The sequence below is a fragment of the Heliconius melpomene genome, chromosome 9, assembly GCF_056956725.1.
Source record: "Heliconius melpomene rosina isolate 202511_hmr_F chromosome 9, ASM5695672v1, whole genome shotgun sequence".
Lineage (NCBI taxonomy): Eukaryota > Metazoa > Arthropoda > Insecta > Lepidoptera > Nymphalidae > Heliconius > Heliconius melpomene.
Genome location: NC_140397.1, coordinates 8,506,228 through 9,048,490, shown reverse-complemented (window position 1 = coordinate 9,048,490; position 542,263 = coordinate 8,506,228). Strand labels below are relative to the sequence as shown.

Below are 542,263 nucleotides of genomic sequence, written 5' to 3'. Positions count from 1 at the left end.
ATAAGACAGGGAGTTCAGGGTTGAGAGTTAAGAGAATCATCTTCCGACTGATTTGATCACTACCAGTAGCATCGGATTTAATGGCCAGCACATGCTTCTTTACGTCATCAGTAGAAACAGAGGAGAAATAAAAAGGAGAAGGGCAGGAGATATCGGAAATTGACTTAATAGTGTCGGCTTTAATTTCTTGGTTCAGTAAGTTAACATTTGAAAAGTGTTTGTTAATTTCATCAAGATTTATTTTATCGCTTATATTAATAGTTTTCCGTGTGCGTCCAATACCCATTGCATCTAGGAATTTCCACACTTTAGCAGGGCTGTTATTTTCAATAGTGGAATGGATAAATTTACGTTGTGCATCTCTGCAAGTCTTACTACATCGATTCCGTAGTGTTTTGAACCTAATAAGGTTTTCTTCAGTGCAATTTCTTTTGTATTTAGACTTAGCAGAGTTCCTCTTTGCCATGAGTTTCTTAATATCGTCTGTAAGCCACGGAGCGGGGAGATGTTTAAGTTTTACGGGTCTAAGAGGAGCATAAATATCTAAAAGTTCAATAAGGAGAGAGTTAAATATGTTAATTTTGTCATTGGTACTTGGAGCATTGAACACACTATCCCAATCGATCTGGCTTAAGCTTTTCATGAAACTCTCATTATTGAAATTCTTGAAGCTTCTACGCATGATAACCGTGGGCTTGATTTTTGGTGTGCGAATCTTATAGGTTAAGTATACGAGATCATGATAAGAAAAGGCTTCAGCACACAGTTGGCCGAAAGTGACGACACGTTCATGAGAAGACACGATCATTAAGTCCAGTTGTGAAGGAATAGTGTTTGGGAAAAAATGGGTAGCACTGGTAGGAAGAAGGTTGAGGTTTGCACTATTCACTATATTTTTAAGTCGTTTAGCACGCCAGTCATTTTTAATTATGCATGTATTAAAATCACCCATAATAATTGTGTGGTCGAAATTCGGTACATACTTGTCTAGCAAATTTTCAAAGTTATCAAAATAATTTATGTGAAGCGATGGGCTGTAGAATACTCCTAATAAAAGCTTTATGGTACCGAAAATGACTTCAATAAAAATATGTTCAGAAGTATTTGAGTACAATGTAGGGGATTTGTCAAGAATAGAAAAGGGTATGTGGCTACGTAGGTAAATGGCTACTCCACCTCCACCTTTCCCTGTTCGATCATTGCGGATTAAATGGAAGCCAGGTAGTGCGTAGGATGTTGAGGGTAAGCATGGTTTAAAGAACTTTTCAGAGACTAAGATTGCATGAACGTTTTTAACATCGAAGGAAGCCAAAAGATCGGAGTAGTGGGCGGGAATGCTTTGTGCATTTATGTGTATCACATTAAAGTGCTTGTTAGAATTAAGAAATGTCATGTCCATTTTAGTATTGAGTTGGGTGAAAGTGCTGTGAAAACTATTATTAGACGACGTAGATGAACATTGACAAAATATATCCTCATCGGAGCTGTTACCATTTAAATTTGCGTTATTGAGCATACCGTTGCATAAAACTATATAGATAAAATAATATAAAAATAAATATATACCTGGATAAAATAATATAAAAATAGATAAAAATAATATAAGAAGAAATATATTTCCTATATATAAATATATATAAGAAAGTAAATAGATAATATAAATTAAGAATTAATAATAAGTTTATGAGTAATATTAATTATAATAATTTGACAAAGTTATAGTAATAGAATTAATAAATTTGCATCACACCCATGCCAGCATTCACTTACAATTATAAAATAATAAACAAAACATATATACAGAGAAAAAAAAAGATAAACAAAATACAAGATAATCGATTCCATAATCTAAAATTTATCGTTGAATTTAACACTTAAGACAGCGTCATAGACACTGATCTGTGACAAAAACCACAGCCAATAATAGACTATTCTAGCCATTGACAAGTTAGACGTCAGTAAGCCGTCAAAACGTCAGCGAAAAACTATACATTATAATAATAGTAAATGTTAGGTTGAAAATAGTGGGTAAATGTCTATTTTGTGGAAATATTAGTAGTTTTAAACGATACTAGCACTTAAACTATTGTACATAAGAATTAAAACATTATTATAACAGTACTTGAGACAAAATAGGACCTACAAAACTGCTTTAGTTTACTTCTTAATGATTCTCTTCGCTCGCGAGGCCTATGCAATTGGCTTTGTCCTGGAATCACTAGCAATTGAGCTCGCAGCAGGTGCTGTAAGAGTAGGTTGAGCCTCAGCCGCGTCACGGATGTTATCCAACTCAGTGCATGTAGAAATAGTATGGCGCTTCCCATCAGGTCCAATAACAATGATATAGCCCTCCTTCGTCCAGCATTTGTTAATGCCAAGACGTTTCCGGGCTGCCATGAAGGTCTCATGCCTGGATTAGGTTAGGAATTCCGAAAGAGTAACACCTGTGTTTTTCAGGTTGGTTTTTGCATACCAAATTTGATACCAGGCGCTGACATCGGCTAATGTCACTAAGTTCCAGGTCAGGCATTTTAAGGTGATTGGATAGGACTTTCACTGCAGCGGCAGGATCACTCAAGTTTCTGTCCTCTGGCACACCATGCATCAACAGTATCTTTTTTCTGCTCCTCATGTCAAGAAGGTCATACTGTTTTGACAGAATATTTACCTGCAGTTGTAAACCCTCCAGTGCACTTAACACAAAAGACCGGAATGCACTGAACTGCGCAGCAATATGTGAAGTGGGGCTTGCCGCAGGGATAGCAGAACTTAAATTTTGTTGAAATTCAGCCATTTGTGATTGAAAGTGCTGTGATAATTCCTGTATGGACTGTTTAATAGCTTCCATAGTGATTCACTTGAGCTTGAAGGCACTACTAATTATGGAGAACTGTATATAGGTTTTAGAGTAGATATTATTGAACGAATATCTGCTGACAGGTTGGTGACTACTAATACATAACTTATTTGTATATACTTTCACTTAAACTTTGCATAAACTATTTTTAAAATAAATTTATTTAAGAGCAACTTAAAAAAACGTGTTTACTTTTTGGCACCTACCCTCCAAAAAAAAACTTTATATTTACGAGACTTTATATTCAACTCCTTTATTGTATTTTTAATTTAGTTATTTATACGCTACAAAACAATGGTGGAACATAATTTCATTATGTTACATTTCGAATAAATTCAGGGCGCTGATTTAGCGTGTTTATAAATAATATCATAATACTTGTGCAATACCCCTAAATAATAATAATAATAAAGCTTTATTTATTCCACACAAAAAATTACATACATTAAATTGTTTATGTAGTTAAAAGAAAAGAAAATTGTTTTGATTTACATACATACTTTTTTACATACATTTTTTTAAAAGAAAACTAAGTACTTATTAATTATATTTAACTAACTATTACTGTGTAGTTCAGTAGGTTATAACTTTTTTATTTTTTTAATGTACACATATGTTTTGTTATTTATTTTGTTTCTTTTAATTCCTTCTTCTACTTTTTTAAATTATGTGGACCCCCTCCGGGTAAAAGCCTCCTCCAAAGAATTCCATGTTTCTCTGTTGTTAGTAGTAAACATCCAATCTTTCCTGCATTTGCTACACCCTTAATTTGCCCTATACGACATTGACGACATTGACGACATACGTTACGTACTACACGTAATGTATGTCGTCTTCTTCTATTATATTTTCACCCAACCAACGTACCTCGCATAAGCCGAGAATATCGTGTTATAGGTTACGGAGCGCTGTTTTTAATTCTACTAGTTTTTCGGGTGTAGACAATGATCTCACATTTAGGGTAAAAATATATATTTTATTATTATTTCCTGCACGATTATACTTTGGGGGTTGTGGTCTGTAGCTCCCGTGGTGACCAGCCATGTTGGGAGAGTTAGTAGTAGGGGGTGGAGTGTTAGTTGCTATTTCGTTGTTGTCATACTTCTTGAGTCTTGAGGTGTTCCTGTTGTTTTTTCAGGAGCAAACTGCAGAGTGGGTCATCTTAATATATGTTTTTTTTAATTTTTGTAGGGTTACCTTTTCCCTTTTCTCCATCCGGTCTTGTTTCTTCTGGTGATACTGATAGAACTCTTTTCTTTTTGTCGTTATTTTGCATTTTGGAATTATAATTTTATCATATTTTATAATAGCCAATCTGCCCTGCTCTCTTTCTTTCTCCACTTCTCTTTGGGGCTCCCTACGCTTATTTAAAATTTCAAGTGGAAAGTATTCTTTAATTATAGAACGGTGTTGGTTCTAGTTTTTTCTTATTTTTCTGGATTTTTATTTTTAGCCCCATTGTGGTTAACGTTATAACAATAGGTCTCACCTTTTCACCCTTTTTACCAAGCCTTCTCGTGCTTCTGTCGCACTTGATGTATAATATGTTATTTATTATATCAAGAACTTTTTCCTCTAAGTCCAAATAGTTCTTTTCAATTTCAGCGACTCCAAATAGAACTAGAATTCTCTGGCTCTGATTCCTCTCTAATTCATTTATTTTCCTAGCCTGAATATCTATTTTTTGTTCTAATAGTGCATTTTTAGTTTCTAGATATGCAAATTTTTGGTTAATATTTTTGTCAATAGCCTCTTTGATGTTTTCTTGTATATTGTGCACGTCCGTTTTTTGCTGCGTCATTTCTTTTTGCATTTCTGTTAATATTTTTTGTGTCGAATAATAGCACTATTAAATGATTCTGTCCAGTCCTCAATAGATGGCGTTAGAAATATTGATTTGCTTAAATAGTAGGTACTTCTGTGATGACGTGCAATTTGTTCAAAAATAATTTAAACAAATATATTTCACTGGATTGCCACGTTGTTTTTATCACGTTACTTAATAGAATTGTCCACAATAGTTCTTTATATAAATTGAATTTCTTGAGCACTACGAAACAGCTTAAAATCGGTGACCGTTATGTTGTCATCCGTATTACACGTCTTTTTTACAAGTCTTTCACTGTTTTCTAGTGTAAACTTTATATGACTACGGTAATTTAAAGCACTTTTACTGTTTTTACGTAAGACCTGGCGATATTCACAGGAAAAAACTATTTTTTAGCACAACTAACGACGGAGCAGATGTTAACAGTAGCACTGTGGCGCCCCCACTCCATATATTATATGAAAAAAAAGATCAGGCAAACGAGCGTACGGGTTACCTGATGGTAAGTGATCACCACCGTCCACGAACTCGTGTAAAATCAGAGAAAACGTGAACGTTGCACAAATAACAGTTAACGAACGATCACATACTGTTGTTGTTGTTGGCGATATTAATATCTCTTCATTGAAATGGAGTTTTGCTGATCACACTTGTACTCGTATATTTACTCCAAGCAATAGCAGTTAGGCAGTATCCATCATCAGTGATTTCATGGCATTAACGAATCTGTCTCAATTTAATTGCGTCAGTAATGTATATGGTAAAACTAGCGACCCGGTCGCGGCTCCGCCCGCCTTAACTACTGAATTATTCATATAATGTATGTTTGCAAAGCACCTAAGATAGTGGTAAAATTAATTATTACTTAATGCAACCCGCATTTTCGTAATTCAAATAACAGAAAACTTAAACGAAAGAAATTATAAACAACAGACTACCTCCTATTCTCTTACCCAAAAATACTTAAACGAAAGATGTAACCAACTATGTCGCGTGGAAATACATTATAATTATTGGATAACTCCAAAATACGTGCAATCACTTCTAAATTTACTTTACCAGGCGTAGAATTGAAGCATTCTCTCGGCCATCTCCGTAGTAGCTCAGAACGACATCAGAGCGTTGGACCGACCGTGGTCCCAGGCAAAACCTGCTTTAGAGCAGACACATGGAAGGGGCAGTGGGAGGGGATTGGAATTGTACCCTCGGTTTCTTGAGGGAGGCTTAGATTAAGCGACCAAGGTGACTGCTCACAAGTCGGATTTGGAGGAGGATAGAAAGTCCCTCGGAAGAAGACGTCTGACCTCGGGCGGCCGGGTATGCGGAGTGCTGCTCCTTAGGTGCAGGTGACCCGATACACCGGCGCAACGGAATACGTTGGACGCGAGACTCTAGGGTTTCTAATTTTAGGTTGCGGTATGGTGCCTGCGTCACTCGCCGGAGGGTGAGGTTCCGTACTACCTACAGGATTCCTCGTTGAGTAATACTCGCTAGGGCATTGTGATGTCATTAGTGTATAGTGCGTAGAGAGCAGGTGGTCGCTGCTAGACCTCGCACCCTCAACTCTCACGCAAAATGATGGGACATTTTTTCACTTACAAAGCAGAGCGGCAAAGACATGCGGGACATGAGGGGGGGGGGGGGGGTGCCGGCTCTGAGCACTTAATGAAATAAGCCCGGTTGCCAGACGCGGTCGAATACGCGTGCTACGTCAAGGGAGACTGCTATTGCACACTCGCACTCACTCTCGGTTGATCACTTTTGCGTAGTTTACCCAGAGTGGTATACCCGCTCGCCAAAATGCTCGCTTTGTGGGTGGATGTGTGACTGAAGAAGTGAGAGGAATAACTTCTCGAACAGCTTTGCGACCGTACTAAGAAGGATTGTAGATCGCTATCCCTCAGCAGCATAATGAGCAGGCCTTCTTTCCATGGCCAGTGGAAAGAAGCCAGGCGGGTGCGGCGGATCCACTATTATAAGAAAAATGTTGCGGGGCACCGCGGACGCGTGGTGGGCGGCAAGCGAACCGTTAATCAGCAAGGATTTTTTAGTACTGTAATTTTAAATCTGTGCTACTAATCTTTTCAAGTACTTATTAAAATATATTTAAATGACTATTTTTAAACGGAAGAAATTATAAACAAAAACCTACCTACTAATAACTACTACAAAAATATGAAACCAATATCGCGCTGAGATAATACATTCAACTAGAATTATCCAATATTTGAAACACATCTAAATCTTCTTTGCTATAGAGGCATTCGGATTTTTTTTCGAGTTTGTGGTTAATGCTGTTAAAACAGCGACACCGTTGGGTAGGCACTACGTTGCTGCCTGTGAGGAAAATTAAATAGAATGCATCGGCCGGGAATCGAACCCGGGCCGCCCGCGTGGCAGGCGAGCATTCTACCACTGACCCACCGATGCGTGTAAGGCAGGCGGGCGCAGCGGACGCGCTTGTATAAGCAAAACGTCGCGGGGCGCGTTTCGTAACAGGGATTTTATGATATTGTAACAACTTCTAAAGTACTTATTAAAATGAAAAACAGTAATAGACAGTAATAGACAGTAATATCAACAGTAATATAATTATTTATATGCTGAGAGTAAGGGATAAATGAAACTTGACTCGATACAGCTGTGTGAACGGCGTGATGTGTTAACAATTAAATGCGTTTTTCTCTAAAACTATTCGCAATTTCGAAATAGTTTAAATAGCAAATTTTATCTTCGTTTAACGTACAAATTTTATAAAGTATTTTAAAGGATAAGGATAAAATATCCCTCACAATAAAAAATATATTGAAATTACAATTTTTAGACAGAAATATGATCACTACACGTTATTCTTAAAAGATACGAATATGCTGTCGCGGACTTTTTTGTAGATTTTATTAAGAGGAACTATACTCCAGTACATGATTTTCATGTAGTACTTACCGAACAATGAAACGTCAACTATATATATAATACGTAGTTAGCTTATATCAGTAGTTTATCTATAATACGTAGTCAGCTTGAATATTGTTCTGTTGCATGGAATCCTGATTATAAGTCACATGTAAACAGGTTAGAAAGAGTACAGAAGAGATTTTTACGTCAATTGGCTTACAAAGATAACTTGCTGAAACAAACTAAAAGCTATTCCGATCACTTAAGATTTTATAATGCCCTTTCTTTATCTAATCGTAGAGATTTACTTGATCTTTGCTTCTTAGATAAAATTATAAATGGGGGTATCGATTGTCCAAATTTGTTAAACAGAATAGGTTTAGTAATACCAAGGCGCAATTCAAGAAGCCACAATAAAAATAAGCACACTTTTAAAGTACGTTTCTGTAGGAGTAACATAGGCCAAGCAGCTCCATTAAATAGAACTCTAATCTATATTAGGTATATAAAATCGAAAGGTCACTCACTCATCACAAAATCTCAGAAACTACATGTGCTAGGAATCTTAAATTTTGCATAGGAGTTACTTAAAGGACGTAGGTGCTCGCTAAGACGGAAATTTGCGATATTCGACTTCTAAGGGGTTGTTTTTGGGGTTGAAAGTTTGTATGAAACTTTTTTACTACAAATGCTAGGAGTCTCAAATTTTGCATCGACGCCACTTAGAGGACGTAGGTACTCATGAAGACAAAAATTAATAATAACGTAGTTCACGCGGGCGAAGTCGCCGACGGGCCCGCTAGTATTATATAATAGCTTTTTCAAAAAAGCAGGTTTAGATATATTTAAGCAATCTATATCATCTTTCAAATTACAAACAAAAAAAAATTACCTTTCCTCTTAAATAATTATCGATAAATAAGAAATTATTATTTATGTTTTTAATAGTTAAAATCATTTTAAAATTTTGTGTTTGTTGTGTGTGTTTGTTGTGAATGTTTTCAGTGTCTGTTTCTTTTATAGTATAAGTTTTTTATAGTATTATTTTCTCTGATGTGTAAGTAATGTTAGTGTAGAAGGATTTGTATTGTGTTTGTTTTCATTTATTTTTAATTTATGCATGTCAAGTTAGCCTGTAAGTGCGGTATACAATTAATGTCGTTCTCACTTAAGATTGTTTTTTTAGCGTTTTGAATTATTATTGTATACAACGTTGGCTTCCTATTAAATAAATAAAACTGTCAATGTCAGCATAGGCTAGCTCGGCTCTATGGCGGGCATGACTGGCTGGCTGGCATGGCTTTGGCTGTTTGTGCTTAACGTTACAATATGATTGATTTTAATCGATTAACATCGTTTTTTTTTGTTTATTAGTAATTAATTGATATTTTATTTATTTATACTGTAATTATTACACTACACTACACTGATAAGTACGTTAAAATACATTTACTTAATTCAAATTTACAATAATTTTATTTCTATAATACTGTAGTCGATTATTTAGATCGATTGAGGTTTTAAAACTATTTTTCTCATTTATCTTCGCTTCCAGACTGTTTTTTAGTGAATAAGGCTAACAGCATTAACCTCATAACCCGTTTTTGGAAAAAAATGAACTTATATGTTTTTTATATGAAAGAAAATCGCATAAGGAATTGGAAAATTAGGGGTTACCAGCTCTCAGTCTGCCGCAAGTCCAAGGTAGTTTAAACAGACTCATTTAACTTTTTGTAACATTGTAAGTGATAAGCGTGCTTTGTGTCACTATTTAAGAAAATGTCAGTGCTTTTAAAATGATTTTTTTCTAAACAACAACATAATTTAACACTTTTCACATTTTCACTCCTGTCGCACAAAAAACACATCTTCAATTTTAAAAGAGAGTTTTTTAAAATCAATGTTAACTAAACACGTCTTCACTCCAAACGAAAGATAAATTACTAAGCAATATAAATTACTCAAAAATATCTCATTTGGCCATCTGCACTTTTATTGCATTTAGAAACAATACATCTTCAAAAATAATTTTATTGCATTTTGTTTGCTTTGTATCGCGCCGCAAAATGTTTTTCTATAGTAAACAATTGACAGTTAATTGATATTCGCCGACTCCAGGTCATAAACAGTAAATAGCGTTTATTAGTCGGCATTACTGTTCGTATTTCTTCGAATTTATGTTTGCTAAATTAGTTTTGTATATTATAATTCTATTACATACAGGAAGCGTCAGCGTTTCTTTTACGGGAAAAGCATATAGAGTTAAATATTTTAAACCTATACCTAAAGAAATAAATCAATATGCCAATAAAGTAAACACGCACAACTACAAAAATACCACTAAATGTTAAACAATTTAGAACTTTGCCAGCAATAACGTACGACTCGTAATGAGGCGAGTGCGGCGGTGTGATAGGTTTATGTGTGCGTGTTGCGTGTGCGTGACAATATGGTAATAGAGTACCAAAACTACGTCGCCGCAGGATTCGAATGTCTAATGTTAGACGCCAATATTGAATAGCGATTGCCGTCAAGAGTAAGGCCCCAGGGCTTGTTAACGATACCAACTCACATTTAAATTAACGTTAATTCCGTAGAGCGTAGAGATACCTTAGGTATCGATACAATTTGGTAGCGATACCTTTGGTAACTTAACGGAATAATAACGTTATAATAAGTGTAATTTTGCGTTAAATTTAGTGTTACTTCGAAAGTAGCGATATAACTCATCTTTTTATTTTGTTACCTTTATGCGACGTTGCCGTTAAATTTTATTTCGCTACAATTGCTCATTTTGTTAAAAATAAAGATGGGGGCGTCCGTATTATGGATTACACAAAAGACAAAAAAATGTAATTCTACAATAAATATTTTTTCATAAAAATAATTTACGTCAATATTGAAAATAGTAAGCGAATTATAGTTTAATGCGGCGGCTTAACGAATATAGAAAATTAGTTTCATGGCGCAGCGGCACAAGGGTGTAACTGTAACGCGACGGTTGTGGGTTCGACCCCATTGAAATATTTATTTATGCTTATATTTCTCTTTCTTCCCTCTGGTGTAGAGGCAAAGCGCGGCGTTGAGTTTTGCCACTCAATACGTATTCCCTCCAGAGTTCGCCAGAAAGTGGCGAACGGAGTGTCTTCCCACTAGGTTCCCTCTGCCTACCCTGCTGTGTGTGCGGTACAACGTGAAGCTAAAAGAAAAAGAAACAAAGAAAGTTTTATAAAATATTTTGTATAATGATAATAATTTTATTAAAATTAGCCATTTAAGTATTAAAAAATTACATGCTTAACGATTGTAAAACTAACGATGTACCTATATTCACAAAAACAAACAAAACTCGGAATTAGTCGAGAGCGACGGTAACAAAACTAGCTTATAATGATACCATTTTAACGTTACCAAATGATACCGTGGATTTCAAGTTAACGGTAAGTGTCTAAATATAAAGGTAAATATGGTAGCGCTACTTTTCAAGTATCGATACCCGGAGTAACGATACCAACTTTTTAACGGTATTTCAAGCCCTAGTACCATCTCCTTTGTGGGTTTTCCATTCAACGTGACATTAGCGAAGTGATTAGTGCTGAACTGACACGCTCAGAACGCCATAAATAAAGAACTACAACAACAAATTTTATTATTTATTTTGTTTGAAAAATCACTTTTTCATTTATGAGAAAAATAATATTTATAGAGTAGTTAATACTGTGGTTTAATTTAAAGTGGTGCTGACAAAAGCACTCTCACTCGTATATCAAATTAAAACTTTTTTTTTTAAAAAATCTCAATACTTATCAATATACAGGTACTCGATTCACAAAGGTATGCGATAAAAGGTAAGTATGTCAATAAAAGGATTCTTTACATGTCACGGTTGATATTGTATCTAACTATATTAATTTTTAAAAATATTTATCTATAGATTAATGGAAGTAATATACTAAATGAATGAAAGATAGCACAGTAAACAATATTATCTTATTATAGAAATAGAATACGGGGGGAATAAAAATATTAGCAAAATTGACAAAACTTTTTTTTACACTACAATATTAAATTATTTTCGTTAATAAATTCTGAAATACAGTTAAGGAAAGGAAAAAAATATGTTACGCTAGAATATCGTCGGTTGAATTGCATTAATTTGTACTACCTATTTCTATAGGTTAGTTAAGTTAAGTTAAGTTAAGGTCAGTGAAAAAAACAAATTTTATTATTCTGTCATTAATTAGCATCAAGTTATAAGTATTAATTATTAAAATTACAATTTAAATTTGTGAATATATCGATGAAATTAGAAAAAATATATATATATTATTTTTAAAATGTAATATATATTTCATTTTCCGTCAGATTATATTCGCCATTTTCAATGATTTTTTGTGATTCCGTTATAGATTTTATTAATAAAACAACAAAAGTAACAACAGTAGAAGCTTGGCAAAGGTGTATTGACCACGCGATAAAAGAAGAGCAAAAGATGTAAAAAATTGACCATAGGTATACATAATTGATAATACGGTGAACAGTTTCGTCATTAATGTAGGTCCTCAGAATCCTTCGAATTCAAATAAATAATTGAATTATGGATATATTTATGTTTATTATCCTCATAGTTAAGTACGTTTTAGTAAAACTCGTGCATAAATAAATTACATAGAAATAAAAAAATACGTAAAAGTTGGAGAAATAGATTTTTTGTTTACTTGATTTAGTTTTTTAATAGATTTTATTATTTTATCCCATGCTATAGTGAATAGGGTATAGTTATTTTTATGACAAACACCTAAAAGCCATTGTTTTGTTCTGCCAATGTGTTTCAAAGAACCGTACACAAACATTTGCGTCGGACATTTGCACACAAAATGGCCGACACGAATATTCAAATGATATTTTAGTCACGCCCACAACCAATTTGAAAAGTCAACAAACAAAAAAAAACCTCATAATGGGATATTTTTAAACGTATAATAACGCCTAGTATCATGACTTCAACTTTATCAAAGTCTATTATAGAAAATATACGCTATAACTAATAAAAACCAAAGTTATAGAGAAAATAAATACAGAACAACCGACCTACAAAAGTTTTATAAATTCTAAATTAAAAGTTTAAGTATTTAGGAAAGAGTAAGGTAACTTGTTAAATAATTTAAAATAGTGTAATATAAAATAGTGTAGTAATATTTAATAAGTAAGCACTAACACTAGTACCTGCGTAAATCTACATATTCAAAGAAACACATTTTTAAGAATCTGGTATTTATAAAAAAATATATTACTCACATAGCACTTCCATCTTGTCGTAGCAAACATTTCTAAGACCGCCTTCGCGAACTCTACATAATACACGTTCACTAGTTACACGGACAGCAAGACGGCGCAGACGACCGAGTTAGTGGCGAGCACTACGAGACCATGTCAGAGCGCTGCCCGACACTGAATGCAAGAGTGATGCTGGCCGACGAGAGCGAGGACGGAGACGGAGTGCACGTGTCGCCCCGCCCCGCCCCGCCCCTTGCGGCCGCCGCACAGGGATAGTGTCAACAATAATATTGTGCTTTTTGTTCAAAATTATCCACGAAAACAACAAATGTAAATAGCGAAAATAGTGCTTTCACGGATAATTGTTAATATTTATTAAAAAACATTGTCACGCTATATCCCGCACACAGCAGGGTAGGCAATGTTTTGACACTGGGTTCCCTAACCTAGTGCTAAAACTTCCGTTACGTTCCCACTTTATACCAATTTTTTTAAAGGCAGAGCGTGCGTGTTGAGTGACAGAGCTCAACGCCGGGTCTTGGTGCCAGAGGGAGAAAGTGAAAATATTCATAAATAATAATTCATTCCCTCGAGTAGAGATAAAACCCATAGCCTAATGGCCTAAGCCTCGACGGCTTCAAATATTTATTAAAGCTTATTAACACATAGAAAACTTATTCAGAGCTATTGAAGGCATCCATTAAAGCATATCCTGATTTATGGTTAAATCCTAAAAAATAAAGGCATTAAACAGCAAAAAACGCGTGTTTCGACACTATACAGGCAATCATTGAATGAATGATATAATAATTAAATAACAGACCTTGATTCAATAATATCACATCAGAATCGATATTGTACTAAAATCAGCTACACGCTGTATCCCGCACACAATCACCTCCCACCTCATAACCTACTCTTTTAACTTATACGTACGCAACAGTATCATCACTATACCTAACTCTGTCTTGCCGATCTAAAATAATCACAATAAAAATATTATTCAGATATACATATAGGTATAAAAATATTAAAAATCTACAGTTAAAAAAAATAGTACATCTGCTTATCTAGTAACTTACTGTATGTATCTAGTTATATTATTATTATATTACTAGTGGACCCGGACGCGGCTACGCCTGCTTGAACTATAACAATAATTATTAAATATATTATTTTCAGTTTTCAATAGAATAAGTAAGTAATATAAGCTTAAATAATCAAAAATAACAATAAGTAGAGACATATTATTAGAAAAAATATGTGAGAAATTGAAATGAACCAACATAAGAAGTAAAACTAACTAAAAGATATTCTTAATATTAGATTATTATACTTAATATAATATTATTATTGCCAGCAATCTATACTAATATAATAAAGCGGAAGAGTTTGTTTGTTTGTTTGTTTGTTTGTTTGTTTGTTTGTTTGAACGCTAAGATCTCTAGATCTACTGGTCCGATTTTCATTGTTTTTGTTTTGTATGAAAGCTGCATTCTTCCGAAGTGCTATAGGCTATATAACATTACATTACACATATAAACTAATATATTTTAAAATACTTTCTAATTTGACATGCAATTTATTCTGCCATGTTAATAACAACCGTCGCGTCGCTACGCAACCGTTACCGCTACATTTTGATATTCATCCTTATGAAAATAAATATAATAGTCACTCTTAACATTTTATCTAGATTGAAATTGTAGTTTACTGTATAACATACTAATAAATAATTGAGGAGATGTCACTGATTCCAAATGACCTAGCCTACGGGCGGCACAGTGTGAGTGTGACCGACGCGAACGGGCAGATGACGTTGACGGTTTTATAAATTTTCATACATTTTCGAACTACTGTAAATGTTTATGTAATTATTTGCTGTTTATAATTAATTTAAACTACACTTTGGTTCTCTTCTTATTTTATTTGATATTGCCCGCTAAAATTATCCTACTTAATAGAGAGAAATGTTTAGTTATTTCGTAGAGTCGATATCTATGTACGCACGCACGGAAAACTTTAGGTACTTTTTCTAATATTGAGAATACCTATCCTTTAGTTACTTTTAATCCTTTTGTTGGTTCATTTCAATAACTCAGATATTTTTTTCTAATAATGTGTATCTACTTATTATTCTTTTGATTATTTAAGCTTATATTTTCTTACTAATACTATTGAAAATTGAAAATAATTTAATGAATATATTTAATAAATATTCTTATAGTTGAAGCAGGCGTAGCCGCGTCCGGGTCCACTAGTATCAAATAAAATAAGAACAGAACCAAAGTGTATTTTAAATTAATTATAAACAGCAAATAAAGTTCGAAATTGTATGAAAATTTATAAAACTGTAGGCTAGGTCATTTCGAATCAGTCTTAATTATTTATTAGAATGTTATACAGTAAACTATAATTTCCATCTAGATGAAATGCTAAAAGTGACTCTTATATTTACTTTCGTAAGGATGAATGTCAAAATGTCACGGTAGCGGTCGCGTAGCGACGCGACGGTTGTTACTAACATGGCAGAATAAATTGCATGTCAAATTAGAAACTATTTTAATATATAAGTATATATGTGTAATGTAATGTTATGTAGCCTATAGCACTTCTCAAGAATGCAGCTTTCATACAAAACAAAAACATAGTAAACCAGTAAGACCAGTAGATCCAGAGATCTTAGCGTTCAAACAAACAAACAAACAAACAAACAAACAAACTCTACCGCTTTATTATATTACTAGTGGACCCGGACGCGGCTACGCCTGCTTCAACTATAAGAATATTTATTAAATATATTCATGAAATTATTTTCAATTCTCAATAGAATTAGTAAGAAAATATAAGCTCAAATAATCAAAAAGAATAATAAGTAGATACACATTATTAGAAAAAATTATCTGAGTTATTGAAATGAACTAACAAAAGGATTAAAAGTAACTAAAGGATAGGTATTCTTAATATTAGAAAAAGTACCTAAAGTTTTCCGTACGTGCGTACATAGATATCGACTCTACGAAATAACTAAACATTTCTCTCTATTAAGTAGGATAATTTTAGCGGGCAATATCAAATAAAATAAGACGAGAATCAAAGTGTATTTTAAATTAATTATAAACAACAAATAAAGTTCGAAAATGTATGAAAATTTATAAAACCGTCAACGTCATCTGTCCGTTCGCGTCGTTCATACTGTGCCGCCCGCTAGGTGGCTAGGTCATTTGGAATCAGTGACATCTCCTTAATTATTTAATAGTATGTTACACAGTAAACTATAATTTCAATCTAGATAAAATGCTAAAAGTGACTATTATATTTATTTTCATAAGGATGAATATCAAAACGTCGCGGTAGCGGTCGCGTAGCAACGACGGTTGTTATTAACATGGCAGAATAAATTGCATGTCAAATTAGAATGTACTTTAAAATATATTAGTATATATGTGTAATGTAATGTTATATAGCCTATAGCACTTCTGAAGAATGCAGCTTTCATACAAAACAAAAACAATGAAAATCGGACCAGTAGATCCAGAGATCTTAGCGTTCAAACAAACAAACAAACAAACTCTTCCGCTTTATTATATTAGTATAGATTAGTTTAGTATATTAGTATAGATTATACTAGCCGACGAGTGCAGCTTCGCCTGCTTATTTGCACCCTTAGGGGTGAATTATAATAAACCTTGAAACACTTGTTCAATAAAATATTTTTAAGAGTCACCAATTTCAAATTTTATAAAAATTTGCGGCGATTTAAAGATTTTTCCATACAAGCTTTCAACTCCTTATTGTCACCCTTAGGGGGTAAATTCTAAAAAATCGTAAAACACGTGTTCAACTAAATATTTTTAAGAGTCTGAATTTACAATTTTATAAAAATCAGTGTCGATTTACATTTTTTTCCATACAAACTTTCAACCCCTATTTCACCTTTTAGGGTTAAAATTTTTCAAAATCCCTTAGTGGACGTCCAGATTACGAAAGTAAACATCTGTCCAAGATTCACGTTTCTACGCACAGCGGTAACGGCTGTGCGTCTTTAGTCCTTTTTATTTATATATTAGATTTAAAAATTTGAATATAGATTATATTCACTTATAAAACAATTTTACTACTTTGAACTTGAATAAAAGATTTGGTACTTTTAACGCAAATAGCGTTACCTACAATATGTAACTAACTAGTTAGGTTAGGTTACATTACAGTTTTAAATAAGTAATTTTAAATAGAATAACATAAGATAGTTATTATCTATCCCTACCCCAAATTGACATAATATTACTCATTAGACAACAAAACTTATCTTTCGTATCGCATTTTTACTCCTTGCATTTCTGCGGCGATGAAATCACTATTTTTCGATAAATAATCGGCTTATAATTCGATTTCGAATCCCTCATGCATTTTAATTAATTAGATTAACACTTTAGGTCATGCAAGTAACGCTGGCGACTAGCGAGTTGTCTGACCAGTGACGTCACCGCCGGCCGCGGGACTGTTAGCGGCATTTGAAATATTTGCAAACTTCAAATGCCTACCTATTACCATTCCTCATTGACTACGGGATACCTTTGTATGCAAAGTTGAAGGCTATTTATTATGACACAATTTACTATAGTATATTCTATAGAGGAATTACACACTCTGTTTATTCTTTCACAATAATAAGTACATAGTGTAGAAATGTCAGGTGGTAAGTATAAGAAAATACTTAAATAACCATAATTTACTGTTCCTCTTTTACATATACACACTTCCAACACTGTTTCTTTATAACACTTTACACTTATACACGTTTTAAAATACATAGTTCCAACAATGACACTGATTTTAAATACTTGAACACTGTCACAATTTTACACCTTACGACAGGCAGAATAACGACGTACTGACTCAATCCTTCAAAAACGTCCCTTTTTATAGCCGTTCCCTTCCTCTTTTATAAATAATTATGTGGGTATTATTATTTTATTTTCTGTAAAATACCCTCACACTGACAATTGTCTTACAGTTCGGCCGTCCTGCACCGAAACACGACCTCGTGTTTCCAAAAAAACAAAACAGAAAGAGAATAACTATGGTTCATAACTCTTACATAATTGACTGTAACAATGTCTCTTACAAAAATAATTTACAGCTTTCACAAACAATATTCAAAAGCAATCTGCCATGTTAAACTAGGGCCAATTTTTACCTACGTAACCTGGGTCAATCTGCCCACCTAAATCTAGAGCAATCTGCTAACCTTAACCTGCGGCAATATGCCCATATTAAACTGCGACAATATGCCCGTTTTAAGCTGTGACAATCTGCCCATTTTAAGCTGCGGCAATCTGCCCATTTTAAGCTGTGGCAATCTGCCCATTTTAAGCTGCGGCAATCTGCCCATTTTAAACTGCGGCAATCTGACCATTTTAAGTTGCGGCAATCTGCCATTTTAAGCTGCGGCAATCTGCCCATTTTAATCAGTGGCAATCTGCCCAACTAAACCTGCAAAATCTACTCACCTATTTTAAGCTGCAGCAATCTGCCCATTTTAATCTGTGGCAATCTGCTCACCTAAACCTGCAAAAATCTACTAACCTTAACCTGCGGAAATCTGTTCACCTTAACCTGCGGCAATTTGCCAACCTGAACCTGCGGCAATATGTCCCTCCTCACAGTGCTCCTCCTCGACTCCCACTGGCTGCGAGCCAGCGAAGATTAGAATCCTCCGTGAAACGTGGCGGCAGAAGCCTGCTAGGCACCTTACGGAGTCAAAGATGATGTTGTCACCGTTGATGGTCTGCTCGAGGTAGCTCGCAGCAGCTACCTGCGCGTCTACTTGGCCCAAGTTGGTAGGTGATCAGCTTTGCGGCAATCTGTCCCTCCTCACAGTGCTCCTCCTCGACTCCCACTGGCTGCGAGCCAGCGAAGATTAGAATCCTCCGTGAAACGTGGCGGCAGAAGCCTGCTAGGCACCTCACGGGGTCAAAGGTGATGCTGTCATCAGGTGATGATGGTCTGCTTAAGGTAGCACGCGGCAGCTACCTGCGCGTCTACTTGGCCCAAGTTGGTAGATGATCAGCTTTGCGGCAATTTGTTAACCTGGAACTGAGGCAATCTGCCCACATGAACTAGGGCAATCTGCCCACATGAAGCTGGGGCAATCTGCCCACATGAAACTGGGACAACCTGTCCACATGAAACTGGGACAATCTGTCCACATGAACCTGGTACAATCTACCTAACCGAAACTAGGGACAACCTGTCCACATGAAACTGGGACAATCTGTCTACATGAAACTGAAACTAGGGCAATCTGCCCAACTGAAACTGGGGCAATCTGCCCAACTGAAACTGGGGCAATCAGCCCAACTGAAACTGGGGCAATCTGCCCAACTGAAACTGGGGCAATCAGCCCAACTGAAACTGGTGCAATCTGCCCATCTTCTACTGGGACAATCTGCCCATCTTTTACTGGGGCAATCTGCCCATCTTTTACTGGGGCAATCTGCCCATCTTTTAATGGGGCAATCTGCCCATCTTTTACTGGGGCAATCTGCCCATCTTGAACTGGGGCAATCTGCCACTCTTGAGCTGGGGCAATCTGCCACTCTTGAGCTGGGGCAATCTGCCACTCTTGAGCTGGGGCAATCTGCCACTCTTGAGCTGGGGCAATCTGCCACTCTTGAACTGGGGCAATTGCTCTAAAGCTAAATCTAAAACTATACATTAAACATAACAATTCACTTAGAAGTAAATAAATCCATATACATGTATACTTTATCTACGTGACATAAGTATACACTGTACACTATATTTTTAACTTCACTTAACGCCACGCTTTATTCTTAGCGGGGCAGTCAAGAGAGAAAGGAGCGCCAAACGCCACGGGCCCCTACATACCTCCCTAGCATATATCTGTCTATCTATCCATAATAGTACTAAAATATTATCTAGACTATTTATCAACTTATACAAGACTTCATTAAATTAAATAATTCGAGACTGACATTCGTTATCATCATGACTACCCGATTTGGCTTGAGAATCACTATCGTCTGAAAGATGGTCAACACTACCCACGCTCTAACTTTATCTATGGTCATTATTGCTTTATAAACACCAGTACACTTTTTGTAATTGGAAGAAGATCTTAAATGTCATTTGTTTTTTTTGTTACAAACTTGTAACCTTTTTATTACGAAAAACTCTAACGACAAATTCATTTTGGTACTTACACGGCGGTTCTTTTATGCTATTATATATTTGACCCCTTTTTTTTTAAATACTTCATTTATAATTTTATTACGAATTGTTTCTCTATTTTATTCTTTACATCTACGCTTAATGACTTTAATATAAGACTCTCAAAGTTGCTACTCATTTTTTAAACCTCAGTCGGCGTTCAACCGATTCCTTTATTATGAATATTATTTAACAACACAATTATTGTCTGCAATTGCTAACGATTGAATTAAAGTACGTATTAAACAGCACTAGCAATACTAAATAGAATATTTCTATTTATTATCTTTTTTATACATCAAAAGGGTTTGTTATTATAATAGTAATGGCACTAACTTGTAACTAGCACCAGCAACACTGTATTCTATTTCCTATTGTATAACTTTTATTCTAAAACCTCTAACCAGTCTGTTATACTCATTTCAATTATAACTAATAATTAATGACATTCTGACATAATACTCAGTAAATAATACTGTGACAAATATATTTACTTTCTATATTGTACAAATTTAATATATAAAAGTAGCTCATTTGACAATAAGCTCGAAAATATACAAATAAACAATTTGTTTAGCCATGAGAGTCCAACAGAACATGACGCTGCTCGTCTTACTATTCCTATATTCAAGCCACTACTGGAACATACGATTATCCTCTCCACCTGCTCATTAGATCGTGGAGTAGAGATAACGGTAACAATAGGCTTAACACGTAATTCGTGTTTTTAAATGTCTGTCTTATAAGTTAACTATCTGGTCAGTCTAACTGAAGTAGTGAATATAAAATATAACATTTTATATTGTATTTACATAATTAGCATCTGTTCCTCTAACTGGTTGTATTATTTCATAGTTTAGGAAAATATATCAATGATTCACAACAATTAACTATTTTTATTACTAATCTTTTAGGTTTTGCATCAGTTTTGTGATAAACACAATATAAACATAACCGTACGTATTTTTTTGCACTTTGTTGAATTTACTTGAAACATAAATGACTACATCAGTGTTCTGTTCATCATTTAAAACTGGATTAAGACTTAAAACATCTGCGTGGTTAATTTTACTAGCCATACTATTCAATGTGCCAATTACATTATGGAATCTGGCGCTACCAGCGAGAAACACCCTCGAGTTTTTTAATTAACATCACGTTTTTCAAAATTTGCCCGCAATGAATACAATATGTCACCATTTTAACCTTTAGACCAGTGAATAAAATCTAAAGCACTGTAACGCAGAAACTACCGCACTAATATCAATTAATTTAATTTGCTAGATCACCGCCTAATTCTCTTGAATTACAAGCAAAACAATTTCAATATGTATTCCTTTAATTAAACATCTATATTAACGCTTATTATTTTTTTCCTTTTCTATTTCTTAGTTACTTTAAGTTTTGGTCTGCTTATTTAAATTACTATTATTACTTTTATAATTTTTGAAACACATTATAACTATCTTTTAACTATATTTTGAAAGCTTATTTCTTTTTGTCTTCAACAAGTTATTTTAGAATAAGTTTACCATTTTTATCGTTAAATTCATTTAATTCTTATAAAACAAAATATTCTTTACACGTCTATAAGTTTATTACATCTACCATTGCTATACACTAACCATTGATAAACCGTTGTTTGATGCTTTGACTTAATAAGACTTTTTTTTTGTTCAATTCTACTAAATGATAATACTGCGGGTATTATAATTTTATTTAGTTATTATTTTAAAAGTATCGTAAGTCATAAACATTATAAATGTTTGTTCTGTAACAGCATAACCTAAGTAAATATTCATTAGACACTAAGCACTTCCGTTATTGCAAAAATGCTATTAATAATAATTTAAATATCATAACTATCTACGAGTGTAACTGTCGAGTTATCAAAACCTATCGAAGGCTCCGTTTTATCCTTATTTCACTTAATATACTACTGACCTTTTATTTCACTTAAAGTTCTTCCTAGTTTAATGAAAGAATTTAAAACAATGCCGTTTACTGAGACCACGTCACTGTTAATTGTAATGCTTTTTTTTTTGATTACATTTTCACTTCATTTACGCGATTCACTTTTCTACAGACTTTAACCAAGTAAACTAAAAGATGACATTTAGCACACTATTAGATTTGTTATAAAAGAGACTAATTATAGCGACTACTTTGACTTTGAATCTTAATATCTTATTAGAATTTTGTTACCATATTGTGCGGCTTCTGCACTTCTACTTGATGATTAATATTACTGTTACTATTAATAAAATGCTCGTACCTTCATAACGATGCTTACTTCAAGGAAGACGATTTTCATTGTCTTCTTTAGAAGAGTCATCTGCACGGCTGTCACGCTAGCGGCAAACATACTGTTCACGCTTCGGCTTATAAACATGGTCGCTGTTGCTTTGTTGAACACTACTACGGCCACGCCTGCTTCCACGCACCTACGCCTGCTGAGACGTCCCTGTTCCTCACGTTCACGTCTTCTGCGATTTCGACTGTACCTTCTACTTGAACGGCGACCATAACTATGATTTTGACTACAACTTTGGTTATTCCGGTTGCTGTGATCGCTTCCGCTTATTATCTCCGCGTCTATTCTGTCTACGATCACCGTCGCAGACGTACCGTGTTGGTCGTCGTGCGCCGGTTGGTCTGCTTTGGGCGTAGTAACAACACCAGTTATCTTTAGGTGTTGGATCCCACTTCTGACATTTGTAGAAATGTCAGGTGGTAAGTATAAGAAAATACTTAAATAACCATAATTTACTGTTCCTCTTTTACATATACACACTTCCAACACTGTTTCTTTATAACACTTTACACTTATACACGTTTTAAAATACATAGTTCCAACAATGACACTGATTTTAAATACTTGAACACTGTCACAATTTTACACCTTACGACAGGCAGAATAACGACGTACTGACTCAATCCTTCAAAAACGTCCCTTTTTATAGCCGTTCCCTTCCTCTTTTATAAATAATTATGTGGGTATTATTATTTTATTTTCTGTAAAATACCCTCACACTGACAATTGTCTTACAATAGTATATTTTTCAGATGGCGACTCCGTTAAGTCCGACATAAGTAACTCTAACAGTTATTGGAATTGAGAAGTTATTGATATATATATATATTGATGTCTTCTATTAAACTGTAGTAGATACCTACTCACTTTGCTCTATTGTCAATCATTTCCACAGTGTATGCAATATAATGATTTTGTTATATTTGTTACAAGTAGGTACCTACTACATAATCAGCACAAGAATATGGTCAACTGCGAAAACTGTATAATACTTATTATTCTACAATGCGTAAATTTCTACATGTACGTATCTAGTGTAATTGGCATATGAAACTTACATTTTATATCTATCCTTTTGAAATTAATATATATACATACAAATTTAATGGTACAAATAAAATGTGAAAATAATAATTAGGACATTTGTGTCGGCCATATGCATACAAAATGACCGACTGCTATTATATCATAGGGACAAGCGTCTCTATTACATTTTTGTTTAAAGGTTTCGTATTGGTATATTTATGCTTTTCTTTAATATGGAGGACTTTAACTCCTCCATTATTATGCAAGTTCAAAGACATCGATAGATTTTGATTCGCGTACTAAAACTTGTACAAATTAGGTTTTGATTAATATTTGTTGTCGCAATTTATTATGAAATATTATTTTGCAAATATTATAACAACTTTTCCTAAACTTTATACTCGGTCGTACTATGTAAATGAAGTTTTTTGGAAATCCAAGAATGTCAATATTTTTTATGTTTTATTTTCCATAGAAACGAATATTTCAGTTCCAGTATGTACACGTGCTTCTAATATGTATGTAAAACGCGTACAGGTACTTGAAATACGCAATAGGAACACAATAACATAAATGCATTTTTTCTCACGAATATTATAATTGTATTCGAAATTAAAATATATGGCTTTTTTTATTCTGAAGAATTATGTTATTCCGCTTGTACACAAAAATGAGTAATGTTTGTAGAGTCGCGCGGTCTCAGAGCGTTGTTATTGGGTAGAGGCGACTACTGAGCTAACCAATGATAATGCACTACGACTGCTATTATATTGGAATAGGTTCTTAAAGAGTCCCGCGAGTTCACAAATTGTTTGTTTCAACAATTGCTCAATTATATTTTATTTTTACTGTAAGTAGTTAAGATTTTACAGAAATGTAAGTAGAATAATAATTTTGTTTAGAAACACCTAAAAGCCATTATTTTGTTCTACCAATGTGTCCAAATGACATATTTCATCGCTGCGTTGGTTCGAATTTCATTTTGATTTTAAACAAAAGAAATTTTTAACAAAAGATTTTAAAGTTCTGTTCACAAACATTTGCGTCGGCCATTTGCACACAAAAATCGTTTTTCGATTGAGCAGTATGTTGTAGGCCATATTGGCCTCTACAGCGTCACCGGGCTTGGACCGCACACAAAATGGCCGACACGAATATTAAAATGAGATTTTAGTCACGCCCACAAACAATTTGAAAAGGCAACAAACCATAAAACCTCTTAATGGGATATATTTTTTAATGAAATGACTGATTTGAAATACGTAAGATAAGTAAGTATCATGGCTTCATCTTTATCAAAAGTCTATTGTAGGAAATATACACAATGTGTATTATTTTAATATAGAAAGTTGTTTTCAAAGGAGACTGAAACGATTCCATACATTTTTGGGCCCAGAATGTAAAGAGATAAAAATGGTATGATTTAATACATTTAGGTACATCATTCCCTATATAAATATTGGCAATCTGAGAGCTGAGTTATTAGAGATCCGATAAAAGTGAGGTTAAGTTCGCAGCAGAACTTCTTGAACATTATTATTATATTATTAATACTCATAACACGAGCACAGCAGCCTACCATTCTTCTTCCTAAATAACTGGAGATAGGAGATACATTATTAATATTGGGCGTTACTCGATCACAATTGTAACGAATGGAAAAGTAAAATATTAACGCCCGGTGTAATGTACGCCCGATTCGTTTGTAATTGCCAGATATTTTGTAGGTAAACCAATAAAAATACACCGATTCTATTTATAAGGGTAAGATGACATAGTATGCCATACTCACGTTTTGTATGTCATCTTACCCAATAGATATATGAATTTAATTTTAACCGTTGTGACAAAAGTTTATAGGTTAGGATGCGCTTTTAGCGTTAGTTGTGTCATATAATAATCCTATTTTACATTTAAAATAAGTTCAAATGGAAAATCCTTATCTTACATATCTTTTCAACATCAAGCAAAATCGAAAGAAAATTTTTTGCAATTGAAAATAACGAAAACACGAACTACTTTAGTTTAGAATGGCTGTTAACTGTTATCTTATTTTAAAGCAAAAATTTTAGAATTAGTTAGTTCAGGTTTGGACGGTATTCTGCGATCACAGACCTCACCAGTGACTTCCCGCCACTTAAACCAGGCAACGCTTATCCGACCATGGAGATCGTGATCAATACTCACCTCCAGACTCGTGCGTGACCGATCTAAGATACCTGAACTTTTCCGACTTATTAGGGGCTGACCCAGGACCTATAAGGATAGTACTCGAGTCCGGGCTCTCGAAGGCCATGTACTCGGTCTTTGACACATTGCCAATATGCATTTCATTCATGGAGAATGGTTATGTAACGCTAATGCTGCAGCTAGAATGTATCGGAAGAGATACCAAAACGTTGAACGTCATCCCGATTATCGTGTATTTCGATTTTTATCTCTTCAATAAAGAAGTAATCCAGCAAGTATCGTACCATTTCGGAATCCAGACTAAATGCGCAAACTTTAAAAGTTACTGGCAAAAACAGTGTAGTACATTTTTTTTATAGTATAGTCGGTTAAAGTTGGGTGTAGTAAATATTTTGAATTTAATGTTTGGCAAAAACACTACATTTTATTGAAAACTGATGCAGGTATGTTTAAATTTTAAACTGTAATTCACAGAAGGGTTACTCATGATTACATTACAGAAAAAAAATTAGGAAAGAGTAATTTGTAGTCTTAGGACTTGAAAAATCATCACAGGGTGTCGGTTTTTCCGATATTTTTTAAAATCAATATAATATGAAAAATACATGACAAAGATTTTTTTTTATATTTTTCTCATAACTGTCACGACTTGGTCTATCACCAGTTTTCGTCTTATCGTTGACTCCTGGGACACTCTGTATATGCCAAGGAGGCCAGCTCTGACGGAAATGTAATAAATGTGTTACCCTTCTATACAGACTATCTTTATTTTATAAAAGAAAAAGTAGACAAAATTGGAAAGAGTACTTTAATAAAAGATCTTAAGAAAAAGGTATATGGTATAGAACAATTCAACCACAGCCCTGTTATCATTCTTGGATAGATATATGTAAATTATCGGGATGACATTGTAACGGCATTTAGGCTTCGCTCCGGCAACATTCCATTAAATAAATTTGGATTTTTAATGAAGAAAGTTATCTCTCCTAATAATTGTCCCGATTGTGGAGTTGTAGAGAATGTGCACCATATTTTAATGGAATGTACCCGCGAGTGGCAGATAGAACAATTGGAAGTTGTAATTTGTATCTTGCAAAGCCTACTTCAGGTTTGGTTAAATTGTTATATGGTATAGTTAAACTTAATGTAAGTAAACGTAATTAATACTAAATTGTCAATCTAACATAATTTTAATAAATATTTGTAGTATTAACCAAAGCAACATAGTCACCTTAATGACTCAGCTCTTAAAATGAGAATAAAAAAAAAGTTATGCCTAGTAATTGAAAGAAATAGAAAATGGGTTAGGAATAAAGTATCTTAAAACTAACAATTCATTATTATATTATAAAAACATATGCTTCAAAATGACATATTCGAGTACCATTGTACGCATCTACGCATATTGCATTAAGTTTTAAAAGAGTTTTAATATTATTAATTGTTATTCTTTTTTAATATTTTGGGACTTAAAGTTTTATTATTTTATTAAAAATAGTTTTTAAAGGACTTTTGTAAGTAATAATAATTAATTTAAAATTTAATTTAGCATAGGTACATATTAAGTGGCGGAACTCAACGCTACACTTTGTCTTGTTACTAAAACGAAGAAATGAAAATATTAAATATATATTTCATTTTCTCAAGTGAGAATCGAACACACAATCTATCGCATAATAAGGTATAACCGGAATGGGTACAGCATGAAGCTGAAAGAAATTAAAGTAGATAAAAAACTAACAATGCAAAATTAAATGTTATCAATGTATTTTATCTGTGTTTAGCAAATATTTTAAATATTATACGACATGCACATGAAAAAAGTCTTTAAATTTTACTATATAGTTCCAACTTACAAGTCGATTTAATAAAATGTTAATAACAATTAACTTCATTATTGGCAATGGCTGCGACTCCCGACTGCGCCGTGCGCTTGCATTGGTTAGTTCCGCAATGTCTGTATCCAATGAGAGCTTGGGGAGATGACGCTACATACAACTGTCAAGATTTACGAGACCGACACCTTACGCATTATGTCATATATGCGCATCATTCATTAAAAATAAAAGATTAAAGTATTTCTAAATATCTTTACAGAAGTCCCTTAAAAACAGTTATGACATTTATACTCGATTCATTATGGCAAGAGACAAAAGGCAAAAAAAATATTCACCTACTTCGATCAATTATACTCTAGATGAAGGATTACAGTGCCAAAATGCGTCAGTATGCTTTATAAAATCAGTATTAAACAATTAAATAGAAATATTTCATTATTAGGCCAATATTTGCCACGAATATTGGTGGACTAAAACACGCATGAAGTAGATATATTAATTTTGATAGTTGTTTTAATCTTTTTTTCTGATAGGTTTCCTACTGACCTATTTTTCTATGCACAATGGATATCCATTGTCGCCCAAGGAATGACTATTTAGAATATTATAAGACTAAATATATTTATAGCAGTGGCAGAGGGAACCTAGGACACTTGTGTTAAGACACTTCGTTCTCGATCAAGACATTTTAGTTACCCATTTTCCGCCAAATTAGTTAGGTTTAGTGTGTTGAGTGGCAGAACTAAACGCTTTTCTCATTAGTTGTTACAGTCATTACCAGAACGAGGGAGTAAAAATATTAAATCGTTGATTTTCGCATAGTTATTTTTAGTCTACTTCTACAATATGGATATCTATTGAAATGGCTCGTTGAGAGTAACTCGAAAAATGTGACGTTTTTCTAAATCCAATATGGCGGAACATCTAAGATGGCGGAATAGTTATTATTTATGCACATCTGCAATACGGGTATCATATGAAAGGGCTTGCCAAGAATAATTAGAAAAATAATGTAACATCTAGTCTGAGAAACCTAGCCAGTGGTAATTAAAAAGTAAAAAATAAATTAAAAGCAAAAAATCATTTTTAGAAAAACCATTTATTTAAACGCTCTAAAAAGGAGAAAATAAAATTTGTCTTTTAAATTTTAACTGTCAACTCATAACCTCATTGTGCACAATTTAAATGATCATAAAAGCTTGTCGCGTTAATCAATATTTAATTAAATTGAAACTTAAAAAATTTGACATAATTAAATTAGTACTAGTTTATTTACACAAGTTAATCGCGTGACAGGCTTAATTTTTACAATTATACTAACGCGGTATCGTTTTAAATTTTTCGATTATGATGAGAAGAAAAAATCTTTGTTAGGTTTTGTCTATTCTTTAAAAGCAAATTTTTTAAATTTTTAAGCATAAATATATATATATATTCCTTCTACACACACACACACACACACATATATATATATATATATATATATATATATATATATATATATATATATATATATATATATATATATATATATATATATATATATATATATATATATATATATAAATAGAAGGAAGAGATTAGAACAGATATTATATTATCTTAGATGTTTAATGATTAGCTTTAATATTATTATCTGTAGCAATTGTTTATAATATTACTGGCTATGTTCATGTAAAAAAGACAATGTGTCAACACCTTTGTATAGCTTCGGAGGAAATGATCGAAAAGACACTAATTGTTGATTATTGTAGTACTACGATTGGCTGATTATGTTTAAATGAGTCCAACTTGACTTTTATTAGACCAGTGAAGTAATTTGACCAATTATGCCTTATATTATGCCTTGAGTAGAGTCGTGACGTGTGAGGATGAAGTTCGATTTTAAAATAAGGAGGAAATTGAAGATCGTGGAATGATTTTAGTCTTCTGATGTTTTTTGACGATTGTGAAATGGTTTAGTCTTCTGATGTTTTGGAGAAAGGAAGGACGAGTGACGAGTGTCACGAATCTGCTGCGTTATTCCTGCTTGCATTAATCCACAATGGAGCCAACAGGTCCAATAAGAGTCATTTGCGAGGAATATCCTATATATATATATATTTGCACCAAATGGTGCAAATTCCTTTGATCAAATCCTAAATAAGCCTTTGAAAAACCGCATAGTATCTACTTAAGAGGAAGTTTGAGGTTGGAAGAGGCCTCCAATAAACAAATAAACAAATAAGTAGGTACAGGGATTAGTGCAGCCTGTACCGGTAGTTTACATTATATTAATAAAAATTACTTTTATCTTTCTATTGTTCATTTAGTTTGCACGCGGTTCCAGTTTCGTAGTTTTTTACTTCAAGTTACTAGGGCCTCCAGACCGACGTCATTTTATAAATAAAAGTTTGCGTACTCACTAACCTGAAAGTGGGGCCCTTCCAGAAGTAGCGCAAAATAAAAGTACATCTCTCTCTGGGAGGATGATTGAGCCATCAGATCGGTTTGGGTGCTTATAAGGGGTCTTAAAATAGCCCGTAAAATTATAGCGTACAAAAGTACGCTAAATCAAAAATTTGGAAAAATCCAAAGTGGTTTTGGATGTCAAATGGCAGTTGCTCCATTTAAAAACAGCCATCCGCCGCTAATATAGAACGCCGCCTTTAAAAGTAGCCGAAAAACGTAAGCCTCGGATCAAGTGGTGGTGGCCCAATTGTACCGATGCAGACTGACTTCCTAGCAGAGGGTCACCTCTGCTGATAAACAAGAGCATACCTGTTATTTTATATGACAGTGAATGCTGGCCAGCACTATCTCGGCACATTCAGGAGCTTCAGGAGGATGTACGGCGTAACACGGTATGACCGTGTTAGAATATATTTATTTCTATAATAAAAATATATCAATAATAATATAAAATATATAATATTTATAAAAATATATAATATTTAAGTATTTAATAATTTATATTGTATAAAAATTATCTATTACTAAAAGTTGTTTAAATTCTTATAACTGCTTTATATGGACTGGATAAGAGAAACAAATAATAAATTCAAAATAATATTTATTCAAATGGACTATTATTATAAGCACTTTGAATTGTCGAATGAACATATGAACAAAAAGCTACCACCGGTTCGGAAAGCAGTTCTGCCGAGAAGAACCGGCAAGAAACTCAACAGTTGCTCTTTTCAAAGTCAATGGTACAATTTATTATATTAGCTGATAGCTATCGTCTATTACATTTAATAGACATTAATTCCATACACATTTGTCCTCTAAATATTCTTGAATATATACCAATTTAATAATTCATTAACTAATTTATTATATTTCCCCTATTTAATAATACACTTACTAATTTGAGTAAGTAATTGGTATAAGCTAAATGCTATGGTGTCGAATGTTAAAAAATCTTTTCATGTTACGTTTACGAGGAAGAAACTTAATATGGTTCCCCTGTCAGTACAGGGGAATTAGGGACTTAGGTGTTATATTCGACAAAGAGCTGACATTTGTACCGCACCTAGAAAATATCGCTGCTAGAGGGAGCAAAATGCTGGGATTTGTAATACGAAACTCAAAATTGTTTAAGAAAAGTCGTACGAAGATAATCTTATACAAAAGCTTAGTGAGGAGCGTATTGGAGTACGCCAGTGTTGTTTGGAGGCCCCATTACGCTTCTCACTGTCTCAGAATCGAAAGGCTGCAAAAGCGCTTTTTATACGACTTCACCTTTTCATGTGGAAAATTGAGTTTACTTAAAACCTATGCGGATAGGCTTGCGTACTTTAAGTTAAGTAGCTTGGAAAATAGAAGAAAAATTATTGATTCGCTTTTCTTATATAAAACTATCAACAGCATGTACGACAACCCGTGTCTAGTACAAAATTTCTATTATAAAGTTCCTAGGAATTCCCGCAAAAAAACTAATCTTCTCGAAGTTCCTTGTCGGAGGTCTGTTTTGGGCAATAATTCCCCTATGTCTCGATTTTGCACTATTGTTAACGAAAGGACCGCTTTGGATCCTTTCGTTTACTCTTTCTTTAAATATCGCCGAAACGTGACACACTGTAGTATTTAATATTGTATTTACTGATGTTTAGTTAACTTAACTTTGATTTTAATTTTTTGTTTATATTATTGTGTAAAATAATTGGCTACATGGCTTTGTAGTTATATTAATACATGTGGTATTCACCTTAAAAGGTAATGCATTTTAGCTGTAATAATTTAAATGTAAGAAACTTACTGTATGATTAATTTAATGTTATTACCTACCACTGGTGGATCTTAATAAATAAATAAATAAAAAAAATAATCAGTAAATACATCTTTATATATTTGATAATTAATTAAATAATAGAAATCTATACTAATATAATAAAGCGGAAGAGTTTGTTTGTTTGTTTGTTTGAACGCTAAGATCTCTGGATCTACTGGTCCGATTTTCATTGTTTTTGTTTTGTATGAAAGCTACATTCTTCAGAAGTGCTATAGGCTATATAACATTACATTACACATATATACTAATATATTTTAAAGTATATTCTAATTTGACATGCAATTTATTCTGCCATGTTAATAACAACCGTCGTTGCTACGCGACCGCTACCGCGTTTTGATATTCATCCTTATGAAAATAAATATAATAGTCACTTTTAGCTAGATTGAAATTATAGTTTACTGTATAACATACTAATAAATAATTAAGGAGATGTCACTGATTCCAAATGACCTAGCCACCTAGCGGGCGGCACAGTATGACCGACGCGAACGGGCAGATGACGTTGACGGTTTTATAAATTTTCATACATTTTCGAACTTTATTTGTTGTTTATAATTAATTTAAAATATACTTTGATTCTCTTATTTTATTTGATATTGCCCGCTAAAATTATCCTACTTAATAGAGAGAAATGTTTAGTTATTTCGTAGAGTCGATATCTATGTACGCACGTACGGAAAACTTTAGGTACTTTTTCTAATTTAAAACGCGCAGAGCGCGTGGCCAAGTTTTTTTACGAACAGAACTGGCGAGCAGCACCGTGTGTTATTTTACACGAACCATTTGAAGCCACTTTTTACCTATTCGTAACTCAAAAACTATTCCACCTAAACCTATCATATTTGGCTTAAATATTTAGACCCCCTACCTGTATACGTGCATTAAATTTCATAAACACAGCTCAAACAGTTATTTAGATAATGACGTCCAAAAATCGTAAATTTTTAGGGGGGTGACTGACCTATAGACCTTAATGTTAACCAAGTTCCAGATGACCTGGAATGGTGAAATTTAGCATCCGGTTAAGTAATTGAGTGGAAAAATGTAAAGGAAAAAATCTATACTAATATAATAAAGCGGAAGAGTTTGTTTGTTTGTTTGTTTGAACGCTAAGATCTCTGGATCTACTGGTCCGATTTTCATTGTTTTTGTTTTGTATGAAAGCTACATTCTTCAGAAGTGCTATAGGCTATATAACATTACATTACACATATATACTAATATATTTTAAAGTATATTCTAATTTGACATGCAATTTATTCTGCCATGTTAATAACAACCGTCGTTGCTACGCGACCGCTACCGCGTTTTGATATTCATCCTTATGAAAATAAATATAATAGTCACTTTTAGCTAGATTGAAATTATAGTTTACTGTATAACATACTAATAAATAATTAAGGAGATGTCACTGATTCCAAATGACCTAGCCACCTAGCGGGCGGCACAGTATGACCGACGCGAACGGGCAGATGACGTTGACGGTTTTATAAATTTTCATACATTTTCGAACTTTATTTGTTGTTTATAATTAATTTAAAATATACTTTGATTCTCTTATTTTATTTGATATTGCCCGCTAAAATTATCCTACTTAATAGAGAGAAATGTTTAGTTATTTCGTAGAGTCGATATCTATGTACGCACGTACGGAAAACTTTTGGTACTTTTTCTAATTTAAAACGCGCGGAGCGCGTGGCCAAGTTTTTTTACGAACAGAACTGGCGAGCAGCACCGTGTGTTATTTTACACGAACCATTTGAAGCCACTTTTTACCTATTCGTAACTCAAAAACTATTCCACCTAAACCTATCATATTTGGCTTAAATATTTAGACCCCCTACCTGTATACGTGCATTAAATTTCATAAACACAGCTCAAACAGTTATTTAGATAATGACGTCCAAAAATCGTAAATTTTTAGGGGGGTGACTGACCTATAGACCTTAATGTTAACCAAGTTCCAGATGACCTGGAATGGTGAAATTTAGCATCCGGTTAAGTAATTGAGTGGAAAAATGTAAAGGAAAAAATCCGAAACTAGTATTTTTTTAACATTTTCTTATAATTTTTCGATAAATAGATTCAATTAGGAACATTTACTTATAGTGTAGCGCCTGGCATAATATAAGAGCAATGCATTATTTATATATTGTAGCTTTTATTTATGTCACACGTTAGTAAATATTTTATTTGTTTTGTAGACTAACTTCACTATTACTTACGTAAGCCATCTACAACAACATGATGCTTTCAAGTATATTTTAAGATAAGATATGTCTCCATTTGTAGCTGAAAATGACTCTAATTTATGTCCTGAGAAAGCCTGTCATCATGTGGACTTCAAGGGCTTCACGTAAAAATATAAAAATATAATAAATGGATTAACATCCTTCATTATTATTTATTCCTAGCGGACGCGCGCAGCTTCGCTTGCGTATTTAGGGGTGAATATATAAACTTTCAACCCCTTATTTGCACCCTTAGCGGGAGAATTCTAGAAAACTATGAAACATGTATTCAATTAAATACTTTTAAAAATCTAAATTTCAAATTTTATAAAAATCGGTGCCGATTTAAAAAGAAATCCATACAAACTTTCAACCCCTATTTCACCCCTTTAGAGTAAAAATTTTTCAAAATCCCTTCTTAGTGGATGTCCAGATTACGAAAGTAAACGTCTGTCCAAACTTTACGTTTCTACCATCAGCGGTTACGGCTGTGCGTGCGTCTTACCTCAGTCAGCGAGGCCAAGTCCTTTTATATATGTAAATAATAAATGGATTAACATCCTTCATTATTATTTATTATAATTTAGACATATGTTTTAGTACTTATTATACTAAGAGTATTTGCATAGTCGATTAACGTATTTGATATTAAATTATTATTACAATATTTAAGTACTAAGTCTTATATAAGATCCTATAAGGGTTCTGTTTTATTGCTTTCGAGGTACAGAACCCTAAGACAGAAAAAAAATACACAAAAAAATAAATATGAAAAATATATATATATTGATAAAAATATATATAAAATTTAATAATAATATACGATAGTATATTATCTGTAAGGCCAGTCGTGGCACCGGGGCACAAAGTGTGTCTGTAAAACGGACTGGTTGTGAGTTCGATTCCCACTCGAGGAATTGAAATATTTATTTAAAATTATATTTCCACCAAGGCAAAGCGCGGCGTAGAGTTCCGCCACTCAACACGCAATGCCTCCAGAATTCGATGGAAAGTGGAGTTACTGAGTGTCTTAACACTAGATTCTCTCTGTCTACTCTGCTGTGTGCGGGATACAGCGTGAAGCTGGTTTGATTTTTAATTTGATATATGCAGCCTACCAGCTATCTTAACAGAAGTAATTATAAAGTAATTATTAACAGTAAAAGTTTAAGTAATTGTTAATAAAAAAAATAAGAGAAAAAAAGAGAAAATTAAAAATTACTTAAACAAAATAATAAAAAGTAAATAAATCTGCTTTACGATGTATCCCACACATAGCGGGGTAGACAGAGGGAACCTAGTGTTAAGACACTCAGTTCCCCTCTTTCCATCGAACTCTGGAGGCATTGCGTGTTGAGTTATTCCAACAAAATAATAAAATTAGAAAAAAATAATAATTATTATTTCAGATTTCTAAACGCAGCATACATTAATTACTTTCTAATCTGACAACTGTCATTTAATCAACAAAATAAAAACTATAGTCGAGATTCATAGATAAATATAATAAATTTTCATATATAGCGGAATTGTGCTCAAGATGGCATACTATGATAAGATGACACACTACCAATATTGATGAAACTATTAGCGTTAAGTGCGATCTTGTGACGTTTTAGAGAGTGTCTGTAGATGCAGCTAGTGCTTAAATTCAGTATGGGTGCAAATGAATGCAGATGGGCAAATAATTCATGTTTTCGTTTTTTTCTATTGCAACAAATTTTTCTTTCGCTTTTGTTTGATGGTGAAAAGATATGTAAGATAAAGATTTTCTATTTGAACTTATTATAAATGTAAAATAGGATTATTATATGACACAACTAACGCTAAAAGCGCATCCTAACCTATAAACTTTTGTCACAACGGTTAAAATTAAATTCATATATCTATTGGGTAAGATGACATACAAAACGTGAGTATAAGATGGCATACTATCTTACCCTTATAAATAGAATCGATATATTTTTTTTGCTTTACGTACAAAATGCCTGGCAATTACAAACGAATATATATTGGTCACAAGAAGACATGGATAAGGCTGCTAGAGCAAAGGCATTCAATAACCGCAGGTGACGAAGTTTATTTCCCTTTTGGAAAAGGAAGTGACTGATAACGGAATCCAACCTCATAAAATTTGCAACATGTATGAATCTGGCGTTAATACTGTTTAAAAGCCCCTCAGCAAAGAAGAAACTATTTATTCGTGAACTATGCTCGACATATAATGATGGCGTTTTTATGCCACATACTAAGTGGCATACTAAAAAAAAAAAAAGTATGTCATTTTACCCTGTAGATATGTCGTCTTACACTGGTCGACCTAAGTGCGATTTTTGTTTGTTTTTATGATGTTTGAAAGATGATTGTTCTGAAACTAAAATAATTTCGTTGATTATGAAATATATAATAATACGCAATATGCTGTTCTCAGATGACTTTATTTATTTGAAATATTTGTCTTCAAACAAAAAGTATGTCATCTTAAGCACAATTCCCCTAATTAAATATCGTCTTAAGAGTAATAAAACATAATATTATTGACCATAATAAAAAAGTAAATACCTAATTATATTAGATATATTTTATTGTACGATGGCGCTCATATTTTAATGGTTTTTTTGGCCTGGGTTTCATGATTTTACTGGTTTTAGGAACACTTGTGAAAACGGCAGAGAACGAAGTCGACCTTGGGATCATATCAATTCAGATTGGTACCGTCAGCACTTAATAAACTTATTGTTTATATTTTTTCCAAGACATGTTGAACAATGAGTCGTTCAATAGAAATGCTTGTGGTTGAAACAAGAACTTACACCGAATTGTTCCAATGCCTCCCGATGGGAGCTGTCTCTTCCATGCTATTGCATATTCTTTGTTTGAGCGTATTCATATACAACAAACTAATAAATTGCGCAAGACTATAGTAGAGTACGTATGGCGTAACTGGAATGATTTAAGTATCTACACTAGCGCTCGAAACGGGAATCCTTACTCTGCTAAAGAAGACATGCTTTGCTTAACTACGTACGGAGCTACTTCCGAAATAAAGGCTGCAGTAGATTTGTACAATATTAAGATAGAAGTGTATTATCACAATGGTGTCCTACTTGGTTTATTCGGCGAAGAGAAATGTCCTATGAAGCGCTTACTCTAAACTATGTTTTAAAAAGAGCAACTCTTGAGTTTCTTGCCGTAGTAGCTTCCTATAGGAAAAGTACTTGTAATCTTCCTACTTATAATTTCTGAACAAAAAGTAATGATATCCCATCAAAAACATAAATGTAAAATGAAAGCCAAGTTTTGTAATAAAACGTATCCTTTCAGCGATAAAAGAAGTGAGATGTAAATGTATGCCAAGTTCAATGGTCAGTCCTGAAATTTATTTTTAACAATATAAAATATTTTATAACAACTGAAAATGCCCATTCTTCTTACAACTTGGAGACTTTATTTATGTGTAATATCTGACTTGGCTAGTTTTCAAATTAATTTACATCGATATAAATGAATGTATTCAAATTCTATTCTACTCAGATTCTACTGTAATTTATTTTGTTCCTTTTACAAGGGAACAAGCTTGGTGTGCGCAAACGCAACGCAAGCGTAAGTAAGGACAGGTCTAATACAAGTTTTGTATAGTGTCAGCTTATTTCTAAGTGACATTTTACTTTTCTTGTTTATGAGATAGTATAGTCTATGAATAATGAATTTTGCTTTATTGCAGACATTTTTAATGTGGAGTTTGAAAGTGAATCTAGAGTCTAGAGTGACACCTAGATATTTGACCTGTTTTTCCCAGGGAATGGGTTTATCTAAGAGATGGATGGTAGAGACTCTTATATTTTTATTGAGAGGGAAGAGTATTGCTTTACTCTTCTCGGGATTGACTTCGATTCTCCATAGGCGGAACCACTCACCGAGTGCGCGGGCCGCTTCCTGAAGTCGATCTTTTAATAAGATAGTACAACGCGAAGTTGTGAAGAGGGCTGTATCGTCGGCGTACATAGCCATATGAACACCCGGAGTGAGCGGCATGTCACTGGAGTACAACGAGTACAGGATAGGATTTTTGATGATGGCTTTGATCTCGACTTCCGAGGTCGGGCGGAGCGGTTCCCCTTGCGGGGGTGTTTACAAAGCACTGCAATTCGATTTATAAACTACCGACCTATTTCCCCACCATCATAAATTTACTCAAATTGTATTATTTTAAGATACTGTCAAATTCATATTATTTTATTTTAGTATTATAATATTCATAACGATTAAATTTTGAATAATTTAATAAATGTATAATTTTAAGATACTATCAACCGCAATCGTAACATATTCATTCGAGGTAGTGTTGGAGTGCACGACGTAGCGGATAAACTCCAAGAGCATCGTCGGAGATGGTTTGGCCACGTTACGCGGATGCAAGTGCCATGCCACATCAGCCCCTGGAGTGAGACCTATTGAACGCCGAATGATGCGCTGGTTGGATGTTGTGACGCAGGATATGAGAGCCAATGGACTCACCACCGAGGCACTTAAGACCGTTCAAAATGGAGTAGGTTGAGTAGGAAGGCAGACCCTGGAAATAGCCGGGATTAATGCCAAGAAGAAGAAGTATAGCGAATTTTGTCCCAATTTTAAACAATCTTTAGGACGTGTGGCAAGACTAAAGCCTACGTAAAGAGTTTGGTTATATTATTTTTCTCAAAAACATACTTAAATACGAGCGTTTTTACTTTTACGTAGGTGTGTACCTTAAATTGGTGCTATCTTTGAAAGGGCCTCACTTTCAAGTTAGTAAGTACGCATACACTGTTACCTACTTATTAGACTATTAATCTTCAAAATTTCATCTTTATCAAAATAAAATGACGTAGGTCTGCGGGTCCTGGGATCTCAGTCTATTTTATTTTATACGCGGAACTAATATTACTATAGCGTGTGAACTAGCTCATGATGATAAATTATTATCTATATTGAAACTGAGCTTATGATGGAAGCTTCAGATGACGCTCTGGTTGTAGTACTAGATAATCTGGTAGAAATTTACAATGAATTTGAGAATGATCAGGTTTTACATCTAGAGCAGATGATCTGCCTCCACCTGTACCTATCTATGTATCAAATGGTAGTAATAGAGAATATCAGTGCTAGTACCATTCTTATTTCTTCCTTCCTCTTCTTCTCTCTTAATTCCTCTTTTCTTCCAAACGTTATTTAGACGGATCATAGCTTCTTTTATTGTCCCAATTCGTCTTTTTACCAGGAGAATTTTTTTTGTTCTACTACATGTACTTTTGTTATTTAGTATTTTATTTTTCTATGTTTATGCAAATGTAATTTAAAAGTCAATAAATAAAAAGATGTAAAACAAATAAACATACACACTAATTTGTACATGAAATGTAAAGCTTCTGGGGGTGTTCTGGTCTGGGCGGACCTCATTCAACTACACCGCCCCGGGCTTCTGACGGGGTTAGTCCACCCCTGCCTGCGACCACTTGTCAAAGCCGCGGTGCTTAATTCATAAGATTGGCAAGCATTCCATAAGATAAAATATTATGAAAATTGCTATAGTAAACTAGTCGGGCATTTTGCGGTGGTCTGGAGTTTGGAATAGGGTAAAACCGGGATAGATGCCGCAGCGGGATAGATGCCCCATATTCAAAATACCTAACTTCCCGAACTCCCGACAAAAAAATAATTGTACAAGCAGGAGCCACAGTCTCCCCACACCAAAGTTATCCACGGACATTCTTGCAATGAGGACGCGTTTAGCACATTTGAGTAAATATCTCCGCGGCGAAATTCGTGAACGCGTCAAAGATTTAAAGGTTAATATTTTGCGTTGTATAACTTTATAAAAAATTTGTAATAAATTACGCTATATAATTTATTACGTCGATGTACTGGTTCATTAAGACTGTATCTAGGTGCTTCTAGATTCTATTTTGTTTATAATTTACTAAAAAAACTCCTTTGCATCTATCCCTATCACAAAGGATAGTTGCCCTGATTTTTCGAGGTATAGGTGCCCTTAGTGGCATCTATCCCTTTATACTCAGTATGTGGAGTTAGGTATATATTTTTAAAATATTTTTTAAAGTATTTATTAAATTAGCATTTTTTAAACAGAAGAAAGATATAGCTAAGAGAAAGCAAAAACAATTGATAGCTAAGTTAGACTGTTTCATTAGAATCTTTAGAATGTTTCGAAAACTATAAACATACGAAGTCGCAATCCGACTGGATTCAATGTGTACATTACACATTGAACCATCAGAACTGGCTACATGAAATCTGTATACTTTTCAGAAATTATTGCGCAAGATGTGGAAAAATAAACACCCTATCTGGCTAAATTTTAATTAAATTGGAATAACGAATAATTATTATTTGAGATAATTAGAGAATTAGAATAGATGTTTAGAATATATAACTAAAAATTATATTTTGTTCTTTTTAATATAAAAATGTATAATTGTGCAATGTGGATGTTAGTATTTATGATATTATAATATTTTAATTTATAATATTAGTGTTTTACAACAAAAAATATTAAGAATTGTAATTTTGTTGTAAAATTTAACTTAAAAAATATGATAATGGATGTTGAAACTTAAGAATTTATATTTTAGTTAAACAAATGTTTTAAAATTTTAATAATGGTTACCTATTTTTGTGATATTACAATTTAATAGCAATTATAAGATTTTAAAAAACACTATATACTTTTCATTATTATGATTATGTTTGTTGGAAACAAAATTGCTTTTTTAAAATTAGAATTATTTAACAATTGGTTTGGTTTTTTCATTTAATCGGTATAAAGTGCACCTACCTTCCTCTGCAGGCATCTATCCTCCCCTGCATTTTCATAGTGGGGCAACTATCCATATATGTCTATCTATATTTTTATCTTTTATCTATCTATATTTTTGCAAAATCTATATTTGATTTGTTAAAAAACAATATAAGTAATTCATCACAAAGGATTGAGCTAGCTAAATAAATAAAAATTATTCCTATAGAAAATATATCTTATCTAATTAGGTGGATATTTCAAAAAGTGACATCTATCCCGGTTTTACCCTATATAGTTACACCTAGGAAAATAGCTGATTCCGACAAATTGAGAGCTTCTCCACATTAAATTTGAAGAGCAGTGATAATAAGCCGAACTTTATATTTCGCGTTGTTGTAATTGATTACGTTACATTATGTAAATTAAGAGTACTTTTAAACTAAAATCTAAAATAAAGATAATTAAATACTCAAAATCATATTTAAGAATTTGTAATCAATTAATACCTACTTATATACTGCAGCTTAAAAGTAATATGAATTTTAAAAGCTTTTTTAATAAATATAATCACGATGATATCACTGCCAAAACGAATAGTTTAAGCGATAATCACCTCTCTCTATTGGATTTAGAGATGAAAATAGCATGAATATTTCCACTTTTGTCAAAGTTATATATAGCAACAATGGCGGCGTCATAGGCAGTGCTACTAATCATTGCAACTGTTTTTGCCTTAGTTGTTTCTGTTTTCTGTTTTAGTTCGTATATCTACTTTACTTTACTTTACTTGTCAGAATTTTTTGTACTGATATTTTAAATTTTGGAAGCTGCAAACCTAGAATACACTGCGGAATTTTATTATAAACACGTATGCTCAGACCCATAAAAGATTTATTAACTTTTTGGAGGCGAAAACTTGGAGTAACAATCTTATCTTTATTTCTCGATCCTCTCGTATGATTGTCACATTGTTTACTATCGCCCAATGTTAATAATCAATCCTAATCCATAAATTGCAACCATAGATTGAAATAGACAGAGATGGAAGACGGCATGCAGGTTAGTGATTGGATAGACATGTCGGACAATACAAGATTGACGTTAACTGGAGATAGGAGATACATTATTAATATTGGGCGTATGACAATGTATATTTTGTCGGACAAAGAGAATATTATAGTATATAAATTGGGAAGCAACTGTAAGAATACCTGCATCTTTGAAAACATCTCGCAGAGAATATCGCGTTCTTAGTTTATAAATATATCTTACGGCTCTTTTTTGGAGGATAAACATTGACTTTATGTCTGAAGCACTGCCCCATAGCAGCATTCCATAAGATAAAATACTATGGAAATAGCTATAGTAGACTAGTCGGGCAGTGCCAACGTCCGTCATTTGTCTTACTTTTTTAATTGCGAACGCGGCAGAGCTGAGTTTATCTGCAAGTGCTTCCAGATGAGCGTTCCACTGGAGTTTGGAATCTATAGTAACGCCTAAGAAAATAGCTGATTCCGGCACATTAAGAGGTTCTCCTTTAATTATTAGATTAAAATTATGTTTTCTAACATTTGGTAAAGAAAACTGCAAGTACATTTCATAACATTAGATTATTAACATCAAACCGACGAAGAATATGCGATAATGCACTATTCACATCGTCATAGTTTATTTTGTTTCTGTCAAACTTAAATATTAAAGAGGTATCATCCGCGAGAAGTACAATATCACATAGGTTCTCCACATAAAAAGGTAGATCGTTAATATAAAGAAGAAATAAAAGGGGACCAAGAATAGATCCTTGTGGAACGCCCATCTTTAGAGGAGATCCAGATGATTTTACATTATTTATATTAACCTTCTGGATTCTTTGGTTTAAATATGAGGCAATAATGTGAAGGGCAGTATCCTGTATACCATAATGTTTCAGTTTTAACAACAGAGTTACATGGTTTACGCAACCAAAGGCTTTGGATAAGTCACAAAACACTCTAATTGCATTTTGTGACCTCTCCCATGCGTCGTAAATGTGCTTTAGGAGTGCAGCACCCGCATCCGTAGTGGACTTGCTTTGGTGTTTGGTGAAACCATATTGCCCACTATGGAAACAATTGTTAATATTTAAGAAAATTGTGAGCTGGTTGAACATTATTTTTTCAAATATTTTACTTAAGGGTGGCAAAACAGAAATCGGTCTGTAATTTTCAGGCTCAGATCTATCTCCACTTTTGTAAAGCGGTACTATTTTGCTATATTTCATCAGGAAAAGTACCGGATTCTACACAATTGTTAAAAATTAAAGCAAGGTAAGGAGCAATGTTAGGTATAATTGAATTAAAAAAGTTTTGACAATTTCATCTGGTGACACATTCTTAAACACAAAATTTTGTCTACAACTATTTACATGGGTTTTTAGTATTAATTCTGCTTCCGAAGGAAATGATGACAGTGAACGTGTTACTTCAGTAGATATATCAGAAAAAAAAATGAAAAGTATTTGCCACTTCTAAATCTGAATTTAAGCTTATATTATTAACTTTTAATTTAATAGGTTCACTGACACCTCTAGATCTCCCAGTTACAGTAGTAACAGCATCCCATGTAACTTTAATTTTATTATTAGAGTTCAAAATTTTTGCTCTTATATGCATAGACTTAGCCTGGACACATACCTTTTTAAATATTGTTGTAAAATTTCTAACTTTCAACAAGAACTCCGGATCTTGATTCCATTGCCTCATATTATATAATTCGTATAGTTTGTTTCTGCTTCGGTATATACCAACAGTTGCCCAGTCGCTAAAAGTTAACTTCAAGTTTTTATATATTTGTTTAACTTTAAAAATGTTATCAAACTCTGTAGAGAGTAAAATAAAAACTTTACAATATACCTGATTCGGATTTACTCCGGTTATTTCTATGTTTGCTATTTTTTCACGCACTTTATTATTAAAAAGATTAATTTTATTTTCAGTAATTGGTCTTATTGATATTTGTTTACGTTCTGCGACTGTTTTATCTATTACCGAAAACATTTGACCACAATGATCCGAGCTTAGATTAGTAATAATTTGTTTTTCTACAGTCTCACAATGACAAAAAACATTATCTATACAAGTAGCGGACGTATTCGTTATACGAGTTGATTTAGATAATCTTTTTTATTTATTTGTAATAGGATAATTACTAACGTTGTTGAAATGTTCGGGAGCGTATCCTAAGCGAGTTAACGAATAACAATGGATATATCTGTGTGAGTTTCTTTTAGCTTCTTTTGACAATTGCAAGCGAATACTCGGAAGAATTAGACACAAGGATTCGAAGACAATTTCGCCTCCTGGCAGGAAAACTGTTTCAAAAATGTGTCTCAATCCTGGAGGAGAGAGGATAAAGGAATTGTGGATTTCCTGCTTTTTCGTGGTTACTGCCATCGCTATGAACGTCATAACATTTAGCAGTGGGCGTCATAGTATTTGGCAATCACGGGATCTTCTGTATGGCCTCTTCGGCAAAGATTCTAGCCAGTCACCTTATCTTAGTTGCTTTAAGAGGGACTCGGACTATTACTTGACATAAGGTATGTCCAATTATTTAAAGTGCATTTATCCGTACATTAGAATTTAAAAAATCGCGGTACTATTTTAATTAGGAATGCTCTCAATTGTACGGGAGGGGGGCAGTTATAAGGAGGCTGCCTCTGAGCGTATCGGAGGCAGTGGCTGATGGTTTGGGCTCCGTAGGCCCTTCCCGGTTTAATCGCGGGAATGCATCTAGCCATCTACCTCCATGCCACCAATAATCCTTTTCCAAGATTATTTGAAGCAGTTAGACCTTCGTCAACCGTACATGCATCAAAATTGAGAAGCATGCGTTGAGTATAAAACTCTAGCACATTTAATTATACATTAGCAATTTTCAGGTATCGGTGCATACCGGATATCGGTAGTTTGGAGTGAGAACCCGCCGTCTGGTAACACAAGCCCAGAACTTAGTACAAGGGTATTGCATGATTGTTAATAACTTTATTATCTTTCTGTATACATTGTGTTGAGAAATACGGAGGCTGCCTCTGGATATATCGGAGACGGGTGTAGATGGTTTGGGGCTCTGAAAACTCTTTTTGACTTAATAAGGAGCATTCTCCATATTATCTCTGGCTTTATCCAATAAGAATTTTCAAGCGGTTCGAGAAAGCAAGAATAGAAAATAGTTCGACTCACGTTCGACAACTGATAAAGCAAACCAATAGGAAATTTTGTAATAGATAACGAAAGGTTTATCAAAAAAGAATAAAAAGTTCGATATATGGATCGTTAAGTAATGGATAAAAAGAAACAATGTGTCTAAAACTAAATTAAAGTCCACATAAGTATTATAAAAAGTCACCGAAGGTTTCTTCGGCTAATTTGGCATTATCCTCGTGCCAGTGAGTGCACATCCCCATGAGTACCTCGGCAAAAGTATTTAATACCTGACGTACTAATATATTAGACAACTGTCTCTACCTGTTGTGTATCGCAGTAACCATCAGAATTGAAGCTGATGTAGTGTAAGAAATCTGTAATCCAGCAGAAAATGCGGAGGCAATACATAGGTTAATATTTGGAAGAAGTGAAAATTTGCATCTAAATAGAAGGAAATGTTGGTAAGAAGCAGGAGAAAGTGGAAAAGAAAGCAGTTAAATAATTCAGAAGGCAAATCAAGATGAAATTAGTCTCCAAGAATTACAGACGACAACCTTTTATTACTAAGTTGTTGGATACCATAAAGTATGATACACAATAATAATGCAAAAAGACTATCAATAAGTTTCATTCATTTTTTGTAACTTTGATTCCAGAGCTGGGAAAAGTTAATGAAAATAATATCTTCATGGAACATGAGGGCTGTGTGAAGGTAGTTGTCCTAATTATTACTGTCAACAGTCTTGTTATATGATGTCTGCATATAGACCTTGGGCGATATCCACGTGCGCAACGTAGGTATTCCGCTGCTTATTGCCTTGAGTTTTGCATAATCTGAACCTGGCTAGCGAGGTAGTACACGTAGTCGCAACTCCAATATGGCGGAGAGCATGTTGGATGTCTACGACATCATTAAGTCCGGGGGAATCGGACGTTTGAATTGAGTACATCTGTATTTAAATCGTATAAATTTTGACACTGTAAAGTTACTTCTAAAGGCGAATTTCAGAGAGTGAACTATTGTAGTTCTAAAATACAGCTAAGAAGCGATAATTGAAATATTATAATAACTTTATATGTCAAGGTATAGTAGTATCAATTACTTATAACTTTATTACACTTCGAAGAATGATATAAGCATTAGTCGGCCTAAATTTTGGTTGAAAAACTAATGAGCTTATAAACTCGCATTTTCTAACGCGTCGTATGTCAAGTCCAGTTTTCTTCAAAACTGTACCTAAGTAGCAGATAGGACATTCACATCATGAATTGTCGGTCGGGTCGTGGTTCTGGTGAGTATTCATTGATGCTTTTATGAAGTTATAATACTCAAAGTGTGTGATGATGGACTCAAGTCTTAAATTTTCCAAAGGTGTTCAAAGGTTTGACCAGTTCTCTAAAGAACCAGAACTCTAAATTGGAAAAATTGGAACATATTATTGGGCTGAGTACATAGTATTTTGTAAAGCATTCTATTAAATGCTCTAGTGTTACTAATATGTTGTACTAATGGCATCAATTACAATGTAAAAATTAACTCGGGTAGCTACTTCATCATCATCATCACCATCAGTCTGTCCTCGTCCACTGCTGGACGTGGGCCTCTTCAATGGCGCTCCGCTGGGCTCGATCTTCGGCTCTCTGCATCCGGACGTTGCCGCCACTTTGCGGACATCGTCACCCCATCTAGCGGGAAGACGTCCTACATTACGCTTGCCAAGGCGTGGTATCCACTCTAGAACGCGTCTGCTTACTATAAATTTATTATAGTTGTTAAAAAAAAAAAAAAAGGTATGGAGTTGGCCGGTTCTATCTAGGACCTGCTGTCTGAGCCGGATTTAATTTTCAATAGACCGGACGACATTTTCATGGGCATTTTGATCCTGCTCGTACTTCTAATATCATATTTCGTTTAGAAATATTTCGGTGAAACAGGTGAGACCTGTTGAAAATTACGCTCTAGAGACGGTGGTGTCATCCTAAGAAAAATGTTTTTCTAGGTTCTACATTAAGAATCTAGCTAGACCACCGGAAACAGGCTACAAAAGGGCTTCATGAATAATAATCGATACTTATATAAACAGGTTGTAATGATTTTATATAAATAGTTTTTATATTTACGATAATTTGTTATAGAAAAATGTAAATCAACCTCTTTGTTTAATAAAAAGATATATTTGAAAATTTATACATAGAACTAGCGCGACGCTTGATGTGTTAAAAATTCTGATGCGCATTATTAGATTTGGAGCTGAAGAGGAAAGTGGTCCTCTAGAATAAAATATTGTATTATAATTTAAGATATACATTGTACAAGCCTAATGGTATCTAGCCCTGGAAGAAGTATAAGTTCTGTAAAGGTCCTGTGATATAAATTGTACAAGCCTAATTGTATCTAGCCCTGGAAGAAGTATAAGTTCTGTAAAAGTCCTGTGATATAAATTGTACAAGTCTAATGGTATTTAGCCCAGGAAGAAATATAAGTTCTGTAAAAGCCTCGAGGTGTTTGATTTCTTTACAGTCAGAAGTGGTCCAGATTCCGCCCCAAAGTGAGGTACGTACAACAAAAACATGGAAATCAAGTTTTCCACTGCTAGCTTTTGTAGATATTATTGATCGGAGAGCTTTTGATTGAAAATTTAGTCACTTTAAGAGTTATTATGCATTTTATTAGAATAGTATGAAGATAAAGTATATCTTATAGAATAGTGTGATGATGAAGTATATTTTATTAGAATAGTGTGATGATGAAGTATATTTTATAGAATAGTATAAAGATTGATACACGGCTAAGGATGCCGTAGATGAATTAGTGGTCAGCGTGCCACAGAAGAATGGTTAGAATACCATAGATGAATTAGTGGTCAGCGTGCCACAGAAGAATGGTTAGAATACCATAGATGAATTAACGGTCAGCGTACCGTAGATGAATTATCGGTCAGCGTGCCGAAGATTGATGATTGATATTATGTATTTAGAGTAAGAGCCTGCTTGCTCGAGGCTGGTGGTGGCCTCGGTATGTCGGGCGTAGTATGTAAAGTAAAAAATTAAGTAAGCGCCTGCTCGTGACTGATGATTGCGGCAGTCAGGCATAGTGTGTAGTAGTCTTTGTAAGTAATGTAAGCTTAAATTATTATGTTTGTTTATTAATATTGATTATTTTAGTATTTTTTTTTCTTCTGATTGATTCTGATTTATTTATTGACATTTTGACGATCCATTTTAAATATTTTTTTTGAATGACATTTAAAAGAGAGTGCTTTTGAATTGATAATTTATAAATACATCAATTAATTTATTAAGATTATTAGTTTTTAATGACATTTGTTGCATTAATTTGAGGGAAATGGAGTCGGATGCTGAGACGCACCCTAGAGGATCCACCCAGTGGAATGATGGCAATGACAAACAAAAAAAAAGGGAATTTATCGAAAATGCAAAACTTCGAGATCTTCGCGGCCGTAGGAGTGATTTACATCTTCTGGTGAGCGGTTCATTTGATGTGATAAAGCGCTTCGGTGACATAAAGACAAGCAAAGGAACTTTTTACTAGGATACAAATGCAATGTTTAGATTTATAAATTTCTGTATAATAGATAAGAATTAAAGTTAAACTTTAGTTACTGGTATTATAAAAGTTAATAGATCACATTTAAATGTAATTCCGCAGTTTGTGTGACATATAGAAAATTGGCTTACATAAGTAAATGAGTGTATAAATTTTGCTCGTTTGTTTATAATGGGTCTTGTGAGGAAATAATTCGTATCTACAAAAAGTTTAATAAAGTGCTTTGAGCGAAATTATGATCAGTTTCTCAAAGAAATGAAAGCTAATACTAGACAATAAAAAAATATACATCAATATTTCTGTAATAAATTACCCTTAGCTTTACTTTTAGATCTGGTTAAAACGAAAGAAAAAAGCTATTTTCTATATTAGGATACTCGATAAACCTATTAGAAATGTAAAAAAACCAGAAGATTTATTGATTTATCTCAGATATCATGCATTAAAAGTAGAAAGTTAGTCTCACTCGGGTATCGGGTCAGGATTAGGATCAGGATCAGGATCAGGTACCGTCAGTGTCATAAATATCATAGGTCATAACAGTGTTAGTTTGGTCTGCTAGTTCAAAATTTTATATATTGAAATATATATATATTTATGTATCAATTATTGATAAAATTGATAGAAACACGATAACAAAGTCACAGCATTAGGTTCTGCCGCGAGTGTAGTACCACCTACAAGTTTCGACATTTTTTTTATTTCCAGTAGAATTCATATATGTGATTTATATCGGGTTGGGGTGATTTGAATAAATTAATTAAATTTGTTTCTATGTACATAAGAGTTTATTAGCGTACACACGTTACAATTTTATTATTAGCATAATTACAATATGTACAGACGTTGCAAGTTATGTGTAAATTAGAGAAACGACAGTCACAATTAATTATTCATCTCACTTTGTTGTCTTTTATCCAGTCTGCTTTGATTTATAGCAATTATTATTTTCTTACGTTGGTTTTGTATTCACACGTATTCACTATTTTATTCTTTGTACGAGGCTGTCAATTAATTATAGACATCTGTCGGGTGTCATAAAAATGAAACGCTATGTTTAAAAAGATAGTATATTGTCTTTATATATATTTTTCTCCAGTTCCAAAACATATTATTTAGTACAAAATGTATATTTATGTATTCTGCCATTTTCTTTATGGTAGCGAATTGAAACGCACATAGAGCGAGTGTCAATATCTGCATTTCTTAAGCTCATAAATTTAATAAACATGTAAACTAAGACTAGTAGACTTGTTAGTTTCTCTTCACCTCTCTTGGACCTCTGTCCAGGGGTTTACTTACCTTTTGAAAATTCATCTGATGACTAGGCAGGCGTTATTGCTCTAGTTGTAGATGAGATTTTACTGTCTGTACCTTGTCTTAGTCAAATTTGTCACGAAGATAGATGTTTACTCTCTTACGAACTGGAAACTTTAACAATTGGTAGCTCGTGAAAGATCGCAATTTGTTTGCTGGTAACTGTAAATAATAATAACTGCTACGTACGTAGTTATTTAAACGCGATTTTGTTCCCCTTATGACAACATGGTGGTCACAATTTAGTGTATTTTCGTTCTGGGACCGCATCGTCAACGTAGACTTAGAAACAATGTTTATACGTTGAAAATTATATTTTTAGTCGATTCAATAAGTTGTTTTGCAGCAATTTTGTCTTACAAACGTGCTTCACATTAACATAACGTTTTTATTCATAAACCAATTCTAGTCATTAAGCGTAAATGGGCAATAAAGATTTCTAAATTTATTTATAAAAATTAAAGTATCTCAAAAGAAATATTTTTTAGGATATTACTAGGGAAGTTACATAGGACTAAAAAAATCATAGTTAAATCATAGTTTTTAAAATTCGATTTAGCCTTCGAAATTACTCGTCCTTGATATATATATATATATATATATATATATATATATATATATATTTTACCTAAATTCAGTAAATTTCAATTGCAAAAATTTGAGGAATTTTCGGAATCGGTTCTTTAACGAGTAAATTTTACAACGCAAAGAATATTTGATGGTTTAAATGACTTTTATGTAAATATAGTTCAACAGATGATCGTTTCGAATATTTCAGCCACAGCCAACTCTCCTTGCATGTCGTTCCGTGGCATGGTTGGATTGCTGTGTTTAGGTCGGTCTTGAATAGTTCAGGGAACATGTTGTTCTACTTAATTAAAATTGGAATTCTCATATTGGATGTGTTTCTCATGAGGTTATTCTTTACATTACATAAGAATTTATTTACTACTAGTGGGCCCGTTCGGGGCTACGCCCGCCTGAAATAGAAATATTAATAAAGGAATTGAAAACTAAAGATTCAGTCAGTTCAGTAAAACAGTTGTATAAAATAACTGTTAAGGCAATTAGCAAATTTGTCGAACTAAATACTTTAAATTGGCATAACTTTTCTTTTATTTGTTTATGAACCGATTGTAATAAAATAAACCCTATATGTTTTCGGGAGCTTGCCAGAACCCAATAGTGAAAACCACATTTAAATCGGTTAAGTCGATTCTGAGATAACAAACGCACATACAAACGGACAAATAAACAAAAATTTAAAAATAATTGTTTTGGGTTCTATTAGGTTAATAACATTTTTTTAAAAAAAATATTTTTCAAGTAAAGACCGAACCTCTTACGATTTTATTATGAGTATGTATGTGAAGTAATTGCTATAACTCAACTGCAAAATTGTTATTATATATATTTATTTTTGATGATGCCAATAGCTCGACGCTGTATTCCTATCGAATGTAACGTTCTCAATCCAAACATTATAAGCCCAGCTAGATGCACACTACTTGGCTCTGTAATATCGTTGATCCTTTTACTTTTCTGAACGTACTGTTATGGATTTTTTTTACATACTTATCAACATACATCTATTGTGTTAATTAAAATTGCTTAGTAATATTTCCTAGGTATCCTTAGACCTAGACCTAGACGTATTTAAGTTTTTGTATCCTTTTCTTTACAAATTAACGTGACCGTATTTATATATATTTGTTGACATTAGAAATTATATTTTATTATAATTAATAATTCTATACAATATAATAGGATATATTACGTATGTGTATAAGGATATAAAGCAGCGGTAGGCTACCGATTGACATATACTTCCGAGTGCACCTTAAGGTAGCCTGGCAGAGATCGCTTACAGCGATAAGGCCGCCTGCTGTGCATTTTCTTATGTGAAGCATTTTCTTTTACTACTCTTTATTTGATGATGGACAATAAAGTATTTCGTAGGATATTTGTAATTTTAGCGGAATTTCAAATATAAATACGCTATCCTTATTATTTTATATATTTAAGAGTGAAATTAAAGTTCAATAACGGAACTGACAGATAATAATAGGTAACAGCAAGAAATAAACTTTAAATAGTATGTACGTAAAGAGTGCAATATACGTAGAGATAAACAAACATGTAGCCAGTGGACATTAGAATATAATATTTATATTTGTGTGTATGATTATTGATGTTACTTTAAGTTGAAACTAAACTTTATACTACATATTTCTTTACTTGCTCAACTTTTATTACTAAAAATGTTTAAAGTGTTCATAATCTCAGGATATGCGTACAGACAAACGCAGGGACACATAAACCGACAAAACCGACAGACAACATTTTAACAAAACATGTTTTATTTATTGATAAATTTTCTCGTATTTCTTCCACGCAGCGATAAGTTACAATTTCGTTATATGTACATAATATGGTTAAACTTCTGAGAGAACTCCAAAAGTCTTCTGGTCTCAAAAGTAATTATTTTTTGTAAATTATATGTTAAGTCTAGTATCTATTGCGCATTTTGTTATAATATGATTGTACTAGCTCAAGACGCAATGATTCAATTAGTTGTATATTTGTTGAAACTAGTGATGTCAAGTAGGCTGCGGCAATATGAATACATATATTATTTGTAATCGACCGAATGTAATGAGTTTATAATAATATATTGTTGATTTGTACTGTTTTTGTGAGTAGTCGTGCATCGGGAGATTGCACGAAGTCGGATGGCCGAATGTAATGATTTTATATAAATAGTTTTTATATTTACGATAATTTGTTATAGAAAAATGTAAATCAACCTCTTTGTTTAATAAAAAGATATATTTGAAAATTTATACATAGAACTAGCGCGACGCTTGATGTGTTGAAAATTCTGATGCGCATTATTAGATTTGGAGCTGAAGAGGAAAGTGGTCCTCTAGAATAAAATATTGTATTATAATTTAAGATATACATTGTACAAGCCTAATGGTATCTAGCCCTGGAAGAAGTATAAGTTCTGTAAAAGTCCTGAGATATAAATTGTACAAGCCTAATGGTATCTAGCCCTGGAAGAAGTATAAGTTCTGTAAAAGTCCTGTGATATAAATTGTACAAGCCTAATTGTATCTAGCCCTGGAAGAAGTATAAGTTCTGTAAAAGTCCTGTGATATAAATTGTACAAGTCTAATGGTATTTAGCCCTGGAAGAAATATAAGTTCTGTAAAAGCCTCGAGGTGTTTGATTTCTTTACAGTAAATTATTATCAAAAGAAGTGAGCACATCTAGCCTTATTATTTAGACGGTTATGAGAGCTTCCTTTCCCACTCATGCTTATCAGCGAGTTGCGAAACATCTTCTAAAATTTGTTTGTAAGCAGATTATAAGTAAATCTAATAATTGAAGTTAGATTGTTTTGGCTCAGCTTCCGACAGAGCGATTATTAATTGAATTAAAAAATTAAGCAATTTATAATTCTTTGTTTGCTTATAAATAAAACAATGTTACTCATGTTTTTTGTGGTTTTACAGATCAATTTATCTGAATGTATCAGAATCAATTTATACAATCATTCTGATTTAGATCACATAGCGTCGTACGTGGTCACCAGGAGTTATAAACACGTCTCTCACAGATGCTGTGCATCGTCACATCCCAAATAATAGTACAAGTTTTACATAACAATAAAACTTGTATTATTGTGGAGAGACGATGCACAGCATCATTTTAAGGCTCCTGGTGAGAATCTGCTATGAGGTAAGAAGCGTAGTGTCGCCTTTTATACGTTCCGGCGCCCTACCACCTGAGATCACGTGACTTCCGGCGAATCGCTGATTGGTCCAAAACAGCAACCGGAAGTGAACATCATTGGATAATCAAAGGGAAGTATACAGCGCCCTCTCACAGATGCTGTGCATCGTCTCTCCACAATAATACAAGTTTTATTGTTATGTAAAACTTGTACTATTATGCATGGACGAGTCACTCACAACCTCAGAATTGTTTATCTTTTGCGAGGGAATTGATTCAGTGGAACCTACAACTGATCAACCACAACTATGTTTATTTGTTAGTAATTCAAATCTTTCCATGTTGTAATTGCAAAGGTCAACCAAATCGCCTGCAGCTAAAATATGTTCTTTAATTTGATTTTGTGAGGATTCATTTTTCTCACTTAGTGCTTTGAAGGAGCTATTTAGGTTATTTATTTCATCTTGCAGCTGGAATGTGCCTCGGTCATACATAAACCTGCTTTGAATCAATCTATTATTATAAGATTTAAGTTTATTTATTAATTTTAATTTACTTTTATTTAATATGTTTATTTGCCTAGCCGGTAATTTTAATTTAAGAAGTTTACTAGTTTTTTTAATAAATTAATTTAATTTAATATATTTCTTGAATTTATTTTTTGATGAAAACTTAATATTTTGCTCAACATGTGAATCATCTTTTGTTAAATCAATCAAAAAAACTGGTTTTAAGCAGGAACTCAGTTTAGGGTTACATCCCACCAGCTCATCATATAAACATGAGGTATTTTCAAAATCTTTTTTTGCCTCATGACTATTTTTTTCAGAATTGAGTCATTGGCCTCCCCTAATTGAATTTCCAACTCTTTAATTCTGTCCAGAGCCCTCTCATGTTCACTGCTGCACTGCTCAAATGTACCCAAGATACTATGTAGTTGATCCCGCTTTGCCACTACTTCTAAATTTTTTGCATGCAATTCAGCGAGTTCATTTTTCAATTCTTTATTTTTTTTAATGATAATGGCTATTTCCTCCTCACTATCCTCACGTTCCTGAAGAAGCTGCTTACAGAGGTCTTGGGAAAATTTAAGTTCTTGTCTCGCTTCAGTTTGCCTTCTAGGTCCTTCGCAGAGGCTTTGCGGGTTATGATTTGCTTATCCATTGTTAATATGCTGAAAAATGGAAAGCAGTAGGCTATGAGGAAATAAAGAAGAGGATTTTTTTATATATATGTAGAAGCATCAGAAGGGGCCTCAAAGCGGTCTTGGCTATTACTATTCATTTGTGGGCGTTGTAGCAACAGAGATGTTTAAATAAAAGTCACTTATATTCTACAATGTCTTATTACTCGTTTACATAACAGTTTTTACAATAAATCTCACAAGATTAACAAAATTACAATAGATTAGGAGCCAATAGGTTAATTGGTGAACATCTCACGCCATAGCTGTCAACCAATGACGTCTGCTAAAAACTCGTGGCTACACCTACTACCCTATTCGGGGTTACCCGCTCCATTTTAAATATTCTTCTAATATAATCCATTACATAAATCAATTAAAATCAAAATGCAATAATTGCGAAATTATAATTAAAACTAATACATAGCAGCGCGCCGTCACGGCCGTCCTGCATCGTCACACGTCCTCGTGTGCATAGGTTCAATCTGTGAACAATAAACATAGTGCTTTGCAATACGTCCCGTTCGGTCTTCCTGACCACACAATATGTTCCCTTAGTGGATGTAACAGTGAACTCAACAAAACTCATAGTGATTACAATTTTCATAAGTGTATTACAAATACTACGAAATGTTTCGTATAAGGCACACATAACAATCTTACAAATGTCACACCCGTTACTCAATATCACATAGGCTAACAGTCACACAGACAACAAGTCATTGCCACAACGGTTAGTAATTGCCACACAGGCCAGTCATTGCCACACAGGCCAGTCATTGCCACACGGGCTACTTTTTGCCACACAGGCCAGCCATTGCCACACAGGCTAGTACTTGCCACATAGGCTAGTCATTGCCACACAGGCCAGCTGCTGCCACACAGGCCAGCTGCTACCACACAGGCTACTCGTCGCCACACAGGCTACTCGTCGCCACACAGGCTACTCGTTGCCACACAGGCCACTCGTCGCCACACAGGCCACTCGTCGCCACACAGGCCACTCGTCGCCACACAGGCCACTCGTCGTCACACAGGCCACTCGTCGCCACACAGGCTAGTCGTCGCCGCAAAGGCTAGTCGTCGCCGCAAAGGCTAGTCGTTGCCACAAAGGCTAGTCGTTGCCACAAAAGCTAGATTTTTTTGGTTTTTTTTTTGTTTTGTTTGTCTTAGCTTTGTTTGTTTGTCTTAGCCACACAGGCTACTACAGGGTAAGAGAGGTATGTAACTATTTAACATGGCCGTCATCGGCACATTCTGACTTTATTTTGTTGCTTGCAATCTCCGGCACTACTACGTGCTACTAGAATTGAAAACCAATTACTACGGGCTTACGGGCTTTTTTAAGAGTCTTTAAAATTTTGGGTCAAGCTTGGTTTGGTTACAGCACATAATCACTTACTTAATTCTTTAACTTTGCTTTACGTTTATCAAACTAAACCTACTCAGAAGAAGCATTAGCTTCTTTCACTCGTGTCGATTGCTCGATAATAAGATTGAAATCAAATTCATCCGTTGCTAATTACATTAAGTTTAGAGGCATAGAAACCTTTACTACTAACAATTCTAAAGGACTCGCCCTGGTTATCCTACTCATAATAGCTGTGCTAATGGCTAGCTTATTGTCAGGTAGTGCATCTTGCCATGACTTATTATTATCTATCTCGACAGAGCTGACTTTATTAAAGAGCATTCGGCAACAGAGCCGAAACAAAATGAAAACTTCTCACCAGATTCATCTAAGAACTGATCCATAGCTGGTTGAATGGAGCAAACATTCACCCATCGTTCAACCCGTTCATCGCTTGCCTTGGTATCCATACTGGTGCAGCGCAGTGCAATGTGGCCGCATTCACCACACGTGAAGCAAGTTGGGGTAATTACCTTCATATGCACACCAACTTCCTTAGACTGTAGAGATGAGGTAGTATCTGAAATCTCACAACGTAAATAAGAAATTGCTATTACAACTACTATTGCCACAATAATCACTGGATTCGTGACCCGCCTTGCCACAGTTATAGCATCGCTGTGATATTTCTATTAGTGGCTTTTTCACTCCCATAGTCGGAGTAGTCTTCTCACCAATCGGATGTCCTCTTTTTCTATATTTAAATTCAAAATATTCTTTATTCAAATAGACTATTATAAGTACTTTTGAATAGTCAGGTAGACATATCAACAAAAAGCTATAACCAGTTCGGAAGGCAGTTCTGCTGAAAAGAGCCAGCAAGAAACTCAACAGTTTCTCCTTTCAAAGTCAATGGTATAATATATTTATTACATTAGCTGGCAGCTATCCTGCATGACATCCGATAGACATTATTTCCATACATGTTTATCCTCTAAATATTCTTGAACAGTGTAATAAGCAGCGCCCGGCATACGCAGATAAACACTCGTCTTCTCTTGGACCACTATTGAGTAATCGCCATAAATTGCAGCTGGAGTCTCAACAGTATCAAATCTAGCTAAGAACAGATCCTTTAATTGTGGCCATTTAATTCCGGGAAAAACTAGATTGAGCAAGATGACGCCGATCCCTTGAGGGCCTGAGCATTATAAAAGGCTTGTTCCCGGGTTTATCCTTTTACCAGTAAAACGGTGTCATCAGCAAAACACACAAATTTTCCAAAGTTTATAGGTAAGTTCAATATTAAAAAGCATTGGTCCCAATATACCTGTGGAATGCCATATTTGATAGGAAGGTTTATGCTGGTATATCTTCTATTTTAGTGCATTGCATTCTATCCGTGAGATAGCTTTCGAATAGTTTGTGTTCGTTACCCCTTACACCAATTTCACAGTCAGTTTTTCTTAACGAATTTATAACTCTTGCAACTTCAATTTCATCAGTATCAAGTAAAAGGAACGACGATTTGACATTATCTATTTGTGGTTTTCCACTGACATTGGGAAACCTTTTTTTTAAGATCGGCAAGATTTCCACCAATGCTAACGAAATATTCATTAACTATATCAACATAATCCTGCGGGGAATTTGAATTCCGTATTAAATCAGAAGCGATATTCTTAACGTCAAGAATACTTAACTTATTTTTAATACTTTCCATAATTTCTTATTATTTGATTTTGCTCTCACAATCTCGTTTTTGTCAAATTCTATTTTATCTCTTTTTGTGCCTTGTTCATTGTGATTATCAAATCACTGCCAAAATAAGTTTTTCTTGTAAACATATGTCACACCAAGTGCTAGCGTCGTGGTTTGCAATATCAGAATTAAACTTTCGTAACATTATTTTTCTTAATGTCAGATACCAATGGCTCCCGTAAAATTTTGTTTCGACATGTCAAAAATAAATTTTTAACTTCACATTTTTTTTACAATTTTCACATCTTGTCAAATTTTAATACTCTGTTCTGTATTTTGTTCCTTATTCGTTCCTGGTAATCCCACTTCTGATGTAGAAGCATCAGAAGGGGCCTCAAAGCGGTCTTGGCTATTACTATTCATTTGTGGGCGTTGTAGCAACAGAGATGTTTAAATAAAAGTCACTTATATTCTACAATGTCTTATTACTCGTTTACATAACAGTTTTTACAATAAATCTCACAAGATTAACAAAATTACAATAGATTAGGAGCCAATAGGTTAATTGGTGAACATCTCACGCCATAGCTGTCAACCAATGACGTCTGCTAAAAACTCGTGGCTACACCTACTACCCTATTCGGGGTTACCCGCTCCATTTTAAATATTCTTCTAATATAATCCATTACATAAATCAATTAAAATCAAAATGCAATAATTGCGAAATTATAATTAAAACTAATACATAGCAGCGCGCCGTCATATATATATATAAAAAGTAAAAAGAAAATAAATTGATATAAATAAAATACTTTTTAAAAAAAATAGTTAGAAAAAATTAAAATTAAGTATTAAAATCAGTAAATATGGGATGGGAGCAATTATTAGCCCACTTTAGAAATTATTGATAAATTATATTACTGGTAGGTAGGCAAATAATAAATTAATACAGTAAAATTTTGATGCCAATTTACATGTTAATTATAGTTTAGTATTATTTAAAATTGATATAAACTTATAGTAATGTGTATATATAATTGAGTACTGTATAGTTTTTGTATTGTTGTATTTGTCTGAGGCAAATATGTATGTCTGCAGCTAAGCTTCCAACTTGTCAAGCAAAGTGAGACAATAACGGTGCCAAAATGTGAGAAGGGACGTAGCTCACTATAAAAATGAGTTTTGTGTAATAAGATATTTGTGGGAATATAAAAAATTAAGAAACAAATACTCCCCGCGTTTTAGAAATTTTAAAAATCATTCCGTTAGCACACTGACAGACGATAGCTCACGGAGGTTACACAGTTTAACGTTCGTATTCTTCTTCGTTCGTTTGTTCTTCTTATTATTTTATATACAAATGACACTTAATTGGTTTATTTCACAAATTTATACACTAAATTATATATTTTAATACTAATTAATACAAATTTTATAATTAAAGTCAAGGAGCTATTCATTTGACATGTTGCCTAGGCCAGTGTTTGGAATCTATAGTAACACCTAAGAAAATAGCTGATTCCGACACATTAAGAGGTTCTCCTTTAATTATTAGATTAAAATTATGTTTTCTAACATTTGGTAAAGAAAACTGCAGGTGCATTTCGGTTTTTTTAGCATTTAACATTAGATTATTAACATCAAACCGACGAAGAATATGCGATAATGCACTATTCACATCGTCATAGTTTATTTTGTTTCTGTCAACCTTAAATATTAAAGAGGTATCATCCGCGAAAAGTACAATATCACATAGGTTCTCCACATAAAAAGGTAGATCGTTAATATAAAGAAGAAATAAAAGGGGACCAAGAATAGATCCTTGTGGAACGCCCATCTTTAGAGGAGATCCAGATGATTTTACATTATTTATACTAACCTTCTGGATTCTTTGGTTTAAATATGAGGCAATAAGGTCAAGGGCAGTATCCTGTATACCATAATATTTTAGTTTTAACAACAGAGTTACATGGTCTACGCAATCAGAGGCTTTGGATAAGTCACAAAACACTCCAATTGCATTTTGTGACCTCTCCCATGCGTCATAAATGTGCTTTAGGAGTGCGGATGTGCGGCACCCGCATCCGTAGTGGACTTGCCTTTGGTGAAACCATATTGCTCACTATGGAAACAATTGTTAATATTTAAGAAAATTGTGAGCTGGTTGAACATTATTTTTTCAAATATTTTACTTAGAGACGGCAAAATAGAGATCGGTCTGTAATTTCCAGGCTCAGATCTATCTCCACTTTTGTAAAGTGGTACTATTTTGCTATATTTCATCAGGAAAAGTACCGGATTCTACACAATTGTTAAAAATTAAAGCAAGGTAAGGAGCAATATTAGGTATAATTGAATTAAAAACTAATTACTTAAACGAATTACTAACTAACAGACATGCCCCATAAGTCACCAGTTTTCTTTATATTAAGGCTTTTAAAAGTTTTGACAATTTCATCTGGTGACACATTCTTAAACACAAAATTTTGTCTACAACTATTTACATGGGTTTTTAGTATTAATTCTGCTTCCGGAGGAAATGATGGCAGTGAACGTGTTACTTCAGTAGATATATCAGAAAAAAAATTGAAAAGTATTTGCCACTTCTAAATCTGAATTTAAGCTTATATTATTAACTATTAATTTAATAGGTTCACTGACAGCTCTAGATCTCCCAGTTACAGTAGTAATAGCATCCCATGTAGCTTTAATTTTATTATTAGAGTTCAAAATTTTTGCTCTTATATGCATAGACTTAGCCTGGACACATACCTTTTTAAATATTTTTGAAAAATTTCTAACTTTTAACAAGAACTCCGGATCTTGATTCCATTGCCTCATATTATATAATTCGTATAGTTTGTTTCTGCTTCGGTATATACCAACAGTTGCCCAGTCGCTAAAAGTTAACTTCAAGTTTTTATATATTTGTTTAACTTTAAAAATGTTATCAAACTCTGTAGAGAGTAAATTAAAAACTTTACAATATAGCTGATTCGGATTTAATCCGGTTATTTCTAAGTTTGCAATTTTTTCACTCACTCTATTATTAAAAAGATTAATTTTATTTTCAATAATTGGTCTAATTGATATTTGTTTACGTTCTGCGACTGTTTTATCTATTACCGAAAACATTTGACCACAATGATCCGAGCTTAGATTAGTAATAATTTGTTTTTCTACAGTCTCACAATGACAAAAAACATTATCTATACAAGTAGCGGACGTATTCGTTATACGAGTTGATTCAGAGAACATATTAAACAAATTAAAAGATTTAAATAAGTTTAGAAGAAGGAGGCTTAATGATGTCACCTGTATTATATCTATATTAAAACTACTATGTCTATTGAATTCAACGTAGGACAATTCAATGGAGCGTTCGTCGGAGAGAGCTACTAAGTATATCTGGTCGCGATTTACAACGTATATCATTTCTCACTAATATAAGCGAACCGCCGCGGATGGCCTTCTCTCTAACGAACGAACTTGACAATGTATAGTTTTCTATTTATTGTATTGTTACATCTCGAGATCCAGTGCTCAGTTATACACATTATATGTATATTAAATTTTTTTAGGAACAATTCTAGTTTCAGTCCTTTGCCTCCTAAGCCTTGTATATTTTGGTGTACAATATTCAATGTAAGTGGCCTAGGTGTTGTTTTGTTATCTAGTTTAAACTGGAACTTATTATGTCACTAGCGGACGCGCGCAGCTTCGCTTGCGTAATTAGGGGTGAATTCTAATAAACCACGAAACATGTGTTCAATGAAATATTTTTAAGAGTCTAAATTTCAAATTTTATAAAAATCGGTGGCGATTTAAAGATTTTTCCATACAAACTTTCAACCCCTTATATGCACTCTTAGGGGAAGAATTCTAAAAAACCATGAAACATGTGTTCAATTAAATACTTTTAAGAGTCTGAATTTCAAATGTTATAAAAATTGGTGCCGATTTAAAATAAAATCTATACAAACTTTCAACCCCTTATTTGCACCCTTAGGGGGAGAATTATAGAAAACGATGAAACACGTGTTCAATTAAACACTTTTAAAAATCTAAATTTCAAATTTTATAAAAATCAGTGCGATTTAATTTTTTTTCCATACAAACTTTGAACCCCTATTTCACCCCTTTAGGGTAAAAATTTTTCAAAATCCCTTCTTAGTGGATGTCCAGATTACGAAAGTAAACATCTGACCAAATTCCACGTTTCTACCATCAGCCGTTACTGCTGTGCGTGCGTCTTACCTCAGTCAGTGAGGACAAGTCCTTTTATATATATAGATTATTATTTTTTATGAAAAATTATAACTACAAACTATTTCCTTTGTTATACAATGTATAACAGGGTTTTGTATATTATATGCTACTAAAGTAGCAATTTGTTTTTTAAAATATAAAGGTAGATACAATGTATCTTCTGTCAAGTTACAACTATTATAAATAAACTTATTTAAATCTAAATAAAAAAACGCGTCACTATGACGTTGAGTCGCATAATACAAGGTCATATTTAAATTATAAATATACCTTTGTCTATCTATAAGGCAAGAAAAATATGGAAAAGCATATAACAAATTTACATTTACCTGTACTACGTAATTTAAGCAAGTTTTCTGTACCCTTTACTACATCTTGTCTCCTCACAAGACAAACTATTTCCATATATCAATATAAACTTTGAATTAAAAATATGATGTAGAACATAAGTAACAGCAATTGGGTCGCACTCCCTCCACGATTCCGGCGGATTGTCTCCAAATTTTCAGACTGCGTTAACTTTTCATTTTATGATCTCCAAGAGATCGTAAATCTGATTATTTCATATTTACTAAGCTTAACATATCCACGTGATCTTGAGATAAGTAAACAGTCTTGACAGACATAGAAGCAGATGAACAACGAAGTGATTTTATAAGTTACGTTTTTTTTCTGTACGTAACTCGAAAAAAATTCCTACGTAAATGTCCAAAGGCCGTGAAATTGGATTTTTTTTGGAATAATCATTTTAATAAAATTAATAATATTTTGGTTAGATCTGTTTTTTGCTCTCCTGAGGTTGGCAACATTGGTCATAGGTAGCAAAACACTGTCGTCATGTCGTGTCGTTGCGTTGCTAGGGATGCCCGATGTTAGAAAAAAATCGAAGTTGTAAATCGAAGGTGTTCGATAAAATTCGAAAGAACAACATCGATGTTTTTTTTTTTCTTTCTTTTCTTTTCCCCCAGTGGCGTAGCTAGGGTATTTGCTGCCCGGTGCGGCTTAGGAGACTTGATGCCCTTTAAAATGGTATAAGATCTAAAAAAAAAAGAAACAAAGTGATCGTCGACTTTGATGCCCCTTTCCTTTTGATGCCCGGTGCGACCGCACCGCTCGCACCCCCCTAGCTACGCCACTGTTTTCCCCACAGCTTCGCGCTGTATCCATCCCGCTTCAGCTATATATTTAAATAAATATTTCATTTACTCGAGTGGGGATCGAACCCACTACCAGTAGATTGTGCAGCACATTTTTGTGCCCCTGTGCTAGGAGTGGCTAACAATTATTATATTATAAGACATTTTTAATTAAAACAAGGGGGCTTAGCAAGGTCACATTTCTATCTTTCTACACGATTTGACAATACCAACATAATTGGTGAATACGATAATTTGGTAGCCAATGTCACATACGTAGAAGACATTCGGTTTTTGTTATCTATAATTATAGAATTTTTATATGTCAATTGAAGGATTTTAAGTGTCAATTGTGACAATTTTCATTGGATAAAACATGAAACAACACACACTTCACTCATAAACAATTAGCAAATAGCAACTTTGAACTAGCAAGTCGAAACTCGAGAACGAACAACGAAGTACGATTTACGAACTACGAAGTGAACGCCAGAACTTGGCAACCAAGTTGCCAATTCGGATTTTGAAAAAAACGAAGGCCAGATAAAAAAATACAGCGAATTAGAATAAATAATTTCCATATGAAAAATATGTAGGATATATAAAAGTTAATAAAGCGACAATTAATAAGACTAAAAGTAGTAATGTTTTTTTTTTGCTTACGATATTTCTTTAAATTACAATAAACTCGTTGTATTATGACGTGTACTCGACCAAATTTCGATAATGTGTTCCTACTGATATGTTTTATTTAATGCAACATCGATATTACGATGTTTTCATTATTGCAACATCAATGTTAAAACATCGATGTTTTGCCTGCTAACATCGATGACCATCGAAAATCGATGATCATCGGTCATCCCTCAGCGTTGCTCGTTAATTATTATTGATTCGGTTCGTTTTGTTTTATTTAGCATTTACCGCCGGGCTGCCTTCTAGAGTGGGCGTGATTTTAGTAAAACAGATAAATCTGAAGAAGAGTTAGCCGTTGTTTCTTATTTAATTGCTAATATTTTAATAGTTTTCATTTTACAATGAAAAGTGTATATTATTTCAAGATTGCAGGTGCTGTGTAAGTACGATTATATATTTTTATTTCTTTTACACGATATTTTAAATGTGACTTCAAATATCGCTTTTATTAACATCTTATTAAATAATTCTTCTCCCTTGATTATGCATAATGTTTAAACTTATATTAATGTAATTTAGCAATCTTATTAATAGCAATCTTATTTTTTTTTACTTAACACGTGAATTAATATTTACATGTCCGCCATGTTGCTTTTAATCTTATCTCAATATTTGTACTTTATATTCAATTTTAGTACATAAATACTGTGCATTAATGTTTTCCTTTACACAAATTTTTATTTTGCTTATTACTATGCGTGCACTAGGCATTTTATTTTTTATTTTGTGACTTAAATATTTTAGTAGATATAAAAAAGAACGTTGTAGTTTTAAATACTTATTTTTAAACGGTTTTATATTGCTCATTTCTGATAATTTATGTATTACTGAAACTTACATATTTATTATATTTCTTAATTAAATATTTCATTTAAATTTAATTTTTTTTAACAGTAAATCATATTTCGTCGGCCATTTTGTGTAACCAAAAATCCAGTGTCCATTACTAACTTTGTTTCAAAATTTGCAATATTTTGCTATTTGCAAAGAATTTTCATACATTTACACAACTTAATATAATATATATTTTTAAACTAACATAAATATGATTATTTATTGTTATTATCTATTATATGATTATTTAATATCTAATTTCGAATCTATATAATGTACCAACAAAACAAAGATATAATAAATAATGCTGTGCTACATATCTTATGGAGGCCAGTCGTGGCAGAGGGGCACAAATTGTGCCTGTAAAAACGGCTGGTTTTGAAGTCAGTCACTCGATGAAATGATATATTTATGTAATATGTTGGATGATACCGGAGTAAATAACACACTTACACGTATTTATCTAAAATAAAAAAAATTATGTTATTATTAAATTAAACATATTAATGAACAACAATCTAATATTTACAATTAATATCTACAAATCTAAAATAGAAAAATCGACAATTAAAAGTTTTTACTTCCAAAAATAAAACTAAATAACTTGACAAGCAGGCTTTATCTAATTCTTTTTAAGCTCATTCTTTTTAAGTGCCACATTATATGTGTTAGACAGAGCACACATACTTGTACATTAGTCCATGTACATAACATAACAATTAGCTGGGGTTAATTTGAGTAATCAAACTGGGGAATGAGCTTTGTCATATGATATAATCCCAAGGACTTTTTATTTTTCCAGTGTTGATTTTGTATAAAGAATCTGATATCATTTTTTCTATCTCAAAAGGACTAATTCTAATTTCATCCATTTTAGATCTATTTGACTTATTACAGTCCATTATGTAAACCATATCACCTTTTTGAAACTTGTAATATATTCTATTTTTGTCAAAAATGGCCTTATTCAATTCATGTGATTTTTTTGATCTGAGAAATGCTGTATGTCGGTCTTTTTCCAGTTTTTCAGGTTCCATTTGTTTTTTTTTTTAGGTCCATTGGTAATACATTGGTTGATTCTCCACTTAACAGATATAGAGGTCAATAACTTGTGTGGTTAGTTGAATTATAAGCTTTCACACAATCCATTGCAATGGTTGTCCAAGCTGTTTTCTTTTCTTTGCTATTCAAGAAACATCTAATTCTATTTACTAGTGTCCGGTTCAACCTTTCATTGTGACCATTAGAAAAAGGAACATCCACTGCTGTAAAAATTAGATTAATAAAGTGGTCCTTTAAATATTTTTTAAATTCTTTTGAATTCAGTGCTGGATATTGATCGGAGAGCAATATCTCAACATCATTGTCCTTGATCAACTGATCTACCAGTTTTGTAAAGTCCTTAGCCAGTTGTGTCTTTGATCATGAAATTTAAGCATTATGTGTGAAATGATCAATAAAAAATGTAAATACTTTTTGACAACCTGTTTCCTCCAAATCCCCCTACTGTATCTATCGACATAATTTGGAAAGGTTTTGGTGCCGGTCCTAATTCTGACATGAGTGTATAATTTCTATTCAATCGTGATTTGTTTTTTATACAAACTTCACATTGACGGCAAATCAGTTTTATATTATCCAGTAAGTTTGGTGATGTGTAAAAAAGGCTTATTTTTGACTCGATCTGACTTATTCCTATATGACAGAAATGCTCATGCACCTTTTTCTTACTGTAGTTTTCGAACAAAACGATTTTCTTTTCTCTTTTTGTTCCATTTGTAGTATATACCATTTTCTCTAATTAAATTATATTGGTTCTTTATGTTTGGATTTTTATTCTGGTCATCCAATATTTCCTCAATCTTTACAATATATCCTGTCTTCAATTTATCTTCTTGGTTTTTGTGGCTTTCATACACAGGATTCCTGCTTAAGCAGTCTGCTTCTGTATTGTTTTTACCTGGGTTGTATTTTATTACAAAGTTATATTGCAATAGGTAGTGAGTCATGTCTCCCAATTCTTCATCTGTTCTATTTTTTATGTTTAAATTTTCTAATGGCTTGTGGTCCGTATAAATTGTAAATACGTTTCCTTTTAGCCAGTGTGGCAAATTTTAAACTCTCTTTTATGTCTAAGCATTCTAAAAATATGGCTTTCTTCTTTTTTGTTTTTTCTTATTTTTTTTGATATACAGTAGACACTCCAGTAACTGGACTAATCATTGTCGTTAGTCATTCGGATAATTGATAATCGGGATAACAGAATTAATAAACAAAAGCTGATTTTGTGCATATCTATACGATTTATACACATATAAATTACGTACGCATTTACGTACATACAAATTTTCTTAGGTTTCATTGCACTTAGTAGGTTGTATAAAATAATAATCGTGGTTGATAGTCCGGATAATCGCGAATCCGTATAACTGAGAGCCTACTTTACTCACTTTATTGTCGTCTAAATTACAGAAACAAGACACGGCAAAAGAGCTACCGGGTCGCCTGTCGCTGCCCTGTGATCCTGTGCAGCATCAGAGGCGCTACTGGTGCGTTGCCGGCCTCTTGAAGGTACCAATGTCGTATCGACCTGGAAACACTGCCGCAGGTCTGTCATCTTTTTATAGAAATCTAATTTATACTTAAATCTTCCTAACATTAAACTAAGATTAACATATAAAAGAAAACAAACATGCAATAAAGTCACCTTTGAATTAATACATCATTAAACTTTTAATATGACCAATTTAATAATTTTACTCTAATAATATTTTATAAATTAATAATTAAATTACTAAATAAGCAGTTAATATATTATTGTAATTCTTATCCAATAGAGATAGAGCATAATTTAAAATACGAAAATAATGCCTGATTACCATTTACGATCCTTGCATACAAGTGTACACTCATACTGTACATCACTACGTTAGGTAAACGCTACGTTATATGTACATACTATGATTATGTGCCCATCAATTTGTCTATCATCTATACTTATAATAAATCTGTAGAAACGTAGTCATTTCTGTACATTTAAAAATTTGTTAAAGGATAACTAACAGAATCCCTTTCCATTACATAATAACAGAATACATTTTTGGAATTTTTGTCTGTTTATGTGAACATTAGAGATGGACGTTATCGTTTTTTTCCGCTAACGGTTATGAAACGTTTTTGATTATTTATATTGAGAAAACGGTATATTTTAACTATGACCTAAGCATCCTTTTCTGAATCGGGCTGGTAAGATTTTTGACTAAAGAATAATTTTGGAAATGTCTTGGATAATTAACTGTTGATAAAAATGTTATTTTAAACAAATTTATTCATAGTATAAACTACAAAATCAATAAAATTGAATAGTTTGTAAAGGTTAACACTGAAGTAGAAACAGATACACAACAATATCTATTGACCACATATTATAGTAATGTTGATTATGCATAAAACATATTATTGAGTTACACATATGTTATACATTAGTTGCGTTGAAAAGGAGTATTAATGATCTTATGAAGGATATTTAAGTCTAATGTCATTTTCGATTAATATAGTTTTATGTTAACCTTTAACTATGGACGTGATTTTTTTATAACACACATGGACGTCGGGTCTGTCAGACCAGTGTATTTATTGGTTATATTCCGTTTGTTTTTTTATGAAAGAAGACAATTTTATGTTTTAGTTTACATGAATAGCCTCAAATCAAACAAAATCAATATAAATAAAATCGCATTTTATAAAACTTTACGCATCACAACGATTTAAGTAACTTAAAGTCACAATTTCAGTCCTTGGACACATGGGATGACTCTTCAGAAAATAATACTATAAAAAAAGACTGATAATAAATTAAATATTTTTTTAACAAGATATAAAGTCTAACAATTAAAAAAAATTAAGAAATTACATCTTATGTTATAAAATAAACATTTTGGTACTTAGGGTACTATTGAACATTGACACACAATGGCTTTCAACATTGTAGGCTAACAGGACGATTGCAGTCAACATAAGTATGTGTTGTCTTTCTATATATCTTTTGGGGGCAAAGTATACATGTTTTTCAAGAACCCAAAACAATTTTGTTAGCTTCATGGTTAATAAATGATAGATCAGATCGCGAAACGCGAGTCAAAGTCATTCTCAATTTTTAGAGTAGTTTAGTATACGAAACGCGTCTTTTTATTTGATAAAGGGCTATTTTCTTTATAAAATGTCGTCGTCCAAATCTTTTGTTTGATGTTGTTAATAAAGTACCGATATATTTGTCCCTGACGTGCTGGGTCGCTCATTTTTTTCCATTTTATCATAAAAAGTAAAAAAAAAAATATTTTTTAGGTAAATAATATTTATATTACTAAAATATATAACAAATAATGCAAAATAATATATGATATATAATAATTAACACATTTGAGTACAAATAATACAATTAAAATATTAAAATATATTTTGTAATATTACAAAAATGGGAAACATGGACGTCGGGTCTGACAGACCCAGGCCCCGTTTAGAAAGTTAAATACTCACGTGTTTGAACCCAGAGACACAACCACTGCTATCTACATTCATTTTGTCATTAATACGAAAGGTACTGAGAGACTCAGTGGCGGAGGTCACCGAGAAGTGGCCGATTTGTAGAATTCGTAGAACTAGATTGGTCTGTGAGACCCGACGTCCATACTAAAAGGTTAAGTGTAATCTATACTAATAAATTTAACATAAAACAGTAGTATTTTTTAACATGTTTGAATGGTTACAGTTCAACTGTAAGTAATAGATGGCGCTGTGCATAAGACGTCATTTTCTGAATCGCGCTGGTAAGAAGCTTGGCAAAAGAATGACTTTAAAAACGAATTGATTATACGACTGTTGATCAATGTATTTTTAAAGTACGATTGTTCGAAGTTCTAACTATAAAGTTTTTTTTGGTTTTTAGTATTTAAATCTGCAATCAGCCGCAAGACTAAGCAAGTGGCATGAGTGTAAAAAGACCTTACTAACTATAAAGCAAAACAAAACTTAATTGTTGGTGAAAGTTACCTTCTTAACAGTTAAGTTTAAGTCCTAATTGCTTCAACACATTCGGTTCGTTCGCTTCTTCGTTTATGTTATTAATATTATTTTAGAAAACGTAAAAATTTGAACATAGGAGGATTTGAACTCGCACTTCTGGGAGTAGCGTCTAAAAAATTGTGTATCAAGAAAGAAAATGTTCTACCATTATAAATAAAACTATCCTGCAGTATTATTACTATTTCTTGAATTAATAATCATGTAGTTCAAGCGATGTTGTAATTTCATCAAAAGCTAGCAAGCAACATTAAACAAATACAATTTGTGCATAAAATACTAAGATAATATGTTTGACAATATGTTATTTAATATACGCAATAGAACCTGAATCTGAATTTCTCATATAAGGAAACTGAATTTCTCATATAAGGGAAGAACTACATATTAATTACATATTATAAGTATAAGAACTACATATTTATTGGACTAATAATTTGAGCTTTGCTAGAATTATGTACATCTGAGAGCCCTGGGATCTTAAGCTGTAATGTTGAATTCTTGCTGCCACATTGCTATGTTTCCCCAATCGATGTGTAGAACGTTATTGTTTAAGGTTTAATATATTTAGTAAATGTGCCATTTCAACGCAATTTTTACGAAAAAAATAACAGGTTAATTTCTAAAAAGTTAGATACTTCACTAGATTCCTAATTCCACTATAAATTTTGCCGTCATTTTAGCTGTCAAAAATGTGTCAAGAGTACCAAATAATACTTACAACATTGTTTTGTTAACACAATCGTGAACTAGTGGGCGGTAGGCATATTAATTTATTATAACAAACAATTTTCCGTTGTTAGTTATAAAAAGGAGGCCATCGTGCCGCAGGGGCACACGAGTGTGACTGTAACGCGACAGTTGTGGGTTCGACTCCCACTTCTCATTACTTCGCTCTGGTAAAAGCCCTGCGTTGAGAAGGTAGAGTTGAAACTGAGTGAAGGAAGAAAAACTAGGTTCCCTCTGCCTAGCCTCCTGATCATCTCTATATACATATAATAAAACAGTAAAAATATTTTGTCTGTACACTTAGTTCGACTAAAATGGATAGAGGGACACTTAAAATTTTTTTTTTAATTTCCCGTTTGTATGTATGATCACGCTAATCTCCGAAAGCACTGAACCGGATTTACTTAAAACTTTCACCAATTGCTTTGTTTTAACTCAACTTAACATCTAAAGTTTATTTCATCAAATAAAAAAAGTTAGTCATTTGAATGAACTCAAGGCATGAGCTAGCCTGCAAATAAATTTCAAACCATATCTATACTATACTTATAACATATATGTGTTTGTTTGTAATTAATCTTTATTTAAAACTGACTTACAAAACAAGGAAGAGGCTCTCAATTATTTTCGATTCGATATTCGATTAATTATTTTGGATTCGATTTCGATATTGGATTATTCGATTCGATTTGGGTATGTTTTGTAATATGCAATCATTACAGTTATTTTACAAAGAATGTTATAAATCCTTACTCAAATCAATAATTTAACATTTAAGGCTGTTTCTGAACGAGTAAATTAAATTATTCATAGACATCAACACGTATGACTGTCAGTGAATTCTGTTTATTAAACAAATAATCATATAGTACAAGCGGGCAAAGCCGCTGGCAGGCCACTAGTTACATATAAGTAATAATTAAGAAAACAAGCATTTTCATAGGAACAAACATATCGGGTCGCTATGGTATGTACATATAATTTAATTATTAACTTTATTTACACCTAACTAAAGCATTTCTCCAACTTTTGAGCTCGTTGAACATCTACTAAGAAGGAATTTTGAAAAATTTTTCACAAAAATTTTCAACCGATTTTTATAAAATTTGAAATTTAGACTTAAAAATATTTAATTGAACATGTATGTCATGGTTTTCTAGAATTCACCCCTTAAGGGTGCAAATAAGGGGTTGAAAATTTGTATGGAAAAATCTTAAAATCGCCACCGATTATTATAAAATTTGAAATTTACACTCTTAAAAATATTTCATTGGACACGTGTTTCGTGGTTTATTAGAATTCACCCCTAAATAAGCTAAGCTGCGCGTGTCCGCTTGTATATTATATTTGGTTATTTATACGCTACAAAACAATATTGGAAAATATTTTCACAATTGCATTTGTAGCGTATAAATTCAGGGCGCAGATTTAGCGTGTTTATAATTGTAATTTAGAAAGAATATAATAAGACTTGTGCAATACCCCTTTGGGAAGAAATTGTGTAAAACAGTATATCAAATAAACCAAATAAAATATTATGCCTATAAACTAAATTGATCCACAAGTTGTTTTCTTCGCCCGGACCTCGTAACTCGATGCGGAGTCTCGGTCGGATGTCGGAGAGATGATGTCGCCGGCTGCTGCGCTTGCGCATTGTTTCTGTATTGTTGACGTTCTGCTGATGGTGAATTTTTGAATTCGTCGACTTTGTTTGCGATGAAGGCTGGCGTAAGTAGGCCGATATCCGTAATTATGTATCGATTAGTACTACGTACAGGTAGAGTGCACACGAAAGTTTTTAACCCGTTCGAATTCGGGGAAAAGCATAAGTGACGAATTGTTGTCGCGTGAGATTTCCGCCTTTTAACACGATAAATTCAAATGAAAAATATTCTTTATTCATCTAGACTATTATTTATAATCACTTATGAATCGTCGAATGAACATATGAACAAAAAGCTACCACCGGTTCGGGAGGCAGTTCTGCTGAGAAGAGCCGGCAAGAAACTCAGCAGTTGCTCTTTTCAAAGACAATGGTACAATTTATTACATTAGCGCCAGTTGCCAAACTATCCTGCATTACATTCAATAGACATTAATTCCATACATGTTTATCCTCTTAATATTCTTGAACAGTGAAGTAAAAGCTTATTATACTATAAGCTTTACTTGTTAGATTTTTTTTTTTTCATATATTTTAAATTTTTGTAGTGGCAAACTAAGAATACACTGCGGAATTTTATTATATACACGTATACTCAGACCCATAAAAGATTTAGTAACTTTTTGGAGGCGAAAACTTGGTGTAACAATCTTATCTTTCTCAAATAGCAAGATAGCTTTGTTTTGTCCACGCACTTGAGTATTCCATACCAGGTCAGAAATAATGACTTGTTAGCACTATCCTTGTTAACATTATCCTTGTTGTTTTGAACCCTGGATGCGCTGCGTCGTATAATACTCGTATACTGTATATTCTTTTTCGAAATATGCGCAGTATATACGGTTGACTTGCACTTGTGGGGCTTCAGGTTGAGCCTTGGAAAGAAAATTACAATTTTCCATTCTTTGTTTAATTGTCGCTGTGGAAGGCTTCGACCATGCTTGGGATGCCTCAGTAATTATAGATGGCGGTGCGTGCGGAGAGAGTGCAGTCAGTGTCATGATTCTCTACTGACTGAGAAGTATCCCTAGTTTCTTCGTTCATACATCATTCATATACCATACTTGTGTTTATTTAAAGCGCTTAAACATTGACAATCGTAATTACAGTGTGTCAGAATTATTTATCCTTTTTGGATGTTATAATCCTGTAATGCTGTCGACTAATCTGTTATCGCGCATATCCACTAATAAAATATTTTTTTTTAAATTAAAAATCGACGCCTTCATGAATATTTGTATTTTCCATTATTTTAATGTGGCACCACGGGAGTTGTATAGATCATTGCCTCTGTCTCGTCGATAGCTTCGAGCTGAGGCCTAGAGGATCGCCAATGTGGACTGTCACGTCAGGCTGCAGCTAGCAGTGTACCCCCGACAGGGTACCTCAGGTCGGGGTTACCAATGTAGGCTACGGGTATCGTAGACTTCACATTCAATTCTTTTATTATATATTATATTTGGTTATTTATACGCTACAAGACAAGACAATATTGGAAAATAATTTCAAAATTGCATTTGTAGCGAATAAATTCAGTGCGCTGATATAGTGTGTTTATAATTGATATTTATTCAAATTCAAAATGTTCTTTATTTAAATAAACTTATTATAAGCACTTTTGAACCGTCGAATGTACATGAACAAAACATGTATGAACAAAAAGCTACCACCGGTTCGGGAGGCAGTTCTGCTGAGAAGAGCCGGCAAGAAACTCAGCAGTTGCTCTTTTCAAAGACAATGGTACAATTTATTACATTAGCGCCAGTTGCCAAACTATCCTGCATTTCATTCAATAGACATTAATTCCATACATGTTTATCCTCTAAATATTCTTGAACAGTGTAATAAGCTTTACTTGTTAGAATTTGTTTTACTGATATTTTAAATTTTGGAAGTGGCAAACCTAGAATACACTGCGAAATTTTATTATATACACGTATGCTCAGACCCATTAAAGATTTATTAACTTATTGGAGGCGAAAACTTGGAGTAACAATCTTATCTTTATTTCTCGTTCCTATCGTATAACTGTCACTATGTTTACTATGACAATGTATATTTTGTCGGACAAAGAGAATATTATCTATATATATAAAAGGACTTGTCCTCACTGACTGAGGTAAGACGTACGCACAGCCGTAACCGCTGATGGTAGAAACCTTAAATTTGGACAAAAGTTTACTTTCGTAATCTGGACATCCACTAAGAAGGGATTTTGAAAAATTTTAACCCTAAAGGGGTGAAATAGGGGTTCAAAGTTTGTATGGAAAAAAATTTAAATCGGCACCGATTTTTATAAAATTTGAAATTTAGATTTTTAAAAGTATTTAATTGAACACGTGTTTCATCGTTTTCTAGAATTCACCCCTTAAGGGTGCAAATAAGGGGTTGAAAGTTTGTTTAGAAAAATCTTTAAATCGCCACCGATTTTTATAAAATTCGAAATTTAGACTCTTAAAAATATTTCATTGAACACATGTTTCATGGGTTATTAGAATTCACCCTTAAATACGCAAGCGAAGCTGCGCGCGTCCGCTAGTAGTATATAAATTGGGAAACAACTGTAAGAATACCTGCATCTTTGAAAACATCTCACAGAGAATCTCGCGCTCTTAGTTTACAAATATATCTCACGGCTCTTTTTTGGAGGATAAATATTGAATTTATGTCTGAAGCACTGCCCCATATCAGCATTCCATAAGATTATTAAGAATATAATAAGACTTGTGCAATACCCCTACAATACTATATCAATATCATCTATCAGGATCGCTTCAAAACATATAGGACGAAGTATTAACTATTTACGATAATCTAAAAAAGATAATAAATAAAAGAAGTTTTTACTGCTCAAGCCACAAAAATATAATTTAATAGAGCAAAAAAATTAATAATCTTCCATTTGAACTTAAATATCTAAGCTCGGCTTTTTTGCTACACTGATAAACTAACTAAAATATCTCAGCATCTAGAGCAGAACATTGTTCTTTAAATACTTATTAAGAAAATTTCCTGAGTGTGGAACAACACTTTAAAAATATTAAAATATTGTTCTCTAAATCCGATTTTATACTATTAACCGGCTTTAAAGCCAATACTGTTTCAACGTGATAAATGACCGTCTTAAACAGCTCTTTTCAGAACTATTTATTGTTTCATATATATATATATATATATATATATATATCGGAAGCCTCTGGTGTATCAATAGTGAAAATAACACGAAAACAAAAAATAATCATCGGGACATCGGAATTCCAGTACGTAATTATTCACCTCTCGGATCGTTATTTTTGTCGGGGAAAAGGGTAAACTAACAGCTCTTTTTAGAGCTAATCTTTGTTTCTTTTGATAAAAACGTATAAAAAAGCTCTTTTCAGGGCTATTGTCAACAGTTACTTAGAGTTGATCTCCATTTCTCACGGCAAAAAACGAACCAAACAGCTCTTTTCAGGGCTATTGTCGACAACTCTTAGGGCTAATCTTGGTTTCTCGTGGTAAAGAACTTATCCAACAGCACTTTTCAGAGCTTTTATTAACAGTTCTATTAAGGGCTGCTTTTTGTTTCTCATGGCAAAGAAAGTATCAAACAGCTCTTTTCAGAGCTATTGTCGACTACTCTTTTAGGGCTAATCTTGGTTTCTCGTAACAAAGAACTTATCCAACAGCACTTTTCAGAGCTTTTATTAACAGTTCTATTAAGGGCTGATTTTAGTTTCTCATGGCAAAGAACGTATCAAACAGCTCTTTTCAGAGCTTGTCAACAATTTTTTTTATGGCTATCGCCGAAGAATCTAAGAATTTCTCACTGAAACATGATAAAATCCTGTACTATGCTGAAGAAGACTAAGAATTGAATTAAGAATATTATCAAAAAATGTGCTACTTGTTAATAGTTCTTATCAGAACTAGTTTCTATTCCGGAGGACAAAAATGACGTAAAGTGAAAGTTCTTATCAGAACTACTTCCTGTTTTGTTGGACAAGTGTCGTAAAACTAAAGTTCTTGTCAGAACTATTTCCTGTTTTGATATACAAAAGTGTCGTAAAACTAAAGTTCTTGTCAGAACTATTTGGTCTTTGTTTCATAAAGATAGAGACGTCTAAATAGGTTCTTTTCAGAGCCACCCAAATAAATGGTTTTATGTTTCACGTGACGTGACGTTTTAGTATATAAATGCTAGTAACAAGTTTAAATTCATACATAAATGTTTTTATACATTATTTACTTTAATAAACACTCAATAGAGAAAGAATACAGAAAATCCAAAGCTGAGAGAAAGAATACAGAATTTGCATAGGTAAGTACACGTTGAGACAAGTAAAACTTGTATCATCGCACAGCAAAATTTAAATAGCAGTCGGGGGACATTCGACCTACTACACCGGCAATCAAAATCTCGGAGCCGCAGCCGGTTTTTGAAAAGAAATCCAAGATCGGGGATGTGTTTGGTATCATGACAATTTGGGGAAAAAAGTCCCATAAATGTCGTCAGCCCTGCAATTTTAATTCTTTAAATGGCCAAGGCAATCTTAGCTTGCCCGCATATTATTTATTATAAACAAGAAATCTAAAATTCATTTTCTAGTTGATACAGGATCTGATATCTGCGCGCTGCCACTGTCATACCTTCGAGAGCGTCCAATATCGACTACTTACACCCATTACTGCTGGATACTTCTGGATCTAATATATAAGTATCCAAGGGAGCTGCTAACACCCAGGCAAAGTTTCAATCCATGGTAAATGAAAATTGACCAAACCATGTCCTCATCTTTACAGATGCATTTAAGCTTTCAAAGGAAAGTTGTGTTGGTGCAGCTTGCTAGATACCAAAATTCACAATTATATTACAATTTAAATGTCTTCCCGAATAATTTGTGTTTACAGGAGAGCCTGTTGCTTTGTTGGAAGCAATTCTGTTCACACACTCCCACGGCTGTTATCTGTACTGACTCATTAAGCTGCCTATTGGCTATAAAGGCCATTTCATAGTAAATTAAGATCTTCCATAATTTTAAGGATTCGTGAAGAACTGTACTCATGTTATCTAAAAGGTTTAGATGTTACTTTGGCATGGATTCCAGGGCATTCTGGAATCGGTAGGAATCAATCTGCAGACTTGTGCTAAATTAGCCATCCAGTGTGGCACTTTAGATCACTCTTCTATTTCGGCTCAGGATCTGCTGGCACATACTCATTTGGATTTGTCATGGACTAAATTCTGGGAATTGTCAAAATCTTAGAAAGGTAAGTATTATGCCACTATTCAACCAAGGCGATATCTCAAGGCGACCTTGGTTTTTTTTCTCAAAAAATTACTGAACGGAGGGTTTTATCACTTATTTGTCGTTTGAGCCTTGGGCATGCATGTACGCCTGTGCACCTAGCCAAGATCAGGGTTAGGGACCACTCACTGTGTGAATGTGGCCTGGACGACGGTTCCCCTTCCCACGTCTTTTTCCTGTCCTAAATATTAATTTACCATTTAATTTTGATCACCATCCCTTATAATATGATGTCCTTTCATATAAAGTTCCCCGTCCTCTTAGTGTTCAATGTTTGTTAATGTTTGAGTTTAGTCCTCTATGTAAATTTGTATGTAAATATAATTATTAGATATAACAATATTAACCTATAAATTATCATATTTGTAAAGTACTATTTATTACTAACCCATGTCCATGATTTTTTTTTTATTTTATAGGTGAAGGCAGTATGTGACTGGACCTCTTTTTGACATGCATTCTCCTATTGTGTAATATTATCTTTTTTTTTCGTACAATCTCCTTCATGTGTTCTCCATACAACGTGACATTGGCGAAGTGATTAGTGCTCAACTGGCACGCTCGAAACCTTGAGAATTTAGTCAATATCTAAAGTGTAACTTGTTACAAATTAATTTCTTAGTTTAAAAAAAAATGTAGTGTGTTTTGGAGGAAAATATATAAATTAGACCTTAAAACACAAAGAAATACGCGTCGATTCGCGAAGTTTATAGGAAAGTGAAAACTATTGAATGTCTAAGAATGTTATTATAGAAGTTAAGTATTAATCTAAGGATATACAAATATAACAGTAACTGCTAATTAAAGTGCTAAGCAAAATCACTGAGTATTTATTTTTCGAATGTGTAATACAGATTTAAATATATTTTCAGTTTACTCATCTTTTGAAAGAGTTTCAATTAGAATGAGCATCCAATTAAATATTATTTGCCTCATTGAAATACTATCACAGAAAAAATATATTTGCAGTGTAATAATACATATCCTATCCTATCCTATATCTTATAAAACAAAGTCGTTTTTCGTGTCTGTCTGAACTTTCTAACTCTTCTTCTAAACCACCCAACGGATTTTGATGCGGTTTTCATCATTAGGTCGAGTATTTCTCAGGGAAGGTTTATATATAGTTTATTATTTGTATATTCTTATGTAAATTAACATAAATACGATAAAAGTGTATAAAGTCCTACCCGTTGAGACACTTTCGCGCATGCGCTGCTTTAATGGTAAGTACTACATGAAAATAATGTACTGGAGTATTGTTCCTCTTAATAAGATCTACAAAAAAGTCCGCGACGGCATATTCGTATCTTTTAAGAATAACGTGTAGTGATCATATTGCTGACTAAAAATTGTTATTTCAATATATTTTTTATTGTGAGGGATACTTTTCCATAATGGTATTAATCCTTATCCTTTTAAAATTTCCTTTTAATTTTCTACGTTAAACGAAGATAAAATTTTCTCTTTACACTATTTCGAAATTGCGAATAGTTTTAGAGAAAAATGGATTTAATTGTTGACACATCACGCCGTTGACACATCAGCTATGTTTCACTTATCCCTTACTCTCAGCATATAAATAAGTATATTAGTTACGTTGGCCATTTAATGTAGATCAAAACTGTCTTTTACTGTTTTTCATTTTAATAAATACTTTAGAAGTTGTTACAATATCAAAAAATCCTTGCTGCGAAACGCGTCCCGTGACGTTTTGCTTATACAAGCGCGTCCGCCGCGCCCGCCTGCCTTACACGGATCGGTGGTTCAGTGGTAGAATGCTCGCTTGCCACGTGGCCGGGTTCGATTCCCGGCCGATGCATTCTAATTAATTTTCCTCACAGGCAGCCACGTAGTGCCTACCCTAACGGTGTCGCTGTTTTAACAGCATTAACCACAATCTCGACAAAAACCCGCCTGTCTCTATAGCAAAGAAGATTTAGATGCGTTTCACATATTGGATAATTTCAGTTGAATGTATTATTTCAGCGCGATATATTTGGTTTCATATTTTTTGGAGTAGTTATTAGTAGGTAGGTTTTTGTTTATAATTTCTTCCGTTTAAAAATACTTAGTCATTTAAATATCTAAAAATTGTCATTTAAATATATTTTAATAAGTACTTGAAAAGATTAGTAGCACAGATTTAAAATTACGGTACCTACTAAAAAATCTTTGCTGTGTAAAACAATTCGAAAATCCTTATTGACACTACGAAAATGCGGGTTGCATTAGGGTTTAATTAATTTTCACATTATCTTAAGTGCTTTGCAAACATACATTATATGAATAATCCAGTAGTAAAAGCGGGCGAAGCCGCAAGAGGGTCGCTAGTTTATTTAATAAGTACTAATATATCATCGGTACTTAAATAGTTTGTCAACTACCATAGTAAATATAACAAGTGTAATCATTGTAATTATCATTTTATAGGTGACTATATATGTGCCCAAAAGTGGATATTTGATGACCTCTAGATGTAGATGCTTGCAGGAACTTTACAAGAATATTTCACTAAAATTCACATTTTTGCTCAATCTAAATAATAAAAATATTGACAAATGGGCAAGTGACAGCATATGTGATAAAGTATTTATTACCTAGAAATGGGTTGGAAGACTTGGAGGTAGAAGTAGAAGCCTTCAAACATTACAACAACTAAATGTAGTAAAAACATATAATAGCTACAAAATGAAGGAAAGGAACAGAAAACAGGTTTATTTTCATCCAGGAGGTATACAAATCTTTTTATAAATAAATTTGTATTTTATTATTAAGACTAGTGGACCCGGACGCGGCTACGCCTGCTTCAACTATAAGAATATTTATTAAATACATTCATGAAATTATTTTCAATTCTCAATAGAATTAGTAAGAAAATATAAGCTCAAATAATCTAAAAAAATAATAAGTAGATACACATTATTAGAAAAAATTATCTGAGTTATTGAAATGAACTAACAAAAGGATTAAAAGTAACTAAAGGATAGGTATTCTTAATATTAGAAAAAGTACCTAAAGTTTTCCGTACGTGCGTACATAAGTAGATATCGACTACGAAATAACTAAACATTTCTCTCTATTAAGTAGGATAATTTTAGCGGGCAATCTCTAATAAAATAAGAAGAGAATCAAAGTGTATTTTAAATTAATTATAAACAACAAATAAAGTTCGAAAATGTATGAAAATTTATAAAACCGTCAACGTCATCTGCCCGTTCGCGTCGGTCATACTATGCCGCCCGCTAGGTGGCTAGGTCATTTGGAATCAGTGACATCTTAGTTAGATCTCTTAGTTATTTATTAGTATGTTATACAGTAAACTATAATTTCAATCTAGATAAAATGCTAAAAGTGACTATTATATTTATTTTCATAAGGATGAATATCAAAATGACGCGGTAACGAACGCGGTTGCGTAGCGACGACGGTTGTTATTAACATGGCAGAATAAATTGCATGTCAAATTAGAATGTACTTTAAAATATATTAGTATATATATGTAATGTAATGTTATATACCCTATAGCACTTCTGAAGAATGCAGCTTTCATACAAAACAAAAACAATGAAAATCGGACCAGTAGATCCAGAGATCTTAGCGTACAAACAAACAAACAAACTCTTCCGCTTTATTATATTAGTATAGATATTGTCTAACTATAATTGTCTAACTTTGTTGTAAAATGAACACTACTCTTAAAATAAAATATAGCCGAGTGATCCTGTAAGAAATTGAATTTTAAACTTATATAAAATACCATTGATATTTAATTATTATTGATTGAATTACCGAGTAAAAATGTACTTGTGTATTACAAAATTATATTCTACTGTACTATATATATTTTATTTAATGAAACAAATTAAATAATAAGTAAATTGTATTAGTTCTTCAAAAGAATTATTTTGAATTTATCAAAATTTAACAAAAATAGTCAAACTATGAGTTGGTCAGTGTTTAATAGATTTCCTGGATATCTTAATATTTTTTAAGTACTCGAGTATTTATATATGTGTCTATATTTGTATATATGTCTATAATTGTATCTCTAAGTATATGTGTATTTATGCATGAATAGTGTATGTAAATAACAAAAATATCTTTATGAGAAATTATCCGCCAACAATGTTCTCTTACTATTAGTTTTTATTAAAAAAAGTTGCCCGAGATCACTTATATAATAAGGCTGCCTTTGCACTGTACTAAATGTAACAAATTCACCAAATACATGTGTTATCTTTGTGCAGTAAAGTGTTTTTAAAATTTGATTTGTAAATAGATATATGAAATGTTTCAGATATAACAATTGTTAGTTTGTAAGTACATTTATATTTACTGTTTTGGCATTGCCTCCTATTTTATGTTTAGTTCAGTGGCAACATTAAGTTGTCAGTTTTTATTCCTACAATGGCTGTTCTATGTATTATGTAAAAATGTGATTGTTCTAAATAAATATGTCGGAGTTGGGTGGATTTCCCTCGCACATAGTTTTTGAGTACCCGGTCTACTGTGGGCCTCCGTGGATAATGTTGGCACGAGTAAACACAATTTGTGATATTACGAATTAATTACAACACCGTAACCAATTCACAAGAAAGCAGCTACCGCTATCCCAGTAGGTAGATACACAGCACGGAACGCGGGACAGTTTTAGTGTCGTCTGCACCGGCCGACCGCCAAACACAAAGTGAGTCGATGTCTGTCGGCCACGCCTCGACTCGCCCCTTCCATAACGATGCAAAACACTAACTCTGTCGAACGCCAACAGATGGCGCTGGCGTTCCGGAACCACCTTAATACTACAATTTCCAACAAATATATATAAAAAGACAATTATTAGTCAAGATAATTATTCATCATTCATCCAGTATCTTAACAACAATATGTAAATTATCTTATTAAATTTAATTTAAAAAGAATGATTTAGGAGGAGGATATTGAGGAAAGTATCCACGAGACTGCCACGTCAACGTTAAGATACTAGACTACCATCTCAGTAAAATGGTATTATATTTTCTCTATTTTAGATAATGTGTGTTTTTGTATTATTTCCCGTTATTTTAGAATTTAATTAAATTTACATATATATATTTATACTAATATTAAAAATAAAAATATAAAATTTTGCTTTTAAAGAATAGACAAAACCTAACTAAGACTTTTTGTTCTCATCATAATCGAAAAATTTAAAACGATACCGCGTTAGTATAATTGTAAAAATTAAGCCTGTCACGCGATTTACTTGTGTAAATAAACTAGTACTAATTTAATTATGTCAAATCTGGTAAGTTTAAAATTTTTAAAGTTTCAATTTAATTAAATATTGATTAACGCGACTATAAATTGTACACGTATATAAATTGTACACAATGAGGTTATGAGTTGATAGTTAAAATTTAAAAGACAAATTTTATTTTCTCCTTTTTAGAGCGTTTAAATAAAAGGTTTTTCTAAAAATGATTTATTGCTTTTAATTTATTTTTTACTCTTTAGTTACCACTGGCTAGGTTTCTCACACTAGATGTCACATTATTTGTCTAATTATTCTCGGCAAGCCCTTTCCGTATTGCAGGTGCGCATAAATAATAACTATTTCGCCATCTTAGATGTTCCGCCATATTGGATTTAGAATAACGTCACATTATTTTTCGAGTTATGGTCAACGACCCATTTCATTTAATATCTATATTATAGAAGTAGACTAAATAGATACTCGGCTATCTTCGATATCCTCCTTATGGGATTTAGAGTGACATCACATTATTTTTCCAGTTGCTCTCATCGAGCCCTTTCATTTGATACCCATATTGTAGAAGTACATTAAAAATAAAAATTCCGCCATCTTGTATGCCCGCCATATTAGAATTAGAATGACGTCACATATTTTATCGTGCATTGTCATCCAAACTAAACATGTATACAAAATTTCAGTTCAATCGGTTGAAGATATCTACTTCAAAATAGAGAGCTCAAAGATTTCACCCGAAACCACATACACTACCGTTCATAAGTATTTGCCCAGTGTTGTTTTAGAGAATTAAAGTATTATGAGCGAATATATGATCGACATAACTATCTATTTTAGCTTTGACACTACACGATAAACGACTGAATCTGTTAAATTAACACTCATACTGATATTTAATTGAATAAAGTTGATTTTATTCAAATTTGAAAACAGTCGCATTGCGTAGCCTGATGGTATATTTGTTATATTAGGAAACTTAATGTAATTTTCACTTATTGATTATTATTTATAGTATAAAGAGAACTATATTTTTGTACATAAAAGACTAAATATTAATAAATTAGTTTTTTAACACCCTTCATAAGCGGTTCTACTCAAAACTATTAGTATTAAATTTGTTGTCGAGAAAAAATTGCCGCAATATTAAAAATATCTCGAAGAACAATAGACTACAACGTGAACAAATATCTAGACACTAACAGTTATATGAACAAAACACGGTCTGGACGTCCCCGTAAGACTACTTACAGTGAAGATCAATTCATAGCATTGACCAGCCGACGCAACCGAAAACTAACTGCACCAGAAATTGCAGCACAATTTGACAAATCCAGACAAGATTCCGTTAGTAGTTCCACTGCCAAAAGGCGGCTCATAGAAGCAGGTCTTTCAGGAAGTGTAGCGGTAAAGAAACTACTTCTTAGGCGTCAAAATAAGGTAAAAAGACTTCAATGGGCTCGTGAACACCAAAATTGGACACATGACGAGTGGAAACGTGTATTGTGGAGTGATGAATCAAAATTTGAAGTTTTTGGTTCGGAGAGACGAGTATTTGTACGCCGAAATTTAAAGGAACGGATGATAGGTGCTTGTATAATGCCTACAGTAAAACATGGAGGAGGCTCTGTGATGGTTGGGAGCTGTTTTGCTGGAAATACAACTGGTGATCTAATAAAAATTACGGGAATTCTCAAAAAAGATGGATACAAAAAAATACTCCAAGACAATATGACGTTTTCTGGTGTTCGATTAATCGGTAAGAACTTCATGTTTCAGCATGACAATGACCCTAAATATTCTTCTAATCTATGCAAGAACTATTTGAAAGACTTAGAGCAGAAAAGAGTACTAAAGTTTATGGTATGGCCATCGCAATCCCCTGATCCCAATCCTATAGAATTATTATGGGATAAATTAGACAGAGGTGCGAAAAGAATGCCCCACTTCCACCACACATCTCTGGGATATAGTGCAGAAGGAGTGGAATGCAATTGATCCTTGCTACCTGATAAAATTAATTGATAGAATGCCTAAACTCTGCGCAGCGGTAATAAAGGCAAAAGGCGGATATATTGATGAATGCAAAATTTAATAATTAATCTAGCTAAAACTTAAAAATTTTTTGTATAACAAAAGTAAATTTATTATAAGGAATAAAATCTTAATAATACAAAATTGGTTAGGTTGTTTTTTTGTCTAAAACTCATTTATTTCTTAGTGCAAAATGCAAAGCAAATACTTTTGAACGGTAGTAAGTATATATACATTGCAAGTTAAATAAAAGCTTTTAAAAATTAAGCCACATCAGTCGCAGAGTGTTAAATTCCTTGACATAAAATAGAACATAAAAGTCAAGGAGTCGCTTTATTGACATTATGTTGGCAAGTTTAGTAAATTGACAAAAAAAACAACATATATTCTTAAAAAAAAATTACCTATCATACAATTTAATATTAATGGGATGCGCCTTAGTCACATACGGTCGTTTTACCCCGATGCGAGGAGGCTATCGTTGCGGATAAGCGTGCAACTGTAAATGGTTGTGGCTTCGTTTTTTACTGGGGAACTCAACGATTGAATATATTTACTCCCTTGTTCTGGCAATGAACGAAGTGTCTTAACAAACGTGTCCTAGGTTCCCTCTGCCACTGCTATAAATATATTTAGTCTTATAATATTCTAAATAGTCATTCCTTGGGCTACAATGTATATCCATTGTGCATAGAAAAATAGGTCAGACCTAACCTAACCTATCAGAAAAAAATGATGAAAACAACTATCAAAATTATTATATCCACTTCATGCGTGTTCTAGTCCAGACCAACCAATATTCGTGGCAAATATTGGCCTAATGATGAAATATTGGTATTTAATTGTTTAATACTGATTTTATAAAGCATACTGACACTTTTTGGCACTGTTGTAGTCCTTCATCTAGAGTATAATTGATCGAAGCGAACCAGGCATAGTTCGTTTGAGTACCGGAGTCTGACCGTTCGTTTGAAGTAAATTGTCGTTACTTTAGAAAATTTTAACGCTAGACTCTTGGTCGGTTTGCAAGAGGTGTGGGTAGTATTTAATATGTATCTTCTATTATTAGTAAAGGCAATTATGTCATTGAATGTAAATATAATCACGCTTTATTCCACACATAGCAGGGTATGAAGAGGAAACCTAGTGTTGACTTGCTGACTCTCAGAAACGGGGTCTTTCCGAATTTCGGAGGTAATACACGTTAAGTTTTTAAGTTAACATGTTAAGTTTGAGTATAAATAATTTATTTCTTAATGGGAATCGAACTCAAGCCGTCGAGTTTACCGTTGCATGCTTGTGCCGCTGCGCCACGAGTGGCCTCATCTTGTTATTTTTAACAATCTGGAACTTCATCTTACCATTATATTAATAAAAGTATTTCTTCGGGATTAAATAAAACAAATGAAAATAAAATCAACATATGTATGTATCGTTTACTGGCAGACGTTTGACCCACTTTGACTGAATGCATACGTTAACATATAACGTTACATCATATTGTATATTGTAATAAATAAATTGTATAATGTTATATTAACCATGATTTACTCTAACATACTGCACTGGAAAGGTAACAGACACATGTGCCGCGCATACACTTCTTACACGCGACTTTACTTTTATATTATATATTAGTAAGTTGAGTGCAGAACTCAACGACGCACTTTGTTTAATTACCAGAGTGAAGAAATGTAATACCAACGTTACTTGAACGCCCTCTAGGATGGTACAATATTATTCAGCCTTAAAATAAAGTAACGTGTAAAAAGGTTTTATTATTATTTTTTAATAAGTTGCTACTTTATTGCTTCTTGGCGGCCTCCTCGGCTGCGAGGCGTTTCTTCATTGAATCCGGCATTTCTGGTGGTGGAGGTCGGGGCATTCTCAGCGATACCTTGAAAAATAAAAGAATATATATTAAAAAATATTCACTTTTGCTATTATAGTAACATAATAATTAAATTATTATCATGTATATAAAACATTGTCTACAAGTATATTCAGTAGGAACAATTGGTTAAATTAATAATCATTTAGCAACCACATTTATATCAAATGCTGACGCATACAGAGGTCAAAGCTGAGCTTTACATTTGTGTGAATGTGTGTACTATCACGTCACTTAACAACCAGCCTACACTTCTTATTGGTAACAACGTCATAGTTATATGAATAGAAGCAATAAACAAAAAGGAAGGAAAAAAATACTGGACACAACGTCGTTCTTGATGAGGACACATCAGACAGAGTAAACATTATGAGAATGCAACGTGTGGCGTGAGAAAATTAATATATTATTATTTTTATTAGATTTTTTTTAATAATCTCTAATAGTAAAAAAGTTTTTCAAAGTAGTTTTATAATAACTCAAAACTCAGCTCAAGCCTTGCAAATTGAACATTATTGTTAAGCTTAGTGAAAAACATTTATATTGATTTTTTTTTAATAATTACCTTAACAGCGTCATAGATGACCATTGCAGGGCGGTGGCTGACTTTAGTGATAAATATAAAATTAGGTAGGTTCATTATAACAAAGGAGTATGTGTTATATAGTGACCTTTCATTATAAAATAACACACACGGTTAATTTGTACGCAGAATAGGAATGAGGTAGACCTCTCTTATAACAGCGACACCTTTTTGTAGCTCTAAGGCTGGCTAAAACCAGTTCATTTCTACAAAATATTCTCAAGTAGATAAATTCTTTTCTTGTTTATTGCCGAATGCTAAGAAAGAGTTATGTTTTAGTGCATATCTTGTATGTATGTATGTAATATCCTTTATTACCTCATGCCTCCAGAACTGCTAAACTGATTTACATAGAGTATCATTAGATTCAGTTTAGCAGCCCAAGTGTGAGCTCAAATAAGTGACGTTAAAAAAAATCATGGCGGCTGTGGGACACCATTGGACTTAGTGAAAAAAAAAAAATTGGTTTTAAATACCACAATATGGGTATCAAATTCAAGAGCTCCGTATGAGAATTTCAAAAAAGTATATCACGATTATCATTATCATAATGAATCCTAACAAAAAAGTGAAAATCAAAAGATATTTAAAAAAACAAACTGCAACTGCATAAAACTAAAAAGACAATAAACAAGTCCAATAGTTTATTATGAGGATTAACAGTCCGGACCTATAAGTATTTCTTCAGTCAATAAAATGTTTACCAGGAACTGCATAACTTAAAGAGGTCCCGCCTGTTACTCTTGATCCATTTTAATTTTTTAAATATCTTTTTATTAGATCATTTTTTTACATGCAATCTTATTGAATATTTGCTGTTATGGTCATGAATAATCTCTTTAATTTTAATGTTTCCTCAGTACAGTATATGGCATTGAGGTTATTGAAGAACTGAACCGAGTTTTGTTTTTTAATGTTACATACCATAACAGTCAGGATATCCATTCTCCATTTTCTGCTGATTTCGGGATGCGTTGCATGTTGAGCAACACCATGGGGTTGTGGATTTGAACCTTATTCTTGAATGGGGTTCCAATCCTCAACCAGCCGTATTTATTGTCACATACTTGTGTTCCCTCGGGGCATGACTGGCCTCGAGTGTCATACTATTATTTAAAATTATTAACCATAAAAAAATTGTCTTTTTAGACTAAGTTCAGCCGGTCTTGTCTACACATACTATGGAGAAGATATTATTAAACTATTAGCTAAAGACAAACAATTGTCTTTAATTAATTTTTAACAATTGTGTAGTCCGGTACTTTTCCTGATTTAATGAAATATGGTAAAATAGGGCCGCTTTACAAAAGTGGAGATAGAACTGACCCCGGAAATTACAGACCGATCTCTATTTTGCCGTCTCTAAATAAAATATTTGAAAAAATAATATTTGACCAGCTCACAATTTTCTTAAATATTAATAACAATTGTTTCCATAGTGAGCAATATGGTTTCACCAAAGGTAGGTCCACTACGGATGCGGGTGCTGCACTCCTAAAGCACATTTATGACGCATGGGAGAAGTCACAGAATGCTATTGGAGTGTTTTGTGATTTATCCAAAGCCTTTGATTGTGTAGACCATGAAACTCTGTTATTAAAACTATATCATTATGGTATACAGGATACTGCTCTTGATCCTTATTGCCTCATATCTAAACCGAAGAATCCAGAAGGTTAGTATAAATAATGTAAAATCATCTGGATCTCCTCTAAAGATGGGCGTTCCACAAGGATCTATACTTGGTCCCCTTTTATTTCTTCTTTATATTAACGATCTGCCTTTTTATGTTTAGAACATATGTGATATTGTACTTTTCGCGGATGATACCTCTTTAATATTTAAAGTTGACAGAAATAAAATAAACTATGACGAAGTGAATAGTGCATTATCGCATATTCTTCGTTGGTTTGATGTTAATAATCTAATGTTAAATGCAAAAAAAACGAAATGCATCGAGTTTGTTTTACCAAATGTTAAAAAACATAATTTTAATCTAATAATTAAAGGAGAACCTCTTAATGTGTCGGAATCAGCTATTTTCTTAGGTGTTACTATAGATTCCAAACTCCAGTGGAACGCTCATCTGAAGCACTTGCAGATAAACTCAGCTCTGCCGCGTTCGCAATTAAGAAAGTAAGACAAATGACGGACTAGTCTACTTAAGCTACTTTCATAGTATTTTATATTATGGAATGCTGCTATGGGGCAGTGCTTCAGATATCAATTCAATATTTATTCTCCAAAAAAGAGCCGTGAGATATATTTATAATCTAAGAGCTCGAGATTCTCTGCGAGATGTTTTCAAAGATGCAGGTATTATTACAGTTGCTTCCCAATTTATATACTATAATATTCTCTTTGTCCGACAAAATATACATTGTCATAGAAAAAATAGCGACAGTCATAAGATAGGAACGAGAAATAAAGATAAGATTGTTACTCCAAGTTTTCGCCTCCAAAAAGTTAATAAATCTTTTATGGGGCTGAGTATACGTGTATATAATAAAATTCCGCAGTGTATTCTTAGTTTGCCACTACCAAAATATAAATATCTGTAAAAAAATTCTAACAAGTAAAGCTTATTACACTGTTCAAGAATATTTAGAGGATAAGCATGTATGGAATTAATGTCTATTGAATGTCAAGCAGGACAGCTGCCAGTTAATGTAATAGTAAAATATACCATTTACTTTGAAAAGAGCAACTGTTGAATTTCTTGTCGGCTCTTCTCAGCAGAACTGCCTTCCGAACCGGTGGTAGCTTTTTGTTAACATGTACATTCGACGATTCAAAAGTGCTTTTATAGTTTATTTGGATAAAGAATATTTTGAATTTTGAATTTGAATAAAGGAATTTAAATGTTTTAATTAATAAATATTGTTGGTTGGTTAAAAGAGCTGCTGTAATTAACACTGAGTAAATACCTATATATGTTTTCGAATATTGTTGGTGTGTTATATAAGTTTCTAGTTATTTAAACTTAGTTGATAGTTATTTTGATTTTTAATATATAAGATTGTATTTGTTACATTAGTGTTGTATAGTTTTATTTTCATATTTCACTTCTGAAACCTAACTATATATTAATTAGCGGGTGGTATAATGCTAGGTATTATATTATCTGTTACATTACTGTTATCACATTAGCAAGCCGTCCAAGTCCTTTGGGTACTAAGTTGCTCCACACCCCAGCCGTGATGCGCCTAAAGCGATGACATTAAGTGAGGCTAAGTACCGTTGGTGTAGTTGAGGCGATGGCCTCCAAAACCCAATCGCCATTAATAATGCAGCTTAGCTGATTGTATATATTATCGAATGCAGAAACAGACAAAAAAAAACACAAAATAAATTTGGTGACACAAATAAATACATATTTAAATAGTACATTTATTAAGCGAGTAAGCTCTGCACTGCCATGTCCCGAGCCCCCTCGTAGGAGCTGTTCCCTCCTATGAAGCCGGTGCTGTGACAAAAAACGCAGCCGTCGATCCCCGACACCTTACTCAGCTGTTCATCACGCAGACCACACCACTCACTTTTTAGAGGTGTCCTGCAAAATTATTTTTTGATTAAATATAAATACATCTATCACCCTATCTTCAAGATATTACCAGTTGAGTGCCGGAGCTCAGCGCCGCGCTTTGTCTTGTCAACAAGGCGAGGCGTTACACTCATATTAAAACTAGTACTAGAGCTAAAGTTAATTAAATTATAATTCTTACCGTAAAACAAAACTGGTAGGACTAATGGGAACACCTTGAACCCTCCATGATTTATCTTCAAACAATATGTATTTAATTTCATTTTGTATTCCTAGAACTTCCTCAATATCAAACAAATGCTCCTTCCACGGCAGTCCTCCACATTCAAACTTTAAAATTTTACCAGATTCATGAATAGAAAATCTTTTTTCTACAGCCGATTGCACATGGTTCCGGGCCGGCAACCAGACTGATATAAAGTAGTCTACAGTATGAAGAAATTCTTCGCTAACTACTGACATAGCTTTTTGAAAAAGAACATCAATGTCTATAGTCTTTTTAGAGTTCCAAGTGGGATTTAACCTCTGTACTCTAGAACTGAGGTGTGTGCGGATCTTGTATTTTGGTTCTTCATCAGTCATGGGGACTCCATTATCAATAGCATCTATCTCTTCAACTAAGTGTTCATAAACTTTTTTGTAAACTATGTTTAAGTGTTGAGAAGACAATTGTTTGTCTTTAGCTAATAGTTTAATAATATCTTCTCCATAGTATGTGTAGACAAGACCGGCTGAACTTAGTCTAAAAAGATAATTTTTTTATGGTTAATAATTTTAAATAATAGTATGACACTCGAGGCCAGTCATGCCCCGAGGGAACACAAGTATGTGACAATAAATACGGCTGGTTGAGGATTCGAACCCCATTCAAGAATAAGGTTCAAATCCACAACCCCATGGTGTTGCTCAACATGCAACGCATCCCGAAATCAGCAGAAAATGGAGAATGGATATCCTGACTGTTATGGTATGTAGCATTAAAAAACAAAACTCGGTTCAGTTCTTCAATAACCTCAATGTCATATACTGTACTGAGGAAACATTAAAATTAAAGAGATTATTCATTACCATAACAGCAAATATTCAATAAGATTGCATGTAAAAAAATGATCTAATAAAAAGATATTTAAAAAATCAAAATGGATCAGGAGTAACAGACGGGACCTCTTTAAATTATGCAGTTCCTGGTAAACATTTTATTGACTAAAGAAATACTTATAGGTCCGGACTGTTAATCCTCATAATAAACTATTGGACTTGTTTATTGTCTTTTTAGTTTTATGCAGTTGCAGTTTGTTTTTTTAAATATCTTTTGATTTTCACTTTTTTGTTAGGATTCATTATGATAATGATAATCGTGATATACTTTTTTGAAATTCTCATACTGAGCTCTTGAATTTGATACCCATATTGTGGTATTTAAAACCAAATTTTTTTTTTCACTAAGTCCAATGGTGTCCCACAGCTGCCATGATTTTTTTTAACATCACTTATTTGAGCTCACACTTGGGCTGCTAAACTGAATCTAATGATACTCTATGTAAATCAGTTTAGCAGTTCTGGAGGCATGAGGTAATAAAGGATATTACATACATACATACAAGATATGCACTAAAACATAACTCTTTCTTAGCATTCGGCAATAAACAAGAAAAGAATTTATCTACTTGAGAATATTTTGTAGAAATGAACTGGTTTTAGCCAGCCTTAGAGCTACAAAAAGGTGTCGCTGTTATAGGAGAGGTCTACCTCATTCCTATTCTGCGTACAAATTAACCGTGTGTGTTATTTTATAATGAAAGGTCACTATATAACACATACTCCTTTGTTATAATGAACCTACCTAATTTTATATTTATCACCAAAGTCAGGGCGCAGTGAGCTCAAAGTTTCAGTGAAACTTCGCTGATGGTGATCATAAAGTTTCTTCTCATGATTAAAATCACCTCCTACATCGACGACTATGTCGCACTCATTGAGTTTATCCATATTCCTTGTTCTAATAATCTCGGCATCTCTGTACTGTGGCAGGAGTTTGAGCATAAAACAAGCAAGCACCTCATCACAGTGAAATGTGCCATCGTGTGTTCCGATCTGAAAAGAGAAACGAGATATTCTTGATTATCAATTGAGATTTCATATACAATTAGTCTATTCATGTTGTAGATTTAACCTCAAATAAACCTTAATATCTTACGACTGCAATTGCACTAGTAGCTTACGTTTTTATAATCGTTTCAGTTTTGATATAATATATTTGATATTACACTAACCTTCATAATTTTATATATGGTAGATATAGGTCGACTAAATAGATTAAATTTATTATGACGAGAAATGCTATGACTAACTGTATATATATGAAAAATTTTACTAAGCATTACCTAAAATATTTGAACAATAAGTAATCTTCTTCCCACACACGTTTTAAGTAACAAGGTTATAATTTTGTGGTAGGATTTTAAGTAATCTTTTTTAGCATTATTTATTTTTTCGTTTATAAGTTTTTAATGGCGCCCTCACTGCGCGAACTGCCGAGTGCCGACCACAGAATACATTTACTCAACCACAGAATATGCTCAACTACCAACTACCAGTCACTTTAACAGATAAAAAATAGTTACATGAATGCACCTACTTCTTTGTAAATTGCTAAAATGTACTTAGCGATTATTATGTTAAGATAATAATATAAAAAAATAGTTATTAATAGTTTTATTCAATGGAAATAAATTAAATAAATGGATATAAAATCAATATATTCAGGAGTTTCTGTCAAAATAAAAAAAAATATTGAATAGTTAAAATAATTCAATATTTTTACTTCCACTAGCTAACAGTTATAAAAGAAAAAAATAATATTTTGTTGAGAATCGATTTTAAATACATAATATGCTATTTAAATATCAATTCATCATATCATTTCTTTAAAAACGTGTTAAGAGGGCGCCGCTAGCAACGATCTCTACAAATTTAAAATACCATAATATCATATTACTATATTCAAACTGAAGTTCGCCTGTCTTATTCGTTTATGTTAATTTAAATTAAGTGCAATGTATATTTATATTTGTTTAATACGATACGACGATACGACGTTAGATAAAATATTATTAGAATAGTTTTGTTTTTCCCATAGATGGCACTACATACCTGATATTCTTATCTTATCCTTATGCTTATAAAATATAATTGAACACTTGTTGTCGTTTGTCTTATTTTTTTTCTTCAATTATATTTTATAATTACATAATTTACATAATTACAAACGACGGGCGTCGATACTGCGCGACTAGTTATTTTAGCTATTATATATTACCATAGCATTCTTCTTGCATTTTATGGATTGCTACTATGAGGCAGTGTCGTTGATATAAATACAATATTTGTTCTTTAATAAAGGATCTTGAGTTCTTTTTATAATTCCTAAATTGGAGATTCTCTGCGAGCTGTTTTTAAAGATGTATGTGAGGTATACTTATAACGTCTATACGTATATTTATGTGCTATTATGGTTCAATTTTAAGATATTCATTTGCTATGTACACCCCTTCCCATTTCATTATTCATTATATTCTCTCCTCTACCCAAAAGTTGCTGCCTCGTTCATTTAACGATAAGGCCGCCTTTTGTATATAGTAAAATACTCTTTATTGTATACCAGAAATAACATCACAAAATTGGAAGAAACATAAAATTAGTACAAAAGGCGGCCTTATCGCTAAATGAATTATATATAAAGTAAAGTAAGTATATATATATAAATTAATATCATATATATATAATATCAATATTCTGTTTGTCCGTCAGCAAATTCAATTCAGCAAATTATATTACAAACAAACTTACGATATGAACGAAAACAAACTTGAACGCCTAGTTGGCGCCCCGAAAAAGTTAATACTTTAAGCTGTGACACAAGCCGACCGCAAACCGAGGTTCGAGTCCCGCAGAGGACGCCCCTACAGTCGTCGAGACTACCTACTCCTACCTACTTCCTCACAGGCAGCGCCACTTAGTTCTTGCATTTCTTCAGGGACCGAGTATCCTCTTAAATCAAATCTTTGGGTTTATCAAATCTTATGCACAGTGTGCTCACACACAGCTGACTTCGATACATGCCCATTCTTGATATCGGAGATGTGTTCCTTCACCGTAACATCGATGCTTCTCTTTGTTTGACCGACGTATGATAAGCCACCAGCACATTGTAAAGGGGTCCCTTGTCGTATCGACCCGGAAACACTTCCGCAAGTAGGCCATCTTAATATAGGTACATTTCCTCTTGCAATTGGAATATTTCCACTGTATTCAAAATGTTGTTGCGATTTAAATATCTAATACATACTCACCGCGTTCATCGAATTGTGCCCTATTCCTATCCGGGCATCACTTGCTTACAAGGATGTCACACGACACACCGGCGGAGACAGAGGCGATAACTGTAAATACACACTCGTAACGAAGTGCGTGTAAGTTTAAGTTAAAACCGAAAACGGACTCGAAAATGACTTTCTCACAGGTATGTTATAACAAGGCGATCGCTAATTGATTTGCGATGGACAGCATTCTGTTCCGTATAGGGCAAGGCGGTCCACGGTCCTCTCGCTGTATGACCTCAGGTATACACCGCGAGTTGGGTTCCAGCTTCTTGTGAACCGATTTTGGGAATCATTACATATAAAGTCTTGAGAACATTCAGTACTCTTAGGATTTATCTAGGTTATCCTTTACATAAATATCTGTAAGCGCATTAATAAGAAAATTCAATGATATTGCGTTTTTATGTCCCTACATTTGATTAGATATAAAAAAAAGATAATTCATCAATTACCTAAACCAAGTTTTATTTTACTTAAATAATTAGGTCATGTATTTAGTATAATATCTTCTCATACCGTTCGGGGCTTTCAGCAGACAAGACGGAACGGACACCGCTCGTCCTGGTCGCTATTACAATAGCTTTACAACACTGTCACGTCAGATTTATACGTGATGTTAGAGTTGGTTGTGTGCGGATAGTGTACGAGTATACGTGTCATATTATAAGGTAAATAGGAATACGTAGATTTTTCATTCCAAATTCCTACTCCTACACACCAAATTCACTTTTTGCATTTCTTTTACACATCAAATTAACATACTTACTTCAAATTATTCATATTTCACTCCGAATCCGCCGTTTTACAGTTCAAATTCGTACATTTTTCACCTCAAATTGATCACCATGTACTGTTCAAAAAAATACGAATTTAAATAATATAGGCAAAAAGTGCGATTGCGAAATCGACTGGTTATGGCTTCGATGCCCACTCGAGGGCGTTATCGTAAGAGCGGGTTGTAAGTTCGATCGCTACTCGGGGAAATTAATTTTTTTTTTAAATAAACGTTTATTTCTTCGTTTCTCTGGTGTCGTCTCTTGATTAATTTCTTTACGTATGGGTTTGAAATATTTTACCTTATCTGCTGTTTCTGTAAAATGAGCGCCGACGCTTCCAGCCTGTATATTAAGTAATAGGCCCACTCGTAGCGCAGGGGCACAAAGTGTGACCGTAAAATCGACTGGTTGCGGATTTCATCCCCACTCGAGGACATGAAATATTTATTTAAATTTATATTTATATAAATTCATTTAGCGATATATTTCAAATAGCGATAGTCATACGATAGAAACGAGAAATAAAGATAAGCTTGTTACACCAAGTTTTCGCCTCCAGAAAGTTAATAAATCCTTTATGGGTCTGAGTATACGTGTATATAATAAAATTCCGCAGTGTATTCTTAATTTGCCACTTTCAAAATTTAAAATATCTGTAAAAAAATTCTAACAAGTAAAGCTTATTACACTGTTCAAGAATATTTAGAGGATAAGCATGTATGGAATTAATGTCTATTGAATGTCAGGCAGGATAGCTGCCAACAAATGTAATAGTAAAATATACCATTGACTTTGAAAAGAGCAACTGTTGAGTTTCTTGCCGGCTCTTCTCAGCAGAACTGCCTTCCGAACCGGTGGTAGCTTTTTGTTGACATGTACATTCGACGATTCAAAAGTGCTTATAAAGTTTATTTAAATAAAGAATATTTTGAATTTGAATTTGAATTTGAATTTATTTCTTCGCTCTGCAAATTCAATTCATTTCAAAGCGTAGTGTTGAGTCCCCCCACTCAACATGCAATGCCTGCAGAAATCGGCGGAACACGGGGAATAGAATGTCTAGATAGACACTCTGTTCCCCGTGTCGATTCGCTCTATCTACCTTGCCGCATGCGGTATATTAGAGAGTGCTAAGTTGTTAGAACTAAAGTAAACAGTGCTATAAAAATTGGTAAATAGATTAGAATGAAAACTTTTAGCCTAACAGGAAATAAGTAGAATATTTGCAAACTTGTACTATAAATATAGAAATTAGGTTTTAAATACATTAAGTATTCAATTAGTAAGTATAACGTTTACAGGAAATAAGTAGGCAATCCAAAAACAGAAAAAAATAAATTTAATATCTTTTAAGTTTCCATATTCTTCGATTAGAATTTAGTTTTGATTGCATTACCATATTGTCTTTACTTATACTTTTAAGAACCTTTAGAAAACTGTTAAATTGACTTTCATCTCAGCCGCCGTCTCCGTCACCACGACGTGTCCTGGTGCAGTGCACACCGGTGTCGGTGTCGGTGTCGAGGTCGGTGTCGGGGGCTGCTCTACAGTGTCGGGCCGCGCGGCCGGCGCCGGCCGTCAGCGCCGTCAGTACCGCGCGAGCACCGGCCCGGGACGGTCACGTAATGTCTCTCTCGCATACGCACGTCGCTATCGGGAAAAGTGTAACGCACCACTAAATATTATACCACTGTAATCATTACATTATTTGTCAACTTTATATATTTGCTTGTAAGCGGACGGAGTCCCCCTTCCGTCGGTGACCTCGTCGGGGAAAAGTGCATGAAAATCTGGCTCTTACTTAAGATTTCAGAGCACGCGGTCGAAAAGTTCGCCAAAAAAGTTTTGCACGGCGACATGTCACATGGCGACAGTACTCTCACGGTACTCTCAGGGTCCTCTCAGGGTACTCTCAGGGCTCCCCGAATGCAGCTCGAGACTCTACTTTCCGATTGATCGCTAATTAAGCTGATTGTGCATTTTATCTCGTTACAAATGATTTAGTAATATAATTAGAATTATATAATAGTTGGTGGTGCGGCGTGAGTGAGTGTGTGTGAGTTTCAGATCAGGGAAATGTTATTAATATGAATGTGCCGAGATAGAGTGGTGGGTTAGAGTTACGAACCGCAGTGATCCGATACAAGAAAGTGAGACCGTGCGAGCTCGTGGTCGCGGTCAGCCAGCGCGGCCGGGAACAGCTCCTCGCCACCTCCACGGACTGCGGCAGCCCCCAGCGGACGCTCGGACATACAAGTTAGTTTGTTAGAGGCATTCCGTTATAATATATCCGCGAATGCTAATTTACGTCATTAAATATAGTATTATGTCGTTAGACACGCGCGTCGAAATTCGAATTATTTTGAAGATATTTTCGATTTAAAATTAGTATCTAAATGATATCGACGTTTAGCGGCAAGCGCGGCGAGCGAAGTGAGAGTCGTGAATTGAGAACTTAATAACATTTGCCTCGTTGAGTTGTTGTCACCGAGGTGCACGAGAGCACTCGCTACCTTGCCCGACTTGACGTTCAAACAATCGGTAGTTCTGAGTCAAACAGGTGACGTGACAATTAACTTTTAGAGAATAATATTTTTACTACATTCAATACGTTAGTAGACTAAAAAATGTAAGCATTTAAATAATTTAATACATAAATATGTTATAAATGAAATCAGCTTCACGCCGTATTCCGCACACAGGAGGATAGGCAGAGGGAATCTAGTGTTAAGACACTCCGTTCCCCACTTTCTGTCTAATTCTGGAGGCATTACGTGTTGAGTGGCAAAATTCAACGCCGCGTTTTGCCTCGATACCAGAGCGAAGAAATGGAAATGTAAACGTAAATAAATATTAACTTTCCTCGAGTGGGGATCGAACCCACAACCGTCGCGTTACAGTCACACCCACGTGCCGTTGCCGTTACCTACATAAGTGATATTTGCGATGTTCGAGCGTGGCGGGTCACCGATGTGGAGTGACCTCCGCGCCAGTGCGAAGTGCACCTCGTCACCTCGTCACCTCGTCACCTCGTCACCTCGTCACCTCGTCACATCGTCACCTCGTCACCTGCGTACACGTGAGTGGCGAGATAAGTTGTCGTATCTGTTGTTGTAGCGTTATCTCGTATCAGTAGTGCTAGTTTTTTAATCCTAAATATTGAATATAATTGTGAATGAGTCAATTCTTTCTGTCAAATATATATTTTTCATTATTAAGTGTTGACAAATAAATAATTTCAATAGTAAAAATAGTAAGTATACATTAGGCTCGTGGAGTATTGTAGCAGAGCAGCTACGACCGCAACGTGCTATCAAACGAGGGTCGTGACTGATGATGATCATACTTGGACATTAATCGTTTGAGCTTGGTGATTTTATTTTTTTTTGTTATTTTATTGAAGCCAGCCAAAAAGGTTTGACTTTGCAACATTTCCGAGTTACTAAACATTTACGTATTTTATTAGAAGTGAGATTATAATATAAGACTTATTCAATTGAGGGTGGACAAAGGTAGTACGCGAGACTGGCGCGGGCGTCTGTCAGTTCATTGTCAACAGTTGATTGTTAAAGTGGGTGACACCCGTCAGTGAGGTGTCTATTGAACACGTACGTACTACGTGTCGCGCAGGACGTCGACGTCCACAGCCTCAGTTGACAACATTCATCTGCTAACGCATACTCTAAATTATATTTACAGCGCATAAGTTGTTCCTTCAGACAGCAGGCCACGCCAGGGTGCGCGTGCGCGTGCGCACTGGTACGGCGAAAATGTTTCATTAACAGTGCCTTTTTAGGAGCTTCCAAGTTCGAGTTCTTGTCGAAACAACTTGATAATATTTGGAATTGATTGAGATTTTTCACTTTTTATTCGCAAACGACAAAAAAATACTAGCTCGTCTACCTGTCGTCGTCTGTATAATAATGCATCTCTCATGCATTCTTGTCACTTGTACTATATATGTCTGTAGTATAATATTATATAATTATTAAATAAGTACCTGTTCATTAAGGGGGGTGGGGCATGAACTCTGGGGCACAGAAACAAGAGCTCATACGTGCGTGACCCACGGGTGGGTTTTCATTCGCCGAACTAATATTATTTATTTTATATTATTTCTATACGTAATGTAACAAATTACCCTAATTTTGCATTTGCACGTACACAGTGAACGTGTCCAATAAGAATATCGACGAATCGAATAAGAATTCTTTCAAAAAGTAAATAATACTACAATAAAATTATTATTAATTAAATAAACTGTATGTACTAATTAGTTAAAATGAACTAATTAGTTAAATATGTACTAATTAGTCAAAATTAACAAATAAAGTAAAGTAGAGTAAAATTTTGGCCCCGCATTAGTTTTGGGAAGCGAATACTGAAAATATGAAACTGAAACGTTTTCTAGGCTGAGGTGACTAGCTCCGGTAAGTAGGTCTCTTTTTAAAGTGAAACGTCCCCGTCGTGTGGCGTGACAAACACAAACACACTGCACAATACTCGACGCCGCACTATACTGTAACTCGTCCGACACCAATCTCCAGTGACGTGACTACAGTGACGTCTTAAGCAACGTCTATATAAACAACTAACGGCAAGGTTATTACGGGCCGCGTGCTGCCGCATATTCACCTGGAATGTTATATGAAATACGTATTAGTACGTAATGAGTGTTTTCTTTAATTAATTCTCGATATTGCATATTTATTGTGTGGCGCGAGCAGAACCTTCAGCGACTTCAGCGAATCGAGTTACAAAAAGTTATTTTGAACGTTTATTAGGAAATTACAAGTATGTCAATATTTCCTCGTAGCTTCGCGCGCCTGGTTCCTGCGTGGATTGAGTCTGCTGAACTTGATTCTCTAATACTAATTCGAACACTTCTATATTTTTAACTTAACTTAAGAAACAATAATGGAAATGGTGGTCCGCTTGCCGCGGACGGGCCGTCGCCACTGACGCAAGGTCAACGGCGAAACGGACTCTGTGATATATATTAAGGAAGGAAAGACAATTAGTTATATTCAATGTAATACATTAATGTCTCTCTAGCACTGCCTCTGGTGTGTTCGATCCCCACTCTCGACTAATTATTATATTTCAATTATTTTCGTTTCACCCTGAATTGCGGCCCTCACTTCCTTTAACGCAAAATGTCTCAAAACGTCGGCGGCAAGTGTAGAATGGCACTAGGTTCGTTCTGACTGTGTAAACGTGATGAGTGCAAATCCTCCCAATACTAGTGTCGCTCGGCGTGGTCGCTCGTCGGTGCTCGTTTGAATAACAAAACTGGTTACTCGCGTCTATTCGTGCCTATTTTTTCCGGTCAGATAAATTAGTCGAGCGCAGAGCCTAGTTTTTTGCGTAGGCCACTTCAAGTTTAGATGAAACTTACCTTTGTAGCGTGACTGTGCTCGCGAGCTGTGACTAATACTTAATAGAGTTCATTTCTTTAATACTAACATATTGTCTGTCACGTGCGCTGCGAGATCTCTTCATTTTTGGATTTATACTCATTCTGTAAAGAAAACATTTTTGTCAACATTATTAATGAATAGAATGAAGTCCTATAGTCAGTGTGAAAGGACAAAAATGTACTGTGCACTCGTATTGTGCACTCGTACTGTGCACTCGTACTGTGCACTCGTACTGTGCACACGTACTGTGCACACGTACTGTGCACCGTGGACTGTGATTACGGAAGTTTATATGACATACAATCATATTTGAGTAGGTACGTACCGAGAATCATTTTTTTATTTGTAAACGTGTTAATTTGTATTTATATAAGAATACTCATTCACAAGTACGTCGCACTCTCGCAACCGTGCATCATGAATATGAAAAAGTATTTTTATTATGTCAGTGTTTATTACGTGAAGACCACGCCTGCCACTGACGCCGGTGACGCCAGTGACGCCGGTGACGCCAGTGACGCCAGTGACGCCGGTGTCCGTCTGCATAATGCAGTGCAGTGTGTAATAGCGTGTAACACAATATAAGCGAGGCGCGCGTCTCCTGAAGCGCGTGAAACAATGACCTCGGCGAAAATTTTCGTAAACTTATAAATAAACCTGACGACGAGACTACACTCCCACGAGCGCGGCGCAGCGCTCGAACGACGATGTTCAGGTGGTATCTCAGCTCGAGGTCTCTACCTCAACCTACTTGTATGAGATGTGAAGAGGAATTAAAACATCAACTTTGGTTGATCGACTCTTGGTTGTTTACTATCGACGTAGCTGTGCTTTCAACTGCCGAGTAATTAGCATGTAATGCTATAAGTCACCTCCGTCTTCCGTAATCGACATCAGTTACGATGTGAACAAAGACGAACAGTTCGGGTTCATTGACCTGCCAATGGAAATTTGAAAGGTTTAATTCCGCAAAAAAATACAAACAGGTGGAACACCTGTCATTAGTTAGTGCTAAATCACGATGAAACGTACTCTACTTTAATTGCATATCGTTGAGAATACTGGCTCTTAGACGAACTGCCTGTGAGCCTACATTAGCCATTCTAAGAACAGCAGAGAATCGCTTATGTTAAAGAATAATTGGTGAAATAATATGACTTAAAAATAAAAATAAATAAAAAGAGCCTTTATTTTCTCTGATCTGTTTACAAAATTTTTGTTTTACTTATAACTAAAAAATTTTACATTTTAAATATTAAATATTTTTTTCTATAAGATTAACTAAAATTGCACAATATGTTTTTTTAAATTTTATTTTAGTGTTTTCCTTACCTCAACTAGTATTAGCTACCAGGTCAGGCTGTCCTCAAGTTCCCTCCTCTTGTGCCGGTCTAGTGCTGTCAGTCCCCACCCCTTTGACAGGTCGTCTTCCCACCTCTTAATCTGCTTCCCTTCTCCATCTTTTTCCATCTCTTGGATACCATTCTAAGATTTCTTTGTCCACTTCCCTGCTTGTGATCTCATCACGTGGCCAGTCCATTTCCATTTCAGAGTTCGTGTTTTTGCTTTGACATCTGATACTTTGGTAATGCTCCTGATTATTATTGCTTTGCATTTATCTTTCAATCTCAGGCCCATCATACTTCTTTCCAGGAATGGGAATACTCCTAGCATACATAGGTATTATATTGTTTACGCTGTTTGCTCACCGCTGTAGTTTTATGTTTATTGAGAGTCCAGTAGTAGAGTACCACCGCGGGGCCCTCACTTCATCACTTCAGAGTACCCTCGACTAACTAAGCTATAAGATCGTTGTTGTATTTTAGTCTCCCGTGACCATTAAAGTTTCGGTAAATGTCAACGTTATCGTCAATTACAGAATATGTCATATACAAGTATTTTAAGAGTTGCAAACAAACACCCGTCGGTCAGGCGCAGTCATTAAAGGCCACACGCGTCATCCGTCGTCCTCCGTCCCGCAACTGATGTACCGTGTGTTTCCGTGACGGCAGGCATTTAGGCATTTGTCGAATTGTTCCGCGAACCGATTGAGCGTCTTTGCAGCAAGTACCGGCCTCCTCTTCTTCCTCCTCCTCCTCCTCCTCGCGGCGAGCTCCGACCGTCACTTATGTTGGTTAACATTAAATCCTAATGACCATAAAACTTTTTATAAGTATAAAATTTAATAATTTACAAAAAAATAATAAAAATAATATTTCTGTTGACTTACTATGTATAATGAAAACCAAGAATAGTAGGTACTGTTTCAGTCATTAGAAAAAAAATAAGTTTGCGTTTTACAACACTGATAATAGCGAAGCGTCAGGGGGCGCGGGGCGAGGCGGGAGGGATCACTGCACGTTATCACTCACTTCGCTTCTTTTAATTACCGATCGGCAGATCAAAGGTTTGGCATAAATTGAATGTGCATAGTATTTATTTATAAAACATAAATAAAGTGAACGAGCTGCAGTTTGTCTTGTCAGTATGTCTATATCTATCAACCCTCCTAAGCAGCCACGCAGTGCTGGCACTTTCTTACAATTTGCATAATTATGCAAAATGATTGTATGTATAAATTATGTCATCAATCTATTGGCAAATGCAGCATAATAAAAGAATTATAAGTGGTATGCGGGCGAAGCCGCGAGTGGCCCGCTAGTTATTTATAAAAGGTCACATTTACAATCTGAAATTGATATAGTTAACGTGATAATATACAGCTAATGTAATAATTAAAGTATACATTGACTTTGAAAAAAGCAACTGTTGAGTTTCTTGCCGGCTCTTCTCAGCAGAACTGCCTTCCGAACCGGTGGTAGCTTTTTGTTGACATGTACATTCGACGATTCAAAAGTGCTCGTTAATAGTCTAATTGAATAAAGTTAAAGAATATTTTGAATTTGAATTTATAAATAAGAATTGTGAAACCTACTTCGTAACGAGGATGCAGGGAAACCCAAACAATGGCCCGATCGTAGTGTAAGTAATTTTGACAAGCAAATTTGTTAAGAAATAAAGTAAAAAATTAGAAGAGGTGAAATTTTGCTCAGTTTTATAATAAAAATGTACATGTTACGTAGCTATCAATAAATGTATCCATTAAGTGACCAACTTATCAAAAAGTAACTGTCTATAACAAATTTAAACTTCTCTAAAACGCAAAGCAGGGCGGAGAGGCGCCGGCCGGTCTGCTTTCTTGGGAAGTTTTATAACATCAACGAAGTAATAAACAAGCAGCTTTCAACATCTTAAAAGCCCTTTACATAAATTATAGGGACATTTTCCGATAAAAATCAGTTATCTGTTCAAGTTATAAAAGGCGGAGTGTTCAATCTATTCAAATTTCGCGGTTAACATTGGTTTAAATTAGTTCCATTAGCATACATACCTGCGTCGGCGCCGCTCTCCGCTTCTGCTACAACTGCGGCTCAGCTACATGCTACTGTTTTGCATTTAAGTACTTGTTGTTTCGAATGAAAGTATTTCTACAGCAGACTTTAAGTTGATGGCTTCATTAAATAATTCAGTATTTATAATAGAGAATATAATGTATGACGTCCGCAAGTCATTTCCGATCACATACGATATCGCCCGGTGTCAGCTCTCTCCACAGCCCACACTAATAAACTACTACTGGTATTGATTGACGCACTCTTTTTCAACCAGAACTATTACGGTGTTAAAGTATGTAATATTTACACCTGGTTCGCTTGCGGTCAGTAGGTTCTAATTACGAAGGCAGTAGCGGGTGCAGGCGGTGATGGTGACGGACAGATGTCGGCGGGTGTGGACGACCGCCGTCAGTGCGCTTTGGGTCCGCAATGAGGCTAATTGATTATGCTATCGCAGGTGAACACTTCTTAAAGAAAAATATAACATGACATGGTCTTACAAATGTAATATCTGTTAACGAATTACTTCGAAGCAACTTTCCCAGTCGACATTCCCAATAATTACACGTGGTTATAGCAAGAAATACGATTAAATATATCCAATTAGTGGCCAAGTACAAGTCCAGCTAGGGCTCGCCACTCGGCGTCACATCATTTTGAAATAAATCCTGAGGAATGTCGGCACCTGAACTATTCGTATATTATGTACAAGTAATTATTATAAGTTCAAAATTAATTACTTAATTATATTATCATCCGACTGCGTCGTGTCAAATAAACATAAATATCTCTATCGCTTGCATTTTTTCAGTTCTCGATAAAGTGATAATATTACTTCTACAAATTTCTTCGCAATTTATAATATTTGAGGAATAACAATAACAAATATTATTTTTGTGCTCTCTATCTCAGAGGCTAGGTACGATTGGGTCGCTTTGTTGTCCGTCTGTCTGTCAAGGCCACTTATCTTGAGATCTCGCGAAGTCAACGCAACAAAATAATACGAGCACTCATACATCTTTTTTTAGTTCATTTCATACAAAATGAATGCTTACACTAAAAGTTGGTACAGAATCCTCGTTGGGCGAATCCGACTCGCACTTGGTTGATCTTTTGTTTTATTATAAACCGGCCGTATGGCGCATTTACCTACTAATGAATAATTTCCATACGTAATGAAGTTTTTAACAATTGTTACTTAGAAGTCAAACACCTGTTGCTTAATTAATACATCTAACCCAAATTACAAATAACATTTATGTTGTCGGCTAGTACAGTATTAGTAGTTACATAAATGAAAGATTAAAATATTTACAAGTTTTAAATTTTATTGTAATATTAGTCTATTATTTATAATTGTTTAAGTTTTGTTTCCGTATGTACCTACTTATATACCAAATGGGGCCTATTGTTGTAATAAATAAATAGAATGTAATGATTACGAGGAAGATAGAGCTCCGATATCAGTGAAAGTACTCGGTAAGATTAGCACACTAGCAACATTGTTTAATTGTGTGTGTGTGTGTGTGTGTGTGTGTGTGTGTGTGAATGTGTGTAATATATTGTTCTTTCGCTCTCTTACTTCTTTTTCGTTGTTCTTTTTCTCGTAGACTGTCACATCCAATATTCCATCCATATCAGTGTATTGATTGATATAACCAGATACTGGACCGGCACGGAGCTCTGCGCCGCGCTGGAGGCGGCAGTCACAGTGTCGCATCATTAAACCGCCATTATTATATTTTGAATGTTAAGTTGGATAACAAGTCATATAGTTTTGGCAACATATTTTATCGCACCTAGTGTCCAAATAGAGTCCGTAGATAGCTATTATTTACGTTATCTCCGCGCACCGCGCACTCTTAGCGCATGTGGCACTGATTTGTCGGTGATAAGATAGTGATGGCGGATTACTTATCTACTCCCGTCTGTCATCTACTCCATCTGGGGGGACGTAGGCATAGAGCCGAGCGACCACCACAGTGACCGCCGCCAGGTGGAGAACAGAGAGATGTAGTGATATAACACGTGGAGCGTGGAGCGTACTGCGTACGAGGTGAGCAGCAGCGTGAAAGGGGGACGCCGGAAACGAAAATTGAATTGAATGATTATGTGGGTTAACTAAACGACGCTATTCGGTTACGGGATGGCGAAATTTAGCACTATTTAGTGCGTCGACCTTCCGACTGCCGTAACTAACACTCGCAGCTCTCGTGACACTGAGGGTCTCGGGACACTCCCACGCATTCTAGTGTCATTAATGTGAACAATATTTACAATACCTGTTTGATCTTTTATTATATTCTTAATTATGAGACTGACCTACGGCAAGAAGTGTACAATTATTATCTGTAAATAAGAAACTGGTGTTTACACTTAAGCTCTTCATAACGAAGCTTTTGTTCCGCTGCATTGCGTCACCGCCGTGCTGTGTGTGCTGTGTGTGCTGTGCGGAGTGCGGAGTGCTGGGGGAGGGCGCGAGGAGGCAGGTCCGCGATATCGATGTCGTAAGATGACTTCACATGGACATAAGTTTATCATTACCCTCTGACCTGCGGAGATAGTCATCGCCCTCACATTGTGCGCTATCTGCTGGAACATCTCCTGCAATTGTGTACTTGCTTGTGTAGTACCGACGTCGCCCCCCGCCTCACTCCCCCCGGAGCGCCCTGTAAGGCGTGCATTAGTTGTGATAAGGGACAGCATTGTTTATGTTTCGCAACGACAGCTCTCTTGTAATGTCGAGATTACATCTCTTAAACGACTTTGATTTTAAGAATATTTCTATAGTCCCGTACAATCGTAAGTATTACTTATTTTGCTAAGCAAACTTTAGTTAAGGGGTACTGCGCAGGTGTCCGACGCACATGTACTAAAATAATGTAACAATGAGCAGGTCTAGTTTTGATCATTTAACGGTCACCTGCAGCGAGCACGTGCCCTGACCGGCCTCGTCGGTACACTACGTGCGAGTATATATGCGAGATAGAAGTAAGTGCAATGATGTGCAGGCGGGGTCGCAGTGGGCTGTGCGGTCCCGGTCGGCGCCGCCTGTGCTGCCTGCAGACTCTGATCTTTGCTCATTACTTTACACTCTGTAACGAGCACAAAATATCTTCAAAGTGAAACATTGCGTCGGTCTTCAACTCACAGATATTTTGAAATCTTATTAAAATCTATAATTTTGAAATATAAATGATAATAAAAAAAATTGAATTCGGTATTCTTGATTAATTTAAATTTCATCTTTTGAAATAGATCGAAATTGAATTTGAAATTAGTTATTATTTATACACGAGGTTAAAAAAATATACGTTCGTAAGTAATATTATAAGCGACATAATTTTGTCCAAAACTAGTTCTTATTTTTTAGTCTCTTATTTTTTGCACAAGCATTTTAGATAAAACCTCAAAAAATAATTTTAAGACACAAAATCGATTTCTAATTAAATTAAAGTGCTTAAGTCATACGAGCTGAACTCTACAGAGCTCGACTGCGGCGTGGTTCGCTTGCACTTTCATTATACCACACATGTGCTCGGACATGTATGTATGTCGTCGCTACAAAAGGCACTAACGTGAGTTACTTACAATTGTTATGCGTTTGCTCCTGTCTGTTGTTACGTCATTTCATTTAGAGCCAGTTTCCCGAAAACGTGCACCGACACCGACACCGACACCGACACTGACACCGACACCGACACCGACACCGACACCGACACCGACACCGACACTGACACCGACACGACACTTATGTGCGACAAGACTCGTTTCTTCTGATATTGCAAGCTCTATTAATAGATTTAAATTGTAATGTTAATTTGAATAAAAATAAATGTTTAACTTATTTTTGGTTGATTTCATACAGTCGTTTTAGGTTGAGTTCAAACTGTCCACTCTCTCCTAGTCGCAGTAAGTTTTAGCAACAGACCTATGGGTGAAATGTATTTAGTAAATACTTTATTTAAATATGTATTTAAAACACGATATTTAGTCACCTGTAATTATATATTATGAACATGTTCTGAGTGTAGCAGGCAATATGTCAAACACCTTGCTCTTAGCGTGGCCTACTAAATTGACCTCTTCGTAGCCAAAGCCTCTTTGGCTAAGAGGCTCAGGAAGTCTAGTGTTTCCTTATCCATTAATAGACTTATATCGTCTGTGTATTGCTACTACCTACACAATGCAATACTATATACGAGTAAATTCGTTATTATTTAGTTATTGATACACTTGACAACACTTATATAAAGCTACATAATGTTAGGTAAGAGGTGAAGAAGCTAAAAGCGTCACGTTAAAATGTAGTGGTTAAGTGTAAGTGTAAGTTAAGTCACTTTTCTTAGTCTAGTCTTGACCTTCTGTAGCCTCCGTTACAGCGAGCAGTTTTGTACATAATTCCGCCTTATTCATTATATATGTCTGAATACATACAAAAATGAAAGCTGAATAAATTGACGTTTTAAATGGACATTAATATTTTTTAGTACAAAAATGAGTGAGTATGTACTTCATCACACAATTGTATCTCGCCGATAACAGCAACGTATAATATTCACTAAAAACAAGCTAACAATAGTATCTTTCCACTTACTCCATTAAACCAGCGCTGCTCGATTGCCTACTGCTGCCATCAAAGCGTGATCCGCTCGGAGTATGACCACAATCATTATAAATCGTATAAGCCTATTGAATGTATTAAAAACTAATCTCTCTGGGAAAGACGGGGTTTCATCATTTGGTTACATTGCTAAGTTGTTAGGTACTTGTATCATCGACACCGCGACACCGCGACACCGCTCTACGCAGACGCGGGTACACTCCGGGCGTGGCGTGAGATAAGGTGTCGCTGTTTTATTTTTGCCAGGTTGTAAATAGCGCGTGCAATTGTTGCCCCACTGAACGACCGCGACCGCCCGGCGACCGGCGACCGGCGACCGCGTACAGGCGCGTACAGGCGGACTCGGCGATAGACGTTACTACACTATGGCTCAGATAGTTATCCAGTAGCTTATCTAAGAATAATGCCTCGTCAGATGTTATCCGAAAGGGCGCGAGTTCAAACCTATGCATTTAAAATTTTTGAATTTATTTACATCAGTGATGTTTCTTAATATATTGGTATTTAGTAACCGATGAATAAACTACGACCGGGAGCCATAAGGAATAGTTGTACCGTTATAGTACGTGTTGAATGAGCCAAGTCCGATTAGCAAGTAGCTAGATGACGTATCGCAGTAGATGCAAGTGCCGCTCGGAGACCGGAGATTACCCTCGTCCGCTGTCACCCAAATTTCTTCGCGAATTATGATGAAGCGACCCTGGGGCCGGCGCTCCTGCGTCCTGCGTCCTAGACGAGACAGTAGGTGCTGTACTCGTACTGTGTCGCTCGTCTTTCTGTATGCGATAGATTATTAGGCATAATTCTTATTTTTGCCAAAAAGTATTGTTGAAATAAATCTTGAAGAATACAGTAAATAAATCAATATTGTTTGGACACGTAGCAGGGAAGGCAGAAAGGACCTGAGAACCTTGTATTAAGACACTCCGCCAGCAACGGAAGTGTCCCCATTGAGACACTTCCGTTCCCCATACTCCACCAAATTCTGGAAGCATTGCGTGTTGAGTGGCGGAACTGGTCGCATCGATTCGCCTAGATTTAAGACCAAGGATTAAAAAATACTCTTCAAAGTTTATCTTCTATATATATAAAATCGAAAGGTCACTCACTCATCACGAAATCTCAGAAACTACCAGAGCTACGAATCTCAAATTTTGCATAGCAGTTATTTATAGGACGTAGGTGCTCGCTAAGAGGGGAATTTGCAATATTCGACTTCTAAGGGGTTGTTTTAGTTACAACAAATGCTAGAAGTGTCAAATTTTGCATAGACGTCACTAGGACGTAGTCATGGAGACAGAAATTAATAATAACATAGTTCACGCGGGTGAAACCGCGAGCGGTCCGCTAGTAATATATAAAGTTATGACGCTGTTTTTGAATGTTGAGATGTTTAAGATTCGACGATTCAAAAGTGCTTGTCATCGTTTATTTGAATTAAGAATATTTTGAATTTGAATTTGTTGGACTACGACAAATGTACAAATACAAGCAAGTACTTAAGTAGGTCTTACTATACGCTTTCCTAAACGCGGCCCGTGGTCTCCACTCTACTAAGTCCTGATCCAGAGTGACATGTCACTACGTTGTTATCAGACATCATTCAAAATATTTTTATAATTATTAACAATAAATAATAATATACATTACAGTTACCAACAAACCGCCACACTGTTCTACTTACATACATCTAATAAACTTACGCTAAGATTAATAAGCTCGAACGACAAACCGTTGCTTGTAGAGGTCGACACTAAATAGAATACGACCGTATGTGACAAGCAACGTATCGTCCACGCGGATACTTTCACTTCACTTATTAGTAACGTCTAAGTAATATTATCTTTATTATGTGCTTCAAGTTCTGAGACAGTAATGAAAACATCTAAAGATAAGTTTGTGAAATAAAACCAATCAAACTTATGGGGTAATTAAGTTCGGCGATTATTATTAAACATTTGTTTTAAAACTTTCACCGTATAATAACGAATGCCGCTTTCTTTTCGTACTATACGAGTATTTCTCCAAGATCTGAATCCGCCCCGCCCCCTGACTGCTCACGTCGGGGGTCGGGGCGGACTGAACGAGTTAATCCGACAGTTACGTATTAATTAAAGTATCAAATACTGTTATGAATGTACATCCTCTACATTCCTTTTAGATGCCATTTCCGTAATAATCACCGATATCTTCTAAGGTTCCGAATCTCGGTTAAATTACGCGATGTAACATCTATTATTTACCTGTTCAGTCACATCAGATGTCAGTAAGTCAGTCGGAGGGGTCAGTGCGGTGAGTGCGGTCAGTGCGAGCTGCCCGAAGGAGGAAGCGGATCGATTATAGCGTCATTAATTAACTTTTATCGGCAACTCGGACCGCCTGAGCTACACTTCCGACGAGGACGTTTACGAGGCTCGCGCTGTCGATCGGAATATCAATTGGGATTTATTTCATTCTATACTTTATGTTTCCGATCGATATCTTTATACCGTCAATTATGAGGAAATATAAATAATGTGCTCTTTTTTTCAGTTCATCATTATTTTATGATAATTAAGTTCACGCTTTTTTCCCGGCTGGGTACAGAAGAAGATAACGGAACACCCCGGAGAACACTCCGTTTAACATTTACGATGTTGAATGGCGAGACCCAATTCTGCATTTTGAGAAGAGCAAATATGTTTTCCCCGAGTGGAGATTGAACCCACGATCGTCACGTTCAGAATGAGGCGCCGGCCACCTCGCACGCCACCGCGACGGCCTTCTTTATAAGGATATGAAGGAGCCCTGGATGTGTTCGGTTTGCTCCACAAAGTCATTTCATGTTAGAGAACTTTACAGCTTGCACCAATCATCTATTTAGATAATAAGTGTACTCGTAGTGGCCTTGACTGTGTTGCGAAAACTTCTAATAATAACATTATGAGTATGTTTGTTTACTCTGAATGTAGGCACAAAACATATATTTGACAATCTATGGGGACTGAAAGACACACCCCACCATCAGCCGTGCAATGGCAAGGCGGTATATACGAAGTATTGTGTCATATTTTAAAAACATATAAATAATGTTCTAAATTCAGTAACTACTCTGGAACAACAAAAACTATATAATTAATCAACGAAGACTATATAATTAATAAATATATATAAAGCGTCCGAGGACAGCATCTAAGTAATTTGAAGTGATATATTTGTACCAGTTCTTACTTATTATATATTGTGTGCGTCATTTAGCAAATAAAACACGCACACGTGTCATACGATATAGCTTCAAAACTTATATTTTATCAATATATTTTTTAACGAAATCGGTCTCTCTGCCTCTTACTTCTCCTCTGCTCTCTCACAATAAAGCTTGGTACTTAACAGACCGCCTCCCAGCCGAGCGAGACGGAGACGCGCGAGAGGTTCTCACGCGCGTCTCTAACCGCTCTAACTTCATATTTCAACAAACAGTACAACTCGAATGGGAAGCTTTTAATCTGAAGTTTCGTAAACTATAACGGAAGGTTCCTCGTGTTCCCCCACCGTCGCGCGCGTGTTTACCGCGTCGATAATTGACTTCATCGGAACTTCAATTGATTTTATAAGAAGCTCTCATTAAAACTGAACATAATATTGCCGCAATAAACTTACTGTAAAATGTTTCAGAGTCGATGCATCACAGTGGTGGGATTTAGTAACTAGATGATTCTTCCATTTCGATTTTGCTTTAATTGTTAATCGAAGTACAATGAACTAAGATTAAGTTCTTTAATAGTAATATTAAATAATTTATTTGACCGACATCAAGCAAGGTCGACTTTGCTATGGGCCCAGGTGTTGTAGGATTAGTACCCCCTACTAATGAAGAAGGTACTCATTTACATGAACATTAAACATAAAATGTTTTAATTTAATATTTTTGTATTTATAGTTTGTCTTAGACGGTGCGCGGTGCAGAGCGCGTGTCGGCCGCCGTCTGAGCGCATGTCATTATCCAATTGTTACGTAACGCGGCGACGACCTACTGCCTGCTGCCTGAGCCGAGTGCACTACGAGACACTATCGATATACGCGAAACGTATTCGTTTGTTAGTTTACAGCGCTTGTAAGTTAGATCAATTATTGAATAACGTACGAGCGCCCGTTCTAATCAACACAAGCAACATGTATACAAACTAATAAACTCTAGCATGCACACAAAACTGATTTTATGGTAAATGTATAAGTACATACACTTATATATTGTACAACTCTCCACATTTGAAACGACTTAGCTATAGGACACAAGGGCTTGAGGTGAGGGCTTGTAATGTCCAAATACTGGTCTAATTTTTGATATAGAAACATGAAATCTTTATCGTCACTAAACTTAACGGCCACACGCAAAAATCGTTTAAATATGGAATATTGCTATCTATTCTATTATCGTATATTTCCATTTACTGTTAACATATATTTGAAAACGAAATGATACTAGTGAAGGCGGTAGCCTGTAGAGCGGTGGTGGCGACAGGTGAAGCACGGCGGCAAGTCGTTCATTCTAATTACAAATACAATTACAATTAAATATTAACTAACTACTTGTGCTTTCAACAAACTCGTAGATTACTTATCAATAAACGCAAGTTCACATCCAGGATCTCGTGGCACTACTCGTAGTATGTAGTATACCACAGGGTTAACTTCAAGGCTTGAATACCGAAAACGATAAATAAATATATTGTATACTCCATTTGGTTCTGAAATTAACTTGGCGCATACACTATAGTGCCGGCGCGCGGCGTTGCACACATTCACAACAAGTGCCGTATCTGTCTGTGTATTCCTAGTCGAGAGTTGGTAAACAAAACATAAAATGTGGCCTACTTCGGCCTGGCACTTCGGTCGTAAGCGCTCTAACCAAGAACTGCAGATTACCATTTCTATTTTATATGTTTTCAAACAATGACCTATGAAACAGCGTCTCTGCCAACTTAGTTGCGGATATCGCAGTTTCCAGAAGAGGTGCGGTACTACAATGTACTCTGGCATGCACGGCTGTCCATAGCAGACTCTAGGGAAGCCTCGACTCGTCTGTCGTCGTCGACCGTACTGTATATGAAGGTACTTAACTAATAGCTAACGACGCCTCATTACTCCTAACGGTCCATCTGTAGTGGCCTAATAACATTAGTGAAAGTGCGTTACTCTGTCTGTTTGTCTGTTTGTCTGGTGGTCGTGTTTTCACTCTTGCTGTAATCGTGAGGTATACCTATACCTCTAATAATTACTCATTTTATATATAAATATTTATAGTTATAATAAATACATTCAAGAAGAACACAATTAACTTATTTATTATATTTTTAATAAAAATGGGTACTTATATACGCAATTATTAAATACGCAAGTGTGCGCACCAAATTTAGTTTTTCCTTAAAGATCACTATGAATAAAAAGATTTGATAAACATAAGTAAAATAAAAATAAAATCATCCGCAGGTGGTTCTAATTACATCACGTGACAGTCGGTCTGTCAGTCAGTCAGTAAGCCGCGGCCACCCTCGACTCCCTCGAGCCTCGGGCCGCGGCGGGATAATGGCCCCTATCAGGAAGATGGGAGTGAGCAATATTGTAAAAGATAAAGAGCAGTTAGTAACATAGTAGGCAGAGGAGACCCCCCGACCCAGTGTAAAGCAGTGTTAAAAGTAACACTCCGTTCTCCGCGCACCACTAGCTAACGAGACATTGCGCAATGTGTTGCGATAAAAAAAATAAATCAAAATGAAATTTGTGTCAATTAGTACAGGATTTATTTAATGCAATTTTAATAGCAAATATAATATTCTACAAGCGAGTGTTCGGTAGTAACATACGTTGTTGTGGACAATTTGTTTAGCCTTCGAGTGTCGTAAGCAGTAATGGCTGGGAACAGCCTGCTATTTTATAACGTAATAATAATAATATAAAATTGTCAATTATCTGTGAGTGTTTCTGTATACGTGGAATGTCTGTTATAATAATGTAAAACCGTGTCTTCATTTTGATAAGTACAACAACGACAAATCTGATCCGACGACCATCGCGCAAGTATTCAACTACGGGTATAAACTTAGGTCGTATACGTACAGAGCGAACATAAAGCAATAAATAATCTGATAGTTAAAAGATGAAATAATGAGAGTCATTAAACGCCGAATGGAACTTGGCAAACGAGTGCTGTGGAAGTGGAGAGGCTTATCGACCACGTGGTACAGCAGAGCATCACGTGCAGGTGCGCATGCAGGAAATTTGGCAGTTAAAAAATATAAAACTTAAAGCTTAGTAACTCGCTCCATTAACGAGGCAAAGCGCGGCGTTGAGTTTCGTCACTCAACATGCCCATAATAGGAGGAAAGTAGAGTAGTCTTTAATAGGGGACGGAGTGTCTTAACACTAGGTTGCCAGTTTGCCTCTGCCGTCCCTGCTATAACCTTATCCTTCTTTCAACTGGACCGTCGCTGTCGCAGCACTTAAAGTTTGAGGGAGACTCTCATTAAAGTAACTGAACAGAGACTTCCAAAGAAAACTGCTGATGATGCAAGTTACCAAAGACTACAAGTACCTACGTCCGCCGCCCCGCCGCCCCGCCGCCCGCCCGCCTCTGCGACGCGAACTGAGATGACAATTGTACCCTGTACAGATGTAACAGAGATTTACGATCAAATAAAAACTTAAAATTCAATGTCGTTTACAGAAACACATAAATCTTTTCACATCTTTAAACTCGAAGCATTTTAGTTGTGTCGTCAATTTTCAATTATTTTTAAGTATTTTGAAATTAGTAATTCCTAAAGCACTCGTTTCTATTATACGCCATTACAACGAATAGAGGTGCTACTTTGTGGAAGTTAAAATTGTTTTCCTCGTCAGCTTCACGCATGTAGCAGGAAAGGCAGAGGGATTGTTGAGACACTCCGTTGTCCACGTTCCGCCGAATTCTGGAGGCATTCCGTGTTGGCGAAACTCAACCCTTTGCATCGACACCAGAGAACGAACACCTGCCCTCGAGTAGGAATAGAACCCATAACATGTCGCATTTAGAGTCACGCGCTTGTGCCCCTGTGGCTTGCGCCATGACTGGAAATTTATTTATTAAATATTATTTGATTTTATAAAAATATAGTAGAACAGCATTCAAGTCTCGCAATATTATTGGGAACTAATGTTGTTTGTCATCGCGATGGTTACGCTACATGCATTTATCATATATCATTATTAATGAAGACGACGGAGGAGAGGATCGGTCGGCGGCGTCGCCTCAGTCCTATCTGATGCCTGTTAGGAGCCAGTTCCACTTCTGTCAATGACACCGCAGATATTGTAAGTGTTAGTTAGCTGGTAGCTCAGCTCCGCGCATCTGTCACCGCCGCCACACGCCACACGCCACACGCCACACGCCACACGCCACACGCCACACGCCACACGCCACACCTGCCGGGTAGTACAGTGTAACAAGTATCTTTTGGGCGGATAGTGGAGAACTGATTGTCTTAACACTCTGCTCACTCTACATGTATATGCGAAATACAGCTGAAAAAGAAATGATAATAAAAAAATATTTTTAGTTTATATATAGACTAGCGGATGCGCGCAGCCTCGCCTGAGCCAATCAGTGGTGATTTAAAGATTTTTTCATACAAACTTTCAACCGCTTATTTGCACCCTTAGGGGGAGAATTCTACAAAACGATGACACACGTGTCCAATTAAATACTTTTAAAAATCTAAATTTCAAATTTTATAAAGATCGGTGCCGATTTAATATTTTTTCAATACAAACTTTAAACCCCTACTTCACCCCTTTAGGGTTAATTTTTCAAAATCTCTTCTTAGTGGATGTCCAGATAACGAAAGCAAGCATCTGTCCAAATTTCACGTTTCTACCATCAGTGGTTATGGCTGTGCGTGCCGTGAGGACAAGTCCTTTTGTATATATAGATAAAACTCTTAACTGTTTAATTTATATAATTTAAAATAATATGCGAGACATTTTGTATAAAAATAGTTAATTTTATGGCGCTTAGTTAAAGACCATATGACACGAATCGGGAATAAAATGTCCATTTGTTAATTCATACTGTCATAGTGGCCTACGCCTGGAGCCTAGAGCCTGGAGGCTGGAGCCTGAATGTGACAAACACATATTTATTCACTCACTATATAACGACTCGTGTATTGACGGCTGCCTCCTTCCTATTTCCTACTTTATAAATAATTCAGAATTTCGCTACAAACGAAACGACCAGAATATATTATGTACATAGATAAAAGTATAATTTTTCCTTTTTAGATAATAATTACAAGTGACTTTAGTTTATGTTATTTACAAAAAAAGCTTTAAGAGGAAGCGTTGGACGGAAACGGAAGTGGGTAATGAACTGTAGTTATTTAACCATCATTATTCACGATTCTTAACATTAGGCTGTATTCTTAATTATTGTCTCATAATTTAAACAAATTAATTACCTATTTCAATGTTTTTGTAGGATTTAATTTATGTCATATGCAATATATACTTTTATTACCTAAAAGAAATAAATTTAATATAAATTTAAAAAAAAATACATTTAAAAATATAAAAACATGTTCCGACAGTGGGACAAGGGTCCAGGCCATCGGTGGCTAGGGCTCCAGAGAGAGGAGCCCCTTTACAACACGCGCCGTCTCAAGTACTCCTGCCTTCTGCGTCCAGTTCTTAATCCAACAGTTGAGCGATAACCTCTGAACCGTCAACTGAAACCGCTATCGACACAGTGACCGCCACGTCGACTCCCACAGGCACAGGCAGGCAGCACTGTCATGGGCTAAGTCATTACTATTGTTGTATTTCAATGTATTGAAACTGGATGTAAAGTGATTGCAGTGAAGCAGCAGGAAGCAGCAATTTTCCAGCAGCAGTTTATATGCTTAGATTACACTAGATAAGCTATTTAACAGTTATTTTTTTTACTTTATATAAATAACTAGCGACCCTCTTGCGGCTTCGCCCGCTTTAACTACTGGATTATTTATGTAATGTATGTTTGCAAAGCACTTAAGATAATGTGAAAATTTATTAAACCCTAATGCAACCCGCATTTTTGTAGTTTCAATAAGGGTTTTCCAATTGTTTTCCACAGCAAGGATTTTTTAGTAGGTACCGTAATTTTAAATCTGTGCTACTAATCTTTTCAAGTACTTATTAAAATATATTTAAATGACTATTTTTAGATATTTAAATGACTATTTTTAAACGGAAGAAATTATAAACAAAAACCTACCTACTACTAACTACTACAAAAAATGTGAAACCAAATATATCACGCTTAAATAATACATTCAACTCCGATTATCCAATACGTGCAAACGCTTCTAACTAAATCTTCGTTGCTATAGAGGGAGGCGGGTTTTTTTTTTCGAGCTTGTGGTTAATGCTGAAGGGGGTATTCTGTCCCTGATGAAAAGCAAGCACGACGTGGCTGCCTGTGAGGAAAATTAAATAGAATGTATGGGCCGGGAATCGAACCCGGGCCGCCCGCGTGGCAGGCGAGCATTCTACCACTGAACCACCGATGCGTGTAAGGCAAGCGGGCACGGCGGACGCATGGCGAGTGGCGAGCCGTTTCACAACTTCTAAAGTACTTATTAAAATGAAAAACAGTAAAAGACAGTTTTGGTCTACATTAAATGGCCAACGTAACTAATGTACTTATTTATATGCTGAGAGTAAGGGATAAGTGAAACTTAAGTAACATACAGCTGATGTATCAACGGCGGGATGTGTCAACAATTAAATGCGTTTTTCTGTAAAACTATTCGCAATTTCGAAATTGTGTAAAAAGCAAATTTTATCTTCGTTTAACGTAGAAAATTAATAAAGTATTTTAAAGGATATGGATTAATACCATTATGGAAAAATATCCCTCACAATAAAAAATATATTGAAATTATTATTTTTAGACAGAAAAATGATCACTACACGTTATTCTTAAAAGATACGAATATGCTCTCGAGGACTTTTTTGTAGATCTTATTAAGAGGAACAATACTCCAGTACATTTTTTTCATGTAGTACTTACCATTAGAGCAGCGCATGCGCGAAAGTGTCTCAACGGGTAGGACTTTATACACATTTATCGTATTTATGTTAATTTATATAAAAGTGTACAAATAATAAACTATATATAAACCTTCTACGAAAAACACTCGACTTAATGGTGAAGACCGCATCAAAATCCGTTGGGTGATTTAGAAGAAGAAGAGTTAGAAACAACAGACAGACACGAAAAGCGACTTTGTTTTATAAGATATAGGATAGGATAGTAGGTATAACATAAAATTTTATTTAAAAACTACTCAGTTTAAAAACAAAACTAAGTATTACATACGTTTTATAGACATGGCTTATTGGATCATGGAAACCCCATTCCACCTAATTAAGTAGGAAAATGAATTATTTATAAAACTATCAAGCTCGACATCATTATTTCACACTTTTATTTTAAATTAATGAAGCAATAACTTAATATGGTTTTTTATTTTAATTTAAAAATATAGAATTTAATTTAAAAAATTAAATTTCCTATTAAATCATACTAAATAGATTATTTATACAATTAATTTGTAAGTTATTACCCAGGATGTAAGTGATAGTTAATATAAAATACGTACTAATTAATAATCCGCTTTATTGCGAGCGCCGACCACGGCCGGTGCGAGTGGTGGGCAATTAGTTAAGGTACCGTTAGATGTGGAGTGCAGTACTACTGACTCTACCGACTCTACTTCATAGAGGCATCAACACTATCACAAAAAATAGACGTAACGTTTGATACATAATGATGTCACAGTTATCGAACAGTTATAAATTAACATGTAAACTAGTGATGGATGAAATGTGAAGAGACGCCGCGAACTAATATTGACAGAATTAACCGCGCGCTGGTTACGTGACCGTTAGTCAGCTGGCGCGTGGCGAGTGGGGACTATTTATAAGTGCTGTAAACACCGATACCTACGCGTGGACCCAACCGGGGCCGCCGCGCGCCGCCGGGAGGAATGCCGTGTCAACTATTGACTATCAAATAATTACAACTAACGTCATAGGCAGCAAAGCAAGTTAGGTAGAAGGAAACTAGGTAGTACAGAACTCTGTTCCCATTAAGACACTTTCGCGTGTGCCACTGCGCCACGACTGTCCATTCAGTTTCTATAACGTAATGAGTGACGGATACGACACTGCAAGTGCGCACCAATACCCCTTGGAGAGTTCTGAGATGTATAGCGCCTCTCCACCACCACCAGCTCCGTGAGCGCCGCGAGCGCCGCGAACGCCGCGAACGCCGCGAACGACTCCTGTTATCTAACCACGTCGGCTATTAAAACATTGTTTTAGTAATACGAGTACACCTCAACTTTACATTTCTTATAAGATTCTAACAACATGTCAATAAATGGCGAGACCTTCGAGCATCTACATATACTTCTGACTGTTTATAATGTACTGAATAAATAATATACAAACTTAAATACCGTGAGTTCAGTTTGTCTACAAAACAAATTATATTTGTTGAAGTCGATGAGATATTCGACACAGAACCAGTAGCACCTGTCCGAGCCCCAGCTGACTGCTGGCTGCTGACTGCTGACGGGCGCTCGCGCCGGGCACTTGCTTGATTAATTTGCTTAGTTTTTAATCACTAAAATTTAAACTTAAACAAACGACTGAACTCTTTTGAAAAAATATATGTGAATATTAATTATTAATATTTGATTGTTGTTGTCTTGTTAATAATAACTATTTGGTCTCTATGGCAGTCACGGGCAGGGCGCACCTCCGCGGTGACAGTAGTGTCAGTAGTGTCAGTAGTGTCAGCTCGGTGTTCGTCGTCTCGCGCTCGCCCTTGACTCGCGATTAATACAATGTTGTTTAACGATCGACTAGTTAGTTAGTTTTATACGAATGAAAGCGCAAGTAAACAATTAGTTCCAAGTCCATGATTTGGTGTCCAAACTTATTGCAAATTGTAAATTAATGATTCTTTTTATGTTTTAAAAGACCACATGGAATTTTTACTATTTTAATCCGATTTAATTATAATCAAACCAAACATCATTTGTACTCGTCATTGCATGACTTTCAAATGGAATAAACATTTTTAATGTTATAGTATTTATTTACACGAAGGGCACAGACGTTCGTCGTCCGCTATGTTGTCTTATCAGTTACCATCTTATCTTATCTCTAATAATAATTACCTGTAAGTTTTGAACGTGAATCGATTTCCTTTTGGCCCATTTACAGTGTTTGACAGGGTGTGTGCTGTGTGCTGTGCGCAATAACAATTGTACAAAAATTATAAATAGGTCATTACGATATTAAAGAGGAGAAAATTATTTTTATATCAAATTATACTTTTAGTTTAATAAAATTTAAGACAACATAATACAGTTTTTTTATTATATTAAATGAAATTTTACAGTAAGTAATTATTTTCAGTAATTTTATATATTATACAATATTGTAATATTACATCAGCCTGTACACTTACTGCGCGTGTCCCGCAGCTTAATTCATTGCATTCAGAGATAAACTGTAAATTTCCGTGGAAATACAATTGCACAAGTCAGTGTGGAGTGTGGACCTGTTGCTGCCTGGTCTCGCTCACTTCTCTTTGCTTCATTCATTCAAAATAAAGACTGAGTTATACACAATATAGCGTGAAAATCAAACTCGCTATATCTAACAAGTTTGAACTAATGAAGTGTCCGTCCGGCGGCGCACCGCGGACCGCGCACCGTGGACCGCGATAAACACGAGAATGCGAGAGTGTTATCTCTCAATATAAATCAGCGACGATTCGACGTGCGTTGACCTACATACATACCGCATGCTTTATATATGTATAGTCGTATGTATGTACGTCGGTGTGTACGCTGACAGAGGTACCGCGAGGTATCGCGGGTGCTGTCGACAATATTCTTACAATTGAAATCTTTTAAGCGATTACATAATATATTGAACAACTACTATCAAACTACATCACTACATTAAAATATAATATTGGAAAAATGTCGTGTGGTGACAGGTAAGTGGGGAACGGAGAGTCTCGTCACTCACACTCACAGGTCCCCTCGAGCAACAGGTCGAGCCTGCTGTGTGCACGATACAGCGTCAAGCTTATAACACTAGAATGTAATAAAGAATGAAGAAGCTGGAGATGTACAGAATATGATAAATTTTGTATTTGGTGCTTCCAAACCTAAATTAAACTATTAAATCACGAAATTATATAAAAACTAAAAACTTAGAATATTGAATATAATACGACGTTTAAAGTAGGCAATACACGTACAAGTCCCGGTCTCTGCGCGTCCCCTCGCATGTCTCATCTAATATAGAATCAATTTATACAAGTTTCTTTCAATCGATTGCATTTAGATGCTAATATCCGACAGACATTGAATAGTAACTAAAGTAAAGGCCAATAAAAGTGAGCTTTGAAAACACTTGAGGTGCTTTTTGTTTTTTAATCTACTTATTTTATATATATCGTGTTCTTCTCTAATTTATGAGTAAAATTTATTGTTGCAAGATTTGATTGCAAATATATAGTTGGACATAATTGAGAACTAAGCTATTAGTAGAAAATTACTTTGGTCATTTTTGGATAAAACATAATTATCTGTTATCTATATTTATTTTATCTTAAAAAAGAACATTTGTGAACACATGTCCAGAGTGTACAAACCATCAATAACGTGAAAACGATTACTAAAGTGCAGTGCACACTGGAACTTGATTATTTACTTCTTAACCAGTTTGAGTTGATGTTATGAAACGCTGCCTAATATAATTGGATGGCCGTAGTCGCGGATCTCGTGGGAATACAGTGTTATTAAGAAAATGTTTCTAACTCTAGTAATTTTTTTTTAAAAACCTTCGGCCGGATATGTCACTACCTCATTTTGGCAAAGTGTTTGTAGCTATTAAATTATCTCTAATAAATTTTAAATCTTAAATTATTACAAATAAAAATCGCGCTCAAATCGGTTCATTAATACAGGAGCTACAGTGCCACAGACAGACACAGACACATACAAGGACACGTCAAACTGACATGTAACACCCCTCTTTTTGCGTCGGGAGATAAAAAGTGTTAGTAACAGGATGAGTTGACACGGGACTTCTCTTTCTATGTACTTACGTCCTCTAACAACAGGGAAAATCTTTGCTCTAACTTATTTTTATAGACGATCGATCACGATTTGTCTCCTTCGAGGATCCTAATGTTGAGACATGTCGTTCGGTTGCGTGTTGAATGGTGGAAGTGGTCTCAATACCACAGAAAGGGAAAGATAATATTAAATAATAAACTCCTCCGAGTGGAAGTCGAACCCGTAACCGTCACGTGACAGTCAGACACTGCTCTACTGCGCCGTGACTTAATTAATTACATAAAATATATTTGGCGCGGCCTCGATCTGATTGTAACTGTGTGATAAGAGATATCGTAAAGACTACAATATCACCTCATTTGTCGACTTCATCGTTACATTTGTAGATACTTCAGGTGACCCTTAACTTCGGCAAATTACATTCTGTAATGTTTATGAGTGTTAAAAATAATAGGTAATTGTAATACTACGTCACTTGTAGTCACGTTAATATAGTTGTACCATAGATGTTTGCCGATAACGACATTACTCGCACTGAAACGTATCTATCACTCGGCTTATTGCCGTCGGTATACTCGTAGACAGAGGTTACTTTCCGCTCCACAGTTTGTTTCAAGAGACAGCGAGTTGAATAGCTTAGCTTACTGCGACGACGAGACCTACAAATTAAAATATTTTATAAGTATGTGCAATTGTAGTGGAAATGGAACGCAGACTAACGAAAACTGTACGACGATGTTCAGAAATTATCAATTGACAATTACTGAGTAAGTATATTATATAGCATTAATTGTCTCAAAATGTCATTAGCCTAAGGCCTGAGCACTCGTATGTGTCAGACCACACAGCATGTCACTAGACACCAATAACGGAGTCGGGAGTTCGTTAGAAATAATCAATCTAAATTTCCGCATATTCGCATACAGCACCAGTGTCACCAGTAATTGCGGCTCCTTTCAGCCAGTTAGTGGGGCGACACCCTTGTAAATAACGTAACGCTACAATACGACACGCGGACACCTCGTAAAGCGTACTATTTATTAGACGCACAGTTCGCTTCTTAAAACAAACCCATTAACGTCGATCTCGATGCGCGTTAAACTCCAAATGCCGCACTCGTCAGACCGCTGGCTATATTATAGAATATAATAATTATTTAATGCATTGTATTGTTATATACAGACAGGGGCAGGCATTCATTGTCTTCTATTTGACAACGCGGGGGAAGCCGTATGTAGAACTAGTCGTCAGTGCCGTCGACTACCGCAGGTGATACCTGCGCAAACCAACATTGTTGAATATTAGTAGATTGTTGCCAAAAACTAAATAGCTATCTCCATGCATGGCCCCATGCTCCCAGGCGCTACTCACACAGCTATACTACGACGAACTTATGAATCATTCATGTCCGTGTTTTAGCATTTATTTTAATTATCTAAAACGACACCAGTGAGAGACAGTTTTGTTTTTTAAAAAAATAGAGAAGCGAATAGTGAGACTAGTCTAGATATTATATAACTTAACGCCAAATTTTCTATCCGGAACGGAAAAGTATCGATATTTATTCTTATTCGTTATACGAACCCAGTCCCATCACGTTTGATCAATGACGTCGCAACGATAACATTTCAGCACGCAGTCGCGGGGAGATGCGGGGAGATGCAGGGAGCTGCGGGGAGCAGTGCATATGTAGTTCGTTATTAGAACTATCGGAGCACACTCCATTGAGTAAATCAGTCAAATTAATCCGCGTTTCCTTATAGCTGTCGACGTGACTTTGCTATGAATAATAATTAGATAATTATTAATTCTCATTGATTTTATGATAATGTCAAATATATTACTTACATATATGGCATGATTATATTTACATAAAGAATCAATCACACGGGGCATGCCGGCAGGGGACTACTCTATTCCCCACTTGACGCCCAATTTTCGTGACATTGTTTGCCGTGACGTAGGTCGCGATGTTTTTTCCCGATAGATAACTCATAGATTACTAGTATACTTAGTAATATTTTAGTTATCAACAGACGCACAGCCGTTACGCTACATATAGTATCGCCGTCGTCGCAAATATCGAATCTAAATCCGTCCGTGTCGTATTGTGGACAGCGCCACCGCGAGCGCGGCTTCCTGCTACGACGTGGTACCTACATGCTGTACCCCACTCACAGCAGGGTAGGTAGGTGACACGTGACACGCGCGGCAGTGATGCTCTCGTTGTAATATATGAGATACATGCAAATGTAAATAAATCCAAGTATTATTAAATAGACACGTCAGAGTAAGCGAATATCGTCAATGACACCAGGTTCGGGGCTCCCGAGCATTAGCATAGCCGGTTCGCCGACAGCGTACGGACATAATATATTCTACCTTTAATTATGTTTGCTTAAAAGCACACACGTCTATTTACTTTATTTATAAATTAATTTGAATAGAAATAAAAAGCTGCAGGAACAAATTTTAACGTCAATTGATAAAACCTAAATTTCTGCATTAGTAAATAAGGATAATATAAAAAATATCGTGCACTTAGTAGTGCTTTTCTTTTCTATATTCTAATGAAATTCATCATAAACTAATAAAAATGTTATGTAAATGGCAGTTTCAGAACAGCTACTAGGATTGAATCCCCGATGATCCCCTTGATTTTTCCTCAGTTGATAGAAGTTATGAAACACGAATATAGGTCAGTATCAAGCGTAGTTACAGCCGGCGACGTCGGTGCTCGCAGGTTCACAAACCTATGTTTAGATGCTATGTAACGGCAACGAGTTCCACGTGAGCGGCGCTGATGTCTACGGGCTGTGAGTTATGACTTCGTGGTTTATAAAAGTGTGAACAGATTGCTACTTTGTTACAAAATATATCGTTAGATTTCCACGCCCACTATCGTCTGGTAACAAAACAAACCGCGGCGTTGTGTTCCGCCACTCAAAATGTAATGCCTCAAAAATGGGATGCTGAGTGGAAAACGGAGTGTTTTAACTCTAAGTTCCCTCAGCCTTCTCTACAATAACCGAGATACAGTGTGAAGCTCAAAATATCTTTAGACAATTAATATGTAATTAAAAGAATAAGCACACCGCAGCGGGCGCTCACGCACACCTCTCATTTATCATTTATTTGGAGGAAAAATGCTTATGCATATTTATGTATGCAAATAATCGATTAAACGCAAAAATGCAGAAGGCGTGTCATTAAATTTTATTCTAAAGCCATAATTTACAAAAAATATTAGTGTTTTAATTTTAATAGTTGACAATGAATTAGTTTCGGGTTGCCATCTTATTAACATTTCCACGCATTGTAACATACCAGTACTACCGTGCAGAGGATGAGCTCCTCAGTAAATGACACGTCCTCAGACTACACTATACAAACTAAGGATTTGATTATTCGCTCTGTTTCTTAAGATGAGGTTAGGTCTCTGCTGAAAGCGTTTGCTGAATGAAGCTTCATTTTATATAGTTTAAATATTCTATTGAACCTGTGAGTCATCACGTTGACAAAAATATCATTTAAGAAAACACTTACAAACACCTTTAAGAACTATTCTACAATATACAATTTATCTGTTGTTGTTAAATTTTTTTTCAATTCAGCTTCATTTGACATATTTGTTTGCTTTCGTGATATGTAATTATATTGAAAATCTAAATAGGTACAGAATCCAAGCCTGTATTAATGATATAATAATAGTAATAATCGCTTTACTTTGGACATCCATAATCCATATAAAATTTTGTTAGTATACATTTGCTTAACCTACGTTAGAAATTGATATAATTTATTATTTATTGGTATTAACATGGATATTATTCCAGTGCCTCCATAGTGGACCTTCCATCTTATATGCCAATGTGCTGAGGAGAGTGTTAGTGTTGCTCGTGACTCCACCTATTACAGAAGCGACCCGCTTCCGAATGATTGCTTAAAAATCATCAACTCCTGCCTCTGCAAACATCGTTGACCGCCCTCACCGCCCCAATTGTTGTACTGGACACGCAGGGCTGCAGGCAGTAGCTGCGCCGCGTAAAGTAACGTACAATGTGCGAATCCACGAGCTCTAACTGACAACGCCCTGCGCTCCCGCTCCATGTCACCAAATACCTCATTTGTACTCAGGTACTTGCTTAAGCGGAACACCATTTAATTCCAAGTTTGACTAATATTTCCTCCAAACAAAATAAAAACGCTCTTTTTACTATTGTATTAATATTTAACTTATAACGATATATAGTAATAGGTAATATATCGAATTTTCAAAAATGACTTTTTCCGCATATTATAATACAAAACAAAAGTCGGTGTATCTGTAAGCGAAACGTCGAGGGCCTCGTCTTACGGGAAGCGAGATCAAAGCTGTCTAAATACGGACCTGTCGAAGCTGCCAAAACTTTGCCGAAAAAAATCTCCCAACAAATACCTCTTCCTAATTGCCGGCTAATTCTGTTATCAACGTCACGAGGTCGTCGACATCTCTTATCTTTACTTCAGTTCTTCAGATGTGCCCACTTCCTCGACGGTCGTACATTTGTCATATTGTGTGCAATATTTGTTGACTTGGTGATGCTGAGTGTCTTCTGCCGGAGTATACTTGCTACTATGGATACTTGAGGACTCTACTCAACTTGAGCAAGTGACCTATTCTTCATTTCTTCGTGAAAGTCTTTAAATATAAGTCATTATTTAGAGACAAGTTTTGAATCACTGCCAGTACCTGGTTACATTACTACATAATGAAAAACCAAACCTAAGAGAAATACCCTAAAATTCGTTTAGAACATTTCTACTCGTACTCGTATTAAGCGATGCCGATGTTACATCACAACGTAAAGCATTACTTTGATGTAATATACGCACTATAGTGCGGAATAAAATATTCAAGAGATAATGAATGTCAGTTCCTTCAAGTTTGTTTGAATATGAATACATGTAAATATCTCAGAGCCGGTAGCGCCGGAGCCGGATCATTTCTTTTGGAGATTTGGCTCTTCTAATCTGTGCATTGTTAGACCAAACACGACGAACTCATCAAAGCAAGCACCAGCTTCAAAACGAGCTAAATGTAAAGGACAAAATGATTTATAACCAACTAGTTCCGCGTATCTCGTAAAACCTAAGGCATATACATATATGTAGAGCTAAAAATTAGAAATTTAAATTGAATTTTTTGATAGCGCTGCACGCTGCCTGCTCGTAAACCAGATATAGATGTATATCTGTGCGTCATTAGCGCTACTTAGCACATTTGTCGCAGTAATTAGACGAAAGTTGAGTCGTTCATTTTATATCACCGACAGATAGTGCTTCATTAACAAGCCAGTTTTAGAAGTATTTATACCTACGAGTACTCGCCTGACGGATGGTGTCTACTATTTTTGGGTTATGGGTTCAAGTCCGTGTTGAGTTAAACACAAATAATCGTTTGGAATTGACTCTACATCTCAAATTTGCACATAAAGAGTCGAAATTTGAATTTGGACTATCTTTTGTTATTATAATTATAATATTTGAAATTATTTAAAAATAAGTCCTCGACAGTTAAGATAACATAACAGTAATCACAATTGCGAATCAATTTCAGTCGACGGCTGTATTAAGCGACGTATCACAAATCGTTACAAGCAGACATCTCTATACACGTAGTCACAGTTACGACTAAATTGTGGGTAACCGCGGCGTTGAGTTACGTAACTCAACATGCAAAAGTTCGAATTCGGCCGGAAATTATGTTAAATATTCCTTATCTTAAAAAACATTAAGTTACTTGAAGTAACAGAATTATAAGCAGCAGTAGCAGCAGTATAGAGCTTCCAAAGTTCATTCCCCTACATATCTCAGAAACGCGAAATTGCTGCACATAAAACATTCGTGAAAGATTTACGATTATAAAATATCCCCATAATTACATACTATTGATTTATAATTAATACACTATGAAACTAGTAGTTTAAATTAATCAAATGATGAATAACTAATATTAATTTCTGGCGGATTTGCTTATTATTTTCTCCTACCTGGTATATTTCTGCTTTCTTGATTTTCCAGCCGGCCTCTCAAATATTCTCTAGTAGCATAAACCTACAATCATCGTTAATTGTTAAATACAGGGTGGGCCAGAAAGGCGTGCGAATTTCAAAATCAGATTGATCGTGAGAGCGTGTACCAAGCTTGGTTATCGGAAATTTAGTCGCCATGGAGCGTGTTCTGGTTAGAAGTGAAATGCGGCGTTGAGCGCTGTAACGTAATGTCTTAACCTGGTGCTCTCTATCAGAGAGAAATCAATATATGATATATACAAGTACATATGAACACAACACTAGGTGTGGTCCAGAGACGAGCGCATCTCTTAATAAATAAAGCACTCACCTTGGCACGTTGTAATTAAAACAAAACGATATCGAGATAAATATTATTAAATTAAACTCGCACATTACAATTAAGTGCACATCTACTCGTACACGTACAAGTGCCTAATGTTAGTAGCTTTCAGCAGCTTCTCTCGATGCGTCTGAAAAAAAAAAATGTAATTATTGTTAAAACATTTTACAGCTTAAGTTAAAATTGCACCATTTAGTATAACGCTTATATACCTTGTGTCAAAACGAAACGACGTGGTTAAATTAAAGTAAATAATAACTATAACATATAGAACCTACGATCAAAGATCGATGTCCTACGATCTATCACAACGTAGATATCACATGCCCACGACCACACAGGCCTCCAAAAACACCAATGACTTAAGACAATGCTTGCGAACTTCACTCATCAGATCCCAGTTCATTAACAGTGATAATAGAGTGCACTAAAAGTAAACAACAATCAATATTTAGCGTGCAATGTAGTTCTCTTATTTGTAAGTAAACGAGTTCCCCAGCAGGTCCCGCAGGTCCAGCAGGTGAGGCCGCGTGCGGTTTCGACTGTCAATAACAATCCATTCGACAATTCCTCGCTAATTCACCCGGTATCGGGTGTCTGATTGATGTCCGAGTTAACACGCGAGGGCGCACCCAATTATATTCTTAATTAATGTTGTGGTTTCGGGGTTGGGTTACGTGAGCTTCGGTGTTAACGCGCTATTAGCGTCACCTCGTCGCGGCCTGCGGGCTGTCGGCGGCCGGCCTTGGCAGACTGCTCCATTGTTTGAAGTTCACAGAGTAAACGCATTGATGATGACTTCTTTCTTTACCTTTTGATTAACTTTTGATATTATTCAAAAGATCATATTATAAAAAAAACCGTTGTAAGATTGTTATTAAGTCACGATTTGACCCGAATATATTGAAGCGGAACTGTTACCAATGGTATAATTAAGTTCCACTTAAATAACAAAACATCGGGCGATCTCTTCTAATTGCTTAAATATATGCAACTTCTGTCCGTCATCGAGTCGTACTGCTGGATTACCACCTAATTCACTGAACAAAATATTCGTTAAGTTAAGTCGAAACGAAATGTACCTGTCTTATTTACTTGGATGTTGGCATTCATTACACGCTCGCACAATTTCACACAACGTACAAAAGAGTCATCTTATAGGTTTTTAGTAATCGTTACTTATTATAAATAAATTTTCTTGAAATGTGTCTTTATAAAGTTGCGAAAAATAAGTAAATCGACCGCATACTCGCTGCACGGTACCGCCTATAGAGAGTCGACTGGTTTGTCGGTATTTCACAGTTTCAATAGAGGGAATCCTTTGAAATCCTCTTATCTAAGATTGCACCACGTTATCAGAAGCATCGTGGTTTATGCGACACTGAGACACGTCGTTGCCACTCGAGTGGCTCCTACCTCCTACTGCTCATATTTATATGTTTTTATTGTAGTAAGAAACTTTAAAAGGTCCTTAAAAATATATCTAATAACTGAGGCCGTAGTGGCGCAGGGGCAAAAGAATATGACTGTAAACGCGACGGTAGTGGGTTCTATTCCCTATATTTTCACTTCTTCGCTCTGATACCAAGGCGAAAATTGGGAACGGAGTGTCTTAACTCTAGGTTCCCTTCGTCTGCTATATGCGGGAAACAGTGTAAAACTAAAAAAAACGAATAAAAAAAGTTTTTGTACTGTTTTTTACTGATGTAAAACATCTTGCGATAACCAGAAAACCATAACGTCTCAGTGCATTGAGTGTAGATGTCAAATAAGGACTCTTCGTATGACCAATTCAGGAAATCAATTAATTGTAACATTTACGTATATATTTGTACGTACACAGATGTTACCTTCACGACGTACACGTTACACTTAGTGACTAATAAACAAAGAATTATTTTTTTTCGATACAAATTTCAATTTATCGGATTCGAGGAAATGTTTCAGTTTGAAACCCATGAAATAATTCCACAAAAAAACATCGGCTCAAATAATTATTAAGCATTTCGGCGGGAAATCGATTAGTTGTTTTAGTTTCGGCGAACATCGGACTGAGACAGGAGCTAACGGTGCTTTGTGATCGGACGCGTCTTCTGCTTTTTATGATCTACTGACTAGGACTAGACAGGCACAGGTATTGCCGGGGCGAACTAAAATCATGAGTTAGTTAATAAAATCAGTCTCTGCAGCAACACTCTTTATATTTGAGGTGTACCGCCTGTTGGCACAGACGGCCGACAGCAGACGCGGTCTGACCACTGTCCTCTGGAACTATTTTTTGCTGAACTAAATCTTGATATCGCCGTCTAAATTAAATATACATTTTGACAGTTGACGTTCTGATTGTTTTTGTGTTAATTTCTCAATCGAGTGAACACGTAAATGTTAGTACACTCGCTACGAGTCCTCTGTGTTGTTGCTTAATAAAGCTATTGTAATCTTTCCAGTTGACATCACACTCGTGCTCCAATAGCAAAAGTACTCTTAATTCTATGACATTTTTCTTCAATTTTGAATGCTCCGTGCATATAATATACTAAATTTTTTTATACAACGTTTTTTTTTTTCAATTATTTATGTTGTTTGTGTGTTTTCATCAATTTCGAGGGTTCCGTAGCTCAAATGGAAGAAATAGAACCGTTAATGATCACTTTGTTGGCTGTCTGCCTGTCTGCCAACATCTCAGGACCACGTGGTAACTCCAAGCTAAAATTATTATCGCATACTCAAATCCCTTACAGCAAAGCGAATTTAGGTAAAAATTAAACAAATATCTAAGGCATAAGGTGATACAAATATCTTAAGTAAATGCACACCAATATGAATGTAATAAAATGTTATTTACTAAAGTTAATTAGAAAGAAGCTAAGAAGCGGCCCTCGAGAGCTGCTCCCGAGACCGCGCGAGTACCTCGTACTCGTACAGATGTGCTCGTTTACGTTAACTGCCATGATGCAGTGCTTAATTAAATAAAACTATTTCAATAATTAACACCATGTGCTTTCTACTTATAAATTACTGTCGTTTTGACTCTACATTATTCTAATTCTGAAGGAAAAAACATAATAATTTAAAATTAAATATTGTAAAGGTACACTTATTAATTACTCTCTTATTTTTTTATAACTATTCGTTTAAAACTATTTAGTCGGTAGCGTAAAACAAGTAATATTAAACTTATGCAATCCTAATATAATGATCCTAAGAATTGACCCTGATTGAGTAAGATAACTTTAAAAATGTTAGGTTCTGTTTCTGTGGGAACAAACCTATCGTTTCGTACAATAATTGTTTCTGACCCCACTTCGTCGGTAGTGGTAGTGACTCATCTACAGCGATCGTTATTTGCCTTCTGAAACCACTTATCTAGGAGTCGCCGCATCACTTACCCTCTCGAAGTGCTAACGATTACCATCAGATGTTTAGTTTGATAATTGGTTGACATTTGATTTGCTTTTGTACTAGTATCAGATGTGGGGTTGTGCTGAAATATTGATGATGAGAACCAGCACATGTCTCGCGGACTTGTAGACCGTACGAGTTTATGATGCTCAGCTTATTCGGTGACTTCTACAAACCTTTGATTGTGTACAGCGCTCTAAAATGGTCATGAACCACTTATTTTTACCTACCATACTCTTTTAGTAATATATAAAGTTCAGAAAATTTATGTCAGCTTCACGCTGTATCCCGCACAGGCAGCTGGGTAGGCAGAGACACTCCGTGGGGAACGAGGATTATTTATGTATGTCACAAGAATTTATTTGTGTCTATAAGACTTCCGCATTTTAATTGAATATCTATACAGTGATATCTTTGAGAGTAATATAAAAAGAAAAAAAAATCATTTGTCAAATATTAATGAAACATAACAGAACAAAAAGGATTTTGACGTAGTAATGAATACGTCGGTAATCCAGGCGCAGTGTTTTAAAATAACCGTCCGGATTTAGAGCGCCGTACAAAATGGACTTCAGTTTACAGTTCATGTTATTTTATTACGCAATCGCATCTGAGCGAATTCCAAAACAATCTAAGTTTCTCGTCGCTCCACAGTTTATGAGAAGCTTCCTGGAGCGCCGCGCAGAGATCCATGCATGCACTCAGTAACAGGTGTTTGTTTGTCTGTTGCAGCTCGGGCATGCGCGCGCAGTAGGGCGCTGCAGGGCGCAGCGTGACGGCGGGGCGGCGGCCCCCGGCGCGGCGCTCGCGGCCGCTGCGGCTGCTGCTGGCGGCGCTGGCGCTGGCGACGTGCGCCGCCGCGCCCCCCGAGCCGCGGGCGCAGCGCTCCGCCAACTTGTCGCACATCACCGGCACCGGCCGCACCATCCAGATGTTCCTCAAGAACCGCTACCTGCAGCTGCTGCCCGACGGCACCGTCAACGGCACCACCGACGCCGCCAGCGTTTACAGTGAGTACACCACATTGTAATCAGGAAACAAATTGATCGCTCTCAATATAATTGTAACAAACAAACAGCTGCCAGTAACATTGTAGATACCGTGAAGATATCCATTACGCACGGTGTCAATAATCTCGCAACGGTCGTTGCGGCTCTCGTTGCTCTCATTGTTCTCACTGCGCTTACTGCACGCTTCCGGAGACATTGTGGCGACCGCGGGAGCAACCATAATATATGAAGTGAAGTGAGCCGCCAGCAACCACCGATATTTAGTTTGGCAGCCTCTTCTTGTTTATGCAAAAAGCGGTCGTTAAATACACTGTTCCTTAATTAGCTTACGGCTTTAGTGGTTTGGGACATTAAAACTTTAATAGCTTATTATGAATAATTTAATTTCGTATAAAATATAGCAGCGACCGACGCGCGTGACAGGCTTTTGTCTATTTTAATATTTATATAAGAACATAAAACATGAGTCGCGGGAACGTCTACGTGGGAACGCGATTAACATAATTAACATATAAAAAATAGCAAATTCGAACATATGTAAGCTGGAACTAGTTTTTTGCAAATGAGTTCGTTATCTAAAGTGCGAGCAGACGGCGCGCAGACGCGAGGCGCCTTGCTGGTCCTGACAGGGGCCTCTGCAACAACATCGAACTGTAGGTAACAATATGTTCTTATATCAGCATATATTGAATATTTGCAAGACCTCGTCTACGCTAATGCAGTGACACACGCCGCCGACACGACTGATAACGATCACGTCTGATATGACGCCTGGTTCACTGTACGGGATCTGAAATTATAATCTTCATAATTACACGTTAGTTGTTTAACTGTCAAATCGTAATAATGAGTCAATTACGATGTGTATCTCATCGCGCGTCGGGCCTCTGGCCTCGGGCTTCGGGCCTCGCGCTGGAGCCTCGGTGGTCTGATGCGGAGATACCACGACGCTCTTACGAATTCCTGTTGTTGTACTGGTATTGTCTGTTGATGGACACAAAACTTACATTCAAATCAATAAATATAATTAAATCAATGAATGTGTCCAGAGAAATTGTAGTGATAGCGTAAATCATGGCACCATTTTCTGTTAATATACTACATAGTTAGTGGTGAGTTCCTTCGAATTGATGCAAAAAAAAAACAATTTGAAATAATCAAAACTATTTATATATCTGAGGTTCGAAACAAACATTTATATCATTAATTAAAAGATAATAATTATATTCGGAATAGATAAATTTTTAAATGTCAAATTCGGCTAATTTTCTAAGCAAATCGCTCGAGATATGCAAAACGAGGCTGTTGTCCGGTCCGCGTGTTCTACGTCTGCTCCCCGGCTCTACCTCCCGCCACTTTAATAGACGACAACGTTTAAGTAAATAACGACATTAAGATAATATTTCAATTTATCTTAAACTTCTTGGTATTTATTGCAAAATATTATTAAAAACGATGTAAGATAGTATCGAAAATATAGATGTCAACAAGGTGACAGTGAATTAAGGTGGGAATATTGATTTTTCTACGTTTTCATCCAACAAACTTGGAAATTTTATAGAATCCTATTATTCTATATATGAATTTATTTAAGTATTTTAGCTTGCTACTGTATCCTAGATATATTAGGATAGGCTAGAACTGCTCCCTATTCACCGGTGGTGGATCTCAACGCCGCGTTTCATGTTGTTTTTAGGGCAAGGAAATAGCTTATTCCCCCAAATGGAATCGAACCTACAACCGTCGCGCTTACCGATACTGCGACGCGAAGTAATTAAAAAAAATGCATTTAGGAAATACCAAAACAATAAGTGAGATAACCGCGGCGCGGGGGGCGGCGGCGGGGGCGGTGTGGGGGACGGTAGGGGGGGTTATATCAACGACAAAACGTATAAACTCATAAAAACATAATTTTATCGAATGACGTAAAAAACAACGTAAGTGAGTAATTTTTAATTTGAAATGCGTAAAATAAATATTTGACTGGTTCTCGGCCGCTGGTGGTCGCAATATTTGGACCGTTTATTTTGAAAGTGGTGTAAGTCCATTTTTGAGAAAAATGAGCTATCACGTAATTCATGCTTAATTTAATGTAATTTTTTTATATATAACTAGTCCGTGTTTAATTTCTCAAAAAAAAAACCCATATTTTGAACAACTTAAAATCGGTCGGTAAATGAAATTGCATAATCATCGACATACTAACCTTTCATTTTCTCGAAACAAAAGAAAATGGACTTACACCACTTTCAAAATAAACGGTCCATTTATGCGTTTCTTATAATTTATGTATCTCAATTAGGAATCTGGCATTTTCATACACAAATATGCAATAATATAAATATATCTGGTTATAGCATGTTTACTAAGTACCGACGTTGGTTCATAAAAAAAAGTCCTATATATTATTTTAATTAAATAGTATCTATGATTTATGGGCTATGGCTGGCTTTTGTAAGGACCCCCAAAAATACACAGGATAGAGGATAGACAAATAGTAGAGTTGAAATATGTACAGTACATAAAAATATATTATAATAAAGTGTAGAGCTGAGCACAACTGGCAAAAACGGGAAAATATTAAAATTCTTAAATTAAAACTCGCTCCATTTTTTCTCGGAAGTAATTTGATCGATTGAAAAAAGAATGTAATATATAATAGTACATTTATTTTGAACTTTAGTACGAGCGCCGTAGGACGTAGCGGAGTGTTCGTGACGGGCGAGTGCGGGGTGGAGGTGAGTGGAGGAGAGTGGAGTGGAGGGCGGAGGTACGTTTGAGCTGAAGTGAACGCCGCAACGAATTACAATAATTATTAAATTTTCAATTACTCGTTATTTTGCGTATAATACTCATTTGTTTGGGCCCTGACGGCTTTGCGATTTTACGTTTAGTTTGTTCTGGAAAGTAAATACAATAACCCCGATACGATAAAAAGCGACGCAACGTTTGAGGATTCAATTTACACTCGGAGAAATGAATTGTTTATATTTTCTAGCTCTGGAATACGATACAGCGTGGCGTTAAATTCTACCTCTGACCATGCAGTGTCTCTAAATCTAGGGGAAACTGAATGCTATGTGGAGTGTATCCTAAACCAAGCGGCGCCCATAAATCACGTTACGCGCCGTTCTTTTAACAACCGATCGGTTTTTATCTTGGGTTCTTCTAAACAATAAATTAGGGTGACGTTTTCAGTTTCATAATATCAGAACGAGCTCTTATTAAATTTGTCAGTAAATCGAATACAATTACATTCTTAAAAACGCATAAAAATAATAAGATTGCAGCGGGATTTGCCCCTCCCACCTCCTAGGTTTTCAAGTTGGTATAAGCCCACTGACCACAATTTTTTATTTATTTTCAAAATGTATTTTATTGCCTAAGTTTGGAATAACACTTACTGCCCTCCATGTTTACGACCGTCGTACTACATAAATCCCCCGCGACTCGTATCCTCGCGTAATCGTACATCAGCAGCGCGGAGGGCGGAGAGCAGTGGGCAGAACAATACGAGCGCAATATTTTGTTGTTTTCAATATTTTTGGCCTCTACTCCTCGATATATTGACGCATTGTCTCAGATTGCATCTCCAACTAGAAATAGAAAGCTGAGATAGTCGACTTACTCAAACTTATATTTTAAACTTTACCAATCATTTTACAATACCAGCTCTCCGTACATTAACTTTGTGAGACACGCAGATAAATAATGTTTTTAAAGTTTCTTAATCTTAAAAAATCGCTTGCACATTAACATCATAATATTACACGTAACTTTGAAACTAGCGAGTATCTCGTCGAAGGTGCTCCGTCTCACTAGTAGGTAAATTATTCTATAATTGTTTTTATTCAATAATTAATTTAAATTGTTACTTCTTTTTTCAAAATATTTATGTAATGTGTGTATGTGCTTTATGCGCTTGAGAGGAGACCTCTGCCACAATGTTTGTTGTGTCAAATCTGTTTTAGTGATAAAGCACTTACGAGAGCACTTACACTTACGCGTGCACGAGACCGTCCTTGAGGCTCACGTAATAAAATAATTAAATATAGTTCTAACACTTCGAAGACATTCCAAATGATGACCATCAATTTAATAAAAACTTGGGACAACGGTTAATATGATTTGAAAAGTATTTTATGAACAAATGTTTTTTTTTCGGTTGGTTAGATTGGTTAGTCAGAGTGTGGCGTTAGAGAGGGACCTAGTGACTTACCACCGTAAGTAACGGTCACTTAACCCCCAATGACATTCTTTACGTAGATATGTCTACCGCATTTATCACGGGAAGTCTTCTGGGGAACTTAAATACCATCCACACCATCTGCATGCATGGCACCACCACCACCAGGTCGATATGATATGGGTACCTTCAAAAAGGGCGTCTATCTCGACCTTGGCGGCAGACAAGGCACCTGTAGCTCCTCTGGTGTTGCACACGACCCTGTGCAACGGGTGGCGGTGATCACTTACCATCAGGTGGCCCGTGCGGTCGCTTGCTTTCGCTTCACAGAGAATGAGTGAAACAAATGCATTACCTTAAGATTTTGTCTGATTTTGTACAAGTATTCTATACTTATTGAGTAAAGAGTGCAAAGCGATGACAATAGTCAAGTTAGATTTCCGTTGTCCTACTTTTGGCTACTCTGACAAAAACGAAAATGGCGGTTTCTACGAGGAATAGTACGAAAATATATGAAGAATGCCAGCGGCCGTAGCGAGTGCTGAGTGCTGAGACGGAAATATACGCGACCGCCTTGTGTCTAGACTAGAACATTTGCAAATTGTAAATTAGTGTTACTATTGTAATATACAGGTCATTCTCCTGGTAATGTCATTATTCTGGTTTCCTACAGTTTTAACTTTATTTTTCAAATTTTAAATTATAAAATTGCGTGCAGCGTTGGTCCAATTATTTCGCTAAATTGACAATTTTTTATACGCTTAGTGGCAACACTAAAAGCTTAAAAAAGTCTTAGATATTTAGATCATCATAAGTGTGGGACGAACGCAACGATCATTATGAATGATATTTATGGCACTCCATAAAAGAAAATTTAGAAAATTGTTTTCGTGATCTTTTATACTATCTATCTACTATCTTTTGTACTTTTACCATTAGAACATTAATAGACTAGCAACTGAAATATAATAATCACATACATACGTATGATACACACATCGCATCACGGCGTAGTCGGAGAGAACGGAGCGCCAAACGCTACGATAATTAATTTACTATAAAATTTATTTATTCGCTTTTTATATATTACTTTCTTATTTACCTTAACTAATTTATATGTATAAAATATTACTAATAATAAAGTAAATCAGTACCATTTATGATTTATACACACATTTCTATATTTTTTCAAATATGTATTTACAAAATAGTAGTACTATTATCTATACTATTTCATTTAATGATCACACGCCAACCAGCACTAGCATGTCGTAGTTTACTTAAACTTAAGAAAAGTAAATAAATTTTTCTGTTTATTTCAAGACGAGTAGATTTAACTGTACGATACTTCAATTACAATATTTGAATTCATATTACCAGACACAACGACAACCCATCCAACAGTTTAAAATAATTGACTAATATTAAAATTTCTGTTAGGTTATTAATATCTAAATTATCTATGTAAAAGCTTTGGTGTGATGTAGCACTCATTACTCACATTGGGGTTATGTACTGAAAAAGAAAAAATGGATCATTTATAAGATAACCTTATTGTCATCCTCCGCCTGTCAAGACTATTTGTCCCGAGGCTCCTAGAGATGTCAAGAAAATAGAAATTAATATCAAATATTAGATCATAGAAATTTTAGATCTACAGAATTTAAAATACAAACGGTCCGAAGAAAAACCGAAAACTGAGTTTAGTGTAACGAAAGAAACATTATAAACTTATAATTCTAGTTTATTTCTTACAAAACGAGAGCATACGCCCCGGAAAGTTAAATTTATCAACATTTGTAAGTTTTGCTTTCCACTGCCTTACAACAATAAAATTGGTACGGAACCCCCGGTGGGCGTGTCCGACTCGCGCTTGACCGGTTGTGAAAATGAACTTATTAATTTCCACAATAATTAGACAAGTACGTCAGGGACGACGCGCGGACGAGGCGTGGACGAGGCGTGGGCTCGTCCAAGAAGTTGTGACTGTAAAATATATCCTAATTTAATATTAGATACTGGAGCTATAAATTATTTACACTTAGGAACTTAGGGAATACTTAACGTGTGTCGAGTGCTTTATATTGCATCAACAACAAGACAAGCTTCATCACTTCCTTAATTAGAACGAAACTTGTGTGATTCAACCTAATGAACATTGAAGCATAGACCTGCGCGAGGATGTGGCGAGACAGAGGCTATTTGTGATAGACAGAGGAACACACAGGCGTTTGTTTTTTGCGTAAGTTAATTGATTTTCTTCTTCTCATTACAATATCCTATTAAAGATATTTTAAGCTTCTAGATAAATTAGTTGAAATATCAACTGATTAGTTAAACCATATTTATGTAACTATAATATCAATGAGTTAAAATTGCATTCAAGAAATTTTATAAAATTGACTAGACAGCTAAAATGATCAAATTATACTTAGAGCAAGTGTTGTTGTTGTCAATAAGAGGCCCTAATGGTAAGCAGATTTGAGCAGTTTATGTCTCTTTATGATAGTTTAGGGTTTGATCCCTTAAGCAGGAACAGAGCTAGACGTGTTCAGGAAGTTGTCACCTACATACATACAATATAAAAGATTTTTAAAAGTTCGCAAATTAAGAAGCAAACTGATATTTCGCAAAATGTCCTTTCCTACCCTACATGATGTAAGACATTCATAATACTCGCAACAAGATAAGAAAAAAAGAGAGATAACATTCAGCGAGGCGTCCGCACCAAGTGACGATCGATGCACGAAAATAAAACAAGCCCCTAAGCCTGTGATCTCCGCTGGAGTGATGGAAGGACCGCAAAAAACCTAATTAGACAATGATGGCGAGTGAGGAAAACAATAAATTTCCTCGTCGGATTCATCGCGCCCGCTTTATATAGACATTAGCTCTGGCGTGGACCTGCGAGCGGCGGGCTGCGGGCTGCGGGCGGCGGGCGGCGGACTGCCTCCATTGATGAAACGTTTATTGATGGCTTTTGGACTTAAATCTATCGATCGACTTGTATATTTTAACTCACTGAGTTTTAATTGAGGTTGACTTTGACAATTATATGTAATTTTTTTAACCAACTTGGATTTGATTCCATTCTTCTAGACTTCTAAAGCATCATCTATTAAAAAGTATAAAATCATTTTTCTATAAAGAAGAATATTTTTTTATTTTAGTTTCAAGCTGTATCCCGTATATACTCGTATAGCAAGGTAGGCAGAAGAAGCCTAGTGTTAAGAAATTCCGTTTCCAATTTTCAGTTCAATTTTCAGACTGCCGCCGAATGACAATCGAATTGAACGATTGAAACGATTGAATTGTAGTTTTTCTACACACAATTAGGTCGAAGGAAATGTCACAGCGTCTCGCGCTCGTCACCGTCACCACAGCGCACCAGTCCGCACCAGCGCGGCGAGTGTCGCAGACGAACAGAGAGACAGTTTCGTCGTGACCAGTGTATAAATACTCCTCGAGAGTAGTTTGCGAGAGTGAAAAAAGAACAATTCATTATGTAATAGCCAGCTAAGATCTATATTTGGAGGACTGAGGCAGCTTCAACAACACTGAGATTAGGGATAAAGAAGTAATTGTATTGTAGGTAGGTTATTTTAGTTTGTAAATACATAATGATGTGCCTACATGAACTTAGGAAAATTTCCAAAGTTTCTAAAATAAAATAAAAACTGAAAATCTGTACACTATCTTTACACAAAATATTAACCGCTCGTTAACGACTTGCGCTAAACTAAATATAAATAAACCGACAAATTAATTCCACGTGTCCGAACAGAACGTTAACCGCGAGGAGGCCGGGGGAGGTTGAGGGAGGCTGAGGGAGGGAACCTCTCGATCGCAATTAGTCGTAACTGGTAAGTACGTCGAGTGTAAGAATGCTGTAATTGTTTAAAAATGCCTAAACGACTCGCGCCGAATGTGGTCACCGCGCGTCCTGCCCGCCTGCCTGCGTCGCCCGTGGCCCGCACTGACACTACTGACGGTACTGACGGTACTGACGGACGACGGTAAAGAACAGACTGGAGATGTGGTACTTTATTGATGTATATGTATAAAGATAAAAAATACTTTAGATTTTTATCAATATCATTGATAAACTTACGATAGTGAAACTCTTTATAAATAAAGCAAACAATTAAATGTAAAATTAATTGAACAGAAATTCCCAGATAAAAATAAAAAAAGATTTAAAAATAAACTACGTAGGTACCTTCATTATTTAAAGTGCTTGGATATTTTCATTAGTACGAATTTCATAATGCAACAAAATAATATATAAATCAAATTACGAAAGAGGCCATTACAACTATAAGAAATTCAATTTATGAATAAATAGGTAATTTTGACATTGACGTGATAGCGGGCCCCCTGACGTGATAGGGGGTGACAGACAAGTAATGAAGTAAATGAAATGCAGGAACTATTTATCAGCAGTGACATATTGCAACGTGTCGAGCGCGCGACGTGCCCCACATACGATTGTTTACAGCGCGGACACTACGTACGAGTATTAGTACCTAATTGACATTTAATATTATCTGAATTTAGGTCCTTATTTATAACACAGTTGAATATGGAATTAATTTTAATAGGAATATTTTCATTTTAGTATATTCTTCAAAACAACTAATTAAAATCGCTGGAATTTCTACAAAGTTTTTATAGAATGGAGAATAAGATTATAATAAATCTTACACAAACAAATTCAAGAGCATGAAGTGGACGTCTCCGCCAACTCAAGAGTGGACGAGTGTTTGCCGAGTATCAAATACCATGACACGTACGGTAAATTACACTTATAAATAATATAAGTATTCTTAATGGACTCTTACAAGGTTTTAATTTTTCTCTTTTCTTTTGGAATATTACTATTTCCTGTTAGTTTCCTTTAACAATAAGTGTAGTAGATTTATCAGAAAGGTTTATTTGCCAAGTTCGCGACATCCTGCTGCCCCGACATCGTTGACCCAGTACTGATGCAGTATCGGGTTCGAGTAATTATTGGCAGTCGCTGGATATCAGATGTAACGACACACGAGCACGTCTGCTCTGATTGGATCCCTCCTTTGGCGCACTTTCATTATTTTTAATTTAGTTTTGATGAACTGTAGCTCAGATTACGGTCGTTAAACGATAACTTACGAAGTTACTCGTACGACGATTACTTTCCATACGATGGAAACGGCAGTAGAAATAATGTATTTTCATTGCAGATCATATTTTAATTGTTAAAAGTACTAGATTTTCCAAAAAAAAACATTTAAATCTTACCTCAAAATATCTGATACGCCTATCAGATATATTTAGGCTTTTATAATTTTCGTATCCATAAAACATATATTAACGACGCGATGGGTAAACTGCAACTATATGTAAATAAATAAAATTTGCAGATACGATAGCTTGTGAGTAAAAATATATCAATTGCATTTATTTGCATCTTTACCGCTGCCTGTTCAGTTCTGAATCGTTCGTAAGTGTGGAGGGTGTCGAGGGTCACCTTGAGCTGCTTAGTGCGAAGTGCCACATCACGCTTCCTTATTACCAGACATAAGTTACACCGCTAAGGGTTTGCTGGCCGATCTTGTGAGGTGGCTTTTCAATTATTAGTTGATCTATTGTTATGTTTTATATAAAGTGCAAAAGTACTTACATAATTATATGTTCACATTCTAAAATTTAGCTAATTCATATCAGAAACATAATAAACTGAATTTGTAAAGAAACAAACTGATGTAATATTTAAAACTTTGAAGAAATTAGATCTCAATATATTGGCCACATTACCTGACGGCGGCACTTTTGGCGACATCCTACATCTTTACGTCGAACATAAAGATGCACTTTGTTATCTAATTTCAAATACATATTTATATTCTCTAAAACAATTATTGCTCATAAATACAAAACAATTATTATTTTTTTTTTTTAACTTTTTTTAATGATTATTTTATATGGTTAAAAAGGAACAGGTTGACTTAATATTAGGCTAACTCATCCTGTTCCTTCATATCCTATATCTGTATTTAATATAAATAATAAAAAGCAAAATAAAAGGCGTAGCTCATATTGTATCAAACGAACTCTCAATTTAACTCAATCTATTAAACAACAATTAATACAATATGTGGTATACGAGCGTCCGTCCGTCCGTCCGCGCCGGAGTACGGGCCGGAGGTCACATATTTTCGCTTATTTTTAAAACTTCTGTTTTCAACTCATTGCGGGTAAATTCCTAATGAAATGAATGAAATAATCCTGATCGATTTATAGATGTTGCCATTTTACTTTGTTACGTAGAACTGCCGTCGTGTTCATAAGACAACTTGGCAATTGGCTCTCATATACGTTTTCAGTTCTTTTGGCAGATACTTTTATTTAAAATTTTATAATTACTGGGATCCTCACGTGAACTACACAACTATTTATTTCCTAATTTGAACTACTGCCGTCCTAATAACGATTCTGACATTCTAGTGAAGGCATTCAGTCCACACTTGATCTGAATTCTGTGCGGGCATGTATTGAATATTTCGGGTATCACAACATCATGATAACATTTTTTTTATTTTTATGAATATTTAGCTCATCTAAAAGATTTGATTGTTGGATTAAAATGTTTAGTTCAGTCTAGCTTTCTGAAGAAGGCGTTCTGAGGATATCAAAGGTTTAAATTATTTAAGAGTTGACGCAACATGCCAAAAACATAAAAAATTGCAATCGTATTAAAAAAATATATGTAATTAATTAAGTTAAATTATTCTTTTGCAAATTTTCGGTTCTACTTATAAGTTAATCTTTGCAGCTTTTTACCACAGGTACAGTGCAGCAGCAGGTGTGCCTGCACTGATCACACACTGGTTAGTGTTCACTCCTGGACATCCTGTACCAGATTGCTTCACGAGTAATCGAACCCATTACTACTGACATGTTTATGATATCAGACTCGTGAAGACAAGTTTTAAAGAAATGTAACGCAAACTATACAGAGATTCCGCTTGTTTCTGGTTAGTTTGATTGCAAGATCTATAATGAACATAAATAATTTTGTCGGACGCAATCTGTAACCTATTAAGCCTCATATGAAATATAGGAGCAGTTCAAATTGTACACCACGAGGCATTGCCATGTCGAATGTAAGGCGAAGGCTGAGAGACAGGTAAAAAGGAGCTCCACAATCAGGATCTATTTTTACGTCAAAGTCCTACTATATACGGTATAGTCACATACATCACGGTAACGAATGCGACGTGGGTGGGTTAGGGAATGCACATTAAACTATAATATGATTAATATCACTTAATATTTCGTTTTGTATTTTCGTACTTATACTAAACTTTATGCATCTCTCACATAGTAAGCAATCTAGTGTTAAGGCACTCCGGTCTCCGCCTACTTCTTTAATCTTACCTTATATATGACACTGATGTTCTTTAAAGACCTAAATAGAATTAAACTCCGACAAATTTATGCTACTTTAAATATATTTAAAATTTCAACGACTTCGTCCCCACATAGTGTTGAGAGTGTTGACGTTGACGCATCGCTCCTTCAGTTCCAACAAATTATTCTAAATTTGGTGTTTTAATCGCGTCAATATTCCCACGACCGCTGTAACGTGATCGCGGCCGCTCCGGCTGGCACATAAATAGTGAAACTCTTCGCTTCATTAATATCTTTGATGATAATCAGGACAGTCAATAGCTTACAGATAAACTTAGTTTTATAAGCTCTATAGTTTATGAAAACGTTTCATTTTGTCACTATTTTTGTTTAAAGTCTAGTAACTGTTTTTAACTGTTGTGAAGGCAAGACGATCTTCTATTATTTGAGTGAATGTAAAGAAAATTTAAATGTGATTTTAATATTTAGTTAGCCGCTGTCTGTAGCCGCCCTGCTGCGTGCTGCGTGCGGGATACAGCGGGAAGCTGATTGTTTTTATAACTATAACTTTATTGAATTCATTGAATTCATTGAAAATGTAACGTCACACCATTCTCATCTTGTCTTCTCATCTTTAAATCTAAAACTCACTAAACATCAACACGCTAAGCAATAAAATAAGCACACAAATATGTAACTAGAGTAGACCTTACATTAATGACCTTCCATGAAGACAGATTATGCTTTTAAATATAATAATGAGGCTATCAAAGCTCAATTACAGAGAAAGCTCAAACCCCAAGTCTGTGAAATATTCAGGAACATAATACTAACGATCGATGTGAAAGGAGCTTTATAGTCAATAAATAAACTTAGTTTCTCAATCGAGCCTCTTTGTAGCCTTCATCGAGTCCATGAAGTACGGGCGCTGCTATCCGATTTGCAGCGCAGAGGCGTCTCCTCCGAGATATGATTTACGTTGGCTTTGATTATCCTTGTATATTATTAATATCAAATGCTTCTGTAATATTTTATTTTTAGACATTTATATAAAGTCATTTAATTTTATATATTTCCTACGCATAATATTATTTTTTATATGTATTCCACATAGCAGGGTAGCCCCGCCAAGCCGCCGAACTCGCTTTGGGTTAAGCTGCTTACAGGCGTTTAAAATTAATGAAAAAATGTTCTATATATTTCTACAACTGAATTTTTAATCGAAGACCGTCGTAAAGCCTTGTCAAGGAATTTATTAAGTAAATATGCTCTATATACATAGTCATTGTAATAAAGATCTACTACACGACCAAAACATCGCTCAAAGAGGTTTAACATTCAAATAGGCTACAATGACAATAAAGTAAACATAGTTCCTTCAATAAATCATGAGGCTCCTTAAATGGGGATATTTATTTTATTTATGGAGGTTATAAAAAAACTAATTGAATCGTCCGTCGGTGCGCGTGCGCAGCGTCTGCCTCGGTGCGTGACAGTTGACGACTTCATCTCCATCTTCTGAACAAATGTACACTACAATGCTATTTTGGTTTGAAGCCAATTATACTGATATTGCTTGCTTTTGAAACTTTATATATTTTTTTTAAGAACTGAGTAAAATATTATTGTTCTAATTTAATGAATTTCATTTTATGTCAAACGAAGCGGCCGACACATGAATTGTTTTTATTAGTGTTTAAGTGTGTGTTTATGTATATTTTATAAAGAGAAGAAAAAGATCTAGAGAGAGAGATGATATTTCGTTTACTTTAAACAATAAAATATTTTGTCGAACAGCCGAATAGGAAGCCGCGCCGCATCAACGGGACTGGCCTGTAGAGCAGCGAGCAGCGCGGGTGACAGTGACAGTGGCTAGGTATTGTTTCGGTGAAAGCGCTTCTTTGTTATATTTTTCCAATCGATTTCCTGTTTCAATCGAAACTCGACGAATGATGTCCTTCTTTTTACATTCCTGCCTACGTCCAGTAGGGTGTCTCATATACCACTGTCCACGTGATACTAAGTACGTATCTAAGAAATATTTGACATTCGGTTAAATTCAATTCGTTATATTCATAAATTGAGGAATCGGACACCCTAGTGACGTATCCCGTAGGTTTTTGGACCTTTTTCTTACAATGTGAGAGACGCAAGAATATCGAAAAGAAATGTGTTATTTGACAAGCGCTGTTTGTGGACAATCAACAGACGATTCAATAAACCAGTCAATAATAAATAAAAGATAATTCATATATAATTTTCGCAGTTCTCCGTTATCAAAGACGACGAATATTTATCCGTGTGTCACGAAAACGCAAAGTTTAATAATTTTAAATCCACCAAAGATGTATCTCACGTGAACTTCTACTTAGGATATTGTCATTTGCATAAGCTGCAATATTACAGATTATTTTGGATCTTAGTCGTGAATGAAATCATTCAAATCTCCAAACTAAATTGTCTGTCTGTTTGCGAATAATTTTGGCAGATTTACATACAGCACGGGCACGGTGGCGGGCGTATGGTAATTTTATCAAGATGATGATGTCAGAACAAGTTCGAGAGCCTCAAGAGTTACTCCTCATTTTAAATACAAGAAGATGAAGATAGTTTTGTTCTCTTTATTACAGGTTGGATTATTTTTCAAGCGAATAATATCGCCAATTTATTACCCAAATGGGATATTGTAATAGGGCTGTTACTCTTGGTTTTTTCTAACATAATAAGATTGCCTCTTACATAACCACTCTCTGTCATCCACCCTTCCGCTATAATAAAAACTAATTATCACAAACTAAAATCACGTTTTATCAAAATGAGTTTTTGTGCCGTTAGATTACATCGTCATCGTCGTCGCAATTTTGTCGAAAATGACAAAAAGTGCACCATCACGACTTATTTCCCCTATCTTACGAGTGTTACCTCAACAGGATCTGATACCCGTCGTCCTTATCTGATGGTTATTTAATAGCAAACAGGAAGTGACAAACTATAACCCTGACTCGCGACTTCGATTATTGCAAGTCATCAATCATTTATATATTTATTGAATAGGCGTAGAGTAATTTACTTTGTTGTAATTTGTATAGTTAAAACTAATTTACAACGCGCAAATCTCTCAATTAGTTCTCTTTGTTTACCTAACTAATCTCTATTACTACTACTAATCTCTATTTTAAATTTTATTATCACGTACTAAGGAAATAAAAAGGAAAGATAATTATGTTCCTTAATCTACATTATTAATATTTTAATTCCTACTTAGCATTATAAGCTGTTAAAACAGGAATAACATTATTAATTTCTGTATATTCAAAGTAAAGTCGGGGCTGACAATGTAGAGTTGTTTTTGTTAGATAATATGTTCTGTTTGGTGTCAAGGCAGCCTCTCTCCTCACTCCTCACTCCTCAGTGCTGTTTATCTCATTATACTATACTCGTACTGCAGTAGGACATTTTCTTTAGTTTATGGTATAATAATAAGTAATTAGCCTCACTTTGAAATTAAGTAATGCTTACTTGAGACTTTATTGTAAATTAACTTATCGACGTCACCGTGATATTATTAAGTAATTATTTTTATAAAATGTTTAAATGTAGCTAATATGTTTTTATTATATTTAACAGGCACAAAAAGTAGACTTTAAGATGTTGCTAACGTTCAAACACTAAGAAAGCTGAAGCAAGCCGGGCGGCGCGACACGTATTCGCTGTAAAAAGTAAATTAGTCGATAGAAATCGCCGCAACCGGTCGCGCATTCGTTAGTTCGTTAGCAGATCATTAGTTGTTGTTTAAAATTTCAAATTGTTGGAAATCTCTTGCAATTAGAGACAGGAAAAAATGCACTTATTTCATTAAATTGCATCTTAAGTCTAACGTCTATGCTTCACTGCGTATCCTTCTCTTCCTGCTTCGAGTGACCTGAATAGCACATTACATGAACATGATAAACAACTAATTATTTATATCTAAAGTAGTTTTTACCAGCGGCTTCGCCTGCGCAGGAGCTGCCGGTGTGTGTTTCAGTTCGAACTCGTCTTTCGACAAGCTCACTACGCTAACATCTAAACTTTGAAATCACACGTTACAGTGTTCTGTCGAAGTTAAGTTACACCTATTATAGATGAAGATTATTTGAACTTCAACTTATATTTGTTTTCCTATATACTAGTATGGTAATATGTGAAGTAATAAACTAGCGACTACCTCATATAGTGTGGGTTCGTCTATTATGTCATCAGTACTAATATAAACCGGAACCGCTAATGAGAGTCCATCAGCTATTATTTCACATTCGACGTTTTTATCGACCAATTATATTTGTATGAGCCATACATTTGTAAAGGCATTTAAATACGTGTCTAATTATTAATGATTTATATTTCACTGATAAGGACTGTATGGTCACCGTCATTTGTACGATATCGTACTTTACTGATTTAAGCGATGTGGTTTTATTGTTTTAAGCTGTTATCAAATATTAAAGATTTATGTGATTTGCGAATCGCATTTAATAAATGCTATGACGTGATGAGGAGTGTTGGACATAAATCCGTTTGAGAGAAATAAGCTAAAATGAAATATGTATATTCTCCTATTTTCCTTAATCTTTCGTTGCGCTACGACGATCTCTTGAAGCCCTAAAGGCCTCTTAAATTTCATAAAAATGACAGGATTCGTGGCAACGAAACTTAGTTCTTTACACGCGCCATACAAACTACGTTATAATTACACTGAAGGGACTTTATTAATTTCCTTACGTTGTTGGAATTAATATAAAGTAAGTATCATGTTGCCATACCGCATTACATACTCGTATGTGAAAGTCCGTCTGTTTGTTCCGCTTTCCCGTGAGGTCGATAGTGCCTCACCCGTCATGTGTCATGTTGACAGGATAGGGGATACGTTTCCAGGGCCGGTAGCGGTTTGTTCCTTAGGTTGTAGTGTTTGTGTACACATCAATAATTTAGTCCAGTGTAATTCACCTCCATGTTGAGGAAGTAATGTGATGCTTGCAGATCAGCGTCGACGCGGTATTTAGAACATTTTAATTGTTTCAACTACAACGCTGGCTCTTAACAAATTCCTAGAAGTTCTCAAACACTAGTAAAAGAGAAGAGTATTACATTTCGAGTGACATCATGTTCATTATGTCAGCTATTAAGGTTGTTTACTTGTACTTAGCCAATGTTAATGTTGCTTCTGGTTTGACTTCGACTCCAAAATCATTATAGCAAAGACTATGAAAATGTATTACAAGGAATTTAAGCAAAAACTTATTTACAACATTCTAATTGCTATGACGTAAGTTTCACTAGAATGTGTACATAAACGGAAAATTAATAACTCGACTTCTGAAATGTATTATTTTATAAACTACGAGGTCCATATTGCCACACTATTATACCATACTTGCAGACAAAAAACATGTTTATACGTTTCTTTTAAATTATTACGCAAGTCAAAGATCATTTGGGACGCATCTAGCCAAGTCCAAACACATGTTGAGACCACGTGGTGTGCGAAATCCGCCAAAACTGTGTTACTGATATCCGTTATCAGTCTACTGTTATCAGTCGACGCTTGGGTGGTCACGGGACACGTGCCAAAATCAATCTTATTAGAAAGAAATAAAACATAAAATTCATTAAATCATTTCACTTAAGGAGACCGGTGCAAAAGGTGTGAATGACTTGGTGTGAAATGTCAATTGTTTTATCATTTTTAACGTTAACGTCACTTACGTTTCATTGTAAGTGATACTGAAATATTGGACAATATCTAATTTGTATATTTTGTTTTTAAATAACAGTATTTTTTAAAATTTCTTTACCAACGACGTTTAAGGACATGTATCTAACTAATAATCGAATAAACGATTGTGATTACCTTTTAGTTCTCCTCAAGGAAATTCCGGATATTGATTGTCGATTGTTACCTTAATTACTTACTTAAATATATGAACTTTTTAAAATTTAGTAGGTACGCATTCTGTCATCATAGCGTCAATATTACCTATAGTGCCAAATATGGCGTCAACACTTCTCTTGTACATTTGTAGTTGTACGAGCAACTTGTACCTCTTTGTAGTTCTGTTCGGTAATATTTATGATGGTGGCCCGCTTTGGACTGTTACTTATGCCTGTTTTGAAATATTACATAGTTTACCGCTATGAGTAGTTTGTCAAGTTTGAAATGGAATCCTCGTTGTACCTTTACGCTGTATCCGGCTCGTAGCAGTGTAGGCAGAGACTACCTGGGAACCTATTAAGATACTCCGTTCCCCTCAACACTGTGCTTGCCTCGCACTTGTGCACTTTGCCTCGTTGCCGGAGCCCCACGTAGCGCCACGATAGGCTTCAATTTAATTGTTATTTTAATAGAATTGCTAAGAAAATAGGTAATAAGATCCAATTTCAAGTTAGGACACATTGGATACACTTTGGTAAATAATACCAATTCGTACTTAGTTATGTTACGTTAGTTACGTTACTTAAGAAGCAAATAAGAGATAAGCAAAATATAAGAAGTAACTTAAACTTAAACTTTCCTTCCATTTTCATTGAACATATAATCACTTAACGTATTATATATAATGTATTGGAAACCCTTTCAACCGCGTTACGTGGTTTTAGCTAGAAACGTTTTTATGTCAATTATAACAAAATTCAAGTAAGTCACAATCTTTCACTTCTTTAAGAAGTGACCAGATAAGTCTGGTCTTACCTGGTTGCAACTAACTGTTACTTAATCAAGATTTCGGGGAAATTGACTTTCTTTCGTAAATTTAATAACTTGGCCGGCGCGGGCCTCGCACCTCGCACCTCGCATCGATCACGGCGACGCGCATCCATCACGCTATCTCGGTAGATTATATCTGCTGACGTCTTAACCTATTTTCACTTTTATATTTTTGATACACATTTTAATTTTAGTTTGAAATATTATGACTACAATGGAATTTTAAATTAACGTTTTCGTTTTTTCGTTTTTCGATTGAGCAGTATGCTGTTGGCCATATCGGCCTCTACAGCGTCACCGGACTTGGGGAGGCCGAGCTAGACGAGCTCTGACCTTGGCATGGCTACCGTGGAAGGTACCAACAAAAGAGAACACAGTGGCGCAAGGGCGTCTCCTTTGAGACTCGGACCGCGACTTGCGAACACCGTTCGTAGTGGGGGGCTTTGCATTTTAAATTAAATACTCGTAGTTTATTTAAATCGATATATTGATCGTTGCATCAGTATCGTTGTTACTGAGGTTCCCATCATCCAAGTAATGTAAAGTAATCTCCACAAACACCTAAGTGCCAGCAGGGACTACGTGTCCGCGTGTCAGTTGTGGCTTGAATAGGACCTCCGGGACGCGCATCCTGGTACTGTCGAGCAAGTTCCATGTTCCTATTATATATTTTACTTCACAGTTTAGCTGGAATACTAAGATGGTTTTCCGAGTTAGGAGAGTAGTCGCATTTGAGACGTGTCAATGAGATAGTTGATCTTTTGTATATAATACACTACTACTATAATACACAATATAAGCTCAGGCGGAATATGGACTTAAAGAGTTTAGCGTTCTCTGCTTCTCTACCATATGCGTGATAAAGCGCGAACTTACAAAACAAGACAACGTTTTCAACAAGACAATAAAATCTTGGCCTAACTTCATAGATAATTCAATTTAAATTTATCTAAAACAATTGTTAAGAGCTAAGATTATTTATCTCGATTAAACAAGTTATTACTTTGCAGATAAAGTTCCTAAGTACTCTAAGCTAAGCCAATTAAACTTTTCAATACCGGGATTTAGAGGCAAAGGCTAATATTTCTGAAACAAAATTGTTACGTAAAAATATGTATAGGTACCTATAAGTTTTAATTAAGACATTTTAAGAAGTTACAAAATATGCAAAATTAAACAAAAAATTATAAATAATACCATCAGTCCACCAGAAATATGCTGCTATGACACACATGGAGATCAACCGAGATTTTTAGCATATATAAAGTTCTGTTTTAATACTTTTGTTGTTGTTAAGTAGAATTTCCAAATAAGTTCATATCAACTTATCAAATACGACGCCATCCTACAAATATCCATCTAGTATTAATGGAAACTTTTCAAATAGTATTTACTTAAATAGTACTTAAGTAAGTGAGAACCGCAGTCAGTGACGCAACACTACGTGGGCGCCGCGCGTTCCTTCGTCTATGAATGAACGCAACAAGTGGACAGAAAGTGATCTAAGCTTATATTTCAATTCTGCCCACACGGCGTCGTTCTCTGTAATAATCCCGATAACTTTAGCGGTAATTGCTGATAAACGCCGGTACTGAAGTAATCGTATATCAATTGTGCCAATTAATTAATTTGGAGTCGGACTTGTCGGACCTGGAAGGGCGCTGTTCGCGTTATCGTGTCTGAAATCAGAAATTACAAGCTTTAGCATTTTAGAAAGTCGTTAATTGATTCGGAATTACTTAACTCTGTTTACATTTGCTTAAATTAATTGAGAAAAGTTTTTAAGCAACAAATGTATTAATTTTGAATAATAATATCCAAATTTGTGCTTGGATGTGCTTTATGACCTAAAATATTTCAAAAGTAGTTTAAAGAGATCCTTAAAAAAAGTTATTGTAAGAAAAAAGGAGCTTGATTTGTACATGAATAGTTGTTAACCAAAGACAATAGGATAGTAAATCAAATCTTTTAATGCGAGCGTATTGTCGCTCTTTCATCGTTGACTGGTGAAACCTTAAATAATGAACTCAACTAACAAAATAAAAGTAAAAGCTCAAATTATTAAGTGTAAAGCTCGAGCGCCTCTGACTTGTGTGTAGCGCGAGCGTGGGCGTGGGCGTGGGCGCGACGCTGACAGCCGGTAGCGGGTACATTACAAACGAGCTGTAACGCCATCACATCTAAATTAATATCATTATTTATCATTTGCATCTTTCTATTAAATAAACTGTCATCAATATTATTTAAGATATGAGCAATCAATTTCTTTGGTAGAGTTGTGATGAATTATTTTATAGGAAGCTTTCATTGGTCATCAACTTCGTTATTATATTATGAAAGTGCGTCGTCACCGTAGTAGTACAGCCGCATGGGCAATGTCAAGCACTTGTCTATAAACAGGATGGTTGTGAGTTCGATTTCCGTGCGGAGGAATTAATTATAAACGTTTCTCCGTATTGGTAACAAGATAGAGATAGGCGTTGAGTCTTGTTAATCAAATCGCAATATGCTGGTGTGGGAGCGGAGTGTGTTAATACTAGTTTTCTTCTGCCTCCCCTATATGTTTATTACGGACTTTTGTTAAAACATATTTTTTAGCTCCACCACCGGGCATAAGTTCTCTTAGAGATGATTTTTTATGAATATTCGGTATTTCTTATAATTTGTAAAGAACACATACAAATTACGTAGAAATGACAAATATTAGGACTCCATTGACTTCCTAGGATTCCTAAGTTCTACAATCACAGGCTCATATAGAGCAATGAAATTATAAATCAACTAATGTGGACAATATTGAATTGAGTTTCTTCGAAATCTGTATCGGTACGGAGCCAGCGGTATGGGGCCAGCTCCTGCTATACTACATCGTTGTAAGGAAGTAATTAAACAATCTGAATTGTTATACCGTTAAGTGTAATAAACTGTTCACTACCTATTTTATATTGAATCCGAATCCTGAATGTCTTGCGTTGTATTATTGATATTAAAAACGTTTAATTTAACAATGAACACTCTCCGCGAACAGAACTCGACACAATCATTTGCACAAGTGTTTTCCAGCAAATAGCGGCCACTCTCCTCAAATAGCGAATAATTACTCTATCATTGTGTTTAACCAAACACTCGACACCCATTGTCTGTGCGTCTGTGCCCTGTGTGTCTGCGTAGAGCGTCACGTGTTTCTGTAATGCGATTTCTGTCAAACTTGGGTTCAAGGTTGCGCCGCGATATGGTATAATTGTTTCAAATGTAATACATGAACCACTTATGTAAGCATCGCTTACTAATATTACTAATATACCCGACGGTCTGGAGTTCAAACTCCTTTCGGGAGTTGTTTTTGTGTCCTCCCTCTGTTCTACACGGAGCTGAGTTACGCCACTCAACATGCAATGTCTCTAGTCCGACTGGTCATCGAGGAACAGTTTCGACATTAAATTCTCTCTACCTACTGTGGTCTGCCAGTGAGAGCGTAGAACTGTTAATTACGTTGCAGGATTGTTAAAATTACTGCTGAAACGGAGGATTATAGTACAGTCTAATATATAATTATTGTAAATTGAAACTGTTTATATTTATTAATAAGTAAATTTAAATTTGTTCTATAACTTTCAATGTAATACGGACGCAGTGACATGATCCTTTCAACTTCAACAATCCACTACAATAGAAGCAGATGTAGATAGTGTTAGCTCGTTGTACCAACAGTGAACACCTGTATAACGTAGTAGTCACTGGTAATGTCAGGAGGTACGAGCACGTGGTAGGGCTGCCGACTTCAAATATATTGTTGATGTGTTTTTAGCTTTTGAACTGTTGTTATTTTATAGTTATTGTAAGTTTTTTGGTATTGTAATTACTGAGCACTCTGGAAGCTTATTTATTTTTATTATGCTTAAGTTTATTATAAAGTGACGTATATTAATTTACTAGTATAGAACTTAAAAATTCGCTTCAGCTTACTTATATATGAAACACTAAAAATAGGTTGGAATTAGTTTGGAAACACTTATGGGGCTTTCCTGGCCGTAACCTAATAACCCTGACCTCAGCGGCCTGTCGCCCGTCACCCGTCACCCGTCATCCGCCGCCCGTCGAATGAAATACGTGATAATATAAAGTGATGCGATATGATAACGCGTCTACAAAATATACTTTTTTTCACGCTGTATCCCGCTTATAAAAGTTTCCATTAAAACACTTCCATTTCGCACTTTCCGCCGAATTCTGGATTCATTGATTGTGTGTTTCATTTCAATTTACATTTAAATTTTCATATTAAAAGTTAAATTTTCATGTTTCTTTTATAAAAAACTGGTCGCCAATATAGGAAGATTATAAATAATAATAAATAAATAATTTTCCATCACAATTTTCTGCATAAGAATACAATATTTCATATAAGTAGATACAACTAGAGTGCATTCTACAAACACTCGCCCAAAATGACCACCTGACCACGACCACTACTATTTATGAATGAATCATACATGTTTTATTATATTTGATGTTCCAGTGGTCCCGGCAGTATCACGTACCTCGTAAGGGCTTCCTCGAATCTAAGACGGTGTGGTGTCGGCGTCTCCTTCTCTCTAGCAAACAGAACTGTCTGACGCGCAAGTCAACAATGATTCACAATGGAGATAGCTTCCTGGTGTACTGACATTACTGACATACTTATGGTACATTTATTATATGATCAGTAGACTTTCCTGCGATCCTTTCAATGCATTTTTGATTATTTTTTAAATATTTTCGTTTTTTACTTTTGGACCTAGTTTAACATTGTTTCGTTCTCTATTTCCCGCTATCGTATGAGCATAGCCGTCTGAGCACTAGCTTACACTGAGGCTTATCAGGTGAAGGGAATCAAAACATCTAATATAACACAACATTTTTCCTTTCATACGAAAATTAAAGCTTTGACGGGAAATGTTATGCAACAGAACTCCGCCACCACGGACGGGCGTTACATTTTTTTTGGAAAAGATAACATGAATTAAAAAGCGTAGAAATGAGTCACTAGCATGCTAGTTTATTATAACAACAGTAACAGTTTTAAAATTGTACAAACAAATGAAAGTAAGAATTCAGAGACTCACTTGATCCGACGACGATGCGGACAAACTGTATAAACACTCGTACGTTACGTTATTTCCAATTGGGACGTATTATAATAACAATAAAATAAATAAAACATTCTTTTTACCATAAACACAGACGTCTTCTACGAGAACACAGAGAGGGAGCCCTCGGTTATATGTCAATAAACAACAAAAACAACTCTTACCCCAAGATGGATGTACAAAAGCAAGCATTTACAAAAATAATAGTATTCATATCGCATTCAATAAGAATTTACATATCAAGTTATTTCACAGAAGATCTCTAGACAACGTTACGATTGTGTTGCCAGATCTATAAAAAACTCACTCACTATTTATTGTTTTTACTTTCGTTCGGTGTCCGCACAGACGTCCCACAGACGCTGTCGCTGAATGTATAGAGATGTTTCCTTATTCGCATGCTTGTTCATTTATAGCAATCCGCGAGTTCTGCAGTTTGTTATCACTGGGAAGGTTGCAGGTTCGTTAATAATCCTACAACTATATTTAAGATATTCTAAAAAAAATGTAATGTAGCCGGGCGCGAACCCACGGAGATTGGAAGCTGTTCTTGCGTTCTTATCAAGCTTTGTCGAAGTTCTAATACGCTCGTTGCAATAAGTAAATAGTAAGTTAGAGATTTGAGAAAATGTAGCAGCAGCAAATAGCAGCGTTGAGTTGCGTCGCTCTTCACGCACTGCCTTGATAATTTGACATTGGGTTCCTGCATGCTCTGTTATGCAGGAAAAAACGTGAAGCTGAATAAAAGTATAATTTATACTTGAGAATATCACAACAGGACAAACCCCCGCAGTACACTTCAAGTACCTACTCCTGACAGTAAGACATCACATACATATCTTGGTCTGTTCCCATCTTCATTGTACGTCCAACCGTCTCAACAGCTGGCTCACGAAATGGAAACAGCTGGAAATACGAATTATTCTTATACAATACAATAAAAAACCAATACGAGCTAGCTCCAGAGATTAGCGTGCTCGACCAAACAAACACCTCCGATTTATATTATGAAATATGGTTTTTATATCATCTTTTAAATTAATATGTAAGAAAGATTTTGTTTAATTCTTAGCAAGGACCACCGACTGCGCCGTATCGCGGGTTCGATCTCCCGCGAGGCAAAAATTTTATATTGCCCATATAATTTTTTACTGGCTCTGACGAAATGTTGGCGACGCGGCGCCGCGCGGTGAGAGCTGAGAGCACGCAGGTTTGAGGAGGTACTGTCAAATATAACATTAGTTAGAACTGCAATATATATTATAATTTATTTCCAATTACCACCAGCTCGTTAAGTTCATGGTATAGTGGATATTACTTGTTGTACAATGGATATTATGATCAAATAATTAATTATTGAACAATGTTATTGTGGCAATAAATCAATGAATATTATCTGAAGAGAGAATTAGCTCGATAAAACGTATGGCTTAGTGGTTAATATCCAAGAGGTGGGGAGATGTGTGTTCTAGTCACACTATGGTTTTATACGTTTTTTAGAAATATTAGATGCCAATTTTCCAAATATGGCTATTTTTCATGCTTATAATTATATTCAAAATATTTTTTTATAACTTTACGCTGTATCCCGCACTTAGCAGAGGCAGAGAGAGCCTGGTAACCTAATGTTAAGTTCACTTTAAGTTCCCATTAAGACAGTTCCGCCAAATTCTGCAGCTGTATAGTACAATTATCTAAACAAGTAATATACTCGTACCATTACATATTACAAGACACAGTTACTTTAACGTTCGTGTAATGATATAGGTATATATATGGAAAATATTAGGCAATTAACTATCTCACATTAACGCACCGAGTACACAGCTAATTGCCGATTTACTGACTGACTGACTGACTGATAGATCATCAGTGGTGCGTATTGCATTACAACTAATAGCTGGTGTTCACATTCACGTTAGGAAAGAATGTGGTGTTCAATTATTATTGTAATAGAAGGTTACGGTACCTAGTAGGGTATAGTGTCTACCTACTGTAGGAATGCGTAGACTAACGCCGCTGGTTCCGGGTTCGTCTGTTAATGTATCTCTTTAAATATACATATTACTAAGCGAACGTTTTGCTATGTATGAATATGAGATAATATGTTTTTATCAAATTCTACTTACATATTCTTAAATGTTAATCAAACTAGAAAAAATCGATTCGTTCCACGGGAATTACCTATAAGTTTTAATTTCGCGGACAGTTTTTATACAAAATGCAGCAAAAGTGATGCTTAAATACGTCGTCGTCATCTTGCGATTGCAATGACCTAGAAGTTTAATTTTTTTGTACTCTAAGGTTCCATAGACCTAGATGTTTGTGCCTGGAACCCAGTGCCCCGTGACGAACGTAAATATTTACAATTAGCGTCAACTCGGAACTGCGCGGTGCACTTTTTTGTAAACCTATTAGAAGAAGTTGATTATAGTATTACCTAATACTTATGTTTGATAGTGTATACAGGTCGTGGGTACTATACCTACTTAATTTGAATTCGATCTGTACGGTCACTTGAGCGGTGCACTGACTGGCTCGGTTTCAATCACCTCATTTTTTTCAGCTTCATGTTATATTTCGTATATAGCAGAATAGGCAGAGAGAACTTAGTGTTAAGACACTCCGTTGCCCACAAGTTATTAAGTTGCTAAAATTAGATTCCATAGATAGCATGGCGAAGAGAGAACATAGTATTAAAACACTCCGTTCTCTATTTTCTCCCAAACAGCAACTAATGTCCATAACACACATAAGAATCAGATAAAGATAAGATTTAAAACGAGCCCGTTACCTTTGTAATAACAAAGAGAACCATTTACCAATACACCAACAAGGTCATTCAAAGCTGTAAAGTTGAATATACACAACGCCAGATCAAGGGCCCATTCATTAAAAAACAGTTAAAACTAAAGTATTCATAAGATATTTGTTTTCATTACAATAGCTATTGAAAGTTAGAGCTCCAAATGTTTAAGATAAATCTCCAACGCAGCTTCCGCGGCCGTAAATCATCTCCCAATGAGCTCCTAGACGACGATGCTAACCAAATATCATTTATTATTTTAATTTGAATAACGTAACGACACGCGATTGTTGTTTATTATGATTATAAAATGGTGCATCTGGTGAAGTACTGGTAGGGGTAGGTGTAGAAACAGGTAGTTTTATCAAATAAATCACATTTAAATTTCGTTTCATTCATTAAAAGTAAATACAATGTTTAAAGGAAGTGTCGGATTGTAAAAATTACGGATGCAGGTTCTATCTCCAATTGAAAGATTTACCTGTTTTATTTGTCTATTTATCTAAGAAACCGACAACCGTACACTACGAATGTATCGTTTGACCGGGAGCGAAGTAAAAGTACGTAAAAGTTAGAGTTAGTTAATAGGTATTTTCATTAGGTTTGCCAAATGTGTGTGTAAATAAAAGTGAAATAATTATAATAATGTTACTTGTATTTCATGTTACATTAATACAAATACTTTTGTATAACAACACTGAGTTGCTGATTCCACGAACTTGAACCCGCGACCCACGGCCCACACGCAAGTGTTGCGTCTCCCTCAGCCAGCACAGTATATAAATAGCGTATTAAAGTAAATATCCGATCAATCAAAGCTCTCCCCCGCCTGTTGTATTTAATGCGGCGTTTGTTTACGCCAACGCGCTCAACTGCGGCTAACGACTAGAAACTGCTAAAATTAAAATATTACGAGAAATAAACAATCCTTCTTTAATATTAACATATAACGTTGTTTTGAGGATCGTCTGATGTAATTGCTGAAAGGGACACAGACACGTACAGTTATGTAGTATATTTATATATTTATTTCACTTCACGGTGTATCGCGCAAATAGCAGGATATTCAGAGGGAACCTAGTGTTAAAACACTCCGTTTCTCACGCGATTACCAATTTATAATTATAAACGATTTATTTTATTTCGATTCTTCATATATATAGATAGATACATCATTAGAATCTAAGGGATGTAAATTTTTTCACAAATTTATTTATCATTTCAAATTTATCATTAAAAACTATTCAAGACGACAATGGCAAAAGCAGAAATTAACTATTCCACTCTTTTTTATCTACATTTTATGAGGAATTTTTAATGTTTTTCAATAGGATATCAACAAGTAGTCGTTGATGGGAACTGCTTGATAACTGCTGCCCTGGACCTGTCCCTCACTCGAGCTCGTAAAATATTTTATGCCTTTGTCTGTCAAGCACCCTTGTGAAGAGAACGACACTGATCTTAAAATAGTTTTGATTACTTAAAATTATATTTTAGGCCCCTAAACAATACTGTATTTTTAATACTGTAATTTTATATGAATTTATATTTTTAATTATTTTAAGAAATATAGAGTGCAAAAAAGAGAAAATGACCTACTAAAGTAAGATTATTTTTATATGGTAAAGGACAGGAACATTCAGTAAACTCTATTCTAACTCCCTAAAGGATGCGACAAATCAGTTAAAACAATAAAGATGAATAAGTTTTATGGATGCCATTATGTGACCTGTCTGTAGTCTGTGAGGTCCCTCCAGCGAAACCGAGCGAAATTTGAGATTAGGCGGCAGTAAACATTTAACGTCCTCCTTGATAGCCCATCGCCGTGTTTGGGAACTAAATAACTAATAAAAGTTATCAGTCTGTCTGTCCGTCGGGGGCTTTAATGTCGATATGAGTTTATGTGTAATTAATAGTGTTTTTACGACCCTACTAATGTTGTGATACCAACTCTGCTACTCACCTAAAACGTATCATATATGTAGTTACAGAAATACATGTAGTATATGCTCCCGCTGTATCCCGCTGTATCCCGCGTAGCAGTGTAGGCATTAGGAACCTAGTCAAGATACGCCGTTACTTACGCATCGAATAATTTCCAAGACAACGTGCTAAGAAGCGTGTTACCAGAACCAGTAAAAGAAAATAAAGCATGTCTCCGAGTAGAAATTGAACTTACAACTGCCACATTTATGAATGAATACTGTTCACAATACCACAATCCCCACAGTCAGTTCACATTCGCTATCACGCTGTTACGAGTGGAGTCGGAGCGGGCAATTTAGCACAATTTCGGATGTTGTCGGACCACTCTTGATTTTCCGAACCGGTCGTAAGTGGTCACTTGTTCCTTTCCAGTTCTCTTCTGGAGAGAGATGATTAAAGGCACTAAACGCCTGTAATGTGACGGCCGACATGTTAAATGTAAGTAACTTTTGCTTTTAAACGTACATAATAAAATGCATATATATTAGAGATCTTCAATGTCTTTCACACGAACGTAGGGTGATAAGAGAGATGATAAGGTTAGCGGGATTTTTTTTACTGAATTCTGGTAAATGTTATGATGTGATTTAAAGCAATCATTATTTTTATCACGTATTTGTAATATTGTTCTGTGAAGTAAATTATTATTCTAAGTAGTAGGTATTATAAATTAAAAGGCAAAATGTTCCGCGAAATATTAGAGTTTAAAAAAACTATACAATAGTTTGCTTTTTTTCTTATTTATCTATCGTATAGATATACTTTCTTGTATGTAATGTTTGTTTGTAGAAGTCGTGAGAGTCCGCTATCTCTGATCCAGCTCTGAGCCTTATCAGGTGTACTGAGTCTAAAACGCGGGGTCGTCACGCGTCTCGTCCTCAAACTGTTCCTGGAAAGCTGGTACATTAAATGCACAGTTTTCCATGGTTCACATATTCTGGGTTAGGTACGGACGGTACGGTACGGTACGGACGGACATGCAAAGTTTTATTATACATATTTTTATTTATTATAAGAACATCGCCCCCGGTCATAATTTATAAACGATTTATTAACGAGATGCTCCTCATATTTCAACGTTCGCGTGCTTATTTGGACCCTTAGGGGTGAATTCTAATAAATCATGAAACACGTGTTTAATTAAATACTTTTAACTTATAAAATTTGAAACTTAGAGTTTTATAAAAATCGGTTGCCATTTAAAGATTTTTCCCTTTCAACCCCTTATTTGCATCCTTAGGGTGAGAATTCTAGAAAACGATGAAACACGTGTTCAATTAAATATTATTAAAAATATAAATTTCAAATTTTATAAAAATCGGTGCCGATTTAAATTTTGTTCCATACAAACTTTCAACCCCTATTTCACCCCTTTAGGGTAAAAAATTTTCAAAATCCCTTCTTAGTGGATGTCCAGATTACGAAAGTAAACATCTGTCCAAATTTTACGTTTCTACGCACAGCGGTTACGGCTGTGCGTGCGTCTTACCTCAGTCAGTGAGGACAAGTCCTTTTATATACCTATATAGATTAATGATTTTTTTTAATATTTATTTTAATGTTTATAAGGTATCGTGTCGTACAAATTGAAAAAAAAAAACATAAAATAAAGTAATTCAAGCTAAAGATTACTTCACTAAGAAATTTGAAAGATTTCATGAAGCTATTGGCCAAAGTATAACTTGATTTTTTGCAAACAGCAGTTTCACGTTTGTTCCCGAATACCCGGGAACTGCAGAAGGAATCTTGTAAAACACTCTGTTCCCCACGCGTCACTCAACATTCGGGATATTGCGTATTGACTGGCGGAACTCAACGCTACGTTTTTTTACCAGACCGAAAAAATTATACTAATTAGTTATATATCATTGTAATTGAATATTAAAAATATATAAAAAGAACTACTACATTCTGTTACACAATCTATTAATACATGATTTAAGCTGAAGGAGAAATGACATAATTCAGGATACCCTGGAGCCCTGGTCTAGGAGGGATATAAAAAAGGATAATACAATATTATAATTACCCAGGAGTGTCCTCCCACGGCGCTATAACTCAGTACCCCGGGCAGGCGGCGGGCAGGGCTCGCGGGTGGCCGCAGGGACTACGCCATTGTAAACGTGAATAGTTCTTATATCGAGATTTAAGGTACCCACTTCCGTTTAATTATTGTTGTGGATGCGCCGTTATTGTAATTAGAAGGCATTCTTCTTCTCTTAGTTTCACGGGGTATCCCTCACATAGCAGGGTAGGGTAGATCCCTCTGATCTAACCTACTCACGGAAAAGCTACCTAGTGTTGAGACACTCCGTCATTATTAAGAGACTTCCGCTCTCTTCTTTTCGCCGATTTCACATTGTGTATTGGCTGACAGAACTCCACGTCGAACTTTACCTTGTTAGATTCAAAGCTGTTATAAAAATAACGTAAGTATATCATTAAATGTAGTGAAGCTCTATGAGAGAGAATTGAAATTCCTGCAAACGAACAAACTTTTCAACTTAATTTTCCATTTTACGTGAGTAAGTCCACATGTGTACGGCATACGGCATGTCCACTCGCTACTAGCCACTAGTTACCAGAGATCAGTTAAGTTGGTTTACGACGCGGCCGCTACTTGCCGCTACTTGCCGCTCTACTTAAATACCGATTAATCGATATTTAGGATACACGGTGCATTACACGCTCTACCAGAGTTAAAACTGTGAAATTATTAAATAAATTAAAAAAAAGAAAACTTCGTTTATATTGATTTTACATTATAGCTTATAGCTATGTTTGATTGACCCCTTCTGTGCATATATTTTTGTATAGCAGATAATTGATATAAATAAATCAATTACATTTTAACAAATTAAATTAACATGATATAAAAATACGAGCTTTTTTAAAAGCGACAGATATGCGATTTCCACTTGAGAGAACTAAATATTTCATATTGTCATTTTCTCGCTCTAGTAACCAACCAAAAGGTGAGTTCCGTAGGTCAACACGCAGTACCTCCAGAATTCAGCTGAAAGTGGAAAACGGAAGTGTCTTTAAGGGAATGGATTGTGTTTAAAATAGAAAAGAGATGATCTGGGAAGAATTCCTCTGCCTGCCCTGCTATGTGCGGGATACAGCGTGAAAACTTTTAACTTTTATATTTTGCTTATGTCAAAAATCAAGGAGATTAGGGATTAAACCTTTGTATTATAATATTTCACAAAATAAGCAATACTACACAAGGCGGCGGTAGAGCGGCGGACATGAAACGATCCTTGCATACCGCATACCGCGCTGCAACAGGACTTAGTATTTAACGTCCTTTAATCAAAGCTATAAATATCAACATCTAAATTATTCATTAAACTTTTGAAGTATGTTCGGATTTAAAGTCACGATATCTTGGACGCTCTAAAGAAAAAAACGGAATATAATACATTTTTTTCATCCCGCTTCAAGATGAAGATAGAAACTGCTAAGACATTCCGCTCCCCATTTTCTGCTGAATTCTAGAGGGATTGCGTGTTGAGTTCCGCTACTCAACACGAACCTAGAATTCGGCAGAAAATATAGAAGTATCTTAATAGGAACGGAGTGCTTTAACATTAGGTACCCAGATTCCCTCTGTTTACCCTGCTATGTCCAGGAAAAAAAAGAATTTCATACAAAAAACTGTTTAACTTTTTTGATAAAACAAATTAGTCAATGTAAGCTCCTCAGCAAACATCATTATGTAAATTCGCTTCGATCCCCGCCTGATACAGCTCTGCAAGTTAACAGCGGTGCAGGTTAACTTTGTTTGCTTACTTTTATTATACTACATTATATTTTAGGACCCTGGGGCGGTACCCAAAAAGTAGCGATATTAAACTCTTGGAATTTGAAAATTGTTTACTTTTTATAAATTGATATTAGTCCAGGGTCAAATTGTCTATTAACAAATAAAATAATAAGTATTATATGTTCATATTCTTAACAAATTTTAGATTTATCTCAATAAAAAGGAACTTAAACATACGCATCGCCGAGTGTAAACAAGGCGACGGCGAAAGTGGACTAACCGATAATTTGAGTCGAAAATTTGATAACTTCATCTCGAATAATGACAGCGTGCAGCATCAGGCGGCGGTCATTTTGATGTAAATACACGTTTGGATATCATCCTGGACACGTTACAGGGAACTTTGCGAAATCGATCGTGATCAAAGTTGGTAACTGCCGACACGCTGATCACGCTACTTTGCAACTTGACACGCTAACTGCGTTAGAAGAAATGCATTAATTGAGATGTCAGCAAATTTTAACTCGCAATGATGATATTAATTCTAAAAATGAAGGCTGACCATTTGAAATACACACGTAAAAAGATATACCTATTTAACAATAAATGTTAGGCAGAGGTTACTTTGTATTTAGGACACTTCTTCCTTGATATATCCAAGAAAAATATTTCATTTCACCAAGTAAGAATCGAACCCACAATGCAGCTGCGCCACGACTACCTCAACAACCTAGGTGTATTACACACCTGGGTTAAAAGAATATCAGCGATATATGATTACTTAATTTTTATATTTTTGTCCTTATTTCATATAATTGACTCTTCATGGCTTAAAATTAATTATCGAGAGCACTCCGCGCACCTCACGTCCCTCGCGACCCTACGGTGATAACTGTTAAATGAGGTGAATGTCAGTGAACCCTCCACTTGCTGTTGAGGTACCCCTTGCTGTTGAGCATAGAGTACTTGAAATGTAGAGCTTTTAGGATTATTCGAGTATTAGAGCGTTATTGAAACCATTATCACCATACATATCTGATTTACAGAAGTAGGTAAAAGTTTGAGACGCTCAAGAATATTTTAATCGAAAATATACTTTTTTAGCCTTTATCTCACTAATAACCTAAATATAATATTTTATATACGCCTCATTTTCACTAATAACCTAAATATAATAACCCTAATGAACCCCAGAACAGGTAAATAAAATACTTATGTGAGAATTGTGACGGGCGACAGCTACTACAGCTACTCTACGTTAATGAACACCTCATATACGATTCATTACCGCGGCGCTTACATAAGTAAAAGATAAACAGTGACATTTTGTAGAAACTTCAGCAAACTGTATGAAAACACGCGCACTTCAGGTTGGCAGGTGTCCTCGAGGGCTCTCGCTGTGCTAGAGGAGTGAGCGACCTCATAATGACTGTGAAGGTGTTTTACTTTTACTGCAAATATGTGTGGGAATGGGTGATAATGTTGAATCTTCTATGAAATTGGCTTATTTTGCTGAAAATTAGATTTACTACTGTAAAATATTTTTAATTTCACCTGCATCCCGTGTGTTGAAGGGTTGGAACCCACAACGCTCTGTGTGCTATCACGCTGTGTCCCCGCCCTATCACGCAATATCACAAAAATTACCTCCTTTGCGGGAAAAGCGTGAAACTGAATAATATAATAAAATAGTATTTACTTAAAACGTGTATTACATTCGTCCGCAGCTCGCAGCTCTCGTCCGACCGTAACCTATTTGTTGCTAACATTTGCAATGATGGATTTGAACGTCCACTTATAATTTATGAGCAGTCTAAGTGATAACTGGAGACAGCGTGACAGCGTGACTGACTACACTAGCGCCTCTCTCCACGTTCAATGCGGCTTATACTATATTTAAATTGCAAGTTTAATTATGCTTTAGTTTCTAAGCAAGTAATGACTGTAGAAGTTGATTGGATTTCGGTGTAGATATTTGTTGGTTAGAGATTTTTGACACTAATATAAGTTTCTTGTCAAATTATTAAACTTTAAAAGTAAAATTTTAATACATAATGTGTACTCTTTTCCTTTTTTATATCTTACTTTTTTTATAAATAATAACTTATGTAATGGTACGTCACTACGTATTCTTCGTTTATCCAGATAGATTGTAATGTTACATTACATTAAACCGCTAAAAGATGAAATCAAAACGCGATTAAAATATATAGTAAAATAAAAAAAAGGATACATTTCTTATTTTCTTACATATATACTCTATATATTTACGAAGCCAGCAATGTATACCGCACAGTTCACAAACCCCGAGAGCCCCGCGACTGTCCCTCCCCGAGTGAGGGCCGCGTTAATTGCAGTCAGAGGGCAGGCGGCGTGTCAGCGCGATACCGCCGGCCGCCTCACATCATTGATACTGTTCTATTCTACACTTCAAGTAAATACAACACTTCTATACATGTACTGTAGAAGTAAGTTTTGGCGCAAATAACTCATTTGTTTCAAGTCCAATGTGCTTATTTGTAAAGTAGGTTAGTAATTACTTACGTTATCAGTTATAATGTGAAGGGGTTTCTCAAAGCTGAATTTTAACTCGCCGCTTATCTTAATCTTTTAAATAATACTCGTAGATTAAGCTTTAAGTTTAGATTCGCATGGTCATTGTGAGATTTTGAAATTCTGTTGTACCTACTTGATGAATTTATTACACTTAAATGCATAAAAAAATTAGTTAGAGAACCGTTAGTTCAATTGCAGAAGCCAGTCATGGCGCAGGTGCACAAATGTATTACTGTAAACTCGACAGATTGTGAGTTCGATTCCCATATAAGGAAATTAAATATTTAAAATTTTCGTTTCCAATGCGCGGCGCTGAGTTTTAGAATTTAATGGAAAGTGGAGAACAATGGAAACGAAATGTCTTTACACTAGGTTCCCAAGTTCCCGACGTGCGCGATACAAAAAAATTGAATTCCCAAATTCGTCCACTTGTACAGACGTAGTAAAAATAACCTTTAAGAAACATGCGAATAGCAAAACGTGATAACTCTCAAGTCGAACAATGACTCGAGTAACGTGACACTTCGCTAAAAATAGCACTACGCGATAAAAACTCGACTAGATCCTATCACGCGTCACCTGTCTCCTGTCTCCCGTCTCCCGTCGCGAGCCCGCGGTTCACGCGTTTCACTTCACTCGGTGTTGGGTTTCCAAAGGACCATGGCTGTAGAGCATAGGCGCAAGACAGCTATTAGCATTCTAAAGTAGAGGACACCTAGACTATCTATTCTCCACTTGCTATACTAGTTCTGGGCATTGGATGTGGCGTAACTCAACGCCGCGTTTCGTAATACCAAACCGAAATAATGAAAATAATTACATTTCAACATACGAAATTCTTCTTCGCTTCGTATATATATTATCTCTACGTTTTCTTCATAAATTGCTTCTGAGTATGGGAAATGAAAACATTTAAATAATACATATTTTTAGCGATGTCGAGATGTCAATCAGGTGCCCCAAATCTATTTGACAAACAATGATATCGAAAATAATAGATAAGGATTAAAATATATGTTCAATAGTATACAGTTTGTTTTTAACAGGTACTTGATAACATACATAGATATTTGTTTGTACTCGTCGAAATTACTGAACCGATCATCGTGAAACTTTATACATATATTCTTAAAGGAATTAGAAATGACATAGAATTTTTTCTTTATTAAAAAAATCATTTAAAGGAATTTATATTATTCTTGGGGCATAATATGAAAGAAAGTTTAAGCCGGCGAAGTCGCATTTTAGTTTCTAGTAATAATTAGTTTTAATACTAAATGTTTAAACGTCAACCGCTACAGCTCGTGGCGTGGCCTCTCTCCGTCTCTACACGGAGTGTAACACTAACCCCTCGATCCATCAAAGACTACTTTCTTCCCTTAAACTTGTCTCTTCAAGTAAAAGTAACAAAAACATAACAAACAATGAGCACTCTGTTATGTATAGAATGATGTTACTGCTTTTAAACAATTAACCATTTTAGTTTAGCATTTATTATAAAATTTATTTTGGTTTCTTTAACGGTTGGTTGGTTTCTGCACTCTCTGACCAATTTTCGGAGCATTGCGTGTAGACTAGCGTAACTCAACGTCACGGTTTGTACGACGGAGTATCACAGTAAGAAAATGGAAATAATTCACTCTTCCAAGGAGGAACCGACCCTGAACCGACAGCGCCCGAACAGAGGAATGCTGCATTATAAACAAGTAGTACGTACAATAGCGTATTGTTGTCCCCGTCGTCCCTCTTAAATAATGTAAACAACTACAAGTAAATACCGTGGCTGCGGCCGCCCCTGCGCTACGTAATACTTATAGCAACAGTAAAGCACAAAATCTTACGGAAGATTATCGTATATTCTTAATATGTGCTATTAATATTATATAGGTGACGATGTGTTTCGGGGACTAATTGAAAATGATTTGTTCTGGATAGTCCGTTTATCGAGGAGGCCTATTTTTCAGTTATTTCCTAACTTCATAGATTAATTATTTAAATGACAATAACATAACGCCCCTAAAACACTATATATTTTTGCGCACTATCTTCCTGCATCGTGATTTTGGCGCCGGCTGCGGGGTCAACGGCCTCTTATCACTGGTTACGCAAGCGATTCGATGATAATGCATTTACGTCGGTCTGTTTGTTATCTGTGAGAAACTCTGATTTCAGTTTCTATAGCTAGTTTTACATTACGAACATGTAGTACTGTTATCTCGATTTAAGGCAAACATCAATAAACATTATGAAATGTGGGCTTTTTTGTTAGTTGCCATTTTCTTAAATAATATTTTAAAATTCGCTTAAACCCCTCTCCCTCTAAAATCTTGCTACGGGAGCGGGAAAATGAAACGCTGCTGCGCTGCTCCACTCTGCGACGGTCTCTAGAAACAATATATATTTTTAAAATATTAAAAAGTAAGAATATCGACCAAACAAACTCAGGTGCAAGAGTTAGGTCTACATTTTTATCAATGCAGTTATTTAATCTTTATACAAACGTAAAAATGGAAACGAGGTTATCGTTCGGAAAATGCGGAATCGATACGAGAGCGTCGTGACCAGATAAGATAACGCGAAAACTGTTCATTGTAAGCAGTTATCTACATTTACGTATTGTTATATGTCAATTATTATTTGTAAGCAGGTACACTCGTCATTAAAATATGTATATTTTTTATATTTCATTTAATGTTTCTCTAGCACTGTACCCTGTACCCTCCGTATAGCAGGATAGCCAGAGAGAATCTAGTGTTAAGATCGACGACAACAGTGTCTCAACAGTAGCTAGCCGTGTGATGCAGGTACCTAGAAGGTCGCCCACTCGCAACATATTCATCAATATGCGAGCGCTGAGCGCGCGTTACGTAAACGTAAAAATAAACGTAACTCTGAGAGCGGCAGAGCGCGTTGTTATTGTTTCAGATATTTTTACGAACAATTTACCGGTTGTTCACCCGCAACCCGCAACCCGCAACCCGCAAGGCCACCGCAAATGTTGTGTGTGTTTAACTGAGACACTAAATTTACAAATGTTTCAGCTCCACATTTTTCTTAATAACAGGCAGAGAGTTCTCTGGATAGTGTCGACAGTCAACACTGTATGATACACACAACATATAGTATGTTAGGAAGCGGAACTCAACAACGCTTTGTGTATCCAGAGAAAATAATATAAGAAAGTTACATTACAACTAAATAATGTAAAGTTAAAAAGCTAAAGCTAAAGCTTACAAATGTAACAAGTAAGTGTGTGTCATCACACCAATATATATCACGTTCTAACGTTATGTATCCAAACGAATGTTAATGAAGTCTTTCTGATATATAGGCACCTGTAATATACACAACCAGCGCACCACCCGTTATTGGAAGCCTTGCGTGTTGAGTGACGGTTCACAACGCCTCCATTTGTCTTACACCAAGACGAGCAAGTGAAAATGTTTGATCTCTCGACTAGGAATCGAACTCACAACCACTACGTTTCCGAGACGCTGAGACGCAACACCTTAAAAATATTGATAAAATTATTAGATTTTTTTTAATGACTCAGTCCTCAAAGTACCTACATACCATTTAAATTTAAAGTAGATCTATAATCGCTATCGATTCACTTTATTACCAACAGGTGTAGAGCACAGGTACATGCACGGAGAGCTGGCGTCGAATGAACATAAAGTATAGACTATATAGAGGTGGACTATATGAAATAAACACAATACATTATTTCCAAGCATTTTATTTAGAGAGATCATAATTTTCATTTTAAACGCGAACGTATTAAGTTCCTACGCAGTATCTTAAAACTAGGTGCTACATGCGAAATATACGTAACATATATAGAAGGGTAGGTAGCGAAACCGAGTGTTAAGATATAGCATATTTTTTTTTCGGTGAGACGAAAAGCGGTGTTGAGTTCAGCCACTCGTCGCACAATGTCTCGCGGAGGAGCCGATTGAGTGCCTCTCCTGCACAAATGATGATAAATACGGATGAAAGCGTGGAAAATGATCATGTTTTCTTACATTACTACAAATGTAGATATTTATTTTAGTTTGTGTATTTATGTATGTACAGGGGTTGACGTTCGATCCCCACTCGAGGAAATGAAATATTTATGTAAGTTTTATATTTTCATTTCTTCTTTCTAGTGTCGAGGCAAAGCGCGGCGTTGAGTTCCGCCACTCAACACGCAATGCCTCCAGATTTCGAAAAATGGGGAACGGAGTGTTAACATGTGTTATTGTCGAAATTGTTGTCCCGGCCGATGCATTCTATTTAATTTTTCTCACAGGCAGCCACGTAGTGCTTGCTTTTCATCAGGAACAGAATACCCTCTTCAGCATTAACCACAAGCTCGAAAAAAAAACCCGCCCGCTATAGAGGCATAGCAACGAAGATTTAGATGCGTTTGCACGTATTGGATAATTGGAGTTGAATGTATTGTTTCAGCTCGATATATTTGGTTTCATATTTTTTGTAGTAGTTATTAGTAGGTAGGCTTTTGTTTATAATTTCTTCCGTTTAAAAATAGTCATTGAAATATATTTTAATAAGTACTTGAATTAGTAGCACAGATTTAAAATTATGGTACCTACTAAAAAATCCTTGCTGTGTAAAACAATTGGAAAATCCTTATTGAATTAGGGTTTAATTAATTTTCACATTATCTTAAGTGCTTTGCAAACGTACATTATATGAATAATCCAGTAGTAAAAGCGGGCGAAGCCGCAAGAGGGTCGATAGTTAAATATATTTAGTAGTTTTGTCTGTATGTGTACTAATTTAATATATTTTTCATTTTCAGGTAAGTTCGTAAGCTGAAATAAACTAATGCCATTGTAAGTGAAGATCTAATTATAGCTTAAAATTTATAATTTATTATAAACACCACTAAACATTTTTCTATTAAATATTAGAATGAAGTAGGAAATGTCTATGTCCTCCCAATAAGGGACTCTACGTTGAATGTACATCGTATGTGTCTAGCAAATAGCAATAATAATCACTCTGTATAGATATATATCCCGTCCGTGTATCCCGCATATTACATAGTACGTAGACAGAACCTACAGCTACATTTTAAAACAATGCGTGAATGGCGAAACGCAACGTCAATGAAAATAATGAATTACCCGGAGCTTGAATCGAACTTATTACCGATGTGTGTACCTACAGCCACGCCACGGCGGCCTCGATCTTATTTAATAATATTACATTGATAAATTTAAAATGATTATAGTCTCCCAGTTTTATTTCTTAACATGAAATGTTTATAAGTTAATATAAAGCATAGCGCATAACTGTGGTAGTTATTATGGAAATTTAAATAGCTAGGGTTCATTTAGGAGTATGGAATTATATGTGTAAGCTGTCTCGTGGACAGAGAGAGTGAACGAGCAGAGGGAAATGAACCGAGGAAATACAAATTATGATTAAATGGGAATTCTACAAATCAAATATTTTTAATTAATTGAGGCAAGTCGAAGCGCAGGGGCACCTACTAGCGCGCGACCGCGACCCTACACGCGACAGGTTCTGGGTTTGATTCCTACTCGAGATACGCACTGCCTCCAGAACTTGACGAAAAAGTCGGGAATGGGAGAGTATTAATGGGAACAAATTAACCAGATTTTCTCTGATTGCCCTGCTATGTGCAATCATGGAATGATACGAGTTAAAAAATACCTCCTACTATGAACCCTGAAATAAAACTGTACACTCAAACGTCTCTTGAAAGAAACTGAAACTATTATACGTCGCTAAGGAAACAGAGTTTTATATTATTTCACGGAATATTTAATTCTAAGCGCTTTGAAGATTATTTTCTATTAATATAATAGTTTTAGTTTAGACGTTTGAGCGAAAGTTGTGACGGAAATGGTTTACGACGTCGTGTTTCAGGGAATGAATGTGCTAATTTTGTAACAAAAAGTTATCAATTAAATTTATGTGTCTTTTTATTTTCACGAGTTGAGCACGGAGAAAATAATTATGAGGTTCTCTAAGGTAAGGTAATTTTCTTAAATTCCTTTTTTATTTATTTTTCTTACTCGTATAGTTATTTGTTTTTTTAAACATCAAACATTCACATGCCCCGATACGTATCTGATCGGACGACCATACTCATTCCACACTAAACAATACCAACATATAAACATTACTTATTTAAATAACCATTAAACGATTAATTAAAGTTAATTATATAAATACAATGAATCAGATGCGTTAGATACGCGCGTCGTTATCGCGCCCGAGTCACGCTCGCGCCTGCAAATAGATTTGCATACGTGAGTTGAATCACATAGAGAGACTCTCATAGAGAGACTAACTATAACTAATAAATTGTGGAGCAAACGTGAGTGGTGAGAGAGCCGGGGGGAACGGTAGGAAGGAGGTCCCTCACAGTGGACGAGGCTATTGAGGTATACAGAGACGTAGCGTTTGGTACTCTGTTCTCTCTGTTTACCGCGCTAAAGATTATGTTTTTAACAGTTCGCAAGCCCGCATCGCCATGCGCAGTGGGAGCTTTGTGTTAAAACACTCCGTTTCTCGACCCTATCTAAAAATCGTGTTAAATGGTGGAAATCAACGTTATGTAATATTTACCAAAACGAAAAAAATAAAATTACCCACTCCCCCGAGTGAGGATGAAACCGACGACCACCGCCTTTATATTTAAACCCAATCACAACGGGCCACGTGGGCATCGTGAATGTTATCTAGGTACTTATATAAATTATCAGTATTTGTCAAAGTTTCCAATAACATCTACAAATGTATGCAAACCCGCTCCATCACGCCTCTTACGCGAAACAAGTCACGCACGCTGAAGGTTAGAGTTTAAATTGATATTGCTGTTATAAAGGGAAATACTACTAACTTATAATTTGAAAAATATAATATAACTAGTGCCCGCCCTCAACTTTGTTTACGTCAACTATAAAATGTAAAATCCTGGTTTGATCGATCCTGTTGGAATTTAGAGAAATTGTTTGAGAAAATAATATAAGACATATGGTTTAAAAAATATTCAATAATATTAAATCGATGTATCGTGTGCATTAAATTGTCTAAGTAGGACTTTACCTAAGGTACTCCTGCTCAGCTCATGAACTACTATCAAATAAAAAAATGACATATCTATTCAAAATACTAATTTTGTACTTAGTACCTTATACCAAATTTTGAAAAGAAAACTTTTTTAAAACAAAAGCTAGCGCTTGCCGTCTGCCTCCGCGCGCGTACTACATTCGTAAATGATTACTATTGTAACATATCGTATTGAAATAGACGTTGTACATTGTATATCTCGCCCGCACATAATACAGATTTAAACAAACATATATAACACTAATATTGGACCACGCGCAGACCACGCAGACCACGCGCACCACGCGCAGGGGCCTTCGTTAAGGAGAAACAAAGATGTGTGTGCGCGGGAAATGTTCACAATTTTATATTTTTCTAAATATTTTAAATGTTTGATTGATGATCTTTCTTAAATATTTTACTCATTAGTTATTTAATGTATTTATGGATCTAAACCGAAGAGAACCCGAGGAACGTCACTACCTCCGACATATCTTATATACTAGATACTTATCGTCATCCACAAATATGTGAACTTTAAGACGTGAAATGGAAAATCCCATTTTTCCCGTTCCCCGCGAAACCCCTTATTAGCTAGTAGTGGCTCCTTATAACATGCCAAATTGTAAACTATCTACATGCAAAATAAAAAGAAATGAAAGATACATGGAATAAAGCGGAAAAACTCCAAACAAACCAAATTGACCGAATGCCCCCGGAGACGTTACGTCTAGTGTGAATATAAAAAGGCCGTCATTGGTATTTACACGTGAATGAGAAATAACAAATCGACGAGATTCCCCTTAAGCAACTGGCGGTGCGCCAGCAGCTAGCGTAGCACCATTGCGGACTCTTACCCACCACCCACCACGTCACGCCAAGGCCTGTCTTTGAACCCGTGACGTCATCCGTCCACTTGTTGCCAGCAGCGTGCCGATAGTGTGAATCATTTTTTATTCTCCAAATTATAATTTTTGTTTGAATAATCATTAGTTCTGATCCGTTAAGTATGCATCATTTCATACTTTTTTGTACTAGAAATAAACTGTGACTTAACTAGCTCTAAATTAGATGATTACTTTTTTAATATTATAATGTCTCTGTTCACTTTAATATATGTATATTATAAAGATGATTTTTTTTGTTGAAAATATTAATCTCAGGTTCCACAAGTTTAAATTAAAAAATCCTTTATATATCGAGTAGCCTATTCATAGAGAGTCTTAAAGACTACATTACATTGTATTACTCTATTCGCTGTAAAAGTTAGTGTAAAAGTAGACACCACAATGAGGCAACACTTCGGTCATGAGTGGTCATCGTTGCGTCAGCTCACAGTAATGTTAACTAAATTGCACAATATTAGTACCACTAATATTGTACAATATCTATTTGACCCTTGACTCGCAGCGCCAGTTGCCACCATGACCACCACGACCACCACCACCGCCACCAGCGCGCCGGCGCCGGCGACACCACAATCATGTCAACTAATTGATACTCGAATAGAGCTGTCGTAGAGTTGCTTGTATTATTATTATTTTTTCTTTTAATATTTTGTTTCTATATTCATTGTTAGAATCAAGCTTACTAACTTTATTGAATTTAAAATTATGTAAATTAGCAAGTTGAAGGAGTTTTTAAGTTTTCTTTTATACTGTATGTTCCATATGAAAGATGAAGCGTATTACTTTTAATTTCCTATGATATTCCACAAGAAATAGACCGACGTCGACTCTACAAACGTCCGTACGTCGTGTACTCGTACGTATCAATTACAAGTTCACAGTGCGCACTGCACAGTCCTAGCGCGTTGTAATAAATCATTTCTAACAACTTTGTTGATCAAATTATGTCAAATATATATAAAATTGCATAAAAATAATTTTTTTGGTATAGATCTATAGCACAGAACTCTACAATTAAGTGTGCTGAGTTCCGCTACTCAACACGCAATGTATCTAAAATTAGGGCAATATGTGGGAAGCGAAGTGTTTAACACTAGGTTCCTCTTGCCTACTCCTCCGCTTTTATCGGAGACCACAGCGCGAAGCTATAAAAGTTTTCACTAGATGAGACCCTAATCTCCAAACAGAGACACATCGTTCTCTCGAGTGGGGCTCGAACCCACACCCCGGCACTTACGGTCAGACGTTTTTAATAAATATTCTCCATAAATCATGAACAATGCGGAAATTATTAGAACACGTCATTTAAAACTAAATAAATCTTTATATAATAAATTAACAACAACAACACGCTTATGTTTTGCTCAATTAGTATTGAATTACAATTAACTTTAACGTAAATTAAGTTAAATTAATTATCACTTATGGGCAGTTAGTATGTATTCATGCAGATAATTAACAAGATAATAGCCTCGCTAAGTGACAACTCTGAGTAATAATCTGGCCGGCGCCTGCGCCTGCGCACCCATTACGCTAATTAAACCATAATTACATGTTATGAAATTATTATATGTTATTCTCTTCCGGTACAGTGGTAAACGATAGAAAATGTGCCAGTCACTACTTGTAAGGATGGTCGTCGCGGGTTCTCGTTTCAATATTAAAATTGAAGCAATTTTGTTTAATTTAAATTTTGGGTATTTAATTTTCATCTTAGACTGTCGAGCCGCAGAGGCGCTGTTTCTGACATTAAGCAGAAAGTGAGGAACTGGGTATCTTAAAAATAGATTCCTAGATACAGAGGAAGTTTAAAGAGAAATAATTTTGATTCAAACTATATTTAACAACCAAATTTAATAAAAAAAATACCGTTTGATAATGTGGTGCAGAAATACAGTCTGTCATGCCTTCTTTTCGCTGAAGAAATTAATATATTATCATATCGACAAGTCTGTATTAAAAACGTAGAACAGTTCATATACAAATTTACAGAAAAAATATATATTAAAAGTTAATTAATAAATTTTACATGTAATTCTGACGTTATCTTATGTGTATATATTAAAGTTTATGGCAATTGAAACATCTAGGAACGTCAATTACAAGTCGCGTTAAGACGACGCTGAGCCGGACTTGAACCTGCTGCGTCCATCCTGCCTCCCCTGCCTCCCCTGCCTCCTCTGCCTCCTCTGCAAATATTCCAGTGTTTAATGCTAAATTACAATAATATTACATATGTAACGAGTAATTAAGCGTAAAGTGTAAGCTCACTGCTTACCTACATACTGTATGAAGGAGCTTTCAGACGTTGTGACATGTTGTGTGAGCTTTGCCGAAGCTTATACTGAGCTGGTACTGGTTGACAGCCGCTTAATAATTTAATTATTTTTTTCTTAATTAAATAAGAAAATAAAATTAAAAAAAGTGGATCAATTTAGTAAATAATACTTTTTCCTAAATAAAATTATAAATTAACTCGCATTGGTGTACCATTGCGAGTTAAGTTGCGAGTCTGACTGTTAACGTGTAGTCGTGGGTTCGATCCCCGCTCGGGGGAAAGAATCATTTGTCCGACCTGGTAAGGACCAAACGTGTCGGGGAGTTCCTCTATTGTTTTTGTATTTGTATATGTAGGTATGCAGTATGTTAAATATCGTTATATTTCTGATTCACTCAAATACTTCAGATGTGTGTAATCCACACACCACACATAAATTATATATTTAATGTAATCTCCATTCACAACGGCGCCCGCTAGCGACGTATTTACGGCAACAGAGCTACAGCACTTGTGTTACTTTACATATTTAGAGCAAATTTAAAGAAAAATAACAAAAAATCACTCAAATCCACTTTTTACAATGACATTTATGTACATCTTATATTGTTGACTAAGTGTTAGCTTCTTAAGTAGGTTCAAGGAGTTCACTACTACCACATTCCTCAACGTTACCGAGACCGCACGTGTTGAGTGTTGTTACTGGAACTAGAAAATAAAAATAATTAATTCCTCCGAGCGAGAATCGAACCTATGACAGTCGCAATCTATCGCTGCGGGCGACGTGCTCTACTATTATTACCTGTAAGTTGCTGTTGGTACAAACCAAACCAAAGTTGAAACAAACCTATATAATTTAACTTTTATTGTTATCAAACAATTCTATGAAGAAATATTGTCTTATATTTAATTAATCAAAAATACTTAGTAACTATACACATATTCCCACAGTCATACAACAGTAATAGCTATAGCAATGCTCGTGGTGGACTACTTGTAAACCCGAAACGTTATTCAAAGTGAGCCGTAAATGACCCATTCTCTAACTAACACGTAAAAAAGTTAATTTGCTCGCGGATCACGCTAATTGGATAGAGCATTAGTCGACGCAATACCGACAGACGTGTAATGTCTGATTTAAATTATATTATATATTGATATTGTATAACACTATAGGCTTCTCTGATAATTATATGTCCATCATTTTTTTTTTATAAGGAAATGTTTAAGCTATTTCAAATATATTACAAGTAATTTATTTAAGCATTATCTTTTTGTTATTTATATAATATTTGTTAAAAATACTTGTATAAACCATAGTAAAGTACTACTTTCTATTGGATATTATTGAACTGTTATTTGGAATTTCTGAGAAACCTAAACCTAAAAAAAAAAGATGTTTGTCTTTAAACATAATTAGCTAAATACTTATAATTACTTACTAATAACACATTTATCTTTTAATGATATTCGATAATCCGTTCTTATCAACAAATTAATCATTTTGTGTCATACAAATGGTTTCATAGATCCCTTACATTATTTGAATGGCGCATTCTTGGATAAGTATTTCTTTTAGGTTTTTGAATATCATTGAATTAGATAATTATGCACATTAAGATACATTGTAGGTATACCTACAGGTGTACTGGAAGCTGGAACCCAACGCCGTGCTTCATTTAAGCAGACATAGAAAACAAAAGTTTTTCTTCCATAAAATGTCGCACTACAACTAAATTTACATAACTTCGTCCTTTATCGGTTCAAATTATGCTTTTCTCTTTTCAGCATTAATTTTTATTTTTCAAAACATTTACACAAAAATATAAAATAGGAAGTATTCATGATTTGAATGAAATAATCAAATCTTAAGGCATCTTTTGCTGCTGTACTGATGAAGACGCGGCGGCCTCACCGGCTGAGTGTCGGCCGCGATTATACGAGTTTTTGCTGGCCCTTTGAATGGACACAAGTTGTAGGCGAAAGCGGACTTCATCTTTGGTCGCTCTTTTTATAAAAAAATTAAAATGCCTAAATATTCTTTTCTTCACATTTTTTTAGATTAGTAGTGTAGGCAAACATAATCTAGTGTGAACACCCTCTTTTTTACCCAATTTTTGACATTACGTGTTCTGTTTATAATAACACACATTACGTGTTCTCTTCATATATACATGAAAATAATTCTTTCTACAAGTAGGAATCGAATCCGCAACGTTGCTGTTGCGTCGGCGTCTACGGTCATGGTGACTAACTACAAGTTTATTTTTATCTCCATCATGTAAAACGTCCGTAGAAATGAAAAAATAGAATATAACCTTAGCCCTATATCTCCAAGAAATCGATTAAAGCCTGGCCTGTTCAACTTATTCATCTCTTATATCACGTTTATTAGAAGACGAAAATATATCAATTTAGTACCACCAAAATATGTTTGCGGCATATTATAATTTATTTATCATTTGTATATGTATAATACAAGCGGATTAAAGAGGTAGCTTGTATTACGAAGGTACCTCATTAAAACCTCGACGTATTGTGACTTAAGCCGACACCGCGGCGGACTTTTTATTCCCACAGGTTATTAGTACGCAAATATACGCGTGTTCTTGTTAATAAATATATTGAGTTAGAAGTAAAAAATGATTGTTGAGTTTTACAAATGATGGTTTGTTTGTTAGTTACGTAAAAACTCGTGAACTTAATTTTATGATAGATATGATATGGTCGTTATTTATGGTTCTGTAGACTGTACCTTTTAAGGACACTTTTTTGTCTGTCTGTCTGTCAAGAGCCTTTATCTCAGGAACGTTTGGAGATATCGAGTTGAAAATCAAACCATACACTCAGATCTACGGTCACTTGATTTCCTGGAAAAATCGTATTTCTACATTTACTTTAAAAAAGATATGATCGTTTGTATCGCAAAAAACGCTTATTTCGACACTATAAAGGTAATAAAAATTCATAGGGAAGGTACTTCCGGTTGACCTAGAATTATGAGACTTGGCAGCTATCAGATAGTAGGTACATGTTTAGGAAACTATATATTTTGTGGTTAAATCCTAAAAGATAAATAGCCTTATACAAAACTTAAACAACATTTGGTAGTAAAGCCGCTAGTTCAAGTAAGGTATCAGACGAAAGGTCTCTGGCTAAGCTAAGCTTGAATTTCAGAAAAGGCTCAAGACCTCCAATTTTTGTACGGAACTTTCGGTGGGGGAGCCCGACTCATGCGTTGCTCCGGTTTTTTGTCATGATATGAAACATTAGTATTTTGTATGTAAATTTATATTGTGATAGCCTTTCTTTGCCTTGTTTAATTTGAAAACTGACCACTTGATGAGAATAGCTTACCACTTTTTCTTTTCTTCCCTTAGAAATATTTTTATTCTTCCCTTTTTATTTATTAAGGACAGGTAACAGAACATATACTTAGTCGTATATTTACTGCTTAAAAATATCCGTTTATACGTATAAACGAATATTTTTTCAGCCTTACCCTATCTTCCGCATTAGGGTAGGCAAGATAGTGTCTTAACAATGAAGTTCTCACCTTCTGCCGAATCTTCGAGCCTATTGCGCCTTGAGTGGTGGAATTTAATGCCGCGTTTTTGCCTCATTTCCTCGAGTGGGAGTCGAACTCACAACTCGTCACATTTACAGCCCACACGCTGGTGCCCCTGCTCCAAAACTAAAACTAACAAATTTCTTCAAAAATTCAGCGTTCTACGTCGCGTATTTTTTACAGTGCGTTATTATTCACTCAGGCACGACATACATACATACGTACATACAAGTACTCTACTTGTTCTGATAAATGTATAAAACGTGTGAAAATCAAAACACCTATAAATAGTGTCGATGCAAACTAGATACAGCCGGAGGTATCATTTATGGTGGATTTATGTTCGCTGAGAGGTAGGTCTGAGAGATGTGAGAGGTGTGAGAGGCCTGAGGCGCGGTAATGATACTATAATTGAGTGTCATCATGTACCTACTAGGTGCCCGACAGGCCACTTCTATGTACTTACCTACAGTATAGTAGTTACGTGACGATCACTTTATAATGACTTCATTTTTAATCGAACTGGTTATCAATGGTTATTGCTAGTTGTTGTCGGTGGCGTTGCTTGGCTAATTGTTTCCTATTTGTAATAATGAATAATAAGTACATACGTACTAAAACTTACAGTTATTATACATTTTAAGCTCATTTTAAAACTGTCTGAATTAAAAAAAATAATGAATATAGCATTACCTTTAACTTTATTCGAAGCCCTAATTAAATAGAGTCTACAATTAAACTTAAATAGACAAATATTTGAATGTGCTAATTTCACAAGTAGTTTTCATATTCGTACAAGCGAGTTGAAGGCGCATGTCGTCGCGGAAACTGACGTCCGCACTTTGTTAATATTCACAAACGCTCTGGAAACTGAACAGGTTATTACCATTATGTTGTTGCTGATACCGTCGTACCATTGAAGGAAAGCTCGTGGGTTCGATGTCCGCTCAGAGGAATGTTCGCCAGTGAACGCGCAAAAAAATGTTTCTAAAATGTACTGTGTGTAGTGCGTGGAGTGTCCAAGCATTAGAGTCTCTCTACCTACCCTGCTATTTGTGGAAAATACTCTTTTTTAGCTGTAAGTTGTGTCTCGCATATAGCAGAATACGCAGAAGGAATCTAGTGTTAAAACAGTTAGTGACCCACTTTCTCTCTAATTTTCAAGACATTTCATGATGAGTTCGGATCTCAACGCCGCGCTTTATCTTCTTACCAGTGCCAAGAATTGGAGATATATCATCGGGAGAAACTTGCATAAAACAAATGTAGTTTCTAACCAAATACTAATTAACACAGCAATACTTGTGTGACAGACGGTTACAGTTCATCTACAAAATAAATAGCGCAACTCCAAAACGAAGGCTTACTAATATGGTCATAAATCTTAGCGACGTGACTAATATTTTAATTAAAATATTATTGGTTTTCCAAATGTAACGTGATTTAACAACTTTGTAATATTTATTTTTAACTTTAATACCTACCTACCTACTTCCGTTGCATCAACGGTTTTGTTTGCTTTACCTACAATATATATTTTTGGTTCATATAGCAGAGTAGACAAACTTAATGTTGAGACACTTCGTCCTCCTCTTTCCGCATGCCTTCCCTTGCCTTGTTTCTCCCATAAAAGAAACACTTTATTAACATTATAGTAAGCAAATGTAATATATATTTTTAAAAAACAATTACTTAAAGATACAATTAAGTAAGATAGCGTGTCAGCGAGACACTCGCCTCTCGTAAGTCAATCCATCAGTTACACTTCCTAGATACTTGCAATGCACGTGGAGCATTCCTGCTCCTAGCCTACCTACCTACCTAATCGATACAGTTTCCATCGATTATACGGCGCCACTTTGATTATTCTATTTTTTAAACCAATTAAATATTGATATAAGGTTTAAAGAGTAATCTATACTAGTACCATAGAGCTGGTGTGTTTGTTTGGTTGTGCGTGTTCATCTCTGGAATTAGGCATCATATGAGGCTAATCGTTTCGATGTAACCTAGCCTTAGACCCTACTGAAAAGAATTGACATTTCACTTCCTGACACAATTTGAATATCAACATGAACAACAACTTTAGCTAAACCTTTTTTACACTATATACTGTATACAGCAGAATAGACACAGAGAACCCAGTGTTAAAACTCTCTTCTCGTTCCTTCCACTTCCTCCGACGCCGCCAACGCTGCGAGCGGATGTTTGTGTGGAAGTGAATATCGAATCCCGCTTACTGTCACATGCTTGTGGGGGCTACTGAGCATATTGTTTACATTCCATTCCAACGCGGCGCCAGAACGCAAGTCTACGTAAATACATATTAATATATACAACATAGATTGAATTGAAACACTTATAAAAACATAATATCAAAGCAATTACTTGCATTTTTGTATTGAACTGAGGAAATCAATAAGCAGTTAGCACGTGTCGCACGGTGTCGCGCGGCTGTAAGTAACTAAGAATGCAATTATGTTTATTGCAATACAATAATATATTGTTACTGGATTGTTATATTCTATAATTGTTCGTATTGTTATGTAATTGTGGGTTAATATGGCAGGAAGATTATGGACGAAACGCGGCGCTGAATTACGATATGTAGAGAACGGAGTGAAAGATAATGTTTAAATTACGACGAATAAATGTTTTTCCTCCTCTAGTAATAAGACTGGCGTTGAGTTCCATCATTAAAAGAAATGGAGAACGGAGTGTCTTAACACTAGATTGCCTCTGCTTACGTTGCTATATAAGCGATACAATTACGTTTTAAGATGGAAAGATAAATGGTGATGAGTACTTTTTGCGTAAACTTTTTGTAATGATTCTGTCACGTCGCGTATCAGCGTCCCAGAGGTCCAGGCAGCACTGGCTGTGTAATTGCTTGTGAGTGACACTTGGAAACATACGTGTCTGCTCCTAATGAAGTGACTCTACATGTTACATGACATTTATTACAAAAAAAACTTTGCTTTTTAATTTTTTTGAATAGGCGTTGTCGTATATTGATAATTGTTTTTCGATTTTTTTCACATTCTAGGAAGGAAACCTAGTGCTTAGACACACCGTCTCCACTTTCCGGCAAAATTCGTGACATTGAATGTTGAGCGGCGGAAGTTAACCTCGCTCTTACGGTACCAGAGCAGAGAGAAATGAAAATTAATAAAATATAATTACTACCCTAAATAGTAGTCGAACCTATAACTTCCACGTGTATTTCACACCGTATAAAATAACAACTAAAATAGACAAAAACATATCTAAACGCAAGATGTAACATTAGAACATCGATCTCAAAACGTATTTATTAAACGTATTTATTTACGTATACAAAACACAATCACTAACTGATAACAATGTTAGATCTGCCGAGATCTAGATCTCAAGACGTGCCTGGATTTATGTCTGGGAAGCATGCGAGCAGATTTACGGGCGAGGCAGGAAACATATACATATGTAGATACTTGCTTAAGTAATTCGAAGGGAGATTTACGAGTGTATTTTAGATTAGACTAGGCACTAAGCGTGGCTTCAGCCGCTTTAACTTATTATTATATTATAGCTCAACCACTTAAATCTTTAGGTAGATACATAAATTGTTATCGATGGTACATTTCATCAAAAACATAAATGTGAAATGAGAGCCAAGTTAAATGCAAAACAATGCGTCGTTGTCAACTTCACCGACAAAAGAATGGAAGATCTACGAGTGTATGGGTGCCGGGTTCTGTGTTCCCTCGGGATTAAATGAAGCTGCAAATGTCACTTGACAATTTATTAAGTACGGGCGCTGTTACATTTGCAAATGAGGATACTTTCAGTTTGCTATTAGGTTGATATTTGGCGCCGTTTGGTAAAATTCTATCCCCCCACCGGCAAGACCGGTAAACAGTGGAGCTGAAACACAAAGGTTACGCAACGGATGGCAACTTCCAAGGTTGTGGCGCAACATCAGTTAGTGGTCATAAACTCTGACCTCAAATCAAAATGTTCATTGACTTTCAAATTAGTAGGATTTATTTGAGCATTATATTGTAATTACGTGAACGACGCTACATCACAGAGCAGAGACGCCGCCGTCGATATAGTACGTATTCAGAGAGACCGAATATCTTATATCATTATTTATATTTTATTATTTATACACGAGTATGAGGCCGTCGAGACTTAGTTTATACGCAACGTTTCAAAAATTGGGCGGTGCGTAGGTAACAGTGTGTTAACACTACTCCCTCTCGCCATAGCTATATCTCGTACTATATGTAAAATACAACTTACAAAAAATTTTAAACCTGTATATAACCTATTAGTTAAATACTAGAAAAATCAGAGTGTACTGAACAAATTCTAAATGATTTTAAAATATTTTTGAGTTCAGTTGAATATATTTGAGTTGAACCATCAAGATAATTATGTCGCCTGACATTAAAAGTAATTTCTTTTGCCTCATTTTATATTTCGCATGGGATGGTAGACACTTCGTCCACCAAATTCCGCGCATTTATATATTTGAAGCCTATATTAAACAAAAAAATGGTATATATATATCAATGATAAGCTAGATTAGGAACATTTAAAAATCAATTCAAAGTGAAATTCGAACCTATAACTATTGCATTAACAAATACATATATTTTTTCGAGGGTAGGCGTCAAAATACTTACACGCGAATTTTGTTGCTCTTGGTTTTATTTCATTTTTATATTAATTACTTATGTATATTAGTGTTGTAATGCAATAAAAATCATCCCACCTACCAGCATACATATTATCCTTTGTTAGTAGCACAATTTATTCACTAACAAAATATTGAAGTGTCAAATTTTATTTATTATACAATTTCACTGTGACATATAAATAACTATGGAGTCAATGAAGCTTACAATTGATGAATTGAGTGAAGTTTTTAATAAAAGAATGGCTGAGTTCCAGCAAAATCTTCAAAGTTCATCCATTCCTGCGGTGAGTCCTACAACATCAAATATTGCAGCTGAGTTTAATGCGTTCAGAACTTTTGTTTTAACTGCCCTGGATAGCCTCCACAAACAGCTCAAGCTCCTTACTAGTAAATGTGATGCCTTGGAGATGAGGTCAAGGAGGAAAATCATCTTGATGCATGGTATTCCGGAGAGCAAAAATGAGCATGTTGGCTTAGTTGCTGCTAAGGTATTTTCTGACCATATTGGAATGCCTGATATCAATGCAAATCATTTTAGTCGCTGTCATCGTTTGGGTCGCAGCAATAACAATAAGCCTAGGCCTGTACTGATTAAATTCAAAGATGCTACATCCAAAAATAAGATTTGGTTTGCTAAAACTGCCCTCAAGAAAACTGGCATCACTATGTCAGAGTTTTTAACAAAGGACAGGCATAAGGCATTTATGTTGGCTCGCCAACATTATGGTATTAATAAATGCTGGACCAAAGATGGTAATATATATGTCATTGGAGAGGATGGATCCCGAAGATGTATTACTTCTGTGACTGCAGTGGATGCTGTACCACCGTCATGCTCTGATGGCCCTCCCTTAGGCACAAGCCCTCCCTCTACTACTATTCTGCCAAATCCCAGCCATAAGGATAGCAAGGTCTCTCATATTAGGCCCAAGAGGGTGGTGAAAAAGTAGATAGTGTTCACTATTTGTGAGTATGCACTTTTCTTAAATAGTGTTCAGTGTTACTTTATTTCCTATATACATATCATTATAAATGTTTAACTACTTATCTAGCTTATAATTATATTTCGGTATGTGATATATCTTAATTTAAATAATGTAGCTTTTTCTGTCTGATTGTGGTAGTTTGTTTTTCACTTCTCATTAATTATGTTGTTTGTTGATTTATTTTCTATATACATATTATTTTACTTATATTTTGGTATATAATATATCTTAATTTTAATAATGTAGCTTTTTCTGTCTGATTGTGGTAGTTTGTTTTCACTTCTCATAAATCATGTTGTTGAATTGTTTTCTGTACACATATTATTATAAATGTTTTATTACCTATTTTGTTCATAATTATATTTTTGATATCAAATCTATCTTAGTTTAAATAATGTAGCTTCTTCTATTTATGTCTAATTGTGGTAGTTTGTGATAAATCTTCATTTATTTAAATAAATTTACTATTTATTAATTATTCAACTTAGAATCTTAATTGACAGACACAGTTTATTGTTTTTGTTATTTTTATTTTTTACTCATATAATATTGACAGTTGACTGTTGGTGTCGGTTACAGATGACATATTAATTTAATTACATAGACACTATTGTTTTTATGTTATCATAATTGTTGATTTTTTTTTTCTCTCCTAGTGTATATAATATAGTATGTAAATTTCAGTTATAATATATATATATATATTTTTATCGATGACCATATGTAGTTTTGGTGTACTTATTCTTCAGTTGTTATGTTTCATTTTTTACCACAGTCAATATGTATATATATATATTTTAACTTTCTAGTGATTTTTGTTATAAAGTATAGAGTGTAGATACAAAGTACCTTTATTAGTTTTGTCTTTTTTTTTTTTTTTATTATAGTTTTCTTTCTTTTTCTGTTTGTGTAAGTAGTCTGTGATTGTAAGGTTTTTTATCATTACTGGTGTCTCTTGTAAGGTATATTGTATGTAATCTCCTACCGCTTTAATTTTTTTTTTTTTTGTTACTGCTGGTGGTGAAGGGTGAATAATGTGATCTTTGCACATTTTATTTTATATATATATTTTTTTTTATTTGGTACATTTATTATATTATATAAATTAGTACTTATATTTATTTTACATATATATATATATATATATATATTTATTATTTATTTTATTTAATTGTTTATGTAATATGTTTGTTTATAATGCTTCATCTAACTCAAACGACGATTCATTTTGTTCTTTATCATCTTCATCTGTAAGTAGTTTTCATAGTACGTCCGTTCCTCTTTCCAATCTACTTGTCGACACATTTTCCAATTTTCCCAAGAATTTCAATGTCCTACATATTAATGCCCAATCCGTTCCTGCACATTATCCTGACTTATTAGCCTCCTTTGATTGCGCCAACGTGCACGCGATTTTAATTTCTGAAACATTCCTTAAACCCTGCCTTCCTTCCTCCTCCTTCTCTTTACCTAACTTCCATCTCATACGTAATGACCGTACAGGTAAAGGTGGTGGTGGTGTAGCCATCTATATTCGCAACCACTTACCTTTCACAATTGTTAGTAAGTCTCCATCGCTATACTCTGAAACTGCTGAACATATTTTTATAGAAATTTTACTTGGTCGATTAAAGCTATTACTTGGGGTTTTTTACAGCCCTTCGCTACATATTGATTATTTTCACACTTTGGAGACCTTATTGGAGAAACATGTGCCAAGCGTTGATCACACCATAATTCTTGGAGACTTCAATACCTGTATTATTAAAAATGATTCACGAGCAAAACAACTCCTTAACATCATTAATAGCTCAAATTTAAAATTACTTCCTTCGAATCCTACACATTTTTTTCCGAACTGTGCCCCATCCCAACTCGATCTTATGATTGTTTCCTCCGTTGACCATGTTATGATCCATGGTCAACTTCCTGCTGACGCCTTTTCCTACCATGATTTAATGTATTTGTCTTATAATGTTCGTCCCCCTAAGCCCAAGCCATCTGTCGTCATGCGACGCAGTTTTAAAAAATTTAATAATGACGAGTTCTTGGTTGATCTCAATGACATCGACTGGAACGTCATTTTTAATACAACAACTATCGATGACAAGTTGGAGATATTTAATTCTATTTTAACTGAGCTCTATGACAAGCACGCTCCTTTTTGGCCAATTAAATTAAAACACTTACCCGCTCCATGGCTTACGCCAGATATTAAGTCACTGATGACTAAAAGAAATGTGGCGAAATCCAAATATAAACATAATCCCACCGATCAGAATCTTTTAAGGTATAAGAGCTTGCGTAACCGATGTAGCAGAGTTTGCAGGGACGCGCAACGTAACTATATTGACTTGAGCTTACAAAACTTAAGCCCACGTAAGTTGTGGAAATTTCTGGAATCGCTAGGCATTGGCCGGCAACGTAAGGATTTGAATTGCAATCTAGACGTTGATGCCTTGAATAAACACTTTGTCTCGATAACACCTATGGACAACACAATTAAAGCAAATACATTGAATTATATCAACTCCTTGCCGTCTCCCACAATCGTTCCTTTTAACTTTGCTCCTATAACCCCATCCCAGGTAAGAAACAGTATCCTAGCCATCAAATCTGATGCTTCTGGTTATGATGGCATCAACCGCAAAATGATTATTTTGCCCTTGGAAGTCTTAGTTCCAGTCATTACCCATATTTTAAATTTTTCTATTTCCCATAACACTTTTCCCAGTTTGTGGCGCATTGCCCGCGTTATCCCCATACCCAAAACCAAAGATCCTAAATCCTTCTCTCAATACCGTCCTATCTCCATCCTTCCTTTCTTGTCAAAGGTCTTGGAACGTATTGTTTTTCAGCAACTAAATCAATATCTATTTGATAACCATATATTATCCGAGTTCCAGTCTGGATTCCGTAACGGGCATAGCACAGTCACTACTTTGATTAAAGTTTGTGACGATATCAGACTTAGCATGGACAAACAAAATCTTACAGTCATTGCTTTGCTGGACTTTAGCAACGCCTTTAATTCTGTTGATACTGATCTCTTGGTTGCTGTTCTGCGTTCAATAAATATCTCTCCTGAAGCCACTGAGTGGTTCAGAAGCTATTTATGTGATCGGCAACAGTACGTTCAAGCCAATGACAAGTCATCTTCCCTTTGCTCTCTTTCTGCCGGTGTTCCCCAAGGTGGTGTCCTCTCTCCTCTCCTTTTCTCCATTTTTATTAATTCAGTTTCCCAAAATCTATGCTCTTCCTTTCATCTATATGCTGACGACCTTCAAATTTACTTAGCCGCCCCGTTTGATGATGTTAGTGACGCTATTCATAAGCTTAACGAAGATTTGCGGAATGTTAGTAGGTGGAGCAAATCTTTTGGCTTAACTGTCAATCCTGCCAAGTCACAGGTCAGTATTATTGGTGGCTCTAAGCAACTAAAAAAACTTGACCAGAATAGCCTCCCTGCTATACAGTTTGGCGGCGTCGATTTGAGCCTGAGTCCATCTATTAAGAACCTTGGTATTATTATAGACAATTCCCTATCTTGGTCAGTACAGATAGCTGAGGTTAGCCGTAAATTATTTGCCACTATCGGATCGCTCAAACGATGGAAATATTTCCTACCTATAAAGACCAAAACTGCTCTAGCTCATTCACTACTGTTACCGATTTTAGACTATGCTGATTCGTGTTACCCAGACTTATCTGAGGAACAACTAAATAAACTAGAGCGGTTACAAAATCTATGTATTAGATTTATCTTCGGTTTACGTAAATTTGATCATGTTTCTGATCATCGTCGTCAGCTTGGATGGCTTCCTATCCGACATCGCCGAAATTTCCGCATGCTGACTCTTCTCTATTCTATCCTGTACAACTCTCTCTCTCCCTCCTACTTAAAAGATCGATTTTGTTTCCTAGGTGCCGATTCACTTCTTCACCTCCACCTTAGATCCCGTTGTGATAATCTCCTTAAATTACCAACTTCCCATACCCTATTTTATTCTAAGTCTTTTACTATGAAATCTGCAATTCTTTGGAATGAACTTCCTACAGAAGTTCGACATTCCAAATCTCTATACAGCTTTAAAAATCGTCTGAAAGAGTACTTATTTAATTTAGTATAATAGTTTATCTTTATTTTTATTTTTTTTTAATATTATGTATATATTTTTGAACACGTTTTATGTATGTATATGTTTATATGTGTAAGTATATATTGTTTTTTTCAATATTTGTATGTATGTATGTATGTATGTATGTGTAAAGTATATAAACATTAAACACATTTTATGTAAGTTTATTTTATATTATTGACTTAGTTTATTATATATTATATAATATTTAATTATATTTCATAAAGTTTGCACTGAGACGTTGTCCCCTTTCTCCTCATTACAATTTATCCGTTATGTTTCAAAGGTTGTCTGGTGGAGATTGCTTAAAGCAATAAGACCGCCTTTGCATACGTGTTTTTCTTTAAATTTTATTTGTGTTGTTCTTCCTATATATTTCTTTTATGTGTGCAATAAAGTATTCTATTCTATGTTTCTAAAACTGTTCCCTCATAACGCACAAACTTATTTCCATACAAAACGAACAATCGGCATATCTAAGGCATGTCCAACGCGGAGACCAGTAATTAGACATTAGACACTCGTATAAACGAGGCTCGTTATCGCGTCTATTGTCATCGACACGTGCTTTAATTGTTAGCTTGGAGCCCGCGGCGTCGCTCTGTTGGCGGTGGAGTTAAAAGTGCTAGATAATTTCTAATTATTCTTTAAATGAAAATAATTAAATTATTTTACAATCATTTCGCTTTAATTATGTTGCTTAAGTGTTTAGTATCGCTTAAAAAAAATACATACACAAATACACAAAAAAAACGAATAAAATAATAAATTTCAATTAGGGCCAGTAGTTCTCCAGATGAGCGCATTCGACCAAACCAACTGTGAAGTACAAGTGTACAAGTTCAATATATACCTGGGGGACGCGAGTGATAACGGCGCACTGCGAGAGGTCTTTAATCAGACCTCTTAGAACTCATTATGCGATAGTAATCTGGCAATTTGTCGCCTTCATGACGCTACTTACTATTAATAACACGATACTAGGTACTTACTATTAATTATCTATTGATATAACTGTTATAGATTAGGTTAGGTTAGTTAACGCCATCCTGGTGTAGTTAATAACAGTTTATTGGCAACCAGGCGTTGTGGGCTCTAGTTCCATGTTTCATTTTGGAGAAATAATTGTTAGGTTTTTTTATGCTACCAGTTAAGCTAAGTCTCTTAAAATAGGGAAGCTTCAGAACATAGTAAATCCATCACTAGGTTTCGTTTCCTACTTTCAATACCAAATAAGAGAAAACTCATGAAAACAGTGACTAATCACTACATTTCTCCATCGTTTCTACCTAACTAATACATAACCACAAAACATCACCAAGTCGTGTCAACAACAAGGTCAAACCCCGCACCCTCGCGCTCGACATACTCGTACATACAGTATAATTCTAACGGTATCCGAGCCTGAGACTCCGACGACGATAAATCCCAGCCCCGGACACGTATCGAATGCACTGTAAATTAAATTTCTAAGGTTATCTAGAACATTCATTAAGCAGTATTAAATGAGCTAGACCGAGCTAGGCTTTCCAATCTGGCTGAACTGAGCGCTGCTAATATAGGGTCGCTTTGGAAAAATATGTGTTTTAATTATCGAAGGGCGGTCCCCAATGTCACTGATTTTCTAATAGCCTACTAATGTTGTTGAGAGCTTGTTTATTTATTCTTGTGAGTTTCTAATTATTTGTATTACAAATTGAATATACAATTAACCTTAACGTAGTTTTTTTTTTATTTTGACAAAAACCACGCATAATTTAAAAATATAAATAATATAAAATAATAACTATTGCTCGATCATTCTCTTGCAAGACTGCGATAGAGACCTTTATTTCATAGATAACCCAACGTTCTTTAGCAATAGAAAATACAATTAAACTATAGTTACAAATTAATATCGTGGCTTATCGAAGTTCGCTTTAATAAATGATCTGAGCTTGTAATGAGGAAATTAGTTCCTCTCTTATCTCACGAAGAAAGCTCATTGTAGCAGAGATAAGGCTTAATTACTTTAGAGAGCCGTTTACAAGAAAACTGCACGTTAAGTATATCTATTAAATATTAAAGTGTTTTAGTTTAATTAATAATAAAAAATAACGATATGTGTACGGCGCAGTACTAAATTAAATTTGTTATTTATAGTGTTTATTATTGTAATTTATTATAGTTTAATATTAAGATGTTTCATATTGTGTGGTAATCCAACGCTGCTGTTTCACCAGAATAGGTGAATGAAATGTGTCCCACAATGAAGACCTCACGGTCCCCGACGACTACAACCATCGCGACCTATGGTCAAGCACTAAATAATTCACAGACAAATTCACTTATTCCAAACAAATTCTTAAAAGTCTCTATACTCAGTAAGATAATATAAAAGTGCGATTAAAAAAAGGAAGCTATAATCAGCAATAATACTAGTATTACAAACGGTAATCGAATCTAGATCTCCCAGCAGTAGAAGTGGCCATAACAACTAACAAATACACCACTTAATTATTATTTCCACTAAGTTTAATCGTGGTCGTAAGGTCGTAATGTAAACGTGCGTTCATTGCTGATCGCTTCGATAGCGGGCTAGTAGAGACTTGTATGGGCATATCTTTATTCTAAAATCGCTAACAGCCGAGATGTACCGATTTTGATTGTGCTCGAGTTACGACACGTGTTGCTTCTGAGTAAACACTTTATTTTATTTTAATTGCTAATTTTATTGAGTTTTATGTTATCAGAATTGTGGCTAGTGTAATAGTATAGTGTAGTGTAGTAATTGAAGGTTAAAATTTCAATTTAAACATTTAAATGCTACTAATTAGTTACTTAATAAACCCTTATTAAATCAAATATTTGTTCTTATTTTTATAGAAGATATCTTTTTATTGGAAAGTAAAACTTTCATTATTTTATAAAAAGTTTAAAAGTGAGAGTCCCCGAATGAGATTCGATTCCCACTTGGGGTAGCGAATAATTATCGTTTCATCGATACTAATCGACAATTGGGTGGTGCCAGGGTAACGGCGTATTTTAACACTAGGTACCTCAGGGTAGGCTCAGGCCTACCTAGAAAGAAATCATATAAAAATATTACAAAATCTTAAAGGATATATAAATGTAGTTAGTTAAATAAGTAATCGCATGTCACTCAGTCGTCTAAGGCAATACAAATAATTAAATAATAGCATCCTCGTGTATCTTCTAACAATTCCCTTTCAATTGGCTAAACTGATGTTAGGAGATAACAGCCACACCCACGTGTACTCCACACCAGAGACCCTTCCTTATTGACGCCCTACTATACTACTACACGACTAAAATAAGAAAAAAAACTAAAGAATTAGTTTGGTTTACAAGAACTACCCTTACTAAATGAAAAAAAAAATTGTGGTAAGTTATCCAATTATTCGAGAACAAATTAAATATATTGCCACGAATTACGTCGTATACTTATAAACAGTAGACCAGCTTGTTGGCTAGGTTGTGCGGCGTTGAGTTACGCCACTGAATACTTTTATTTCCCAATCGTGACACAAATATTTGTTCTACAAACATTTAGATCGCAAACCTGCACCTATACCGCCACCGCTATAACTCAATCAACAGTGCATTATAATTATTCTATTTATAGTGTAAGTGGGTCGACACTATTGTGATGCAGGGCCGAAATATACGACTGAAATAACTTATGGGTTCGAATCCAATTTGGGTACATATTTAATTACTATAATTGTATTAGTGACTCTTTTATCTTCTTGTAACATATGTATATAAGTTATACAGTTTTACGCCGTATCCCGCATGTAGCCTATTAGACAGACAGACATCCTTGTGTCAAAGGACGCCATAGCGAAAAAAAGGAAATTCACTGCCCCGAGCAGGAACTGAACCCACAACTAACGCGTTTACAGTCAGACGCTGTGCTTGACGAAGTGGTCAAGACGACCTTTTACAACCGGCTAGTAGGTATATGAGTTGTGCAAACATAAAACACAGTCTGTCTAATTAGCCTCATTACCTCACTTTAATCAAAACTACAAATTATTATCGATAAAGGAGATAAAAGGTAGTAATCAATTTATAATTCAATTAAATGTGATCACGTCGATAAGGACCTGTACAGTAGTAGTGGTCTCGCTTGCCTCGTCTGCCTCGTCTGCCTCGTCTGCCTCGTCTGAGATCGCATTCATAGATTGCATGCAAGTCGTAATTGAATACCAACTAGTTCTGCTTCACACGCTAAATTAGTTATCTTATTTAAACTAATATCTTCCTTCTCAGCTAATGGTTTTACTGTTAAACACTTTTCAATTTTATTATTTTTGCTATTTGTTATTATTTTACTTTGTTAAAGTTGTAATGTATACAGAGATAATTAGTGATTAACTAGTTTTCTTTTATCGGTGGATAAGTGCTGGATAGTGATCAAAAGAAAAAAAATCCTCGTACTCACGGTGCCCACGAAAATAATTTGAACCTACAACATCGGCTTCAGCCAGGTACGTCTAACTTCACAGTTTGAAATGACTGACTTCAAAAAGCAAAAAGAGGAGTGTACGTAAGCTTTTATCGCGGCTTTAATAAAATTTCTAAGAATTTTTATTCTAAGAATTAATAAATTTAAAACTTCTTCATATGTTGTTAGCAAAATCCGTCGTTTAGTGCCGTCACACAACACGCAATGACATCTCTCAACACTCGGTCCCTTCTGCCTACATTACTGTACGCGGAATACTGCGAGAAGTTAAAGAAAAATTCTTAAGAAGTAGGTAACTATTAGCTGATTTACCTACTTACATTATTCTCATATAGTGCCACAGAAATAGTCGCTACGAGCGTGTCAATTTATTTTACTAATTCATTTAAATTGACAATATTTTTATCGTAATATATGAAAATGGTTCCCGTCGAGGTATTTATAGAGCTCAGTGGAACCTCGCAGCTTTGCGTCCGCCTCGACGCGACTAATGTCGATAGTTTAGTTGGGAGCGTTTGAATTACTTGGAGATGTTTATTCGACATAACCAATAGTAAAACATATTAAATCAAACCCGATAATTTTTATTTTTACTTTATATTGTAATGGATATGGAAATTTGGACGCAGCGGCATTTGGAACCCTCCTTGCACTTTGGCCACTAAGTTCTTATCAAATTTATTTGAAAATCTTACGCCTGTTACAGCATATTTAAGACTATGATTCGTTTTTTTAAATGATTGCCGAGCTCTTTACCCATTTTCCGCCGATTTTTTGAGGCATTGCATGTTTAACGGCCTAACTCAACGCAAAATATAAAATATTGTTACAAAATTAGTTCAAATATGAATAATAAATAATATATTTTACCAAATCTTTTTTTCGCAAAACCACTTCTTCTACTACAGTCGACATCGAATGAGTTACGCACCAATCGTTTAAGTAAGTACGTAAGTGCATTACTCAGACTTAGAGATCACTGCGCCTAAGTACTACACATTTATTATAAGATTTTTATTAATTCGTGTATTACGAGTGAGCATGTTATGTAGCTTCACGCTATATCCCGCATGTAGCGGGGTAGGCAGAGTGGACCTGTAATCCACTTTCCGCCAAATACTGCAGGCATTGGGTGTTAAGCAGCGAAACTCAACCGCGCTTTGCCTTGTTACTGGAGCCAGTTAAAAAAATATTAAATATTTCATTTAATCGAATAGGAATCGAATCTACAACCTGTCGCGTTTAGAGTCGCACGCTTGTGCTCTTGCTCCATGTCTTGCTTCAACAAATAGTAGAATTATTATACATGAACACAAAAATAGTTTTTTCTTCAATTATATAAATATTGTTTGGGGTTTTATTCCATACTAGGGACAGCAAACGTCGCAGAACTCGAACCCGCGCCTTTCTTAAACCGTAAGTTTTTTAAAATATTTAATTAGGTAGGTACATGTATAAAATATTTTGGTTAGAGCAGTATATTATTATTTATACTCTAAAATATTTTAATTTTATATTTGTAGAAGTCGTATTTTGTAGGGAGCGCCGTCTGGTATTGATACTTGTTAATCATTTAGATAAATATTAAATCGTTATTTTGGCTTTATTATGTTTGCTGTTTAAAGAATACTGTATCTTTTTATATTTTTTAACATCTGTCAAATAAAAATGCTTCAGTAAAAAAAAATATTTAGTGATAAATCACTCCACTCGCCACTTTATGCCAAAAATATATTTAACTGTAAATCCTGTTCGAATTGAAAAAAGTATCCCTGTAGTTCCACCACACAACAGGTAATGCCTCAAAAATTGAGCGGAAAGAAATGAATTTGGAGATGGAGTGCCTGAATACTCCCTTATTTTAGATTCGCTATGCCTATCAATAATCCTATGCGTAAAATTTAACATGAACTAATTAAATAAATAATAACAATGACCGTGACCTGGCTCTGTACCACTGCGCCAGGATGGTCCCTATCCACTCGTAACAAGGTGGGATCTCAAGAGGCAAATATTCAAATATTGTAACAAGTAGCGCCTAGCGGCAACAAGTGTTTACACAAGCTTAAAGCTCTACGACACTTCTGATAACACTGTTCAAATATTTTACTATATCATAATTATGAGGTCGTCGCGGAGCCGTGTGCCCACAGCGACCTGAAAAAAATATTAAGAGAGAAACCTACCGGAAGCTGTAAAATAAATATTAAATAACATTTCGGCCAAAAAAATAAACAAAACGGAGTCTTACAACCACTAGAACCGGATATACGCCGTTATTTCATATCACTACATATAAATGAGACGACAAATTGAAACCGAAATAGAAAATAGTTTGTAACTAAAAATATAGATCAGTTAAATATAATGTCCACTCTCCGTGAATCGTGAATTAGTGTCGGCTCTAATTCGACGATGAGATTAAGTGGCTCATTAGCGCCGCCACCATATGTTCCGTTATTATTATATATTTTCTACTATTATATCTAAAAGCAGAGAACGGAGACTATTATCTCTAAGTATTCTATATCTTTAACAAAATTCAAATAAAGATAAGCATCAAAGTAAACTATGCCATTCTATTAATACTGAACACGTCGCTCGGAGCGTGAAATAGCTTTCAGCTTTTAAGCGTATCGCCTTATAAAGCCGACACTTTACTCGCAGATAGCCATAATGCGGATTTTGGATTTATTCCACATTATTTATAAGGCTGAGGGCACTGTAGCTCGGCGCGGTTGTGGGTTCTTGTTCTCGCCCTGCTAACAATGCAAAGAGCGGCGTTGAGTTCCGCCACTCCACACGCATATAATTACTTTAATATAAGTAGTAACATAGTGCGTTGTAAATAGCTCTCGTTGCCAATACAATATCCGCCGGTCGCGCCGGTCCCGCTGGTGCGGCGCTATTTACAATTGGGCTAACAATAACATCGATTGTAAGCTTTTCCTATAAGTGTACTAGTGCTGTAACAACGGTATATCGATACTTTTACTGCTTTTGATTTACGTATACTTTAAGACCCTTGCATAGAGGAATGAAAATAAATTACGAGAACCCAACTCTGTGTGTTATCTAACCAGACCGAGCAACCGTAAATATAACATGTGATTAACGATTTTTAAATATGTTATGGTAACACTTAGAAGTGTCTCACTCGGAACCAGCGAACCCTATTGGGAGAATGTTCGCATTAAACGAATAATGTCTCAAAAGTGCATTCTTTCGTAAAGAAATCAAACTTTGGACTATCGTGCACACTGAGGCACGAGTGCTACCTTAATGATTCACGACGACATTACGTTTAACGATACTTTAATTCCTCTAAATTATAATCATTATCGACAGTTAGATGTAGATACTACAATTTCGCCATAAATAATGTTTCCCTTCGGAAGGTGTGAACAGTTCGGTTTTAAATGGTGTTATTGTAAAGATATGGGGCTCCGGTTGACGGTTATATACATAAATTATCGGTGCATTATCTGTTATATACAATGAATATAAATTTTAATAATGTTCAACTGTCAACTTGTAATTTAGATAGTACTAGTGGACCCGGACGCGGCTACGCCTGCTTGAACTATAAGAATATTTATTATATAATATATTTATTTTTATAAGGATGAATATCGAAATATAAGTTCATTTTGGGTGACGTTTTCTTAAAACAACAAACAAACTTTGCAAACCGGTGCTTAGCAACGACGGTTGTTATTAACATGGCAGAATAAATTGCATGTCAAATTAGAAAGTACTTTAATATATTAGTACATATGTGCAATGTAATATTATATAGCCTATAGCACTTCTGAAGAATGCAGCTTTCATACAAAACAAAAACAATGTAAATCGGACCAGTAGATCCAAAGATCTTAGCGTTCAAACAAACAAACAAACTCTTCCGCTTTATTATATTAGTATAGACTAGTGGACCCGGACGCGGCTACGCCTGCTTCAACTATAAGAATATTTATTAAATATATTCATGAAATTAATTCAATTCAAAAAAATTAATTAATTCAATTTTCATTAGAATTAGTAAGGAAATATAGGCCTAAATAATTAAAAAGAATAATAAGTAGATATATATTATTAGAAAAAAATATCTGAGTTATTGAAATGAACCAACAAAAGGATTAAAAGTAACTAAAGGATAGGTATTTCTTAATATTAGGAAAAGTACCTAAAGTATTCCGTGCGTGCGTACATAGATATCGACTCTACGAAATAATTAAACATTTCTCTCTATTAAATAGGATAATTTTAGCGGGCTATATCATTTAAAATAAGAAGGGAACCAAAGTGTAGTTTAAATTAATTATAAACAGCAAATAATTACATAAAAATTAACAATAGTTCGAAAATGTATGAAAATTTTTAAAACTGTCAACGTCATCTGCCCGTTCGCGTCGGTCATACTATGTCGCCCGTAGGCTAGGTCATTTGGAATCAGTGACATCTCCTCAATTATTTATTAGAATGTTATACAGTAAACTATAATTTCAATCTAGATAAAATGCTAAAAGTGACTATTATATTTATTTTCATAAGGATCAATATCAAAATGTCGCGGTAACGGTTGCGTAGCGACGCGACGGTTGTTATTAACATGGCAGAATAAATTGCATGTCAAATTAGAAAGTACTTTAAAATATATTAGTTTATATGTATAATGTAATGTTATATAGCCTATAGCACTTCTGAAGAATGCAGCTTTCATACAAAACAAAAACAATGTAAATCGGACCAGTAGATCCAGAGATCTTAGCGTTCAAACAAACAAACAAACAAACAAACAAACAAACTCTTCCGCTTTATTATATTAGTATAGACTATAGATTGTATCCGCAGCTGATATTTTACTAAGGACGATGGTTTTAGATTCATATTTGAAAAATATATTTTTTTAATATAGACATTTCAGCGTGCTTAAGAAAAGGCATTAACAGTCATTTTTAAACGGTTTTATTTAGTTCACCCCGTTTGTTTATTTATTTAATTATTTTTTAAGCTTCGTTCTACATCTACTCCGCATCCTCATAGGAGGGTAGGTGAAGACTCCGTTTCACTCGTACTGCATAATTCTTGAAATATTGCTTCTTGATTTACGTCACCGCCACGGTTCATCTTCTTACCAAAGATGCTGTCGAGCTGCGCCACCACGGCCTCAACGGTCATCTGATATGATTGTAAATTGTAAATGTATGTATGTTTTTATAAACCATACGGAAAGTGCACGTGTCCTACTAGTTCATCTTTTCTATCGATATGAAGAATACATCACTCGTGTTTTCATACAAATTTCGCAAATTGAGTATTTATTGTAAAGTAATTTCCATACATTCGGAACCAGCACTGGAGTTAAGTCGATGTTTACTTCAATAATATAAACACGGCGGTCAGCGCGAGTGAACTGTTTGCTAATGTTCCTTGTTTAATTGTTATTAGTACACCTCACACCTCACACCTCCACTCGATAGTTTTATATTGGCTTCGATTACTGACTGGCAGAGCTAGTGGGTCTGTCGTGGTGTCTGCTCAACATTTGTTAATATGTGCGATTCCCCTGTTCCATTAGGTCTTTATGTCGTCTCCATTAGAGATCTACACGACAAAGAGCTGCAAGCTGCGTAGTATCATTGTCGTATACTTAAAAGAGTCGTTATCGTACTAGATTGAGAGTGAAAAAAAATATTATAAGGGAATACTAAAAAATATATGTAAATTCATAGAACATTTGTAATTTTTTTATATAATTAAGTAGCTTTAACACAGAAAATAGGAGTCGTCACCAAAAAACAACAAGGTCAATGTCCTACATTAGTGTCGCCGCCCATTACCCTCCTAACAGCGGTGAGATATTTCATAAATCGACACTATCGAACGTAACATCTCTATAGCATCTGTACAGGGTCTGTCTGTGCGGAGGTCCAGGAAGGGAGGCTGTAATTTTTGTGTTATTTATGTGTTTTCTCTCTTTGTAGCGCCGAACTTATCTGATAATGTAAGGATATAATTTAGACGGTGAACTTGTCACCGATTAACGTCTTGTTTTGCTTAGGGTTGCATTGCCTTACAATTATTTGGTTTGTTTTTTATTTTTACTTATGCGTTATAGTGTAACTACAGTTAAATATTTTTAAAAAATATTTAAGGTCATTAACTAATCCACGTAAAATTAAAATACTCGTTTCTTTTCTCTACTTTTCTTTCCAAGTTCAATAGCTGCGTGCGTGTTGTCTGTGTCTGTATGTCAATCACTCAGTGATAGCCGAGTTTTATGTAAATGAATGTTCACAAATAATTTTATTCGTGAGTTTAGAGAGCATAACTTGAATTCGAAGTCTATTTCTAAAACTCCCAACGCTTATATAATTTCCCAGGTAAAACCGTGTAACAAAATGAGTATCTAATAAAAGGATATTCCAACAGACAACCCTAACTAACCTGCGCGGTGATGAGTGCCGGCGCTCTCGCGGTGTGAGCCAGGCTCAGGAGTCAGGAGTCAGGAGTGGGGACGCAATCAAGGCGCTAGTTTATTGTATTCGTAGAAGTAAACATATAATGTCATTTAATTTTACTTCAACTAAACTATATTGTACTATATTTTAATTAAAATATGTTAATGTAATCGTAGAGTTGCATTTGTTTTTCTTTTTCTTTTATTCTAATTAAATAATTGTCACTTGTCACTACTTAAGATAATTATCGTTTTTGTCTTTTATTTTGAGGCATCAAGTTAAATTAAAATATGTAGGTAAACAATTATATCGTGGCTATTCATTTCATAACCAGTTACTTATTCAGTTTAATGAGGGAGGAGAGGAGGACGTACAATTGACAAATACTAAAATATGATGAATAATAAACTGTTGCAAGCACTTTTGAATCATCCAATGAAAATACCTATCACAACCGGCTCGGAAGGCAGTTCTACGACTAGGTATTACCATTTCCGTTACCCACTACTCGCTTACACCGCTTATCTTTGCACCGTGTACATTTGGTAATTCAATACAAATTAGCAATTGTATAAAAGTTAAATAGATAATTAGTAAGTTTGACAAAGCAAGCGACTGGTTGCAGGTTCAATAGCTTGTAATTAGTGCCATTTAATACCGATTGTATGTAGGTACTTGCATCGCCGCCGGTATTTCATTCTGCTGAATAGTAATCGAACACGCGACCATCGTGCTCACAGACCCTGAGCTGAGCCACGGCGGTCTCAATAATATGAATCAGATGTATAATTTACATTTCCCAGCACAATACGGTAAGAAAGTCTAAACGTAAAGTCCAAGCATTTCGCAGCGCTAGTTAGCACTTTAGTGTTGCTATAAGTTGGGTCTGAGACGTTTATTACTCCTAAACTAAGGCTCCGTGCTCATAACTTGAGGCGGAGGTGTCCCTGGTTCCGTATACAGATAAGGGTACAGTGTTCGAGTCGGACTGAATAAGAAATTATCTAAATGGTAAGGTTGTTATGTTATTACATTTATATTATGATGTTTCCTGTGAAATTTAAGTCAACTTTGTAAGGAACATATGTTAATTTAAACCAATTACAAGTTATTTTTATATTTCTAAATATTTTTGCTATTTCACATTTAGGAAGGAAAATTACTTTTTTGTAAAACGAATCCTCTTGTATCAAAACGTACGCACAGAGACTTGGTATTACGAGACATTGTATGCTTGGAGGTGGAACTCAACGTCGCGCTTATCTTCTCAAAAAAAGAAAAAAAATAGTAACATTAAAATGAAATTAAATCAGCTTCACGCTGTATTCCGCACACAGCAGGGCAGACAGAGGAAACCTAGTGTTAAGACACTTCGTTTCCCACTTTGGAGGCATTGCGTGTTGAGTGGCAGAACTCAACGCCGCACTTTGCCTCAACACGTGAGCGAAGAAATGGAGATATAAATTTAAGTAAATCTTTTAACCCCTTATATAAAAAACAATATATATACAGGTTGTCCCAGGAGTCAACGATAAAACGAAAACAGGTGATAGACCAAGTCGTGACAGTTATGGGAAAAATATGAAAAAAAATCTTTGTCATACATTTTTCATATTATATTGATTTTAAAAAATGTCGGAAAAACCGACACCCTGTGATGATTTTTAAGGTCCTAAGACTACAAATATTACTCTTTCTTAATTTTTTTTCTGTAATGTAATAATGAGTAACCCTTCTGTGAATTACAGTGTAAGATTGAAACGCATCTGCATCAGTTTTAAATAAAATGTCGTGTTTTTGCCAAACATTAAAATCAAAATAATTACTACACCCAACTTTAACCGACCGTACTGTAAAAAAAATTTACTACACTGTTTTTGCAAGTAATCTCAAAAGTTGGCGCATTTAATCTGGATTCCGAAATGGTACAATACTTGCTGGATTACTTCTTAGTTGAAGAGAGAAAAATCGAAATACACGGTAATCGGGATGACGTTCAGCATTTTGGTATCTTTGCCGATACATTCTAGCTGCAGTATTAGCATTACATAACCATTCTCCATGAATGAAATGCATATTGGCAATGTGTCAAAGACCGAGTATATGGCCTGGGAGAGCCCGGACTTGAGCACTATCCTTACAAGTCCTGGGCCAGCCTCTAAGTCGGAAAAGTTCAGATAGCGTTTGGACGGTATCCTGCGATCACAGACCACACCAGTGACCTCCCGCCATTTAGCCCAGGCAACGCTTATCCGGCCAAGGAGGTCGTGATCAATGCCTCCAGACTCGTGCATGACGGATCCAAGGGACCTGAACTTTTCCGACTTAGGGGCTGGCCCAGGACTTGTAAGGATAGTGCTCAAGTCCGGGCTCTCCCAGGCCATATACTCGGTCTTTGACACATTGCCAATATGCATTTCATTCATGGAGAATGGTTATGTAATGCTAATACTGCAGCTAGAATGTATCGGCAAAGATACCAAAATGCTGAACGTCATCCCGATTACCGTGTATTTCGATTTTTCTCTCTTCAACTAAGAAGTAATCCAGCAAGTATTGTACCATTTCGGAATCCAGATTAAATGCGCCAACTTTTGAGATTACTTGCAAAAACAGTGTAGTAAATTTTTTTTACAGTACGGTCGGTTAAAGTTGGGTGTAGTAATTATTTTGATTTTAATGTTTGGCAAAAACACGACATTTTATTTAAAACTGATGCAGATGCGTTTCAATCTTACACTGTAATTCACAGAAGGGTTACTCATTATTACATTACAGAAAAAAATTAAGAAAGAGTAATATTTGTAGTCTTAGGACCTTAAAAATCATCACAGGGTGTCGGTTTTTCCGACATTTTTTAAAATCAATATAATATGAAAAATGTATGACAAAGATTTTTTTTCATATTTTTCCCATAACTGTCACGACTTGGTCTATCACCTGTTTTCGTTTTATCGTTGACTCCTGGGATACCCTGTATATAAAAAAGGAAGTTGTAGAGTCTACAGGCAAAGAGAACCTAGTGTAGACACTATTATTTTTTTATGTTGAGTGGCAGAGGTTTGTGTTAAATTTTCTTTTAATTTTGAGCTTCTAGCAGAGTGGGAACCTAGTTCCCTGGTCGGTCTATTATCTACTCACTACGTAATCACCATTACGTATATTCGAACCTGTGAGTTCCAGGTAGCCAGGTACTGTTACACGTTATCAGTCTGTAGGAACAGCTCAGTATTATATTTCACATTTCCCATAAAGAGAGCTCCAAGGGAGGCACAATCTCACAATCAAAGGTTTACATTCCGTTATAAATTTTAACTAGAGTACAAGTTAAGTTAAAATATTTAATAGAACTAGCTTTTACATGCTACTTCCCTCGCGTGGTCAAATTAATTAACTGTATTCATACGTATGTATGACATATGACGCAAGTCTAAGTACTCCAGGTGACCAGCAGGTGGTGCAGGGGCACTAGCGGGAGAGTAAATACGACAGGCTGTGGGTTCGATTCCCACTTCAGGAAATGAAATATTTATCTAAATGTATATTTTCATTTCTTCGCTTTGACATCTGTAGAATTTGGCGCAAATTTGGAGCATTTGGAGTGGAATGTTTTAACACTTGGCTCTCTCTGCCTGTCCTGATGAATGGGGGATACAGAGTGAAGCTTAAAGCATGAAGCTAAAAGCCTTAAATATTTAAAGTTTAAATATATTTTATGTAATACTGTCAGTAATTTGAGTTAAAGTTCTACCGGTACGCGGCAGTGCGTGAGAGGCGGCCGCCATTGCTGCTGTATTGAGTCGAGCCGACAGTCGCCAGTTATGTCTTTATATTCAATATTTATTGACTATTAAACAAATAATTCATTTAAATGTATAAATGCAATAATATCGGTCCATAGCTTTATGAGCAATAATCATATAATATTTGTATTGTATTCAACTGTGTAGATGTCGCTGTAATGAGCCCGAGAATATAACGTAGTATTAGGACACTCCTTAGTTTTATACGGCGGGCGGATACAGTACTATGTTATGTTTCTTCTAACTAGAGTAGAGTAGAGAGTATATATTAACATGAGGAGAGATATCTATCTCATCTCATTGTAATAAATCTAATTACAATGCTTGAAGCATGCAGTTCCAGGCGTATCACGTACGTGTATTCATATATACCGATCTGATAATCACCCTTTTAATGAAAGTTGTTCAAAATAAAATAATTCATAGAACTTCAATAGAAAATGCACCTAAATCTTGATATAATAGGAAATATGTAAATGTAGTTATACTTACGCTGGGTCAGTGGCCGTTGAAGATAATAGATGTTATCTTAGTATAGCGGAATATTGAAATTTAATATTAGCAAGCAAAGTAGGGTTATAGGTACAGTACTGGCGGAACTCAAGAGAGAGGAAGCAAACCCACGACCGTCGCCGTTACAGTCAGCAAAGCCAGTGCGTCACGGGCTCACGGCGCGGCGGCGGACTCGTATTAAATTATACATATAAAAGATAAACTAAAAAGCGTAGCGACTTTTATAATCGCGGCAGTGACCCCGGCACCCCGTGACCCTGACCTCGTGCTATTAACATACATATCTTTCAATAAATAATTATCTAATATCTGAATGAATTATCAAAACCCGAGAAATGACCAAAAATTATTTTTAGTGTTGTGCTAAATATTTATCGATAATATTTGAGTTACTTAACTATTCGTATGATCGTGATAATAAAAGATGCTTCTGTGAGTTTTATAGTTTAAAAAGAAGCAGGATTTGAATCCACGCCTCTTGGAAAACGTCCAAGCTGTCCGATAAGAACGTGTGTTATAACTCTGTGATAGATTATATGTATTTATAATATTGCTTTTTTACCAATTATTTTACGGTTTACGTTTCGCCAGCGAACAAGGTCTTCCGATGGATTTCTAATATAACCACCTACCACCTACCTAGGAACAATACAGGAAATGCGCAACCTCGTTTACGGCCACAGCAAATTGAAGTGTCGATTCGAATTCCGTAGAATGTACCTAATATTTGTATTTTCCCAAGAAATCGCGATTCGTGACGAAATTCGTTGCAGAGCGAAGCGCTGACGGGAAAAGTTAGTTTTTGTGAAATGATCTGTTTCTAGCCGGACTTTGTTTTATGTCTCCATTAGTTCTGTTGCTAACTAACTCTCAGGTCGGGAACTAATTTCGTACATTTTATTCTTCTATTTTAGTTACTTACTGTCGTTATGCGGACGCGCTCGCGGATCGGCGCTATCTATTTATATATCTACTTAGAAAGTCGTTTGAAGCAAAAAATAGAGATCTCAGAGTTCTTATAAAATGTCCTAGTTTAAGGTTTTATTGTTTTGTTTATAGCATTCTTTCATCTCGCGGTTTGGCGATCTTCCACCACGCCACCACACCACCACGCCACCGTGGCTGTCTCGAATAGACAGAGTCACGTGCTTTCCGGCTATTACCGCGTGTCGGCCCGCACTCACACCGTAAATATAGACTATAGAACTATTTATACTATTGTCCTAAAATAAAAATATTATTTTGAAGAGTTATAGAGAGAAAGAGAGAGAGAGAGGGGCGGTGAACGACCGCGTTTTAGCGTATTTTAACATTTTATGAACTATTTTTTGATCTTTTGGTTTTAAAAGTGTTCTGCGCGGAACAGTGTTCAGTCTCTCATACTTATCGGTCGTATAGTTTTTATAGTTTCGATTTTATAGAGCGATTTGAAAAGGTGTTTATTGGTTTCTATGTGTTTTATGTTAGTTTTATGTAGATATAGCGTTACACATGTAAATTAAGTGAAGGCGAAGTGGAAAATCTTCAGATTTATTGACGGAAGGCGGAGAAATATTCCACTCGGAATGCTGTTTGATGGCGTTCTTGTCGGCTTCTACAGATTTAATAATATATTTATTTAGTTTTTCAATTTAAATAATAGAGATGTCTGTTACTGGTTTGTTAAGTGAAATAATTTTAATTTCACTGCTGCATAGTTAGTAGTACATAGTAATTTCTATATTTATTATACTTTACTGATTTTGAAATAAGTTACGTAATATTTTTAAAGTGAAAAATTATAAACGTGGCGGCGTTAGAACCCGCGGCTTTTCGACAGTTCTGTCCTAGTTCACAAAATAAATATATCACAGTTTGGTAAGAAATTGTGTCTTAGTGATATGAAATATTTTAAAATATTTCCATTGGCTGTGGCTCCCAGTGGCTGAACTCAATGCCGCGCTATGCCTCCTTACCAGAGCGAGGAAGTGAAAATATTAAATATTTAATTTCGTCGAGTTTTAATCGAACCCACCATCTGTCGTGTTTACAGTTGCACACCTATGTCCCTGCGCCACTATGTTTCTTGTCTATATTACTAATATTTTCTTACATAATATGTAAGGAAATATTAGTAATATATATTTAGTATTCAGAAATAGACACGAACTATACAGCAACAAGTTTCCTGATTAAAGGAAACTATAACACCACTGTAGCTAATCGTCGGCACGTGATGGTTGTGGTTGGGTTCAAATACCTATTATACCTATATTTTTTTTTCCTAACTTAACACTATAGGCCGCCTACAGCAGGGTAAGAAGATGAGACCTTGTGTTAAGACACTCCGTTCACAACCACCGCCCAAGTTTCGAGAAATAGCGTGTTGAGTTGCTGAACTCAATGCAAGTTGAGTGATGTTATATTTAATCCTACTGCTAAAATTTCAACATTTTTAATAGGAAATAGAACCCGCAATCAAAGTGTCCAATACGAAAAGAGTTCTAAAACTCCTAAAGAAACGAGAAAAAAAATTGCAAACTATAACTTGTTTATATTTCAATTATTATAGGTAACTACTGAGTTGTACAGATAATGTAAAAGTGACCGGAACTACCGCGTTACAGGTGAAAGGTCGCTCTGCTGCGTCTTACTACTGACTATTACGTTAACTATTAACAGTTACGATATTAAACTTATCGGTGCTTGTTTTTTTATTTATAAACACGTATTTTTATTCCTCGCTCTGGTAAGAAAACGAAGTGCGCCGTTAAATTTTGACACGTTTAAGAATTGAGCGATGTGAAGTGAAGCTAAGAAATATCTTCGTGAAAACACATGTTACTTAAATTTAATTATTCATTAGCGGTAGCTATGTAATTTGATTCTACGATTAATTTAGAAATAACAACTAAATACACTCCATATTAGATTTAGATATCTAATCACATATAACAACAGTGACCTTTTGAAAATGTTAAGGAATTTCACAAATTCTGGCTACATCACTTCTTTAGAAGAAATTAAACTTGGACTGACCATACTATATTAAAAAGGAAAACGACAGAAGCTAGACATAGTCAGTTGCCGTCATCGCCATCAATCAGGTACCAATCAGCTCTATAACGAATAGGCGCAGTAATTCATACAATTATAATAATGAATCATTATCACACTCCACATCGTCAGCTTTGTGAGCCGACCTTGCTGGCGGTCGGGCGACGTTATCTGACGGCCATATATCGTCGTTTTATATCCGAGCAATGAACTTAGGTGTTCTAACCTATCTGGAACATCTATTCTCCCACAATCCCTACTATTCTCGCATCTCCTGCTATTCTTTGCCGGATAGCCAAAGGAAAACTCGAGGACAAAGTTTATTCTATCCACTGTCAACAAATTAAAGATATGTATATCGCGAGTACAATACGACCTATTTAAAGAGTGTTCCTTGATGTTAGGTTTTCTGAACTTTTGGGCACTGGACAAACATTTAACAAGAAAATGATCATTATTAAGAAAAAACATTTAAAAACATATATTTAGACACCGGCAGCTCATTTCGTTGTTTCGACGACTCATCGGCCGTACTGTATGTATGGTGGTATAATTACAGATTGCTCGACCATGGCGTGATCTAACATGGACTAGACACCTACATCAATGAGGCTACGGCTTCTACGAAAGTGTGTAATTAACGAGTGTCCCGCTATCGACACTGGCGCGTCACTACGCGGTGCGGTACGTGCGCGGGCGCACGTCGCCGCGACGTCACGCGCGGACCGCGCGAAATCTGCGAACAAGGCCGAGCGACGACCTCACGGTGCAGTGCTGTCGGAGACACGTGCTGACTTACTAGGCTTCAGGTGGTTTCATATGGATGTAGGGGATTTACCATATATAGATAGTAATGAATTTTTTTGAGCCCGTAACCAGGGTGAACCTATTCAGCATAGGTATTTATCACTCCGCTTCAGGCACAGGCACAGTCTATTTTATTGTCTGTAAATGAAAATCAAACCCTCACAACCGATCTCATAAAAGTAAAGGTAAACTGAAAATAAAACGATAGTTTACTAAAAAAAAATTATTATTAAAATAATCTTTCGATGTACGCCATATATGTATACATTCTTGAAGTATAATACCACTTGAATATTTATATAGGACCATAATAGCATTATGAAGTAAACTCTTAACACAAGTATAATTACCGTTTACAATTAACCTTAAAGTTGTATGTACGTACAGAAATAACTATTGCAATGACCGTCCCAAATCCCAATAGTATAGTTTTATAGCATCGCGTGCAACTAAACGCCGCGTTTGGTCTTGTTACCGGAGCGAGGAAATGAAAATGAAGTATTCATTGACGTCTTAGCGCCGCGCTGGAGAGTTTTACTGAAACACCAGTGTTGATCCAAATATTATCACTAAACATCCGGCGTGTACCTGAATACTCGTTACATTATACTCGCATTTTGTAAACAAGCGACAGTGAGCTCAATTTTTTATTAAAACTTCAATGTGCATCAAACATTGTCTTGCACGACGGTATACCTCACTCATTCTCATTTCCTCGTTCTTAAGAAGACAGACAGAATGGCGTTGAGTTTCGCCACTCAAGACGCTCGTTTCGAAAATTGGGCAATGCTTGGAAAAGGAAGTGTCTCAATATTATATTCCCTCTGTTTACGGCATACAGGATGAAGCTGCGTAAAGATCCTTCAGAAGTGTGAAGTTATAAATATTGATATATCGTCAACTATCAATAAAGACAATCTGTAATTCTCTAAGTAACGACGTGATCACATTTGCATATTAAGTAGTATTCATCAGATTATTTATGCTTTAAACAATTTTAAGTCCACATTTTATGATATTTCATAATTTAAGAGTTACCTGTCGGGTCTTGTCATAATATAATATTAAAAATAGAAAAAAAACTCGATACGAAACAAGAAATATCTTATTTCGACTAATAATTTTAAATAAACACTAAAATATTAGTGTTTATTTGATGTTCACTCATATTATATAATTTATACGGACTGAATGAGAGAACAGAACAATATGTGAGGTGCTTCACTCTCTGTCAACTCTCTGTGTCGCATGTATAACGCCGACCATACCTTCCGGAGGAGACATATTATGAATACAAACATTCTTTTATATAAATATCAATCTTACAAAGCGAACATTAGCTATGGTAATTGGTAATACTTTGTTCTCGTTCTAACGTAATATTTATTAGATAACAATCAAAGAATGGCATTTTCGGCGGCTTCCAGAACATATTGTATATACGAGTATATATACAGGGTGGAATTGTCAGCGCCACTTTAAATGAAACCACAGTTTTAACTACTCTATAAAAGCCTAATATAATTCGGAAAAAAAATAATTCTCATAAATCAAAATTTTTTTTTTTCAAACAAAATAAATAATAAAATTATCGTTTTAAAATAAAACGCCATTTGTAAAGTATAACATAGGCACGCACACACTTACCTGTCAAAGCGGCAATGTCGCTTACGTATGTGTGCGTGACACGAAATACAGGTATGGATAAAAATCGTGAAATGTAAAAAAAATCCTACGTCCAAACCGTTGAGGTACCTTGATTATTTTTTTAAATTCTGGGTTTGAAATATTTTACCCTATATGCAGTTTCAGTAAAAGAAGAGCTGCCTCTTCCACCCTGTATAACATGTTATAATAAACAAACGTTCATCCGTTTGTCATTTGCGAGGTATTTCTGTGGGACACTGAGCACGAGGCACGCCGTCCCCGCACTGACACTACGATTTCTTCCACGGTATCAGTTCTGTACGCTCGGACGCCCGCGGCCTGCAATACCTGCGCCTGTGTCCAACGTTTCCTGGCAATTAAAAACCACTTGTTTAATTATGAAACAAAATATGGCGATGTTTATGCATTCATTATTAATTACTACTTTATACCTCTATTAATAATACTCTATTGATATGCAAACACAGCATAAACATCAGTCATTCCAATTTATTATATAAAAAGTGATTATATAAGGGTTCCGTTTTTATTCGTTTCGCAATACGGAACCCTAAAAACATAAGCATCCTAACGTAAGCACCACCAACACCAACCACTTGACACTATTTTTTTTAAATAATAAATCAAATAGTAGTTAGTATAATAATATTATGAATTGATTTAATAGAATCAAGCCACTCCATTGCACTAAGCAGATTACAGGAAAAGCCAAAGAGAATGTTCAACATTCATTCTGTATAACAGTCAGTTTATAATATTAACAGGATGTGATATTTTATATCGACACTAATATAAAATTTAATTTTTAAAACAATAAAATGAATTGTCGGTAGAAACTTTTTTAAAAAATTAGTTTTAACGACGGCGCTTAAATAAAGCGGAAGGCATTACAGGGATAGTTCCAATGACTCCGAAATAATGCCACTAAGAGCCTACTTTCCACTTAATCATCTTTAATGTGGCGTGAAGGTGATAATACATTAAATCCCCTCTGACGGGCGTCGCCTGTCACAGTGTTGGGACACTGCAGCGTCGCAGGAGACGCGGCTGACCAAATGTTACCAGATATCTAATCGTGCTTGACGGTGGCCTAAACCGGACCCAAGTTTGACAGCTACCAACTTTCACCATAATTATTATTTATACACTTGCCCCGATCCCGCTCCTTATCTTCCACTTCATAATTTTCGTTACGGATCCCTCATCTGACGTAGATTGCGTCTGGCTTCCGGACACCGCTATACATGACTGTATTCAATTAAATATTTAAATATCTCGTGACAAATCATCTCTTCCGACGCGTAATTGGAAACTGTACTGGTTCTGGTCGAGCTGGTCGAGCTGGGTGTACGCACTACTCTGTGGGCAAGGTCGACTGAATTGTAAACCCGAATTCGAATACACATATTTATTGATATCTTATAAGATGCTCCTAAAGTATCGCGTTACATGTGGCGCTAATTGACACCTGAGACTGTATTCTTTCCTACATAAAGTAAAGCACGATCGAGCCGCTTCAAGTGATATAAATAGAAAATTGAAATAGATAATTTGTTGTTAGAGGGGAAGTGGCACGTCTCTCGTTGCGGGAGTATTTCTGATGTTTATTAATCTAATAACAACAATTAGCGGGACGTCCGCGTCCGTGTGTGGTCGTCGCGTGACTAACGACCATTACGACCGCCACTAGCGCCATCTACGCCATTTCTGCGCGTGCTTCATTTTTCATAATTAAATAGCAAATTTTTATGAGATTGCATGTTATTTTTCGTCATTATCACATTATACATCGCTTTAATGATATAAGTTAAGCTTGTTATTATACCAAGAATTCATTTCATTGAAATATGCCATTAGCTGTCGCAGTGGTGGTCTATAGCCATGCTCTGGTAAAACAGAATGTCTTACCCTACTTCATCCAACAAGATGAAGCATGACGCTTTATTTGCCGCATATATTAAGATAGACAGCTCTCTGTATTGTTATGACACTCCCTTATCCACTTTCAAATAATATACTAGCACTATGTAGAAGCTCATAGCTGCTAGGGCCGGTCGCGCCCGCGGCACGCAGACCAGCAACACCACCATATATCAGTGTAACTCGTAATGGAAATCAATTTATTCATAGCCATCATCAGACCGCTCTGCGATGATACAGTTATTTTATTAATATTAAATGAGAAAATTATATATTGTGTGTATTTGTGTGTTACTTCTGGACGTTACGGCGCAGCGGCACAGAGCCGGAGTGTAAACGCCGTTGTAGTAGGTTCGATTCTATTCGAGTCAAAGATTTTTTTCTCGCTTTGGTATAAACATAAAATTCTACCACTTAATACACAATGTCTCGATAATTGGACGAAAAGTGGGAAACGGAGTGCATTTACACTAGGTTTCCTTTACGCGGTGAAAAGATTTTTTTAACTATATAAGAGTTCCCCTGCATGTGCTCGAATTCGCATCCATCCAGCCAGATATTTTCCACTTTAAACTACCAGTACAATACGTGTTAATCAAATGTCATAAATCATACTTGTTCATTAAAATTAAGAAGAGTACATTAACTTTGTAATTTCTTATATTCAAAAATAAAAAAACTTTGATTTATAATAGTTCAGTTCCCGCAGCCTCCCGCGATCTCTGATAAGGTAACGTCTTCATCTCGAGGGCGTGTTTATTGCTGTATACACATCTTCGCGGAAGAGATAACTCGACACAATTTAGATTGTTACATAGATTATGTAATTTTTGTGCCAAATTTAACACTTTATTGATAGTGAATTGATGGGTTCTAAATTTTGACTTGCCGACACTTATAATTGAGTAGTTTGTACCCGCGACTTCGCCCCGTATGTGAAATAACTGAGTGGGCTATATCGAAAGGATTAGAATTTAATTAATGGCCTTCAATTATTCAAATCAAAGCCGGTCAAAAGAAGTTTTCTATTCGTACCAATACAAATTCAGCTGTATAATATTAGTATAGCTGTACAAGCCTACCTGTACAAACCGAGTATATTAACAAATTTTCTTCATTTTAATAAATTATCTATATATAAAGCAGTATTGAAATGAAATATTTAATTTCCTCGAATGGGAATAGAACTCACAACCTGTCACGTTTACAGTTACTAATTTCCTTACAATTCGCTTAAGAAGCTATGCAATAACATAATCTATGTCCATTCATTCAGTTCATACCACACGCCTGCACATCCTCGTAAGTTGCCCTAAGTATCGCTATTTACGTCGGCAGTTAGCGCGACCGCCATCTAGGGAACCTATTAACTGAGCCGGAGCTGGCTGGAGTCAGGTTGTGACACGCCAGCGTTTGTGTAACAGCTTAAAATAAACTGATATAGTTATTTTTGTGGTTAAATCTTTAAGTTCGGATCAAAAAGTTATCGTTCATTATAAATAAAGTAAATCTGTTGATCAATAATATCAAGACCTCACGCATCACACAACTATCGAGACGTTGCGAATTGAACACCGCGCTTCGCCTCATTGCCAGAGTGATTCACTGCTCAGATATGCAATCGAACCCAACATCTCCACATTGGCAGTCAACCAGACCCGTGCTCACCTACATCGTTCCAAGTTTACTACCGACCGTATGTTATCGGGCCGTCCTTCAATTATATCTCAATTAAGCAAGAACTGATCATTATAATTAAAAGATAATTCAAATTAAGGCAAATGAATATTCACAGCTAATAAGAATTAAATTACAATTAATTATTAAAATCACGTTTATAGGTGTACAATTAGTGATATTTACAAGTGTTTACATTAATATGTGTGGAGGGAAACAAACCAGTTCTCACGCCGATATGTCGATACGCGCCAGATGTAACACCTCTACGACTACGTGGTACATAGCTACCTATGACCAATAAAAAGTTTTTTTTTCAAGATGTAATATATTTTGTTTCTATAATAAAAAATACTATCCTATACTGTAATAATAATCGTTAGATATGTGCAGTAGTGCAGTTTGATCTCACTAGTACCATACCCCCAGTATGGTAATTAAGTCAAATCCGACCGTGAAAACTACAATATTTTTATTTTTCTTCATTTTAGTTAGAAATATTATTTTGGTACAAAAAGATTATCATATCGGCAAACTCTATTGAACATATTCTATACAACATCTAAGCAACTATTAATAAGTAATAAACCATTAAAAATATTACAATATTCAAAAGAAAACACTCTGTACATAAAATAGAAACATACCTCCAGAACAAAAGTCCATTCGCCATATAATTTCATGGCGTCCTTTATTCAGTAAAAGCTTATTTGCCTTAAAATAAGCTTTAGAATTTAAGAAGATTGTAATGTAAATACAAACACCATAAGAACCTCTAAACTCTCGGAACTCATTATGGGGTATTCTCCGCCACGTTTGATGCCTCCTTTCATTGCCTCTAAGTGCACAGTATGTTTGGTGGAATAAGTCATTTCACAAATTTAATAAGTATAACGTTACTTTAATGAAAACTGCGCTAATAGGATGTTTATTTTAAGTGGGAATTATTTTGCTTACAGTTTTTAGTTAGGCTTTAAAGGTGTCGTAATTATATATGTATGTACATGGTGTTTGAATAAGTGTAGTAATAAGTAATGTTATTGTGCAATATTGCATGCATTAGTTAACATTACGGTAAGTACGTACGAGTAGACTCTGCAGGAAGTAGTACAAACCACATTTGTGGTGGAATTGAAACTCAAATATTTTGTTTGAAAATATAGTCTACGCTATTCTAGAATGGACATACCCGTATGTATGTTGTTTGTGTCTGCGGTCAGTAGTGCATTTCGTATTCGTTGTACTGCCTCCATCCAGACAAAACATTGTCATTAGAATTTAGTTTATGAAAATTTATAAAAACCAAAACAAAAAGTTTTTTTGATATTCCGTATAGCGGGGAAGGTAGTAACAGATAAGACAATCTGTTCTCTACATTATGTGTTGAATGGAGGAACTCAACGCCGCGCTTTGAGCGCCAAAGGCAGAACCAGAGTGGGGAAATTTAATTAAAATAAATTAAATATAATCATTTCCTCGAGTGGTGATCAAACCCAGAACAGCCACGCTTACAGACAGATGCCGTCCCACTGCGCTACCACGACCACTACAAAGAAAGAGTTATAATGTTATAAACCATAATTTTTGTTTTCATTCTGAAATATACAAATGCAACAATAATATATTAGTGGACCCGAACGCGGCTACGCCCGCTTGAACTATACGAATATTTATTAAATATATTTATGAAATTATTTTCAGTTTTCAGTAGAGAGATGCGTTAAGCAAACTCATTTTGGGTGATGTTTTTTAACAACAAACTTTGCAAATCGTTGCTTAGCAACGACAGTTGTTATTACCGTGGCGGAATAAATTGCATGTCAAATTAATAAGTATTTTAATATATTGCTATATTTCGAAAATATTACAAATATGACAAAAAAAAGTATCCCATGTTCATCCCGAGACCCTCAAGTATCTCTATATGAGTATTTTATCACAATTAAATTAGCGGTTTGGCCCTGATTGCGTAAAAGACAGACAGACAGACAGACAGAGTTACTTTCGAATTTATAATATAGGTATGGATTGTATATTAATATAAGTTATATGACGTTGTTACAGCGATACTCCAGCGCGCGACGTACAAGGTGGGGCTGCTGACCATCCAGGGGGTGTCCACCTGCCTCTACCTCTGCATGGACGCGTGCGGGTTCCACTATGCTAATGTGAGTTATCCTACCTACGAGTATGTTACCGGTACTATCACTATCTACACCTTACATATTACAAGTAATATGCCTACATATGTATGTTAATCCTTGTATACACGGTGATCATAAAACAGCATAAAATATTGTTTAATAATGTAACATAAAGTATAAATAAAATAAAAATATTACTAGGTACATTAATTTAATAATTTTAGAGGCAAAGCGCGCATTGAGTTCCGCCGCTCGACATGCAATGCTTTAAATCCGGCGGGAAAGGGAAATGTCTTAATGGGAACGGAGTGTCTTAACACTAGGTTCCCAGATTAACTCTGGCTATGAACGGGATATAGCGTAAAGTTAAAAAAAATTACATAGTGGAATTGGAACCCGCGCCTCTTGGAACCTGTCCATGCGCTCTGACCACTTATCCATACGTTAGGTTCTTAGCAGGCCATACGTTACGTCATAATTCTGACATGCTTGTCATAACATATTTAAATGTTCTACTAATAACATAAATGAGTTAGTAAACGTACTGAGAGATTTTTACAAATTTCCGCTACGCAAAGATTTTTGATAGGAAATAATACCTAAATTATAAACTTTATTTGACTACATTTGAATAAATAAATAATATCACAAAGAACGACATATTACAAAATTTTCTTTTTCGGCACCAGTAAAGGATCTATAAACCTAAGTTTAACTAACTCATTATCCTCTCGGCATCCTAGGCCCACTTTACATTCGCTATTTGCTGAAACAATCACGTCTTTATTCACAGCCGTCTCTGTACCGCTAAACGCCTTATTGAGAAAACTTTCACATAAAAGAAATAAAACTTTATGATGTGATTGCATCTATAAACTTTCCTATTTTTTTTATATTTGTCTAGAATTAAAGTGCAACCCAATACCGTTTTATTTCACCCAACTGGGCAATTATTAAAATAATTACAATAATTCTTCCAAGAACATATTTATAGGAACTTTGTTCTTACTGTATATGTATACAACAAGGTAGACAGAAGGAACCTAGTACCGTACCTAGTAGTTCTACCGAGTAGGATTCGAACACGTTTGCAGTCAACCACGCCACGACGAGCTCATGGCGTATAATAAAGAATACTTAACTTTTTATCTCCTATAGATTTTTATCATACAAAATATGCACATTTAGTAAGATCTTACATTTAATGAACCCGTGTAATTGTTGTAACGACTAACGACTAACGACTAACGACGCTCGATTCTCACGAAAACGTCCATTTCTCTAATTAACACGTTTAGTGGGAAATTAAAATATAAGTATATAGTTATCGAATACCCATCGCGGCCGTAAAGCAGGCCGGTAGCGTGCATCTGGATATTTAGTTTGTTAATGTATTATAATATAAGAGCTAATTGCCTCTTAGCTGTGTTTACTGCTTAGAGATCTTTGATTTTGGAAGAACCCACGTCTTGTGAAGTGGGATATAAACATGCAACGTGTTCAAAGTAGTAACAAAAACATGCCACAATGAAACTTTCACCGCGAGGATCATCGATCATAGATCGATCTATAGATCACTAGATCACTCGATAAAACATAATAACCGAAAACGATACTCATTGTAAGGGATCCAAATGGATTCAAGTTTTCTTTCAACTTGAACAAAACGTGTCAGTAAACAATATTTAATGAAACTACTTGAGTAAGTAATGGATTCTATGTCGCTTTCAACTCTACAATGTGTATATAAAACTCTTCCGTTACCGAGTGACCTACACACAACGCACACCCGGAGCCATACGGCGCAGAACGCAGTGGCACGGCGTCTTTGAATGTAATGATAGTGAGCTCAATTTCCACTCGAAAATGAATTATTTTCATTTCTTCGCTCTGTAAAGAAGACTGAGATCCTCCAATCCACACGCAAGAATACAGGACACGCGAGGCCTTTAAAAAATAGTTGGGGACAGTTTGGTATTCGCTATTGACAGACAGTTAAATCTACAAACTGCCCAAGATGTGAGTTCAGGTTCACGTTAAGTAAGTAGTGCTGGTGCTGGTGGTCCACTGTACTGACGTAATTAAGACTGTAGCACCAATGAGCGAATGAAGTCATTTGAAGGCCGGCAACGCACTTGTAGCTCCTCTGGTGCTGCACGGGGTCGTGGGCGGCGGTGATCACCACCAGGTGACCCGAGCGCTCGGTTGCTTTGTCCTTTTTCCATAAAAAAAAAATTAAACTGTAGCACGGCACGTCATATTTCAAATGCTATGAACCTGTATGCAATTCTAGTTACTAAAAATAATATTTTTAAAATCTAATTCTACGCGCAGAGACGAGAAATACAATCATATCCTGCAAATTATAACGTTACAACGTAAAAAATATCGCTTACTTTAATTGCAATTATAAAAAGCCTATATTTATGTATGTATGTGCATTACGCCTAAACTACTGCTAATTAACTATTTTCCAAATTATTTTTCTCGAAGCATAACTCAAATTGGATTAACACCTGTTACACCACGTATGTCGATACGCCCAGAAGCAGTCGCCAGCTATTTATATAACTGTTCGTCAATTCCCATAGATGATCGATGTATTGTTGATTGAACGGTTTGACGCGATTTAACAATTGGTTCTAGCTCGTGGGTGGTGGTGGGTGTTGGTGGGTGGTGGGTCTTGGCGCCGCGTCACGCGTGTCAACTTGTCACGTCCACTTTGTGGTATAATAAATAATAATTATGGGATTGTATTTCTTATTTGTTTTGTTGTGTGACGCGTTTTGTTAATAGTATTGGGGAGCGTATCAAATTTTCATTGCAAATTATTTAGATTTTTTTAGTTACAATAAAAAATCTGAATATATGTATATTTCCATACATGAAAGAAAAAAATATTTATAATTAATACTTTTACATCATAGCATAGTATCCGACCGTTAACATGTTGTTATAGGTTCGATTTCCACTCGAAAGTATTAATAATTTTTATATCCACGCTCTATTAACAAGACAAACCGCGATGTTGAATTTTGCCACTGAAACATTATATTTGGAAAATCGAGTACAGGTTGAAGAATACTAGTGTCCTTTTTCTTTTATTTTAATATTAATGTAGACTTTTGAACTTTAAAATATAAAAAAATCAATAAAACATTTAGAATTTGTTTTCACCATTAATTTATCTAACGTAAAGCACCAACTGTTAGTCAGCATCAGGTGCGAGGGTAGGTCGGGTAGGGAGTAGAGCCAAGCAAAAAATCACACATAGAGACATAAATCCCGGTCGTTAACTTTATTTATGTTTTGTTTAACTAATTGTTGGGGATTATACCTCCCCCCCACCGGCGCCATTGTCGTAGATCACGGTGCTCTGCTCCGTGATCTATGGTGTTACAAATCATATTATAGGTTTCACACTTCGTGGGGGGTTGTGCCTTTTGTGGTTTTTTATTTTCTATGGTTTCACGATGTATTCCGGTAATAATATGAAAGAACCTAGTGTGAATACTTTACGCCGCGGTTTGTCTTTTTACTGAGAGAGGAAAGAAAAAATAATATTTCGAGTGGGGATCGAACTCCCAACCGACGCGACGGGCTTACAGTCAGGCGCTGTGCTGGCGACCTCGTGGATATTATTTTTAGACTTTGATAGAGTTTTTTAATTATGGTTAGTATCTGCGGTTGCTTAATCGTAGTTCATGAATTAAATTAATTAAAATCTGTCCTTCAAATATTTATGAATATTAAACTGTAACATTATTTATTTATTTACTTTTTTTTCTCTAGCCTGGCGTGCTACGTTTAGAAATGATTAGACTGTTAGAGCCAAGTTGATGAATTTTAGGAATAAATTTTATAATCTTTTTCAAACCAAAACAATTACTCCATTAAACGTTTAATTCGTCAAATTCTTTGCCACCTGGAAAGTATATATAGATTATCGGTCGGCGTTCGTGGTGTATAGTCAAACAGACAAATAAACATCTCCTTATAGAAACCACCCACGTGTTTCAGTTATCAGGACGCGGTGTTAATGCTTTATATATAGCGGGCATTACGTGTAACGACCGGTAACGGCCGGTAACGACCGGTAACGGACGAAGTAACAACTTCGACTGTTGCTGTTGTGATGTGCGTTTACTTTATGATGATGTAGATGTTGTTAAGTACGTTAAATCATTATTATTCTCCTTTTCTTTTTGTCTTCGCATCAGTCTCGTATCGAGCGGAATATATAAAACAAAATTATTAGAGACGATGTCTTACCATTCAGGCTTCAGCACATTTTATCGTTGTGGTTTGGGTCCCTACTCGAGATATTTAATTTCATTTCGCCGCTCTGTAAGACTTAGTGCGGTGTTAAGTACCGCAAGCCAACACGAACTGATCTCTAATTTGAGGAACACTAGATTCTCTCTGCTTATCTGTGCTGTCCTGCTAAATGCAAATGTAAACCTAAAAAAACCAACTTAAGCGTCGAAATATGATAGAAGAATAAATTATACTCACTTACGGGTCATAATCAGAAAAGTGGACATTTTCGAATTCGTAACGTAACTGATAAGTAACAACACTGATAATGTTTGTTACGAAACTGATGTCATAAGGTATTATACACAACAAAATAAGGATATTATATGAATAAAATATTATTTTTTTTATTTAATGAGACACAGATTAAAATTTTAAAGATTCAATCGTGGAATTAACAGATTATAAATGTAAGAAGAAAACATAACAAACTGACAATATGAACAATATAATAATGCTAGTTAGTAACGTAATAAACTTATATTTCTAGTTAGAGATCACAAAGTTAATGATAAAATTAAATCCACTTTAAAATATATCAAAATTTGAGTTGTTATCACTGGAATTAAGTTTAATTCTTTGTGTTTATTCCGCATATCTTCATATTTAATAGGATTGGTGTTTTTAAGACGTTCTCTATATCTTTTATGTATTTCAGCACTTGACATAGGAGCCATGACGCTTACTGAAAACACAAAAATATTTATCAAAAAATAATAATCACAAAATCACAACTAATTTCAGGCAGAATAAAAAATATTTTTAACTAAATCGGTTCAGCTGTTTCTGAGATTAGCGTGCACAAACACAGACAAACAAGCAAACAAGCAAAAAACTTAAAAATCATTATTTTTGGTTACTTTACTTTATGAAAAGTCACTAATAGTTTTTTTCATATGCCAGCAATTTTTTTTTCTTATATATATATCTTCCATATACAAGCACCGGTTCGATACAATTTTATTATAAACATATATAAGAAAACATTGGTACCGTAATTGTAGTAGGCTTCATATTTTCTCAATTTCGTTACGTAACGAAATATAACGAAATTGAGAATGAAATCTGAGAAATTCTAACCCTTTTAAATATTTGCTCATAAGCCACGTGTTGCATCTGCAAGCACTGAAGTTCTTTTTTGAGATTTTGTAAAAAGAAGCAAATAACATAAACAAGAAAACGAAATTATAGAATACTTACCAAAATAAAAGCCGTTTATAACCCTGAGATGTAATTTCACGCATTCCCTCTAAAACATTTGAACCCCTCAACTGCTGCGAGAACACTACTTGTCGTACCTACGACAGCATTGACTTTTTGAATTATGGTGCCACAACAAAAAACAATATTAAACACCATCCAAAATAATTGCGTTCATCATTTAATTGTACGTTACTAGCCCTGAGTAACAAAAAGACAATATTTTGGGACAAATTTACTTAACTAATATATATTGTTTATTAAATAATGTATCAATAAAAGTAGTTCTATTTAATATTATGCATAAAGTAAAGTAATATAAACATATCTGAAATCAAATAAAACCATAAACATTCGTAACAAATCAATTCTTAAAAAGTAAAGTGGTGAATGGGACACGAAAAATTGTATGGAAGCATTTTGAAAGGTTTTTTGCAACTAACAACAAATACTATTATTTACCATAATACATTTAAAATATTACAAAAATCTTTAAGTTAATAAATAAATTTATCGTAAATGGCAAAATATTTAAATTATCTTTAAAATTGTATTTTTAAAACGCATTCAAAGTAGCGGGACAAGAAAAGACACAAAAAGGACACTTTTTCTGATTATGACCCTTACATATTACTAGAAAGACAGACATGTAGTGCACTGGAGCAGTGCAGTGGCTGGAGGATGCTGAAGGCAGTAACAGTTTAACACATCATTCATCTTAGTTACCTTCCTCTCATGTACAATTATTAATAATATAAAGTACAGTTTCCTTTAGTTCTTTTTTGGCAAATATATGATATGTGTTAATTCCTTCACTGCAAGGCAGGATAGGCAGAGGGAACCTAGAGTTAAGACACTCAGTTCCCATGCACCACCTTTACCTTGATACCGCAGCTAGGAGTGGAGGTGGAAAGATAACCCTCGCATTGCCGCTGCGTTAAACACACAACACAACTAACACAGTTAGATAGGGAAGGGGAACCCTCTTCTAAACGCCCAACATTCCCACATATCGAGCTAATCCCATCAGGTGCTACACTAACCCGAGATAAGGGAGCACCATTAATCAGAAGCCGATTCATTAGGAGTCGACGAGCGACGATTTGTCAAACCCGGATAAGTGCTCCTACAATCGGGGCATCCTTTGTTCCTGGAGCCTCCTCTTCGCTGACCTTATCTGTGCATTACAGCATCCTGGATGTCTCGAGATGATATGTTTAAGAGTATTTCTCACAAACCCATCTAAGATGACACTATCTATTGTTTTATATTCACGTTAAGGGAACTTAGGGAAACTTAGTGTTAAGACACTCCATTGAAACATTTCTGTTGTTACTTTCTGTTTGTTTTGTTACTTTCCGACAAATTCTGGAAACATTACGTGTTGAGTGGCGGAACTCAACGTCACGCTTTACCTCATTACCAAAGCGAGGGATTGAAAATTTTAAAATTTCATTCTATTTCCTCGAGTAAAAATCGAACCCAAAACCTGACTCCATTTACAATCGCACGCTTGTGTCGCTGCGCGATGACGACGGCCTCTTGTATTTTTATTTTTATTTATGTACATGAGTGAGGTATTTGATTCTTAAGTAATCCTTTTATCGATTTCTTCGTATAAGACAACTCTACGGTTTATCACGATTAAACAATTCATCCGAACTGTCTTCAATTTAAACAATAACAAAATAAAGGCAAAAAGACATTAATATTTGTATTATAATCAATTTCCCACGCCACCACCACCTCTCTCCTCTCTCTCTCACTCGGTGCTCGATGAAACAAAATAAAAGTAAACTTAAAGGAGAACAATCGCGTCCCGTTAGACGACCAGCTCTGAATCCTGACTGACCGATTGTTTTTATTGAATAGATAATGTTGTTACGAGATATGTATGTTTGTACGTCTGTCCGCCCATAGCGTACTCGTACACATACATGACTAAGTAAGAAATTATAAATGTGAACGTGAAGCTAACTTCACAATGAATCCCGCATCCTATAACAAGATTGGCAGAGAGAATTAAGTGTCAAGACACTTCGTTTCAAAATCTTTGCCCAATTTTCGTTATACATTGGTCCATAAAATGATAAAAGATCAAAATTATAATAAAATCCGTACTTCATAATCTCAAACCATTTTAGTAACCTACACTTTATGCAAAAGTAATTAGTCAATTAAGCAATTAATTGGAAAATTGTAAAACATGTGCTAGAGCGTTATTTAAATAACGCGTGGATTTGGCATAAAGAATGTTGTGTATGTTGATGTACGCATAGCAGCGTACGCCTATAACTACCTTCAGCTTATTCAACTTTTAAAAGTTTCACAAAAACCCGATTTTTAGGTTATTTTTTACAGATCAGTTAAAAATATATATTTTCAAATTGTTACTGATCAAATCATTAAAAAATATTTATATATAAAAGGAAATTTTCCGTTACTGAGGGATTGACAACATTCAGTGGAAATTACTGGGCTTAGGGAGTTTATATTTGCCATGTGGGGAAGATAGAGAGAGTAGAGTAACAATAAAAGAGATTTTTTTAGAAATTCTTTCAGGTATATAATAACGGGAATCTCCACTTTACGTCTTAAAGTCTTCGCAAATAAAACTGCGGGCGAAAAATAGTGTAAAATAAGTATTATACATAATTTTAATTAATGTTGACATTTTTCATATAAAAATATTAATTAAAGTTTTATAAATTTAATAAATTATCCAGCATTGAGCGTAGTTCATAAAATAAGTACATTTTATCAGAAAATTCATCATCAAATATTACCCAAGACGACGTTAAGTAAGACAGGCGACTAGCGTTCCTCACATTCCCCGAGCTTGGGGCACACCGGGCTCTACAATTAGATAATTTTATTAGATTTTTATGCCCCCGCCTTGACATGATAAATCTCGGCGTTGAAGTCTGCCACTCAGCACGTCGTTTCGGGTGGAAATCGGAGAACGCATTGTCTTGATACTAGATTTTCCCTTTTTATACTAAAAGAATGGCAGTGGCTGAAAACACAGAAAAAAATGTTATATTTGTTTTATGGGTAGCTTATATCGTACCTTTTATTATCTTGAAAAAACTAATAATACTTGTATAATAAGAATAGCAAAAATATATAATCGCTAAATAAGTACGCTTCAAAGCTTAAGCTTAATATTAACAGAACCTTTACGTCCAGTGTACCACAACCTAAGAACATCAAAGAGCAAGTCAATTAAAAAGAAGTAAGTGTGCTCACCTTGTAGGGTATCGGTGGTATCGGTAGCCATTATAAATAATAAGCTGTCAGATACGTGAATGTATTAAGCGACTGACGAGCTATTAGCCCGACTTCACATTAAATACGTTAAATATTGCCTCTAATGAACCCGCGACTACCGTCCTTACGGCCCGGCTTAGTGTTTCAATTTTAAACTTATTTGAAATGATTATAAGGGAAAATGTTGGTTCAAATACATATTTATTTAGAATTGTAGTTGACAGCTCTGTCATATCATGTCGACAGCTGCACGAGTGGTGCTTGTGGGTTCGATTCAACACAGGGGACTGCTGGACAGTAGAAACGGAGGAATATACTACTATCTCTGAATATTCATCTGATCAAACATCTGTTGAGTTATCAGTTTAAAAAAAATAGTAAAGCTCTCCGTCTACTTCTTTCTGATGCTACAATCTGTTTCTTCGCTTTGACATATAGGTCAGGTACATTAGTTACAAATTTACACTACAGTAATATAATTTCATTAAATATAACATAATCTATACTAATATAATAAAGCGGAAGAGTTTGTTTGTTTGTTTGTTTGAACGCTAAGATCTCTGGATCTACTGGATCGATTTACTTTGTTTTTGTTTTGTATGAAAGCTGCATTCTTCAGAAGTGCTATAGGCTATATAATATTACATTACACATATATACTAATAAATTAAAATACTTTCTAATTTGACATGCAATTTATTCTGCCATGTTAATAACAACCGTCGCGTCGCTACGCAACCGCGTTCGTTACCGCGTCATTTTGATATTCATCCTTATGAAAATAAATATAATAGTCACTTTTAGCATTTTATCTAGATTGAAATTATATTTGTATAGAAATTATATTCTTATATTTCAAGCAGGCGTAGCCGCGTCCGGGTCCGCTAGTAAAATAATAAAAATGTTATGTAATACATAACCTACATAAAATTTCGAATCTTTTATCATCACTAATCACACGATCACATCGCATCTGGTCCCTAGAACATAGAATAGATGTAACTGGAAGTTAAGAGGAGTTACAGCATTAATTAGAGGTAAAGTAACTTTTAACTACACTTTCCCCGGCCGTGGTGGCGGAGGTGGCGCGGCGGGTGTCGCAACCACCATCGATCATCTCTTATCTGGTGTGTAATACCGCTGAGGACTTCCTTCTGTCGTGGGATGTCATTTATTTTGTTTGTGTATAAAATGTTTATGAATATGGGAGTCTATGGTGTTAAACATTTTTAATCTCCTTTCGTTGAGAATGATAGTATAAAATCGTATTTGAAGTCTAATAAGCAATATGTTCTCATAATATGAGACTTTCTGGGTTTGATCAGCTTCACGCTATCTCGCACACAGCAGGGTAGGCTGAGGCACCCCAGTGTTCCTCGTTCACTCGGTTCCCCAATTTCCGCCGATTTTTTCGCCGCGTTTGGTGGTGGAACTCAACGTACTCAACTCAACTCAGGGCGAAGAAATTAATATCTTAAAAAATAATAATTAATTCCTCCAGTAAGGGTGGACCTCACAATCGTAGCGACACAGTCACACCTTTGTGCCCCTACGCCACAACAGCCTCACAAATTAATTTTATTTTCCTCGCTTTGGTAGCAAAACTGGCGCGACGTTAAAATTGGATGGTACATGAAGTATGGACGGAGCTTCTTAACTCTAAGTTGACTCTGTTTAATCTCCTATTACTATATGCGAGATAGAACGTGAAGTTAGAATAAAAGATGAAGCTACAAAAAATAAGCGTTAACGAGTACCAGTTAATCCCGAGAGAAGTATTAGGTTCAATCTTGTTTAAAACAAAACGTGTTAAACATTCGCCCTCAAAAAGAAACGAAAAACGAAGCTTTTAACCATCGAATAGCGTTAAAATAAAAAAGTGGGTCGACAAAGTTTGTTTTAGTTAACTGGAGCAGCCGTTATCAGTTATAAAGCGTTTATAGATAACAGGTGGAAGAGTATTAATAACCTGCATTCTGACATGATGCAGGAGTGAAGGGTGAGCTTAGAGAAATAAACTAGCCATTTCAGTATAAATGAAGTCACTTAGGTTACTTATTCTAAAGAAACTTAAGGATATTCTTTTTATATGATTGTGTTGCAGTGGTATAGTGATCGATTGTAAACCAATTATTCAAGAAAAAACATCGGACAGACAGCGCAGTGGGCAGCTCTACGCTATACTGCAGTAGTGCAGTATAGCGCAGTGGAGTAAAACGGCCTCAATTGAAATATTGCGATATTTAAATATAAATTTAACATTGTGTCGTAACTTTTGTTTTTTACTAAATAAACTTTTATTTTAATGTTGTTTTTTACGAGAAATGAAATATGTTTATAAATATTGGTATTGATTGTTACGAAACTTTTAAAGTTCAAACGCTATTGAGCTTTGCTAGTGATGTGCCAACACTACATAAATAATATTTTGTAATATACGAGTATGTAGTACGTACTAGGTCCCCTTCCGCAACTTTGTTTATGACAAATATAAAACGTGAAATTCCGTTTTTGATGTTTCCATAGGGATTTGGCGAAATCCTTTCTTAGTTCTCTACACTTGGAAGACTCTAATATAAGTACCTAATGCGAATACAATTACAATTTAAATTAGATTTTATTTCTGAGATTATGTGTGAGAATTTTGATATATAATTTTAAAGGTTGTGTTTAACATAACTTACGCAAAATACAGCAACGGATAGAGCTTGACCGCAAAATTTGCAAAAAGGCAAAAGCCTCGCAAAAGTTTACAAGGCCAGTTGTGGCGCAGGGGCACAAGTTAGGGCGCGACTGGTTGGGGGTTAGATCCCAACTCGAGTTCTGACAATCAACACGCAATGCATACTTCCAGAATTCGGCGGTAAATGGGAAACGTGCAGTGTGCAGCACAGCAACAGTGTCTTAGCATTAGGTTCCCTCTACCTCCCTGGGCTGGGTTGAAAGCTGATAAATGAACCCCGCAAAATAATTTTAGAAAAAAAATACCATAAACGTACCTAATAGTTAGGTCGTGCACGCTTCCTAAACTGTCACATTAATACCCACATACCCACCCACCGGCACCTGGGAGGGGGGACGCGCCGCGGGCGCCGCTACAAAAAATATCACAAAAAAGTGTAACAAACACACAAAACACGCATAATTTATACACAAATTAACGACCGCATAGTGTCTCTACTCTCTTGTATTTTTATTTACGATTGTTTAACCTATTTTATGTTTTAATATCAACATATTTATGGCCACATTTTTGTTTGAATCCGAATATTTCTATGGGGTTGCCATTATTTATTACTTTTAATCGACACTTTGATAATGGTCACCGAAGGGTTTTATAATCGTATATTTACATTGATTTATGGATTTTTTTACTCGCAACTTACCTGTATGTTGTCTGTTTTTTTTATATATATATATATAATGAAATATTTAATTTATATGTACGTAGATAATTTAAAACTTTATCAAATGAATAAAGCTCCAGGATCACACTAACGCCTTTAACTTGCAATAAGATAAAAAAATAAAGTCAATTTAAAACGAATGTAATACCTCTGGCGCGACCCGTCCTCGTCCTCGTCCTCGTCCTCGTCTAATAGTTTACGTTTATACCGTCGTAAAGTAAACCGAAAATATCATTTTACATAAAAATCCTACTTCAGTGTCTTTATAAGTTAACTTTTTGTATTATCGATCTCATATTTTATAGGTTTTTTATTGTTGTTGAAAGAATTTCGTCAGGACGAAAGGAGCCGAACCAGATTAGAGATTGTAACGCCGTATACATTTGTTAATGATTAATGATAATATCGAATTTGTGACCACAGATACGGTCGGGAGGCGCAGTGTACCAGCGCACTGCAGTGGCCTGTATTGTCCTACGAGCGAACATACGAGTTGTTCGTGTGGAATGTATATAAAATATATACGACATTTACTAAATATCTATTTTATCTGGCTGAGTGAGAGCATGTGAGCGTTGTACCCACGAGGTACAATTCCAAACACATGAAAAAAAAAAGATGTTTCACTCCCTAAGGACCTGAACACCCTGCCAGAGTTTAGAAGAGCCGAGTTCTTAGAGAAGATTTATTAAAATTCCTACAAAAAACGAAAAAGCAACGAGTATTCTCATTTGTCACGCTTATGCAACGGAAATGTGGAAGGATCCTAGTATAGCGTAAACTAAGTATAGATACACCCACAGACCTCAATTAAAACATAGAAACTACGACCGTCGCGTCGCCTAGCAACCAGCTGCACCTGCGCGTACGCATTGCGCATTTAATATGCACAATGTCGCCGCGATAATGATTTATCGTCCGCCGACGTTTATTATGATAAATGCGGGATTCGCGGGAAAATTGACTTACTAACATATCCTGCACTTTATGGACGACGTTTTCTCTTTATCTCGTAGAAAATGTTTATTTGCATTCATGTTTCGCTTTAGCCATGTTATTTATTTATTTTAACGGTAGATAATAACTGTGAAATACATTAATAATTGTAAATAATAGTGTCATTTTAAAGCTTAAGGTTTTGTACTTAAATTCTCCAACATAACCGTGAAAAATATATAATCATTATTCACTTATAATGTAATTACTTCTAATTCAAATTATAATTAAAATATTTTTTTACGTTTACGTAAATTATTATATCAGATAATAAATAACATCCTCACTGACCTAGGACATATAACTAATGTAGATATTTTATTTAAACTGAAATCTTTAAAGTTATTAGAGTTCGATGAATAGTTTAAAGTGTCCTAATAGGCCTTTAATGGCAGTTGCGATACAGACGGCCATCACGAATGTTGCATTTAGTATTGACTGAAGTCACAACAGTTTAAGTTACTGTTTATTATTTTAACCATTATTTTATTAATTGTAACTAAGGATAACTATAAACACTTTATGGCTAGTTGTGGCGCAGGGCGCAAGGGTGCAATTGTAAACGCGACAGGTTATGGGTTCGATTAATACACGAGAAAATGAAATATTTAATATTTTTATTTTTCTGGCTTTGGTAACGTAGTGACGTGTAAGAAAAAGATGTGTTTTAATAGGGACGGAGTGTCTTAACACTAAGTTCACTAGGTTCTCCCTGTCCATTCTGCTATGTGCGGAATAAGCTAAAACTAATTTTTAGTGAACAAATTTTACAACCAATATGCGTTTAAAATGAAATAGGTAGGTATATAATAATGTACTTAAGTATTGAAAAGACGTTATCAATCTATGTTTAATAGTTCACCAACTTGTACGAGCAACACAACACCCATGGTTTAGGTTCCCATAACCCCGCCAGCAGCGACAGTGACGCCATATCAGATCGTAAAATTTTATCGCTTTATTCACATTTTTTTATTTCATTTTACACCTTTGTCCTAACATTAGTTAACATACAAAAACTCTTCCGATCCTTTACACTCACACGCTGAAGTGTTGTGGCGGAGAGAAAAAAAATTAAGTGGTCATAAAGTTATCCTTTGTTTATTCTACAAAAGTTGGCGCTTTATTCCGCCGCATCGACCCGCCGCGCCGGGTGAGTAACGCAGAGGGAACCTAATGTTGAGACACTCCGTTGCCTGCGTTCCCGCTGAATGCTGAGACTCAACGCCGTGCTTTATAAGAAAACAAAAGTTAAGTCAATAAGTAAAAATACCAGAGGGATGAAATGAAAATAATTCATTCACACGCTGCGCTACAACGATCAGTCAGTAAAAAAAATAAATACATTTAAACAACAGTTTAAAAAAAACAAACGCTATTTAAATTGAACCAAATTATAAGGCGGAATATATAAAGCCTTTGCCTCATAAAAAATACTAAAATAAAAAATATATTAATATATAATGGCGTGGCGTGGCTTGCTAAAATAGAGTTATTATACTCAAAATGGATATGTATCTTGGACCCTCTAATTACTTCAAAGGCCATATCGTTAAGGCACATGTGGCATATTAATCATAGTTTAAAAGTGCCAAACTTCACAGCCTTAACATATAATACCTGTAAGTTAAAAGGTCAAAGTTGTATCTTACTATATTTATGACGACCTAATAATCCAGTCGACGAGGTAGGCGGGCGTCAACCTGTCTTATCTTAGATTAAGATAGGTCTAGATTTAAATTAGTATTTGTATAAAAAACCAGGCATAATATTAGGTGCATATATCAGTGTGTTTTTTACCAGCTGTCGCTTCAGGTTCTGTCCGTGTGGTCCAGATGACTGGCGGTATCTTTTTTGTTGTTTTTTGTAATTGATGTAATAAATTAATAATAGTCTCATTACGACATTTTGATTTTTGTTAGTTTAATACGTGAAAATAATACTTATATCTTAAATAAAAATTTTAAAATATTAGGGACTTATCGTACGCTTTGCTTTGTCGCCTCAATTGTAACATAAGACAAATTATATATTATTATTTTTTTAGTTTCATATTTTATCCAGGATATAGTAGAGTAACCGGAAAGAACCTAGTGTAAAGACACTCTGTTCCCCAATCACCGCCTAATTTAATAAACATTGCGTGACGAACGGCAGAATTCTAACACGATATGAACAATTTACATTAAATACTCATAATTAAAATATAACAATTCCTCCAGATTCGAATTGAACCCATAACCATCGCGCTTACAGTCAGACGCTGTCGCATCGTTACATACAATTTGAAATTCAATAGACAGTTTTTACCTCATTAAAGGGAACTCTAAACCGACTTAAAAAACACAAGAACATATTCGGGCCTTTATATGAATGATGCAACAGATGAGACGCGCAAAAACTACACCTATCGTTGGGACGAGCCTGGTTATTATTGGTTTAGTAAATTATTGGTATTAGCTTGTTTACGATCAGGAAACACCGCATGCCTACACTCTGGTGTCTAGCCTACAATTATGTACGGCGCGCCACGCAGCGGTCTATAACGAGGCCTTTAAATACTATACGAGTATCGAGGCTGTTGTGGAGCAGGTGGGGCAGTTATCACTCTTGCTTTCCACCTCTGCTGGTAGATGAAGCGACAGTTCTGTGAAGAACAGAGTGTCTTAACACTAATCTACCTAACCCTCTGGCTACCCTGTCTTTAAGCTATCGTTGTCATAAAGCCGCGTCGCCCTGTATACAAGTGCGATTAATATTATTATAACCAACATTCAGTGGAATGATATAAATGCGTTCCACGCGCTAACACCATCTTGTTATTATCTGATAGTGTAATTTGTCTCTATCATAATATTAAATTATCCATTTAATATACAGTAAATGATTTATTTATTATAATACAATAATTATAATGCTGTTTCATTTTCGTAAGGCAAAGAAAATTTGAGACATTATGAGTTAAGTGGCGGAAATCAACGCCGCGCTTGGTCTTTGTCAAAATAAATAGCCGCTGGTGGAGTCGAACCCACACTGGTTCCGTCTAAAGTCAGGCACTGCTACTGCGCGACGGCTACCTTGGAGAAATTTATTCTGTCCTCCAAGTTTCTTAGCAATATAAAATTGTTATGGTTAGATATTCAGTATTCAATTAGAGATACATACTTTTGCTTCTCGCCGTCTCCCGCACTTAGCAGAGTTACTTAGGGCCTGCCCCCTGCGCCACTGCCGCCTCGTATTCATAAGTTATAAATCATTCCGTCAAACGACATGGTTTAACGACTACTATTAATTGCATTCTGCTAAAGTCAATTTTGAAACGTACATAGACGAAGTAGTGAGCACTAACTAGTTATTTACAAGAGAAAGCTTATGTTTATTGATCTGAATGAGAAGTAAGTTCTATATCGCGCTGACTTTAGGGTCTAAATAAATACATATAAGGATTAGTCTTAACTTAAAAAAGACTATTAAATATAAATTTGTCTGTCGTGTCGAAACAAAGGGAACCACGTGACAACGCAAATGATCTATCATTAGATATGCTGCAATATGCAACTCCAGAAATAAAAATCCGCAATTAATAATGTCTTCTTCTGTCTTCAATGCTATGTCATTAAATAAAAACAAAAATACCTAGACAATTTTAATTGCGTACGAATATACCTATGTACATATATCGTACCTAACATTATTCAGACAAAGCAAGCGACAGCGCCTTAGAAGCCAACAAGCATACACTTGTTGCTATATTAATTTACAATCAACCAAAATTAGTAGAGTAAGGGCGCAGTTAAATTAAAGAAGACCTAATTTACGCGCGTCGCGAGTTATTTATTTGGTAATAAATAAGTCAATTACGCGACTCCACTTCTAATAGCCCCTGATTTACCGTACGAGTATGTGCATGTCAACTAAACGACATTTTGTTTATTATCTGTATAAATATATTGGATACTCTACATCTAACTCGTGCCGCCGCGCTTGTCAATGTCAAGCTGACATAATTGACGTTTATTTCTTTTTATTGTTTGTCAAAGTAGCGTTTTGCTCTTTTTAATAACGCCGAATGGAGAACGAAAATTATTTGTTTTTTGTATTTATTTTTGTTTTGATATGTATTGTGTATAATAAAGCCATATTTAGATGATTTTCGTTTTTTGTTGTTGTAAAATTTGCATGTTCACAATTTAACCGTAGGTATGTTAACTTAACCATTTTTAAAGACAAGATATTTAGAACTCAATTTAATATTAACAATAATATATCTACACAAATTGGTTTATTTGGCACAAAATATACAAAAATTAGCGGTCGGTAGATCATTCCCGGATAAGAGCACTTCATAATAAACAGAATTGAAGTTTCGAATCGAATGGCTTTGACTTCACCCGTTTTTTGTGTTAACAAAAGAGGTCGGGATACAAAAACCCCATAAACGAGAACATGTAACGCGGAATAATTCAACGAGGACGACGAGCGGCGCCGCAGTGGAGCAGCTAACGAGGGCGCGGCCGCGGTGCGCGCCGGTTCCCAGAAGCGGCGGCTCTGACGTCGCCGGGTTGCACCGTTTCCAAGTATTTTGAGAAATTTTGAGGCTTTTTAGTTTATTGAGCAAATACCCGCGGGCGGGGAGCGGGGCGGCCGGGGGAGGGCGGACCTGTCGTCTGCGAATCTAGTGTTAATTTATTCGGACCTTCATGATAGATCTCCAAACTCAACCTGGTGGAATCTCATTTTTTGTCTCGATTCATATTCAGCGGCAGCTATATCGAGATTTATAGGTTTCCCGCTGGAATTACTCGGTCTGCGCCGACGCTTGTTGCTTTTACGACCGACACGAGTGTCTAAAAAACATTAAAACACGCCCGCTACAACCTGGTGTCGAAATTATTGACTTAAGTAGAACGATTGTTGGATAATGTGAACGGATAACAAGGATACAGATCGCGAGGATAAAAACGCCGATGTGTTTCTTTGATGAATAAATTTCTTTAACGATCGCTTTGTTATTGACACGTGACAGCCGGTGATGTCGAGACGGAGTCGGAAATTACATTTGTATGTAGTCCTGTTCGAGGACTCGCTTTGGAGCTGCTCGATTGTTTCTAACATAAAGATCGGCAACGATAACCCTTGCACTAGTGCTGCCCTGCGTCCCCCGCTATCGACAGCCCATCTACGTCGATGCTCGATAATACGCTTGACCCGAGAGGTTGTCTCGATTTATCGCCATCTCTGCATTAGCTTGATGGCGAATTAGAATATTCTCGTTAGAAAATACACGTTCTTATGGGACCAGTCGCGATTTACATTTCATATGCTGACATTTATCGCATGCTCGTACTTGCTAAAATCAACATATTTATAAGGTGTTCGCAATCGCGTCCTATCACTTGGCATTAAGATTAATCCTTAATGCAGAAAGTCTCTATTAAGTATAATTTTACGATAAATATATTTAGAGTAAACGCTTACATTAATTTATGTGTTCTCAGTTAAGCCATAAAAATAAAAATAAGTTATACAAAACTTATTTTTAGTATAAATAATAAATGAAACGTTAATTAACTGATGAGTGACTAAAAGTGTTAATTAACCAAAAGTAATTTATTATGTGAAACAATTACAACTTCTTACCAATCATAAAAGTGAAATAAGAAATGTTTATTACGCACAATTACGCGGTAATTACAGAATTTTCAAGACCCTGAGATAATTTATGGCGCCCATAAAACGTTCATAATTACCGCCTCAAATAATCCAACCGACAAAAGCTTACAACCATCAAGGATTCCTTAAAAGAAGAAGATTGAAATATAATATACACCATGTGTATCGATATATTTGACTTCCCCCACTTCATACGCTTTATGATCTAATTGTCCCGAACGGTGTGTCGGGTGTTATTGGGTCTGCTGATAAGATAACAGTTCTGAACAATATTCGATTCGAGCTTGATTAAGTGCTTGTGAAATACCTCTAGTCGTGTGTTGATAGAAAAACAACATCTATATTATGAATATTTAAAAAATGTTCTGTGATTTAAATCTTAGTAATAAATAGAAAATTGACATTACAAAGCTGTACTTCACATTAAAAGTAGATACGTGTGCACACGTACAAACTCTGACACGACGCTTGTAGGTTCGATTTCCGCTCGGAGGAATTATGAATAATTTCATTTCTTCGCTCTGGTACCGAGGCAAAAGCGCGGTGTTAAGTTCCGCCTCTCGACACGTAATGCCCAGAAAATTCATCGTTTCGAACGTAGTGTCTGAACACAAGGTTCCCTCTGCCTCCCTGCTATATGCGGCATATATTGTGAAGCTGGAAAAAATATATAAAACGTCATTAAATCTATCAAGGCGCTTTTCACTGGGAGCTTCCGTTGTAAAAGCTTATCACAACGTCGTGTGCACAGTCGGGGACGTGACGTGGTGTTGGTCGGGCTCGTGTCCACCACATGCCAGCAATGTCTGAAATATTCCTCCATAAATACTCTCCTGCAGCTACTTTAGAACCGTTTAATAAAGCACGGCTACCACATTGCAAACGTGATCAACAAAGGGACTGACAAACGACAGAATTACCATACACATTGCAGGACTAAGCTCTGCGGCATAGTCAGCTCTATTTGAGAAAGAGGAAAGTTAAAATTGTTCCTTCATTTGTAGGAATAGCTCGATGTTAATCGTGTATTTACTGGTGAGATAACATTTCGCTAGCGACCGCGACGCTGCAAATGTAAATACGAAGTGATATAAATGGTATTTCATAGAGCCTCGAGGAGTCGAGGTTTCCACCCCCCTGCGAGGCGCCGCGGGACGACGCCGGGCGCTCTCTCCGCACTTCCCACGTAACTTCACTGTGTCCCAACAAATGCACTGTCACAAATACATAATGTGCACACTGTGTACCGTGTGCACAGGTACCTACTAAGTTGATAAACAATAAGAGTAAACACTATTTTATAGCGTTTAAATTATGCATTTTAATGGCGAAACATGTGTTCGAATAATATAAATGTATTTAGTTTTAAATCTATATCTATATATATAAAATCGATCTGCTCACTCACTCATCAAGAAATCTGAGAAACTACATGTGCTAGGAATCTGAAATTTTGCATAGGAGATACTTATAGGACGTAGGTGCTCACTAAGACGGGAATTTGCAATATTCGACTTCTAAGGGGTTGTTTTTGAGGTCGAAAGTTTGTATGAAACTTCGTTACTACAAATGCTAGGAGTCTCAAATTTTGCATAGACGTCACTAGGACGTAGCCATAGAGACAGAAATTAATAATAACATAGTTCACGCGGGTGAAACCGCGAGCAGGCCGCTAGTTTATAATAAAATCGTAAGAGGGTCGGTGTCTGTACTTGGAAGATATTTCAAAAAAATGTTGTTGGGAACCTTTATTAATCTTTGAACCCAAAACAACGATTTTTCAATTTTTTGTGTGTTTGCCGTTTTTCTGTTTGTCTATTTGTTTGTGCGTTTGTTATTGTTAATCTCAGAATCGACTAAACTGATTTAGATGCGGTTTTCACTATTAGATTCTGGCAAACTTCCAAAAATATATAGGGTTTATTTTATTACATTCGGTTCATAAATAAAAAAGTTATGTCAATTTAAAGTATTTAGTTCGACAAATTTGCTAATTGCCGTAACAGTTATTTTATAGTGAATTGACTGAATATTTAGTTTTCAATTTGTTTATTAATATTTCTATTTGAAGCGGGCGTAGCCCCGCGCGGGCCCACTAGTTATAAATATGTTTCTGACTTTCTATAGTTTTATGATCCATACAAACAAGTCTATTCAAATTTGCTAATATAAATTTAACTACCAATGTTAGGACTGACTGCTTCAAACATACTATTTATTATTTCAATCAGTTTTACTACTTATTCTAACCATTATATTCATTGAAATGAAAGATTTTTTAAAGTTAAATCACTCCGTTCCAAACCTTTCGCCCAATATTGAAGCCGCTTTGTCGTGTTACCAGAGAGTGGGAATCAAACACACAACCGTCATGTTTACAGTCGGTTTACTCGTGCCGCCTACATCTAACGACAGTTGATACTTTAGAAACAGCAAATTGCTATCTGGTAAGACCGGGCAGCGCTCACTTCCAATCCACGTCAAAGTTTGTTATCCAGTGCGGTAGCGGCTTACGCTTTCAATTTTACTTTGATATTGTAGTGACATTTTCTTTAATTAATCATGTTATTTTATATTGATAACAATTTAGGGATCTAGGGACATCCCACTGGAAATGCGCTATTTCCTTTTCTTTGCTCTGGTAAAATAATAAAACGCGGCGTTAGAGTCCACCACTCGACATACAAAGTTTTAAAAATTCGGCGGACGGTGAGGGACGGATTTTTTTAGCACAACATAAATTAATAAAAAAAATGTTATTTAAAATTTTGAGATTTTATCTTTTTCCTTATATGAGAGATTTTATCTTTTTCCTTATGCCTTATACCTATGTGTAAAAAAATAGACATCTAACAATCATACAATATTTGCTAATTTGGGAACAATTTCTTCAAAATCGCAAGTTTGTTGAGTTCGAAGTAATTGAAAAATTATGCATTTAAAACATTGTTATTAACGTTTATCTTATCTACTAACTAGAGAAACCTTCATACTTATGATAATCCATACCTATATTATAAATTCGAAAGTAACTCTGTCTGTCTGTCTGTCTGTCTGTCTGTCTGTCTGTCTGTCTTTTACGCAATCAGGGCCGAACCGCTAATTTAATTGTGATAAAATACTCATATGATGAACTCAAATGAGGAACATAGGATACTTTTTTTTTCTCATATTTGTAATATTTTCGATATATACCAATATATTAAAATAATTAATTTGACAAGCAATTTATTCCGCCATGTTAATAACAATCGTCGCTACGCGTTGCTAAGCAACGGCTTGCAAAGTTTGTTGTTTTAAGAAAACGTCACCCGAAGTGAGTTTGCTTAACGCGTACATGGCGCGCCGATATAGATTTGTATACATTAACAAAAATTAAATGATTTCTATAATTTGATATTCATCCTTATGAAAATAAATATAATAGTCACTTTTAGCATTTTATCTAGATTGAAATTATAGTTTACTGTATAACATTCTAATAAATAATTAAGGAGATGTCACTGATTCCAAATGACCTAGCCTACGGGCGGCACAGTATGACCTACGCGAACGGGTAGATGACTTTGGTGATTTTGTAAATTTATATTATTTTCGAATTATTATTATTTTTATGTAATTATTTGCTACTTATAATTAATTTATCTCAGTTCGGTTAGCTATACCGATGTTATACACTTAAAATATCGTAATTTTAATAATTTGGGATTTTATTTAATATTGTTCGCAACAATTTATAATTATTTAATATAGAAAAATATTTAGTACGCGCGCCGGCAACTTTTACTAATATTAAGAACGGCACGGGTACTTTTTCTAATATTAAGAATTTCCTTTAGTTACTTTTACTTCTTTTGTTTGTTCATTTCGGTTACTCGGATATTTTTTCTAATAATAAATCTCCACTTACATTATTTTTTAACTTATTTTAATTATTTATTCTTATATTTTCGCGGGCGTAGCCGCGTCCGGGCCCACTAGTATTTAAATAAAATACAAACATTATCCCTTCATCAACATTGTTTATAGTTTTAAAAAATTAAAAGAGTTTGTAGATGGTGGCGTTAAAACATAAATCTTGATATATGCAGTAGACCGCCTCCTCGAAAGAACATTCCAGAATAACGCTAGCAACAATATGCGAGAGTGTCGAACGACAATTTAAGAGGCATTATTCCCCGCGGCAGTGGCGGCGCTACTCACCTCACTTATACATATTTATGAATAAAATAGCCAATTTGTTGAATCCCAATAATACGTAATGTAGCGCGTACGTGAGCGCCTTGTACAGGTGACGTGTGCGCGAGACCAGACCGGCCGACCGACGGTTTGACAGTTTTATCGACGGACAACTCCAGTTGGTAACCTATAATAGGCTCTCGAGTCGGCACTAACAGTTCTCTGGCACGCTTTCTCATCTCGTTATACCCACGTCTCGCTAAATGTTACTCATTTCAACGTACTTCAGAACCACATTGATCGCACGACAGTGTCTATCTTTAGATATAACCCACCCAACCTAATCTTCAATTGGTTTGTTTCAGAAGGATCTCTCGGACGACTGCGTGTTCGAGGAGCACATAGAGGAGAACAACTACAACACGTACTCTCGCATCCGCGCCGGCAAGAAAACGTTCCTGGCGCTGGACAACCGCGGGCGTGCGCGGCGTACGCAGATACCCGCGCGGCGCCCGCTCGGCAACCTGTCAGGCTACGCGCTGTCGCTCACGCGGCGTTGGGACGGGCCGCGCCCTGCGCAGTGCCCTCCACGCCGGCATCGCGGCAAGCTGAAGCGACCGCCGCCCTTCCACCGCAACTGCCAGCGCCGCGTGCAGAAGCAGAATTTGCGCAAGCGTAAGCACAAGAAGGGCGCCGACGCCAAGAAGAAGCGGCATCCTAAGGCGCGCAGAAAACATGACCACGACGGCACCACGTCCACCACCGAAGTGAGCTGGGACGAGTCCACCATGTCCACCATGTCCACCACCGACGCGGAGTTTTTTCGGTCGGCGAGCGCGCAGGAGGCGCAGGAAGCGCACGAGGCCTGAGCCTGCTCGCGCTGGCCGCCGCCGCGCTCGCGCATTAAGCCCGCCCGCCGGCCGCGACCGCCTCTGGGACGCTAATAAACGATATTATTCTACCAAAGCTGAAATTATCTATCTCAATTTGTATTCCTAGTTCGCTTTAAAACGTAGGTTTATCGGCAAGATTCCAAGTATCTTAGTGCTCGTGAAACTGTAGTAGGACCGACGCAGGCTGCCACTGCTCGCGAGGCGGAGGGACCCACTCGCAGCTATTTCCATCTCGCAGCGTCGAGCCGCCGTCTGTTTGATATTATATCGCGCCCGATTCCACTTCCTAGCCTTTAAATTTCCCATAATTAACCTAAAGCGCTGCGTTAACGGATGCGACGCGGCCGGCGGGTGCCGCTAACGACGATAAGCATATATCGTCACTGCAAATGGTAAATAGTCGTCATTTTCACTCGGCTTGAAGCTGATCCCGGACGATTGCTTTGAGAAATTACCCTTTATTTACTTGGGAGTCAGGCGAGCCAGCACGCGCTGACGCGACGTGTGCCGCGAGGTCCCGAAACGAACGAATCGACACGAGCAGGAAGTAGGGTTTTGTACTTATAGGAATGTTGAGGTGTAATTTCATAAGAAATTGACTGAGAAATATGACTGAGTAATGTAGGTAGTGCCGGTCTCAGAGTAGGCTATGATAGGGCAGAGTGCGGCGGCGGCACGGCGACGGGACTCTGTGGCGGGACGAACGTAACTATTAGTAGTTAGTTATAAAACGTGTATCTATAATTATAATAATTTGTAAATTATTTATTTTATTTTCCATAGAGAAAGTCGTATTTTGTTAACGTTTTAGTTGATTTTAATCTCTTGTCCCCTAGTTCCATCCGATGTAGGAGAGTAGGATGTCATACGCTTGTATTTTTAGTCAGCCTTATGTGTATTATTTAACTGTGCATTGGTGAGTGGTGAGCGGTGTGGGCGATGTCAACAGTGTCTCTTGCTTCTCTCGCAGTCTCGATGTATAATTAACATTTAAATAAGTTAACTATAACTGTGACGTTGTGACACCGCGACACCGACATTACGACACCGCGTCAGCGAACTTCCCCATACTACCTACCGTCGCTTATTCTCTATAATCTTTTACTTGCTAAGTACGCTCATTGTAAATTGAAGCAACAATTACAACGATATATGGACGCACAGTTCTGTCGTTAAAGCCGAACACACTGCCAGTAATTTACAGGGTTACCGAATAATCGACTACAAGTATCGAATATAGTTCGCTGATTCGGTGAGTGAAGGACATTGTGACTCTAGTGCGCGCGTAGAGCAGCTTCACGTCGCGGCGAGGAGAGAGTGAATGTATCTAATTAATTTATGATATACTCTATTGTGAACTGTCGACAGAAAACGACGAATCGATACTGGATTTGAGCATTTAATCAAATTTATAACTGAACGTACCGACTTCGTCGTTTTCTATTAAATTATTCGGGTTTGTTATCGATTATACCTGTCGTTATCGATATTGTAGATAAATTAAATGAATCGATCTTTAGATGTAGAAACAGTATTTTGGTATTGTGAAAATCTCCGTTACAGTACCTAGTTTTATAGTTTTTATATTGTATAGACGTCGTAAGGAAATTGTGTACTTTACTATCTGTAACGTGGTCATTCGATACCTAATTACTTACAGGCTCGCCTCCCGTTGACTTGCTTGCTTGAATGTAACTGTCAACACGAGAGACGTGTATCGAGGATCGTGTACCTACTTGTCGTTTTGTAAAAATATCATTTAATTTTATGTTATTTATACGTATGTGCCATAACCTACTTGTAATAGATGTACCGGACGTATTCTGTTTCGCACAATGTAAATCCTTTCGAACGAAGGGGAAGGGACGGGATGTGGCAGGAGTCATTTGTCAATTTTAATACTCTTACATTTATTAGCCCATTTATGAAACGGCTCGTGGTAACTAGAATAATAAAATGTAATTATTATTAAATTAATGAACTGAACAAAGGTAATTCGAAATGTACATATACTCCTAGATGCGCCGAGTGCTAGAGGAATGCTTTATAATCTGTTCCCACCAAACATGGCTCCTAGCGCCCCACCGGTCCCCTGCGAGTGAGGGGAGCGTTGAGGGGGTCTAACAGTATTACTTAATTAACTTCGATACCTTTACATTTTTACAATAATTATTATAATGTATTCGCTAGTACACTATACGAAGTCGAATGCTCGCCTTTAAATTCAAAAATCATTTAAATATACTCGACACAGAGTCGATGTTAACCCTGACGTAGTTTTACCAAAAGAAGATTGATCGAAACTTTTAGACAATAACTTTTTACAGTCTCTTATACCGAAAAATAAATAAAATGATTCTTAAAATATTTATGTTGTTTTATTTCAACAAAAAAATATTATGTAAAATAATAATAATAAAAATGTTTATTTTGTAAATTATTTAAACCCTAATTAACCTTCCTTGCACTTTCAAGTAATTAAAACGTATCTATAGATTTAAATTACCTTTAATATCAATATAAAAAACTTGTACCTGAACCGAACTGAATTACATTTTAATGAAATTACTTTTTTGTGACAGCATAAAAATCTATTGAAAAACTATATTTTTCTAAAATATCAAATAGAACAAACAATCTATGGCGTTAAGAACCTACTCCATCAGAGAAAAGGCACGAGTGCACAATGGTAAAAAAAGTATGATGCTAAATTATTAAACTACAGTACCAGTTACATTTTGAAATCCATTCTAAAAAGACGTACCTAATTTAAAACTTACATATTAAACATATTAATTATTCATTTGCGAACAGAAATTCTGAAACAAATATGATTTTTTTAATATAAATCTAATGGACGATAGCGTGCAAGCAAAGATGCAAGCAGCGCATCATGTTGCTTAAAATTAATAAATACGTATTAATAAGTAACTAAACAATACACTAACATGGTGTATAAATAATAATTAGAGTAAGTTCATCCCCACTCTGTAGAAAAAATATTTTTAAAATTATTTTTATTTCCTCGATCGGTTAGACAAAGTGTTGTTTTCCTCCACTTAACACGCAACATCTTGGAAATTGCAAAAACATTACATACCATTTTATAATATATAAAAGATACACTAGCTAAACTTTTAATATTTAGTGCTATATGTAAAAGCGCAAATTAAAACTATTCTATAAATAAATATTTTTAAGTATACATAAATAAAGTTTGATTTTGTTTACATAGGACCACCTCAATCACAATTGACGTAATGTTCCCAGAACAAACCGAAATTAAGAATTTCCTTCTTTTTTAAAAAATAAACATCTGTACATTATATTATCACAAATGTGACCAGACTACCATAAATGCACTACACGAGGTTAGGATTAATAAAACTGTAGTACACTTTTAAAGAGAATATCTATAATAGTTTTATTCATCTCCTTAAAATGAAAATTTGATATAGTAAATTATAAAATTACAAAAAAATATTTGTTTTAATTCTTGTAGCTGATGTAAAAATAAAATTTTGTTTTTTATTTTTGAACATGAAAAATAATAAATTAAAAAATTGCGTTCTGTTATTTGAATTTTACATTTCTTGAATCTTTTTAACAAAAAATGGAAGGCGCTACAAAATGTAAATATTTTTCCTTGCTCAAATAAAATAACATTGATATTGAAGTAAATTTATCAAACACGCATCGATTTAGTGTTATTTTATTATTGAAAATAAATATCTGCCACAGAACGACGTACCACAGACAACACAGAACTCGATTACCGAGTGACGCGCGCCGCCATATCGCATCGAGTGAAGGCCGCCTCACGCCCGCCGAGTGTCGCTAGTCGCTACAATCGCGTTCGCCATCTTGTCTGCAGTGCGCTATCAAAAATCGATGCGTTTTTTATTCGAGTACAATTGAATAATCATCGCCGTGAACCCGACCAATTGATCAATCACTAATCGTTAATCGATATGAAGAAAACATCATCGCTGGTTTGGCGTTTCTTCGACCGGCTTCAAGAGGACAAGCGCTGCGTGGCCGTGCTATGCAAGCTGTGCGACACTCAGTACAAGTACTTCGGGAACACCACCAACCTGCGCACCCACCTCGTCAACAAACACCCGATCCAATGGGACCTGCTGCACACCGGTAGCCTCGACGAGACCGCGTTCAGGTCGTTCGACGACGGCGACACCAACCAGTCGCTCTCCACCAAACGGAAGAAGTACATAAAGCCCTACAAAGACAGCAACGTACGTTATTCCGTTTCCGTTGATCTTAATAACAGACGAGATAGCCGAAATGTGTCCACAGAGAACTCGATGCCAGTTATCGAAATACAACGGGTATTTATATTCTTAAATGCATAGGTTATTTGTTATCAGTGATTACACTGCCCGCCGGCATCGAATAAGAGCCCCGTATTGCTTCCTTGGATCGATTTGATACAGTCGATATTTGATTATTTATATACATTTTATCACTATTATATATGTAACGTAAATAAAACACTCGAGTTCATAATAAGTATTGTATTGGCTAGGTAGCCTGACACGAACTAAACTTGTCATATATAATTCCAACTTACCCACTTGAATTTACTTTATTATTCAACAAAGCAAATAAGTACCTACATTTAAATCTACATGACAATCTTTGACAATTCCTTACTTTATATATGACAATCACTGTGTTGCATTGCGTAATATTTAGGTATTTACTTTTTATATATATTTACTTCAATGTATGTACTTTACATTTCATTTGATCTTAATACTAAACCCAATTCAAAACTACAAATTATGTATCTTTCTAGTGAGTTATAGTAATAAGATACTAATGGACATCATTTATTTTATAGGTAGATGTGTTGGAAAACTCAGAGACAGACAATGAGATGCACAATGATGTAATCACAGGTGATAATGAACCAATTAGCATAGTGCGGCAGATGCATGGCAACCGAGGATCTGATGAAGAGTGGCTCAATGATGATTTATATGAATCTGTCGAAACATATGAACCACAACGCAAAAGAATGAAATATAGAAAAATCAAACGCGAAGTACAATCACCACCTGCCAAACCAAAATTTGTGGTGAGACACAACAATACAAATTACCAAAGGCCTGAGAGAATTATAATAGATGGGAGTGAAAGGAAAGATGAATATTCTGTTTTCGGAGAATATGTAGGTAATAAGTTACGGAAGATGAATAATGTTCATGCAAGAGGGAATGTGCAGCAGTTGATAACTACCATTCTGTGGCAGGCAGAGTATGGTCTATATGACAACATGGAGACTGTCAAACGAGTACTGCTACATTCCGTACAAGAAATGGAAGTTGTCCATCCCACTATGGAAACAATTATTGTTCAAGCCCCTCAAGAGGAGATTGATACCAAAGAAGGTTAAATTGTAATTTTTAGACATTTATTTTCACTATAAGGGGTTAAATTGTTGGTTATGATATCAATAAAAAAATCAATATTATGTTCTGTGATTCATTTTCTTTACCTATTCACTATGCCTATATAACACTAACATTACCATTTATTAAAGTTTATAACTGAAGATGTATATGATTTAATATAAGAAATAGCTTTTTGAATTATGCATAAAATTAAAATTCACAAATTCAATCTATAGTAGTAGTATTGCAGATATACAAATAAGCGAAAGCTGCCCAACTGTATACTACAAATTATTTAGTAAATAAAATCAAAATAAGCACTTCAATTTGAATTGTTTGTACAGTAGTTGTCTAATAATTATCTTATAATATCTTAATAATGTAAATGTATTCATAACCTACATACATTCTTGCAAATATTATAGATTTGCGTTCTCTTTCGCACAAACTAAACGTCAACCACCCGTTCTGCCAACATGGCGACGTTAAGCCGCACGTCGGGGAAATTATTGCAAAAATTACAATTTTCATCGAATTTAACGCGTAATTTACATAATTTTAAGTGTAATAAGACTTATAAATATGTGTGGAAGACATGTGCCTGTGTTATCGGTGGCGGAATTTTAGTTTACACAGCAAATTTCAATCGTGGAGGTGTCGTCTACGCGCTAAAAACTAAGGTGGGTATTTTATATTTAGATTGTAATGTAGCTATTTATAAATGTTTTGAACGTCGCTGTGACCAAAACTAAAAAAGTACTTAAAGACTACAATATATGAATAATAATGATAAGAAACGTCACTCTCATGTTGGTATTGATTAAAATGTAAACAAACGCACCCGATGATGATTTAATGATAAGTGATAACAACGTTTTATGCATTGTTTTTCTATTATATATCCGCCGATTTTTTTATATATACGAACAACCTTATTATGACTAGCTTTAATCTTCAGGAAAAAATAAACAATTATATTTTGTTTATCTATCTTTTATACTTTTATCTATCTATGTTAAGGAATATAATGTAACTTGTTGGAGTTGATATTTTTATATTGCATAATTTTAACTATACAATAAAACTTATAAAATGTTTCCTTTCTATTTTTAAATATTTTGGTAATTGTACTTTTTTATTAGTATTAGGATAAGAATGCTTGATTTTTTTTTATTTATAAAAAGTTTTCTGAAATTCTCAGTGGAGTAGTGCCCGGGGCAAGATGGCAAGAGGGAGCAAGGAGGAGCCTCCTTGCCGAACTCACCACGCCTATGGAAATTCTTATATGCGTTCTAAACTATTAACATTTGGATAAACAATCAAAAAGATAAACCAGTTACTAACTGCAACATTTTTTATGAGTTTCTATATTACCAAACTGCCCTTGCAACTAGCATACTTATTTGGTATGTCAAATAATTTAATGAAAAAGAAATAAATATTTTTATCTTTATGTAACTACATTTAAATCATTAAATATTATCAATGGTTTACTTAAACATGCAAGCAAAAAGGATGCGTATTGAAGTCCCACAACTTTAGACTATTTAAATTCCAATTCAAGGCCTTTGTTGCTCAGTAGGACTGCGATGACTAAAAATACAACACTTATTTCTTTCAATTTCTTACTGGAAATAAATTATTTTTGCAGTGTTGAAGTGTTGAATACCATTTAATATGAAATTTTATAAAGTTGCGCAGAAAATGGGAACTGGGTTAATAGGCAGGGGCCTACTATTTCAAAATTACTTATGGTATATGGAGCCACATTTCTTATACACTGATTACAATTTTGATGTCATAGCTAGATATATGTATTTTTCATAGAGTGATAAAATTTTAAGTATCAATTCTAATATAACATAAAAAAAAATACAGACAAATTGATAACCTCCTTTTCTTACAGAAGTTGGTTAAGAAAAGACTATACGTTTTAATAATAATAATTTAAATGCATTTTCGTCATAATCTTAATAAATACCCACCTTATATATCTCAAAGAATTTGGAACATAAATTATTATTTCTTTTACATCAACTCCACGCTGTATCCAGCACACAGCAGGGTAGGCAAAAGAAACCTAGTATTCAGATACTCTGTTCCCCACTTTCTGCCGAATTCTGGACGCATTGCGTGTTGAGTGGCGACTGGTGGCGACACCAGAGCAAAGAATTGGAAATATAGATTCCTCTTCTCTCCTGCCTATTCTACTGTGTGCAGGATACAGCACTTAGCTGATTTTTTGAAAGTATTATCTACTCTTTTATCCACAGACACAAAGAAATGCCAACTATAAAATAAAACCATAATAATAATTTTCTTGTTTTAGAAATTATTTTGTAATACTAACAATTAAATTTAATGGAATATAGTCAAACGATAAAATTTGGTCACAACGACAAAATGAAATATGTATATAACTTCACCTCGCGTAATTGCAATCCTCTTTAAGTCATGAATTTCTATACTCCATAAATAGTAGTATAAGATAATTATTTACTAAGTTGTCTTTACAAGATAAAAATATAAGCCATATTTTTTTTTTTTGTTTCATGCTTTTGTTACATGCATAAGAGGGGAGGCAGAGCAACCTAGGAACTTAGTATTACTACACTCCGTTCCCATTGAGACCGTTCCCCATCTTCCGCCGAATTTTTGATGCATTGTGTGTCGAGTGGCGTAACTGACACGCTTGCCTCGTTACCAGAGCGAGGAAATTAACATATTAAATTTCCTCGAGTACGAATCGAACCCATAACCTGTCTCATTTACAGTCGCACGCTTGTACCTTGCGCCCACATGCGTAACAATAAGAAAAACTAGCCAATTAATTATCTGTCCTAGAATTTTTATAAAGCCACCAGAGGATATATATTAAAACTATTTTAAGCCATTCTCTTTTTATTTCTCGCCACCCGGCTATTAAATCCTGTCCAATATTAATGTTAGCGATTAATAATCACGGATCTACGTGAGACTCCTGCGACTCCTGGGTCTTGGAGTCCTGTGACCTGTCCGCGTCAGTGCCGGTACACGTGTTAATCACTTAATGGTTTCCCGCGGAGTGGAGTTAATGAGGCGGTGGAGTAATGATGACTTTTGATTCCTTTTTTTTGGGGTTCCCCTTTTTCTTATTTGTTGAACGTGTGAGGCAGATCTCGTAGATAAGAGTGGTTTCGGGTTGTATGTCTGAAGTAAGTAATGATTCCTCTGAATGAAGTGTAAAGGATGCTTGTGTTTTTTTTTACAAAATTGAACTATTAATATATTTTTATAACCTATATGTAATATAATTTGGCTAGGTTTTAATTATAGTATACGTAGTTAATTCTGACGTTAATTGTAATGGTTGTGGGTTCCATATCCACTTGAGGGAATGTTTATTTACAATTTTTTTTAATTCTTTGCTCTAGAAAACAAAACGTGGCGTTAAGTTGCGCCACTCAACACACAGTGTGTCGAAATTTCAAATTAGGGAAAAGGCTTTAGGATAACAATTTATAATGCGATTATCAGGCAAGTAGCTGATAATAAATTATGTTTTATACGGAAGTTGTTAGTTTCATTATTAAGCATTTCCTAGACGCATAGTCCATCAATATCTCTTAAGCTTTTCGATCACTGTTGTTTATCCAAAAGGCCGTACGCATCTATTTTTAGACACACACTGTGTGACCTTCTAGCCACGGAATTGTTTTTTCTTGCAAAAATCTTTATTTTAATCGATAATTAAAACAGATTTGGTATCTGCCGATCGCATCTCGGTGTTCCGCCCGAGCGGCTCGAGTGACGCTATCTACGAGTATGTATGAAACGTCATGTTCGTGATTGAACGATTTGCTTGTCCAGATATTATAAGTTTAGTGTCTTAAATATAGGAAGGCCAACCAGGTAATAAGACAAAGCCCGGGGTCGGATTCCGAGACACAAAATGTCTCTGTTTACCCTGCTTTATACGGAATACAGTGGGAAGTAACAAAAATATACGTATAGAGAGAACAAATATTGTTATGAACCTGTCAATAAAACAAGCGGAGACGTGTGACGTGTGCACATAGGCATAAAAGGGTAAAGAGAAATATGAGAATATATGAGATCAGTGTATTGTTGTTCTTATACCTAATTAAAATAGTGCTCAAATTTTGTTTTCGTTACGGAGTTATCGGTGATGTGGTGAAGTTAGGAAGTATGAATCATTTCTATGTATCTTTTTCAATTTTGAACAAAGAGCAAAAATCTTGTAAGTACTTAATATGCTTACCTATAGCTAAATAGTATAATAGTTTTCTTAATAAATATTTTTAAGAACAGGGTAGATGCGTGAAAATAAATAATGGTTCTTTTACTACTTTTAAAGTTTCGTTTGAATTGTATACTTTCACTTATGAGTATCTACTAGAAAACGATATGCGAAACCCAATATCTCACATTCGCACAATAACATCGATTTGTGTAACACGTAGTGCGGTGCGTCACTCGCGCTCTTATTTATCGATAATGTTCATATTAATCTCGATTTGCTGTCGATGCGGTCGCTTTGCGGCGCCCGCCACTTTGTAAGTCCTGTCATTAGCCTCGCGCCCTAGGACACTAGTGATGCTATCTGGTCAACTATCGATACATTTTCATAGTAATATAGTGGTACGTTTAATTTAAAATATTTGTATATTCATCTGTTGTTTTATTTAACTTTCCATGTGTCTCAGGCCTTGTTATTAGTATTACTCAATTATTTTATTATTAGTGATAATATTTCCAATTAAAATATTCTTATAATATATGAAAGTTTCTTCAGGTTAATAATAGAAACAACCATTCGGTTCCAACACTTTATTGATTGATACCACTGTGCCGTAAAGTAAGTGTACTTGACGAGGCTCAGGCAAGGAATGAATCCCGACTACTAATTCCATGCCTTTTATTAGTCAAATCAACAACTATCTTGACAAATACAATTATAATAAAATTGTGTCATTTGACTCCACAAAATATTACTTAAAAATTTAAGCCAAAGAAAATAACAACTTTATTTTTTTATTACATTATAATAAATTCACAACGCTAACATATATTAGTAGTAGGAGTTTTTATGCTGTGAATTGCTGTGTATTATAAATAGTAAGAATATTATACATACATATGTATAAAAATGCCTATAATATATTATACTGTTTCTTTTTTTTTTTTTTTTTTCGGACTTGAAGTTAATGCTGTTAGCCCTATTGGCCTTTACAGCGACACCGGGTGGGTAGGGAAGAGAGTACTCATTCCCTGAAAAATTGCAGGCACTATGTGGCTGCCTGTGGGGGAAAATATACTGTTTCACTAATGCCACCTTTATATATATGTATGTACGTTGTAGCTCGAAACGACAGTTCCCCGAAAATTTCTGCATCAAATTCTTACGACTACATGACACTTCCTCACAACGACTAAGTCTAGATTCATCCAATCTCAAATTCACTACTGAAATAAGTAAACAAAATTGCTTGATATTAAAAAAATATGTATATCGACAACGTATCAGGCGTTCACATGTATCTTAGTGTCTGAACGGTTGTCTTAACTCGTAAGCTGCACTTTATGGATTCCTCCATTATTATTATTCTAGGCAAGATGAAGTGGATGCTGTCATTTATTTCCTTTAAAATCTTAGGATTGTACTCGTTATTATACTTCAGCGTCACGCTTTATCCCGCAGTATAGTCAGAGGAAATCTAGAGTTAAGACCCCCCCATATCTTACTTTCAACAACTCGCAATATCACGAAAATTGAGCGGAAAGGAAGGAAGCAGGTACAGGCAGTAGCAGGCAGGTAGGTCGTGGTTTCGATTCCCACTCGATGAAATTAAATATTTAATATTTTCAATTCCTCGCAAGTTACTACGCAAAATGCGGCGTTACCATTAATACTCAACATAATGCCTCGAGAAAGAGGGGAACGGAAGTGTTTATGAAAAACATATACGTTTTTCGAAGTGACAAGGTTAGTCAACGTTGATGCTAATAATCAATAAATAATTTAGACGAACCCCAGCCTACCCAGAAAGTGTTGATGACGACCGACATGTATCCTTAAGGAAATTCCTCAAATATTCCAAACACTGAGTCACAATCTATTGTTTAAACGATTTGCACTTTGATCTAGTGCTAGGCCGAAATGCCGCAGGAATATTCGACTAGAATAATACATGAAGCTACTGCGTGATACAGCCGGGTATTAAATCATACGAATCCAGGATGTGGTTAGGTTTAGGGTCTCTTAGTGCCTCCTAAAGTACTTAAGTGTGATTCTGATTGTTAGAACACCAGCAATCCAAATCCAACCAATGTAGGTTATGACTTACGACTTATGCGTAGGCAGTTGTGCAGTACGAGGAGCGAGTGAGTTAATAATTGTACTATAATATGCTAAGATGAAATAGTGTTAAAACATTTATTTTTCCTTGTACCTACGAGTATATAACTTTTTAGCCTATGCCGTATGCCGAAGATGCGGGCAAATCAGATCAGGGACCTGAGAACCTAATGCTAAGGCACTCCATTTCCTTTAAGTCTCTTATTGTTGATTGGCAGAATTCAACATCGGCGTTTCCCTCGACACCAGAACGAACACACAACCTGTCGCGTCTACATCTTATAAATGCGGAAGTTATATCTATTACAACTAAAACTATTCTTTTACTAGCAAACCAGTAGCTAAAACGCTACTGCTAGTAGTGGTTAATTATAAATATGTAGTGTTACCGACCGATGTAAATGCAATAGATTAACCATATTATTGACGGCAATATTTAGTAAAACATGATAATAATTAGAAAATGTTTCTTGCCCATATCCATTTTATCAACAAAAAATAGTTATATCAACATTAAGTTCAAGTCCGTGGAGGCGGAATGGGATAGCGTCGGACTGTGAACGTGGCGGTTAAAAAAGAGAGAAATCTCTTGTTGCAGGGGCGAGGGAAACGAAAACAATTCATTCCCCCGAGTAGGAATCGAAGCCACAGACGATGTCCCTGGCCATTACTGTCTTTCTATAATGAATCATCAAATAGTAAACCTCCAAATAAGTATACCTGTGTAGAATTAAATGACACATGCCTTAGTTATTCATTCCTTTCAGGCCATCCTAGGATACTACCACACCATACCACCAAATAGGTGGTGGAAACCAACGTCACTACATGTGTCACGTGCCTCACAAGTCATTGATAACGGATATAAATATTATTCTTTAAATACAGTATGTTATTAAAAATATAAAAGATTTTTGTGTACGAGAATTTTATTTACTGAGCTTAAAGCTTAAAACAGTTTTATAATAAAAAGTATATATTTTGCAGTTTTATGAATTTTCAAATTCAATTTACAAAGAGCCAGTATAGAGATATCCTAATTAAATGACAAAGTCCCAAGGCTGCCCTTTGTGTACCAGACATAATATTTATACCAGATGGAATAGCGAAAATTTTCGAATCTAAACCAAATGTATGATTATAAACAATTAGACATTTGTCAGTTTTATCGTCCTTCGAAGTAACTCATATGAGGCCCCAGATTAGTCCATTGAGTACGTCCGTAGGCACTGCTATCACCATCTATCACGACTAACTACAAGCCCCAACTGGGCGTCACCTGACCTAGATCTTTGATCATCAAAGGGCAGAAAGCTAATTAAGGCAACCAAATGTACGGTGTGTTCGCGATTACTGCATTACATAGACGTTAACGAATCCTTTATGTCCTTTAGTTCCAGTAACTGTAGCAGGTACGTAGTGAGTATTTGTCAATATTAAGCATATATATATTTATCGCAGATTAATATGATCTACTGGGGTTGGAACTCGCTATACAACTTTTAAGGCGGCATGTTTAAAATTATGAATTAAAAATATAGGGAAAGATTAAAAGAATAAAGGGATATCCCATCATAGTCACCCTGCTTGACTTACAAAATATGCTAGAAAATGCTATAAAAGCTATAATATTTTTTTCACATAATTAATATTTTAATAGAAAATAATAAAACTTTGACACAATAAAGAACGTGTATGCAAAACGATCCCAACCCCCACAGCACACGCCTGTTCCACTTCGGCGATGAAGTGGGGCATCAATCGTTTTGTTAGTCTCGTCTGGTCTGGTCTGGTCGTGGTGTCTTGTCCCTTTGTTGACTGCTTTTTTTTTACGCCCAAGAAACATAATCCCACATGGCGCTCCATTCTCAGAACATTACTGGAGATTATCGATTATAATACCTTTAACAAGGCGTGTGTCGACTGATATTATTAAATATATTTAAATTTCAACATTTTGTATGAAGTAGTTTTCTAGAAATATACTAAAAACAAGCGGCGTTACATGTGTCTATTTCTACTATCTCAAATATGAACTTCTTAAAAACTTAAATACTTATATCTTTTGATAGAGTGAAGAGATTACAATGAAATAAAAATTAAAACTTTCTCTAATTTTTATGTATAAAAGTTGCTTAAATTTGTTGTGTACTTTTTACGTGATACGTGTTCACATAAACAGATAAACAGACAAACCGACAAACAAAAATTCCAAAAATGTTGGAAATGGATTCTGTTATGCAGTTCTGCAATGTATAGAAACGACTTTTCTACAGATTTATTATAAGTATAGATATAAATTGTAAAATATTTTTTTACTTTAGATGTTTTATTTTAATCATGTCTTAAGTATTTAGACAGAATGTGTAGTGGTTATTAAAATTCAAACTGAAATTTGTATATCAATTTTAATGATGAAAATAATAATGAAATAGTACCAATTTCAGAATTGTAGGTCAACAGGAAATACAACTTATAAAAATTAAATTTAATTGATTGAAATACCTACAATATATGACTTTTCGTTTTCTTCCCTTAATTTTATTGTATTTTCTTGTATTGTAAGTCTACTATAGTAGGTACTCTGTAGGTTTCACGGACAACAAAGTGATCCTATAAGGATTCTGTTTTTCGGAGTCCTAAAATTCACAAGTCTACATCACATTCTATTCTCTTCACATAAACCAACCAGTTTACATAAATAAAAAAAATAAACCCTTAACATTAGTCTTAATTAAACTATGAAACGTCAAAAATGTCAAACGAAAAAACAATTTAATTTATATACACAATAAAATGTGTATTTAATCACTCGTTTCTCCTAAACGCAACCTTCGAACCTTATTGGTACAATAACGAGTCAAAGTGCGCAGAAAAAAACGACAACTGCGGCGCTGGCACGCTCGTAACAAAACACTGAACTGCTGATAAGTATCTGGCTCACGATTAAGTAAATCAGTGGAGGCTATTCACTTACGACTGTACGCCTCTGCAGGCCTGCCTCGCCAGCTCACCCCCGATTCTTCGAAACACCCCTTGTGTTTCGAAGAATGGACCACCAACGACGCCATTGATCTAATTCTTTAACGGTCAGTCATAGGTTTTTTGTCATTTTTCTCTTTTTTTTACGATCGTGGTTTAAAATTATGTATAATGATATAATTTGTTGCCGATTGTTTCTTTTTATGATAGGAGTGATTAAAGAAGTTACTTTATTTTGCGTGAACGCGTTAATATCAACAACGAAGAGTTAAGATATTACATCACGTTAATCATTTCGATGCAATTCACTGTACCTGAAGTTACTTATTAGCTATTTCCATTTCCTCTATGCGGGTGAAACAACAGGTAAAGCTGCAACCTGACGGTTACCCTCTGCTTATCTGCTGCTGTCGTAATGTATCACAACGGCGCAATATATAGCAGGAATAAACGTACTATTAAACGCAATTATTATTGAAATATTGTGAGATGTAAAACTAGGTCTCAACGAAGTGCGTCGCGTCGTTACAGTGTACAGTGCGACCGACGAGTAGTGGCCGCACTGTAACTGACTAACTTTCTAGGCCATCACTGGAATCCCGGAGCGTCCGCCGAATAAGGTATTCCAGCTCTCCTCCTCCAACTATGAAAATGGTTAAGAAATTCTTATTGAATGCTGTTGTATTGTGCTGTAAGTGCGCGCGATAACGTCGATGCATCGCTCGCTTTCGGAGGCATTTCTTCTGTAATAGGAGTCGGAAAATTGCGTTTTGGTATTTATGAAGTAAATCTGTATGGAATCGATGGTATGCTCATAGAAACCTAGGGCCAAGGTTACCTAGGTTCCAATTTCGTACTGCGAAACTGTTTATATATACATTATTTATTTCATTAAAATGTATAATAGGTAATGAAAAACAAAAGAGTTTCACATTTTTTCACACTGTATCACTAGTAACAGGGTTACCTCCATTGTTATGCTCTAAATCGATCTGACATTAACAAATCATATGAAACTTAATACTGTTCACAGTATTTCCAATCTATTTCAATTATTATTAATTAGTCTCACTTATGGTTACAATTTAGGTGATAGAATAACTCAGTGATTTATAGCTATTTGTTGACTTTGCGCAGATTTCAAAGGACCGAGGGGAAATGCTTGTTTGTTTTTAAAACAGTTTTCCTAGCACTCAATTGAATTAGGTATAGCAGCTTTTGGTGAACAAATACCAACATATACCATAAAGTCTTAGTAAAACAGGTTGTAGGTACGATTCCCACTCAAGAAATGTATTATTGAAATATTTAATATATCCATTTTTTCGTTCAGGCAGCAAAGCGCAGCGCTTAGTTCAACTCAACAAGCAATGCCTCCAGAATTCGATGTTATTCGGGAACAGAATTTATTAAAATTAGGTTCCCAGGTTCCCTCTAACTACCCTTCTATACGCGGAATGCGGTAGGCCGGATGGCCGTAAACTCGAAGGTTGTGGGTTTGATCTAAACGGGGGGATTAAATATTTTTACAAACAAGACAAAACATTTACGCTACATTTTATATTGAATAAACAAACATAACATGAACTTTATTTAAATCAACGAGCATGTCGTGAAAGTTCATAGGAGTGCTATTTGATGGACACTTATCTAAGACTTCATCAACATCTAACTCTCTTGTACTGTATCGCCCGAGGCTAAGACCTGAGATTAAACAAACGTATCTACATGTTATATAACATCTGAAAGTACGTATTTACATGGAAATTATGCACTCTCACTTAGCATTTAGGCATTTAGGTAGTCGGTTGAACGTTCTGCCCAACTCGAAGGCAAAAACATATTTAAAATTATTTTTAATTCGCCACGGAACTGCACATACATGCAATATGTCTTGAATCATTCTCCGGTTTTAATCAGTAAACAGGAGATTATACAATTTTTAGTCGTATAAATAAATATTAGGCAGTGGTAGCGCAGCAGCACAAGCTTGTGACTTTAAACGCGAGAGCTTAGGTTCAATTTTCACTCGGGGAATAGCATATTTAATATCTTAATTTTCCTTGCTCTGATAACGGGGCAAAACGCGGCGTTGAGTTCCGCTACTCAACAGGCAATGCCTCCAGCATTTGGCAGAAAGGGGGCAACGGAAGTGTCTTAACAGGAACAGAGTGTTTTCACTAGGTTTCCAACTTCTCTCTGCTTACTACACTGCGCTTACAGCGTAAAGCAAAAAAGAATGTAATTTTTATGATTCAGTCAGACTTTCTAATTCCGGTATCCAAAGATTATTTTAAAGAATTAATAGAATCTGGAGGAACAGAATGCCACGTTATTAGGACAATATTTAAGAAATCATGAATTGGATCATAGTAATGAATTAGACTGGACCAAACCTTTTAATAACATTTCATCAGCGATCCTTACATGCTTCCCCGTGTCAATCAATTACCGCCAAGCGTGAGCGCTAATCCGGTGCGGTTTCACAGACGATTGGGGTGCAGTGTCTCGGCGGTAATTGATTACTGCGTCTGCTATTTAGGGCTCTAATTAAGTTACTGAACAGCTTTGGGGGATGGCCTCCTAATGTATCCTTGTTATTGCAGTAATACTGCGCGACCCGCTACGGCTTCGCCCGTTTCCAATATGAAACTAATAAAATAAAGTTAAAATTAATTTCTGTTCTGTTCTTATTAGTCATTAAAAATGTTGACAGTTATACAAAAAGTGCAAAAGCTGTCAAAAATTACCATTTTTGCGTGAGTTTCCTAATATAAAAAAATCCACGACATTCTAATAAATATTACAGTTACGTTACTATAAATATTTTTGTTTAAATGTATGAATAGGGAAATAAAATGAATAGGGAATCAAAGCAGACAGGCTTACTGTGATAAGTCAATCACTTGTTCTAATATGAACAAACATGTTTCAAATTATAGTCTTCTACAAAATCAAACGTCTATAATATTTTTAACATTTACTCATAATAATACAAACAATATTTATTCTGCAATAAACAGAAATAGTGAACCCTCACGTCAACCCCACAAATGTCACAAACAAAACATTCAACTTAATCTCCTTGGAATTTTTCAATCAACTGCATACACTTCATAATTCCTTAACAGTCGTCCATGAGAACCCTGGCGATAACAATCAAATTAAAGGAATTTATACTTTATTTTCCTTTCGATTAGGTTGATTCTTACTTGTTGATGTGAAAACCGAAAACAAAGTGAAATAGCGCATACAATAGGTTAGACCAGCTCATTGAAACAAATCTGTTGGGGGCAGGGGGCGCGCAAACATCCGTATTACGTGAAATGCTTTGAACAGTTCATTTAAAGATCTATATCTAAAGGGGGCTTCCCTAATAATGTATTTACAGACAGATTTACATACCAAATAAAGTGTAAATGTCTGGAATTGGTTTGATACTTGTCAGTTTATATCGTCCATCGATAGCTCAAACTCAAATGCGTAGACCTGCGCAGGCGCAGCCACACGCATTGTGTACAGATAAACATCTTGTTCGTCAATCACTACTAGGACCCACCCTTATAAAGGACCCTTAACACTTTAAGCGAATTGCAAACGTTAATCTATAAACATAAGGTTTATATTTATATTACAAATAATATTAATTTATGGCCGTTAATAGAAAAATAGAACATCAGGTGGCGTTTGTTCGGACTTAAACATTATTACTGACTTTAAAGGCGTTATATTTGAACCTGTCAAATTATTCTTGATCGATTATAATGGATTCAAATACACACTGCATTGTATACAAGTAGGGTGTGTGAGTGTGTATTGTTTGCTTTAAGTTTTATAATGTAGATCAATATTATTTTGTTTACTTTGTTATGAGGTATACAAACATTAGGGAACCTACATAAATCCAAATATATAAATATATATATTTTTATTTAAAACCGCATAAAGCAGTCAAAGTCAGCACATTGTCGAAATAACCCGAAAGGCAAATTGCTCATTTAAAAATCATTTCGAAAGATTTAGTACCGCTGAACAAATATTTCCAAATATCCGCTTCATGAGCGCCAAGGAGCTAACGAGCGGTCAAAACAAATCAACAGGCAATTCGCTTCGTAAGCGGAAAGACCTCGTCCATAACCAATTTGCCGACAAACAATTTTTATATCACTAAACAACATCCGCCGCACTCTCGACCGTATCTGAAGGACATAAAGAACTCTCGTCGTTTTTGGAAGTCCTCAGGCGGTAAGATGATGGGTGTAAAATCACAGAAGACTGATTTATATAGAGCGGGCTGGCTCGGGCGATGTGTCCAATAAATCTCAATCAAGATCTCGGAGCCGATATGAAGGTCCTCTGTCGGCGCCGCGGCCAAACATAGTCACGTTACATAACTAGATTTGCGTAGTAATGAACTGCCCTTTTTTTAGTCGCCGTCTGATGCTTTGTTCATTTCCATATAAAATCCACAAGCAGGACCGTGATTAATGATATTGATAGCTTGTCGTTCATCACCAGCGTCGCCGTCTGCCGTCTTAATCCTCCCTACGAAACCATCAGAAACGTATGCGCCAAATAAATATTAATATACAGGATTATAGCAAGGGAGCGAATTGAATGTTTGTACTTTTATAGTTATCGAGTGAAGGGGAAAAGTTAATTCATAAGCGATTGAACCGATTTTTTTTAGTAAAAAAGGAGGAAGATATTTTCCCAGACAAAGATAAGATTGAGAAGGAAGGGTGAGGTTCAACAACACAATGAATACCAACAATGATGCATTAGACGATGGGATCGACAGTTGTGGAATAAATCACCGAGCTGCAGCTCCGCTAGATACTGCCTTATCCACGCGGCGCGCGCGTGTCTCCCGTTCATAATTTATAGGACAGCGAGATGAACGATTTTTTAACAATAAATCTTATAACATGATACAATTTAAGTCTCTGATAGGAAATAAGTTAATTTTGGTTTTATTTATAGCTTTTTTCGATAGCTATAGAAAGTCGATTACGTTAAAAGGTCTTAAACTGTTATTTCATACAAATACAATTTATTTTCAGTTCTTATCGATATGTCGTAATTACTGAGGTTTTGAGATTATTTTGTATATAATAGTTGAGTATACATACATATAGGCAAGTTCTGCGAGCAACTTCGGTCGTGTAGTCAAAAAGAAGTAACTAAGAGTGTGAGGGACACCTGTGTAAATTTTGTGGGTTGCATTGAAACGATTCTTCAAAATACCCAGCAGAAACTGAATGCTTCAATTTTAAAAATTAGTTCCTGATATTAGCACTATCTATTGACATTTATAATATTTAATTATTTATTATAGATAATTTTCCTCAATAATATTATTTGTTACAGAACCGTCTTTAAAAGACACCATTTCTTTTTTAACATTTCTAAATATTTCCAAGGCGCGAGAGATTTAGTAGGCATCTCCAAATGGCGTTAAAATGGAAGCTTTGTGGTTATATTATAAGCTTTCTCTCTTATAAAAATGCCAGTTGCATTCCTTCTCTGATTTACAATAAATGTTCCGCGTTTCAAGAATTGGGGCAATTTGGCTGTTTGTGTCGCGTGGCGTTTCATATGGTTTGTTTTTGTGAGTTGGTACAGGAGGAGGTGAAAAGTGGACTTAATATAATACTTGTATAAAATCATTAATCATAACCAAAAAATATCAACCTACGAGTATGATAGAAAAACTCTATTTTTTACAAACCAATGAGATTTATTAACGGACGTCCAAATACGATTCATTCAAATTAAAGTCAATCTTCCGGGAGGCTATGAACATACAACCACCCAGTTCATATAATTATTTAAAATAAAAAAGATATTGAAATAAAACGCTAAGTTGCTAATAAAGCATTACTTTTACGATATGATAGTTGATATCTCGCAGGTCGTGAGTGGTCACGGGGGTCCTCGTGCGGGTTCATGTCAGACCGCCGCGCCGCGCCGCCTGGTTGCTGTTGTAAATATTGCGGTTAAATTATATGCTGTTTAGCGCTTCATTATTCTATTAACGTTCTTTTAATAATAACACCCTGTATCCCGCATACAGCAGGGTGGGCAGAGAAAACCTAATCTCAAGACACTTCGTTTTCCAATTTTAAGATTTAAAGTTTGTTTAAACGTTTAAAGTATTTTAGTTTAGGCATCGGTAGTTTTCTCATGAAAGTTTGTAGGAATCTCACGAAATATATTTTTTGTCTCGTTATCAGAAATATCCGAAATTTACGAAAAAAAGAATTTTATTTATAATTCCATGTCATCAAGTTTACCATAATCAGAGCCACGAATTTTATTGTCATTTCATACCTCGATGTCGCGGCAAAGTAACAATGCAATTATTATATAAAAGTTTTTCATTTGCGCCTCGTTATTAATATAATAGTGAAAAAAACACATGTTTGCGGCGTCCCGCGTCAGGATATGACAGCCAGGTATCTTTGATCGATGGAAGTTGGAGTGTCTCCCGAGGACAATGAGAGCTTATCGCTTTGGATCTTTACCGACTGTTAAGGCTGTATGTACACGTACACGTACACACATACACGTACGGTAAAGAAATTAATTTAATCGAAATATGCCGTGGCGCAGTGGCACAAGGGGTAACTTCCACCACTCGAGGAAGTGAAATATTTATTTACGTTTATATTTCTTCGCTCTGGTGTCGAGGCAAAGGTCTGCCACTCAACACACAATGCCTCCAGAATTCGGCAGAAAGTGGGGAACGGAGTACTACTAACACTAGGTTCCCTCTGCCTAGTGTACGGGATACAGAGGGTAGATGTTAGGTTAGGTTAATTAGTTATTATTAGCAAAACTATTTAATAGTTAACTTAAAATTTTGCAAGACAAGTTTTAGGAAAAAAAACTATATACTCGTATAACTTGAGAAATACAGAAAAGTCATTGTTTCTTTGTGAATATTCGCAAAATACGATAGCTATCACGTAAAAGTAAAAAAGTGCTCTGACCACTAAGCCATACCTTGCTATAAGCTAACTGATTATATGGTAATTTTTATACACCTATTTATGTTGTTAGCATCGACTAGCTTCCTTTTTTACGAGTACACCAAAATAAAAATCAATTTAGGTAGAAGCGAAGACAAGAAGAGCTCTCAGTGTGACACAAGCTTTTATCGACATTGAGATAACTTCTTCCAATTAAACCATTCTCATATCACATTCGCGACACAAAGGGATGCTTTGGAAGCTGTCAAAGCAGATTGCGGGTGGAAATGGGGTGAATATTTAGTGTTATATTCAGTCTGAACTGATTTTAATAAAAAGTAAAAAAAGTTAGTTTATCGGTCGATTTAGGTATTTTATATTTGTTATTTTCCATGTATAATATACATAGAACAATTTCCGAACAATTATAATGATTTTATATAAATGACACGGTGACATATCTAGAATGGAAATCGAACCGACGACCATTGCCTTCCGCCTATAGGTTCCTCAACGATGTACACTGGAGGGAATTATTATTTATGTTTATAGTTTATTTAATATGTGTCAGTTATATATTTCAATATTGTACTTTATTTATTTATCACTTATATATAATCTTATAATTATTTGTATTTAGTACATTTATAAGAAAGCCGCCGCAGCCGTCGACAGGACCGGTAATGAGTTGTAATATGTACTGCTACCCTCTTGTCGGCATATTTGCCTTGCCACTGTGTGCTGTGCCGCGTTCTTGTTGCAAGTGTAGTTTTGGTAAGTACACTTTTATTATTCATACAATAATACGAGTGTATAAATTGTACAGACGGACAGTTAATAGGGCCTTCTATATATATATATATAAATATATTTAAAAGGTACCTGGCCCTTTTTGTAGTGCAAAAAATATGTTGACCACAATTATTAGTTTATTTATTGATTACAATATAACTAAATAAATAAAATATTTGTCCGCAAATTATTGAATTGAATGTTATACAAATGTTTCTATATTTAAATTAGAATAGGTGACCGAGTTTTAAGCTAATCTGGTGTTTATTCTCTGTCCCTTTTTTTAGAGATATTGTCGGTAAGTTTTATACCATAAATCGCGGGGTAGGCAGAGAGAAGCTAGTGTTAAGATACTCTATTCCTCCTTTTTTGCCCCAATTTTCAGCACGTTGCTTGTTGTTACATTACGACTGTCTCGATTCTAGAATGAGAAAATGACAATAATCAATTAATTTACAACCAAATCCACAACTGTCGCGCTTATAGCCTGAGAGCCACAACTACTTTTCTATGTCAAATGGTTGTATATCTCAGGTTTTTATTTCAATATTTCCACAAGTGAGAATCGAATCCACAACACATATTTTATAAAATATTCCTCAAAAACGCCAAGATGACGAAATTATTAACTTCTTTCCATATATTTGTGCAGCATTTATGACTGCTATCTGGTTATCATATATCCACAGCGGTCCATGTGACCGGTTTTTGGAACAACTACTTAAAAGCTTCTCATTGTAGTTCAATTACGACGTGTCGTAGATGCGCTCGTATTGTCACTGGCCGCCTTTGAGAGATTGCTTAATGTTAACATTCCTATTAGATTATTATATGTTGAGAAATGGCCTTTATGCTGTATCCCGTATATAGCGGACAGAGGAAAGTGTTAAGGCAGGCAGGCAGAACCAACGCAGCTATGACGTGTTACCAGAGTGAGGGAATAAAAATAATTGAATCCATCGAGTGGGAATCGAACCTATAGCAGTCGTGTTCACAGCCGCATCGCGCCATACACTGTTTGTTGTAAAACAATCCTTTCTTTCAAAATTTAAAATATTCTTTATTCAAATAGACTGTTATAAGCACTTTCAAAATATAGGACATATTTAATTAAAGTACAATGATTAAGGTAGGTATAGTTTTCTTCTATTGTTTTTAACCGACTTCTGTAAAAGGAGGCGGTTCTCAATTGGACTATAAAATATAGATAAATAAATAAATTATATTATAATTGGAAGGTGGCGATGGCGGGACGGGTACGATACGGCAGTGTTTCATAAAAAATATCGCAACTCCTTAGCATTAAGTACCAACAAAGAGACTCTTATAGCGTTGCTTTTTAGGGCAATAAGCCTTTTATTCTATACGATTTGGATTTTAAATAATAATTAGGTTAATTTTGGTTCGAAAATAATATTATTAAATTTTAACTTAAGATATTGTTTATAATTAAGTTGAAGACTATGTTCAATAATAAATAATTCAATTTAAAATTATTATAATTATAATAATACAAATGATTGTTATACATTTATTGTAAATTTTGTTTTAAAACAGCAATTTTCTCGCCGGCTGGCTGACGTTTCTGATATTTTTGTGTAACTTAATTTAAAAGCTTGTGAGGGCTAGTTTAAGAAAAAGCCTTAAAGCTTTAGATTTTTATTTCACTTAAGTTTTGTTTATTCACTGCACTACAATTTTTTTATGTAGAATACTTATAGGTACTTATAGCTGTGCTAGTACGTTTAAAGGACGTTGATTCAAAGATTATATTTAAATTTAAATCAAATTAATAATATATTTTCTAATTAATTATTATAGAAACTCAATCCCATTTGTTTTGCAAACAATCAAATATTTATGACATATGCATCGTACGTACAAGGGCGGCCGGCGGTTTCAACCGGACGCTAGTAACGAATTAAATCCGATTCATCTGTTGTGTCATGAAACGTAAACAATCATAGAATATCTGCATCACGTATCTCGTGGGTTTTCCTAAATGAATCAGTGGTACTCGAGACCCAGCACGTATTTGTTCTAGAAAGGAAAATGGACAGGAAAAATATGAGGATAGATTAATCAAGAAGGAAGTATATGATTAATAGTTATCCGTTTATACCACTTAATATAATTTATCGGTGTATAAATATTAAGGCCGTAGTGGCACAGTGAATAGTGTGTGACTATAAGACGCGGTGGTTTTTGGTTCGATCGCCACTTGACGAATTATTATATTTAAATTATTTTTATTTTCCGCTGTGTTTGGATAGCATTAGAATGGATAGACCGTTCTTGTTTCTGTTACTAGTACACTTTATTCCTATTTCTTTCCCCTATTCCTTTTTTATCTTCTCTTTGTAAAAAACCACATGTGCTCTAATTTCGATTTTTCGCTTACCAAAAAATAAAACATATATTTTATGATCACGCATATATCATTAAAGCACAACAGTTTGCTTCTAAAATCTTTTCATGTTAAATAAACATCCAGAAGTAATCTAGAACACGCATACGTCACGCATCGTGTCGGCGGCGACAACTTGCCGAAATGAATTAGTAAATCGGCGTTGACATTCCGACGTCTGAGTCCCTCTGAGAGGACAGGGAGGACAGAGGGGAGGGGGTGCGGAGGGGGGAGGGGGGAGGTCGTGGGTAAAAAGAGCGACAATGCCTAATTTATTTATGAGAATCGGGGCTTAGTCGCCGCGTGCTGTCTAAACAAACAGATAACTTCGAATACAGTGCGCTCGTCGAGTTGTGGCCACCCTGAAGTTAGCTGTAGATGGCTGCGCAGATTTAATTTTATGTTATATGTTATATGTCTCTCGGATTTACAATGCGTAAAAGTTAAAAAAGCCTAATTTCATAGTGGCCACGACACATCGGCCGCACTATACTTTAAGGCTTAGAAGTACTTGTAGCTTATTGTATAATTTAAGGATCGCTCGCGTCTTATCGACAAATTGAAGAAAAATATTTCACAAAATTGGTTTTTTATTATCAGTTTTTGTTATTAGATGTTTAGTGAGGGACGAGGGGTTGTTAGGCGATGTATTTTTGTATATCCTTAGTTCGTGTGTTTTATAGTTGAATTACTGTAACACCTCACAATAATCTCAATTGCTTACAGCCTAAAACAATAATTTATAATAGACGAGGCTAATAGAAATCATACTTTTGACTTATGCCAAGATGTTCAACGTATTTCCACGTCAGAATCGTCAGAATGCCATCACAAACCATGGTGGAGTACAATAGGAAATATATTTTATTATTTTACAAACAGCGTGTCTACTCAGACGGCTTAATTATTCTGCAATGAGCTTTGTTATGATGGAAAGGAGAAAGTCCCTATTTTGCTATTCAGACTGTTGTTTTGTATATTGTACGTGCCTATCTGAACATATGTATATTTCAATTCCAATTGTTATATAAAAATGGGAGGCAGTGGTGGCACAGGGGCACAAGCGTGTGTTCAAGGAGACAAGCACGGCCAGTTCCTCCACTTAACTGAAAAAGAGGAAAAGACACATATTGAAGATATGTACAAACATTTTTGTTTTAACAGTTCTCCCTAAAATCTCAAGTTACTAATATAGCAACAATTATAACAATAAAATATTACATAACATAATGCAACCGACAATTATATAATTAAAGTAACTGAGGTTTTTGTACTTCCCAACTGAATATGTAAATAACGACCAAAACCACAGTTTTATATATGTATTAGATATATAACGACACACGTCGATATTGTTATACGATCACATTGTTTCATATAAAGACAACATGACTAACATAATCTCATTCAATTTGTTTCCATTTAAAGTCCAGTTTACGTACGAATATTTTAATATGTATATAACTTTGCATTAAGATCTTTACTTCCTTGACTTACTAAATATGATTTGAATTTCATCATTAATTGTTAAGTCAGTTTTTAATTACGACAAGATGCGGTTTAGTTTTGGTAATAAGGTAATACACGTCGATTATAAGTTTCCATTCGAATATTTACTTATAGATAGGTAAGTATATATAATAGATTATAGACACTAGCATCTACCTGCAGCTTCACCCTCGTGGGTAAATGGAAATAACTCAGAGTTATATATATAACAGATGACACACACTAGGCGTCTGAGGTGACCAATTGAAAAAAAAATCAAACCTGAGACTATAGAGTCCAACCAAACAAACTCTTTAGCTTTGTAAAATTAGAAATGTTTATCTTTAAAGTTGTCATTTCTCTAACTATCGATGTGAAGTGGAAGTCGTACATAAAATATTTAAAGATTAAAAAAATAATTTATGTAATGTTTAAATTACAATTATATACAAGCCTTAATTAATTTATAATGTCAGTGTTCACTTCCTTTGACTGGGCTGTGGTTAGACGATGAGAAACAACCTGCCTATGTCACGAGCTCGTTGCGTTGTCTTTAGATATTTATGAAATATTCAAATTAGTTTCACCACTGTGTTAATTTAAAAAACACTTTCACGCTTTTTCCCGCATAACAATGTAAGACATTTCATACCCAACTCTCCAATTTTCGAGACATGTTGAACGACGTGCTTTATCTACTAGAGTGATAAAATGAAAATAATTTAAATATGTAGATATTTTAATGTTAAATATTTATAAGGAGTACTGAAAATTAAGCATATTTCATTAAAAAAAACATCTAAATTATAACTACATTTTCCTACAATATATTTTCCAAATAAATATTTAATTGTTAATATTCCTATATTTTTTTCAGGTGGGTGATCCTCGTGACTCGTGTTACTAGGAAGATACATAAGTTAAGCACCGAAAGAACAATGCTGTAAAGTATAATTGTTGATTTTTTTTATTTCATTTATTTTTTTATATTTGTATGTCCGTCTTTTTTATTTTAGGATGAGAAATTCCTATATAATTTAGTTAATTGACATTTAAATGTGTTTTAAAAAATTAAAATCTCCACTTATACATATTTAAACTAAACGACATTTGAAGCGAAAGTACCTTGTCTGTTAATTGAATTAATACGTCGATAGAAATGAAAACGAGTCGTCTAGCATTAAACTGACGTTTAATAATCTGACGGCTTAGTGAAAGCTTAGTGTTACGATTGATACTAGAAATGAGAAGTAAACTAGTCTTATCCTATCAATATCCCTGTGGTCAGCAGAACTAGGTCCCTCTAGGAAATAGTATGCAAACTTATATAATTAAAATCAAATATACCAGAGCAAACGACAGCTTCAAAGTTCTCTTTTAGATATCATTTGAATATAACTGAAATAGGTACAAATAGAAATAAACTGTCATCAATATATTTAGCGATTACAAAAACAAATATATACAAATTAACATATAATTATAAGCTGAGATGCTGAGAGCCAACGAATGCAACATTATCTTAAGAAGATGCTGTTTAATATTCATCACATGAAAATGTATGAGGTCTCAAGACAAGCAACACGACGGAACTGGTACGATGTCATAAAATATACCATTGACCAATATATCGAATCTCGTTTCGATTGACCTGGCGGTTTAGTGGTTAGTGTTTCCGATAGATAAGCCACACTCTGTTCTTAACGCCGGAAAATTTTTGAGACTTATCGTGTGGTGGAACTGAACGCCACGCTTTCATTATTAGAGCGAGAAAATGAAAATAAATATAATCATTTCCCTCAGTGAGGCTCGAGCCCTCGACCGTCGCTTTTACTATTACATGTGTGCCCACTGAGCTACGACGGCCTCATACGCGAGTTGTGAAACAAATTAAAGAAAAACAAAAAAAACCTACACTATAAATTAAAATCGAATACCTAATTGATGTTAGTAGATATTAATCGCTGGTTTATCTCCACCTGTTGACGTGTATACAGATATGTAGATTTCGAGATAGTCGCATCTGCGTGTTGGGCAATACTCGCTTGCGGACCAGTTAGAACCCTGCCGCACTCGCGCCACACTGCATATATAATACATCAATATTTGACAGTTAATATCGATACGAACTGTTGCTTCACTTCGTTGAGCATTTCCGCCTTTTTGTTGTTTTTTTTATTAAAAGCTTAATTGAAAGTTAATTTTATAAGTAATCATTTTCTTATCATTCGTCGTGGTACAGCGTCATATTGTATACGCGCTTTTTAGCTTCTCGTTTAATTCTATATAATTACGTAGTCCGAGGTAACTCAGTTTTAGACACTGTGTTCTTCACTTTCCGCCCACTTTTCGAGATATTCCGATGGTCATCAAATCGATTCCGATGGTCATTTTATGAATAAATTCTAGTGGTCGAGTAGATTAATTTATTATAATTTGCAATGTTGTCTCCATATATCGTACAGAATATTGGACGAGTGAATTCCCATAATAGGATTTGTACCGGCGGATATCGATTGGGTGACGCGAAACCATGCAAGCGGTCGCGACATTTGTGTAGTTGCGGTTTTATTTTATTGTAAGGTACTTAACTCTGTCAGCTAACCTTATTTTTTATAATTTGTCATATGACACCCCTTCCCTACTTTGCGTCGAGCACTTGAGGCACTTTAAATATGATATTTTACTTATAAATTTACAACTGCTTTCTCAAATTGATTTTAATTTTTAATAAATAATCATTTAGTATATATAATAGCAAAAACTACCTAAAATTAGGGATCTTTAATATAGAGTTCAGCTATTATAATAATTCGGCCATCAAGGAGGCTTCAATAGAATTATACCAAACGTGTCATTACATAGTTTTTGTTGCATCAACGAAATTTGTTTGTTTTCTGCGAATGTAGGGATCCGTACATTAAAAACATTTAAAATAACTTTAACTTATTAAAGTACACAGTTTTAGCATATGTCGCTGCTGCGCGTGACTGTAAGACGACGGTCGTGGATTCAATTTCTATTCAGGGCAATGAATTATTTTCATTTCTTCGTTCTAGTAACAAGACGTTCCGCCACTCAACACACATATAAATTTAATGGAATAGGAAGTGTCTTACAGTCATTTCCTGTCTATCCTGCTATACCATGCGGGACACTGCCTGAAGCTAAAAAAAAACAATAAAAATCAAAATTTTGACAAACCTACGGAATCCACAGTATTCAAGCTATATATTTTACTTGACTTTTATGCTAATTTCGTTGATGACTCTATCACCCAAACACAGGCTGATTGTGGACCATTTATATTATTTATTCATATCGTGCGATGCCTAGAATTAATTTTAGCGATCTCACAATTAGCTCGGTGGGTGGCTGCGGTGGTTACCTATTCATATATCTACTGACTAAGTATTCTATTGACGTGCAAATAAAAGGTTGCTTAAAAACTATTTTGCATAAATTTAATCTATATATTAACTTTGTATATCCTTTTTACGAAAATTGTGTGAACGAAGGAACATGAACTTAGGCACATATTTTTTTTATTATGCATAAAAATATTACAGTCAAACGTTGTGCCGGTGCGCCTTGACGGCCTTTATGAAAATAGTTTCGTTATTCAACAAATCTGTTTTAATCGCCAAATATTAAACAAAAATATTTAATTTAAGTCGTTAGCTTCGTTATTTGCAGCTTCATTCCCACTTCTAGGCATTAGGTTCGAATCAATACGTCCGTGAACTGCTCTTTTACGACGTCGTAAATCTATATGAATATAAATTTGATTTTTAATAAGCAGCCATTTTACGGCAAATTGTTTATGAGTTATGGGCGTTAGAACGTTCTATCATTGTTTGTTTGTATGGAAATATGGGCGTGATGAGTTACACTTGTCCATCATTTTACAACTTTAAATATTATTAAAGCTATTTTTTTAAATTATCTTAAGGGGTAATAAAAATGTCCATTACCTATTCCCTTCCTACTTGTGAGTAGTTCTGTATGTACCGTTTATGTATGAATGTTGCGGCCAGTCGGCCAGTCTAGTTGTGAGTTCAATCCCCATTCGACGAAATGAAATATTAATTTCAATTTATATTTTTATTTCTTCGCTCGTGTGTCGAAGCAAAGCGCGGCGGTTAGGTCCGCCACTCAACACGCAATGTTCTTCACAATTGTGTAGAAAAAGGAAAAAGCTGTGTCTTTGCACAAGGTTCCTTCTGCCTACCCTAATTTATGCGGGATACAGCGTGAAACTAGAGAGAGGGATAATATATGGGGGAAAAATATATCATGACAAATTCATCACGTTTCAATCGCATTAGTCGCACACACTTCCATATCCATCAAAACGTCATTCAACAACGACAAATCTAACAATCTAACATAATATAATAAAAATAAATGACATTCTACGTAAGAAACGAACAAGTGACAGATCAATTGAAACCGATCGCCCCACAAATTGGCACTGACTTATAATTTATAATAAAATTACTTAGATATTGGATATGTAGGAATAGCGGAGGGATGGAGAGAGGGTATCACGAGGTGATCCATCTCGATGCCGTCGGAACTAATGGGCAGTTCGGAACACTTGTCATTTATCAGTAGTTCTGACACACGATTTGTTTGCACTCCGCTATCACCAGAATGTGGAGCAAAGACATGCTTAAGTGATGATATCGGTTGTTGCCTATTGATGTCTAATGTCGCGTTGCGATGTCAATTAATTATTTATTCAGTTTGTGTTTTAAGTCAATTTATAAATATACATATACATTTCTTTCAGGGTATACAGAGGAGACCTAGTGAATCTTTATTTGAGACCCAAGCGTGGGACTATAACCTAACCGGTTATCATTCTTTGATATTATCATTTCCTCGCAACGAGAGAAAGAATTCGGTGAAAAGTGGATAACGGAAGTATCTTAACACTAGGTTTCAGCTTTGTATATCAAACATAAAATGAAAACAAATAAAAATAATCGTTTCCAAAACAAAATGTGATACCATCATAAATGTCCAATGTTACGAGCTATCAGGAGCCAATAGGGAACATTGTCCTATTTGACTTCACGAACTTTTATATTCGCGATGACATCTACTGAAGAGTAAGAAGCCCGTCGCTCAGATGACGACTGTTGATTCAAATTTATATCCAATAGTGTCCTAGTCATGATGCTCGCGCTCGTAAATGTATCATTGTATTCATTTGTTTCTTTTATTGTGTTGTTATTGGTTTGTGTCGAAGTGTGATCTAATTCCTCATTACATTTAATTTAGGTTATGCTTTTTAGTTTGGTCCACGTGCTTCACGCGTGTTATATGAAAGTGACTTCTACTCACTGGGTAGATCAATTATAAACCTTCACTCTTTAAATCGCTTTATTATGAACACTTTCTACTTAGCACTGACACTTAAACACTTAGCACTTAAACTATCACTTAATAACGTTTGCTTAGAGCTTGCTGGCAGTATTACAACGTCGGGAAGACTGTGCTCATTTCTGTTTTTGGGGTGTTTTTATAGGTTACAATTTCCCTCCAAAACTAAGCTTACCGGATGTATCTCATATTCACAATTCACAATAAAGATAGTTTCAGCGCTGCCATCATTTATAACATATCATAGTAACTTCCTATAGTTTTAACAATATAATGTACAATCACTATCACAAAATATTTAATTGAAGTCATATTACTAAATCATATTGACAATATTTATTTTAAAATTATATATTAATAAAAGTACTTCATTTATATTTTTATCTTCAGTCATAATAACATCATAACAACTTCTCTTTATTTAAATACACAACTTACATATTTCGTTTCATTCTAATTAATCATATTCACATTTTTACTATAAACTCATAATTAATACTACCGCTAACATATAGGATAAGCTGAGAGAAACTTATGCTTAAACATCCCGTTGTTTAAGTTTTTCTATTGAAGCAAAGCTGCAATACTGGGCCTGCAAGCTGCAAAAAGACGCCCTCACAATAAATTTAAAAAAATCATATGTTCAATAACTTTTAAATGTAGTCCCCAAACAGTTTCGTAACAATTATTCATATAATAGTTAGGAGCCCTCGCTCTTCGCCTTTTGCTCTTTGCTTTTGCCTTTTCTTTCTTGTTTGTCAGTAGACTCTCATTGCTTATTCGCTATGATGCAAATGTGTAAGTATATAAATTCTACTTCACAGAAAGTAGTAAAAAACAAGCTAGATTTGTCTTTCAAAATGTCATAGTTCCTATATTGTTACATAAAACTTATCGAAGATAAATAGTAGGACTGTGCGGAAATATTGTATATGTTTGGCAATATTAATTGCTTGGCATATGATTGTAAAATGAGATAACAATGTCATACTAGGCCAGCCAAGATGGTTGCTATTAGCAATAACAAATAATATTTCAATATGACTAACCTTTCCCAATCGAAGCTAAATGTTCGATTATTTTAGCTGAAACTTATAAATTTATTATAAACGTTTATCACAAAACATAAATCAAAAGTTAAGTAAAGTTAATTTACATAATAACTTGGACGTTCTTAAACAAGATTAGATATTATTATAAAAAATAAATAAAAGTGTAACATGTTTAAATTTTATGTATTAACTTGAACATAGAAAAAGATAATTGTTTGCCTTTTATATTTAGCTTAATCATCCAACAATTTACGGAACTTTTTACATTTTCTAACAATATTTAATTTTTCATTCCTGCATTCTATATTCATTTATGTATATAACTCTTCTGTTACTAATAGTGACTGACAGATAACGCAGTAGGTATACGAAACTGCTGGATTAAAAAAATTCCGAAATTCTTACGGAAACCGGAAATAAATAATTTTCCCATTTTATTTCTGAAATTCCAGACAAACAAATACACACGCAAATACTAGGGCTGTAAAACGAAACAATAAATATAAAACAATTTGTAAACTAAACTGTGCAAGTACCGTAACAGTCCAAGTTAATTACGAGCACAGCGCCGTATTTGTCAAATGACAGAACTCTTGTTCTCGTTGAACTGGAAACCAGCGCGGCGCGGGCATTTAGATAATACCAGGATTTATTAATCAGGATGCGATAGACACATCATGAGCGAAACCAAACGGTTTCTGGAAGTGATTGTCTTAACTGCTTTTGCTTTAAACCAATAAAGTATTTAATTTTGTTGCGCAACTTTCCATGAGTCATTTTTGGGCTTATTATTTATTACTAAAGTTCCTGAAAATGGGGCGAGATGTCTAATTGTAAACGCGGTGATTGTGAGTTTGATCATCTGAAATAATTAATTATATTGATTCCAACGAGCCAACAACATGTTATCTTTAACTGAACCTTCGCGGAGTAAAACACTGAGGTTTGGCATACATGTAGGTTTTTTGGGGAGTATAAAGGGAGTATAGAAAAATATTCATAGTGCAATGCACTCATTGAGTTGCAATTTTTTCTATCACTTTACTACACATCACACTATACTACAATATCTAAATCCATACCTATATTATAAATTCGAAAGTAACTCTGTCTGTCTGTCTGTCTGTCTGTCTGTCTGTCCTTTACGCAATCAGGGCCAAACCGCTAATTTAATTGTAATAAAATACTCATATAGAGATACTTGAGGGTCCCGGGATGAACATAGGATACTTTTTTTTTCTCATATTTGTAATATTTTCGATATATATCAATATATTAAAATAATTAATTTGACAAGCAATTTATTCCGCCATGTTAATAACAATCGTCGCTACGCGTTGCTAAGCAACGGCTTGCAAAGTTTGTTGTTTTAAGAAAACGTCACCAAAAGTGAGTTTGCTTAATGCATACATGGCGCCCGCCGATATAGATTTGTATACATTAACAAACATTAGATGATTTCTATAATTTGATATTCATCCTTATGGAAATAAATATAATAGTCACTTTTAGCATTTCATCTAGATTGAAATTATAGTTTACTGTATAACATTCTAATAATTAAGATGTCACTGATTCCAAATGACCTAGCCTACGAGTGGTATAGTATGACCGACGCGAACGGGCAGATGACTTTGATGATTTTGTAAATTTTTATATATTTTCGAATTACTATTATTTTTGATGTAATTATTTGTTGCTTATAATTAATTTATCTCAGTTCGGTTATCTATACCGATGTTATACACTTAAAATATTGTAATTTTAATCATTTGGGATTTTATTTAATGTTGTTCGCAAAAATTAATAATTATTTAATATAGAAAAATGTTTAGTACGCGCGCACGGCAAACTTTAGGTACTTCTTCTAATATTAAGAATTTCCTTTAGTTACTTTTACTTCTTTTGTTTGTTCATTTCGGTTACTCAGATATTTTTTCTAATAATAAATCTCCACTTATTATTATTTTTTAACTTATTTTAATTATTTAGGCTTATATTTTCGCGGCTGTAGCCGCGTCCGGGCCCACTAGTACACTTATATAATTGTAATGGTAGTTAAGTGGTACCCTTGTAAGAACAAATCGCGGCGTCCAAGGGGCCTGGATTAATCGTGACTGATTGCAGTAATTGACGCTTCTCTCACAGCCTACTAACGAGATAAATTTGGATTGTATTTTTACACTACCTTCTTATCTGTTATACTTTTGTTTTACTTTGTATGCGATTGTTTAAAACTTGGAAGGTGCATTGACTTTTTTTACTAGTTTGTAATTAAAAGTGACTATTTACAGCTTCACGCTCTATATCCCACATCTAGCAGGATAGGCATAGATAAGTTTCTGTTAAAACACGCGGTTCATTACGCACGCACGTAACATTCCGTGTTGAGTGACGACTTAGGGGGAATAGAATCCGCAACCGTCCTATTTTCCTAGAATACAAGATTCAAGTTCTCATAGACAATTTAGACTAATCAACAAATTAATTTAAAAAAAATAAAAGATTAAATTAAATATAATGGATTTTACCTTTTTTGCAAAACAACAGTTAACGAAACTATTTCTTAATTGTATATAATTTGAAAATTAAAATATTTTAACATATTATTGATATCAATTTTAACAAAACACATAAATGTTCTGAACTTGGACAGCATTTAGATCGATTTTAGATCTCAGTGTGGGGTCCGACACGAGGTGTCATAAATCTCTAACGGGCAGTTCGCGCGGACTCTTAAACTGTTAATCAGAAGATTAATAGCTTAGAAATCTAGGCGTTTCCAGAAATCTGTGATCTCTTCTCGTCATCCTCGCTGATGCTGTGTGGTCGGCAACCCCGCCCACTGTCCGGGTGATGTATAGGCGCTGAGATATCTAATTAGTTAGTTGTTAGTTAAGGCTGTAACTGACTATGAACATGACAATGCTTTAGCGTTACAAATCGCCATGTTAATGCTAGCTTTTGGATTATAACTCTATGTTAATTGATTGTTAGTTCTTGTTTCCTTGTAAAAAATATATATTTGATCATAGTTTTTTCGTTTTTCGATTGAGCAGTATGCTGTTGGCCATATCGGCCTCTACAGCGTCACCGGACTTGGGGAGGCCGAGCTAGACGAGCTCTGACCTTGGCATGGCTACCGTGGAAGGTACCAACAAAAGAGAACACAGTGGCGCAAGGGCGTCTCCTTTGAGACTCGGACCGCGACTTGCGAACACCGTTCGTAGTGGGGGGCTTTGCTTCGATCGGTTCGACCAAAGCCTACTGGGGAGGGCTCTTGATGCCCTATTGGATTAATGAGTGCGGGCTCCTCTCGCGCCGAGGCGCGATTGGGCCACAGTAAAGCTGGGACCTCGTCTCCACCGGCGGGGACGGTGTGCGTAGCGTGTATGTGTGCGATTGTGTGTGGCCCTACCTACAAATTTAGGGTCGTTCGCTTTAGTGATGGGGTCAGCATCATCGGTTAAGATATCCCGGGGTCGACGGCGATCCCACGGGCGACGTTTGGCGTAATTACACGAGTTTACCACCAGCGGATTCGGATGCGATTCGGCTTTAGTGAAATAACTACTAGAGAGCTTCCGACAGTGCTCTTTTACTGAGTCTAATTTGACGTCTCTATGGAGATCGGTATTACGCATGTACCACGGGGCACCGGTAGTATTACGCAAGAAACGGTTTTGGATTACTTGTAATCGGCTAAGGTCTGTCTGTGCGAACACAACACAGGCGTAGGCGAAAATGGGTCTGACGCATGCTTTATAGAGTCGGATTTTATTTCTAAGTGAGAGTTTACTTTTAGCACAAATGAGTGGATACAAACAACTTAGGACGTAGGCCGCTTTGCGGCGAACATAAGTAATGTGGGCTTTAAAGGACAGTTGACTGTCGAGAATGACACCTAAGTATTTGGCCTGTTTGGCCTCGGGAATTATTTTGCCTAAAAGGCGGACATGTGGCAGGTAGTCTGTCCTACGAAGGGGGAAGTAAATGATGTTACTTTTATCGGGATTGACCTCTATGCGCCATTGAAATAGCCACTGACCTATGCGGTCCATGGACTTTTGGAGTCTTTTAGCTATGCAGACTGATACACGGCCGGACGTATAGACGGCGGTGTCGTCTGCGAAAAGGGCTAGGTTTGTACCTGGGGTTTTGGGGATGTCGTGAGTGTACAAATTGTACAGAAGCGGGGATAGTATGGAGCCCTGAGGGACTCCAGCTCTAACTGGCCTACTGGAGGAAAGGGTGCCTTCTACCCTGTATCTAAATGAGCGGTTTGATAAGTAGTCTCGAATGATGTGCACGAGTCTGTCAGGTACGTTAGTCTTTTGTAACTTGTAAATCAAGCCATTGTGCCAGACTTTATCAAACGCTTTTGCAATGTCTAAGAAGATTGCCGCTGATGGCATTTGTTTGGCTCGGGATAACAGGAATTCCGTGAGGCGGTGTACCTGGTGTATGCTGGAGTGTTTGGCTCTGAAGCCGAATTGTTCGGGGGGGATTATGTCATTGGCCACGACTGCGGCTTGGAGACGAGTGAGGAGGATACGTTCGTATATTTTGCCCATTGAACTGAGAAGGCTTATGGGGCGATAACTGGACGGGGATGTGCGAGGTTTCTTAGGCTTGTGAATACCTATGACTATTGCCTCTTTCCATTGGTCTGGGAATGAGCACTCTTTTAAAAGAGTGTTGAAAATGGCAACGAGAAGCGTTAGAATGTGAATAGGAAGAATTTTAAGGATCTTATTCGAGATGCGATCGGATCCTGGGGCTTTCTTTGGCTTAAGGCGCTTTATAATGTCTTGTACCTCTTCGACAGAGGTCGGTCTTATAGGTTCGCCCGCTGGTGGCAACGGTGCCCACGTTTCGACCTGTGTGTCCACCGCGGCGACGTGAATTGGATCACACGGTTTTTCCGAGGGGGAGCATTGACTTTCTAGGTTATCCGCTAGGCATTCGGCCTTTTCGAGATCGTCTGAGGCTAGTGTTCCGTCCGGACGGATTAACGGCGGTAATTCGACTACGGTGTCGTTTTTGAATGATTTAGTTAATTGCCAGAACGCTACGTGCGATGGCGTAAGCTCTGATAACCTATGATCCCAAGATTCGTCTCTGAGGTCCTCGAACCGGGCTCGAACCTGTCTTTGGAGCCTCCAGAGTTTAGCGCGGTTTGCTGGCGACGGAAATGAATCGTGCGCCCTATTGGCGATGTTTTTACGTCTCATAAGCTTTCTGAGATCTCGCGGGATCTTAAAATGTCCTTCTGGATTACTTGGAATTTCCCTAGAACACTCGTCGAGAGTGCTACCCAGTCTGTCAGTAAGTTGGTTAATTTCCGCCTCGACTACTTCCACCGAGTCGAATCTGTCAGGTATGTCGTCTGTCGGTTCCGTGTCGGGATTGCCTAGGCGCTCCGCGAACTTAGACCAGTCGGTGATGGTGGTTTTAGGAAGAACTGGAGGACAATCGGGTCCTAATTTAACTATTACAGGTCTATGGTCTGAGTCTAACTCTGGTATTACCTCGATAGAGCGCAGCCTGAGAGAGACGCCCTGCAGGATGGCTATGTCGAGAATTGAAGGTCGGCCCCGGGGCCCAAATCTAGTGGGAGTGAGGGGGGCTATTATCTCAAAGCGAGAGGTGGTCAGGTCATAGATATTTTCGAGTTCGATTCCTCCTCTATTTGTGGAGTTGCAATTCCACCTGGTACTTTTACAGTTAAGGTCCCCGGCTATGATAACCGAGTCCCCCATGTCTAGTAGTGTCTGTAGGTCGCTTCTAAGTAAACTCTTTGATGGAGAGAGATAGGCGGAAGCTATAATAGTGGGTGGATGTCCAGTCATGTGAACCTTACAGACCGAAACTTCGATGTTAGTGAGCGTCGGCGGCGGATCGAGCGGTATGACGTGAAGCGTCTTTTTGTAAAATATGACGGTGCCGCCTTTGGCGCCGTCTCTGTCGTTACGAATAGTGCGGTAATTGGCTATCTTGGGATCCCTATTGCAATTTCTAAGGAACGTTTCCTGAACTAGAAATAAGTCGAGTTGTCGGTTTGTAACAAAATCGCGGACTAGCCCCATTTGCGTATTGAGACCGTTAGCGTTAAAATAACCTATGTTGAGAGAACGCGGCTTGACTCGCGCGAGTCTTAAATCGGGCGGGTTGATTCTAAAATTATTATTGACCGCCATTGGAAGTTTGAGCATTGACAAGTAGTAATTTGGCTATAAGCTTTCTGTTGAGCTTAATTACTTGAAGTCGACTTTTAGGATCGCCGTTTGAGTCTACTAAGCCTTTCGCGAAGGCCAATAATTCGTCTTTATCTAGTATATCTAGAAAGCTGGTCGCAATGTCGATCGCGTCTTCGATCCTATCCTGTTCTGTTACCTCCCCACGGGGCTGTCGGGCAGAGGAAGTGGCCCTGGAGGGCTTGGGTTTGGGATTGGAGGCCTTGGCGGCTTGAGTCTCTGGTAGAGGTTTTTTCCACGCATTGGTGGAAGGAAGAGGGGCTGGTTGGAGTAGTGGCTGAGGGCCGGACGGGTTTTGCGCTGGACGGGAAGGCATCGAAGCCTTATGCGTCCTGCCGCCCTTTCCGCCGGACCTGCGTGGGGCCCTAGGGCATCCGCGGTAATTTGCGGGGTGCCCTTGGGTCTCACACAAGACACAGCTGGGAGGTACGGCCGGGTCTGGGACCTTGCGCGGACAGTCAGCAGTAGCGTGACTTTCTAAGCACTTCACGCACCTGGGTTTTGCGTGACAGTTTTTGGCGGAATGCCCATAGAGCTGGCAGCGGTGACACTGCCCGGGGATGCCACGAGACCATGGCTTATCTATAGTAATGCCCGTGAGTGAGCAGATGGATTTTATATTGAAAATTTGTTTGCCCTCAGGGCTACGGTCTAGGACAGCTAGGACCATGTCGTAGCTTTTCTTAGTGTACTGATTGTACATACGGTGGACTGCTCTAACTGGAAGATTTTGGGATTTTAAGTCCCGGAAAACTGATTCGGTCTCTAACTCGGATGGGATACCCTTGAGGACTACACGTAATTGACGCTCGTCCTCCAGAGCGTAAGAATGGAACCCTATCTTTGAATTCCTAAGGTGGGTCGTAAGGACCCTGTGATCTTTAGGTGTTAACACCTGAATTCTAACTCCCTGCGCTGTGGATCTGGCAGAATTGAACTGCACTTTAGCGGACAACATCCATAGTTGTAAATTGTCCCACGCTTTCTTTTCCTGAACTATTATCGGGGGAGGTAACCTGTCCCTACGAACGCCGGCCGGTAGCGGTACCGAACCGTCGCCAGAGTTGGACGCGGGGATCGAACTATTATTATTGCTTGTCTTGGTTGTATTGTCAGTCTTGTCGGTAGAGTCTACCTGCGCACCCTTTTTGACTACCTGCGCGTTGTCCCTAGACCTACGCGGGGGTGAGGACCGCGGGGAGGGGGTTTTTTCTGCGCGCGCGGCGCGTTTGGCTGGGGTTGTTGGCGGAGAACCTAGCGATCTACGGGCCTTCCGTTTGGCCGATTTTGATTTGACGGTCTCGAAACCGTCATTATCCTCCACACCGGGAGTTTCTTCCTCGTCGGCTGAGGCCTCAGAGGATGATGAAGACGACGAGGAAGCCTCCGCGGCCTCAGACTCAGACTCGGACTCCGCGTCATTTGCGGAAGCCTCGTCCTCATCCGAGCCGGCGTCGGCCTCCTCAGGTTCGTCCTCCATCTGCTCTATTAACTCGGGCGATTGAGCGATCGCCTCATTATCGACGTACGTTTTTAGGCCTTCTAAGGCGTCGGGGAAGTGTTGCGCGACGTAGTTTAGCAGGTTAACCGCATCTACTCGGATCATTTTGGGGACAATTGACCCCCCGCCGTGGCGAGGGGTGTGTGCCTACTTTGACCTAATGTCTCGGCCTGGTGGGGCCGGGGTGAGTACCTAGCTTAAGCTAACACTGTGTAAAAGTACTCACGTGGGTATGGAATCCAGGTGAAATCCTATGGACATTAACACACTACACTGCACTACACAAAACAACGGAGATCGCCGCTCGCCGAACAAAACGACGCCGATTGGTCCTCTTCGTCTTCTTGGTGTTGCAGGATGGCGTGGCCGAGAGTGCGCGCGTGCGTGGATTGGTTTTTGGTTTTTGGGTTTTTTTGATTTTGGTGATTGCGAAAGCGATGCCAAGCGGACATTGAGACGTCCTGGCGGTACCGCGGTCGGAATGGAACTCTATTTGATCATAATAATTATTACCTATTTATAAACGCAATGGGGAACGGTCTCTACTGCTATATGTGGAATTCAGCGTTAAGCTAAAACAGTTTAATGCGTTTTCTTCTTTAATATCAGAGGTTTGCCTCTATCGTACATATATTTTTTGTTTCATTGTTCGTGTAAGCATATAGGTACATATATTAAGTGATTGTACATTTTAGAAAGAAGTAACATTTTTCATATAATTTTTCACGCGTACGGTGTATGTAGTAAAAATGACAAATGACTTCCATCACCTACAAGAAAGTGCAAGTATTATTTGTTCGAGGACACCCCTTCCCGTGTTGTTGTTGATGCATCACTTGGTTTATGCTTCCTGAATAGGGCTTTTACTTCAAATGGAGTAAAGGGAAGAAAAATATTTTGTCTCAAAAAAGTTAAGCCGTGGCTTGCTTGCTTTTTTTACCTTTTTACTTAGCTTCCTGTTCCGGACTTTCCACTGAAGTGTCACGTGGTCAATGGCGAAACTCAACGCTGGACTTTGCCCCGAATAGGATTGAAACCCACGACCGTCACGTTTACAGTGGCACGCTTGTGCACCTGCGCTAGTATGGTCTCAGCTAGCTTTAAACCTATGCAGGTACACAGATTATATTGTTGCGCCAGCGCTTGATGGTCATGGTTATCTTTATTTGATAACTAGCGGCCCACTCGCGGTTTCACCCGCGTGAACTATGTTATTAATAATTTCTGTCTCCATGACTACGTCCTAGTGACGTTTATGCAAAATTTGAGACTCTTAGCATTTGTAGTAACGAAGTTTCATACAAACTTTCGACCCCAAAAAAACAATCCCTTAGAAGTCGAATATTTTAAATTCTCGTCTTAGCGAGCACCTACGGCCTATAAATAACTCCTATGCAAAATTTGAGATTCCTAGCACATGCAGTTTCTGAGATTTCGTGATGAGTGAGTGACCTTTCGATTTTATATATATAGATAATGATATAAAATTTAAAGCAATCATGTTGTTGTGGAACAGCGTCAGGCTGTAGACGCGATAGTCGTGGGTTCAATCCTTGGGGAATTAATTATTTTCATTTCCCGTCGTGTTACGCAAATTTGTAACACGACAATATCTCGAATGCCGTCGAAAAGCGGAGAATAGAGTGATTTAAGACTACATTCCGTGAGTGATTTAACACTCCTAATCTACGTGAGATAAAGTACGATGCTACAAATAGTAAAAATAATCTTGAAAATTCTTAGCACCTATAATGTGTTCATAGAATAAACTGGCAAGACTATTGAAATAACTCATCCGTGTCTTAATTGAGCTCAGCGTGTCATACAAAGTAAATTCCCTACGATGGAGTAATAAAAGGTTTTCCTTTTAACCAAATTACCATAATAATGTAACAATAAGCTTGGCGTTTCCCTTCTACGGGGGTGTTCACGGTGTTCAACGCCGCGGGGGTTACATTGACATCACTGTTATAACCATTTGTGACACATTTCATTCGAATAGATGGAACACTCGATGTGCTCTAAACTAATCGTATCTAGTAGGTAATACATTTTTTGTTAATATTTGTCTCCGTAAAAGCTTCAATTGTTGATATATAAATAAATATAATCTGTTCATGGATGAAGGCCTTATAAGTATGAGGAATCTAAGGATAAAATTATAATTTCGTTCAAAATGACAAATTCAATTCATCTCAAAAATATCTCGTCTCGTAAGCAAAAATAACCTTATGAAATATCACTCTGTTTTGCACATTCCTCTCGGTTGCAGAAATATTAAGCAGAGTAGATACTAGGCAAGTAGGCACTATGACATCCTGACATTAAAAATTAGAAGATAACCAGAGCCAAGCCAGACTAATGTCACCACAGTCTACCCGTGATCACGAACGAGTCTGAAGAATCTTGCTCTGGTAAGAAAAGAAAGCGCGGCGTTGAGTTCCGCCACTCAACACGCATTATCTCGTAAATTTGGACGGTGTGTAAGGTACTCGCGGCCAAGCGTGGTAATCGATTAACAGTATCAAGTATTTGCTTTACTTAGCCGTACTTGAGCTCGCGTCGTGACTGCGATACCACTTAATAGTTAATACCTGTATTAATAGATATTCACTTGATTTATGTTTAAGTTATTTATTAGCGCACGCTAGGGCTTATTTTAATTATCTTGTATATTCTTTTTTAGAAGCTTCATGTTATTTCCATATAGCAAGATAGATCGAGGGAGCCTAGTGTTAGAACTCACAGTCACGCTATCTTGGTACCAGGAAGAGTAAACGAAAATAAAAATCATTTGTGGGGAATCAAGTTTTCTGCGTGATAATCAAACCCATAGTTATTGATTTTACAGTGATACGCTGCGCCGTTGCGTCACTGAGGCTATTAGAGTACTTATCGAGCGGTCTCGTAATATGGTTTATTACGAGTATTACAAAGTAATCTAGTGAGATAAAATGCAACGATAAGTCGATACTCGTATATAATACCAATACTAACTAACATAAACAAACACGCATACGTAAGTGCATCCTAATAAAAATATCGATAATAACTTAATACTTCAGCATCATAATCATTATAATACACCGTCATCAAGATTGTGCAAGTTAATTTACATTCCCCGTATAAATAATTCCATAGATAACTGAGATGCGTGGGCGCAGCTCGCGCTGGACTCGGCTCGTTATGCAACTAAGCACGAGGTATTACGGGTGCGTTAGCGGGTGTTGTCGTTATGTCCGATTGTGTTCTGATTCAAATTGTATTATTGTATTTGGACATCTTTTTATGCTAATTTTTAAAAATCTATAGACTCGTATTTGGAAAATTTCATTAATGATATTAACGGTACTTTGTTGCCCTGAAAAACAAGCTTATATAAACAAAATAAAGCAAATATAGTTACGTGCATTCTCTGTTCTGTGCTATTTCCTGCGAGTTTTCTGGCATAAAATTTGAACTAGAAGCAACGATTACAGTCTTACTTAACTGTTTGAAATTTGATGCCAATGAACTTTTTAATATTAAATGTTATAATACAGTAAGTGCGCGTTGTAACTTGCCCGACGCAAGCATCGTGTTGAGATGTTACCGTACAGACGCGACGGCCACCGTAAATGCCTGTAATTGAACATAAAAAACTAATCACGTAATTCTTTTCTTTTTCATTTATAAGAGATTTATCGTTTTATTTATGTAGATCGCCCTGAGGTGCTAATATAAGGTGTTAGCGATGATAGCTTTTTTTATATTAGAGGTAGATTCCGCATTTTTGCATAGAAGTAGAACTTTGAAGATAAGTTATTCATTGAATATAATATAGTTAGTGGAACTGAAGAATGTCACTCGTTTAACCAGATCAAGACATTAGATTTTACGCTGTACCCCGCATATAGCAGATTAGACAGAGAACCTAGTGTTGTGAGCAGCGGAACGTAACGGCTTGTTTCGTCTTGTTACCAAAGCGACGAAATAAAAATTAATTCTCTTCTCCATATTATCATGCCTAACGAGTACTATTCAACGAAGCTCAGATTCAAATTCTAAAATTATACATTTTTCTAGAAGTATATACGCTAGTCAATATATCTTGTAAAATAAAAAAAATATATAATAAACATTTTTATGAAAAACAACGTAAAATTGAACCGACAACTATTAGATTAGTTTATAAAAAGCCTAAGAACTTTTCCTATATGGTTAATTTCAAACTGTCGCGTCGTTCTGAGTGAAAGTATAATCCCCCATTGTATGTAGAGTCTTGTTGAAGTTGCTTTTTAAAAACACATTTAAATACCTATATCTAAACACACGACTGTGAGACGAATTTGAATTGTCCATCAATTGACTTGAACAAGTAATACCTACCCTTTTATGAAGATAGTCTTTGAAAACCTTTATATCTGATAAACTGTAAAAGAAAGTAATCCTAGCTTTAATATCTATATATATAAAAGGACTTGTCCTCACTGACTGAGGTAAGACGCGCGCACAGCCGTAACCGCTAATAGTAGAAATATGAAATTTGGACAGATGTTTACTTTCGTAATCTGGACATCCACTAAGAAGGAATTTTGAAAAACTTTAACCCTGAAGGGGTGAAATAGGGGTTCAAAGTTTATTTATTTATTTATTTATTTATTTAAAGTTTGTATGGAAAAAAAATTAAATCGGCACCGATTTTTATAAAATTTGAAATTTAGATTTTTAAAGGTATTTAATTGAACACGTGTTTCATCGTTTTCTAGAATTCTCCCCCTAAGGGTGAAAATAAGGGGTTGAAAGTTTGTATGGAAAATTCTTAAATCGCCACCGATTTTTATAAAATTTGATATTTAGACTCTTAAAAATATTTAATTGAACATGTGTTTCATGGTTTTCTAGAATTCACCCCCTAAGGGTGCAAATAAGGGGTTGAAAGTTTGTATGGAAAAAATCTTTAAATCGCCACCGATTTTTATAAAATTTGAAATTTAGACTCTTAAAAATATTTCATTCAACACATGTTTCATGGGTTATTAGAATTCACCCCTAAATACGCAAGCGAAGCTGCGCGCGTCCGCTAGTCTACAGATATTAACATACCTACATAGTATTACAAGACACGCCATTCTCTTTCCCTTTGCCTACTCTGCTATATGCGGGATACAACTTGAAGTTAAATAATATCCGTAAAATGGGTTATTTAACTGGGCTCAGATTCAAATCATAAAATTTTACAGTTTTCTCTTAAACTTGAGCCAAGAACTATATTCGCTGATCAATATATTTCTACTTCTAGGCTATCTTAGACAAGTCAACAATGGCCGGTACTTAAGGAACCAATAGCATTAAAACAATAGAGCAATGAGAATATAGTTATGAAAATGCACTTAACAAATGCAGTTGAACGCGTTGCAAATATAGTTAAAGCTTGCGCCGCCACGACCGCTCACTTCTATACATTCAATTAAATGAATACACACTTCACACGTGTTCCTGACGGGTGTCGTACTCATAAAAAAGGAACGCTATATTTAAAGAGAGTGTGTTCCCTTTACATACATTTATATAAGTATAAAATCATCATCATAGTCATCAAGTATTCACAAAGGTCGTCCGCCCGCATATCGCCCCGCCGCTAGTTTTCTACAAACAAATAAAACAATCATAATCATAAACTCCACAGCTATAATGTTTGGGGCGGGGATTTGAAATTCAAATTTGATCGCGTTTTTATTGTCAACGAAGTGGGCTGGAGTGTGCGGTGGACGAGATAGGGCATGTTGCCTGACGTGACTGACGAAGCTGACGCCCTACAGCTGTTGGTACACTCGTAAACTGACCTTTGACCGTATTAATATGTAATTGGGCACGCGACATGGTATTGTGGGATCGTGTCCACTCGAGGAAATAAATTATTTCATTTCCAGCTCTGGTAAGGACACCTATCCCGCCACACAACACAACACAACACGCATTGTCTTGAAACTTAAGAGGAAACGGAGAACGGAGTGTCTTAACAATAAATTCCCTCGATTTTTTTAAAAAACATACAATGTGCTATTTAACAATAATATATTCACATTTCTGGACTTAATAATATCGGAGGTGGATCTAATAAACATATGCACATACAACTTCACCTTTAATTAAACATTATCGAACTGAACATGACCGAGGTGGATCTTTACATCTTTATAAACTAGGTACTACAATTACTTAGGAAGCATTATTATTTCTTTGAATAATATTCATAAAGATATTTATACAGTGTACTCGTGTACACGAAAGGTATTTTTTTTAAAGAAACAAACAACAAATTAACAATATATTTTTTTTGTTCTGTAAAATGATAGTAAGTATATGGATATAGGTTGTTCAATTGAGAGTACGTAAACTTGCTATTCCAGAATAGAATCTTTTATGTGGATATTAAAGTCACGTCAACCAAAATTTCATCAATTAGGTGTGCAGTTTTGTAGGAACTTCTTATCATGCGCCACGCAATTGTAGAACCACCACCTGCTCCAGCTCGATACGACATGAGTAACTTCAACAAGCGCGTCCACTTCCAACTTAAAGGTCGGCAACACACCTGCAGCTCCTCTGGTGTTGTCACTCACCATCAGGTGACTCGCACGCTAGTTTGCCTTGTCTTTTCCTTAAGAGAAATTAATATTTAATTAAATTGAGCAAATTTTGTCGAGGCTTACAAAAGATAAGGGAACAAGGAAATACGCAACGAAAAACCATATTGTTTATTTTACATAGAATCTACTTTGAAAAGAAAACAAATCGACATATAATCCTTACCGACAAAGACACATCCCTACTTTTGTCCTACAACAATACAATTGCAACTCCACGACAAATCTACTAAAGAAGCTGACGCGGAAACGTAAAAAAGATAACATATAAATAATGCGAGCGTAATTTTAATATTAAATAGCATATTGTGGGTCCTGGAGGATGCTGAGGGCACGACGTTGGCTATCTCTCTCCAGGAATGGACGCCATTCTTTAAGTATAAAGGGGCGAGTGATAACCCCCCCTATCGTTCTCGAGAATGTAAATACAGCCAAGTTCCGTGTGGCACGGCTACAGATAGATTAGCTTTATCCCAATCTTACAAGACCTCTAACGCCATCGCCCGTTGCCTGCAGGAAGTGAGTTCAAGTTCATAAATCTGTGCCTGCGTCAGATTTGTGCATCAGTTCTGATATAATTTATAATTATTTATAATGCAATGACGCCGTCGCGGGGACAGGCTCTGAATGTGAACGCGACGGTAGTGAAATCGATCTGTACACGTGGCATTATATTCAATTTATTTTCATTTCCGTGCTCTTGTTGAATCGAAACGTGGCGTTAAGTTCCACCACACATCACGCAATGCCTTGAAAATTCAATGCATAGTCTTGGAAGGTGGAGAACGTCTTGACACAAGGTTTCCTTTACCTATCGTGCTGTGTGGGAAAAAGCGTAGAAACAAAAGAAGCAATGTTACACACAGTTGCAATGTTAAAATTAAACACGACGGTGATTCGACCCTCATTTTGGGAAAAAATCTTGTTCAAGCCATCCCCCCTCCCAACTAACTACAATTTTAGTTTGAGACATAACTATACAAATTTATAGGTTTTTATAATTTACATCCTCGATATCACCTTTATAGATTAGACTAATCTAAAACTATGTAATATAGAGCACAATGTTTATTTTACATTCGTTTTTATCATATCGTAATATCAGGATAGGAGTTGATTCATGTTATGTCCTGGCCCAGTTCCGTCCGTCTGTCCTATGCCAGTGCCACCCACTGAACGTAACCTTACATGAACAACCAGGATATGACGAGTTAACTCTATCTAGAGTATATCTCAATGATGTTGCTATACATAAAGACGCTACTTTGCTTGTATTTATTTTGGTATATTATGAATTTAACATAACGTTATGTTTATGCTAATAAATAAAAAATGCTGAGAACGGTAAATATGTCATGATATTTAGAATTAAATTAAAAGTAAAGAAATGACCTAAATTTAAGATTCTTCTTTTCCTTAAGACAACTAGGCTAGATAGGCTAGCAAGCAAACATTGAACTTAAATGTTGGATTACTGTTATTTAATACAGTTACTAAAAAATAAAGGATATACGTTAGTTATGGCACCACTCACTTCTCCAAATGTAATATTAAGTATATTATGCTTCTCTTGTATTCACATATTAATATTATATTTGAACATATATTTGTTTCCTGTTCCGTCTGTCCACGGCTCAATCCTCGCCGCCCACGCCCCTTATCTGGTCTCCAGAGTTACGAGCTCGGGGCACCATGCGCCGTGTTGACTACACGCTGTATGGGGACCATTGAGCTCAGTAATGCATTATGATGTTAGATGTTCTATAGGCTTTGCTTTGTTTGCCCTGATCACGTATCAAATCAAAATATATTAAAACGACTTATATTAATATTCTGTCGAAATGATGTTTAATGTAGGCGAAGATAGAATGCAATGTAAATGCGAGCCGTTTAGTACCGTGTCGTACAAGCGCGTCTGTTAGCAAACGACAACCGATTCGTTTTGTCATTTACTGTACTTGTTATTGAAATTCAATTCCGTCCTAGAAGAGTCTAAAAACAAATTGAATTAGCTTCATTCTCTGTAGGCAGGGTAGGCAGAGGAAACATAGCGTTAAGATACTCCGTTCCCCATTTTTCCATTGAATTCTGGTGGCGGAACTCCAAGCCGCGCTTTGCAGAGATAACTTTGCCATTGCCTATAGCCTTACTCCATAAGCGGTAACAAGTAGTTTATAAGATTACCGCGTAAATTTCTTATTATAAATAGTTGTACAGATATACATATTTATATAGTGCAATAAGAGAACAGCGTTAAGTTCCGCAATGCAATATGCAATATTATTAAAGTTTACCACTTCCACTTTACGCATAACTTGACTCACTGTCCTCGAGGACGATGCGAGTATGTTAGGAGTTAGGACCTCTTTATTTAGTTAAAGTTAATCGTGAGATGTTCAGATTAGATCGTGTTTGTAACTTGTAGCCTATTTTTAACTTTTTACGAAGTTTTTTGAAATAAGCACAGCGACTTATAAAGTTAGCTTGAAGCACAGGCTCCGATATAGGCCTTGACTGGTTTGTTGTGGTGTTTTGATGAATTGAAATGGATCAGAGTTCAAGTTAGATCGAAATTAAATTTATTATATTTCGGTCAAATTAATTAAAAATAATTAAATAATAACGTAAAATTTCATTACCAGAGCGAAAAAAGCAAATTATTAACTTCATTTCCCGAGTGGGAATCAAACCCACACACCATCGTCGCGATTCCAGTCGCATGTGCACGCACTTGTAGCTCTTCACCGCGAGGTAGTATTTATTACTTATTCCATATATTTTTATAACAAAAGCCTCCTAAAAGGCGTTAATTGTAATTTTATGCTTTAATCGTATTATATCAATATTTAATGTGAAATTATACAAGGTTTTTACCTTAAGATATTTAATAGCCATTCAGTTAATCTGTTTACGACAGTTTATTGCGTCTGTTCACACTTCGTAGCTATCGATTAAGTTCCAACAGTATTATTTATTACTAATACACTAACTAACGCCCACGGCGTTGCTTAGCTTTTGTGTGAGAAATCAATATATGTTTAGGTAAATGGATAAAAATGTTCATTAAATTATTATACTTATATTATAATCTTCTTTCTTAAATTTTATTGCATTATGCGGAATGTGTTCAGTAAAACGGTAGATACAGCGATAAATCACTCTGTTTTATAATTATCATACATTTGGAGTTTCTTTGTTGGGTTTGTGATCCTAATATCGTATTTTTTTTGTATAATCTTTTAAAAGAATCTAAACTATGTATAATGTGGCTTTGCGAGAAACTTCATACATAAGTCTCAAAATATTGTTATCGTGTAAAATATTACCATGGCCAAAACGAATATACGTTTTCTAAATAACAAAGTAGATAGAACGGAGCGAGGAAATGGCAATGATTTAAATATAATCATTCCCTTGACTAGGGATTGAACCCACAATCACCCAGGTAAAATGTAACATTTATATGTTTTATTATTTATTATTTGTTTTTTTTTATTTTTATTTTATTTTTTATTATAGATAAATATGTTGTTTATCAAATTGCAAAGCAACAGCATAATATGTACATCAAGTGCATACAGCTAATGTAGGCACTTACCTTGGTATATTGACGGTCTCCCAAGTGCCAACAACCATAAATATTGATGAACAATTACATAAATGACCAGAGCCCGATGCCCCACTTGCAGAGTGCGAGTGAGACAGTAATAACGGCGCCTGCGCATCTTTCTAATTTGCTTATTTATTATTAGAATAGTTATTCACAAAAAAAAACAATTGCTTGTATCGTTGCTTTGGTGGTGAAGATAGTCACACCACAATTTAATTATATTATATAACTCACATTGACCGAACTTGTAGCTGACTTTCCACCTTCCTCCTTCCTTCCGTCCTATGACAACATAGACGAATCCACACATTTTTCTCTATTTATGTGTTATTCTTGTTTTAGAGACATTTTACATGGGGAGACATTTCTCCCTTTACCGCGCCAAACCGCTTTTTACCTACCAAACCAAAAACAAAATGCATCGATTAAACAAAAAATGGTTCCGAAGAAATGTATACTTCTAAATACAACTACATGAAAGAAACATCTATTCACTGGGTAGATCAATTATAAACCTTCACTTTTTAAATCGCTTTATTATGAACACTTTCTACTTAGGACTGACACTTAAACACTCAGCACTTAAACTATCACTTAATAACGTTTGCTTACAGCTTGCTGGCAGTATTACAACGTCGGGAAGACTGTCCTCATTTCTGTTTTTGGGGTGTTTTTATAGGTTACAATTTCCCTCCAAAACTAAGCTTACCGGATGTATCTCATATTCATAATTCACAATAAAGATAGTTTCAGTGCTGCCATCATTTATAACATAACATAACATAGTAACTTCCTATAGTTAATATAATGTACAATCACTATCAAAATATATTTAATTGAAGTCAAATTACTAAATCATTTTGACAATACTTATTTTAAAATTATATATTAATAAAAGTACTTCATTTATATTTTTATCTTCAGTCATAATAATATCATAACAACTTCTCTTTATTTAAATACACAAATTACACATTTCGTTTCATTCTAATTAATCATTTTCACATTTTTACTATAAACTCAATGAATTCTACCGCTAACATTATTATATATTAATAAAAGTACTTCATTTATATTTTTATCTTCAGTCATAATAACATCATAACAACTTCTCTTTATTTAAATACACAACTTACACATTTCGTTTCATTCTAATTAATCATATTCACATTTTTACTATAAACTCATAATGAATTCTACCGCTAACATTATTATATATTAATAAAAGTACTTCATTTATATTTTTATCTTCAGTCATAATAACATCATAACAACTTCTCTTTATTTAAATACACAACTTACACATTTCGTTTCATTCTAATTAATCATATTCACATTTTTACTATAAACTCATAATGAATACTACCGCTAACATTCGGCCAATCCTGACGTAAACGCGCCCTCGCGTTTAGTAGCGATTAAACAAAACTAATAATTAATACATAATACATAATTTAAACATAAAATAATATAAACACTAGAGTTTTTAAGTTTTATAGTCAAATCACTAGTTTTCATCACTTTTACTATTTTTATTACTATTTTTAACCGCCATACGTACCTACTAACACTGACTCTTTACTAACACTGACTCTTTACTAACAATGACTCTTTACTAACACTGACTCTTCACTAACACTGACTCTACTAACACTGACTACTAACACTGACTCTTCACTAACACTGACTCTTCTCCGACTTGAAGCCTTCTGCAAGGCTTTCACTTTTCCCTGGTTTTGATGAATGTACGCCGATTGCATGCTTTGCAATCAACGCACTAATATCGATTGCAGATCACTGCAACCGACCCACTCGGCCGGCACCGACCATCGAATGTAACCCTGAAAAAGACTCATTATTCACTTATATCGAGTGCAACTTTGCACACGACTCTCTTATTCACTTATATCGAATGCAACTCTGCAAACGACTCACTTATCGAATGCAACCCTGCAAACGACTCACTTATCGAATGCAACCCTGCAAACGACTCACTATTCACTTATATCGAGTGCAACTCTGCACGCGACTCTCTTATTCACTTATATCGAATGCAACTCTGCAAACGACTCACTATTCACTTATATCGGATGCAACTCTGCAAACGACTCACTATTCACTTATATCGAGTGCAACTCTGCACACGACTCTCTTATTCACTTATATCGAATGCAACTCTGCAAACGACTCACTATTCACTTATATCGAGTGCAACTTCTGCAAACGACTCGCTTTTTACTCACTATTCAATACAATTGACTGTACAAAATTCACTTGACACATTACATTCATATTACACTACATAAATATAACATTAACACCATAATACATTATTATTTTCTCTATTTTTATAAATCACTAAAAGTATATTTCATACGAGTACAATTAATCAAATACATGTTTATACATTTCAACATCACTATATAGAACCTAATGTAATATTATATTATATTTACTTTCAATAAATCATTAAAAATATGTAAATTTGATCACTAAAAACAATATCTGATGAACATTTCGATATCCTAAGTACAACATCAAGTATAATATTTTAAATGAATTAGAAAAACATTATTATTTTCTCTATTTTTATAAATCACTAAAAGTATATTTCATACGAGTACAATTAATCAAATACATGTTTATACATTTCAACATCACTATATAGAACCTAATGTAATATTATATTATATTTACTTTTATAATCATTAAAAATATGTAAATTTGACAACTAATAAAATATCTGATGAACATTTCGATATCATAAATACAATATCAAGTATGAATTAGAAAAAAGCACCATTTTATACACCTATGAATTTTATTATTATCCGAATCACTAAATATTACATCGTTATTAAAAACTAACCAAGGGTGGAATTTATCCACTTATATATTATCCCTTTGTAAGAAGAACTCCCTTCTTTTAATGGCGATCACCCTATGTACCCTAGTCGCACGAAAGAAAGGTCTACACTACATTTAGGCACAACCTTCCTACTTTGACCTGGTTCTGATCGAACAACTTCTTCCACACGAACTAAATCTCTGGGTTCATTTTTGTTTATAATTCTATATAATTTACCATTCTTTTCTAAATCATTTTTATAACCTTTTGTAATATCTTTCGTTTTTAAATCTTTACCTTGTATTTCAGAATCTTGACTATGTAACGACTTTAACCACGTGTTTTCGTCTAATAACAATCTATACTAATATAATAAAGCGAAGAGTTTGTTTGTTTGTTTGAACGCTAAGATCTCTGGATCTACTGGTCCGATTTACTTTGTTTTTGTATGAAAGCTGCGAAAACATTCTTCAAAGTGCTATAGGCTACATTACATTACACATATATACTAATATATTAAAATATTTTATAATTTGACATGTAAGTTATTCCTCCATGTTAATAATTATATAATAATTTTTTTTTAAAAAAACTCCGCGATGTTAAATGTTTATCTCTGAAGGTTGAGCAAAAATAACTATTTTGATTAATTTACTTTAAAATTGGATTTTTGTTAATGTATAGTTTTTTATATTTTGATATTCATCCTTATGATAATAAATATAATAGTCACTTTTTGCATTTTATCTAAATCGAGATTATAGTTTACTGTATAACATTCTAATAAATAATTAAGGAGATGTCACTGATTAAAAATTACCTTCTGGCGGCACATTAGGTATGACCGACGCAAACGGGCAGACGATGTTGACGGTTTTATAAATTTTCATACATTTTCGAACTATTGTTAACTTGTATGTAATTATTCGCTGTTTATAATTAATCTAATCTACATTTTGGTTCTCTTATTTTATCTGATATTGCTCACAAAAATTATCCTATTTAATATAGAAAAATGTTTAGTTATTTCATAGAATCGATATATATGTACGCACGCACGGAATTTAGGTACTTTATCCAATACTAAGAATATCCTTTAGTTATTTCTACTTCTAACCAATAATTTCAAGATTTTTTATTCTAATAATAAATTCAAAATATTCTTTATTCAAATTTACTATCACAAGCACTTTTGAATCTTCGACTGAACATATAGACACAAAGCTACCACCGGTTCGGAAGGCAGTTCTGCTAAGCAGAGCCGGCAAGAATCTCAATAGTTGCTCTTTTCAAAGTCAATGATATAGTTTACTGTTACATTAGCTGACATCTATCCTGCCTGACATTTAATAGACATTAATTCCATACATGCTTATCCTCTAAATATTCTTGTACAGTGTAATAAGCTTTACTTATTAGACCTTTTTTTTTTTTACAATTACTTAAAATTTGGGTAGTGGCAAAGTTAGAATACACTGAGGAATTTTATTATATACACGTATACTCAGACCCAGAAAAGATTTATTAATTTTTTGGAGGCGAAAACTTGGCGTAACAAGCTTATCTTTATTTCTCGTTCCCGTCACTATTTTTACTATGACAGTGTTTATTTTGTAGGACAAAGAGAATATTATAATATAATATAATATACAAATATGTCTCCATTTATTCTCTTGATTATTTATATTTTCTCACTATGTCTATCGTTAACTGAAAATAATTTCATAAATATATTTACTAAATATTCGTATAGTTCAAGCAGGCGAAACCGCGTCCGAGTCCGCTAGGAATATATCTCTAATTTAACTACACTTCTCTTCTGAAATAGAACTTCGTGATAAAGCATCAACATGCATCATCCGCTCGGCTATTACGGTGTTCAACAATAAGACGACATTCTTGCATTATAATATACCACCGGGCACTTGTAGGTAATAAGTCCCATAACGCTACGAATTGCAAAGTAATCAGTGATCACTTTTACCTAACACTAACAACTACAGTAACCAATAACAACAACGTCTACAGGTTTAGTGCTTCGCGGTTCAATAATTCGATATTTTACCGTATGAAGTTTAAATTTGTCACTGTCCACAATTTATATTAGGGACTTCAACGAATATAAAATTTTTATTTGTTTTGTAAATCATTATATACATTTTTACAGAAAGTATGTCCAATTAAGGTAGGTACTTTTAAATAGAAAACACCAACTACTAACAAATTTACGTCCGCACTTATTTACTTGCAATCTTGCAACAAAATTACCTAACGGCCAATCACATCGTCAATGTCACGTATGGAGAACACACGAAGGAGATTGTATAGTAAAAAAAAGACTATATTACACATTAAGAGAATACATGTCAAAAAGTAGTCTAGTCACAGTACCGCCTTCACCTATAAAATTAAAACATTTAGTTCTAAGTCAACGTAGGTTGTTGTATTGACACCATTATCGTGACGTAACGTTTGTAATATTTATCATAAGTATCATTATTAATACTACTATTGGAATCATATACTAAATTTCGTTTATAGCAATCTTGTTTCATGGCCTAATTTAAAATAATAGTTACTTGTTTGAATTAGTCGATTACATTTGATACTGATATAGCATTTGATAATGAAAATGTTATTACAATTAAAACACCTTAATCCTTGAAAATTTCCCCATATTACTACAATTTGAAGCTCTGTTACTTGTATTGTTATCAATATTTTTCAACCGGTTATACTATATAAAGTCATTGAGATAAAGTACTTAAATAATTTAAAACTTGTTCAGGTTCTTCAAATGTGCAAGTTCCCGCTCCCATTCTTATAAATTTATCATGGCATGTATTAACATCCTACCGCCTTAATATCCTTAATTACACTTTTTTTTTTTTTATTAAAATCATTTTATTATAATAATAATTCTCTAAAGATTGACCAATTTTACACCTAATTTTTAGCATATCCGTTAAAAGATCACCGTAATTTCATTTAATAAAAACACTAATTTTAATGTTTGTGTCAATTCTTCCCAAGAAAATAACAATGTGGGTAATCCTTTGAACCACTTGTCGTTCATTTTTTTGCCTTAATGATATTTAGGATTAAAACACTACATAAAGCAGGAAAATTATTGTGAGGGTAAATATCTCGCACATGATTATTACTAGTAGGTAACGGTACAACTTCGCTTACGTTTCCCCATTTTAAGTATAAGCAAATCCTATAGTTTTTACAAATGTAGTATTATAGTGATTCAAACCAGCATATAAATTTAAATATAACAAATACCCTAATAAGAAACAATTACTTAATAAAAGTAACCACAAAAGTAAAAATAATAAGAAGAACAATAGTCACTTGTGAACAACAAAATTCAATAGAAAAAAAAATAATAATATTATACAATATATAACACTTCTAACCTTCAGTCTTTAATGGGCGTTATTTAGTCCTGCGTCCCGCTTCTGAAGTGAAAGAAACATCTATTCACTGGGTAGATCAATTATAAACCTTCACTTTTTAAATCGCTTTATTATGAACACTTTCTACTTAGGACTGACACTTAAACACTCAGCACTTAAACTATCACTTAATAACGTTTGCTTACAGCTTGCTGGCAGTATTACAACGTCGGGAAGACTGTCCTCATTTCTGTTTTTGGGGTGTTTTTATAGGTTACAATTTCCCTCCAAAACTAAGCTTACCGGATGTATCTCATATTCATAATTCACAATAAAGATAGTTTCAGTGCTGCCATCATTTATAACATAACATAACATAGTAACTTCCTATAGTTAATATAATGTACAATCACTATCAAAATATATTTAATTGAAGTCAAATTACTAAATCATTTTGACAATACTTATTTTAAAATTATATATTAATAAAAGTACTTCATTTATATTTTTATCTTCAGTCATAATAATATCATAACAACTTCTCTTTATTTAAATACACAAATTACACATTTCGTTTCATTCTAATTAATCATTTTCACATTTTTACTATAAACTCAATGAATTCTACCGCTAACATTATTATATATTAATAAAAGTACTTCATTTATATTTTTATCTTCAGTCATAATAACATCATAACAACTTCTCTTTATTTAAATACACAACTTACACATTTCGTTTCATTCTAATTAATCATATTCACATTTTTACTATAAACTCATAATGAATTCTACCGCTAACATTATTATATATTAATAAAAGTACTTCATTTATATTTTTATCTTCAGTCATAATAACATCATAACAACTTCTCTTTATTTAAATACACAACTTACACATTTCGTTTCATTCTAATTAATCATATTCACATTTTTACTATAAACTCATAATGAATACTACCGCTAACATACAGCTTTTCTGATATCGTACGTGTTATTTGCAGAGAAACAATATATTAAAGCATAGTTGCCGGAAGTAGGAAGACGCGGCCGGAATCGTGATTGCACAAACATATGCATATCTGCCTTTATCCTTTATAGCTAGTGAGAGATGCACGCTCTGCACAGGCTGGATGCTGTACACATCTCATGGATAACATTGTAGCTATAAATATACTATTCTGTAAATATTTAAGCATGGTTTCGCAAGATTAAAGCTGTAAATGCTTCATTATTATTTAACTTGGTGATAGGAGGCTTACGGGGGACATTAATTATTTACATGTTTTCGCTTTGGTAACGAGACAAGAAGCGGTTCCTACTTTAGTATATGCTGGGTACCTACAGCGTGAATTACAAAAAACATCCTTAGCTTGCCGCTTGCCGCTTGACACTTTAATCTCATCCATAATTAACAATATGATCTTCATTTGAAGTGAAATAGCTATTAGCTAGTAAGTACTTGCACCATGGAAACATTAGCATTGACATTTTCACTTTTTCGATATTCAAATTTTCCCATTAAACAAGTAATTTACATGTAAAGTTTCCTAAAAAATAAAGAAATCTTATAAGACCATATAATATATGTTCAGGAAATGACGCTGTTATCACAGAACAGCATTTTTATCAGCCGCAAGCAGGTAGCGGTACCACAAAGTATTTTTCCTTTCATCACAAGAGTTTAACATAACCTGTCGCCTCTGCTGAGCTATTTGGCCTTGTTTTATCTGAAAGTGATAATTTAGTTACGATAGATGATTGAGGTTACTTCGTAAGTAAGCTCGATTTTTCCACGAAGCGCGTCCGACCGGCCTTACACCTAGTTAAGTAAGTTTTCAATGATATTTTGTACAGTGCTGCTCTCAAGTTATGGCCTTATAGTAATTATTACTAAATTTAATTTGAAACCAAACATAATGGAATTGGTATAGAATATAGATGATTTGTATACTTAAGCGATAGGTAAGTATTTGTTGCATCAACGACAATAATGGTTGTTACGGCAAGTTTATTGTAGAGAATGCTTAAATATACTTATCTACCTATTTGCAAGTCGCTGGTGTTAACACGTCGGGTCTCACTTTCCGTCTTATTTTAAAGACATTAAATTAAAATAAGACAGAAACGTTAAACTATAAACGCGACGGTTGTCAATTATATTCTCCATAAGGTATTTTCATTTCCTTGCTTTTATTAACTTTGATTCCCATCCACACAATACGCAATGTCTGAAAATTTGGACCGTGCGTGAGGGTACGAATAGATTCTCTCCTTGCACCCTTCTATATGGGATATACAGGTGGTAAAAATAAATAAATAATTATTAAATTATATTAAAAATTACCTTAAACATTAGCGCTTAGGTCGTCTCGTGTACAGCCCAGCTCAGCTTTCACTTGCCCATTGAATACCCCGTATGTAAATACCCTGATTACCATGCAAGCGCGACGCGAGTACAATGGCTCCACGCTATCAGCCACTGATAAGAGTGATAAGAGATTGTTTTGGAACCACCTTATCTGTTATCACTTGATATTTTTCACAATTAAGATATGTCACAACTTATTTCATATCCGATGTGTGTTGGTACGTAATCTTAAGCTCTTTTATAAACAATTGAGGCTGGTTGAGCTTTTCTGGTTAATAATGTTATTTCAAGTCTTTTTTTAGTATATTTTGGTGTCAGACAAGTGGTTTGATTTAAGCTTCATTTAAAATTGTTTTAGTTCGGTTTGTAGCGTGTTTTTATAGTAGTTGTTACATTTAAATATAAAATTACATTTACTTCGTTTTGCATGTCAAACAAACAATCTGTAGTGTTGTCCCTGCCACGAGTACTTCTATGCTTATTATATAAAGCTTTATTCGATTAAACACGCTAACCTATAGAAATACTAATTCGAATAAAAAAAATATTTTTTGTGTTAGTCTCTTATCACGCAAGAGAGCATCCTAGACTAGCTTGTAATATAGCCGTTAAGAGTTAAGGCTATGTAATCAGTTGTCAATTTGATGTCGTTCGATGGACGGACGGACGGTTCGTGTGTTCGTGTCTGACTCGAGAAGATCCAATATTTACTATTTTTGGTAATCTAAAGGGAGAAGCGCGGCTTTGAGTTCCCTCTCTCAATACGTTATGCCTCCAGAATTCAGCGAAAAGAGGGGAACGGAAGTGAAGAATGGGAATGAAATGTGCTAACACTAGGTTCTCAGATTCCCTCTGCCTACCCTGCAACCATTGTATTGGCGGACAAAGGTATACCCTGTACTTAGAATGTGACCATGAGCGAAGCCGCAGACAAAGCTAGTATTTTAGAAAGAGTAACTTCTAAAAACATTCCTCGCGCGCGTCCACGTCGCATGTAGTCCACACTCCGCAAGTATTGTTTAATTACGAGCGGACAGTGAGGGATGGCCGTATTTGGTCATGTAAATCAGTCATGCGTCGCGACTGGCGACGTCTCTGCTCCTGCAGTATGCAAATATGTGGAAATATGGTAAATTAAACTATTTTTGTGTCGGAGTCTGGTTTTACATGCGATGATTGTGGATTCCTCTTTGTAGATTTTATATAACCTTTACCTCGCATTAATAAGACGAAATGGGGTGGATGGATACACAGCCACAGCTTATCACGTAATCAACAAAGTGAATGCAGGATATATTGGAAGTACAAGAAATACTTAGAAAGTTTTTTTCAGTATAACGTTATAATAATTTATCACATTACATGTCCTAAATAAGATCAAAATCACGATCTTTTACCTCTCAGTTAGTTCAATTTTTGTCAAAACGGCGTAAGGCCGATTTGAATGTAAATATTTCACTTTCTCTTTACGATTAGTTGTTTGGTTTAGCGTGAACAGACATACATACATGTCCAGTGTTGCACCAGCCGGGGACCTCAGCACCTGAGGTGTCGGGGCCTGTGGGCGGTGACAATAAATAACACTAAACGTATACTAATTTAATATAATGTGATATAATTCTTATAAATCACTACTAGCTATTATAAAATTGTAGGGTGTGTTTGGTATAAGGATAATAACGTACTACTCTCAGGAGCTTGACCACGCAGGCGGGGCCGCAAAGAAACGCTAAATGTATTGTGGAAAATATTTAAAAAAAACTAAAGGCACCTCGACAACCCTGCACGGATGTAACAATTTCGATTGAGTTTGAGTCAGAGAGTTGGGAGCGAGAAGAATTATCGATCCTCGTGTGACGTGACTATCCTAACTGAGGTGACTGAGGCCACTTTGGTTACACCTTGTATTCCGCATATCGCAGAGTAGACGAATGAACCAATTTCCTCCCATTGCGATTTCAAAAGACGGCGTGTTGACTGTCGGAGCTTAACGCCGCGCTTTATATTGTTACGAGTAGCGAGAAAATGAAAATATGTTTTCCACCCCGGTTGGGGAACTCATAACCAGTACCTCTGCGCCACGAGGACTTACAAAGTATAATATTATTGCACAAATTGAATTAAATATATAACTTTTAAATGTTGTTACTCAAAGGAATTAAAACTATGTCGGTGTGTGTGAAGTAAAGAAAAGAAACAAAACAGCTCCTTTTCTTGCCGCATAGCAGAATAGGCAGATGGAACCTAAAAGTGGAAACAGTAAATTATTTTAGTATTTTTTTTGTCCATGTCCTAGAGTTTTTTATAATTAAACAACAAACATCTACATATTGAAACATATATAAATTATTTATTAAATAAATTAATATTTATAATATATTTTTAAGTATCCTGTAAAAGCCCAAGGTCTGTCCGCGTGGGTATTTCTGCTCACTCTGCGTAGACCTACTTTAGTTAATTATATTATAGATATGACAAAGTTGCGTATATCGTTTACATTTCATTAAATTGTGTCATTTCTCTGTTAAAATGTACCAACTCGATTTTTGAATAAAATAAATCTCATTTATATTTCAGACATTTGTTCCAAAAATTAGGTAGAAACTGGGGAACGGGGTGTTTTATCTTTAAGTTTCGCTCTGCCTACCTCACTATGTACGTGAAACAAAAAATACTACAATTTTGTTCGATAAAGTATATTTGTATTTTTTTCATCACGGTACTGTACTGCATTTTATGAGTAAGTTGTGTGAAGAATGATATTTACTATCAGGACTTTAGGAGACGCTACTGAATGTGTAATATCTGTAAATCAATTTGCTTATCACTGGATTCTTTTTGCTCAGAAACTTTAATAAATGAAATAAATAACAACGGCCATATTAATTGCTTCTATATAAAAATTTCCATGATCCAATAAAATAAATTCTAACCTCAAGTAGCCATGTTTGCTGTCACTTAATTAATTTACATTCTAAATACCAAAGAGGTTTCTTTTAGTTCAAAAATTTGAACCATTTCCCATCACTTAGAGAAAGTAGGCATCCATTTCTAATGAGCGTAACATTGTAAGTATTAATACTATATTATATAAGTATCTATACTTATTTATAATGCTAAAGAATTTGTTCGTTTGAAACTGCTAACCTCAGTAGCTTTTAATTTGTCGAATTACTTCGAATTAAAAGAATTGTATCATTCATTTATTGAGGAAGTGTATAAGAAGCTATATTAATTCATGCCAGTCGTTTCGTTGTAACCAAGTATTCCTACTTGCAGTCGGAGATATCAGGGCATTTAGTTCCATATTTATAAACCTTCTTCTTGAAATTGATCTTGAGATGCCGCTTTAGTAATCTATGATTGAAAACTCAGAAGCGATTGACAATGCAGACGAATCCGCAAGTTAAAGCTAGTAAGTATGAAACAGAAATACAACAATATATCTAAATATGGGTTAGTACTGTTTACCAGCTCCACATTCACGTGTCAATCGAAACGTCGTTAAGCCGCTTATCTAAATTTGTAGTGGCTACTTGTCGTTTATTTGGGTTTTTTTATATACTCGTATGTATCCATATAACATTGTAATATGTAATATTTATTAATAAACACTAATTATACATATTTATAAAAAGTTACCTTGAAAGCTATTTGTCGAATCAAGCAATCACTATATCTATATATTTAGGTATCATTAATTTTCCTATTGCATACTTACATAATATGTAGGTATGTATAATATAGAACAGTATTTATTGCTCAGTTGTTCTGACAAAAAAAGGACAAAACAGAGTCAAAAAGAGGACAAAGCCGAAAAGTAGAGGCTTATCCTGCTATGCTGGGGATTAGGTTTTACTGAAATATAAACGAAAATTTTGGAAAATATTATTTTGATTCTTATATTTTAAATGAATTTAATTTATCGACCAATGAATGAACATATTTTCAACATAAACACGTCAGCGGGCTGATGTCACGTCGTCTGTTGTTTACACAAACACGCTACGTCTCCAAGGAGATCGTAATTGAAATGTTATGATGTCGCTCTATCAAGGAAGGAGGGTATAATAAACTGAATTCCAAAAGTAAAAGGACTTCCCAGGTTCGTATGTAGAACATTTGCAACATGCATGCAAGCATTTGAAACATAAACGCCACAGTTGTGTGTTCAATTCCCACTCGTGGAAATACATTTAAAAATGATTTTCGATATCGCCGCTGCAGCCCCACTCAACACTAAGAATCTTAAAAATTGGGCGAGAAAGTTAAATATAATTCCCTGAGTGGGGATTGAACCCTGGACTATCTCCATCCCCCATGTCCCACTGCACCTCGATGCGACGGCTCAACTTTTGTCAGGAAATTAAAACAACCTTTATCTCTGTAATATTTGTAATATTTTTAGTAATTACGCAATAAATCATCATCCCAGGCCCCATCTATTAATAATCATACTAACGAATTCGTCATATTATGCTAACAAGTTGTCAAACATTGCGTGACTGTGTGACGGTGGAGCAGGGTTCAATGCTCAGTCGGGCCTTGTACGAGATAATCCACAGTAAGGCATTGTTTTACGAGTAATATCATATTTGCTCATACATTTTGTTCTTAAACCGCTAATTGGTTAAAAGGATCACAAACAATCTGACATTTGAGTCATTTGCTTGTGAAATGAGTTAATTATTTTTTTTACTTTTTTAGCTTGTTTCTTGCTCTGTTTTCCGCATATAGTCAGGTAAGCAGGGGAACCTAGTGTTGAGACACTCCGTTATACGGATACCTACCACCGAATACGTGGAGAAATGAAAATAATAATAAATAATAATTAATTTTTTGAGTGGGGATTGAACGCACAACCATCCTGTTACAGTAACATGCTTGTGCCTATGGGTACTCGAGGATATGAAGTATTTAATGTTTTCTTTTATTCGCTCTGGTATCGAGGCAAAGAGGCCGAGGAGTCGCCGCGCATTAGGTACACAAATCCAGAATTCGCCGGAAAAGGTAACGGAGTGTTTTAACATTAAGTTCCCAGGTTCCCTCTGCCTACTATGTGCGGGAAACAGCGTGAAGCTAAAAAAGAGATAAACAAACAAATGAAGTGGCACAATAAAACTCATTAGAGTAATAGTTATGAAGCCGTAAATAACTCGGGGCGAGTAGGTTTATTATTTTGATGTACGACACACTGTGTAAATGTAAATTTGAACGTCCCCTTATCTCGACTACAATTTGTTGGGAGCGACAACTGCGGTTACTTAAATTCTGTTTAAAACTTATTACCGCTGCGTTCAAAGGTTAAATATATTACTGGAAATGCTGTTGGAGGTATTTCAGATATTTAAGTATGTGGATTTCTTTCATTTCCTCCCCAAAATCTGGCGGGATCCCACGGGATGAGCCGGGATTAGTATCGCTAAAAGTTTTGTGACTTCTCCTGTCAAAGTGCTGTCAATAAAGTGTGACAGTTTAGTGAGTGGGTAGATTTAACGCGATAAGTGCCCGCGTCTGACTTTTTGACAGTACTTAGCTTGTTTGGGTAAAGTTAAGCTTTTATATATATGGTCTAGATATTCTTTCATATTATATAGAACATATTATAAAAATATTTGATATGATTTCTTATTTATGGCTACTCAGAGACGTTCCATAAAAATATAGTAAAGGATGCAATCTTAATCAAATGTCAATTATTTTAAAATGAGGTTAAATTTATTATCTACCTAGCTACCTCTGATAACCTTTAAGTTACACAATCCCAGCATGAACAAGGTATAAAACAGTAAATTCTCCAATGACACCGAGGCGGCCGCCATTCGCAACAACTCACTGTGACACTAAACATGAAACTACGCTACTAGAGTTACAGAGAAAGTGTACACTGTGTCTTTATGTCTGTACTGTACCTACCTACTGTGAATACACGTTCCGCTCTATGATAGTCGGTAGGCGTGTTAATTGGATTAGAGAATACTATTTATTGAAAGGATGGTGTAGTAGGTACGTATAGTAGTGTAGTAGGTACGTATAGTATAGTGGCGCAGTGGTAAGTAAATAATAATGAAACAAAATATTAATTTATATATAGCTCGCTTCAGTGACACACAGACACACTGACAGTACGGAGCGCGAGTGTCTGGTTACAGCGCGCAAGGTGTGCGCTAAAATATTACTTATATTGTTGTTTGACAGCCTTAGTGCCAATCCAGCCCGCTCGACGACCGCAAGCCGAGGTTCGAGCCCCGCAGGGGGCGCCCTTGCGTCGTCGGCACTCCCCACAGGCAGCCACACAGTGCCTGCATATTTTCAGGGACAGAGTACCCTCTTCCCTACCCACCCGGTGTCGCTGTAAAGGCCAGTAAGGCTAACAGCATTAAAGTCAAGTCCGAATAATAATTAGTGCCAATTTAGCAGTACCAGAGCTTTGTTCATGTTTTTGCAGTGTATCTTTACGTTGTATAAGTATATGTTCGTGGGTTCGGTTCCCACTTGAGGAACGTTGATATTTATAATAAAGACTGATTTGAGTGTCGCCACTCATCACGCAATGCCTCTAGAAGTTGGTGGAAAGTTGGGGACGGAAATGTCTTAATATTAGTTTCTCAGGTTCCCTCTACTTACCATACATTATTTCTGAGTCAGAATAATATTCTCTAGAGGTACGCCGTGCTCATATATAGGTTTTTTCAGCAGCGCCACATTCAATGGTAAATGGTTATTAACATCTTATACAGAGAACTAAGTAGGTTCGCAATATTTCTCAGCACTAGACTTCCTAATTCCTTGCAAAGTATATATATTACCGACAAATTTGTTTGTTATCTCACACACGACAGATGGGGCCCTTGACCCTGCCCTCAAGAATTCCCGCCGTTAACGGTGCTTACCACTAATCGGTGCCCTGTTCTTTAAGTAACGTGAAGCAATCGAGCCAAAACGACTTTTTAATTGGATGTCACTTAAAATGCTAACACAAATACCTGATGGTAAACATCAAAGTTCAAACATATGTCATGTAGGGATGAGTTCGATATAACAAAACGTAACTTATAACCGATACGATGCGGAAACCATACCATATCGATATCTGTTTCTAAAAAACCGTTATCATAGAAACTTGTCTACTATCAGATGCGTATTAAAACTTAAAATCACACACAGCAGCTATCGCAACGAAAACGTAAAAACGAAAACTTCGCATAACACGAACTAAGTAACTACCTCTCTTTCTAACTATATGTTTCTCACGAGTGTAAAAGAAATGAAGCGAATATCCGATAACTTGCATCTATAAGATATTATTACTTTACGTTACAAAAAAGAACTTCTATATAATGGGAATAAGGTTGAAATTTGGTTAAAATATTCATATTATTTTCACACTTGAGTGGATTCGACTTTTAAATTCTAAACGTTTGTTTTTTAGTGACAAATTCTTATTTGAAATTTATTTTCAAATTTTTAATATTTTAGAAATAGCTTAGTATTGTATTTAGTCCTTTGCGATACATATTGCGGACGAGATTTCCTTAAAAATTGTGCATTTCAGTGTGTGTATATACTTCTTTTTAACAACAATTTCTATATAGTTTAAAGTTAATTAGTGTTAGGGTATAGCTTAAATATATTAGTGTATATAGACATAATTTTTTTCTTAAAAATGTCGCGTAAAGTGCGTGAGATATGGACCCATTTTGATAAAAAAGACAATGCTGATAACCTGGCTGTATGTAAATCAACATATATTCATAATACTTTTAAAAAACGCAACCAGCGTTTAATGTCAATTTGCCTTCATTTTATATCGTTAAAAATGATTTAACGTTTGTAAACTGTATTATCAATATCGATAACTGAAAACCGTTTTTGATATCGTTATGAAAACCATATATCGGTTTCATAACCGTTATCGAAAAAAAACGATAACGCCCATGCCTAATGTCATGCAATCGCCGTCATTGAAGGACAAAAATAAAGTATTATTTATTGGTTTTGGTTGGATTTGGTTTATAGTTCAAACTCCAGAAAAGGATGTTGGCAGTGGAACCTCTGACATTATCTGTGATCTAGTTTAGTAAAATTCACTTCCACCATTCGTATTGTATAAATATTTCTCCCTGGTTCCTCCCAACATTATCTCACAAAAGCCAATAATGAGATAAAGATGCGATCACGTCACACATTCTAATGAGAATCTTTCATTTAGAATTCCTCAAATTACAATGACATTGTCATTTAGTTGCTAATCAGTATGAGACTATGATAAGAGTTATCAGAGCGCTATACATCTATGTAAATGCGTACGGTGCACGGCGGCGAGGTCCGCTATATCGTATATTACACCTTGTTAGCTTCCTCCTGACCGAGATATCCCGATGACGACTATTATCTTAACGATGATTAGACCGACTGTTGCAACTTGCTATGCATTTACTATTTCAAATGAATAGATATGTGTATGTTCATTTTTGCTACAGTACTTATTTTGAAAGGTAATTAAAATTTTCATTTTCTTTGAATTTATCTGTGAGATTGTTATCAAGAAATAGCATTCCGATTCAGCGCAGATAACTTTATATTTAAACCACGTGTAGGTACCGTTAATTGAAGCAGTCTAGATAATTTCTAATTTTAAGAGATTTATTTGGTGTTACGTGAAAGTAAATAAATATTGTCATTAAGTTGTCGCAGCATTAGCATATTATCGAAGTGGAATAGTATCCGATGGCCTAGAAAAGTCCGGTGCATCTGAAATATCGGGGCTGGCGCGCGGCCAGTGGCGAACAACCTGGCCAAGAATTTCCAATTCATTGTTCGAGTGGAAATACTCAGTTACAAGGAGTCTTTATGGGCTTACACAACATAAATGATGCTGGAACTATAAATATTAACCTTTTGCTGTGGGCCACAGCTTCAAATTTAGTGTGAAATTTTATTTATATTCAATTTGTATAACAAAAAATATATTTTGTATACAATTATACAAATAGAAATGTAATAAGGTGTTGTATTGTATGTGTAATAAAGTTTGATCTGGAAAATCTCAAAAGTTATATGTTTATATTACCCATTTTAATATTATTAGATGCCCCAGTGGCACAGTGGCCCAAGCGTGCTACTGTAAACGCGACGGTTGTGGGTTCGATTGTCACTCGGGGGATAAAATATTTAATATGTTAATTTTCTAGCTCTGGTAACGAGGGAAAGCGCATTGAGTTTCGCCAATCAACCCGCAATGCTTGACTTTGCGAGAATTTGGTGGTAAGAAGGCAAAGTTAGAGTCATAATGGGAACCGAGTGTCTCAGCACTGAGTTACCGAATCTCTCTGCATATCATGCTATGTGCGGGACAAAGCGTAGGTGTACGCTCTAGATTTAAATATTTTGCAAAAAAAAATCAGCTTCACGCTGTATCCCGCACACAGCAGAGTAGGCAGAGGGAACCTAGTGTTAAGATACTCCGTTCCCCACTTTCTGCCGAATTCTGAAGGCATTGCGTGTTGAGTGGCAGAACTCAACGTCTCGCTTTGCCTCGACACCAGAGCGAAAGCGAAGAAATGGAAATATATACATAAATAAATATTTCACTTCCTCGAGTGGAGATCGAACCCACAAAAAAAAATCTATATTGTAAAACAAAATTTCTTGACGCCACCAAACACTCAGTAATAGTTTATTCACAGAAGACAAACCCCTCCTCAATCAATCAATAGTGACACTTGCCCCGCGGTCTGTAGTAGTGGCACCGCCTCATACCTGTAAACGCGAGCTATGCGCAAATAATACACTTGGACCCAGCATTTACCTCCAATGTAATAGCTGGTTCGAATCACTTTGTGATCATTCAACGGTCTGTCCGATAGAGCGATGTGGGCAGGAGTTGATGTGGACCCTTATTGTCAATAATGTCTGGGAGATTGATCGTTTTGTAATATTGTATGGCTTTGAGTCTATTGATGTTTGAATAATATTGTATTGCAACTGTTGGACTTTAACGAAATATTTGCGTTTTTTTTTCTCATCCGCAGATAGCAGGACAGGCAGAGGAAAATTAATATTATGACACTTCGTGCCCCATTTTCAAAATCACCAACGTCAAAATTTACATCTATAATAATATAATAAGATTAAACTACAAGTATTAGTTATTTCGAATTCCGCTATTCTCTTCTCGCAAGTGCCGACCGACCTCAAGACCACTGATAAATAACATCCTCAACAGCCTAGCAGTTAGCGTCGCCTGCTAATATGGACATTTGCCTGGTCTCGTTCGCACTTTAAACACTGAGCTCTGATTGCCTCTGATTTGTCTTGATAACGGCGTTAGACCGCGATTACGTTAACTACTAACGAGGCGCTGTAATTGATAGCATCTGGGTCACGTCTAACTTGTTACAGATATATAGTACGTACACGCGGGAGTCTCGGGGGAACAAGTGTAATGTGATAAAATATTGGCGTTACTAATTTGAGGTGCACTTTTTAACTGACTTGACGCAAGAGAAGATAGTTATCAATGCGACTGTATTTTTTATATTTGTTACCTTAGAACTTTTGACTGGGTGAACTAATTTTGATAATTCTAATGATAAAAGTTAAAAGTTTGGTTGGTGGAAATTGAAGAAATGGTTTTTTTTGTTAAAAAATATTAGAGGTAAGATTGTGATTAGTTGTGATGCTGCTATTGCAAAATCGTCCAAAAGAAACAAGTAAGAGAATATTCAGGAAATCATTGTGGCCTTCGTAGAGCAGTTTCACAGTGAATTCTGGCTGGAAACATTACATTTTCCTCGCTTTATCGGACCCCAACGCGGCGTTGAGTTTGGAAAATAGCCGGAAATTCACGATCACATCTTGTCACATGGATCCCTCCCCTACACTGCTGTTTGAGAGATACAAACGACGTAAGCGGTCTTCTCACTCTTAAAAGTATAATAATACCTTTATTCTCACCTATTACGAATCCAGACGGTCTAGTAAATCTTATTTGTATGTGTTATAAATTGTAGCGAAAGGCAAGGCGTATAATCTCTCACCATAATTTTGTCAATTGCTAACGATTAAATGTGGGTTCGAGTTCCTGTTTTGGTAAATACTAAATTGTAGGCGCTTTCAAATAGTTAGCTTTCACTTCTAAAAGGCCTTTAAGAATTTCTGGTAGGTACCATTCTCCATAAAATTAAGAGACGTAGGAGGAGAAGGTTATCAATAATACTGGAGGAAAGTTACGTAAAAAGCATGAGCCCCTGAAGGATATGAAGAAATTGTTAACGGTGGACTAAGTGGAAGAGGTATACAGAGACTGCACAGCTAGGGATGATAAAAAGAGTGAAGGTAAAAAAATCGGAATCTTGAAATTATCACTAAATTGTTTTGCTTAACTTCGCACTGTTTCCTATAATGTGCATATAAGTCGGAGTGTTTAAACACTTGAGTACTTCGACTTTATTTTCCACCCAATTTTCACGTCCTGTTACCAGAACGAGGAAGTGAAACCAATTCATTCCCGAAGTGGGAAACTCATAACTGCAGCCAGATGCTGTGCCACTGCACCACGACGAAATAAAGAAAATAAAGATAAAGGAAATCTAATAAAACAGTTTCTTATATAATACTGCCATAACTAACTTACGACAATACGTGACTACAACTTGGCAAAGCTCAGTTTGTTTCTCCCAAATGGGACCTTACAGTTGACCTTCGTGCAGGAATTACACCTACGACCTATTACCTAGTAAGCAATGCTCTCTAGGAATAGGAATTATATTATAACTTGCGTTCACCTGCCGCTTCGCGTTCGTGTACAGAGAAAATAACGAAAAGTTGTGTGTTATAAGTGTCCGAGGACTATAATTATAGTAATATAGGCTTCCTAGATAAAAAGACTAAGGCGAACATAATAGTTTTTTCAAGCAGTAGTTGTTTAGATTAGCGCGGTCATATTACTATAGACTACAGATTTATACAATCTCGAAAGCATTCCGAGGCAGCCGGAGCCAGCACGTAACAATTATAACGTCTGTATTACATTTCCTCGTTCTGACAGTTTACGAGCCTATACATATTATGACAATTGTTTAACGCATTCAAATTTTGGTTCCAAAAATAGAAAAAATCTTTAAGCTATAAGTGATTTTATAGCTATACCATAAAAGACCAAAATTCTGTAGCAATTTTGATTTTAGTCTGTATTTTGGTGTGCTGTAAGTAAAGATATATGGGGATGCATGTCTGTCTGGAACAAGTTATCTCACGCCGTCGCATTGTATTCAGAGTATCTTCATGTACTCGAGTCAATTAAGTCGATGTGTTTCCTGTATTTTGGTGTAAGGGCGCTTTGATATCTGTATTGCTTATAAAATTCAATAGCTGTAGGATTTGGGTATGCGTGGATGTCTCGAAAAGTTGGTTTGTATGTGAGGAATGTGGGAATGATAATACAATTCAATAATTTTAAACGTATTCAAATGATAGGAACTAACATAAATCAGTTATTTGGCTGGTCTTTCTTTCAGTTTTTACAACTAAATAATTTCTATATTGCTATATAGAAATAAATCCAATCAGTCCTTGTAAGCATCTGTCCTAAAATATGAACCATCTTTAACTAGATAATATATAATTTTTTAAACCATAAAATCCCATATTTAAGTGGCCAAGTATCTCAGGCAAGTCAGCCAAGTCAGCCAAGTACAATATTGTGACACCCCCGTCCGTCATGCACACCCATCCCATTCATAACCGTCATTAGTCGCGCTTAACCGCTACCGGTTGAAACACTACACAAACGAGCGAGTAATATACGTGAGAAGTTTTTAATGCTATAAAAATGTGGTAAATATATATTATAATACGTGGATTTAGAGATCCTTGGCAAAAAGCTAATTTTTAATCTCGATGCTCCGTAACGACAAATTTAGTATTTTCGGAATGTAGTGTTGAGACACTCTGTCGAACACAACGGTTATGGATTCAGTTACCACTACTATTACCATTTTCTCGCTCTGGTAGCAACACACGGCGCAGGGTTGAGCTCCGCCACTCAACACGTAATGACTCGATAATTGAACAATGTAATGGAAACGGAGTTTTGTTGTTTTGTTCACAGCTTAATAAATAAGGAAACTTATATACAGAACCATTATTATCCCACAAACATCACAGTGGTAATGGTGTTTCTAACATAAATGACTTAACGCGCCGAGGACCCTATAAATATAGGTAATATTGAATTCCGATGGCTTAACGACCAATTAGAAGGGACATTTAATAATTTTTCGCCTCAACTTATTACATTGCCGTCTCTACAATTTATTATTTCTGCTGCTTTAAAATATGTCTTTCACATTCCATTTTGTTTAATAAAAATATTATAACTGAAGCGCAGTTACATATTAAGAGGTACAAGTCCTATTGGAAGTAATATTTATTAACTATGAGGAACCCGCTACTCCGCTTGTGTAGACATTATTACCTAATTAATACCTTAGCAGGCATAATTAATGTCGAATATTAATCAATATCATTTGTCTCCGTCTTGAAAATCTTAAAAAAAGTTATGCAGCTATACAATAATATATATATATATATATATATATATATATATATATGCCTACCCTGCTGTGTGCGGGACACAGCGTGAAGCTGTATCCCGCACACAGCAGGGTAGGCAGAGGGAACCTAGTATTAAGACACTCCTTTCCCCACTTTTCGCCGAATTCTGGAGAACCTAATGAACCAGTGAACCAGAGGGAACCTAGTGGTAAGTAACTCCTTGCCCTTTAAGTAACAAATATTGCTGAGATTAGTGCGTAATAATATTATTGTAGATGTATCGATATAATTTTTTCATTGCCTTAAAATATTTGTTAAATATTCCAATTCCACAAAGAACCCTAAGCCTTGTCAACCTTTACAAGGGAAGTTAACTAAAACTAAAACCAAACAGTAAATTAAAAAGTATATAAAAGTAAAAATGTCCATTCTCATTGAGGCACTATTAAAGCAACCCCATTGTAAATCACCGGAGAGTCCTCGTTATCGTAAATCAAGTTGTAAAATCGCATCCAACTTTGCCTAATAGTCATTTTGTCACAATATACAGATAAATTACTTGAGGGGATATAAATCTGGTACGATCGAGCCTCGGGTGATAGTCTACTGCGCTGTCGGTGCCTTTGTCGGTACTCTATTTGTCTTTTTGAAAGCAGTAATGTGACCGTGATCATCATAACCCTACAGGTTATGGATGGTAAATGTGATTTTAGTAAGAGTAATTAATAAAATGAACGCTCAATAAATAAGAGATTTAAATTATTATCCTATAGGCTCTGTAGATAACCTAGTAATAAATAAATTTGTTCTTCAGTTTCTCCATATATGGTTGCAATCATGGGAGTAGGAATGGGGGCCAGGGTGGTTCGTTCCTATCTCAGAATAGTCTAGTGTCCACCTGTGAGCAATGCGGAAATTCCGCCCGCGAGTTTTCCGCCACCAAAATATTATCGGAAGGAAGATAATCACTTTAAAGCTATATACAATTCCACCGGCAATTTAGTTATGATCTTTGACTTCTCTGTCCCTACCCTACTGATGTTATAAATGCGAAAGTAACTATGCAATAACTAAAAACTTGGTCAAGTAAGGTCACACAGAAGGGTCGGTAAACGGAACCTAGGAAGTATTAAAACACTCCATGCCTCACTTGCCATCGTATTCAGGAGGCATTGCATTTGAGTGGCAGAACTTATGTTACTAGAGCGAGAAAATGAAAATATTAAATATTTCATTAAAAGTGTTGTTATAAAATATATTAATATTAACTAATAATTTAATATTGCTCAAAACGTACATTATTTATGTCATTATTTATTTCCAAAACATTCATAAATGTCTATTGAAATTAAAATAACTTAATCCCTTTATTCATTTATTAAAAAAGTAATATTAGAAGTCACACTATAAGAACACAAACGCAATTCAGCTTTGTGTAGTTCAAGCGATCGAAACCACGGGCGGTCATTAGTAAATAATAATTTATAAATTTATTCAGATATGTAATAGTAAATGGAATAATTTCCAGCAACCCGACGAGCTGGTGAAGTCAGTGAAGCTGACATCACGGGAGCGGCGCTTCATCAAGTTCGCCAGCGTGGAGTACGGCGGCCAGCTCTACATGACGCCGCAGGACTTTCTGGAGTCGGTCGTGGAGCAGGAGCCGAGACGTCAGTATTGTAGAATGTTAATGTGATGCAGTGGCGTAACGAGCTTAACTCGCGCTCGGGGCAAAATACTTCTTCAGCGCCCCCCAGGCAAACATAATAAAAAAACACTTAAAAATGTCGGATATGAAAATATTTAAAATGGCTCTATGTTTTTCATACTATTCAAGCGTTCAAGATTCACAAATCTCATCTAGTTACATTGAACATTAGTGAAATGCATAGGTACTGAGACTGAGGTCCCCCGCTCATAGACCACCGATCGCATTACACCACGCATACTTACCAATTCCCTCGAGAGGAGATCGAACCGACAACTATGAAAAGACTGTAAGATATTTGACATTATTATTGGACATTATCTTCCAGCTCGTCTCAAACGGCGGGTGCTTACAGCCAAGGAGATAGAGCAGCTGCGCGACCACGTGCCGCCGCTCAGGAAGGGCTCCTCACAGATGTTCCGCAACATGAGGGACAAAGGTGGGAGACACTATAGTTAACAATCTTGATTGATCAACTGTGTAACAATAATAGCAAAATGTTATATTTCAGGAATCATTTCTTACACGGAATATCTCTTCCTGCTGTCCATTTTGACAAGTACGTATATTAGTATTTTTACTTAACTAACAAAGCATAAAAATGTTCTTATACTTAACTCTGTTTATTATCTAAAGCCACTTTTTTTTGGATTTCCAGAGCCGGCGTCAGGTTTTCATATAGCATTCAACATGTTCGACACTGACGGCAACCAGCGCGTCGACAAAAACGAATTTCTAGTCGTAAGTCAACTTACAACAATATGATGATATATAAAGTATGTTATAAATTTTAAGGTTTTGTTACATTTATGATACTAAATAGCTAGATAAAAAAATGGTTGCTGTATTTTTTTTTTTTTCATTTAATTGCTATTTTAAATTCGTAGGCGTTTCTAAGTAAGTAATACCCATAAAAGGAAGAGCAGGTAGTTTTTTAAATAAATAATAACATTAAATAAACTTTTGTTGTGTAAAATAGCACATTTTGCTTGTCCACGCACTTATAATAACCCTCCCTTCAAATCTGGGAAGGCTATTCTAAAATGATAGATTATTATTATATTTTTATTTGCACAGATTAGACATTAGTAATATACAGCACAATATTTAGTAATAATATAATATTAGAGCATTTAATTAAAGTATTTGTAAGTAGTATATTATTATATTTATTTTTATTATATATGTTTATGTTTAATTTTAAGTTATTTTCATAAGTATAACATGCACGATTAGATCCAGCGGCTCCTAGGAGGCTCTATGAAACAACGCAAGGACCTCGACGCGAACAGCGAGAGAGCCGTGAGTGGCCGGAATCAGTTAACTTCACGCTTTATTCTGTATACATTTATAAACATTGTTATTATCTGTGAGAATTCTTGTTTGAGCTGGGAGAAGGTCTAATTATATATTATATATTGACACATGTATTTGACACTTCTTCATAGTAACAAACGAGGGAAACGCTAAAATTGAAACTGTTAACATTTTAAATACTTTCCCAAATGGACTCTTTATTCACAACCATTACATATAATCAGATATTTTTAATATTATTCAGGTTCAGTTTTAATTAAATAAACAATTTTACATTTCATAGAGCAAGCGGGTTCATGTATTTACATACATATCATAAAATGGCGTTTTATCCTATCATCTACCACAGATAACACAAATTTTAAAACCTGACATAAATGACACTTAAAATATTTTTTATTATTAAATTTATTATATTTTTCTTGCTTTTCGATTTGTATTACTATTTATAATAGTATCTACACAATGTGTACATTGTAGTTGCTAGCTCTTGTGTCGACGAATACGCTGAAAGAGAAGATGGCTCAAGCCGAAACCAAACCTGCACCACGGTCATTTGTAAGTGCTATAATAAATGTGCAGGGCTTCGTTGAATATTTTCTAACTCCTTCTTTATGCTTCCTGCCTCTTTTAAGCGCTTATTTTTATTACATTAAACAAAACCTAGTGATAAGCCACTACGTTTTTCACTTACTCTTATCCATAAATATTTTGTGGGTAAAGCTGCACTTCCGCTAATTCAACTGAGAAAACGTAAATATTATTTTCTCAAAGAGAGATATTATAAAAATCATGTGTCCTATTTGACATTTAAATACTGCACTACTTGTCTTTCTTTAACTAATTTCTAAATAAACTGCAATTTAAAAGTTTTGACTCACACGTTACTAATAAATGTGTACTAAAACGTATTTATAAACTATAATATTAAGAATATCACCTTCGCTCACTCTCATTTTACAAATTAACTTGGGTGTCAGAATTCTTTCAAATATTGATCTAGTAATATTCCTTTACCGGACTTTTTTAGGATATAAGTAGGTGAAAAAATTTGAAGACTATAATTTCATAAAAAACTTAAGATAGTACTTAACACTTTATATTTATTAAACATTGCGTCGAACATTAAATAACCATTTCCACAAACAACACCCTAAACAACCCTAATAGGAGTTATGGAACTCTATTTAAATAATATTAGATGGAGAAGATCTTCAGTTTCGCGTGGCAGGACAAGCGGCGCGGCGGCGTAGCGGAGGATGGGGACGACCAGGGGCTGCAGCGACGGCACGATGTTGATACCTTATTACAGGTACTGAAGTCTAAATTATAATATGAATCTGTTATATATATATTTGTAGTTTCTGTTTTGAAACTTAACTAAGATCTAATTAAACTAAGATCTTTAAGCTGACTGATGAGAACGCCCTGCCTGCGCGGGCCCTAGTTAGAGTTTATGTTAGTAGATGTCTAAATTTATTTTTTAGAAAAAGTGAGTGAAGTGGTGTATTTGGGGAGTTTTTTCAGTAGAGACGGAAGATACGAGATGGATGGGGAAAGGCGTATTGCTGCCGGTAACAGGATTAAGGGAGCTTTAGCTGCAATGATGAGACGGCGAAACGTCAGCACGTTTGACCGTACACAATGTAGTGTTGATACCGACTGAGCTCGAGAAGAGTGAAAGAAAGATGAATGCTGTGTAGATGTGATCTCTTCGTAGGTTATGCGGAGTCAGCTTAGCTGAATCGTTAAATTATATAATTAAACTAATCGAATCCGCAATGAAGAATGAAGATGAATGAAGCATAGAATGGCATGTACTAGCGAGGTTGTCACGCTGAGAATGAAGAAGAACTTGCTCAGCCGGTTTAAGCACGTTGAACGAATGAGTGATTTTTTTTTGACTGGACTTTATTGCTGTTGACCTGGACCGGCCTTGACAGCGTCACCGGGCGGGACAAATGAGTGATGAAAGAATGGCAAAAATGATTTATAATGGAAAAGTGAGCTGTAAGATAGAAATTTGTAAACCACATGATGATTGTTTTAAATTTTGTTCTATTCCTTTACCCATTTTTTCAAAAATAATCTCTTATTATTTGACATATTGAAATCAAAACTTTAAAGTAACATACTCAAAATATCTATTCGTAGGTACACTTCTTCGGTAAGAAAGGCACCAACGAGTTGAAGTTTGAGGGTTTTCGCCAGTTTATGGAGAACTTACAGACTGAGGTCCTGGAGTTAGAGTTCCATGAATTTTCTAAAGGTATTTGTAGCTTTGGAACATAATACCTACATACATAAATAAATTCAATTTCTGTCTAGTCTATCTGTATTTTTTTTTATTGTTTTTCTTTTTAATGGCTAGTCCTGGGTTTGTAAGCCCACTATTAACATTTCATATACGTTATTCTATTCATGCCGAGATAATAAAATCTGTCTTTAAACTATTTGAACTTAATTTTACTCTTTTCGATAGTGTTCATAGATTATTTTTGAATGAAGTGGAAGATACATATATAAAATTAAAGTTTTTACACCTACAGGCCACGAAACAATATCCGAAGTGGATTTCGCGAAGATCCTCCTCCGCTATACGTATCTAGACACGGACGAATACGACATGTACCTGGACCGGCTGCTGGAACGTGTGCGGGACGCCCCGAGAGGGATCTCCTTCGAGGAGTTCAAGACCTTCTGCCAGTTCCTCAACAACCTGGAGGACTTTACCATCGCCATGCGCATGTACACGCTCGCCGACCATCCGATATCGAAAGACGAGTTCTCGCGCGCGGTGCGCATCTGCACGGGCGCGGCGCAGTCAGCTCGGCTCGTGGACACCGTGTTCGCCATCTTCGATGCGGACGGGGACGGCCTGCTCAGCTACAAGGAGTTCATCGCCATCATGAAGGACCGCCTGCATCGCGGGTTCAAGGTAAGGCTGTATGACTTAGATACACATGTGTGGATATGAGATCTATATGTGGGCGTGTGATCACATACGTGGATGTGATAACAAATGTGTGGTGCGAGGATTAAATAAAATTAAAATTACAAATATCATACACATACTACTACTAGTGGGTGGGCAGTTGGCTGCCCCCTGACCAGTAGCACAACTGACTAAAAAGTAGATATTAGTATGAGGGAAAAATATTTTCGGCTATATCACTCTTTTTTCACTGCCCAAATATATAAGCAGAGTCCAAGCACTAATTGAAGGCGGCAAACTGTCTCTTTAACTGTTATCATAAAGCTCATCTTGTTGCCAGAGCGAGAAAGTGAAAATATGACATTTTTTTATTTTCTTTTCTGCATATAGAGGGAATATTCACAACCATCGAGTAAGTTTTATTATACATAAACAACTGTTAGTAATATTTATTTAATTACAATTACAGTCGTACGCCAAGAACGAGGGGTGGGAGGCGTTCAAGACCTGCGTGAAACAAGAGATGAAAAGCTCCGTCTAGGTCTTCAGACATATTGCATATTGTATCACATTACTATTTGTTCGGTTGAACCCGCTAACCTAAGAACTACTGGCTCATATTGGATTTTTTTTATTTGGATTTATTGCGAAAGGCTTTAGGCTAAATCATATCAGGTTAATAATTTCGATGTAGCTTAGTTATTTCAATTTGATGTGAAACTAGCAGCAACTAGCAAGTAGCAACTAGCTAATTATATTCGTTTTAGTAGAAAAGACGAAGAAAATGAATTGATTTTATTTAACTAACTCAATTAACTTTTATCTAAAGCACTTGTTAATTGACATATAATGGTCTAATTTTATGAAGCTTATTTCGCTTTATTTAGTTTTATGTTGTTAAAATTATTGCGAGTTACAATAATTGCTTAAGAAAAAAAAATACTAGCAAGAAAATTATTATTTTTAATGGATTTAGTAAGGAGTTTTTTGTCTTGTCATTAGTGATTATGTCACCAGCGGTCTTGTGAAAGTGATATTATTGAGATTATTTAATTTATTATAATAATTCTTTTTAATTTTCAAGTTGCGTTTTATACTTATTTTGTACCAAATATTATGATATTTAATGAATGCCTATATATTGCCATTTACTTGAAATACCTAAACATATTTTATAATATAATACAAATTTTATATTGATATTTGATTTTTTTTATCAAAATTACGCTTATCAAATAACTTGAAACATATAATCGTTATAATTTTAAAAAACTTTCAATTAAAAATAATAACTTTTATTTAATAATAAGATTTAAAAATATATATTTATTTAAAAAGGGTATGTTTAGTAAGTGTAGGATAAGTTTAATAAATATATCACTCCTTATTTATTATTACCACTAAATTACTATCCCCCATTTGAAAAAAAAAACAAACATAAAGCAAAGGTACTATATATAACTTACACAACTTTTTTTCAATTTGTTTTTTTTTCTTTATTAATATTAGGGAATAGATAGATCTAATAGAGAATATTAAAATCAAAAGACATTTGAGACTTGCTTCTTCCGTATACAGTCACCGGTAGTCACATAGGCTGGCCAGCCTAGCCTTCTAGTAAAGTTGAGAAAGCAGATTCAGAGAGCGCTACATCATACGCCATGCTTCGCGCTTCACTCATTGGAAAGAATCTAGAGGACGAACTTAATTGCCACACCATCATTATAATATAAATAGTGGGCGTGGGCACCTTCTATGGACGCAGAAGAAAAAGAGAACAAAAACTAAATTGACAAGACGCAGCGACGCTTTCGACGGTAGTCTAATTTCATAATTAGACTACCTTTAGTTACTGTATTTTGTCTTTTCTAAATAAAGCATAAAGTTACCTATTCTGTGAATAATTCAATAAATTTTTATTTAATATTTTTTTTATGAAATATACTCAGACCCATAAAAGATTTATTAACTTTTTGGACGCGAAAACTTGGCGTAACAAGCTTATCTTTGTTTCTCGTTCCTATCGTATGTCTATCACTATTTTTTACTATGACATTGTACATTTTGTCGGACAAAGAGAATACTATAATATACAAGTTGAGAAGCAACTGTAATAATATCTGTATCTTTGAAAATATCTCGCTGAGAGTCTCGCGCTTTTATAAAAACTATATTATAAAACCTACATAAGAAACTGCTGCTAAAGTTAAAAATAAAAATGAGACAGAAGCTATAATCAAAGAAGAGAGTGAAGTTAAATGTAATTCTATAAACGCACCTGTAAAACAATAAGAGAGAAACTTAAGAAGTAGGCCTGATATAACAAATAATACTAGGAGCAAAATAAAAGGCGTTAGTCCCCTAACGTATTGAAGAATACTTTTGGGGACGGGAAGAGTCTCATCGACTAATGTCATCTCTGGTGCTAAATCTCCCATAGTTAAAAAAGCACCAAGAAAGTCCATAGGAAAACAAAAATGGTTACTCCGAAAAATCCTGTACCAAAAAGTGGGTCACGTTCAGAAGAATAGTTTCGGCCTCCGAAATCTATAGAACTATCCATGACACCTGAAGAGATTGCGGAGGAAGCTAAAAGAATTGGTCCTTGTGTAACTCTGTCATATGGCAAAGATAAGGCAAGAAATAAAAAAGAAAATAGAAGAAGACCTCTAAAGCGACGATATATGTGAAATGGATAGCGTTGAGCGTTTCCGAAGACAGATGGACTGTGAAGTAAAAAGAATGGCTCAGATGTGTGACACTTTGGAGAAAATTTCCGAACAGATGCAGCTACCGGATGCTGTGCAAGAAGCAATCTGATAAGCAACAGGGCAAGGAAGGCTTGTAATGTCAGAAATTACGTCAGTTTGCCCCCATCCTCATCAAATGCGGATAGTGTCCGGAGCCTGGCCAAGCCTTGGTTACACCCGGAGATCTCCATGGCTTCTGGGATATGGTATTTGCAGGTAGAAAATGTTGATATGAGATTGAAGAAATTAGAAGAGATGAGAGCTCGTGAATGGGCGGAGGAGAAACCGGTGGAGGTTAAAAAGAAACCAGTGGCTAAATCTGCAGTTAACAAAGTAAACCGGTGGCGACCAGCCGCTTGAGGAATATTATTGCTGTGGCAAGAAAAGCAAAGAAACAACAGTCAGACCAAACACCAAACAACGAACGAGAAGAATAAAAAGATCAAAAACATCAAAAACATGGCGTATCATCATCACAACAGCGCTCTTTGAAGCTGATGCCTTCTCAGCTTTAATAGAAAGAACGGTTCCAAAATACTCTGCTTTACCCTGAGAGTGACCAGCCTATGCGACTTCACCGGTGACTGTATAGGGAAGAAACCAGCTTCAAATGTCATTTGATATTTTTCTTCTTCTTCTTGTTTGTCGTTTGGTGTCGCTTAAGAGGCCTTCTTATAATTTCTTTATCATTTCTGGCCTCGCATAATCTTTGTCATATGACAGAGTTACGCAAGGACTAATTCTTTTACCTTCCTCCGCAATCTCTTCAGGTGTCATGGATAGTTCTATAGATTTCGGAGGCCGAAGCTGTTCTTCTGAACGTGACCCACTTTTTGGTACAGGATTTTTCGGAGTAACCATTTTTGATTTCCTATGGACTTTCTTGGTGCTTTTTAACTATGGGAGATTTAGCACCAGAGTTGATATTAGTCAATGAGACTCTTCCCGTCCCCAAAAGTATTCTTCAATACTTTAGGGGACTAACACCTTTTATTTGCTCCTAGTATTATTTGTTTAATCAGGCCTACTTCTTAAGTTTCTCTCTTATTGTTTTACAGGTGCGTTTTTAGAATTACATTTGACTTCACTCTCTTCTTTGATTATTACTTCTGTCTTATTTTTATTTTTAACTTTAGCAGCAGTTTCTAATGTAGGTTTTATAATAGATTTTTTATAATAGCGCGATACTCTCCGCGAGATGTTTTCAAAGATGCAGGTATTATTACAGTTGCTTTTCTATTTGTATATTATAATATTCTCTTTGTCCGACAAAATATACAATTGTAACAGATAATATAATACCTAGCATTATACCACCCGCTAAATAGTATATATTCTGTTTTGTACTTCAATAATAAACAATAATAATATGATTTAATAATTAACAATAATAAACAGTAGTTAGAAAAGAGCAACTGTTGAGTTTCTTGCCGGCTCTTCTCAGCAGAACTGCCTTCCGAACCGGTGGTAGCTTTTTGTATATATGTTCATTCGACGATTCAAAAATGCTCGTAATAGTATACTTACTTGAATAAAGAATAATTTGAATTTCAAAATTAGATTAAAACTTTCATTTTTAGGGCCAAAGGAGTATGGGTGATTTTTAGAATGCTTAATTTCTTTGGAGAGCTTTTGTAAAGATAGAGTATTAGAATTTATAGAATTTTGAGATCTAGTAACACATCGAAAATTACTTGGCATAGCTTTTGATGGTGGTGGTGGAGGTACAAACGTTAGGGTATTATGTACTACACCAACTATGTAGGGCTTTTTTTTCGTGTTCAACTTTTGATTGTACTTCTTTGACAGGTTTTGGACTTTCAGCACTTGGGATATTTCTGTATTGGTCATAACTGGAATATGAAGTTTGTATAGTAAATTACTTTAAATAGTACAAAATACAATGTGATTTAGGTTGTTATCTTAATTTATTACTGCACTGTGCCTTGTAACCACACTCAGATATGTTAATTAGAGTTTGATACACATTAAAGTATTACATTGTCATTTCATCGATCTGAATGCATCATGTTTGTATAATTCCATATCCATTTACGTACCTAATATGAGATTTACTACTTAACTTGAAAAGAAAGAAATCAAATATCAAATAATCTTACATATTCTTACATATGCTTATAAGAATGCAATGCAATTGCAAAATTTGTTTACAGTTGCAAATGAATCTCGCATGAAATACGTATAATAAAATATGAAATATGTATAATCACTATTTATTTTATTTTATTCAACAATTAAAAAAATCAAGAAAATAATAAAAAACAGACATTCAGTTTAGTCGGAGGTTAAAGATAAACTCAATATATCAATCGAGTGATGGCATGTTCTAGTCGTTTATAATATTTAAGTGCTTATTTATTTGAAACTTCTTGTTTAAAATTTGCTTGATGAAAGTTGTTTAAAAATTGTACACTTTTTACTGGAATAAAATGTTGAACAATTATACATTTTGTTTTATTTATTAAATCTTAAATTCTTAATTGAGGCCATCATGTCACCGTGGGGCAGTATCGGCCTGCAAGTGCGATGGTTGTGAATTCAATCTTCGTAGAATGGAAGATTAATTTTAGTTCCACCACATTCCATTCCCTTGGTGGTTCAAGGTCTAAAACCAATTAGGGCATTATTTTTTTGTAATAAATAGTCTCTAATACATGTTTTTGTCCTGTTAGACTAAATATATGACGATGATATTTAAAATGTAACGTATTTTAATAATACGGAATCGATAGGCTATTCCACTGTGATACGACGCGATATGAAATATTTATCAGAACGGCAAATAAAACATTAATTGCAATTACTTTAAACCACTTTATTACTTACTGTGTAATAAACTAAGAAAAAAATGTGACATATTGATGTCACATTTCTCCTATTGAGAGAGGAATGAACTGTTACTAACAAATCAATAATAGTCATATTTAATAATTAAACATTTTAAAAATACAAAGTAATTTTGTTTTTTTTTTCGAGATAACGTTTTAACTGAAAATAATGGACGGAAAATTAAATCGATTTTTAAATTCGAATCAACAGTAATTAAATATTTTATGAAATATCTATCTTTATATAAACTAATATTTAATATTTAATTCTTTATAAATATCAATATGCATACCAAAGGTATTTATTTTTCATACTTTATAAAGATTTAGCTTTCCAAAACCTTATTGAAGACATCTATGAAAAGCATTTATTTATATTAATAGAAAAACACTATGAACATTATTATACTACTTTAAGTACAGAAATATATCTTTACATGTACATATATAGATTTAAAAAATACACAGAACAAGAAATATTTTGATGGGAACAGAGTGACCTAACACTAGGTCCCCAGGCTCCCTCTGCCTACCCTGCTATGTCTGCCGGTAGCGGGCAACGTGAAGTTCAAAAAGCAGCTTATATAAATTACAACCATTTAAATAACTATGATAACATAAGATATATTGAGATTAATGGAGTACAAATAATAATTATACTTATTTATTAGAATCGAATCTACACTTCAATAAATATACATATAGTTCAAAATAGTAAGAAACAAGTTTGGAACTTATATTACTACAACCTATTATCTAAATAAAATAATATAATTTTTTTTGAGTCTTTAAATAATGTAATGTAATGTAGAAATATTTTTTTTACTCTTCCCTTCCGATATCATGGCATAGATACTAACAAGATTGCTTTGTTTTCTTTTCATATATATTTCTGAAATATCAAATTAATTTGCATCTACAGAAATATGAAATCAAAAAAATATACTTCTTGATAAATATACTTATTAAGCATAATCAGTTTAAATTGCTGACATTTAAAAACAATAATCACTTTTTCACTTAAGTCATATGAAAACAACCGCTTGCAGCGAATTTCAAAAATAAACAAAATATCATAAATAATGAAATAATTTATTAAGCTGTAAATAAAATATATGTTAATATTTTACATACGTACATACATACATTTATATATAAACTTATTTACGAAGCATCGAATCTATTATACGTTATATGGAATTTCAAATGAATCCTTTTCATACTTTAAAAAAAGGAATAACTCAAAATTCAAAACGCTCATATTGTTCCCTAGTTATGTATATATGTATGTATGCAAGTTCGTGTTTAAATTACAGATAATGGTGGAGGTGGTCGGTGAGGTCGTGGTCCTCGTCGGTGGCCATCGTGAGTCGGTGTCGGAGCGCGAACGATGCTAATACACGCGCCACCTGCGGAAATTCGAATACACTTATTAAAAATTAAATGCATACAGACATGAGGCTATGAATGAGATTGAGAGGGGAAGGGGTGGTCATATGCGCCGTCCCACCCGCTTACCAACAAAAATTAAGACAAAAAACTTTACATAAAAAGATCAATTCAAAACAAAAGTCAAGACAGACAGCGTGTGATGGGTGACGGCAACGCCGCGTTTAACATATATCAAAGATCATTACCTCAGCGGGCGTGTCCTCGTGCACGGCGTGACCGCAGCGAGTTAACACTTGCATTTGAAATTTACCTGGAATTTTATATAATTGTTAACAAACTCGGGCTCGTGTAGATATAGGTGACAAATACTATAAAAGCAGTGGAATTGTGTCAATTGGGAGCAGTTGCTTGTAGGCAACGGCCCTGATTGGAAGGAAACTCGTGTGAAGTATTGTTATTGGGTGATACAATCAAACCAACTAACCGGTATATCATAAAAAGTATAAATAAATAAAAGGTCCTTCGAGCCAAATTCAATTTATCATTTGCTAATTAATTTATTATTTGAATAAAAAATTGCAATTTTTTTAAATCAGACTTAGATTATTATTTTTATAATAATTACTTGCCTTGCATTTGCCCCACAGTGAGTTCTCGGTCCAATCCGTCTAACGACGCCAAAAGTAACAGTCTTGGAGCTCTAACGGATAAGAACGCTGAGGACAGTCCACGGAACCACCCCGCCCAGTGCGACTCCGAACGGGACAACGGGACACGCCATGCATATCTATACATATAATCAAATTATAACATGGCTAAATCATTCAACATAGTGTTTAAAAAATTGGGCAGAAAATGGTAAAAGGAGTGTCTTTGCGCTAAATTCTCTTTGATTATTTTTAAGTTTACGTTGTATCCCCTGTTAAATGCAGTGTACACCTAAAAAATCTTTCAATTTAAAGTGTGGTGTAGTTTCGCTACTCAAACAAGTCTTCCTGTACTAATTCACACAAACACATTTTTTAATTTGGAAAATAATAGTTAAGGTGGTCTAGCCTACATAAAATATTTTCAAATTTTTATTACTTTTACACTTTTTTTTTATTTTATTTGAACATAAATTTTAAAATAATCTCTTAATAAAGAAATACCCTCCCTTCCACCACCGAGGGCTTTAGAAATGGGGTGTTGTTCTTGATTTTCCTATTGCGCTACTGAAGTGCGCGTAAAGCTTTCACCTCGTCGAATATGGCATCTGGGCAAAGACCCCAAGTAAGAATTTACTAAATTCTAAATAGTAAAATAATAGAACACTTACTTCAGATTCCCCCCACCCACAACCGAGGGCTTTACAAACGGAGCATCACCCTCACCCTCTCCATTTGCCTCGCTCTCCCCGTTACCCTCCTGTAGCGCGGATGAGGTTTCTTCCTCCTCAGATATGGCATCAGGTCGATAGCCCCTTGTAGCGGGTTCAAGGGGCAGGCCCTCACTTTGGTAATCTTCTACTTCATTGATAGCCAGTTGGTCGGTGGAACAGCTAAAAAGGAGACAAACTTCAAATGTCACATAATAATTATTGTATTTTTTTATATTCCCTTTCTATTAGTGCCTGCTTTTTATCCCATTAACTTAAATCGCAATATTTCATAGGGGCGAAGAATTGTTAAGGATACTGGCAACACTTGACACAACAAAAAACAAATTTACAAATGAAACTTTCCAGACATGAGAGAACGCAGGAATCTTTTAAAAGAACCTCTCATACAATAAAACATCAAAAATAGCGTTCATTAAATCTATAGACAACTACAAAAACTTAACTAAAGTATTCATTTCCTTTTTTATAATCCTACCTATCCTCCTACTAGCGACCCTCTTGCGGCTTCGCCCGCTTTAACTACTGGATTATTCATGTAATGTATGTTTGCAAAGCACTTAAGATAATGTGAAAATTAATTAAACCCTAATGCAACCCGCATTTTTGTAGTTTCAATAAGGATTTTCCAATTGTTTTACACAGCAAGGATTTTTTAGTAGGTACCGTAATTTTAAATCTGTGCTACTAATCTTTTCAAGTACTTATTAAAATATATTTAAATGACTATTTTTAAATAGTTAAATGACTATTTTTAAACGGAAGAAATTATAAACAAAAACCTACCTACTAATAACTACTACAAAAAATGTGAAACCAAATATATCGCGCTTAAATAATACATTCAACTCCAATTATCCAATACGTGCAAACGCATCTAACTAAATCTTCGTTGCTATAAAGGCAGCCGGGTTTTTTTTTCGAGCTTGTGGTTAATGCTGAAGGGGGTATTCTGTCCCTGATGAAAAGCAAGCACGACGTGGGTGCCTGTGAGGAAAATTAAATAGAATGCATGGGCCGGGAATCGAACCCGGGCCGCCCGCGTGGCAGGCGAGCATTCTACCACTGAACCACCGATGCGTGTAAGGCAGGTGGGCGCGGCGGACGCATGGCGAGTGGCGAGCCGTTTCGCAGCAAGGATTTTTTTGATATTGTAACAACTTCTAAAGTACTTATTAAAATGAAAAACAGTAAAAGACAGTTTTGGTCGACATTAAATGGCCAACGTAACTAATATACTTATTTATATGCTGAGAGTAAGGGATAAGTGAAACTTGAGTAACATACAGCTGATGTGTCAATGGCGGGATGTGTCAACAATTAAATGCGTTTTTCTCTAAAACTATTCGCAATTTCGAAATATTGTAAAAAGCAAATTTTATCTTCGTGTAACGTAGAAAATTAATAAAGTATTTTAAAGGATAAGGATTAATACCATTAAGGAAAAATATCCCTCACAATAAAAAATATATTGAAATTATTATTTTTAGATAGAAATATGATCACTACACGTTATTCTTAAAAGATACGAATATGCTCTCGCGGACTTTTTTGTAGATCTTATTAAGAGGAACAATACTCCAGTACATTTTTTTCATGTAGTACTTACCATTAGAGCAGCGCATGCGCGAAAGTGTCTCAACGGGTAGGACTTTATACACATTTATCGTATTTATGTTAATTTACATAAGAATGTACAAATAATAAACTATATATAAACCTTCTACGAAAAACACTCGACTTAATGGTGAAGACCGCATCAAAATCCATTGGGTGGTTTAGAAGAAGAAGAGTTAGAAACAACAGATAGACACGAAAAGCGACTTTGTTTTATAAGATATAGGATAGGATACCAAATAAAAATTATTAAGAAAATGAAAATAATATACAAATATAATATATTTATAATAATAAGCACCGTCAATAAACTGCTTACTAAATTATATGACAAACGTCATATTAGTCAACACAAGTAGTTTAAGTCATTTATAAAATAAAGGGCAGGCAGAGAGAAACTAATGATAAGATGAGGTAACTTAAACATTAAATAAGTTTTCATTCTTATTACATTTCAGTTTACAGCCGCACGCTTGTGCTCTTGAATCACGCCCTGAACCTTTATTCTCCAAAGTCCATAGCTCTTATATCACATGTGTACTAATATTGTTTTATAAGTATTAATTAACTTCAACACTCACTTGACAATCTGGCTGGGCATGGACACGCGTGCCGACTCTACGTTACGAACCTGCCCACTGCGTACACTGGGAACAAATAAATGAGAACAATACAATAATACATTTTACGTAAGATATAAAAGTAGTAAAATATAATGACCTGTATATGTATATGTGCATGCTGTAAAAATTGCAAGTAAACAGTAAAATAATACAAACAAGGAATAATCCTTGATTTATTCATAACTTCAAATGTTTAAATTGCGTATTAAGCTGCAGAAATTAAAGCCGCGCTTAGTCTTGCCAGAGCGAAATAATCAATATATTTAATACCCCAGAATAGGATTCGTACTCACAACCACTACAATAACGTCGCCTTATCGCCTGGGCAGTAATGAGTCTCACCCACATTTGCTGCTTTATTTATTTTTATATATAAAAGAAGATCTGAAGAAAAGAATCTGATAGACGGAGAATGCCACTAAATCAAGATAATAAACAAACGCACCACCACTCTATAGCATGCTCAATGCTCTTGAAGTGTGTGGGTCTGCTGCGGAGGAAACTCTGCATACTTGCTAAAGCCTCCATTGCTGTGCCTGAAATATTGAAAAAATATGTTTCAAAATTCAACATAATGTATGTTGTCCAATAAATAGAATCAGATTTGCTTGTTGCATTATCTTGCACTGTGACGGTTGGCAGCTGTTGGTATCTATTAAGTTTGCTGTCCAATAAGCTTCCCGTTAATAGCCCGATTGCTTTTTTATACTCTTTAATGGTTGACGTTTCTTTTAGCAAATGACAATGCCAAGTAATTAGAACTGCCATGTTCAATTGGTTTTTCTCAGTTATAGATAAAATAACGACTTTTAGTATCAGCAAGATGACATGTCTGTGATTGTTCTGTTGAATGTAAATATTTCTCAAACAACAAAGAAAAATTCAAAGGGTTATTATTAGCATACCGCCAAATATGGACAAATCATCGAAAATTTATTTAAGCTCATTGCTCATTGCTCATTTATTTTATTGCGATTTCCAACGCCTCAAGGTTACTTGGAAGAAATCGCTATTTCAGCGATAAGGTCGCCTATTGTACCATATTCTTTTACTTGTATTCTTCTATTTCTTTTTTGGGTGTACGTACAATAAAGAGTTTTATTATTATTATTATTATTGGCGCTCGCATTTAGGTCGTCCTATGGAGGATATTTTTCAATATTTTTAGAAATGCTTCATTGGTTTCTGGACATACATGATGGTTTACAACTTGGACTGTGGAGGCGAGTGGTAATTTTAAAAAGGGTTTTAGAGTTACATTTGGGTTGCAAGACCTAGACATTGCTCTGAGCTGCTCACTGCTCCATTTGTGATAAATGCTAAATATTTAATTCAAGAAAATTCCTTTAGTAAACATCAAATTAAATGTTACCTCAAAAAATTGTATTATGCAATCCATTTATAAAGATAAGTAAAAAAGTGATTGAGCTCCTTTTACAGATGCAAAATTAGGCTTTTATAGAGTAGTTCAAACTCTACTTTTACTTAAAGCTAGTCAAGATAAAAAAAACCTTGTAGAATATATGTAAATGTCATGTTTCCGGTATAGATGTGTGAATACCCATATCTTAAAAACAGACAAGACAAGATATACTGAAAATCACTATAAAACAAACCCACACCCACCTTCAACCACATCTATAACAGCAACCCCCTGAACACACGGCTCTAATGCGGGCGAGTGTGCCGCCCGCACCGCGATAGCGCCTCCCATCGAGTGCCCGAGGAGGATGATAGGGGGTATCTCTTGAGGGTACAACTTGTGCAGGATCTGTTCTACATCCCTGGAAGATAATGATGGAATAAAAAAATTTCTTCACACTGTATCAAGCATTTAGCAGGGGAGCAGAAGGAGCTTAGTGTTATGACATTCCGTTCCTCTCGCACTAACTGAATTCTCAAGACAGTACAATGTACATATTGATTGATGGAACTAGCAGCAATAAATACACCCTTGGTGAAATTAATAATTTCTTCTTTCACATCTTCTTCTTCTTAGATTCACACTGTATCCTGCACATTTGAGGGTATGCAGAAAGAACATGGGAACCAAGTGTTAAAACACTTCTGTCCTCCACTTTCCTCTGAATTCTGAAGGCTTTGCTTATTGAATGGTGGACCTCAAAGTCCCACTTAGCCTCATTAAACCCAAACCTACCTATAAATAGCATCAGCCTCATTAAACCCAAATCTACCTACAACCAAACCTACATCTTATGGCATTTACAGTTGTGCCCTTGAACCACAACTGGCCTCAGTGTGATTACAAGGCAGAGAGGCATTGAGCTAATATGCAGTTTCTCAAAAAGCAGGTATTGTATGGTACTTTCTCTGCTTATGTTATGTGTAGTGTAAACAAAAATTAAAAAGTTAACTTACTTAACAAGAGTTTCAATGCTGAGATCGTCTGAATCTTTAGCTTTTGTCTCTCCATGCCCCCTCACATCTATGGCTACCACTTGACAGTGTATCATATTGGTTATTTCTTCCTGTAAATAATAAAATGTATATTAAAATTAAAATGTATTTTAATATTTAAGTGATTATAGATATAGCATATTTACAATACAATGATTAAAAAAATAAAGTTCTTTTTAGAGAAACATTTTTATTTAAAATATTTACTTGAGACAAAGTGTGTCACTGTTGGACGTACCAACGAATCAGACACAAAATCCAGCTTTTACAATGACTTTATTTACTCTTGTTCTACACAATTCAATTCTATATACACTCATAGTTACAATATTTAAATATTAATTCTAATAACAAGTTGTCTTGATAAAATCTTAGAACGTAATGAACACAAGTGCCTTGGTGTTTATGCTTTTATTGGAAATCCACTAGAAAAGACGCAGCACACTATCGCCACTTAATACAATCAATAATGGAAACAATATCAAATGATGTCGTCGTTATTACAGTGACACCTATTAATGTATATTATGCTAACAGTCACTAAGTATTGCTATTCAGCTATATAGAGCAGGCAATGATTCTTAAAGAATAAGAAATAAAATAGAAATTATTAATTGTTATAGAAAGTGAAAGAGGTTAGTCATGGTGCAGAGGCACAAAGTGTGCTACAAAATCGACTAGTTGTGGGTTCGATCCCCACTTGAGGAAATGAAATATTTATTTAAATTTGTTTTTTTAATTTCGTTGCCACTCACACACCATGCCTCCAGATTGCGATAGAAAGATGGGGAATGGAGTGTCTTAACACTAGGTTTCTTTTGCCAACCCTGCTGTGTACAGGATACAGCATGAAACTGATATATTTATATTTTGATCGTAAAACAGCTGTACCTACTGTGAATAGAGACCAACTTAATGCGGAGTATCCTCCTCCATGCAATGCCACAATCCTTGGTCTTTGAGGGTGGTCAGGTTCCGGAGATAAATAAACTCTGAAGACTCCTTCCTCAGTATCAATGTCAACATATTTTTCATAGTAATTCTTCCATGATATCGGCGTGTAGTCCTTGCGACGTCCTCCACTAAAAGGTGCAAGTCTGTAAGTGCAATATTTATATAAATTTAAGTTTCCAACACTAATATCTTATACATTATACACATATATCATGTTTTTTTTAACGCATTATGTTAAAATTTAATATAAACTTTCTAAAAACACTAAATTGATTTTATTTTGTCTATATTCTTACTTTGATACACCTGATGTCCGCGGTATTCGAGGAGGAAGTTTATTCTTCATAATACTCTTTTGTAAAGCAGACATCTTTTACTATATACTATATACAATGTCCGTTTAATAAGTAAAGTCGTGTTAAAGAAAACAATAATATCAAATTCAGTGAGCCGACATTTTATATTTGTTTGTTACTGTCAAGATACATTACAAATGTCAATTCGATAATCGATTGTCAATAATGCCTAAATTTAAAATGTAAGTCAATATTATTATTTAATTATAAATGTTATTCATATATTCATTTCTTTTATATGTACAATTGATATTTGTAAATTCACATAATACATTCCATTATTTGTTTACCTTTATTTTAAATACTTATTTTTTTACTTTTTAGCAGCTTTACGCTTTTTTCCACATTGCAGGGTTAAGCACTGAGCAAAGGGTACCTTATGTTAGAATATTCTTTTTCCTACTTATTACCTCTTTCATACTTTGCCTTGCAATAAAATTAGAAAATAAAAATAATCAATCCTATGAGCATGGGCGTATCTATAAATATTTTCTGGAAGGAGGCCTGGACTTTCGCTTTGCACAAATATTTTCATCTAAATGGGTGAAAATGGAACTTGCGACCGTCGCGTTAACAATCAGATGCTGTGCCACTGCGGTACGACAGTCTGTGATGAAATATGGAAAATACAAAATTATATTAATTTTACTATTTTAGCAGTACCATTTTAAATAATTAGTAATTACTTTTACATGAATTTTATGACAATCGGTATTAATCGATATGTACTCGATTTTCCAAAATCCTTGTCCCTTTTATGTTGAGGGCTCAAGGGCAACTGTCAATATGTCACAATAATAAACGTCAAACAATTACAAATGTCAGTTTATTTTACTCAAAACAAGTATCTCATTTCAACAAAATATTACCTAAAATTTATTTATATTAAATGATAAAGATAAATAAATTAGTTCTTTATTAAGTAAATCCTATAAAATAATTAAAACTTAAACCATTTATATTTTCAATGAAGTCAATGGATTTCAAAAGCATATGTCGTATTTGTCTGGAATCTAATAAACAAACGTTCGATATTTTCACTTGTTATTATGCTAAAAGAAATATATTATACTGTGAAATGCTATCGAACTGTACAAAAGTAAAGGTAGGCTTGAATTACTGATACCATTATTATGTTTTTCTTATTTGATAATTATCCTTAATTGATTATTGTATTAACTAGCCCTTAGTAGATGATGGTCTTCCCCGTCTTATATGTAAAGAATGCAGTCGTCAATTGAAACGAACCTACGCTTTTAATATACAATGTGAGGAAAGTGAGAAAACACTGAAGTCTTATTCAGAGAAAATATTTTTTGACAATCCAATTACCAATGATGTTAAACAATTTGATGTAATCAAATGTGAAACTACTTATGTGAAAGAAGAAAGCAATGATTTAATCAGTAAAGAAAACAAACCTTTTGAAGTTAAACATGGTATGTCTTATCATATGATAATTGAATTATTAATATTCTTTTTATTTGTATTATTGCATTGAATAATTTTACTCATCTAGAGACACTGATAGATTGAAATGTCATATCCAGCTCCCTCTGAATATAACTATTAGAAACATATAAGATAAAAAATAAAAAATGCACAAGCCTGGCTTTCAGTTCTGCCACTCAAATAATTTGGCAGAAAGTGGCAGTTCTGCTGCTATTTTTTATAATATCATCCTTTAAATTTCATAATAAATACTTAGGTAGTCTTTGTGATGCAGCACTCAAGCATACAACTGTAAATGGGATAGGCTGTGAGAAAATTAAATTATTTTCATCTTTCTCCCTCTGGTAACATAGCAAAGCGTGACATTGAGTTCTGCCACTCAACACACATTGCCTCCAGACAACATACTTAGATTTGTTACAGTTTTTTAAACTATATGGTTGACAGAACTAATTAATAAAAACAGTTCTTTCCTTTTATGAAATATCAGTCCAAATATTTCAAATTATCTTACACATTGGACTTTAATAGCTTCATATTAATATTCTTGTATAATTCAATTTATACTATTTTATTATAGAACCCATTATAGACAATGAGGGCAACAACAGCTGTTGGGATGCAGATGATGATAATATGGTGCTTGGTGAAATAAAATTGAAGAAAACACAACAAGGTATATCAATATCACTTTGAATTTTATTGACTTGACTGATAATACCAGAAAGTGGTAAATTTTATTTTAAATGCAACAAATTTATTTTATTTTAAATTATGAATAGATTGGCTGGGTAGGTACAAAGTACTAAGGCACTCAACACTTATTGCCTTCTTCTCAATCTAGTTCCAAGATATTACATGTTTAAATGTGAAAATTTAATTTAATTCCCCTGAGTTGGAATAAAACCTACAACCATTGCTTTTACAATCTGATTCTATCACCATACAACTACTACAAATAAAACACTCAATTTACAATATTTGTACAAGAATTCTTATTACAGAAACGACACATACTGCCGAAAATAATGACAAGAACAATTGGGAGAGCTATAACAGTACCAAATTATTGTTCAGTGATAATGATACAAATGCTATGGTCAAAGGTACTGTTAGCTTAGATCTTAATAAATAATTTAATTATATTTATCTCTAAGGCTACTATGGTGCAATGGGAGAACATCCCAATAATTGTGATAGTTAAGAGTTCAATCTGCACTAGGGGGTATGAACTATTAATTTATGTTTATATATATCTAATATTATTTATGTTTCTTCACTCTGGCATGATAGAGTGCAGTGTTGAGTTCTACCACACAACACACAATGTCTCGAATTCTGGTGAAACCTGATAGCATTATCTAACTGTTGCAACATGGTAGGTAGAATAATGTTGTGTTACAGATTATTTTATTTTAATGTTTATTTTTTTACAGAATTAATATGTGAAGAGGAAAAAGTTAAGAAGAAAAGGGGGAGAAAGAAAAGAGGTATGGTTTTCATAAAGCTATAATAAATTTTGTAAATATATTTAATGGAGAATGGAGTGTCATTATCAGTCATGTCATACTACATTCCCTTAGTCTACCCTGCTCTGTGCAGGATACAGTGTGAATCATATGATATTTAAAAAAACTAAGCATATTCACTTCTAACTAATGTAAACCCTCATAATGTTGAACTTCCTTTTTTATCTTTATTTTTATGAAGTTTTAATTTTTTGATTTCCTCAGTTCTAGTAACAAGATAAAGTTTAGTTCCACCACTCACAACTACAGTGTTGTGTGGGAAGTGGTACTCCATTTGCTGTACTTGTATTATAATTAGTTTTCTTCTACCTACCTCTCATCTATTGCTGAAGCTAAAAAAAATCAAACCTGCACAGACCTCAGCTAATTTCAGGGCGGCCACAACTCACTAAGCGTACAGTAAACACATATATATATATATATTTTTTCTCTCAGTTGTTTCTGCGATCAGTATTATCACTTTAAGCAGAAGTGTTGGGAGATAAGACATTTAAAGTGTGCAGTTCAGTGATTGCATCTACTTATACTGTGCGCCAGAGTGACTGTCATGGAGTAATTGACAGAATGTCCTTTCTTTTAAGTCGCTTCCTGTAGGATCTTATAGTTAACCCAGAAGCAAGTTTATTGGGATGCTCTTTCAGTCTCCCTCTGTATCTGATAACGTTCTTGTGAATTTCCTCCCTAACAGTAGAGATTCCAAGGTGTTCATGAATTTCACCATTGGTGATAAACCATGGTGTGTTAGAGATATTACGTAGGATAATATTTTGCATCCTCTGTAGGATATTGATATTGGAGATGCTAGAGCTACCCCAGAGTTGTATCCCATATGTTCAAACGGGTCTGAGAATGGACTTATAAATGAGTAATTTATTATCGGTGGACAATTTGCTGTTTCGGCCCAGCAGCCAATGTAAGCCTTTGTAACGGATGTTGAGTTCTTCCCTTTTTTTACTTATGTGGTATTGCCAAGTTAGCCGACGATCCAGGTGCATCCCCAAATATTTGACACATTCTTTATGGGGCAGTACAATGTTATCCAGTGATACAGATGGACAATTGCCTCTCCTTAGGGTGAACGTTACCTGTGCTGACTTATGCACACTGGCCTTTATCCTCCGAGCCATGCTGATATAAGGTCAAGGCCTGCTTGGAGCTGTAATGATGCTGTGTCTGGATTTTCATGGCTTGCAAGTATGGCTGTATCATCAGCAAATGTTGCAGTAGTGCATTCGTTCCCAGTACAGAGCCCTGCGGAACTCCAGCCCTGATATCATACAGCTTGGAGATGGTGTCATCCTGTTTCACTTGGAACAATCTTTCTGTCAGGTAAGATTTTAGTATCATGTAGTAGTTGTGGGGCAGACAATTTTTAATTTTGACCAAGAGACCATCATGCCAGGCACGGTCGAATGCCTGCTGTACATCCAAGAACACTGCGGCACAGTATTTCTTTTCTTCTAGAGTTCTCCTGATTTTGTCACAAACTCTGTGGACCTGCTCTACTGTGGAATGCTGTTGTCTAAACCCAAACTGGTGGTCAGGTATGGCCTTATTCTCCACTATATGTACCTGCATTCTAAAGAGCAATAGTTTCTCAAAGACTTTAGAGAGTACCGGCAGTAGGCTGATAGGTCTATATGACGTCATTTCAGTTGGTGGTTTACCAGGTTTGTGTGTCATAAGGACTTGAGAGACCTTCCATAACTGTGGGAAATACTGCACTCTCATGATGCCGTTGTATAAGACAGTGAGGAATACAATAGCTTTTCTAGGTAACTGCTTTAGAACTTCTTTAGTTATGAGATCATAGCCAGGAGCCTTTTTATCTTTGAGGTTAGAGATAGTTTTCCATACTTCTCGCACCGTTACTCTGCTGGGGGGAAGAGACATCTGGCAGCACTGGTCCAAACTGGCCTCGACCTCTTCTATGAAGTTTTTGTTGATTGTTTCATTTGGCTTGAACACTTCCGCTAGATGTTTGGCAAAACTATCAATCTTTTCTTGGGGGGTTCTGGCCCATCCCTGGTTCGTTCTTAAAGGTGGTATTGAAGTTTGGGATCTGTTGTAGTATTTTGTAAATTTCCACAGGGAGTAATTGGTTGCTGCAGTAGGTATCAGAGATAAGAGTTGCGTTTCCAGGGTATTGTCATGCCATACTTGGAGTTTATCTTTCAGGGCTAGGGCAGATTCATAGAACACTTTCTTGTCCACTTCCATGCGGCTTGTATGCCAAACTCTGCGTAGCCTTCGTTTTTCAAGGACTGCTTCTTTTATTGCCAGTGGCAGATTCAGATACCTAACGTTATGTCTTATTTTAGGTGTGTTGAGCCAGCACGCTTCCTGGATGAGAGTCGTAATATATTGGCTGGCATCATCTATATCATCATGTGTTTTCAGTCTTATTTCCAGGTTTAGATTTTGATTGATGTGTTCTCTAAAGGATTCCCAGTCTGTGAATTTATTGTATAACAGCTCTGGACTTGGTTTTTCCCTTATTTGGGAACTTATAGTAAGCAAAACTGGTGAATGATCAGAGTTGCCATCGTAACAAGACTCTATTTTGAAGTAGTGGTTACAAAGTGATTTCACTACAAAGAAGTCCAACAAATCAGGGACCTTGTTGGGGTCACTAGGCCAGTATGTTGGCTCTGCAGTGGATGATGTGAAGAGGTTGTTGGAGTCTATGCTCACCCTCAGCTGTCTACCTCTAGTGGTCGTTAGTCTAGAACCCCAGTTCACATGTTTCGAGTTCCAATCACCACCCGCCACAAAACGATTGCCAAGGGACTTAAAGAAGTTCTAGAAGAAACACATATATAAAGTGGGCCCTTTACTGTCTTCTATCTTCCTTTTAGAGTACATCCTCGGAGAAGTCCCCCCGGTGCCGGACAGCAAGACTCCTCACCAGTGCGATGTGTGTGGGAAAATATTATCAACTAAAAGTAATTTGAAGGCACATAAGATATGCCACACTGAACTCAGGCCTTACAAGTGCAAGGAATGTCCGGCTGCTTTCAGGTTTGTATGGTATTTGACATTTTTTTAGGTCAACGCCGTAACCCGTTTACAGCGGGGTAGAGTGCGCGGGGGTAGCGGTATATAGTTTTAAAACACTACTATTTTCTATCCTTCGCCCTTTTTCAAGACGTTGCATGTTGAGTAGCGGAACCCAATGCTTTTTTTGTCTTGTTACCACAGAGGGATAGTGAAAATAATTTATTCCTCTTAGTGAAAATCGGAGTCACTAAGTGTTTCCTTGTTCACAATTTACGAATTTTAATTTCATTATGTATAATTAAGATAGGGAAAATATGTTTGGTGGTAGAGAGCAGTAAAGTTTATTGTAATTAACATTATTATATATGAATTGGAAGTGAATAAGTGTTTGAATATCTACTTTTTCGTCATAATATTTTGAATTTGAATATTAATATGTGGTGTGGGGGTGTCAGGGGCCATAGCGCGCTGTTCCAGCACCGCAAGACGCACAGCGGCGAGACGCCGTACAGCTGCGAGTACTGCTCCAAGCCCTTCCGGAGGCGCACTGGCTTGGTCAACCACATACGAGTGCACACTGGTACGTTGAAAATAATAATCGAAAATAGCAAAATTGGATTTCTACCTGAACCTTTTTGAAATTGGAAATACTCGTTTATTCAAATATTTTTTAATGTAATCCCTCATTGCGTGTTGAGTGATGGAAATTAACGTCGCATTTTACCTCGTTACCAGTGCGAGGAAATTAAAAAATTAAATATTTCACTTCCTCGAGTGGGAATCGAACCAACAACCTATAGTATTTACAGTCACACGCTTATTGGTCTGAGATCCCACCGCTTAAATCTGCACGGATCTGTGTGCACTCGACCCTTGCACAACAACTGGCCTTCCAACTGGACTTTTCAAATCTTATATGAAATCTTAGATTTTAATAAAAATGATATAATTCCAGGTGAGAAACTCTACAGCTGTACAATATGCTTCAAGAACTTTGTTCAAAGTGCACAGCTCTCCATACATATGAAACGACACAAGGGGGACAAGACCTTCCTCTGTCAGGAATGTGGGAAAGGTGAGTGAGTGGAACAGTTGTAGGTTCAAATTTTGTTTGGGGGTAACTTCTATTTTGTATAGATAGTTTGACAAAGTGTTATATTTGTTTAAGAAAGTGCTTGTAAGATGGTTAAAAATGGAAACTTCGTAATAAAATATTTTAAATTTATTAAAGAAATGTGAAATATTAGTACAATTATGTAACAGATAATTAAGTCATATAAAAGCAAAAGCAGCAACATCCATTTTTTTCTGAAAATGTACCTATAAGTGTAGCGGCTACACTAACAGATTACATTTATAGTTAATTTAAAAAAAAAATAGATGTTGCTGCTTTTACTTTTATATGACACAATTGCTTAGTTAAATAAATTAATTTCATGTAAAGATAAAAGGAAATGTTTGAGAATTTGGTACACTAAATGTACTAAAACATATTTATGTTTTGTTTATGGGATTATACACATAGTCCTATAAAACAACAAAAATTTTATTACCTTGAGTAGATTTAATCCCAAGATTTTACAAAAAGATGTAGGTACAAAGTCTTAAATAAAAGTATAATTTTACAATTTATACTCCGTACACAATAAATCATGTATATAATTTACCAGGATTCCCCATCAAAGCGGATTTGAATGTGCACCAACGTACCCACAATGGCGAGAAGCCCTACTCCTGCCACCTCTGTGATAAAACATTTGCAACTTCGGGGAACCTGTCCATACACGTGAGGATACATAATAAGGAAGTTAGGTACGTTAACTTTGCTTATGATTTACTTTTTTTGTATTTGTTTGAGCACAGCATATAGCACAGCAGGCAGAGGGAACCTAATGTTAAGACACTCTGCATGCATCACTCGAGAGATATTTTCGGGATATTGCTCGTTAAGTGGCAGAACTCAACGCCGCGCTTTTTTAAAGCTTTTATTTAACTTGCAATGTATGTATGTTCGGGTGAAATCTTTGTAGTAGATATCTTCAACCGATTGAGCTGAAATTTTGTATACACGTTTAATTTGGATGACAATGCTCGATAATATGTGACGTCATTCTAAATCTAATATGGCTCGCGTTAATCAATATTTAATTAAATTGAAAACTTAGCAGATTTTACATAATTAAATTAGTACTAGTTTATTTACACAAGTAAATCACCCGACAAGCTTTTATGATCATATAAATTGTGTACAATGTGGTTATGAGTTGATAGTTAAAATTTAAAAGACAATTTTTATTTTCTCCTCTTTAGAGCGTTTAAATAAAAGCTTTATCTAAAAATGATTTTTTACTTTTAATTTATTCTTGTTAGTAGGACGAGAAAATGAAAATAAACAATTAATTTATTATAGAATTGAGTTTCGCGCGGAATCGTTGTTAAATGTCGAAATTGTGACTAAACAATGTAATTGTGATGTGGTCATGTCGAAGCTCCTATTTATAATAAATAAAATAACAAAGATTTGTACCAAATGTTTTAATATTCCAAATTGGTTAATTTTTATATTTTTTAGGTACAAATGCAAAGAATGCCACCGCGGCTTCGTAACCTGCAGCTCCTACAACGTCCACGTGAAACGTCACAAAGGGCAACGGGACTACCGTTGTGAGTGCGGTAAGACATTTTATACGTCCTCCGCCTTAAAACAACACCGTGTTGTCCACACTGGCCTGAAAAAATACCAGTGTAAAGTTTGTGAAAGGAAATTCTCGCAAACCAGCCATCTTACAAGGCACTTCCGGCGGGATCACGCGAAACCGGACGCGCCTTTACCGCCCTCTACTCACTATAGGGTAGTGTTGCCCGAACCGGAAAGAGAAACACGAGTGTTAGATTTAAAGTGTGAATCCTAATGAAAATTTATATTTGAATGTCGATTTTTTATCTTTGTCAAATTATGTTATTAGAATTTAGTTTCGTGTTTTTGGAAAATAGTGTTGTTGTAGGTATTTTATTGAATTATTCGCTTATTCATTTTGAATCTCAATGTCTTAATTTTTGATAATGTAATAATACAATTCTTAATTTGTGTTTTTAATGAGTATTGCTAGCAATAAACATAGAAATTATCTCTTATTTCAACGTTTTTAAATAATGTCATCATATTTTAATTTAGAAATATATGGAAATTTAACGTAGCAAGCCTCAATGTCGCCCAGCAGTTAGTACTTGGATGATTCTGCGACATGCGGGAAAAAATCCTGCGTGACGTATTTTTTTTTGTTTCTAAATATTATTGAACGATGTTTTTAATACCTTATAGTAATACGAAAATGAAATTGTAAACTACCTCAGCATTTAAACCACCATTTATTAATTGGAATAAATCATTGAAATTTTATATTTTTACTTTTTTTGGTAGGTATATATTAAATACAATTAGTCAAATTATTTATTTAATGTGTAAAAATTAGGATATGTTACCAATTAAAGAATATAAATAAATGTATATTATAGAAAAATATTGTATTTGCAAATAAATTTTTACAGAACTTGTACTTGAATTTTATTTGATACTAGCGGCCCACTCGCGGCTTCACCAGCGCTCGAGAGGAGGACGCCCCCCGTGGGACTAGAACCCAGACTTGCGGCTGTAAAAGACGTTGATTTATTTTAATTTTAGATTTTCTCAAAAGTTACATACTATAAAAGCCGAAGCTTATGTTCATTAAATTTCTTTGATGATGAAATAACTTTCACTCGTAAGTTTCGACATACATGTGAAATAAAAAACGTGAAACGTTACGGTGAAATAACACCTTGCAATTTTCGAATTTTATTGAGACTTGAGAATTTATAAGAGATAGATATAGGGCGTCGCTGTAAATTGATGATATTTCGTTATTTTAGGGTAAGTAAGACTTAAAAAAATTTAATTAGCTTCACGTGTATCCCGCACACAGCAGGGTAGGAGCAAGGGAACCTAGTGTTAAGACACTCCGTTGCCCACTTTCCCCAAGATTTCTGAGGCATTGCGTGTGGCAAGTGGCAGAATTCAACGCCTTGCTTTGCCTCGTCACCAGAGCGAAGAAATGAAAATATAAATGAAGATAAATATTTCACTTCCTCGGAACGTGATAGTTACTTCTGCTTTTTCGTGCGTTCATTGATTTATGAGACGTTATATTGTCAAAAAAATTGATTCTATAATTTTTATAAATAAATTCTTACTTTTCACATTAGGTCAGAGTGAATGGTAAGATATTAGAACAAGTGAATGAAGTGGTATACTTGGGAAGTAAGTTCAATAGAGATGGACATATGATTGGATGTGGAAAAGCGTATTGCTGTCGGTAACAGTGCTAACGGAGCCGTAGCTGCATTGATAAGACGGCGAAACGTCAGCACAGCTGCGCGTTTGAACGTACACAACTCAGTGTTAGTACCGACGTTGTTATATGGCAGCGAAACGTGGATGTTACAGACGAAGAATGAAAGAAACATCAGTACAGTGGAGATGCGATCTTTTCGTAGGATATTCTTCTTGAGAGTTCTTAGCTGATCGAATCCACAATGAAGACATACATAGGATGGCAGGTACTAGCGAGAACGTTACAGTGAGAAGGAAGAAGAGCGTGTTCAGATGGTTTGGGCACGTCGAACGAATGAGTGATGCAAGAATGGCAAAAAAGATTAATGACGGAAAAGTGAGTGGTAAGAGAGGAAGGTGGAGGCCTCGGTTTACCTTCAAAACCACAGTATCAAAGATACTGGAGGAAGGTCACGTAAAAAGCAAACTCCTCGGAGGGCATATATGAAGAGGTTGATGACGAGGTGAAAGAGGTATGTTCTTTCTGACTACCCCGCTAAGGATAAAACGTGAAGCTAAGTTAAGTTATATGTATAAGTAAGCCACATTAGAAAGTGTCTCGATTAATGATCGATAAGAAAATCGATTTACGAACGATTACATTTACTTAAAAAATATATAATAATATTGTAATTCAAGGATATATTTAGATTTTTTTTTAAATGACGTTTATGGTACATAACAAATAAAGTACTTATAAGTTTTTTATTTGTATTATATTTTATATGTATATATTATTATATTTTATATATATCTTTTTTGAAGTGTAAGTAATGTTAGTGTAGAATGATTTGTATTGTATTTGTTTTCTGTTGTTTTCTTTTTTATTTCATACATGTCCAGTTAGCCTGTAAGTGGGGTATACAATTAGTATTGTACTCGCTTAAGATTGTTTTTGTTTTTAGCGTTTGAATCAGTTTGAGTAAATGTGTTCTGTGGTTTGAATTATTATTGTATACAACGTTGGCTTCCTATAAAATAAAATAAAATAAAAAAAAATATATATATTATACTGAATGCTACCATTATAGATAATAATAATCTTTTTATAATCTACATTACATTGTGCATATTAATAGTGAAATGTCAGATGTCAGTATCGAATTGAGTTTGGTGACTGTAAATTTCTCTCAAGTTTGTGTTCGTATTTTCTTTTGTTTTCCATTAATTTTATTTGCAATTCATGGTTGAGGTAACGTCGTTATTCTAGAATGACAATGGAAAGGAGGATAAAGTTAAAGACACTAAACAGCCACATAACTTGCAAGATTTGCCGCGGATACTTCATAGACGCGACCACCGTCACCGAGTGCCTTCATACGTGTTAGTATATTTGTTTGTATACACATAAACGATATATATCTGATTGTCGAAGATAAATAGTATATAAAATTTACTAAAAGTTTTATAGTGAAATTCTAGAATTTGTGACATTTGTATAACCCCACTTAAAGACTTCTATTATTTTAAATATTGTAAAGTTGAAGAGTTCAAATGGTTAACCAATTAATCTGAAAAACTCCTGGTTCGATTTGAAAAATACTTTGTGTTAGTCCACTTATGAATGAAAGAAGGAATTGATTGAACTCTCTGTACCTGAGGTCACAGTGGCCTCAGGCACTAAGATTCTCATATAATTCTTATTTGTTTCTGTTTGAAACGAACGGTACTGTAAGTTTAAGCTAGTGATTTATAATTACAGTATGCTGAACTAATTAATTTGCAAAAAATGATAAAAAATAAATTTCATATTTAGAAACTAAATTCTTCATATATTAATTACCTAAAATTTGTATGGTAATTACATTTCTATTTGTGACATTTGGACACCTCATTAAAGATGTATTTTTATAATATTTTCTTAAGTATGAGATAACACAAAAAAAAGTTTAAAACATGATTTTTGATAATTACAGTTTGCAAAAGCTGTCTAGTGAAGCATTTAGAAGAAAACAACACATGCCCGACATGCAACATAGTGATCCATCAATCACACCCATTGCAATACATAAGCTTCGACAGAACAATGCAGGATATTGTATACAAATTGGTGCCAGACCTACAAGATAGTCAGTATTTTTTCTATTTTTAGTCATATTCCTCACTTAGAAAAGAAAAATACTTATTTAGAAAACATGTACACATTTAAATATAGCAATAATATACTAATATAATAAAGCGGAAGTGTTTGTTTGTTTGTTTGTTTGAACGCTAAGATCTCTGGATCTACTGGTCCGATTTACTTTGTTTTTGTTTTGTATGAAAGCTGCATTCTTCAGAAGTGCTATAGGCTATATAACATTATATTACACATATGTACTAATATATTTTAAAGTATTTTCTAATTTGACATGCAATTTATTCTGCCATGTTAATAACAACCATCGCGTCGCTACGCGACCGTTTGACCGCGACATTTTGATATTCATCCTTATGAAAATAAATATTATAGTCACTTTTAGCATTTTATCTAGATTGAAATTATAGTTACTGTATAACATTCTAATAAATAATTAAGGAGATGTCACTGATTCGAAATGACCTAGCCTTCGGGCGGCATAGTATGAGTATGACCGACGCTAAAATATTCTTATAGTTCAAGCAGGCGTAGCCGCGTCCGGATCCACTAGTCCAAAATAAAAAGAGATATGGAATGGCTTCACAATTATTTTGTTATCAATGAAATAATAATCATTGTACAGTACAAACCACCCTAAAACTAGGCTTTCTGAATTTTTGTGCATCATTCACTTGCAAAGAAAATTATCAAAAATAAAAATATAACCAAAATATACAGGATGGAAGCGTCAGCGTTCCTTTTGACGTGAACAACATATAGGGTAAAATATTTTAAACCCACACCTAAAGAAATTAATCAAGATACCTCAACAGTTTAGATTAGACATAGGATTTTTTTTAATTTCGCGATGTTTATCCATCTGTATTTCGTGTAATGCAGTTACGCATAGATACCTATAACGTAACGTAACGTAACGTACGTAACACGTACTACTACAAAAATACTAGTAAAGTGAAGTATTGTTGTAAACAACTTTGAACTTTGCCGCCAATACCTATAATTCGATGTCGGAATAAGATGGGTGTGGCGGTTGGTGTTTTATTTTACAACGATAATTTTATTATTTATTTTATTTGAAAAAATCGCTTTTTCATTTTTAAAAAAAATATATTTTAAATTGTATTAGACCATTATAGAGTAGTCATTTAAAGTAGTGCGGACAACTCTCTGTATATACAATATTATGCTGTATATACTAAATAAAGGCTTAATTAAAGTTATATATTAAGATACCTATTTCAGATGAACTCAAAAGGGAAAGAGATTTCTACCGAGCCCGAGGCCTACCGTGTCCTAAAGACGCTGCGCTAGCCGGTGACAAGCCAGGTGGTGGCGAAGACCAGGAACAACCTGATAATACTGATTGTCATAGAAAAGATGAACAGGTTGGTTGTTATTAAGTTTTTGCATTGGTTTGATATTAGAAAACATAAGAAAAAAATTAAACATAAAAATAAGTCCAAGCTTTAATTTCTACCTCATACTCACAAGCGTGCGATTGTAAACACAACGAATGTAGGCTCGATTTGTATTCAGAAGAATGAAATATTAAATGTTTTCATTTCAAATGGCGGCTTTGAGTTCCGCCACTCCAGAGACGCAATGTTTATAGAATTTGGCGGCAGAACTCCGATGGGCAACGGAGTATCCCTGCCTAGATGTAGTAAAGCGTAAAAAAACAAAAAATAACTTTGAGTTTATGACTAAACCAAAACTCAAATGTACTTTCATCAATTTTCAGGTGAATGTCTGCTTAGAGTGTATATCAACGTCTCTAAGAACATTGAAACGTAGCTTCATCAGGTGTTCCGCACAAGCAACCATCACACACTTGAAAAAATTTATTGCAAAAAAAGTCTTAAATGGCATGGAGAAGTATAAAGAAGTGAGTTTTATATAATATAATATATTATTTATTGTTAGTTGCATGTAAATATTAATAAAAAGAAGAGGATATGAAAAATTGTTATTTTTAATTTTTTTAAATGTTATGCCACACATAAGAAAGAATAATACTTATTTAGAAAACGTAAAAATTTAAAAAAATATATATATATTATTTATTTTCATTATCATTTCTTTCAAAAATGTAATACATATAACAGTCACTGTTTATAATTTGACGAAGAAATATTTTCTCACCCTAAGTGCGGATTGCAACACGACAACCACCAAAAGCGCGGAATCTTGCTTCGCCGCTCCAAACTTAAAACTTCGTCTCGAAAACTTTTACGGTTCTGCCTTCCCCGCTATATGAGGGATACAGCATGAAGCTAAAAAAAAGATAAAAATACAAATAATTATATTATATATGTAATGGTACTTTTTCAACTACTATAATAATTTAACTTTTATTACAGATTGACATATTATGCAATGATGAGTTACTAGGCAAGGATCATACATTAAAATTTGTATATGTAACCCGCTGGAGGTTCCGCGACCCACCGCTCAGGTTACAGTATAGACCTAAGATTGATTTGTAGATTTAGATTAATAATTATTATTTTGAAATTCATTATAGATGTGTATGTCTGTGTTTCCAAATTTTTTTAAAGACAGAATAGAACGACAACTATTTATCTTATATAATTTGTTTTATCAGTTTTTGCTTAAGATCTTAATGTTAAATAAACATAATCTTAAACAAAACTGAAAATAATAATTAAACATTTAAATAAAAACAAAAAAAAAAATTTTTGTGTTTGTGAATGTTCAAGAAATTACATTTGTTACAGCACTATTAAACACTAACAAATAAAATATTTGTAAAGAAATTGTTGGAAACATGGAATTCACAAGTGAGCGCTTAGTTTGCTATTGTTCTATTAACAATATCACAAAACTGTGAATTTTAATATTTTATTTAATTGAATTGAATTCTTGATATATGGCGTTTCGAAATATTTTATTTATGATTTCTTTATAAGTAACGTCAATTATAAGTCACCAATTAAAACTTTTAGTATAGTTTTCTCCTAAAATGTTAACAACTTGACTTGCTGAACTCAACGCTGCCTCCTTGTCTTCTCTTCAGAGTGAGGAAATGAAAGTGATTCTCCCGAGTGGAAATCGAACCCACAACTGTCATATTGAGTCAGTCGCTTTCGCCGAAGCACGACGGCCTCGTAATTTAAATATTATTTTAAGGTTTTTTTCATGTATATACTTAATGATAAAAAGCTATACTAAATGTATGTATGTTGATTTGAAAATAAATAAATCGTGACATAATGTCATATTGTAAATATTAGACAAGTTGAAATCTATGTATCAACCAGTGTTGACGACTATTAGAAAATAAATAAATAATTTTATATGTACCTTAAGATCTGCATACTTTATGCATATTAGATTTTATATAAAATGCAATTTTAATATTAAATTGTATTCGCTCCCTAACAAAGGTTGGGGGTTAGCTAGCAAATAATATAATTTGTGATAATATCATTGAATGTACGTCATTAATTATTAAAAACTAATATCTTGTGACATTGATATTGATGTATCGAATGATCCAATCAATCGATTTTGGGAGCAACTCGTTAATGAGTTTCGAACTTATGAATAATTAACAACATTTACAACATGATCTTCTTGGTTTACCTTTTTATATCTTGCACATTGTTATATCAAAATTTAAATATCTTTTCTTATATTGCATATAAATGTATAACTTCATATTTTTCTAAAGCTCACAACTCGCAAGACGTCCATTATATTATCTGTTAATCATTTGGACCACTAATTATTTATAGTTTAAATAAAAATAACTAGATTGTGCAACAGGTCCCTATTGGTATTGTGTAAATGTATGTAAACAATATAAAAATTTGTAGAATTTTATAAATAGTTAAGAGAAATTAACAATATCCTTTAAATTCATTATTTACTTTATTTTCTTAATTATTTTAGAGTATGTTTAGTTTATTGTAAAAAGAGGTATTTTAGTTCATTTTGTTATTTTGTTTAGTTACTTTTTTTGTTATTCACAAGTGAAAATACCTATATGGTGTTATAGTTCAGTTAGACAATTTTAAATGAATGTTAGTCAAATACAAATTATTTGATTTAAATATTTGAAATATATTATTTGAAAACTCGTTTATTTTTAATTATACTTTAGTTTAAATATTATAAACAGTGTAATAAAATTCATCATCATCATCAGCCTGTCCTCGTCCACTGCTGGACATAGGCCTCTCCAAAAAAATTGATTATTCCTTATTCAATGAGAAAGAATTCTTATTCACAGAAAAGTCTTAATACTCGATTCACATTTTAAACGCATATTCTACAAGATTTTGCATGATTTATAAATAAAAAATTAGATATTTGTGACAAAAAAAAGCTTCACACTGTACACAGCAGGGTAGGCAGAGGGAACTTAGTGTTAAGACTTTCCGTCGTTCGTGTGAGTGGCGGACGCCGGACATTTGCCTTGGTGCCAGAGCGAAGAAATGAAAATATTAATAAATAACAATCATTACTTATTCAAAATGTAATAGTCACTAGCAAACCAAATCAAATAAACAAATCATTCATTTCGAGTGGGATGGGACCCACAACCGTCGCGTTACAGTCACATCTCTCTACTTCTGCGTAACGACGGATTAATAATATATCTTATATCTGAGGATAAGATGAGATATTATATTATTATAATATTAGTCAAGATAATTCTATTTCAATCTTGAATATTTTGGTAATTTTTGCAGACAAGTATTTTTTTGTAAATAGACATGAAAGTGAATAGTATTATATTCTCTTACTATGAAAATGAAAGAAATTAATACTTTGTCTGTATTTAAAATTGACAGTTCTTACTATTTGTTTGCTTCAGTCTCGTCCATTTTCAGGAAATGTTATATTACAATATATCTTTGCATCGGTTTTACAAATCGATTTGATTATTTTTTTACTATATCTGTACAAAATTTCACATTGAACGTCTGTGCTATCTTTGTTTGTGTGAAACAAACCAAACGTCAGACTGCACTTGTGTCGCACCTGTCAAAGTTATAAGCGATGAAAAACTGAAAAATGGACGACCGATAGATTTTCCTTCGCACGTGAACTTCATAGTTAGTTTTTATTTGTTTATGAAGAACGGTTTGCCGTCAAGCTGGGTGCCAAAACAGTGGAGCGCTTCTTGAACCTCGCCGACGACAACTTCGTCGAGGATGTCAACGACGACTTAAAATGTTTTCTAGCCGAAAAAAATGTTGACAGGTAAACATTTATAATTATTAGTTTATTACACCTATCCCCGGTAAATTACTGTATTATAGAAAATTCTTGTTAATTAATCTCAATGTCAGCTTATTGTGTGAATTTTCTGTTGTGCTGTTCATTTATTGAAGAGAATTGTATTTAATTTTCAAGGTTATGCGCCGATTCGTTCGGTCGTTTCGTAGGACGCGATCATCGCTCTTTTGAGATGACACTGTACACTAATATAACTGTAAACCACACAAAAAAAACCGCAGCTGTTTCCTAAACTCGCATACCTGCTTCGTTATTTTTTTTTCTCTTTATTATTAAACGTGTAAGTGTAAATTTGGATGAATTTCTCAAACAAATAAGAATGAAAACAATGTCTATTGTTGGGAATCTTGTTGTGAAAATCTTCAATGTATATTGGAGAAAGAAATATTTTTTGAAGTGTCAGTATTCATTAATATGGAGATATAATTTTGAAATAATTTACTCATTTACTGTATTGTAATTTATTGTACATAAATATACTTGGTTACTGTACAAACAGTGCATTTATAATTTTGTAAAATTAATTAAGAATGAACTAATAATATTATTATTTATAATCAAGCATAAAAGAAAGATTTTGCAAAAGAATGTTATAAAGTTATTAAATAATCATTTTAAGAGTACATTATTGTCTAAAACAATTCTATATACAAACGACAATAAATTTGAAATAGTAAATAATTAAAATAAGTATTTAAATGAGTTAATGTATCTTTTAATCATTTTTATACTAATATAAAGCTTAAAAGCATTTGTTTGGTTGAATACTCTCATCTTTGTGACTACTGGTTCAAATTAAAATGTTCTTTTAGTGTTGTATAATGAAACCTATAGGCTATATTAAATAATATTAATGATTTTGATGTAATACCTCCTAGTATGTTCCTCTTGTGAATATTACCTCAAGATATTTAGAATATACAACTATTAGTTAAAGCTGCCAATAAAATTTGGCTAGAAATATAATTCTCACATTGCTTAAAGTTTTCATAATAGAATCAATATTTACAAAAACCTTTCCAGTTGAGCCCTTACGATGTAATTTATTACTATTGTTCAATATAACACCTATTTTATGACTTAGAAATTGATTTGTTTATTCTATTTTTGTAGTGAACATTGTATTTGTTTATTTCATTACGATGCATCATTTAAAGTTTTATGAACATTATAATGTAATTGGAGTATTTCTAGGTGCTAATCTAGAGGCTAGAATGTAAATGTGACAAGTGTGGGTTTGATTCCCACTGGAGGAAATGAAATATTTAATATTTTCATTTCTTTGCTCTGGTGTTAAGGCAAATTGAGGCTTTGAGTTTCAGCACTCAACATGAAAAGCGGAATTTGGCGAAAGTGGGGAGCAGAGCATCTTTACTGTAGGTGTCCCTTGCCTACCCTGCTACATGGGGGATACTTACACTCAAGAACTGTTAAACATGTGGAAAGTAAAGAATGGAGTGCCATAAGACTAGATTCTCCAGGGTGATGGCTTATTTTATTTTACATTTACATGAAAATAATCATGAAATTAGAATTAGAAACAATTTCTGCAAGTTACAGTACAGTCAATGAGTAGTGGCATCTTTGCAGTTAGCTACAGATGACTGTATAAATTTGTTTGATTACTTTCCTTCTGAGTAAGCTAAGTAATTCAGAAAATCTAAAAGGAAGGCCACTACTCATCAACCATACTATAACTGATTCAATTGTCGTTTAGTGTCCTGATTTTCCCCCCCGTGAGCAACTACCGTCGTTTTCTTATCCACCGCTGCGTGGAGCAGCTGTGTCGGCCGGAGCTGACCACCTTCTCTATAGGGCTGAGCGACGAGAGGCGCACCGTCGTGTGCTATAGAGATAAATTGTTGAGGTGAGAGATATTGTGTGCTATTTTTCTTTTATCTTCTCTCTATTATTATTTCGACTTATTTAAGAAGTTTTATCGCTCGACTTATCGTGGCGCGTCTATGAGAAGTGTGAATATTTAAAATTATTTTTATTTTTCCGCTCTGGTAAATAAAGTGCGGCGTTTAGCTCTGCACACATTGTCTCGATAATTAGGCGGAAAATGAGGAACATGAATGGGGAGTGTCTTAACACTGGGTTTTCGCTGTCTACCCAGTTTTAGGGAAAGAAAGTTGCAATATTATATCTCCACTTTGTGCGTAACACTAAGCGTGTTATTAGATTTTACAACTCAAGATAGAATCCTATCTCATTCTGCGGAAAAAGCGTAAAGATAAAAAATATGATTAATAAATAGGATGTGTAGCAGGGTAGGCAGAAGGAGCCAGGTGTCTCCGCTCCTAACTTTCCACCTCAACTCAATGTTGTCGGAAATTGCACTTCACGCTTTGACTCGACACCAGAGCGAAAAAATGAAAATATTAAATATGTAATTTCCTCGAGTGGTAATCGATCCCACAACCTATTGCGCTTACAGTCACATGCTTGGCTTGGCTTCTCATTTATAGTGTAATTTGTCATAGTGATGAGGCTTGCGCACGACCAGCCATGGGCCTGACTCAGGAGAGGAACGATGAAGCTTGTGCTGAGAATGGTAAGTGTTTTTTTTTTATGTATTTATAATAATTAAATTATAAATTAATATATAACTAGTCAAATATATAAGTGCCTTTATTGATATCCGACTTGAAGGACCAATTTTGTATTACCATGTTATATTATTTCTACTTGTTAATACTTGGGAAACGGAAGTGAGTTAATGGGAATGAACTGTCTTGACAGTAAGTTCTCAGGTTCCCTCTGCGAGAAGTGCGAGATACAGCGTGAAGTCTAAAAAATGTGAGTCAAATGCTTAGTAGTAATTTGTTTAGTTAGATTGAAAAAGCGATATTTTTTAAAAATACCGAACTCATAACCACTCACAAACCACGAACACATCTATAATCAAAGATACAATGTGGTCGACCGATACAATAACGACTGGGTTTTCTTTGTTCCACGCTAGTTGTGAGTTTTGTCCGGAGTAATTTGTTATTATCATCTAGTGTAATTTTTGAGTTCTTAAATAGTAAACTGTTTTTGTTTTTTTTTTCTTTTATAATGAATAGTTCTTAGGTTTTTGCCCTAGAGAATTCTCACCTTTCTTGTAGGTTTCTGTTATGCAAGCTTAGGAGGATATTTTTACCAGTGCCAGGCGGCCAGTAGAGGCCAGTCGTATTAATGGTGCACAGACATCGCGACTGTAAACCTGGCAGGTTGTGGGTTCGATTCTTATTGGATAAAATGATATATTTCACATTTTTGTTACCTCGCCCTGGTAATGAGCCAAATGAACACGCCAGGCTTCCAGAATTCGGCGAAAAACGGAGAATGGCATGTCTTAATGGAAACGGAGTATCTTAACATTGGGTTCCTAGGTTCCCTCTGCCTCCTCTGCTATGCGCGAAATACAGCGTGAAGCCAAAAAAAATTGGAAGTTAAATAAATTATTAATAGCACCTAGGGTTACTTTGTTCTTTTCTTTCAGCCTAGTTTAGATATAAATACGAACAATGATAAACATGAACGATATATCTATTAGGAACATGACGCCGCGACTTGTCTAACAATAACAGTCAAATAAATCTATTTTTAATATAAGCTTTACCTCAAAATGATATCGAACCCACACAACCCTTATACACACAGACGGACAGGCAGATAGATATAGCTAGTACTTTTAGAGTAGATAATATATTTATAATCTATAGAATTAATAAATTCTCTCAAGCGTTCGTTGCTCAACAGTCCGTTCGTTTTCTAACTAAATGTGTCGGTAAAGTATTTAGTAATAAAGAGCAATGAGGTCAAGTTTTGCTCTTTTGAATATAAAATTTAAGTAATGACATCAGCAGCGCAATTTGCAATTGTCGCAGCTTGTTTACGAAGTGGTCACCCGTTCGAATTCGTGTATAGAAAGAAGGTAGGTATCTTATAATACTTTTTTCGTTTTTGAAAAGTGAAACATTTCGGTGGGGAAACGGAGTGTTCCCTCTGCCTACATTGCCGTGCGCGGAATGTAATGTATGTGATTGCTTAAGTCATTTTGTCAGGCTATAGGAAATATTCCAGATGTCTAGATTTAATTGACAAGACTTTATGGTCAAAAAGCCATTCTCGAATGGGAATCGAACCCACAAACGTCGCATATACAGTAAGTCGCCGTGCCCTGCGCCACGTGGACCTCTGGTATGTAGTATATTTTCGTGCTATAGTTTAAAATATGTACTAAAAATACAGAATTATGGAACACACAGAAGTAAAAATATATTTTAATTGTGTTGATCTTAAAAGATCGAGAGTAACGTAAGATTGCGTATTAAAATGCTTCGGACTTAACCCATATTCATTATTATGTATATAAAAACAATAATTATATTCAATTAATTTAACGAAGGCCAAAAGTACCAGGGTCACCAGGTATTTGTGCTTTCTCCGCAAAATAGAATATAAAAGATTGGAATTTAGGTCAAGTAAAAAAACAATTTGAAATTGAACTGTTGATTTTCAGTAGTTTTAGATAATATATTCTATGTACATATTATATCGATGTTACGCTTTTTCCCGCAAAGCATATTAGATGGAAGACACCAGTGTTAGGAATGCAGTAGTACTAGCAGGTAACAGTAACACTTCGTCCTTCTCAATGCCGTTGCAGTGACATAATACGCTCACGCTGTGTTGTAATATCGGTGACCGGCGCGCGCGCAACTAGGCCGCGCCGGTGAAAGTGACGCGGCGCGCCGGCGGTAAACACGGGGTGGGTGCCCTAGCTTTGTTTTGTTTTATGTTGTTTAATACTTATTTATGGGGTTATGCGTTTAAATAACATAGCTAAATATCGGGAACGTGTTGAATTGCATAACTCAGTATTATAAAGCTGAAGAATTCGTTTGGTTGAATGCGCTTGTTAAATAGTATAGTTGTTGATGTAAAGCGCGACGTTGACTGAGCCACTCAACACGCAATGTCTCCGTCTGCCTCACGAGGTGATGGGCGGCGGTGATCACTTCCCATCAGGTGACTAGTGAGACTACTTGATTCGGTGATTTCACCGATATATTGGCAAACTAAAGCATATACAAATAATTAAGACCTAATTATACTCAGCAATCGAAGCTTGATAAAAGCATATACCAATATCGATATCATGGAAGCATCGAGACATCGAGCACTCGACCGGTCAATCAACGTCTTCCTCCTGCTCTCTTCCTCGTGCCGACCATAGACTATGCCATAAAGTTCATGTTCTAATTTGTCGTTTTACAGGCTTGCTCGTTGCGTAACGTCACTTGGTACTTTGTATCCACACGGATGATATATGGGAACTTGTTTTCCGGTTTGCGCTATAAAATGTTTACTTTTACTCGCAGCTTCGCTCCCGTGGTTACATATAAAATTGTAAATACACAGGTTGTCTTCCTTGATAAATGGACTATCCTATCTGAGATTAGCCAGTGCTGCTAAACCAACCTCAACAATCTTCCCTTAATACTGAGTAGTGTTAAAGCATTCCGTTTTCCATTTTCCGCTCATTCTAAAGTGATTACAACCACCTGTCGTAACTTCTCGGAACGCGGCGTGATTGTACAACGCGACGAATGTGTGACGGACATTTGACGGGTCTCGATCTCCGCAATGAGTGTCTTAACACTAGGTTCCTACCTACCCTGCTGTATTCGGGATACAATGTGAAGCAAAAAAGTCAACTATCGTATTGCCTGATATGAAACTGAGCACATTCCAAGTGCCCCAGAAAACCAACCGCAGGCGCAATGAGTCGATGTAATCGAAACTATTAACCTTTATTTGAGGAAGGTTTATATTACATGGCTTTTTTTTAGCTTTACGTTCTATGCTGATTACCGCCCATGGGAGGATTGGCATAGGGAACCTGGAAACCTAATGTTAGAATACTCTGTTCTCATTAAGACACTTTCGTTCCCCATTTTCGCTGAATTCTGGAGGCATTGTATTGCTTGTCGTTTGGCGGAGCTCAACGCTCGTTACCAGAGCTAGGAAAAAAATATTTGTTTGAGTGAGAGTTGAGCCCACAATCTGTGTTTAAGTCGCACGCTTATGTGCCCATAGGCCACGACTGGCTTTAATGTCAATTTTTTTTTAAACATTTTAACTCAAATACTATACTTTATACTTCTATTAAATTAATAGAAGTAAGATTATATGCAATTACTAAAGAATAAACTTGTTTTATAATTTTATGTAGGTACCTACTACAAAATTGGTTCTTCTTGTCTGTTTCTTTAGATTGGAGAAATAAACATTTTTAATTTATTGTTTAGCACTCCTCCAAACTTTATGTGGAACTGACTGTGGAAAAATAACAGTTATCAAAAATAATAGCACTAACACCGCATCAAAAGACAAAAGCAGCTTCATGTGTTTTACTGCATACCATGATAGATAGATGGAACCCGATTCTTGAGACATTACGTGTTGAGTGGCGGAATTCAACTTCGTTTTGTCTATTACTGCTGAAAAATGAAAATAAATTATGCAGTCTAGTTATTTCCCAGAGTGGCGAACCCACAACCATCACGTTCATAGTCAGACGACGTCCCACTGCACCACGACCGCCTCAATGGCGTCAATATTTAAGATTATTTTGTACAGTTCAGTAAAGCCCTAAGATTTTGATCCCATAGTAAATAGTATGATGTAATGCGCAGGCGCAGACGCAAGTTGCAGGGCGGCGCGCGCGCAGGAACAGATCAGGTGAGTACAAAACATTTCCTATAGTCACACCATTTGTTGACCGACCGCCGCGACGGGTGGACGTGTATACTACGCATTATTTTTTAATATTTTTTATTGAATTTTTATGTGATTTTTGTATTATCACCATATTGAGTTTAGATAACAAGTGCTTGGAACAACTGATATTTGGATTGTATGTCGGCCTTGATCGATAATATAGAGTGAGTGGGATTTTTTTTAAAATTTTTATTGTTGTTTCATTGTTGAATTATAGTATTTTTAGTACATACATATTATACAGTAATTTGAACACGGATAAAGATTTACGTAAAAGGAAGCAATTTGTGAAGGTTGTTTTGTAGTTTTTGATTCTTTGTAATTTCTCACTGGAGTTTTTTAGACTTTCATATGAAAACTATTTTTAGTATGTAAAAATATATTGTAAATATTTAGGCATATGTATGTTATATATAATCAAAAGAATATTTAAACATACATGTACATACAAATTCAGAGTTCATAGACTTTAAAATAAGGATAATCCAATAGGCAACGGTTAGCGATACATCACTTTACACAATACTTATCACTCGTGTGTACATTGACATTGAAAGATAAACATTATATATACATCAAAGAGTCTAGACATGGCATAATTTTATTAATACCGGAAAACCCCTGTTTTAATCAGTTAAAACAGGGGTTTTCCGGGTTTGAAGGGATTGAAGCTGACTTCAAAAGAAAGAGATAACTCTAAATCTAAAGTAATTGAAATGGCAATTACGCTATATATCGCAATTACGCTACATCTTCATATATAGTCTATATTGTAAAAATTAAATACTAATTAATATATTCTAATAATATAAACAGTGTGTAATGTCGATGATGTCATGGACACAATTAGAGTTTGTTAGTACTGTTTATCATTAGTCATTTTCAGTCAATGATAGTAATTGCTATAAATATGTATAATGAAACGCTAATGCGTACTGTCTGTAGATACGTACGTAATAAACCCATCATTGCCCAATTACTAAGAATTTTATATGTTTTGTGTTTATCTTTAAAAATAAGGAAATAAATAGGTAAATTACATCTGTCTCTACTTTTATGTAAAGACGCTACATCTTGAGTGGTTGGTTAGTTAGGTAGTATTCTCAGCTACATGCATCGTCCCACTAATGATATAAGTGTACTTTAATACTAATCAGATAAAGATATTAAAACGTCAATGTGAAGTCAACATGATTAGTTATTGCTTGGATCATGGTATAAGGCTGGAGATGCCAATTTTGCAAGCTTCATTTGTATGTTATCGAACTAAACAGAGCTTTCAAATTACAAAAAAAAATAAGATCTAAATTGTTTAAATTTTTTGTCAGATAATTAATATAAGAATAGTTATTACTTTATATATTTTAAACGCAATTTTGGTTATTTATCTCTGAACCCTTTTGAAGATCACGTGACTTGACTTATATTCCTATGTCCCCGAGTTGGGGCAGAGGGCATCCACAGAGTTTCGCCATTTTGCACGATCTTGAGCTTCTCGTTTAATTTCGCTCCAAGTCTTGCCACTCTTTTCCGCCTCGTCTAAAACTGAACGTCTCCAGGTTTGCTTGAGACGGCCACGTTTGCGCTTTCCTTGAGGGTTCCAATCCATTGCTTGCTTCGGAATATGGCCGGGACCTCGGCGCAGCGTGTGCCCAATCCAGTTCCACTTGCGACGTTTGAAGATCACGTAATAAACCTAAAAAAATCAGGAGCAAAATAGCAACATATTCTTTACGGAAAAGATAAAATGCATATAAAACTGGGGTAATATACAGTAATGATCAACAAATTATCTATTATTTCTGTTCAAGTATTGTATAATCTGTGAAATGAGGTGCTCGTTTCGATATAAGTAAATATTGTGATGAAACACTTTGATTTGTTGTTATATAATATATTTGTTTGTTTCTCACGCAAATAATAGTCAATCAATAGTCATATATAAAAAATATGTATGTTAACATTTACCTTGTTTGTTTGAAAAGACTTCCCAGAGAAAGGTTCCCGGAGGTGACATTTTTAAATTACCAAATAGGTGCCCTTTCGTCATGGTCAATTGCAGTATATAAAAAATTAGATAGTATAAACTAAAAATATATTCGATATGTAAATGTATTCAATTGCATCATTAAAAACATTTTTACAACATTTGAACTCACTACTATTTCTTGCTGTAAAATCTTATTTACCTATAACAGGGTAGACAGTAAAAACCTAGTGTTGAAACAGTCTGTTCCTTCGTTCATTTTTAGCCCAGTTTTCCCAGACATCTGACATCATTATCTCGTTGATTAAATGAAGACAATTCATTTCCCAAAACCGGGAATCGAACTGACAACCGCCGCGTTTGTGTGGTATCAAAAATGAACGGTACTTAGTAATAGCTAAAGTGGACTAATATAAATACACTAACAGAATTAGTGCTGTCAGTTTGTTTGTATTCCACAAAGTGAATGTCAAATAACCTCTCAACTTTAACAAAATGGTGAATGGAGGTCACAGATACAATGACATGACTGACCTCGCAACGTCTCGTTACAGAGAGCGTCGTAACACGTTACAGTAACACTGTGGGGCATCGTCGTGACTGACATAACTGACGCTATGGTTTAGTTGGAGAGGACTTCATATAGACAAATGTTGGTACGGTACAGTAGGTACGGTACGGTGTTTAACTCCGCTATCTAATTTAGAAACAAATTCAAATGAGAGTAAAGAACCTAGAATCAAATGTATAAAATTAATACTGATTGATAAATATTTCTGAATACTCCTTATAAGATTAACGGCTTTATGATAAATTTTTTGTACAAGTTTCCCTGTGTGTATATTTTTTTATTTGTAAATAATTAGACAAGTTGATATGTTCCCTAATTAAAATAATAAGTCTTAATTAAAACAATACGGTACTATTAATTTGTAAATACAAACAATATGAGGCCACCGTGGCTGTTAACAGTCACACGCCTGTGGCCCTGCGTTGTGGGTTCGATTCTCGGATTGATTTTCATATCATTAATTAATTATAGATTAAATATTATGTATTATTTATTTTCATATCTTAGCTCCGATAATAAGGCGGACGGGATAGCAAGGAGCGGCGTTGAGTTCTGCTACTCAACATGCTCCTGCCTACCCTGATATATGCGGGGTATTGCGTGAACCTAAGAAAAAAAATAAAAAAAAATAAAGCGAACAATAATAAATGAAGTATACGAGGTGTGTTCAAAAAGTAAGGTGACTTTGTATTTTTAAGAAAAAATATTTATTTATTTATCAATATTTATGTTGTCCCCTTCAAAGTAATCCCCCTCAGATACAATACACTTATGCCAACGGTTTTTCCAATCGTCAAAGCACTTCTCATAAGCACTTTTCGGTATAGCCTTGAGCTCTTCCAGCGATGCAGTCTTTATCTCTTCAATCGTTGCAAATCTCCGTCCTTTCATAGGTCTCTTTAGTTTTGGGAACAAGAAAAAGTCACATGGGGCCAAATCCGGTGAATATGGTGGCTGAGGCATGATTGTGGTGTTGTTTTTGGCCAAAAAATCTCTCACCAGCAAAGATGAGTGAGCAGGGGCATTTTAGCAATTTCGGAACAAACTTCGCTGACACACGTCTCAGGCCCAAAACGTTAGAAAAAATTTCATGGCACGAGCCAAGCGATATACCAACATCCTCAGCAACTTCTCTGATAGTGATTCGACGATTTTCCAGAACAATTGCCCGCCAAATTTGAAAAGTCACCTTACTTTTTGAACACACCTCGTATGTTTAGATGTAACATGCTATCGGAATGTAAGCAATAAAGACGTCACAGCAGTGTTCCGGTCGTTTACTCCAGTCAATCTGTAATAATCATATTTTTTTTATTTATTATTATTATTTTTAATTTCATGCTGTCTCCTGCATATCATCAGGCATTGATAGGGAATCTAGGCTTAAGACATTTCCATCCCCCTCTTTCCCTGAAAAGGCGGCAGAGACGGAACTCAACGCCGCGCCTTGTATAATTTAAAATTTGGTCAACAAGTGTGATATTCATACATATAAATGTATAACGGAAGTAAATCTAAACAAGTTTTGTAAGCGAGTTGATGAACTGCAAAATTTTGGGCAGATGGTCGACCCGTCGGAACTGGATCAGTAGAGTCGTTGTCTTACTTCCTAATGTGAATTTGATCCAAAATAAGATTATTTGTTGATTGCTAGCTCTATTAGGAATTATTTATTATTTGGGGTCGGTGGTGGCACAGGGGCAAATGCGTGCGACTTTAAATATGACTAGTTGTCGGTTCGATTCCTACTTTAGGAAATGAAATATTGGATTGGAATGTAGGGAACAGACTGTCTATTAAACTTCCCCTCTTTATCCTGCTATATGTGAAAAAAAAACCGTCAACCTAAAACGAAAACACTTTTTTGATTACCCTAAAATATTTAAATCTAAGGTTTAAGGTGTCTCTAAGGTGTCTCTCTCTTCATCTAAAAGTTCAAAATGAAACATTAAAACGTTGGTCGCGTCGAAAGTATGCCAAGTGAGAGGGTATTATGAGTTTTGGCGACCTTGCCCCCCTTAACGGTTACAGTCGCCCGCCGTCGCTATCGCAATCGTGAGATAATCGATGTTTGCTCACACTCGGACGTTGCTACAGTTGGCTTGTTTTGAAATCAATTATTTTTTTATCGATTATTTTATTGGTTAATTTAATGATCGTTAAATTTGATGGTTATATTTTTAGCGTTGGTATTTTTTTAGGGAATAGGTTGTTTTTTTTTTTGTTTCAATATTAAGTATAATTAAAGCAAGTTTTAACATGTAGACTATAAAGGTAGTAAACGCAATTAATGTATTAAATAATATAATAACTTAATCATTATTTAATTATAAAATACATCTTCATTTAACCGTGTAAATACCGTAACCGTTTGTCAATCATTATGGAATAGGTAGGTACTTATAAATATACCAAAAAATAGGGATCGGAGATCGGCCGAATGTGCATCAAACATTTGTTTAGAATTCCTTTTCATAAAGTAGAAGTATCCCCACTAATTTTACATTAAAAATATCTTTTCTTTCTAGTTATTATTTTCATATATGATATTCTGAATCGTGCTGTCTACAGTTTTTGTAAAAGATATTTTTAAAGTTTTGTAGGTGACATTATGTCATCAAGTATTAATAGCGTAATAACTTTTATGATATTAGTGACTTTGAATATTTTATATGAAACTTAATATTTAACTTACAGTAGTACGCAAGCTCGAACTGATATATTACTATAAAAAACATGATTACCGTATGAAGGTAAGAGTCATTATGAGAACGCGACTACTCATATGATCTGGTTTTTTATTTATGTTTTATAAGAATCTTTCTTTATAAAATTGACGCCGTCGTGGTACAATGGTATAATGGCTGACAGTAAACGTTATAGTGGAAGGTTCGATTCTCACTCCGGGAAATGATTATATTTACCTAATATACTTTCCGAAATAGTGTGAAGCTGTTTTATAAAATCTACATGCAATGTTATACGTATTTATAAAACCAGAACGTAAAAGTTAAACGAGTGTATTCAACTTTATTTACATAATCTTGCCTTTACTTCACTTGCCTGAACTCGTTGCCCAAAAATCTCGTTATCCATTGTACTGCAATAATAACAAAATTCACTCGACGCTAGACGATAAAACGATGTTCTGCTTACGCAAGGCAGTTAAGTGAGAGTCGGCTCGAAGCCATTCGTTTATTGAATATTTTTGTATCTCTGTTGCAGATCCGGGTCCGCTAAACCTCGGCGGCCAGACCGCGCCGTTTACGTACCGCGAGCTCTACGGTCGAACGAGAGCGCGGAAGAAAACAAAACTGGAGATAATAAAAAGACTAATTCTGATGCAAAATGCCCCAAGTCTCCAGCATCCAAAGATAAATCAGCTCACGGCACCCCCAGGCGCTCCCTAGACAAGCACTTCTGCAACGTGTACACGCCGCCGCACCTGCGCGGACGAGCGCCGCCCGGCGACCAGCCTGTGCCTCCCGTGCCAAATGGTGATAGTGCAATATCTTATAGTGATAGTAGTTATAACGACGTAGAAGTAACCGACAATTTTTATATAGGAGATTATTTTGCTAACGGCCAACTAGGGTTCTACAGCCCCGCGTACTACGACGAATGCTGGAGGAATGAATCTGGCGACATGAACATGGCGCAAGAAACTCAAAGCAATATTATTGATAATGATTATTTATATAATAAGGACGAGGATGTCGAACAGAACGAGCTGAAGCGAGCTTCGCAAGAGATTAATAGGAGTAGTAAGAGAATTATAAAACAGAGTTTCGATTCTGATGTATTAGTCATCTCCGATCCGATCGAGGAAGAAAGGAGCTCTAGTCCTAAGAAAATAAGCCAAAATGAAGTAACAGTAGTCGAGGAAAAGGAGACAGAAGTCAAAAAGACGAAACCCAAATTAGAAGCAAAGGTTTCGTTGAAACGAGAAGAGAACGATTGGGACGCCGTGTTCGATGAGAGTGGAGAATGTTTGGACCCGTCTCTTTTAGAAGAGTTAACTTCGACCGTCGGCAAAGTGCATATAAGTAAAACGAAGAATAACTACGACCAATACCAGACGAGAGGTCAGGCTTTGTTCAACGGTCCCTACGACGAAACTTTCGGCCATGTGGTGGAAGTGTACGATTTCCCGAGTGAATTTAAGACGAACGATCTTCTGTCGTTGTTCAGTGAATACAAGGACACCGGTTTCGAGATCAAGTGGGTGGACGACACGCACGCACTCATCGTGTTCAGCAGCGCTAAAATTGGTAAGTGTCATTTTTTTATAGAGAGATTATGAGAGATTATTATCGGTATTTCGAATATAGACGTTTCTTTTATTTTGGACCTTTTTTTGTGGGGTTATTTCATATTAATATAATATTTATCGCCAATCAGGTCATAAAATGATTAAATGAGGCTCTTATTATTTAGTAGTATTATGCGTTTGTTTTTCACACAAACTGGGAACTAGATGTAACTCAAGAACTTATAGTCTTATTATACTAAAAATTAATTTCACATTTCCCTGTATTCTTTATACGTGCAAACATTCACTACATACACATGTACTTCTGCGTAAATTTTAATTTTTATATACAAATGGTGTTAAGTACATACATGTTAATACGACGCGTAGAGAAGTACTTAATTGTGTCTCGGTCGTAATATTTAAATTATCACACGCAATCGATATTCGCTTTACACAACGAAATTTAATAAAATTAAAATTTTCATTTTCACAAATGGAGATCGAACCCACAACCTTCACGCTTATAATTAGATGGTGTGCCGAAATAAAATAATATACTGAAATATTGTGCAATCTGTTTATATCTAGTAGGTGATACGTATTATATAGGGTTCTATAGAAAAACTTGTATCATGCTTTTATATCCTTATACGAATGAACCAATACCTTTTACTTCCTAGAGTCTCAGTAATGTTCCTACGTTTATATAAAACCGACTGCCTTATACTGTCAATTTGAAACCTATGTAGGTACTTGTGTATGTTGTATTGACAGCAGTGGCGTAGCTAGGGTATTTGCTGCCCGGTGCGGCTTAGGGGACATGATGCCCCTTAAAATGGTCTAAGGTCTAAAAAAAAAACCAGTGTCTTCTACTCTCACGTAGATCAAGTGTCAGACACTAAAATGTGACATTGGCTACCTTTAAAAAAAATAATCGTCGACTTTGATGCCCCTTTCTTTTTGATGCCCGGTGTGACCGCACCGCTCGCACCCCCCTAGCTACGCCACTGATTGACAGTGATCAGTCATGTGCTCTCTCTCTCTCTAACCCACTACTCGACGGTTGTGGGTTCAATTTTTGTGAAGAATAATGAATATTTTTATATTTCCAAATGAAAAATATTCATTCTTCTTCACACATTTCCATCCGCTCTGGTAACGAGTGACTTGAGTTCCGCCTCTCAAGACGCAATGCCTTGAGAATTGTAACTTATATTATCTTAACACCTGGTTCCTAGGTTCGGGGGGAACCTGGGAACCCTGATATAACGAGAACTTTACGATTTATCAACGTTCAACAACACTGGATTACTCAATATACACGTAGTACGCATCGCATCACGGCGCTTGCGTGAGGGCAATTAAATCAACACCCTGTATAACGTAATGTTTGTAATCTGTGAACGATAACGTAACACTGATGTAGTAAGTACTCACTATTATATGCTGATAGTGGTTTTGCTAACCACTACCACTAGTGCCAAGGCCCAACATGGATTTCCTTTTAATGACGCGACATCGATTTTTTTTTGATTAACAATTTTATTTATTTCTAAAGTACTGTACTAAACAGTAACATTTAGCTGTTCTTTGTTTTTTTTTGTAACATACGTTGATGATTATTTAATGACCCCAACTCCAAGAATAACACTAGGACAATTATTTTTATTTGTAGAAGAAATGTTTTATTGTGTTGTACTTAATTCTGGAAGGAGTTGTGTATTGAGTGTGATACGAATATATGAATATTTATTTTTTTCGAGTGGGAATCGAACCAATAATCCCCAGTCGCCAGTGACGACTATCATATTCCTCTGATATTATATTTTTATTGCCTAAATTAAAGATACGAAATCCTGAGATAATCTACGGCATAATTTAGTAGATAGGCATTTCCATGAACAGTATGATACTTTAATAATAGGGTATCGATCGTATTTTCTGTATAAAATGGATGTTTCTCATGCGAATGTTCACATGCGATACCACTGTCGCCTATTGTTCTCTTTACTAGCTTTTTCTTGCAGCTTTGCCCGCGATAAAATGAAATTAACTAAGAACCATGTATGACATATGTATAATGACATATCTTAAGTTCCCAAACAGATAACAGGTACAGCGGGTTCACGATAAATTGACTATCGAAAACAAAAATATTTTTTCAATTCGATCCAGTCATTCCTGAGATTAGTGCACTCAAATAAACAAACACTTTAGCATTAAAATATAAATATAGAAAGTACTAAACTTTATTGTAAATTTAAAATGAATATTTGAGGCGGCGTTGAGTTCAGCCACACTCATTTCCTCTAATGGGAATCAAACCCGAACCTGTCGCGTTTACAGTCGTTACATTTTTAACAAAATGCGCATGCCTATCTTCGTGACCGCCATGGGCCACTCACTGCACGCTGCCTGCAACAGTACTATTGCAGCTATTCAAATGTCAAAGTTACCTAACCGCGTGTCACAACAATTGCATAAAAGGGGAAATGAGGTAACTCATTTATCTATTAGTTTATTTGCGTGGTTATTACTATTCCTCACTTGAAATTATACATATTTTATTTAAAAACTTGCGGCGTTAAGTTCCGCCACTCTACTCGCAACGCCTCAAAGTGCCTTCTGTAAATGGTCGTAACAAAGGTGTGTCTCAACACTAGGTTCACAGGTTTCGTCTGCCTACCCTGCTACGTGCAGGATACAGCGTGAAGGTAAAACTAAAACCTAATAAAATGTATTAGGGTAAATACCTTTTTTGTTGAATTTCTTTGAAAAGAAGTAATATTTTCTTTATACAGTGATTATTTTCATATTTATCATTTTCCGGACTCTAAGAGATTAGTGATAAGACACTTGGGTTTCCAATTTCGTCCATTATGAGATGTTACATCATAGATAGTGGATATCGATAGATATAATTTATGGTTTTATATCTATCGATATCAGTAGTATCAGTCACAATTTTTTTATCAATGAGAACATCTGGTTATGACAAATGCAATGAAATCGACTTGATATTTCCACGTGTATATGTGTATTTCCATATGTCCAGTGTATTAACCGAAAATTAAAATGACCGCGTCTATCAGGAGATAGAGAGGTAGGAACCTCTGCGGCCGGCAACGCACCTGTAGCTCCTCTGGTGTCGGTGCGCGGAGTCGTGCGCGGAGGTGATCACTTGCCATCAGGTGAACCGTACGGTGCCTTCTCTTTTTCGAAAAAGAAACTTCCTTGTTATTTTCTTGTACTTTTTTTTACTTTTTGTCATTTTTATTCTCTTCTCTCTTGTTAGCAGCACCTATGACTGCTTTCGCAGTTTGGTGGTCATATATTAGATGATGTGATTTTGGATTTAATTTTTCTTTGAGTTTTAAGGTATAGGTACTACATATTATATTACGTTGAACTAATAACGTCTATCAATTATATGTGGCGAATTATCCTGTACATGGAGGATTTAACGAAGCAATCCTAGAGCTAAATCAATATTTTCTTTACTTATAACTTTATTTGTTTGTCGGCCATACTTTTTCTCTTTCCTAAATAAAATAAATAATTATTTTCAATCGATATTCCTAATCCCTCACAATAGCAGCAGGTACAACTTCCGGTTTCGCCACTCGCCTACCACGACGCACTTAGCGCTGTTTTCTATTCTGAATACGGTCACCTTGAACTTGCCGTGGTGTTTTGTTTACTCGCTAAATACTACACGGTTTGCACGTTTTTATTTATGACGTGTTGAAAAAAATACATCTTTTTCTGGTTAAAGAGGTGAGCCACGACTGGCCTGGTGTAATTACGCGCGGCCGCTTGGGGGGGTCCCTCGAGGAAATAAAATATTTATTTAAATTTATATTTTCATTTCTTCGCTTTGGTGTCGAAGCAAAGTGCAATGTCTCCTGAATTCGGAAATATTAAATATTTCATTCTCTCGAGTGGGAATTGAACCTACGGCCTGTCGCGTTAACGCTCGTGCCACGGCTGGCCTCGACTAGTATAATATATTTAAAAGGATAAGAGTGTCGTAAACTTTAGCAAAGACTCGTTGAATATTAGATCAACGTCTTGACCTACTTGTGCGAAGAATACGAAATCTTTTTAAAGACCACTAATGTAACTTGACTGCAAGAGTTTCCCAAGAGAGCAACGCTATTATAAAACAATATAAAATTAAATTCATTGCTTTGAGAAACTGTTTCTTTCGAGTGGTATAAGAGTTTAAAAATTAGTGAATTGTCGATGGTAGTGAATTCAATCCCCATTCAAAGGAATGAATTATTTTTATGACGTATTTTGAAGAAATATGTATTATTTTTATTATTCGCTTTGGTAGGATAAAGCGCGCTATCGATATTCTAAAGACAACGCGGGGGACACGGAGAATAGTCTCTGCCTACCCTGCTGTTGATAAACCTAGTCCTAAGACGCTCCGTGATCGTGTCCGCACAATTTTGACATTCCGTGTTGAATGGCAGAACTCAACGCCGCGCTTTGTCTTTAAGCGAGGAAATTGAAATTCACTCTCAGCTTTAGGATATCCCGTGGGATACGTCGTGAAGCTTTTGCCTGTTTCAAAATAAAAAGATTTAACAATGATAGAAACTTGGCCTAATTCGCGTTCCACATCGCACATCAGTCCACGTTCGGCGATGCGTGAACATGCGTGTCACTGTATTTCTACAGACTATAAGAACATTCCTCGATTTTTACAAAGAATATTGCTATTTCACACAACAATGATGTAAAGTCATCATATCTTAGTAAAACTGTCTTACATTTGGGCGGAAAGTGGGATATTTTAGTGGGAACGGAGTTCCTTAACATGAGGTTTCCAGGTTCCATCTGCCTACCCCGCTATTTGCGGGATACAGCGTGATGTTAAAAACAAAAGTTTCATCGCACTGTGTTCTCTTTGCCTAGCCGGCTATACGCGGCAAACACGGAAGTATAATGGAAGTACGTCACGACAAAAAGGCAGTAAGCACTTCCTCGATCCACTCCCATGGAAGCAATTCACCGAGAGAACAATTACTAAGACAAGTGCTAGACAATAAAATTACTGTGCACATTCACATAAAAGATAACTATTTTTTTTAAATGTAAAATTCGAGAAGAGTTTATTTTGAGCTGTTTTGATAACAGCGTGGTGGTTCAAATGGGGTCCACTATGACAATATCTTCAAATACAGAGACAAAAGAAGCTGAAAGAAAATGTATTTTAACATTATTAAACTATTATAGTTACTTAGGTCAGTCGTAGCGCAGAAGCGTGCTTCTGTAAAGGCAACAGGTTGTGGGTTCAATTTCCACTTGATAAAATGATATATTTAATATTTTCATATTAGTTAACAGAGCGAGCCCTGGCAAGCAATCCCACTTCTATACGCTACCAACAAAAATAAGTTATAACAAATGTTTAAGGATTTTGACGTGGCTTGATTAGAGCTTATTTTTATTTACTTGGATTGTTTCCAAGAGGCACGGGTTCGATACCTATGTTAAACAGAATAAGAATGATATAAATAACAAGTTACTTGTTATTCCATAACTGTTATCAATGCATACATATATATTTGTTTCTCCTTATAGCACGGTAGGCAAGAAGATGTGAAAATGTTAAATAAATTATCCCCCCAATAGGAACCGAACTCTACAACAAACGTGTTACAGTACGGCCTCATGCATATCATCGATTAAGGAGCTATCTCTCTGCGACCCACGGAAGCTGAGCATTAGGTAACGTGACGTAACGTTTATTGGAGTGGAAATTATATGCCTTACTAAGTAGTCGGTGCTAGATTGAACCAATCATTTGTTTACTGCAGGGATTCCTTAATTTAAAACTAGGTATTGTATTTTTTTTTAATTCTCAAAAAATTAATTTTAAAGCTACTTTCATTCATTTTTTTAAACTAAATTTTTATACTCTTCGTGTTATTCTGTCTTACTCGTAGTCAGGTCATCTGTAATGTCTTGATAACTATATCATCAGTATAGATAGGTATTGACGTGTGTGTGTGGGCTTCACATATAACAGATATAGGATGGGCGGAAAGAGACATCGAACATTTGACACTGCGCCACAACGACCACCTGTCATTGTAGTAACAGAACCAAATTAAACAGACATTTTCTATTGTTATACTAAATGTTAGTAAATTTATTATTTCATCCAAATTTGCATACCTCTGAAGTAATTATAATTTTAGATAGCGTGAACTTCTCGGGATTAAACATTTTTCCGCCCCAATTGTCTCCGCACTGACGTACCTACAGCGTTTTATTTAAATATTCATCGACTTGAGTAATAATCTTGAAAATGTTTAACGAATCAAATTACCTGTATTTATTACATAAAAGATAATTGTTATTAGAGGCCAGTCGTGGCGCAGCGGCTTAAAGTGTACCTGTAAATCGACTCGTGGGTTCGATCCCCACTCGAGGAAATGAAATATTTCTACATGTTGATGTGCTACGCTGTATTAAATACATAACTCAGACAAGTGCACTACGTAACTAATTAAAAATGAAATAATATATTAGATAAGTACAATAATCGTGCTCGGTTACGATGTATATGTATACAGGCGTTTACCTTAATATATTAATATTTGAGAAGTGATTAACATTCATTTGGAAAGTCATAAAAATATTTTATTTACGACGACTTTAGCACCCAGAGACATTAATTAACATATAATTGTCAATAAAACGATGCTTGAGTACCGAAACGGTGTAGCTGGTGGTTTTTACGGCACGAATCTGATAAGACTTGATTAAAACCGAAAACAAAGTGATATTTATATGCTATAAAATAAATCGCTTCCCACCGACGTACGCTTAAACTAAAATTGAATACGGAGAGAATTACTCACAGACTTAGAGAGAGTAATTGACATAAAGGCTTTTATGGTATAATATAAATTTCTATATTCCAATGTTTTGAGGGAGGATATTGTTGAATTCTTAAATAACATATAGTGTATTACATACCGTGACTTTAGCGTCCATCTTGTATCCTTCAGCCTTGGCTCTGGCAGGACAATGGAAGCCAAATTGATCGGATGGTTGGTTTTGATGATTTTTTTTCTACAAGTCTATGTCGCATTCAATGAACAACAAAGAAAATACACAATGAGGAAGTTTCATTGTCATATATAAATCAAAATGATTTGTACAGCAATAAATAAAATGAAGTTATTCAATTTACAACAGATAATAAAATTTCGTATTACAATTACAACGTAATATAACACAATAACAATATTACAAAAGTTTAACGAGGCCAGTCGTGGCGCAGGGGCACGAAGTCTGACTTTAAACGCGACTGGTTTTGGGTTCGATTCCCACTCGAGGAAGTGAAATATTTATTTAAATTTATATTTTCATCTCTTGGCTATGGTGTCGAGGCGAGGCAAAGCGCGGTGTTGAGTTACACCACTGAACATGCAATGCCTACAGAATTCGGCGGAGAGTAGAAAACAGAGTGTCTTAACTAGGTTCCCTCTGCCTACCCCGCTGTGTGCGGGATACGTAGGCTGCAGCGCGGTCGGTTCAACGACCGTCGTGACGCAACGCTGCACAAGTAGGCCGGCGGTGGTCGCGCCACACTACGACACTTGTGTAGGAATATTTTATATATTTTGGGTTTTTTTAATGTTTTATTAATTACAAAATTAATTTTTATTAATTACAAAATCCAGTAAGGACTTATTCCAGATTTTCTTTTTTTAACACAAACTAACGTGACTTTAAATACACACTAGATTGTTACCTAATTATATCATTCTATGCTAACACCGCATAGATCCTAAGTGATTAAACGCGTTAATTTTATGACCTATTCGAGGACACTAAACCTGCGGAAAATATATCAAGAGTCATATACAACTCTCGGTTATTTCTATTTCTCTATACGTACAAACTACTCGTGTGGCAGCACTCTTACTCCGCCGTGCCACTTACCACTTAGCGGAGTTACTGCTGGCGCGCTACCCACGTAATAGACTAGATCTATTTTTGTCTACATTTTATTTTTTTAATATAAATTTGAATATAAAATAAATAGGGAATGAAATTACATAGTTTTTCTTTTTTTTAGCTTCACGCTGTACCCCAAACGTAGCATCGTAGGCGGAAGGAAGGTAGTGTTAGGGCACTTTCGTTCTCCACTTGCCGCTAAATTCTGGGGACACATTTATATTAAGTGTAACACAACGCTTCACTCTGCCTCGTTACCAGAGCGTAGAAAAAAGAATTTAAATATTTCATTTTCCAGAGTGAGTATCGAACCCAGAACCGGTCGGGCTTACAGTGCCCCGCGCCTGGGCGCTGTAAATATGGTATGCCAAACATCTAAGAGAGTACAAAAACTATAGTTTTCTAGTAAAGATATTCAGGCCATAACAATCTCACGCGCCATTAGGTAAACAAACGATGCGTTGTATGAAGTATGCTGCATTACATTTAGTTTTTATAAATATAACTTACGTATGTATTATGTTACTAAATTAGTTTACGTGGCAAAGCTGTTGCCAAAATATTTTATTTTTGGGTTTCCTGTGGACTCGGAAACAGGTCGTCCACTTCGAAATAAGTAAAATTAGGTTATTTAAATGTTCTTTTGACGTACTATGTTGGTGGTGGTCTGATTCCCGTTTAGTATGAATGTCTAAGAGATGTTAAATGTAAATGTAAATGTTCATTGTAACACAGATATCTTACCTTACCTTATTAGAAATTATTAGCTTTAATATGGTCATCCAAATTGTGTTTAATTTCCAATAAGAATTGCTGCCTTTCAGACATATTCCAAGTGCCTGAAGTAATTCTCTGGTGGACGAGGGTGGCCTGTGGGGGTGGCCTGTGATATCCATCACCATATTCTTCACATTGTTTAACATACCTTTATTTATAATAGCATCCTTTACTTCAATTACGTAAAGTTGGTTGATATAGCTGATAGTAATTAAAGTTTTAATTAAACCGTTGTGGATTTAGTTCACAACAGAGTTGGGACTCGTTCTGTAATGTATCTTGAATAGATAAATTTTAGAAGTTTATTGTTTTACTAGTTACTTGTTTTGTCGGTACTTGTTTAATAAGCCTGGCAACAAAAAATAACTGTATTCAATACCTTTTTATGTTAAAATTATGAAGTTTTTGGTCTCATTCATAATCTGTGTTCCGACATTTTCCGAATAGTTGATCAGTGGTGTTTGTGGTAATCCAAGAATATTCAGGGTAACCTATGTATGACCATTGAGTATGCCGGTAAATGTTTAATTATAATAAATTATGGTGCGTTAGACAATTATCCATAGATATCTGCTATCTATGTTAAGTTGTACCTAAGCATTGAGTTGCCTTAAATAATCATAAAAAAATAGTTAGTTATAATAACTATTAAAAAAATATTCTTATATGATGTGCGCCTATAAAAATATTTGCAAAAAATTAACTGCAACAATTATTTACTATAATAAAATTTTAGTATACCACATTTCTTGTTATTTTTCATATAATTTAGAGATATGTAATCATGTTAAATTTAATCGATATCGGCATTTTACGACTGGCCTCGTACATAAAATGAATTAATTAACTGTAAATACTAATTCTTGAATGTAACATATTTCAGCTGCAGAAGTGCTGTCGACGCAGCGGTCGCTGGCCCGCTGCCGGCCGCTGCACGCCGCCACGCTCGAGTCCAGGAACAAGGCGAAGAAATGTGCTGAATTTCTACAACCTTACAGGTAAAAATAAATAAAATCAGAATCAGCTTTACGCTATATCTTGCAAACAGCAGGGTAGGCAGAGGGAATCTAATAGTCAGACACTCCGGTCCCCACTTTCCGCCGAATTTTGAGGACATTGTGTGTTGAGTGGAGGCTCTGCCTCGAATGTTTAGGATGGTATAGGTAATGATAGTTTTGTATTTATATGTTTGTTACACTAAACAGATTTTAGCAGAGTTAGGCAGAGTGAAACTAGTGTTGGAACACTCCATTCTCCACTTTTCATAGTGTATCGAGCGGCGAAACTCAATGTCGCACTTTATTGCCCACCAAATTCGCGACGACTGACAACGCTGCCATGAAGACATTTAGCTAGAGACTTTAACTAAGCAAAAAAGAATCGGTATTTTCTCTCAAACACCAAACGACTGTAGTATATTATTTTTAGAAAATTTCCAATTCTATTATTGTACTCTTTTTTTTTCTATTTAAAATACGGTTTTAAAGCCGCTTAAAGTAAGTATCTTAGTTGGTAGTATGTAATTTGATTAGTCAAGAACGAACTAGGTCTTATGCTAGGATTTCATGTAATGTATGTGTAATCTTAATATTTTATTTCTATTTTCTTTTGAATTTATAGTAAAAATTATCTAAAATGATCGTTTTTATCATTTTCTTGTAGCTTTTTTTTTGGTGTTTTGTATCTGTGCTAAAAATCGGTTAAAGGCAAATTTTATTATTCTACATAAAGTCATAGATTAGCTCCCCGTTGCATCTCGTTTGTAGTAGGGTAGGTAGAGGGAGCCTAGTGCTAAGAAACTCCTCTTCCTCTTTGCGTCAAACTTTAAAGGCATTGCGTGTTCAGTGACGGAATTCAACGCCGAGCTTTGCTTTGCAACACCAGAGCAAAGAAATAAAGAAATATTTCATTTCCTCCGGTCGAATCGAATCCACAACGTTTCGCGTATACGGTCACACACTTTTGCCCCTGCGCTACGACTGGCCTCGTCATAGATGATAAGTATTTATTCATATATTTATAGAAAAGTTATTTTAACTAAGGACTTGGGAGGCCAGTCATGGCGCAGGAGTTTGAGTGTGTTACTGTAAATGTTGTGGATTAGATCCCCACTCGAGGGAATTAATTTTTTTTTTAAAATTGATATTTTAATTTCTTCGCTCTGGCGTCGAGGCAAAGCGCGGCGATAAATTCCGCCGCTCAACAGGCGATACCGCCTGAATTCTGCAGAAAGCGGGGAAAGGAGTGTCTTAACACTAGGTTCTCCCTGCCGTATGCAGGATGCAGCGTAAAGCCGATTTAATTTAATTTAAATTTTTACTAATTTATGTATTTATGTAAGTGTTATTTTGTTGTTTTGAAAGTAAACGTTCGCGTAGGCGGAAGATCTTTAAGGATTTTAATACGAAATGTGATTAGGCACGCTCGATGTCCAGTTATATTTATTGTAATCCTCTCTAAATGTAGAAAACATGTGAATGGTAGTGTATGTGATACATATAGTTTTTTACACTTTTTCTAACTAATAATAACTTATGATAATATTGGGATGTTGTGGGTTCTATCTCCTCTTCTATTCCCTCTCGCTCTGGTAACGTGGAACAGAAGTGTCTTACGAATGGGAACGGACTGTCTTAAAACGGCTCTCTGGTAGGATCCGTCTACCTACTCACTGTCTGACTAGTCAGTCAGTTAGTCGACTGACACAGCTTCTGACTGTAACCGCGACTGTTGCGGGCTCAATAATATTGGGTTCCCTTTGCCTACCTGACCATGCAGAATATAGCGTGAATTTGGTTTTTTTTTTTCTTGATTGATTTCTTCATTTATGGCGTTTCGTACGTGCCGGTTGAGTACAATTCAATTTGCCAATGTCAATGTTTTCTTTATTAAGTAAAGCATTTCTCATACATTAAAAAGTGACATTTTAACTACATATTCATATTCTTCAAATTAACCAACCAACTCTTGAGTTTTGAGAGATATTCTTAACTCTTTGAATATGTTAATTGACGCTATTAAGAATCATGTTTTGATTTTATTTCAGACAACGCCCAGAAACCTGTACGGCGTTGGCGCGGCGGTTAGTTTCGGGTGCTCTCGGTGTTCGCCTCAGTACCGCGAGACAGGAGCGCGCGGAAGAACGCCGCTTAATTACACTTGCTAGAGGTTAGTGTTTTTACTCTTTTTAGATCCAATTTTTATATGATTTATCGGACAAAATGAAAAAATTCAAGTTAAGATGCAAGAAGCAAAAGACAAATTCTGAAGTCTTATTCACATATTTATATTATTTTCTTCTGTTGATTTGCAGACAATAAATTTGCTGTTGCCACATTTGAACCTTTTACCTCCTATCTATAATATGAGATGCTTATACACTATACAGTACTTAGAAATTATACCTGTTTACTTATCGTGTTTAATGTGAATAAAAATAACATGTAGCTTGTCCTTGTGTGTGTTACAGAGAAGAAGCGTCAGGCGGCGCTGCACAAGGAGGCGGCCTGGGACGGCTCCCTCGCCGACCACCAAGTGTGATCACCAACACGCAGGTACACACACACATGCACACCCACACACATACGTATACAGACACACGCACACACACACGAAGATACATACACACCACATACACACTTTAAAGAAATATAAATGAAAATAGCAATGTTATATAACGGCTACTATACTATACAGAGAAGGCAAAGGGAACCTGATAATCTAGTCACTCGATTCCTTTTAAGACACTTCCGTTCACCACTTGCCACCGGATTCTGGAGGTATTGGCATCGGACTTCAACGCTGCTCTTTGCCTTGTTACTCGAGCGAAGAAATGAAAATATTCGGTATTTAATTTCCTCGAGTGTGAATCGAACCGACAACCGTTGGGTTTACTGTCGCACGCTCGTGCCTCAGTCACAACAGCCGAAATTGTAGACGGCCTAGAATTATACATGCTGTTTAATATACATACACGCTACATAAATACTTTACAATAAAGAAAAACGTAATTATTCTACCAAAACATCAATAAGATTCTCCTTTTTTATTTATTTGTTTATTTGTAAAATAAAAAAAATGTAATTGTACAACTACATAAAGGTAAACACAGCCTGCAATTACATAAATCTTTTAAAAGAGAAATCTTAATTTTTTAAAAATAAAAATTTCGAAATTAATTTTTAATTGGAAAATTTAATTTAAATTCACATCCATTAAAAAATATCTGACCAAATATGTAAGTTTGTTTATTTACACGTAAATACTACTAAATTGATTAAAGAAAGCAAAGAATTATAATAAAAGTAATTAGTTAATTAACGTATCTTTTCAAAAATATAAAAAAGAAATATAAATTTAGTTTATTTCGATAGGCCTTAATTAAAAACAAGGTAACTAAATAAAGCCTAGGAATATATTTACGGCCACAACGTGGAGTATTGACTGCTGCTCTCAAGCTTTCTTCAAACCTTTCAAGCTTTTCGTCAATCTGAAAAATATATATATATCAAAGTTCAATATTAATAGATGTCTAACTAAACCTAGTCACGTAGTAGGTCACAAATTAAGCCTATTAGAAAAACTAACTACTAACTACTTTATTTAATACACCCATTCCTCATTGTTCCTCATTCGTTCAATACAATTTAAAGTCCTAGTTACTTTTTACATTAGTTGTATTGAGATTAGTATTCAATGTTTAAAAATCTTCAAAATGTGCGAATCTTACACTCGATGAAAATTGTTAAAAATTAATAACATGCCCTGAAAGCTTCTGTCCTTCTCGTAAACTAGCCGTAACTGTTTTAGAGAACACCAGCAGGCCACTTGCAAAGTGTTCAACGCGTTGTGTTGCTATTTATTTTTAATATATTTCAATTGACCTATCGGCACCTTAAACCTCATTTATATCAAGTACCTTACTACTAGATTACATGTACAACAAAGTGTGAGAAATGGGACATATAAAACAATTTGATATATGTATATTAATTTATATAATATGTTTATTTATCCAGTTCGCAAGATTTCTGAGGACGCGCCGCCATACTCGCAACACCACGTGAGATGCTCTCAAATATATATAATATATTAAATGAAATAAATTAATGTGTTAAGTTTTACATTTAAAATACATATTTTTATAAAAAACACTCCCCTCTAGCTCAATAGTCGGCTAAGAAACAACATATTGATATATCTCCCTCTTTCTTAATCAATATAAGTGAAAGAGGCAGCTATATAAAATTGTTATGTTTTTAAATTTAGTTTTAAATTAGATTTTTTTTGTTTCTTTTATATACATATATAAGATGGTGATATTTTTGTATAAAATGATGGAACTATTTACAAATGTAATCTGGTATGCTCAAATGGAATAATAATTTATATTTATTATGACTTTTTTGAAAGATATCCCGTTGTTTTAAAAGTCTTGAGTAACCCACTCGCATTTTTGCCTATGTCTGATATTGACATATTATTGTATCGAATAATGAAGCGAATATCGATTTTTACTACGACCTTTCGATGCTAGTTTGTAACAGAAACAAATTTGTGAAATTTAAACAACACCAAACACTAAATATAATTTAAATTATATATTTTTATCGTTTTAAAATTATATCATTCACACATATTACAATCGAAATAGTTATTCCCTTCCCTAGTATTCTAGTTTAATATTTGTCAATTTTTTTTTCAATTATTTAAATGATTGTATTCGAACCATTTTTTCGAAAAATTTATGGTTATTAGATTATTTTAATGTCTCCTATAAATGATTACACATTAACCTACATTTATTTTTGTTACATCATTTCTCTGCATAAAGTTAATAAACTCAATAGTCAATCTCAATATCTTATACCTTTTTTGAACTGAATCTATTTTATTATTATTTGTGTTAGTTATTTAAATACCAAATATTAATTAATTAGTAAAGCATAATGTGTCTATATGTATATGTGTGTATGTATGTATTGCGCTCACTGCGTACGTGTTGTGAGACGTGCCTTGTGTCTAGTCGGTAACAGTAACAAAAACGGTAACGATGCTGTCACGTTACCATCATGGTAAGTTTTAAATAAAATAAGTATTTTTTTGCCTTAATTTTATTTTAAATTTCGATAATTTTCTCCTATATATTTGCCTAAATATGTTTTTCATTAAACTTAATTTAATCTTAAAACTATTTCTCTTTTATATACTACTATATCTTTACCCTACGTTCACATGGCCGCGCTGCCGCGCGGGTCACCTGTTCACTTGACGGCCGTTTGTGCGCGGCATTTTAGTGTATACATTAATCGAGAATGAACATGGAGGTGGCTATTTGTGACTTGTGAGTTTTATACCCCAAACTAGGACGTCGTCATCGGAAGACGATACTGGGTTCACCCTATTTTGAGTCAGACTTTCTTAAGCCTGCTTGACTTTATATTCCACACTAAGACTATGTACGGTTCACGTACAGATTTTTATATAGCTAACAACGCGACCTCGTTTATGACGCATTAGAAAGAAATATATTTAAGTCAATTATTTGTACAATTAAAACGCAGTTGACGGGCGACTCTCACCGCGGATTGGCATCCAACTTAAACTGAAATTTTGTAACTAACATAATAAACCTTTTACTCGCTAATCCTGTGGTTTATATCAACTCAAGTCTACTACGAGCCATTCATAATTTTGGTCCTTTGAGCCGGATTTGGACCAGCGATGACCTTGACCTTGGATACGAAGGTCGGTTTTTAAGTACTATAGGGTGTCGATTGCATCCTTGAACTTTTTTAAAAGTGCTATAAGATATTATATTATATATACTTTAAAGTGCTATAAGATATTCCATTTCACTAGAAGAACTGATAGGTACAATTTCGTCAATTAGTAAATCGATAGATGCCTCATCCTCCATTTTCGTAGCTCCTTGTGTCCGTCCGCCCCAAACCGGACGGGTCAACTGAACAGGTCTATACAGACTAATATATATCGCGCGCGGTACACGGCGGTGCGCGCGATTATGTAAAAAGTAACGTTGATTTGTTACAATCTCAAGCCGCGCGCCGGGCATACCGCGCGTCGGCTTCATCGTCATCGTCTAGATGAAATTAATGACATGACGGTAACGTGACGTGAACGGTAATGTGCATCGTTATACTGGATGGTTGTTTCTTAGCCACTTAGTCTTAATTAGATTAATTATTAAATAACAATGTAATGTCACTTCATTTGATTTCCTTGCGTAAGACCAAAAGATTTTTAATTTGTTTTTTTTTAATAATTATAATAATCTGTCACAAATATTATGTATTAAATTTCAAAAAAAATTGTTAAAATAATAAATTGAAACATTGTAATCGACGAATGGTGCGTCATAATGTTGCAATATGTAATAAAGCTAATATTTTCAAATAAATATTAAGCAAATATTATATTTTTATGGGAAAAAATAGATATAGTATGTTGTTTGAGAATACTGTGGAGAGTTTAAAAAATGCTCTTAGGTATCTTTGAATATGAATAAGTAATGTTATTAAATATTTAACGCTAAGTCAATTTGTGTTAGTGTTGCCAGGATGCATGATTGTGACCAAATAATATTTTTTTTTAGAAAACAACAATTTTCATATACATACTAATATGAATATTAAACGTAATGTATTAATTGTTTTTTTAAATGAAAGCAGCTAAGAAGATTTTCCATACACATAAACTTACAACCATACATAATTGTATATTATCTACAAATAGATATTTCATTTTATATACATAATATATATTTTTAATTAAGTCTCAAATAAAATTAAACAGGTCGAATGGATTTTTCGCGCTTTCTCAATAATGTGACGAATTTATGTACGCATTTAACGTGACGTGACGTGACACTGTGGAACCGTCCATGCATTGTTGTTTATTTGACAAAAAAAAAACGATAATTGTTACAACTGAATAAGTATATTGACGTGGTAAGAAAGTATAGCTTAATTGTTTTCAGTATTTGAATAACCTAAAAATAACCAGTAATCCTACCATGTTAAACAAAAAATGTTTTTTTAAATACTCGAATAGATAACAAAATCGATTTTATTATCGATGTTTTTTGTGAACATTTTAAAGTAAGGTATCAGTGACGTCATAGTGCAGCATATCCGCAACATTCTGTGTAATTGTCAAATGGATTTTAAAAATATTTTTATATTAATTGATTTTTTAATTTATGAAATAAATAGTCAAATGGAAATGTTTGTTTTTTGTTTTTTAAAACCTTATGTCCTTTTGTTCGCTTATTTATACAAGTAAATAAGTAATATAGACCTAATTTTAATAGATAAGATAATGAAAAGTGACATGTTTATTTTTTTATTACTTTTGAAAGAAAAAGAGTTAAGTTAATTTATGAATTGTTTGACAGTTTTATATGTAGTAGGAGTGTTTATATGGAGTAGGTAATTAAACATGAAAAAATACAATACACGCTTATAAATTTATTTCAAAAGAGTAATTCTCCCATTTATTTGGGGCCATCCTGGTGCGGTTGGTTCGCTTCCCACTCGAGGAAATGAATCGTTTTCATTTCTCCATTTTGGCCAGACAAAAGGCGCCGTTGGGTCGTCGTTGAGCAAAATATACTAGATTAATAATTTTGTTACAGATTATACAAATTAAATAAATTAATACTTGAAAATTTATAATGTTGAAGTATTTATTAACTCAACATTGTAAATACAGATAACATACTTTTATAACTTGTATTGCATTGTAAGAATTGATGTGACTTACTACCTACCTATACGAATAGGTAGGTAGTAAGTCACATCAATTCTTACACTGCATTTAAATTATTTGCTTTCATCAAAATAATAACAAACTATACACCAGTTTCGATTTACCAGCAACTCTGTCACACAAATACAATCAAAATTTGCATAGGCAGTCACATCTGTATAACGATTGCATTCCTGTATTTCGTCATTCTCCACTCATTGTACGACAGACAATGGATCTTTTGGCAACTGGGTAACATAATAATCAACAGCGTAACCAATCGAAGGTCGCTATTGATTACTTGTGTCGGAGAGTTAGAGAGCACGTAGAAATTAAAACTTGACTTTGATAAACTGAAAGTGAATTACAAAAAAGCTGAAAAAACACTAGGTATATATAATTAATAATCTCCGGCTGTTATTTATTTTGAAATCAATTCTGTCTCGCGCTGAGTTTGCGCAATTCAGGGTTATAACTATCAATAATTATAGGGCATAAAATATAAGACATTTCTATATCTAAGTAAGTTCAAAAAGAATTGAAAATATGGCATTGTTAGCCAAGAGTCTAATGATAAGTAATTCTGTAATTTATCTATTATACACGACACAATACGACAGGTTATGGGTTCGATTCCCACTCTAGAAATTATTTCATATGTTGGTTCCTTCCCTTTGATATCAAGTCAAAGTGTGGCGTTTAGTTTAGCTCGAAAACTCGGCGAAAAATGAAAAACGAAGTCTTAACACTAGGTTCCCTCTGCCTACCCAGCCGTGTGCGGGATACAGCATGAAGCTAAAAAAATATATTTCTGAACTCCTGCGTAATCACAAGTAATAATTAAAACGACCAAAACCTCTAATTGCTTAATAGTAACCACTAAATGCCAACGGAAAATGTTAAAAGGCAAAAGTAACACAACTCTGCGTAGTAGGTACCTACAGCCGCGCAGGACGTTTCCTAACTATTTAACAGAAGCATTGTGATTGAAAACAATAACGGCTTGCAATGAGCTCTTAATATAAACATCAAAATAAAATCTATTTCCAGTACAAACAAATTATTGGGAGTGTATTCACGATACTGACATGAAACGAATTTTGGTTTTGCTGTGCCTCGTGTCCTGTGCGACGTTACAAATGAAAACAATAAAGGATTTTTATATAACACGTAAGATGAAGTCTAATTTAGAGCCTGTTAAGAGTGAACACGTCAAAAGTGAAGTAAAAATTAATAATACAAATTTAACTTTATACAACAGCCTTACGAATACTTATAGAAATAAATCTGCTGTCAATCCTTTTAAGGAAGAATGTAAAATGTGTCCTAACAGAACGAACATCAATAGAACAACAACAGAATATACTTTGACATCTACAGGGAAATCAGCTAAAACAAACAGACCCGGAAATTTTATATTAGCTGCTAGCAATGTGATACCGACATACGACGTTCCAGTATTTCATTCTGATGATGAAGATATTAGAAGTGATTCTAAAAACTACTACTACAACTGGCCCTATTATTACCACACGCCCTATGATTACGACAATATTAAATACGATATTGAATTCCAAAAAGCTAAAGACAAACGCTTTATTGAATCAAAACGAGAGAAAATTATACCAGTTCATGAAGAAATTGATGATGTCCCTAATAGTTACGTTTATACAGGCTATAATCCTATGTACAATGCACACAGTAGTGATAATCCTATTTACGGAAACAAGCCATTCTTTTCATCTATTCTAAGCGACTATATTGATAAATCATATGATGATGATCCTTATACTTTCAAAGATATTTCTTGGGGAAAAGAATTTGATAAAGAAGCCCTATATCAAAATATGGATGACTATGATAAACAAATGAAGTACGACGAATATTCAAATCATTTTGAAAAAAAATTTTCAGATTCACCAACCGACTTAAAAGTAGCCGACGATGATCAGCAGAATAAAATAAAAATCAAAAAATATGGTAATAAAAATGAATTTGATGCATTTAATAAAGGTAATGGTTATCAAGAAGGTTACGAAAACGGAAAAAAATTGTACGGAAAATATCTGGGAGAATTTAAAGATTTTACTGATGCTTTTGCAAATAAATTTGGATCACAAGACCATAATAAGATATCTACGTATTCAATTAAGAATAACGCCGACAAAGGTGAAAAAAAGAGGGGTCTCCGAAAGGTTTTTCATAAGGACGAGTATCAGGAGGAAACGGAGTCCATTGATGATACCAATAAAGCCTCAAATTTTGAGGAACATGGTGCTTCACGTATAGGAACTGGTGGGTCAGAAGCTTACTTACAATCTAAAGCGGCCGCTGCTTTGGGACATGAAGGAAATCTTAACAATGAAGCACAAGAAAATAAAAATCGTTTTTTTGGAGGAAAATATGAAGATTCGAAGCATTTGCGTAATATAGGTAGTGATTTAGACTTATATAAAAATGTAGCCAAAAAAATAGCGTTAATAAATAATGACAATTTTGATCGTTATATGAATTAGTAGATGTGTGTGTTTTTTACTAAAGACTTCCATAAAAATACTAAAACATTTTTGAAATATACTTTATTTTTCAAACAATACAATAAAAGTCTTAGTACAATAATAGGTTTGCAGAAGTAAGTATAAATGCTAAATAATTGTTAATTCGCGCTACATGATAAGGATTACTTAGTTATATACATAGATTATATAGATTTGTAATTTTATTTTGATACCTTTATAAAAATAAATGTACTGTTAACAAATATGAATTTTATTTTATACTTTTTATTGTTAAATATAAAAATCACTACAAAAATCTACAAAGAGTTAAATTAAACCTAATCCAGTTTCTTCGCTACAGGTATTTGAGGAAATGTTGGTAAAAAAGTTAAAACTTTTGACACCAAAGCTGAAGTTTTCTCGCTGAATTTCTCAAAATAATCACTAAAACTTAACGAAGACCTCGCTGTTCTGACCGATACCTGCCCCTCATATTCCTTACCACTTTCAGAACTGAAATAATCTTCAGAATCTTTAAGCATCCTTCCTTGGTTGAACATTTCAGTAGTTTCATTAGAATCGTCATCATATTCCTTGTTTTCCTTCTCTTCCTTTGGTAGCTTTTCAGTTGATGGTTTAATAAATCTTGGTACAACAATCTTTTGTGTTCGTAAATCGTTTTTATGACACTCAGCCTCAACTTGTGGACTTATTTTTTCTCTTTTTCTTGGTTGAAGCAGTTTACTTTTGGCGAGGAATTCGTCATGATGAACATCAAAGTCGTAATCATCGATGTTAAAATCTACATCTTCGCGTTCCACTGAGTCAGAGAACTTAACTGGATTATTTAACTTAAACTGATAATCTTCATTCTCTGCCTCCGCAAAACTAGGTATAGGCTTTTTAACCAAAATTCTCTTTGATTTTGTTACTTTTGCGTTGGTTATGTTATTCTGGTTTTGGTCATCAGTGCCATTAACATTTCTGGATATACGTGAACGGTTGATGAAAACGAAACGACTGCCATTTTGTTTTTCTCTGGATTCCTCTTTAAGCTTCTCGATTAAGCTGTCAATCATTTCTTTATTTGGGGTTTTACTAAACACTACGCTATGAAGCAAGCTCAGTAAAAACAATAAAGTTAGATAATTCATTACAATCGGTTCCATTGTAGTGAAATGAATCTTCCTTTGACTTTAACTAACAGAGCTACATTGTTTCTGGCGAAATGTAAAACAGTTTATGTTTAATGTCTACATTTAAAATATAACAACATTCATAGCGACGCGCCGACACGAGTTTGTTTGGAAACTTTAAATAATATTTAGTTTCCACTCGTGTTTATTATAAATTATAAATTGGAGATCCACAGCGAATGTTAAATGTATGAAATATAAAAAATAAGTTAAGTTGAGGTCTGTCGTGGCACAAGTAACACGACTGATCCTGGGTTCTATCCTCACTCGAGGATATTAAATATTTATTTAAATTTATATTTTCATTTCTTTGCTGTAGTGTGAAGGCAAAAGCGCGGCGTTGAGTTCCGCTACTCAACACTGAATGCCTTCAGAATTCGTCGGTAAATGGAGAAAGGAGTATCTCAACACTACCTACCCTTTCCTCTACCTTCTGTGTGCGGGATACAGCATTAACTTGATTTATTAAAAAAACCAGTAGAACACGCTAATTTCACGGGGATAATTAAGGATTACATAGCATATATGCAGTTTTATTCATGACGTAAAATAATAAAATTATACAGCATATACTTACCTATCTTTAAATATATTTATGTCACATGTAGTAGCTTCGAGGTTCATCCTCCAAGTAGCAGGGGGCAGAGGAAACCTAGTTCCTTAGTTGCAATATTCGCAACAACTCGTACAGAGTGTTCTTTGTTTTGTTACTAGCGCGTCGAAATGAAATTAATTCATTCCCCCGAGTGAGTTTCAAACCAAGATCAGTTGCTGATACAGTCAGACGCTGTGCTGCTGCGCTATAAATGTGTGTCCAACCACCCAAATTTTGTCTCATCTAGGGTGTAAAATTCGAAAAGTTTAAATGCAATACGATTAATTCGTATTGCATTTAAACAGTCCTAAATCAGTCCTTTCTAATTTTTCTAAGATTTTCTATAGAACACATTTGTTTCGAGACAAAGAAATGAATAATTTAAATAGCTGAGAAAACTTTGGAGTATAACTAGATTAGAAATGTCATCTGAATGAATGTACAACTGTATACGTTTACGTGTTTACAAACTAACAGCGGTAAACAACATGAGGGAAATTATTTAAAAGTGCGACCAAAACAGTACGATACGTTACATACCAGTATTACTTGCGAAATGGACTTGTTACTGAAAGTACTCGCCATATATGTGTACTGTAATATATTGGGTATTGGGTATCCTGCACTCGCGTATATCTATAATGACAATCCGAAAGGTTACATCGCTTCAGTCAACAGTATTAACGCATTTCCTAAGAACAGGATATCTAACTACAGAAAATTTTTTAGGACTTCTAGTTACGTAAATGAGATGTTAGCAGATAGACACGTGGTCAATCCCCAGGTGCAAGCTCCAACTTCCAATGTGTTTGCAGCCGTACCAGCGAGACGGAGTTATATTTCATCCATACGGCACACGCAAACACCAAAACGACAAATGAAAGACCTCGTTCAAAACCTAAAGGATGTTAACGAAAATTGGAGAACCGAAGGTGTTTCTAATACGAAAAACCAAACGAAATTAGGTGAAGCTGTAAATGCCAAAGATAAATTGTTTACACCCAATAGAAGCCTGGGCTCGGTCCAGCAGACATCAAGTAAGACACACGAGAGCCTGCTATCACAAAGAATCAATAACCGTATTTCACATCTAAAAAAAGAAGAAAATAATAAAAATCATAAATTAATCCCAACAAATGCGCAATTATTGGAGTTTAGTAGTAAAATTTTACATAAAACTGAAATAAACGAACGGAATCCTTACGCGAAATCGTTCCCTCGTGTTGACACTCTACAAAAATACATAGACACATTTCCAAAGCAAGGGGAATATAATAAAAGGGATGCTTTAAAATCTAGAACTAGTGGGGTCCAGTACGCCCCGCATCATAAGAAGAAATTCGATGTTGAGAAATATAATCCCATCGATTGGGAGTTAGCCAAAAAGAATCCAATGCAAGGTTTCGAAGTGGTAGAGGGTGTCCTCAAACCATACGCTGTATTTGATAATGGGAACAGAGATAGCTTCGACTCTCCTACTTTGCTCGGGGAAGACTCTCAGAGCGCAGTGAAAAGTCTTGCAAAACTTGATAATAGACACGCCAGGAGTGACAGTTATATAGAAAATATATTTTTAAATCTATTTTAAGTTACAAGGATGAGTTAGTGTATGTTATTCATATAGATTTTTTTATATAATTTACTTATTTAATATTTTTTAATAGTAACACCACAAAGATACTCGTATTTTTAATAAAATTAGTTAGTTTTATCACGTGATGCTTGAATCCAAATAATGTTTTCATGTAAGAAAATTTAAATATATTATTAATAAAGAATATTTAATATAATATATGTTTGAGAAATCACTTTCAATCAGTTTTGTTAGTCTATAAAAATATATATAGATAATATACTCAAACTGTGTATGTATTCATTTATTCAAAGTAGAGGCCGCTTACAGGCCGTCGTGACGTAGTGGAACAGCATCTGACCTGTAAATATGATGATTATAAGTTCGATTCCTTCTCTGTGTATTGAAAAAACCGCATTCCCGCCATTTGAAACGAAATATCTTGAAAATTGGGTACTGTGGTACACTCAATTCTCCACGCCCCTATCTTCCCACATATATTAGATATGTGAAAAAGCTAAAAAAATCAAAGGTACTTAAACATTAAACTCTAATAGTTATTTTATAAGACTTTCTGAAAATATCATGAAGAAATACTGAATGCTTCTATTGTTTTTCTTTTATTTTGTATAAAATAGAAAATCAAGAATCTCAAGCATTGACGCTATAATTGCTTCAGTTTAAACGTGGATTGCCAATATTTTGTTTTCAATGTTACCTCTTTTTATTATTAAGCTTTCGATATACTTAAATATGACTTTAGATTACATAATATAATAAAATAAGCAAATATGGTCGATATAAGCATAACACTGTCCGCCAGTCGGCGACGACCGTCCTCGCTCCCGCTTAGGACGTGCCTTTTTTACACCAACTACAGCCAATGCCCCGCGCCGAACTAATTAAATAGGGTTTTTCATTATCATTGACAAAACTTATTGCACAATATCGAGAGCGCCTTTATGACCGTTCCGATTACTATATTCGCTATATAATGAATCGAGTTGACCTTTGCAGTCATAACTGCAGAGATCGCGGGGGGAATATGCTGCGAGTCTTTGCTTTGACACTAGCGGTGGCCGCCGGCGCCTCCTGCATGAAGATGCGGGAGACGGTCGAGCGGACGGTGATGGTGCGGACCAGCGGCTCTGACCTGCACCCCGCTGCAACCGGGTACATTTACAAAAAGCAAAATGATGGAGAAGAAAGAGTTATTAGAATGGGTGAGAGCGAGGTCATGGAAGAGCTTTCAAAGCTATACGCAGCGCCTAAACCTTACGTGCTTGCACCAAACAAAAAGGCGAATCAAGAAAAAAATGACGAAAATAAGGCAGAATCCAAAAACGATGAACGTATTATTCCTGTTAAAGAAAAAGCCGAAGATGAACATAATGATCACATAGATGGCATCGCTGATGATGGTGACGATTATAAAAAGATATTCGACGAACACACTGCACACTACGGAGAGAACACAAGCTATGAAGATTACTTAAAGGGACTGGGACACTTTGATGATGGGACTTATAAAGGGTATTATGGAGACAGCAACGAAGACAATGATGGGTACAAAGGGTACAAGAACCAAAAATACTACAACAATGGAGCTGGAGATTATCAAAATGGAAAGTATGAAAGTTACTCCTATACAGGAAAAAAAGATGATGACAGACAACACTACGATAATAGAAACCACAATGATGCAGATGAGCACAAAGGTGCTCTCGCTAAACAAAAAACTGGTGCATACTATAAGGTCTTCAGTAAAGACGAAACATATAAAGGCCATGGGTCCTACGGTGACGGCGGCAAGGCTTCCCACAGTTACAGAGATGGGGGAAAACACCACGGAGCTGGTAGAGGACATGACGAGGACGGATCTCATGAGTCCGGAGAGCACAAGCACGCCGACAGCGAGAAAGACAACGATAAGCAAGGATCCAACCACTCCGCTGAAGAATCATCCCAAGAAAAACCTGGAGACTTCGCGTCTGACGGCGGACATGCTGCGGGCAATCTCTACGGCTACGAAATCCAGCACTAATGACGGCGCGTTAAAGATATTTGTTATAGTTTTGTTAACTTTTGTAAATATTTAATTTATTATTACACAAAAATAAGACAAACTTTTTAAAAAAATGCTTTTCTGTTATCAAAACTATACCTTTACATTTTTACTAATAAACGATGCCAGTGTTAATAACTTTCAATTTCATAACTTTTAAAATCTTAATATAGACACTACTTACCTACTTCAAACTATATAAACTGATTAACAAAATATTGATATGTCCGTATAAATTGCAGAGTTTCTTGCCGATTTTATAATAAGGCATTTTATGGGAAAGAAGCTTAATTTGTTAATTTTGAAATTAAATTTAGATTTTTCAATAATTATTGTAAATTATTAGTATTAGTTAAAAATATTGTTTTATTAATAATATTAATAAAATTAAAAAAACCTTTAAAAGTATTTTAGGTTGTATTTAACTTATAATAATTATTATTTTTCTGTATAATACTATCGAAAATGGGATTACAAAAACTTTACTTAACATGAATCTGTAAAAGACTAAACGTGAAGGCTTAGTAACAATACAAAAGGAGTTGTAGAGTGCCACCACTCTCTTTTTTAGCTCAATACTGTATGCAGCACATAGCAGGGTACCAGAGGGTACCTGGAAAAAAATAGTGTTAAGAAAATCCGTTCCCTGTAATGGGCCACACCAGCGTTAAATGCTCTTAACTTGACTCTTAGGTATATAAATATTTTTGTCGCGAAGAATGAGCTTCACGAAGACCGTTGCAAGTGTAGCCAATCACCTTATCGCGTTAACAATTTACGACGCATATTTATCGAGATGCCATGATGATAGCATTGACGTTCCTCGGAATGTGGCCCTGGCATATGACACTTCCGATCCCCAGTTTCTGTTGAACGGAATTCAACGCCACGCTTTGCCTTGTTACCAGAGCGAAGAAGTGAATATATTAAATTGTTTATTTATTTTAAATATTTAATTTCTTTAAGGACCATAATTAGAAATAAACCTAAGTTCCACAATTTGATTTCAATACACTCGTTTAATATTATGACCAGCAAAATAAAGCAAAGGAGTTGATGTAGCAAGATTTGTCCTTAAATTTAAAAAATTGGTTGGTGACTTGATGCATGAGGGGTACGGTGTATCATAAGTACATAGCGTTAGGTTCCCTCTGTCTCCCCAGCTGTATGCGGGGTACAGACTGAAACTATTTTGATTCCTTTCTATCTCTATTATTAAACAAACCGAGCACGTGCTCAAATATTGTAAATTTAAACAAAAAAACAATAGTAGTATCTAAATTTCGTTATATTTTCATACTATTTACGTTATATTTTCGATATTTTTTCTGAGTCTGATCTCGTAACAAAATTTAATGGATTAGATCAATTGAATTCGTTTAATTTAGAAATCTTTAACTATTGTTGCTTTAAAATTTTAATGTTTTTTGTAAAAATATATTCTTGACTTTTATTTTGTTATTGTTTGAAATAATTTTTGGAATTTAACATTGAGTGAGCAATAAGAGGGGCAAGGGGAGACCTCGGTTTACCTGCCAGATCACAGTATCGATGATACTGGACGAAGGTCACGTAAGGAGCATGAGGACCCTCCGGAATATATGTAAGAAGAGGCTGATGACTGTCAACACGAGGCAAAAGAGATATGCAGAGACCGTAGCATTCCATTCTCTCTTGCTACTCCGCTAGGGTTTAAGCGTAAAGCTCAAAAAATGAAGTGACTTGAGAGATTCTAAAATAATTAAATGGAATACACCATCATGCTCTATATGGTGAGCAGAGGGAACTTATTGTTAGGTCACTCCGTTCCTCACTAATTCAGCGGATTCGTTTTTAATTTATCCACTTTATATTTTTGATGATACGCGTAGTGCGTCTCACATCTTGCTCAACACGCCGACATCTCAATGTCTCAAAAATGATCTAAAATATCTCGAAAATAAGGCGGTGAGTGTTACGCGGAAAAAAGTTTGAAGCTCTTAAATGTAGTTAGTGATTCTACTAAACTAAAAATAAACACGTATTTGATGATAATTATTAGGGTTTTCCTCATAGTTATGGAAATAGAGAATGAAGTAAATTACCTTTGGGTCTCTCTACCCAAGTACCTGTATGTTTGCATGTAGGTACTGTGTGCCAGACTTGTATTAAGTTAAAAAATATAAATAATAAACAGTTAGGGATGATTGTCTCAGCAAGATAACTTTAGGAAAATTACCTAAAACTTCATTTAGTAAACATCAAATAAACGAAAGAAATATTACACAATAACCAAAAACCAAATTACAACGAATAATTACAATTAAAATTAAATTATTCTTAAATAATACGAATGCTATTGACCTACAAATGTCGCGGACTCGGTCAGTCGGCGCCGACGCGATGGAACAAGCAAATTGTTCTATTATGCGTTTGTTACGAGCAAAAACTATTCCACGCCGCCTTCGCCGCGTCACCGCGAACCATTTTTTCATTATAGACGTCTTTGTCACCTATAACCTCGTGGTAAGCGATCTGGTACATGGCTACGAGAAAGGTATCGGAACACTCATGCGCTTCGATTACAATTTTGATATAAATATTAGGCAACGGGGTCAGAAAATTATTACAGCACAGGTAGCAGAACAGGAAACATCTCAACATGAAGACAGCAATCTGTTTGCTCTGTGTGGTGGCGTGTGCCGCCGCCGTGCAGGTGGGGCTCGCTCCTGCCACCAGCTACGTGTACCGCAGCGACAACGACGGCCCCGCTAGCTTCATACAAGTGGGTGCCCATGGCTACCAGCAGCCTCAGGTCTACACGGCTCCTATACTCAGTGTACCGCATAAAGGCTTAGAGTCATACGATGTAGCACCAGTACCCTTGCCGTATGTGGCTGCGAAACCAATCATTGTTGAAGATGCCGAAGAAGACGATGGCGATAACGATTCTGATTCTGACGAAGGTTCTTACGAAAGCAGTGAAGGTGATTTAGTGGGACACGGCGTTGGGCATGGCGCGAGCTACGAAGCGGGAAGTGGCAATTCATATGACCAACAACATCACGCCGCTCACGGAGAGAAGGGCAACAAGGGATATCACAGCGTCGGCCACCACGCTAAAGGCGCTGCCGGCAATTATGGCAAGGAACACAAAGAAGGATACTTCCACGAAGAAAAAGGAGAGAAGGGTGCCCACCACGACGAAGCTGATGCCCACGGCAGCCATTTCGAAGCTGGAAAAGGATACAAAGGAGGTGACCACGGACACAAAAAGCATTTCAGCAAAGGCGAAGACGTAACCGGCTACCACAAAGTTTTCCACAAGGACGAATTCAAGAAAGACCATGACTTCTACGACGTAGCTGATAACAGCGGCAACTTCAAGAAACACGGTTTTCAGGAAGCTCATCATGGTTCGGAGGAAGGTGGCCACAAAAAGGGCGAGCACAGCGATGGAGGATTCAAGAAAGGCGGATTCGGCAAATCTGGTTACCACAACAAGGGACATTTAGATGAGGCCGAGGAAGGCCATTCAGCTGAGGAAGGTGCTGACAGCCACTACACGCACCACGGGGACTACGGCAAGAAAGGTGGTAGCAGTGACGAGAAGGAGTACGGCTTCGGTGACGGCGGCTACGGTGACGACAAACACGATGACGAATGATCTTTAATGTAGAACTGTTGACTAATTTATTGCTATTCTTGACTATTTTGTTATGTTTGATACTCGATGAAAGTGTAAATATTTTTGTATAGCAGATGTGGAAATAAATGATTATAAAAAAAGTCTTTTTTTCTTTTATAAATCGATAAAATCATTACAATATATTTCTTTTTCGACATTTCAAAGTGGACAAAGGAATTATCTTAATGGAGAACGGAGTGTCGTAACACTAGATTCCCAGGTTGCCTCTGCTTGCATGCAAAATATTTATCAAGTCATCTTGACAAAACTCGGATATCCCACTACTGTGCGCGGTAGGTTTTTTCCTTATTGAAAAACAACAGCGTTGATTTAAAATAGATTTTAAAGTATGATTAACTTAAAGCTGAAAATACGTTTTTATATAATTAAAAGGTAAATTAAAATATCTTTATTATGTACTTTAGTTTCTATTATTTAATGACGACTAAAATAGTCTAGTAAAAAGCTATAAATGAATGAAGTAGCTACACTAAAAAATAATAATGCTCTTTTGAAGTTAATGTCTAAAAATCTATCTTTTTTTATGTGGCGGACCTCAACGCTGTGGTTTTCCTTGTCACCGACGAAGTAAATAAAAAAATAATCAAATGTTCAATGTAAATAACACACACATAGTCAATCGAATCCACAAACGTCGCAGTAGCAAATAATAAAATACAACTTGTATTTTTATAAAAAAATTATTCTTATATGCTATAATTTTAAAATATACATAAGTAGGTATAAGTCTCTTAGACTTACACAGAAAGAAGAGAGCGGACCATTATGTTTGATAGTGGGTGAAATTTTAAACTTACCCTTTTCGGTTTAAAATATAAATGTTGGAAAAAAGTAAATAGTTTTAATAAGTATAGTCTAAAAATTCAAGAACGTGAACCTACTACTATAGTATATACATAGTATTATATGTTTATTCGACAATTCAAAAGTGCTTATAATAAGTTTTTTTGAATTTGAATTTGAATATACAATCTATGTTTCACTACGCTACGATATCCTCAACTTAATTATCTAATAATTATTTAAACTATAATCAATAATTAAATTTAAACGAACAATTAATTACATTAGAGATGGCCTTGAATGTTTTTGAAATCGACTTTTTTTAAATCGATACGCCGTGACGAGAAGTGACGAATCTAATCTTTAAGTTGTTTTATTGGAAATTAAATTTACAAGCATATTATTCATTTTACATAAAATATAATAATAATCGTACATGAATATTTGCAATACTAGAACACATTAGTGAAGTAATTATCTAATATTATACATTTTTTTTTTATTATTTAATTCATTCGAAACATGACATTATACTAAATAAATGTGATGCTTATTGATGTAAGTCACGTGTTAAACTGCAGAGGAAACTTAGTGTTAAGACACTATGTTACGCAAACACTCAATATCTCTAATATTGAGTGTTTGGAAGCGATTTTAACGCCGTGCCTTGTTTTGTCACCAGAGCGAAGAAATTAAAATAAGCCCTCGAGGGGGAATCAAACTCACAACCGTTGCGTTTACATTCAGACGCTACGAAGCTGCACCACCACCACCGGCTTTGGCACCTAATATGGACTTAACGAGATAAATTATGCGAAGTCATGAGATTACAATATTTACATATTCATCATATATATGACATAGTCAAAAATACAACTTATGTAACTATTACATGAATGTCATGATATTATTGAAGTACAGTTACTCCTCAACAATTATGTCAAAGCTTATATAATAGACTACCTATGTAGATTATATTAGATATTTATATAATCTAATAAAGACTTCTTAACTATTATAGCGATTTGTTTAGGCAGCTGTTACCTTGATCGATCCATGTCAGTGAACCAATTAGTTTTATCAATTAAGATGCGACCGCGCGGAACTTAATATAAGGATATAAAAAAACTTACCCTTGTTCACTAATTTCGAACAAAGGCTATATAAACTAAACAGAACGCATGTATGTCAGTGTCGTAACCTACTTTGATTGCGAAAGATCCAATAAAAAATTAGGACATAATGCATAAGAAATTATTTTTTGTGCTGTCACTGACTTCAATTTTATGCTGTACTGATTCATCGCCAGTTAATTTAGGTTCACTGGAGTACGATAATCTTGACACGGATTTATCTAAATTAAAATATGAACCTAACGATGGAGACCTAGAAGAGTTTTTTAAAACTCCAAGTAAAAAAAGCTCTAGTGAGCAAAATAATAGTGAAAAAGAAAAAACTAAAACAAGCATTTCTGGATTTAAAAAGACGAACACCGATGATGAAGGATTAAAAGTAAAATATGATTTAGAAAGCTTGAAGAAATTTTTAAAACAAATAGGATTACACGACGCAGGGTCTTATGATGATGGTGCAATATATGGAATAGCTAAAGGTTTGGCGGCAAAAGGAGTAGGCGTCACTGGAAATGAAGAAAGAAAATACAAAAAGGGGATTAAATCTAAGGGATTTCACAAAATTTCCCATAAAGATGAATATAACAAAGATAACGAATTTTATGTAGAAGACGAAACCAGTGGAGTAATAAAGAAGATAGGTGCCAAAGGTATTGGATTTGAATTAGGTGGAGGTGCTGGTATCAAGAAAGGATATTTCCATCATGACCATGATAAAGGATTATTTGGGAAAGAAGGTGTTTCTGATAAGGCAGCCCTCAGTAAAGAGTATGATGGGTACGCTGATTCTCAAGGATTTGATGCCTATTTCAAAAGTGACAAATAATTTAAATGTGAAAAATATTTGTTATGCCACTTGATTACTGTGTTTTAGGTAATGTGTAATAAAAGTACATAAACTAATATATCATACCAAGCTTTACATCAATTTTTTCAATTGTAAATCACTCAAAAATGAAATGCGTTCGTGATTGCAAAATTACCAACGTAATCTTAATAGCCGTGTCTCATATCGGGTATATTTAACAAGATTGGAATTGTATTGACATAGTGTGGTATGTAATATGTAAGCTAAATACATTTCTATTAACTATGGATTCTAAATATGTCTACATTAAAGGTATGTAAAGCTAATTAACCTTATCGGATGCTCTTAATTAGGTTTATGCTTTTTTCTTGTTATAGTTAAAAAATAACGTAACTTTTTTCAGCTTTATTATATGTTGGATGTTTAAAGTTTATTTATTGTTTCAATTCAATACCCTCTTATATTTATGATCAGTCGTGTTGTGGTGTTTCTCCATATGGAGCTCAAGCATATTATCCATTTATGCTGAATTCAGAAACTGATCCTTTTATGAGTGGACAAAAAATCTTTGGCCTCAACTTTCCACCACCGATTGTGAATCCTGATGAAATAGAAGGATCACAGAAAGCTTACAGCTGCTCACAAATTCTGTGCTTTGAAGACACGACGTCTCCAGTATGTGCCTGTAATTTTAACACAGGCAATGTTGTGACATTTAAAAATAGTTGTGATGTGGATAAGCACAACTGTAGATTTGATACAGGTAAGAAGTTTCGGAAGACATTTCTTTTTCTGTATTTCCTGCTGAGGATAAAACGTGAAGTTAAAAGAAAATAATTAAAATAACCAACTATGTAATAAATTCAAGTATTTTAAAATTAGTTATGTCCTTAGAACAATGAAGGAAGCATTCGAAACAATTATAGTATTTTTTTATTTTTCAAATAGTTACTAATAGTAATAAACATATAATTATTTAATAGGATAATGGAGTGTCTTTACCTCTGCATTCTCTGCAGTGTATTGGATACATTGATTCACTTATTTATTATAATATAACACAGGCACAAATAATTATATACCTAGCATATTTCCGTGCTAATAGTATTTTGTTTTATTTACAGCATTTAAAATAATTATAAACGAAATTTGCCCATGGGAATTCCAATCACGTCGCAATATCAATAATGACCTTGAATTGGACTACAGTGATCCCAAGTACTATAACTAACTTAAGATAAAAACTATTTAAAACTTTACAAAGTGCCTGTTTTTTTAAATATTTGTTTTATTTTACATAACCTTTTTATCCTTCTTATTTAGAAACCTTTTTTTATTATCAATAAATCGAATATAAAAGATCATAAATTAAAAAGTACTTCAATGTATAATATTATTACTAGAAATTTATTATTAAGACAAAGAAATAATAAAATTAATTATATATTTGGTCTTCTCAGTTGTCACATTCAATTCCATTATAAGTTTATTAATAAAACTCGAATGAGCACAAGCAATACTGTTCTTTTATATAACAAAATAATTAAACATAGAATTATTAAATTGATTTTGGTGAAATAAAAACTCTTAAAGATGTTTACAAGTATTTCAATACATTATATTTGTTGTTTTGTTTTGGATTACATACAAGTTTATCGATAAAAGTCGATACAGTAAAAATAAAAATAAAAAACTATAAAACGATGACACATATTTTTTGTCTATGCCCCTGTAAGGTTGTCAGTTGTAATGTCAAATGTCAATAACTCTATAGTCTCTGCACATCTAAATGAACTGAAGTGTTTGTGTTAATGATTGTGAAACAAAGAATATTAGATATACGAAATAAATGAGGCTCGGTGGAAACCTTAGCAACACTCATGAGTACGGAAGAGACTCTGTTGAATCTAGATTTCGACAAAACAGCTATAACAGCTCCCGATGACGGCGTGGTATCACTGTCCAGTAGTGCTGAGGACATTTGTTTAGTGCCAGAGGTCGGTTTCGAAGGAAACCTGGATTCACCAGGCGTAAATCGTGAGTCGCAGCCGCTGCTCGGCGGCCGCGGCGACCTGGAAGTATCCTTCAACCATTTCCCAGGTATTCATTGTGAAACAATTGATTTGCTTACGACTGCTATGTCGCCTTAATTAATAATGGCTATACATTTCCTTTTATTAGTAAGCTTAGTCATCGATACAAATTATGTAATATTGATATTTTAATCATTGCATGGATAATAAATTTCTTAGTATATCTGGCTAAAATATCGTAAAAGCTAAATCACTGCCCATCTCGTACTGTCAATTCGCCAAAATTCAACATACGCATATATCACCTTGACACAAAACTTATTATCCTCCACATCTGTTATTGTTTTTCTTCTGAATTGTAATTTGTATTGAACAAACTTCAAGTTAAAGCTAATACTGTTACACAAAAAAAGTAGTTATTTCTGTAAACATGGTGTCTGAAGGTAGGCACAGATTAAAATTTTCATGTCAATTTTCAGTGGAGCATAACAGCTGTGTGATTTTAAGTCATTCTTTTCAGTAACTCAATTATGATGGAATTTGCTTTACAATGTAGTGAGTCAACAATTTAAGTTATGATTTCCTTTTTATAGTAATATAATAAATATGTAAATACTTACTTAAGTTTAATAAATACTTATTAATTTCATTTCTTAAAATGTCTGCCATGAAACTAAATGTCCATATGGCATGTTATTTCAATTAAATGTTTACTATCTGACTCATACGAGAGCTCTACATAAAATATAAGCCTAATATCTTAATTTATTTTTATTTATTATCTTTTTATCTAATCTTATAATAAACTAGGAGCTTATTTTCTTATTACAAATTACTTGCATTTAATCAAAAAATCATAGACAATATTTACATTATAAATATTGAAATATGATTATAAATTGAAACATATTAAAACAAGAGTGTCTTTGAGTGTCTTAATACATTTAGTACGATTTAAAAAAAAAGTTATAATATTATTTTATATAATATTAACATTGAGGTAAAGCTTCATGCTTTTTCCTGCATAACAAAGTGGGCAGATATAACATACCACTGGCTTGAATTGAAGAATTATTCTAATGTTGCATAGTCTATGTATCGGAGGAGGCTATAGGTTGCGTTATGTTACGTTAATCATTTGGATGTCACCCACTTGCAGTTAGTTACGTAGGTACCTTCCAATCTTAGAATGTGTCATACACATCTGCTTATTTATTTTCATTTGAAGTGCGAAGCTGCAGGTAAATTTAAACATTGCATGTTGGTGGAGCTCAACGCCGCCCCATGCTGCGTTACGCGAGGATATGATATATATTAAATATATAATTTTTCAAATGGGAATCAAACTCATGAGTGACCTGTCGCGTTTATAGTCGCACGCTTGTGCTTTGGCTTTACAATCAGACACCAGCATTGATAGATATTGATAATAAAATATATATTTCAATATATAATATAGGTTTCTGCTCTTTTTAACCTTTAATCTAAAGGAAACCTTTGACTCGTGCGTTGAGTAGTCGCTTCAATTATTTATATACAAAAAAAAACAAAAGATAATGAATACTTTCAATGATATTATAATTATCTTAAAATAGTACGTAACTAAAATGCTGTAATGTAACTAATACATACATGTCCTCATTAAATTTATTAGGATTTTATGAATGGCTTTGGGTTCAAATCAGATACTTGTAAATATTTAAGCAGGGTATATTTACCAGTAATGGTAGCTGTGTTGTATCTCTAACAGTTAAACAAACAACTTACCTCTTATAGGACCACTTTGGTATCCGTTTGTCTGTCTGTTTGTTAAGACCCTTTTTGTCAAAAGGTTGTGATGATTTTTTAAATAATATACGGTAATACTGGATTACCCGTTAGTACCGGACACTGTCTAGACTTTACTAATCCAGTCTAGACATTGAACAGCAGGTTAACTAACAGCATAACGTTGTACGGAAAAGGGAGAACGTAAGTTCAATTCTATAGCTATTCTTATATCATAGCCACTATAAAATATTAGGAAATTTTTTTGATATTTAAGATAAATGTATTTATTTTATTCTTCATTTTCTTGAGAAATTCAAATTAGCATTTTGTCCAATTCAGCTAGGAAGCATTTTTATTTTTTAATAGGTTTGAACTTTAAGTATCTTTAGATTGTACGTGCACTATATAGATTGTAAGGCGGCGGTTATGAGTTCGATCCCACTCGGAGGAATGAATTATTATACATTAATGTTTTCATTTCTTCACTCTGGCACAAAGGCAAAAGCCCGGCGCCAAGTTCCGTCACTAAACACAAAATAACGAAGTGTCTCAACACTAGGTTTCATCCTATATTCGTGAAGCTAATATAGACTGTCGCAATTAGTCACGATGGTGTCAAATTTATAATACCCACAGTTATTACCTCGATTCTATACAAGGATACATGATACATTGAAATTGGAGTCGACCGCAGTTAAGGTACTTCGACCCTAATTGAATATCCTCCCTCGGGGGGGCCCTTATCACACCCTGGCATTGTTTGTTAATAATGCCAACTAACTATGTACTAACTAACCGTCACGTTTACAATCAGATTCTGTGCCGCCGCGACGAGCGCAAGAAGAATATAATTTCAAGTTATAAAATGTTTTGTAATGAACCCTAGAAGCCTATGGAATTTGAGGCCAAAAATAAATGTCTCTTTCGAAACCTGTTCGAAAAGGAAAATTTATATTTATTATGTACCTATTATAGAAAATTAAATCAAAAATTATCATTTAGGCCAGTTGCGACGCAGGGGCGGGCACAAGCGTACGACTGTAAACGCGACAAGTCGTGGGTTCGACTCGTGACTCGTGGAAATGAAATATTTAATATTTTCATTTCGGCGTTTATTTCCGCCCCTAAACACGCAATGCTAGAATTCGACAGGAAGTTTGGAACTGAGTGTTATTGATTTCAAGATTTTTTGCACTATTTCAACCGCTTTACCATTCAAAACATAATGGCTTGAAAAGTGGTAGGCGTGGTGGATGGAGGGTCTTGCCACTAGGGTCCCTCTGCCTATCCTGCTATATGCGGGATACAGCGTGAAGCTATTTTTTTATATTTCTACCACAAGGCACTGCGACAGTGTTTATTGTTTTTGTTTGGTTTTGGTCTGATTCTTATAAGTAGTACATTCAACGTTGGCGTTGCGCCAACTAAACATCAAAAGGTGAAGGTTTCACAGAGAGACATACGAGTACACACATATGTATGTAGGTACGTGTCTCTAGCAAGTAGAACACGAGAACAATAAATGTATTTTCATAAATGCATAACTCGGATAGTCACTAAGAAGCTGACTTTCAACTAGCTTTATTTACCTATGGCTTTCTTCATATGGGCAAATGTAATTTTTATTTTATATATATCTTTTCTTGTGTGTGCAATAAAGAATATTCTACTCTATTCTATTCTTTATTCCATACATTACGCAGTGTGGGAGGTGACTCTGACCGCAGGTACGAGTATAGTAGGTTACATCGAAATGATTAACGTGATGCAATAGAGCCTGTAGCATTTAAGCAAACCGAACCAGCTAATCCTGTCGTCCCCGAGACAATTACACTTCAGGTTTATAATATACTATTATACTCTTCATAAATATGATAGCAGTATACGGTGATGGTCTCTTCTATGAATATTGTCAATGTTAACGTCCCTTTAGTATCCCTTCGCTCTGAAATCTAATTCATACAGAATTTTTACTAAATTCATTAAAAAATAATTGAGGCCAGGCGTGGCGCAGGGGGGCAAACGAGATCGGTTGTGACTTAGACCCTCGAGGAAATGAAATATTTATTTAAATTTATTTACATTTCTTCTCTCTGGTGTCGAGGCAAAACGCGGTGTTGAATTCCGCCTCTCAACTTATTATATTCCTCCAGAATTCGGTGAGAAATGGGGAACGGAGTGACTTAACAATAGGGTCCCTCTGCCTACTCTGCTGTGTGCGGATACAGCGTGGTGGTTAGGTTATAGCTTATTTTTTTACTTTACTGAACTTTACTAAAGTGTTAAGGCACTCCGTTCCCCACGCACCGCATAATTTTCGAAACATCTCTTGAGTGGCGCGGAACGTCCTGTTACCAGAATTGGGATTCTACAGAGTAGGAATCAAATTCACAGCCGTCACGTTTACAATCAAACGCTGAGCTGCTGCTCTTCCACGGTGTTATATAAATGAGTGACATGTTTCTCCATTCTCCACTTTTTGCCAAGATGCAGACTTAAGAAACAAGTGACGCAACAGTTAACCTCGATACGCTGACGGCAGTATTATACATATTTATCGAACTCGCAACCTTCGCGGTCACACGTGACGACTTGGTGACATTAATTCTTAAGATCGTTACCGTAACCAGTACGCACAGTAATAAAAATAGTCTACATTTTTTATGACCTATTATTTTACTAATAGTTACAATATTACTTTTAAAATGCTGGTGTATTTGATTTTACATTGGTTATGGGTTCATTCCATACTTGGAGACATGATTATATTAAAATACCGTTCCCAACGTGGCGCTGTGGCACAAATTAACGCGACGATTGTGGGTTCGATTCCCACTCGTGAGATTGAAATGTTTCATATTTTCATTTTCTCACTCTAATACCGAGGCAAACAGCTTAGTGTTAGAGCTTACGCTGCTATATATATTGATAGGTCGCGTAAACCTAAAATAAATAAATATTTAAAATAATAAAAAGGAAAAAAATATATTTTTCATTTCCTCGAGTGGAAATCGAACCTGCGGCATAACTCGCCTCAGAAAGTACAATAATTGATTTTAAATGCATTAAAGAGTATTATTATTTGTTTCTAACAATGATTTCTCCGCAGTTTTAGTTTATAAATATTTTGTGCATATTCCAGATGACCCACAGTTCAGCGAGCTGCTGTGGCAGGCGGAGGTGGCCGTCGACAATGGTATATTCCCAGAGAGGATATACCAGGGCTCCAGTGGGTCCTACTTCGTTAAGAATCCCGGCGGGGTAAGAATTAATTTATAGATATTATTTAGATTTATAGTATATTTTTTAATTGTATTTTATTTAGTAAATCATTTAAAAAAAAGGTTGTATTGTGTATACTATAAAATACTAGCCATCTAAACGTGGTCTCGTCCGCTTAAAGTTATTCATCTATTATAGCCAAATTATACAAAATCTTTACATAAATTGTAGCTGTTACTCTGATATATATGCTATATTACTGAACACGCAAAACCTGGAATTCGAAGGGAATGTGGAAATGCGTAAATAGAGAGAATCTAGAGTCAAGATTCTCTCTATTTACATTTCTTTCCATTACGTACAGAAGTGCTGCGAAGAAGCGTAGGGTTGAAATTTAGCAAGTAAGATCCTTGGGGAGGAGGAAGTCTCGAAATACTAACGGAAACGGGAAAAACAGAACTATACATGTTATAGTTTACGCAAACAAACTTACGAGCTTAATTATTATTTTACAAAATGTAGAATAAAAATATAAAATAAATTAAAATATAGTCCTTTGCCTTTAGTAAAGTTCAACCATAAAAGCCTTCGTTAAAACAGGTTGAACGCTATTGAAGCAAGTTGCGTAAATTTCATAATTAAAATTGTATTGACTATAATTTGTAATATTGGTCGTTGACGTAGCCTCGTTACTTGCGTAATGCGAATTTTTGTTAGTATAATGAGGTGACGCACATGGTTGAGCAACGTGGTTGCGGGTTCCATTCCGCATGGGGGGTTGTTGAGTTGAGTTCCGCAACTCAACGCCGCTGTTCCATTCCCTAATGTATTTCATATATTTCATTTGCAATCGCACCCCAAACCGTTACGTTTACAGCCGCACGCTTGTGTGTCTGCACCACGACTAGCCTCAAATATTTCTTTCTCTAAATTCTTTCTTTATATCAATAGATATAATCTAACATGACTAATATACCTACTGCTCTTTAAAACAAATCAAATTGTCATTATTAAGTCAATATTACTGATTTGAAATATAAATGTGACATTTAAATCAGTAATATAGGCTAAATGTCATATACAATTTGACGTTAGTAGAGCACAGATAAATAATTCCTTTACGGGGTTAAGATAACCATTAGTCTGGTCATCTTTTTTGGTCGTAAGGATACAGCATTGTTTAAATAAAACAAAATGTAATAATTATGATATATTTATTATTGGATATTTTATGTTTTTTTTTCGATATCTGCTTACTGCCACAAGACAAAGCGCGGCGTTGAACCTGACCTGCTACACAAATGTCTTGATAATTACTTGAAGCGTGAGGCTGAAAAAAAAGTCATTAAAATAACTAAAGCATATGAAGATAATATGAATGTATCTATGTACTACATACAGTTATTCTTTCATTTATGATCTATTATCACAAAATCGAATCCTAAACATTAACTAAAATTATTTTCCAGAAAATAATAGGCGTGTTCAAACCAAAGGACGAGGAGCCGTACGGCAGGTTAAATCCAAAATGGACCAAATGGATGCATAAGTTGTGCTGTCCGTGTTGCTTCGGCAGGTCCTGTCTCATCCCCAACCAGGGGTACCTGTCGGAGGCGGGCGCCAGCCTCGTGGACTCCAAGATTGGGTTACGGATAGTACCAAAGACTAGGGTGAGTGTTTTTTGAGTGAAATTATATAGATAGCGGGTTTCTTTAACCATTTCCAATTTTATTTTACCGTTTTCACTTTGTTTGTTCCTACACTTGGGTCGTAAGTCCCTCTGCAACGCGATGGGCCCGGCACCCGCACGGTGAATCCATGGATTGCTAAGGAGTTTCTTCTCTTGTGTGTTGAGTGTCATAACACTAGGTTCTCAGGTTCCTTCTACCTACCCTGGTACGTCGACTATCGTGCATCTAAAGAATATATTTGGGAAGTGTTTAGTAGAGATGAAAGATACAAAATGGATGTAAAAAAACATATTGCTAAATGCCCCCCATAATAGGTTTTGTCGTATATCTCCCAAGTACAGAAGAGATGTTTTACAGTTTTTATTATATGTATAGATTACGCACAAGATGTTGTCTTTTAAATTATAAAATACAAGAAACAATGACAACAATTTCAGGTGGTGAAGCTGGTGTCGGAAACATTCAACTACCTGCGCATAGACCGCGAGCGCTCGCGGCTGAAGCGCGCCATCACCGAGCAGTTCCCCAATTTACGGTTTAATAGAATGGGATTACCGCCTAAGGTATTATTTTTTTGTTTTTATACATGTATTATTACTTAGCTTTTCTTATATATATTTATACTTTGGGATTTGTACATTTACCTATAGTCTATTCATTTTGTCATGAGACAAAATGTAAACAAAGTAATAAGGTTTCTAAAACTTTTTGTAACCTTTTAATTTATATTTAATTTGGTCCAGGTTTACTTATGTTTCTAAAATATAAAAAATACAGTTAACATAACAAAATAATAATAAAAACAACAACACTAGCAACGGAAGGTTCCGTTGCTAGTTTTGTTCTACTACTGTTTTATGAACAAATTGACAATTGTATTCTAAAATTTATTATTATAGTATTAAAACACGTCTCAAATTTGAGAATAAGCTTGCTTTTACATGTCATTATTCAATCAATTAGGTAATTAATGTAAACATTATTGTTAAAAATTAAGAGAATAATTTATGGTATCATACCAAACCATTAGATTTGAAATTTGATTTTTACAATTTTTCAAGCTTTTGAATATGAAAACAATCTTTTTTTATTATTATTATATTTGTATCTTTACAATATATTTTTTTAAATTGTACATGTGCAATTTTATTGAATTTTAAAATATATTTTGAAAAATCATTTCATCATCGATGAAATCGATAAATTTTAATCATTAATTAATAAACTCTATAGACATCGTTCATTATAAATCCTTTTCAGAAGTTTTTTGTTAACTCATATTACGTATATGTATGTACTAGCGGCCCACTCGCGGTTTCACCCGCGTGAACTATGTTATTATTAATTTCTGTCTCCATGGCTACGTCCTAGTGACGTCTATGCAAAATTTGAGACTCCTAGCATTTAGTAACGAATGACAAAGACAAATGTCATTAGTAACGAAGTTTCATACAAACCTTCAACCCCAAAAACAACCCCTTAGAAGTCGAATATTACAAATTCCCGTCTTAGCGAGCACCTACGTCCTATAAGTAACTCCTATGCAAAATTTCAGATTCCTAGCACTTGTAGTTTATAAGATTTCGTGATGAGTGAGTGACCTTTCGATTTTATATATATAGATGTATGTGGACGTTTCTGTTTCCAGGTGGGATCCTTCCAAGTGTTTGTAGAAGGTTACAAAGACGCGGACTATTGGTTAAGGCGCTTCGAACAAGAACCGCCGTCGTCACAAGTTATGGACACGTGAGTCTTTTGATATTACAGGGTAGGCCGCGCTTTATCTCAACACTATTTATGACGACGACTTACTTGACGATATTTTATATGTAACTGATTGCTAGCAGGATTAGGGTACGTGAAACCTATTATCCAAATTGCGTATTGAGTTGCGAAACTCGATGCCGCTCTTCTTCTATTAACTTATAACTCGAATTTCTTGTATATATCAGTTTCCAGCTGCAGTTTGAGCGGCTTGTGGTGCTGGACTACATTATACGCAACACCGACCGCGGCAACGACAACTGGCTGATTAAGTACGACGTTGATGCCGACCACGGCATGACTGAACCCTCGGTGAGATATATATATATATATATATATATATATATATATTTATATACACAAAATCATATACATCGTGGAAGCGCCTGCACTCCTTTTAATGGACGGGAGCAGTTTTCATTCTCAAACAACATCCCAGAACAAGAAAAGGATATCTCTTGTTCCATTTTACGTAATTATTTATTTTTTATAACTAGAGAAACAATTGACGCGTATTATAATAGACGTTGGCATACGGCAACGCCATTGCAACGTTTATGTCACTTTATAAACATAAATATGTAAATAATATCCAATTTATTTGTGTATGTATATGTAATGTTTTATTTATTGATTTAATGTACTTTATAAGCATTATCATTAAAAAATATAGGCGTTCTGCACTTCTCCTATAAACTATAAGTGTAAACCCTTATAAACTATAAGTGTGCCAAATTTCATACTCGTTCGTCCGCGCAATTTTCGCAAAAATAAGTCCAAAATCTTTGCTTCACGTATTATAAATATAAAAAAACCTAAACAATATTGAACCGCCGATACCTACGACCAGATTCATTAAAAACTTAGTGAAATTGTCATTGTAAAATAAAAAGCCATGTGTTAAGAATTATGCACACAGAAACTAACCTATTCATGAAATCAAGTTGTAGATATTATTATATACTACCAATATTGTATCACTGTTGTCTTAAATTTTGACACAGGAAAGGACTTTACGTGAAGCGACTGATATCAAAAACTCAAATATATATTTCTCTATTCCGCAGGAGTGGGGTGCGAGCTCCGGCGGCCCGTCCATCCGCATCGCAGCCATCGACAACGGGCTGGCGTTCCCGTTCAAGCACCCGGACTCGTGGCGCGCGTACCCGTATCACTGGGCGTGGTTGCCGCACGCCAAGCGCCCCTTCAGTCAGCACACGCGCGACCTGGTGCTGCCTCTGCTGTCGGATATGCATTTTGTGCAGGAGCTGTGTGATGATCTGCACACTTTGTTTAGGGTGAGTTAGATTTATTATTTTTAAGTGTTATTTTTAGCTAATTGCCTTATCCCTAGCGAGATAGCTAGAACAAACGTAGGGCCAAACGCTGTTTTTTATATAATTAATTAATTAGTGAAATATTGCAAATATATTAAACTTGCAACACTTAATTTTAAAAAAATATGTTTTTTTTTGGTAGGTAACTTTACTGGGTAGACAAAAAAGGAAGAAGAAATTTTCCATGTGTCTACATCTAATATTAGTGGTTATCCCTAATTTATGTTACAAGAATTACATGATTTCCCCTCTCATCCTCTTTTTGTTATAGCTGGTCACTGTGTGACCCCTTATCCAATGTGACGTAATATTTTTTCCATCCAAAAATAACTAAATTACAACATCAGAAATGAGATTTGTTTACAAAATTTTCGTTTTATAGTACTTAGATATTGAAAATTTTAAGTTGTCTATTTTGACACGCAGTGTCACATTTAGGATAAGGGGGCGGAGCCGCGCTTGTGCCCAGTACTGTATATAATGTATAACGTGAGTTGACTGCCCGCAGCAAGACAAAGGCTTCGACCGTGGCCTGTTCGAGCGACAGATGTCGGTGATGCGCGGACAGCTGCTCAACCTCACGCAGGCGCTCAAGGACGGCAAGAGCCCCGTGCAGCTCGTGCAGATGCCCGCCGTCGTCGTCGAGAGGTACGTGCTGACAGACACACATACAACACCACACACAGACACACTTTGAATGTATCTTGAACACCTTCAAATTTAAATTTATAAATAGACAGTAAATAAACTGCGCGTTTTGGTTTTATACACTAATCGTTAAATGAATATTAAAACCTTTTAAAATAAAGCCCTTGTCTGTCACAAGCACAGCGTCCAACTGTAAACGTGACGGTTGTGTGTTTGATTCCTACACACTTCGGTTGCAACATAAAATGCGGCGTTGAGTTCCACCAGTCAGCGCGGACTATTTTAACACTAAGTCCTCTTTGCTATATGTGAGGTATGACGTCATTCATTCTAAATCTTACGCTCATACCTTATGTTCCCTACCGCGTTCAACTTGCATTTAGATGGTAGCACAGATTTAAATATAAGACTTTTCTTGCTTTTGCTTATTTTATTTCCGAATGAACATTGAGCATAAGTACAGAAAACCTAGCTTCAAGGCGGTCCGTGGCGGTCCGTGGGCCGTACTGTATTACAGATTACATAATACAAAACAAACACCTATACTTTATTTAAATTAAAATAACAAATATAATAAACCAAACATACAATCAAACATACAGGTCGAAGAGCGGCACGACGTCGTCGCGTTTCTTCGACTCGTTCCAGCAGCGCTTCCAACACAAGTCGCCGTTCTTCTCGTGGTGGTGACCGCGGACCACCACCATCACCACCACTACTGCAGGTGAGTACACTAACTTTGACTCACAAACGAATTAAAAGTAGAATATAGCAGAATTCCAACCCACACACGGAAACTGTTTAATTACTTGATTAATAATTATTAAATATTTCATTATGTCGAATGGGAATTGAACTCACAATTGTCACATTTACAATCCGTTTATTTTTTATTTAAGCAATGTTTAATAATTATGTTTCTTTTTTTCAGGAAGGAAAAGGTTTTCGGCGAAGCTGTTATATAATAAAGAATCATTTGTATGTATGTATGTATGTATGTAGGTTAGTTCCATGTATTGTTAATGTTGAAGTTGAACTCTTGTTGCAACGAAATAGAGTCTTAACTCGTCTAACTCTACCACAACACGTCTAATTACATATAATACTTGTCTAAATTTATGTCTCGTTTTAATTAGTTTTATCGATATTAATCCTTAAATGCATAAATTGATTTTAAAATAATGATTTGAATATCAATTTTATGTTTGTTGTATATTTTTTTAATATCCATTTTAATTGATGCAAAACAATATCAATTTGCCTTTATGTTACAGATTTAATTCTATGGATATTTTTCTATATTAAGATCGTTAATTAACTATTTATTCATTTAAGGTTTAAATTGATAAATTTCATGAAATATAAAAAAAAACAGATTTAAAAAATACTCTGAATGATGACAAACTGTATAATTTGTGTTAATTCAATCAAAAACTATCCATATAATAAAAACTTACTATTTATAGCTAATTTCAATTTCTTTTACATAAGTATTTTGTTATTAATATATTTATTTTTATTAGTTTCAAAGAAAAAAAATTAATCATTTATTCTTTTAATATAGTAATTGTCTATTATTTTTTTATATATTTGTAAATTCTTGAATTACTCAATTAGTGCGTGACGGAACCTACCAAAATTAAATGGAAAATGGTTTTGAAGTTGGTACAGCGCGATGGTTGTGGGTTGGATCCCCTACTGGGAAAGATGATTATTTCTAAAAATATTTTTATTTCGTCACTTTATTCTATACGTAATGTCTATAAATTGGGAAGTGCGCTGAGAACGGAGTGTCTAAATACTAAGTATTCTGTTTATCCTGCAGTGTGCACCGATTACAAGCTAATTGAGTATTGATTTAATTGCATCGTCTATTCAATGAGTTGTATATTTGACGTACTAAGGTTCTGTCACTCTTTTCTTTTTCTTTAGATATTTTTAGGGTTCCGTACTTTTTAAGCAAAAAAACGAACGCTTATAAGATCACTTTGTTGTCTGTCAATAGCCTTTATCTCAAAAACAAACTTGTTCTACATTTACTTAAAAAAAGATATGGGTCGTTTATACCGCAAAAAAACGCGTATTTCACACTATAAAAGGCATCCAAATTAATACCATACTTCCGGTTAACCTAGAATTATAAAATTTGGCAGCTAGCATCTACAGGTAGTACTAGTTCATAAAAAAATGGAAACTATACGTTTGTGGTTAAATCCTAAAAAATAATACCCTTAAAATGGGCAAAATTTGGTATTAAAGCCTCTTTTACAAGTGAGGTATCAGATAAAAGGGTTCTGGATAAGCTAAGCCTGAATTTCAGAAGAAAACTGAAAACCTCCATTTTTTTACGGAATCCTCGGTGGGCGAGCCCGACTCGCACTTGTTCGGTTTTTTCTTTAAAGTGATTCATTCCAAGTATACTAGTGCCGTCACACGGTAAGTTCTGTATATATGAAGCTTGTTTTTCTAGCTGCTTCTAACATTATACATATATAGTTATATTGTCATGAATATATATATTTTTGATTTGTTTAAGGTTCTATATGTGGAATTAATTTAACCTCTTTTAATTTTTTTATAATTTTTGTTATGATCAAAACATACCAACAACTCCTTTGATTTTTTAAATGATAATGATAAAAAAATACATTCATATAGATTAGTCAAAAAGGACTGCTTATAATATCCAGAAAAGCGGATTCAAATATCTTTTTATACATAATTTTCAAACTTCATATTAAATTTCAATATTTTGCAACAAAAGAACTAGTATTTTATTTATAACTAGTATTGTAAAAATACTTAAAATAATCACTGATTTCTCGACTGGCACTAAGTAGTCTTTTGAAAGAAAAGCCAATTTGTAAATTATTTCATAATTTTAATCAGCTTTACGCTGTAATCCCGCACACAGAGGGTACCTAGTGTTAAGACACTCCGTTGCCCACTTTTTGCCGAATTTTGGAGGCATTGCATGTTTAGTGGCAGAACGACGTTAGAATCAACGACGCGCTTTGCCTCGACACCAGAGCGAAGAAATGGAAGTAGAAACGTAAATAAATATTTCACTTCCTCGAGTGGGGATCGAACCCACAACCGTCGCGTTATAATCACACCCTTGTGCCGCTGCGCCACGGCGGCACTTTTAATAAAACAGCTATTTAAATAGGCTTTCTGTATATATTATATTTTTCATATGTTTAATCGATCACTAAATATTATATTATATTTGTGTCTTGTAAGCAAATGCTAGAAATTTCTTCTGTAAAGTAGCCGATCTATTTATCGTCATGAAAGTGAAGGAAACAATCGATTGTGTACTTGTGTCTTGTATGATATCATTATAGGTTTAAAGTCGAGAGTTTATTTATAGAGTTAATTTGCTTTATAAGTTTATCTTTAATCTGTATTGAAAACAATATTTTATTTCTTAAAAACTCTATATAATCTGTGATGATATTTTAACAAGAAACTTTCTTTGTACTTTTACAACTTGCCGTAAAAAATAAGATATAAAGATACCGGAACAGAAGACAAAAATAGTTTTGTTTGAAATGCATAAATTTAAATAATTTAGTGTCGATTTCAATTGTTATTAGTCATAATTTAATATGTAACAAAGACATTTTTTTAAAAATGTTATTAACCACACATTATTAGTTATTTTATGTAAAACTAGCGTTGTTTATACAATTATAAATAATATTTAAACGATTATATCCTAAGAAATAATTACTTTTAAAAAACTTTTCAATAAAGAAAATACAGATAAAATAATTTTATTTGATGTTTCTCAATTATTTAAAAAATAAATAGTAAATCTGTTTTAGTTAATTTAATTACTTACTAAGTGCTTTATTGTGATTGTCTAAATATTTTTTTTATATTATTATGTAAATTAAACCTAAAACTATGAATAGTCAATAAGGTTAAGAAATTATCCTTGCATTTCTATAGCTGTGAAATGTTATATATTAAAGTTTATTGTTTTCTTTGTGTTTTACATTATTCATCTTAATTAATTTATTTTTGACATATTTTTCACTATGACATTGATTAATGCCGTTAGCTAGCAGGGACAATATAATTATACTTTTTTAGCCTCATTCTGAACCCCGCATATATCAGAGCAGAGGGTAGTACACTCCGTTCCTCACACGCCACCACCACGAACTATAGATCTTGCTTCGGTTCTTCGGTTCACAACCGTCCCGTTCACAGTCAGGCGCTGTTGCGTTGTATAACGGCGGTTCCGTAGTAATTCTAATTCTTAAAAGATTTTTCAGGACCTTTTTGTTCTACTTTAATTTAAAACCCCTTTGAATATTCATTTCAACCAATTATATATTCATTTCATATTCATTTCAGCCAATATGTCATAGTGAATAAAAATGTAACAGAAATAAAAGGAAAGTCTAGTTATTTATAACTAAAAGTCAAAATGTCTGGAACGATGTTTGACGGAATTCCAGCGATAGTACAATGTAGAAAGAAACGGAGAAAAGAGAGTGACCTCTTTTGTGATAGATACTTTTAGAACTAAACTGATGTTTTACAACTTTTTTTGGTTTGTGAATGTTTTCAATTAAATAAAGATTACAATTAATATTAATATAAAATATTTCCAGTGACATGACTTAAGTACAAAATTATATTTTTGACAATTATGTTAAATCTAAAGATCTTTTGAAAGCTTCAAATTAAAAAATCTCATCTTCGCTTATCTAAAGAATTGTTGAATAAAAAAATACTATTATTTAAAACAATTTAGGGCTTACTTTAAATAGAATTAATTGAGTGATCAATTAATTATCTGTATTATATATTGGTCGTATGTATATATTATTTATCTGTAATGTTCAGTTTGTTCTAAAAGTGTCAACCACATTGTGTAAATAGTTTTAACCAGTTTTGTTGGTAAATGATTATGTTTATATGCATTATTTAATTTTTGAAGGAAAATATAATCACCATCGCATTTTTCAATTGTTTTATTTTTTATGCCCTGATTTGTTTTTTTTATTATTATAATATTTCATGAAAGGCCATTTGAGCGTTTAATATTTTTAATAATATAATTTTAATTACATAAATTATTTTTTCTGTGGATATGGGGATCTCTTAACTATTTATTATCGATTTAAATTAACAATAGGTTACCACAATAGGTTCGTTGACTACACGGACACAAGGATTGTGGCAAGAAGTGTTGAGATCAAAAAAGTTTATCTATAATTTAATATTATTTCTCAATGGTTTTCAAACTGGTCAGATGTTTTAATTTTAAAATAACATCTTAATATGAAAAGCGGCCTTTTACTTGCTTATGTAAACGTCGTTATATGTTTATTACAAAGAAATATATGACAATGAATTAAACTTTTTTTACTTTATTTAACATATACTTATTTTGGGATAGTATATAAAAAAATAACACAACAATCAATAATAAATAATTTTATTCAACAAATGCATCATATTGTACACGCGTTGTGCGAAATGAACTAAAAAGCTGAACTAAAATTAGTTTATAAGCCAATATATATTAACAACAAAACAACAATAACAGTAACGAAACAACAGGAATGTTTTATTTAGACTAGAAATATACTGGTATCAAAGTTTTATTTAAATATAATATAGCAATTTATTATATTATTTTCAATATCTTACTTCATGCATATAACTCTAAATAGGCAAGATGTTAAGACATTCTATTCTCCACTTTCTTTCATTATTTTGATATTTTGCATTGTGTAAGGCAACGCTGTGTTTTCTCAAATATATGGGAGAAACAATAATTTTCAAATTTAATTATTCTCAAGAAGTATTAGATCTAACAATCGCTAAACGATTATGGTCATATTTTGTAACATTAGTATTAATATTTAAATGATTTTGGTTTAACATATTCGACTAGTTACTTTAAAATGGATAAAAACTATATAAATATTATACATATATTCAATCAACACATTTATAATCCTAAGCATGCGACTACATTTTAAAAATATTCTAAACAAAAAGAAAGAGATATTCCATATTTTATCTATAAATATCTATTTAAAAAAAATATCGAGAAATGAATTATTATTTATAGTGAGCTAGCTCATCATGATTATTTTTTTCAGTTTATATTCGCTCTAAATAAAATATTTATATAATCTATATATAATATATATTCAATCTATTTTAAATTATTAATATTTTAAATTGTCTTTCATTTCTTACGATTATAAATATGGAAATTGCATTCCGTAATTTGAAATTAAACGGATTTTAACCTGTAACTCGTATCTCTATAGTTGTTGTTTTAATATAGCCCAGATTTATTTATATAGTACTAGTGGGCCCGGACGCGGCTACGCCCGCGAAAATATAAGCCTAAATCATTAAAATAAGTTAAAAAATAATAATAAGTGGAGATTTATTATTAGAAAAAATATCTGAGTAACCGAAATGAACAAACCAAAGAAATAAAAGTAACTAAAGGAAATTCTTAATATTAGAAAAAAAAACCTAAAGTTTGCTGTGCGCGCGTACTAAACATTTTTCTATATTAAATAATTATTAATTTTTGCGAACAATATTAAATAAAATCTCAAATGATTAAAATTACGATATTTTAAGTGTATAACATCGGTATAGATAACCAAACTGAGATAAATTAATTATAAGCAGCAAATAATTACATAAAAAATAATAGTAATTCGAAAATCTATAAAAATTTACAAAATCATCAAAGTCATCCGCCCGTTCGCGTCGGTCATACTCATATTATGCCGCCCGAAGGCTAGGTCATTTGGAATCAGTGACATCTTAATTATTTATTAGAATGTTATACAGTAAACTATAATTTCCATCTAGATGAAATGCTAAAAGTGACTATTATATTTATTTTCATAAGGATGAATATCAAATTATAGAAATCATCTAATTTTTGTTAATGTATACAAATCTATATCGGCGCGCACCATGTATGCATTAAGCAAACTCACTGTGGGTGACGTTTTCTTAAAACAGCAAACTTTGCAAGCCGTTGCTTAGCAACGCGTAGCGACGATTGTTATTAACATGGCGGAATAAATTCCTTGTCAAATTAATTATTTTAATATATTGGTATATAACGAAAATATTACAAATATGAGAAAAAAAAAGTATCCTATGTTCATCCCGGGACCCTCAAGTATCTCTATATGAGTATTTTATCACAATTAAATTAGCGGTTTGGCCCTGATTGCGGAAAAGACAGACAGACAGACAGACAGACAGACAGACAGACAGACAGACAGACAGAGTTACTTTCGAATTTATAATATAGGTATGGATAATGCAAGCTTTTACTATTCCAAGAAATATATGGCTACATTGTACTATAAAAATATCATAATATTTTTAATAGTTTGTATTTCTGTCATAGAATTTTTTTTTAAAAAAGTCACTGCAAAATCTGAAATTTAAAGTAGATTACAAAATATTTTTTAAATTGTAGATAAAAAATCTAAAATAAAGCACCGACAAAATTTAAATATTAAAATTTAAATTTCATAATAATACAAAAAATATAACATAAATCACTAAAAATATTTAATTGTAATAATTTAATTCAAGCAATTAATTTTACTTTTATTACATTACAATATTCATATGTAAAGTAAAAAAAATAGTAGTCTTAAGACTTAACATGTAAAAAATAAAATATGTATATACTAGTAGGCGCGCGCCGCTTCGCCTGTTTACACTTCGCACCCTTAGGGATGAATTCTAAAAAACCACGAAACACATGTTCAATGAAATATTTTTAAGAGTCTGAATTTAAAATTTTATAAAAATCGATGCTGGTTTAATTTTTTTCTATACAAACATTCAACCCCTATTTCATCCCTTTAGGGTTAAAATTTCAAAATTCGTTCTTAGTGAATGTCCAGATTACTAAAGTAAACATCTGTCCAAATTTCACGTCTCTACCATCATTGCCTCAATCAGTGGGAACATGACCTTTTATATATATAGATAAATATATTACATTTTTAATTGAAAAATACAAAAAAAAGTTATTTTTACAAACAGCAAACGCAAATTGTTATATAAGTACTATATTATCTATATATGTTAAATGTTATTTGTTTTAGCTTCACGTTGCATCCCGCATTCATTATGGTGTGCAGAGGGAGCTTGGTATTCACTCCACTCCGATCTCCGCATTTCGTTTAATTTAGTGACTCTACAATTATTACATAAGCTACAGTTGAATTGTTATAAAAATAATTTAATACCTTCAATCACTAGAATTTAACTATAATTTTCAAAACAATATATTAATATAATATCAATGTATTTATAAATATTTCTACATAAGAAAAAAATATGTTTCTTTAAATTATATAAACTAGCACGCACACATTCATTCATTATAAGATAAAATATAGCATAACTGACATGAAAAGCAATAAATATGTATAGGCTAAACATAAAAAATATCATGATTTCGAAATTAACCCTTATTAAATATTGTACCAGTAAAGCCTTCAATCATTCAAATCTAATAAATATATATAATATTGTTAGGTAGACGTAGGTGAACGGGGACAGTTGCTTGAAGGCGATAGCCCTATCGGAAGGAACCTCGTGTGTGTGATACATATTACTTATAACAATTACGTGGAATCTCTTCCCGAATGCGTTAGAAACATATAGACGGTATGTGTTTTTTTTTATCATATTTTTTTAAAAACGCTAACCGCTTCCGATTTCTAACAATATGATATATATGTACTTAAGTCAATACATATGTATTTTAATAAGATAACAATGTAATTTTAGTAACAGTTGTATTATTAATGTTGGCAACATTGTTTTAGCGAGTAATTGTATTTGTTAACCATAAACTAATAAAATTTTGGTATTAATGATGATGAGAATAAATATCCGTTTATCGTTGCATGTGTACTAGATGCTGGTACTTGACGAAAGCAATGGCAGCGAGCTCTTTGCAGAATTCTTCAAGGACTATCAAACTTTCCACAAGTTGATTGTGTTCTCCGCTGGAAGGACAAACATATTATATTAATTTTAGGACCATATAAAAATGTGTATAATGAGAATTAAGCCTGCTTGCATGGTTTCTGGGTTCGATTCCCGCTCGAAGAAATGAAATTTTTATGTTTTCATTTTGTCGCTCTGGTAACGAAGCTAAGCGCGGTGTTGTATTCCGCCACTCAACACGCAATGCCTTAAGAATTAGGCGGATAATGTGATCGGAGTGCCTTAACACTAGGTTCCCATAAAGTTTTTAATTACAATCATTATATAAAATTATATACTAAACAAAATAAACACGATTTTATTTAACATTTCTTACTTACATTTCATCATAACTAGGATCTTCACTCATCAGTTGCTGTCTTGTATTTTCAATGATCTTCCTATAATTCTTAATCCTCGGCACTTCAATAGTGATCCTTCTGGCCACATCTTGCAACGTTTTGAACAACGTCATCGTCTTCTTGCTCACAGGTAGGTATGGGTTCAATAAATACTCGTGCAAATATGGATGTGGAAGGAGTGCTAATTTGGATATTATTGATGTCAAGTGTAGATTTACTTGGTAAGGCTGATCCGGCATTCTTGATAGTAATTTGAATAACATTCTCAAGAATGGACCTTCGTCGAATTCATCAGATTTTTGCTTGAAATTCTCCGCTTGGTGACCATAATTGGTATTTTTTGGTCCGGCCAGGAGTTCCAAATTTTCTGGTTGGCTATCCATGCTGGTGTGGTGATGGAGGGCATCAAACACATGGTCCAAGTGTAAATCTGCTTCAGGTCTACTGTCCCGACTGTCACAACTATGAGCTGAACTGGGAGCAATTTCAGTTTCTATTGTTGACCACTTATATGTAGATGTTATGTCTAGCCATAGCTGTAAATATTGTTTGACACTTATTTTTCACCTCTAGTTTCTTTGTCAATTACTTATTTATTACGACCAAGCTTTGTGAGATGAAAATAAAGATTTTATTATTGTTATTGGTTCGTTGTTTTGTGACAGTAGTCAGTTCAAAATCAAATTCTAAATATTATATATATTTAATGTAATTAAGATCTGTAATCATTGAATTTTGACATTCTAAAACAATTCTTATAAGGTAGGCAAAAAATGGATAAGTGTTCAAACATTGTTTCTGCGTGTTGTATAAATTTGGAAATGTTAGAGGCATGTAGATAATGCATATTATCATTGTCCATTTTCCGGACGTCCCTCAACATTTCAGGGCATAAATTGGTATCCCCAAGAAGAATAAAGGCAAGGATCATTTTTTTGGTTAATATTTATAATTTAATTTTTAATTGATATATATTTTTATATGTTTTAATATTCTGTTTTTAATCAATTTGACAACTATTGGATGTTCAGACAGGTGCCGCTCTGATGAGCCACGATGGCGGCAATTAACTTATTTGCAGCATATAAACTTTTCAGTTAGTTTTACACCATAAAATGATTTTCTTTAGTATATTTAAAATGAAAATCACCTTAATAAATCTTCTTCTTAAATTATTTCACTCAAAAAAATTAAATATATTTACCAACTACAATTCATAATTCTAAGTAAATAAAATTATACGTATATACATAACCACAGTGTAAAATTTATATTTGATATAGTTTGGGCCAGGCCAGTCGTAAGCGCAGGGGTTATGGGTTCGATCCCCACTCGAAGAGATGAAATATTTATTTAAATTTATATTTCCATTTCTTCGCTCTGATATCGAGGCAAAGCGCGGCGTTGAGTTCTGGCACTGAAAACGAAATTCGGCAGAAAGTGGGGAACGGAGTGTCTTAACACTAGGTTACTGCCTACCCTACAGCGTGTAGCTCATTTTTTTATATAGTTTGTATTACAGCTTCAAATGGTAATGTTAGTGTCAGTGTCAGTGATAGTGTATTACAATACCTGGTAGTGTCTCTGTGCGTCGTGAACGTAGTGCTCGTAGTCGGCGCCAAGCGGATCGGACAGCACGCCGCGCGGCAACAGCAGGAGAAAACTGTTATAATATATGTAAATCAAACTACAATTTAATTTGTTTCACATTTTATTATACTAAAATGTATACATTTATTTTTACATTTATTTATTATATTAAATTTATAATAACTTAGATTATTACGAGCCAAAGAATAAAATTCTATTTCGAACGAGCAAAAAAGAAACATTAATTTAATTCTCTGATTATGGCAGCATTGCGTTTACGTGTCAAAACTTCCAGCAAATAACATATCAAATGACATTGATGTTTCTTGTAATATAACGTTAATTTTATTGTTTAAATCGGTTCGGTTTTAGACTACATTGTTTAAGCAATGCTATACTTTAAAAAGTTAAATTTAAAGTATTAACTAATCATGGCCACTCAAAAATACTGTATAAAATCCCCAATGGTGCACATATGTTAAATTTGAAAAATGAGATTAAATAATTTCAATACTTTTTATAGCCAAGCACAAATATCATAAAGGAAAAAAATAAATATAAAAATAATATTTTTTTATAAAAAACAATATATTTATTTATAGTATTATATTATAGTTTTTGAATCAATTCATATTGTTAAATAGCGTAAAATTATTTTACTTTACAATAATGAAGTGTTTTTATTTAAATATTTAAAAAATAATTGTGTGTTTTTAAAATTAGATGTAATTAGAATAGTATATATATAAAAAATATGATAATTCTATATGATAAGTTAATGCTTTGCATGTTAATAATCGATTTTTATGACAGTTAATTATATCGATATTAATAAATCTAAATTAGATGGCAATAAATCCTATTAATATATATTTTGAGTTGAGCTACCTTTAAATATTTAGTATAATACTCAAAAAAAGTAAACAAAATAAAAATATAATATTCATATGGCAACAAAATAAAAATATTTTTACTTTACAAAATAAAATGCTCCTATTGGTGTTGTCTCTAAAATAAATGATATGTAAAACTTTTTAAAAAATAACATTAGAAGGATTACTTATAAGTAATCTGTCTTACTTTCTATAATCTTTTTCTTTCTTTCTATAATCTATCTTTATACTTACGATTACTTATAAGTATATTCAAGTATGACGAAAATAAGTATAAAGATAAAAAAACATGTTTCATTTAAACATTTTAAAAAAGCGTTCGCCTTGGAATTGTTTTTTCTTGTCGTTACACTTGAATATTCCGATATATATGCATTCTAATCTATGAAAGATCGTCTGTACGTGATTCGGCCGCTATTGACTCGTCGATTAGCGTTTTGAGTCTCTCAAGACGCCTAAAATTTTAAATAATCCATATCATAATTGAAATTTTTTTTTGAATGTTTGAACATTATGTTTTAATTATGTTGTAGTTAAAAAGCTTATAATTTTGAATTGTTGTTAATAATGAAATGACGTATAGGTACATATGAAAAGGAAAATCAATTTAAAATCGATCGACCAAATTGGCGTACATTATAAAAATTTTAAGAAATTAGCTATTAAATATGTAGATACTTAAATATTTCATAGATATAATAATCTGACAAATATATAATAATCAGTTGAATTCAGTTCAGTTCTTAGTTTATGGCGTTTCGAGCGTGCTGTGCCACTAATCACTTCGCCAATGTCACGTTGTACGGAAAACAAAAACATGTCACACACCTACCTACATGACAAATATTAATTACTCCAGGAGTTTGGTTTATGAGTTGTCTGTCAATCACTCAGTTTTATATATACAGATAGCATATCAAACACTCACCTATTAACAACACGATGTAATTCAGCGTGTTCTCCACACAAGGATTCATGGGGGTCGCGGTGGTCTTGGGGTTCATTGGGGTCATTGGGATCGTCGTGAGCTAGTAGAGCGTGAAATGCCGCGTCTACTGCTTCCTCGTGAGATCGTTGTAAAAGTGCCTCCCTGTTTCAATTAAAATGAAAATACTTTTTTAGAAAACATGTTTTAACAAATTTTAACGTGACGAAAAATACTATTTATTGAATTAGATCATTACAAGCACTCTTGAATCATCAAGTTACATGAAAATGTCAAAAGCGGTAGTCGTTCAGAAAGCTAGCATCGGCGAAAAAGGCAGATTTTGCGGAGAAGAGTCGACAAGAAATTAGTTTTTTTTTCATCTTCAAGTTCTATCCTGTATACAGCTAGGTTAGGTTAGGGCTCTGTATGGCCCCTATGCACCTGCTAACTTTTGGCATATTGCATTAATGCGGAACTCCACGCCGCGCTTATTCTTACCAAATAGAGGAAATAAAAACAATTCATTCCCAGATGATATGCCACTGCACCGCGCACTCTCTTTGGGCAAAAAGACACGGACAAGCAGTCTTGTGGTTCAGTCAGCAAGCCCTGAGACATGCGAGATACAGCGTGAAGCTGTTACGACTCGTTTCAATGACGATAATTGTTTCTTTCAAGCCTGCAGCCTGTAAACCTGCAGTGCGACGGTGACCGGTACTTAAAATATGTCATACACAACTTTTATTTATTTACATTTGAAACCGCGGGGGAGACTGCAGGCAAAAACTAGTACTAAACGTAACTAAACGAAACTAAATCGAAGCACACCTAGTCCTCTCCCGCTCTCTACTAAACGACATATCGTTCAGCCTGTCCCTCTCGTCCTGTAGCGACTCTTCTCCATCCCCACCAACACCTCCAGCACTCCCCGAACAGTACCCCCGGGAACATATACGGGACAGCACCAGTCTGTTCATGCTATGTTCTGTGCCCTTTTCCAAAATTACCTGCAAAAAAATGTATTACAATGAGATTAAGAAAAAAACGTTAACATACATCTTTCACTTGTTAATTTGGTATATTAAAAATATATTTTTCAATATCAATGTTTGTTTAACATACGTGTTAATGGGTGTAACGTGATATTGTGTGAGTGGCGCTTTTTCTTTCTACCAGAGCGAAGAAATGAAAATATCCCATTCCACCGAATGGTAACACCTTCGTGTTTATAATCAGGTGCTGTCCCACGACGGTCATAATTTAATTTATCGGTCATAATTTTATTTAATTTCAAGCATGGGAACATGGAAACCTACTGTTAAGACACTCTGTTTCCCACTTTCCGTCGTTTTGTGAAGTATTTTGTGTTGAGTGGAAGTACTCAGCTCGTTACCAAAGCGAAGAAATGAAAATATTAAATTATTCTAAGTGCGAATAGAACCTACAACTATCGAGTTTACAGTCACACATCACGACGCCTTGTCGCTATTTTCACAATTCTTATAAACACTAAATATAATGCTTTTGTTTGTAAATAATACTTAAGAATGTTAAAATTATGTCTTATTTATTTATACCAACCTCAAAAAACCTCAGAGTGTCCAAAGTTAGATGATAATCGCTAGTTAAGCAGGCATCTACCAGCGAGCGGAGTAGCGGCCACTCACTAGTGCCCTCCGTACCCGCTTCCCCCACCAACCAGAGGGAGAATTCTATGAAAAAAATGTATAGAAAATCATATTATTAAAAAGTAAACGAGTAAATATAAGAGGCGTTTAATAAAAAAACTATACTAACTAAAAAACGAACTATAAATACAATGCATTGTGTTTTTTGGACGCCGTCATGTCAGTTTACAGTAATGACATGTGATCCCACGTAAACATATATATATATATATACATGTGAACATACATCTACACCTGTGATCTTACATATGTGGTGTCACATCCAGACAAGTGATCTCGTATCCACACATGAGATCTTACGTCTATATACAGGGTGGAAGAGGCAGCGCTTCTTTTATTGAAACTGCATATAGGGTAATATATTTCAAACCCACACCTTAGAAATTAATCAAGGTACCTCAACAGTTTGGACGTTTGGTTTTTTTTTTCATTTCACGATTTTTATCCATACCTGTATTTCGTGTGACGCACACATACGTGTGCGACGTTTCCGATTTGACAGGTAAGTGTGTGCGTGCCTATGTTATACTTTACAAATGGCGTTTAATTTCAAAACGATAATTTTATTATTTATTTTGTTTGAAGAAATAACTTTTTCATTTTTGGGAATTATTTTTTTTTCCGAATTATATTAGGCTTTTATAGAGTAGTTAAAACTGTGGTTTCATTTAAAGTGGTGCTGACAATTCCAACCTGTATATGATGTCACTTGCACACATGTCATCTCACGTCCGACACTTCTCGAAAAATTTAGATAATTTAAAAATTTGTGTTATTACTATGAGCGATACGGGGTTGTACGCAGCGGTGATGATCACTGAACTGGTGAAAAATAAAACTAAAATTTCTATTTTTTGCTTGACTATTAATTGTACATTTTTAGATGTTCTTGAATATTTTTTTTGTTGGTAATGTGTTTTTGTTATTTATTTTATTGTTTACAGGTCGTTTTGAATATTAGGCAGATAGTTTAGAAAATATTCTCTTATGGTTACCTTTGCCTATTCTGTTATGCCGAAAAAAGCGTGAAGATAGAGATATTTTAATAAAGACATATTTACCATTTATAAGATCCGGTGAATCAATAACTCGCAAACACCGACTCAGTATAGCTGTAGTCAATAAAGCACGTTGTGGAAACCAATGACGCATGTGTTTTTGTCTTTTCACGTCCTCTTGACCTTGCGAGCCATTTTGGTCCCTTGAGTCCTCTTGACACTGCGAGACATTTCGACCTCTTGAGTCTTTGTGACCTTGCGAGTCCTTTCGACCCCTTGAGTCCTCCCAGTCCGGTGAGTCCTGTATAAGGGCATCGGCAGCCGCTTCTAGAAAGTGCGATCTGAATATGCGAGCCAAGTGCGATGCTATTAGTGGATGACATTCCTGAAAAGAAAAGAGGTGGTTGGTTCGGTTATTTTTTTTTTTAATTTGCAACCAATGTCATAATATTTCTTAATATGTAATGAAGAATGTTTAGAAAATCAGCCAAGTCGCTTTGAATTTATATATATTAGTTGCGAACAAATATAGCCTAACTCTTATTGGGCTAACTTTTGAAATTAATGTAATTCACCATTAATTACAGTAAATAAATAGTATAAAAATATTATATACTTGTACACGTGTAATCATGCGCATATAGATTTTTCAAATGGTTGAATTAAATTGAAATAATTTTAATATTTTTTATAGCACACAATAGGGTGGGTGTACTCTATTGACACTACCAGTCCACACTTTCTGCTCAATTTTGGAGGCATTGCGTATTGAGTGGAGGAACTCAACGTCGCGCTTTGGTTCGTTACCAAGACGAAGACATGAAAATATTAAATATTTCATTCCCCCGAGTGGGAATAGAATCTACAACGTCAAATAACTTTATACTTTATTTCTATGTAACATGTACTTTATGCCTATTTTATTAGTGGCGAATAAATAGAGATAATTTCTGTAGAAGGCCTGCACTTTAGTGTTTCAAGCGATTTTGCAATATTTTTTTTATTTTTCGGTCCAAATATTTTGTAAACAAAATATCTGGGGTTGACACCAGGCTTTTCTAGGATGGGCACGGCCCACTCGGCTTCCTCTTCCTACGCCCATGGGCGCAAGTTGTCAAAACTATTGTACGCAAAATTATCGAAATCCACAAATGATTCAACAAGTGATGACGATGTGAAATCAACAAGATAATCCTAACAGTTCGTTGAAAAATAACATGAAATGCTTGTGTTCCCATATTAGCCATGCCGTGACCAGTTTAACGTAATCAATATTTATTTATTATCGTCGTGATGCAGAGGCACAAATTGTGAATGTAAACGCGACTGGTTCGGTGCCCACTAGAGGAAATGTAATATTTATTTAAATCCATATTTTCAATTCTTCGCGCTGATGTCGACATAAAGTACAGCGTTGAGAGAGCACGCCATTCTACTCGCAATGCCTCTGCCTACCCTATTGCTTGCGAGATACTGCGTGAAGCTCATTTATTATACGTATATATACAGTGAATACCCAAAAAAACATACCTTCATCAAGGTATCACAGTAGTCGAGCCAGGAGAAAAAACTAACGAGCTCCCGGTACCCGTGAAACCTATTCGTGGACTTATCACCGAAAACCTGGGCTACATACCTGAAAAGAGAATATTTGTTTTAGTTTCACGCTGTATCCCGCATGTAGCAGGGTAAGCGGAGAAAACGAAGTATGCCGAAGCCGTTCTCCATGCAGCGATCACTTTTCGAGACAGTACGTCTTTCTTTTGTTACCAGTGCAAAGAAATGAAAATTACTCGTTCCTCCGAGTGGTAGTCGAAGCCACAACAGCTGCAGCTGTGCTATGAAAGAACAAATAAGATAATAAAATAAATCAACCCCGAAACCAAAACCGAAAGTAGCATAGGATATAAGTAGAGCAACTTCCCAAACAAGACCGACGCGTCTATCTCCGAAAAAAATAATGGGACGCGTCTTCATGGATAACACTATACTCACGCCCAGGTAACATCCCTGTTGTCAACGTCCCCGGGGTCCACATCCAGAGGTATGGTGAGGAACCTCTGCAGCATCATGTGCACGAGGGTCTCGCAGAGCGGGGAACAGGTGACGAGGCCAGCCACGTCGTGGGACGGGAGAGAACACACTATCATTATACCTTCACACGCTCGGAGGACCACTTGGTTATCCTGGAAAATTAAAATCTTAATACTTAAGGCTTTTTTATTGTAGTGGCAAAGTGACAAGTAGTACATTTGTATTTTGCTGGTGGGATATGACAAAATGCGGCATTAAGATCCTCCACTAGGTTCATTGATTTATGAGATGGCTCATAAATCAATGGATTAAGTGTTAAAACACTGTTTCCTTATGCACGGAAACAGTGTTTTAATACTAGGTTCCTATCCTGCTATATGCATTTTCCAGCGTGAGCTAAAAAAATATTTATATATTTGCTTTTAAAATGTCTTTATCGCAGATATAGCAGATTACTATTAATAGGACAGGCAGGGACCGCCCACGACCCCGTGTGACACCTTTAAGGTGGAGATAGACGCGCTTCTTGAAGGTACTCTTGTCGTATCCACCTGAAAACATTCCACGGTTGCAAGGCGCGTGGAAGACACTTCCTACGAAGCCGTAAGTGGAGTGTCACATATCAAGATGGTGTGTATGATATTTCAGTTTGTGACGTACTGTGTGTGCCCGAGCCACAATTGCTATAAGAATTTGATTTGAAGCACGCACGCACGAAGCTGCCTTCGCACGCGGGAGGTTGAGCAGGCACGAGGGTGATTAACTTGCATAATTGGCTAGAACTCGGTCAATACTTAAGAGATTTCAAATTTTGAGGCCACTATAGAACAGTGGTGTTTCATGTGACTATATTTGTTTGCAACGGTTATTTGTACGACTAGGGGAATTCCTCTAAAACTATTATCTTTTCCTAGCTTTGGTAACAAGACAGAGTGCGGCCTAGTGTTCTGCTACTTAACATGCGCCATTCAATTTAACGTTTCCAAAAAAAATTAACAACAGAATTAAATTAAATCAGCTTCACGCTGTAGCCAGCACACAGCAGGGAATCTAGCGTTAAGACACTCCGTTATCCACTTTCCGCCGAATTTTGGAGGCATTGCGTACTACGTGGCGGAACTCAACGCCACGCTTTGCGTCAACACCAGAGCAAAGAAATGGATATATATATTAAAATAATTATTTCCTTACATCGAGTGGGGATCGAACCCGCAACCAGTCGAGTTTACAGTCACACTTTTTGCCCCTTCGCCACGACTGGCCTTAATGAACAACAGAATGTATGAATATTTTAATATACTATAATTATTATTCTAATATACATATATAAAACATGTGTGAATTAATTAGTAAAGGCTATAAAGTCTGAAAAAAATATACTAAAAAAAACTATTATATAAGAAAAAACTTACCGCACTATTCAAATACGACAGCAACAAATCAATCAGAAGAAATTTGTCATTATCATCATACACTGTTTTCTGACTTTTGGTTGAATCATTATCATCCGCCACTGAGCCTGTTGGTACAAATTCAGGTATTCTCACGATGGACACCGTTTTTGCTGTATCCGGGTTTAAATCCACTTCAAATAAAGGATTTTTTTTGGGTGTTGGATTTTTTGACTTTATGGGTATTAATTTTTGGATTTCTTCCGGAATGCTGAGTAAATTCGCTTTGTCTTCTATGAAAGGTGTTGTGAATATGTTGGCTAGGCCTGGTTCTTTACGTACTAGACCACAGAGGGTTAGAAGCAATTCTACTTCTTCTCTTTCGGTGGGCGATGCTGGACTTTCGTTGCATTGTACTAGCATCCTCTGTGGCCATTAACATAAATTATTAGGATTCAATAACACTCGAAATTATACTTATTTACACTATGTAATCCTATACCCATTCTATTTTGTATCCCAATATACAAATCAAAAATAGACATTCTCTAAATTTTAGAGATTTATGATTTCTGGTTCTCTTAACACTGGGTTCCCTCTGCCTACCCTGCTGTGTACAGGATACTTGAAGCTGATTTTTTATTTTTGTTTAATAATAAAACACAATTAGACACTCCCAAATTACATCTGAAGCACTAGGAACAATATTAAAAAAAGACACATACTTGCAAAGGCCTATAAACATGTGGACTATTTACACAGGGTTGCCTAGTTCGTCTCAACAAAGCTGTAGCTAGAGACAGCGCCATCGCTCTGGCCCCAGGAGGCCTGTCTGTAGCCGAAATGGCCACTAATGCATCTAATAGACCTATCGACCTTTGCACTATTGCCTCTAAGCAGGGACCTACTGTTCCACCTTGTTGGTCCTTTTCTTCATCTATTATTAGCTGTGGAAGATATTACACTTGAATTGTTACAATAAGTTTGTATGTATGTATTTGTATTTAAGTGTATAAAAGTCCGTACTATTGCATTAGCTCCCTAAGCTTGAACAGTATCCTAAAAACATAGACAAAAACACAGATTTAAATTTTGCTATGTTCAAGTCTTTCTTTTATTTCTCTAATCTGTGCTCAAATTCAAAAATTCAAATTCAATTCTAATGTTAAGACCCATTAAGACACCTTCCTACCCCACTTTCTGCCAAATTCTGGAGGCATTGTATGTTGAGTGGCAGAACTCAATGTAGCATTGCCTCTAATCTTTTTTTTATCTATATATTAAAATTTTTCTTATATCTTATGTTAGTTAAAAGTTGTCATAACGATAGTTAGTTAAAACTATCATTATGAGAACATAACTTCAGTAGTGTTAACATAATAAATTAAACAATCATATGTAGTTGTCGGTCAGTATGTAGTCCAAAAATAACAATTTAGCTGTATAGCTATTATTTTATGACTCTCTGTTTCAGAACACGGGGAGAACTCAATGCTGCACTTTCCCTCACTAGCAGAGCATGGAAATGAAAATATTAAATATTTCATTTCCTCAAACAGGAATTGAACTCACAACCTCTCACATTTACAGGCGCCACACTTGTGCCCCTGCCACAACTGGCACCTACTTATTTACTTATTCTAATATTTTTTTAAATCTTATTTATATATTACAGTCTTTAAATTCAAAGAGTATGAGTGAAAGGCATTTGAGATTCAACTTTTGTTCTACAAAAGCAATGATTTGAATATAACAGTTTTTTTAATTTGAATATAACAAATTTTAATTTTCTCATTAATTCTACATAAATAAAATTCTTGGTTTATTAACATAAACATGGACACTGCCATATGGTAAATTTGGCCCTTTTTTTATTGTTCATACAATTTACTTCTAAAATATCTCATTTAAAATAATTTCGATAATGAAAATATAGTGACAGCTATAAATAATAAGCCTATTAAAAATATTTTTATATATACAGGATGTCCCAGGAGTCAACGATAAAACAAAAAATTTAAAAATCATCACAGAGTGTAGGTTTTTCCGATATTTTTTTAAAGTAATATAATATGAAAAATACATGACACAGATTTTTTTTTATATTTTTCCCATAACTGTCACGACTTGGTCTATCACCTGTTTTCGTTTTATTGACGTTGACTCCTGGGACCCCTGTAGAATTGGACTATTTCAACATGTGCTAACATATAAGAATGTTATTTGAATATTAATTATATTGGGCAAATGGAAATTTTAATAATATTAAATGAAAGTCTTTGTGCTTTTTTACCAAATATTCAAGTATTATATCTAGTAGGTTGAGAAAAAGATAATATTTTTATTTATAAATAAATATTTATATAATTACCTGAAGCATCTGGTGTAAGTGATGTGGTACTCTTGTATCTTCCACATGAATTTTATTACTTTCATCATAATTTTGGTAAAAGTTTACAATCATTTTCCAATGGTATTCAAAATCCTCTAATTTAGTTGCGGGTGGGGCCAACTATGTAAAATAATTATTTTTCAAAACAATAAAAATATATCAACTTCTTTAATTGATGTTTTCAAACTGACGATGTACAATTAATAGTTGCATATTTCGTTGTAAGTTTATTTTAAATGTATGTTATTACACACGACTGGATAAATAATCAACTTTTGAGCAATTTAAATTATCAATAAATATTTTATTATACTTACTACGTCCGCAGCGGTTTGCAAGACGTCCGAAAATCGGCTGAGCATTTTTACAGCTGTAAATTAAAATTTAATCATGACACTAATTAAGATTGTATGTTAAGATGTTATAAAATAATTAAAACTACTAGTAGAAAAGCATTTTTTTTATCACTTATAACGGGCTCGGAAAATATTAAATAGCGAGAATATTTACTTTAGAAATGTCATGGATGTCAATTTTCCATTTTCTGTCAAAAATTAAAAATTAATTCTCAGCCTTAACTACAAGTCTTTTTGTTATAGATATCACTTTACGGTTTTTTATTACAGATAATAAAAAAAACATTGGATATTCGATGTTGTATCGAAGTTCGATATCAATTCGTGTGGAATATGTAACTCGTTTGACAGTAAGTGACATTCTTATTTGAGTAAATGTGTTCTGTACCTGTAGTTATTTGTTATGGTACTTAAATTAAATACTACGCCAAAATAATAAATATAATTTTTCGCTGGCGTATGTACTGGTTGACACCTTTATAATTTATATACTTTACTTAGTAAAGTAAGATTTGGTCGTAATATCTCGTAATTTCATTGCAAATTCGTTGTATGTTAATTATTTGTGTTTAAATACTTGATTATATGTAGTTTTAGTGCAATTTGGTTGTATTAAACTAATATTTGTGTTTTTGTGTTGTTAGTTTTAGTAAGTTTTTAATATAAAAGATATAATAACATATTAGATTTTATTCATAGATATAATAATAAAAATAGATAAAGAACGGCCTCCCGACCCTCCGGATCCTAGTGGTCCAACTATCTCGGAAGTTTTGAATGGTATTTCGAGAAAACTAATGCCACATTTCCACATTCACCCTCAGCCAATAAGTTTTTGAGTAATGCTTTCCTGGCTTTGGCCAAGGTCAAAGCTATTATTCCTATATATAATATTACCAAAATGAATCTGGCTAAGGGAGTTCCCATTGACTTTTCAATTTAGGAACTTGTGAAGTCTCTCATTCTTCCTTTAGGCTGTTGCACTATCATGAAAGCGATACCCTTGAATCGCAAGGTTGTTAGTGAGGGGTTTGTTACTTGGGTTCCAACATAAACTGTGGATGAACCCTAAATCCCAACCACCCAAAAATCCTATGGTAACATAGCAACAGAAATGTTTACCCTACCTACATTCTCCAAAGTCTCCAATCTCCTCTTACCGCAAAACCGTCAATTGCATCCCCACACTCCTATGGGAAAGGGATAGACATTTATAATAGACAATACCACCAAGCCATTAATTGTGTATTTATTTTTAAGGGAAACAAACAGCACATTAATTGACCAATCTTCATTGTGTCTTCTCTATTTTATGTGACATTGGCAAAATAAACTCTACTGGCACGACTAAAAGCCATAAAATAGGAAACATACATACATATAGTCTATAAATAAAGAAATTTTAAATAAAATTGATTACAATAAAAATAATTGGATATATCTTTATATAAAAGAAAACATTACATATTCTTTATAAGATTAAATAAGTTATAAAATAAAGAAAAATGTCAGATGATGAGGTTATACGTTTTGAAATTACTGACTATGATTTAGATAATGAATTTAATCCTAACAGAAGTCGTAGACCAAAAAAAGAACAGCAAATATATGGTGAGTGATGACAACAATTCAATTTTATTTTACATGAATTAAAACATTATGATTATTTACCTTTATGTAAAATTATTTAATATTTATTAAAGTTATTTACATGTCAGCTCATATACTTAATCTCATATTTTTAATATAAATACAACAGTAAGTTAGTTTATGACACTTTCACATATAAACTATTCAACTGATAATCATAAATTTGTCTACATATATTGAAAATATCAATAGAAAAGAAAATAAAAAAATAGTTTGCCAAAAACTATGTTTTTATAATTTTAAAGTAATGTGAATTTCACTATATCATAAAATTTTTAGTGATCATTGACAGTTATTTTAAGACATCAAGCAAGTTAAATTGCAAGGTAAATTTTTTCCTTTAGGTGTATGGGCAAAAGACAGTGACGAAGAAGACAATGAAGATAATGTTAGACAAAGAAATCGAAAGCCTAAAGATTTTTCCGCACCTATTGGATTTGTTGCTGGAGGAGTACAACAGGCTGGCAAGAAAAAGGAAGAGAAAAAAGGTTTTTAAGAAAAACTATTATTAGTGTATTGCATTAGTATTGCTTTTTAAAATTAAATACATAGAATTAAACAAAAATAAGGATTTTATTAAATTTTATTAGAAAGCAGCTTGAGATATTGTTAAAAACATTATAATCTTAAAATATAAGCCAAAATGGTGCAGTTATAGTACAACATCTGACAGTCTGATGGTTTTAGTTTCAATTCAATATTTATATTATTTTAATTTGCTCTTGAATACTAGCTTAGCTGCACTGTGTTAAGTAGCAACATGTCAAAAATAGGTAAATATGTTTTTTTTTTAAATATGTCTGTAACAATTAAATAATAAAATATTTACATATGTATATATTTCCATTTCTACGCTCTGGTGTTGAGGCACAGCACAGTGTTGAGTTCTGCCACTCAACACGCAATGCCTCCAAAATTAGGCAGAAAGTGGGGAATGGAATGTCTTAACACTAGGTTCCCTCTGCGTATCCTGACGTGCTTGGGATGCACCGTGAAGCTGATTTATTTATTTATTTTCTGTAATAATTGAATTGTTTCATTTCAGAAATACAAGTAAAATCAGAAGCATCTACATCAAGAACTAAGTATATAGATAGTTCAGATGAGGAAGTACAAACACCGGATGAAACTGAGACAGCTGGTATTCGACGAGCTGGTCAGGGTATGAGGAGTATGAACCTGGGCAGCAATGTCGGTACTTGGGAGAAACATACTAAGGGGATAGGAGCTAAGTTGTTGTTACAGGTGAAATTATTATTATAATATTTAAATTATTATTAATAATTTTTTCATTCCCCTAAATAGTAATAAAATACACAAATGTTGCATTTGCCATTGCATGCTTGTGCTCCTGCACCACTACTAACTTATAACTAATTAGTTTAAATTTTATTATTTTTTCATTGTTTTGTGTTCATTATTTTAATAAATCAAAATTCATTTAAAATCAGCTGCACAATGTATCTCGCATACAGCATCGTAGGCAGATGGAACCCGGAACCTAGTGTTAAGACACTCCATTGCAGTTCTCACTCCCTCCCACTTTCCGCCGAATTTTGGAGGCATTGCAGATTAAGTGGCGGAACTCAACTCCGCCAACGCAACGAAACGCAACTGCCTGGACAGAGCAAAGAAATGAAATTTGCATTTTCATTTCTTCTTCATTATTAAATAAATATTTCATTTCCTCAAGTGAGGATCAAACCCACAACCAACCGGTTTCGCTGCACATGTTGTGCCTCTGTACCACAACTGGTCTCAACTTTTTTTTAATGTACTATATTTTTCAAAATTTTGAAGTAATAACTAATGTTTCCCATATTTCAGATGGGTTACCAACCAGGTAAAGGTCTTGGTAAAGATCTTCAAGGTATATCAGCACCAGTGGAAGCTACAGTGAGGAAAGGCAGGGGAGCTATAGGAGCATATGGACCTGAGAAGGCCGCGGTAAGGTATTTTTATGTATTAGTTTTTTTACTTTATATATGGCACCAGAATTAATATATGAAATAAACATTTAATATAATATAAAGTTTTCTTTTATGTGGGTGATCAAACTCTTATACAATACTTAATAAATTTGAGAGGAATTGTAATAAAATATAATTGAAATTTCTTTAATTTGAGTTTTCTTGTAATGTAATTTCATCAATACTGATGTAATTTAATTGAGATAAATTAGTTAATTTATCTATTTTATAAAACAAACTATATTTAGGCCATAACCAAGGTATATTTTTATTTGTAAACTTTATACCAATTTATTAAATTTTCCAGAAAAAAGCTAAAAAAGAAGAAGAGAAAAGATTAAAAGAGAAAGAAGAGGAAAGTAAAGGGTCTAAAGAGAAGACTTACAATTGGAAAAAGTCACACAAAGGCCGCTACTTCTATAAAGATGCGGCGGATGTTATTCAAGAGGGCAAACCTACTATGCATACTATAAGCAGGTATTTTATTCTTAATATCCTAGTTTTATTTGGTAATGGAAAACTACTGAATGGATGTCCATAAAATTTTTCAGTAATATACCTTATACTTCAGAATAACACATTGCCACATGCCAAAATTTTGTTTAATTTGGGTATAAATAACAATAAATTTAAATTAAAAAAAAGGTATTAGGTTACTCCTGGATCAATCCTGGATCAAGCGGTCAATACAAATAAAGTGATCAAGAACAAGATAATAGTTTAAGTGTTAATCATACTCCAGAAAAGTAGGAGTGAGAGATATAACACCAAATTTTCTATTGCTTGCAAAAAGATCTCAGCCTATCTAGACTATTATCAGTTAATTTCTAAAACATATTCTGAGGGAAGGCATTTCGCATTCCTTAGGTAAAGCAAGCATCTATGGAATTCCAAGTAGTTTCTTCTTTTCGTTTCTCGTCTTCTTGTCCGTCAAAGTTTAATATTGGGTTCTATTTAACATGCAATATCTTTTAACGGTCTAATATCACTCAAATAGTTTCAAAGAAAATATATCTTTAGATAGACATGCATGAAGATGTTTCGATATAATAATAAATCTTCAACAACTAGTTGTGGCCAGTCGTGGCGCACGGGCACATAGTGTGACTGTAAAAACGACTAGTTATGGATTCGATCACCACTCAACTCCACTCCACTTGAGGAGATGAAAGCCTTAAATTCCATTTAAATTTATATTTCCATTTCTCCGCTCTGGTGTCGAGGCAAAGCGCGGCATTGAGATCGGCCACTCAACACGCAATGCATCCGGAATTCGGCGGAATGGCAAAATGGGGAACAGTGTCTTAACACTAGGTTCCCTCTGCCTATCCTGCTATGTGCGGCATACAGCGTGAAGCTGATTTTAAATTTCCAGCAACGAGCTGTCTCGAGTTCCAGTAATAGACCTGACTGGTCGCGAGAAGAAGGTCCTGAGCGGGTACCACGCACTGCGCGCGGCCGCGCCCCGCTACGAGCACGAGCCGCGCCGCGCCTGCACCAGGTTCCAGGTTCCCGAGCTCACTCACAACCTGGAGCTCATGCTGGGCTGCTGTGAACAGGTATGGAGTGTGCTGGTCGTTAGTTTTTACACTTATTCGTTTTTTTATTATTTTCTTTTTTTAGCGTTCTGTACCTATGAAAGGAACCCTTATAAGATCACTTTGTTGTCCATCTATCTGTCTGTCTGTTGAGAGCCTTCCTCTCAGGTATGCTTGGAAATATCGAGTTGAAATGCAAATCATATGCTCAGATCAACGGCCCCATGATTACATGAAAAATACATATGTCTTATGTGTACTTAAAAAACGATATGGCAGTTTATATCCCAAAAAATTTTTGGATATTATAAAGGGAATCAAAATTTATAGGGTACTTGCGGTTGACCTAGAATTATAAAATTTGGCAGCTAGTCATCATCTACTGGTGGTACTAGTTTAGGTAAAAATCTGAAACTACACACTTGTGGATAAATCCTAAAAAATAAGGCCTTAAAAGGGAGGCAAAAATTAAAGCCAATAGTTAGATGAAAGGGCTGTGGCTAAGATAAGCTTGAATTTCAATTTTTGTACCGAACTTTTATATACAGGATGGAAGCGTCAGCGCTCCTTTTACGGGTACAGCATTTAGGGTAAAATGTTTCAAACCCATACCTAAAGAAATTAATCAAGATACCTCAACAGTTTGGACGTAAGGTTTTTTTTCATTTCACGATCTTTATTCATATCTGTATTTCGTGTGACGCAGTTACGCATAGATACGTATAACGTAAAGACTTGCTAGTACAAATACTACTAAAGGTTAAACAACTTTGAACTTTATCGCCAATACATACGATTCGATTTCGGAAAGAGGCGCGTGCGGTGTCCCTTAGATAGGTTTATATGTTCGTGCATCGTCCTTAACAAATGGAGTTTTATTTTACAACAATAATTTTATTATTTATTTTGCTTCAAAAAAAAAGATTTTTGATTGATTTTTTTTAATTGTATTAGTCTTTTATAGAGTAGTTAAAACTGTGGTTTCAATTAAAGTGTTCTGTATAAATATATAATTTTTATATTTATTTCTATTATAATTAAAAAATGTCAATAAACAAAGTCAATTCCTGCATTTTTTCGTTCGAATTTTAATAAAAGCGCCTGTATTTTCTAGGACATAATACAAAATGCTCAAAAACTACAGCATACAGAAGATCAAATTGTAGTTCTAGAACGAGACTTAGAAGATTGCAAAGCGAAGGTCAAAGAAGAAGAAAAAATGATACAGAAGATGGAAGAAATTGTTGCAAGACTCGAGAAGTTGAATGAACCAGATGTATCTTTAGAAGATGCATTTGAAATATTGACTGAATTCAAGGTTAGTTTGAGTTGTAATTAATATTTTAATGTTTATAACAGTTCATAATGGTTGTTAAAATTTTGTGTTTTTTATGGAAAAGTTTATTTAATATTAAGTTGTAGGAAAAGAACATTTATAAAACAGTTTAAATTTCTAAAATTATCACAGTGTTGAATGAGCAAAGTTGATCTAGGAGGTTATTGCGTTTGCTACTTTTTATAAACATAAAACATAGAATTTTGCATTTGCTTGCTTTTAACCATGTTATTTAAATATGACTATTCTCTCCCATTCAAACAATTTGAAGTTAATTCAAGGAAATATTGTGGCGCAGAGGCAAGTGTGACTGTAAAAGCAACTGGTTGTGGGTTCGATCCCAACTCGAGGAAGTGAAATATTTATTTACATTTATATTTTCATTTCTTATCTCTGGTTTTGAGGCAAAACGCGGTGTTGAGTTCCGCCACTTATCACGCAATGCCTTCAGAATTCGGCGGAAAGTGGGGAACGGAGTGTCTTAACACAAGGTTCACTCATCGTATCGTATCGGATCTGATGCAGCGTGAAGCTGATTTATGTATTTTATTTAATAATAGTACTAATGGTGCTCATTATAAATATATGCCAAGTATCAAATCGGAATAATTGATTGTTCATACATACATATTTTGAAAATTGATATACTTTTGCTAAATAAAAAAATTTTAAAAATATAATATTTCTCATCAAACCTCATTTTTCAGGAAACTTACCCCTTAGAGTATGACATGTTTGCAGTGCCAAATGTCGTTCTCAGTAAAATATCGCCGCTCTTAAGCGCTCTACTTGCTCAGTGGAATCCTTTAGAAACGCCACGACGAGTACTACCAGCTATAGTGAAGTGGCGTGATTTGTTGAGTGAGGAGGTCTACCGGGCGCTGCTGGTACAGCATTTTGTACCTGCTGTTGCTGCTGCTGCTGAGTAAGTGTTTTAGTTAATGGTTTATTTGGAGTAAGCTACTTACTCAGTAGAATCCATGAGTAGCTCCTCGAAGTGCTTAAAAAAAAAAAGTAAATACTTTTATATCTTACTAAATAATATAGTTTGTAGGGAGGTAATGTTGGTCACATTACATTAGCTTTCAACTAATACACCCCCCCCCCTTGTCTTTCCCCCCAGAACCTGGGACCCCCGTACCCCAGAACCCATGCTGGAACTGGTACGCGCGTGGCACGCTTCGTGCCCCGCGTGGGTGCTGCGCTCGTGCGTGGCGCGCCACGTGCTACCTCGCGTGCTGGCCGCGCTCCGTGCGTGGGACCCCACGCGGGATACGCTGCCCGTGCATTGCTGGGTGCTGCCCTGGCACGAGTATGCGGGTAAGTGCAGCTCCTTGAGGATGTGACCTGGTGCTTTTGTGTCAAATGTACTAGTATATAGGAAAATAAAAGTAGTTCAATCCTGAGAGTATGAGAAATAAGTGTACTAAATTAATGTATAAACATAGCTTCTGTTTGTTTATGTTCTGCTAGTACTTCTGAGCAGGATCGGATTTAGATAAGTGGGAGTGGGGCCCCATTATTTTATGATTTAAATAAAGCCCCTTGTACGCTGATGATGCAGTGGTGCTTGATTATCAGAATGGACAGGCCATTGGCCTAATTGAAAAAAGATGTTAAAATAAAGATCTAAGGTCTAATTGTATGGTAGAATCCATGTAAAGTTGTCGCCTTAAAATTAGGCTTTCTGAATTTTAGCATTGTGTACTCATACATTAAAAAATAATAAAAATTCGCCGTCGTGGCGCAGCGGCACAAGGGTGTGACTGTAACGCGACGTTTGTGGGTTCGATCCCTACTCGAGGAAGTGAAATATTTATTTACGTTTATATTTCCATTTCTTCGCTCTGGTGTCGAGGCAAAAGCGCGGCGTTGAGTTCTGCCCTCAACACGCAATGCCTCCAGAATTCGACAGAAAATGGGGAAGGGAGTGTCTTAACACGTCTGCTTACCCTGCTGTGTGCGGGAGACAGCGTTAAGCAAATTTTTTAAAAAGTAAGAAATACTAAATAAGTAATTTACATGCACAGTCATATTTAGCTAACTTTAGGGCGGCCACGACTCATCAGTTCTGCTGTACTTATTTTAAACTTTTTCTTTCTCACAATCTCCAGCCGAAGACCTAAACACATCAGCCTACCCACTTATCCGGTCGCGGCTCGCCACCGCCCTTACTTCATGGCACCCTGCAGACGCGTCCGCGCGCCCCCTCCTGGCGGCTTGGAAAACCGCGTGGGGGCCCGCTCTCGCGCCCCTCCTGCACCACCACGTGGTTCCCAAGCTGGAGCACTGTCTGCAGACCGCGCCCGTCGACCTTGTTGGAGGAGACAACGGTAAGAGTGCGGAGGCCCCTTTCTAGACGGCGCGCCTCCTCCTGGCGGCGTGGAGGGCCACGTAGAGGCTCGCGCTCGCGCCCGTCGGGCAAAAAAAAAAAATGAAAATATAAATTTAAATAAATATTTCATCATCCATTTCCTCGAATGGGGTTCGAACTCACAAGTAGTAAAACTTTACAGGCACAATTTGTGCCTCTGCGCCATGGTTGGCCTCTTGTAAAAAAATAAACATAACAAATACTAAAAAAATGTTTTTTTCTTTTATATTATTATTGCAAATACTTACTTTCCTTGTGTTCACAGCGGCATGGCGCTGGTGTGTGGAGTGGTCAGAACTAATAGGTGCACCCACATTAGCTGCAGTCGCCTCAAGAGCTTTACTACCACGGTGGTTAGCGGCGCTCGCTGCGTGGCTTAACACCACACCTCCACATGCTACCGTTTTGGCCGCTTATAGTAACTTTAAGGTATTTTTTGGTATTTCTTACTGCTTTCTAAATAAGTACTCGATTTATAAATATAAATCTATACTAATATAATAAAGCGGAAGAGTTTGTTTGTTTGTTTGTTTGTTTGTTTGTTTGAACGCTAAGATCTCTGGATCTACTGGATCGATTTACTTTGTTTTTGTTTTGTATGAAAGCTGCATTCCTCAGAAGTGCTATAGGCTATATAATATTACATTACACATATATACTAATAAATTAAAATACTTTCTAATTTGACATGCAATTTATTCTGCCATGTTAATAACAAACGTCGTCGCTACGCGACCGCGTTTGTTACCGCGTCATTTTGATATTCATCCTTATGAAAATAAATATAATAGTCACTTTTAGCATTTCATCTAGATTGAAATTATATTTCTATAGAAATTATATTCTTATATTTCAAGCAGGCGTAGCCGCGTCCGGGTCCACTAGTGATAAATAAAACGAAATGTTACTTATTGTTATTTAAAATGTTAATTATAAAAAATATATTTCTACCTTAATAATTATACAAAATACTTTTTTATTATAACCAAAGTTCATTTTGTAATCACAGAAAACATTCCCCGAAGACATCCTTCGTGAGCCAGCAATTCGAGATGCATTCAGAAAGGCCTTGGACATGATGAACAGAAGCACAGATATTGACTCTATAGAACCACCACCACCGCCACGTTTCACCATGCCCGAAATTAAAGATACTCCGAAAATTGACATATCCTCAATTACCCAGCAGAAGAGCTTTTCAGAACTACTAGAGTCTAAATGTATTGAGAAAGGGATTACTTTTGTCCCGATACAAGGGAAAACTAGGGAGGGAAGACCTTTGTACAAGATAGGGAAATTGCAGTGTTACGTGATCAGAAATGTTATAATGTATTCAGATGATGGTGGTAGGACGTTCTTGCCAGTTGGTTTAGAGAAACTTTTGAATATGGTTGAAGAGTAAATAACTTTTTTTTAAATGTATTGCGTTAATTTTGTTTGACAGCCTAACAAAATATTTATATAAAAGTCGTCCCCAAAAAAAACGAAATACTTGAAAACTTCTCCAATAATTAAAAAGTACCCTAAAATATTTCAAAATATCCCAAAAATTGAAAATCAATAAATTTACATCTTAATTACCCAGATGATAAGAGAGCTTATAGGAACTCCTCAAATCCTAATGTATTGAAGAAGGGATCACTTTTGTCGTGATATGAGTACAGGAGAAGAGTAAAAAGGAGAGGCTCTTGTACAAGATATTAGTGGCATAAATTTTTAGCGGCATGTTGTAATAAATTCTGATAATGATAGTAGTCCTACCACCATAGACTAGAAAATTTATATTGACTTAAGAATGTCCATTTTTGCCGGTTGAACGAAGAAAATATCTTTTATTAGCAAGACAACATTTTGAAATAAACCAATTTATTTATAAAGATTAAAATTGTTTTTTATACTAGTACTTAATATTAAATAATGTTCCTACTAATGATATTTCAATAAATTGCCTTCCATGGTATTAAACTGTAAAGTAGATTCAAATAATGAAAAAAAGTCGTGATATAAATAGAAATGAAACAACTATCGTAAACGAGTAAATAGTTTATTTGAATAACAATTATATGAAATAACAACATACAAATAGTACAATTTGACAAGTGATTATAAAATTTTTATAGAGAAATATAGAATATACTTAAAGTAGTAGTGGGTGGGAATAGACTATACTGAACATTACAGTAAATGACGTTTTGTGTAAAAAATATTGATTATGAAGTATTAATATTGTCTTGCATTTAAATCATTTAATTTTTGTAAGACTTTAATTATATAAATAGAAATATTCGATATAGGTAAATTTAAATCTAATATTCAAGTTGTAAAATTTTTGTGCAATTAAAACTATGAATACAAAATGTTTCATAAGCAAATTCATCAGATCGTAATTATAGAATACTTCAACATATTTTTATAGATTTCAATGTCAAAAGGCATTTAGATGAAATAATTAAAAAAAGCAAATACTGAAATCTGAGGTAATCAATGATAAGACAACGCTTCGATAACAGATGTATTCCTATAATAAAGATAATATAATATTCCATTTTAATTAATTCTTTAAAGTAAATTCGTTAAGTTTGTGACCTTTGAGTAAGTAGGTATAATCTTTACTATTTTAAAAACATTTTTTATACAAGAATATGTTTTGTTTATTTTTTAGCTACACGTTTTATACCACATATATCACGTTACGCGCTCATATATTGCTATTATAATTATTAATAATATATATAAATTCGTATTTTCTGCTTTATTAAATGCTAAATTGTTAATTATAATTATGTTTTACGTTTAATATATTTATTGGACTTATACTTCTATAGTGGAGTTCTTAAAAGTAATTTTATTTTTCAGAATATGGGAAAGATCTTAATTTAAAAATTCGATTAAAAAATTACTTACATAAATTGTAATTAAATTTTGGCAAGATTTCGTTCAAATATCAACTAAGTATTTGGTATTCATTTGGCACATTAATTAAGTAATCGTAATTCATATTTTTTATTTGACATTGTTGATGTTTTGACTTTACGATTAACTCCTATAAGTACGTATTTATTTGAATTCGTTATTTATTTTCATCTTTTTGTACCTATGGCTTTGTTCGTGTTAGTTACCTAATGCTATTTTCTTGTGAACACTTGCAATGACTATTACTTGTATATAGTAAACGACTAGTGATAAATATTATAAATTGTTAAGGTATTTATAACATATAGATAATTATTGTGTGTAATGTGGTTGATTTGTTTCCAAAAAATTGCTGTTCTAAATATTTTTTTCAATTGACTTTAACCTATATAAATACCATAGCATTGTAGTAACAGTAATATACAGGTACCTAACATATAAATATTTATAAAGCGTCTTTGTACACTAAGGAATATTCAGTATACAAATTTGGGTGTAGCTGACTGGAATCCACGCTTCTTGGAAATCGTCGAAGATGGCGAAGCGCTCCACTAGCCACTATAACTTTTTTATATTGTTAAAATGTAAGTAATTAAAAAATAAAATACAATATTTAAATTTAAAACAGCAATTTTAGTAAACATCAACTATTTGCGATCCAACGGAAACGCTCAAATTTTGCTCACGTTTCCCTCCAAATGACTTTCCACATTATTATGTTTCCTTTGATAATTATAAGCTCTGAAACACTGTACACCGTTAGCCATGCCTAAAGCAAAGTTACACAAAGATAAGGAATAATTAATTGGTCTTATCACAAGGCAGTAGCGGGTCCAGATGAAGCCGGTGGCGGCCAGCGAGGCTGATTGCGTCGTTGATACTCTGTCGAGAGGACGACGGTATTCGTCTATGGATGCCATTACTAAGGCCTGTGTGGAAAATATTTGTTTTTTTGTACAGCCCAGTTGATAACTTGATTATATAATATTTTGTTAAGTTTAGAGGACAACCGTGTGACTGTAGACAAGACGATTGTGGATTCTTTTCCTACTCGGGGAAATTATGATTAATATTATCATTTCTTTGCCCTGATACCAAGGCAAAGTCGACACGCAATGTTTAAAAAAATCGGCAAAGTGGGGAACGAAGTGTCTAAACGCTAGGTTCCCTCTGCCTACCCTGCTATACGTGAGATACAGCGTGAAGCTGAAAAAAAGTTTTACAGATTTTATGCCTATCACTCACGACACTTTTTTTCCGAAACTTTACAATGATAGCAGAACAATTGCGACTTCGATTCTCTTTAGGTTAAATTTCTACAATATAAATAATAATATTGTTACATTTTTAAATTCATATAGCATAGGTAGAGAAAAAGATAAATCTATTTTTATTAATAACAATTAATGACACCTCAATTTAAAATTTTTAACCATTTTAGCGACATTCATCTTAATGGCGGAACTGAACTTCTTTGGCTTCTTATCAGAATTAAAAAAATAAATTGGAATGAAACTATCAATTGTGCTGCCTGCATACAGTCTGATATGATTTTTTTAGAACCTAGTGTTAAAACAATCCGTTCCATATTTTACGCCACGCCACGCTTTGTCTTGTTACCAGAGCGAAGAAATTAAAATAATTAATTCCTTCAAAGGAAAATCGTTTTAGTCAGATTTATGCCGGTGATACAAGACGACTTTTTAGAAGTGAGCACTACAAGATTTCCTTTGCCTGTTTTTGTATGCCTTTTCTTCTATACATGCAGGATATCATAAAAATTAAAAGAACACCCAACCACCTCAAAATATAAATGAAAAAAAAGCATGATACATGAAAGGCAATAAAAAAACATTAAATTGAAACATGTATATTTTGTAAAAGGTTATTACAAAAATAGTCAATATTTGATATCAAAATTTTTTATTTTACTTAACAGGTGCTCTTTATAAGTCCTTAAAAAATATGTTTTAACAAACTGTCATTGTATGTACAATTACTATAGCAAAAATTATAAAACTTAATGTTAGCCAATGATTTTACAGCATATACATACATTTTGTCTATCACAGCTTTTTATATCATGTGATATCAAGATTATTAAACTACTCATAAAATCACCTATCGAAATAACATATTCAAATAAATTATTAAAAAATAAAAAGTTTATAGAAAAAATAAAATTTCATCTACATATACCTAGTGTGACATTAATTAAAAAAGTTTAAATTAAAAAAATCAAATCCCCATATCATAATTTTTATCATACTACTTCTTCGAACTTCACAAATCTATCCTACTTTATCTTATTTTTTACCATATTGATTCTACAGAAGTAAGAATTCAACATTCTTCATATATTAAGGCCGTTTGTGTAGTCTAATTGTAAAAGGAGATAATTATTATTTTAGAAAACATGTTTTTCAAACATTTTCTAAAATATTTTTTTATACTTTTTATGGAATAACACTTTAAAAATTTTGAAAATTTCTATTTTTGTTTTATTAACTATTACATCTAATAATATAATGCATACTAAATAAAATTCTACTGTTATTTCTATAAGTATCTGATATCTGATATCCAATAGCAATTTTAATTAATTCTCCTTAATTTCTTTATTTTTAAGAGCCTGTTGATGTTTCACAGCTCTTCCTAATTGGTAAATACTTGTTATAGCTACAAATACATTGACTGCAAAAAGACTGTAATTTTTAGGTATGATTACAAGCGAGTATCGAGACCAAATGAGGCCAGTGGCCGCAAGAGACACAGATTGAGGTATGGACAAGGACTCAACCGGCCGATTCAAGTCACCCAACCCAGCCAACACCAAGCCCTGGAATGAATAATGAAACATACAAAATGAGTTTTACTTTTACATTTTATGATTTTTTATAATACAGTACAATCTCACTATTCCAGCACTGATTTAATAGAGAGATATGTAAATTATTAACAATTAAAACATTAATATTACATTATTATCTTTCAAGAAATGCTTCATTTATTATACAATCCAGTTAGGGGAACATTCCACTAATTCAACACCTGCTGGTCTTTAATAGTATCAAATGAGATTCTATTGTAATATCATTTATTTTGTATTTAAGTCAACAATTATTTTTTTTTAAAAATGAAATAATAGCAATAAATGAGTTTTAAATTGCATTCCTTGTGACCCTGTGAACAATAACATAAAACATTCGAATGCATGATGAGATTCCCATTAACCAACATAGAAAATTTATTCCACGTTTCAAATAGAATAATTAATACACAATTATATTATTTTAACATATTAATTATCTATTTAAAGTCAATAACTTTGGCATAACAATATTACGATGACCTTGACTTTTACTCACCCATTTGAAAGCTGGGGCCCAGAAGAAAATGGTTTTAGGTCCTAAAAGAAATTATAATGTTAAAAACGTCTTGCGTAATATGTAAAATATAATAGGAAAATGTTTTACCAGCTTCATGTTCCCAAAGAGGACGCAATTTCGTTGGCACGAATTTTTCGGCGGCAGTGACAATTACTCTGTACACTTTGGACATTTTTAATTCAATTATTTAAGGTTGATATTTAAAATGCGAGTTGAATCGGCCGTGATGTGACCATGAGACCTTGACGCTTCTTGTATTGAAAAATTGACGTATACAAGCACAGAACACATTTACTCTTGTATACAAGAGTGAAGAGTGATAAGAATTAAGATATCATTTGACATTTAAATTGATAGTTAACCTTTTTTTTATATTTAGTTGCATTGAATTCTTTACGTATAAGTAAAAACTGTAATTTTTAATTATTTTAAAAAAAAGTGTGTCGGTTCAAGGGAGATATATAAAAAGAAATGTTAATGAGGGCCTATATTAATATAATAGAGCCCAAAGCAATGTTTTTATTTTATCCGTTTGTCTGCACGTTTGTTCAACCTAGTCTTAGAAACGGTTTAACCGTTAAATGCAGTTTTCATTAGTCTATTACGGCGAAATTCCCTTAATATTTAGTGTTATTTCAATTAGCTTACAAATAAAAAAATATATCACTATAAAATTTTTGTACGGTATTGTAAATAACAAAATATAAGATTTTTTGTGCCATAGGTAGATTGAGAAGATGGAAGAATCTCTTACCTTTAAAAACTAAAATATCTTTAGCCCATACTCTCCTTCTACCTATACTAGATTATGCCGATTCATGTTATTTAGATGTGTCTCAGCAACTGCTTGGTAAGCTTGAGCGCCTTCAAAACCTTATAATAAGATTTATCTTTGGATTAAGAAAACACGACCATGTGTCACAGTACCGTAGTCAACTTAAGTGGTTGTCAATAAAACATAGGCGCTATTTACATTCCCTCACACTCCTTTATACCGTCCTCTACCATCCTATCACTCCACCGTACCTCAAGGAACGTTTCAAGTTTCTAGGGTCGGACACCCAACACTCCCAACCCCTCCGTTCCCGTAATAACAACTTCCTTGAAATACCTATGTGCCGCACGAAATGCTACGGCGATTCCTTTACTGTGATGACAGTAAAACTTTGGAATGAGCTGCCAGTGGAAGTGAGACGGTCCCAATCGGTTGGGATATTTAAGCGGCGTCTTAAGCAGCACTATCTCAAGCTAAATACCTGAACTGACATTTTTGCTTAATCCTTTTATTTATTTGTATCTTTATTTGTTACGTATATATACGTATATTTGGTGTATCTAAGTATGTATGTACGTATGTATGTATATATTTGTTTGTATGTATGTATGTATGTTGTGTATTTATCAGTGTATGTATGTTTATATGATAAATAACGTATTTATATTTAATAGTATCATATTTATTATTACTTTTTGCACCTTTTCGCTGTCTTTTATGTAATAAGTCCTTTCAAATGGTTGCCTGTAAGAAATCGCTTTTAGTGATAAGGCCGCCATTGCACTTTGTATTGTCTTTCTGTAATTATTGTTACTCTACTGATTCTTTGTTTATTTTAGTGCAATAAAGTATTATTATTATTATTATTATTATTATATATTATCACAAATATATTTTTATATAGTGCGTTCGAGTAACTACCCGAATAAATTTTTAACTCTTTAATTTGAATGTAGCGTACAATCGAAACATGGGTGCGGGCTTGTGCGTGTGAATGTGTCAGTGTTGAGCTATTTAATATTTTCCTTTGTTTATTTTACTTTTAGTTATTTTCTATTACTTTCTTATTTCATTTCGTATTTTTTTTTCGCACTTATGTTATTTAAGTTTTGAACATGGGTACTAGCACAATGGGTAGCGATTTACATTCCGATAAGCAGGACAAAATGGTGAAATTACAAGCTCGAAAGAAAGAACTGGAGCAAATGTTGGCTTCGAAAAACGAGGAATTGTATAAATTATGTGTGCAAGAAGTGCAGTTAACTGGTGTTATGCCGCCAGAAGCACCTTTGAGCCCCGAAATCGCTAGAGAACGTTTAGGCAGCATACGTAGTGTCACTAGGTCTACTGACGGCACTGATGTTCAGGACGGGGCTGACAATACATCTAGACGATTAAGATCTAACACAAGTCACGAATCCGATCCGAATTTACGAAAGAATCTGACTCATAGACTATCCACGCCCTCAATATCAGGTATGTCAACTAAAAGTGCACATTCACGACATGTTAGACGACCGGAGACAAGCTGCTCAAATTTCTTTCCATCACCGCCACAGGAACGTAACCCTGAGACGTTTTCTATACACACATCTCACACTTACCCTGCCTTGGCGGGGCGACACGACTCCGTTCCTATGGAGAATATACACAGTGAACTACAACAAGGTCCTGTTTATCGACATCATACACTAACAACTGAATATACGAATAAAATTTATTATACTAATCCGGCAGAGGCTCTTAATGTGTCACGTTTACGAGAAACGCACTTTAGCTCTAGTCATCCTGATATAACCACTCATTACACCCACGGTGCTGTTGTGCCACAGCCTGTGCCACAGCAAAATGGTGTTTGTAACACACCAATACTATATCAATATGCTTCTCATTTGAAATCTCAAAATCCCCATCTTGGTGCACTTAATCATCACCATCAAATGCAACCAAAGAGACGGCAAGATGGAGTCCGTCGAAATACCTTACAAAGAACTCAAACATATCACTTGACATCACATAGTGACTATAATCATCATTTAGAGAATATGACGGATGGATATCGACCTCCTGTTCCTGGTTACCAGCATAGATCCCAGCCAGATATTCAAGATCAGCCCGAAAGACGACACATGCCTATTGAAAGAAACATACCAGTACCTAATACTTTGCCTCTCCGAGAAAGAAATACTGCTGTCAGAAATCCACTTCATATGCAATTACAGGTTTCTACTGATGATTTTATGGATGATAGATTGACATTCCCAGATGCAATGAGCCCTGTAAGTCAATTATCAGGATATTCACAAAGTAACTTTGATTCCGTCAGTATGAATAAGTTCTCTCCTCTGTCGCATGACAGCAAAATGAAAGAAAAACAATGGTATGAAACATCTTTAGACTCTCCTACAAAATGTGAGCCACTGTTAAAGAAAAGTGCTAGTTTAAAAAGAACTCCTAGCATAGGAAATTCTCAAACATATGAAATAATGATGTCAGCAGGACGTCATTCAGCCATGCAGAGTCCTAATCAAGTGCCTAATAGCCCACCGGTACTATCACCAACTACTTATGCTGTTCCATTAGAGTCACCAAAAAACTTGACGGTTATTGAACAAGGTAAATGTATACCTTACAAAGAAGAAACTAAGCCATTTGAAATGTCAGATTTCTACAAATACTCCACAAAATTTAGACAAGCTCAAAAATCGTTGCCAAGCTCCACACATAATAGTACAATGTATAATAAAATGCCAGCAGAGTTGCCACAGTTCAGTCATGATCATTGGCATGGTCATGGAAACTGAATGTTTCTACCTATTAGCATTGTGGTTGCTCTTTCATCTTTACATTTCATCCTAGTAAACACTATTCTCCACATACTCAGCATTGGCTTGCTACTAAAGTGGAGAAAGAAGAAATTAAATTAAATGATTAAATGAGAATTAGTCAATCCCAGAACCAACTCAGAGAGTTAGATGCTGTGCCACTTCATTATGGTGGCCTCTATCTGTTTTATCATACCTATTTATATTTCATTTTTTATTTTAAAATTTTGTTAGTTCTAGTATAGTACTTAAAGTAAAATATGAAAAGATCTCTAGTTTATTTAACTATATTTTTTTATCTATGGGTAAATTGGTTCTATATATGTACATATATATTTGCTTATATAAAAAAAGCAAAGTATTTGATTGACAATAAATTGCCATAAATAGAAACATCTACAAAGATGTGATTCTGTGATATATTGTTCAAGGAATTAATAAAAATTCAAATAGTTATGAAATGATGGAATTTAAAACAATTGCATTTGCCTCTACTCATCAAATAAAAAAGAAACAATGTTTTTACACATCTTATCGGTATGAAAAAATGCCTTTTTTTCAAATGTATATTACATTATATTACATTTTATTTTAAATATATTACAAATCATAAGATTTTTTTGTAATGAAATGAATTTATTTTTTCATAAATAGTTGTAAAATATGAAGTGCTTTTCTTGTCATTGTTGTATGTACAAACAAACCCACCGCTTTAGCTGCAAATTGACTGACTGACTGACAATGAAGTTTCATTTAGAAAATAATATATCGCACTTTTACAATTATAGAGACCTTTTAAAAATGTCAAATTTTGGGAATAGTCAAATAAAAATATGTACAATTACATTTTTGTACAAAAATAAAATACAATAGTAATGCTTTTTACATTAACTATTGATTTATTTCTCTATATTTTTTTTCTTTCTCAAAATCATGGTGTTTTTTTTATTAGGTCACTATTATTCTAAAGGTGCAATAGGAAGTTTTGGTTTGAGTTTGTAGTATTAACTTCAATTTAGATTAATGTACAAAAAATTGTAACTAAGAATTAATAAATTAACTCAATTTTATATGTATTGCATACATAATAAGCAATTAAAATTGTTGATGTTTTAAAAAAAAATTATGACAATTTTCTTAAATTTTTCTCAATTAATTCTTATAATATTAAAAAAAGACTTTTACAAGGTAACAACATGTCCTATTTGTTAATAATGTGCTTATAACCCTGCCTTTATAGCGTAAATGACTGATATAGTATAGATATATATTTTTGTAACTTGCCGATGGTAAGTCTGATGTAAAAATTGCCAATATGAGTTTAGTGTTAATAGTAAATACAATACAACATTATTCACTTTTAATGATTATTAATAAAATGTTTACTGTGGTGGTGCAAAAGTTAATTAAAGGAAAATGTTATTGAAGTTTGACTGATTCGTGGTTTAGTTATAGATAAATTATTTATTTAGTAATTCCACTTTATTAATTATTAGTGACCCGCTCGCAGCTTCTCCCGCTTGTTCTATAAAATTATATATTTGCTCTAAGATTAGCGTGAACAGTGATTAGCACAGACAAACCAACAAACAGACAATTTAAAAAACCATTACAGTCACAATTTTATTATATGTATAAATATATTTTATCTATGACTAACAAACCATAATATATATTTTTTAAAACAAAAAAACTTTTATACTTTTACTAAAAAGTAGAAAACAATAAGTCAAATTTTAATTACATTTTAGTTGGATATAGTTTTTCGATTGGAACTTGTAAATATTGTTATACAAAAAATGGCAACAATGTTAGATCGTTAAATAAAGCATTTAGATTTTTTCTTATAAATCTCGACAGTTATAGTATAGTTATGTGCTATGTAGCGTTAAGTAATGATCGCATTACACCAGTCCTTATATTTGATATTCAGTTTGTCGGATGATACGTGTTTTGTTATTTCGATAATAATTAGAAAAAAAAATGTATATATATAAATTGTTAATTATAACAAAAAAGTTATTCATTTTGCTGAATAAAGTAAAAGTTAATAAATAAAGAATTTCCACTTAAAATTCTTAGAGCTGTCATTATTTGAAAATAGTGGGCCCGTGCGGAGATTCGCCCGCTTGAAATATTAATAAAGAAATTGAAAACTAAAGATTCAGTCAATTCAGTAAAACAGTTGTATGTAATTGTATACTGTTACGGCAATTACCAAATTTGTCGAACTAAATACTTTAAATTGACATAACTTTTTTATTTATACAATAAATAAAAAACTTTTTTATTTATACAATAAATAAAAAACTTTTTTATTTATACAATAAATAAAAAAGTTATGTCAATAAAATACAATAGTGAAAACCGCATCTAAATCGGTTAAGCCGATTCTGAGATTAGCGATAACAAACGTACAGACAAAAATTTTAAAAATCATTGTTTTGGGTTCTATTACTTTAATAAAGGTCCCAATAATATATTTTTTTAAAATCTTCCGACCCTCTTACGATTTTATTATAAGTATAGATTAAGTAAATATATTGTTTAAAAATAATTAATCTTAAAAATATTTATGAATGTCATATTGTTATTTTTTGTTTAAATTAAATAAATGAAAGTCATAAATAATGAAATAATTTAATATCATTTAGGCAGTTCTAAGATAGGATAATGAATATTTACAACATTTCAAAAGTATTATTCCGCTCTTAGATGAAATATACTTTTTACAAAATGTAAAAAAAAATAACGTACCCGGATTTAACCTGCGCATCGCTTCGCTGTTTCAAATTCCGCTACGTTTAATTTTTTAATGTTTTCTAAAAAGTATACGTTCTTGAAAATTTATAACACTAATTGGACTTTTTAAATTAGTACAAAGCTATTTAAAATTGCTATTTACTTTATGTATGAAAATATAATATTTTTGTAATAAGTTTTAAAGTCAATGTGCAGAAGGCACTAAGTTTATGTGAATTAAAAAGTTTTATAGTTAAATTGTGTTTAATTTTACCTATTTTACTTACTTATTATATTATTACATATTAATACTTATACTACTACTTTGATGCTAAGCATTCTTTTGCGGCGTTGTTACAGCCTGAGCGAAGAAATAAAAATAATTCATTCTCCGAGAGGGGACCGAACCCACAAGTGAAGCATTTATATGCTTTAATAGACGATACATATTTTTTTATTTAATAGAAAGATTTATCTTTAAAAAGTTGCCGTTGCATATATAACTAGATACGACGGAAGCTAAATATGAGTGTTGAAAAATATCACTCTGGCTAGATACAGTGAAATGACTGGGTTCTGCCATTCAACACTACATAACATATTTATTTATCACTTAAAAAACATTTTTTCACGTTTTTTATTTATTACACAAAAACGTGAAAATTAAAAGACAAAATCGCCCGCGATGTTAAAAGTATTTTTGTATGTATAGGTATATTAAAAACGGAAAGTGGACAAATAAAACATACATTTAGGTTGTGTATATTAATATAATTTATGTAATATATTTTTTATACCTACATACTTATGTGCAAAAACTCAAAAATGCTCGCCTTTTACATATTTTACAAGTAAATCATATAGGATCTTGTTCATCAGTTTCTTCGATTCATGATTGTTACCTACAAAAAATATATAATTTTATATGTACCACCTACACCACCCAGGTGAGGCCAGTCGTGACGCAGGGGCACAATATGTGACTGTAAAACCGACTGGTTGTGGATTCGATCCCCACTCGAGGAGATGAAATATTTATTTAAATGTATATTTCCATTTCTTCGCTCTGGTGTAGAGGCAAAGCACGGCGTTGAGTTCTGCCCCTCAATACGCATTGCCTCCAGAATTTGGTAGAAAGTGGGGAACGGAGTGTCTCAACACTAGATTCCCTCTGCCTACCCTGATGTGTGCTGATTTAAATTGAGATTTAAATATATTTAATTGAACACATGTTTTATGGTTTTTTAGAACTCACTCCCTAAACTGAAAATAATTTCAACTGCCCAGGTCGGCTAGTATAATATAAATTGGTAATTATTATAACTGTCATTATACAGAAACGCTTAATTCCAAGAATTTTAGTTTATTATAAAAAGTGTGCCATTGCCAACAATAATATACATAAGTAGGTATATTAGTCAGTAGTTACCCAAGCTGTGTGTATCGCAGCCCTTGCCCCAAATATCAATGCATCGCTTGCCAGGATTAAATCCGCCATTGATATACTCGTCATCACGACCTCATTAAAGCAAAAAGAACATTCTTAAATATTAATTTTAAATATTTAAGTGTATTAGGTAAAATATTAATTACCTAAAGTAAGGCAAGTTGTGGCGCGAGCGTGTGACTGTAAACGCGACAGGTTGAGGGTGTGATTCCCACTCATGGATATGTTTAATATTTTCATTTCCTCGCCCTGACAACGAGGAACAGCGTAGCGTTGAATTTTACCACTCAACACGCAACGTCTCTAGAATTCGGTAGAGAGTGAGTGAGGTGCCCTCTGCTCACCCTGCTATATAGGATATAACATTAAGCTAAAATATATATATATAAAAGTATCTAAGTACTTATAAGTAAGGTCCTGTGTGGTTATGATCGGTTTGTACAATATCTAATACCTTCCTGAATAAGCTGCTAAAGTTAGTATAGTTCAGAAAAAGTAGGAATGAATTCGCGTGATTCGTCTATACTAAACGTATGGTTTAGCGGTCAGATCGCTTGGGCGGTTTCCAAGAGGTGCGGTTTCCATTACCGCTACATTTTTAAAAAAAAATAGTATTAAAATTACTAATATTAATACCAGATCCACCAATTTGTCCATTGATGCACCCCTCGTCCCACATATTGAGACATCGCTTGCCGGGATTGAACCCACCATTGATATAGTCGTCGTCACGACCTGGCGAAAGATGGACAAACCCATTAGAAATGTTAATAATAACAAATTATGTTAGGTTTGATTTTTTTTATATAAATTATATATATAATGTTTTCATTTCCTCGTCTGGGTAACGAGGAGAAGCGTGGCGTTGAATTCTGCCACTCAACACGCAATTTAGAATTCGGCGGGAAGAGAGAAATGTCATGATAAATGAGGTGTGGGTTGCATTACTGCTCCATTTTCTAAAAAAATACCAATTAAAACAATTAATACCAGATCCACTAATTTGTCCATTGATGCACCCCTCGTCCCACATATTGATACAACGCTTTCCGGGATTGATATAGTCGTCGTCACGACCTGGCGAAACATGAACAGGCCCATTAGGAATGTTAACCTTTAAGTATGGACGTCGGGTCTCACAGACCCATCTAGGTCTACGAATTCTACAAATCGGCCACTTCTCGGTGACCTCCGCCACTGAGTCGCTCAGTACCTTTCGTATTAATGCCAAAATGAATGTAGATAGCAGTGGTTGTGTCTCTGGGTCCAAAACACGTGAGTATTTAACTTTCTAAACGGGGCCTGGGTCTGTCAGACCCGACGTCCATGTTTCCCATACATAATGATTTGAAAACACCATATATTTTTATAATATTACAAAATATACTTTAATATTTTAATTGTATTATTTGTATTCAAATGTTTTTATTGTTATATATCATATATTATTTTGCATTGTTTGTCATATATTTTAGTAATATAAATATTATTTACCTAAAAAAAGATTCAATTTTTTTAGTTTTTATGATAAAATGGAAAAAAATGATCGACCAAGCACGTCAGGGACAAATATATCGGTACTTTATAATCAACATCAATCAAAAGAATTGGACGACGACATTTTATAAAGAAAATAACACTTTATCAAATAAAAAGACGCGTTTCGTATACTAAACTACTCTAAAAATTGAGAATGACTTTGACTCGCGTTTCGCGATCTGATCTATCATTTATTGAACATGAAGCTAAAAAAATAGTTTTGGGTTCTTGAAAAACATGTATACTTTGCCCCCATAAGATATATAAAAAGACAACACATACTTATGTTGACTGCAATCGTCCTGTTAGCCAACAATGTTGAAAGCCATTGTGTATCGATGTTCAATAATACCTTACCTTAATTTTTATTTTATAACATAAGATGTAATTTTTTTATTTTTTTTATTTGTTAGACTTTATATTTTGTTAAAAAAATATTTATTTTATCTGTCTTTTTTTATAGTATTATTTTCTTAAGAGTCATCCCGTGTGGCCAAAGGCTGAAATTGTGACTTTAAGTTACTTAAATCGTTGTGATGCGTAAACTTTAATAAAAAGCGATTTTATTTATATTGATTTTGCTTGATTTGAGGCTATTCATGTAAACTAAAACATAAAATTGTCTTCTTCCTTTAAAAAACAGACGGAATATGACCAATAAATACACTGGTCTGACAGACCCGACGTCCATATTTGTGTTATAAAAAAATCACGTCCATAGTTAAAGGTTAATAACCAATTTGTTACTTTTCATTATTTTATTCTTCTATAAATAATTAGTCATTGTCTATAACTTTTTTTTTAAAAAAGATTTCAGATTTAATTAAATATATAAGAAATATACAGGCTGCTAATGCTTTTTCGTTAATGCGCAGAGGAAAACTAGAGTTAAAAAATGTCGGTACTCAGGCAGCACAAAGTGTTCCAAAAGGCCGGTATTAAATTTATTACTATTTATTTCTCTATTATAAAAAAAATATAATAAAGAAATAAATGATGCAAACTTTTTAAAGTTGATATAATTCCTTTTACATGATATAAGTAAGTACATTAATAAAGGAGAATCAACTTCAAAATATTGTAATTTATACTTTAATAACTTTATAGTCCAAGATCCCAGGTCCTGGAGCCACAGTTGCTTATAGGCGGAAGCCCTGATTGGAAGGTGTACTGCTGTACTGTGTAGTGTTGTTATTGAGTGATAGATGTCACTTATTGTAATTACGTGAAACCTCTGTACGAGTCCGTTGGAAACTTATAGACGGCTTGTGTTTTTATCGTGTTTATTTTAAAAACGTTAACCGCTTCCGTTTTCTAACAGTATTATAATAAAATTGAGTTCAGTTCAGTTCCTAATTTATGACGCTTCGAGCGTGCCAGTTGAGCACTAATCACTTCGCCAATGCCACGTTGTATGGAGAACACACGAAGGAGATATAAAATTGATTATAGTAAAAAAGTCATACAGTAAAAAGTTTAAGAAAAATGTAAAAAAATGTCAATTAAGTAATTAAACGTCTTTATCTTGATATAAGTATTAGATAAGAAATATAATTGTTTAAGCATGCTGGAATGCGTCATAAATTAACCTTTGTTTTTAAAAATGATAAAATAAGTAAATTTATTTATTATTATATATATTTATTTATATTTTCTACAGATTAACTTACTCGGACTGCGGGGCTTCCCTCTTGCCACTTGCAGACTAAACAAAATCAAAGAAAGAATAATAAACGATTTCATTTTTGTAAAATGTAATTAATAAATTGACGAATTACAAAAAATAATGGCCGTTAAAAATATATTTTCGCCCTTTTATACACGAGTTTCAACGCTGTGTTTAAGTGCTAATATTTAACCACTCGAGATAAAGATTATTGTGTATAAACTAATAAAGCTCCTGAAGCTCACTTATCAGTTTAGTTACTAGTTATCAAAATATTATAATTCATAGAATTAAAATATCTAATATTATTAATTTGAGGCCGTTAAGTTGACACGCAGCGGAACGTTGAGACTGCAAACAACGAACAGACAACGAAAAGGAACGAATTATGTCACTGCCTCTTCACTCTGGTAACAAAATGTACATGTTTTAACATTTATAAAGTGAATCGGATGTACGAAAAGTATCCAAAATTAAGTAAAAAGTAGGAAACGGAGTGTTTAAACACTAGCTTCCCTTTGTCCAGCCTGCTTTATTATGGAGGGTGCAGCCTGAAGCTTTACAAATACATTAACTTGGCTTGAAAAATCTGCACGAACGTATAACAAATATAACCAAAGCATTAGTGTTCTTGATATAATTAAAGAGAGCGACATTTAGGTATAGCGCGCACTAGTGATTTTTGTCACCGTGACTGATGCGTCACTGTCACCGTGTACATCACCCTTAATGAAGGTGCGCGCATTTGGATACGTGACAATTGGGTGACTTTTTGTCCGCGGAGGACGGCAATACGCCGGTGACACAACTGTCACCGCGTCCATAGATTTGTATGCCCGTGCGCGCATTAGAAACTAAATGGCACGTCGTTCCCTCTCCCCCTTGCGGTTTCCATACTAGTCGTCTTCCGCATAAACAAGACACAGCAGCGTGTTGCATTGCAGCACCGAATTTTAATTTTAAGAATGGCGTCAAGTTCATCACCAAGGCAAAACGTGTGTTTTCATGAAGATGAAATAGACACTGACAATACTGATTGATGAAATTGAGTTGAGGCCATTGCTCTATGACAAATCCCTAAAGGATTATTCAAAAGCGTGAGAGGAAGTTTGCACTAAAGTGTTTTTCAATATTTATTTCTACAAATGAAAAAACAGAAGCAGGTAAAAGTCAATTTAGGTATTTGTTTGTCATTGTTTTTTACAGATTATGTAGGTACATCTAAGTTATATTAATCCAATCTCCTTCACTTTTTTCTGTCATGAAAATGGGTTGCATTATATTCCAAATTTCAGTACATTACCGTTAAGCTTTATCAGGAAATTATTAATTAGTCAATTATTTTACTTAAAAATGGCATTGAAAGCACATCAAAGAATAGCGTCCTCAGAAGAGTACTTATAATGTTCTGACTAATCTTTTTTTTTTATGGAAAAAGGACAAGGCAAACGAGCGTTCGGGTCACCTGATGATGATCACCGCCGCCCACGACCCCGTGCAGCACCAGAGGAGCTACAGGTGCGTTGCCGGCCTTTGAGGTGGAGATAGAGGCGCTTTTTGAAGGTACCCATATCGTACCGACCTGGAAACACTGCCGCAGGTAGGCTATTCCACAGTTCGGTGGCGCGTAGAAACTAATCGAATCGTAGAAACTTTAACGTTCCACAGCCTAGTATAGTCTTGTTTCGCTAGGCGTTTCAGTCCTTACATTGAATTATTTATTTACAATAAAATTGTTAGTGCTTGTGATATTAAGCTTTGCTCGTTAACAAAAGCTAAAACTAAAATTTAGTCATGGCTCTACCTTAGACTATATATTTTTATATAATAATTTTAGTAATACAAACTGTTATTACATTTTTTCTAAAAAAAAACTAAAATTAACTATGTTTTAAAATTACCTTTATTTTTATTATGATTATTTACCTTTTTATTGTGTTATCTACATCTTGTTAAACGAGTGTCAACATTAAACGTTAATTGTAAAATCATAGGTATATTGGACCCCACGATACAGGAATAAGTACCTAGTGTGGATACCATCAGATGTAACAGAAATTATGCATGTTATTTGTTAATAAATATCTTTTATCGTTATCTTTTATGTAAGTTTTACTATTTCTCTGATTGTAGTTGGTCCAAGCGTACTTGCTTGCTTGTAAGCGAAATAGAATAAAAGCTTGAGCCACTAGCTAAATATCTGTAGTAAAAAATATATTATTGTAGATAATCCAAATAACATATTAAATAAATTAATGAAATACAGTACTACAGCACATGAAAGTAACATTCAAATTAAAAAATTGCCAGAGCTGAACAACGAGACCAAAAGTATACAAAGTCTGGCCAAGCAGCCAAAAAACGTAAAACATACAGATATTATGAAAGACTATTATTTCTTTTCCCAAGTATAGAAACAAGAGTAGGTACGAGAAACTCTGCATCTAATGCTGTTAAAGAAGAGGAAGGTAAATCAGTAGAAGATGAAGCATCAAAAACACTTAAGCCAGAACGTAACAGGAACAAGGGTGAAAAAACAGAACATATGAAGATCGTCTCATAGATATTCTAGAACAGAAAAAGGCAAGCGATATCAAACTTGTTACAGCAATTGAAAAGAAAAATGAACCTGATAGTAACGACAGTGACAAATGTTTTGCACTCTCTCTTGTCCCTCTATTGAAAGCTGTTCCTAAAAAAGATAAAATAAATGTTCAAATTAAAATAATACGAATTTTAAATGACGTTCAAAATAAGCATACTCAATAACAAACATCACACAATTCACAACCTCTTCTGGGAAGACAATTTTTGCGGACAGTCATAAATGAAGCGTCCACTTCATTTAACTATTCCGGTAGCAGCTATCAACTCCTCTCAAGTCAATCCAAAGCATTACATGATCACACGACCCAAGAGTTCTCTGTCATTACCATCTTCAAGTCGTCGTCCTCGACAGCGACATGACCAGCATTCTGCGTCGTTACCACCTCCCAGCTCTCAAACCCCATCCTACATTATATTATCATCTCCTGAAGTATCTCTGTCTAGTCCTCAAAATACAAAGGCACCATCTGCTGTACACAGTGAGAGTGTCCAGTCATTTGGTCAAACTTCACATATGAATCCGGAAATTCTGAAGACATATACGACATTTGGAATGATTAAATAATTATTAATGTTTTCCTTTTACTGCGAACTTCATTTCTTTAACAAATTGTAATTAAACTTCTAAAACTTATTTTTTTATTTCTCAGTCTCGTGTTTTCGTAAGTAGATAATATAAGGTTTTAACAAAAGCAATAATTCATCAAAGATTGTGGCACTCATCCGGAAGTTCCGAAAAATCTTGTCTGGATATGTAGGTACGTAGGTTAGCAAACATGGTGTAGAACTTTCCACTTATCAGCCTATTAGTCCAAAGCGGGACCAGAGGATTGAAAAAGAGTTTGTAAAATTGCAACTTAAAGACTCAAATAAAATCAGCTGAATACATTTACTACAAAGGAACAATTAAGTTATCGAATCATCGGCATGTACAAATAGTAATAGGATCAGCATATGGGACGAATTCGATAAAATACGAAAAAAATTACCAAGCCTGAAAAATTATTTGCTGCTGGTATTCGTGAACTACATAACGGAGACTTATTTTTAAAGGTAATCTAAACAAAGTGCCCGATACTAAAAGGCCGGTTGATAGTTATGAGTTCGAAGGAATTTGTTATAAGAACTCCATAGACATCGAAGAAAGAACATATTATGCCAAACAATAAGCCCATTTATTGGACTGTGAATGAGTGTTTGTATGGAAAATCGAAGCTTTGTGGAAACGGGGTTTATTGCGCTTTAAGTTCAGTTTACATGATTTAAATCTTTAATTTAGATTTAAGCATCATTCAAGCTTACGCTCCAACAGAGGCCTCAAAGGACGAAGAACTTGAACTTTTCTACAGTACTATCAATGAAGCCATACAACTGGCAGGCAACAATATAATAGTCATGGGTGACTTTAATGCCAAAATTGGCCAACCCAAGCCAAATGAAACCATCACCGGAAACTACGGCTATGGTAATAGAAACAGTAGAGGAAGTAGATTAATTGATTTCGCGTACGAAAACAACCTAGCCATTATGAATAGCTTTTTCAAAAAAAATAATAAACAACGGTGGACTTGGAAATCACCTAATGGAAACACAAGAAATGAGATTGACTATATTTTAACAAACATACCTAGATACGTCAACAATATTCAGGTATTAAATATCAACTACCCTTCAGACCATAGACCTGTTAGGGCCTCTTTCAATATACTTCCAAGGACAAAAAATCGCAGCAAGTTTGGCCATTGTTCCAGAACCTATCTAAAGAATGAAGAAGAAGTGCAAATGTACAAAAAATCCCTAATCAGCTGCTCAGCAAAACTACTCGACCACTGCAACGACACAGACTCTGTTCAGAAATACTATGATAAAATAACAAACGCAATAGACACCAGCCTGGAAAAAGTACAAGAGCTAACATTGAAAAACAAAAATGAAGGGAAAAATCAAATTATAACAACACGAACAAAAGCACTGATCAATAGAAGACACGAATTACATAGGACAAAACCGAAACCAAAAGCTATTAAAAATGAATTAAAAGCACTTTACAAACTTATAAGTAAACAAATTAACCGAGACTACAAAGCTCACCGTACACAAACCATTGAAAAATGCCTTCACGCCACTGGGAGCGCCAAGAAAGCCTACAAGGAACTGAGAACACACAAACCATGGATCGAAGGATTGAAAAGCAAGAATAGCAGTACACAAGATAGAAAAGAAATACTCAAAATAGCAATAGATTTCTACAAAAATCTTTACAGCTCGCCAAATCACCAAACATATAAATTACCATGTAGTAAAATAGAAAGGACGAAACCAACTATTGAGGAAGATGAAGTTGCCAAAGCAATTAAATTACTAAAAACTGATAAAAGCCCAGGTCCCGACAAGATCACTAACGAAGCAATAAAAATAGGATCAATGTATTTAGCTAAACCACTGACCCGACTGTTCAACATGATACTGAATAGCAAAAACACACCACGCCAATGGTCCGAGTCGGAAATCATTTTGCTATATAAAAAAGGAGATCCAAACAATATTAGTAATTATAGACCGATAAGCCTACTACCTTCTTTATACAAACTTTTTTCCTCTATAATAGAGAAAAAAATAAAAGGAACTACCGAAAAGTTCCAACCCAAAGAGCAAGCAGGTTTCAGACGAGGTTTTTCCACCGTTGACCACATACACTCGCTAGAAATGATAATAGAAAAATTCCAAGAGTTCAACAGACCACTATATGTTGTTTTTATTGACTATCAGAAAGCCTTCGACACTCTACTTCATACATCCATTTGGGAAACTCTACTCTCTCAAGAAGTGGCATTGGATTACATAAAAGTCATAAAAAATATCTACGACAACAATACTAGCAGAGTAAAGTTGGAGAGCACCGGTCCAGTCATACAAATAAATAGAGGCGTAAGGCAAGGAGATCCGATCTCGCCAACAATCTTTATAGCGGTACTAGAGTCAATCATCCGCAAACTGAACTGGGAGAAAGTCGGTATAAACATAAATGGTTATTACCTGAGTCACCTTAGGTTTGCTGACGATATAGTCCTGCTATCAGAAAACACAAACCAACTGCAACTGATGGTTGACTCTCTATATGAAGAAAGTAAAAAAGTAGGCTTGGAAATAAACCTAAATAAAACAAATATCATGACGAACCACACCAATTTACCTGTATACCTCCAAAATGTGCCATTAACCTATGTAGATACTTACATTTACCTGGGTAAACAAATCTCATTTGACCATCATAATAACGAACTGGAAGTAGAGAGAAGAGTCAACCTTACGTGGAAAAAGTTCTGGAGCCTCAAAGAAATTTTTAAAAGCGACATGCCCACAAGGTTGAAAAGTAAAGTTATGAATACCTGCATACTCCCTACTCTAATATACGCCTGTCAAACATGGAAATTTACTAGGAAAACTAAAAACAAGATTATAACAAGTCAAAGAAGTATGGAAAGAAGTATTCTAAAGATTAAGAAAATAAATAAAATCCGCCACACCGTTATAAGACGGAAAACCAAAGTTATAGACGCTCTTAGCCACTCATAGAAATTAAAATGGCGATGGGCTGGACATGTAGCCAGATTAACAGATAATCGCTGGACCATACAGATTACATCTTGGTTAGGACCATCGGGCCAAAGAAAAAGGGGCAGACCATATGCGCGCTGGGCAGATGACATGACTAAAATAGCAGGTACTCACTGGATGCGACTAGCAAAGGACAGAGATCAATGGTCATCTCTGGAGGAGGCCTTTACCTTCCGTTGAGAGGGGTTCTTACAATCTACAAATTCATCGAGACTCAAGATGAAAGGAAAAGAGAAAAAAAAAAAAAAAAAAAAAATATATATATATATATATATATATATATATAAAAAAGAAATATTAAGTAAATCAATAAAAAATAATAACAATAATATATGTATAAAAATATAAAATCAATTAAGTAAATATTAGTAAGATTAAAACATATATGTATATAGGTAGTATTTATAATATTTTAGTTATACCTCTTATCTCGTTATTAGTTAAGTTATACATATACATTATAACTTTTGTATACTTCTCCAATTTTCTTTTTCACTTTTTACAAACTGTAATTTAGTAAGAAATAAAAGGCTTTTTATTTTATTTTATTTTTATTATTATTATTATTACATGATTTAAATCAATGTCCTAGTGAAAGTGTTATCAAAGCGTGGCTCAAAAAGTTCGAGTCTACGGGCTCGACACTGAATCACAACCCTTCGGGGCGTCCAAGGTCAATAAGAACGGAAGAAACTGTAAGCGGAGTCGCGACGTCCGCACGGCGCGATCCCTAGTTATCAACTCGAAAGAAATCAACTGAGCTCACTATATGAAGAACATCATTAAGGCGTATTTTGGCAAAAAAAAAAAAACACCCGTATAAACTTCAAATATTCCAGGAATTGAAACCAAATGACCACCATCTTCGCCATACTTTTGCCGAAAGAATGTTGTGAAGCTCATTTTCATTTAAGTAGATATATGAATAAGCAAAATTGTCGGTATTGGGCCTCAGAAGCTTCCAAATTAAAACATCAAAGACCATTGCATTCGCTTAAATTGACGGTTTGGGCAGTCATGTTAGCTGAAGGAATCATCGGACCCCATTTCTTCGAAAATGAGCGAGGCCAAACCGTAACAGTAAATTCTGATCGCTATACAGACATCTCATACATACAATGAGTCCTTAGCAGTTGTAAACGATATGTTTACTGGAAAACTGATATCGCCTTGAGGGGACATTCCGTGGCCTCCTCGGAGCCCAGATCTCACGCCACTGGATTTTTTTCTCTAAAGGTACCTCAAGAGCCGCATTTATACCAATAAACCGACGACAATTGCCCAGCTAAAGAAAAACATTTGCGAGGAAATGTCCGCTATCCCACTAGCGATGTGCCAACGAGTTTTTACGAATTTGAGGTTCAGATTAGAGGAATTATCTTGGATGGTACACATCTGTGATGTTATTTTAAAAAAATAAAATTCCCATGTGTATACTTTACTATAAATAAAGATTATCTTTCCTAAGCCTTGTAGTTTTATTTTTCTATGTTTTTTTTAAATTCGCATTACTTAATGGCCCACCTGTATATATAATTTTGGCAGGTGTCAATTCACGGAGTGTCATATAAAAGAGCCCTCAAAAAATAAACTTACAATTTCTCAAAAATTCCGAATACAATATATAATAAGCCTTATAGATTGCCAATTTGAATTTAAATTTAATGTAGATGTCTTTAATAGGTACCGAGAAAATAAACTTTAACGCTAAGGGTATGTTTCCCTCATAACTCCCTTATTGTAAGGGTTAGAGACAAAATAAATGGTGTATTGCTATTTCAGATAAAAAGCAATATAAAAAATAACAAAAATAATTACTTAGAAGCCAGTGCAGCTTTCCGATGCTTATCAGGCTAGACCCTTTCGACGAAAGTGGATCAACGATAACATAAACACTAACTACTCGTAGCTTTGATTTGCTTACAAATACATTGACTGGCAACAGAACAACGCGCGGTAGTTCCCGTTTTTAATGGAAAAATACCAGGCAAACGATGGTAGGTGATCACAGCACTCATAACCCCGTGTTAGCCCCCAAAGGAGCTTATTTGAAGTGGAGATAAATAGGTCATTTCATATTTGTGTGACGCGTGGAAGGAAGTTCCTACGAAACTCTACAGTAGTGGAGTGCAACATATCCAGATGATACTGATAGTATTTAATTTTATGACTTTGCGGTACGCCCGGTACGGTAAAGCCCCAGAACACTGAAGAGCACAATAAGGAGACGTCTCTATGCAAAGCCAAAGTGTCAAACCTTTCATAGATCATTGGATGCCCAAACATTCGAACGGCTCTACATTGTGTGCGATCAAATGGTCAAGTCAAGCTGATACTGAGGTGCAGCAGCCCAGAGATGAGAACAGTACTCTAGATATGTAGGCGAACCTGGTTCGTATATAACCTGTGCAGCCTCTGCTGTTGATCTTTGTGGGCAACTTGGCTTTGCTTTCCATAAATTCGCCACACTGGCTGTCACTCTAAATGCCAAGTCTTATTGATCTTACAACTAGATTTGGACTTATATACTAAATATATGAAAAGAGAATATACTATCTTTAAATATAGCGTTCCTTTTTTATGACACCCGTCATATGTCTATAATTGACCGACACGTAGGAATAAAAAAGTGAATACGTGTGAAGATAAAAGCATCGTAAGAAAATAATAATTAATTGCTATAAATCAAAGCAGATTGGATAATAATAATAGATAAAAGAGAGAGACGAATAATTTACTGTACTTGTCGTTTCTCATTTGAATTTATAACATAGAAGATAGAAAAATGAAGTAAATATCACCTTCTAAAAACAGAAATTCGACGAATTCGAAAAAATTTCGAAAGCACTTAAAACTTAAAGACAATTATATACACAAAATTATTTACAAAAATAACCTTAGCTATAATTAATAACAACTTTGTAGGAGTATATACCTTTTATTATATTATATGTGATCGCCTCAACTCTTGAGACTGCTTATCAAAGGGAGTGACTTCAATCCTAAGCTACCGACCAAAGTGCATACGGTGCAGTTCTACTGCAAACACGGCGATGGTAGCAGGCACCTGGTAGCATACTATAGTAAGGCCGACTGCAATGCCCTGAAGGCTACTGAACGCAAAAAAGATTTACTCCCGCGTGTTGCGCGTTGGTGGATTTATCTCCAAGACTTTCATTTCTCAATCGAATATCGTGAAGGGGTAATGATGCCACATATCGACTACCTTAGCCGCAACCCTCCGGATGTCGTAGTTCATCAAGTTTCAAGACCACGAAATTGGGCTCAGATGGCTCAGTCCGCGGATAGTGAGTCTCAAGAGCGAGCGGGGCGGCCGCACCGGGCATCAAAAGGAAAAGGGCATCAATGTCGACGATCAGTGTGTTTTTTCTGTTTTTTTAGACTTTATACCATTTTAAAGGGCATCAAGTCCTCTAAGCCGCACCGGGCATCAAAAGGAAAGGGGCATCAAAGTCGACGATCACTTTGTTTTTTTTTTTTAGAACTCATCAACAGGAAAGGGGCATCAAGTCCCCCAAGCCGCACCGGGCAGCAAATACCCTAGCTACGCCACTGATATGGACGTTTTAGGTCCTCTTCCCAAGTCTAACAAGTACAAATTTATATTGGTCGTCGTCGACGCGTCTACTAAATTTTATTTACCCAATTTACCGACAGGAAGTTAGCGAGCTAAAACGAGCCTTTATACTAGTAGTATTTTTTACATACAAATACAAAAAATTATAGATAAATGAATTAAACAAAAAGTAGTTAAGCAAAATTCACCCTATCCAGCATGGTACTCAAAAAAATTAAAAAGACGGCTTGCGGAGAAAAATAAATATAGGATACAGTTTAAAAAATACGGTAATCCGTTGGATTGAAATTTAAAAAGAAAAGAAACCAAATTATTGAGAGAGAGGTGTAAAATTCTTATTAACTTAAGAGTATAAAAATTATATTACTAACGTTGAAAATAATATTACAATTAATCCAAAATTCTTCTACTCTTATATTAAAATGAAGCGTTCTAACAAATGCAACTTCTCTGCTTTAATGACTTTGAACGGCGTTTCGTCCACCAATGGATCTGATATTTGCAATCAATTTGCAACGCATTTCTCAAGTGTGTATACTTCACAAAATTTAACAACATTTCATCCATATAATGCTACATTGTTAAATTGCACTTCAGAGTTGTCAAAAATAAACATCCAAGAGAAGGATATTGTTGATAAATTAAAATGTATTGATACAAATAAGGGCGCTGGACCGGACAATATACCTCCCTTTTTTGTTAAACAGTGTGCTGTCCATCTAGCTAAGCCTCTATTCTTATTATATAATAAATCTTTATGTATAGATGAATTCACGTGTCTATGGAAAGGCCGGTGATAGAAAAGATATTTAAAATTATAGACCAATTTCCATATTCGATTCATTAATTTGTCTAGTCCTCACGTAGCACATGAAATCAGCAGTTATAGAAAATCAACATGGTTTTAACACAAAACGATCCACTCTGTCGAACTTGGCAATAGTTGTTGATGATTTAGCTATGGCGTTGGATAATTCTGAACAAGTAGATTGCGTTTATACAGACTTGGCCAAAGCATTCGACGTCGTAGACCATAGTATTTTATTAAATAAACTTAGTGTGTATAGTATCAATGGCAATCTAATTAAATGGCTTAAGACTTACTTAATGAATCGTAAAATGAATGTAGTCTTAAAGGGATACTTGTCGCAAACGTTTACTGCGACCTCTTGTCTCCCTCAACGTTCCATTCTTAGCCACACATTGTTTGGGTTTTTTATAAACGACATACACGACTGTTTTAGGCATAGCAGATTTCAATTATACACTGACGATCTTAAAAAAAACGTTGTATACAACAAAATTAATAACATAGCTGACTCGATTAAATTACAACAAGATTTGGATAGACTTTGATTGTGGTGTGATAATAATAACTTAAAAATGAATCATCTCAAATGTTACATTTTAACATTTAGTCGTAAATTTTAAAATATTAACTTTAACCATTCTATAAATGGAAATATTTTAGGAAGAGTCAACCAAATTAGCGATCTCGGGATCATATTAGACAATAAGTTAAGTTTTATTCCACATTTAGACGACATAATAAAAAAGGCACTAAAACTGCTAGGTTTCATTTTGCGAGCCTCAAAAGAATTTAAAAGATCCAGTACCAAAATAACATTATTTAACTCTATAATACGTAGTAAGCTTGAATATTGTTCTATTGCATGGAATCCTCATTATAAGTCACATGAAAAAAGATTAGAAAGAGTACAGAAGAGATTTTTACGTCAATTGGCTTACAAAGATAACTTGCTGAAACAAACTAAAAGCTATTCCGATCACTTAAGATTTTATAATTCCCTTTATCTAATCGTAGAGATTTACTTGATCTTTGCTTCTTACATAAAATTATAAATGGGAGTATTGATAGTCCAAATTTGTTACACAGAATAGGTTTAGCAGTACCAAGGCGCAATTCAAGAAGCCACAATAAAAATAAGCACACTTTTAAAGTGCGTTTCTGTAGGAGTAACATAGGTAAAGCAGCTCCATTAAGTAGAACTCTAATATTATATAATAGCACATTCAAAAAAGCAGGTTTAGATATGTTTAAACAATCTATATCATCTTTCAAACTGCAAACAAAAAAAAATTACCTTTTCTCTTAAAAAATAATTATCGATTAACTACAAATTATTATTTACGTTTTTTAATAGGTAAAATCATTGTAAAATTTTGGTGTTCTGTTTCTTTTATAGTACTTATAAGTTTTATATGTATATATTATAATATTTTATATATTTTTTTTTTCTTTGAAGTGTAAGTAATGTTAGTGTTGAATGATTTGTATTGTGTTTGTTTTCTGTTGTTTTCTTTTTTTATTTCATGCATGTCAAGTTACCCTGTAAGTTGGGTATACAATTAATGTCGTACCTACTCGCTTAAGATTGTTTTTGTTTTTAGCGTTTGAATTATTATTGTATACAACGTTGGCTTCCTATTAAATAAATAAATAGTCTCACTATTTGGGGTTCCAAAATTGACAGTTACCGTCAGGGGACGAATGTTTGAGTCTGGGGAGTTTGTTACTTGCATGACGGAGTTAGGAAGTGATTACTGTAAATTTGCGGCGAATAATAGTGTTAAGCTTTATTTTTTTATTATTATTTCAATTTATTTTAAATTAAAATTGTGTAATGTAAGAATATTTTTAATGTTTTTGTATTAAATTGTTAAATGGTAATAAATAAAAAAATGTTTAATGTTTTTCATCTTTTACATTTTGACTGACACTTGTTTTATCATTTTCAATTTCGCCACTTTCTTCATCATTTTTATCTTTACTAGTTTCTTTAACACTTTTTTCTGTAGTTTTCGTTTTATCATTTTCTGTAATTGCCTTAACTTCTTCATCGTCATCATCATCATCACCACCAAATTCAACTTCAGTTTTATTCTCAGTTTCTTCACTAGGTTCATAGGAATGACCTTTTATCTTCTCTAACCAGAGTCCCATGGAGTTTTCTTCAATTTCTCCTTTTATTATACTTGGAAATATATGTTCTCTTTTGAATTTCTCGACAGTTTCTTCTTCTGTATCCCATGTTAAGCTGTCATGGCTGTCTTTAAATTTCGCGTCATATCTTTCATAGTGTACCTGTAAATTTTTATTATTTTAATTTGTATTGAAAACAGTGTCTAAAAAGATGCCATCCTGCGCAGTATTTTAACTTGTTTTAACTAGATAAATATAATATAACGTAAATATTATAAAATTTCTTACAATTTATAACTTAATAAATTTAATACAATGTAAACAAAAAGGAAAAAACACTTTTTACCTTATTCAACACTAACCCAAGTCCAGGTGCGGTGGGTATCATAACTTTTTCCTTACTGAAAGCCTTCTCTAGTATTCCCATATCTGAATGACCTCTGACTATAGCTATCATTAGACCAATCATTTTTCTTATTTGGTGTAACATAAAACTTTGTCCCTGCGAAATAAAAAAAATATTTCATTATCTACTATATATATATATATATATATTAATATTCTAAGTCAGAGGTTTGTTTAGTTGAACGGGCTGATCTCAGGAACTCTCTTATCGAGGATTGTAACATAGCCTTACAACTTGTAATATTATGTTTCAATGAGTATGTGTATCATTCAATCAATAGTTATATTCATCTATTAATAAGGGCGTAAAAACTAGTTAATTTAAAGACCACGACCACATTTCTATGAGAATGTAGAATCTATACTAATAATATAAACCTAAAAAATTTATTTGATTTAACTCATGTTAAGTACCACCTACAACACATCTTAAGAACTACTGGTTCGAATTAAAAAATTGTTTGTGTTAGATATACATAGATATATATCGCAGCTTTACGTTACTCGTTCTCATGTAACAAACTACCCACGTTCCTATGTACTCCCACGCGGGGCGGCATACCTATCGCATTTCAAATTACTTACAAATTAAATACTTGGATTGATTTTTGATACTTGGACTTGAATGGATTCAATCACGAGGGCGAAGTGGCAGAAAAATTTATAATAGTTACGTAACCATGTGTAGTACATGACATCAAAATTTAGCCGGATTATTAAACGAAGCAGATGATCTTACAATTTATTATACTAAATACATACTACATAAAAATACTTGTGTACGAGCGCCCGTACACGTAAAGAGCTTAGCTTGCATTTTGTTGTGATCTGAATTTACTTAATTCTAATATTTTAATTAGTCAGTTCCTCGTTATCGGCATCAAGAGTACCGCACGCATTATACTCGTAGTCTTAGATCTTTTATAATTATTTATATTTTACAGTTAAACAAAACTATGATACGTACGATGGTCCGTTTAAGGTATTGGAACACTTTTTTTTAGTGCAAACGCCTAGTAAAAATGTGAATATATCCATTGATAGGCTCAAATCCGCCCTTATTAGTTCTATTGCCCTTAGTCTGTCATAAGAACTCTGCTACATAACGCGTTACGGCCGAATGTCGAAAAAGCCTGTACGCTTTAATTCATAAGTGTTGACCTAATTAACTTTAAGATTAATTAAATAATTCATTCATTCGTTTCCATTTTGGAGTATATTTAACAAAGCTAGAAATATCCTAAGTTTCGTTTTAGTTTTATTAAAGTTGAGTAAGTTTGAGGCCGTCCTGGCGCAGCGGCACAAGGGTGTGACTGTGACGCGACGGTTGTGGGTTCGGTCCCCACTCGAGGAAGTGAAATATTTATTTACTTTTATATTTCCATTTCTTCGCTCTGGTATCGAGGCAAAGCGTGGCATGGATTTCTGCCACTCAACACGCATGCTTTAATTGTGAGAATTATATCATTTGTAATGTTTTGTGTACAATTTTTTTTTGGCGGAGTGGTGTGAAGGTTCGAACCATAATCGAACCACATTTTATAAAACAGTCCTTCCGCTTATGTCCGTTTACTCAGGCGTGTTAAATATAATTATTAAATGATTTTGTTATATATATTTCATTTCCTCGAGTTGGGGTCGAACCCACAGCCAGTTGCGTTTTCATTTTCTGCCCCTGCGTCACGATTGCCCTCAAGCCTATAACGTTCCATAATAAATGGACAATACAATCAAAACTTTTAAAATCAAAAAAGTATTTCCTGAGAGAAGCATGTTCCAAACAAACTCTTCAACAACATAACGTAAGTATAGATTAAAGCATAATATTCCCTAAATAAAATTTGAACATACAACTACTGCCTTACCTTAACTAATAATTCAGCAAATTCCATTTCTGATTCCAAAAAGACTCGTTCCAATGTAAAACTCATCATATACCTTAATGATGATGGATCTTGAAAATGCCTAAAATAAATAAATAAATAAATATATATATATATTTATATATATATTAATAATATCCTACTATGATGCCTGTCGTTGCGCAGGGACAGTGTTACTATAAAATTGACTGGTTGTGGATTCGATCCCTACTCGAGGAGATGAAATATTTATTTTAATTTATATTTACATTTCTTCGTTCCGGTGTCGAGGCAAAGCGCGGCGTTGAGTTCCGCGACTCGACACGCAATCCCTCCAGAATTCGGCGGAAAGTGGAGAACGTAGTGTCTTAATATGAGGTTCCCTCTGCCTACCCTGCCGTGTGCGGGATTCAGCGTAAAGCTGATTTTATTTATTTATTTACTATCAGTACTAAATGACTATAATATTACACATATTATGAAGTAAATATTATAAATTTGAAAATTTGTGAAGATTGATGTTGTTTTTCATGCAAATATAACTAGCGAAATTAAAAAACATGAAACTTATATAGAAAAATAAAAGAACGTACTTTTTTTCCGTAAAATTATGATAACTCTTAGTTCCCTTATACATAGCTAATACTTCATTCACTTTAGTTGTTTTTTCCGCTGTCAGTCTATAGTTTTTTCTTTGTTCCACGCTTAAACTGGGTTCGAATACGTAAGTGGGTAAAGTATAACTGTATGTTCTTGCATTGCACTTAGACTTTGAATTAAACTTATTAGTTGCTCTTTTAATACCAAAAACTTTGATACATTCTGGTAATTTATTGTTTATTTCTTCGACATTTACTTGCAGAGCTGAAATATATACGTAAAAAGTTATTATTTTACCACAACTGAGCCCTAAAAAAATTTTGCTATATTTTTATTGTTTTTACAAAGGAGCATTCAAATACTGAGAATAGACAGAGGCAAAAGGGGATATGTGAATGAATTCTTGGCCTATATATTGTACAACACTTTGCTCAGAATATGACACATAAGAACAACATGAATATTTTAATTTCAATGTAGCTCCATAAAAATATATGTATATGGAATAGAAGTTAGACAAGCTTAGACAGTATTAGGCGTCCGTGTCGCAGCGGTACAGACGTGGTTTTAATTCAAACATGCAATGCTTCAAGAATGTACCGGAAAGTGAGGAACGGCAGTGTCTTAATGAGAAATGGAGGGTTTAACATTAGGTTCCCTTTAAAAAAGTAAATAATATTTCCTTGTCCAATGTCAAATGGCATTAAATTGCACATCTCAACATTACAAAAGATTCAGATTCGGCCAAAAAGCTCAGAATGAAAACACTAGACACTACATTCTCTGTCCTTTCTACTGAAAAAAATGGCAGTTAAATCAAATACTGACGTAGTTTAAGTGAGACGACCTGTCTTGCTGCGGACACACCCTTATCAGTCCGAGAGCTCCTTTGAAACTGTGCATTTTGTTGATTATGAAAGTCATCTTCTGTTATATATTTAGCTTCATATAGAGCTTTTAAGAGATCCTCTTCTATAGTTCTTACTCCAGGATTTCTGGAATATTATTAAAGACTTTATTATTTAAATTTAATTTTGACTTGTTTTTAGCTCATGCTGTATCATGAAAAAAACAGAGTAGACAGGAAACTTAAGACACTAGTTTACCCACACAATTCGCCGAATTTTTCGAAAAAGAAGACACCACTGCAAAGTATAACGATAAAAGGAAGAGAGAAACATCCAACTCGCCGCAACAAAGGAAACAACACACACTTACACTTCATCATCGATGGGAATGCGCAGTTGCGCAGTAATTCCTTTCCTACGAGCTTTAGGAATAGTACAACTATAACGTAACAATAACAATTAAGCACCGACGATCGGAACAGTCTACTAAATAAAAAACAAATGAAGATAAATAAACCTCTTCTCCCGAGACGACTGGTCCTCGTAGGGGAAAAAGATCGCGACCCTCTAAAACCAAGCAAACCAACATCATATGTATACATAGCTACATTTAATGCATTAGCGGAGGCCTATGACGGAAGTCAAGCTGTTGACGAAAGCCGGTCGTCTTCGTATAGAATTAATTAAGGACAATCAAATATATAGATAGTAATAGGATAGTACAATCGGTAAATAAATAAGAACATGCCATATTGTAAAATGTTTACAGCAATAAAGGCTTATTTTATTTTATTTATTTATTAACAAATATATTTTGTAAACTTTTTTCAAATATTTTTTTCAAACGTGAAACAAAATCGTCCATTTAAGGGTTAAGGTTGTCAAAGACCCAGACTTATCCAATTATCTTGGAGTACATTAAGAAATGTTATAAAACATTTAAATTTCAAATATGTCACAAAATCAAGACAAAGCATTTTAATTGACAGACAGGACATTATTTTATGGCGTCAGCGATACCTTCGAAAAATTTGAGTATCCAAAGGAAGGAATGTCACAAAGAAACGATGATGCTTACAACATCTCATTGCTTATTGCAAAATCCGGAAAACCGCATACTATCGGAGAACAATAATTTTGCCAGCCGTTAAAGAAAAAATATCTTCAAGCAACAACATAGTTCAAAGACGCATTTTTGAAATGAGTTATGATGTGGAAAGCTTGTGTATTTATTTGCAAACAAACCATTTCTCTATAACCTATATACACGACGACGACTCAATTTTACACGATAATGAAGCGTTCTTATTGGCGTATGTTCGTTTTATTAGGGATCAAAATATTCACGAAGAATTGCTATTTGCGAGAACTTTAACAGCCGATACTAAAGGCGTGTAGGGAGGGGAATTACACAATTATTAATATTATTTATAACGAACACGTGTCACCCACAAGTGTCGTCTCATTAGCATCGCCTCGATGCCATACCACACTGGCGAATCAATCACTGCGTGCTATAAATTTGAATGTACATGAATCTCTCCAATTAATCATTGAAGCAGTAAACCGAATCCGAAACAATGGGTTGAATGCGCGATTATTTACGCAGTAGTATGAAGAAAATGACGAAAACTTGCACCAATTATTTCCTCACACCAATGTACGCAGGCTGTCAAAAGGCTTACCCTTATGCCTAACAAGATTTTTTACACCATTTGAAACTGTTTTTGAGTTTGTCGATAGTAAAAATGGAAATTTAAAAGAAAATTTATTGATGAGAAAAACAAACATTGCTTATTTGACAGATTTATTTGCTAAAGTGATAGGTTAAATGACAGTTTAAATTTTATAACAACAAAGTCGATAATTTCAGTGTTTCTTGCCAGAATAAAACAGATGAAGCAGAACACTGCACGGTACGAATTTTCCCAGTTCTCCAATTGGTTCCAGGTAACCTACCAGCCGACGTTTCAATCTATGTCCGAAATTTGAATGCCGTCTATTCAGATTTTGAAAAGATTTAGAGGATATTTCGACGTTGGTAATACATGGATTATCAATCCATTTAGTGACATTGAAGTAACAGATGCTCATTACAACAGGAATTGATTGACATAAGCACTAACGAAGAACTTAAGGTAGAGTTTAGAAACAGATATCAACATTTATGGCTTCAAAAAGACATATCTGTTAGTTATCCCGTATTATGGAATACCGCGAGAAAGTTTTTAATTGCTTTTCCATCTTCATACCTAGTAGAAAGGGGTTTCAGCGCAGTTATAAATCTCATAACAAAAAAAAACAAACTGGACATAATTAACTGGGGAGATTTGAGATTAAACTAAATAAATTTTGATAATTTATTATTAAACCATCAGGTACACCCTTCCTTTAAATTAAATTAATAAATGTGTAAAACTGTGTTGTTGTTTTCTCTTTTTCACAGTATAGGTACTTCACTACTGTTAGAAATTTACGTATTTCAAGGGCAATAGTAGGGGGGTATTTAAATCTGAAAAACATGATAAGGGGTCTTCGATAGGAAATGTTTGGGAACCTCTGTACTAGAAAATCGAGGCAATTTGAATAATTCAGGAGATTTTCAAACAATCTCTTTGTCACAACACTATTTTTATTTTATCAAAAACTGACAACACAGTAAACATCAGTTGACTTCATCTAATTAAAAATATGTATATAAGTATTAGAAATATACGTATTATTATTATTTTTTTATATAATAAAGTGTAAATTTGTATAAAAGATATAAAATAATTAATTACTTACAAAAATGTCGGGATGTAATAGTAATTTGTGGCTATGTTCTGAAAAATATATTGCTAGCGGGTAAGCTATTTGCAATGTACGCAAACAGAAGATATATTGCCACCACTGTAAATTTAAAAAGCCATTTGAAGCGGAGCCATGACTTCTGTTCAAGGCTCAGTCGAAAGTACCAATGAAAATGGGACTGCTAGGAAGTTTGTTAATAAACGTCAGCATACGATGGTTGACTATGTAACCAAAACAAATTAGCCCCAATCGAAAAAGCTGATCAATTCAGATTTACTACACTTGTGTTTGGACTTGTTCCTTCCCTCTTCTATTGATGAGGAAAGGGCTTTCAAAACAATTTGCCAGTGCACTTTGTCGGTGCAGAGTATGAGCTACCTACCAGAATAATTCATTGATGCCTTATATTGAAATCATTGACCAAATCCGAGATCAAATACAAAAGGAAGTCAGCTCAATATGTTTAACTGTCAATTATTGGCCATCTTTAAAAACCGAAAGCTACATAGCTCTTCCAGGTCATTATTTAACAGATGCTCTTCAATTCAAACCAAAACTACAGTTTTAAGGATGTTATCAATGTCCCATACACCAAAAAATATTGCCGAAGAAATAACAGCACTGGCAGGCAAGTTTGGGATTAAGGATAAAGTTAACTTTATAATAACGGATAATACACCAAATATTGTTTAAGCAGTTAATGAATGCAGATTGAAATGCAGATTTTAGGGTGCAAAAATTTTAGGTGCTATATGCACATAACCATAAATTTGTTTGTTGAGAATGGTCTAACTTTAAAACAAATATAAAAAAAGCACACTTTCATCAGAGGTTGCAAAAATAATTTGGTTCAACAACGCAAAGAACTAAAACATTTAAGCCAAGCCATACATATGAGATGGTATTCAGGATATTTTAGGCTGAGAAGATTTGTTGACCTTGAAGAAGCTGGTTGTGCTATGTTCACTTTTACAGATAGAGAATTAATTACCTATAAATCACAACCAAAGATTGGACATTGCACTCACAATTGCATCAAATATTTAGACTTTTTGAGGAGTATAATATAAATATGTATAATTCTGTGGGGAAAAATTATTATGTATTGGGAAGTTCCTTAATAATAGTTACACAATAGACATTATGTGAAAATTTAATCTGTAAAACAGATTTAGGATGGGTGTACCAGTCCCAAATCATGTAACATGTTCAATTGAATTAAATAAAAAAGGTAAGCATTCTTTAAATATTCATTTGTTTTGTTATTTTGCCTAGATAGAAATAATGTTAAAATGAAGCAATTTTAAAGGTTTGTACTGGGATGTCATTGTTGACCAAGTGGTTTGCAAATGGTGATCTACAATAATATCTTTCTTTTATATTTTTTTTCATAGGGATGATTTTGTTTGACACTTCAATGCATTTAAATATCATTAAAATGGTTATTTGCAATGTACACCAGTAGTTGACGACCAGTTTACTATTGGTACACAGTTATAAGAAAAATGTTTCTAAGAATGACCAAATTAGAGTTTAAACTTTTTTAAACCTGGACAAAAATGGTTTAATGGGTTCCTAAAAAGACACCCGGAAGTGACACAGCAATATGCTGAATCTTTAAGCTCAGTGCAAAGCTGAGTAACAAAAGATAGTATAAGAACTCTGAATTAATAATAAATAAGGATTATTTGATAAGTCTTATATGTAGAGCACCAGCAGTCAAGATTTGTTAATGCACTTTAAAAGGGTCCCTAAAGCCTATACTTGAGTTGCAAGACATTGCCTTGAGCTCAAGATTATAAGTATTCAAAAAGATTAAATCAAATTAAATCAGCTTCATGCTGTATCCCGACACAGCAGGGTAGTCAGACACAGAGGTATTTCTGCCAAATTCTGGAGGAATTGTGTTGAGTGGCAGAACTCAATCACACAAAACGACACCAGAGCAAAGGAATGAAAATAAAAAATTGTCGGGTAGGTCGACAAGAGTACAACTAATTCGTGTTACGTTTTATATTTTTCGTTTAAATTTAATTATATTAACAGTTTTTACATGTATTTGCTATAAAATTAATCAGTCAAGCCTACATTACCTGGTTTACATATTTTCCTTACATTTACTGTGCAAAATAAGAAGTTATCACAAGATGGATATCCACAGTCAACTTTCTAAAAACATGGACGACATCGTGGCACTGTTTCAAGCACGTATGGATAACTTTGACAAGGTACTATCACAAACACAAAACAAAAGTCCAATCCAGAATTCTCAGAAAGTCTTTGGTGATCTGGCTACATTGTCTTCTGATTATACCAAATTCAAAGACTTCGTTTGCAAGACGTTGTCTATGTTGCGTCAGCAAATTCAGCTCCTCACAGAAGGCTACGATATGCAAGAAGCATGCTCCCGAAGGAACATTTTACTATTTCATGGATTGCCCGAGACTGCAGATGAACGCCCAGAAGCTGTAGTGTTGAATGTGCTTCATGATCAATTAAAATTATCAAATATAGACACTTCTATGATTGATATATCACATCGCCTGGGTACGATAAAGAGTAAGCCCAGGCCCATACTGGTCCGCTTTTCTAATTTAAAGTCAAGAAATTTAGTTTGGAATACCAAAACTTCCCTTAAAGGTTCCAGTGTGACAATGTCAGAATTCTTGACAAGACCAAGACAAGAAATCTTTAGTGCAGCTAGAAAGCATTTTGGCATTAAGAATTGCTGGACGGCTGATGGAGTGGTTATGGTGATTCTGCCTGACAAAAGTAGCAGAAAGGTGGTAACAGTACAGGAACTTCAGATCCTTATCAGCAATCATCCCCAGCCAATTAGTTCCAAAGATCCAAAGCCTTCCAGGGTTCGTCGTGGTGTTAAAAACGTTAAATAGTGTGCTTAATACTATATTTTCCTATATAGCTATAGTTTCTAAACCTTGTATTTGTGTTAAATTTATCTTATATACTTCTTTAATACTCAAATCTCGTTGGCGGCTTACGAACGACTTTTCCATATCTTGTTTTATTAAAATCTTTTCACTTAATACATTTTATAAACGCACCACTACAAAGTGTATACATTTGTTTTGTACAATCACACGCGAGTAACCTTTGTAATTGCTTTGTAACTACTAACTTGCATTGTATTATAGTCGCGCCGCTGACGTCACACTGTTAGCTAGTTCGGATAGTCGTAGTTCGGTGGATGTGATGATATGTGTATGAATAATCGAAATATATATATTTATATGTATGTATGTATGTGTATATGTATTTATATATGTGTATTGTGTGTATATATATTTTGATAAGGAATGGTATAGGTTTTAATTGTGTTTTACCTTTATTGTTCTATTACACAAGGTACAAAAAAAGATAATATATTTATATTGCTTGTAATAATATATCATTGTACTGTACCAAACTTATTAAGTTACGCTTATTGTTGTTTACATTGTGTAAACAATAATGTGATTTTTAGTGTTGTTAATATTGTAATTTAGCATCCTCTCTTCCGAACTGCCAGTGAATGTGGGTTTGATTATATTAAAGTTTTTTTTTTTTTTATATATAATTATTGGTGTTACTGTAAACAGTAGCCGATATTAATATATTAGAAATATTTATTATTTATATTGTTGATTTATTCTAATTATATATTTTTATCGTTTTATATTTGTTCTTATATCATTTTATTATTGCTGTAAGTATATACATATACATATATAAAGTTCATAAATTATGTCAGATATTGATGAAGCCTTAACGGATAATTATCTTACATGTTCCTCGTCTGAAAGTTTTCATAGTGTATCAACTGATGGTAGTGATTTGGGAGTTAGTGATTTTTCTTTGGATTGTAAACTTCAATCAGTATTCAATGTGAGCTCTTGCTTGAATCTGGTGCACATCAATGCTCAAAGCATACCAGCGCACTACACCGACCTTCTTGTGTCGTTTAATAATGTACCCGTCGACTGTATCTTGGTCTCAGAGTCATGGCTTAAACCTTCTCTCCCTTCTTCTCTTTATTCCATTTCAAACTTTAATCTCATTAGAAATGATCGTATTAATAAAAGAGGCGGTGGTATCTGTATTTACCTTAAAACTGATATTACTTATAAGATCTTACAACATTCTCCCAACGAATACTCAGCCAATTTAGAATATCTCTTTCTTGAAATTAATTGCCGCCATACTAAAGTCCTTCTTGGTGTTGTTTATAGTCCCTCTATGAATATTAATTATTTCCATACTTTTGAAATAGTTCTTGAAAGCCTTGTCTCTTCTTATGAACACACAATCATTATGGGCGACTTGAACACTTGCCTTCTAAAACAAGACTCCAGAGCTAAAAGGTTACAATCTTTAATGACTTCTTTCAATCTCTCCATTCTTACCCTCTCTGAAACACATTTTCCTCCAAATTCTGACCCCTCTTTGATTGATGTCATTATGGCCTCCAAACCGGAGAACGTACGTGTACATGGTCAACTGACAGCCCCCTTCTCGTACCATGACCTCCTGTTTGTAAGTTACACTTTATCACTACCTAAGCGAAGAGGCAAAGTGTTAATGCGTCGTAACTATAAGCATATTGATCACGACTCGTTTGCTTCAGACGCTAGTTTAATGGATTGGTCTCATTTTTATTCATCTTCTGACATTGACGAAAAAGTTGACATTTTTAACAATAACTTATTATCTTTATTTAACGCTCATGCACCACTTAAACCAGTCCGTTTTAGACGCCCGCCTGCCCCTTGGCTAACTTCGTACGTAAAGATAATAATGAAGAAACGCGACAAAGCCAAGAGAAAGTGCAAGTGGCACCCGAGTCCAGAGAATGTTGCTATCTATAAAAAGCTGCGAAATCGGTGTAACAGGTTGTGTAGAGATGCAAAACGCCGGTATATAACTTCCTGCATTGATAATTTCTCTCCTTCTCAAACATGGAGATTCTTTGAGTCACTAGGCGTGGGTAAATCTCGTAACATTTCTTATCAGTCCATTGATTTGAATTCTCTAAATAGTTACTTTTCTACTTCCCCCGTGCGTATGGCCAAATCCAATAAAACTTTATGTCTTCGAAAACTGGCTCAGGCCACCCAGCCTAACTGTGATCCTTTTGCCTTCCATGAAGTGACAGTAGAAGAAGTTAGAAAGGGCATCGTATCTATTTCCTCTAAAGCTGTTGGAAGTGATAACTTAAGTCGTGACATGTTGCTGCTAGTGCTACATCTTGTAACTCCTATTATTACTCACATTCTAAACTTCTCATTCGAGTCAAAATCTTTCCCTACTGCCTGGAAAAGTGCACATGTACTCCCGTTACCTAAACAATCTAATCCTATTCATTTTTCACACTTTCGTCCTATTTCCATCCTTCCTGTCCTTTCGAAGTTCCTTGAGAAATCAGCTTTTCAACAGCTTTCTAACTATCTTTTCCAAAACAATCTTTTAAATACATTCCAGTCCGGCTTCCGCCCATCACACAGTACATGTTCAGCGTTAATTAAAGTTACTGATGATATTCGTTTCGCGATGGATAATAAAAAATTAACTATACTTATTTTACTCGACTTTAGTAACGCGTTTAATTCTGTGGATTTTGATGTGTTACTTGGTATCCTTTCCACACTTAACATCTCTCCGGCTGCCACTGAATGGTTTCGTTCTTATCTTCGGGGTCGCAAGCAAAGAATTTACACCGGAGAGCTTTGCTCTGACTGGGCTGATTTGGTAACTGGTGTACCTCAAGGCGGCGTACTCTCTCCTCTGCTCTTTTCCATTTTTATAAATGAAATTACCAAAATCCTATCTTGTCAATACCATCTTTACGCTGACGATTTACAGCTATATAGACACGCCACTCTTGAAGACTTAAACACTGCAATTCTGAACATTAACACTGATCTCGCTCATATTAGCGAGTGGGCGACTTTGTTTGGCCTTCTTATTAACCCCTCCAAATCTCAAGCTCTAATAATTGGCAGTAGGCAATTACGTGCCAGAGTAGAGTTTAGCACCTTGCCTTGCATTAAACTAAACGAGACTATAATACCGTTGTCTGATTCAGCAAGAAATTTGGGTCTCATAATTGATAGACAGTTATCGTGGTCTCTGAACATTAATGTAATCAGTAAACGCATACATTATTCTCTGCACTCTCTTAAACGCCTTCAAAATTTTTTACCCATTCGCACTAAAATCATTCTTGCTCAATCTCTTCTTCTGCCACTGCTAGATTACGCTGACGTTTGTTATCCTGATGCTAACGAAGAGGCTCTCGACAAACTTGACCGCCTTCAGAATATGTGTATCCGTTTTATCTTCGGCTTACGCAAATTTGACCACGTGTCTGATTTCCGTCGACAACTGAATTGGCTTCCTGTGCGTTTACGTCGTAACCTGCACATTCTCACTATGCTTTTTAACATTTTAAAGTCATCCTCTCCTTCTTACTTAAGGGAGCGTTTTCAATTGACACTTCCAAGTGAAAGACCTGTACGCTCATGTGTAACTCAAAGAAAGCTTGAGTACCCTATATGTAATACCTCTTTTTATGAAAAATCTTTCACAGTTCAAGCAGTGCGCTTATGGAACTCGCTACCTAACTCTGTACTGTCGGGCAATCCATCGCTAAATACTTTTAAAATCAAATTAAAACAACATTTTCTTAATCTCAATTAGAATCTTTAGTAGTCGCTTTGTCTTTTTCTTTATTAATTTTCTTTTCCTGTTTCATCTCTTTTGTGTCATTGTATATATTTATATGTTGTATGTGTGTATGTTTGTATAAGTATGTTTATTTATATAGGTATAGTAATATTTATTAATATTATGTATTATATATATTTATATATTATAATATAGTGTATTAATATTTGTATGTAGGTTTATTATTATTATTATTAACGTAATATTAAAATACCGCACCCGAATCATTTCTTTTGACATCTCCTACAATCAAGGGTTTCTGGTAGAGATCTCTATTAGAGATAAGTTATCCTTTGTACACATTTTTTCTATTGTTATAAGTTTTCTGTACTTTCTTTCTTGTGTGGTACATAAATAAATGAAAAAAAAAAAAAAAAAAAAAAAAAAAATATATATATTTTAAATAAATATTTCCTCGAGTGGGGTTCGAACCCACAACCAGTCGATTTTTTTAAATGATATTCTCAATAATTGCATTTTTCTTCACATAATTTAAATTCACAAGATATAGTAATCAATAAAATACTTGAATCTTTTACCTCTGCATGCCATAATAATCAACACCGCAATATCCAAGGAGCATCGCCATCTTTTTCCGTTTAATCCTTTCAAAAGGTTTGTCACAAATTTTCTTTTCATCACTCTCACCATTTTCCTTTTTATTATCTGGCTCCCATTGTCTTTTCAAACGTTTTTTATAACGTGTATAATTTTTACAGGCTAATATATCGCTTTTGTTTTGAACCGAGTCATTTACTTCCATTGCTGTAACCGTTCTGATTTGAATGCCTAAAATCATAATAAGACTATTGAAGTAAGTGTAAAGTTGATACCGTTTTATTTCCTAAAATACATAGTGGATTTTTTATTCTAATATCTACCGGGACAGAAGTACATTATCTGTTATGCCACCTAAAAAAACAAGTAAACATAACCAAAAAAAAAACTATTAAGCATGTGGATTCATTATTTTAGTACCTGATTTAAATATATTCGACGGTCGCGGTAGATTCTGCCTCAATGAACTAACTACTATTTGAAATAATCTAATAGACATACCCAAAAGTTATAGTTTAATAGAATTTAAATGAAGCAATGTATTTAGCATATCACTTGAAAAATCTTACATGCGCCATCTTGCATGATACTCCTTATAAATTATAAACGTCAATTTTCAAATTGTAATACAGATAATTAAGATCAACTGGCAGCAGATAATTAATGACAGATATATTTATATAAATAATTTAAATATTTTTATAAAGAGATAATTATTGAAATATTTTATTTGTTTGTATTGAAAAGAAGTAAAAATGTATATTCATTTTATTCGATAAACAGAGTTTGCTTATGCTTGCTTTTGATTGTAAAACCATCATACAGATCAAACTTTTCTAAAGAAATAACAATAAATTATAATATTTAAATTTTATATTGGAACGTAAGTGTTATAAAAAATAGATATTTATAAACCTTAGGCTAGCACACACACACAATATTATTCCCAATACAATATGATCAATAATACTGTTCAATATATGGCCCCGCACACGGCAATATTTTGGACAATAATTCTGCCTCCCCTTCAATATAGGCGTGGCAAAAAAAATATTTTTAGAAATCTACAATAATCTTGATAAACCGGCTGCACATAACTACAATATTATTGACAATACGTACTTTTTGACAATGTTATTGTACGTTGTGGCCAGGCTTACATTTAATAAAATAATCAGTTTTTTGTATTACGTTTTGTATGCTTATTAATATTAATAAAATAAAATTCATGTCTTATACGTATATGTTACTAAATATCTGTCCATTTTTAAGAGTAAGCATATATATTTATTTGTTTTTAAATGTCTGGTCTTCCTGAGGGGTTAATATCTATTAAATTGGGTAATTTTACATGAGGTAATAAGTAATGAAAAAATATGGAAACAAATCGAGAACCTAAATAAAGTAATAAAAACCACCTTTGCGCATGTTCAATTCTGGCGCATGCTCCAGAATGAAATACATTAATAGTATTTGGGGCAAGGATTTTAAATCAGCATGGGTTGACGCAGTAAAGGAAAAATGAGAGGTGGAAGCTCTGAACGCTTGGTCGTGCGGTCTTCGCGCCGAAGGGGCGAAACGCGCGCTAGACTTACAAGATATATAACTGTGATGCTAGCAGCCCTCCTTGGAGGAGGTGGATCAGCTCTTCTCTTCCTTGTTCCTCTTTACGCAGATCCTGCTTTGAGTGCACTAGCCGCTGATTTCGATCCTGTGCCTGCCGAGTGCGTAACAGAGAGACGTGATGATAGACTCGGCTTGGACAACTGTACGTGGGCATCATGTCGTGAAGGCTGCACTAGCGATGCGTACAAATGTATTCAGTTACACGTAAAATATAAGGCGCAGACAGAAGATTGGCGTCCTGCTGTCCTGTATGTGAATATAAAGGGATGTGGATATCCACCGTTGGTAAACTGTGAGAACTTTACATTAAGTTACGGGTATGTTGGCGCCAGATATCCTTGTTACTGGTCCAGGGCTGATACTGCTGTAGTTGTTCCAAGATGGTCTCGAGGAGAACAGGTTGCCACTGTTACCAGGACACTGGCCATCCCTCTGTTTTTATCTGGCTGTGCTGGTATAGGCTTGTGCGCTCTGCACTGCGAGTGTAGACCTCGGCGACGACGACGTCCTCCGCGCAGGCCTCCACGCCTCCCGACCCTAACCCTCGATGACACTGCGGTGTACCGACTTGCCTAGAGCTGACATATCCAAGATATTTACTTTTACGTAGTGCACCAATCTACCAAAGTTCCAAAAATATCAGATTTCTTATTAATTTTAGATTTTAATTACAAATACTATCGAGTTGGATTTCTCGTGCAGATACTTATATTTAAATATAATTATACTATATGGAGATTGTCTATATTAAGCAAGATGAAATAATAAATTATTATACATATAAATCGCCGTTTTATTTATGCTAATAATTCTAATAATTATATTTTTTAGGGGCTTATTTTTTCCGGAGTACGCAAACCCCCTCGTTTACGGGATACGGGTAGGTAGAAGGAATCTAATGTTAGAACACTCCGTATCCCGTGCAGAGCCCACTTTCTGATACATTGCACGTTGAGTGGTGGAACTCAATGGTGCATTTTATTTTGCTATCAAAACGAGAAAATGGATAAAATTCAGTCCCCGAGGTGGACCAATTTCACAATTGTCGCGGTTACAGCCACAGTTTTATAATATTTTATTTGTATATTTTTTATTGTTACTCTTTTCTTGAAATTGACATTTAATTTAAGATTTGAAATTGAGAGGTAAGTTTCAGAAGTGTGTGGGGCTGGGGTCAGAGTTACTTTGGGCACTTAGAATGTGTCATTTGTTGTACGCAACTCTTAGGTTTACCTAAATCCGTTCAGTAGTTATTGCATAAAACTGGAACATACATTCATACTAACATACTTTCACATTTACTTATAATATTAGTTGCATATCCAGAGTATTGTCAAAAAAATTGTAGGTACAATGAAAATCAACTTTCTTTGAAAGTTAAATTATAAGTCTCATTGTCAACAAGTTCATCTTGAATATTGAAAGTAGTCTCTTGTGATAACAAAACGGGGGAATGTAGCAGTTGACCTTAACACAATTTCTTTTGAAAACGAAATCGCTCTAACAAAAAGGTGACATTATGCAAAATTGAACCAAGCCATTTAAGAATTACAGTTTTTTTTTCTCGATTTTAACCTTTCTGCCTAAAAAATCAAAAAGCAGCTTCACCTGCTATATTATATAATACCATACCTAAGTGTACCGCTGTCGTCGATGTCGTTGTTGAGGAATCGTGTATTTCATTTCTTCGTTCTGGTAATAAGATACAGAGCAGCGTTGAGTTCCGCTACTCAACAAACAATGTCTTAAAAATTCGCCAGATGGTGGAGAATGAAAGTTTCTTAATGGGAAGTGGAGTGTGTTATCACTTTATGGTTATGGATTCGGTTGATTAAGGGGAATATAGTATCTTAACTAAGTATATGTTTCCTGTGCCTATCCTGCTTTATGCGGGAAAAAGCGTGAAGCAATTTGTTTAGCTATAAATCAATTATATAGCTATGAATCAATTTCAAACCTTTAAAAATTTTATCAAATTGTTAAATTACAAATAAAATTTTGTTAAGTACTATGCACGCACTTTACTATATTATATAGCTACTTATTTGTACATATTTTTTTTTTAACTTTTAACTTAAGAAATACCCTTCCCAAAAAATATTTCCCTTTCAAATATTTATTAGTAAGATAAATTCTTAAGTTGAGGCCTGTATTATAGTACTGTAGTGGAACTCAACATAACATTTTAACTACCCAACCCTCGGTTCAGAATAAATCAAATTTAATAATTTTACCGTATAAAATCTAAACTTAAAAGTCTTGCTTTAAATTCCGCCACCCGTTACGGAATGTCTCGAATTTGGGCTAAAAGGAAGAAACGGAACCTAATTTCACTTAAAAGTACTCTCTTACTTACTCTAGGGTGGAGACAAAAAAATGGATAAGTAATGCAGCCGGTATTCAACCAATATTTGCCCTGCAGAAGCGAGATATTAGTGCAATCTATAACTTAGGCCCTAAACACTCCTTAAGGCAAAAGTTTAAAGAAATAAATATATTGAGAGTTGCTCTCTATCTCAATATATTTTTGAAAATATTATGTATGTTAAGAAAAACAATGTGTATGCATTTACAATAGGATCTCAAAAAATGTCAAAGAACTTTCTATATCACGATTTAAAAAAATGTGAAAAGACGTTTGTGTGTTAAAGGTTATTACCAAATTAATGATGTTATAAATGACTAGTATATGAAATAGAAATATTAATAACGAAATTGAAAACTAAAGATTCAGTCAATTCAGTAAAACAGTTGTATAAAATAACTGTTACGGCAATTAGCAAAATTGTCGAACTAAATACTTTAAATTAACATAACTGTCTTATTTATGAACCTATTGTAATAAAATAAACTCTTTGTTTTCGGAAGCTTGCCAGAATCCAATAGTGACCACTGCATCTAAATCTGTTAAGTCGATTCTGAGATTAGCGATAACAAACGGACAAACAGACAAAAATTTTAAAAATCATTGTTTTAGGTTGTATTAGGTTAATAAACGTTCCCAATAACATTTTTTTAAATATCTTCCAAGTACAGACACCGACCCTCTCGATTTTATTATAAGTATAGATAACACGCCTTGGGAATGAAATGCACGCTCCAGTCTGTTTCAAAGGTATTATTGTCATAAATAATTAAATATATTGTATTTGTACAAAATTGATTTAAAAAATGTCTCGCTGAGTTTCTTGTGCCGGTTCTTGTTAAGTCTGAGGCATTAACTTTAGTGAACTGGAAGATTATTTAACGTTCAAAAAATGAAGCATGTAACTTCTTATTTTGAATAAAATGATTTGAATTTGAATTGGATAAACATTTTGCAACATTAGAACCGGACACCAATTAAAGCGTGGGATTTTAATTAATGGTGAAAATTAAATAAAAAATAATGGATATTCAATTTATATTTTATTCTGAGTAAGTATAAAAGTATGCTCTATTAACCATCTATTATAACGCACCTCGCTATTTACTAACCTTCAGTCTTCGTACTACGTTTTAAGCCATAAGAGACAAAAAAATAGAAAAAAAAGTAAAATGAAATAACTAAAACAAAAAAAATGCTTAAATTAGTAAAACTTTCTTTTAGACAGAAAAGTAACTTTCAAAGAAAAAAAGCATGATATTTAGTTTGGCTCAAAAACATTAGGCAATTTTTAAGTAATTCAAATTTATAAAGCTATACTTTTTAGTAAATTAGGACTTGATTATCGTTTACTATATAGTATTAAAAGCTGCCAAAATAAAATGAAAAAATAAGATTTTTTTAAAAAATTAAATGTTGCCCAAAGAAAAAATAAAACTAAAAATATAAAAAAAGTCTAATTTTTACTTGTATGTAGAGAAATATTGTAGGTGAGTAAATTTTCAAGTAATTACATACATTACAATATACCTCGGAAGCACTTTTTCACAAACTATGTACAGCCAACAAAAAAAACAGCTTTCAATTACACATGCATATATGTGTTTACGTATATTAAAATATTATTCGAAAATGATGTAGTTGGATTTTTTTGTTGACTTTACTTAAGAACGTGCTTTACAAAATCAAGTACAGATATAAAAAAACGCAGATCACAATTTTTTTAAAATTTAACAATGGTAACTTTAACATTAAAAAAAGCTTAATAGATTAAAATTATCCATTCATATTGTGGTATTATGCAAATTTTATTACCACACAGTAACAATTATGAAAAAGGAATCAATTTCAAAGATAAATGCGTTGTAACAAAAATATTTTCAACCATCATCTGTTGCTTTGTAATAAAAATAAAAAAAACGAACTCTTCACAACCTTTTCGCAATCAAAACCCTTAGAAAAATAAATAAAATGTGTGTTTTTTTACAATAGAAATTAGCTAAATTTTGTACCACACTAATAGGATTAAATGTTGCCATTACAAAAAAAAAACAATTATAAACTATAAAATGAAGAAATATTAACTTAAATATATTTTTCAACATATGGCGTTATCGAATCCTTTTAGCGCGATACTTACATAAAAGAAATTAAACTAGACAACACTAAGGTGACTTTTTAATATACATTACTAAAAATGGCTATGTTTGACACATATTAATATTTATCCAAATTGAAATATATATATTTTTTAATAACTTAAATAAGAATACAATAAAAAAATCACCTTAGTTTAAGAGAGTATTCTAGAATATCCCAGATTATATAATATTTTATAAACGATAAGAAGAAAAAAAGATATTGCTTTGGCAATCCTCTTTACTTCACACTGAATTGTATCTCAATTGAATAACCTGTTTTAACAATATAGTAGAACTCGACCTTTGAATATATTAGGGGTTCGATTATTGACACTCATAATAGATAAAACAAAATATAAGATAAATACAACAGCGACTCGCCCGTTATAATTACAAAACTAATTATAACTGAATCTGAATTACTTTTGTGTTGTAATAACACTGTCATTTTAAAGAAAATAATATCCGCCAAATTTTGGTCAAACCTCCTAGGTATCATAGGTCCTGTTACATTGATAAACAGACATAGACAGTAATCAGTTACATGTTACATATTTATGTCGATAGACAAATAGGAATGCTAAGGAATCTTACAGTTATTATAAAAAAATCTTCTAGGAAATAATGTGTGATATTAAATATAGGTTGTTTATTTTTTGATAAGAACTTTCATTATATGACATTTAATTTACAACAGATTTTCTTCTATAATTACAATCATGAAAAAGAGTAGACTTTTGGCAAACTTTTTACTTTTAGGAAACTAATTTCACATAGGTACCCAGTTAATAAATTATTTATTTAAATTGTTAATTAATAAAAAAAAATAAAGTAGCAGCTACTATTGCCACTCAGTAGAATAATTTAATTTTTAATATTACACTACCACTCCACAAATTAAAAAAGGTTTAAATTTATTTGCTGTCATAAAATAATCACAAAAAAATCGATATTAGAATTTAAACCGAGAACAAAAAATCGAATAATCAAATCCCCATTATGAGTGTCAAAATAAAATCGATATAATTATAATATTTTTAATCTATCATAAGCTTTGGGCCTATGTTTAAGCATTATATATTATTATATTCGGTACGCATCTTAAGTAATACCTATGTAAGTACACTTTCAACATCTAAATGCTTTACTACATGTTATTATTAGATTTATTTATATGTTGTAAATGTTTAATCAGTTCTTTTTTTATTCAATAATTTGTCTAGTTGAAGTGAAATTTTATTATAGCATATTAAATGATTTTTAACCTTCTTATTAGTACATATGATAAAAAATATAGTATTTCATAAAGCAATCCAGTTCAGCCATAGGCAGAAAAAAATTGAATGGTCTTTTCTAAACATAACCAACTTTAGTAATCAATAAATTATTAAGAGATTTAGAGATGACACACGAAAAGAAAAAAATATAAAATATTTTTTAGGAAACATTTCAGAAACACATCTGATTGAATATTTACAGCATTTCACATTTATTATTAAGGGCAGTATCGGGATTATTGTTTAAATTCGTATAACTGTGTATAACGCATACATTACAACAGATAGATAGGTTAAGAAAAATCCCGTCTACATTACGCCATATCGATTTTACTACATATTATATTAAGTTGTATGAGATAGTGTCGGATTGCAAGCACGACGGTTTACAGCCAAACGTTGAACCACCATGACGGTCTATACTATTAATAATGCTAGTAATCTTATTTAACAAAATATAATCCTTTACTTTCAGATTTTCATGAGAAGTCATATTTATTTATTCTGTTTTTCCAGTACGCAATAATGTAAACGGGTTAAACACCGACAAACAGACACCAATGAAACATTCTTTTTATTTACACATTTACATAACAATCATCATAACTGGGCGTTTTAAAGCTCTCGAAAATTGGTGTTTATTCCTCGACGTTATTGTGTACATTAGATTGACAACCTTTTTTTTGTGTAAAATAAATTATAATGAAATAAAAATCTTGGATATTAAAAAAAGTTACACTTTAAACAATACAAATAAGACGAAAAATAAAAACAAAATATCTTTTTAAAATAAAAAAAAAAAAACAAAAGGTTGTCAACCCAAAATCAATTGGTTACTATCTAAATATTAATTTTTAAATACGTATGAAATGAAAACGACCATCATAAGTCTTTTTTTTTTTAAATAAAACTAAGCTGTATCTTATGACATTTGCAATAATTCAGCATTTTTATGTTTTTTTTTTATATGAAAATATATATTTTATGTGTTTTTGTACTATTTCTTTAGTTTTCACCTGTTTTAAATTTTATTATATGGCATAGCTATATAAATTTAGATTTTTTGTTTAATTATTACACAAATGGAATGTTTAGTTTTATTCTTTTTAATTATATTAAATATATATTAAAAAATATCTACATACATTCTGCACTTATTGAATAAAAGCTAGGCTATTTATTCTATTTTATTTCCAATCCATTATTAACAATCTGTATTCAATAAGCATGTTAAGGTAATCGACAAAACCTATCAATCAAACCGAATTATTGCGAAACATCGATACACACAATCGATTCTTACGAAAAAAAAATCGATTCACATAAAACAAAATCAAAGAACAACTTGAGACATTTGGTTAGCTAACCGATATCTTTTTCTGTCTAATTCTACATTACCATCCAAGGGTCGTTTCACAGCCATGCTAGTTGATGGGACAGAATTCATAGCTTCGATTAGCCGTGTCGACTTACAATATTGTTTCTGTCCAGGAATATATTGATTAAGGATGTTATCGTCAAAATTTATTGTAAAATCGGTCCTTACGGGGTACGAAACAGTGGCGGGATGGGTACGACACAACATATCTTGACGGTATGTGTCGTATCCGGGGGAATTACCTGGTGTGGTTGTAGGGGAAGTCGTGGCGCTACTGTAACCTTGATCGCCTTCGGTATCGGAGTCACGTGATTTCAGGATTTGCATCATTCTGTGAAAAAAAAAATGTTTTTTTTTTAGTTTTATTTCTGGGTTTTATTTTCTTTGTAAGTTCGTATGTATTATGTCAGTTTTCGCTTCTTTGTTATAACCATAGAGAAAGGATCTCGACCTTTTGGGAAATCAACTTTCTGACTTTTCGGCCTTTTTTTCATCATTTTAACTTTTTTAAAGGTTTTGCACAATTTAAGCTTTTTAATCGTGTTGTCATTTGTAAATTATATTCTTTTTTAATATTGCTGTGGCACAGTCGCATCAAGTTTAACTGTGGGTTCAAATGTTAATCGTGGAAATTATTTTTATTTAATTATTTTAATTATTTTTATTTTCTCGCTCTGGGTAAACACGAGCCTAAACTAACTCTAAAATAAAGTGGTACATGGGTACCGGTCCCCTACCTTATAAGCAGCCTGGCGACGGGCGCCACGACGTCGGCCGCCCGCCCCGTCGTGGCCGCGAGCCAGGCGGGCCAGGCCGCCAGACCGAGGTCGGCGCGCGCGCACGCTACGCACGCACATCCCACCTCCACGCTGTCGATCACTTTGAGACGCACGTCTGGAATCAATTAACTTGTCATATACTAATAGAAAAAAGAAAAATAATCTTTTAGAAAAGGTAACAAAATATTATAGCGGAACTTGAGAGCACTAAGTCACATGTAGTGTTGTTATTTCGAATGTCAAATAATTTATCCACTAAAGTCAGTCTTCTCTTGCCAAACGATCCTTCCAAACTAAATTACTAATAGAGAAAAAGGAAATAATGTTTTAACTACAGTATCAGAATTTTAAAGTAGTCCCATATATTTCTTTATACATTTTCTAAAATTACGTCAGTATTATCAGTTTTAGTGTATACTGTCACAAAAACTTAAAATTAACAATAGCAATGTTTATTTAAAAAGAGAAGCGCCAGGGAAGCTATAGCTCCTGTGTCACACATGGACATGGGCGGGGGTGACATAATAATCTCACGAGGTATCCGCAGGGTAGTCCGAGGAAACCTGGGGATCTAGTGTTACGACACTCCGTTCTCTATTTTTCGAGGAATTCTTGAGGTATCGTGCGTTAAAGGGCGAAACTCATCACCGTACTTTTTGTCGTTAACAAAGTGAGGAAATGAAAATATTAAATATTTTATTTCACCAAGTGAGGATTGAACGCACACTAAAGTAATTAGAGGGTCTTATACCATGCCATTTCAAACCAAAAAAAAAACAAAATAAACATAAAAAATCCCTGAATCAATCAAGTAAATTTTTAATTCACATGCTCCACTTACCCGATAAAGTCAAATCCAAATAAGCCTCCAATAATTTAGCACCGTCTCTTTTAAACCTCCTTACAAATTTTGGATGTCTTGTTGTCAAATCACTATCGGTCACTACATACTGCGCTAATAAAGCCGCAAACGTCACTGGGGTTGGTGTCAAAAGTCTCCATCTGACGTGTTGGCCAACCATCCATTCTAATTGTCTGAAGGTTTTACCGCAGAGTTGTACACCAGATATCTTTGACAACGTCTTTAGGGTTGGTGCGCGGCTTAACTTTTCCTCGCTTTTTGCTGAAATGTTATAATTTTTACATTAATTTGAAAATTGACCTATGTACTAAAGCATGTTCTGTTTTTGAGGCCAGTCGTGGCGCAGAGGCACAAGCTTATGCTTGTAAACGCGACTGGTTGACGGTCCGATCCCCACTAGAAAGAAAAAATGTAATTTTTATTTAAATTTATTATTTCATTTGCCCACTCTGGTGTCGAGGAAAAGCACGGCGTTGAATTTCACTACTCAGCACGCAAGGCGTCCAGAATTTGGCGAAAAGTGAGGAATGGAGTGTCTTCCCTGTCCTACCCTGCTGCGTGCGGAATACAGCGTGATGATTCATAGACAAGCTTAGAGAACTTCGTGGTAAATCTACTTACCAGCCAAACTAAGACAAGCCAAAGCGACATGCGTAAGCCTGTCCGCTCTCAGTCTGTGCGCGTCCATAAACAAGTCCAGCTGGTGAACCGCCGTGTGTAAAGTGGCAATGGTTAGTCCCATTTTGTTAGTCACGTCTCTAAGTTGTTGGACTAAAGAGCCACGAAACTCCAGCTGTTGGAAGGAACTTTAGTTAATTAGATTATAGACTCCTGACTGAGATCCCAGGACCCCCAGACCCACGTCATTTTAGCAAAGCTGAAATTTTGATGATTAATAACAGAAATAAAAAATATAGTCTAAATCTCTAATATGTAGTTAAGAGTGTATTTTTATTAACTCACTAACTTGAAAGTAGGGGGTAGCGTCAACTACACGCTGCCCTACGTTAAAGCAGAAACGTTTGTTAATATGTTTATATGTTTTTAAGAATAACGTAAAAAAAGTATATTTATTATTACCAGACCCTTTACGTGGGTCTTTACTACTGGCAGACATTCTAAAGGTTGTTTAAAATTGGGTCAAAGTACGTTATACTCAAAAGTTTTAATGTTACTTATATTATTTATGGACTATTTCAAGGGCCCTGGGATCTTGGGCTATTAGGAAACGTGTGTGCAAAGTGGCTATGTTAAGACCTTTTTTCGATCACGTCACGGTTTTTTTCCAACTTCGATCATGGGATCTAGTATTGGATTTGAATCTGCGCCTCTTTGGAAACCGTGTGTGTAGTAGCTTTCAATATATGGATATTGTCATCGCAATATCAAAATAGAACCCATTATCAAAATGGATCATCTCAGTGACTGTCGGCAGCACAGTTATGGGTTCAGCTCCCACTCGAGTAGGAAGACAGACAGTATGCCGCTTGCACCATTATGACTAATATACATTTAATAACAATAAGCTGTGATGATGCAATATTACAAGTTGTATTAATGTTTGGTACTTGAACTTGCTTGCATCATACTTTCATAATGTTGGATGAAATTGCAAAAAAATATTTGAAATTACGCTAATTACATTTGTACATATTACACACTACATATATTTCATTCCTGAAAGTAGGTTCAAATTCAGTAAGTATGGTATCTATATAATAAAAATGATGCAACTAAAAAAAATCAGTTTGTTATAAATTATCTTAGGCTTAATCTATCTTTAACAATATCAAAAGGTATGAAAATTTAGAGTAAAATCAGTAACAACAGAAATTTTTACATGATATCTCAGGATAAAGTACATGAGTATTTGATATTTTTTGGGAAAACCCAAATATGTATCTCTTTTAAGATATTACACAATGTAAATGTAAATTTTATTTGATTGATAATATTTAAATATTTTGGTAAGTCTACAGAACAAAGGAATGATTCATAAGCAATTACTTTGAAAAAAAAAAAAAACAATACATATAGTTCATATTCAAAAGTATTCACAACATTTTTTTTAGTATGAGTCACATAAATTAAATATAATTGTATTTATCATTTACAAGCATATATTTGTTGCTTTGCCCCATGTGTAGTGGGTTATGAATAAAAGAAGAGAAAAATAAATATAATATAACAAATTTTCAATTTTAACCTATTAATTTGAGTTTTTCTGAGATTACAGTGTTGTGATAACTAAAGTCTTTAGTCATATAATATTCAGTAATGATATAGATAGGTATATTATTTAATTTATTATTAAACATTGTAATGAGATATAATGCACTTCATCATATTTAAAAATATTGTAACTTAATATATTATGTTTAATATATCCACTTTAACTAATTTTATTCATATCATTGCCATGTTGCTATTTACCACATACCCTCATTATATTCACTATTTAATAAAAAAAATAAAAAATAAATAAATATTACTTCTCACAAGTTCAGAATATTTCAATTATATAATTTCTTTAATGACTATTGCACTCTAGTAAATTAGAAATTACTCTTTATTTTCATAAATAAGTCTCATTTTATAAAAATACTTAATATTGCATCATTGTTTTGTCTCATCGAAATAATCCAATTTATTTTAATGAATACAGATAACACAGTTTAATCAAAATAATTTTTACCTGCGGTGATTGGAGATGGATCACAGGTTTTTCGGCCTCTTGTTCCAGCAAAGTTTTCCATATGTCTTCACGATACTCACAGTGGTACTCATTGTCAGGGTCAGTGAAGGGCTAGAAGAAAAGAAAAATTAAATTACTTTAAAGGTTCTTATTACATTACTATAAATTTGTTAAAAAAATAATATAATCTTTTTAGTTATTTTTTAAACAAACCAACCAGAAATAATCGAAAAAATATGTTTTTCGTCAATATTTGCACATGTAATATTACAGTTTAAATGTAAACAAGCAGCTAGTAGTGTTTTAATCACTTGTAATAGATAAATAAGATGATAAAAATTCCAATGTCAAAAACCATAAATTTTACACTATTAGTGTCAATATATTGTCAAAATACCCATTTTAAAATAAAAAAAATTTACTTGCTATTAAATTATTTAATTTTTTAAATCACCTATAAAAACTCGAGCACTCATTCAAGGTTAATAATGCGCAATCTGGACAATGTAACAATTATCTACGCTAGAGTACTTTGTTCCTCCTTCCGCGTGGTAATTAAAAGATTATAAATCCTAAACATAACCAACTTAATTAAAAAATTTTAAATAAATCTATACAAAATAGTTAAGCATGAATTTCATAAATCACATTGTCAAACTTACATTCGATTCATACTTCGGCTCTGTAACATCTTGTTTGACCGCGTTTTCACCAGGCACGGTATTCCGTACGCTAGATAGGTTTAATTTAGACATATTCAAGGATTCCATTTTCTAAATGCAGCTGTACTGATAAAAATACAATTACTCAAAAAAGATTCGTAACACGTATACCATATATGACATTCACCACGTGGAAACAAACGTCAAATTAAATATAAAATATCACAGCTTGGCCGAAGATAGCGGGTAATTTCTTTAATTTTCTTTATTTGGCATAATGCTACAGTACTCTGAAGCACATGTAACATATGGGCGAGCTTCTAAAACAGTCATGTTGCGTTTATCGAGACATTCTAGGCACTGCAAGGAAACGTGACGCATTCCCGAGAGTGTAAGAATTCCTAATGAGTTTGACAATGACATTACGTCAGTTTTATTAAAAGAATTATGGCGGACGTTCATTCAGAAATTAAAGTAATTTAATCTTTAATTGTTTTTATAAAGTGTTATAAATATATGTTAATTATTATCAATATTTATTACTAAATTAATGTTTATTTACATTACAAATGTGAAATTCATTAATTATTTTAATATATTCTAATTAGTAAAATATGTCCAATGTTTGTCATCAAATAAAATATGGTATTAAAAATAAATATGTCATAGAATTTTATATATTAATATTGTATATTTATTTAAAATGAATATAATAAGCATTTTTTTTATTTATATTTTTCATATTCAAATAATAAACTGGCAAGACTAGAAATGGTTATGTATGTCCATACATGGACATATGATTTTATTGTCAATAGTGTTGTGCAGTACTAATTCTGGTCTTACAAATTAATCGATAAATATATATGTTTTGTTACAATAATTAATGTTTTTTTTAAATATGTGTTTATAATGTAAGATACAGTTAAAATGTTATAAAAACTGTTTTATAATTTGACAAATCAAGACAAGTTTTTATCTGGATTTGAGATATTGACGAGAAAAAAATTAAGAAAAGAAAATATTAAATTATAATTATTATTAGTATTGAGGCCACTCGTGGCGCAGGGGCACAGAACAAGGTGTGACAGTAAAACCCACTGGTTGTGTGATCGATCCCCATACGAGGAGAAATATTTCGTCGGGGATAGTGCAAATCCGCGTAACTAGCATTGGATAATTTCGCGTAACTGACATTTGTAGCTAAATCTCAATTTCACGGCCATTCGACGTAAGATCCCGATTGGCAGCCTCCTGTTTGATGGGATTTTTTTTTCGACCAATATAAAGCTAGATTTCGCCTAAAAACAATACTGCGTATCTATAATCGACAATTAACAGTACCGCGTATGTCTTCAAGTGTCATTAGAAGTGTATTTTGTAGTTTATTTTTGCTGTCAAACTCCGTCAAAACACATTAAAACAAGTAGAGCTTACTAAAGAAATCGCTGGCACGTTCGAAACGTCATAAATTAAGAACTGAACTGAACTGAACTAAAGAAATCGAAGCTAAATCTTGTTGCGACACAACCACTTTTAGATAGATAAATCTCTTTATTGCATACATATAGAAAATAAAATATTTTACAAGAGAAATATAGACCAATATTGAAAACAGATAAAAATAAAAACACAACACAATAAAAACATTTAGCATAGAGGCAGTATGCAAAGGCGACCTTATCACTACGAGTGATCTCTTACAGGTATAATTAAATAACAATAAGATTTATTTGTATCTATTCCTTTTTACTTTCACTTTTAGTGCATTCTGCTTAGAAAGTCCCAAATTACTGTCTATTTTCTGAAATAACCAATGTTGCATCGGTAGCTTCAACATCAACATGTAGCAATAATGATTTGTTTCCTGAAAGAACCCTGGAACGTGAGGCTGCCATTGAGGCTGAAAAAAGATGCATGTGATCTATGTTGTTCATATAAAGCTGGCAAAATTACTTAACAAATATATCAACAACATGTGTCACGTAAAGATTTAGCAAACGAGAAAAGACTTTAGACAAAGACTTTAGGCTGCAAAAATGGAAAGCTTCACGTAGTAACAGCCGATTTACAAGCTGTGAAATAATGTCCATTTGTGAAAGCTAGTGCATTGTATTTTAAAATGAAGTTAATTGTCCATATAAAACGCTATTGGTGTAGTGAGACAACATCACATTTAAATGCTTCCACATGCATTCCCTTTTTTGTCGATTATTTGAAGAAAATCTTATAAGAGAGTACTAACAACGTCGTAATTTATATTGATGGTTTACATCACAAAACAGAAAAGTCATAGTTTCAAACGCACTTCCGCATTTTTTTAGAAAAAGACCATACTCAAATGGAAGTGGATTCAGTTCACTACATAATAGAAAGTTAAAACATCGGGAAATATTTTTATATAGTCAATACTCCTCAGTTACCAAAGAAGCTAGCTCGAATCCATTTCCATATGAAGTAGTAACGTGTGACCACACTTTTTTCAAGGATTATAGCATTAAAAGTAATCTTATATATGATACAATCCGCCCTGGAAGAGGGGCTGGTACAAAGTGCGGCAAAGTGGTTTTATTGAAAACAAACTGAACTAATTTCAGCTATTACTACAAATACCAAAAAAGTATTACCCCATTTATTCCTTATTCACTATACTTTATTCTTATCTAAGAAAATGACTGAGACATAAAGTTTATTTATATAAGGTAGAATCTACTATTGTTATTCATAGATTAAATATATAACAGTAATTTATTTGCTTTTAAATTTACTGATAATATATTTTCTGAAAAAGCTCTTGGTCTTTTGTGTATTAGTACTTTGAAATTATTTATACTTGTAATACTTAAAGTTGTATAAAAGGCTGATAAAGAATCGCTCAAAGCTGATTAAAAAGTGTTATTGATAGTGTATTTTCAATTTTATATTTAAGGGGGATTGTTTAATACATTAATTAATAAATAATAAAATCTTCATTTTATTATTAAATATTATTTGGAAAATTAATTGCACGTTTGATTTTAAAACCGTGTAACTAACTGTCAAGTTTCAATTTAATAAGATCGTGTTAAAATCAAATCAGCGTAAGTGGCGTGTCGCTTAAATTAACCACTTGTTAACCACTGTAAAGGATTCTATATGACAAAAATATGTAGAAAATACCAATTATTATTCTCTATGTTAAAATGAGACCACTTGGACTTAAATTAACGATGTTATAAAGTTTTAACCTCCTCCTGTAAAATCTGATCAAATGCAGATACGCGCTCCCCACCTGTGGTAGATACGCGGTTCTGCACTATCCCCGACGATTTGTTTCAATTTACATTTCCATTTATTCGCTCTGGCGTTGAGGCAAAAGCACAGCGTTGAGTTCTGCCTCTTAACCTGCAATGCCCCCAGATTTCGGCAGAATGTGAGGAACAGAGTGTCTTAACACTAGGTTCCCTCTGCCTACCCTGCTGTGTGCAGGATACAGCGGGAAGCTAAGTTAATTTTTTATTTATTTTTAAATAGTAAACTATTCATGTATCTGTAATAATATCAATGATCTGTGCGCTAAGTGTGGGTTTGAAGAGTTCAACGTAATAAATATAATGAATGTACATATATACTTGAACTTTTTATATTTATTAGGTACAACTCTTCAAATAGGCCAGTCGTAGCGCAGGGGCACAAAGAGTGATTGTATACGCGACTGGTTGAGAGTTTAATCCCCACTCGAGGAAATTAAATATTTCTTTAAATTTATATTCCCATTTTTTCGCTCTAGTATCGAGGTAAAGCACGGCGTTGAGTTCCGCCACTCAACATGTATTATTTTTCTGTTCAAGCCTGTTTACTATATAAAGTGAAAGCGACTATTATTATATAATTAAATATTATTTTATTTGTTTCATTATACATTTATATTTACATTTATGGCAAATAATAACATTTCTTTTCTTAATTACCTATTCAATCTACTTTTTTATTTTAATTCTAGTCGATATAATATATAATAATGACTCATTCGATTCTCATTTCTGAAGCGCTATTTGGCACATCACTGCTACTAACGTCACGTCATTTTTTGGGAGGCTATGGAAAGTAGCGGCTGATTTTGTTTTCCTATTTAATCTGAAAAGTACTGATTATAACTTATTTATAGAAATATCTTTATATCTAATAGTTGTAGATATTTTATAATAATGTCTTATTCTAACAGTAAGTGATTTTTATTGTAATAAATCGGAGGCATGGTGCGGTGAACCGAAACTGTTTTACAATTGATAATTTTTGTCAGTTTAATGAATCATAAGTGAATTAGTATATATTTCCGCAGAGTATACGTTTGCGGCATTACCGAGGACCCAGAGGGGTACCCCTTTAGTTTTGGGAGGTGATCCCAAAGGCAAGAATTTCTTATACACCAATGGGAATTCAGTTATAATAAGAGATATAGAAAACCCAGCGATTTCTGATGTGTATACCGAACACTCTTGTCAAGTGAATGTCGCGAAGTACTCGCCGAGCGGATTTTATATCGCGTCTGGAGGTAAGTTATTAGTAATTTTTAATATAATAAATATAACAATAGATTGTTTTCGTAATGTATGTTTTCATATTTTTTTCATGTTTTATATATATATTTTTAATAAGAAACAAATTTTCTATTATCTATCCTATACTATATTTAATTAAAATACATATAATTATTATAAAACTCAATAATAATTTAAAAATATAATATTCATACTATCAAATAATCAAAAATAAAATAAAACATTATATTATAAATTTATTTTACTTATAGCTTTAATAATATGAAAAAAAAAAACTAAAAAGCTGAAAGTTTTTACATATACAATTTGTGAACTATTAAATATTAGTAAATGAAAAGATTAGCATGGTATTATAATATAAATTAATATTTTACCATCCATTCTTTTGAAAATTGCAGTAAACTTTGAGTCACTTAAATAAATATATTTGCAAACTTGTTTTGTTTATAACTGTATAATGTAATAATAATGTTTAAAACATAAATTTCATATAAGTAGGTAACAAGTATAAACATATCTTTCTTACTTTTTAAGTAGCCTTCTAAATTCATTATCACATAAATTTTTGAATGGTGATCATAATACCTTTTGTCCACAACAATACCTAAGTTTAGCACCTTTATATTTTTTATAGCATACTACCTATCCCACACATAGCAGAGTAGGCAAAGAGAACTTAATAACGGCACTGTTCTCCACTTTCCTCACTAATTCTAGATATTGCATGTTGACAGAGCCCAACATAGCATTTGTTTTATCAGTAAGGAATTGGACCCATAACCATTATACACATAGTTGGGTGAATTCTTTTTTTTTAATTTTAATTATAATGAGGCACAGGGCAGTGTTGATTTCTGCCACTCAACATATAATGCCTTCAGAATTTGGCAGAAAGGGGGGAACAGAAGTGGCTTAGTAGAAATGGTATATTTTAACACTAGGTTCCCAGGTTCCCTCTGTCTACCTTGTTATGTATGGTTTACATTGCAAAGCTAAAAAATTCAAGCTTTACATTAGTTTTATAAATTTGTGCCAAATAGGTCTGTATATGAATTACCTTTTTATCATATTATCAATATTACCTTATAAGTACAAACTGAGTAAATAACACTGTCTTGGGAAGATATTGCCATATTTGTTAACGCCGCCATTTTGCCGATGTAAAATTTTCAAAGTCAACTATATATTGAGAATTTTTAGTTTTAAACCTAGAAGAAATTTTAAAACATTTTTTTTTGTTTTATTGATTTTGATGTTACTATATGTATTTGTATAAAATATACATACTTTCATACAATTTTATTCTCAAAGCTATGTCTTTATTATAAAGTTATTGTGGTACAGTGGGTCAGCATCTGATTGTAATCATAATTTTTGTAGTTATGATACTTACTTTAGGGGAATGTCCAACAGATAAAATACAGTGTTGAGTTCCATCAGCTAACAAACAAACAAAACATATTTTATATGTTTGTTAACATACTTAACTGTGTATGTTTGTTTACACAAAATTTTTATTATAAATTAATTATCTTATCATATTTGCCATTATCTGGCAAATTATCTGCAAAGCTGATTTTCTATAAGCATTATACCTAATTTAGGAATTTTATTATATATTTATTTTGTAGTATACATTCAAAGTCAAAGTCAAATGTCACTTATATTATGTATTTAGTATTAGTAATGACCTATTAATAAAGCATAGTTTAAATTTATTATTAATTGTAGGATTACATTGTTAAGAAAAAATGAAATTATTAAATACGCCAAGTGGTCACGCTGTCAATGTGAGGGCCAGTCAGAGCTAATTATGTCACGTCTTGGTAAAGAAATGAATTGACATTTTGTTTTATCATCAAAATGCTTTTCCTATCCTATGAAAATAGTAGGCATGATAAAACATTATCAGTAGGAGTGTATTTGAACCATACTAGTATCTGTATTTAATATTATAAAACTGTAGAGTTTGTTTATTTAAACACAATAATATCATGAACTACTGGTTTATGTTAAAAATATATTTGAGTGGAATAAAGCATTTATAGAGGGTATTAGGTAAATTATATCACGTTATTCTTATTAATATAACCCACTATATGTGGGCGCGCGAAGCGGGGGAAGCTGCAAGTAAAAGCTAGTTAAACATGTTTTTTTTTCATAAAGTTAAATACGGCTTTGTTAATACGCTTTTACTTCTGTTTTATATGTTTGTACTTCTTGACTTGACTTGCATACTTATCGGATGATAATGAATATCGTTCAAAATATATAATAAACCTTTCCACAGTCACCAGTTTTTGACCGCAAATTGTTAAATAATCTACGAGCATAAGTGCCGTATCGAGCTTGTATCGATGTAACAACATCTTATATTCATAACGGTTTGTTCATTGAATGCTTTTTATAGATAAATTTGCGATAATTTTGAGAATGTTTGCTTTTTAGTTTTCTGTTATAAGTTATGAGTTTATTTAGAAGAAAAACAAAACGTTAAGAAATATAGTAGGTACCGAATATGCGATTGTGTGTGTGTGTGTGACCCAATAAAGTGCGGCAAAAAATAAAGTGCGGTGTTATTTTTCTCAGTCCAAATTCGAATTTCGGACATTTTCTGATGAGTGGCGGAACTCAACTAGTAGCCGCACTCTACCAGAGAGGTGTAATGAAAATAATTCACTACTCCGGATGAAGGTCTCACCGCGATGACCTTTGGATGGATTTTTGAATTTCTTACAAAATTAACCGAATTCCAAAAAAGGCAGTTCTCAATTTAATCAGCTTCTACTTACATATATGTAGATGCGATTGATTGATGAGATCTACATACATACATAAATTCTTTAGTATGTATCTTGGTCAAGAACTATATATACCTATAGACTGGCTGATGCTTTTCAATACAAATTGAAGTATTTTAAACATTAGTATTTTTACATAAAAGTCAGCAATGTCAGTCTTTAAATGAGAACCGAAACGGAATTTGTTCAACATTTTAACGTATAAGATTTAAGATGTTTCGGAAAAATTTAATACTTCTAAGAATACAAATTTTACAAATCTAAGAGTTTGTTTGATTGAACACACTAATCCCAAGAACTACTACCGAGGAAGGCTATATTACATACTCTGTGCCATACACAAGTAGTTATTTCCATTTGACCACGAAGCCGCAGGTAACTAACTGCTTTTCTGTAACAGTCGCATTTCTCTGAAAATAAAGGCGACTAAGGTCAATGACACGTTGTGTAACTTTTTAATGATTTTTTTTTGGCGTGTTTCACTTAACACTTGGCAAAATATCAACTTTTTGTACATTTTTTTTTTGGTGCATATAATGTTTATTACTATACTGTCTAAACGGCGCTTAAAATCGTGTTTTTGTTTATCCCCTTAAAAATGTCATCGATTTATTAAAAAAATCTTGAAAACTTCCCTGGCGGTGTTAGGAACGCCTGGTGAAAATCAGTACTAAACCAACACACAAGCACAATGGCAATAAATGACGGGAAACCGAATAAAGTAGTGATTAACCCCCCCCCCCCCCCAACTTATTTTGCTCTAAAAGTATATATAAGCGAATGAAAACTATTTTATGAGAAGTAAACGGAAATGATGTGTTTGATAACACAAGTAGGATTCGGCGTCTGCTTGTATCACTTGCAGTTGCTCTTTGATGGGGTAATCGTATATAAAAAACTCTACTCGTAAAAATATTTTTATTGGATAGACTTACAAAATCCATCATTAAAAGAAAATAGGTAATATAAGATCTATTATTCAAATCTAACATATAAAAATATACATATACATACATATATGTTTTTGATTGTTTTTTTAAGAAGACGCCGTGGTGTAGGGGGGCGGGGGTGTTTATACGGGTGAATTAATTTTAGATTCATATTTCAATTTTTTTCTTGACTTTGTTATGCGAGAAAAAGCGAGGCTGCTTTTTTAATATTCTTTATAGAATTTTAGACTATTATTAGTTTATAGATATCACTCATATCTTCTGTATGTTTTTTTTATATGTTGCACCGTGGGAGTGTCAGAATTTGTAAACAAATCTTTTTTTATAGTTTCACGCTTCACGATATTTTTCCCAGACCGCGACTAACATTTATACAGCCTACACATACAATTGTATATGAGGATAGAACTTGTGATCTTTACGCTTGTTATATCTATTTTCACAAATATTATTGAATTATAACGTTATTTTAAATATGTTCCTTTTTCCTTTCATTCACGTATTTTCCTTTTATTCACTATTTTTACGTATAAATGTGATGGAACAGAGTATCTAGAGTTAAAACACGCCGTTTTCTGCTTTCCGTCCTATTTCAAAATATTCATTGTTAAGTGGTGGATTTCTCCGTTTTGAGAGCGAACCCACGACCTTCGCGAATGCCGATACACACTACCACTGCGATTAGATAGAAAACTTACAGCTTCACCCTATTCACCAGATATTAGATATGTACAGCAACGCTAGTGTTAAGACACTCCTTGCCCTACTTTCCCCAATTTTTTATAGATTTTTAAAACTTTAATTAAATTTACTGTTTTGGTACGAAATTTGCTCCTTTGTGATTTCACCGAGTTGCCGTTATAACGGGTTAATTCATTTTTACAACGCAGCTGTGATTTGTTTGACACGCGCTGTAATAGCGGGTTCGGATTTAGCGCAACAGTAATGTTTTTTGTATTTAATTCTTGCTTACACTAAAGACTTTGGTCCGTACCTTTTGTCATCTTATACATTTTATTGTTTTTTTCTTTAGATATTACTTAGAACTAGACTTATGTTATTATATCTCATTAAGAGAATCTTGCTAACTTACTGTAACACTATAATCTACATCTACACGCAAAAAATTTTACATTCCTTATAACTAAATGTTTTACAGTAAAATTATTTAAGTATTTTTTTTTTAAATAAAGTTAGTTAAGGATTTTGTCAAAAATGTAAAGTTTGTACCACTTAAACGCTAATCAATGTCTCTGAGTGCCACTGTCTGATGGTATTAAAATCTTAACTATTTAGTAGCAGGCAAAACTATGGAAACATGAGTGTCATTCGCAGTATAATCAAAAAGCGGTTTTGGACCATCGCCAGCTGGAGCTGATCTTAGATCAAACTATGTTTAGATCGTGGCCGAAGATTGTTCACATATTAACATGTATTTTTGTGTTTTGACTAGCTTTTGTGCGCTGGTTTGTCTGTTTTTTAGTCTGATTCAATTAAAATATTACATTTTAAAGAAAAAGTAGAATATGTTATATTTTAAAAAATTTAAAATATAAATAGCTCCATGCAGTATTCCTCACACAGCAGAGTAGGTGAAGACACTCTGTTCCCTACGTTTTACCGAATTTTGGAGGCGTTGCGTGTTGAGAGGCAGAAATCAACACCACGCTTTGCCTCGACACCAGAGCGAAGAAAGGGAATACTATAAGTGACTTTAGATAAATGAGCAAATGAGATCTTTCAATTGAACCGTTCTAATCTATTAGTTCACTAATATTATTGAAAACATTTTCCTCGTTAAATCTATTTTTATAATTACGTATTCAATATAACTATGTTAATGAATCTTAATTTCCTTATTTATTATTATAATATGTTACTATACTTTTTGCATTACAATAGAAGTGGGTTCGATATCTTTTTATAGTGTGATAGCATTTTTAGTTATATTGTAGGTAATTGTAATTTTTTAACTTTGCTATTTATTCCGCTTCGTGCGGGAAATTGTGTGTTCGTGAAATTGTGAGTGGCGGTACTTAACACCGCAGCGAGCTAAATAAATGTTACTATAATAACAAACATAAAAAATATTCTAAGTCATTTTGTCCACAACGCAACGGATAAATAACTAAAAGCGCCATAATTATACACGATAGAGCCGACGGCCTCATATTTAATTTCTGTACTATTCTAAATATATAAAATGAGGGTAGAATGTAGAAATCTTGCCATCCTTTGAAATAATATAAAATATGATCCAAGTGTTGCCAACTTATGTATTGTTGTTTATTTTACTTTATATACTAGCCTTTATCCTCGGCTACTGTTGCGCGTTGATTGAAACTGAGGTATACATTTATTAGGAATTTTTATTTTTATTTATAGACCTTTTTTACTTAATTTAATCATCATCTCATTAACTTCATCCTGAATCCCTGACACACTAGAATATTAAAAGATAAACTGGAAATCTATAGTTAAGACATTCCGTTATCATCAACACATTTCTGTACCCCATTTTCCGCCGAGTTCTGGAGGCATTACGTGTGGAGTGGCTCAAAGCCGCGCTTTGCCTTTTGCTAGAGCCGAGAACTCGAGAAAATGAAATATTTAACAATCGAACCCACATATGTGTTGCGTTTACAGTGTCGCCCTGTGCCCCTGTGCCACAATTGATCTCTTTGAACCTATTAATGTCATGTTCGATGAAGCACCATACAAAACAAAAATATTTTTTCAAATCGAGCCGTTAACCAAACAAATTCTCCAGTTTTATAATCTACGACTAGTATAAAATATACGCAGAGTATAGATATTGTTTTTTTTTAATGATTTTTACGATATTGTCATACTACCTGTTATTATTTTTAATACGGGAGTTCGGGAATTCGGAAGCGTCAGAAAGTCGAGAACGGTGCGTTTTGACTCTATGTTTTCTGTCAACCACAATATTTGCAGGATACAGCGTGAAACAGAAAATAATATTTGAACTAACTTTTATTGAGTGACTAACTAAATAAAAAAAGAACAAAGAAAATGAAAACAATTTTTTCTCCCAATCTCTCAAATCTCAATTATCCCATAATTTTCTTTAAAAAAATATAGACAGAGGAGATATAATATTGTATTTAAAAATATAGCAGCGTTTGAAAATAAGTACAATAACATCTAAATGGTTGATTTACAGATGTGTCAGGGAAAGTTCGTATCTGGGACACAGTCAATAAGGAGCATATCCTGAAGAACGAGTTCCAGCCCATCGGCGGTCCCATTAAAGATATAGCATGGAGTGCCGACAGCCAACGTATGGTGGTTGTAGGGGAGGGGCGGGAAAGGTGGGTTTATTATTTTAGTTATAAATAAATAATAGAAGGATTTCGTCAAAACACTGTTTGAGTTAAGTTTGCTTATTATAGAGGCTTTAACACTAACCTAGGTGCTCTCTGCACCAGTCTGTTAGCTGTCTATTAGCGGGAAAAAGCGTGCAGGTAAAAGAGCTACTAACATTGTTATCTAGGGAAGCTATTTTTTAATAATAGCAGGAAGACTTACATTTACATATGACAGCGTGTTTCTATAACAAATAATTAAAATAATTAAATATGTATTTGTTTAAATTTTTTAAGTCTCGCTGAGTTTCTCGCGCTGGTTCTTCTCAGGTCTGAGGCACTAACTTTAGTGAACTGGCGGTAAATTATTTGACGTTCAAAAAATAAAGTTTGTAACAAATATTTGAATTTGAATTGAATTTTTATATTATCCGCCGGATATAGAGCGTGAAGATATCTCTAGTCAAATGGAAATTGCAGTTTATTAATAATTAATTATGAATATATATATATTAATTATGAATTTCTTATAATGTAATATGTCTGTCTAGCTAGCCTTTTTAAAACATATTTCGAAGATGTTTTAGGGTCATAGCAGGGTACGCAGCGGGAACCTGGGAACTTGGGTGTAACTATACAACTGTACTAGTAACTATTTTTTTTCTAATTTGTACTATTATCTCTAGATTCGGCCATGTATTCATGGCGGAAACGGGTACGTCGGTAGGTGAAATTAGTGGTCAGTCGAAACCGATCAACTCGGTGGACTTCCGCCCCGCGCGCCCCTTCCGCATAGTGACCGCTTCGGAAGACAACACGATCGCAGTGTTCGAGGGACCCCCGTTCAAATTCAAGTGTACTAAACAAGTGAGATTTTTATTGTATTTATTAATCTTTTTTTTTCTCATTTTTTAGTGTTATGGTGAAACATTTTTTAGTGCATTTTTTAGTGAAAGTAATCTCGTACAGATAACGATAATGTAGAGGATCTAGATCGTTAGATACACAGTTTTTTTTACTGAGATTACAGACTGTATATTGTAGATTGGGTGGAGAACTTAACGCCGTATTTTGTGGGTATAATCTAATAGGTAACCGAGACGAACTTTTAAAATTAATTCTAAATTGTCGTATGTAAAATTAAACGTGTTCTAACTGTGAATGAGAGATCAATCAAGGCGCAGGGGTACCGACCCTAAATCGAGAAATTGAAATGTTCGATACCTTCATGTCTTTAGCAGAGCGCGGCGTTGAGTTCCGCTCTTCTAGTAGGGTTTGATCTGCATACCGTGCTTTCTACGGGACACAGCGTGAGACTCTGCTTACCAAGCAAGTGATAATAATTAATTGATCGATCGATTGCAGATTGATAATATAATTTAATTGATTCCTTGATTGTCTAACTGACTAATAAATAAACTTCCCAGGAGCACACCCGTTTCGCGCAAGCGGTGAGATACAGTCCGGATGGTAGTCTGTTCGCGTCCGCCGGTTTCGATGGCAAGATATTCCTTTTTGACGGAGCTACTTCGGAATTGAAGGGGGAGGTGAGTGGAGAAATTCTTTTTTAAATATATATGTAAATTATTTATTTTATTATTTTTTTAGGCCGCCCTGTATTCTACATACATATATCAGAGTAGGTAGTAGGTAGGTAGGTAGTAATTTGGAAACCTAGTGTTAAGTCACTAGGTTCTCCAAGCATCTCACAATTCAATCAAATCCCACCTCTTTGCCTACTCTGCTTTATGCGAGATACAGCAGGAGACAATAAAAAAATTAAATGTATTTTATCAAATTTCTTCATTTCAGTTTGGTTCGCCAGCGCACAAGGGCGGTGTCTACGGCATCTCGTGGTCGCCAGATGGTAAGCAGTTACTATCCTGCTCAGGTGATAAAACCTGTGCCATATGGGACATAGAAACCATGGAGAAGAGTGTAAGCTTCAACATGGGAACTGCTGTGGAGAATCAACAGGTAATTTGTTATGTTGCAGTGTGTGGGGCAAAACGTGTACGATAGGCTGTGAGTTCGATTTCTTCCTGAGGAAGTGAATTTTTATTTATTTTTGTTCCTTCGCTTTAGTTCTGCGTGTTTTTCAATGAAATAAAGAATATTTTAGATTTACTTTTGTTTGAAACTTTAACTATCACATATGCGCTAATTTAGTATATGCTTATATTAAATAAGTATATTTTTTTATATTGTATATATTTAATGACATACAGTATATATACTTTTTGTTATTTGAGATGATTAATATATAACTATATAACTTAATTGTCTAATTTCAATATTTATAAGATAACTTATATGAGATATATATATTTAATCAAAATATATATATAGAAAAATCACAAATTTCTACCATTTTCCCAGGTATCCTGTCTCTGGCAAGGCAAGCACTTACTCTCCGTGTCGCTGTCCGGCGACATCACTTACTTGGACATTAATAACCCGGACACCCCCATCCGCGTAGTGACCGGTCACAACAAACCGATCACATGCCTAGCTTTGGACGGGAAGAGATTGTATACGGCTAGCCACGACGGTGCCGTTACAGCGTGGAATGTTGATAATGGTAAGATTTTAGTGGATTTTAGTGGATATTGGTGGGTTTTAGATAAGAAATTTACCAATTAGTTTTCTTAGGTTAATATAATTTATTGAAAATTCATATCTTTACGGAATTTTATTGTACAACGATAATTTTAAAAAATTGAATTATCGCTGTACAATAAAATGTTTGAAAAAATTACTTGTTCATTTTTGAGAAAAAAAATGTTTTAAATTATATTAGGCTTTTATAGAGTAGTTAAAACCGTGGCTTCATTTTATGTGGTGCTGAAAAAACAATCTATATAATAATAGTTAAATTATATTTATCTGATTTTTCAATTTTCCAGGTGAAGCCCGTCAAGTATCAGGTCGCGGGCACGGGAACCAGGTCAACGGGATGACAGTAGGAGCTAACGGTTCTTTACTCTCCTGCGGTATTGACGACACTCTCCGCCGCGCGCTGCCCGCTAGTGAAGGTAGAGACGATGTTTTATTTTGGCATCACAAGCAGACACAGTGCTGTTGCGCCACACGGCACGACACGGCTGCTTTTTGGTTGTAGTAGTGATTTAATTTTTATATGTCGTAGGATTATTACAATTTAAATAAAACTTTATTTATAAGTTTATTATATAACTACGAAATATTTGAATCAGTACTCTAAGAATCGAATCCACAATCACCGCCCATTAAAAAAATATAAACAATTTATAAGATATGTTTTGTTTCAGGTGAAATTCCAGCATATGTAGAAGGGGCGACGGCTCTAGGTTCACAACCGAAAGCTTTAGATCACCTCCCAGAAGAAGATCTCACTATAGTGGCTACTGTTAAAGAGGTATGAGTTCATTTCTCTTTGGTATACTTTATAATATAAAGCTGTAGTCTGTTTGGTTGAATATGTTAATCTCAAGAACTACAGGCTCGAATTGTAAAGTTATTTTTGTATTGGATAGTTCATTATATTAGACATTCTGGTTTCCCTCTCGCATTCAGAATGTGCCTTGTGTCAAATACAAAAATGTCGACCAAGCATGCAATGTCATAGTTAAAAGCTAATACATATATTTATGTGAAAATATAGTAAAGAATAGTTAAGCCTGTTTAAATTATTGACTGAGTTTTGTGTGAACTCGACCCCTAAAAAGAGGAGTGATAATGTTTTTGTTAGTTTTTCGTACCTCGAAAGGAACAAAAAGGGTACCCTTATAGGATCACTTCATTGTCCGGCTGTCTGTAAACTGCCTTTTTCTCATGAACACGTATCAAGCTGAAATTTATATCATATACTCAGGTCTACTGTTCCGTACAGCTGTGAAAAAATCAAATCGTTGACATATAATCCAGAAATTGGTAAGGAACTCTCGGTATGCGAGTCCGACTCGCATTTGACCAGTTGTTTTTCAATGCAATCTAAATGTTTAATGTGTTGGATAAGTTCTCAATTATCATATTAAAACATAACCTCATTTCTTAATCATAAATGAAAATACTAAAAAGTGTAATAAAAAATAAAAGCAGTACAGTTTGTACCAGCATTTGTATAACACTATATCTGTATCAAGGAAAGTATAACTTTGTCTTAATCAATTCATACAATTTTCATTCTTCTTATTTCTTATTCAATTTATAATAACTTTTATTGTGTATATATATCACAATGTCTCAAATAAAATACATATTTCAATTAGTATTTAGTCTAATCTACTTTTCATTTACAGCTTGCGGTATTAATAGGCAACAACAAGCAGTCCTCTCTCCCGTTGGACTATGAGCCCTCCTGTGTCACGATCAACCCTAAAACTAAGCATGTCGCTGTTGGAGGTATTTAATTAAAATATATATGTATATTTTCAACTCCATATTAATTTTTTATGTTCGTTTAATTCTTTTTTTTTACATTTGAAATTAATCGAAATATAAAAAGAAAATCCATTTAAATCTCACATCCACACATGTGATCCCACATCTCCATGTTGGATATGTAGATGTAGATGGATTAAATTTAAAATGAAAATTTTATTTATGCATACTTGGATCAATTCAGTGTCTTAACACTAGGCTCTCAATTTCCGTCTGCCTACCCGGCTATGTGCATATGCAGCGTGGAAATTAAAAGAAACTTCAAGTAGAACTAGAGCTTTAAAAAGCAAACTTTACAGTCGATATCTACATGCTACCCGTTGTATCTTTATATTAATCTATAAAACTTAATGTTTGTTCGTCATTTGTTATTTGTATTTTTGGTTTTAAATTTGTGGATACATATACTAATTTAAAAGCGAATTCCGTCCGCTTCTAGGAGCTGACAGCAAACTGCACATCTACTCCCTCTCCGGTACGTCGCTATCGTCCTCCCGCTCGCTGCCGCACTTGGGTGCCGTCACGTGCGCGCGGTACAACGCCGCCGGGGACCGCCTGCTGGCTGGAGATGCACATAGGAAGCTTATACTATATGACGCTGAGAGCTATGAGGTAAGCAAGGCCAAGTAGGCCTCGAAAAAACTGGGAGTCCTCAACAGAGCGAGACGGTACTTCACGCCTAAACACCGATTGGCCTATATAAGGCCAGGTTCGGTCTCATATGGAGTACTGTTCTCATCTCTGGGCTGGTGCACCCTAATATCAACTTGAACCATTTGATCGCATACAACGTAGAACTGTACGAATTATTGGCGACCCAATGATCTGTGAAAGGATTGAGACTTTGGCTTTGCGTAGAGACGTCTCCTCGCTATGCGTTCTCTATTGCATTTATCATGCGGAGTGTTTTGGAGAACTGTTTGACCTGTTACCTGCCAAAATATCATCCGCGCCTACTGAATACGTGGTACTTCACTACTGTGCAGTTTCGTAGGAACTTAATCAAAATATTTTAACTATTGTTTTTCTAATAATTTCCATAGTTTTAATTGTTTTATAATAACAATCCATACATGGCTTATTTATGACTAAAATTGTATCCCCCAGCTGGCCCACAATAAAGAGTGGGGTTTCCACACGGCACGTGTGAACTGCGCGGCGTTTAGCCCCAACGGGCAGCGCGTGGCGTCCGGCTCTCTGGACACCAGCATCATCGTGTGGAGCGTGCTGCAGCCCGCCAAGCACCTCGTCATTAAGAGTGAGTGCTTTATTTGTTACTTTTTTTTTATATTTTGACGCTGCATCCCGCATATGGCACAATTGGTAAAGTGAACTTGGGGACCCATTAAGACATTTCTTTTCCCCACATTCGTTAGAATTCTTGAGGCAAAGCACCTTTGTTTTATAACCAGAGTAAGGAAATGAAGATACTAAATATTTCCTTTCCATTAGTGGTGGTGATTCCACACGCTTGTGCCCCTGTCACGGCTGCCTCACAGCAGTGAGATGTTTGTTAATAACGTAACTTTTAAATACACGCTGCTCAGCTTTCTCAACTTTGTGTCTCGCAGATAGGAGGATAGAAAGAGAAAATCTAGTGTTAAGACATTTCATTCCCGTCTTTCTACTCAATATTCGAGACATTTCGTATTGAGTGTGACTCTTAACACGAAATGTCTCGAATATTGCATCTAGGCAATGAAAGTACTACGTATCTACGACAAGTCGCTTTTAATTTTTTTTAAAATGCTAATGACATAAAACGTAAGTTCGCTTATAATAAGATCGACACAAATATCTCGATAAGAACAAATGACGTAATTGATCTCAGCTATATTCTTACCAGGACGGGGAAATTAAATATATTTGATAACCAATTGTAATCATATTAAATACCTTAAATTATTTTATATTGTTTCCATCAGAATATCTTTTTAATTTTAATGAATTTTCTCCTATTTCCCTAGATGCCCACCCACAAAGTCAAATAACTGGTGTGGTGTGGATCGACGACGAGACCCTCGCCTCAGTGGGTCAGGATGCCAACACACGTGTCTGGAACCTTCCCAACGCTTAAATTATTTATTTTTTATATGAAATTTCATTTATTTATATTATGCATACATATATACCAAATATATAAAATAAAAAAATATATGTGAGATGCAGAATGTACAGCACATTCTGTAGTTAATGTTTAAATATGTTTAACTATGATTAAGAAATATAGAGAGACCACCTATATATCTGTGAAATTTGGATATATTCATTCGTATATCATTTATTTTTGTATTGGAATTATTTTTTTATGTATATGGTACATATATAAAACTATCAGATCAAAAATCTTATTATACAAAATGTTACCTTTTTATGTTTTTATAAACGTTCCATTATTCCAATGAATGAATTTGGACCTGTAATTAATTGTCTTCTCTATGTAAGTATAATATAAATAAATGATACCAAAATAAATAGCCTATACACTAACATATTTATTTAAATTTAAGTAATTAATTCATTAACTTGCGTGAAATGCATTTTTTTATATTTTACTTTTTTGTTTTAAATGTACTCATTTAACACAGATCTCAAAAGTCCTCGGGATTTTATATAAAAAAAACAATATTATTATGTAACTTTTTTTTAATTTTTTACCCTCTAAAATGAATAAAGAGTATTTTTTTCTAATATTATAATTTGTTGCTTGGAACTGTAATAACATAGTATATAATATATAAAGCTCAGTTTTTTTAATTTTATATTTACTTTAATATATACACTTTTTTTAAGAATAACTTTTTTACTACTACTAGTACTACTAGTAATATACAGGTGTTTAGATTTTGACATTAGAGTGACTTATTTTTTTTAAATATTATTTTTTATTATAATAAATGTTGTTTGTTTATAACTTTTGGGCTCCTATATCAGTATCATTTATATTTATATATAATTGAATTGTCTGTCATGGCCTAACCGATGTATAGACAATTTTTTGAATATATTTCTTATTTTATTGCAAGGCAAATGTAGTATTGGGTCACTTTGTTCTGTCAGTTTATATACACAACAATATTTTAAGGTTTATAAAAAACTACATATTATTTTATTAGAGTATCTACAAGAGATTCTTTTTCCTCGTAAAAAAATATAATCCTTAAAAAAGGTTTTTTTATTAAAATTTAAATATGCAAAGTTATAAGGCATAACAAAGATTATGCCTAGTATTTTCTATATGTTCGAAATGATTATTTCATAACTGACAAGTATAAGATATCCTATATGAAATGAAATAACAAAATGTGGTTAAATGTTCAAAGAGAATTAAATGTTAAGACACTCCGTTCTCGACATTTCGCGAAATTTATAATATTTAGTCTAACCAACGGAATGAATCTAATACATAAATATCATTCCTCAAGCTGATCGAACCTACTGCCATTGCGATCACAGTAAGAGGCTGCCCTACTATGGTGTAATCTTCATATAATAATGTTTTCAAGCTTGTCCTATATATAACTTTAGTAAGAATAAAAGTATACAGTATTTTTATACTATATGTAATTTTTTTTCTATGTATTTTTCTCGTTTTTTCTTTATTTTTCTACTAAAACTAAGTAATTTAATGTAAGTGATAATAAATTGTGTACACTTGTACAGGATGTTTTATTTTTATTATTTCAATATATTTTATTATTGGTATTTAAGTGGGGAAATTGACGTGTTTGTTATGTGAGTAAAGGATTACAAAGCCTTAAAGGTTGTAATCTGAATAATCCGATCTCTAGTAGTAGTGAATTATATTTTTTTTATATTTTCATTTCTTCGCTCTGGCACTTAGATAAAAGACCGGCGTTGAGTTCCGCCATTCAACACGCAATGCTTCGAAAAATTCGATAAAAAGTGGGGATCGGAGTGTCTTCAAACTAGATTCCCTCTCTAACCCTATATGCGGGATACAGTGTGAAGCAGATTTATTTATTTTATTATATTAACCAGTAACACTATATTACTTAAACAATTGGAAGAAATTAAAGGAAAATTATCTTTAATAAAACTTTATTTTTTATTATAAATAGTTGTTAATCTATAAATAATGTCTTTTTAAACACTTATTAATACAAGTGACTAGATTAGTTGCTTAAAATATATAAGAAACAAATTGTAAAATAGTTAAAATTATACATTTTTTTATATTTACACATCTTTAACATTGTTTTGAGTATAATACAGAGTTAGTGATAAGTACTCACTCCTGTTATTTCACACTGAAGGGGAAAAACATTATACCAAACGTATAACAATAATATTAATTTGTTCCTATCGGGAATTGAACCCGCATCTCTTGGAGACCGTCTGAAAAAAGTTTCAAATTAAGTAGTTTCTTCAGAACTTTGTAGCTGTCGATGGCAGTGCCCTGAGTAACCTTTATTAAGCCTAAGCTAAGATTGGAAAAATGAAAATAGTTTAACTAAAAATGTTCCCCCAAGTGGGGAACCTACGATACCTATTATTATATCCATATTTATTTTGTGCCTTCTTATTTTCTTATTATTAAACATAAACTTTTAATGATATTTATAATTTATTCTAGGAGTTATAGGTAATTTAATGTCATAACTTTTATAGTATACAAGTCCTTTTATATATATACTAGCGGGCGCGCGCAGCTTCGCTTGCGTAATTAGGGGTGAATTCTAATAAACCACGAAACATGTGTTCAATTAAATATTTTTAAGAGTCTAAATTACAAATTTTATAATAATCGGTGGCGTTTTAAAGATGTTTCCATACAAACTTTCAACCCCTTATTTGCACCCTTAGGGAGAGAATTCTAGAAAACGATGAAACACGTATTCAATTAAATACTTTTAAAAATCTAAATTTCAAATTTTATAAAAATCGGTGCCGATTTATTTTTTTTTCCATACAAACTTTGAATCCCTATTTCACCCCTTTAGGATTAAAATTTTTCAAAATCCCTTCTTAGTGGATGTCCAGATTACGAAAGTAGACGTCTGTCCAAATTCCACGATTCTACCATCAGCGGTTACGGCTGTGCGTGCGTCTTACCTCAGTCAGTGAGGACAAGTCCTTTTATATATATAGATATCCTTTTATAATATCTTAAAATTATAATTTACATTAAGTAAGATATTACAAAATATATAAAGTAGGTACATTCAATAGCTCTTTAGTATCAACTTAGGTGGATTGTTGTTAAAAACAAAATTAGATTTTTGTATATTTATTTTATATAGATATATAAAAATAGTAAGGTATTAAGTAATTGTAAGTTTATCCTTCGTATCACATGTCACTGTCGTACTGGACAGGAGATATACAAATAAAATGATCGTGAGTAGATAGATATAAATCAATAACAGCCATCGCGATGCCACTATGTAATTGAAAGACGACCTCAAGACGAATCCCGCCTGTCTCTATCCCTCGCTATCCCGTGCCGGTATGCGACGTGCTTCCTGAGCGCGTCCCGCGAGCGTGACACGTGCGAGCACGCGCGGCATGCGTGTCGACGGCCCGCATGCGTCTCCATGTGCACGCGCAGGTTGTACTGGTTGCTGAGCCGCTTGTTGCATATGCTGCATGTGGATGAGTTGCGGAGTGGTGGGTACTTGCGGTCTAGCTCTGTGTCTGCTTGTATAAAGAGAGAGAGAGAGTTACTAAGAGTTACCAGGCTTGAAAAGTTCTGCTGAAAACCGGTGAAAACTTGCATGCTATCGTTTGTAGTCTAATGATAAGTCTGATTTTATTCTTCATTTTCGGAACAAGACGAACATTGCCGGCTGGAAGGTATTGCTGCACTAACTAATATTAGGTTTTGTCATAGCAAAGCGGGAAATAAGAGAAAAATCCCAACCAATTCATGAGTTTATGATTATCCAAAGTATCATCTATATTCTAATGAAAAGTTGGAATAGAAATTCTTATTGAGAATAGAATATCTTAACGCTAGGTTCCCTGGTTTGCTCTGCCTTCCCTTCAATGTGCGAGATACAGCGTGAAGCGCTCTCGCATGTACGGTCGGCTCAGACGGGCAACCGGGCGGGCGAGTCGGATCACGTCAAAACAGATTTCATAGCTATCGCGTACAAGGTACATAATATGAAAAAATTCACAAATATACTAACCTCCTAAACTAGGCAAAGGTGGTACTATATTTGGCAAGAAACTCCCAATCCGGTGAGTGCTATACAAATTTTGAACAATCTGGTCTAATTTACTCAATTTGTCTTTTTCATTTGAGCCTAAGTGAGTTTCTCCAAGTTTTGGTTCCATTTTGTCTATCCTCTGTTCTGGTTCCAAGGTCAGAGGGAATTCTGGTAAGACGGGGTCCAAGTCGATTGGTGATGTTTCTGTAATTGGTTCGGGTGTGGGTTGTGGTAGATTTTGGTTCTGAAATACAAAAACAAAATTATGAGAATTGCCGTGTGCCGGGTCTACTCATGATTAAACCTGTGCCCACCCCACGATTTTTACTAGCAAAAAATTTGCAATGAAAACTTCAAAAAACTATGTTTACACAAACAAATACGTTCCAATGTAAAGTCCACGCCTCACCCAAAACATATCTCTATACTAAACACTTAATATACCTAATTTCTTTTATTATTAAATCGTATATTTACGATTACATAATTTATAATTTGTAAGGTACTTTACACAAGCCGTATTGCTGCTATGTTCGTATTACAACATCTAAAACAGATAATAAACAGCGCAGCGTTGAGTTCCGCCGCTCAACACGCAATGTCTTCCGAGGCTGCCTTCTGCTACGGTGTGGACATGAAGCGAAAGAAAAACAATACATAAACTCACATTATCAGCATCAGTAAGCCCGGACACTTGCAACGTGTGAGCCAAACGCAGTAAAGCTGGTAGACATTTTCTGGACGCAGTCACTTCTCCCGTGTACATGAACGTGAGGAGCAGACGCAGTTCAGCCGCCTCGCATCCCAGCACTACCACTAGGGTGTTGTTTTCTGTTTCTAGTTCCTATTAAAAAACAAATTAATAATTCATTGTGATTTTTTAGGCATACATTTTTTGTACACGTTGTATTCGGCAGGGTAGGAAGGAAGGAAACGGGGTTTTCATTTTCTGGCTAATTTTAAAGTTGTGTGTTGAGTGCCGGAACGGAACTCAATGCCGAGCTTTGTCTTTTTTGTGCGGGAAAATAATAATTCAATCTTGCCCTTGCGCCACGATGGTCTCTTATTTAATATATAAAAATATATTTATTAAATTTAGGACGGATTAACTAAAAAAAAAAATGTTTCAATTCTAGAACAATTCAGTTAATAGTAATGTTTTTTCTTCAGGCAAAAGCTTCATGACACATAGCAGTATAACACAGAGATCACAAGTATATACGATACACCGTTCTTAGCATATTGTACACTGAAGAACCATAACTAAGCAACAAATAAACCATTTAGCTCTTAATAACAATCGGTAATGTTGTTTAAATAACTATTTATACTAAATTACCTTAAATATCTGAGCAAAGTACTGACTACACGCAGCCAATACAATACGGTGTGCTTTAAGCAAAGCTCCACTCGCACTTAACGTGACATCACTTAAAGCTCCGGTATTTAACATTCTTCCCAATGCACCGATCACGCTTGTCTGTAAAAATTAAAAAACATAATACAGGTTAAAAATATATTACTTATCTATGTGTTAAAAGCTTATTTATGACAGCAAGATTGGCGCCAAGTCTGTATAGTGTAATATTTGAAGTATTAAGGTAAAATAAAGTATCAAGTTAATAAAATAGGTCAGACGTGCTAAGAAAAAAGTATTTCCGGTTTTTAGTGTGAGTTGTGAAGCACATATCCATTCATTGTTACTTGTAATTAAACTACATAATAAAAATAAATATAATCCAATTAATGAGTGTAAATAAATGTTAATTCATCGAAAAATACTTATTTTTTAATTAATTCCTTCTTTGTATAACATAAAATAATTTGTATGATAATTTACATCATTTAAATATAAAGTATGTAATTATTTATCAATGTTTTCTTATGACTTTATCACGTAACATTATCGTCCGTACTTTACAGACAACCAGTTTACTGGTTTTTTTTTAATTTTTCAGCTCTCTTTTCTTCGTAAAAGTTCTGGGGCAAGCACGAATCCTTAATTTTACATTTCAAAATGGAAATTTCATTTCTTGCTGGTAACTAAAACAAAATATATTGATAATGATCTATGTCCGACAATCTTCCTCTTGGGGTAGGTACTGTCCATTAGTGAACACCGCATTTACATCCGTTGATTAGTAATATTAGACCTTTCGTCTTCTATATCGGTAGAAAGCGTTTTTGTTTTATACTATGTAAATAATGTAGCCTCCAAGTGTCTAGTGCCTAGCCGAACAAACCCACGAAATTACTGGAGCGAGTATAGGGAAATAAATATGGGGAGAGTATTTCTCGAAACAAAAAAGGAACAGGATTTTTCATTTTACTAGATAGATAGGCTGAAAGATAGATTTATTAGAGTCCACGCAAATAAAGTTGAGGGTTACAGCCTACAAGTATAACACACTCATTTAATATAATTTATATATATGACGATGACATCTTGTCAGAGGATATCGAGTCCACGGCCATCTCGAGTGATCAGACACTTTACAACTGTTTCATGACATCGTCTATAAATAATAATGTATATACATTTATTATATAAATAAAATTGGCTGCATTGTTTCAATTGTCAGCAGATGGCGCGTCAATTAAACGACAATTAAATAGACGTGGATTAAGATATATTTAAAATAATTATAGATAGAATACATATTTGCTACGAAGTTTGTGTCTGAATTATAATTATTTAGGTTCCAGCTGTATTCTATACATATTAGGGTAGGAAACGAGAGGAGCTGCCGTTAAGGCACTCCGTTCTCATTAAGATATTTCCCTGCCCTAATTTCTTCGAATTGAGTGTTGAGTGACGAAACTCAACGCCTCGCTTTTGTCTCATTACCAGAGCGAGGAAATTAAAATATTAAATATTTTATATCCTCCAGTGGGAATCGAACTCACAACCGCGTTTACAGTCGCACCCTTCTGCCACTGTGCTACGACTAGTCTCTGAATTATATAAAAATCTTAAGTAAAGATGTTATTGTATAGTTTAAGTTAATATCAAATAGTTTTATCTAAGCAAACGATTTTTAAACATATGAAATAAAATAAAATATGAAGAAATATACAAGTGTTTTGTAATACTGAACAATTTGGATTCAAGTATTTTCACCCAATGATTACAGTTATTATTTTTATTCCGACGAATTTGATATTTCCAGTTTGTTCTAGTCAAACGATGTCAATATTAGAATTATATTAATGTTTAATAAGACAAAAGACGACCAAAAGCGTTCAGCCAAAAGCAAAATTCTATGTATCTAATGAAGCTTAGAAAAAATAATAAAAAAGATGGCGCTGCAGTCGCTAGTACCATTTGTGTCGTGTCCAATATAAGATAGTGTAGCTTCAGATAACACGTTCCTCAGTGTATCTGCAATTATTAAGAAACAATTTTTAATATAACAAAAAAAGTCAAATAACACATTTTAGTCACTTCATGTTAAAAAATAACAAATGTCTGTGTTTGTGTTTTAAAACAAATACTTACCTACCTGGTGGTTGTGCCAGCGCAAAGAGAACTGTTGAGATTCGTCGTCATCCATCCTGTACTGGTATACTGTTTGATAGACTTACAATGACTGGACGCGCGAAGCGAACAATAATATTGTTAACCGAATCCAGGCTACTTTATTTTAGGTCGGTCCGCCTGGAAAGCCACCTATTTCTGGAGCTGATCGTATTTATAAATCCAATGACATTCAGTGACGCGACATACCAAAACTCATCCAAAAACAGATTTGGTTGACATAATGATTGGCATTCTCGAACGATTGATTTGCAAGTATTATACCGATTTTCGTAAATTATTGATCTTATTTTCTTATATGAGTATAATTTCCATTGCACTTTATAAAAATAGTAAATACAAAAATTATTGTTGGTAAGACTTCACATAATTGCATTCTAAAGTTCGTTGACTCAGCATACATTATAAATCTTCTGATTAACAATATTAAATAAAATACAATTGATTTACAGCAGAGAATAAATAAACTCGTTCATTTTGATAAGTGCACTGTTTTAAGATTTGACCTAATTTTTGTTCATAATTATTTTCAACAAGTTTGGGCTGAATAGCCTATTGTCTTGTTTTGTTGCGACATTTTTTTTTCTTCATGGATAATAAAATCGCGGTAAATTTTGACATAAGAGGCAATTACGTTGAATTATTTTGTCGGTATATTCTTCAAAAGATTTTTAATTAAAATAATTAAGGTAGCTGCTAACATAAAAAATGAACAATTCGTCAATAAATTCTGAAAGCATGGAGTATTTTGAAATGATGAAGTGTGCAATAGAAAAAGAACTTTCTGAGTTAAAGAAAATTGTCGATCAAATAAACGAAATGCGAGGTAATTTTTGTTTGTATTCAACAATATTTTATTAATGTATAATAAAATGTAAAGAAAAGTTGTGATACTAATATTTGTTATATATGTGTTACTTATTTATTAAACGTATAAAAGATTGAACGCAGTGGGGTTTTTAAATACAATAAAATTAATTGAAGATAATTTCTTATATTAATAGTTCTTACTTTAACTCAAGTTACACACATTATGCCACAAATAAATAATATAGTAATCTATTGGTTTGCTATTGCAACACTCAAACTATAAATTAATTCCGAATCTACAATGTTATCCAAGAAATAGATTTTAGATTGAAATTTAATCTTTGAATAAGCATTACGTGGCAGAATAACTTGTTACTTTGGTCTATTGTACTCAAGTAATGAATTCTGTTATTCGCGAGTACTTATACATGTTTGGATGTAGGCATGTGTGGCTGTGTGTGTGTGTGTGTGTGTGTATGTAGGGCGAAGGAAGCGTAGCGGTGGCAAATTGAATTTACTCAGCTAGTACAGAATTTATATTATATGTTAGTCATAGATTATGTTAAGCTGTATGTTTAGAGTTAAATTTGGTATATATAATATTATGTTCATCTGACTGCGTATATTGTGTCAGTTGTGGGTTACATTCCCATTCGGGTGATTATATTTAAATTTAATTTATTTTCATTACCTCGTTCCGTTAGAGAAAGTACTTACGAATTGACGTAGGCCGGATGGTCCGTGCTCATCGTACAATGGTCCACCCTAGAAATTTTACTGACAAATATTTAAGCCTGAAATTTCAGTATGTTAAGTTCATTCTGTACGTTAGAATTTTCCACTAAGTATGATAAACTATTAAAAATTGTTCAAGTGAAATATTTGACTTTCTTAGAAGTTTATTTTCTTTAGCATCATTTTTAAAAAATCATAAAACATCAGATACTAAGATAATATTAGTAAGCAAGTTCTATTAATAAAGAAGTTGTTGATTTCAATGTCAAAAAAAATCCGGTTTCTTTAATTTTATCATAAATATAAGGCTATTGGGAAGCCATCGTGAGGCAGTTGAATGGTCTAGGTAGGTCTTACAGTTCCGTTACTCAAAAGGTAAAAACGAAAATCTTATAGGATAAGTGATCCGTCTGTCAAGATCATTTATGTCCCAAAATATCATTTTTTTCATTCATTTTATTTTGCATTCATAATGATAAACTTTAGCTGTACGCTGTGTCTGGCACGTAGCAGGGTGGGAAAAGAGTACGTGGGAACCTAATGTTAGGACGGTCGTCCCCATTATAATATATTTATTTTTTCCTCGAGTGGGAATCGAAACCTGACGTGTCAATCGTACGCTTGTGGCCCTGCGTAACGAATGGCCTCATAGTCATTCATTCATAAGAACACAAACGTATTTTAATGTTAATTTTAATTTTAATAATAATATTGTAGCGTATTTCATTTTTTATTTTTAAAATTTAAGTTCAAGCATCCCATTTAGAAATGGAAGTGATGACCACAGTGGAAGCGAAAACGTGGACCAATATATCAGCTCTGATCGGCTTGACCCGTCCTAATTTACTTCCGGAAGAAGAAAATACCACTTTTACAGAATAAATGTCTAAAAAAGTAGTAGTAAGTATTAAATTATTTTTTTATATGTTTAATTTTTCTAAGTTTCGTTTTATCTTTTGTTCTGTTCTTTACTTATGCTATTCCGAACGTGCCATTTGATCACTACTCACTTCGCCAAAGTCACGTTGTATGGAGAACGCACAAAGGAGGTTGTACGGTAAAAAAAGATACATTTTGCAAGAGAAATGAATGAATATTAAAAAAAAATGAGATGATAATACATAATACGTATTAAAATTATACTAGTGACATCACTTTTTATTTTCTATATTGTTTTAGTGGAGAGACGCCCTAATAAGAGTAATATAGCGGATCAGATCGCTTGGAGTCACGATCTTAAAATTTTAACTTTTCCAAATAAAAAGAAATACCCTGAAAACACATATAACATAATAGTAATCGAGTGTCATGAATGTAATGCTATGTCCTACCCTACTAATATTACCTATAAATGTAAAATTTGTGAGTATGAAAATTGTTTCATTTTCACGCAAAAGCTACTAAACAGATTTCGATGTTACTTTACAGTTGTATAGTTTATACATCAGAATAATACGTAGGCTACAATTTATGTAGAGATTGTGTGTTAAAAGCTATAATACAACATTATGTTTAAGCAGGCGAAGCCAAATTAGGTCACTAGTTAGTCCATACCCAGAAGTAAACATCGTAAATGGAACTTGTAGGGAATTATAAAATCTGAAAACTAAAGAAGTGCCGTCTATCGATTGGATACGATTCGGTTTTAGTCCTTTGAAATCCAAGAAAATTCCGATGCCTTGCTTCATAAAATACCTAGAGGTTAGGGGCCGTATGTGAGTTTTACAATTGCGGAATGAATATATAAAATTTTACTATTTCATTTTAACAAATACATCTAGGTTTCGTGGGAGTTTAAGTGCACGATTGGGGGTTCGATTTCCATTAGGAGCTTTTCCTCGTTCTGGTAACAAGTCAAAACGCAGCGTTAAATTCCTTCACTCAACACGCAGTCTCGAAAATTGGGCGGATAGTGGAAGATGTTAGGAAGAAAAATCGTCCTAACGTCATTATATAATTTTCATCATCGTGATTAAATGTTTTATTAAAGCAAAATGTGACATATGGATATTAGCAACATAAAATTTCAATTAACCTTTCAATTAAATTTATTAAATAATATTTTGCTATGTATTTTGAAATATACCTACAGTATAGTAAGTATTTTATTGAAATTTGCACTGTCAGTTTGAAATAGCTAGGAATCATCAGTCTTCCATTTCACCCAGTGACCAGTATACCATTAGAAAGGCTTGAATAAAAAAAAATCAATACCCATTCTCTATTCTCAATGCAGCTTCACTGCCAGCATCTTATAACAAGCAATTTTCATACACAACCAACTCAAACTCAATAAAAATTCATCCAAAAATGTAAGTTAAGCCAGACATGAAATTTTAAATAATATCCTGCAAAGTAAACAAGCCACAGGCACCCTACAAAAGACGTACACGCCGCCTGCCGACCGTTTCCAATACTACAAAGCGCTTTGAACCGAATAATTTACGAAGCTTCTCAACAAAATTAACTCCACACTCCTGGTGGACTCTAACACTATAATTTTAGAGGTTGTTTTTCTATAAAATCCAATTAAAAAAGTTTGCAAATATCAACGGCCACATTGAAAATCCTTTTAGAAAGAATCGGGGCTCACCCCCACTAGGAAAGTTTATTAAGTTATTTTTATAAATAGTTTTATGAGAACGTTCATCCCTTTAGTTTTAGCTTTATCAGCATTCGCTATTTGTGGTGGGCATAAAAATAACCTATTGGTCATATTATTCATTACTATTTTTGTAGAAAACATATAAAAAAAATTGTAGGATTTGAATCGCGCCTCTTGGAAACTATCCAAGAGTTCTAACCATAACTAACTAAAGCCATACGTTCTCATCAAGCGACGTTGAAATTCTTATACGTTTGTTACAACTTTTTTATGTTGTTAGCATCTCTCTATATTTTTATAAATTTCCATTACCCAAAGATAAATACCTAAAATTCATAGCTCATTTGGCACGAGGGAATACTACTTATTAAATATTTTTAGTGTAATTAAAATATCTTTCCACACTTAGAAAAGAAATACATATTATTCATTGCCTATTATTTTAATGATTAAAATATTACGAAAAACTGTTTTTAATAAACGTATCGCACATTCACACAACCTGCAAGCTGGCGACTGTAAACGCTACAGGGTTCGATCCCCACTCGGGAAATTAAATATTTTCATTTTCTCGCTCAGCACAGCGTCACGTCACGTCACTCAACACGCAATGCATTAAGAATTCGGTGAAAAGTGAAGAATGGAAGTTAACACTGCCTACCGCGCTACGTGCAGGATACAGCCTGCATAATGCATAATAATTATGTAAAATAATCTTCGAGTCGGGATCAAACTGGCAATCACCGCGTTTAGTCGGACGCTGTTTCACTACGCCACGATAGCCTCAACTAAATATATTGGACTATATTTATGTAAAATGTAATTTAAAGCAATTTACATAAAAGTTGATTAAATATTATGTCACTTTATTTTTCCTTTTCCATTAAAATAGATCATAATGTATGAAATGACGCAATTCAACGCAGTGAACGCCGTTTCAAACCTGACAAGACTGAAGAAATTAATTCATGTAATATCGTATTAGTTCCTTTCATTATAATTCCTTTGACTCAATAATTTTAATGAGCATTTGCTTTGAAAACTATTAAAGGTATACGAGTAAGTATATTTATTTAATGGCACAGTGGTACACTTACTTGACTTTGTCTACTCCTGTAGTGGTCACAGGTTTAAATTTTCACTGTCGGTGACTTCTTAATGGTATTATGATTAGTGTTTAAAAAGTTTTCTTTTTAATATAATTTTGATAAATCTGCATGTCTTTGCAGTAGCAGCAGTCTCTAAAAGGGAAGATTAAAGGTGTTTTGGCATTTTGTTAATGAAATCACTGTCTATCTCATGTCTTGACATAATTTTAAATATTTGAGACCAGTCGTGGCTCGTGGTGCAGGAGTACGAATTGTGACTGCAAACGCAACAGTTTGGGTTCAATTCCCAATCCCAATGAAATATTTAATATTTTCATTTCTTTGCTTTGGTGTCCAGAGCGCAGCGGAAAATTAAGACCGGAATGTCTTAACATTAGGGGTTCGAACCCACGACCACTTGCGTTCACTTCCACACTCTGTGCCTCTATGCCACGACTGACCTTTTCTCATATATAGAGATGTATAACATTTAAAATTCATTCACATAAAAGTTAAACGCAAATAACACAAAGTTAAGTTAAACATTCTCATACGAGTACTCCTCGCCGTCCAAAGTAAGAATTTCCGTTAGTTTTGTTGCAAAAATAAAAATATATTACGTTGGGAGAGTGACGCGTCATTTGCGCTATCTAAAGCTGCTTACTACACCCTCTTCGTACTTATTACTAATGTCACAACTTATAATGTGGACCAGCTTGGTTATGTTTTATTTATCGTTTCATGCTGTATCCCGCGTAGCAGGGTAGGGAACCCAGTGTTAAGAGACTCTGTTCTCCATTTTCGGTATAGTTTTCCAGACATAGTATGTTGAGTGATGAAACTCAACGAATTAAAAAAAATAAAAACTGACTGTCTTTAAAGTCAGTTTACAGGTGATTGATTTGATTTAGCGTGGTAGGTTCGTAAAAAAACATTAATGAAAAACTGCATACTTTTTTTAATTGCAAATAAATTAACATTTATTTGCACTGGTTTATTCTAATATTTTATTTAAATCATTCCATTCTGTTATTTGATGTAACATATGTTTCAAACACAATCTGGGTTCTAGATTCGAATTTCACAAGAAAAACGTTATTTCACATAATATATTTTTATTCCTGAGATAGGCAATGTGAGGTGTTAACTTCTTTTACTCGAGCCGCAATATCTCAATTTAGTGGCAGTGAAACGTCTCTACACCACTCACTACTGTGGATACGTAAAGTAAAAAATAAAAAATAAAAAATAAAAGACGTAGTGGACCTGCGTATAACGCTGACCGCAGGTTCAGTGAGTGTTATTGGAACAAATCACAACATATAGCCTTCATCAATAAAGACTATTCAAAAGAAAATGTTAAATGAACTGTCCCGTTCCTGAGATTAGAGCGTACAACCTAACAAACTGTTCAGCTTTATAACATTAACCTAGATATAATATTTGACTGAGCCGCGTACAGGCTATGTGATTACTCAGTAGGGAAAGCGGCGTGATAATAAACATCACAAAGGCTCTATTCCACTCACAGAACGTGTTTCTTATACGAATGCTTTTTTTCAAGAATAGACCCCCGAGCTCCGAACTTGGTGTTTACAGTACTTACTAAATTCAGGCTAACATCTGTTTGGAACTGGAAAAAAAATTGAACGTTACTTTAAAGATACTATTATAATAGTACCTATAGATTCTGTCAGAATTTCTGAGTAAGCGGTCTGACTTAATTAGACAATTGTCGATGGTGTAGTTCAGTAATGGTTTAGGGTTTGATTCCTTTTTGTGGGGTTAACAAAATAGGCAAATTGTTAATATATCGATTATTAACGCCTCACTTTTGCTACAAGAGCGGGGAAACTAATGTCCATATCACATCGCGTCGACAGACACTTCTACTGCGTCACGGTAATTATGATAGATACGATTTTATCTATTATCAAACACTTTGGACGAATTACGTGTTGAGTGGCGAAGATCAACACTGCGCATTTGCCCCTTTGCCGGACCGAGAACATGAAAATATTAAATATTTAATTTCCTCGAATGGGAATCGAACTGACAACCCTCGTATTTACAGTGGCTCCTGCGCCACGATTGGCTTCGTCAAACAAAATTGCACATCAATTAATCCAAGTTCCATTACCAATTTCGTTAGTTAAGTTTATTTGTATTGTTCTTATCCCGCGGGTGACGAAGGTCGATCTAACGCTGATAGATCACGCGCCCGTCTGTTTGTTTGTCCCGTCACGTCATTCAGCCCCAGATTTATGATAGACTACAACAGGTGTTGTTAATAAGAAAATGGCTTCCTATCTTATGTATTTTGGTGTGACGTGGGAGATTGATTGGTTAAAATTAAAAAGGAAATGAAATCTTACTTCCGAATATGGCAGGAGTTGATTGGGAAATCTAGTCTTAAGACAGGAAGAGCCGTTAAAAAAAAAACTCTGCCAGTCTGCCTGTCCTACCAGCATGGTAAAATGAAAAGCTGTTCAACTGCGTCGAGGTGGACTAGAATAAAATAAAAGAAAGTCAATCGTGGCGCAGGGCCACAAAGTGTGACTGTAAGACCGAGTGGTTGTAGGTTCGATTCCCACTTGAGGGGATGAAATATGTATTTAAATATATATATCCATTACATTGCTCTGTGTCGAGACAAAGCGCGATGTTGAGTTCTGCCACTCAACACGGTATGCCTCCAGAATTCGGCAGAAAGTGGGTAACGGAATGTCTTGAAACTAGGTTTCCTCTGCCTACCCTGTTGTGTACGGGATACAATGTGAAGCTGATTTGATATTTTGATTTTTTTTAATAGTTCTCCTTTATGATTTTACCTTACCTAACTAATTAACTATATTTTATTTTTGTTATACAATATATTTTTGTTCTATTTGATATGTAAACTGGGTGACGGGACGAATATATCATTAATTTCAAAGTAAAGTACCTGCTTGCCACGTTTATAATGAATGTAGTGTAAAGTTACATGAAAGCTTTGCCTTCGATCTAGTAATTATAGGACTCATTTTATTTAAAGGAAAGATTTTATTTTAGAAAACTTTTTTAAACAGTTTGGGATTAAAATTTTCATTATCTTAAAAAGCAATGTTCAATCTTGAACACATACTTGAATTCCGCTACTCAGTAGGAAATGTCTCGAAAATTGAAATGTCTCGAAAAGATCTTGACATGATTTCGAGACTTTCGAGTTTGTGGATAACTGTACAAACGTAATAAGTAGGTTAAAACCATATATTTAATATTACTTTTTATGTAAAGGATACATTTAACAGAACTAGCCCGAGGAATTAAAAATATATTATTTTAAAGGGATATAATTGAATCAATCGTGGCTTTAATAAATTTTTCAAAATGAAACGAATTAAAACTAACTAATGGAAATTATAGAAAATATATTTAAACAAAATTGAAACCAATTGAAAATAAATAATGGAACTTCACGAAAATAAATTTAATCAATTATGAAACTAAATGAAAATACGCAGCTTCATGAAAATAAATTTTAATAAAAACTGTATTCCCCTAATATATGGTGTATAAATAAATGGAAAGCGCAAAATAGAAATTAACTACTTTCGACCTATCATACAAAATGCAAGAATAAATAAATCTTGCAAAAAAAAAAATATTTTTTCCACCTATTGGAAAATGGAAATCAAACAGAGTTAGACGAAAGGGCACAAACATATGAAAGTAAATGCGACAGCTTGTGTGTTCGATTCCCACTCGAGGAAGTTAAATATTTAATATTTTAAAGTGATTTAATCCGAAAGTCGTGTCTTAAAATTAGGTTCCCTCTGCCTACCCCGATGATGATATACAGCGTGAAGTTTTTTAATTCAGTAAAATGAAAACGGAGAACGCAGTGTCCTATGTCTACACTTAATGCTCATATAAAATATGCATACAAAAATAAATCAATAGAGTCTATATTCGTAGTCACAGAGCGGACCCCCAACTCTAAGTAATCGATCTTCAAAAGTAATGGTCTCATTACTGCGAACTTGTCGAGTTAACTTCAACGTAATTAAAGTTTACATATTAACAAGTTTGATATTAACTACTCTTTGGGTGTTTTATACGTATTTGTAACGGAAATGGTTCTATTTTTGATTGGGTCTTTTGAGTGTGGAGAGTGGAGAATGAAGAAAATTTTTTTTAGTTCGGTTGCATCCTGTATATAGCGTGATAAACAGAGGGAAGCTAGTGTTAAGTCACTCCGCTTACATGGCCCTATTTTCGAGGCATTGTGTGTTGAGTAGGGGACCTTAATGTTGCGCTTTTCTTGTATGGACATGAAAATAGAACGATTCCCCAAATGAGAAATAAACCCATGACCGTCGCGCCTTGTTACGGGAAAAGCATTATAATGTAAAGAAAAAAATTAATTAACGAAAAAAAACAACACTCACTCACAACATTAATTACCCAGCAAAGGAACAGTAGTTACGTTTAAAATGTTATATAATTTAATGTTATATGTTATCTTTTACTTTATTATGTTAGAATTAACCTAAATTATACTTAAATTATCTTTGTTATGTCTAACTCTACAAAAATAATGTAACATTTACACAATGTATTGTTAGAACGAAACACTTTGTTTTTTATCAAGATATGTTATAATACTATTATATTATAAGGTGGCGTTTATAAGATTGTTTTATAATAAGTATACTAGTCATCGTCCGTATATCGTGGACTTCGGGACGAAAAAGGGAAAATTTTCGAAGGTATTTCGAGAAATCCTCCCTCATTGCTCCCCTACATTCCCTAACTTACCTGCCCTAATCTACCTGAAGACACCAGGCTTTAATTCGGTATTTTCTGCTATGCATTGTCTGTCAATCACTCAGTAACGGAAGAGCTTTATTATATGCTATTTTTTTTATATCTTCACGCCATATCTCGCACATAGGCGGGTAGGCAGAGGGAACCTGGGAACCCAATATTAAGTCTCTCACTCCGTTCCTATTAAGAAATATCCGTATACTACAATACAAAAAATTACAAAAACCTACGTATAAAAAAAGCGTACATTTCTAGTAAATTAAATATAAAACTTTGCCTCTTAAGAATATTAGTGTTAACAAAAATTCACTATCCTCTTTCCAGTGCGGCTCTAAAGACACCCTTTGGACTGTAATGAAACTACTTGTTGTTTTGTATTTGAGGCATTCACTCCAAAATGTGTTATGTTTTTTTGGAAACTTGCTTAGAATTTTAGTTAACATCATTATTGTGTAAAAAAAAAATTGATCATACAAAAAATATATGAGAATGAGGCACAATCATGTGAATGTAAGCACGACGGTTATGAATTTGATTCCCATACGGGGGAATTTAATATTTAATATTTTTATTATTTAGCTCTGTTAACAATTCAAAACACGGCGTTGAGTTCCGCAACTCTACCCATAATGTATCGAAACTTGAGCGGTGTGTATGTAGCTTGTCTTAACAGTAGAATCCCTTGTTCCCCCATACACACCACGCTATAAGCGATACACCCTATGAAGCTATAAAATATAAATAAATGCTTATACTTATACAGAAAACATCGACATATCGACATAATGAGTAATATTTCATTTGACCCCTTGAGATTTATAGAAATAAAAATAAACATAAATATAGATCACGTGCAGTTTTTATAAGTTCTATAAACGTGATGGATCCTTCACAGATCGGTGAGTTACGATTGTGGTGCGTCTAGTGACCTGGTTTGTACTCATTCTATATTGCAATGTGCAATATGCAATATGCAATATGCAACTAACTCGTACCTACTTAAATGCATGTCATTGTAAACGTCGTAGTTCTTAGTTCGATCCCCATTTTCTTTAATTTTTAATTCTTCATATTTTTACATAGCGTCGTCGTTTTAAAATATTTTCTCTGCTTCTGGAGAGAGAGCGCTCGGAGTTCCACTACTTCACGGAATGTTTGGACAATTAGGCGATGTTTGGGATAAGTGCGATGTCTTAGGATAAGGAGGCTGCTAGGACTATGTTTCCGATTTATTAAACATAGTTACGTCAGCTTATACGTAACCTAGATCTAGGTCTAGACCTGTCTAAATAATCTCCGGAATTCCACAATGATATCGCTAAAACAAACATTGCATACTTTATGATGATTCATTAGAAGCTGTATTTTAAATGAGCTCGTCTCATTAAGATAATTGCCGTTGACTTTGTTTCGTGCTCGACCCCGCCCGCGCCCGCGCCCGCTCCTGCGCCCGCGTCCTCGCTGTCCGTAGCCAGTGTCTTGCACGTTATGTTTTTTTTAGTATTTAAATAGAAATAAAATATATTTTGAACCTATGTGATGTGACAGGCACATGACGGCTGTTAAAGCCGTGACATTATTGGATTGAAGGAAACTTTATCAACGAAAATATCCTGGTAGACTGAGTTTACCCGTACCACTTTGCGGTGCGATTGTTTAAAAACATTATTTTATTTTAGGCTAGGCTTATGGAACCCAGTATTACGTGGCGTAAAATTAAATCAATGAAATATAATGTAACGGTGTTGAGTTCCGCGTCTCTAGGATTACGTAATAAAAACGGACGTATCTGAATGGGAAAACGAAAAGTCTTAACTCTGCTGAGGATAGCCTTCTATTTGCGGGATATAGCTTGAAGTTAATAAATAAAAATAAAAAAGTATTCTGTAAGCCTAATCGATATAATGTGTAATTTTAATCGACATCAATTGTGCGGGAGCGCTCGACTCGAAGTGACATTATAAATACATTATTACGGCCGGCAACTTTCCTACGAACACGCTCCATTGTTCGCTAATTCTTTGGTGATTGGGCCGTTCAATGAGATGTAGGGATGATTTAAGAATAAAACTGAAGAACCTGGTCTACCTGGTCTATAAAACCCTCGGATCTCTAAATATATGCGATTGATCCATCAATAGTTCAATTTTATATGTGTAATAATCGCGAAAATTAAAGATATTATACAGTTGAAGAAATTTGTAGGATTTAAATTTGGGATATCCAAGAAGGAAGTAAGTGTGTCACGTCTGTAAACGGGACAGTGACAGTCGGGTTACAATTTGCAGGAATGAATTATTTCTATTTCCTCACTGTAATAACAAGATAAAGTGCGCAATTGACCTCTGTTCGATAGAAAAATTAAAATGTAAAGTAATTAGAAACACGTAATGAATAGAAAACTTGATTGTAAAGTGGGTAATGGACAATCTTGAAACTTGATTCTTTTATTTACTAATAGTTTTACAGAGGTGCATATTGCACCTTGATGAAGGGAGGCAAGCTGGTAAAGGTAAGGTTAACAGACAAAAAAAATAGTATCTATACTAATATCAAAAAGGTGTAGAATCGTTTGTTTAAAATTAAAAGCATTAGTGCTAAGGTTAGCCTTATGATATGAATTGAAAAAATATTTTTGTATTAAGTGTTTCGATGTAAACTTCTATATCTGTGTACTGTACTGCTGTCAGAGCTACCTCCAGCACTTAGCAGTTATCATTTATCATTGACATCTCTCAGCTATATCCATTTGACCACAGAACTGAACCATATAAAACTATCAACATAAAATCGCTGTTTCTAACATTCTGCACCACAAATGATATATGGCACAGTCAGCAACATACAGAACTCCGAATTCAGACGAAACTAGAGTTTCGGCCATTTCTGCCGTATCCGTATCCATGGTCCCAATCACACCCCCCGGAGACCGAGTTTTAAAGTTTATTTTTAAAACTATGTAATTGATGTTTTAGACTCCCCAACTTGAAGTCCACCTGAACTAACTTTCCCATGTGAATCCGCTTGAATTTATGCATGCCTATATACTAATGTAGCTGATGCAAATGAGTTTCTGGTTTGGCTTGGAATTTTTTGGTAGTTTCTATTTAATTTCCACGTTCCTCCTGTACTTTTGAGGTAAGTAAGGAAAAGTTTAGCTATTTGTCACATTGTCTGTATTTTTCAGATCCAAATAGAGACGTTTTTATATAGTAAATACATTACTATGCCATAATATTTATATATAGCACTAGTAAAATAGCTATTTTTTGGGTCAGTCGTCGCTTGTTATGGCGCCGTGACGTAAACGCGACGTTTATGGCGTTGGTGATGGGTTGTCCCCAATATTGTTCCAACTCTAGTAAGAAGGATAATCGCGGTGTTGAGTTTCGCCACTTAACAAGCAATGTCTAAAAAAATTGGTGAAAAATGGGAAATGGATGGTCGTTTCCTCTGCCTACCATGCTATATGCTAGATACAGCATGATATTAATAGCGTCCTTACTTGGTGATTTATTTTGGTACCAGTTTTAAGAAAGGGAAGTCGAACCTATAACCTTCGAACTTATAGTTAATATATATAATAGCACCCGTTTTGTTGGAATTAACTCGAGCTGTAGCCAACGGAAGTATTAAAATTAGTTAGCGACTAACGGAAACGGGATTTCGTTACGTTCATTTGATCCAAGTATGTGGAAAACAGTACATTTTTTTGGATATTTATTGACAATAAACAGTTTTTTCAATTAGTTCTTTGCAATTTAAATTTTAAAGGAAATATAGTCATCAACCTCTTCATACATGTCCTTCGGGGGGTCCTCATGCTTTTTACGTGACTTTCCTCCAGTATCCCTGATACTGTGTTTTCGAAGGTCAACCGAGGTCTCCCCCTACCTCTCTTACCACTCACTTTTCCATGTCTAATATCAGATCTAAGTAATCTATCACTTATTTTTTTTATTGTACTAAATTATTAAAATGGAAAAGCTCGCCCTAAAATCGTATTAGGCTACAAATTACAAATGAAGCTAACCGTGCGCTTGTGTAAGTTCCCTGAGACGTATAGTTTGAACTACTGATGAAAGGATCTCGGGCCCTTACTACAGTTTACATTCCTCTATTTGTTTTTATTTTCGCAAGCATTTCTTTTTTAGTTGTACGCTGTATTCCACACATAGAAGGGTAGGCAGGGGCACCCTGGGAACCAAGTGTTAAGGCATTCCGTTCCCATTATGACATTTCCATTCCTCGCTATTCCGCCGAATTTTAAAGGCAGTGTGTGTTGAATGTGCTCGTTACCAGAGCGAAGAAATAAAATTATTAAATGTTCAATTTGCTCGCGCGGGAATCGAACCCTTAATCTGTAGCGTTTACAGTCGCAAGCTTATTAAATTTCTGTCCGCATAACTACTTAACACAACAACACAAATAGTAAGGCATCCAATCTACAGTTATTCGGTCGTAATATGACGTCAGCAAATTGTTTTGCCAAAATACCCTCAAACAAATCCGATTGTATCACCGCCTCGTTTGCTTATGTTAATAACTTGCGCTGTTGCCCATGTGGATATAGTTATGTAGTTTTAGAGATTTAGGGGTATAGGGTTCGACGTTTCGTGTTAGAAGAGGAAAAAGCGATAAGAACCTGGAGCGTGGGTTCGATTTCCACTAGGAGGAAAGAGGCAAAGAGCTATCTTTATCACTAGGATAAAGATTTCATTTGAAAAATATTAGAGAAAGATTATTTATTAGGAATGTGGTTTCGATTCCCACTCGGCGGAATGCATTATTTCGATTTACTTGCTCTGATAGCAGGTTCCACCGTTCATAATGCTATGTCTGGCAAATAAGGCAGTGCGTGGAGAACGGAGTGTCTTAAAATACATAAGATACAGCGAAAAGCTGTCACATATTCTCCATATATAACACCTTCTAGTTTTAAATACTTTACTTTGCTTTTAAAAGGATATGTTATTTTATCGTTAAAATTACAAAAGCACAAAATTTTACTTTTAAAATATTAATATTTTTCGCATACATTTTAACCATTTTTATTATCATTGTAACGTGAAGACCACTCGTGACTGTGAATAACTGAAGTTTTACAAATATTTTTCACAAAAGTCTACTGGGGGTTTGCCCGCGTGGCCAAATGGAAATAATTTAGAGTTGTGTATGACACATGACTGTATATAAGTGCCCAAGATACTAGTCGGATTTACAGGAGGGTTGCTGTGTGCGGGATACAGCGTGAAGTTAAAAGAAATTACTATTCATCCACTCACGTCGAAAGAAACTTTTCTAAGGCTGTTACCGCAATATTCAAGTCTTGTTTCGCTTCGAGAATACGACTTATTGAGTAATAAAATAATCAATTACTTAAATGTGGGAACGGAATGGAATTGTAACCATTTTGTACTTCCAGTGTAATATTGTAGGATGCGAGCGCTCCTTTCTTTTATCTGATTACTAAAAGCAGTATAAGGCAGCTGTGATGAGTTAAGCAAGTAGGATAACCCGTTCAAATTTCCGAAGGTCTTTATTTATTATAACTCATGAACTATGGGTTCAAATCTGAAATGTCTTTTCGTGTTTATCGAGTTTTTTTTCTCCCGTTCCCCACTTTTCGCCGAATTCTGAAGAAATTGCGTCGTCGTTGAGTAGCGAAACCTGGTCAGGGTTATTTCAGGGTTATCACATTATTAACATTTTAGTAAAGTTATAAATTACTTAATTATAGAAAGTAATTTGAAAAATGCAATGTTTTCATAGAAATTTATTTTCCACCATAAAAATAAAAATATAGGAGTGTCCTAAAACTGAAAAAAAAAAATGGCAATTTGCTGCTATTTGTCAAAAATGAAAATATTTTATTCTCTTATACAAAAATTGTAATTCCAGCATATCTTTTTTACTAACCTATAAAAAAACATCTTTATCTATCTTTTTAGTGTTAAAGACACATAAAAATATATACGCAGTGTGCATACATGACCGTCATTTGGAGGAATGGGGCATACAGCTAATCTACTGGTTGGGCTGATCGCGTCCCCTGGGCAGTGTGTAGTGGATCAATCCCTTTACCCAGATTGCCTTGTGTGTGACATACGGATGGACAGATTGATTGTTATATGTATACTAATATTATGAAGTTGCCGAGTTTGTTTGGTTGAACGCGCTAATCTCAGCAAAGAAATGGTTGAGGTTATAAAAAAATGTATTTGGCAATAGGTTATTTTACATGACTTTCATTACGTTGTACTCTGAGGTCAGAGTAACATCGAGCGCTAGGAATGTGTCATGTGTCAAGT

The 542,263-nt window shown here is 34.6% G+C and overlaps 25 protein-coding genes and 3 long non-coding RNA genes across 51 annotated transcripts; 17 read left to right on the top strand and 11 right to left on the bottom strand.

The window, feature by feature from the left end:
* Nucleotides 1-3,939: 3,939 nt before the first annotated feature.
* LOC146536497 (uncharacterized) lies at nt 3,940-4,670 on the bottom strand. The gene is made up of 2 exons (XM_085190540.1): nt 4,347-4,670; nt 3,940-4,002 (listed from the first exon to the last, which is right to left on the bottom strand). Exons 1-2 carry the CDS (start codon nt 4,668-4,670, stop codon nt 3,940-3,942), a joined length of 387 nt encoding a protein of 128 aa, XP_085046666.1.
* Nucleotides 4,671-52,646: 47,976 nt separating this feature from the next.
* LOC146536495 (uncharacterized) lies at nt 52,647-62,792 on the bottom strand. Its single transcript, XR_014878255.1, has 2 exons — nt 62,408-62,792; nt 52,647-54,748 (listed from the first exon to the last, which is right to left on the bottom strand). It is a non-coding gene; the product is annotated as an uncharacterized LOC146536495 (long non-coding RNA).
* Nucleotides 54,901-58,564, bottom strand: LOC146536496 (uncharacterized). Its single transcript, XR_014878253.1, has 2 exons — nt 56,954-58,564; nt 54,901-56,862 (listed from the first exon to the last, which is right to left on the bottom strand). It is a non-coding gene; the product is annotated as an uncharacterized LOC146536496 (long non-coding RNA).
* Nucleotides 62,793-86,207: 23,415 nt separating the features above from the next.
* On the bottom strand, nt 86,208-93,370 carry LOC146536494 (MYG1 exonuclease). Of its 3 annotated transcripts, none has more exons than XR_014878235.1 (5): nt 93,188-93,370; nt 92,647-92,897; nt 90,985-91,545; nt 87,242-90,812; nt 86,208-86,682 (listed from the first exon to the last, which is right to left on the bottom strand). XR_014878235.1 is itself a non-coding variant. In XM_085189753.1 (5 exons), the coding sequence occupies exons 1-4, from the start codon at nt 93,182-93,184 to the stop codon at nt 90,653-90,655; spliced, it is 1,080 nt and encodes a 359-aa protein (XP_085045879.1). In that variant the 5' UTR covers nt 93,185-93,369; the 3' UTR covers nt 86,208-86,682; nt 90,648-90,652. The 3 variants fall into 3 exon arrangements, 1 of the variants encoding a protein (XP_085045879.1); XR_014878234.1 differs by having other exon boundaries at nt 93,077-93,369; XM_085189753.1 differs by having other exon boundaries at nt 90,648-90,812; nt 93,077-93,369.
* Nucleotides 93,371-134,237: 40,867 nt separating this feature from the next.
* Nucleotides 134,238-245,399, top strand: bnl (fibroblast growth factor branchless). 2 transcript variants are annotated; one of them, XM_085189994.1, is made up of 3 exons: nt 134,238-134,373; nt 219,018-219,121; nt 242,508-245,399. In XM_085189994.1, the coding sequence occupies exons 1-3, from the start codon at nt 134,295-134,297 to the stop codon at nt 243,006-243,008; spliced, it is 684 nt and encodes a 227-aa protein (XP_085046120.1). In that variant the 5' UTR covers nt 134,238-134,294; the 3' UTR covers nt 243,009-245,399. The 2 variants fall into 2 exon arrangements, with proteins under 2 accessions (XP_085046120.1, XP_085046119.1); XM_085189993.1 differs by having other exon boundaries at nt 242,505-245,399.
* A 1,436-nt stretch (nt 245,400-246,835) lies between these two features.
* Nucleotides 246,836-248,526, top strand: LOC146536492 (uncharacterized). 2 transcript variants are annotated; one of them, XM_085189990.1, is made up of 2 exons: nt 246,836-247,378; nt 247,894-248,526. In XM_085189990.1, the coding sequence occupies exons 1-2, from the start codon at nt 247,004-247,006 to the stop codon at nt 248,446-248,448; spliced, it is 930 nt and encodes a 309-aa protein (XP_085046116.1). In that variant the 5' UTR covers nt 246,836-247,003; the 3' UTR covers nt 248,449-248,526. The 2 variants fall into 2 exon arrangements, with proteins under 2 accessions (XP_085046116.1, XP_085046118.1); XM_085189992.1 differs by having other exon boundaries at nt 246,842-247,285.
* A 357-nt stretch (nt 248,527-248,883) lies between these two features.
* On the top strand, nt 248,884-327,240 carry MICU3 (Mitochondrial calcium uptake 3). 4 transcript variants are annotated; one of them, XM_085189986.1, is made up of 11 exons: nt 248,884-249,126; nt 317,595-317,736; nt 318,103-318,213; nt 318,286-318,333; nt 318,433-318,515; nt 319,011-319,076; nt 319,572-319,649; nt 320,293-320,403; nt 321,246-321,360; nt 321,641-322,029; nt 322,496-327,240. In XM_085189986.1, exons 1-11 carry the CDS (start codon nt 248,923-248,925, stop codon nt 322,565-322,567), a joined length of 1,419 nt encoding a protein of 472 aa, XP_085046112.1. In that variant the 5' UTR covers nt 248,884-248,922; the 3' UTR covers nt 322,568-327,240. The 4 variants fall into 4 exon arrangements, with proteins under 4 accessions (XP_085046112.1, XP_085046113.1, XP_085046114.1 ...); XM_085189987.1 differs by lacking the exon at nt 319,011-319,076; XM_085189988.1 differs by lacking the exon at nt 319,572-319,649.
* Nucleotides 327,241-327,591: 351 nt separating this feature from the next.
* LOC146536490 (protein phosphatase methylesterase 1) lies at nt 327,592-336,487 on the bottom strand. Of its 2 annotated transcripts, XM_085189984.1 has the most exons (10): nt 336,304-336,487; nt 335,949-336,150; nt 335,015-335,124; nt 334,262-334,419; nt 333,081-333,171; nt 332,594-332,659; nt 330,336-330,557; nt 329,647-329,804; nt 329,263-329,327; nt 327,592-329,034 (listed from the first exon to the last, which is right to left on the bottom strand). In XM_085189984.1, exons 1-10 carry the CDS (start codon nt 336,375-336,377, stop codon nt 328,936-328,938), a joined length of 1,245 nt encoding a protein of 414 aa, XP_085046110.1. In that variant the 5' UTR covers nt 336,378-336,487; the 3' UTR covers nt 327,592-328,935. The 2 variants fall into 2 exon arrangements, with proteins under 2 accessions (XP_085046110.1, XP_085046111.1); XM_085189985.1 differs by lacking the exons at nt 335,949-336,150; nt 336,304-336,487 and adding an exon at nt 335,261-335,377.
* A 700-nt stretch (nt 336,488-337,187) lies between these two features.
* On the top strand, nt 337,188-345,899 carry LOC146536489 (uncharacterized). The gene is made up of 10 exons (XM_085190227.1): nt 337,188-337,468; nt 337,547-337,802; nt 338,396-338,491; nt 338,820-338,921; nt 339,252-339,305; nt 342,203-342,365; nt 342,800-342,924; nt 343,300-343,419; nt 344,015-344,156; nt 344,917-345,899. The coding sequence occupies exons 1-10, from the start codon at nt 337,331-337,333 to the stop codon at nt 345,254-345,256; spliced, it is 1,536 nt and encodes a 511-aa protein (XP_085046353.1). The 5' UTR covers nt 337,188-337,330; the 3' UTR covers nt 345,257-345,899.
* Nucleotides 345,900-347,793: 1,894 nt separating this feature from the next.
* On the top strand, nt 347,794-352,896 carry l(3)73Ah (polycomb group ring finger 3-like lethal (3) 73Ah). Its single transcript, XM_085190303.1, has 5 exons — nt 347,794-348,036; nt 348,630-348,782; nt 350,036-350,178; nt 350,535-350,678; nt 351,154-352,896. Exons 1-5 carry the CDS (start codon nt 347,925-347,927, stop codon nt 351,277-351,279), a joined length of 678 nt encoding a protein of 225 aa, XP_085046429.1. The 5' UTR covers nt 347,794-347,924; the 3' UTR covers nt 351,280-352,896.
* A 949-nt stretch (nt 352,897-353,845) lies between these two features.
* Nucleotides 353,846-384,659, top strand: LOC146536487 (coiled-coil domain-containing protein R3HCC1L). Of its 2 annotated transcripts, XM_085189982.1 has the most exons (9): nt 353,846-354,025; nt 355,779-355,928; nt 356,548-356,618; nt 360,754-360,799; nt 366,622-367,667; nt 377,298-377,412; nt 379,461-379,582; nt 379,884-379,968; nt 381,433-384,659. In XM_085189982.1, the coding sequence occupies exons 3-8, from the start codon at nt 356,573-356,575 to the stop codon at nt 379,952-379,954; spliced, it is 1,446 nt and encodes a 481-aa protein (XP_085046108.1). In that variant the 5' UTR covers nt 353,846-354,025; nt 355,779-355,928; nt 356,548-356,572; the 3' UTR covers nt 379,955-379,968; nt 381,433-384,659. The 2 variants fall into 2 exon arrangements, with proteins under 2 accessions (XP_085046108.1, XP_085046109.1); XM_085189983.1 differs by lacking the exons at nt 353,846-354,025; nt 355,779-355,928; nt 356,548-356,618; nt 360,754-360,799 and adding an exon at nt 360,832-361,002.
* Nucleotides 384,660-385,876: 1,217 nt separating this feature from the next.
* On the top strand, nt 385,877-387,853 carry LOC146536486 (uncharacterized). Its single transcript, XM_085190465.1, has one exon. The coding sequence runs from the start codon at nt 386,272-386,274 to the stop codon at nt 387,697-387,699; it is 1,428 nt and encodes a 475-aa protein (XP_085046591.1). The 5' UTR covers nt 385,877-386,271; the 3' UTR covers nt 387,700-387,853.
* A 54-nt stretch (nt 387,854-387,907) lies between these two features.
* LOC146536485 (uncharacterized) lies at nt 387,908-389,015 on the bottom strand. Its single transcript, XM_085190466.1, has one exon. The coding sequence runs from the start codon at nt 388,848-388,850 to the stop codon at nt 388,020-388,022; it is 831 nt and encodes a 276-aa protein (XP_085046592.1). The 5' UTR covers nt 388,851-389,015; the 3' UTR covers nt 387,908-388,019.
* A 3,075-nt stretch (nt 389,016-392,090) lies between these two features.
* On the top strand, nt 392,091-393,160 carry LOC146536484 (uncharacterized). The gene has a single exon (XM_085190429.1). The coding sequence runs from the start codon at nt 392,091-392,093 to the stop codon at nt 393,087-393,089; it is 999 nt and encodes a 332-aa protein (XP_085046555.1). The 3' UTR covers nt 393,090-393,160.
* Nucleotides 393,161-395,467: 2,307 nt separating this feature from the next.
* On the top strand, nt 395,468-396,872 carry LOC146536483 (uncharacterized). Its single transcript, XM_085190302.1, has one exon. The coding sequence runs from the start codon at nt 395,752-395,754 to the stop codon at nt 396,754-396,756; it is 1,005 nt and encodes a 334-aa protein (XP_085046428.1). The 5' UTR covers nt 395,468-395,751; the 3' UTR covers nt 396,757-396,872.
* Nucleotides 396,873-398,626: 1,754 nt separating this feature from the next.
* LOC146536482 (uncharacterized) lies at nt 398,627-399,859 on the top strand. Its single transcript, XM_085190462.1, has one exon. It carries the CDS (start codon nt 398,824-398,826, stop codon nt 399,538-399,540), a length of 717 nt encoding a protein of 238 aa, XP_085046588.1. The 5' UTR covers nt 398,627-398,823; the 3' UTR covers nt 399,541-399,859.
* A 70-nt stretch (nt 399,860-399,929) lies between these two features.
* LOC146536481 (uncharacterized) lies at nt 399,930-400,792 on the top strand. Its single transcript, XM_085190463.1, has 2 exons — nt 399,930-400,285; nt 400,647-400,792. The coding sequence occupies exons 1-2, from the start codon at nt 400,045-400,047 to the stop codon at nt 400,751-400,753; spliced, it is 348 nt and encodes a 115-aa protein (XP_085046589.1). The 5' UTR covers nt 399,930-400,044; the 3' UTR covers nt 400,754-400,792.
* A 480-nt stretch (nt 400,793-401,272) lies between these two features.
* Pi4KIIalpha (phosphatidylinositol 4-kinase II alpha) lies at nt 401,273-416,969 on the top strand. Of its 3 annotated transcripts, none has more exons than XM_085189976.1 (10): nt 401,273-401,622; nt 406,468-406,586; nt 408,017-408,217; nt 408,676-408,801; nt 409,887-409,984; nt 410,191-410,314; nt 411,070-411,300; nt 411,848-411,987; nt 412,590-412,711; nt 412,919-416,969. In XM_085189976.1, exons 1-9 carry the CDS (start codon nt 401,403-401,405, stop codon nt 412,675-412,677), a joined length of 1,347 nt encoding a protein of 448 aa, XP_085046102.1. In that variant the 5' UTR covers nt 401,273-401,402; the 3' UTR covers nt 412,678-412,711; nt 412,919-416,969. The 3 variants fall into 3 exon arrangements, with proteins under 3 accessions (XP_085046102.1, XP_085046103.1, XP_085046105.1); XM_085189977.1 differs by having other exon boundaries at nt 412,590-412,715; XM_085189979.1 differs by lacking the exon at nt 401,273-401,622 and adding an exon at nt 402,071-402,110.
* Nucleotides 414,760-433,902, bottom strand: LOC146536479 (FHF complex subunit HOOK interacting protein 2A-like). 2 transcript variants are annotated; one of them, XM_085189962.1, is made up of 14 exons: nt 433,798-433,902; nt 433,605-433,657; nt 433,267-433,407; nt 431,621-431,842; nt 430,917-431,321; nt 429,466-429,656; nt 429,001-429,106; nt 427,534-427,855; nt 426,366-426,496; nt 425,613-425,791; nt 424,785-424,946; nt 422,946-423,036; nt 421,353-421,909; nt 414,760-421,031 (listed from the first exon to the last, which is right to left on the bottom strand). In XM_085189962.1, the coding sequence occupies exons 2-14, from the start codon at nt 433,647-433,649 to the stop codon at nt 420,920-420,922; spliced, it is 2,664 nt and encodes an 887-aa protein (XP_085046088.1). In that variant the 5' UTR covers nt 433,650-433,657; nt 433,798-433,902; the 3' UTR covers nt 414,760-420,919. The 2 variants fall into 2 exon arrangements, with proteins under 2 accessions (XP_085046088.1, XP_085046087.1); XM_085189961.1 differs by lacking the exon at nt 433,798-433,902 and having other exon boundaries at nt 433,605-433,791.
* Nucleotides 433,903-433,982: 80 nt separating this feature from the next.
* Nucleotides 433,983-444,398, top strand: sip1 (septin interacting protein 1). 5 transcript variants are annotated; one of them, XM_085189967.1, is made up of 13 exons: nt 433,983-434,100; nt 434,904-435,254; nt 435,638-435,781; nt 436,339-436,538; nt 437,121-437,240; nt 437,571-437,740; nt 438,639-438,822; nt 439,916-440,119; nt 440,845-441,062; nt 441,261-441,457; nt 442,252-442,470; nt 442,777-442,940; nt 443,521-444,398. In XM_085189967.1, the coding sequence occupies exons 2-13, from the start codon at nt 435,149-435,151 to the stop codon at nt 443,911-443,913; spliced, it is 2,319 nt and encodes a 772-aa protein (XP_085046093.1). In that variant the 5' UTR covers nt 433,983-434,100; nt 434,904-435,148; the 3' UTR covers nt 443,914-444,398. The 5 variants fall into 5 exon arrangements, with proteins under 5 accessions (XP_085046093.1, XP_085046092.1, XP_085046094.1 ...); XM_085189966.1 differs by having other exon boundaries at nt 434,000-434,148; XM_085189968.1 differs by having other exon boundaries at nt 434,002-434,143.
* Nucleotides 444,399-444,539: 141 nt separating this feature from the next.
* Nucleotides 444,540-449,142, bottom strand: LOC146536477 (mitochondrial pyruvate carrier 2-like). Of its 2 annotated transcripts, none has more exons than XM_085189980.1 (3): nt 448,901-449,142; nt 448,793-448,833; nt 444,540-446,353 (listed from the first exon to the last, which is right to left on the bottom strand). In XM_085189980.1, the coding sequence occupies exons 1-3, from the start codon at nt 448,983-448,985 to the stop codon at nt 446,096-446,098; spliced, it is 384 nt and encodes a 127-aa protein (XP_085046106.1). In that variant the 5' UTR covers nt 448,986-449,142; the 3' UTR covers nt 444,540-446,095. The 2 variants fall into 2 exon arrangements, with proteins under 2 accessions (XP_085046106.1, XP_085046107.1); XM_085189981.1 differs by lacking the exon at nt 444,540-446,353 and adding an exon at nt 447,279-448,263 and having other exon boundaries at nt 448,901-449,133.
* Nucleotides 449,143-450,533: 1,391 nt separating this feature from the next.
* Nucleotides 450,534-455,413, top strand: sstn (stepping stone). The gene has a single exon (XM_085189975.1). The coding sequence runs from the start codon at nt 450,704-450,706 to the stop codon at nt 452,390-452,392; it is 1,689 nt and encodes a 562-aa protein (XP_085046101.1). The 5' UTR covers nt 450,534-450,703; the 3' UTR covers nt 452,393-455,413.
* A 492-nt stretch (nt 455,414-455,905) lies between these two features.
* Pus1 (Pseudouridine synthase 1) lies at nt 455,906-486,989 on the bottom strand. 6 transcript variants are annotated; one of them, XM_085189972.1, is made up of 11 exons: nt 486,865-486,989; nt 486,345-486,594; nt 476,270-476,436; nt 475,435-475,705; nt 474,845-474,944; nt 472,921-473,076; nt 472,359-472,736; nt 457,593-457,679; nt 457,239-457,337; nt 456,585-456,674; nt 455,906-456,057 (listed from the first exon to the last, which is right to left on the bottom strand). In XM_085189972.1, exons 2-11 carry the CDS (start codon nt 486,566-486,568, stop codon nt 456,031-456,033), a joined length of 1,599 nt encoding a protein of 532 aa, XP_085046098.1. In that variant the 5' UTR covers nt 486,569-486,594; nt 486,865-486,989; the 3' UTR covers nt 455,906-456,030. The 6 variants fall into 6 exon arrangements, with proteins under 6 accessions (XP_085046098.1, XP_085046096.1, XP_085046095.1 ...); XM_085189970.1 differs by having other exon boundaries at nt 486,933-486,971; XM_085189969.1 differs by having other exon boundaries at nt 486,784-486,963.
* Nucleotides 486,990-487,529: 540 nt separating this feature from the next.
* Teh1 (tipE homolog 1 phospholipid transfer protein) lies at nt 487,530-488,774 on the top strand. Its single transcript, XM_085189959.1, has one exon. It carries the CDS (start codon nt 487,885-487,887, stop codon nt 488,563-488,565), a length of 681 nt encoding a protein of 226 aa, XP_085046085.1. The 5' UTR covers nt 487,530-487,884; the 3' UTR covers nt 488,566-488,774.
* A 2,606-nt stretch (nt 488,775-491,380) lies between these two features.
* Nucleotides 491,381-500,554, bottom strand: CycJ (Cyclin J). Its single transcript, XM_085190091.1, has 6 exons — nt 500,149-500,554; nt 499,487-499,597; nt 497,413-497,584; nt 496,771-497,052; nt 495,888-496,044; nt 491,381-495,481 (listed from the first exon to the last, which is right to left on the bottom strand). The coding sequence occupies exons 1-6, from the start codon at nt 500,254-500,256 to the stop codon at nt 495,106-495,108; spliced, it is 1,206 nt and encodes a 401-aa protein (XP_085046217.1). The 5' UTR covers nt 500,257-500,554; the 3' UTR covers nt 491,381-495,105.
* A 3,640-nt stretch (nt 500,555-504,194) lies between these two features.
* On the top strand, nt 504,195-519,851 carry flr (actin-interacting protein 1 flr). The gene is made up of 13 exons (XM_085190183.1): nt 504,195-504,351; nt 504,470-504,682; nt 511,628-511,775; nt 512,456-512,636; nt 513,197-513,316; nt 513,582-513,746; nt 514,149-514,350; nt 514,676-514,804; nt 515,060-515,166; nt 516,050-516,152; nt 516,631-516,803; nt 517,299-517,449; nt 518,159-519,851. Exons 1-13 carry the CDS (start codon nt 504,336-504,338, stop codon nt 518,266-518,268), a joined length of 1,818 nt encoding a protein of 605 aa, XP_085046309.1. The 5' UTR covers nt 504,195-504,335; the 3' UTR covers nt 518,269-519,851.
* Nucleotides 519,852-521,237: 1,386 nt separating this feature from the next.
* Nucleotides 521,238-526,059, bottom strand: LOC146536471 (modifier of mdg4-like). Of its 2 annotated transcripts, none has more exons than XM_085190351.1 (5): nt 525,871-526,059; nt 523,707-523,847; nt 523,035-523,211; nt 522,347-522,611; nt 521,238-521,852 (listed from the first exon to the last, which is right to left on the bottom strand). In XM_085190351.1, exons 1-5 carry the CDS (start codon nt 525,919-525,921, stop codon nt 521,617-521,619), a joined length of 870 nt encoding a protein of 289 aa, XP_085046477.1. In that variant the 5' UTR covers nt 525,922-526,059; the 3' UTR covers nt 521,238-521,616. The 2 variants fall into 2 exon arrangements, with proteins under 2 accessions (XP_085046477.1, XP_085046478.1); XM_085190352.1 differs by having other exon boundaries at nt 521,241-521,849; nt 525,871-526,056.
* Nucleotides 526,060-526,283: 224 nt separating this feature from the next.
* LOC146536470 (uncharacterized) lies at nt 526,284-528,452 on the top strand. Its single transcript, XR_014878254.1, has 2 exons — nt 526,284-526,731; nt 528,199-528,452. It is a non-coding gene; the product is annotated as an uncharacterized LOC146536470 (long non-coding RNA).
* The last annotated feature ends 13,811 nt before the right edge of the window (nt 528,453-542,263 follow it).

Coding starts and splice junctions, on each gene's coding strand:
- sstn (XM_085189975.1), top strand. CDS start 450,704: ATGGGTACTAGCACAATGGGTAGCGATTTACATTCCGATAAGCAGGAC.
- LOC146536482 (XM_085190462.1), top strand. CDS start 398,824: ATGCATAAGAAATTATTTTTTGTGCTGTCACTGACTTCAATTTTATGC.
- LOC146536497 (XM_085190540.1), bottom strand. CDS start 4,670: ATGCAAAAAGAAATGACGCAGCAAAAAACGGACGTGCACAATATACAA. Junction 4,003..4,346: donor TTGGTAAAAAGGGTGAAAAG/GTGAGACCTATT, acceptor CCCACTCTGCAG/TTTGCTCCTGAAAAAACAAC.
- LOC146536485 (XM_085190466.1), bottom strand. CDS start 388,850: ATGGAACCGATTGTAATGAATTATCTAACTTTATTGTTTTTACTGAGC.
- Teh1 (XM_085189959.1), top strand. CDS start 487,885: ATGAGAGGTGGAAGCTCTGAACGCTTGGTCGTGCGGTCTTCGCGCCGA.
- MICU3 (XM_085189986.1), top strand. CDS start 248,923: ATGGCGACGTTAAGCCGCACGTCGGGGAAATTATTGCAAAAATTACAA. Junction 318,214..318,285: donor CCGCAACATGAGGGACAAAG/GTGGGAGACACT, acceptor GTTATATTTCAG/GAATCATTTCTTACACGGAA. Junction 322,030..322,495: donor GCCTGCATCGCGGGTTCAAG/GTAAGGCTGTAT, acceptor TTACAATTACAG/TCGTACGCCAAGAACGAGGG.
- flr (XM_085190183.1), top strand. Junction 511,776..512,455: donor GTAGGGGAGGGGCGGGAAAG/GTGGGTTTATTA, acceptor TATTATCTCTAG/ATTCGGCCATGTATTCATGG. Junction 515,167..516,049: donor TAGTGGCTACTGTTAAAGAG/GTATGAGTTCAT, acceptor TTTCATTTACAG/CTTGCGGTATTAATAGGCAA.
- LOC146536477 (XM_085189980.1), bottom strand. CDS start 448,985: ATGTCCAAAGTGTACAGAGTAATTGTCACTGCCGCCGAAAAATTCGTG. Junction 448,834..448,900: donor TCTTTGGGAACATGAAGCTG/GTAAAACATTTT, acceptor AATTTCTTTTAG/GACCTAAAACCATTTTCTTC. Junction 446,354..448,792: donor GGGCCCCAGCTTTCAAATGG/GTGAGTAAAAGT, acceptor TTTTCCACACAG/GCCTTAGTAATGGCATCCAT.
- Pus1 (XM_085189969.1), bottom strand. CDS start 486,862: ATGTCTATTAGATTATTTCAAATAGTAGTTAGTTCATTGAGGCAGAAT. Junction 474,945..475,434: donor CATAATTTTACGGAAAAAAA/GTACGTTCTTTT, acceptor TATTTATTTTAG/GCATTTTCAAGATCCATCAT. Junction 473,077..474,844: donor TTGCTGAATTATTAGTTAAG/GTAAGGCAGTAG, acceptor TTTATTTCGCAG/GGACAAAGTTTTATGTTACA.
- LOC146536489 (XM_085190227.1), top strand. CDS start 337,331: ATGAAGTCAATGGATTTCAAAAGCATATGTCGTATTTGTCTGGAATCT. Junction 338,922..339,251: donor TACAAATGCTATGGTCAAAG/GTACTGTTAGCT, acceptor ATTTTTTTACAG/AATTAATATGTGAAGAGGAA. Junction 342,925..343,299: donor CCACATACGAGTGCACACTG/GTACGTTGAAAA, acceptor ATATAATTCCAG/GTGAGAAACTCTACAGCTGT.
- LOC146536486 (XM_085190465.1), top strand. CDS start 386,272: ATGAAACGAATTTTGGTTTTGCTGTGCCTCGTGTCCTGTGCGACGTTA.
- Pi4KIIalpha (XM_085189976.1), top strand. CDS start 401,403: ATGAGTACGGAAGAGACTCTGTTGAATCTAGATTTCGACAAAACAGCT. Junction 401,623..406,467: donor ATCCTTCAACCATTTCCCAG/GTATTCATTGTG, acceptor TGCATATTCCAG/ATGACCCACAGTTCAGCGAG. Junction 411,301..411,847: donor ATCTGCACACTTTGTTTAGG/GTGAGTTAGATT, acceptor GACTGCCCGCAG/CAAGACAAAGGCTTCGACCG.
- LOC146536483 (XM_085190302.1), top strand. CDS start 395,752: ATGAAGACAGCAATCTGTTTGCTCTGTGTGGTGGCGTGTGCCGCCGCC.
- CycJ (XM_085190091.1), bottom strand. CDS start 500,256: ATGGAATCCTTGAATATGTCTAAATTAAACCTATCTAGCGTACGGAAT. Junction 496,045..496,770: donor TTTGGATTTGACTTTATCGG/GTAAGTGGAGCA, acceptor AATTGATTCCAG/ACGTGCGTCTCAAAGTGATC. Junction 495,482..495,887: donor GTCGCCAGGCTGCTTATAAG/GTAGGGGACCGG, acceptor TTTTTTTCACAG/AATGATGCAAATCCTGAAAT.
- LOC146536471 (XM_085190351.1), bottom strand. CDS start 525,921: ATGGATGACGACGAATCTCAACAGTTCTCTTTGCGCTGGCACAACCAC. Junction 523,848..525,870: donor TGCGCTGGCACAACCACCAG/GTAGGTAAGTAT, acceptor TAATTTTTACAG/ACAAGCGTGATCGGTGCATT. Junction 521,853..522,346: donor ACCTTTGCCTAGTTTAGGAG/GTTAGTATATTT, acceptor TCTTTATACAAG/CAGACACAGAGCTAGACCGC.
- LOC146536481 (XM_085190463.1), top strand. CDS start 400,045: ATGCTGAATTCAGAAACTGATCCTTTTATGAGTGGACAAAAAATCTTT. Junction 400,286..400,646: donor CAACTGTAGATTTGATACAG/GTAAGAAGTTTC, acceptor TTTTATTTACAG/CATTTAAAATAATTATAAAC.
- LOC146536494 (XM_085189753.1), bottom strand. CDS start 93,184: ATGCTTAGTAAAATTTTTCATATATATACAGTTAGTCATAGCATTTCT. Junction 91,546..92,646: donor GGTGATAAATATAAAATTAG/GTAGGTTCATTA, acceptor TTATCTTTTTAG/ACTAAGTTCAGCCGGTCTTG. Junction 90,813..90,984: donor CCTACCAGTTTTGTTTTACG/GTAAGAATTATA, acceptor ATAATTTTGCAG/GACACCTCTAAAAAGTGAGT.
- LOC146536492 (XM_085189990.1), top strand. CDS start 247,004: ATGAAGAAAACATCATCGCTGGTTTGGCGTTTCTTCGACCGGCTTCAA. Junction 247,379..247,893: donor CAGTTATCGAAATACAACGG/GTATTTATATTC, acceptor TTTATTTTATAG/GTAGATGTGTTGGAAAACTC.
- sip1 (XM_085189967.1), top strand. CDS start 435,149: ATGTCAGATGATGAGGTTATACGTTTTGAAATTACTGACTATGATTTA. Junction 435,782..436,338: donor GAAAAAGGAAGAGAAAAAAG/GTTTTTAAGAAA, acceptor GTTTCATTTCAG/AAATACAAGTAAAATCAGAA. Junction 437,241..437,570: donor ATGGACCTGAGAAGGCCGCG/GTAAGGTATTTT, acceptor TAAATTTTCCAG/AAAAAAGCTAAAAAAGAAGA.
- LOC146536487 (XM_085189982.1), top strand. CDS start 356,573: ATGGGCCTGACTCAGGAGAGGAACGATGAAGCTTGTGCTGAGAATG. Junction 360,800..366,621: donor CGCGCGCAGGAACAGATCAG/GTGAGTACAAAA, acceptor TCTCTGTTGCAG/ATCCGGGTCCGCTAAACCTC. Junction 379,583..379,883: donor CTTAATTACACTTGCTAGAG/GTTAGTGTTTTT, acceptor TGTGTGTTACAG/AGAAGAAGCGTCAGGCGGCG.
- LOC146536484 (XM_085190429.1), top strand. CDS start 392,091: ATGCTGCGAGTCTTTGCTTTGACACTAGCGGTGGCCGCCGGCGCCTCC.
- bnl (XM_085189993.1), top strand. CDS start 134,295: ATGTTCCTCAAGAACCGCTACCTGCAGCTGCTGCCCGACGGCACCGTC. Junction 134,374..219,017: donor CGACGCCGCCAGCGTTTACA/GTGAGTACACCA, acceptor ACGTTGTTACAG/CGATACTCCAGCGCGCGACG. Junction 219,122..242,504: donor GCGGGTTCCACTATGCTAAT/GTGAGTTATCCT, acceptor GGTTTGTTTCAG/AAGGATCTCTCGGACGACTG.
- LOC146536490 (XM_085189984.1), bottom strand. CDS start 336,377: ATGTCTGCTTTACAAAAGAGTATTATGAAGAATAAACTTCCTCCTCGA. Junction 334,420..335,014: donor AGCATTGAAACTCTTGTTAA/GTAAGTTAACTT, acceptor ATTATCTTCCAG/GGATGTAGAACAGATCCTGC. Junction 329,035..329,262: donor ACGAGGACACGCCCGCTGAG/GTAATGATCTTT, acceptor GAATTTCCGCAG/GTGGCGCGTGTATTAGCATC.
- LOC146536479 (XM_085189962.1), bottom strand. CDS start 433,649: ATGCTCAGCCGATTTTCGGACGTCTTGCAAACCGCTGCGGACGTA. Junction 427,856..429,000: donor ACTGTGATACCTTGATGAAG/GTATGTTTTTTT, acceptor TTTTCTTTTCAG/GAATGTCATCCACTAATAGC. Junction 426,497..427,533: donor TTCACCGGATCTTATAAATG/GTAAATATGTCT, acceptor TTTTTTTCATAG/AATTCTCCCTCTGGTTGGTG.